Source organism: Natator depressus, chromosome 2, assembly GCF_965152275.1.
Source record: "Natator depressus isolate rNatDep1 chromosome 2, rNatDep2.hap1, whole genome shotgun sequence".
Classification (NCBI taxonomy): Eukaryota; Metazoa; Chordata; order Testudines; family Cheloniidae; genus Natator; species Natator depressus.
This window is the reverse complement of record NC_134235.1, coordinates 175,127,639-175,645,090: the sequence shown is the minus strand read 5'-3', so window position 1 is coordinate 175,645,090 and position 517,452 is coordinate 175,127,639. Positions and strand designations below refer to the sequence as shown.

Here is a 517,452-nt window from a genome sequence, read left to right as displayed (position 1 = left end):
TAGGCTGTAGGGTTCCCAGACCAGTGTTTTACTTGTGTCACGCTGCTGAAGTCTAATCATGAGGAAAGAAAAGAAGCCAAGCCAAGTTGCCAACATAATGGGAACAAAGGGGATGCAGGGAGCTGACTGATTCAAAGCAGACTTGGACATCTCTATTCTCATCAGTATTTTCAAAGTTTGTTTACATCCCCCACCAGTGTCTGAGGGTTAAAAAGCCAGGTACACTTCCTGCTTGGACCATCTAAGCAACTGAAGGCTTGCTGCCTGTTTTTCAAATAAGGTTTGAAACAAAAATTGAAGTAAAGTCCACCTCTGCCTGCAGCAGAAATGAATAGTGAAATGATAACTTAAAATGGCGTAATGGCAGAGATGGAATGAGCCCAAATGTCTTAACTACAGAGGCCGTAGGAGTGGGAGGAAGGATGGTCCTCTGGGTAAAACACTGGATTAGGTCTCGAGGTTCATTTCCCAGGTCTGCCACTGGAGTTGCTTGTTCTCTCTGTGCTTCAGTTCCCCATCTATAAAATGGGGCTAATCATATTCCATTTCTCCTACTTTTTGTCTGGTTTTTTTTCCTTTGGCTTATAAATTCTTAGGGCTTAGCCAGCCTCTGGCAGGGTGGTACAAGAAGGCTCCAATCTCAGGTGGCACCAGTGCTTAAAGTGGTCTAAAAAAAGTGGGTGGGGGTCACATCACCTTCCCATCTGCCTGACCCCCACCCAGCAATTAATTCTGCCCCCTAATCACCAAATCAGTCCTGTCCCCACAATCCTCGCATTAGTTCTACTCCCATATCTATTCTGCCCGCCTCCCCTCTCCTTGTCCTGTAGCTCCTGGAGTTCTTCACCCCCTCTCCCAGGCTGTAGCAGGCTGCAGTGGGGTCCTCCCTCTTCCTTCCCCAGCCAAGTGTTGCTGCGGTGGGGAGGGAAGGGAATGGAGCCACTCTGAGCTGCTGGGCTCTTTCTGCTCCTTCACCCCTCTTCCCTCCTGTGAGAAAGGTGTTGGATTGCTGAGGGGTGGGGGAGAGATCGCTGATGGATTCCTGCAGCAGGCCTGAATGGCTGCTCTACCCCAGGAGGCAGGCAAGTGGGGAAAGCAACCAGTGAGAGGGCCGTATGAAAACTATACACTCCTTAGCAACCCAGGTTGCCGCCTAGAAATTGTATTTCCTGGGCCTGCAACCCATTTTGACCGGGCGCACTTTAAGCTCTAGTTGGGGTCTCTAAGTGCTACCTTAGTATAAACAAACAGTCACAAATAGTGTTGTCTTTCTTCCCATAAGGAACCTAGTTAATATAAAAGCTAGACAAATATTTATCAAAGAGGGTTCAAGAACTGAACGTTTGTCTTCATTTTAAGGAACAAAAAGACGTTCAAATTCCGATGCTATGGCTGCAAAAAGGTTTATTCAAAAATGTAAAATGGATGCACCGCATGGTATATGTAATTTCATCCTTTAAACCGGAACTCAGCACTACTCAGTACATTGCCCTTAATGAACATTAAAAACAAAATAAATGTAATAATTAGTACTTGAATTTCTCAAGCCTGTCTCCACATATTCTTCTTCTTGAAGCTGGCAATCTTCATCGTGAATGGCCTCTATTTTCAACAGCAGACAAGCAAATATGTTAGTGTAAATTACCTTTTCAATATGCCAGTGCCTGTAATCTGCAGGGATTGTTTTCTATCTCAATAAAAACTCACTATAAAAAGACATTATGCTACAGTGTCTGCATCTCCCTTAGTCCCCTATTAAACCTTTTTAACACACATATTAATTGGTTCCCAATAATACTTTGAAGTCCTTTAAAACCATGGATACTGGCTCATAAGAAGCTGCTTCAAAAGCCAGAGCTCTCATACTCATGCTGGAAAATCTTCCTAGCACCTAGATCTTTTGAACTGGTTCCATTTTATATCTGCAGCAAAATACAAATCTAAATAACATCACTGCCACTTAGAAAATAATTACATACATTGGCCAGATACTCAGCTGCTGCTGGGGATGTAAGCCAGGAAAGAATATAGTTCTCATCTTTTATCAGTTATCTGCAGTGTTGTTATAGCTTTTTATCAGTTATGTTATTTGTTACACATATGTGGTGTTAGAAATACTGGTGCAGTGAGGCAGAGGTCTGTGTAACAAAGATCTGAGTGTTTTTTCTCTACAGTTTGTATATTTTCAAAGCTATTAAACCAGTTTTTAAAAAAAACCTCTTAAAATGCAGTCTGACTAGGCAAATACGGGATTTACATGGTCAATTTTAGAGGCCAGGCAAAAATTAACTCAGCTACTCACTCTTTCCTTTTGCCAAAGGTATTTTGAAGGTAAAAATGTTAATAGCAGATACTTAAGGCACTTTGACATTATCAATTTACTGGTCTTTATGATCTATATATTCACTTTAGTACAACAATGAGGGAACAGGTAAAATTGCAAACGTCTTGATAAGTAGCTCATGAAAGCTTATGCTCAAATAAATTGGTTAGTCTCTAAGGTGCCACAAGTACTGCTTTTCTTTTTGCGAATACAGACTAACACGGCTGCTACTCTGAAACCCTTGATAAGAATGTGAATGAGATTAATGAGGAAAAAAGCCTTGAAATTTCTTCCAAACTAAGGGCCTCAGACCCATTCCTGACTAAAGACCTCTCTACGCTGCCTCAACACAAATAAATAATAAATAAAACAACTACAATAGGCAAAATTCTGCCTCCTACAGGATGCTAGGGAGAAGGCCTACTGCCTAGAGACACTTCTGTTATCTAATCTTCATCTCCTGTTTTTCCCAGCACCCTGTTGCCAAATACTGCTTGATACTTGCATGGGTGCATTGGAGGATAGAGGAAAGTGCTCGCTGCACCTTCATCCCCCTCCCACACAGCTGCATTGAGTCAACTGTGTGTGGGTAAGAGATATACACATCAGAAGGAGGCTGGGGAAATTAAGCCTATGTGTGGGCATTAGTCTTGCCCTAAGCAGGAGGTGAATTTTGATGTCTTAACAGCTAGTTGGGACTTTACTTCTCTATTCTCCAGATCTGAAGGATGCCTGACTCCACACACATTTTCTATGTTGCAGCATCCCCTCTCTGCCCCTGCACACGTTGAGCAGTAACATACTCTGCCTCATTAATTTCACTGGGACTTCGCATGTAAGGATGGTAAAATGAGTGCCTGAGAACTGGCAATTCCCATCTGAATGTTAATTCAGAATCAGCAACAATAGTGATACCGGGTCATTTCGCAACAGCTGCAAGACCTGGACTTAAGTGGCAAGCACTGCCAGCCAGGTAAATCCCAACAGATATCTATCTGCATCCATAGGCCCTAAATACCTTTGAAAAACTGGCTGTTAGTCTCTCTCTGTCCCAGTTGCCCACCTGTGAAATGGAGTTAATAGTACTCTCTACCTCACAGGGATGTTGTGAGGTAAATACAGTAAAAGATTGTGAGGGGCTCAGATACTGCCGTAACGGGGGCCATTTAGGATATGCCTACACTGCAGTGTAATCCCTAACTAAATACCTGACCCTGTGCAGTTCTGAGCGTAATAGATGCTACAGTTACACTGAGCTTCTTCAACTCCTATTTCAATCACTAGGAGGTGAGGAGCCCATGCACCATCTTGAAAGAGACACTAAGGACCTCCTAGGACTAGGGATTTCGGGGATTCTCAAACTTCATTGCACCGTGACCCCCTTCTGACAACAAAAATTACTACATGACCCCAGACAGGGGCAGGGCAGGGCAGGGGTGGAGCCTGAGCCCTGCTTCCATAGGCTGACGCCCTTCGTCTTCAGCCCCAGACCCCAGCAAATCTAACACTAGCTCTGGTGACCCCCATTAAAATGGGGTTTCAGACCACTTTGGGGCCCTGACGCACAGTTTGAGAAACGCTGTGTTAGACATATGGCACAAAACCAGTTTAAAGTCCCTTGGATAATCTAACCTGCCGTTGACACAGAGAAAGCCGTGGATACTGATACTGAACACGTCCTGTCTCTGCAATACCAGCTCTTCTACTTTCTAGGCTGCAACTGCACTGGAAAATTTAGGACTTGTAATCCACCACCACTGCAGCTCCACCAGTGATAACAACAATGGCAACTGCAGCGTAGACAGGACTCAACCCTTTTTATCACCATGTTGTGTCACCCTGCTGCTGTAAGAGTGCTCTAATATTTGTATATATGCCAAAATCGACAAGGTGGCAGTTGCTGGCACTCAAGAACATGCAGCACAGTTCCTGGGTATTAGAGGACTCAAAGCTTGTCACCGTACACTACAAATGGTTTCCTTTGCAAAGCTCTTTACATCAGCTCCCAACACCTACCATAAGGAAAGTCAGATGACCGGGGGCAAAAGTACTGTGCCCTATCTACACTACAGACTCCACTGCAGCTAACACTGATGAGGATGCAGTGGTGCTGAATATTGGATCCTAATTTTCCTAGGGTGGATAAGGCTTTAAATACGCTTTTCAACATTCCCCAAGGAATAACAATTGAAAAAATATATATTGAGTCTACTCTAATCTGTTGTATTCGTCACCCATTACCATTATAACTTTCTTGTTTTGATAATATTTTGATTATATTTAATTTAAAAATATGTAAGTCTCTCTCACACGCATATATATTGACAATTTTATAGTTACTTTATATAGTTACTTTGGAAGGCCTCTCTTATTGGACATGTTATTTGCTCTTTTTAAGTGAGCGGATAGGTACCTCACGTTTTAGAAATCTGCCTACAAGATATAAATCCAGCAGAGAGAAACCTTTAGACCAGTGATCACCTTGCTCCCTTTTCATGTTTTTATTTTCATAGTGGCCTTTGACAGCTAAATTCTCACTGGTTCATTGAGTTGGATATTTTTCATTACCACTCTTACAATTTCTGGGACTGTCATAATCATCTCTGTGGTTGGCGCATTATCGCTGGCATGGATGAACATTTCCAAGGCCCCATGTGGATTTTCTACAGTGCCACATCCAAGTGAGTCATTTCCCCACTCTGGTTTCCTTATCAGTTGCTGCTTGTGGTTCAAGTTATACATCGCTCTCCGACTCTTTTTCAATCTCCTTGTCATTCAAAACTCCAGGGAAAGCATTCAAACCAATATTGTTCTACATTCATCTCTGAGAATGTGTTCTGACCTATTACTATGCTGTAGAAGAGGTGATTATCCTTTATTCTGTAACCTTTAATGAAATTATCTGTCTCAGCCTGCAAGAGCTGTTGACATCTATGCTTTTTGAAATGTAAATTGCTGACATTACTCAGTTCAGTTTCAGGTATAACAAAATATGTGAATCAAGACATTTAAGACTTTTAGAATAGAAGTGATGATATAAAATGTCTCCAAATTAACAGCATATGTACCGCATTTTTAGCCGATTGTTCTAAGTTTGTAGATACAACCATTATCGTTATTTCAGTAACAAAACACATTTATAGCACCATAGGGTTGCATGTACAGCTTTAAATACATAAGTCCTGATCCTGCATTTGGTTCTGTGCTGGCACAGAGTTTTGGGTGTGTGGCCATAAATAAGACATAATTCCTGCTTTACTAGTCTAAACACATGATGAGTTAATGAGAACAAGGGTGTGGGGGTTATTGATGAGGAGATGATGATGGGAGGAGGGATTAACAAGAACATTTATGTCATATTGTAAGTAAAACTTGAAACACTGGACCAGATTCTCCACAGCCTTGCACTTGATATAGTCAATTAATCCTATGCAAAGTGGGTGTAAAACACTACCAACTCAGAATGGTAGCATTTTACTTTCACGTCACACTGGTGTAAGTGATTCATATGTTCCAAGCCAATAGAGAATGAGATCCATGAAATCCATCCTTGCAGAATTACCACTGTACAGTCAGTTTAATCAGAAATGTAGCAACTATTTCAATTTTTACTGGTTCTGGTCAAAAACATTTACAGGTAGCATCGTGTGAAAAGTATTCGTAGTTGTGAGTGTAACACCTCAAGGGCTGATTACATTTTTTCCATCTGGGCTTCGCTCCATTGGTGAAAATAATATTAACAGTACTCCCTAGTCTTTGTCAGAACATGAGATATCTGTGGGTAAAAGACCCATTAAAAATGGTAACAATTACTCCACAGTTTGGTTTGTGGCACAAACATGTCAAAATGGGCATTCTTAGTGTAAACTAGGGATTACAACATTGTTTAAATGTATTGTTTGAGCTTTGTGACTGTGTTTTTTTGTGCTTATAAATGGGACATATGTTGTGCCTATATAAACTGTATTGGTGGTAGTATAAAAATATCAAAATTTGTTTTTTAAAGAGACATTTCCCAGTGACGCATGTATAAATATGCAGAGCCATTACAAGATGATTTTTAAACTATTAATTAAACAAGCAATTAGTCATTCAGCCATTTACAGAGTTTCCATACTGTACAGGAAGCCTAGCCATATTAATGTGCTCAAGACTCTTAGGATTTATGACAGTCCCCTGTCGTAGGCAGGCAGGATCGAACCTGGGATCTCTGGAGCTTAGTGCATGAGCCTCAACTGCATGAGCTAAAAGCCAACTGCCTGTTAGCTAAGGCTGTAGAGCCAACTCATTTTATCTCTGTCTTCAAGTGGTCTCAGTGCCACCAGGTGGGACAGAACACCACACCCAGAAGGTGTGTGGGTTACACATACTCAGTTTAAACAGTCTGAATTTTAGGAGACTCAGTACCAGTTATGCACATAGCAAAAAGGTGAATCTATCCCTTAGTTAAACACTAAATGCCACATATTCCTGTTGTGCTAATGTTGTACAGGTTGATAACCTTACACAGATAATCCCAGTGCAAATGATAGTTCAGCACACAAACCTTGGTCTTCCAGGTATTTTTGCAGAAATCTGATTCATGAATAATCTGCATTTATCGGTCTATTACATTGATTCCAAGGCCACAAGGGACCGCTGTGATCATCTTGTCTGACCTCCTGCATAACACAGGCCATAGAACTTCATTGATATAATTCCTTTTGAAATCGAGGCTGAGCATATGTCTTTAAAAAATCCATATTTGATTTTAAAACTGTATAGATGCCTAAGTCTCCTTTCACTTACAGCAGTTTTATGCTGATTTAACAGCTTTGAAATCAGTGGAGTTACTCCTAGTTTAATCCTGCCTGTGTATATAAAAGCAGAATATATGGGGACACAGTCCCAATTACTATAGATCTGAGCACCTCACAATAATTAAGGAATTTATCCTCACAGCACCCATATGCACAAGGGAATTACTTTATTCATATGTAGCTCTTTCCTCACTCCCTTTTGTTATTATGCTGGTTGCAAAACTTTTGGGCGTGCCTGTTTGTTCCGGAATCATGATAGATTTTTCTCTACGTAGGGTTTATTACTGTTAGAAAGAAAGAAAAATTCTTGCATTCCTGAAGAAAATATAACACCACTTGCTCAGGCACTTTACTGATTTACCTGATAGGATAAGTGACTAGAATTCACTAGACTAGAGTTTGGTAGAGTTAATTCCCCTTTTAAGAGGCCTAATCATGGAAATTACCAGTCTGATTCTTCTCTCACAAACCACGAGTAGTACCAATGAAATGAAACCAGTGAAATCAAGGTAGCCGTAAGATGGTGTAAGTGAGAAGAATCAGGCACTGTATTGTACTTTTGCACTCCACCAATCCCTTGAATGCAGAATGCTTCCTTCCACCTGGTCTCTGGTATTATTGCCCAGGTTGGAATCATTAAGTCAGCCATCAAGATACTGTACTTTGTGCTCTGTGGGATAGCTGACTGGTTGGCTGACTCCCCCTCTCATTACTGGCCTTCTGCAGTCCTTTTTCAGCTGATTTAACTAGCTGATTCAATGAAATATAAATAGTATTTCAGATAAATCAACACCTCTTTATAATTCTTTTCTAACGCTTTTTCTAATCTCACTTCTGGATACATAAAAAGAACCATAACACTCTCTGATGAGTTATTGAATCCTTTCAGAAACTTGATATATGCTCAGTTCAAGGTTTATTAAAGTACGAGGCGTATAGGCATATGCATTAGCAAAGTCTAGCCAAGTAAATTATTCCTGTCTGTTTCAGCGTTACAAATCAATTGATCTACCACACTAATGTGTTCCAAGATTTTTGAGAGCAGGCACTCCTTTTTTGCACAGAGGTGTCCAAATATATGCTGATTATTAAAAGGATTTTTTTTAAAATCAAGCTTAAGCAGCTGAACATCAAGATATCAGAAAGACTTATTATTCAGTTTTCTTATCCTAATTCTGTATTCTTTGTCTAGATACTAGTGGTTGGTACCATATAAATATCACAGACCAACAAATAGAGAGAGCAGATAATTTTATCTGTAGTTATACTGAGATGGGGAGAAATATTTTCACCCAGATCTTTGCTTAGCAAAGAAGTTAACTGTGTACTATCCCCAGATTCTCTCACTTCATTGCTTAACGCCACTCATTATGCAGGCTCTGAGTGCATATTTCATATTTAAAGCAATAGGCACAATTTAATAACAAACGTCAAATTAAATAGACTCCAACTTGATCATGAAATTCTTTGCCTTCATCACAGCCAGCTCCCACAAAGACAAAAATCTGAGTAAACAGATTGGCTTTACACTGTGTCTGGAAAGTCAACAACTTGAGGCTCAGTCCTGCAAACCATATTCACCTGAGTAGTTCCATTGACTAGGAAACTCAGTGAGACTTCTTATTACTTTAGAAAGGACATTTCAATGAGTGAAGTTTGCAGGATTGAGCATTGGGGGGTCTGTCAGGCCAAAAGGGAAAGCAAATAGATGTATAGATTCATAAATCATAAGGGACCATTGTGATAATCTAATCTGATCTCCTGTGTAACACAGGCCATACAACTTCCCTGTATTAATTCCTATTTGATCTAGAGCATATCTTTTAGATAAACATCCAATCTTGACATTAAACTTTCCAGTGATGGAGAATGCACCACATAGACACCCACCACAGTTTTGGGTCACTTTTCAGTAAATTCTCATGAAACAAATTTAAAAACAATGAAAGAAAGAAAATGGGTACATTCTCCTTGAGAGAACACAGTGTATGTCTCTTCTATAGCAAACTGCAATTGAACTGAACACAAAATGGCAGTGGCCTTCAACAAGGATCAGATTCCTAGAAATTTAAAGGAACACTATTCAGGAAACAAAATCATAACAATTACCCAGAGGTATACACCACAGCTTATTGCATACTTTATATATATATATATATATATATATTTTTTTTTCAAATACAACAAATATACCAAAATACCAGATATTGCATGCATTTCTAAAGTACCTGTTATTTTGTCATCTGGTGTAGCTGATGAATGATACTTCAGATTCCCACTAGGGGGGCTGATTCTGAACAGAGCAAGTGTAGAGCATTGCCTGAAATACAAGATAGAAGGTGACGTGCAGAATAAGGAGTGTACAGAACTCAATCCTGCTTTGAGAATTCTTCGGTGAGATCATCTGTGTTCCTGATTAGTGACAGACGTAAGGCCCAAAAGGAGAACACATAGTTAAATGTTTCATTATCATAAGCATCTACTCCTAGACAGTATGAGGATAGGTGCACTATGCAGAATAAATAAAATAGGTTGCCTAGATGTCCATATCTTCTCAGACACATCCATTTTCTGCCCAAGCCTCTTCCCTTTTTACCCTCTACACTTCTGAGCTGTAGCTTGTGGGACTGGACACTGCTCACTGTGAAGTACCAAGGCAACAACTTTGCCTTACATGCACCCATGAGTATCTTGCCCCGGTACCCATCAAATACAAAGTTTTGTAGAATCAAGACCAAAGGCAGCTATACTATGTCCTCGCCTCCCTCAATCAGAACAACCTGCTCACAGGGAGTGGCTATCTAGGAGCATGTGGCCCATAGGATTCCATAACTCACGCTGCACAAAGAGATGGGGCTTGTTTGCTCAGATGGTGGTTGAATTGGGTTTAACCATATCTCCAGTAGAAGAAAATTCCAGTTAAGGGGCTTCTGTTGAGAAAGTCTCTCTTCTTCCACGCAAGTTCTATAGATGCTACTTTCTTAAATAACTTTTACATTAAAATTTTAAAAAGTTGACAAAGTCATGACAAAGGTAGAAAAATTAGTCAAAGGTAAGTAAAACAGAACAAAGGAGATTTAAACATTAACATTCATTTTCAAAAGGGACTGAGTGATTTTGGGTGGTTCCATTTTTGGTTGTCCAACTTGAGATACTTTAAAGAGCTTGGTTTTTAGAAAGTGCTGTGCGCTATCCCTTTAAAGCATTTCAAGTGGGGTACCCAAAATTTGAAGTACTCAAAATCACTGGTCACTTTTGAATATTTCAGCCCCCACATTCCTCCATATACGTACTGAGAATTCTAAAGATTACACAAGGAAGTTAAGAAACAATTGAAAGTAAAATAAAGGAAGTTTACACAAGACAGGAGGATAAGTAGCGGGAAATATTTCCAAAACACATTACCAGTGTCACTTCCTTCTTTACATGAGTACAAAACACTTGCAGGCTCTAAATCTATTGACACATCATAATAGTCTAGAAAATAATGTCATGCCGTACAGTGATGTAAAATTAATTATTCATGTGTCTACATCTTTCATTTCTTTAATCCTAGATACAGCAGTTTCTTTTGATGGCCAGAGGAAGTGAACATAGTCAATGAAGATGAAAGAAAGCTGTAACTTCTATCCAAAATTCAGTGTCTATTTTTATCAAACTTTTGTTTGTTTGTTTTTTTCCCAGAGACACAGCACAATCCCACATAAGAATGGCCATACCACATCAGACCAGTGGTCCATCTAGCCCAGTATCCTGCCTTCAGACAGTCACCAATGCCAGATGCTTCAGAGGGAATGAATAGAATAGGCAATCATTGAGTGATCCATCCCCTGTTGGCCAATCCCAGCTTCTGGCAGTCAAAGGCTAGGGACACCCAGAGCATGGGGTTGCATCCCTGATCATCTTGGCTAACAGCCACTGAAGACTATCCTCCATTAATTTATCTAACTCTTTTTTTTAATCCTGTTCTAGTTTTGGCCTTCACGACATCCCCTGGCAACAAGTTCCACAGGTTGACTGTGTGTTGTTGAAGAAGTACTTCCTCTTGTTTGTGTTGAATCTGCTGCCTAGAGATTTCATTGGATGACTCCTGGTTCTTGTGTTATGTGAAGGAGAAAACAACACTTCCTTATTCATTTTTCTCCACAGCATTCAAGATTTTATAGACCTCTTCATATCCCCCCTTAGTCATCTCTTTTCCAAGCTGAAAAGTGACAGTCTTTTTAATCTCTCCCCATATGGAAGCTGTTCCATACCCTTAATAATTTTTGTTGTCCTTCTCTATACCTTTTCCAATTCTAATATATCTTTTTTGAGATAGGGCAACCAGAACTGCACGCAGTATTCAACGTGTGGGCATACCAGGGCTTTATATAGTGGCATTATGATATTTACGGTCTTATTATTTGTCTCTTTCCTAATGGTTCCTAACATTCTGTTAGCTTTTTTAGACTGTGCATTGTGTGGATGTTTTCAGAGAACTATCCACAAAGACTTCATAATCTCTTTCTTGAGTGGTAACGGCTAATTTAGATCCCATCATTTTGTTTGTATAGTTTAGAGTATGTTTTTTAATGTGCATTACTTTGCATTTATCAACATTGTATTTCATCTGCCATTTTGTTGCCCAGTCATCCAGTTTTACAGATCCCTTTGTAATACTTCATAGTCTGCTTTAGACTTAACTATTTCAATTAATTTTGTATCGTCTGCAAATTTTGTCACCTCACTGTTTATCCCTTTTTCCAGATCATTTATGAATATGTTGAACAGCACTGGTCCTAGTACAGATCCCTGGGGGACCCCACTATTTACCTCTCTTCATTGTCAAAATTGACCATTTATTCCTACCCTTTGTTTCCTGTCTTTTAACCAGTTACTGATCCATGAGAGGACCTTCCTTCTTATTCCATGACAGCTTACTTTGCTTAAGAGCCTTTGGTAATGGACCTTGTCAAAGGCTTTCTAAAACTCCAGGTATACTATATCCACTGGATCACCCTTGTCCACATGTTTGTTGACCCCCCTCAAAGAATTGTAATAGCTTGGTGAGACATGATTTCTCTTTACACCAGACATGTTGACTCTTCCCCAGCAAACAGTGTCCATCTGTCCTATCCTTATTAAATACAACACTTGCTCAAGGAATTCCAAGTAACTCAGCTCCCTTGGAACCAGGTTCATCTCATTATGCTTCCCTGCACCATGCTAAGAGGATTCACCCTAATTACTTCAGTATTGCGGCTTCTTCCCTTGGGATTTCCACTGAGGGAGAATCGCTTTAATTTGCACCAAGAAGGAAAGAGAGAAGATACTGTGTCCACCCACATGCTCTGGTCTCTGGCCAGCATTGTTCAGTTTTGGGGGCTACGCTGGTCCACTGCAGCCAGCCTGCTCGCCCCATCCTAGTGAAAATTCAATGAGGATTAATCAGTTAGGGCCAAGTTAGGGCCTACACTGCACAGTGGTGCAGTGGGCTAAGGAAGAAAAAGACTAACCCCAATATGTTCCTCCCAGAACTTTTGGGTTTGGACTGCTAGGGGTAAAAAGGTGCTATGCACCTGCTACTCCACCCTGAGCAGGCAGGAGAGTCAGTGGTGCCATGGTTCCATCCGCAATGTGCCATGCAGCTCAGCTGAGCCAATGTGTGTAAAGGTTAGTGATCTACTACGGGTAAAGGATGGTGGCAGCTTAGTGCCCTCTGGAGCAAAGGGGGAACAAGGACAGTATGATTCTTTCCCTGAACTGCTATGGAACAGGCCATGTACATGCCAGTCCTTATGTTGCACAAACTGGGAAACCACAACCTCGTCCTTAATGCTTATGAAAGCATGTTCAGGAGTTTGGGTAGAAGGTATTTGAGATATGCTAAGTATGATGATTATTCTCTGCTCTTGCCCAAAGAGTGCCATTTTTGGGTTAGTATATTTAGAGCACTCTCCTCCACACTAAGCTCTAGCATTCAGCTATCACCTTGCTTGTGCATACAGGAAGAAATTCACCCTTTCCAACATAGATCTTGAGCAAACAAGCTTGGTACAAGGAACTGAGAGTGATTTGGGAGGAGGATGGAATTCATCCTGCCAATTGGTGGGTACATTAACTAAGACATCCATTTGAAGTGCTTCCCTCTTGACCAGCCTCACTGATGGTTATAGCCCATCTCTGCAGCATGGAATAGGAGTTCCCGTGCCCTTAACGTCCATAAATACCTTTTGGACATTAGGGGCAGGGAATTGCCATCATGCTACCTCTTTGAAAACTTCTGTGGTGTTCCGTGTCAGATATGGAGGCGGTAAGCTTATTGCTCCCAAGTCAATGAATTATTTACCTTCTCTTTGTGAGATATTAAAACACTTTCCAAATACAGAATGTAAGGACTTACTTAGGATTCAGACAAATGAGCTAGTGGGTAAAATTTTACACTGTCACCAAATTGCTACCATACCAGGACCCTAGACCTTTTGTCACCAAAATGGTTCATGGCAGTTGCCACAGCTTGTAAAATAAATAAGTTCTACACTCTTTCCATTCTGGTCATTATTCGGAACTTGGCTCATATTAGTTCAGTGTGGTCATTCAGACCAGTCACACTTTTTCTGTATGGCACTGCCTGAGAGTCTTGAACCTCTTCTGTGGAGCTGACTGACTTTTCACGTTGCCGTTTTCAGACACCACACCAAGCTCCACCACCTCTGTCATAAGCTGTTTCTGAGATACCAACCCCCCTCAACAAAACCCACTTCTTGTGGTTGACCTCATGATTAACTTCTTGAGCACGTAAGACACTGAGGCTTCTCATCACTTTAAAGCTGCTTATTCTATTTATGGCACCTGGGACGTGCTGCAGAACCATACTGGCACATCACGAACCCTACCCTTTGGGGGTTTTAGCGAAGGGCACTAGACAGGCGGAATTACTGTCTGCTTTGGCTGAAACAAGCTGAAGACACCACACACACTCGTGTAGAGAAGACTCACGTGCAGAGTGACTTTTTTGTCACATTAATGGACAAAAATTTGGAGTAGGAGAGTTGATCCCCCCCAACCCATAAACAATAAGTATTTGGTACTGAAGTTTATCTATTAGATATTTTTAGGCCATCTGGCGTCATAGTTACCTAAGCACCATGAAGTGAAGTTAACAGAAAGAATTCTAGTGGGAAATATTTTTTAAATTCCTTATTAGAAGGAATAGAGCCAAACCCCTACTGCACTGGGAATTGCAGTTGCTCATGGTTGGACCCATGCAATTTCTTCTGGTGCTAATAATCAAATGTTAATTTCTATTGATTTTGCTTGCTATGTGATATCTAGATACACATGCTTCTTTTCCCACCCTGATTTCTTTCATTTTGTATCTTTATCCACTCCTACTCCCCCCCCCCCATTTTCTTTTGATAGTGTTGTTGCTCAGAGGTCTGGGCAGAGCTGGCAGTTTCTATGTGAGCTTGAGGCAGCTGACTTCCCAGTCTCACACTGTTCAGGACTTCCCCAGATCAAATGCAGCCCCGTATTAATTGTGAGCCTTTGAGGCATAGAATACAAGATGTGAAGATAGCAGCTGGTCCAGAAGGGAGTACTAGACCATCATAGTTCTTGTATGATACCTGGGAAAGTAGGGGCAGAACCCAGTTTGGATAGGGAAGACCCTAAGAATTCAGGTTAGTTTGAGGTTCAGGTTAGTTATTTTCTCTGAACCAGTTCATCCATCACTAGTTTGGATACAGATGAGCAAGCATATATACTGTTACCTTTCATTATATTTCTCATAGGATTTGAAATTGACTGTCTGTAGCCATTAAAGATTGCATCCTATGGCAGATTTTTCAGGATTATGGTCCTCGCCAAAATTCCAGTTCATACCTTCATTATTTATCTTCCCTACTGTTTAACCTACATGAGTTATTCTTCACTTTCACTTTTACAAACACCCAATCTTGCTGGAGCAGGATGGCTGCTGGGTTCCACGCCACAGCTGGTTGTAGTTCAGTGGTGTGATTCTCTATCCCTACAATCCGTAAAACATGCTATGAGCCTTCTGAATGAAAGGCATATGGTCCATGGGGTAGTTTAATAAACTGGGGGTAGACTAAACTTGCAAATGGAGCTATTTGTACTTTCATTGGTTAGCTGTAACTGAAGTACACACAGTTCAGTGTATTCACAATATCCACACTGATGTGGTTTCAGAAGCTTAGATCTGCAGCCCCCTGGCCACACGAATGGTATCCTGAACTGGTTCCGTTGCAATGCACTCTGCAAAGGTCCACTGATCAGGGCAGGAATTGGGCAGAAACAACAGGACTGTCAGGAGTGGAGCAGCTTGGCTGGCAAACCTCCTATACTTCTCCAATGAGGTTCTCCTCTCTGCCCCATCCCCAGACGTACACCCACATTTTGCACTGAACTTCTTTACCTTCTGTAGAATATTCATTGTGTCAGGCCGAGGGGAGTAGAGATATTATCATCGGTTTGTCGTCCTCCCGCCCGACAATTTCCGACTGGAATGTTTACATTTTCTCTGCCTTCAAAGGCAAAGTAAGCAGCACTCCCTCCATGGACATTCTAGCTCCAGTGGAGCAAACATTTCTCCCAGCATCTGAAATGGACCCACAAATGTGTCTCTTAGCTGAATAACTGAGAAAGCAAATTTCCATACTGGGTGCAAAGTCGCAAGGCAAATTCCATGCTCACAAACCTTGGAGGGACTACAGATGAGTGGATTCCTGTGTTCGGATCATTCTTTCCAGCCTTCCAGAGGCATGGGCTCCTCTGCTAAAAGTAGGTCATATAGGAGTCCCTTTCAGCTTACCTGCTAGATCTACCTTAGAGTGAGCTCAGCTTGTTTTCTAACGGCCTATGCCAAATTGGGCAGTGAATTGGAGCATGACTTTGTTGTCCCTGGCAGGGTAAACGCTTCTGAGAAGACCCATCCAAGTGTAAACAAGAGCAGGCAGGGGACTTGTACAGAAATAGCACCCCAGGTCCTGGGATAATCCCTGCAGGGAGAAGAGAGGTCAAGCGGCAGAATGGACCACAGCAGCTTCAATACTGGCAGGACGCATTGAATTTCTGAAATCTTTATTATAACCTCTCATTTTAAAATATTACCTTATTGTTTGGGTTCGTTTGGTTTGTTATATATGACTATGACGTAGACAAGAAAGGCAAAGTTAATACCAATTGGCTGGGCTATACACAGGATCCCCTATTTTCACAATCCTGTGGTTAGGGAACTAGTGACAGAAGCCTGGCTGCAGGATTTAAACTTTAATTATAAATAATAATAATGATGATATTTGTTATCCCTATTGGTTACAGATGTAAACTTCCTGATGCGTCCTGATGAAGTGTCATCTTTTCGAATCTGCAATATAGCCTGAAATGGTGGCTCAGTAGAGCCATAAGAAGTCCCCAATCAATTGGGCGTTTACTCTGAAACCTAATAATAACTTAATATCAACACTGTTAGCTATTTCAATGCTGATGCTTTCAACAGAATCAGATAATGTTATCCACTGCTGATCAAGGCAGTGGTAAACTTTGAGATTTATGACAACTAGTTGCCATCAAGAGTTGCCGAGACAGGGTAACTAGGAATTCAAGCACTCACTAAAATATTAAATCACTTCTATCTTTGCCCTCAGTGGAGAGAAGATGCTAGTGCTAGAGATCCCAGTGCTAAAAACAAGTTCATTTTTTCCTAAGGGAGAAAAGCCTCCGCTGCTCCATACCTCGTTTTCTCCCAACATCTTCTAGAAGGTAGTTATATATTATAAGTACATTGAACATTTGGGACAACATCAAATTAAACACATTCCAAAACTTCTACAGAATTTAATAGCAAACAACAAGGAAATATAACAACTAAGAACCGGAGTCACAGTGTGATCTGGTGGATAGGCACAGCACTCAGGAGACCTGGGTTTGAGTCCCGGTTCTGCGATCGACCAGCTGGTCAGACCTTGCACGAGTCATTTCACCTCTCTGTTTTCCTTCCCACTCTTTCTCTGGCTTTACAATTTGGATTGTGAACTCTTTGGGTCAGGGACTGTTTGGAACTCTTTGTACAATGCCTAGCACACTGGGGTCCAGATCTCAATTGCCACCTCCAGGCACTATTGTAATATAAATAATGATAACAGGAACACAGTACTTGTGGGGCCTAATTACACTAATGATTAACAAAAAACCATACATTTACTGTCATCATCAAAAACAGCTTAGTCTTCCCAACTACTGTCTGGGAGATATTGGAGTGTGAGGTGAAATAACTCCTATACACTGGCTCAACACCTCCCAGGAACTGGTTAGCATCACACAGGCTCATGCTCCAATGTGCATAAATCAGTTATAGATGCTTTAACTAGGAGAATTATTTAATAAGTGTGTCCCCTCCCCCAGAGGTATACAGCAAGAACACTAAGTTATAATTTGCACCAACTTTATAATGCCGTTAATTGCGTCTTTGTCTCAGGTGCAACAGATTGGTCACAACACATCCTGATTGCTTATAATGTGGGGAGTTATAACATCAGAACAGGCCTTCACACTCTCAGTATGCAGGTGATGTGCGAGGCAAGGTATCAAATTTCCTAATGTACTCATTCGCCATTCAGGATCACGTCAAGAAATCAATCGTTGCCCATCACTTGGGTCTTGCAGAACCGTTGGATAATTCTATCATACACAGCTTTTAGGTATGAATATATAATATCATACCTTTTAGGTATGAATATATATATATATCCTACAGCTTTTAGGTATGAATATATAATATCTATGTTACAATAGTAGAATCAAAATCTGTGGTATTTTACTACTACTCTCCCTTTAACGTAGGCAACTTATCCATTGAAAAAACTGGCTAACTTCTAGTTCTCATCCCAGAAACCATCAGAAATAAATTACAGCAAAGCTTAAAACCTCACCAGATCATTTCTAACTAGGTGGGATATGACTTACCACAAGCAAAAATGTGTTATCTTTATTTTTATCACAGAGCACCCTGGATTATAAAGCAGGGCAAAAGACAGGGTCGCTTGCCTGTAGGAGTTTTCAGTCTTGTGTTCCAGAGTTTGGTAAATTTGAAAGAGGTCTGAAAGAAATGGTGCATCAGTGACATTTAGTGGCACTTAGAAAATATCCATTGAATGGGTTAAGGTGTCACCAACAGGGAGAGGGTTAATATTCTATTAATCTAATGATGATTTCACAAGAATTCTGTTCTCCCTGTATTTTATTTATTTAGATTTAAATAAAAAGGTGATTACGTAAGCCTCTAAGCACCCTAAAATGTAATTAGTAATACAGTAAATCCCAGCACCATTCAAAAAGTACTTTCCAACAGGAATTCAGCCAGTCAGCTAACTACAGAAACTCCTTTACACTCCTTGATCATTGTGGGAAGCATACCCCCATCACTCTCCTATGGAACACTCCACTGTTCTTCCAGCTCCACTAGGTTAGACAAGGAAGGGTGATTCTACACAGCAGGCATTGAATGTCTCTGATCAGTTCATAGAAATCAGATTACAAATATGGCGAAAGTGGGCTGTGCCAGGAGCCTTTCGTTCATTCTGGCAAGCCCTTCCTTTAATGTCTCTCAGCAATGCAACCCACGGCGAGAGGCACTGGTGGCACTGGATCACGCAGCAAGCAGACAGATTGCTGAAGGCTTTTGCATTGCAAAGCCCTGGAGCACTGACGTGTGCAGGAGAATTAGTGCATTGGGCAGATGGGCAAAGTCACTCAAACAAGCTTCCCCTTCAGGGCAAAGATGGTGGCTCTTCAACCAACCCACTGCTCTAAATAACGTCAGGGTCTTTGTTCTTGAGAGATCAATTTTAAAAGGTCCAACATTGCTGTTTGTGTTAGCACCTGTTTCCTCAGAGAGTCCTTTCTGCAGTAAGACAGTGTCAAGGTTTCACACACACACACACACACACACACACACACACACACACACACACAAATGGGAGAGAAAATTATATCCCCCCCCTTCTTTAGAAGGTTATTGATCACTGTACAAGCCTCCGTAAAACTAAACTGAATAAAATAATAAAAAATACAACACAGGCAACAATTCTCTGCCGACAAGAGCTGGACTAAAATGCCAGATGTTTGGCTGTCAGCCTTAAGTACAATCTTGATCAGACAACCATCTCGAACAACTTCAGAGTGTTCCAGTGTCATTCTTCTTATTCATTTTTTAAACTCCAGCAACTTTAGGCACTCAGCTAGATACAAAATGAAGATATTTTATACCCCAGAGAGCTTAAAGTCTATGGGTATGTCTACCCTCCAGCTGGAGGTGTAATTTCCATCTTGGATAGACATACATACTGCAGGTCTGATTGAACTCACATGCTAAAAATAGCAATGAAGCCGTGGCTGCATGGACAGTGGGACAGGTACAGTAGGAAGCCCAGGGCAAGGAATAACTTGGGGGCTTGATCCAAAGCCCATTGAAGTCAATGGACAGACTGCAATGACTTCAGTGACCTTTGGATCCGGCCCTTGAAGGGGTTTGCTTTGTTTTCACAAAGGGCTCCCCAATTCCTTAGGCCCCTTTGGAAATCCCAGCTGTAATGTTTGGATTCGTTCAGTTCTCGTGGACACATGGAAAAATCATTTTAATGAGGGACTTAAATACAGGAAGGGGGTGGCTTGGTGAATCACAGTTGAGAGAGCATTCCTTGCAAAAGAGGTGGGCTGTGGAAAAAGGCATGGAGCCAAGGAATGGAGGAAACAAATGAGCCAGGGAGGTGGGCATGGTTGGCAGAGCACAGGGAGATGAGATCAGAGATGAGGGCTGGCATTGAGTTGAATAGGGACATAAGGTGAGGGCAAATGGCATGATTCTCCACTCTCTTGCACCTTGTGCAGTCATTTACATCTGTGTAAAGTGGGTGTAAAACAGTTCCATTTTGATCTGGTAGCGTTTCACATCCATTTTACACAAGATATAAGGCAGTGGAGAATCAAATTGAAGAAGTGTAAATTTGAGGCAGAGATTATATTATTACAGAAGTGACAAAGTGACTCTATAGCCAAAGTTCCATTAAGATTTGCATTTAAATCAGGGATCAAACTTCTTTTCTCTGTATGAAGATTATCATTTAGCTTCCTCAATTTATTGCACTTATTTCTCAGCACAGAATCAATTTTATGAATGGATATTTACTAGTAACTTGCCTCGTTTAATTGATAAACATTTAAAAATTACCCCTTTTTTGAATGAATCCAAAGCTTTCTTCTGATCCTTCTAGGAAAGATATCCCTGAAATCTGAGAATTAAAAAATTGACTCAAGGATGATTCCAAAATCAAAGATATTGGCTGTTTTCCTTGATGTGCAGTTTTTTTTGATATATGAACAATATAACCATTGCTACTGACATTGCAACGTTTCTTACTTAGTATATTTTCATCTTATTAATTTCTCCAAGAACATTTTGCAGGGACAATAGTAGCATGTAATTCACCCTGCACCAGTTATTTTTGATGGAGTTGTGCAGCGTACTTTTGTAGGGTAAGTCACCTATAACTAGGCTGTTAGAGAACGCATGCTGAGGTTTTGGTCTGAGTGCACTTCACTGACGTAGTCACCAGAGCTGTGCAGAGGACAGAAATCCCATTTTACAAAGGATTTTGAAAGTTGGCGTCAAAATTTTTCTACGAACAAAAATTCCAAAAATAATTCACTTCAAACTAATCAAAATGTTTCATTTTGGTTTTGACTTTTTAAAAGTTTTATCTTATAATACGAAAGTTAAAAAATTGAAACAAAAAGTTGTTTCAAACTGAAAAAGTAAAAACAGTTAGTTCCGAAAAATGTTAATATGGGACCCTGGACTTCAGAAAAGCAGAGTTTGACTCTGTCAGGGAACTGATAGGCAAGATCCCCTGGGAGAATAACATGATGGGGAAAGGAGTCCAGGAGAGCTGGCTGTATTTTAAAGAATCCTTATTGAGGGTTACAGGGACAAACCATCCCGATGTGTAGAAAGAATAGTAAATATGGCAGGTGACCAGCTTGGCTTAACAGTGAAATCCTTGCAGAACTTAAATACAAAAAAGAAGTTTACAAGAAGTGGAAGATTGGACAAATGACCAGGGATGAGTATAAAAATATTGCTCAGGCATGCAGGAGTGAAATCAGGAAGGCCAAATCACACCTGGAGTTGCAGCTAGCAAGAGATGTTAAGAGTAACAAGAAGGGTTTCTTCAGGTATGTTAGCAACAAGAAGAAAGTCAAGAATAGTGTGGGCCCCTTACTGAATGAGGGAGGCAACCTAGTGACAGAGGATGTGGAAAAAGCTAATGTACTCAATGCTTTTTTTGCCTCTGTCTTCACGAACAAGGTCAGCTCCCAGACTACTGCACTGGGCAGCACAGCATGGGGAGGTGGTGACCAGTCCTCTGTGGAGAAAGAAGTGGTTCGGGACTATTTAGAAAAGCTGGACGTGCACAAGTCCATGGGGCCGGATGCGTTGCATCCGAGAGTGCAAAAGGAGTTGGCGGATGTGATTGCAGAGCCATTGGCCATTATCTTTGAAAACTCATGGCGATCGGGGGAAGTCCCGGACGACTGGAAAAAGGCTAATGTAGTGCCCATCTTTAAAAAAGGGAAGAAGGAGGATCCTGGGAACTACAGGCCAGTCAGCCTCACCTCAGTCCCTGGAAAAATCATGGAGCAGGTCCTCAAGGAATCAATTCTGAAGCACTTAGAGGAGAGGAAAGCGATCAGGAACAGTCAGCATGGATTCACCAAGGGCAAGTCATGCCTGACTAATCTAATTGCCTTCTATGACGAGATAACTGGTTCTGTGGATGAAGGGAAAGCGGTGGACGTGTTGTTCCTTGACTTTAGCAAAGCTTTTGACACTGTCTCCCACAGTATTCTTGCCAGCAAGTTAAAGAAGTATGGGCTGGATGAATGGACTATAAGGTGGATAGAAAGCTGGCTAGATTGTCGGGCTCAACGGGTAGTGATCAATGGCTCCATGTCTAGTTGGCAGCCGGTATCAAGTGGAGTGCCCCAAGGGTCGGTCCTGGGGCCGGTTTTGTTCAATATCTTCATTAATGATCTGGAGGATGGTGTGGATTGCACCCTCAGCAAGTTTGCGGATGACACTAAACTGGGAGGAGTGGTAGATACGCTGGAGGGTAGGGATAGGATACAGAGGGACCTAGACAAATTGGAGGATTGGGCCAAAAGAAATCTGATGAGGTTCAACAAGGACAAGTGCAGAGTCCTGCACTTAGGATGGAAGAATCCAATGCACCGCTACAGACTAAGGACCGAATGGCTCGGCAGCAGTTCTGCAGAAAAGGACCTAGGGGTTACAGTGGATGAGAAGCTGGATATGAGTGAACAGTGTGCCCTTGTTGCCAAGAAGGCCAGTGGCATTTTGGGATGTATAAGTAGGGGCACTGCCAGCAGATCAAGGGACGTGATCGTTCCCCTCTATTCGACACTGGTGAGGCCTCATCTGGAGTACTGTGTCCAGTTTTGGGCCCCACACTACAAGAAGGATGTGAAAAAATTGGAAAGGGTCCAGTGGAGGGCAACAAAAATGATTAGGGGACTGGAACACATGACTTATGAGGAGAGGCTGAGGGAACTGGGGATGATTAGCCTACGGAAGAGAAGAATGAGGGGGGATTTGATAGCTGCTTTCAACTACCTGAAAGGGGGTTCCAAAGAGGATGGCTTTAGACTGTTCTCAGTGGTAGCAGATGACAGAACGAGGAGTAATGGTCTCAAGTTGCAGTGGGGGAGGTTTAGGTTGGATATTAGGAAAAACTTTTTCACTAGGAGGGTGGTGAAACACTGGAATGCGTTACCTAGGGAGGTGGTGGAATCTCCTTCCTTAGAAGTTTTTAAGGTCAGGCTTGACAAAGCCCTGGCTGGGATGATTTAATTGGGGATCGGTCCTGCTTTGAGCAGGGGTTGGACTAGATGACCTCCTGAGGTCCCTTCCAACCCTGATATTCTATGATTCTATGATTTCAACATTGTCGGAACTTTCTGAAACAAAATTGCGGTAAAATTGATACGATTTAACAACGCACTTCAATGTCGACAAGACTGCATTTTCCAAGTTTCTGAAATTTTTCTGACCAGCTCTAGTGTAAACCCCCAGTATGGATGTGCTTTACCCACGTACAGCAGGGCTTGCAGAAATGTGGTTTAGCCTGGTTTCAAACTGGGGTAAGTTACATTGATGCAGCACAAGGGATTGACAAGAGGGGATGGAAAGGAAGAACAATTATACCAGGTACACGAGCCCAGAGGCCCCCTAAATATCTGTAACTGGGGTGCAAATGGGGAGAATTGGGAGGGGCGGGCCCTATTACCAGGCCCCAAATTTATTTCATTGGTACTACCCAGCACAGCTGCAATGGGGGTGAGACTGGGGGGCTGGACAAGTGCAGTTACAATGCTATAGCTACAGTGGCTCACAAAGCTCTAACACACACATGCCCTTAGTTACATGTGCCTTGTTACATAATTCAGCTCTTCACTGGCTGAGCGATGAGCTTCCCTCTCACCTTCCCTCTCACTTTTCTCCCGGATCGTAGACAGCCTGCAAAAATGGAGGAGGCTCTCCTGTCCTTTTCTGAAAGACTGTGGAGAAGCGCTTTCTAAGGTGTACAGGACAGGCCTTCCTCTCTCAGCCCTATGGCAGACCTTGCCCACTGTTCTTGATCATTGTCTTCCCCGTCCTCCCTTTGCCTCCACCCCACTGCAGCCCTCTCTTATTTTCCACTAATACATTATCCAGCGTAGTCACATCAATCTGTGCATGTACAGTTTTTGAAAAGATAACAATTACATGTATAAAATGTTATTCATATTAAAATATATACAGAGAACTTAGGTGCTGACACCAGGTTGGACAGTGGATGGGGTGCAGAAGGTGCCTTCCTGGGCTAGGGATTGATTGAGGGTCTCAGGATCAGAGTTGTATGGGTAACAGGACTGGGGAAATTAAGGAGCCAGTGAAACAATCAGAGCTGCTCTGTTTAAATGTTACGCTCTCAGCAGAGAGCGCTTTAACTGATACTCATGTTTTATTAATCATTGCTTAAAGCTTTACAAATTGCCAGGCTGCTGCTGCTGCTTCTCATGAAAAGGGGACGAATCTGGAGCTTGAGGGAAGAAGCTGGAGCACTGGTGAAAACTTTCACTGCTGGGAATGCAACCTTTTAAATGGAGATATAAATATGTGACTAGCTTTGCAGCCTCTGTCTCCAACCCAGAGTGCTTAGCCCCCAAATTTAATAATTTACATACATGTATTTAAAAAAACCTAGGAAATTCCTACACATAATCTTTGTTAATTCAGAGTTAACGTTGTTCCAGTGCATTTTCTCATGGAACTATGAACGCTGAAAAGAAAATAATACTTCAAGGCATCTCTCGCACTTAACATAATGCAGGTCCCCAAGTCCATTGTCATGATGATACCCAATCTCACCAGCACACTAATACATGTACTTTCAGTTCAACGCCACCCTTGGTGCACACATTAAAAACATGAGAAATAACTCTACAATGTATAGCTTGTAACTAGATCATCTGTAATGTTCAAACTCAGCATCAAGAGCACATTTGGAGAGGAGAGTGGGAGGAGGAGACTGACTCCATGACATTTAGAGACAAACTGATATGACACCGACATCTCTTGGAAAAGCGCCATTTCTTATTTGAAAAACAGTTTAGATTGAGTGCCACACGGATGGCAAGATTTAAAATTAGACTTACAAGTCTTCATCAAGGGAGAATCTAATTGCAGTGTTCAATCAGTCCACAAAATCCTACAATGACAATTTAAGCAGACAAAGTAATTCAAAACAAATCTTGAGACGTCAGAGAAGATAAAGTTCTTCTTTGGCTGAATCACCTGGTGATGATGTACTCCACAAAGCTTATTTTCTCCTGTTCCATTATTTAGTGTTCTCATTGTAATACTCTCAAATCCCAATTTCCATGACATCTTCATGTTTATTTTTTTAACAGCAGAAATGTGTCCAGAAGAGTAACGACCCCAGTGATGTGCCATGTCTCACCTGAAATGTACTGCAAGCAGGCGGTAGATTGGACTTGAGAGGGACAGACACATAAAGCTCCTCACATTTAAAACATCTGGTCTGCCCTTTATTAGCATGCTTTAAAAGTGCATAACAATTGACTTCCAAAGAATACGAGACATGAAGAGAAACAACGTCTACAGTAAAAGCTGAAATGCTCTCCAGCACCTATAAAAACAAACTGTCCTTAGTAGAAAACTTTATACTCTGAGTGTACTTGTTTGAGAGTTATTTCCCTCATATTAGCTCAGGCTGTGATCCCAAAAACTAAGCCGCATTAGACCCATTCTGTTCTTGGATAGGAGACCTTTGTGGAGTCTTCACCTTCTTGGGAAAAATATAATATAAATAGCTACAAGTCTGAAAGAGTCAACAACTCATTTAACCTTGACCTCAGCAGGCCCCTGAGAGACTTGACCTGCCTGAACCATCACTTTGAAGCCACCTCATTGAAAACATGCAGAATTCTGCTGACACCCATTCTGTACAGAGTCCTACACCAACCAAGCAGTGCTTTTAGCAGTGTTTCATTGCTCTGCCTCAATTCAAATATCAAAGGTAACGGTCATTTCAAACTTAACATTATATTTATGCCCAGGTTAAGGTCTCTGCCAGAGCAGAGTAAAGGGGCCATAGTGTAAATGAAAATCAAGCCCTATTATGTTTAATCTCTTAAAGTAACAAAAAAGCATACAAGTCCCATTACAATTTATGTAGTAAAATGATGCAGGTATTCACTTTTAATGTCCCAAATTCAACAAGAAAAGCCTAGCAATAGATAAAGCTGCACTTGTAATAAGCCCTGATTCAGCAACGCACTTAAGCCCATGCTTAAGTCCCACTGAAGTCAAGTCCCTTTTGCTGAATAGGGATAGATGCAAGCATACGCTTAAGTGCTTTGCTAATCAGGTCAATAAATGACACCTGATGTGAGCCCTTTATTTAAATTTGCTTGTAATCCAAAAGAGACACCAAGTGACTATTGTCTTGATGTAGAAAACGTGGGAAAAGAGGATACCTGGCTAACATTAATGGTTGGAAACTCCCTTCTAAAAGTATCTCCCAATACATTTCAATATGCTAATGGCCATGCATAGGGGTGCACTAGTATACTAAACAAGGGAAATTGTTCTCCCTTCAGCTTATATTCATATATGGTGTTATAGGAAGAACAGTTCTTTTCTTTTGTTAAATGTTAAGCATTCCTCCCCTGCTTCTGGCCAGCTGAGTTATTCCTAGGTTGGTTAAATGATTGATCTTTAGAAACCTCCCATAACAGGAAGAAAAAAATCAGAGGAAAATCCTTTTCAGTCTGCTGAGTTTTATTAGAGGAACAACTTTCACGTCACACATTAGTTTCCATCCTTTTTTCATCAACTAGTAATGAGCAGCCGAAACAAAAGAGAAAGGCTGGGAGATGATAGTATAAAAAATCCTCTTCCACTACCCAGACCCTTGGGTATGAACATAGATTAGCAGTTCTCAACCTCACAGAACTAGAGAGAGAGTCATTTTGCCCTTGAATGGAGTCAGAGAGAGCTACGAACTGATTGCAGAGTGGAATCCTGACATCATATTATTTAATGTCTGCATCATTGCCACCCATCATCATCCCATGTTGATGCAACATCATGTCACTAACAGCAAACTGCAGCATCAGGATGTCACTGGGATGCATTTTGTGGGAAGGGGGAGTGGTGTTTCTCCTCTCTCCCTCTCTGTTTGGAGTACTGTGTAGGGGTCTCAGTGGCCCTAGTCTGTTTGGCCAGCTCTGTTTTGTTGCAGGTGGCATGATGACCGCTCTTGTGGATCAGCACTCTACTTGCTTTGCCTAAGAAAAAGCAGTGAGAAGAGATCGGAGGTCAACCAGTGGATTCCACAAAAGCTCCATGCAGGGCCCCGACTGCAGCATGAGGCTGTGGACACACAGATGAATCATCTGTAAATAGTACATTTTGTACTTGGACTATTTATGTGACAAAAATTACACTATTCAAACAAAATGCAGTCATGGACAAAAAAGCAACAAAGAGGACCCTTCCAAAGAGGGAAAGAGTCAAAACCTATGCAGTTGTACAGGAAATCTAAAGACAGACTCATCACCTGTCACCTGGTAAGAGGATACTTTCCCCACAAATCCTAATGTTTAATAAAACAGGCCACCAGATTAAAGAGGGAATTACTGCTAAAAAGAACAATCAAGGGCTCTAGAGGACTCTCTCTGTGACACACGCTGCTTTCTTTTGCTCCAGGTTATTTAGTATTTTTGTTTCTCTACTTATCCTTACACTCAGTTTGGAGGCCTCAGACATTCCAAGATACATGTTTTTATTAATTCAAGTTTTTCTGAATAAGATGATTTGCTTTCCAAAAGAAAAATCACTCTAAAAACAGAAACTAAAATTAGACTTACCTTTACCACCTTCTCTCTCACTTTTATGGCTTTTTCAAGCATTATCCATGACCAACTTTGAAATTATACAAGCGATTTTAATGGTATTTTGTCTGCTGAAGATTCTTGAGTGCTACCTATGAAAGCTTTCCCTGAACATACAATAGCATATGCAAAGACTTTCTTTTCATTCCCATATTTTTAAATGAACGTGAAGCAGTAGGTAATTTATTCATCTTTAAATGTTTATTTTTTAAAATATTAGCGAATTACATAATGGGGAAAGATATTGGCTTGATAGCTCTGGAGACTGAAAGGACATGTTTTCTCATTGACACTAAGGCCTTTTTATACTCCTTTGGTAGCGCCTTTAAAGTGGGAGTAAATCATATTAAATGTAATTTACGCCCATCTTAAGGCCCCCTTTTTTTCCTGTTGTTGATCTCTGTGCTTTTACTTTCCTTCTTTCATCCATCAGAGCAATGATTTCATTTGTTCTACACAAGCTTCTATTAGCTATTAACTTCTTACCAAAGCACAAAGATTGACAACAGAAAAAGAAGACTAAATAAAATAAAGAATAAAGGCAGATTAGAAAAGTCTTAATGGCCGAATGAGAAATGCAAAGAAATTGAACAATTGGATAAATAGAACAAAGTGAGATGTATCAAAAGACAATACTCTTCAATTACAGACGAAAGGTGACCAATATGACCTTTAAGGACAAAAATTGACAACTGACAATGCATAGTCCCTAAAGACAAGAACAAGAGATGGTGAAAATAGATCCAGGAACTATATGGTCATAATAGACCTAAAAAACCTCAACTAGATATTAATCAAGTAAGCTCACCAATAATGGATGAAGAAATCATGGCAGCAATAGAGAGACTGCTGAATGGAAAAGCACTGAGTTGTGATGGAATATCAGCTGAATTGTTAAAAGGCATAAGCAATGAAAACTTGAAAGCTTTGTTAAAGAGGACAGGAGAATTTCCAGAAGACTTTATAATCCATAGCAGTGTTCATTTTTGGGATTTAGATACACAGTTTCGTTGTGAAGACTACAAAACAATCAGCCTACTATCACATGCCTCTTAAGACATGGTGAGTTGTTTAAGATACAATACAAGGAAAGACTGATAAGGAATTAAGCAAACAACCTTAGTGCTTCAAATATGGAAATAAACACCAATATGAACCTGAAGCTCATACCAGAAAGATCAGCTGAAATGGTGGAAACAGTACACTTGTGTTTTATTGACTTCCAAAAAGCATTTGACAGAATCTACCACTATAAATTGCTCAACATAATGAGGCCTGTAGGGATTGCTGGGTATGAACTCCAAGTAATAAAACAATTATACTGGAATCAGAAGGCAATTATAACGGAGATGAAAATGAAAATCTATAGTGATCAAGAGAGGACTGAGACAAGATTGTATAGTGTCATCAACTTTATTCAACATTTATAGCGAGTGATTAAATTAATTGAAGAAACAGAAGAAGATATTAAGATGAATGGAAAGATGGGTGAATAACTTTGATGAAGTGGGGATTTTCCCTTGTTATGTTGTATGTGAGCCTATGTGAGTCTTACTGCTTTGCATAAATGCTGTGTGTGCCTCCGTTTCCGTGTGTATTGCACCAATGTCTAGGTGGTGGGAATAAGCATGTGTGACCTTTGCAGGGGTTGTTCCAGCTGCCTGCATAGATGCTATGGCTGCCCCTTCGTAACCTGAGACCCAGGAGGGGGATGTGACCATGTGACTCTTGGCCCAGGAAGCAAGACAAAGGTCGGAGGAGGAGCAATGGGAAGGGCAGGGGCCAGGCAGTTGGAAGTGAGTCAGTCTCGGCTGGCTTGGGGCTCAGAGGGAGGACCAGAGCCCTGGCTCTGGTTTCCCCTCCCCCAAAGATGGACTTGACTGAAAGTCACTGATTTCTGTGCTAACAAATTCTGTCCTATGCTGTGTTCCTGTCGACTAATAAACCTTCTGTTTTACTGACTGGCTGAGAGTCACATCTGACTGTGGAGTTAGGGGGCAGGGCCCTCAGGCCTCCCCAGGAGCCCCGCTTGGGCGGACTCGCTGTGGGAAGCGCATGGTGTGGAAGGGGATGCTGAATGCTCTGAGGTCAGACCCAGGAAGGTTGAAGCTGTGTAAGCTTCTTGCCTTGGAGACAGTACGCTCAGAGAGAGGAGGCATGCTCCCCCAGAGTCCTGACTGGTTTTGTAGGGGGTAGTTCCAGAGCATCACCCGGTGACTCCGTGACAATAACATTCACTACGTATTTGACAGTGCTGTTGGCTGAGATAGAAGAAGGTCTGATGACGTTAGTGGAGATGATATATGAATATAACAAAAACTCTATGCATCTGAAGAAGTGGATTTTCACCCATGAAAGCTTATGCCCAAATAAATCTATTAGTCTTTAAGGTGCCATCGGACTCCTCGTTTTTATAACAAATACTATGGTCTAAAGTTGAATGAGGGAAAGAAAAAAAATTTGGTGGAATGCAAGGATCCTGGGAATATATGCAAGATTCCAGTAAATGATACATCCGTACAGCTAGTGAGAAATTATTGCTAGTTATGAAGCATCATTACAGAAGATGGAATATTGGATACTGAGGTCAGCACCAGACTAGCCAGAGTGAAAGAGGCATTCTGAAAGAATAAACATCTGATGAGAAGGAATATAAACCTGAATACTAAATTCTGACTTTTACAAAACTTACATTTGGTTTGTGTTAAATTACAACTGTGAAACATGGACATTCAAACAATTGATAATAGAAACTACAATCCTTTGAATTATGGTGTTATGCAAGAATTCTGAAAATATCATGGACAGACTGTTTGCAGTGTTGTTGTAGCTGTGTTCATCCCAGGACACAGGAGAGACAAAGTGCGTGGGGTAATATTGTTGATTGGACCAACTTCTGCTGGTGAAAGTGGCAAGCTTTTGAGCTCCACAGAATTCTTCTTCAGGTCATGGATAGACTGTGCAACCAACAAAAAGGTACTGGAACTTAGCAAATGCTAGTCAGAAATCTTATCCAAATGAAGATTTTATTTGCGGGGCACATTTTAAAAGGTTCAGTAGGCAATGTATGTTTATGAGCTCTGTAAGGGAAAGTTGATGGCAGAACATGAGGAAGAAAACAAAGATCTTGGATAATGTGGTATTCTGGGTGAATGAAATGGACTATTCATCCACAAAGAGATTAACAGAGGATCATTCAGAATGGGCAACCATGGTTGGAAATCTCCAGTAATGGAGATGCCACATAAGAAGAAGGCCTTTTTACACTGTCTAAGTGGTACAAAGGGGCCTCAGGGTAAATGAGAATCTGGCTCAGGTGTCTCCTGCCTCCCCAATATGCCTCAAGTTTATACCGGAGGGATCATCTTAATGTGGGAGGGGGATATTCTGTCTCCTTGACCATTTGATCTTTAGGATATTTTATGGTGCGGCCTGAGATCACCAAACAGCAGTCAGACCTTTAGTCACCACTGACATGGGTGGTTTTTTTATCCTGTTACCTAGAAATGATATTTTTTTTAATTGTTAGATTTTGTAAAATGCAGACCATTCAAATTGTTGCGGAGCATACATACATACATACATATATAAAAAACAACGCCATGCTCCATTAGCCAACTGAAAAACATCCATTCAGCTATGTCGGCCGATCAAAAAAAGAGAAAGAGGTAACTGTCAGTCCAGGACAAAGGTGTACCCCTACTTCCATGCCCAATCTCCAAGTACCATTCCAAAATCCAGATCATATTACCAATCCTCCAAAGCAGTCACGTGCCTTGGGTTTCCACCATTTGTGAACACTGATTATCTATGACGCAGCCTTGGCAACACTTCCTTACATTAAGCATCTCTAGCTTTTACTCCATGAGTTTGAAATTTCCCTTCATCTTCTCTCAGATTGTGGCCCACAGTAATGTTTTGCTCTCATGTTTATCTGTAGATTCTCTTTTCTTTTCTAACATCATTCACCATCTAAACCAATCTTATCGCTATCCTGTTAGATCAAAGTACAGTAGGCACATTGCAATTACAACCATATGAAGGTATCTTATTTAGGACCATCATACCTGAATTCATGAAGTTTCCTCTTCCTCCTTCCATCTCTAGGATGTGATCCACCCCCACCCATTCTGTGAAGGTGTCAATGTGTTTGGCCTACTCAAAAATTGCAGATGTTGTTGGAGCTACCAGAGGCGCAGACCATCTGCATGGAGGTTCTGTTTCTCAATTTACCCATCTAGCTTCATGGCACCACAGGGTCTGATAAAATCCCTGTGCATGGGTTCACATATTAGAGGAGGAATCCATGCAAGTTAACATTGACTAAGCCGTGAATTTTGGAGGTGGTGGAATCTTTGCATTAGAGATTGATTCACCAGGACCCAGACCCAGCACCTCCAGATCCCTGGCGCCTGACCCAGTGGAATACCTACAGGTAGGCAGCCAAAGGATTTGGAGAAGGGAGGAGGGGAAAAACGTGAAACAAAGCCAGCACTCCCTCATACTGTGCATCTTCAGCCTTGGTTTCTGGTTCGCTCCACTCAGGGAAGAGGAGGGAAGCATGTGGGGCTCAGATATTTCAGCAAATGAGAACCTAAAAATAATGGCCTACAATTGACTGTAATTGTACCGGTTTGCTTTGCATTTAGATTTGTCAATGGCTGCCTTTCAGAAAGGCTCACCTATCCACTGCAATGCAGATTTTTAGACTTGCCAATTGCAATTTTGTCATCAAATAAATAAATAGTAATTATAATCAGACACTTATGTTGCTACCATAGAGCCTAAAGTTACGCTTTCCCTTTCCCCTTTGTAGCAGAGGCCTCAGACGTGCTAGAAATGACAAGAGTAAAAGAGAACTTCAAAATAAAAAAAAACAAAGTTCCAGTATCATCACAACTCAGATTTTATTCAACAGCAAAGTTGAAGGAAATATTGGATATTTTACCCTCCCCGGACAAATGTTTTCAATGGATATTAAAAATAAAAACATCATCTCTAAATAAACTCACAATGTAATTCTTTTTCATTAAATATATTTGTTTGGCCAAAGAACAAAACCAAAAAGTTAGAACCCGTTGTACAAAAACAAAAAAGAAATCCCTTGCAAACTTGTAACACTGTAGCAATGACGATGCTGATTTAGATGTCTCACCATTTTTATTAATCTGTGGAAACTATTATTTTACTTTGAACCAAAAAAGAAAAAACCTTGGATAGCATCAAGCCAATTTTAGAGGCAACTGAGGCTTAGAATAGCTACAGGGAGAGAACACAACTAGTGCCTTCATTCACAATTTGTGCTAGTAATTTGGGAGAAATATAGGGCTATTTAAGAGACGGCAAAAAAAGAAGTTAGAAGCATTGCAGTGTTATAGTGCACAGTACAGCAAAAACCTGCAAACTACTCACTCTAGGAAACTATAACTCTGGCAGAGCACAGATGATGGAGACACTGTTGCCAATGTAAAGGATAATGACAGTGATGATGGTGCAGAAGTTTAAACAGTTAATACTTTTCATCTTTTTTTGGAATCAGTTGTGAGCTGACTCTTGGGATGGGTTGGGAAAATCTCGCTCTCTCCACCTTCCACTTACAGTAGCTGCTTCTCCTCTCTACCTCCCCACTTCCAGATAAAGCACCTGCAGCACCAGGTTTGGTTTCGTAGGCATGCAGTTTGGAAGCATCGTATTTTATTTAGAATGCCTATTCCAGCATTAAAAATGTAAAAGTTCCTCTGATGGACGCTGCTTAGTGGTCTTCGCGTTAGCCACATCCAATGGACTGCAATTAGAAGTTAATTAAAGCAATGTAGTTTTTGACTAGCAATGGGGGAGCTGGGATCAGGGGAAAGGAAAAGATGCAGGGAATGGAAAGAAAAGTGAGTGCTTTAACCATAGTCCATAATCCAAGGTGTGCACATGTGGACTTCTCTCTCTCTTTGTTTAATCTTTCCAGTTATAATATTTCCAGTTTAAATGGGAGTTTCAATGGGCAGTTTCAGTTACAGTCATAAACAAAATCATAGTTGCTGGGCTCCTTTGGAATTGGTGGGGGAGCATCAGGAATCTGTATATTCTCCAAGTCGAGGAGACGCAGCTTTATCTCCATGCTGAGCAGTGTGTCCAAGTCATTTCGCATCAGGTCACTCATCATATCCTTCCCAAGGAGGGCATTCAGTCCATCGGTCCAGATACAGTACTGCCATGGAAGACAAGAACCTCCATTAAGTCCAGACCTGCTTTCCCATGCAAACAAATCAGCCAACCGCATCTTCTCCAGTGAATTTATGCTCCAGTGACTGAGAACACCTCTAAAATTAAACTAGACAGATGTGCTTAAGCACTTCTTTGGCTTAATTTTAAACATATTGATTAGCTAGTGATTTAACGTGAAACAGGTAAACGTTTCAAACAACTGGTCAGAATATGGCAACAAAAATTCTGGGAAACAAATGGAAAGAAATGAAAAATATTCCATTTAAAAAAAATTGGGGGGAATTGCTCCTGTGTGGGTGGTTTTTTGTTTGGAAAATTTCAAACACAGTGAAAATTTTCTTTGTGAAAATTTCAATTTGAAAAAAGGCCTTTACTTAAAAAATTCAAAAAAAATGTTGACTAAAAAAATGCAACCAGCTCTAATATTTGATAAACTAGAAAATTGTATACAGTAAACCAAGTAGTTTCTAAAAGACACTTCTCCTTCAATATCAAGAGTGCCACTTTGTAGCGTGATATTCTGTCTTCCCTTCGCACACTAATCAAACAAACAACCCATGTATTTTTAATCATAAACCATTACGAGCCTGATCCAAGTTTCATGTAGTCTAAGGGAAGCTTTTCATTGACTTCAATGGGAGTCAAATTGGACCCATGTTGATCTAGTATTTACCTACATGGAAAAATATATTTGCCATAAATGCTAATTATATTGTGGAAACTAAAATATGTATTATATGGAAAGAATCCTGCACTATCAGGGAGGTGGATTAGAAAACCTACCAGGATTTTTCAGATATCTAATTTTTGTGTTATCACAATCATATATTTGATTTTAAAATACATTTGATCTGATCAAATATATTTCACATCATATATCCAGTATAGAAATATGTAATATAGTATATAACTACATGCTGTATGTAGGTGAGGTTGCGTACAAATACATATTAAGTATGTGTTTATACAAACGCACATACACAAGAACAAGGATACACAAACACACACACACACACACACACACACACACACACACAACCTATACATAAGCACCTCTTTATGTTAATAAATATGTATGGATGTATTTTCCAAAGCAGGAAACTAAATTACTTGCAGTAGTATGAAGTTAATCAATGTTCTGTCCTTCATAAAAACTAAATGTCAAGTTATCCTGGCATAATTCTAAACAGCTTTGTTTGGCCTGTAAAGAACCTCTTCTCTTGCTGTCTCTCTCTCTCTCTCTCTCTCTTTTTTTTTTAATAGGAAATGCAATCTCACTCCAAAGCTGACAGCTTGAGATAAACATAAGTTGAATAACTGTTTTAAATAAGCAACAAACCCAGGGGAGGCTGGTGAACAAGAGTCAACTTCTAATCAGTCACTTCCATTTATTACTACAAACCATTTACGCAACTATGAACAAAAGTACTTGAATGGTATCATCTAAAAATAAAAAGATTTCAATCATGAACTCATGTGTCCTAGTTACAAGGGAAAAATTAAATCAACCATAACTGAATTTTTATCTTACAAATGTTTCTGCTGGATTTCATGCCAAAGGATGGACTTTAAAATTAGCCAACCCTGTGCTGTAAGTTATAGCCAAACTTACAGATAGCTACAGCTGATTGTGTGCTGCACAAGAAAAGAAAAAGAATACTGATAAGAATCAGAGAAAAAAAATCTCAGCGTATGTCTACACTAGGAAAAAGCATGTGTTTTTAAAATATGAGAGTTAACATACTTCAGAATCCTTGAGTAAAATCCTGCTCCACTGAAGTCAGTGGCAAAATTCTCATTGTGTTCAACAGAGCTAGGATTTCACCTTTAATATAGACAAGGCAAGTTGTAGTGTTAATGTGTTAGCTGCTTAGTGGGGAATTTATGGTTAGAGAGCTGCATGGATACAAACATGTGGATCCGCATCCTCCAGGATCAACCCGCGATCCGCTAGCCGTCTTTTACCTGTATCCACATCAGCAAGCCACCTCACAAGGGCTAGCGATGGAGTGCGGGGGCAAGGAGCGAGTGGGGGTGCAGGGTCTTGCAGGGAGGAGGCAGCGGAAGGGTGAGGACTTGGGGTAATGGGTACTACGGGATGGGACTCAAGGAGAATGGGCGATGCAGAGGATGGGGGCTGGAGGCCTGGGCCACCGCATTGTGTGCTGCTCCTGGGTGCTTGCGAGCTACGGCACACGGCAGTGCGTATTGCATCACAGTGGGGCGCTGGAGCCCCGCCTGCTCCAATCCCCATGGTCGGGGGTGGGACCTGCTGCCCAGAAGTCGGCAGGCTGGGATTGGGAGCGTGGCCAGTGCTGCTGGGCCGGGCCATGGTGGGAATGTTGGAGCTGCCCGAGCTGCTGGACAGGAAGTGGAGCGGCAAGCACGTGCTGGACAGCCCAGAGTCCGACTTGCTGCCCAGCCCCAGCTACTGGCCACCAGTCCTGAGCACGCTGCACCCCCCTGGGCTGTCTGAACCAGATGCCGCCAGCCAGGCGCTGCTGGGGAAAAGAGCCCTGTGTGGTTGTATCTGCATCCGATCCACTATCTGCAAAAATGGTCTGCAGGTATCTGCGCATTTGCAGGGCTCTATTTATGGTTCATGCTGACCAGCTAATAAGGTTTCAAACTCTAACTTGCCCTGTCTACAATAGGATTTTAAATCGTGCTAAGCTATCATGTTTTAAAATATACAGTTTTTCCCTAGAGTAGACAGGCCTCCAAGAAAGAAAAAAAAGCCGACCTGAAAATAAGATTAATGCCGAACACACAACTCCATGGTATTTTGCAAATACATAGTTTCCTTAAACATGTCTATAAGAAAGATTTATTGAAAATGGTTTTGCCAGGATTCACTTTATCAGGAGAAGTAAAGGAATAATTGCAAAAGAAACGGAGGGGCTTTTACATGTGGAAGCATGCTGGAAAGCTCTCCCTGTAACATCTGATCATCTGATGTAACCAGCGCTCCCTCAGTGCAAGCATCTCAGTGCGCTGGTGAGGGCAGAGCCATAGTCCTCCTTTGGTTCAAATAGTACTGATTTGGAGCCCCTTCCAGCTCCTGACAACGTTCTTCTGGCCACCTATTATGTGGGCGCAGTGGATGGAGAAAGGGACTCCTTGTCTCATCTCCACTTTGGCAAGTGAACCTAATCAGACATATATAATTTAGGAACTGCTAGAAATCCTACTGAGTTGGTAGAAAAATTACAGCATTGATTCAGTGGTATTTCTTTCAACATACAAAACAGACTAAGAGCCATTGAAGAATCAACTCAATTTAACACAGACTAATTTTAATGAAGTGGCAGTGAAACCTAATTATAACCAGTCTCACGACCTTCTCTGTCAAAAAGCAGGGAGGGAATAATCCACCTTTTTTTGGGGGGTGGGGTGGGGTATTCAGTGAAAACCGGCTCTCAGCATTCAAATGAAAAACAAATATGACAGTGTGATCGCAAAGTGTTCAGACCTCTGGGTAGCAATGAGCGTTGACAGCTGGCTAAGCTCGATTGCCAAATTTAAGAGATCATGAGTCAGGCCCCCCAAAACCGTGATGGTAGCTCACACATCATGAGTTAAAAAAATTGGGTTCATTTTATTTGCTTTCTGGTTTTTAAGCCTTTAAACACACTAAATATTGAGAGACAAATCTCAAAAGTTGGGAACACTGCTAAGTTAAGTTAACACTGCAAAATTAAGACCAATTATGACATATCTGCACCACCACCAGAAACTCGGGCTGGATTTTTGGTGGGGGAACTCTGTGAAGCTAAATGCTGCAGGAAGTATTGCCCAGCAGGGCCTGAGTGGCAGCCCCTTGCATCCAGCTGATTGGCCCATGCCTGTATATAAACTAGGAAGCCCTTACAGGGAGCTGTCTGAGCAATGACACTGACTGCCTGCTTCCTCCGCCTCCAGACCTTGCCTTGCTGTGAACCCCTGACACCGGTTCATGTCTGACTCGGCTACTTGCCTTCTGTCTGCAATTTGGAGCCTCACTCTTGCTTCCTAGCATCCCGACCTGGCTCAACCCCCCCACTCCGCTACTCGTCTCCTCACCACAACTTGGTAACTGATCCATGCACACTGGCTGCCCACTGCCCTGCCCTGACACTGGCCCTTGCCTTTCTGGTCACAAACGCAGACCTTTTCAGGCATGCCAATTTTGTTTTAAAGAAGCTGGACAAAGTTGAAGGTAAAAACAGAGGAGGATATTTGGGAAAAGATTACAAGGCCTGTGTTGGTTCATTAGAAGATGGCAGTAGTCATAGGCTGCATTTTCCGGTGGAGGTGACTGAAATATTTACTAATTTCCATGATAATTTGCCCCTAAGAGCCAACATGGACTATAATTAAATTGTTGCAGAATTTATGGCAGAAAGAACGCAACTTGTGTCTAGAGGTTCAAGAGGACTATGTCTTGTCTAAAACAGTAACTCTTAACAGTAGCTGAAGCTTTGGGAGCTCTAGAAACCTTATTGTCAACTTCTCTTAACTGAACATTTGCCATCAGATCACTTCCTGGAACGAAAAAGCTTCTAAGTGACATTGAAAAATTAATCCTCAGGAAAAGCCAAATGAGCACAACTCATTACTTCTATCAGAATTAACATCTGTTTGAAGGATTTTAGCCAGAATTGCAAATGTGAAAGCTGCATACCTAATGCACTTTAGTTGTCATTTCTTGTGCTAAGCATCCTTCTAAGTTTATATCTGGAAATCCCAAATTCTTTGAGACAATCATTTGTGATGCTTCCACCGTCAATTTGGAAATTGACCATTATCTTCCAAGGTGTATGCTTCTTTGGGGGTGGGCTGTTTTGTTTTGCTTTTTTATTTGCACCAATACCCACCAGCTCACAGAGCTATGTCCCATCCCACACTGTGGATACAGCAGAATGTATAGTGTTGTGTGCCGGGGCATGCTTAACAACATTAAACTGAGAACGGGGGGCTGTGCCATTCAGTACCATAAAAGGCCAATGTGTTTATATCCATAAACTCCACTGATGGTATGGGAGTGCGGTCAAGACTAGCTGATGATGCCTGTTGGTGTTTAACAGTCTTGATAGTACAGGCCAGGGACGTTATCCTGAGGTTAATTTGATTAATCTGTAATCTTGTATGAATTGATTATTGATCACGTAGGAGAAGACTGAAGTTTTATTTATATTCCCTTCGGAGAATTACCTACTTTCCAGTGATTAAGGTAGACTGAATTAAGAAGAGGAGCTCTTACCACACCAGGAAAGGAGGAGGGGGAGTTATGAGAGAGCACAGCTCTCCCAGAACAGAAGAGGGAGAGGTCTCTCTCTGTTTTATTATTATTTGTATTACTGTATCACCTAGGAGCTCCACTCCTGGACCAGGACTCTATTGTGCTAGGCACTGTACAGACACAGAACAAAAAGACTGTCTCTGAAAACGTATGATCTTTAGAGACGCAGGACAGCTGTGTTCCCCACCCCACCTCACCCTGGTTTCCCCTTACTTTAACCTCTACTTACCTCATGCTTATCAGGAGCAATGAAATTCAGTTGGCCATTTGAGTCATACAATATAGAGAAAGCAAGCTCAAGCACCTCCTGGAAGAACACAGTCACAAAGAAACCCATATTAGAAGTCCATAAGAAAGAGTCATACATTCACACCTTGCTCTCTTCCCTCCCAACAACTCTGAAGAAAACTGAAATCCTTTACCATACGCACCAGAATAAAATGATACTCACCTGAAATTCTACTTCACTTCCAACCAACACTGCCATGGTGCCAACATATCACAAGAGACACTGACAACAGAACCAACACTGGGGCCAATGGGATTTAGGCAAGGCTAAAAATCTGAAATGAGTAGCAGTGACAGTGTGGGGTTCCAACTTAGGTTAGAGTTTGGGTTCTGGTTTGAGCCATGCCATGGCTAGGGTCTGAGGTCAGAGACACCAAAACCTCGCATAGCCATAGCCCCATAAGACAGATATCTCACAAGGACAGTTCATTTTGTGGTATTTGTGCCATCATTGATGCTGGAAATCTTACAAAATTATACATTCTCAGGAGATTTCTGCCATTTTGGTTGCCATCGGAACCAGAATGGGCAAATGTGTCCCATGTGGGTTTGGATCCAACCACACAGAGGGAAATCTCCAAAGAGCACAGAAGGCTGCCATAGCTGACTCTTCACCCTCCTCTCAGGGCCCACCCCCACTAGTGTAGGGGGCATTTTAGGGATAAGAGGGGTGTGTGTTCAAACAGACCTGCACTCTGGTGATCCCCACTAACATAACACCCTTTAGAGAGTCATTACAAGTTGGTGTAACATAAAGCAGCTCTGTAGCTACACAGAGTTTCCCTGAATAATATAAGGAAGGAAGGCAGAAACGTGGTGAAAAAGCTACCTGTGTGTTTCTCCTCACCTACACTTCCACTGTTGCCCCCAAGAATCTGGGCCACAGTATAACCACCTTCAAACTTTTCCACCACTCCACCCCTTCCTACATCTCTACCCTCATTCCTTCTACTCTCGCTTCCCCACTCCTCATGTTCCAGTCCAAGCTTCTCTCCTCACTGCCTCATTCAATTCTTTCCCATTGCAGATTCAGTGCCTTATTCCATGCTGTCCTCTCTGCATTGTACAGGCTCCCAAATCAGGTGCTAACTCCCTACCTCTCCTCCTTTGAACCCCTCCTGAGAACTCAAGAGTCCCACAAAACCTAGTGGCAATAACTTCCACCTTCCATGCTCTGCTCTTCAAAAATGCCATTATCTGTGTGTCTACTCAGATTGTAAGATCTTTTGGTTGGGCGGCCGCTGTGTGTGTGTGTGTGTGTACAGGTCATACCTGTTGCAAGTCCATGTAAGCTCTAGAGCTATATTATAAACTCTGACACAACACTGGGTACATAATTGGTGTATAAGAAATACTGTAATAATAAGGATAAATTAATAAGTTTCTCAATGTGGTTCACATTCTTATTTTCCATTTCAAATGGTCTTAGAGAGCATAAAGTGCTACAAATAAAAAATGTTAGCTCCTCCCATGCAGTAGCTGCATCTATCTGAGATATTACTGTTTTTGTTGTTCAGTTATAAATATCTCAAATAAGATTTTTTTTGAGGGAGGGAGGGGGAGGTTGGAAAGAGATGATCAGTTTTCTCCCCTATGTATCTGAACTTGGAATTTTCAAAGGAGCCTAAGGGAGACAGGGAAGCATGCAACCCCTATTGAAAGTCAATGGGAATCAAGTTCCTTTGAAAATGCCAGCCTATGTAAATAAATAGTTAGCATTTATCACAGTGACCACACTGCTAAGGCACTGTGGTATTTCCATATGCTGAGACTAGCAAGCAGATGTGGTATATCAGTTATTGCAGCATGTCTCAATATCAACTCTGACTAGTTTTTACCGCATGCTAACGGTCATTAGCGAAGTGACTAGTGTAGCCTCTACTTGGTGGATTCAGAAATATTCCCTTCCATATCATGGGGCAGGCTCTTTTTACCCCTTTGCTTCCTGGTCAGTGGTCTCATAACACTAATTGTCTTTACTGGCTCTCTTGAAGAAGGAGAGAAGAGAGGCATACAACTGTTGTTCCTATACTTCTAGAAGCTACAGGAGCGCTGCTTCCTACATTCATGATATTGAGGATCAAAAATGAAACAACTGTAAATCTATGGTGGCTATAGCAGATATACCAGACTAGATTTGATCACAGGAACACAGAGCCAGAGTAGCTCCATTGACTTCAGTGGGGTTACTCCATATTTACAATGGTGTAACAAGACCAGAATCTGGATTACAAACTTTAAATTACACCCTATACATACTTTCTGGTTGATCTGAAACTTCAGATCACTTTGCTACTGGTTAATTGTTATGTTGCCACTGCCTAAGGCTGAGGAGCACAAGTGGTCACATGCAGCTGAAACCACCATGTGAGCATCCTTCCACCTCATCCTGAGTGGTCTCATGGTTCCTACAGCCCACATCACAGGTTGGGAACCACAGGCCTATTAAGTCATCTTAAGTCAATGCCAGGGCAGGATGGTTCCCACAGTACACTACCTAGAATGTCTGCTGGTGTTCTTGTTCAGTGATAACCAAGATGAAATTAAAGAGAACACACGTTTCTGAACAATGTAAGTTAGATTAATTTCTGCTCACTAAAAATTCACCACAGATGGAGAAAGTACATAAGTGTTATTTACTCCTTCGCATAACACAAGAACCAGGGGTCACCCAATGAAATTGATAGGCAGCAGGTTTACAACAATCAAAAGTAAGTATTTCATCACACAACGCTCAATTAACCTGTGAAACTCATTGCCAGGGGATGCTGTGGAGGCCAAAACTGCAATGGGGTTCAAAAAGAATTAGATAAGTTCATGGAGAATAGGTCCATCAATGGTTATTAGCCTGGATGGGCAGGGACGGTGTCTGTAGCCTCTGTTTGCCAGAAGCTGGGTATGGCCAACAGGGGATGGATCATTTGATGATTACCTGTCCTGTTCATTCCCTCTAGGGCACCTGACATTGGCCACTGTCGGAAGACAGGATACTGGGCTAGATGAACCTTTAGTCTGACCCAGTATGGCTGTTCTTAAGTTCTTAAACTTGCCAAGTCAGCAAATGGAAGGGATGGCTGGGGAATACCCATGGCTAGATGAACATGTGTCTCATACTTCCTTGTTAAATGCCTTCTAAATCAAATACAATTCATTGGCATAAAATATATTAATATTATATGAGAAGCACAAATGAGCCTAATAGTGAGCCTTAAAAATTGAACCCAATTTAAAATGTGAGCAAGACTAAACAACCATGGATTCAAGTCTGCTTCTATCAAGCCATTCCAGTTTCACATGGCATCAAAATTCCAGTTCAGCTTTGTTCCTGTTTATTTCTATATGATCCCACTGGAAGAATAAGGGCTGATGTTGGCCAATGGAGAAATGATGAAGCCACTGTTAAGAACATTCTGCCAATTCTATTCCTGTGTGTAACATTCTCATTCTCTCATTTAATTTTCTTTTCTGCCAATGAATACACATTAAGGTGCTTGTTATATATATGTCATAACTTGATGAAGGTGTTCTTTTAAATCCTCTCCAATTGTGAAACTTCAACCTACGCTCCACATTTTGTAAATACAAAGAAAACAGGGTCTGTGAGATTTTGATACATGATTCTCAGCTGTCAAACTAAATTAAATTAAAATTTATTTAAGCAGTGCTGCAATATTCTGCACAGACTATTAAAATGTTGCAGACATTGTTCATACAGTCTGTATTACACAAGAACTCATCTTCCAAATTCTGTTATTCCTAAAGCAGAAAATGAGGCCACGGAAAAATCAACATAATAAATGGAATAATGACAAAGATTATTACAGTCTGTACCAAAAACTGAATTCAACAGCTATGGATGTAATTATGTTACCTATCAATTCCCAATCTCCACATCTTTGGTTAGCAGCTTTATGCCAGTCCATTGCAATTTTACCCTAGGATATGGAGCATTACTGACGGCTGAGGGCATACAAATCTGTAGCCCTGCTATTTAGCATTAAACTCTACTTAAACACTGCTGCTTTATAAAGATGACAAATTTTCATCACCCACTGTATGGTTTCTGTCTTTGTTTTTGTGGACAAATGAATGCCAAGATAAGGAAGCACTAAAAATACTTCATATATATCATATAGTTGCCACAGCCAAATGCTGTTGATGTCTCAGATGCAGCAATAAGTAGGAGCTGTGTGAAATCTATTGTGGGTATGTGTGTGTTTGTGTACTGATTCAGAAAATTAACCAGGAAAATGTTTCCTTGCTTTTTTTGTTGTTGTGTGGTTTTGATTTTCATTTGCTAAGGCTTTTCATTTTCAATCAGGAATATTCTATAGTGAAAGAAGATGAGGGTACACTCTATATTTCAAAATGACTATTTTGCTCTATAAGCCAAATAGAGCTGATATTAGTTACCTGTGTGGGAAACATACGCAAACAGAGCTTCTGAGATGGTCTGTCCCTCCAGCCATCCTGCACTCATCAGTGTAGTATCTTAGAATCAGTTACTGAGGGAAAAGCTAGTTTCAGCTGTCTCTACCTGTCCTCATCTCCTTCTCATTGTAGGAAAAGACCAGAGGCAGGGATGGACGGAGAAAGGTACATTGCAATGGTTACATGGGGAAGCTTTCACTGCACCCATCCTCACTGTGCCTGGCTCCAGATCTGTCATTAGTCCTACGCTTTCATGAACATTAAACACACACATTTTGTTTTCAAAATTAAACACTACTGAGGTAGGAAATCCTATTTTTAATATTTTATGCTTCAGAATCTTTCTAAGCATCACAACTAGAGGTGGATCAAAAGCAGAACTTCAAAATATTCCTAATGTCAGGCATTGATAGATTCAGATTCAAATCCCTTGGCTAGAACCCTGTGGTTTCAAGTCAGATCCAAAGCATGAGGGTCTGATTCCCCCACTGACATTCATCTGCAGCACATGTTGATGGAAGTCTCATGAATACACCTGTTGGTAAGGGATTTCCACCTTTAAAGATGGCAGAATTTTCCCAAGATCATTGGATTTCCCAAGCTCTCATAATTGGGAACTAACTTCTCAGCAAAAAAGGAAAAAAAAAAGCTCAAGATTTTAGCACTATGAAACCTGAACACTAGTGCTAGTTTCAGCTTCTTGACCCCAAACTCTGAAAAATATCCTAAACCTAAGCTGGATCTGAACACTGCCTCCTCTTCTCAATCCCACTGTAACACTTCACGCATCATTGCCTCCTTAAAATTCAAATATCACATCGCATCCTTTCATCACCATCCATTTTACACCTGGGTTTTCTAGCACACCTCAATCTGAAATTACTATAAACTGGACATAAATTGTATCTTTGCTGTGTGACAGGGATGCAGTGACAGATTCATCAGAGAATACGGTAAGCACAATTTATTTGTTTAATGAGGATAATTTTTCAGCAGGTAACATTGCTAGGCCACTCATCAATAGGTATTGCTACTCTGTTAGACTCCATGGAACCCACCAGGAGCCAGCACCACCTGATCACTTGTGCGTATGTGTTGTGTTTATCCACAATTATCATAATGCACAGATGCCATGAAAGTTAAACATAGCGTTGAGCCCACTCAAGTATGCTTGTCTAATAATTTGACTCACATGGTCCTAGATCAAAACAGAAAAAGACAGAAAAATAGAGTGTGAGTGCGTGTGTGTGTGTTCACGTACAAATGGATTTGCAACAAGCCAGAATGCAGTTATTTCAGGAAAGGTCAAATTCACAGTCTTTGTACTCTGCAGAGTGAACATTTATAATAATTTGAAAGTCATACCTTATTTTGTTTAAGAGCACCTTTCTCCTTCATGTGAGGGCAGTCCTTCCCTGTCACAACTGCCTTTATATCTGCCACAGGTACTGCATTAAAAAAAAAAAGAAAATGAGCGTAACTAAAATGTGTAAAAGCTGTGCTGTCAAACAAGAGGCAAACTGATGTGTCAAAAATTCCAGCTACGATGCCATTACCAGAGTCTGCTGTGAAAAAGGAAACTAAGCAAAACAACTGAAACAGGCATCACTGAGCCTTAACATAAGGGATTCAAGTTTCACACGTCCAGATGGAAATGTGAACTAGGATTCTGCTTTCTCCCTCTTGTTGAGACTTTTGATGGAAAATGGATTTTGTGTAGATGTGTGTAGGCTTTATGTACACTCACACCTCTACACCAGAGGTTCTCAAACTGTGCTCCGTGGACCACCAGTGATCCGCGAGCTCCATACAGGTGGTCCGTGGATAGTACCCTCTAAGATGCACGCCTAGGTGGCCACACACAAAAGAATGAAGGGCCACCCACCTAATTAGTGGAGCCGCGCAGGTGTGGCTCCACTAATTAGGTGCCCGGACCCTGGAGAAGACACACATGTAAGGTGGGGTGGTGGCCTTGGGGGGAATAGGGGGTAAGTGGGAGGGGGCAGTGGAGTCAGAAGAGGGGGTGGGAGGAATTGGGGACGTGCAGGGCTGCGGTGGCCAGAGAAAAAGGCAACTTTCCCCAGTTCCAGGGCTGCGGCTGCCAGGGAGAGACAGCGCTCCTTCCCAGCCTCAGCTCTGTGGCTGGGGTGAGAACCTCCTCCTTCCCAGCCCCAGCTCGGGGGCTGCCGCGGCGGGGGGGAGAGGGCACATCCATTGCACTAGAAAGGTAAGACTACTGATCTTAAAATACGAGTTGTGTGCTTTCATTTGTAGAATAAAAAAATGTTAATGGTTATTAAGTTTTTTTTATATAGCGCTTTTATCCAAAGCATTTTACAATACTTAGCTAATGGTACAAACATTTGGAAAGCTCATTAAGTGGTGTGCCAAGACCCTCAGCAATTTTCAAGTGGTCCACACACAATAAAAAGGTTGAGAACCACTGCTCTAACCAACACATAGCAGGTATCTGTCTTATTAATTTAGATATAATTTTTTCATGTTGTTTTACACTTTATCCATGACTGGCTGCTCAATCACACTCTCGTGATTTTGATGGGGAAACTATATAAAGCTTAGAATGACCAACCATCACTGTTTTTTTTTTTAAATCATTTTTAAAGTAAGTTCATTTAAAAAAAGTTTTGAAAAGTTTCACTTGTCACAGTCTCTGCAGGAGTAAACTTGCTGAGGTCACTAGAACACAGAGATAAATGCAACTGTGCTTCAAGTGGAAGTCAATTTTCCGGCAGTAATTACATTATGGAAAATCTATATACTCTAAATATAATATAGTCAGTGAATGACAGAAAGCTTCTACAATCTATAAATAACCCATTATCTTGTGACTTTGGAAAAGGATCATATGGAGCAGGATAACAACACGAAAGTCTGTCATTGCTTGAGTCTTTAGAGTCTCTAATGGAAATGCTACAGTAGAGAATGCATTTTTCCCCCGATGGACTCAGCAGCCACACGTATTTTATGTATTATATGTGTGTCTTCTCTAGTCAAGACAACAAACGGTTGTATCACTCACAGTGTTATGGTTGAAAAGACAACACAAAATATTAAAATACAGTGCAATTTTTAATGGATTTTTTTTACATACAGTAAACCACAAGAAGCATAAATTATTCCTGGGCTTATCTATTCAACCTCTCCTCCTTCTGTCTACTTTAGGGTTTTATAGTGCCACCCATCACTGGAGTACCTAAGCAACTTCCTCATAGCAAAGATAGCAATACCCGTAGCAAAGTCCCTAGTGGACTCCATGGAGTCATTGGCACTTTTCTCTTTTTAGCGTCAACACTCTGCTTAGGGTAGGTTTTTTGAGGGGCTGGAAGGAATTTGGGAATAAAAGGGGGTGTGTGAGTTGTGAGTATCACTTATGGTGAAAAGACTTTCTCGAAACTGAAGGCTTTGTAACATTTCCTAAAGATGGTCAGACTGAATTCACCTGATCTCATCTGGAAGGTTGTTCCATAGCCGGATCCCCTGTACCAAGAATTATGGTTCCCAGATCTCATACGCTTTGCCCTGGGTTTTGTGATCTGTATTGTCCCAGAAGCATACAACTGTAATGGTGATTCATAGGTCAAAATTTGGTCTTTGATGTTGCTGGGGCTTGATCCATTAATCGCTTTGAAAATTAGCCAAGGCCTAAAACTGGCACTGAAAGCTGACAGGGAGCCAGTGGAAGATCTTGATCATGGGTCTGACATAGTCTAAGCCATAGAAGAGGTGGGCAGCTGCATTCTGTACCAGGTAGAGCCTGTGCATAATCTTCACATTTACGTTCAGATACAATGAGTCACAGTAATCCAGCCTGGATATGACCAGTGCATGGATTATTGTGGCCAGGTCCTCATCTGGGAGGAAGGGACCAAGTTTCCTAGCAAGCTGGATATGAAAGAAGGCGTTTTTGAGAACTGATGGTACCAGTTCATCTAAACAGGACTCCCCTCTATACAAATCACCTCGGTCTCATTTTCCTTTCCCTCATCCCCTTTCTGGTTCTCCCCCTTCTGCACTGGGGAATGGGAAGAGAGAAGGACCACTGTGTGTCCCGCTTTGCTCACTGGATGGCCAGGAGGAGCAAGGCGGCTTGTCCAAAGCTGGCAGTGGAGAGCACAGTAATCTTTATGTCTAGGAGGGGGTAGGTCAGTACATTCAGATGGTAGCAAATCTCTGTAGTCCCACATTATAGGGTGACTCGAAAACTAGGGAGACTGCACTTAGACACAGGCTTTGTAGGTTCCCAAAGCCAGTTCTATATGGCATGTCTAGAACAGTAGCACCTTATTATTGGGCTCTATTTACATGAGTTGGATGGTTCTCATGTTCCATTTAAATTAATTTCTAATGTAATGGCTGCTGTGATAAACTATGTGTCCCCCTGAGCCTGAAAAGTCTGTGGCACTCAAGGAATGGTGGCCCTCCCTCAAATTCTGTCACTATCTAATTCACTTGGTCATCTGACATACACATTTTATGGAGGTTGGGGCCCAGTCACTAAAGCCACAGTTCAAGAGTGGGGTTCACTGCCTCATCTTTCACTCCAAAGCTACTGTAATATTTTTGCCCTATTTCTCTAACTGCAGAGCAAACAAATAGCTTTTCCCAGCGCCAATGCTTTTGTGCAGCGATCAGAAACCCTGTCCTAGATTCTGACAAAGGACTCCAGTAAAAGCACGAAACACCCTTGAGGCAATTCTGTACAGCAATGAAAATAAGTGAATGTGACTGTAAAATGCCACTATGATGTGACTCCAGTTAGGTGTGTCATCTTCCCAGGCCAACACAAAGCAGCACCCAGACATTTTTATGGGATGGGGGCAGAACAAAGATTTTGATTTCATTATCCCAAAGGTTTGTGTTAATTGATTAATAAAAATAAATCAGTGTAAGAAGTTTAGGTTATTAAGTTACTTCTCTCTCAGTTTCCAGGCTGGAGAAATTTCCAAAATCTGCAGAATTATTCTTTTACTTCACTAAGGAAGCAGAATAAACTTGTATGAACTTTACTCACAGGTGACTGATACGATAATGCCAAGAATGACATTTATTACTAATGAAAGGAAATGATTTCTTACCCATTCTTTAAGTTTTAGTCTCATTTTCTTGGGGTGATGTGTCATGACTATTATCTTGGTCATCATCAAAGACCAAATCTAGGACCTCCTGAGCTACAGTTTGAGCCTCTATGTCTTAAGCTAAGGGGGACACTTTCAAAAGGGGATGAGTTTCAATAGGTCTTGGGCTCCTAAATCCCTTAGGTGCTCTTGAAAATCTCTCTTTACGTTCCCTAGATGGGATCCGTGAAAGAGTGACATGCTCTGTTGATTGGGCACAGAGGAGGACACATAACCCACATTGAAAAGAGAGAAGTTACACCATTTCTCAGAATAGTGTATCATTTAAGCGCATGCAACCATTATAATCAAGCTAGTTGTCTCAACTTTTGAAAAAGACCTTCATCTGCTCTCCATCATGGATTTATCTCCCAGATACTTGACCATTTACAGGAGCAGGAACAGCTGTCTTCACTTACAAAAGGTGTTTACTATTCCAAATTGATTTTATATGACATCTGCAGTCTGATGAGGCAGTGAGAATGAATTGTGTTACTATGTAGGAAACATAACATTTCGAAACTAAAAGTTCAAAAGAGGACTCATCTGAAACCAGAGTATGCATTCCTCATGCACGCTTTCCAAAACTTGAGAGTGATACATGAACACATCAAAAAACGTCCATGCTTACTATCTAAATATTTCTGTGGCCTGCCCCCATCATGGTCCTGGAATATTGCTTAATCATTAATGTGTATGTTCTTACAACCCCCATGAGGTAGAGGAGAATTATTATCCCTGTTTTACAGATGAGGAAGTGAAGCAATAAGAGATTAAACAATTTTCTCAGGGACACAGAAGAAGGCTGTAGCAGAGTCTGGAATTGAACCCAGATCTCACAAGTTCCCGGGCCACAAGAGCAGATCTATGCCACCCATGGATTCGCAAAGACAAGATCTGGCCGCTTATTTTGGGTTTCAAAATGAAGCTAAACAAGAGAACTGAGGTGAACAATCCAAATGGTGGCATAAATTGACTGGAACCGGTCACATCCTTCTGGGTAGAGTTGCAATTAGATAGCCTTGAAAAAATACACACTTTGCAAGCTCTACCATCACTGCAGGCGGACAAACTTTATAGACTGCCCAGAGGTCTGTACTTGAGAAGAACGCTTGTGACAAGATATACCTTAACCAGAGGGGCATGGCATACTGGGCCCATTAGTGGAGATATTTATATTGCATTGTCTTAAAGGCAAATAAGTAACTTAAAAATTAACTAATAGAAGAGCCAGCACATTTACATGACTTACATTTATCCTGCAAAGAATCATGAGGAACTTCTCCCTGTGGACTTTCTTCCAAGTCTCCGTAGTGCAAGACCTTGTGATTGGGCGATAATCGACAATACCAAAATTTGTCTGACAAAATAATACATTAAAAAAGGTTAACATCTGTTTTCATCTTCATCCACCAATAGCTTAGGAGAAAAGTTATTCATTTCATATGGTAAACTGCAGGGAAGTAGTATTGTGTAATGGTTAAAGAATGTGTGATGTGTTTTGAGGAGGGCAAGGACTTTGCCTGTTCATAATAATTCACATAATTAAGAAGAGTCTTTGAACTGGTCCTCTTGCAGCATTTCTTTTTCATTCAGCCACCATTTATGAAAACCAGTGTTAAACAAGAACCCTTCTGGGAAGAGACTTAGGCTAACATTTTCAAGAGAAACTAGTGACTTTGGGTGCCTAACCTGAGATGCCTTTAAGGGGACTGTTTGGAAGAAGTGCAGAGTGCTCAGTAATTGAGAACCATACCCATTTAAGATATCTCAAATGGAGCACCCAAAAATGACTATTTACATTTGAAAACTGTGGCCCTTGCCTTCTGATATGCGTTATAAAACACCATGTACACTTACTGTGTTACAGAACATAATAATAATTTCCCTATGGTTTCAATAACTACATCACCAAGAGCCTTATTCTATAGATCAGGGATCGGTAACCTTTCGCAGCGGCCCACCAGGGTAAGACCCTGGCGGGCTGGGCCGGTTTGTTTACCTACCACGTCCGCAGGTTCGGCCGATCGCAGCTCCCAATAGCCGTGGTTCACCGCTCCAGGCCAATGGGGGCTGTGGGAAGCGGTGCGGGCCGAGGGATGTACTGGTCGCTGCTTCCCGCAGCCCCCGTTGGCCTGGAGTGGTGAACCATGGCCAGTGGGAGCTGTGATCGGCTGAACCTGCAGACACGGCAGGTAAACAAACCGGCCCAGCCCGCCAGGGGCTTACCAATCCCTGCTCTAGATAACAAATAAGTCATTACTTTGTATGTCCACAAATGCATATTGTTCTCTCGGAGCCCAAGTATATTTACACTTCTTCCCATCTTCAGCTTCTTCAGTTATTATTCCTCTTAATATTTGCCAAGAACTGCTACCACTAATATTTCATGGCAGAGCCAGACTAAAATACTAGCTAACATACAAGGTCACTGCCTGCCAATTCCCTTTTTGAAAGAATAACTCCAGACTCCCAGCCAGGTACCAAGTGTACCACAGCACCTCTAATAAACATTCCACAGTATGCTGTCAAAAATGCAATTTTGTTACACCTGAACTACGACTCGCCTAAAACTTTGAGCAAGTTGGACAAAATGGTGGTTAAAATGCTAGTGCCTGCCTAGTGGCTTGTCTACATCACCACTCCCATCATTTCTATCACCAGTGGAGTGGCACCCATGGTGAGAAATTTTAGGGGAAAGGTTAGCATAGACACAGCCCCAGAGTACAAGACTAGCTTCATGAGCCCGACATTTTTAGGAATCCTGTAAGCCCCACTGTCCCTGCTTTAAAATAAATTAAACAATCACCTAATGGAGAGACATGATTGAACATCATAGATTTTTAAACTGTGCATGTGATCCCCTCTCTTAGCTATTTTTCACTGTGTATTAGCTTTTTTCACTCAGCAAATGTGCAAAAATATTTGGAAAATAATAAATGCAAATATTTTTCTATTTATGTAGCTACCTTCTCCTGAAAGAACTCAGAGCACCTTATGAACTATGGTGAGAGACTCTAATTTCAGTTACGCAAAATTAATCTGGAGCAACCCCAGAGTTAATTGATTTACCTGTGTGTGCCTGGGTTTAGAGTCTTGTGCTATGTACATAAAGTGCCACTGAAACACAGCTATCCCTGGGATGGAGGGCTGCAGGCAACCAGCACATAGTGTGTTGCACAGCACTGGGGAGAAGGGAAGTTGTAGTCGAGAAACCAGAAGTCTCTGTGCTTACAAAAATTTTATAGGGGCTTCATAAGAGAGCAGACAGGGCCCTCAGTTTATATGGTCTTATATGAAGGACCCATAATAAACTGCTTGGCATTCAATTTATGAGTCTTGGAAGAATGTATGGTTGAATTAATTCTCCCTGGATTTGAACCTCTGGTTCTAGGTAGTTTTACCAGAAATGTTTCAAACCTAATGCTTAAAAAAAACATATCCTGCCCCCATCCAGCACTGGAACAACTTGTCCTTTTCGTTCAAAAAAGAGGCATTCCTATTAAATATAGTATCAGGATATAATCTCTAGCTCTAAGAGCAACCTCATCTATTCATGAGACAGTTTTACAATTTTGGACAGTACACGAGAACATAGCTAGCAATTTCTTATGATTTAAAATATCCTTTCTTCCTATTGAAAGTCGGCATGACCTTACTATAGTCTCAATACCTTTGGGCAATGAGTAAGTGGATGGTGTCAATAAGGACAATTAATATGAAACATGGAGAGAATCATCAAAGACTATGCACTGGAGTTATTGAAGGAGCTAAAATGGACCAGATCATTAACATACTAATGATCAGAGTGTTTTAATAACCTTTTTCCAGCTCCAAATCTCTAAAAAACAAAAAGAAAATACAAACGCGAGTACTTACTCCTTTACATTATTTTTAGGAAGCAATGGTTTTAAACTAAGAAAGCCTAGCTAGGAAGGCCTGTAAAATGATTCCTAATGTCAAAAGGATAATTAAAGAACTAATAATCATAGACGGCCGCTCATCGTGTGTCCAGTGCAACTCTCCAGGAGTCCCATTCATAACTGCCGCCATGGTAAAACTTTGCTGGCAGGGGAAATGATTTAAATGAGACCTTCAAAAGGAACTGATGATATTCCGTCAGCTATATGGTTCCAATGACCATACTACCCAGGCTGAGAGAAGGGCAACCAGTATATTAACAATTGAAAACAGATCTCATTTTCCTTTTGTGTCTTGCCACACCCATCACAGCCACAGCTAGCTAGTTTTCAGCTTGATGCACCTTCTTTAGGGATCTCTGCTTTACAAGGCATCATGTTGGTTTATAGGAGGTGTGTGAAGTAGTGCAGGTGCATGTTGCTATTTTACTACATGGTAGGTTTGGTAAATGTTTTGATTCAGTTGCTTTTTAAACTAAAGGATAAACTAAAACAGGACCCACGCAAAATGGTGCTAAGTAATAAGAAAAAGAGAGGACACCATGTTATGGTTAGGACACAAGAAACGTTAAGCTGATAAAAATGCATTTTTTGTCTTCCAGCTCCAAATACCTATAAACAAACGAAAAGAAAATACAAGTGCAAGTTCTTACACCTTTTAATCATTTTTAGGAAGAAGCAGTTTTAAATCAAGAAAGTACAGCTAGGAAGGCCTGTAGAGCCTTTAAAAATGATTATCTTGGTATCGAGGTACTGAGCCGGGACTTAAAAGACTGGAAAGGGATTTCAAAATGGAACTTCAACTCTGCACTCTGTAGAATTGTGGGTCTGTGCATATATCTGGAGAAATTTTTTCTTCCTTGGTGAAATGGTCAGATCAAAATTGGGCAGCTTGCATTTTGCCCTCAACACTTAGTCTTAGGCTGAGCCTGATTTCCCTTGGTAGAGATGCTCCATAGTCTAGGGCCCTTTGCTGAGAGCTGGGCACAAAACCCTTAATTTTTCATCTAATGTTATACATGCACTGATAAAACTCTTCTTTAGAATGGGTGGTGTTGTGATAATTGGGTGTACAAATTTACCCTAATTGTTAGCCTAACTGGTAAAAAGTGGGTAATGGTTCAAGAATTATCACCATGACTTGTTACATAAAACTACTTAAGAAAAGATGTGAGAAGAAGACAGAAAGATTAAGCTAATTTAAACAAAAATAGTTTACTGATGCCACTGAAGGACTGTGCTAAAATTGTGACTGGTAAACCAGAGGAATAGAGGATCAGAAATCAGTGGACTAAAATTGGTGCTTTGGATATTAGGCCTAATTGGTGGGCGAAATAAACAGAGGATGGATTACTCCACTCATCACCTTTTCGGGGCCCTTAAAAAAAAAAAAGAGAGACTTTTGGGGAGAAAAATAAAACTTTGTACCATCACTGTGGGAAGGGTTGTTGCTGTGACACCAGACCTTGATATGCCAGTGGGGATGCTTGATGATCATTGCTGCATCAGTAAGGTCACCAGCCTGATACAGGTGAAATCTTGCTGTGTCTTCCCCTCCTTGCATGTTCCTTTTCATCCCCAACCCTCTTCCTCCTATTCTCTCTTTCTCTCAGCTTTTCATCTGATCCTGAGATTAACTGTATTGCACAGCACCAGCATGGTGAAATGAGATGGCCCATCCAGAAATGCTCAGCCTGAGAAGGACGAGTGAAGGATAGGAACCTGACCAGACCAATCGCATGACATCCCTGAACAGGGAAGTGAGCCAGAGTCAAGAACATCCGCTATCATAGCTAACCTGCCAGTCCAAAGCATCCATCCATGTCTGACCAGTCACCCTCTATCCTAAGAACTTCAACAAAAGCCGTATTTCCCCGATCTTTACTGTTCTATCTCTTCTCTTCCTTCTGCGTCTGTCCATGTTGTTAAAAGCAGGAAAGACTCAATATTTAACAGAAATAACGCTTTCCTCCCTTCCAAGGAGAACTGTTCGACTGAAAAGAGACTTTAACCAGTATTTACCGTCTCTGCAAAGGAACTTTGACAGGTTTTTGATTAAGTTTGTTTTTCATAATCAGTCAATTTCAATGCTTTTTGCCTTGTTTTGATTTTTTTCTGTTCTTTTCCCTTTTCATGTGTTCCAATCAATACATTTCTAACCTTTGGCAAGAACTGCCTAATGTGATTGCCATTGTATTAAGCAGGCTGAGGTCTGTATATCAAACCCAAACCTTATTTAAAACTGTTTAATATTGGACAGTTTCAGAGTCACGTTCACACCTTTAACTCTTTAGGCCCATAAATTCATCTAAATTAATACAACAGTAGTTTCTGGGAGGATAACTTGTTGCTATAAGAAACAATATTGAGTGACAAAGAAGGGCCATGATTTATTGGTACTCACAACTACCATGCTATTAAAACCACCTAGCCAGTTCTTAAGTCTGGTTTGCTCATTCTCGTTGAATTACTGATGTTATTAGGGATACCAGCTTGATTACTAAGATTACAGCTAGACAGATAACACAGTTCTCACAGTGCCTTCCATCTGAGGACTTCAGAGAGCTTTAAAAACACTAATGATCTGATCTTGGCAATCAAGTACAGTAAGTATTATTTTTCCCATGTTTACAGATGGGGAACCTGGAGGACAGAGGGCTTAAAATGGCTTTGCCCAAAGTAATTTACAAAATGTGAGGCTGAACTTGGAATAGAACACAGGTTACCTGATTCCCAGTCCTCTGCCCTAACCCTAATTATTGTTCCTCCCTAGACCTGTACACCGGAAAAGGTTAAATTCACTCATTTTCCATTGGCTCATTTTATCATCCCTTTACTTCACTATGCCAACTATCCTCTAGGCTTAAGTCACTCCTGTGTGTGTCAGTGGGTAGAATTTTCAGTCCCATCCCAAAATTCATCCCTTGGGGAAGGACAGGCAGCTATCCATCAGGCATCTTGCCTGGCTGGGCCAGGTTTAGTTTCACTGGGTTTATACTCAATCAGTATGTTACCGGGTGCTCTACCAGTATTTATAGCTGATGGAATCTTCTGTCTTGCTGGCCCCACTCACTTTGTGGTTTGTACTGAGTGCTTCAGATTCCCAACTACTGCTGTGACCCTCTTCAGGGCATATTTTCTGCTGTGACCCTCTTCAGGGCATATTTTCTGCAGGGGACTCAAAGCTTGCCACTAGAGGAAACTGGACCAGTTAACTGTACTTTTTCTATAAAATCTGAAAAAAACAGAACATTTAAACATCCCTCTTCCTAGTATATGGCAGCTGGTGTAATTAAGTAGAGTTGCTAGAGAGTCTTCTTTTAGAAACCAAGTTTAAATGCTCTGATTTTTAACCTTCTAAAGAATTTTTTGCTTAAAATATTTGATCTTCAAACTAGAGCTGCAGGAGCCTGTTAACTAAATGCCATCTTGAATGCAGTGTTTTTGTAGCCATGCTGGTCCCATGATATTGGAGAGACAAGGTGGGTGAGGTAATAGCTTTTATTGGACCAACCTGTGTTGATGAGAGAGACAAGCTTTCAAACACAGAGCTCTTCTTCAGGTCTGGGAAATGTACTCAGAGTGTCACAGCTAAATGCAAGGTGGACCAGACTGTTTACCATAAGTAGTTAACACATTTCAAGGGACCATTAAAGGTAAAGTGGCCAGTTAACACTTCTCCATTCATGGGTAGAGGGAGGTAAAAAAAAAGTTAAGGGGTCTATGTTCATAAAATCATAGAATATCAGGGCTGGAAGGGACCTCAGGAGGTCATCTAGTCCAACCCCGTGCTCAAAGCAGGACCAATCCCCAGTTTTTGCCCCAGATCCCTAAATGGCCCCCTCAAGGATTGAACTCACAACCCTGAGTTTAGCAGGCCAATGCTCAAACCACTGAGATATCCCTCCCCCTCAGGTGGGTATATATTGGATTTATGGTTTATTAAAACAATGTCTCTACTCAGTCCATGATTTTTAGTATCTCGCAAAGTTACAAATTTAAGCTCCCGGGCTTTCTCTGTTGAAGTTATTGCCAAACACATCCATTTCATTCTCACCCATAATAATTTTACATTCAACAAGAAACACTTTGTTCAAACCATGGGGGCAGCCCTGGGTACTAGGATGGCTCACCAATATGCTAACCTCTTCGCAGGCCACCCTGACAAAGAATTTCTGGACAAATGCCCAAGAAACCAACGCTATACCTGAGATACATTGATATTTTCAGCCTCTGGCTAGATAACCTAAATTCCCTCATTGATTTTCCACTACAACTTCAACAACCACCACCCACCCATTATTCTTTCTCTAAAACACTCCCACACTAACATCAACTTCCTGGACACCACAATCAGCTTCAACAATAAAGACTAGTAAATTTGTTAGTCTCTAAGGTGCGACAAGTACTCCTTTTCTTTTTACGGATACAGTCTAACACGGCTGCTACTCTGAAACCAGCTTCAACAATGGAACTCTACAGACAAGTATATACAAGAAACTCCTGGATCACCACACCTTCACAGATCCAGTAATTGCCCCGAACACATGAAGAAATCTGTTATCTACAGCTAGGCACTCAGATACCACAGAACATGCTCTGCGGAGAAAGTTTGGGATACACCTGAACACACGTAAAACTGCCTTTACCAAACAAGAACATTTCACCAGAGAAGTAGATCGCATCATGGAATGGGTCACTCAAATACCCTGAGAGAATCTGCTTCAATACAGAAATAACCCCCTTCCAACTGCACACCTCTTGTAACACCTACCATCCCACACCGGCACCCATATGGAGTATCATCAAACAAGCACAACCCATACTTAATGGGGGCCACATCCTGAAAGAAATCTTTCCTCAACCCCCACTTCTGGCCTTCAAACAACCCCGCAACCGCTCCATGCTCATCATCAGAAGTAAGCTCCCACAGACCAAAACACACCAACTTAAAGTGGCACCAGAACAACAGATACAACCTGCAGACACATCTCCACTTCGATGATGATCAACACCCCACACAACACACCTTTCAAGATCCATGGGTCCTACACATGCCTGTCACAATGTGGTGTACCTCATCCAGTGCACTAAATGCCCCAAGAAAACTGTGTGTGTGAAATGTGACAATCATTATGCTCTTGAATGAATGCACACAGAAAAATAAGAGACAAAAACATCATATCACAAAGCTCAATATCTGACCTTAGTCCTCATCCTCAAAGAAACCTGCACCACACCTTTAAAGACAAACCTGGAAACTTAAATTCATCACTTTGCTAGATACTAAAAATCATGTACTGAATAGAGACACTGGATTTATGGCTTATTACAAGTCTATAACCCACTTAACCCTTACCCCCCACCTTGCCATCTTCTTTTTCTTCTCCCCCTCCTCTGACTTGAGGGGTGTTAATGGGCCACATCACCTTGAATGGCCGTTAACTACTTATGCTAAACAATCTGTTCCACCCTTGTATTTAGCTGTAACACTCTGAGTATATTTCCCAGACCTGAGGAATTCTATGTAAACTTGAAAGCTTGTTTTTCTCACCAACAGAAGTCGGTCCAATAAAAGATATTACCTCATCCACCTTGTCTCGCTAAACGGCATCTTACCACTTTGTTAAATTTAGGATACCAGCTCTCAAATTGTGGTCCGGGGACCATTGGTGAGCACTTGCTGATGGTCTACCTAGTGTTGGCTCTTCACATGGTGCTGTTTCCAATTGCATTAAAGGCAGCTAAGATACATTAAACGGTTTCCTAATATTACTGTTCCATGTAAACTGTATGCTGGGGGTGCCACAACAGTCTTATATGATTAGGACCAGGAAAGGAAGTGGTCCACATGGTCACAAACAGGAGAAGAGATGGCCCATGTTCCAAGTTTTATACTGAAATACAATCCACACTGTAAACAATTAAAGAATCCTTGGGCAAAAAATTTGCACCAAGTACAGCCTGTGGTCTTGTAGTGCTATTAGAATACAGGTAACTAAATGACCTTGCACATTTCAATATTGCTATGGGTAGATTCATCTTTTTTCTTTTCAATGTTTTGAATTTATATTCAAGTACTTTTTCTCCCTCTGTAAATGGTCTTTATTTATGATTTTAATTAACCTGAATATTTAGACAGAGATCATTGTGGCCTACATAAGACTTCTATGTGAGCCTTAATTAATTGATCTGCAGAGCTACTTGAGGTATTAGGCTAACCAATTACACCTCAACAAACTCTCAGATTTCTATTTTTGCATTTTTATTTTTATAAAACAAAACAAGAGTAGGTGGAGGAGGCTGCCTGTAAAAAAGAAAATGCTGCAGAAACTAAAAGGAGAAAGGATGTGTTTTGAATTAACTATTTTCAATTAAACCTGATTCATCTCTACTCCTGGTTAGTGGAGGCATTCAGCACAAACTGCAAAGGACTTTTTTCCCCCTTTAAATTCCTATCGCAGGTCCCCTTCAAAAACATGCTGCCCCTGCGTTGTTAATTTCAAGGGTTATATAACCAGGCTTCCTCCTCCATGCAAAAATTACTACCCAAGAGTCTTTAGCTGCAGTACATAGTTTCCCACTTTATGAAGATTAAAGAGAAATTGTATGTTATTAAAGACAAAAGGGCATTTCTTCCAAAATAATGCACCCGGCAACATGAACCATGGGTGAGCTGGGTGACAATGTCAATATATCTATTTTGCCCAATAAAACTCACTTACAGGAAGGCTTTTCTACTACTTAGCTCCACCAGAAATAACTTGGAGAGTTTCTGAGTGCTCTGTGGGCTTTTGCTTGGCTCTCTTCCCCTTTCTTTCCAGGCTAAACTATGGCAGCAGACAGATCACTCCACGTTCTGAACTGGCTAACTGCCAGACGACAGTCACCATTTTAACAAAATGGTGATTCATGAGGCATTATGCTCCGACATTACACAATGGCCTAAGAGCGCACAGTCTGTTTTTCCATTTCATTCTTCTTTATTCAGAAAGGTTTCAGAGTAGCAGCCGTGTTAGTCTGTATTCGCAAAAAGAAAAGGAGTACTTGTGGCACCTTAGAGACTAACCAATTTATTTGAGCATAAGCTTTCGTGAGCTACATGCATCCGATGAAGTGAGCTGTAGCTCACGAAAGCTTATGCTCAAATAAACTTGTTAGTTTCTAAGGTGCCACAAGTACTCCTTTTCTTTATACCAGGAAAAAGTTCTCATATTCTGTGGAAGCTTTTGGGGGTAATATATAGGGAAGCGCTCTCTCTCTCTCTATTTTAATCAACAAGCTCTTCAGAAGTCCTGCTAGGGCAACAATCAAAGACTTCTTGATATAGTGAGAGAGCTCATGCTGTTATGATAACCCCATTTTCAAGTACAAAAGGCAGTGATATGACTGCAGATATTCCATATTCCATTTCAAGACCACCCCACTGAGGCAGTCATTGGCTTGGAGGATTTCCAGCTAAATCCAAATTTGAAAAAGATTTACCCCTCAGAGTGACAGAGTTTGCAAGCTCTCTACTCATTATTTCTTAAGTCAATTCTTTCAACCCACTGTGACTACCCATGTGTATCCTACCACCTGTTCAGACAACAGTCTTAATAGAAGTTTGCTCTGGGGTCTTTATCACAGAATAATGCCAGTTAATTATTTTTTAAATGGGCAATTAAATGGTTTTAGTTTCTGATGGGTGGCCGTGTTAAGATACCTCTTTGCACATTCTGCAGACTTGGAACATTTGCCCCAGGGGTTATATTAAAAAAAAAAAAAACATAAAAAGGATGGATCAAGATGCAGACATAATAAATCAGAGCAACTACATGACCTTACTGTTGTAACCATTGTCCTTTCTCCTTACTGCCCCCCATTGTTGCTGGGTTTTTGTTCTTTTTCCAGTTACTTATCTTGTTAAGACTAAACTTTCAGATTTGAGGAGACTGGCTCAAGATTGGCTCTTGTGTGCACACAAGAGAGGTGAGAAGAAGACTCATGGAGGCTTCCCCACTTCGCACCCATTATTATTAGCTATTTATATTGCAGTAGCACCTAAAAGCCCCATTCAAAGAACCAAGGCCTCATTGTACTAGGCACCGCAGACACACGTAACAAAAAAGACACTCCCTGTCTCAAATTGCTTACAGTCTAAGTAAGCCCATCACGGTCCTTACTTTTTACTGGGCACAAGGTCTCTGTGAGTTTAGCATCAACAGCATCACTAGCTTCCATGATACCACCGTGTGGGAGGAGGAGCATATGCAAGCGCCTTTGCAAAAAGTGGTGCAGCAGCTGTCCCTGAATCAGTAATAATGTATGCTACAGCTCCTGATGGGGCGCGGTGGAGGGCACCCCCTTCAAAGTGCAGAAGTATCCTAAGGGCACAGTTATAGCCCATAGGTAAGTCAGCTCTTTGGGGGAGTGTGGTGGGTTTCATTCACCCCTAGAGCACCCCATTGCCGTCTGGTCATGGTACTGCCATTCTCTTCGGCTACCAGTGTCCCCCTGCAGGCTGTCAGATGGCCTCTGTGGGCCTTATGTCTCTGGGCCCTTCAGGGGTACGACAAACTCAAAAATTAGAAACAGGTCTTTGCCCATCAGGGCCAATAATAAACAAACTAGTTTCTTACTCTTTCTGGGTTTAATTCCCTGCCAGGGATTGAATCAGCAGAGTTCCTTCTTATTCTCAGCCACTGACTATGGCCAATAATAGTCCCTGACCCAGCCTGGTTCCTCTGGCTGCAGCCTGTGGAGCATCCTGCCTTGCTCCTCTGGCTCCAGCTAGGAACTGACTTGTTGACAGCAGGCAGCTACCTTTTATTTAGGCCTGCTGAGCTTTGATTGGCTGTTGCTGGTCCCTAGCCCTTCTGACTGCCAGAGGCCAAATCTTGCTGGTTTCCAAAGGGTTGCTCTGTTCTTCACAGAGAACTGTTTTCTGAGGTGGGGTGCAGCAGAATAGTGGGGCCTCCAGTAGGGGGCCACAAAGGCCTGGTACACCCAGTCACCAGGAGGGATCATGTCTTTTATTTGCCAGCAAAGCAGCATGCACACTTATGGTGCTGCATAAATATGATACTAAAGCAATTAATTTGATTGTCCAATATAGTTCTTTGCAAGGCATGGTGCAAGGAACTTTTTGACCAGGGGCCAGATTTTAAACTTGTGTAAAATAGTATAATTCTGTTGAAGTGAATGGAGCTACACCAATATACACCAGCTAAGAATCTGGCTCATGTTTTTTTGAACTGACACTAGTTTAAAACAATCCATTACTTAAAGAACCAAAAATATTCCATCTTTCCTTTAGAGATTTTCCCAAAAACGTTTTACCCAACCTCTTTCCTCTCTCCCTCCCCAGAACTTTGGTGGTTCAAATAAAACGGATCCCAGATCCAAACAATCCCAGGATTGTGGTTTGGTTTAGTTAAAACCAAAGCCAGGTGATGATGGCCAAACCAAAGCAAGTCTCTTTGACCACTCAGCAACTGTGCAGAAGATGCTGCTGTTGCTGGTGAAAATGTACGTTACATGTCTCTGTGGATCTGTGTAAACATTTATAATGGTACACTGATGGTTTTTTTCCTTTCTGAAAATCCTGTGCAATTAGTTCATTACATATTATTAAACATTAAGATTATAATGATTTAAAGCTGAATGATTTGGCCATCTTTTCTTCATCTTCATCCTGGAAAATTTTCCAATTTGCAATTTTCCAAAAACATCCATCGGCTTTGGTTAAGGATGGTACACTGCTTATCTTCTAGGATGAGAATATTGCAGGGACTATATTTTATGCACAGAAAGCTGCCCTTTCACATCAATCTCTAGTTCTCAAATATTTATCTCTCTAGAATCTACTCTCTCTAGAATCTACTCCTAGCTTTTAGAGTTTTCTAATTCATGTTGCATTTACAGTAAAAATAAAAGTATAGAAATGTGAATCTCATCAGAATGTGGGTGGGAGTGTCTGGGTGTATTGAGGCAAACTTTGGAACCAACTTTGGGTAGCATGTTGAATCCACAGTTTCTCATCTGAACTTCTGCTCCTGGGGAAGAAGGGGGCTACCGTTAGGGGAAAACAATCATGTAGAGTGTGGTTTGGTAAAGTGAGCTGTACAATCCAAATCCGAGCAATGGTGCACGTAGCTGAGAAGATAATTTTTCTATGCCTATAATTTATTCATCCCAAGGGGCACAGGTTATGGATTTGAGTACTTTTTAAAATCTGCTAGCTTTTGAAATATTTAAGCATCACATTATGTTTAATGTAAATGATCATAAAAGAAGAAAATTAAGGACAGGAAGTGACTAGAGAGGGGTGGTGAGTTGTGCTCACCACAAGTAAAAGTGATGGGCCTTTGATGAGGTATATAAATAATTAGTAGCACAATTTAAAAGCAGTCTTTTAAAAAAGAACGTTCAGGTTCTGAATACCACAGTCGCTGTGTGTTATTAATTTACAACCTTATTTTCCAGAGGGAGGTAGAGCTTTTGACCTTGTCATCAGCAGGGTACCAGAAGATCAAGAGAGCGTGCAAGGTATTTAGCTCTTGGTACAAAACCATTGCTTCAGATTTTTGTCAAATGCTAGGCCTAAAACGACTGGACCTATTCCACAGGTCAGAGTTCATATGAGGAAAATTCAAAAATTCCCACTGAAGCACAGGACACTCAAGAACGAAATTAACTAAAAGATTCCTTGGATAATTCCTTGTAAGAAAAGTCTTAATAGTTGGATCTAAAAACAAATACTGCCAATAAGTTATGCTCCTAAGCTAAACTAGAATAGAGAAATAACAGTGAAATGCCAGACTATCCAGGTCTGAGCAGTACCTTGTCGCCGTCGACTATTGAGTTTCCTAAAGCAGGTGCCTTCGACAAGTCGGTTAAGACGTTGCTGCTTGATGAGCTCTAAGATTTCAGGCTGAATCTTCTCTTTTAGCTCCCTGGAACAAACAAAGCAAAACCAGGCACTTTTTAGATTTATTCACATACCATTTTTTCTCACTGAGATAGACAGCCTCATGAGAGACTGAGCTTGATTTTGGGGATAGTAGTCTTACTCCAGCACCCAGTCTGCTTCGAGGAGGGAAGTTTGTCTAATGGCTGGCGTGCAGGAATGGGAGGTCCTATTCACATCACGGTCAGTAAGTCAGTATGTGGCCTAAGGCAAGCAATTTCACCTACTTGTGCCTCAGTGAACCATCTATAAAATAATACTTAGTATCATACATCATAAAGGCATGTGATGCACCTCACAGGATTATTGTGATGCTTACTTGATAAATTGGCATAATCAGACGCAATGTTCTACGAAAGTGCACCTGTTATCATTATTATTTAGTACAAGAGAGAAAAGATAATGCAAGCTATACAGTCTGAAACACCAAGAGAAAATAGTGAGCAGTCCCAATTCCAGCTCAGACAAAATATAACTGATTATACTTGATTGTTTTTATTTCCATATCACTCTATGAATTTACTACCATATGGAGTTTGTTGAAAAGTTCCATAGATTTTGATACTAATGTGTATCTAGCGTTAAATGTTGATTTCAGACACTGTCTAAGGATGCACAAGTGACTGAATTCATTGGCTATCTCCTTACTTAGATTCATTAAGAATATATAAAGGAGAGGTTTAAACATCAACTTGACAGCAAATCTAGTAAGACTAAGATGTAACTGAATGTGTAGAGGGTTCATAAAATATGAAGGGTGTCAAGACCATAATTTTGGGTTGCTGTGTGAATAAAGTAATACCAGACATCATTCTGTATAGCAGTAATCACAGTCAAGACTCAGGAAAGGAGTGCAGTTTTAGAGGTGAACCAAAATTCCTCCCCTCTGGAAAACATCAGACTTTCCATCTATGTTGATTGCCATGTTTACTTATCACTTCATCTCACACGCCCTCTGCATGCAGAAACCCCACTGAAAGCATAGCAAGTTCTGTGCATAAAGATTGTGCCCTTAATCAGATAGGCCATAATCCTCCCAGGTACTAGTTAAATGCTTATGTATATCGGAACAGGAGTTCTTGATGCACAATCTGCTGTATATTTACAAGCTGTGAAAAATTGATCCATTCAAATATCAAGTGACTAGAACTATAGAAACAAACTACCTTTAGAAAGTGTTTTATTAGTACTCATGATTATTTTCAAATACCATAGTTTTCCCACTGAGAGCCATGGTATGAATATTCTGCATGGTATTTATATACTGTCAAAAGACTTTAGTGCTTGAATAGGTTTCTTGGTTTTCCATGCTCTTTAGGAAAGAGATGGAGAAAAGACCCCCAAATACAACAGCAATGAGACACAATCTGGATTGGTTTAGCAGTTCTTTAATACAGTGTACATCTCACTGAAATGGCCTCAAGTGTTCAAGCATAAGTATGAAGAACAATTTGATATTTACACAGTTCAATCCAGAAATTGGATAATTATCACTAAAGTACACAGAATAACAACACTATAGAAATTAGACATGAAAAACCTAAAAAGGTCATCTAGTACAGTGGTTCTCAAACTAGGGCCGCCGCTTGTTCAGGGAAAGCCTCTGACGGGCCGGGCCGGTTTGTTTACCTGCTGCGTCCTCAGGTTCGGCGGATCACGGCTCCCACTGGTCGCGGTTCGCCGCTCCAGGCCAATGGGGGCTGCAGGAAGCGGCATGGGCCAAGGGATGTGCTGGCCGCCCTTCCTGTGCTGGCGATTGGCCGAACCTGTGGACGGAGCAGGTAAACAAACCGGCCTGGCCCACCAGGGGCTCTCTCTGAACAAGCGGCAGCCCTAGTTTGAGAACCACTGATCTAGTACATCCTAATGCAACTGGTCAGGCTCTGTGTTTCTTCCTCAGCCCAAGGACTTGACACAAATTGGGGGTCCTCTAAATAATAATACCTGAGAAAAATTAAATAACTCTTATTTATCCACTGCCAAACAGGTTTACCAGGTGGCTCACTGAGTATAGAGAGCACATTGTCTCTGCTCTGAAGAGCTCACAGCCTACACAGACAGCGTGCAGGCAAGGCACAGGGGAAATGTGGACTTACAAATTAACAAGGTGACAGAAGTGATGCGAGGTAAATCCCACTCCCGTTTCCTCCCCTCCGAGATTGCAGTTTCCCTTTCGTTAACCCCCATGTTTCCTCCTCTCCCCCTGGAAAACATTGTTGCCCAACATAAACCAGAGACAGAGATCAGGAGTACTTGTGGCACCTTAGAGACTAACCAATTTATTTGAGCATAAGCTTTCGTGAATTTGAACGCTAACCAATCCAAAAATAAATAAAACCCCTCAAAAGTGGCTCAGTATCCAAAGGCTTTCTTGCCATAAGAGAGAGGGAGGAGGGGGCCTTCTCTCTCTCTTCTGATATGACCTGCAACACTGCAGTATCTGAGTGCCTGACAGATATAAATACCCTGTAATGCTGAGAAGTATTATTATCCTAGTTTTTACAGAGTGGGAAATTTGGCATGTGGAGATTACTGGGAAGATTTTCAAATGCACAAAGAAGAGACAGGTAACCAATTCTCACTGATTTTCAATGAGCCTTTGAAAATCTCCCTCTAGTGACTTAAGCCTAGGTCCTGTGCCTTTAGCACGAGACCATCCCCCTTCTGCCTGGTCAGCCTTCACCCTAGTGTCGTCAGCAGCTGCTGCCAGTGTAAAATTGCTCTCTACCATACTTTTTCCAGTGCTTTGTCCAACCCTGATTTAATTTTCTTAAGCAACTTGGCACCAAGTACTTCCTTTGCAAGACTATTCCAAAACCTAATTCATCTCACTGTCAGGAAGGCTTTCACTCTTACTGCTTTCAGATTATATAAAACGGGGCTGGGTACACTGAGTAATCCTGCTAATTACTACCCACGCACCTAAATAAAGGACCTTATCCTCTGAAGCATTTAAGTTTCCTCAACCACTGAAGTCAGTGGGAGTTGAGGAAGTTCAACAATTGTAGGGTTGGGCCCCAAACCAGAAGAGCCACTCCACTTACTGGCAGAAATATCTCACTCTGCCTAATTTAAAAATCAAATCTGGAGAGCAGTAAGATAGAGAAACACAATTTTAAATATATTTTTGGAACATTTTTATCTCATGATTTCAGAATAGCATAAGATCCAGTTTGTGCCTGGGGAAAGGGCAAGATAGCAAGGAAAATATGAGGAAGGGATAAAACAGCTGATTGCATTTTAGTTTCTACTAAATAATTTAATTTAATGATTTAATAATCACAAGGGTTAGTAAGTTGGAAGGGATCAAACACTTGAGACAGCCAAATAAGAAGGTGTCACTAACTTTATGATTCTCCCCATTGGTTTCAGCACACCATCAGCTACTTGCTTTTAAAACACACATCTAAGCAACTCATGGCTCACAAGATCTTTAGAAATTATTTTAATTTTTTAAAAAAACAACAGAGTGTTTTTTAGTACCAATTTCATCTGCCTCTAGCCCTGTACCTTTCCTACTCACAGCTCAGATTCCTTCCAATCACTTTCTCTAGAATTGGGTATTTTATAGTGTTATAATCATTTAAATTACAATAGAAAAGTAATCCCAAAGCACCTTTCATCTGTTATATTGTATTCTCTCCTATCATTAATGCTTCCTGAACAGTTATTATTGACACTTTCCAGCCTAGCAGAAAATTATTAAAGATAAAAGAAAGGTATAAAAACCCAAATCCCTCCAAATGTTCCCCTCTGTGTTGCTGACTTACAAACAATCCTTCCCTAAAAACTGCTTCATTAACAAACTCCCCCTAGGCCACTCCAGCCTCCTCTTAAACATCATAATTTTGCCTTTTATTCACCCAGCTCTACTGTTATTTAGTGTGCCAAAGAAATGACCTAGTGCTTTGCATAGCAACATGATCAGTAGAACTGCGTACACCCTTCCATCTTCTTTTCTTCTTCTGCTAGCCTTAATCCCATCTATATGGGGTCAGCACTTTTAGTCCTCCTTCTCCATTCCAGTCTGTCTTGAAGCAGTTCCTCAGAAACTCCGCAGCTAATCAAATACTTTTTTGACGACAGTCATCCATCTAATTCTGGATCTTCCTAACCCTTCTCATACCCTCTGCTTCTAAATTTAACACCCTGTTTCCTATATATTCTTCCGATCTTCTTTTCACATGCCCAAACCATCTAAGCCTGAATTTCTCTCAGCTTTTCTATAATTAATTCCACCATCACACTTCCCTTAATTCGGTCATTTCAAACATAATCCAGCCTGGTAACTCCAAGCATCCATTTTAACTTTTCCACTGTGTTCAAGATCTGCTCCTGCTTCCTCCTCAGTGCCTAGCATTCAGAGTCATACCAAAATGGATTTTGTAGATCTTATTTTTCAATTTGATAGGCACTCTCCTATCACAGATCATGTTGCTCACTTCTTTCCATTTAGTCCATGCCTTTCCTGTTCTGCTAAAAAGTTCCTTGTTGAGTTCATCATTATCCTTCACTGTTGAACGTAGGTTCTTGACTGTCCGTACCTTCTGGTAATGGTTGGGCTCCCAGACTTAGAATTCCATTGTTTTACTGCAAGGTATCAATGAATCTACTGACCACATAACCTGTTTTATTTCTGCTGATTTTCATTCTATTTCTTTCAAAAACACACCTCTATTTTTCTAACTCTTCTTACACTTCCTCTTTGCTCCCCCCCACCCCCAAGCACTACATCATCTGCAAAAAACATGCATTGGGGGGGCCACTCTCTGGATGTCTTTTGTAAGTGCATCAAGCACCAACATGAACAAAAAGGGGCTCAGGGCAGAGCCTTGATGTGCTCTGATTCTTACTAGTAACTATTCTATTTCTCCATTTGGCCTTCTAACTGTGGGTGCACCCCTCCGTAGCCATTCAAAACTGATCAAATTCAAACACACCCTGTTTTCCTATGGATTTGCTATTTTGCCAGAACTAGAAGTAGATTAAACTTGAGCTCTGATGTCCCAACCACACTGTGACCTTAGGGAAACAAATTCCTCCTTGCAAAACTGAGCTAATGCAATTAATAAATAAAATCATAATAATTAATAATTAATAAATAATGCAACCATTCCCACTTCAAACTCAAACAAAAGTTTATTTGGAGCACTGTAGTCCAAAAGTTTGAAGAGCTGTAACTTCTGTATTTTATATGTGGGAACACCAGCAAAAAGGCTCAGTCATGCTGGGTCAGTGAATAGTTATCATCCATTAGCCACATCCTAATACAGCTCTAAATAAGGCTACTGACTTTATATTCAGTGGGAACAATTTCTTTCTAAGTACCTGCAATTCTTTAGGTCTCTCTGGAGACCAAAACTACCTTCTCTGGCTCGTTCTCTCTTTTACACACAATGGATTCATGATTTTGTACTTGCGTCATTAGTGGCATCTACACAGTTTGTGAGAATTCAGTACATGGAGCCAAATCGCAGGGGAAACTAAAAGAGCACTTTCCCTTCACAATCAAGAATAAGTGATCAGAGATGCAATCAAAATGGAAATTCATAGAATTTAAATCACCATGAATACAGTCATGATTGTTTAAATAGCTTAGTTATTCATTTCTTAAGCTTAACATTTGTCTTGGATCTGAAATGAGTTTCTTTAACATTTCCACTGCTTTTATTTGGATCATGGAATGCATTCATTACATTTTGTGGATGCAGACTTTACATCGTGACAATGATTAGCAACCCTGATATTTGGAATCAGAAAGCTTGTGCTGCACTAGCAAATTTCACCATGGTAGGCAAGGCTCAAAATGAATATAAATAGTATAAATAGTTGACCTGAATCGCTGATAAATAGTTGACTCACTGGGAAAGTGAGGAAAACAAGAAGCTTTGGGGACAGGTGTAGCACCACTAAACTGCTTTGAATCTCTGTGGGTTACAAAAGATTGGCAAAGAACTGCTTTGAAGTGTAGGGATGCAAATCTAGTTTTGAACAGATATAAGACTACAAGTGATATCAATTCTAACTGGGTGCTAGGTCCTATCATTCTAATAATGTGAAGACATAAAAGAATCACTGTCCCTTTGATTCCAGTTAGTATTATTAAAGTTTGTAACTCTGCTTAGTTTATGCTTTCACCATTGTCCTGTCAGAGAAAGGCCCGTGGAGTTTGCACATACATGTAGTTTTGCAGATAAACCAAACCCAGATTCTCATACATGAATCCTCTTGAACTCCGGAGTGATGGAACTGAAATACCTAAATACAAATCCATCTTTACCGTTTTGTCCCTTTCAACTTCAAATGTGGCCGTTTCATGAAATTTTGGTTTAAGATGATGGAACTCTCACAGATTCTCAGCTGATTATCTCAAAAGGTTTCTGCTAGTCTGGATCAAAAGACATGAGATTTGAGCACCACTGAAGATGAACCTGCCCCAAGTCACTAGTTTGGTTTCAAGCCCTACCCCAGTGCAGATCACATGTCATGTCCACGGCTCATCTCTAGGATTTTCACATATAATGGAGATGAAGACATTTTGAGAAGCAGACGCAAGCTATAATAGAGATACCACAATTGATATGTAGCATTAGACCATATGAAATGGGTATTACACTGCATATATGTTAACAAGAAATCACCTAGAAATAAGTAACTGTACCTGACTAACATCAAAGATAACACAAGCAAAAGAAAAGATGACACTATCACTCAAACACTCTTTTATGGAGCAAATTTATACTGGTGCTATTGCTCTGGGCTATTTACCTGGCTCAGAGAAGTGATATTTTGAATCTTTATGGGGCATTGGACAGAAGACAAAAATTCATGTTAAAAAAAAATGTGCACGCATAACAACACAAAGCATGGAAATGTCAAAGCATTATTTTCTGCAAATAAGTCATGATAGGCCCTATAGGGATTAGCCAAATCTGTTTGAACTGAACTCAAAGAAACAGCTCAGATTTGCAGCAGAAGAAAACATATGCACTTCAATCAGATGCTACTCCATTGCTTTTGAGCAGTGCTCCCTGGGCAATTTTTCCCCTGAGTTCCCCCTGAACAGTTCACAAATTTCATTCATATTTCTTAGTCCTTCCATGCAATAAGTGACTTAGAGAGGGGAAAGTACTTACAGAATTGGACGAGACTGGAAATCTTCCTGGTTCATCCTCTCGGATTGACGGATTTTCAAAATTTCTGTGTAACTTAGATTCTGAAGTTTACTTTTGAATTGGTCCAGAGAGCTAGGCTTGGTAGTGAGTGCTCTCATTATTTGCTCTTTCACCACCTGCATTACCTGTGGATGAAAACAAGAAAGTATTATTTTTTTAAGTCTTTGGTTTTGATTTCAAATAATATTCCAGTATATGCTGCAATTAGGTGGTGTGGAAAACAGGAGAATTTTAATAATTATCAATTAGTGATCACAAAGCAAATTTTGCACCACAGAGTGCAAAGGAGCTAACCTCTAACTGGATGCCACATTTAACAACAAGGGCTCATCTACAGTACAATAAATAATCCTCTTGGGGGACTCACTTACAATACAGTTATCTTCTAATACTGTTAAAATGCGATTCCTGTTTTCTAGTGTGAATGGGACTGTCACCGTCTTACAGTACCATGCTATAGCCCTGCTTTGTCCAAGGTTTGGGGACACAGGAGTAACAGAGGCTTGTGTCTCTTCTACACTATGAGATAGAACTACATGTTAATCATGTAAGCGGAACCAACCAAACGGAATGCCCCGTTGTTATTGTAGATAATTGTATAGTCTGTAAGAGTCCAGAGACTGAAGTCACTCCCTCGTTTCTGCCAACGCAGCCCAGGCTGTGGGCCCCCTTCAGAAAGTCTACGTTGAGACAGAATGCAGCAGTGCAAACTGTTGGGGGTCTGGAGGTGGGTGGATAGCTCACAAAGCTGGGGAGCACCCATGAGAAGGGCTTTATAGCACTCCCAGTGGAGTTTAAAGCTGCCCTCCCCAGCAGAGGGCAGTAGCAAAGTCCGATAACTGCAGTATTTGCTCCACTCTGTACTTCATGTGGGGAGGGGAGCATCTGATATATACATATGCAGGTATAACTACTATGTGATTATGATGTGCTTTTCTTTTTCATTCCAGTTTCCTCCCCCTTTGCCTTTCTTGAGACTATTTGGTTCAACCACTCGAGTTTCAACCTCGGCCTAGAGGGTCACTGATCTTCACACTGTTTCAGGCAACCATTACTTATTCACAAGGTGTAGAGTACATAGCGAAGGAAATGAAGCTAGTAACAAAAGAATATAACATCAGGAGAGGGTGATCAATTTTCTAAGGTTGTTATAGGATTGCTTTTGAAGCAGTGCCATAAAAAAAATGCAGACGAAAGAATTAGAATGAAAGATGTCTGCACAACAGAGAGATATCTGCATATTAACTATTTTACCAGGAGAAAACTGTTGAGACACAGTTAACTTAGGGGATTTGTTTGGCACCAGTACCCATAAATATATATCATAGATTGATCTCTCTCTCTCTCGCTCGCTCTCTTTGCTTCTTTCCTCACTGCTGGTACAAATCACATACTTTGAAATGCTTATCTGATTCTGTCTTTAGGTGGAGTGGGGGAAAAAAACCCCCAGTTTATCAGACTTAAAAAGATTTTTCTCCCTCACAGCCAAGCCAGGCTGACAAGAAGGAGGAAATAGTAACATTCAGCCCAGATCAAAGCAGATCTGTGATAGGAATTAACAGCTGGGAAAAGAGGATAGAAAATATTCTTGCATCTTTTTTTTCTTTTCTTTTATTCCTTCGTCTTCACTAATATTTCTAAAAATGGAAGCTTAATCCCTTAGAAGACTACGCATTCTGAAAACTTTTCTTTTCCCAAATGTGTGTACGTAACTCTTTTAGTTTCACTGCATCAACCTTGAAACTGTCATCATCTGAGCTGTGTTTCTGACATTAATTTCCTGAGATGCAACATCCCTTTTAGCAATGAGCTATACGCTCATTCTAGTCTTGCTACCAGGTGCAGTAAGCAAATCGAAGCAATTAAAAAGAGATAAGAAAAGCTCTCTATTGCATGAACTACACACTCCTGAGCTTTTTGCAACAATCCATTTCCAAAAGATGATGCAGTTTTTTCCCCTCATAGTTCTGTCTCTTCAATCAGGCACAAGTTTACATTTCCGCATCTCCTTTCAAAGGGTCATTTTCTACTACCCTTACTCAGAGGAGCCCTTTACTTTGAGTATGTACTTGCAGAGTAAGATACTACTCTTCATAAGTTTGGTAGACTGGCCCAAACAAAGTAGAGGGTCCTATCAATCAATCCACACATTTTAATATCCCTATCATTGGGCTATATCTATAAGATTTTTAAGGATAACTCATCAGTAAAAAATATCTAGGATTCTTTATTCTATGTTTCAGCTGCTGTTCCTTTCACCACTTACTGTTTGCTTTCAGGTGGATGCTGTCTGCAGTCCACCAGATTAACTAGTTAAAAGTGGTCTTTCTACTTAGCTTATTGGCATGGGGTCAGTGATTGACTCGGTTGCCTATTTCAAAGAGGATTTCTGCATACTTTTAAATTGATCATTTAAGAGGAACAACTTTTCTTATTGGCTACTTTCACAATATAGCAAACAGATTACACAAGTCCAAGTACTAAATATGCCATCCCTGGCTACTGATTTTATATTACCCCAGAAATTAAATGTAAATGAGCACACTATCACGACGTTTGAACACGAAGGGACTGATCCAAAGTTGATAGGAATCCTCGAGGTGACTTCAATGGGCTTTGGATCAGGCCCTAAAGGAGTTTCTGGAGTCTAATGAAAGAAACGTCCACAAAAGAATAGTCAGAAATGGATGCTCCTAACATAAGGAACAGGTATGCTGCTTATTCATAAACCCATATTAGAGAGACCAGGTTCCATCTGGTTTCTGGTTCCATCTTTCTTTTTCTGTTTTCTTGGCAGCAATTATAGCACCAGTGAAGGAAAACATGCCACCCCAGTTCAGTTTTTCTAATGAGCATGAACTTGGCCCTGGGTATGCTCTCTGTCTAGATTGTTACAGGTTCTAGTTGAGCATCTTTAACATTAAGACCTCAGATAGAACATGGTTTTAAAATACTGTAGTTAGCCCAGCTCTTATAGGCCCAATGCTGGACTGTTCACTGCAATAAGTTTTACATCCAACCAACAGCCATGATTTCTGCACCTCGGACTATGCAGTAGCTAACTTTAAAGTACATTTTCAAATGTGATACTTAAAGTTAGGCACCTAAATAAGTGGCCTGATTCTCAAAGATGCAGAGCACTCCCAGCTTACATTGAAGTGGAGTGCTCAGCACCTCAGAAAAATCAAACCATTAATTTAGATGCTAATGTTGCAAACACATGCTTAACTTTAAGACGAGTGATCCCGTTGAACACTCCTGCTCCGGTATTTGCAGTAGCTGTTGTAATGCAAATAATGTGTGTGTTTTCCAGTGCTATAGTCTTGAAAGCTAATCAGAGGAGAATTGTTAAAGAACAACCCAGTCCTCTCTGTGACACCTTTCCCCCCAACAGCACAAGATGGCAGAGTCAACAGGCATGCCTTAAAACCTATTTATGCCTGCATCTGTAACTTTCACGCCATCCATCTGAAGAAGTGAGGTTTTTACCCATGAAAGCTCATGCTCAAATAAATCTGTTCGTCTTTAAGGTGCCACTGGACTCCTTGTTGTTTTTGTGGATACAGACTAACACAGCTACCCCCTGATACTTAAAACCTAGTGCACACCAGAGCTAAGCCATTGGGGTGATCATCTTCTTTTTAGTGTTAGTAGTGGAATGGTATTTAACAAGTCACCTAAGTGCCATAGCTGCTAGTTGAGTCATCTCTCTAGCATTGGGAACCACTGCCAAGAACTTCTTATCTGCTCAAAATCTCTCAAGCTGAGTTGCTAGCTCTTGATTACTGCTGCTTGGGAGATTAACTGCTCTAAGCTTATGATCAACACATTTAAAAATTTGACCTTACAGGTGTAATTAAAGGAACTCTTTTCCTCAGTATTTCTTAGGATATATCTACACTACTAGACCTATAGAGACACAACTGCAGCTACACTGCTGTAGCACTGTGGTACAGACACTTACTACAATGATAGAAGGGGTTTTTCCATTGCTGTAGTAAATCCACCCCCTTAAGGGGAGTAGTTAGGCTGATGGAAGAATTCTTCCATTGACCTAGCAACGTCTACACTGGGGCTTAAATTAGTTTACCTACGTCCCTTGTGTGTGAATTTTTCACACCTCTGGGCAACATAGCCAGGCCGACCTAAGTTTTAAGCATACACCAGGCCTCCATGTTGTTAAACATAAACATTATATATGGTCATTGCAAATGCATTATATATTTTTCCCCATAGGACATATGCAGGATTAGATTTTGAGAGGGAACATTTTCTCCATTTTGTATCCTTTTTAAAATTTTTTTTTTCTAGACTGATGCCCTGTTATGTGGTGAGGCAGAACTATGATTTGGGCAGTTTGCTAAAGGTGGGCAACTTAACTGAGAATATTCAAAGAGTTGGAGTGGTAAAAAATTAAATATATTTTTTATGTTGTGGAGCACAGTGACTTAAGCCCAATTTACTTGTCTGGAATGAGATGGCGGTACCTTTCATGTCTATCGAATCTTACCTATCTACTGGATTTCTAAGTGGGCCATTACTATGTTATCTAACTTCATATACAACTTTTTAGATAGCTCTCAACATATCCTTGTTTGACCTCATCTCTGTCAAGTCATATTTTGATTAATTCTATCTTCCCACCACTCCTATCTTTTTCTCTTTTGTTCTCTCTTTCACTTTCTTTTTATTCTCTTATCTCTTGACATCAGGATTTATTTCTATGCAAATAGCAGCTTGAATTTGATGCACAGAAATGACAAATGACAAAAATACGGCAAAGGATTTCTAGGAATGAAGTAATGTGGCTGGAGAGATAGGGAAGGAAGATGACTTCAGTAGTGGCTCATTGAATAGATTGGAGGGGGCAAGATAAGAAGAAAGAAGGTTGGAAAGAAGGGTACAGATATGAAGAAGAAGGATGGCCAGGGCAGGGACAGGGGTGTAGAAGGGTGGAATGTTGTTGTTACGGCAAAGCTGTTATAGCTGCTCAGGGCTTTGGTCCTTGGAGCTCCGGTGTTATCAGCACTTGCAGAGAGTGCAACGTGCTAATTCAGCAGACCTTGATGTTACTTATAAGGAAAGACCAGGGGCATGGTTTGGTGATAAAGGCACTTGGCCAGGTTTATTGCCCTCAAGGAACAGTCCTAATGACTTGCACAAGTACATTAACAACATGGCACGGAGCCAGCAGCAAGAGTCTTTGCTGTCCCCTCAGCCACACAAAGGGTTAAGGCAAGGTCTCCTGACATTTACAGATTAAGAGAAACAACTGGAATAAACAATTTACATACACCTTATGTGTTTTATGACATCTGTTTATTACTTCCCCTTGTACCTTTTTCCTGGCATTTCAGACAAAACATCCCTATTCATTATTTTGTCAAACCCTCTTATCTTGTGCTAGATTGGAGTATATTTGTATTGGCATTCTGGAATGTATTTACGCAACTATTTAGTGGCTAGTACTTTCTAGGAGTACTTATGTTTTAGCAACGCTAGCAGCAACTTTGCCAAGTTTATGTATTGGACAGTGAACTTGTAAGAATCTGCTTTAATACATGGCCTGACTTTCATTCACAGCCTCTGGTTCAGGCCTAAGGTTTTGCACCAGGCCGAGCGCTCCAGGCTCTCTCTTTACTACGAGGGGTTTTTAGCAGTATGGATTAGCAAGAAAAGGATGGTTTATATTAAAAGAGAAAGAAGCAAAAGCACCAATGAAAGATCAGATAGGGTGGGAGAAGGGTCAAAGATATGAGAGACAGTATTACAATGGAGTTTTAATAGTGACAGAGCAGGAAAGCAGAAGAGAAGGATCTGGAGAAGAGATCCTGGAAGAAGATTGAATGAAAGGAAACAGAAGGGACAAAAGGAGGAGTAAAGGAAGGGGTAAAGCGTGAGGGTCTGGAGACAGCCAATAGAAGGGAAATATCAACAGAGACTGGGATGAAGGAGGAGAGAGTGGAACTAATGTTGGAGGAGGGAGAAATGAAAAGAGGTGTTTAAGAATGTGTGAAATGCAGGATGAATGAGACTAGGAAAAGTACTTGAGAAGAAAGTCATAAGCAAGAATCTTGCAAGAACTAATCACAATCTGAATAATCCGAACAGCACTTCCTGAGTCCATCTTTGATTTAAATAGGAACTATTGAGGGATGAGAAGCATCTTTCTTTACATTTAATATGTACAGAAGGAGATGAATATTTGCACCAAAAATGAGACTTAAATCAGTCTCCTTTCTGTTCATCATGCCCCTGGAGCAAATGAGGCAAGAGATGACTCCTGAATGAGAAAGCTTTTCTGCCTAAGTAAAATGATGTGCAAAGTTAATAAGACGGTCTCTAAACTCACTTGTTAGTTAATTGAAATCATAGTTCAACCAAGATTACATTATTTCTCTCAGTATCTGACAAAGCCCCTTGGCAAAATAAAACATGCACAAATCATTTGTGGGTGGCATTTAATCCAGGGCTTTTACTAACAAAATGTGCTTAGCTCCTCAAACAAGTTTTCAAGGAGGGAGAGGAGATAGAAAAGAGAGAGAGCGTGAGAGAAGGGGGGGAGAAGGGAGAGAGAATGTCTACACATTTTAACATGATAATTAACATGCTAATTGACAACTGTAAATTCTAATGGAGACAGGAAACAAATATTTAGGTTAAACATGACTAGAAACAAATATTTATGTCCTAGAACAAATATTTGTGTGGTGCCTCCATCACAATTTACAACTGTCTTAGTAACATGTTAATTAATATATGTTCAAACAGGACTAAAAGTTCAGCTATAGATTTGTGTACCCACAGATTGCTAGTATTAGGGAGGGATAAGCAAACTTTTAAATCCACAATATCCTGTATTAACTTAATGCCAAAAACAGATACCAAACCAAGTTCAATTAAAATTACAGGACATGGTACTGCTCTAAATTACACTAATTTATATCCCAAGCAACTACTGAATACAACTGTTTAGAAAACAGAACTTCCATCCCATGGGAAAATCTGATATTTTGACTTTTGTTTTTGTCGTGAAATGGGATGCAAAGTTGAAATACTGAACATTCTTATGGAACGAAAAGATCCAATAAAAATTTGATTCAGGAATGTCAAAATGAAAAATTTCAAAAGTTTCAACTGAAATGAAAAGTTTCATTCCAAATGGTCAGCATTTTAGACATTTCCAGATGTCTAAATTATGATTAGAAAAAAAACATTTCATTTCAAATTTTCTCATTAGAAAAATCAGAAAACATAATGAAAATGGACATTTTCCACACTATTACAAAACTCCATATTTCATCAGGAAACATTTCTGGTAAAATAATTTTGACCAGCTCTGCTAATGAAATGTAGATACTCCGGGTTTAACATTGGCATAACTGAGAGCATTACCAAAATAGGAATTTCAAATTAAATGCTCACATTTCAGCTTTAATTTACATGAACAAGGGAAAATGACAATGATATGGCTCAAGGATGAGCTGGCAGCCCTCTTTTTAAATTTCCTGACCTCTGTTAATATGCATCGTGTCTTTAACATTTTTTAAAAAAATTTCTTATTTTAAAAAGAGGAAACCTTTACAGTACATAATAAAGGTTTCAGAGTAACAGCCATGTTAGTCTGTATTCGCAAAAAGAAAAGGAGTACTTGTGGCACCTTAGAGACTAACCAATTTATTTGAGCATAAGCTTTCGTGAGCTACAGTGAAGTGAGCTGTAGCTCACGAAAGCTTATGCTCAAATAAATTGGTTAGTCTCTAAGGTGCCACAAGTACTCCTTTTCTTTTAGTACATAATAAAGTGTCCCTTACATACTTTACTAGAGAGAAGAAACACAGCAGGTGAAATCATGAGCTGATGTAATTTGGAATAGCTCTGTTGAATTCAATAATGTGATGGCAATTTCCATTAGCTGAGGATCTGCCCAGGGTTTGCAAACTACGGAGTCAGGCATTTGCAAAGATGTACTATTTATCTGGATAAATTTATATTTTATTATGCATCTTTTTTTTAATGAGTAAGCGATAATAATTCTTAAGTAAACACCTATTTCAATATTCATATCACTGAAAAAAGCAATGAGCTAAAAAACTTGTCTACAGACAGGGGTGAAAGTGAGCCAGTAAGGGCGGCACCAGCCCATACCCAGCCCACATTAAAGTGCTGCTGCGTCCCTGCCCCTTTTGCCTCCCCTGTGGGCGGCCCTGTTGGTAGGGTCCGTACTGGCAGGGCCGCCGACAGGGGAGGCAAAAGGGACAGGGGCATTAAGAGCTGCCACAGCAGCGCTTTAAGGATGGTCCTTTGCCGCGGCAGCACTTTAATGTTGCTGGGCCCCCCCGTTGGCGGGGCGGGGTGAGGGGAGGGGACAACAATATTAAAGCGCTGCCACAGCAAAGGACACTGCAGCGCTTTAAGGTCCCTGCCCCTTTTGTCCTCCCCCCGCCACGGACAGGTGGTGGGGGCAAAGGGAGCAGTTGCCCTGGGGTCGGCAATTTAAAAGGGCCCAGGGCTCCGGACACCGCTGCCACTACTGCAGTAGTGGCATCCAGGGCCCCGGGCCCTTTAAATCAACACGGCAGCCTGGACCAGGTGGCCTGGAAGAGCTGGCTGGGGGATGCTGACGACCCCCGCCCCCAGCCCGGCCCCTTCTGCCTGAGACCCCACCCTTCTGGGGGGCCGGTGCTGCCCCGGCCCCATACCAGTAAGTGTCCTCAGTTACTTTCACCTCTGTCTACAGAGTATCAATTCCTTAGCACTCTTCCACTTAACAGTTGAGTGTTTTAAGTGATAGGTGCATCAATGATATCAAAAGGTCCACTCAGTGCTGGAAGAATAAAAAAATGGTCATAAGAATTAATTAAATCATTTGTAAAATACATGAAGCAGTGAATAGAGCAAACCCATTCTTACTAGTCAGATCTTAACTCTGTGTAGAAAAAGTTATTATTATGTATTGTATAAATCCTTCCGAGTTCACAAATTACTGACCTGGCAGATCGTAATAAGTGTCTTCAAGGCTGGTAGAGCCCAAACTCTGATTTCAGTTGTTGCACATGTGCAAATAAGCCTATATGCTAAAAATCTTTAGGAAATTATTTTAATTAAGAAAAAATTCTAACAAATAATGATAACAATTCTCTCTGGGGTAGGGACCGTCTTTTTTTTAATTTGTATCTGTACAGTGTCTAGCACAATGAGGTTCCTGTCCCACAACTGGAGTGTTCAAGCACTATTGTGTAACACAAATAATAAATGACAACAATGCACATTAATTAATTTGCCCCTTTGTATTAAAGAACTTAAACAGTGTGACAAATCTCTGTCCTTGCCTCCATGGGTCCCGTGTTTCCTGGCGGATTTTGCTAGCCTCAGAGGTTCACTGTGACCCTCCATGTAACCCTTCTCTCTCTAGAGACAAGGGTCACAGTCTACTGAGCCATTTTCATCATAAGCCAGCGAGGGAGGTGAGGAGAAGTTATCCTTCCTTGCAGAGTCTCTGTTGTCTCCCAGTCTCCGTGATTAATCAGGGGGCAAAGGTGGGGGGGAGTCCGGGCCCACCCTCTACTCCGGGCTCCAGCCCAGGGACCCTAATAGTATCAGCTCTGGTAGCTGACCTTTTAGAAACATAACATGTACAATTCCCTGGGCTACTTCCCCAGCAGCAGCCCTCACTTCCTCAAGCTCCACTTCACCCTTACCTCAGGGCCTCCTTCCTTGTGCCTAATATGGTGTGTACTACTCAGCCTCTCCAACAGCGCAACTTCCTCCCACAGCTCCTGACATGTACACCCACCTGACTGACTGGGAGGCTTTTAACTAGTTTCAGCCAGCCCCTGATTGGCTTCAGGTGTCCCAATCAACCTAGCCTTCTCCCTCCCTTCTGGAAAGTTCTTAATTGGCCCCAGGTGTCTTAATTGACCTGGAGCAGCTGCCATTTCACTTATCCTGGTACCAGGCATTTGTTTAGCCTGGAGCTAATATATCTATCTCCAACTGCTTTTCCATAGCCATCTGGCCTTGCCCCGTCACAACAGGAATACAGAAAGCAAAGCCCGTGAGGCTATTCTTACAAGGAGAAATATGGTAACAAAGTTGCCATATTCTGCTACAAAAACTGCATGAGCTTTCATTGTTTAAGCTGTGAGACCTGTGAATTTTTGATTGTTGGGAAGAGGTGGGGGACTTTTCTCAGATCAAAGAGAAGTCCCTTGAAGCCCACAGATGGCATAGGAGAATTAAGTACCCCCAGTAGTAAGTACCATTGATTTATCATACAGTTAATGCTGGTGTAATTGCCTGGCATCAATACTCAAGGGAATGCAAGTGCTCTAGTTTGACTGCCAAAATAATCTGTCATAACAGTTAGGGATGGAACAGATCTGTTAGATCACTAAGCCTACTGCCTTCAAGGACGGATACATTTACCCCAGAAGAGAGCATATCAGATAATAAATCTGACGTTACAAGCAATCTTGACCAAAAGGCCAAGAAGCAGCAATAATTTTTCATCTGGTCCCTGCCACCCCCTGGCAAGCCCCCTCACTGGCTTACACTCCACTTGAATGGAAGTATCTGAAACTAGTACTTCCCCTCAGCCCCCACTTCTACAATCCAAGGCCAGATCCTGAGGTCTTTTTTTTTTTTTTTTAAACTCTCACTCACACAAAACTCCCGCTGAAGTCAATGGGAATTTTACCAAAGAAGAACTGAGGAAAAACTTCAGGATTTGGACTCAAATGAATTCATTTTCCATAAATGATTTAACCCCCGCTTTCATCCCCAGCATTCCATTCTGGATTGACAACTTCTTCAAATGCAATTACATCCTGGAACCAGTTATCATAATGAGTTCTAAACAGCTGGACGGAGGAGTTTATAATCTCAGTGATGAAAGACCTTTAGCTATGGTAACAGGAATGGCATCACTGTAACAAAATCACTGTACTTATTCCATGTTGTAAATCTTGACACCTATTAAGTCTGCAGTCTCTTTCATTCCAATAACTTGTGGCTACTTGCTGTGTGTCTTGGGACAGGAAAAATCTTTTCAGAATTCATTACAAGCCATTTGTTTTCCTTTAAAAGGATAATGTCAACCTCTGTAGGCTCTAAAATGTAGCAAATTAAAAATAATCAATCAGTCTCATTTGGAAGTTCCCCTAATGCCTCAGATGTAATTAAGCAAAGTTATATACACCGGACTGCTGCTAGAACGTGGGATTTGGGATCCATGCACGATACCGCGTTAACGCGGGGACTGCATTATAGAGGGGACTGCGTTAAAATGAATTCCAATTAAAGTAATTAAATTTGAGATCTATGGCCGAGACTGCATTATATGCAAATTCGCGTGTTCTAGCGAGGGTACGGTGTATCAGGATTTTCTTTTATTAACTGTCTTGGGTTCACAACGATTCAAACAGCACATGTTGTGCTACAGTGAACATGTCCCATGTGCACATACATAGTTCAGTATTTCTGTATGGGGCGGTGTGCAAGTGGGGCCAAAGGAACTGAAATGCTATTCCTCTTCCTGCAGATTCTTAACTGTACTGTGAAACCCAAGTGCAATTGAGAACATGGGATGTAGTGAAGCCAATGGGCTCCACAGAGCAGTTCTACTGTCTGAGTGTTAAGGGGAAGGGGCAAGGGAATTTATATGGGATGGGATTGGGGCAAACAATGCTGCTTGGAGTGCACTGGAGCTGGAGCCTGCAGAAAGTGTGTGTGTTCTGTACATTTGACCACACAATATATCAGAATGCGAGATGACAGACGTTTTTACGAATATCAGGTTTTTTAATACCTCACCCTGCATCAAAACTACGGCTGTCAAGTGATTAAAAAAAAAGAATCATGATTAATTGCACTGTTAAACAATAACAGAATACCATTTATTTAAATATTTTGGATGTTTTCTACATTTTCAAATATATTGATTTCAAGTACAACACAAAATACAAAGTGTAAAGTGCTCACTTTATATTTTTTATTACAAATATTTGCACTGTAAAAAACAAAACAAATAGTATATTTCAATTCACCTAATACAAGTACTATAGTTCAGTCTCTATCATGCAAGTTGAACTTACAAATGTAGAATTATGTACAAAAAATAACTGCATTCAAAAATAAAACAATGTAAAACTTTAGAACCTACAAGTCCACTCAGTCCTACTTCAGCCAATCGCTCAGACAAACAAGTTTGGTTACAATTTGCAGGAGATAATGCTGCCCATGTCTTGTTTACAATGTCACCTGCAAGTGAGAACAGGCGTTCGCATGGCACCGTTGTAGCCGGCATCACAAGATATTTACGTGCCAGATGTGTTAAAGATTCATATGTCCCTTCATGCTTCAGCTTCCATACTTGAAGAAGACATGCGTCCATGCTGATGATGGGTTCTGCTCGATAACAATCCAAAGCAGTGCGGACTAACACATTTTCATTTTCATCATCTGAGTCAGATGCCACCAGCAGAAGGTTGATCCTCTTTTTTGGTGATTCAGGTTCTGTAGTTTCCGCATCGGAGTGTTGCTCTTCTAAGACTTCTGAAAGCACGCTCTGCACCTCGTCCCTCTCAGATTTTGGAAGGCACTTCAGATTCTTAAATCTTGGGTCGAGTGCTGTAGCTATCCTTAGAAATCTCAGATCGGTACCTTCTTTGCGTTTTGCCAAATCTACTGTGAAAGTGTTCTTAAAACGAACAACATGTGCTGGGTCATCATCCGAGACTGCTATAACAGGAAATATATGGCAGAATGTGGGTAAAACACAGAGCAGGGGACCTACAATTCTCGCCCACGGAGTTCAGTCACAAATTTAATTATCGCATGATTTTTTTAACAAGCATCATCAGCGTGGACGCATGTCCTCTGGAATGGTGGCTGAAGCATGAAGGGGCATGTGAACGTTTAGCATATCTGGCACGTAAATACCTTGCAACACCAGCTACAAAAGTGCCATGCGAACGCCTGTTCTCACTTCCAGGTGATATTGTAAATAAGAAGCAGGCAGCAGTATCTCCCGTAAATATAAACAAACTTGTTTGTCTTAGCGATTGGCTGAACAAGAAGTAGGACTGAGTGGTCTTGTAGGCTCTAAAGTTTTACATTGTTTTGGTTTTGAGTGCAGTTATGTAACAAAAAAAAAATCTACATTTGTAAGTTATACTTTTACGATAAAGAGACTGCACTTCAGTACTTGTATGAGATGAATTGAAAAATACTATTTCTTTTGTTTATCCTTTTTACGGTGCAAATATTTGTAATCAAAAATAATAATATAAAGTGAGCACGGTGCACTTTGTATTCTGTTTTGTAATAGAAACCAGTAAATATGAAAATGTAGAAAAACATCCAAAATATTTAATAAATTTCAATTATTATTCTGTTGTTTAACAGTGTGATTAATCGCAATTAATTTTTTTTAACCGCAGCTAATTTTTGTGAGTTAACTGCAGTTCATCAACAGCCCTAATCAAAACACAACCATCAAACCAAAAACTGAGGAGATCGTGGCAGACAACAAATTCCATCTGTTTTTGTATCTCTGCTCTTCATTGAAAAACGCAGAATTTTTTAACCATTTGTAGTTCTGATTCCGTCCAGAAAAGTGGAGTGGCACAGATTTGCATTTGAGTGTCCCTCCCCCAGCCCAATGCATACGTGTGTGACTGTGGACACGGATGGACACACACCAGTTCATATTTACTATGGTAGTCATTTTATGGTAAGTAAGTAACACACTGTACTTTTTATCACCTTCTGTTTCTTCCATTGCATATTGGGCTCTCTCTGCTTTCTCTTTTTGGAATTATGAAGTGTTCCCATGAGCATACTGGGTAATACCAAATATCACAACACAAACCATGCATGGAGACACATCACTTTATATTTCAAGGAAGAGATAGGCAGGGGAACCTTTATAAGTATGGTGTTATAGTACCGGGAAAAAATATAAAAGAGCATTGCAATACACTGTGTGGCAGCTGTGAACTGGGAAAAAAGCCAAAGAACACAGCAGAGAAGGGGAGGCAGAGCTGCATTGGTTGTTTCATAGAAGAGTGAGATACGAAGCCGGAAGAGAAGGGAAGCTGGGAAACACAGCTTTCTGAAGAGCACTGGGAACCAGATCTCACAACTTCACCTGCTCTGCTTTAAGGAAGAGTTGCCAGCAGCTGTTATGGGGAAGAGCAAAACCTCATGTCATTTCACCTGCCATCAGCATCCATGTCAAGGAGCCCAGTCTGTTGAAGACTGATTCTAGTTTGCCTATCAACTGTCTGCTCCCCAGGGAATCAAGTATTTTGGGAGAAAAGGGCTCAGTATGCATGTGCACTCTGACTGATGTGATGGGTTTCAGTACTTTATGAGAGACAATAAAAATAGGATTAATTATTTTAGAGACAGAGAGAACCCAAAACAAATTAATCCACAGCTTTTGGTTTATCAGTTCTGCAAGGAGGCTTAACATAATTTCCTTCTCCTGTGGCACATAATTAATCATTGCCAAACTAAACATGATCTCAGCACGGTTGGTGGTGCAGCTCACTGCCATAACCTAATAAACAAACAAGAATGATGGCTGTCGGAGACACAGCATGTAGAGAAGGGTAGATGGTGAATTCGGGATTACATTTTTACTTTGATGGAAGGTGAAAGGCTGCTGCTGTTTAAGGCAATACAGCTGACATCAATTTCTAGATCCTACATGAAAAATAAAAGACTTGAGTGTTTTTTGCACTTGTTAGACACAGGGATTTTTATTTAACCAGGGTGAAATTCATCTTGGTGTCCCACATGTAAATCCCGTAATAGGGCACTGCTGGTGGGCACAGCAGACCCACAAGGGGGTCTCTCAGCATCCTCTGTACTCCTCAGAGTAAGTATGATCTCAAGGTTAATGTACTAGACTGGGAATGAGGAGAGCTGAGTTCAATTCCTGCCTCTGCCACAGACTCCCTCTTCGATGCTGGGCAAGGCTCTTAAACTTAAGTCACCAACTCAGATGCCTTAGGTCCCCATCTGTATACTGGGAACAATCATCCTTCCTTTCTCCCACTCTTGTCTGTCATGCCTATTTAGGCTGTCACCTTTTCAAGGCCGGGACTGTATTTCATTACGTGTATGTACAATGACTAGCACAAGGGGCCTTGATCTTGATTGCAGCCTCTAAGATGTACAATAATACAAATAATACACTATAATAAATAGTCACTGAGGAGATCTCCATGCCAGCTTTGCATACGACAGTGAAGATCATGGGACTAGGGTGAGGGGCCATGGGATTCATGACAATATAATATAATGGTCCTAACTCTCCACCCAAATTGTTGAGAGAGAAGCTGTGTTGCTTCCTGGTCCTAGGACTGAGGGGGTATTTCTTCATTACAGCTACTATGTATTCATCAGCATAAAGCCCAATTATCTGGACTCCGTAGAGTGAACTGACTTTTTCCCTTAGTGAATTTGGTATGGTTGACTGGGGTAAACGTGGCTCAATTGTGGACATAATTTTAACAAAAAGGCAACACATTGTGAGCTTCTGAGTCAGAGGTCTGGTAATAACAAAATGGCTACTACTCACAGTTCTTCCCTGCCTTACTTTGTGACCTTGGGAAAGTCACTTGCAGCAACTCTCTGCTACACTTTACCCATCCGTAGAATGTGTATAATAATATTTACCATATCTAACTCACAGTAGTACTGTAAGACTCACTCAGTGTTCAAAAAGCACTTTGAGATCATCAGATGCAAAGGACTATGTAGATTTGAAATATGTAGATTTGCTTTTGTTTCAATTTCAGAAGCTGTCAGATTGGGCTCCAGGAAAAGAAAAGCCCTTCAGGAAATCAACAAACTGAGCTAATGAAAATCCACGGGCAACACAGTATCCTTCTTAAAGGTATAGAAATCCTGTTATGAAATTACAAAGGTCACAAAGATAGTTCGCAGTTTGAAACTTTCCACATAAAAGTCCCAACAGAAGGGACTTCGCTATTGCTGTTGATTGCATGTGGAAGGAACTCAGACATTAAAGAAATAGGAGGCAATGTAAAACCCAAAGATAGACGCCTGATCATTAAAATCTGTGTATTGACTGTTTAAATCAAATAGAGAAGTATAACTATACATATCTAGAAAAAGATACAGGCCCAGATTTTCAGAAGTGACCGTTGATTTGGGGTTCTTTCATTTTTGGGTTTCCAACTGGACACCTCTTAAACGAGTTTGGTTTTCTGAAAGTGCAAAGTTCCCACCCTCTTAAAATCTGGCCCCTTCTATGTGTCTCAAGTTAACTACTCCAAAACACAGGTACCCAAAATAACTAGTCACTTTTTAAAATGTAGGAAACAGTATAACTATATCCCTCCCAATAATATCATCTTCAAACACTGGTAGAGTGGGCAGCATGAGTTTGGAATTTAGATAGAGCTCCATTATTATTTCTTTAAAGTACAATATTTTAACACTTATGGTGGGATGTGCAAAATGTTATGATTAATTAGGAAAACTTTCCTGGCTCAGAAACACACACATTGCTTTCTTCTGAAAGGCGATTACTAAAAGGAAAGCAAGCCAGTGAATACTTAGACTTTAATAACACATTGTCCTATCAACTCCTATGAGTTAAACAGCCCAGCTGCCATATGGAAACTAGCCCTTGAAAGCATTAAATCTTAGTCACAGATAGCTATGCTGAAAAAGAGGAATGATGAAAAGAAAACTATTGCACTAATAAGGCCAACTCTTCATTATGGGCAGAATAGTTTCCAATGGTTGCAAACAAAAAGGGCAGATTTAAGATATTGCTCAAACAAAGATAAGAAAAGCTCCATCGCAACAGACTTCACTTACAGAGCAATGTGAGCATGACCTTCATGGACAGAATGAGGAACGGCACTGCTTGACTTGCCTGCAAGCAGCTTTGCTCTGGTGCTGTTTAAGTTACACACAGTCCACATTTTCTCTATATTACATGTATTAACATGAAGCATACATACAGCAAGGGCAGAATTCTCAAGTTTTCATTGACACCCACATCAAGGCCTCCTTGACAGTGCGGGCCCGATTGGTATAAGGGCCAAGCAGCCTTAGTGTAACTCAATGTCACTTTTCAGGGCCAAATAATTAGAGAAAACCATGGGGCAAATTCATCCCTGGCATAATTCCACTAAGTCAACTGAGTCACACTGGGGAATAACTTGATCTAATCTTCAGAATCTAAGGAAGACTTCTTCCCAACGTCCACCACTCAAAAAGAAAAAGAAAAAAAAACCTGAGGAGAGAAAAAGAGGAAGAACCCAACTCAGCAATGCACATGGCTAACTGTAAGCATGTGGGCAGTCCCACTGAAGTCAATGTTACAGTTAGGCATATGCGTAGGTACTGTGCTGAATCAGGATCCTAGTCACTCCACAGTTCAAGAATCTCCATATCCTGATCAAGATGAACGACAATGATCAGTCAATTGGGCTACACATCTGGTTGCACTGTAATAAGGACCCACAAACAATTTGTGCAGAAGGGATTCAAGCTGACTACTGGTATTCTCTCTGCTGTACATTCCTAGATCGTCCATCATTCTCACTGGCAGGTTAAGGAAGTGAAATGTTTCAGGAAAACAAAAACAAGAGAACTTCTTCAGAAGCAAATCTACTAGTTTTGGAAAATAAGCTGCTTCTACCTTAGAAATAGTTTGTGTTCATTAAACACACACACAGAGTACAATGTGTTATTAAAACGGAACCCTCTCTGTATGAGCCATTTCCATTTACAATCTCCTTTTCAAAGACAAGGAAAACTGAACATTTGGAAAATATTTTAAAATCTGGAATTCATAGGGTGGGATGCTAACAGAGAAGCCATGGATTCAATGTCAGGGCCTGGTCTCTCTCTTCGTCACCAATAGTTCTGGTTCTCAAGCTATAAACAAACAGTCCCAACACAGTTGTGAATATAAGGCCTGAATCTTATTTCACTAGTACCAGTGCAATTCAGGAGGAAACTTCACATAAGCCAACAGCGTAAAACTGGTGTAAGTGAAAAGGGAATCAGGCTGACAGGGAAAAACTCCCATTGATTCAGTGTGAGTTGGGTCTGATACAAAATATAGAACTTGAGCTCTAAAACAGGGAACCCAAAACTCCTTCCCTCTCACGTGTGGATCCTGTTTTCCAGCAGAACCCTCCTCTGTTCCCCAGAAAGTGGCACTGATGCCCAGCATTTCTGATGACACATGGCCACATTTATCTTGACTCCATTTACTGATATTTAGGGGAAAAAGTCACAAAGGAACTCTGTCACTTCTCTGAACCGGAATCAACAGACCCTGATTAGCAGTGAATTAACTGCCCACGTCTCCGGCGGAGCTACTTTTGCATTAGCGTAGATTATCAGCTCTTTGGGCCGAGACCATATTTCTGTTGTATGCGCGCACAGTGCATAGTACACTGGGGCCCTGATTTCTGACTGGCATCACGAGGTGCTACTGCAGTACAATAATAAACAACAACAACTAGCATAAACCAGTGAACCAGGTGTGATTTTTTTTTTAACTTAAACCAAAGTACTGGTTTAAAGTACTTAAAAAAACAACAAAAAAAAGCCCACACCAATCTGGTAACGTCTATTTAAACGCTCCTTTGTAAAAGTGATATAGCTTTTAGAAAGCTCACTTTTTTAAAAAGAAAGATTTCACACTTAAAAAATCCCACATAGATAAAGAACTATTATCAGCCTCCTCCTCAACACACTTTAGCAGAAGGTTTATTTATTCCTGGGGTTTTGGCAGATTTCAGCCCACCTATTATTTGTCATGTTCTTCCTTTTTGGTCAATTTGTCATTTTAATCTTTTTTTCCCTCCAGACCCACTTCTCCTCAAAAGAAAATAAAATAAAACAAAACATGAACAAAGAATAACTAGTAAAAAAAATGTCAAGAATATTCAATCATTTTAACATTGTGAATTATTTAGAGAGAAAAAGAGTAACAGCAGCAGAATATCAAGCCATCGTATTCTCACAGTTGGAGCAGTTCTGGGAAGGCTGAGAATTTTTTTTTTAAAATTCCCATTTCAGATTTATTTCTCTTGACTTTTATATATTTGTCAACAAAGAGTCAGAGTTTAAGGCCAGAAGGATCAGCCAGAAGGATCTACCAGATCATCCTGTCTGACCTCCTGTATATCACAGGTACCAGCACCACCCAGCACCCGCACACTAAACCAAACAACCAAAATTAGACCAAAGTATTATAGCTCACTGCAGACTAGACTACTCTGTGCATGGGCAGAGAATAGGGATTGAGACATGAAAATGATTGAGATATACACAGTTAATCCTGGCAAGTTACCCACACACTTGCTATAGAGCAAGGGGAAAAAAACCCCAAGGTCACTGCCAATCTGACCTGGAGAAAATTCCTTCCTATCTCCATATATAGTGATTACTTAGACCCTGAGATGTGAGCAAGAACCAGCCAGCCAATCACCTGAGACAGAAAATGCGTGGTGCCACCTCAGTGTCATTGTCATTCCTGATGCCTCAGAAGAGAGATAAAATGAGTTTGCTCTACAGCCTTAACTAACAGGCAGTTGGCTTTTAGATCATGCGGCAGAGGCTCATGCACTAAGCTCCAGAGGCCCCAGGTTTGATCCTGCCTGACGACGACCAGGGTCTGTCGGCGTTACAAATGCAGAGGGGTTTTTTGTTGGGTAACAGGCCTGAAGTGGTGCAATGTCTTGCTCCATCACACATCTCTACCTGCGAGAGGAACTCCTCCTCCTCCAGACTGCTATGTGACCAGCTTCCCTTTGCTGTTGGTTGTCACCCCCCACCCCCTTCACCCCAAGTTAAGAACATGCTAGTGAGGAGGTGGGACACATCATCAGTTAAGGATAGGGAGAGGAAAACAAAATGGCATAGAGCCCAGAGCTGCTCCGTCCATGGAAGTGGTGTCAGAAGCGGAAAGGAGGCAGTCAGGCAGAGAGACATGAGTTTGGCAGTGAGGCTGAGGGGAGTTACTCTGGTGTTCACTGAGGACTCATAGGCAGGTGGGAGGACCCTCCTGTGCTCAGGGGCGGGGAAGGGAGGCAGCATTCTCTGTTTTGGGGTGGGTGTGTGATGGGGGGGATATAGAGGGGTCAGTGCTGTAAATGGCTTCATTTCATCACCAGTGTACCTTGTGTCTGATTTAACAAGCCCTCTGGTGAGTGAGTGAAAGATATTACTTGAACAGACTAATGTCAGTCTATGAAAATTTTATCTAAAAAATTTACATCCCGGAGGAAATTATTATTAGGGCATGTTCAGAAAGCAGATCCCCTCCAACTTCAGTAGGCAGCTGAGTTAATGAAGTAACAGGGTTAGCTGCTATAACAGCTGTAACATTGCACGCACGAGGCAAATCAGTCCATAAATCACTTACATCAGAATGTGGCCAGCAAGCTGCAGCTCTGTCTGACACTCTTGATAGCTTCCTAAGCAGTGATGTGGTGCCAGCGTTGCTCTCCAAGGAAGCTCCGACAAGCATCTCATTGTCTGAGATGCAATCTGGAAACCAGTTCCTTCTGATCCAAGTTATAATGTCAATCTAGCCCCTAGTACCTCTCATTTCCACCCTAGTTCCAATCCCTCTCACCCATCACCTCACACACATTTACATTCTAACAAACTGCAGCAGGCACATGACTTGAACCTCCCCAGAGCTTACTAGATGTCCCCTTCTTCATATTCTAAACCCTCCTGGTAGCTCTTTCCCACTTCCCCCTCCACCTTCCTATAAGGAACGGCTCCAGGGATAAAGAGAATGTGACCTGGGGTGGGAGAGTCCCCTTTTAGGGATGCCTGCTCTCAGTTGCCTGCTCTCAGTTGGGACAGGACAGACAGGTGCATCCACAGGCACTCCTTCCTCCCAAGTGGTGAAACCACAACTGCAGAGATGCCTTCAAAGTCTGTGGCTGCTTTACCCACTCGGGCACCAGCATGGCTTGGGAGGGAGTGAAGCTTTCAATGACCCTTGCTGTTCCTTTCTGCCAGTGTGCTCTGATGCTAAACCCCCCTCCCCTCCTGCTCCCCTCTTATTTGATCCTCTTCTCCCTTCTCCTCCATGTGAAAAGTAGCAGGGGGAGCAAACTTAACTGAGAGATCAAGCGGAGCAAAGACAAAGACCTTTTCAACAAACTCACCCCCCAACCCCCTGTCAGGAAGAATTTTCCCTGAAGTAATTGTGCCATAACTGCCTGTCTTAGGATTTCTTGCACCTCCCACTGAGGCATCTGGTACTAGCAAAGATACTGGAAAAAACAGGCCACCTACGATTGCAATTCCTAGGGACTACCCTATTTCTGCTCACTCATGGCTGTAGCTGCTCTTGTCAAAAAAAGTACATTATGCAAATATTTAAGTGAACTGCAATCTTCTGCTGCCCCTGAGCTTTACAGTTATTTCTGTTCTTCTAAAGCTACAGGAATAGAACTGATCCATACTGTTTGCCCCTCCTTTACAAACTATTTGGTACAAGGCAACCTATCTGTCCAAATGAGCTTCAATTCAGAATTTGGGAAACTGCCAATTGCTAAGACATTACCTACCTTGAAGAGTTACGTGTGTAATAATGTTGCCATTTAACTCTTCCTCCTCCTGACCTGCACCCCCCTTTTAATGCACATTAATATTTTGAATTATAGAACTATAAACATGAGGGTTACAGATGTGTGGTTTTTTCCCCCTTAAACATGAGGATTGTGGGTGTCTTAACAGGACATTCAAATCCTGTATTTGGATACACTAATTGGCATTTATACACATCTTACATGGTGATTGCAGAGCTCAAATGTGTGATATTCAAAGTGGATGTTCTATTAAGGTTCCTGCGTTTGAAAATTGGCCTTCTTGTGTTTATCATGCAAACAATATTTCATTCAAGGTTCTTGCAACAAAAATCTCTTCCTAGCAAAGAAGTTTGCAAGCTGCACTGCAGCTTCTGTCTTTCATTTCCTTTGTGCTGCAGGAGTGAAATCAGTCTAGGTTCCACTGGACAGCAAACAGAACACTAGATAGGACAGACGGCTACCTGCTGAAAAAGCCCGCTGAGAAACCTGCATGCTGGAGGATGTCGCTCTAAGACAATCTAAATATAGTAACTGGAAGCCTCAAAGAGTGCAGATGTCAGGTTTCCATCTTGCCAAAGACACTTTGGTGATTAGGTTAGTTTAGTGATTATAATTCAGTGGAAGTGTGGGCATGTACACATGGGAGAAAAATCTATTGTGTGTGAGTAGATAGCTAGCTCCCTGAAGCTTTCTATATAGCTATAGAAACACATATCTATAGCTATCTAAACACAGCACCACAGAGAAGAAATCCATGTGATAAATGTATCACATTCACAATTTACCACTCACCTTTGACAGTATCACCTGCTCTTTGCCCTGTAATCCACTTCCCTTTGGGCTTATTCTAAAATACCAAATCCACAAACAGCTACCAACAGCCTCTATTTTCTTCTATAAAGTCAAGCTGACAGAGAAATGTTTCTGCTTTCTCGTCTCAAATACAGCAGACTCCTTCATCACTCCCATACATAACTTAAAAAAAAAAATTACAAAACATGCCCAAGTCCCAAGATGGGTAAAATTCAGTCCTGGGCTAGTCTCAGGTTGTCTAGATAAAAAGTATCACAGCTTTAAAGCTCCTTATCTCACAGTTCTGAAAGGCTGGAAACAGGAAGGTCATTGCCATTGGAAAAGTGAGATCCCCACCAGCTCCAGAACCCACACTGTACTCACTTCAAACTAGGCAGCATCATGAGATGCTGACATTTAAAATGGGAACATTTTTCATGTACAGAATGTTAGGTCATTCTTGGAGTTGTTTTACATTTATTTGTTTTAATTTCTCTTTCCCTCTGAGCCCTGGTCAATTGGACTCAAAGTAACTAAGGAATCCTAGCTTTTCAGTCCCAATAAACTCTAGTTCATTCCTGAAATAGTTTTTCTCTAACATACATGCTCTGTTATAGTCACTCACTTGGGAATAACCTGCGTAAGTCACTTGTGGCTTTGCCACTGGTAGTGGGACTCTTCCAAACTCACGCTGACAACACTTTTATTTCACACCATCTAGTATTCCCTATATAAAACACATAGGTAGAGGGAAAAAGAAAGAAAGAAAGAATAAGCTTATCTGTTCATTCATGGCTTTACCATTCCCAGGGGCACATCCTTAGTGTCATATAATGAAGACTAAAGTCAGTGGATAAAACCATTTTTATACTTTCGGGAGCACAGCAAGCATATTTCATAACTCTCTCAGTGTGCTTGAACATTTCTGAAAATTTAGTGCAGCAGAGAAGTTTTTGGCCTCATCTACAGTCAGGAATAGGCCCAATTAAGCCACTGGTGCCCAGTAATCGGTGTAATCTATGCTTAGGAGTCAGTTGGTGCTTCTGGCTGCTAAGTGTACACAAGGGGAAGCTGAAGTTTGCACCAACTGAGCTAACTGGGGTTTAACATTGATTACAAGTAGCAGTAAATCTCAGTTAGTTCAGCTGGTGCAAACCCCTGATGTGGCCTCGTCTACATTAAAGGGTATGTCTACACAGCAAAAAAAACAAAAACCAAAACAAAAAACAAAAAACAAATCCACACGGGTTGACTGACTTGGGCTCTCAAGACTCGCTGCCATGGTTTTTTTTTTTTTTTTTGCTGTGTAGATGTACCATGGGGGTCATTGCTAATGCAGCTGCAGCACTGGCTGAAGTGGGGTTATTACTGAATGCAGGCAAGGCGGTAGAATCTATAGGTAGTGTATTGCTTGCATATATCTGGCACTTTTCTTTCTATCACATCAGCTCCCATGTAGGAGATGCAATAATATCAGTGCAAGGATGACAGCAGTGAAAAATCCATCTCCTTTCATCAAGGTTAACTGCTTAACCCATTTCCTGGTAGATGATGGTACAGAACCTTGCACACAGTTCAGTTATGTAGAAAATAGCTTTCCCGATCACAAGTGAGCTATGCTAACCCCTTTTCACAGTGTTTTATAGGGGTAAGTAGCTTCCGTTTCATTAATGAAACTCTAAAACCAACTACTGAAGCCCCACGGTGATTTCACCATCCATCCCAATTATAGCATCAGTAGGGAAATCTCTCATTCTTAGCTGTCAGAAAATGGGCAGGTTCAACTCCAGACATGGAAGGAAAGCTGGGAAATGTATTCATTACCACACAACTTGGGAGAAAAGGGCACTGTTAAGAATATGCAGCCAGGCCATTCTGCCTGTTACTACAGAAAAATTACCTACTCATAACTTTGTCCCAACAAATGGATGCAAGGGCTGCCAGGCAGCAGCAACATTTGTTTAATCATAGTCTCTGGAAAATTAAACACTCTTGGTGCCTGTGATAGATCTCCCCCTCCTCTCTGTCCCTTGCTCTCTTCCCCAACCACTGTGCCAGAGCAGCTTTCCTCCTCTGCAGCACAGTGAAGAATGGAATACAAATGAATGTTTTTGACTCGATAAATCAATCTTGTTTTATTCACTCTCGCCTCCTCTGCTGCTTTCTCTTAGAGATTTCATCCCCCTACTGTCCCCATCGCACGCGCGCACACACACATACAAATATTGCTTTGGCTTGGCCAGAATGTTGTTTCCTTCCTCCATTAGTACAAAACAAAACAAATGAACCTCATCAATATGAAGCTTCCCACAGTTACCTTATGCACTCTGGGTACTACTACATCATCAGCCTTCATACTGGCGCCTCTCATGAATTCAGTTCCCACTTGGGTACAGTGGATGGTTATTAATTGTACAACATATTCCTTCCCACCCCCAAATAAGCAAAACAAAAACAACCTTCAGCAGAGACTAATCAGGAAACACCTAATTAGCGAGCTCTCCCTACTCGTAGGATGCATTCCAATGACAGAGACCTACGAAATATGACGACTGGCTAACAGGAGAAAGTCCGGGGAAAGGAGAAACCAACATACATTAGCAAAGTAACATGTATTCTTTTAATAAGGCTTCAATAATGCTGCATGGTTGCTTGAGGAAAGGGAGTAATTACGATAAACAGTTCATAAGGTCCTCACGTCAGAACCCTGGTTCAACTCCCAAACAAAGTTCACAAAACAAAGCCTTTGGTTAGGATGGTGTCCTACAGCTGGAGAAAAAAACCACCACCACCCACCACAGCCCACATGGTTTCTACTCCTCTCTCTCTGAGGCTTGGTCTACACTACCAACTTATGTCAGGATAACTACATTGCTCAGAGGTGTGAAAAATCCATGCCCCTGAGTGACGCAGTTACACTGATCTAACTCCTAGGGCAGAGAGGGCTTCTCCTGTTGACATAGCTACTGCTTCTCAAGGAGGAGGAGTACGTATGCAGACAGGAGAAGCTCTCCAGTCAGCAGTAGGTATCATCTTCACTAAGCACTACAGTGGTGCAGCTGCACTGATGCAACTGAGCTGCTCCAGCGCTGTATGTGCAGATAAGCCCTCACTCAGCTTCCTCCTCTTGTTTATATAGCTCATCTCTAGGGCAGAGCTGGGCCACTTTGTTTACATAACAGGCTGTCCCAGCTGAAGGCTCCGGCCTGTCCCTTAAAGGGGTGAAACACTTCTTTACACTGCCCCATTATTTTGGTAACTACTAGGAGCGTCATGAGAACAGGAAACATTTGGCATTAACCATGTTTCCACATATATCACAGGATGCTATACTATGGGTATGTCTACACTGCAGAAAAAAAGAGTCCGTTCTTCACTCAGGTTAGCTAACTTGCTTTAGCTAACTCAGATTAAAATAACAGTGAAGACAGACATGGCAACTCAGCTTTTAACTTGGCCTAGCAACTCAAATTCAGCTCCAGGCTCCCCTATGGGATTTAACTCGAGCTAGTAACCCGAATTGCCATGTCTTCACTGCTATTTTAACCTGAGTTAGATAACCTGAGTTAAGAACATACTACTTACATTTAACCATTGGCACTTATGGATCTTAACAATGACAGATATATATATTTTTTATTTCAAATGTTTTGTGGATGCATATTTATTCTGCTGGTATCATCTGAGATACTTGCAATAGGAAAACATTTCTATTCAAGTAGAAGTGAATTTGTAACTTATTCAGAAAAGTGATTTTGCAGAAATGGCATTGAGGCCCTAGGATTCCATATTTATTGTTCCTAGGGACTAGAATTACGAAGATATTTAGGCACCTAAAGATGCATACAGTATTTACAAAAGCACTTAAGCAAGTTAGGTACCTCACTCCCATTGATTCTCTTAATTGCAGTCCTGCAAACTCCACCTGGAATATGAAAGTCAAACTGAGCTGTTTCTGAGTTATGCACAGCCAGTAACTAATGTTCTGCAATCTGAATATTGTTGTCCACTCTGTTGATGATGTGCAAGCATGAATAGAGTCTGTCTCACGCTCCCATAATTATATGAGCTCTGTATTGCTAAGAGGAGTAAATAGAAAAAGGAGTACTAGAAAATAACATTAATAAATAAGAGGCTATGACACTAAATACAGAGATGTAGGCCCATTCAGTAACGTGGTGCTACTTTTAAATACTCACTTTTCAGAGTAGAACTGGATTAGCTCTAGCATTTTCTACTGTGAATATTATAATAAGAAGGCTACGTTTTCTGCTGGGGTAAATTAGCACATTGAATACAGTGGAGCTACACTAATTTACCCCAGCAGAGAATTTTGTCCAGTTTGCGTTATGTGGGTGAGTTAAATGTTGGAATGAGAATCTTATAGTTTGCATTGCTGTCAGAAGCCTCAGTTCCACTTTGTGCAACTACTGCGGGGAAATTCTATAAAATGGGCAGAAAATTATTCCACCTCTTTACACTCAATTTGAATGTTGCATGAAGCATAGCTTGTTGTAAGCAATGTTGTTTTCACTGAACCCTCTATATTTTGATGTTTGCTTCTCATTGAGATGAATGAGGTAGGGAAGGCTGACTTTATCCCTTTGCTGTTGTTACTGCTATTGGACAGTCTTCTGCGAGGCTGCGTTAAAAGAATAATGGTATGAGACTTAGAATCATAGAAGATTAGGGTTGGAAGAGACCTCAGGACGTCATCTAGTCCAACCCCCTGATCAAAGCAGGACCAACACCAACTAACTCATCCCAGCCAGGGCTTTGTCAAGCTGGACCTTAAGAACCTATAAGGATGGAGCTTCCACCACCTCCCTAGGTAACCCATCCCAGTGCTTCACCACCCCCCTAGTGAAATACTGTTTCCCAATATCCAACCTAGACCTCCCACACTGCAACTTGAGACCATTGCTCCTTGTTCTGTCATCTGCCGCCACTGAGAACAGCTGAGCTCCATCCTCTTTGGAACCCCGCTTCAGGTAGTTGAAGGCTGCTATTAAATCCCCCCTCATTCTTCTCTTCTGCAGACTAAACAAGCCCAGTTCCCTCAGCCTCTCCTCATAAGTCATGAGTCCCAGCTCCCTGATCATTTTTGTTGCCCTCCGCTGGACTCTCTCCAGTTTGTCTGCAGCCTTTCTGTAGTGGGGGGCCCAAAACTGGACGCAATACTCCAGATGTGGCCTCACCAGTGCCGAATAGAGAATAATCACTTCCATCTATCTGTTGGCAATGCTCCTACTAATGCAGCCCAATATGCCATTAGCCTTCCTGGCAACAAGGGCACACTGCTGACTCATATCCAGCTTCTCATCCACTGTAATCTCCAGGTCCTTTTCTGCAGAACTGCTGCTTAGCCAGTCGGTCCACAGCCTGTAGCAGTGCATGGGATTCTTCCGTCCTAAGTACAGGACTCTGCACTTGTCCTTGTTGAACCTCATCAGATTTCTTTTGGCCCAATCCTCCAATTTGTCTAGGTCACTCTGGACCCTATCCCTACCTTCCAGCCTATCTACCTCTCCCCTCACCTTAGTGTCATCTGCGAACTTGCTGAGGGTGCAATCCATCCCATCATCCAGATCATTAATACAGATGTTGAACAGAACTGGCCCAGGACCGACCACTGGGGCACTCCGCTTGATACTGGCTGCCAACTAGACATTGAGCCGTTGATCACTACCTGTTGAGCCCGACAATCTAGCCAGCTTTCTATCCACCTTATAGTCCATTCACCCAATCCATACTTTTTTAACATGCTGGCAAGAATACTGTGGGAGACCGTATCAAAAGCTTTGCTAAACTCAAGATATATCACATCCACTGCTTTCCCCTCATCCACAGAGCCAGTTATCTCATCATAGAAGGCAATCAGGTTGGTCAGGCATGATTTGCCCTTGGTGAATCCATGTTGACTGTTCCTGATCACCTTCCTCTTTGGTATAGGAAAGACATTCTTTGTATAATCTCAAGTCCATAGTCTGCCTAACTGCTTGAGGAAATAGAAGGGAGTACTGTGTCCACAGTTATTAGTTCTATCAACCAAATTAGCATGACTTTGCAATCTTCAGTTTTCTCAGTAATTTGGCATGTGATTCCTAGATTTTAAGGCCACAGAAGACCATTAGATCAGTTAGTCTGACCTTCTGTACAATTCTGCCTAGTTACCCCAGTACTGAGCCCAGTAACTTGTGTGTGACTAAAGCATTTCCTCCAGAAAGGCATCCAGTCTTGATCTGAAGACATCAAGAATTGAAGAATCCACCACTTCCCTAGAAACTTGCAGTAACAGCAAGCTTACCTGTGGGGCCTTCAACAGTGATGATAACAATACACTGATGTTAAAGTGCATCCACTAAAATTCTTTTGGACATAGGTCTGCATTAGAAACTTATGGAGTATGTTACATTATGCAGCAAAACACCCTAAAATGGGATATAATAAGAAAAGCAAACCTATAAAGCTGTAGGCCAATCATTTTGCAAGGTCAGACAAAATGAACAGATTATAAATGAGACAGATAAAGGGCAATTATAATGCATGTATTGTCTATGCATATCATGAACTATATTCTCTAGTTGGACAACCAGAATTCAGATAAAAGCAGCGTATTATATTGCACCATATTTACAATCCATTCATAATACTCTGCTGAGCAAACAGCAGGAAGAAGATGCCCTGAAACCATGAGAGAACATCAGTGTCAGTTTTAGGTTGTTGTCTCGTCTGTGAAGATTTTCCTAGCAGAAATGTACACCTTTTGCCAACCCAAACTGCAAATGCTAACTGTGGTCAAACATTGCAGTACCCCTGTTGGGCTACATCTGTTTGAAGAGCTCAGAGAAATTAGACTATGATATGCTAGGATGCTAGGTAACTGGAAGGATATCAGTGACCAGGCTTCTTGATCCTGACAGCTATTATGGCTGAAGAAATCTACGATGATGCTCACAGGCCCTCTGGGAAGCACGCAGCTGATTATCCACAAGGTCCCACACATTTCGTGATCGGAGCCTAATTCTATGGCTATGTAATTGCAAAAAGCCTGAGTTATATTATTATTATTATTTTCTGTACCACATATGCAGTAGTACTATTAGGCTAGAATAACCATAACAGGGATTGCTAAGAAGAGAAAGAAGACACCTAATGCCACACTACTGTAGACTATTGAAATTCATTGAGATTTTTAGCCTGACTGAATTGTATACACCTAGACGTGATGATAACTTTCCATAGTATAATTTTCAATACATATGACTATGTAGAAAAAAGTTCATACTTGGTACATGTACACACATACCACATGGAAGGCCAAATTCAGGTGCTCTTCAAATTTTAACCACCAATGGGCATGTATGAATGCTGTAAAAGTGGGAACCTATTCAGATGCAGATGCTGCCCTATGTAGAGACTTCCATCCCAAACAAATTCGTCTTACCAGGACTCTGAGCAATCTGCATAAAATGTAGGGCATCCAACATGGAGTGTTCATGCTAAAACATGTGCTTATGTCTGCCTCTGGCCTGCCCTGAACTTCCCCCTTCCACAGTCTTGGTTACAGAGGACTTTTAGAATGTTAACTCACTGTGGGTTTGGAGGAATCCAGATTGCTCCTCAAGAGTTGTGACCCACTCAGCTGCAACTTTTCCCATCACATCTGCACACACGCACAAGAGATGGCGTGAAATTGGCCAAAGATATATGGACAGTGTAACTGATATCAGATTCTTTGTAACTCATAGGGGGAAAAGTAGGTCTTTAGTCTGGCAGTGTAATGGTATGTCTGAGCTATGCTGTACATCTGGAAGAAGCATGAATGAACTGATCTCCCTCTCTCACAAACAACATAAAGAAGAAAAAATGAAAATATACTCAAGAATTCCTGCCATGACTTATGCTTTATCATAGGCTCTCCCAAAGCCCAGAAATAAACTCATTTCAGTTTCCAGAGCCATTTCTGAACGAATCCAAATCCACAAAAAAATTAATCTACAATCATTCATTACTTATATGTGCAGTAGCCCTTCGTGGCCCAATCAGGATCAGAACCTCATTGTTTAGGCACTGCACAAATACATAGGAAGACATGGTCTCTACCCTGAAGAGTTTCCCATGACTGCATGGTGCTGCGCTTGTGCCTTCACAGAATCAAAGAAATGTAGGGCTGGATGGGACCTTGAGAGGTCATCTAGTCCTGCCACTTGTGCTGAGGCAGGACCAAGTAAACCTAGACCATCCCTGACAGGTGTTTGTCCAACCTGTTCTTAAATCCTTCCATTGACGGGGATCCCACAACCTTGCTTGGAAGTCTATTCCAGTGCTTAACTATCTTTATATGGTTAGAAAGTTTTTCCAACACTAACCTCTCTCTCTTGCTGCAGATGAAGCCAATTATTTCTTGTTCTACCTTCAGAGGACCTGGAGAAAAATTGATCACTGTCCTCTTTATAACAGCCCTTAACATATTTGAAGACTGTTATTAGATCCCTCTTCACTCTTCCTTTCTCAAGACTAAACATGCCCAGCTTTTTTAAACCTTTACACACAGGTTTTCTAAACCATTTTTGTGGCTCTCCTCTGGTATCTCTCAGATTTGTCCACATCTTTCTTAAACAATGATCTACTTTGTGATCTGATTCTATAAGTCTCTAAATCTTCCAAGAGCCAGTGTAAACAGATGCAATAATAAGACTAGGCAAGCCAGCAGTAATAAAGTAAATACATTAATAAACATAATCTTGCTGAAAAAATAAAATATCAAAAATCACCTGCTGTACAGTGACACAGTATGGATATAAGAATGAAACAGAAAGATTTCATTCAGGAGACTAATGTCTTAAAATAACGTTCAATATAAGTAAGGGATAGTTCTATTCCTGGCTTTGCCACTGACCTGCTGTGTGACATTGGGCAAGTGCTTCATCTCTGTCTTCTTGCATCCTGGTCTATTTACATTGCAAACACTTTGGGACACAGTCTCTTATGTGTTCTTACAGTAATCAGCATAATGGGGCCCCAATATCAGCTGGGACCTCTAGATAACACCATCACATAAATCATAATGGGAAGGCATCAGGGAGTCCCTCTCATGCTCATATAATCAATCTAGATGGCAGAAAAAGGACTGTACAGTTGGAAAGCAAATGCCTGGAAATTTCTACAGTTGTCTTCCATGGTCACATGTAAGATGGGTTTTTGGCTATTCTATTCAACACTCCTAGCATCAGTGCCTTAAAATAAGACTCTATTTAGATAAGAGTCATATTGTTAAATCCCTGTGCAGTGTGCTTGGAAAATGTAGAGGTCTGCATTATAATCAGTACAACGTCTGGCAAAGTAAGTTTGGAAAAGGAGTTGTTGACCACATCTATTTTACATGAGATGCTGATACATAGAGCAAATGTCATTGTAGATGCCATTAATATACCTAATGCTGGAGAGCAACCTTCTCTTGTTAAAAGCCCTGAAGCTACTTTTTGTTCTCTCCCCACACTCCCCCGCCCACCCCCCACACATATAGCCTTGACAGTCTCTATACTGAGAAGATCTTCTGGGTCTAGTCTGTGCAATGACTTGAGCTAATCATAAGTGTTGCTCGAGAAGTAGGGATTGTATGATAACCATGAACAAGTATTTGAAGTCTGTAGATAATAAGGGCCAAATTTTGTGCTCAGATACATCCAGCTAACCATGATTTGAGTGGGAGTTTAAGTGGAGCTCCTCACATACTTAAATGTTTTGCTGTACCAGGGCCTAACAGCACACATCCTAGTGCAGAATTAGACTTAAGTTACAGGATGGTTCAAGGGGGCAATAACTACGAGTAATGGAATGAAAGTGAAGAAAGGAATATTTACGGCTGAATACCAAGAAAAGAATTTTAGACTGCGCAATCATGTCCTAAGGCACATGGAAAAGGTCACATGGCCTGGGTCATTTAAAGATGGACTTGGCAAATTGCTGTCAATTGCACTATAAAGAACAATCCTAGTCTCACAGAGGGTTGGACAACAAGACCTTTCTGATTTACAATTCATGTAATTCTACCCCATAGGAGATGTAAAAAATATGAAACTTAGTAAAAAAATGTAATGCATTATATTCCTCTTTGGATGCACACCCAGGGAACCAATTTTGTAGCACAGCCAATAGCAACATCTATTGTTTAATTGGGACAGATTTAGCATAAATTCCACTTAATGGGCACGCAGTCAGCCAATGCAATTAATTGTATAAAAATGGCACAAAAATCTACAGTCTGGATTTTTATAACAGAATCTCCCAAATACAGAGTACAGGAAAAATAAAGGTAAAATAAAGATAATACGATTTCTTGAATTTTGATTTTTATTCAGCAAAGGGCTATAGTTTTGTCATCACCTGAGGTCTTTTTAAACCTTATTTTTAAGGGCCTCTCCACTTTACTGGGGCAGTTGCTTAACCAGGATGATAAACTGTCCACTGGTGCAGTCCAATTTAGAAGACATTACTTCATCCTGCAAGAAGCATTCCTGACCTATTTTCTGAGCCTTGCCATATTATAATCTCTGTACGGAGTGGGAGGGGTGGAGTGGCTGCCTCACTGTGACATCTTGAGAGATACATTTAGATTCCAATACAGTAGCTTCCAGTAACACTAGCTGAACTATGTAAAATGATCGCATTAATCATACCTTCTACAGTCTCTTGCTCCTCAGCAGGAAGAATTCTTCCAACAAAAGGAAAAAACCACCCTCAATTCATTTAGCCTGGAGACATGGACAACTGCTGCTATTTTGTGTAGTTGCAAAAATGACAGCAGGCTCTGGCTGCAACCTGTTAAGTGCAGCTGGATCTAGAGCCTACATAAGAATGTTGTTATTATAAGCCTTTCTAAGACACCCGCCCTGGTAACAGCTAGGTGCCATTGCATAAATAACATGGAAGTACTTCAAAACAAACTTTCCTCCCCTCATAGGGACAGCCATATAAGCAGACCACGTGCCATGAATTCCATGTAGTACACTATCCTGTCTCCAATGTCCAATACTTACAGGAAGGACACAAAATAAAGAGCACAGGTGTTGCACCAGCTTGGAGCGTCCTTGAGTCTTTAAGGAGTGGGGCCAAGGGGCCGAATCCTACGGGGCACGGCGTGCACCCCATTAGAGGGTGGATACAGTTATACTCATATAAAAGTGCTTATACTGGTATGACTTATTCCCATAAATTAAATCCTATCCCATAAGAGAAGGGTAAGAAGCTATACTACTGTGGCAGAAAATCATACATTAACTGAAATAGTTAAATCAGGAGTTTTGACCAAGTAAGGAACACAGGATTTGTTCCTTTCTTTTCAAGCATAATAATCAGTTGCTGCATTTATATCTACAGAGTATATAAAAACAAACCAAAATTTTCAAACCTGGGTACTGAAAATCCTATGCTCCCAAATCCACTTAGGCACCTAAACAAAAGTGGCTTAATTTTCCAAGGTACTGATCAGCCAATAGCTAACTGACTACAAGTCAGGTCCCTTGGCTTCAAACAAAGCACTTTTATTTAAGTGCCTACATTTGTATGTAGAAGCCTAAACTTCAGACTCCCAGGTTTCAAAATTTGATCCCTGCTGCATAGCTTTAAGTATACATAAGTATATATAAAATCCTGGAAATACCAAATCGTCTTAGCTGTCAGTTCTTCCCTCATCTATCTTCTGATATCCTATTCTCTCTCTCTCTCTTTACCTGTTAACGGTTTTCCTTCTGTCTGGTTTCCATTATTATTTAAGTATCTCATTTTCATACATACTTTCCAAAGCAAATTACTTTCAATTTTTAATGACATAGTTAATTATACATTAATGTAAATATGTATTTCTGATACTTGGTGCTTGTGTGGTTAACAAAATAAATTATGATAGACATTTCATTGTTAACATGTCTCAACACATATTAAAATGTAATTAAATACCATGGCTACAAAATCAGTTTTTCATCCACATTAAAAACATCCTACATGATTGCCTTTAAAATTACAAGTGAGCCATAAAAACAATTTTATAATGAATATGTAAGAAAGAAAGAGGAGGAGAGGCAGTGTATTTCTTACATATTCATTGTAAGTAGAAATGACCCACCCTGATAGAAACGTAGAATGACCCACCAATAAGTAGAAATGACCCGCCCTGATAGCATGAAGGGTTGCCAACCCACCAGAATTGTCCTGGAGTTTCCAGGAATTTAAGATTAATCTTTAATTTAATATTATGATGTGATGATACCTCCAGGAATATGTCCAACCAAAAGTGGCCACCCTAGCCTCAACATGCTTACTCACTCCCAACTTATCAAATGCACTTCCTTACAGATCACTATAATTAAAACCATTCAGAAGAGAATGAGCTGTGAGACATACTAAAAAGGTAAACACTCTCAATTTTTTGTTTCCATTATACAAGCTAACACATGGGACTGCCGTTGTCCTGAATGTGAGTAATTTAAATGAGTGAATTAGAAATGGGAAGAGTACTTGGGATGAGTATGTGAAAGAAAACAATTAAATCCACCTGCTGGTATTTCTTGTTCTGTTTTTTCCCTTTATAGAATTTCAACAGCAAAGCACTGTGTTTTATTTCCTTTCAAAAACTTGTCAAGTTAAATTTATGCTGTCACCACCATCCAGCTCTCCCCCAGTCTCCATAAATAACCAACTCTTGGCTGCCTTGTCATTCTTGCATGTTAGGCTCAAACTAGAATGTTAAAAAAAACACTGACTTCATGGCTGACAATTACACACTTATTTTTCAAATGGCAGAAATGTGAAGAAAAGTCACCAGCCATACTGTCCACCCAATTTGAGCTCTGTAGCCATAGAATTCTACTAACCTGGGATCTAACAACATGTATGTCCCAGATTGGAACCTTCCACCCTCTTTTCTAAGAAGAACAGGTAGATGGGAACACGTCACCCTGCTCTGGCTCCCCATTCAGTACTGGATCCATTCAAAGTCCTGGTCCACAACTTCAAAGCCTTCAACAAGTGAGGCCCAACTACATTAAAGGACAATCTCTTCTTCTGCACCATTTAAAGAATACTATGATTAGAAGACGTAACGCAGCTGATGATAGGCAGAAGAACACTTGCAGGAGTCAAAGCTATTTTTGATAAAGGGCAACCAGTCATGGAACTCTCTCCCACAGAAAATTGGGATTTATCCCATTTATGTGTGTTGCCTCCTTTAGAGCACACTGCAAGACACATCTGATTGAACAAACAAACCTTTCCACAATAAAGGCAGCACTATTCTGAGCAGTGAGCTCTCTTCCTAAGTATCTGCCCTGAAGAAAAACCACTTACAGAAATCAACCCCAGTGAGTGTGGAGAGAATATATTTTTTTCAGGATGACATTAAAGTTCTGGCATTTGGCATCTAGATATCAATGTGACACTCTGTACCTCAAAGTAGCACCCTGAAACCCCCATATTCATCACTGTGATATGATATGTTTTGTACAATGCACGCCTTGTGAGGTATCATTTGAGAAGTCTTGATCAGTTGAACATTAATATCCTGTTGAATTGTATGTACTATCATTGTATGTGTAGTTAGGAAGTATTGGAATATGTATTACGGAAATATGTTGTGAGGCAGGGAGATGCCCACAGCCAACCTTTTAGTGGCAGCAAAGGACCAGCCAGACATGTCCTGATGTCCCATTAAAAGGGAATCCACTCTCCCAATGGCCGTCCCAGAGACTTCACAGAGAAAGCATGTTGGCAATAGAGACTGCCTGACCAATGGGAGCTGCCTGACTTCCATGTCATAGCAAGGATCTTTCTAGCAACTAGGAGAAAGTATAAAAGAGGGGAAATGACATCATCACTTGGCCTCTCTCCCCCGCACCCACATCTCAGCACCTGGAGGAATGTCTGGAAGAAAAAGACTGAACTGGGTAAGAGTGGTCCCTGGTTGTAAAGAGAGTCCAGCCTGTGTACTGAGGAACTGTAACCTGCTTGTATAATCTGTCAGGGTGAAAAAAGCTGTTTGATTCAACTCTTGCTTAGACTAAAAGTTTAGGATTTAGAAAGCATATTTACTTTTTATTTTCTTGAGGTAACCATCTCTGACCTTTATGCCTACCACTTATATTCACTTAAAAAGCTATCTTTTTATAGTTTACCTAGAACAGTGTGTTTCGGTTGAAGTGCTTGGGAAATCTCAGCTCAGGTTAACAAGGGCTGTTGCACATCTACTGTCCTTTTGTTGGAGAGGTGAACTAGGTAATGTGTTTACACTGGCCAGGCTTCTGACCAGTGCAAGATGGTACAGTTCTGTGGTGCAAGACTGGGGAGCTGGGGGGAATTGGCTGGAGCCTCTCTATTGATGTTTCATGAATGACTGGGAAATCATTCATGTAACTCAGCTGGGTGTGTCCCTGCCTGTGGATGGCTATGTAAACGCAGTGGCTGTCAGAGGCTTGTAGCTTGACATCAGCATTACAGTGTCAGAGGCAGCCCAGGTTGGTACATCTGAAGGGCTCAGCAGTCCCACAGCCTAAGGGACCCCATCACAATCAGGATAAATGGTGCACTAGAAATACATGGAGAGAGGGAGGGTAAAAAGAGACAATTGACAAGTTGGTTACCTGTCTGCATCACAGGATATAGGGCAAATCTTTAGCATTTATATAGTACTTTTTATCACCAATGAGCTTAGTAAATTTACATTTAGAGCTGGTCGAAAAAATTTGAATTTCAAAATTTGTCAATGAGAAAAGCGGCAACATTGTCATGAAAAGTTTAGGGAAAATTTCTTATTTTTTGACCAGCTCTAGTTATGTTACAGTTCCAACGAGCCATATGGGCTGGACCCTTTGGGGCTGTGTCTGCTTCCCAAGTGAGGACAGAGAGGATAGTCCCTGGTCATTACAAGAAGTGATGGCACAGTCACTCTTTTTAACCTTAAATGCTATTAAAAATTCAGATGAAAAGCCAGATTCTTTTTTTGCCAGTTCATTCATTTGTTGAGAAAATTACCTTTTTTTGCTAGAGATTTTCTGGAGCTGTGAACATTTTCTCTGCTATAGATACATACACCACTGTGCAGCAGGTTACGACCTGTATGTGTTTTTGGAAATATTAAACTTCAGACCTTGTCATCAACAAGCAGTTTGAAAATAGCTTGCTGGGGGCCAAAAACAGGGACATCATCATTTAGTCCTCCCAAATATTGGCTCCATCAAATTTACATTCATTTAAAAAAGTTTTATATTATCATTTGAAATTTAAATAAATAACGGCAATTAAAGTGCAAATGTCACACTGGCTCAAATAATAAATACATTCAATTAAATGAAAAAGATTTTTCTGCATCTGTTGTTGAAGGTGTCCAGACATACCCCTTAACAACCATAAGTAAGCAACTTGCAGAAATTAGTAAAAGAAAAACCAATCTCATAAATCTGTTTCCATAGAGAATTTTAAAGGGGAAAAATGTGTAACTCTGAACAATATTAGAAAGGCTAACCATGGCATAAAGACCTAAGGGGTTCCATTCTCCTATTGAGCCATAAAAACCATTAGCTTTAATGGAATTACATAAGTAAACTTCTCCACACTCATCAATATAACACACTCATCAGAGGACAAAGTACACGACTAAGAAATGCAGCTCCTCAGGTTTGCTTGCACTTCTTGAATGTGAATAACTTTTCCAGAACATTAATGTACAAAAGGCTCAAACATAAAGGCTTTCGGTTTGCATTCACTTTGTCCAATTTCTGGGCAAAGTTAACTACTGAAGTTGATTTTTCAATTCAGCAATATGGTTCAGATACGTGGAAAACACCTTTGGTCATTTCAAAAGGGGAAACAGTCTCCAGGATAGATCTTCTCATGGGTTATAATCATGCCAGGTGCATACATAATGTAGACATTCAAAGCATACAAAGGCTTGTAAACAGCAGAGTCTAGAGGCTATTTATTATTATGTAAATACTTTTCAAATAACTTGATGAACAGATAATCAACTTGCCTAAATCTCAGCCCTTTTCATCTGGGTCTTACAAATTCAAGGTGATTTAATGAAGATACTTAAGTCAAAATTTCTCTTACATACAAGAAGTTTCAGAAACCTCAGAAAAATGGCCATCCTGTCTCCATGACATTTATAATCCAGTTTTAGGGCAAGGGAGTAGGCTACACATCAGACATGTAGGTCAAAGGCTCATCACAAAACATCTTAGCTAAGGAACCACAATGATGTTCCATTTGCACAGTTTAATCTTAACATGACTTCCCCCTTTAAAAAAAAAAAAAGAAATAAAGGGCAAAAATCAACCCTGGATTTGAACCAGAGCAACTTGATTTCTTATGCAGTGCTTGGGAGGCAGTGTGCTTTTAGAAATGGTTCAAAAGGTTGGGGGTGGATCTGTGAATAAAACATTGGGTGACGGGGTGGGGGGAGGAGCAAAATGATTTTTACTCACTTTGGGGTAAAGAAAAGGTATGTATTCTATTTTTTAATTATACATAGGAATGTAAGCTTTGTGAAACAATCTTGTGAGACAATGCTAAGAAAGCCAGTAAGCAAAGCTTTGTCCATTATCATGCAATCACCACCAAACTCATAGGCTCATAGACTTTAAGGCCAGAAGGGACCATATCATGATCATCTAGGCTGACCTCCTGCACAGAACCTAAATCACCTACTCCTGTAATAGACCCATAATTTCTGGATGAGTTACTGAAGTCCTCAAATCATGATTTAAAGACTCCAAGTTACAGAGAATCCACAATTGACACTAATTTAAAGTTGCAAGTGACCCATGCTCCATGCTGCAGAGGAAGATGAAAAACCCGCAGCATCTCTGCCAATCTGACCCGGGGCAAAATTCCTTCTCGATCCCAAATATGGTGATTAGTTAAACCCTGAGCATGTGGGCAAGAGGCATCAGCCAGACACCTGGGAAAGGATTCTCTGTAGTAACTCAGAGCCCTCCCCATCTAGTGTCCCATCACCAACCACTGGAGTTGCAGTGCAGTTGCAAATCAGGTACATACCATTATAGGCAGTTTCATCATACCATCCTATCGCAACATCGATATTCACCCAGAATTCATTTAGGCAATGGGTTTTCCTCAGAAGTTGGCTTACTGCCATAGGAATGGGGAAGTTCTATGGCTTGTGTTATATAGGAGGTCAGACTAGAAGATCACAATGGTCCCTTTTGGCCTTGGAATCTATAAAAAGTACAGTCCCCCAAGAGACAAATTTCAGAGTAGCAGCCGTGTTACTCTGTATCCGCAAAAAGAAAAGGAGTACTTGTGGCACCTTAGAGACTAACCAATTTATCTGAGCATAAGCTTTCGTGAGCTACAGCTCACTTCATCGTATGCATCCAATGAAGTGAGCTGTAGCTCACGAAAGCTTATGCTCAAATAAATTGGTTAGTCTCTAAGGTGCCACAAGTACTCCTTTTCTTTTTTCCAAGAGACAAAGTTTCTTCATCCCTTATTTACAGTGATTTTACTTATCAGAGTTACTCCGAATTCAGACTGATGTGAAAAGAGAATTAAAAAAAAAATAGAAAGGAATTCATTTAATATTTGAACAGTGCAATAATTGCATGTTAATTCTCATTACCTTTTTATAAATTTAGAAGAATGTCAAACTCACCATTTTTACAAAATACAAATTTGAGCCATTGTTTGGTAATGAAAGTAGCTTATTATCCTAATGGAAACAGGGCATTGCTGGTTCCAAATATGCATGTACTACCAACTGTTCTGTGTATTCTTCATATTATTTCCTTGGGAAGTTGAGTGTATAATGTTTGTCCTAACATTAGAAATGTTTGTTCTAAACTAGCTGTGTGTTACAGTAAGTTAATGTCTTCCTAGGTTAATCACTATTCAGCCTGTGTACTTATTAAATATGTTGCCATGGGCACTGTAACTGCAGAATTGGGAGATGAGCTCTCACTTCTCTGGAGCTGGAAAATGATTTTTTTATGTTTCAGAAACAAGGTGGGTGAAGTAATATCTTTTATTTGGCATACACTTGTCCAATGCAAATGAGGTTAGAAGGATAAAGAAACATAGTGTCTTCTATCTCTTCTAGAATTTCATTGCAGAAACACAATCATATGTGTACAGTTTACTTTATTGCTATATGTGAATTAATTGCAGAGTTTGGGATAAAATACAACATGGTTTTACAAAAGGTTTGAAGAGATAACTGATTTTTTTAGACAAAGGAAATGCAGCAGATCTAATCTACCGGAATTTCAGTAAGGCATTTAATACTGTTCCACATGGGAAATTATTAGTTAAATTGGAGAAGATGGGGATTAATATCAGAACTGAAAGGTAGATAAAGACCTGGTTAAAGGGAAGATTACAGTGGGTCATGCTGAAAGATGAACTGTCAAGCTGGAGGGAGGTTACTAGTGGAGTTTCTCAGGGATTGGTCTTGGGAAATATTTTATTTAACATTTTTATTAATGACTGGAATGCGTTACCGAGGGAGGCGGTGGAATCCCCTTCCTTTGAAGTTTTTAAGGTCAGGCTTGACAAAGCCATGGCTGGGATGATTTAGTTGAGGATTGGTCCTGCTCTGGGCAGGGGGTTGGACTAGATGACCTCCAGAGGTCCCTTCCAAGTCTGATATTCTATGACCTTGGCACAAAAAGTGGGAGTGTGCTAATAAAATTTGCAGATGACACAAAGTTGGGAGGAATTGCCAATATGGAGGAGGACCAGAATATCATACAAGAAGATCTGGATGACCTTGAAAACTGGAGTAATAGAAATGGGATGAAAATTAAAAGTGCACTTAGGGACTAGCAACAGGAATCTCTGCTATAAGATGGGGACTTATAAGTTGGATGGAAGTGATGGAAGTCACGGGAGGAGAAAGACTTGGGAGTATTGGTTGATCCCAGGATGACTATGAGCTGCCAGTGTGATGTGCCCATGAAAAAGGGTAATGCAGTCCTAGGATGCATCAGGTGAAGTATTTCCAGTATAGACTGGGAAGTGTTAGTACCATTATACAAGGCACTGGTGAGACCTCATCTTGAATACTGTGTGCAATTCTGGTCCCCTATGTTTAAGAAAGATGGATTCAAACTAGAACAGGTGCAGAGAAGGGCTACTAGGATGATCAGAGGAGTGGAAAACATACTTTATGAGTAGAGACTCAAAGAGCTTGGCTTGTTTAACCTAACCAAAAGAAGGCTGAGGGGAGATACTATTTCTCTCTATAAATACATCAGAGGGATAAATACCAGGCAGGGAGAGGAGTTATTTAAGTTAAGTGCCAATGTGGACACAAGAACAAAGTGGTATAAACTGCCCATCAATAAGTTTAGGCTGGAAATTAGACAACAGTTTCTAACCATCAGATGACTGAAATTCTGGAACAGCCCTCCAAGGGGAACAGTGAGGACAAAAAAACCTGACCGGCTTCAAGAATGAGATTGATAAGTTTATGGAGGGGATCATGAAAAGCATCCAGTCCTTGGGAAAGCTGGGGCCCCAGCCCCATCAATGGTCTTAAAGATTAGGACAAGGACCATAAACTGGATTTAGCGATAGACAGGAAGTTACAGTTCAGTGAGTCGAGCAACAGGGTGATGTGTTCTCACCATCCTGTGTTAGCTGGAAGATGGCTGCTGCATCCTGTACCATCTGGAGATTATTTGTGTCATTCACTTTTATCCCCAGCCACAATATTTTGCAGTAGTCAGGTTTGGAAGTAACACACATACAGATCACAGTGGTCAGGACTACACCAAACACTTTGGATGGCAGAAGTCACTTCTACCTACTGATTACATTTGGGTGTCCAGATCCTCAAATAATCCAGGAGGACTGCTTTGATGACGGTAGAATAGATGGTCTCAACTCAGAACAATGCCAGAGTTTGGCTAGTTCTTCACAACAATTACCTCTTCCCACAATCACTGCCTCTGATTTATCTGGATTAAGTTTCAACAAACTATGCTTCATCTGTGTGCTTAAATTCACTCAGGCACTGAGAAAGCTGGGTAATGGTTTTTTGGCATGAAGATGAAGGAGGAAAGGTGACTAATCTGTATCCTGTTGGCACTGAAGTCTATGATGATTCATGATCTCACATTGGGGTTTAACATACATGTTGAAATGGATAGGAGACAGTTCTCTTAAGATTCCACAGGCAAGTATTCACGAGACAGAAGAACAATTTCCCATCTTAACCTCTGATTTTTTCCTGCACAGTGTTGCCAAGGCACCTCAGTACTAGCCTCTATCAGCTCTACTGTTGCAATCCCAAATTTCTCCTGAGAGTCCTAATCATGTTGTGTCCAACTGCAATGGTTTTGTATTGCGGACGAATATCTAGTAAGGATCACAAACTCATTTTCTCTTATTTCCTAAACAGAAGATGATGTCCAACCCTACATTTTATCCATGCATACATTCATTAAGGCAGATCCTTAACAGATCCAACAATGGAGCTATTACTATTTACAGAAGCCTGAAGATTTAACCCATTGTTGTGAGGAGTTTGAGCTTGCTTTCTTTGAAAACGTGTCCCTCCCACCTCCAATTTAGATTCAAAAACAAAAACAGAGTAACCAATACAGTAAAAATACCAAGCAAGGGTAGAAATCTTGCTCAATCTTATGTCACTATGTAAAATCATCTTCCGCCTTGTTTTAAAATTAAATACTGTGAATGCTACTTGAAACTAGATTGGGACGAAAATATTAGTTCGCTGGAACTTCAGTCAACAAGCCCCTAATTAGAAAGAAACCATTATTAATGGCATCACATTGTTTTATATTTTCACAAGATGCATTTTTCTTTTGTCTCTGAGGAGACACAGGCTGGTATTTTATCCCTCTGAAGAAGCTTGTTACAGAAGAAGTGAGATTTAGAGAGGGAGAGAGAGGAGAGTTTGACTTCTGGGATGGCTCGTGATTATCTAGGTTACATTAAAATAACATTTATACAGTGTGAGAGAAATATTTGAAGAAACCAATTGAGATGTTTTCAGGAACAATATGATACATCTAGTCTAAAAATAAATATTTATTTTTATCTTCGGTTCATCATACTTGAGTCATTTCAAAGTTTATGGCCATCACAGCATCTAACTAGCCACAGAAGCTGTCAGATGTGCTGTCTGAGCTGAGGAAACTTTGGAAGACATGATGTTTTAACAAGCATGAGCAAACCAACAGGAAGTGGGCTAGAAAGAAGGGATTGCCTGGGTATAAAGACAGATGAATGTTATTTTATTGTTGGGCAGTCTGACATACCATGATGAGAAAGAGCAGCTTTGAATGAAATAAAATAACTTTTTCTTAAAAGATAAATGTAAGAATTCCTGTTACCTATTTACTGTACAGAAAACTGAAAATCAGTAGAACATAGGAAAAGTCTGCCAGGAAATGAATAGCAATGGTCCTTTAGTCCAGTAGCTTGTTATCATAGATTGCATAGAAATTTCTTCTTGATATCTCTTAATGAAATTGTGTCTTGGCACAGGAGGATTAACTAGTTTAACCGCAGATGCTATCCTTACTCATAGAAATGTCAACTACTTTTAAATATCTTACTAATCTCTTTGCATACTAAGCTATTTCCATAGTCCAGTCTTTTCAGTCTCTCCTCATATAGAAAGCTCTCTCCAATTCCCCAGATGACTAATTCTTTCTGATTTTACCATTTCTATTTTTACTAGGACTATTTGAGATAGAGGGATGAAAAGCGAACTCAGAATTTAAAGTAAGGATGTACCATTGATTTATCTTTTTCTATGTTAAAACTATTTTTCTCTGTGTGTGAAAGACCCATTAAAACAACAGGAGAAACTAATATAAGTCTCCATCCAGCAAAGCATTTAAACATGTGCTTAATTTAAAATACAGTAAGTAGTTTGACTGAAGACAACAGAACTACTCACATGTTTAAACTTTAGCTAGTGCTTATGTGTTTTACTGTACTGAAGCTTAATTGACTGCAGGAGAAATTGTGAAACAGTATACACAAATTGCTGAAATGCACAAAGTAAACAAACTTGAAAAATGATTTTAAACAAATCTTTCAATGAGAGTAATATTGGGTGTCAGTTACTAAAACACATTCAGGGAGATGAGATTTTTAACTTTATGGTCCCTTTAAAAAAATGTTTCCAATTGTTATGTTTGCAAAGAAAAGCTTACATTGATAGTCTGGTGGTAGAATGTCTGACCTTGAAGTCAAAGCTGAACAAGAAATTCAGACTGTCCTGCAAAATCCTAATGATCTTTTATCAGACCAACTTCTGATAAAGCTTTCAAGCCACACAGAGCTCGTGTCTCTCACCTACAGAAATTGTTCCAATAGAAGATATTATCTTACCCACCTTGTCTCTCTAATATCCTGGGATTGACATGGCTACAACTACACTGCATTAAACCTAATGCTGACAGTTTAAATGTTAGGCCTATTTTACTGCTGTTCTTTTCTAGGTCATATCCAGCTACTGTGGGACTGTGGACAGAGTTTGCATGTGTGGGCAAGGACTATGGTGGAAAACTAAATTTCCCTACCCCCAAAATCCAGCCTCTCCCTATTATTTTACAAAAGCCTTTGGATTTCCTCATGCTTTTTTTCTTGCCCCCTTCATGTCTCAGTGGCCTGGACTCTTGTGTACCACAGGGATAGGCTCCTTCAAATTACCCAATATAGATTAGGTAGAGTAGATAGGCTCTTCCAGGCTCCTGGCCTAAAGAAAACAGAGTTGCACGTGCTCATTTATTATTAGTCTTTTTGACTTTTTTTTCCCCTTCCAATTTCATCTTTCATGTTCCTAATCTCCATCGCTACTTGCCAAAGAAAAATGGTGAACAGGCACATAGCTCTCAGCAGGAGCTGCAGCAACGTTCAGAACAAGAAGAACAGCAAAGCTGACAGCTGTGCTTTTCTACACTGAGCACACTGGGTAAATCAATACCCCCAGCAGCCCTGCTGCCATCTGTGGAGTTTCTGGAGCAGACGGGTTATTTATAGAAACTTGTTTGCGCAAAGCCAATATTTACCTGTCGGAACTGTCAAATTTTGCAATCCATCTTTGCCATTTACCTTGCTGCTTTATATGTCAATAGTGGACTTTTTTCTAAAAAAAATACTGTTGCATTTTTAAAATATGTCCCCTCCCCATAAGGGCTGGTTATATTAATTGTACAGTACGAGTGCATCTGGCTTCCATGGGGCCTTTGGGATCCTCCAACATTGCTGTGAAGTTAAAGAGCTGTAAAAGTTGAAGAGTCTAATTCAGTCTTCTTGTTTCTGCAGCAGCAGTTCCATGGCATTCCCCTGCCAAGGCCAGGCTGAGATTTTATGTGAAAACCAGGAGAGGTTGCTCTGCTGAAAATCTGGCTGGTACTGTTACTGCCATGGATACAGCCATTATCTTCTGCATAAGGAGAGGGGAAACTTTCTTGGGAAACTATTTCACATTTGCCCTTAAGCAAAATCTACAGCTGTTAAGTTGCAGGAGTGAAATGAATTGGTGATCTCAGTCCAGTTCCTAGCAGATAGGGTCTACATCACAAAACCACACAACTGTCCCCTGAGCAAGCAGCTCCAGCAACAAGACCTAGGACTAGGTGGACATGGAGAAGGAACTAATATCTCATCCCTGTAAGTAGCCCATTAAGGTCAGGATTGAGGCAAACTGATGGGGCAGCGAAGCTTGCTTGGATGTTGCCTGTACTGTCTGCTCTGTGGATATCCAAAGGACTTCATTTCCCAGAGCCTTTTGTGCTCTCTGAATTCCCTTAATTTTTTTTTCCTTTTTTTTGTAAATCAGAGACGAAGATTATAAATGGCAAACAATATGCAACAGTTTACTTTTGATTACGTTATGTTTCCACTTATATACAGCATAAATGCTGTCGTCAGTGCTGTAGTAACTAAGGTTTTAAAACCAGTTCCAGTTCCCTACAAAAGAAAAAGGACACTAAACTATCTAAACTACTACATGCCACAAGGGGCCACAACAGTGGTTCCCTAAACCCACCCAGCAATATTGTTAATCTATCCAATGATACTCTTAGCCCAGCAGAAGAATCTGTCCTATCTCGGGGCCTCTCCTTCTGCCCCTCCACCCTCACGAACATGATACAGTTCTGTGGTGACTTAGAATCCTATTTTCGACGTCTCCGACTCAAGGTATATTTCCAACACACCTCTGAACAACATACTAACCCACAGAGACCTTCCTACCAAGACTACAAAAAGGAGGATTCTGGTTGGACTTCTCCTGAAGGTCGAAAAAACAGACTGGACTTCTACATAGAGTGCTTCCGCCGACGTGCACGGGCTGAAATTGTGGAAAAGCAGCATCGCTTGCCCCATAACCTCAGCCGTACAGAACATAATGCCATCCACAGCCTCAGAAACAACTCTGCCATCATAATCAAAAAGGCTGACAAAGGAGGTGCTGTCGTCATCATGAATAGGTCGGAATATGAACAAGAGGCTGCTAGGCAACTTTCCAACACCACTTTCTACAAGCCATTACCTTCTGATCCCACTGAGGGTTACCAAAAGAAACTACACCATTTGCTCAAGAAACTCCCTGAAAAAGCACAAGAACAAATCTGCACAGACACACCCCTGGAACCCCGACCTGGGGTATTCTATCTGCTACCCAAGATCCATAAACCTGGAAATCCTGGACGCCCCATCATCTCAGGCATTGGCACTCTGATAGCAGGATTGTCTGGCTATGTAGTCTCCCTCCTCAGGCCCTACGCTACCAGCACTCCCAGCTATCTTTGAGACACTACTGACTTCCTGAGGAAACTACAATCCACCGATGATCTTCCAGAAAACATCATCCTGGCCACTATGAATGTAGAAGCCCTCTACACCAACATTCCACACAAAGATAGACTACAAGCCATCAGGAACAGTACCCATGATAATGTCATGGCAAACCTGGTGGCTGAACTTTGTGACTTTATCCTCACCCATAACTATTTCACACTTGGGGACAATGTATACCTTCAAATCAGCAGCACTGCTATGGGTACCTGCATGGCCCCACAGTATGCCAACATTTTTATGGCTGACTTAGAACAACGCTTCCTTAGCTCTCGTCCCCTAATGCCCCTACTCTACTTGCGCTATATTGATGACATCTTCATCATCTGGACCCATGGAAAAGAAGCCCTTGAGGAATTCCACCATGATTTCAACAATTTCCATCCCACCATCAACCTCAGCCTGGACCAGTCCACACAAGAGAACCACTTCGTGGACACTATGGTGCTAATAAGCTACGGTCACACAAACACCACCCTATACCGGAAACCTACTGACCACTATTCCTACCTACATGCTTCCAGCTTTCATCCACACCACACAATCCATTGTCTACAGCCAAGCTCTACGATACAACCACATTTGCTTCAACCCCTCAGACAGAGACAAACACCTACAAGATCTCTATCAGCATTCTTACAACTACAATAGCCACCTGCTGAAGTGAAGAAACAGATTGACAGAGCTAGAAGAGTACCCAGAAGTCACCTCCTACAGGACAGGCCCAACAAAGAAAATAACAGAACACCACTAGCTATCACCTTCAGCCCCCAACTAAAACCTCTCCAACACATCATCAAGGATCTACAACCTATCCTGAAGGACGACCCATCACTCTCACAGATCTTGGGAGACAGGCCAGTCCTTGCTTACAGACAGCCCCCCAACCTGAAGCAAATACTCACCAGCAACCACACACCCATAACAGAACCACTAACCCAGGAACCTATCCTTGCAACAAAGCCCGTTGCCAACTGTGTCCATGTATCTATTCAGGGGACACCATCATAGGGCCTAATCACATCAGCCACACTATCAGAGGCTCGTTCACCTGCACATCTACCAATGTGATATATGCCAACATGTGCCAGCAATGCCCCTCTGCCATGTACATTGGTCAAACCGGACAGTCTCTACGTAAACGAATAAATGGACACAAATCAGACGTCAAAAATCAGACGTCAAGAATTATAACATTCAAAAACCAGTTGGAGAACACTTCAATCTCTTTGGTCACTCGATTACAGACCTAAAAGTTGCAATTCTTCAACAAAAAAACTTCAAAAACAGACTCCAACGAGAGACTGCTGAATTAATTTGCAAACTGGATACAATTAACTTAGGCTTGAATAGAGACTGGGAGTGGATGGGTCATTACACAAAGTAAACTATTTCCCCATGTTTATTCCCCCCCTCCACCCCCCACTATTCCTCAGACATTCTTGTCAAGTACTGGAAATGGCCCACCTTGATTATTACTACAAAAGGTTCCTTCCCTCCCCCGCTCTCCTGCTGGTAATAGCTCACCTTAAGTGATCACTCTTGTTACAGTGTGTATGGTAACATCCATTGTTTCATGTTCTCTGTGTCTATAAATCTCCCCACTGTATTTTCCACTGAATGCATCCGATGAAGTGAGCTGTAGCTCATGAAAGCTTATGCTCAAATAAATTTGTTAGTCTCTAAGGTGCCACAAGTCCCCCTTTTCTTTTTGAGAAAGGATTTCACTTTCAAATTCAAAGGAGCTATCAAATGCCCGAAGGTAAGCATTCTGCAGGATCACCTGTTCACAGTCTTTACATATTACAGTGAGCTCACAGACTGTGGCTGGATTAAGACGGGGAGGGTTTAAGATCAATGAAGCATTAAGGAGCAAAAGCAGCATTTTTCCATAAACAGTTTAAAGAATAAAAGATGAAGTGACTGTCAAGTCAGTGACCTCTGGAGCAAATACTAATGTAAGTAGGACATTATAAATATTGCAGTGTAAGATTTATGTAAATGACAGGAGGTAACCAGTAAACAGGGACAATAGAAAACCACAATAAGGTCTTTCAGGAGAGTTCTTTGTTTTTTTTTTAATATTAATCATAATAAATTATTTTACTTAGACCAATGCTTAGTGGGGAGGGAAAGAAGGCGAGGTGGAACAAGGATACTTCTCTCCCACACTACATAATTTTCTCCTCAGAAGGGACCCACTCCTGTGGAATGGTTTTGGATTGCTATTGAATATTGTTTAAAAAGCACGTCAAAGCCACAACAGAGTATTTTCTGCTCTTACAAAAGGTCTCTATAAATTGCCCCAGGATAGATGTTAGAGAGCTCACAAGAAAGCCACTTTTCAAATAAATGGAACTGTGTACATGACTTTTATCTGTGTGTGAAGTGGGCATGTGGCATGTCAGTACATGCCTCTCGTAACAAAGCACAGATGTCGAATTATGAACGATGGTGTTTCTAGCACAAAAATTATAGAGCACACGAACCCCCTTTTCCTCCCTGCCATCTCTCTAGTCTCCTGTTCTAGGCATCTGTGGATGAATCAATTCTTACTATCTGCAGATCTGCTGCAGAGCACGTTATGTGGACCAACGAGTGTTTATGAAAGAAGATGCCCTCAATTCACACATCACCCACATAGCTTCCCCGTTTCTACCTTCCTAGGTTTCTTAACTCACTCAATCTCTTTAGAGAGTACAATCAAACTTTCTTTTAATAACAGAACAATTTCTTTCTAATCAGAAGGATCTCTGTAAGCAGAACTGGGACTTTCACACCACTTAACAGAATTTTGCTGCATTTGAATTCACTATTAGTGGATTCCACTCTCATGCCAGGTGGATAGAATTGGTCCCTTTCTGTGCTAGGAGGGCACAGCCGATGTTTGCCCCTGCTGCCTCAGAAAACAAAACCAAGCACCATTCCGAGCAGACTTTGCTGGTGAAGCAGGATCACAGACATTAAGACAGCTAATGATGTCAGAGATGGTGGCAGGAAGTACAATCCCCGAAACGAAGAGATAAAGTCAGACGTGAAAGTAAGCCAGTATGCCCCAGTATGGATACTGGTAAGAGCCGGTGCGCTGTACCAGGACCGGCTTTCCCAGACGGCAATTTAAAGCCCTGGGGTAGTGGCGGCGGGGCTCCGGCAGGGATTTAAAGGGCCCCGGAACTCCAGCCGCCGTTGCCACTACTGCCCCGGGCCTTTAAATCCCACCAGAGCCCTGCTGCCGAAGCCCTGGGGTAGCGGCGGCAGGGCTCCAGAGGGGATTTAAAGGGCCAGGGCAGTGTGGCTGCCAGAGCCCCAAGCCCTTTAAATCTCCGCCTGAGCCCTGCTGCCGAAGCCCTGGGGTAGCAGCGGCGGGGCTCTGGAGGGGATTTAAAGGGCCCCGGAGCTCCAGCCCCCGCTACCGCCCCGGGACCCTTTAAATTCCCGCCTGAGCCCTGCTCCCCGAGCCCTGGGGTAGAGGCGGCAGGGCTCTGGCGGGGATTTAAAGGGCCCCGGAGCTCCAGCTGCTGCTACCGTCCTGGCCTTTAAATCCCCACTGGAGCCCTGCTGCTGAAGCCCTGGGGTAGCGGCGGCGGGGCTCCGGAGGGGATTTAAAGGGCTGGGGCAGTAGCGGCTGCCAGAGCCCCAAGCCCTTTAAATCCCCGCCTGAGACCTGCTGCCCTAGCCCTGGGGTACCAGTGGTGGGGCTCTGGCGGGGATTTAAAGGGCCCTAGAGCTCCAGCCCCCGCTACCGCCCTGGGCCTTTAAATCCCCACCAGAGCCCTGCTGCTGAAGCCCTGGGGTTTAAGGCCACACCTCTTCCGGTTGAGGCCAGGCCCCCCTGCTCAGGACTCCAGCGTATGGGTCAGTCTTCTAACTTACTTTCACCCCTGGATAAAGTCATAGTGATGGTAATGAGGAGCTACAGTACGCACTGACGGTGAGTAAAAGACAGTCCTGGACTAGAGCCCGAGTTATCTGGCGTGAATCTAGACCTTAAGGATTTGAACATTTTTGTTACTGGACTCCTCTCAAAATTGTTCAGTAGCAAATGACCCACTTTACTGGGACAACAGATGCTAACGTGGGCCTGGCACATTTTAACCTTTCCTAGCATTTTCAGTTTGCATACTGTGAATTATCTTTTTCTGCTAACATGGGGGCTTAGAACAATCTGAATGCTGCTGAGTAATATTTGGGCCAGAGTGGTAACAATTTGAAACCACGTCCTACAGTACTGGGGTGACAGAGACACCACAGAGGTATGGCTTGTGCTCTAATATCTGGACTAATTCAAAACCAGAGGCCAAGTTCCAAAGTTCATACTCAAGGACCATATCAAGCCATACATTTGAAAACCAAATTCCCATCAAAATCCTGCTTAAAAACAGATGGCACAATATGGCCAACGTTCATTGTTTCAATAAGGGTCGAATTAAAATCTGAGCAAGGACCTTATTCCAGATGTGGCCCGAGCGGCTCTCTCTCAAGATGCCAAAAGCAATTGGGAGGAAGGATGGTCCTGTGGTTAATTCACTGCATTGAGGCTTAGAGGGTGTGGGTCCAAAATTCTGGCTCTGCCACATTCTTCTTGGATTAACTTGTGGCAAGTCACTGAATCCTTCTTTGCCTCAGGTCCCCATTTTTACAGATGGGAATAATACTTCCTTTCTTCCACCCTTTATCGATTGGACTTATTTAGATGGTGAGCTCTTTGCGGCAGGAATTATGTGTTTGCACAGTGCCTGGCAAAATGAGCCTCTGATCTCAGCTGCAGCCTCTACTATTACTTGCTTGGTACTATAATATGAGTAATAATGAGAAGTCCACTTAACAAAACACTTCCCAGATCATTTTTTTTCTTTTCTAGAATGAAGCTGGTTTAGACCTGCAGATTGGCAAGAGAGGGTTCAACACCCCAAATATGCTACTCATCTGTTTACCTCTAAATCAGAAACAGAATGTTGAATGATGGCAGACTTGGCCAAGTGTTGAATGATTACAGGCTTGGCCAAGTGTTCCAATACAAAAGAAAAGACAATTATTTAAACAAATCAAGATTCTCCTGAATCCATGGAAAACATATTAGACATTAATAAAGCCTTTGACAGCATATTTCATAGTCTACCGCTTTTTAAAGACATGGATACTATAGGTTGGCCGAATAATCAAACGGTTACACCAACAAACAGATGAAGGAGGTGCAGGAAAAGGAAAGAGAAAGAAGAGGAAAGGGTAAAATGAGGAGGAAGAAATCCAAGGGAGATATAATAAGGGTGTGCATTGTTTTATGGAAAGTTTGATGAAGGAGGTTATTTTAGTAGAGGTTTTCAGAGAACTAGGGTTACTGTGGGCCAGATTCTGACATCCTTACTCATGTTGAATAAATAGTACCTTATTCCACAAACAGCCACCGAGACGTCAATGGCATTAGTTGTGGACAAAGGTGCTACTACTAAGTGTAAGTAAATGTATCAGAACCTAGGCCCTTTTGTTCTGAATGCTTTGAAATCTAAAATGCAGAAAATTGCATGTGGCATTTCAACATTTTCTACAAGGGAGACTTCTAAATCACATGGTTTAATGCCCCCTCAGCTCCACCCCTACATCAGACAACATTCTTCTCCCTGGCGAAGCCTAAACGTTGGCAAAAAACGTAACTTCAAAGGGAGTAAACAATGAGCAATGAAAAACCCCCAAAGAAGCCAAAACAATCCAGCCGATCATAGGGGTAGGAAACTGAGATTCTCATCCCTGGGCAAGATCCACCAGAGCAATGTGCTGTCCACTGGCAGAGGCAAAGGGGGTAATAAGGGGCTCAGTGCTCATTTGCAGCCATTTCTGACATACCTGTGCACCAGTGTGGAAAAGCTAAGAAGTGCAGAGCACCTGAAACTCCACTATTCTGAGAGAAGCAGATTGTGGGTCCACACTATGGAAGCATTTTTATTAGACACATATGTCGAAAGACAAAAGGAATTGTGGAAGCTCAGCACGTCTCGGGATCAGGCTCTCAGGGCTAAATTTTTATCTGGGGTAACTTCATTCTCTTCAGGGGAGTTGGAGTTGCACCAGGGATGAATTTGGCCCTGAGAAACAGCCACAAAAGGGTCAAGGGAGCATATGAGAACAGTAGAATGGCTCATAACTAAGAATAACCAAAGACCTATGTAAGCTTAGATTAGCTTGAATGTCTCCCTTCAGTAGCTGTCTTTAATAGAATCAGTGGGTGCCTGCAGTAACAGCCTCTCTCTGCTTTTCCTTCTCCTATACAGCAGCAGTCTGGTTCATCAAAGCAGGAGCTAATCTTTTATTTTACAATCTTAAATGAGTTTAATGTTATATAAGTCAATGTTTTAAGACCTTAAAATATAGCCCAAAAGATCTGGTTAAGCAACTAAGTACTTGGAGATTTGTTCACCCTTTTTCTCTTTTTAAACAAATTCTATAAATGTATCTTTTAGCTGGAGAATAATTACATTTTTATGAAGCTGCTTTATGTTTTCTAGCTAATTGTTTCAGTTGTAGGTTGGCAAGCAATGTGCATGTTCCAGAAAGATAAAGCTGTCAGGTTCTAAATGTAACGGCGTACTTCAGGCTTACCAATGAACAGCATCCATTACTACATCAGCTACTACCATTAGGTAGGAAAAAAAGGCTGGAAGTGCAGAAACCTCAAAGGTCTACAATTTTTCATGCTGACAGATCTCTTCTTCCCTGTTATATTTCCATCCTCTTCTTTCTTAAGCACCGTTACTTCGCCAAAAACAAAAAACAAAACTAAAAGAAGAGGCAGTGCCTACTGGAAGTCAGTGGAAAACCTTCAAGAGCAAATGCTTATGATTACTTCCAAGCTGCAGTGCTACACATTTGCTTTACCACCAGCCTAGGTACTAGTCATTTCAAAAGCCCAACACTCTACGAGGTGCCAGGTTAAACTACTCTCCATTTAAAGACCATGAAGAACAGTGTTGGCTCTTGATGAGACATACACCACTGACCACAGGGGGTTTGGATTATTGTGCTTGTAAATCGGTGGTTAAGTGTTCTGAATTACTACAAGATTACAAGCAGAGCAGATATAATTTCATGCAAGGGCTGAAGTGCTGTTGTCAGACAGTCAAACACACTTTGCTCACCATGTCTATCTACCCTGAAAAATGTACATCAAGTAGCAGAAATGTGTTCTGTTCCTTCTTCTTTTCTTTTTAAATGTACAACATAAACTTTGTATAAGAAAAAATCTTTAGAACTCTGTACTATTTTTAGCAGGGAAATAAAATGAGTTGAATGGCTGGTAAAAGGTCCTGTGTGGAAACTGTATGTTTTATCATTTTATTTATATTTTTGGCTGTATTTTATGCTCATTTTAACTGAGTTCTTTTCAAAAGATGCTTTTAAAAAAAGATACCGTAGATTAGAAAAATGACCGCCTTGTTTAAGTTTGCAAAGGCAAGGTTTGATAAAAAAATAACCTGTAAAGATAGAGATCTATACATTTTGGAGAAGTCTGCATTTCCAATGATAACCATGCATTTGTAGGGCGAAAAAAAATGTACAGTATTAACAGATTATTTATAGCATTTAGATTGCATTTAATAAATGCCCTTTTTTCCTTATCTAGACTTACAAATCCAAATACCTTGATTGCCCTCTTCCCCCTTGTGAAGCATGATAGACCATTTTCACAGACTTCTACAATGGAGTTGGACATTTTAAAACTACAGTAAAAGCAGCTTCTGTCCCATGTGCTGCTCTTCCTTTCAAAGGTACCTTACCTACTTTGCTTAAAGGCTTGGTTCCGCAACCCTTTTTCATATTGGCTAGCACAGGGGTAGGCAACCTATGGCATGTGTGCCAAAGGCGGCACACGAGCTGATTTTCAGTGGCACCCACACTGCCCGGGTCCTGGCCACCGGTCCGGGGGGCTCTGCATTTTAATGTAATTTTAAATGAAGCTTCTTAAACATTTTTAAAACCTTATTTACTTTACATACAACAATAGTTTAGTTATATATTATAGACTTATAGAAAGAGACCTTCTAAAAATGTTAAAATGTATTACTGGCACGCGGAATCTTAAATTAGAGTAAATAAATGAAGACTCGGCACACCACTTCTGAAAGGTTGCCGACCCCTGGGCTAGCACTTCCCCATGGGGGGAATCCCCTTGAGATCAATAAGACTGTTCGTGTGAGTAAATACTACTTAGCACAAGTAGAGATCATAGAATCTGGCACTAAGTAAGCAGTTCCTAGATAAAAATGAAAGCTGATTTATCCAATATTAACTTTATTTTGACACATCTGTGTCTCTTTTGTGGTATTCTCTAATCCATTAAACACTGCACAGTGAAACCACTGACTAAAAATGTCTACACAAGGGCTATTAACGTTGTTAATGTGATGGCTGTCATCTCGGCCTACACACCAGAGTTCAGTTAGAATCGGTGATCTCCAGAGCTAAAAGCATGAACTGCTATTGCTGGAGCTCAAAAGCCAGTGCTCCATAACTGGGCTCGTAACAGCCTCATGATCTGCTATACAAGTGGGAACAGATGGGGCACCTGGAGCACACACTTATCAGGGGGTTACACGACCACTGGTTCAGTCAGAGTGGTGTTAAAAATGGTGGAAAGATTTTTTAAAAAAATGTCCCTAGGCCTTTGAGGCTTTGCTTTAGTGATCATTATTTGTACCAGTTGATTCAAAGAACAGAAACCTCACACTACTCTACTAGTATAGGCTGGAGGTCAGAGGAGTTCAGGTGCAGGCTTTCAGCAAGAGCTCTGCTCATTCATTATATACCAGAATTATTGCTTTTTTTAACCACTGACTCACAGTGAGCGCCTCAGAGTTTTCCTTTTGCTTTAACAGAAAGTGCAGTTTGACATTCGGCACCCAGCTGTCTGTTTTCCTCCACAGGACAAAATGCCTTCGCTAAAGATTGTGGGTGAAATCCAGTCTCCACTGACGTCAATGGGAGCTTTGCTATTGACTTCAATGGGGCCAGCATTTCTTTCTGGGATTTTTGTTTTGTTTAGGCAACTCCAGAATCCATAATCTGACTCTGATGTGTGTAAGCACAGAAGTCTGCTGCAAAGATTGTGCTGCAAAGCACAAATTTGTGATCTGGGCCTAGCTCCCAGAAAACCTACAGCACTCACCCTTCACTGATCCGCTGCAGCACCAGCCACACAGAAATGTTCCACTTGGATCTTTACTATCAGGAGACACAGTATACACCCTGATCCCCTACACACTCTCCCCTTACCAGAGTACCTGTGCCTTGGACACAAGTAATTTGCGCTGAAGTTATACAGGCACTTGTGGTGGCTAGAATACAAGTGCATGATCAAAAAGGGTCAGAATTCAGCTCCAGGTGTCTGCATATGCAAGAGAAGGTCATGATGAAATGTACGCAGTTCTACAATCACAAGAATCATACAGCTCAACCCTACAACAAAGAACAACCACCTATGGGATCTTTAGTTCAATAATCCTTTTAAATCACAGCTCAGACTAACTTCTGGGACACGTAGCAGCAAATCCTTAGTGTTTAAATTTAAAAGTATATAATTAACTGTGGCGCTTTCTTATATTTTTCAGGATGCAAATCATCATACATTTCTCCTACTGAGAAAAATGAGTCTTATCTACTAGCCAATACTCTATATTGCCAAACAGTATTTAAAAAAGTGAATATTTCCTCCTGGGGTCAGGCCTCACAGCAAATGCTCTGTAATCCTAAAAGCTGCCATACAACCAGCAATTTGTTTGTCTTACAAAATCAGTGAGAAAGTGCTGGTGCTCAGGTTTGTACCACTACACTGCCTGATATTTGCTCCAGTGAAGAAATTTCTATTTAAAAGTCTTTGGCTTATTGCATAAATATATTAAAAAATCATAGTCATTAAATTCACAGGGCCTGATCCTTATTCAGGCAAAACTGTTACTAGCATCAATGAGAATTTTGTTTGAGCAATACTACAGATCAGGCCCACGCCTCTCAAATAATGGTAATCTTGCAAGCAAATTTGGGGTGATTTATAGGTTTGTGCAACATGTGAGAATCAATTATTTCATCAACCTTAAGTTCCACCTATGACCAGGCTATTCAATCAGAAACCAGCACAAGTCCACTGGTTGCAGCTGTAGAGGGGACCTACATTAAGAACACACTTATTTCACACCATGTTGTTGCCCTTTGGGTTTTTAGGTTAAATCAAACCTGGAACTCAAAAGGAAGACTCAGAGAGTGACAGCCAATAAGAATCAAAACAGAAGAAAACATTTGCACAACTACTATGAATGGAATCCAGAGAGTTTTGCAAAGTTGTACTAAATAGCTATCTAAAAATGGTTTATTATGGCATTTAAAGACAGAAAAATCCTGGGCCAAGCTTCTACATATGACAGAGCCTCTCACTGTACCAAAAATCACTGTACCTGTGCATGCAAATTGGAACTTCTGGCTCAAACTGTGTTTGTGCATGTTACCTTATCTGTGTGAAAGAACAGCCATTTGCGTAGAAGGGTGGGAGTTTATGGGCATAACATACACCGTGTAGGGCTGCCAAGTTTGTTTGGTCATATTCCTGGAAATTTCATCACATGACATAATCTTTAATTTAAAATTAATCTTTAATTCCTTGTGACTCCAGGACTGTTGGCTGTTGGCTACCTTAGTTGGGTGCATCACTGGCAGTTTGACCAGACAATGAAGTAGCAAAAACTAAGGGGAAAATGTTGGTCTCTTCTCTGTGGATGTGGAGAACCTTCTTTGTAGCCAATCCACTTCACTGATAATAGGGGAAAGGAGCCTCTCAGGTAAAGGGGTAGAGCCAGAGGTGAGGTCAGTAAATCTCTTTCTTCCCTGCCAGAGGGCAAGGTGAGTGCCACAGAGGCTACTCTACTCATTAAATTGGAGGACTGGCCAAGGAGTAGCTTTGCTCCTGCCCTGTGGCCAGTGGGAGAAGATTCTTTCACCCACTGTGTTCCCCAACATCCAGCTGAGTTAACTCAAGCTAGTTGCTGGGGAGAGAATTTTGCCCTAGGTGACTAAAATTGCAGTACATTCCCCTCTGAAAATATTTGGGACAGTATCTATAGCGCACATTGCTTCCTCCTTCATACTATCTCACTGCCTGCTAAAGGATACTGAAACCAAAACCAAAGAGCTAGATTGTGGTGTGGGTGTAAGGGGGGCATATTACACACATTTATAGAAGAACACAAGAATGGCCATACTGGGTCAGAGAAAGGTCCTTCTAGCCCAGTATTCTGTCTTCCAACAGTGGCCGATGCCAAGTGCTTCAGAGGGAATGAACAGAACAGATAATCATCAAGTGATCCATCCTCTGTCGCCCATTCCCAGGTTCTGGCAAACAGAATCTAGGGACCCCATCCTGGCAAATAGTCATTGATGGACCTATCCACCATGAACTTATCTACTTCTTTTTTGAACCCTGTTATAATCTTGGCCTTGACAACATCCTCTGGCAAAGAGTTCCATAGGTTGACTGTGCAGTGTGTGAAGAAACACTTCCTTTTGTGCATTTTAAACCTACTGCCTATTAATTTCATTTGGTGACCCCCTAGTTCTTCTGCTATGAAGAGGAGTAAATAACACTTCCTTATTTACTTTCTACACACCACTCATGATTTTATAGACCTCTATCATATCCCGCCCCCCCCTTAGTTATGCCTTTTCCAGGATGAAAAGTCCCAGTCTTATTAATCTCTCCTCATACAGAAGCCGTTCCATAACCCTAATTATTTTTGTTTCCCTTTTCTGTACCTTTTCAAATTCCATGATATCTTTTTTATGATGGGGCAACCACTTCTGCACACAGTATTCAAGATGTGGACGTACCATGGATTTATATAGAGGCAATATGATATTTTCCATCTTATTATCTATCCCTTTCTTAATGATTCCCAACATTGTTAGCTTTTTTGACTGCCACTGCACATTGAGTGGATGTTTTCAGAGAACAATCCACGACTCCAAGATCTCTTTCTTAAATGGTAACAGCTAATTTAGACCCCATCATTTTATATGTATAGTTGGGATTATGTTTTCTAATGTGCATTACTTTGCATTTATCCGCATTGAATTTAATCTGCCATTTTGTTGCACCAGTCACCCAGTTTATACTCCCTTGAGTATAAACTTAACTTCCTACACATTGGGATAAGCAAGCTCTGCAGTGTTGCTTTGTCCCCCTCTCACACAGGTGGGCAAGAAAGGTTGGGAGCGGATGGAGCCTCGACTCCATCCTCAAATGCGTGCAGTGGTTTAGTTACATCGGTGCTTTAGGAAGCATGCGCTGTGACAGGTATAGACCCATCACAGGTCACTACCTCCCCAGAGCAGCAGGGAAACTGTGGGAGGTGGGGGTGGGGGGAAGACTGTGACTCTCTTTACTGTAGGTTAGATCACAAATCAATGATCCAGCACAAAGATAGCATCAGAGTGTTATCACAGTAAAATTTCGAAGAATATCTAAAACCTTTCATTGTTTTTTTTTTTTTCAATTCTGCAAAATTACCTTGGTGAGGCTAAGAAAGAAACACTGTCACATCAGCTGTATCTTACCCTGAAGCTACTCCATTAATTCTTAGCATCCGTGGATGTATTCTTTTTATAAGTGTGAATCCATTCAAATCTTTTCACCATCTCCCCCACTTTTAGCCATTCATTACCGTGGGTGCCAGGATAAAATGGCAATGCTACAGACATGGTTTCTAATTTTCTTTTTATCAGTCGTAATGGTGTCTGGGTAGAAACCTTTTCTGAAGTGCAAATTGGAAGTGGATCCATAGGTCAGGCTGCAAGGTTATTTATATTCAAAAACCTCCCTTGAAAAACCTTTTGTGCAGCATCAAACGTGCTTTAGGAGGTGGATCTTGAAACATATACCTGTAAAAGCTTTTCTCAGCATGATGTTTCACATTATGAGGCAACTAAAGTACAAAAAGAAATGAAGACGACTAGACTGTGGTTCCTAGCTATATAATGAGCACTTTCTTCACTACAACAATAGCACTCACAAATGCAGTCCACCAATTCAGATTCAAAGTACATTGTTTGACACATTAATTTGACACTGAACTAATATTAATCTTCTTTTTATCACAGTACAAGATTGAATTAGCACAATACAGTAGAGCCTTGACTTTCCAAATCCAAGCTAACCAAAGTTCTTGATTATCTGAAAGTCACATATGTTGTATCCACCGTAGGGTTAACTTTGGCATGTTTTTATAGGCATTACACTTTATGCACTGAATTCATAAAATGGATGAGCCTGCCAGAGTTCATACTGTAAAGTCTGCAGGAAAAGGGCTTTCTCTGCAAGCTCTGAAGCCTCTCCCACTGAGCTTATAAACTCTGCAGATTACTGGCACCCAGGACTACTGCTTATCCACCACTTTGCTTTTCTAAATGAACGTCATAGCCCTCATTATTTGGGGGAGATAATTGAATCTTTATTATAAGTGAATGTGTATACTGCACTCGGAAGTGTTGTAAAAAGGGAAATAATGCTATCAGTCTATCTCAGGTACTTATATGACCCCCATTACTAGAAAAGGTTCTTCAGCCTAGGTCTCCTGTATTTTAGGCTACTGTCCTCACTGATAAATCACACTTCCTCTCATACAAGGGGACGATTGCTGCTGCTTTGCCAGCTATGGCAGTATTTGCCAACTACAGGCATAGCCCCTCAGGGAAAGGAGGGAGGGCACTAGATGGTGGAAGGTAGGGCAGAAAAGAGGATCGATATTGGTGAGGAAAGCTGTAGGTCCCCAGAATCACCCCCCTTCCCTACAGACACTGCAAACATGCTGCCACATCAGCAAGGAAAGCAGATGGAAGCTCCCAGACAGTTACCCAATGTCCTGATATCACTTCCAGGAGAGGGGGAACTAATATAAAGATGGCTACTCTGCTTGATGCTGTTACTACTGTTGTCCCCTCCCCACCAAAGAGCAGCATTTCCAGTTGGCGGGGGGTACCTATTACACTAAGATTGTTCTATACACTGACATCTTCTCTTTGCTGCCATCCATTGTAGCCTCTGGGAACCTCAGGACGGGATAGGGAAGCTCTAACATTTAAGGCTCCGCTGTATGCTAGTGATGCCTGCTGCCTCACAGTCCCCTCAAGAATGCCAGTGCTGGTTGTGAGGACGGAAAGAGGAGAATGTTATATGTTGGAAGATGCATTTTGTGGATGGCAGGGGCTTTATTTTATTATTTCGTATATTATTAATTTATTGATTCTTATTATTATTTAGAAGGGGCTGTGGTTTGGTTTTTGGTGTTTCTGGATCATTGCAGGAGGTGAGGGGAAAAGAGCATTTTTCTTTTTGTACCAAGAATCTGACTCCATACATTGTCTCTCTCTCTCTCATGTGAATGGGGTTTGGGATGGGCCTTTGGGTGATTTTTTTTAAATGTTGGTGTTTGATGTGTCAGCAGCTGGGATTAACTGGCCAAATCTCTTTGTGAATTAGTGGGATGCCAAAGGGAGTGGGACTGACTCAGTGGAGATATTCTTTGCCTTCCCATCGTAAGTACATTTTTTAAAGGATCAGATGCATGGTATGCTTATTGAGGAAGGTGACCCAGGGAAGTCACTGCACTCTTCTAAGATGACCATGGATCAGTTAGGCCACCACACAGCACTGAAGGCATTTTTATGTTGATCGAAAAGAAGGTACCAAGTTGACTGTCCACTAGATATGGGCATAATCAAACAGACCTGGTAATGGTTATTGAGGTCATTCTGGATGAGTCTTACAAGGAGGAGATAGATGAATTGTTTTTGCAGCCTCCCTACCTCCCCAAACCCTCAAACTTCTGTTCTCATGGTGGTATAAATGAGAAGTAGTTCAACTGAAATTGATGAATTTACACCACTGTAAAACCTGTGTCAGATGTGAATCAGGCCCTAGCTGTAAGAGAGAAAGTGGGTGACCCGACTAGAACTCGAACATGTATGTTTATACTACACAGTTCCAAATCATTCTGATTTGTATTGTCAGGCTTGCTTTTAAACCGTCAGGATTTAAGATCTTTGTAATTGAGAACAGTCAAAAGTGATCTTTTCAGAAAAAAAAATTAAGTGGATACAATAAAATTAAAACACTGGGATGGTTAAGCGTGCTTCTAAAGTTCTATGCTAAGCTGCACTCTAATTGCAAATGACATATGTGAGGTAAGGAACACGTGACTAGACCATTCCTGAACAACTGCCAAAAATCTTTTTGCATGTCACCTAGAGCTTTAAGACAATGCAGGAACAATGGCAGCTCTGTAAAATCTGCCAGAGTTGACAGTTCCTATTGTTCAGAAAACTTTTGTGAAGCATAGACGTTTTCTAGATTAATGCTGCAAAATGCTGAACAAAATGGGCGTCAAGCTAATCAGTGGGCTTTGGTTATTCAATCTTTTGTTTTCTTGCTGTTCCATTTTCATTCTGTGCTGACTATTTCTCTGTGAGTGCGTGTGTACACTTGCACCTGTGTGCAAACACTATACAAGGTGTACTTGCGTGTTTGGAAAGAAAGAAAGAAGAGGAATCTCTCTGTTATTGGGCCAGTATTTGAATTTGGACACGTCTTCTAAGGTCCTCTCTCTCTCTCTCTCTCTTTTTTTAAACTGTAAATTAACTTTTCCTTAAAAACTTAATTTTTACCACAACAGTAAACAAAAAATAGAACCTGCTTTGATTTGAGGTTATCATCCATGGCAGTTTTATTCAAAGTAATCTGTGATTTTATCTTTCCCACTACTACCTGGCAAATGGAATTTGGCTTTACAAACAAGGCGTGTCAACTTATTTGATTAATAGGGTGAAAATAAACATGAGGTAGGCAAAAGGATGACACTGGTGGTTTTAGCATCAATGCAGTGAACAGTTCACCTGGGTTGGCAATGGCTACAGTGTTTCCACTGAAGTGAAATGAGGGTTGTGTTCCAGGGAAAAATGAAATACTCCAATTAAATATCTTTAACTGTGTAAAAATATACAGAAACTGTGTAAAACCTGCAGCCATCTGCTCTACTGTTTCTCTGTTAAAGGAAGCATCCCTTCTAGCCTTCTGCTGTATTTGCCCAGTAAAGATTAATGTTATGTAAATGTGGCTCTCCAAGTGTACTATGAACCACAGAGAAATAGTTAACACAGTAAATGCACATATCTGAAAGCAAGTCGTGTCAAGTCAACAGCTAGGAGCAATTTACTGTACAATGTCTACTCCATTTGGTTTTGTATGTATTTTACTGTGTTCTTCTTGCTGCAGGAAAGGGGAAACAATTAAAGGTCTTTGCAATAAGGTCTTACAGCTTATCTCCCAAGAAAAATGTAAGCAAAAAATGTGGGCCAGACTCACAGCTGGTGGAAACTGGTGTAGCTCCACTGAAAACATTTTTTAAAAGACACGGGAGCCCACTGAACAGTGTTTTCCAAGTCTACCCAGGAAATTAAAGCTACCCCAAGATGGCATCCTTCAGCACTATATGTCCTGATTGCTGCCAACATGCCACAATCCTCAGTGAAGTCCACCTGCTCTTCTGTTGCTGGAATCCTTATTGTCTGTGACTCTGACATTGTTTGCTTAGAGTCTAATATGCAGAATGCCTCTACTGACTGTAAACAAGTGTTCTGTATACCATAAGGCCAAAAATCTACTTCAAAATGTGTCTTTAATTGCAGCACTGATTTTTCTAACTCAGCCACCACAGTGGGTTGAAGTCATAAGATAGACTGTTATGATCCACTACCCAAAGCTTAGCAATTAAAGGCTCTCTCTCCCCACCCCCTTCCTTTTATCTGCTAATGTATCGGGATAGACAAGTAAACAAATTCCTTCAAACAAGGTTATAGGAGATATAGGAATTCTGTCAGTCAAATAGTATTTGGTTAATGATAGTGACTGAACTTGACACATTTATATTCTGTTTGAACTACATTTGTGAAGCATTAGCAAGAATTCAGATAACGTCTTAGCACTATAATAACCTTACAATATATTTCTCTCTAACCCAAATATTATCAGTCTTAAGACACAGCAGAAAGTAGAAAGCTTTGTTTTATGGAATTTAAGTGTGTATTTCAGTGCCTGTGAAAGGTGGTCAGAAGGACAGCTCTGGAAATTACAGCACAGAGAGGTAAACTCCAGGCACTACACCCAGCTGTCCTTCCAATCAGACATGCCAAACCTGTGAAAAAAAACGCAGAAATTGGGCTTGTTTTTGGCTTAATTGGCTTGAGAGTTGCTTGTTGGCTAGTTTTTGGCTTGTAGCTTGTTGCTTCTTTTTTTTGACCGACTCCCAGCAAGCAGGGGCAAGGGGGGAGGGGGAGCAAGCAGGGGTAAGGGGCAAGAAGGAGAGAGAGTCAGGGGTGCACAGCTGGCCCACCACATCCCAGACTGCATGCCGGGGGGATCTAGTCACGTAGAGTGTTGGGGTTCTTAGGGATTGGCTTGTTTTGGCCTTGTTTTTAAATGGGACTAGCTTGATTTTTGGCTTATTGTTAAAGTTGGGGTGCTTATTTACCGCGTGAAAGTTGGCAACTGTGCTTCCAATGTGTCTCAGCCCTGACACAGAGGGACCACCTCTAAGATTGTGAGTGGGCACCTCTCTCTGCTTAGGCTGTCATCCGTGGTGATGTTTTTAGTGATGAATAAGCTGCCTGGTAGCATAGCAGATACACTGTTATCTCCTTTCCAGGATTTAGTTTTCATCACTTCATGCCATTTAGCACTGAGGGGAAATTTCCCAGTAATAGACAATGGTTGCAAACATATCATCTCTCTTCTTTGCAAAGATCAGGAGAGTGACTTTGTAGTGAAACTGTCACAGAATATCTGGGGGACACTATTTTAATAAAAGATGCCACAAGGATCACTGGTAAATGTAGAAAGCAGTGACCAATACTGTAGTGATCACAAACAGCAAGAATTCAAACTTAACCTATGGTCTTCTGGAATTAGCAATGAATTGTGTTAAATGTTCACAAATAATTAGAAGAGCCAACTCCACCTTTCATTAAGAGACATTTTGACTGTAGTAATATAATGGAATCCTACATTCTATATTTAAAAAAAATCATTTTTAATCAGAGAGTTCTTGAAAATCACACACACAAATTCCTTTTCCAGCCACAACATCCTAACCTGGCTCTATTTCAGGAGCGGACAAACTGTGGCTCTTTTACCATTAAAATGCGGCTCGTTGAGCCCCCCATTCCCCCCCCCCATTCTCCACCTACCAGACTGTGGGGGGCAGGGGAAGCTCAGGACCTCTGCCTTGCAGTGGGATGGTGCAGTAGGGGCTTCTGCCCAGTGGGGAGGTGTGTCTCAGGGCTTCTGCCCAGCGAGGAGGGGGTCTTGGGGCTTCAGCCCTGCGTGGCGCACCTGCCAGGGCTCGGGCTTCAGCAGGAGCAGGGCTGACGCTTCAACCCCCGGCTCCCAGCAGGTGTGCCCTGGCTCTCAAACTTCTGAAGATTGTCGTATGTGTGTCTCAGAAGGCCAGTAATTTTGGTCACTCCTGCTCTATTCCTTGCACGGAAGGAATGAGTCTTGTACAGTACCTCTGCCTGCCACAATATGTGAGGAAATATCTAGAGAGAAAAACTGTTCAGTTTAGCAGTGTCTGAAAAGGAGACTCTTGGGATGAAATTTTCAGGCAGCAGTGTAGCACGTTAGATCTTAGTTCTTAGCATTGGGAAAGGAAATTGTGTGCTTAACTCCTCACGTGCACACACCATACTGAAAATGGACCCCTAGAAGCAACCTCATTCTGCATTTACATTAGGGTTGGTTATGATAACTCCCAAAGAGCATGGCCAGATGTACCCACAAAGGAAAACTCTCCTATGTGACCCAGATAAATGAACTGCGCACTGTGAGAGTCATCCAAGAGCTCTGAGCAGCAAAGCTCTCAGTCCAATGAGAAGTACCTGATCAAATAGAAACAAGGATGGGTCAAATTCATGGCTGGTGTAACTCCACTGACTTCAACGGACTGATGAATTTGCCCCACTGACTCTAACTGTACAGCATCTACTTAACAGGAGCTAAACTGACGAGTCACAAGAGACAGGAGAATCAAGTTCCAATGTATGCCCCCTCCTGAGGAAAGGGGGGAACTCTCTGTGCTTGCCCTGCACTCACCTGCTTAGTGAAGAAACAAAGGGCTCCTTCCTGTCTCAGAACTTAAAAATAGAAGAGAGCTTGCTGCTGAAATTAATTTTTAAAAATAACTGAAATAAAGGGCAGTGAAGGCATGATTCACTATGTTGAGAACCGTGATGGATGATCAACAACTAATGATTGTTTTTGGCTGGATGTCTGAACTAGTGCCTTACAAATTATTATAATAATGTGCCTGCCGACAATACAACGTTGGTGACCACACAGGTGCAGCTCCTACTTTTGCGCCTGCAGTTTTCTGTAGTTTGGTATAAGAGATTCACTTTCTTTATTAAAATAGAGAAACAGTCTGAATTACCTAGCAAAATATAAAACCCTTCCATATACTAATCCTAATTAGGCTAACCGATAACCCAAGGCAGTACAAACAGCTAATAGATAACTACTGAACGTCTGATGTCTAGAGACATTAATAAAACCATATCTATCTAGATGTGAAACGAACACACAAAAAGCCCCTCTTTGTGCTATTTACAGTTGTTGCTAATCTGCCTTCCTCTTTCTTGGCGGATAAACTATTTATTGATCTGTTCTCAGACTGAAATAGCAGGATAAGTATACACAGAGATTTACTTACAGAGATCCTGTAGTTCCATCGTTCCCGATGACAAATTTGCCTCCTATACTACAGCAAGGAAATGACTTAATGCTTTCTATGGAAGGAACAACGTGCTTCAATAGCAGATGGTCTCCGATGAAGCTCTTTAATGAGATCCGTTTTCAGTTTAGCTATGTGACAGGAGACCCCCTCCTTTGCACACCTTTGCCTGGTGTATACCTCAAGTCCAAAAGAATAAGCATGTAGCTTTGCTTATGTTTAGAGTGCTGGAAACGAATTGTGCTCCAATTGGCAAGAACATAGGAAACAGCAGCCAATCACAGCGAACCTCCATTTCAGGGAAACTCCTGCCCATTTATTTAGCATCTTCAGGCACTATATTTTCTAGGAAGAGCGCCTCACTTCTAGTATCATAGAGAGAAAAATAATAGCTCCCTGTCTCTGTATCTCCCACTCCGTCAGCCCTCCTGCTATTTTTTAGGGCCTGGCAATTGTCTAGGGAGAGTTCAGACTCATATCCAGCTTCCACCTTGCTGGGAGAAGAGGAGGGGAGAGCGCCTGAGCTTAACAATTACTGATTCCATCACCATGGAAACAGACTGGATGCAGCGAGCTAGATTTGTGTAGAACATCTGCTGCCAGACTCATAATCAACTGCAATCTCATCTTTTTTCCACTCTCACTATTTATTTGATTGAGAGTTTGCTTTCTCCTTACATGTATGCTGGGAAAACACATACACATAGTTGCTTTCTCTTTACATACACACAATGTTAACGCATACATGCATATACAGACACAGACATATATTTGCTTCGCTTCTACTAACATACCATGAGAACATGCACATCCATATACGGATGTGCACACATACATATATGTATGTGATGTGTACTGGCATGCCATCATGTACATATACACTGAGGGATAGACACATCTCTAGCCAGACAGTATTGCTTAAATATGTATACACAGATTGCTGATCTTAATGGTATTTTGGGTTTGATTATTCATTCTATCAATCACAGGACAAAAATAGATGTACAGGCTATGAAAATGTTAGATTTAGCTTCCCAGCTCTTCTGTGGGCCCCAGGAAATACATTACTGTGAAACTCACATGCAAACCCAAACCAAGAGGATCTACAACCTGATCCTGGGCAATTTATTTCTACTGCACAACTTTCTGAAATAACATTATTTTATTAGTGGTTTATAGGCACCTGTATGCCTCTTTTAATGATCGGCTCCCCAAATGGTCTTTAACATCCCCTACCTTAGCCCCCAAGTCTTGACTCCAGGTTCAGACTCACCTACCAACTACAACTAAATAGGGTTCATGTTCAACTGTCAACAGGAAAAACCTTCATCTGCCACGTGGATTGCAATTCAGAAATGTGGGTCACTCCTATGCAGCCCTGACAGCAGAAGGAGTAAGCATTGCCTGATTTGGGGAAGTAAAGTGGGGGATGCAATGGGGAATAAAAAGAGGAATAATGGTCCAGTGGTCACTAGCCTGAGACTCAGGAGGCTTGGATTCAATGTTCTAACCACTAACTTCTGCGTGACCTTAGGCAAGACACTTAGCCTTTACGTGCTGAATTACTGAGTCTGTAAAATGGGAATAGCAGCCCTGCTATACCTTACAGGGGTGTTGCAAGGATTAAATATTGTAAAGTGCCTAGACACTATGGTAATGGGGACCATATAAATACCTCAGCTACACACAAAGGGATACACCTCTCTGCCAAAATATCTACGTGAATGTGTTTGAACTTACTAAATAGAGAACAAGAAGGAAGTGGCCTGTTATTTGGAAAAAAAAATACTCAAGTATTCTACAGAACCACTCTATTAAGTATTATAAATGGCCATGTTTAAGAATCATCCGTGCTCACGTCACTAGGCTGCAATGCTGGCACATAAGCATTCATTTTAGAGAAAACAAATGCTTTTTTAATCATGCACAACAAACTGGATTTCCTATGGATTAGGAGCAACTTTTCACATTTCATTACCTTTTCCCAGCTTTTGTTTTACTAGATATTTAAAATAATGCTGTCAGCCACTTTCTTGAGAGTGAATATCTTTATAAATCATTATCCAGCACTCCTGTCATTTATGGTCGCTCTTTTAGTTTTGAAACATTAAATTGCAGAAGGCAGCCAATTTGCATTTTGGGGGAGGGAAGGGCTAATTTATAGCCAGATTTGCTAACCAACAGGGTGTGCTGAAAAAGCCATCTTTATTTCTCCAGGCATTTGGAAAGAGGTTAGTTTGAGGGCAAGGGAAATAATGTGAAAGGTTTATCTTATTTATATGCAAGCAAATGTACACAAGCATTGCAATTGTTTATTTTGTTATTTGTTGTTGTGCTTTATGGACTATGTGGATTTAAAGCTTTGTTACCACTAAGAGCTTAGGATAGCTACACAGAATAGAAACAAACAAACAAACAAACATAAAATAAAATGCAATTGGACACAGAAGGATCATCTGTCACAGTCCCAGTGAGCCTCTGCACAGTATTTTGCTTTTAAGGCAATATTAAATTGGAGAATTTTCTAATCAGATGAATAGTTCTTTTTACCAGTACTGTGGTATGATATACAGAGTACAAGACCATTCATTCATGCTCAGTTTGCTTAACAAACCACCATCACAGGCAAATATAATGATCAATATTGTTCTGAAGTATAGGGTGAACCCTCCTTTAGCCTCAGTTTCCATACTCCTTGGTCGTCTCCCCAATCCAACTGATTTCAGGGTAATGAGAAGAAAGAGCATCACTGATTAAGGCACTAGACTGGAACTCAGGAGATCCATGTTCAAGCCCTTCTGCACTACAGATTTCCTCTGTGAGCTTGTGTAAGTCACTTTGACTGCCTGGCATCTCAGCTTCCTTCTCTGTAAAATGAGGATAATAGCACTTCCCTTCCTTACAAGCATGTTTTGAGGATAAATACATAAGATTATGATGTGCTCAGATACTATAGTAAAGGGAAGCCATATAAGCACTGGTGACAGATGAACTATGAGGGCTCCAGGGATGCCAGACCCCTGGACCTATGCAGAACAGGCCCATACAAAAATCAAGGTGAATTCATCAAGTCAAGCAGACACAGCAAACGGAAGCTGGGAAAGATGTTTTGTAGGTAGGAAGGAGTGCAATTCGAGAACAGCTACTCTTGGCATTCTCCCCACAAGATTGTGGATTTCCAAGTGAAAATTCACATGGAAGTCACTGCATGTTGACTCAGCAGTAATTATCATTAGTATTGTCTTACCACGTTACAAGAGCAGGTCAGTACAATCAAGGGCATTACATCTCCAATTGGTGCTAGAAGATGTTTGGAGCCTATATGGCCTCACAAAGAAGATAGACACTACTGAGATGGTGTCTGCACAGACTTCCAACAGAGTCACAGCAGCTATTGGTTCTCTGTGGTGACAAAAGCTCCTTCTTTTCAATGGGATGATTAGTTGATAACTCTGCAAATACTGGGTGAATGTTTTGCCCACCCGATAGTCTATTTGCAAGGGTGAAGTATTCATTCTAGAGGCAAACCCATATCTTTCTTTTGAGTCTCTACTCCCTCAGGCAAGCATTAATAACTAGGGCCACAGAAAATATTTAAAAACATATCAAAAACCTTCAAGTCTGATGATTTTTCATTCAGTTTGATTTAATGACTTTTTCTCCAAATTCATAAAAAAAATGAATTTTTCTCTCTTGAAAATGGGCCAATTTCTTTTTACTAAAATTTTTTCCACACTTTTGATACTGTTTTTTACATAGAAATATGTGAGCTATCCCACAAAAAGCCAATATCGGAAATTTTACACACACAACATAGATTAGATATAGGGCGACCAGATGTCCCGTTTTTAAAGGGACAGTCCCGTTTTTTGGGACTCTTTCTTATATAGGCGCCTATTACCCCCCCATCCCCTGTCCTGTTTTTTCACAGTTGCTATCTGGTCACCCTAATTAGATGGATAGATAGATCTGATGGATGGATAGATAGATAGGATAGTATTTTAGGTTATATATCACATACATTGCCTCCAGACAGATGTACAGTGTGATCTGTAGTAGGACTGAGAAAAAAATAAGATGCACATTGTGTGTGTGTGTGTGTGTGTGTACACACCCCTTGGTAAATAAAATTAGCCAGGTCTACAACCATAGCGCCCAGTGAAGTCAGAGGGAAATGCAGAGGCACAGAGCATTTAATACTCAAGCCTATTGTAAGGAGATATGATTTGCTGTTTGGAGCACACAGCACTTTCCCTATTGAGATAGAATCACCCTTATGCGGTATCCTCTTGCTCAAATGTACGTCTCCTGGAGATTAATGTATTTATAATTTGAGGAGTATGTAAGACTGCTCCTGCATCACTGGGCCTACACACCCCTTCCTCCAGTTTGCTCAGTTGTTGCATGTTATATATCTCTATCTTGCTTAAAGTGCAGCCTGTGGGTCAAATGTAGCCTACAGAATTCTACAATGCAGCCCTGACCCCCATACTGAGATGTGAGCCAAAGAGACTAATTTTTCAGCATGTGGTACTTCATCTTTATCAGACCTGCCTTCCTTTGAGATGCAGGGGCTTCTAGCCTCCATGTGGTGCACATCCATATTAAACAAGAATTCCGCTAGTTTTATACAAATAAAGCTTGACCTTTGGGCTCCTGAGACGTTGGGCAATATCTGGAGAAATACACACCTGGTCTGTCTAGTAACGCTAGGATTGCAATGCTCTTTCATCTTCTCTGACAACTGAGGTCCTTCAACTCAGCAGAACATAGCACAGAAATCAATTATGCAGTGGCTGGGGGAACTGGCAAGATCATCTGTTAAGTCTTTTCCACCTCTAATGTCTATGGTTTATATGAAAGCTGGGATGTCGGCAGCAGGTGGGCTGGAGAGTCATGACTTTGGGGTTCCAGTTCCAATTCCAATGCTAACTCATTGAGACACTGAGGGCAAGTCACTTCACCTCAACACCTCTGTAAAATGGACTACTACTACTTGACTCACTAAAAAAGGGCTTGTGTGGATTTATTAATGTCTGCAAAGTTCAGATATCTATTAATAAAAATAAAAAATGAAAAATCATAAACTACAGATATTAATATGCATAACAACAATTAAAAGAATAGCGGAAGTTTTCAATTATGCTTGGCCAATGCAATAAGCAGCAAATATACCCTTCAACTTTTATAATTTGTTGACGTCACAGTCCTCTACAAACATGTGGTTTCACTACTTAGGATCTCTTTTGCAAGATGATTCCTATGTAACAGGAGTAGGAAATGAACAGACTTGAAGAAATAAATACACCAGCTATCAAGCTGAACCAAAATATGTACATGGGAAAACAAAAATGAGAACATCGGGTTTAAAGAACAGAGCAACCAAAATCCACAAAATGGTGAATATTCCTCTTCACAGCGGTTACATTTTAAGGTCAGTGAATTTTGATATAAAGTATTGGGCACAGTCTGGTGATAATGACACTTGACCTTAGGACTTGAAATATCAAATGTTTATCTTAAAAAGCAACTCTAGAATGTGATTTAGGTTTGTAAAGGCCATACACAAGGGCAGTTTTTTATCCATCACCAAAAAACAAAACAAAACCCACAAACCAGCCCTGCAGCTCTCTGCAACCTTTAAATCTAGTCATCTCAAATATATACCATATATAATGGTGATTCCAGAACTACAGATCAATTATACATCAAGCCATTGCATAACAAATAGCTGAAGAATTCAGACCATCAGCTCCAGCATTTCTACAGGTAATATTCTAAGCATAAAATTACAATGCCAATTTGTAACACCAATTTGGGGTGTTACAAAATCTGAAACTTCGCCTCTCTGGGTGTTACAAGCCAAACTTCTACACTTGGGTTTTTGGATTCAACCAACTATATAATTTTGTCCAGTGCCAAAATACTTAACCACCTTGTTGAGAAGGACTTCCATATATGTTAATCAAGTTAAATTTTTCCTTTTTTTACTCTCTCTGCTTTGAACACATTTGGCCAGCACAGAAGTAATCTTATACTGCTGTACCCTGATGCCAACAATGGTCTACGGGGCATCTGGCTTTAGCTGCTCCCCTAACACTTACTTTGCTAATGACAAAGACTGAATTTACCTCTGATGCAGAGAGTCCAACTCCAAGAGCACCTTTTAAGGTTCTCTGTTAGCATGAGGAGTAGTGAGCAGCATACAAGGGTGCTATTGATGCATTGATGGTGTTGCAACCAAGGGGAATAAAATAGATCTTTGCTTCCTGCTACTCACCCTCTCCCTCACACATGTATAAAACTGAATACTTGGCAGGAAGTGTGTATAAGGGTAAATGCTAGCAGAAATATCAACTGCTCAGTATTTTGTTATGCTCATCTTCTATTGGAACATGTTGATGTGATCTCTACTTGGTCACATAAAATAATAAAAGGATGATTTATTTGGGTCATTTGCTGTTTATATTTTTAAGAGTAGGTACGAAAACAAAAGGAGAAAATAATTTAATAAAAGGCTCCCAGAAGTGTCTGTGCTAAACTAATGACTCTGGAGCTGCCATGCTTCATTGTGTAAATAATCATGTATGTGTTTTTAATATGTTAATTACGTAAATAGGTACTTTGGAACGATCTAAAGAGGAGATTATTCACCTCAGAGACTGCAGCAGTTTGTGTGTCAGTGCATCTGCCATGCAGGCACATTAAATCTGTTCACCCAAAAGTCTCACTTTTTTGTTGAAAGGGGAAAAAAGTTACTAGTGTGAGAATTTTTATTACCCTGAAAACGCAGTCTTAAGTATTAATCTGATAGAACATTAAGAACAGTGCGCCAGAGAACATCACTGAACACCTTATAACTTCTACAGGCCTTGTATGTATTTATATGAGCAGCTTTGGAAAAAATAGCCTTTTGATTTACTTTTTGTTAAAATTTGAACATTTTCTATCCTCTGCATTTAAAAGCAACAATCACATGTACAGCAGACGTTGGAGAAATTATATTAGTATGATTATGAACATTTCATTAATAAATTTATATCCTTCCATAGTGCCTTTCATCAGAGGATTTACCATCAATGAAGCCTCATCAGACCCTTACAAGGTAGGTAAATATCAGAACATACATGTAGAAGAGGGGTAAACTGAGGCACAGAAAGGTGATGGGGCTTTTCCAAGACTAAACTTACTGGCAGAGCTGGGAATAGAACCCAGAAGTCCTGATGACTAGTATCTTGTTCAACCATTAAATAACACTGGCTGTCTAGAACAGCTCAAACTACCCTACAAATCTATCTGCCTTCCCCCAACCTTGGGAACAAAATGTATGCAAACATAGGCTGAATAGAAAATAATGCAATTCACTGTTTATTACTTGCTTGCTTCCTTAAATTGACAATATTGAGCGAAAAGTTTTGCACTGACAATATGAATAAAAAATGGTCAGACAGGGCAATACCTAATTACCTAATAAGCAAATATGCTCTATTTTTCAGACTACCCCCAGCATAGCAACATTCATGTATATGTATGTGTAAATGTGCATGCTTGCACACACACACATATATGCACACGTGTTGTGTACACACATGAATGCAACACATTGCACATACATACACATGAGTGTTGCTCTCTGCACTCACACAGTAGCTTCTTTTTTACATTGCTTGTTGTATCCAGTGTTTTAAATGGAAGTTCCAACCAAGCTAGATGGACTGGGGGAACATCAGGAGGAAAAGCTTCAGACTCTCCACTTTGGAAACCAAGAGAAATGGAGGGGCACTGTCCTGATTAACAAATCAACAACAAAGACACCTGTGAAGGGAAAAACTTAACAACCTAATTTGATTTCACAGAATTTAAATGTATATTATAAAAATAATGAATGACTCTCTCTGAAGACCCAGAGGAGATTCTGAAGCTCTGACAGTGGCAACCTACATAATACCCGCCTTCCCGACATACCCTTAGCAAAAAAAAATGAAAAATGCCCTATTCCCTTTGTTTTAGGGAAAGAGTAAGCAACTTCCCACCTTCCATTTTGCCTTGCAAATACAACTGTTGACTGAGCAGACTAACTATACTCCATTTTTATTCAGGACTAAAGTTTTTATGGGTATAGTATTCCACCTGCTTCAAAACATTTCAAGTGACTACCGAAACTGTTCCCTCTCTTAAGACTAATAGGAAGGACCAGCTGTTGGAAAGCACTCATTGAACCTCCTCTCCAACAAACATGTCTCACCATTCAGCCCACGCACCAAGCCCAACTGTGTGTGTGTGTTCTGGCTCATTTTGTCAAGGCTATCCCATCTGCTCTGAACTTCCTTCCAGTTAATGAGTCTTCCTCTAATTGATCTTCCGAATGCATTTTACTTCTCTCTTAATCATCCACATACTAAACATGCCATCAACACTGCAGCATCACCGTGCCTGCCATCACAGAGGCAAACCCCACCCTGCAATTCACTCCTCTTAAATCAGGCTTTCCCTCAAAGCATAAAGAATGTGGCTCTTTAGAAGATGCACACTGTATTCGCAGCCCCAGGCATTACCTGTCAGCTGTGTCATGTGACTATTTGCAGATATGAGCTTCCTCAGAGAGAATTTTTATTTTAATTCAGATGATAATGGTTCTGTTGGCAAAGCAGCAAGGAGCCCATTACAACCACCCTGCCTTCAGTTGCTGTTCCTGACTGCAAACGCAGGCATCAAAAATTAAAAGAGCACTTGCAGGGATCTAATTTAATATCATCTGTTTTCTAGGAAGATTGTGCTTACCGCTCTGTGGGTGTTTTGTTGTTACAACTTTTTTCATCCTTTCCTATGTACATAGTAGCGTATGCATGCCAGAACAGCTCTTTGAGAGGCACTGTAAAATCAAGTTTTGTTAACCAATAAATTTCACCTAAGCACTATATCAAAGATCTCTCAACTCAGAAGGAAAAATACCAAAACTGTTGGGCCTCCTAAGGTTGATTTCAATTGACTTTTTTAAAAGAACAGTACTCTCTAGATTTTCCATAACAGTGCTAGATATTCAAGACCCAATAAAGAGACCAAATACCCCAATTTTACCTGGAAAGTCTTGGTTCTCCAAATGATGTCACAGTGTCCCAGGAATTTTCATTGGGACATCTTCATCGATCAGCCTATCTGGGAATTGTATAACTACAAAATGTACGTTCAAGACACATTTGCTGCACCACTATCAAATGTACTGTATACCCTTTTCACTCTCATCAGGTGGAAAGTGTTTATTGCACGATTGTTCAAAGCAAAAGCTTGTCATAAATGAGCCAGGCAATGACACTGCAACATAGGTCTGATGACTCAATGACCTGAGCCTAGTCAGTCAAAACCCTCTTTCTGGACTTCAGAGAGATAACAGAGGAGAGAGAAGGTGGACACCTGACAGTTACTCTGGCCCTCTGTGATCATCTGTACAGTCACCAGAACCATAGACAGGAGGAAAGTCAGAGCGAGAGAGAGAGAGAGAACACTCAGCTCTTTTTAAAAAAACTATTCTTTGCTCTAAGTAGAGTCTCTCCAACTCAGATGCAGCAAATCAACGAAAGCAACTAGAATGCAGAGAATCTGAATATTTTGTTACCCTAAAAAACAACATAATGGAACTGTGCTGGCGTATGATTGCGAAAATGCAGCTATCTGAATACCAAAGCATTTTACCAGAGTCGGCAGGCATGATGATCTTAGTGAAACAGACACAAAAAGGTCAAGGCCACACAGAATCAGTGGCAAAGTGGGAGCAGACCCAGGTTTTCTTCCTCCAGGTTCAGTTCCCTGTAGCTTAGAACCCAAGCGTATTTACAGCACTTGGTCAATATCTTTTTATCTGTTATATTTCCACTTTATGCTGTGTAGGGCTGCTTTAAATCCATCAGTGCCTTCATTTCTAAACGTTTCAGAATTGGGAGAAAAATGATTTTGAAGAGATTTCAGTCTTCCTTAACTGCTCAGGGGGATATTTTCAAAGCCATATGCAGGGAGTATGCCACGTGACTCCCATTCATGTTAAAATTAGAGCCACCAAAATAAACCCCATATGCTGCTTTGAAAATGTACCTTGGTGTGTCCACAGAAAATTTCTGCAGCTTAATGGAACCTGCACATTTTCTTCTGCCTGTTTTTCTTTCTCCAGCCCATGAATATATTTTTAGCAGCTCTTAATTTTCTCCCCGGTAATACTTTGCACCGTTTTGAAAAATTACGTGCTGCTGCTCTGACTCCTGAGCAGCCCCGTTATTCTAAATTCTAAAATTGTCAGTTTAATAGGTACAGTATTTGCTTTTAAAATGTATAGCTTCCAAAACCACCCCTCTCTGAAATAGTAACAACTGGTTGATCCTGCCACCCTCACTGATCCGAACTAGCCCCAAGGGTCTGCTCCTGCAGCCCTTACTCGCTTGAGTAGTCCCACCTACTCAGGCCAGGTGTGTTCACAGTCTGCAGGCATCAGGCTTCACAATGCATTAACAGAGTGAGGTTCAGCTAGATCGAGTCCCTGTCTCCATTTGCATTTGCAATACCTTATTTGCACCCACAGTCGGGTCACCAAGAGATGGAAGTGCTCAGATTTCAAGGCCCCAATCCTGCAACCAAAATGTGTGCCCACGTCGAGTCTCATTGATAACAATGGGGCTGTTTATGGCATTTGCAGGATCAAGTTGCAGGATTGGGGTAGTTGTGAGTGTAACTGACCCCAGCATGTCTTGGTGGTAACAGCAAGAATTGCATACACTGCACTTACACACATGTGTAAATACTCATAAATATTAGATTTGTCATGTACAACTATAATCTTCACAGTCATTTAAAAATAGAGAAAAACATTTTAACTTAATTTTTCATTTGACAGCTCAAGTTCTCTAATCTTTCCTGCTTGTGGCTGCTATGCATGAAGGATAATGTAGTGAAAGATTATATGACTGCCATCTCTTAGCTTTCTCCTCATCCTCCTCTTTGCTCTCCAAATCCCAACATATTATCACTTTGCCAGTTTATAACAAAAATCCGTCTGACTCTGCATCTATCAACTTCATTATTTACCTATCATTTAAAAGCAAAGGGGAAAAACCAGTATGTATGCCAGACTTTCTGTCTTCTGAACCTCAGATGGAGATGATTCTTGAAGACGAGAAAGAACTATAAGAAGGAAGAGCAGATGCCCCAAATTATCTCTCCTTGTCTCGATCCATAGCATCGACAACACCTGAAGAACAAGGAAGCAGAACTGAACTGGGGGAAGGATCCTGACTCAAAGAAATTCAGCCAGTAAGACTGGTGAAACGTGGTGAGACACACTTTGCTTTGAATTCACTTTAGCTTGTTAAGTAGGAATTTGTTGTGTTTTTACTTTTATTTTCCTGTAATCAATTTTGACTTTTATGCCTCATTACTTGTAGTCACTTAAAATCTCTCTTTTGTAGGTAATAAATTTGTTTTATTGTTTTATCTAAACCAATGTGTTTGGATTGAAGTGTTTGGGAAATTCCATTTGGGATAACAGGATTTGAGCATATCATTTTCTATTAATAAAATGACAGACTTTATATGAGCCTTGTATTGTCCAGGAGAGAGCTGGGAAGTACAAGATGTACATTTCTGGGGGGAAGTCTGAGACTGGGAATTTGCTGGTGTTGCTCTGCAATGTAATTCATGGAGTACTATAGCACTCATACAATATAATTGGGAGGAACTTACTTGCTGCAGGCTGTGTGAGCAGACCAGGCGTGGTAGCTCTCACAGCAAAGTAGCGTAAGAGGCACCCTCTGTTGGAGAACTGAGGGCACACAGCTATCCATTGGTCCAGATTATACCCTGGGTAACGTCACACCAACTTTTACCATACATGTGCTATATAAGTCTCCTGTTTTAAGTGTAAGTGAAAACTGATCTCAGATATCACCATACAGTAACGTGGATATGCTGATATTCTAATGGTGACTACTGTATCAGGTAGAATCTTCTCTAGAGCCTGACCAGGAATTTTTGGACAGAACTTTTGTTGTTGTTGGAAAATGCTGATTTGTGAAAACAAACTTTTTGTGAACATTTATCAGTTTTGTCAAAACCTTCATTAGGAAGGTTTCTCAGGTCCTTGATAGAATTTCTCATCAAAGCCAGACGAAGACCCCAGAAGAAGAGGCCAGTAGTAAGGGCACACACTGGATCAGGCAGAGCAAGCCCTTGAACCCGGGTCTTCCATGTGAGTGCCCTAACCACTGAGCTATTCTGGAGTGGGGGTCTTGCTCTCTTCCCTCCCCCATCACATGAGGAATGAAAAATTCTGAAACCTTGACACTTTTCACAACCTATAATTCTTGTTATCTGGCCAGCTCTACTCTTCTTATCTTCTTTAACGTTTGACAAATTACATGGTATTGGGTCATTCTATTTTTTTCTGCCTCATACTTGGTTTTAAATAAACAGTGATTATTTATGTATATTTCATATTGGACAATGAAACATGTGGCTTGTAAATGTGTCGATCTCCAAAAGAGGAAGCCACTTCTAAGCATAGCCAGCATGCAAATTGTATAATTAACTCAGCAAAAATTAAATTAAACTACTGCCAGTCCCCCAATTTGAATTTGATTATTGTATGTCCTCAGGATGGTGGTGTAGCAGAAAACTAATGAGAAAGTCCTGGCTATCGTAAAATCAACAACAGATATGGAAGTGTTACTATAGTACTAAAAATCAAGAAGCGTAGAGAAGGAAATTAGAATCACCAAATTCTTTCACATGGTAATAACTAAAGCAAATTGAGCAGCTACAAAACATTCTGTTCTTTATAGATTAAAGGCAACAAGGCAAAGAAAAGCATACGAGTGCAACAAAATTTTGTACAGAGATTTTCATTTTTAAAAACACAGTAAACTACTCCCAACAGGTTCTCTCTAGCTGGTACCCATTCACACTGCGCGCATGTTGCGTGCGTCTGAGGTTTATCCACTCGCTCAGTAGCAAAATTCTTGCCCTCAAACAAACATAGTTGGCTAGTACAGTGCACGTGGAATTGGGTGGGAAAAAAACGTGATTTCTTCATTATTAAAAGGTATTGTTTTTATTCGTACATGTAAAGGACACTTTACTTGGTCAAGTGCCCCGGTTCATAGTTAGGAAGAAGAAATTGTAATGTTTGCTTGATCTTGTGCATGTCTTTTAACTTAAATAATGCCCTTCAGTTTCCTTTCAGTAATGAAAATACATAGCTGCCAGCAGTCCCAGTTGTTCAGAACCCAGGGACTGTGGCCACTGCTACAGCCTGAGGGATAGTTTTGCCTCCTATCACAAGAGGCCATTGAGCAGAGTAGCAAATAGACAGAATGAGAGTACCTATTGGGTGGTGGTGGAAAGAATCAGTTTGGCAGGGATAGCTGGAATATGGGACTTGGCCCTCCTCAGCAGAGAAATTGAGGAAAAAGCCACAGGTTGTGAGAAAAGTCCTACCATTCCTCCCTCCCCCTGCCCCCACCACCTGAATGAGCAGTAGCTGCAAAAGGACCTCTCTTAGCCCCTCAAGATGACAGCCACAGACAGGGATAAGTCTGTTGGGGGCAAGGGGTCATGGGGAGAGAAAGGATAAAGGGAGTCTCCAATGGAACAGAAAAGCATCTGAATTTCTGAGTGTTTGTTCTGAATCCCATTTTGGAGTTCTTCAATCACTAGTTTATGTGTATTTTTTATAAAATTACAAAATGGAGTTCAATAGGGAGGAGGAGTTACGAGTCTGAGCATTCAGATGAAAAGTAACCTTAAATCCACCAGAATGGGTGCACAGCTCTTTGGCAGCTTCCATACACTGGCTTAGCTGGAGAAGAATCCTTGGAAAAGAATTTTACAATGTCGGCAACTATGAAATTGCCCTCTTTATTGCATACTTCTGTGTTTGCAAAAATTATGATGTTCCAGAATCCCATTTGGTGTTTTTCAGACACTCTTCTAACTTATGAAGTAGGCTGTCCTAAAATAAGTTTTAGATGGTAACTAATATGCTCACACCATACAGGGGTAAACTGGCTTTCCAGTTTCCCTAGAACATTTGGTCAAGCACAACAGGACAAACACTTATTCTTATAAAACGTGCCAGGGGATTTTGAATATCCATACAGAACAGGCATAGTCCTGGTTTATAAGGCCCTACCACAAGGACCCATGTTAACAGCAGGGCAAAGGAAGGAGTGCTGAGTTAGTCCTGTAGGGACCTGAAGATTAAAGCACTCTAGGGACAGCTACAAGTGGAGTTGAGGGTGTGATTCCCAGCTCGCGTCAGACATACTTGCACTAGCTCTCATGGAGCTCTTGCGGAACTAGTGCACTAAAAATAGCAGGGTAACCATGGTAACACTGACAGGCAGTGGTGAGCGGTAGCACTGGTTAGCCACCCAGAGTACAAACTCAACCGGACCCCGCAGGTATGTACTCAGGGTGGCTAGCCCATGCTACTGTGGCTAGACTACTATTGTTAGAGCACTAGCTCAATGAGAGGTAGTGTGAGTATGTCTATGCGTGCTGGCAATCACAGCCCTAAGTCCCAGTGTAGATGTAGCTTAAGATACACCTTCAGAGTGAATCATGTCACAATGCAGTTCAAACCATGTATGGAAGCTATTTCCCTAGACACTTGTGACCCAGGGACCTCTTGATGCCAACTGGCAACAGGCATAAGGGATATATAAGGGTTACAGGAATCCCCTGGGTCTGGTACCTACATTTTAGTTCACCCAAGGGGATCAAGTGAGATCTCTAATAAGTCTGTGTCACATTGGTCATCAATCTCACTGCAAAACACATGTACAGAGGTCATGGTAGTAGGAGTTATGTCTGTACTCTGAAAATTATGTTCTTCAGGTCTGTGTCTAGGGCCTGGTCACCAACAAATGTGAAAAACAGGTTTTCTTTCAGGCAAGAAATGTTTATCTGTCTGTGCACATGTAAATTAAGCACTATATCGTTCACAATGGGCCTCCACTCATAAATCTGAAGCAAATGCTAACCAAGGATTGTGAAATCTTCAAAGAGAGGGATTTAACAGGACAAGGTAAACAGCAGGAGTCATCCTGTTTAGGGTTATACAATGAACTTTGGAAACTATAACGGATACATATGAACTACTAGGCAGTCCTTAAAGCTGTGAGGACAAGGTGTTAGCGGGCTTGATCTTATGAGAAGGGGGATCTCAACCAAACTGATTGAAAATGATAGGGAAAGAACTTGGGGTAAGCTTTCTTGTAAGAGATAGAGGAATACCTCGTTAATTAAGTTTAGTTTCTAGCAAGTGAGTTATGATTTTGTTTTATCTGTAACCATTTGTTTCCAATATTCATAGTCACTATCACTTGAATCTCTGTTCTTTGACGATAAACATATATTTATAGTGAAAACAAAAATAAGTGCTGTGTATACAGCAGAACTGTGCTCTAAAATTGCAATGTACTGTTCCTTGGGAATACCAGGCCTGGTAATTCTGTGTTTAGGTGGATAAGGGGCTGAACACTATAGGGAACACTCAGAGGATGCAGGGGTTGGTGTGCCCCTATTGCTAACCTATACAGAGAGATAGAGAGGCCTTTCGAGGCCAGGAAGACAGTGCTTGTGTTGCCAGAGGCTGGTGGTTTCAGGGAGCTGATCCATAGCAAGCACAAGACAAGTACAAGATTTCCTCATGCTATGGGCAGATGGTGGTGAAGTGCCTCACAATACTGTGTACCCTGGGAAGTGTCACAACACTTCAGTTCCTTCCAGTAGTAGCCTACCAGCCTAAAATCCCTGATGCAAGTAGAGACCATGAGCACTTCAGTTTTCATGGTCATGTTGTTACTGTCCTTAAATGAGGCAGAAAGTTCTTTAATCAGAGATTCTGGTTTCTATTCCAGTGATATTAACAATGGGATTGATATTCATTTCTGTACTGCCTCCAGTCTCCAAGGCAATTTGCCCATGTGACCTCAAATTATTTGTCCAATGCTGCAGTCACGACTTGCACAATGTTACATTTATCAGGTATTTCCCACTGACAGGTCTATTTCAGCTTCGTGCCAGGACATGGTTGCAACTCTGAAGACCTCAAGGAATTTTGACTGAAAAGAAATCCCATTGATAATCTCTCTCTTTATTGTTGGCATTTTTAAGAAGGCTTTTAAGTTTTGTGGGAAAGGAGAGATAGAAGGGGACACATGACACCCCACAGCCCTCAATATATGGTTTTTCTCTTCAGTGATAAAGCTTCAGAGCTGAACTCTTTTACAATTGCACATCAGCTTTGCCACCCCTAACAATGCCTAGCCCTAAAATGTTCATTAGCTCACGTTTTCAACAGTACAAAAATTGAGCTTCCTGCAGTAAGTACACACTGATTGCTCCCCAATCAGAAGAAGTTGTTTTGGGGGGGAGGGAGGGAATTGGGGCGGAGCAGAGGATGATTCTGGCAAAACATTCAAGCTGGTTTTAACTTACTGTGATTACCATTTTAAGAAAGTCACCATTCACTAGCTGTTATCACTGACATATCTGAGCAACAGCATACCCAGGCTTCCCCTTGTTCTTTCATCAGTGGTGAGCAGGGAACTTCCCCTAGTGAATAGGGGGCTTACCCATCAGCTTCTGCTGAATTTAAGGTTTAATTAAAAAAAAAAGTCTAGTATTCTAGTTGTGAAAAAAGCTTTCTGAATGTGAACTAATGCAGTACTGGCTTTCTGAGACCGCAGGTAATTAGACTGAATCAGTGAGGAGATGTGAACAACACCCATTTTGCTCACTGGGTTAACTCATCTCTCACTCACCATGTCTCTATCCTCCAGCAGGCTACACTCATTTGTCTTTATCACTTTGAAGGCTCACCAACTCTGCTTACCCTGGTGCAGCGAGTAGTCTAGATCATCTGACTGGTGACCTGATGCACATTTTGTCAAACACAGCGCTGTTATCTCCTGTTCTAATAACAGTGGGAAACAGCAGTGTCTCTAATTGGTAAAGGTTGGCTTTTTAATGGCAACCGCTGTATTTGATCAAGACAACATACGACATGTAAATTTCAGACGACAAACAAGGACACTTGTGTAAGGACAAAAAGAAAATCTTGCTTTGTTTAAAAGAAAAAGCCATCTGAATGATTTTCACTCCCTCTCTTCAACCACAGTGCTATTTAGATTACAATTACTTAAAGTGAGCCAATAAAAATTTGAGTTCCTCTGCTACTCTAAGACAGGCTATAAAAATCTCATTGTCAGCTACATCATTCATCATGATAACCTCATTTCAACTGAAACAAAATCTCAGACGTCATTGCCCCCCCCCCCTTTTTTTATTCGCCTATAATAAGGTCTACAGTCTAGGGAGCTTTCAGGCTGAACCATGCATTGTGATTTACAAAATGAAAATCTGGAATTATACGCTCACTGACATTTACATCAGTAGCAATTCATGCAGCAAAAAGCCATATGCCATGCACCTCTGATTTAACCAAATTATGGAAACATACATTAGAAAGAAGAAATACAAATTCAAAGATGAGGGGGGTTCTCAGGGTTTGATTTTTATCAGCACTTTAAACAGAGAATCACAGGGGCAATATCACAACATATTTTGTTTGGGTGACAGGTTATATCATTTCACTGACTGACTGGGACAGCCTGCATGAAAGTAACAGAACTTCTTCCAGTGCCAAACATTTGTACAGAGAGTACAAAAAAGCACAGTTAGTAGTTCACAGTAGTACAAATCACCCTATTGAAAGCTAAGGGTGGTTTATTGGCCCTATTTGCACCCACAGTGATGAAAATGAAGAGTGCTTTGAAAACATGAAGAGCCAACAGGTTTTTAAATGGCCACCTACAGGGTGTTAAAGCAGACCTGTATGAGATCTACAGTAATAAATGGTCTTAATTAGGAAATGAAAGAGCGGAATCCATTCAGTCAGGGGAGTCCAGGCTTTTAGAAAAGGAGACCCATCAGAAGTTTGTAAATATTCAACAGGTTTCAGAGTAACAGCCGTGTTAGTCTGTATTCGCAAAAAGAAAAGGAGTACTTGTGGCACCTTAGAAACTAACCAATTTATTTGAGCATGAGCTTTCGTGAGCTACAGCTCACTTCATCGGATGCTGTAGCTCACGAAAGCTTATGCTCAAATAAATTGGTTAGTCTCTAAGGTGCCACAAGTACTCCTTTTCTTTTTGCAAATATTCAACAGAACTCTTATGTTTAGTCTGAGCTGTGTTGCATGATAGAGAGAAGGGGGAAGCTAAGGCTAGATCACTGTAATTCTTATTAGAAAATGAATAATAAACCACCACTGTAAAATAAAATAAGAAACTAAGCAGCAGGATGAAATAAACCTAAGACACTGCATATCAAGAGCAAAGATTTTATTTTATTTACCTAGATGCTTTGATTGTAATGAATGTTTTGTCGACCCACACCCTTTTGTTCCCTCCCTAGAGGGCATTCATCCACCTCAGAGGGCAGAGGTGATACATCGGGAGCCGGGGGGGCGGAGGGATGCCGGGTCAAGTTCCACCACAGCCGCTGCTGGGGTGGGAAGAAGGGGCATGGCCAGAGCTGGAGCAGAAGGGGCAGGACCAGAGCCTCTTCTGGCCATGCTGGGACACTGCCCACTGCAGCGCAGCAGCTGCCTGGGAGAGTGCCTGGCTGCCCCCTGCACAGGCTCGACTTCTGGGGCCAGCAGCCGAGCGACCTGGAGCCCTCCCTCCTCCCTGGCATGCTTGCAATGAGCCCCTGTCCCCGGAAGCTGAGCCTGGGCAGGAAGCGGACAGCCACTGCCGCCCCTCCCCACCAGACTCTCTCCAAGGTAGCTGGCTATGCTGCATGGAGCAGAGAACAGGAGTGGGTCTGTCCACTCCCTGCCCAGGCCTGGCTGCCAGGGAGGGCAGCCAAACGTGCTGAGGGAGAGCCGGCACAGCCGGAGGACAGAGCACACCCCCCCCCAGTCCCACACAGATAACGTAGGGTGGGGAGGGGGCAGGAACAGATTGGAGGCCCCAGGCTGGGCAGGAGGAGGAGACATGTGGGGACGTCACATGTCCTCCCCTTTAGCTGGTGCCTCCCCCCACAGCATGGGGAGGCACCAGTCGTCTATGCCTGAGGGCCTGTCTACACTTCAGCGCTACACTGGTGCAGCTGTGCTCCTGTAGTGTTTAGTGAAGACGCTATCTACTCCGACAGGAGAGCATAGGTAATCCACTTCCACACCCTGAGCGACGAAGGTATACCAACGTAAGTTTGTAGTGTAGACCAGAGCTCAGTCTTCTCCTCATGCAAATCACCTTTTCAGTGGAATACAATTTTTGATTTTTAAAAAACAACAACAATATGTAATAACACAAGTATTACCTTGTTCTCTCTCTGCACTTCCTATTTGCCATGTAATTGAAAGGTGAACTGGAAAGCAAAATAAAGGTGAAAAACTGGCCTCATTGAAGTCAATAGCAAAACTGCCATTGATTTCAATGGGGCAGGATTTCACCCTTAAAATGTTTTCCCCGTAACAATTCCTTCCTGATAAAGACCTACGTGATTATTTCAGTGTATCCTCTCCCACCCTGCTACAATCACATTAGAAATATAAAGCCCTCTCTTACCACTGGAGGACCTTGGCAAGGCCTTTGGATTACATAAAATAAGGGGCCACACAAATCTGTAGCCTGAGCTTTATTCTTAGCTCCTTACCCTGATAAAATGATTCACGTGGCTGTACCTTACAACTGCATGGAGCTCCCATGAATTCAATGGAACTCCATGCAGAGGTCACATAACGTTCTGCCTCCATGGATAATTTTACAGGATTACTGCATTGATCAGCATCCCACTTATTGCACAGCTCCAGTTATAGCCTGATGTGACACCACTATTTTAGGAAGGTCTTCCAAAGATTACAGAGCCACCTGGCAAAGACAAGGAAGTGACAACATGATATTTTCAGTGTAAAAGCTAGACTTAAAAAAAAAAAAAAAGTTATGAGCTTGCCTTTGCATATTATAGAGGGCAGAAAAGAGCCAGCAATTTTTTTTCTTATTGCTTCAAAGGAGGGCTGTCAAGCGATTAAAAAAATTAATCGCAATTAATCGCACTGTTAAACAATAATACAATACCATTTATTTAAATATTTTGGATGTTTTCTACATTTTCAAATATATTAACTTCAATTACAACACAGAGTACAAAGTGTACAATGCTCACTTTATATTTACTTTTTTATTACAAGTATTTGCACTGTAAGAAAACCAAAAGAAATAGTATTTTCAATTAACCTAATATGTACTGTAGTGCGATCTCTATCATGAAAGTTGAACTTACAAATATAGAATTATGTACAAAAAAAAACTGCATTCAAAAATAAAACATTGTAAAATTTTAGAGCCTGCAAGTCCACTCAGTCCTACTTCTTGTTCAGCCAATCGCTCAGACAAATAGTTTGTTCGCATTAGCAGGAGATAATCCTGCCCACTTCTTCTTTACAATATCACCTGAAAGTGATAACAGGTGTTCTCATGGCACTGTTGTAGCCGGCGTCGCAAGATATTTACGTGTCAGATGCACTAAAGATTCATATGTCCCTTCATGCTTCAACCACCATTCCAGGGGACATGCTGATGACAGGTTCTGCTCACTAACAATCCAAAGCAGTACGGACCGATGCATGTTCATTTTCATTATCTGAGTCAGATGCCACCAGCAGAAGGTTGATTTTCTTTTTTGGTTGTTCGGGTCCTGTAATTTTCGCATCAGAGTGTTGCTCTTTTAAGACTTCTGAAAGCACGCTCCACACCTCATCCCTCTCAGATTTTGGAAGGCACTTCAGAGTCTTAAACCTTATGTCAAGTGCTGTAGCTATCTTTAGAAATCTCCCATTTGTACCTTCTTTGCGTTTTGTCAAATCTGCAGAAAAAGTGTTCTTAAAATGAACAACAGCATGTGCTGGGTCATCATCTGGAGACTGCTAGCATGTGAAATATATGGCAGAATGCAGGTAAAACAGAGCAGGGGACATACATTTCTCCTCCAAGGAGTTCAGTCACAAATTTAATTAATGCATTATTTTTTTAAAGAGCATCATCAGCATGGAAGCATGTCCTTGGAATGGTGGCCGAAGCATGAAGGGGCATATCAATGTTTAGCATTATCTAGCATGTAAATACCTTGCAATGCCAGCTACAAAAGTGACATGCAAATGCCTGTTCTCGGTTTCTGGTGACTTCGTAAATAAGAAGAGGGCAGCATTATCTCCTGTAAATGCAAACAAACTTGTTTGTCTTAGTGATTGGTTGAAGAAGAAGTAGGACTGAGTGGATTTGTAGGCTGTGAAGTTTTACATTGTTTTGTTTTTGAGTGCAGTTATGTAACAAAAAAAAAAATCTACATTTGTAAATTGCACTTTCACAACAAAGATTTCACTACAGTACTTGTATGACGTGAATTGAAATATACTATTTCTTTTGTTTATCATTTTTACAGTGCAAATATTTGTAATAAAAAATAATATACACTTTGATTTCAATTACAACACAGAATACAATATATATGAAAATGTAGAAAAACATCCAAAATATTTAATAAATTTCAATTCATACTCTATTTTAACAGTGTGATTAAAACTGCAATTAATTGCGATTAATTTTTTTAATCGCAATTAATTTTTTGAGTTAATCGTGTGAGTTAACTGTGATTAATCAACAGCCCTACTTCAAAGTTCAATTTAAATGCTTACAATCTCATAAAACCCAACTAAATTAACTGTTTTTTTAAAAACAGGAATGCATTCTTTACAATATTAGTTGAGGCTGGGGTTTTCAAAAGGCCTAAAGGAGTTAGGTTGAAGAGGATGAAAAATGTTATCTATGGGACAAGTGCCTTTGATCTGAACAACCCCAAATTTTCAGGTAAGAATGTTGAAATTTTAATCTGATTTTTGCATTCTGACCCATCTGTAGATACAAGACTGCATCTTCTCTACTTAACCTCCTGGTGCCTCTTGCAGTAATTGTCTTGGTTTGGCAATATAATGGGATACTGATGTAGATCAGAAAGATATAGATAAACACAGATGAAGTTATATACCAAAGCCATTTTAAAATTAATAGCTGATGAAGAATACATTTGCTAAATGGATAAATTTCCAGTGCACTAAAAGGGCAGATTTAATAGAATATTGACCAGATGCAAGAAGAAATTTCTTAAATGAATAGATTTACCACATAACATACCAAAGTGCATAGTTTAAAACAGCAAAGCCCTTTTAAACAAATGGGTGCTAATGGAATAGACCTGATAACCTCACTGCACCCAACAGGTTTCTACTATTCTTGAATAGTAGTTTTCAATTAAAAAACTCATGCTTTCTATATATGCCATGCAGTAGACTTGTAAAATGAGTTATAATTGCCAAGTGTTTCGCTAACTTCATGCACTGCACAATTAATAACAATATATTCATAGCAATTATCTGTTTCCAGTAAAAATGAATAGAGTGCTAATAGCCTCAGGTGGGTTAATTTAATTTGCACTAATCTGCTGGAGACTGAGATATACAACATTTATTCTACAGGAGAATTATTCATTTTGCAGTATCTCCGACCAATATAAACAAAGAATTACCAAATGAAATTCTAATAAGGCTAACAGAAGGGTATAATCATTCAGCTATCCCAACATTTTCCCTAGTTAGATGCAAACACTTCATTTCTAAAGTCAACCCAGAAGAAATTATATTCACTGCTTCACAAATGTTGAAGTGCCCATAAGAAAACAATTAACACTTTTGTGAACATCTGTGAAGAGCTACTTAGCACACCGCTACTAAAAAGAAAAGCATGGTCTGCACACTGGATTTTACTTTTCACTTTTATTTTTCCATTACCTATTTTTCCCCTTTCAGGTGGCACTGCAGGTTCTTTAATGTTCCCTTTCTCCTTTACCTGTCTCCCCAACCCTCATCACGGTACCTCTTTCTGGCTGTCCATTAAGCGACTGGTTTCCCTCAGCAAAGGATATAAGCAGTTACTGTGATTCAGGACCTTTGAGGGTCCTGGTAAATAGATGAAAAACTTTTGCAACCAGTTGGGGCTGCTCCATAAATCTAGCGGCAGTGTGATGCAGTGGATTGGGCAACGGGTGAGCAAGGAGATGGTCTAGAGACCTAGGTCTATACCTCATTCTGCTATTGGCTTCCTGTGTGATCTTGGGCAACTCAGACCTAAAGAAGAGCTCCAATAAAAGATATTACCTCACCCATCTTGTCTCTCTTGGGCAAGTCACTAATATCCTTTTGCCTGTGTTCCCTATATATAAAATGGGGATAATACTTAGCTAACTCTGAACAAAACATGCTAAGTATTATTTCTACCAGTAGAGGGAATCACTTGAGAGTGATACAGGAAACTTTCTCCTCTTTTTTCAGTGTTTTGTGTTGCCCCGTGGGAACAGAGTGAATGTGAATTTGAACTTAATGTTAAGTGGCATTTAGAAGGCGTGGTCAGTTCTTGTTGTTATACTCATGAAACTGGAATTCACCAAAAAGTCCAAAATAAAGCCCAGATTTCAGACAAAGTCTGTGAGTTCCACACAGTTTGTCATCATTCCAACCACACACTGTACCACCTTCTTGCCAGAGGATGCCTCAAGGCAGGTGACTGAGTGCTTGGTGCAGTGGCTCCAGGCTGACGACTTCACTCTCCCTGGACAGCCCCCATAGTCCCTACTTTCAAACGGTATTTGAAAATACTCTTTTCCCAAGTGTTCTCTATTCATCACAAGTAATGCTGGACCAAAAAAAATTTGCCTCCCTCAGTAAATTGCTTACATAATTATTCAGTTTTAAATCCTGCTCTTGAACAATTAGTCATATTCTAAACCTGCCCTTGAGTAATTATACATTCTAACTATGCCTACAACATGAAGTCACTAGAGAATCTGAGAAAGAACAGCATAGTCCTTTCAAATCCTCACCAAGCAGAGAAACAATATTTTTCATTTTTTATATTATGCTCATTGTCTTTTCTGTTATCTTGTCATAGAACAAGGAAAAACATTCAGAGTGTTGGAGTGTATCACCAATAAATGTCTTTTGTGGTCATCAAATGCCTCAGCGCTTGCTTTGGTATTTAATTACAGGATTCACAAAAGATATGTATTGCTTTTATCTGCTGCCAGTGTGAATGTTACCTATTAAATTTACTATTGACCAACACAGAGCACTGTTTGTTATATGTATGCCTGCAATATGTCTCATATAATTTATGTATGTTCTTAATATAATCTCATAAATTATCAATTTATGCCCCATTCCTGCACTGGGATCTAGTACCATGGACTGCCGTTGCCAGTGAGACATTCCAATAAAGTCACCGGGACTCCTCATGGATACACAGGTCTAGGGCCTTATTGTAGTTCGCCTACAAGCAATAGCTAGGAAGATGTATCTGTCTTGTACAGTAATTTGAAATTACAGTTTTAATTGAACTTTGCAAAGTTTATAGCATATAGCATTAATTGGCAATGAAAATATATCTTCAGTATCTGAGAAGGATGACCTCAAATGACTACATGGTAAAATGTATGAATTATATTTCTGCAATGAGGGAAAACCTTGACAATAAGACATCTTAACTCTCTAGTTTTTTTTTAAAAAGCTATAGGTTTAGTAAGTTATTAGATTTCCTCCTGCAGCAGTTGCTTCAATCAAAGCAGGAGCTGTAAGGACTTTAAAAGCTTTGGATTTTGGTGGTCCATGGCTTTATCTTGGGAAGGTCATTCTGACAGCCTTCTTGAAATGATACAGTCTACACCTTCATTACCACTAGAAAATCTTAAATGTGAATACACTACAATAGATTTACTCCTTAGAGCTGTACTATGAATTTTCTTGACTACCTGGGTGCTGTGGTTTCTGCAAGACAGAGACTTTTGTATATTTATTGATTGAGAACCATTTGAGGTCAACAGTAAGTCCAGGAAGACTCAGGATTTACAATTCCAATTGAACAAGAAGCTGCCAAGAAGCCTTAAGTAGAGCAGTCTGATGGATGAATGTTCATGCGAGACAACCAGACAGGTCCCTTTGAAATGCTGAACAGTCTGAGTTTGAGTCACTGCAAATGGTTACAGTAGTTTAATACTTTGAGAAAGTGTTTATATTTAAGAATAAAAATAGTTGATTTATAGCTTCACCAGATTTTCAGGGTGAAAACCAGGATTCTTGTCCTGAGGGAGAAAAGTTCACATTCTATGGTTTTATTGGGGATGACAGAGATTTGAACAGGAGATTTTGACATGCTAGTCACAGTTGAGTCAGGAGCCACCGACTTACATTTAGGCTCGCCGCTCTCAGAAGTCCCTAGAATCTCATACTCAACATGGATGTGACTCTGTGTGTGGCGGAGGACTGGCCTCAAGGGGCTGCTCACAGGGAGACTTCATGGAGGCTGCAATGGTGACATTATCATATGACAGGCATGGTGGTGATCCATGAGGTGCATATGCACTCACCTATTCTGCTGTCAAATTCACCCGCTCACATGGCCCAACTGCTCCTTCAGATGACCAGCGAATGCAGGGGGTTTACAAAAACCAGGATGGTGTGACCCTGTTTGCTACTCACTGCTGGGGTGCCTCCTCGTGGCTTATCTGGGGATTACCTCTCAACTGGTTTGACACCCCCTTCTTTGGTTGCTTGCCCCGGAGAGAGAGAGTCTCTCTCGCTCTCTCTCTCTCTCTGGACTCCAGTTACTAGTTTTTGCAGCGAAGACACAGTCTCTAATGAGATGGGCAACAAAGGGCCAATCAACACAAGCTGTTGTGGTGTGGTAGGTTTATGTGACCACCAAACATCTTTTACATAGGACACCAAACAGCCATCTCTCATTTAGTCCCTATTAAGCTAAATGTAAACCTGCACCCTGTTGATGAAAGGTTCTGTATTCCATTACCAATCCCCTGGACTAATTCAGTGCCCCCTAGTTCACCCACATTAATCTCAGACCCGTCAGTAAAACTGAGACACAACCTTTCCCTGTACCAATATACAAAATGTATAATTACATACAGCTAGGAAAGATTATTATATTTACAAAGGCACAAACCATGCCGTACTTTTACAAACAACAGCTGATGACATAGCATGCTAAAGGCTCTTTGATCACCTGTACACTCCAAAACCAGACATGTTTCAAATAAAGTGGAGTTGTTTCCATTTGCATGTCTAACTACATCTTAATTTTTCTACAATACCCACCAGATATGAATAATGTAAGCCCTAAAGTATGTCATAAAGGCACAATATAAGTTTAGCTGCCTGACTGAATTATTCTATACAGACTTCTACCTTTATATTAAGACTCTGAAAAAAGGTTACAGTTATATCGGCAACATCCCTCTTCTTTAAGATATGAGGAACATGAGAGTTTCTTTCTAATGCATGCAAGTGTAATAGCCAGGGCTGACAAGAAGTTTAATGAGGGAGCGTTTAAAAGAAAAAGCATGAGATCTTACATATGTCTTTGAAAACACACAACAGAATTCTTCAAACAGTATGCTGCTGTTAAAAAAGCTTTAAAATTAATGAACAGTGGTGGAATCTCCCCAGCATTGAGTGCAGTAGCTGGATTCACCACTGAAATAAAGTCTTTAGCTATGGTTTACTGAGACCTTAAGAATAGACTAAGGAACCAACGGGAAAGTAGTGGGGAGTTTCCAACTATTCGACTTTTAGCAATACTAACCTTTCTATGGTGTGAGAGGTGGAGAATAAGTCTCCAAATGTGCACACAAGCTAGGTTGTAAAACCTCTTAATACCTATAGAATGTCCAATTTACTTTGATTAATCAAAATTTAAATTAATAGAGCTATCCCTTCTTCATTAGGATTAAAGATCACAGAGTAGCTCTCAAGCAGAAACGTTAGGTTCCAAGAGCCTCACTCCAGTATACTGAGTTTCCAACTGAGCTTCGGGGAAAAAGAATTCCACATCTCAAGTGATTAACAAACAGTATGAAAGTGGTACTTTCTGACATTACCAGGACGATAAAAGTTATTCTAACTAAAAACTGATCTTAAGACTTATGAAGATAGAAAGTGAGGAGAAGCAATTTGTCATGTATGACAACAAACTGCATCCTTTGTGCTGTCTCCAGAGAGGCACTCATCTGTAAACGAAAGGGCTAAAAGATCCTATCCTTTTAAAAGTTTAAATAGTACATTAGAACAGAAAGGCAACTGCGCTTGGTCTTCCAAAGAACCCTAGAGCAATGTATAATACTGAAAAATAAATCTATTAAGTTTCATCCTCCACTGAATCTTTTTGGGGACCGTCTGTCGTCAGAAATGGGACTGCCCTATTACACTAATCCACTAGGATAACTAGTTGCATATTCTCAGTTCGGTGTGAAGGCAATTATATACCAAATCCTTATTGGGCTGGGATGATAATATAGCTTCAGTGATCAACATCCATTCATGCACTTGTTAAATACAGTCACTTATTTTGATGACCTCTTTAAAAGTGTTGGCATCTTTATACATGTGAATTAAATTTTCAAACTATCCAGCGAATTGTCTTGTCAATGCATTTTTGGGTAGTAAATAACTGTACCTCTTGGCCAGTAAACTACACACAAGACTAGTATGCTTTTTTATGGGCATCCCTTCCTCCTTTTGCCAGAGCATATGTCCTCATTGGCAGCTACCTGTATCTAAAAGATGGCCAGTCCACACTGTGTCCTGAAGATCCACCACTACTTCATCTAGGGAATACTGTTTTTCCTCACTTGAGCAGCCAACCCTCTTTCAACTACATTTCAGTTTGGCATTAGGCATGAAGCATCCAAGTCTAATGCCAATAAGGCTCTGTGTATTGAACACTGGAGCTGTTAGAGGCTCCAGTATTCATTCTCCATCAACTTCTCTATTCCCAGCTGTGGGCAAGAGTATCAAGAGCCCGTCCAAAGGGCCAGCAAGGATGAGGGTACTTGCTGGCAAGTCTGGCTGGAATATAGAATTCCAGAGATCAGTGTGCAAATCTCTTCTAATAAGTCTTAACACTGCAAGCTTTGTTACTTCAAACTCCAGCGGCTGACATGCATAACACTTAAAGTTGCAGCAGGATCATGTCCACTCTTGAATATTTTACCACTTCAGCACTCAGGTCATCCAAATGAAATTAAAGGATGCACAAAATTATCACTGTTGTACTCTCCCTGCATTATTTACAACCTTGAAGGCTGCAGCACTTCAGAATGGTATTAACAATATAAAAAGGCAAAGTTTCCCCTCAAGCCAGGTTTATTGCATTTATCTTCAGAGTCTGCAGTGTAACACAACTTTAAAAGGTCAGAAAGCCTCCACAGACCCTCCCATCCACTGCTCTTTGGTTTCTCAATGTTGACATGCAAGGAATTTACATAGGAGAAACCCAGTAGAGAAGTAAGTGGGAGAGGAATGTATAAATCCCTTGGGCCTCAGTTAAGAGCACACATCCATGTCTTAGAACTACTGTCAACTAATTTCCCCTCTCTTGCCTTGTTGAAGTCTTCAGAGGTTGCCCTCATTTCCTTCCACGTCTTATTCAACAGCTGGATGCAGATGCAGAAAAACTCCTCAAATGATCTGTCATGCGTGAAGAACATGGGGTGGAAATCATTGCAGGTCTCACTGGCTAAAGACGTAAGAGAAGGGGAAAATAAAATATTAACAGGCAGGACCCAAACTGGAAAAAAACACCCGCATCTGGAAAATACGGTAATTCCTAGGAACTGTATTTCTAACCAGGATAGGAGGTGTAAACACACCACTTTGGAAAGCCAGCCCTGGTCTGCAATGTAAAAGTGAATGAGACACAGTATAGAACCTCTTTGCAGGAAAGGGCAACTAGATGCTTGCCTGGATGGTCTCTCAGAGGTGACGGCAAGTTGTTTGTGCAGAGCTTTACCGTCCAGGCTAGGATGAAGAAAGGCATAGACAAAACTCCAAGCCTAGTCATCAAAAGAAGAACCTACCCCTCTGTTAGCAGTATGTACACCAAAGCTATGCTGACTGAGAAGCGGACACTGAACCCAAGCAGTAAGAGGATACAAAACCATCGTCTGATCAAAGAACAAGCTCTGCTAGCAGTAGCTGATGAGTTCCTGTTTTCTGTGGCGGTATGCCACAGAGGTATCAGAGAAAGTGATTTTCTATGTGAAAGTGTAGAGATGTTTAAATATATGCACCTAAAATAAATGTTAACAAACAGCTAAACAGAGTCCTGTTCCACATATCGACAAAGTTTTTTCTAAAGGCAAGACTGAATACAAACACTCTCTGTACAATTCTCTTCAACCCTAAAGTCAAGCATACGTTTAAAAACAAAAGAAAAAAAGAGAGAAGAGAAGGCCTGTGAGACACAAAAAGGAAGAAGATATTCTGCACAAAGAGGTTGTCCTCTCCTGTAGGACTTACTGAGTTATGGCCAGATTTTCAGAATCTGAGGGCAATGGCAGCTGCTGGGAGTTGAGCACTTTTGAAAATCTGGCCACTGGTGACCAATTGCCCCAAAGGACATTTTACCACCTATGCTGCTGGAATTGATGCAGTTTCCGTCACCATGCTGCTTGCCAGCATCACAAAGACTATCGGGTAGTCTGAGCCCATCCTTGATACATCCATCCTTCATCTCAATTAACCTTAGCTCTCCTCCACATCAGCTAATTAACCTTAGCTTTCCTCCACATCAACAGCCTCCTAATCTTCCTCATTAGCAACTCACAGACTTTTACAGCAGCAACCTCACCTACTGTCAGGAACAAAGGAGTAGTCACAAGCAGCTTATGTGACATATTACTAGAACACGTACCCTTTGGGCAAACTGCTTCCCAACCTGCGCTCTCACACATGCCTCACTATCCTTAGTAACCTCTTCCTCCATATTAAATTTGCCAGATTAGACATGAAAACTCTTTGGGGGTATCCAGACAGAACTATCTGACTGAGAGATCCTCAGTGATGAGGAACACATGCCTCTTCTCCTGAGCCTGGCTCCTCGCCTGCTACAGCCCCATGGGAGCGATGCCTCTTTTTGAAACCTGCCTGTTTGGTATGTATAATTACCTTTGCCATGGCAGTTGCTGCTGCTATAGGAGCACACTGTGCATGGAATTACTTAGTGCCTCAAAGAAAAAGGGTCTCTGATCTTTCCTGAGGTGCAACATTCCAATTATGGAGGCAAAACTCTGAAGCTTAATCGCACACATGAGGTTTAATTGTAATGTCAGATCAAAATATAATCAATTTCTTGGCTATAGAGCTAGGGACGGAGTTAATTTAGGAGTTCAGGTCTCATTCCAATCAAATGAAATCCATTCATTTCCAAGGCTGTGTAGTCAAGGGCAAATTGGTCAAGGCAGCAGCTCAGTTTATGAGTAAGGCCTCCATCCCTTAAAAAAATAAAATGCCAGCGGCCTGGTTTTCAGAGCACCTTCAGCTTCCCTTCATTTCAATTGGAGTCATGAGTGCCCAGCATTTCCAATTATCAGGCCTTCAGCCTGTAATAAACGGCAGTGGCACAAAAGAACAGGTTTTTCAGAGCGTGCTTGTCCTTAAATCATAAAATATTATAACGATGAGGAGAAATAAAATAATGTCAGGCAGAAGAATGCAGTCAGTGCCGTGGCTGTGTAAATCAGACCATGAAACAAGGCAGTAACCATGAGGTATGCTGGCCTCTCTAATCCTTCTCAGAGCCCAGGCTAATCACAGTTCCTTCTTGTTTAAAAATAAATACATCAATAAATCAAAATTAATGTGAAATTTATGGATCCTCAGAAACTTGATCATCAATTCCCAGGCATGCTCTTCATAATAAGTACTAAGCTATATTCTTATTTTGATTGTTTAAAAAAAAATAAAAATAAAAATTGGGGGAGGCCAATGCTTTTCTAACTAGTCAACAGACTGCAACTTTCCTGCATCTGTTCAACTCAGAGAAAGAGTAAAAATAATTCCTCTCAATCCAAATGGGGCAACTCAACTCGATCAGAAGACCAGAGCCAATATGTCTTAAACCATGCTAATCCCAACTAACCAGACTCAAAATTCAGAACTGCATCATAAAGAGGTACCTCAAAATTTCCATAGACATCCAGATGGTAGAAAAAATTCCATGCTGAACTTCAGTAACACGTTTGTTTGTCTGGAAAATGACTCTTCCATGAAACTGAATAATTTTACATCCTTGAATCAAATATTATTATTATTAATATTATTGTAGTGTCTAAAAGCTCCAACCAAAATCACAGCCCATTTTACTAAATGCTGTATAAGTGCACAGTAAAAGAGAATCCATGCTCCAAAGAGCTTTAAACCTAAATGGACAAGACAGACAACGGATGAGAGAAAGGCAACATTATTATCCCCACTGCACAGATTGAGAACTGAGGAACAGAGAGATTATGTGAGCTGGTCAAAGTCACAGAACAGGGTGTTTGCAGCAGAAGCAGAAACTCTACCCATATCTTGAATCCCCGGCTGAAGGTTTTCACCACAAGGCCATCTTTTTCTCTGAGGAGTGGCCAAATTTAGAGAGTGGTCAATATTACTATGTAATATTTTGCACAGCTCTAAGTGGCAAGTTAAAACTGAGGTTCACTGTCAGACCAATTTGGGGAACATTGTATGGAGCCTACTTGTAATATTCCTGACGTTAGGCACAGCACTGTCAAACACATTTCCATTAGCAGGAACTAGCCAAATTTATTATTAAATAAAAACACACAAACATAAGGCTACAGCTCAGGGACTTAAATCATCATGGTTACTTATCCTTGTTGAACGTTAATATTATGCCTTATAATAATGTTTCTCTGAGACCTCCTTTGAAAGACAAATCAGAAGAAAAATCTGGTCTGTATAAATCAGGCTGAGAATTTGCTAAATTCTCCTTTCCTAGCAAAATTCTTATACCTACTTCTCTGAACTGGAGCTCTGTGTGCCACCTAATGGGATTCAAGTAATCCTTCAAACTTTTAGTTCCTCTCTGAGCATGACTTCAGGAAAGGAAGTGAAGCTAATTTACTGATCAGAAATGGCACCTGACACAAGATAGCTAATTTCTGGAAGGCAATATTTTAATGCATGCTTTTTTCAGAGATTTACCCAAGTACATGTTGGCTATTCTAAGAGACTTTTAGGCTCCCCAGATTACTCATATTTTAAATAGATTTGTTATGTTACCTTTTGTTTCCCCTCTCTGAGAAGAAAATAACAGGAAAAATGAAAAAAAAATACTTGTCCCTCGCCTCCCTTCCCCTCCCTTTTTCTGGAACCCCTTTTCTCATCAGAGAAAGAAACAAAATCAGGGCAGGGTTCTTCCTCATGGCACTAAGAATAGGTTGATCTCTGCATGTTCACATCAGCCTGCTCTTGGAACGACAGTGTGTACAGTATGTTCTGATTAGTGACTGACATGGAGACCAATACAGATTTAAATTTCAAAGTGGGTATAGATTACAAGAAGTTCTCCATCTAAGACAGTTCCTGCAAAGGATGAGTGAGCCAGTCCAGCTGGCTGGAGTGTCAGCTTTTCACAACTCACAAGCGTGAATCTAAGGCTGCTAGTTGAGCAGAAGGTGATATGCTATTGCACTGATATATATAAGTTATACGGTTACCAATTCAACATACAGGTTTTGGGGAAAAAAAATCTGATCGAACCTCTTCCCCTCTCTTCAAAAAATTCCCAGTATTCCTCCCCCTTGAAAAAACAAACCACCAGAAGTTTTTAATTATTATTGTTTTTAGCAATACTGGAAAAGTAATAGAAAGAAAAACAAAGAAAGAAGCAGGCACTGACAGAGCAGCAGAGCCTAATGCTAGGGCACTGGATTCACACTCAGAAGACTTAGGTTCTATTCCTGGTGCTGCTGCTGGCCTGTTGATGGACTGTGGGCAAGTCACTCACCCTCCACACCCCCATGCCTCAGCTTCCCCATTGTAAAATGGGGATAATGATAGTTACCGCCTCTGTAAAGTACTTTTGAGATCTACAAATGAAAAAATCTATATAAAACCTAGATATTAATATTACTACTACTATTACTACATGAAAAATGAGCTTTAAAAATGAGAAACATATAGGCCATTACTTTCAAAATCAGCTCATGATTTTGGGAGCCCAATCTGGGACATCTTTAAGGGGCCTGTTTTCCAGAAGGCAGTTGTCAGCACTTTCAAAAGGGGCCAGATTATCTGAAAGATCTTAGCCACCACACTTTGAGACATCTCAAGTAGGAAAGCCCAAAACTGCTACTTACTTATGAAAATCTTGACCATATTGTACGTACTATAGTCTAAATAAGTAAGAGAGTCCATCTTCTAGCGGAGCTATAAAAATCAACAAGACCAAAGACAATGAATAACCATGAAGCATACAGTATTCCTTTAGTGTAATAAGTAGTAGAGTAGAGTGAAAGTTGCAGGGTGGGGGGGAAGGTCCATGAATATTTGTTAAAAATTAAAAACTATTTCACTTCAGTTGTGCTCCTACACCTTCTGTGCTTGATTTCTGTGAAAATTTCTGTGGTAGATTTACCTCACTACAAACATTTGCCATAAACTAATCTTAAATTTACACATTCAGCACACAGCATGGGAATAGATATCTCAAAACCCCTTACAAAGTCCTTGTACAGAGACAATTAAGCAAGTTAGAGAAGGAGTTGACTTCACTCGTAACGGCTAGGACCACATTCACACCCCATTGCTATTGTAAATGTAGGGAGGGTGAAAATTAAATATAAATTCTGCATAAAAGCAATAAATTGTGCATGTCTAATTTTACTAGGAATTTGTGACAGTCTGTACCCCATGTTCACCTCTTTTACAGGACTATGATACATTTTGTACAAAGTATGCCTTGTGAGGTATCATTTGAAAATTCGTAATTTTCTAATTATTATTGTCCTGGTAAAATATGTGTGGCAATATTACATGTAAAGTTATAAGATTCCTCTGTATGGTATTACTAAGACATGTTCCAAGTCTGGGGGAGCAGCCATAAACCAGCTCCCCAGAAACAAAAGGCTAGCCGACGCCTCAGTCAGGTGTCAACAAAATTGAATGGACAATCACCTGGTTTACAGGCCATTCTTTGGCAGGAAAGAGTATGTGGGGAAAATCAAAATCTTGACAAAGAAACAGCTGAGGGATCCCAGCCACACAGGTTTTCCATCTCCTGAGCCTCAGCTGGAGAGGATTCTTGAAGAAGAGAAGGAATAAGGAAGGGGAGCAGATGCCCCAAATTATCTCTCCCTTTCTCTCTACTCAGGGCATCGACAACACTTAAAGAACAAAGGAAGCAGCACTGGACTGGAGGAGGGATCCTAACTGAAAGAGATTCAGCCAGTAAGCCTGCTGAAACATGTGATGAGAGACACTTAGCTTTGAATTCACTCTAGCTTGTTAACTTGGCATTAGTTGTGTTTTACTTTTATTTTCTTGTAACCAATTCTGATTTTTGTGCCTCATCACTTAATCTACATTTTGTAGTTAACAAACTTGTTTTATAGTTTTTATCTAGACAGTTTGTTTGGATTGAAGTGTTTGGGAAGCTCCATTTGGGACAACAGGATTTGTGCATATCATTTTGTATTAATACAATGACAGACTTTATATGAGCTTGTAAAGGAGAGAGCGGGGCAGTACAAAATGCACATTTCTGGGGGAAAGTCTGGGACTGGGAATTTGTTGGTGTTGTTCGACAATGTAATTCACGAGTGGTTGGTTACAGCATTCATACAATATAACTGGGAGGCTGTGTGAGAGCAGACCAGGAGTGGTAGCTCTCATAGCAAAGTAGCGTAAAAGGCACACCAGGCTGAAGAACTGAGGGAACACAGCTGTTCATCAGTCCAGATTGTACCCTCGGTAATGTCACAGTACTTTAGACAAAATATGTGAGAGCCAAAAAGGAAAAGGTTGAAAAATGTCATACTCCAATTTAACTGCAACCTCTCCCTGCACAGCTAGCCCCCTGAAAGATTCAAAGCCAGAGAACTTCTTCAAGCTCTTCTCTTGATGTTAAGGATTATAAAGTCACTGTATAAGGAATGGAAAATAAAACAACGTGATTAATCACATGTAAAAACTCAACTTGGATGGCAATATGCACAATCAGTCCACAAAATAAAATCTGAAGATTTTATTGAGTAAATCTGGGTAATGAATAAATTTGATAAAACTGCTATATGATTGCAGATATTCCAAGAGCAGAGGGAGAGAGGCTAAATTAATCAAATAAACGATTCACTCAACCACATAAATAGGATCACTTGACATTAATGTTATCTCACTTAAATGGGGAGAGAGAGATATCTTTTATAACAAATCATTCTCTGCTCATTCCAAAGAACTCATCAGGTTTATCAGAAAAATACATTGAACTTTCCTCCAAGATATTGAAATGATTGAAGAGCTAGATAATTTGTTTAAGGAAAGTCTCAACAAATCAATTAATACTTAACTCTTATAATGTGTTTTTCATCCATAGATCTCAAAATGTTTATAGAGGAGATAAGTATCATTATCCCCATGTTACAAATTTGTACAGTGGTTAGAAAATGACTAGGACCTAGAGAATCTAGTCCAACTGTACCTACCACGATACTGCCTCATCTTGGGCATGACATTTAACCTCTTTCAGGGCTTGTCTTCATGGTGAGGTAATGTGCTTTAGAGGGGTGTAACTTCTAAAGGGTACTAATGTGCTGCACATTAATTGGTCTGTGTAAACTACTTTAATGTAGTGTTGTTTAAAATGGCACTATGTTAACGTGCACTAGGGAACCTTTACTGTGCATTAGCATGGTCTACACGGATCAATTAATGTGCAACACGTTAGTGTGCTTTAGAAATCATACTCCATATAGCACATTACCCCAAATGTAGCCAACTCCTTACTGCCTTCTCCTAGTTTCCCAATTAATAAAATGGAGATAATATTTTAACTGCACAAGGGTGTTGTGAGGCTTAATTGATGTTTGTCAAGTGCTGCAAGATCCACGGGTGAGAGTTGTAGTGTGGGCAACATATACAACATATTTCAGAGTAACACCCGTGTTAGTCTGTATTTGCAAAAAGAAAAGGAGTACTTGTGGCACCTTAGAGACTAACCAATTTATTTGAGCATAGAAGATCTTCTATACTTTCCACAGTATGCATCCGATGAAGTGAGCTGTAGCTCACGAAAGCTTATGCTCAAATAAATTGGTTAGTCTCTAAGGTGCCACAAGTACTCCTTTTCTATATACAACATACACTCCTCATGGTTTTCTAAATAATATTTTCCAATAATAAAAGACAACATGAAGAGCAACTAAGTCTCATTAGTTCTCTCAAGAGAAGGGGGAGTATTGTAGCTTTTGCTTCTCCTTGAAGATGAGATATATCAAAAATAACTACTGCCATGACCATTTTTACTCACAATATTGAAAATTCTCTCACTAGACACAGAATGTAAGAAGAAGTGTGCCTAATACTGCAGAAATATTGCCATTTGTCACAATAACTACAATGCTGCTCCCCACAGTCTACAAGCAGTAATTCTGAAGTAAATCTTTTGGTACATTTCTACCAGAGGATAGGAAAACAATGTAATTTAAGGCAAGGAAAGGTCATTGTGACAGGGCTACAAGAGCAATGCAATCATAAAGTCGTAACATTGCTGCCAATTGGGTAATTTTCTTTCCATTGGAACAATACTGCTTAGAAGACTCAAGGACTATTAGAACAGAAGCTACTGAACCTTTTCTTTGAAACGTACAGCATAATATAACAACACTTCAGCCGCAAAACACGGAGCAGAAAATATTATAGACAAATCAGCTCCTTTAGTTAAGTCCAAGTCAAGAAATAATTTGCTGAGGTTTTTTCCTGTGTGGTACAAAGCAAAAAGGATAAGATTGCTCAAGGAACTAGCTTCCAGTGCTGCAAACCTGGGGACAAGTTCACAGCTGATGTAAGAAGATACCATTCCATTGGTGAAAGCGGAGATGCACTGTTTCAAATCAGCAATGAATCTGGCCCATTGTCACACTTTGCTTCTAAGAATTTGAAACAATCAGGGTTCAGACACCATCAAGGGAGAACAGACCACCACCCCAAACAAGCAGTTAAACCAACTTATTGCTATTATGTCATTGTACTATAAAAATATATTGAGTATGGTCCTTTATGAAAGCTTGTAATATTCTGAATTTGACGGTCATTATGAGAGATGTATATAGCCCGTGGTTATGAATTTATATATTCCAGCATGTAGAAAACTGCTCTCAGCAGGGCAGTGAGCAGTCAAGCAGGTGGCAGCGGTAAGGGGCACCTCCCAAGCCAGGTGTTTACACAAAACCAGGTTCAAGTAACTATCCATTGTCCAGCCCAGGAAAAGACAATGATGGACCATTACAGACAACTGGGAAGACATTGAGACACCTGAAATGGAAAAGAACATCTGGGCTGTCAAGAGAGAATTTCCTCATTCTGAATAACCATGAGTCACCATGGACTAAGGGTAAACAACAGAGGCTGGCCCAAAAGCAGGCTTGTAACTGATGATTTTTTTATTCAGAACTCAGGGCCCAGTGTTGGGGCAAAAGGCTGTCCATGAATGCTGGATCCCTCCCATAGCTACGAGGTATGATGGGAAACTATTTTAAGGCAGTAGGTAACTAACCATAATTATTTTCTGTGTAACTTGTATACATTTGCTTTCCCTGACAGTTTCATCTATGAATCTGTGTTTTTTCTATTAAATAAGTTTTTCGTTTATTTTCACCCCAAGAAGGTCTTTGTATGCAAGCCATGTAAAACATGTAAGCTGGTATCTGGGGGGCTGGTTTCATGCCTTCGGAGATTAATGATCCAGAGGAGAATGGCCTGGGTGTCTGATAATTAACAAACTTGGGGAGGACATGTCTAGGGAGACTCAGGACTGAAAGGCAGTTGGTGTCACCCTGCAAAGAGTAACTGGGCTGGCGAGAGACAGGGTGAGTCCTTGAACTTGTGGACAGGCTAAGTGGTGTCAGGGATCTGAACAAAAGCTCCACCACACATTGCCCACAGGGTAACAGGGCAGGCAGTGACAGAACCCTTTATTAGTCTGGGTGAACCCCAAAAAAACCACAAAAAAGTATGAAAGTCAATTGATTCTAGTCTCCATTTCTCATCAAAAAAGCACTGCACTCCTGGCTATCACTATAAGTCCCTGCCCAAAAGAGGCTTAGAACCAGAATAGCTAGGACATTAGTACACAGATCTGCGTGCAGAAGCTTGTGCCAGCTTGCACTATGGTTGGCTTAAGACAGTGCTAGGGGTCACTCATTTCTATTAGCACCAAAGTTACCTACACACCTATTTTGGAAATGGTTAAACAGAAGACGCTCCATGGGATAAACTGAGCCTTCTTTCCAACAGTACACATAATATTTGCACCACAATCTGTACCAAAATTACTCAGAAAAACCTGGGGTACAATGGATGTCCAACTACTAGTTTGCGTTGGCTAAAAGATGTTTAACTGTACTAGAATGGGTCTAAAATAACTATCATGCCGCAAAATGGTAAACTCACACTCCTCCCCAAACATTTCATACAGACATTTACTTGAACCAATGGTATTTCTGATTAGAGGAGTTACAGAGAAAATGAAGGACAGTATATGTCCCCTCTAGCATATAGCCCTTCTGCAGGTGTAAACATCACCTTCATTTTGTCTGGGTTAGGATTCAATTTCATCCAGGCAATGGAAAACAAAGATGCTGTGCACCTTCATTTTGTCATACGCGAGACACTGAGCTGTGTGTTGTCTGTATCATGACACCATATCCAAATCATCTCACTAGCTCTCCCAAGCAGTTTAACATGCACCTTGAGGATGGGTGGTGGCAAACTAGAACCCTGCCCCCGAAGGATTTAAGGCAGGTGAGTGATTGTTCAAAATCTCCCTCTCTGATAGCTCAGAAAGAAACCATCACAAGAGTAAGCCCATCTACCCCACCAAAATGAAGGTGACAGGACCAGCAAAGGTCAAAATCCAGTCAACATAACCTTGTGATCAACAGTATCAAGACTGCTGATAGACTTAAAACAATTAGCACTAACATCTGTCATATCTGTTTTACTAGGAGATCAAAGGATGAAATCCCTGCAGACTCCCTGCTTTCCCAGGTCCAAAACAGAACTGAAAGAAATCAAGGTAACCAGATGAGTCCATAAGATTAAGCTTGCTTGGTAAGAAGAACTCACTTTACAGAGATCAGTAAATGTTTAGAACTAGCTGAATCAATCACATTTGCAATGGAATTGAAAACAAAGTTCTAGTTCAAAATTGCAGGCAGCAAAGAGAAATCCTAAGAGCAAAGAAATTAAGATCACTGAGAATACTAAAACCTCACATTTGATCAGAAAAATCAAACTGACGACACACAGAACCAATGTCATGTTGATAAGGGCTTCCCCTTACCTTCAGAAGAAACATTTATAGTTTTGTTCGTGATGAAATAAGAGGTGCTGGAAATGAATAATGCTGTATGTGCCTCTGTATTGTGTCACGGCACATCATAGAGATCAACCAGGAAAGTACTCAGTACCCCTCTCAACCCCCACAGCACTCCTGGAATGAAAAACACTTATAAATAACAAATGCAGTTTTAAAATCCAATGTGGGAAACCAAGTTTTGTTTTCAGGGATGAGGGAGTACTTCATTCAGATTAGTCACACTCTTCTATGAAATGGAGAGACTTTTAAGAGTCTGGAAATAAGAATGACAACTAAGAAGTTGCTTTGTCCTGTCAAGTTGAAAGTCTGTCGTGAAGAACGTTAAAACCTACAAATAACTTCTGTCCTAACATAATTTACAGTACCCCTGAATAAAAACATGGAATGACCACAACCAATTAGTGGAAGAAACACCTGAGGAATTCGATTTGCTTTTTCCCTTTGCAAAAAGTTACTTGCTTGGAGCAAAGTGTTTGTGTGACACTTAGTCCCCTGTGCCAGTTCCTCAGCTGGTGTAAATTGGTGCAGCTTAACTGAAGTCAATAATTATGCAGATTTACACCTGCTGAGAATATGGCCCCATGTCTTTATACTGCAATTCTTGTTTGCAATTACCCTGGCTGTGAAGAGCTCTGTGTAAGCTCGAAAGCTTGTCTCTCCAACCAGCAGAAGTTGGTCCAATAGAAGATATTACCTCACTCACCTTGTGTCCCTAATATCCTAGGACTAGCATGGCTACAATGCTGAATACAATGATGAAAAAATTATTGTCAGACATACTCTCTGCCATGGGCCGCAGGTATAACAGGCTGGGGAGGCTGTTTCCAGATGCCTGGGCTATGGTAGCCCTGTCTGCACTCCGCCTCTTACCATCCCTGCTCCGCCCCTTTCCCAAGTCCCCACCATCCACCTCTGCGTGGTGAGTTCCTTCTCTCCTCTACTCCACCCCCCTCCTTCGCGAGACCCCCATGCCCATGTCCCTCCTCTCCTCATCCCCTGCCCCGAGACCCCTCCCCCCACCTGCCACTCAGTGTATCCCTCCTCACATCCCAACTCCTGCAGGGGATGGGGGTGGAGGAGAGGAGGGACACAGTGAGTGGCAGGAGGGGAGGCTGAGCAGGGGCGGGGCCTGGGGCAGAGTGGAAGTGGAGTGTGGGCGGGGCTATGTGTGGAAGAGACAGGACAGGGAGCTAGCCTCCTCCAGGGGAAACTTTGCCTGCCAACCATGCTCTCTGCAGAAATGCGGATATTGGGAGGTGGGGGCAGGGTCTGACTATTAATGTACAAGGTAACTTGACAAGTTTTGTACACTTAAGCAGAAGGAGATTAAAAGTTAGGATGGCCAACATTTCAGGAAAGAGATTGGCTGGTTGAGTTCTGGGGGTGACTTTGTCACTAGACTACTTTGCAATGGATTTTAGAGGGAGACTGAAGGACTGATCACAACAATGCCCAAATTAGGGTTAAAGTATAAATACGGATTAAGGTGGGGATGGGTTGTATTTATTTTGATAGCACCTGTGTGCCTGCAAATCAGGAACATTCCTTGTTTTCGAGACATGTCCCACTGTCAGTTTTACAAATTATAGTTTTCTTTCTACAGTTTGTGTGAACCTCATTTTTGTGTCTTTTGTTCTTTCCATAACATACATAATATGAAGGAATTGCCATGGGGTCCACCTAGCTATGTTTAACAAGCACATATAACATGCAAGGCCTAGCTAATACAGAAACATTGCTACTCTTGGCAGGATTCTAGTGGCTAATAGAGGGCTTAAAAATTATTTAAGGGGATACTATTCAGTTCCCACAAACTGCACCCATGGACTGGCCACCTGAAATTGCTGCTTGCCAGAATAGGGGGCAGAATTGACAAAGGGCTGACTGAGCATGCATACACCAAGGAAATCACCTTATCAGGTTTATCACATGTTGATACCCTACCCCCTTGCTAGCAACCTCTCCTCTTTCCACATCCTTTAAGGGAAAAAGCCCTCTACCAGATGTAGAGACAAATCCACTGAATGACTGTGAAAGTGAGGGAAGCAAGTGGGTGTTACGAGCTTTCATAAAGAGTTGCACAAAGGAAGCCATTTTCAGTAAACCATCACCACCTTTGCTAGTCCTACGAAATCCATCAACACTGCTATCTACTAGCGCATTTTCTATTTACTATTTACACATAAACAGACACAGAGCACTCTTGTAAGACTGGGGGTGGGTGGACTGCATGAACAAGAACAGTAAGCAGTGGGTAACCTTTTTCTTTCTCACCTTCCTTGTAAACCTTCTTGATGGACACCAAAGCTGTCCCCTACGTGCCCCCAACACCACCTCATCCCAGGATAGGAGTGCTGATTTTTCACTTTGAAAATCTGATCACTCTAGATAGCACCAACCTGCTGCTTCTCCTTTTGAAGGCACTCCTATTTAAAAGCTTATCTAGTTATGTGTAATTACCGATTTTCTTTCTGATTACATTATTTAGATTCCACCACAGGTCACAGACCATGACTCTCCAAAGTTCTTCTGTAAGATACTTCACCATGAAGATATTCTGATTACCATTTCAAATCATGTTTTGACCCCAGAGACAGGGACAGTAATGAATTCTGCCATAAATAGGCTGGCTAAGACGCCATCTGTGGGTGAACCCTAAAGGAACCTGTAGATACCAGCACCAACAAGAATTGTTCTCACAAATGCTGCATAGAATTAGATGGGAATTCTGCAGAGATGTTTAAGTGTAGTTAACCAATACCTTCCACCCTCTATCTAAAGTCCCAGCTAAAATGAACACACTAAAAAAAAAGTAAAAACAGAAAAGGTCATTGCATAAAATAACCAGTGAAAACAACAAACTGATAACAAAAAAGTCATTTTACAAGCGAGCAACTGCAGGAGAATCACAAGCAGGAAAAACAAATGAGCAGATGGAGAAGGTATGAAACAAGCCATCAAGCCAGGAAGGAGAAGAACACAAGGTACATCCTTTCCCTAAAATTATTCAGTCACCTCTCTAAAACAGTTACAGTGAATTAGATACAAAGTCTCCTACTACATGGAACCCACAGACATAAATCCTCCATATTGCTACAGTACTGGTGTTGGCATGTCCCTCGATTAAGCCATGTGATAGGCCAGCAGCGGTAAGGCCCCCAGTCTGGGGATGATAACAACGTGTCTGCTTAGAGTCGGCCAGAGAAGCTCCACAAGTGTATGGGAACAGCTGGGGAGGACACATAGCCAGAACATCTTGGAGATGATTCAGTATAAACCTAAAGTAGGTCCCACCAGAAAGGCTCCTAGGGTAGTTTAAAGCTGCCCAAGCACAGATGCCCTCATTGGATTGAATCATCCTCCAGATAGTGTCAAAATATCAACAGGATAGTAGAATGTGAAGTAGAGAAAAGAAAATTAATATTACTAGAATGCTAACATAACTATAATGTTTAGTTTGGGGAAATCTCCAACCAGTCTCATCCTAAAGCATATGTGGATTCCCAATGTCTAATGTCAAATATGGTTCTGAGCTGTGCTTAAACAACAGTGCTTGCTCAACAAGCAGAAAATCTGCTTCCACTCACTACACCATATCTCTTTGAAAATGTGTATAGTGCCATTGCCAGATAATAGACACTCAAGAGTAAATTTAGCAGCATCTTCATTTTTCTTTTCCTCCTTCTCACCCTTCACCACAAGAAGTGTTACCTTGAAAATGCCTTTTTTCTAAATGGGTTTCCCCCCCTGTATACTCTTGTTAAGGAAAACCTCTTGTGACTGATTAGATGTTGGAATGACATGGGCAGATAATTTGTAAGATTCCCCATTCGGCTGTCAACGCACTAAAAAGTCTACCCTGGAGTATGTTCCAGGGCCACTGTGAGGCTAACTTATGAGATGATGACCTCTGTGAACTAGTGATTAAGGTGGAAGGTCAAACCTTACATTTGCTTGTGAACCCTGTCAGAATTAGAACCCATGTCTCCCGGACATGAAAAGCCCTAATCCAGAGTCCACAACTGCCTCTCAGTTATAATTTGCTCAGTATACTTTAGAAAATTATAAAAGCCTAAACTGAATTTTGCCACAAATGGTCTTAATTTGTAGATCGCATTTTTAGTTACAAGCCAGGCTGGCAGAACAAAATACACACTGCTAAAGCAGATATGTGAACATATATCTGATTTAAAATGTCTACTCACAAAGCAGGAGAATGGTGATGGGGTAGAGATCAAACCTCCTGCATAATATTTAAACTAAATTCTCGACATACAGTTAGCATGTTTGGACTATCATCATCCTTGAGATTATCATCATCATCATCATATTAACCACTTATGTAGCACTTTACATCTTCAAAGGGCTTTGCAAACAACATTAAAAGAGCATTTACTCTTCGGATGTCAAACCTAATCTCCTGAAAGGGTTGTAGAAAATCAAGCTAATTAGGCAACAGGTTTAACTGCCACAGAATCTTTTTAACTGCAGATTTCCACAAGGCATATTTAATTCACAAACCCCTTTGCCAGTGTCTTTAACTTCATTCATTAGAGCAAACTCAGCCTCTTGATACCTTGCTGCCTGTGGATGGTGTGGGATCGGTAAAGCTACTGTAGTCAAAGTTGATACTATAGAAATGTTTAATTAGGCTGCAATATTCCTCTGCTTCATTGTATTCTCCTTCTTTATAGGTTACAACATTAAAGCAACTTTTCAATCATTTTACTGCAACAATTTAAACAAAAATTATATTTTAATCTGAGAAATATATATCTATTGCTTCAGAAGCATTTTAGAGAGAGCGCAAGCATTTCTAAATGAGTCCTTTTTCATATACTGGTGAATATTAGCGTATGTAATTCATTACAATTGCAGAAGCATTTTGGTTGTATGGAAGCTGAGTGAATCATCTAGTTCCATTGCTCACAGTCTCTGGAGCACAGGTCTCTCTCCTAGTGGTGAGAAGAATTAAACATCTGGGAGAACAATCCAGTGAATGTTTGGGAAGTTGGAGAGGAGAGTGAAAAGAGACTTCCAGAGAATGAAAGAACTGGAGAACCACAGATCTGGTTCATGTCTTTGCAACGCAGCAGGATCAATTTCATTATTCTAAAGTCATTCCTAACATACAGGTGACTAGTCTATCCTACAATAACTACAGTTATGGCAATTCTGCAATATCCCATCAGCTTGTTCCATTGCTTAACTAGTCTCAAAGTGTTCTTCTGACATCTGACTTATACTTTCTCTGTTGCACCTTAAGCCCATTATTCGTTTTGTCTTTGTTGACTAGAACTAACTGTTCCCAGTCATTGTTATATCATTCTTTTATGGGTCTGTAGACAGTTATGTCTGTACAGGACCAGTACTATTCAACATATTCAAAAATGATCTGGAAAAAGGGGTAAACAGTGAGGTGGCAAAATTTGCAGATGATACAAAACTACTCAAGCTAGTTAAGTCCAAAACAGACTGCGAAGAGCTACAAAGGGATCTCACAAAACTGGGTGACTGGGCAACAAAATGGCAGATGAAATTCAGTGTTGATAAATGCAAAGTAATGCACATTGGAAAACATAATCCCAACTAAAAGAACAGGAGTACCTGTGGCACTTTAGAGACTAACAAATTTATTAGAGCATAACCTTTCGTGGGCTACAGCCCACTTCATCAGATGAAGTGGGCTGTAGCCCACGAAAACTTAGCCCACGAAAGCTTATGCTCTAATAAATTTGTTAGTCTCTAAGGTGCCACAAGTACTCCTGTTCTTTTTGCGGATACAGACTAACATGGCTGCTACTCTGAAACCTGTCATAATCCCAACTATACATATAAAGTGATGGGGTCTAAATTAGCTGTTACCATTCAAGAAAGAGATCTTGAAGTAAATGTGGATAGTTCTCTGAAAACATGCACTCAATGTGCAGAAGCAGTAAAAAAAAAAAAAAACGAACAGAATGTTGGGAATCATTCAGAAAGGGATAGATAATAAGACAGAAAATATAGTGCCACTATATAAATCCATGGTATGCCCACACCTTGAATACTGCATTACTGCATGCAGACATGGTCCCCCATCTCAAAAAAGATATATTAGAATTGGAAAAGGTTCAGAAAAGGGCAACAAAAATGATCAGGGGTATAGAATAGCTTCTGTATGAGGAAAGATTAATAAAATTGGGACTTTCCAGCTTAGAAAAGAGATGACTAAGGGGGGATATGATAGAGGTCTATAAAATCATGACTGGTGTAGAGAAAGTAAATTATTTACTCCTTCTCATAACACAAGAACTAGGGGTCACCAAATGAAATTAATAGGCAGCAGGTTTAAAACAAACAGAAGGAAGTATTTCTTCACACAACGCACAGTCAACCTATGCAACTCTTTGCCAGAGAATATTGTGAAGACTAAGACTAGAATAGGGTTCAAAAAAGAACTAGATACATTGACGAAGGCTAGGTCCATCAATGGGTATTAGCCAGGATGGGCAGGGATGGTGTTCCTAGCTTCTGTTTGCCAGAAGCTGGGAATGGGGGAGAGGAGATGGATCACTTCATGATTGCCTGTTCTATTCATTCCCTGTGGGGCACCTGACATTGGCCAATGTTGGAAGACAGGATACTGGGCTAGATGGACCTTTGGTCTGACCTAGTATGGCCGTTCTTATGTTATGTTCTTTGCTCCACCTGGTTATGCCAAGTTTTCTTAATTTTTCCTTGTGGGTCTTATTTTCCAAACTTTTTATCACTCACTCCAGCAAAACAACTGCATTTATGAGCATCACAAAATAATGGCAAATAGAGGAGAAAAAAATAAGGTGTCCTCAAAACCTAAATGAAATACAAGTCAGGAGCCTTCAGCTGAAAATTCTTTTAATCAGATTTTAGCTTTATTTGAAATGAGAGTTAAGCTGCTTAGAAATTCTCTCCCCTTGCTGAGCAGACATTTGGCAATCTCAAACATGGAAAATCAAACTCATCTCAGACCAGAGTTTTCATTGCCCCTGGATTTCAATTCAAATTAGTTCTCAAAATTTAGCACAGGATATCTTGTCTATGTAAAAAGTGTTATCCCAGACATGCCTTGAAAGAAATGTTGTAAGGAAGTTATTGTATATCAGCCCTGGGTTATTTGTGGTTGTTTTTTTTTTAAATCTAAAGTACTAGTTTAGCACATTTAATCACATCCTGGAAAAAGGAGAAAATCACTATTCCGTCTGCAAGGAGTTCTTCAAATCTCTCTTGACTGAAACTAATCAGCTGTATGAGTAGCCTGGATATGCAATTTGCAACTACCAAAACCTTAAAAAAAAAAAAATAAAAAAAGAAAAAAAAAGATTTAGAAGAATGAAAAACCTGCCTCCGAGGCTGCTGTGACAACTTAAAACGACAATATTTCAAAACAAAATAAAATAGAAGGTGTTAAATGCCTCATTGAGAAGAGCTGCAATATCCTTCATCACTAGATGGAGAAGTTAGAAAAGATGGTTTCAAAATGGCCAATGTGTCATGTCTGGGAGAAGAAAGCCCTGGTTAGATCAACCCCATAACAAAAAAAATAAGGTTCAATTCCCCTCCAGACAGGGATGCTGGAACAATCTGTACGGCAGGAGTGCTGGGAGCCATCGAACCAAACTGTAACCCCTGTATATGATGGAAACAGGGGAGGCTCTACCAATTTTGCTGCCCCAAGCAGCCACCGCCAAATTGCCACCGCCGCAACAGTGCCAGAGCTGCTGCCGAATTGCCGCCGCGCCTGGAAGAGCTGTGGAGCTGCCGACGAATTGCTGCCGTGGGACACGGACTGCTGCCCAAAGCACCTGCTTGGAAGGCTGGTGCCTGGAGCCAGCCCTGGATGGAAATCACTTCAAGCCAGAGGGAGCAGCAGCACTTCCAGCACCCCTAGTTCCAGCAATGATACCTCTAGAGTTGAAAAAAACATAGCGGAGACTCCTCTACTAGCAGACTAAAGCCACGATTTTGCCAGAGAAGTCAAGTTCCTATTAACACAGCATTAAGGCATCTTCAGTGGATTTAATCAAAAAGTTAACCCAATATACTACTATTTTTTTTCTCTCATGCCTGGAAGATACGAGAGAAGGTTTTTTTAAACTAAACCTGGCTCTAGCCCAGGTTCCTAAGGGTACCGCTACACTGCGCACTCCTTACAGCGACATGTAGAGTACACACACGGCACACACCCCTTCCATGGGTACAAATAGCAGTGGAGGTGGTGAGGCACTGCTTAGGCGAGTAAAGCATGGCTGAACCCTTAGGGTATATAGTCTACATGGCTCTCTACACACCCAAGCATTGCTTCCCCCGACTACACTGCTATTTTTAGTAGTGGAGTATCCCACTGCCTCCCCCTGCCAGAGCCTTTCACTGACACGTGTAGCTACACATAGCCTTGGCGGCCCACAAGTTCAAACTAACAAAAGCTTCTGACAGAAAGCTTTTATCTGTAGCCCAAGTGAGAGTACAGCTCAAACTCACTCCTGTCCTTTGTCCCAACACATATTCAAAATAAGTAGTGCTGTTATTTGAGCTGATGCCGGATTTCCATGATCTCTCAGAAATATTAGCCCAGCTATCCAATCTGGAACATAAAACGGTCTAGCTGAACATGTGTCTTTGTAACACATTGGCCTAGTGCATAAGTTCCTAACACCATCTAATGGCTGGCCTCAGTGACTATGCGGCACCCCATCTCATGGTGTCCATAGTATAAGTGGCCACAATTCATTTACATTTGGAGAAAGACTTTAGGTCAAAATGTTTGAATTTCCATATGGATTCATAAGTATGTCCCCAAATATGCATCACACAGCAGTCTGTTATTGATTTCAATAGGAGCTGCAAGTGCTCAGCTACTTTGAGAATCAGGTCACTTTTATTTAGGCGCTTGAATGGGGATTTAAGTGGTTTATTTTAGGCACCCGCATATGAAAATGTTACACCTTATTTTCACCCTTATATAACTTCTCCCACATCTGCACACAGGTCTCATATTGGAGCAATTAATCCTCCCACAGGAGCATGAATGCGTCTCCCTTTCACAGAGCCCAGCTACCATGGCTCCTGCTTTGCCATCAAGAGTCACTGTGGAGTTAAATGGTGCTCAAACTACTCCCTTTGCATCACCACACCTCCATAACCTTCTCAACTCCTGATGCCTTGAGCAGCAGGAGACAGAGTGTGGGTTTCAGAACCGAGTTGCCACCTAGCGCCTCATCTCGTTTACCTCAGTGCCACTGAGATGACCTCCTTTCTGCTGCTTCTTATCTATCAGAGAAATTTACAACACATATATCATCAAAAGGGAGAGGGACAGGCTAGCAATTGCAAGAGGCCTTTTTTCAGCAGTAGAACAATGGTGTATTCTCTCATTAAGGAAGAAAGATTTCAAGCTCCATAATAAGATAAACATGCAGGACAATATTAAGCTTTCGCTAGCTAGCCGTTGGTAATTGCTGTTGTGGACATGCTCCACTCATTTATTTCAGACTAATTTTATTGGTAATGCTGGTGGGCAGGCGGATGTAGGTAACGTTATCTTTCAGATAAGAGGAGCTCCTCATTCAGTGCACCCCAGCAACCCTTGTTAATTATAACCTGACATTTCTGCTACTTAAAACAACAACAAGCACTGCTCAGGATGCTGCATCACTGGTCAGAAAGATCAAGTAGGGGCAGGGGGTTATTAAACATATGTATATAGTGAACACAATCAGAGGCACTGACTTTCTAATGTGTCAGGGGGTGCTCGACCCCCTGGTTCTGCCCCAAGCTCCGCCCCCACTCCACCACTTCCCACCCCCATCTCTTCTGCCCCCTCCCCCAAGCGTCCCTCTCCCGCCCCCCTCCCCCAGTGCCTCCTGCATGTTCTGCATGCAGAACAGCTGATTCGCAGCAGGCAGGAGATGCTGGGAGGGAAAGGGAGGTGATGATTGGCGGGGCTGCCGGTGGGCGGGAGGCACTGAGGGGAACGGGGAGGAGCTGATGAGGGGGGCTGCTGGTGGGTGCTCCAGCCCCAGAACACTCATGGAGTCGGTGTCTATGATCATAATATACTCTTCCCAGCAAATGAGAACTATGCTCATGCAAGGTGCATAATATTAATTAATTAAATGAATGTAAATATTAATCAGTATTACAACAAACCCCCTATCACTCTCCAATGCAACTAATGTAGGGACTGACAGAACGGAGCATTTCTTGTTCATCACATGAGAATGAGGGCCTGTAGTTGATGCACAGAACTGGGGCTCAGGACAGCTGGATTCTATGTCTGGCTCACTCTCAGATTTTCTGGATGATCTTGTGCTCGTCACAGGCTCTGAGCACATCCATTTCCCCAACAGTCCAGTAGGGGTTTTCCCTCCCTATTTCGCTGGAGTCTTGCAAGGCATAGCTCACGATTTGTAGAGCGCTTTGAGGTCCTTGGCTAGAAATATGCAGTACTTCCATGGAGATTATTTGTAATGACAAATTCATTTACTGGCGTGTTAAAACAATTGTGCCTTGATTTTCAGAGGTGCTGAGCATCCTCAGCTCCCATCAACTTCAAGTGGTGTTGGAGAGCTCAGCAAATCTGAAAAGCAGGCTCCAAATGAGCAGTTGGCCCCAGCAAGAAAATGAGAAAAATCAACGACATCCTTAAGCCTTGCCCCTCACTGGTAAAAATAGTTGACTAAAAAAGATCACTTCTATATGTAAATGGACTGCTCACTAAGACCATTCTCAAAGAACTGTAGTACATGGTGGCCAGTCTTTTAATGTTGGTCACTTAGACATACCTGAGTCTATTAAATACTTAATTCTCAAGGTGTTATATTTATGGTAATAAACCTCAAGACTAGACTAAAAGGAGGGAAAGGGAACACTTGCCATAGTAATGGAAGCCTCCATAGCTAGATATGTATATGCCAGCTTCAAAATATTGTGCCATTCCAGGACATGCAGTACAATTGTCCTTTTTTGCGCCCTTAAACAGTGCTGCTGCTGAGGGCCATTGCAAGTTTTAAACTGTCCTGTCTCCGTTCATGACTTTTACAAGAGCTGTGTTACACAAATAAACCTAATCTCTGTTTTTTGCCTGTCAAGCAACACTAACTATAGTGGCTTCAAGAGGATAAGGAAGAACAAAAACAGCTTCATTTACAGGGTTAATAGTCTGAGTTGGGTCTGGAATTAACTAATGTGGAAAGCAGCAGTATAAAACCACAAATAGCCAGCTCACTTTGAGACAACACAAAAGAAAGTCTGCTTGACATAAACATTTCCAGAACAAATAGCTATAAGGAGGACACACTAATTCTTAACTTGCTCCTGAATTGAGAGCAACAGCCCAATGTACCCAGACATTTATATGATGAAATCTCTCCATTTTATATTATATACCATACACAATGCACACACTACAGGAGTATATGGGCTATGATAGGCATATCACTATAACAAAGACTGTCATTGAAGAAAACCTATGTTCTTTTCAAATATCCTATTAACCACTTGATTGTATATGTTCTGATCCCAGTTTTGCATGAGTCACTGCAGAAACATTCTATTAGTGTGCATTCTGCTGAGGGTTCTATGTGTGATGACGACGACTCAGGTATTTTTGACTCAGACTTCCCTATTATAACAAAAAAAAAAAAAGTGTTTTCTTTCTCTCGCTCACCCCCTTTTACTGATAACTTTCTAGAGCAACATCCACAGGCTGGCATCATTGCTCAGGGTATGGCAATGTCGAATGGAAAATTTGTTGACCAGTGATTTCCTTTTTGGGCATGCCCTCTCCCCATTCTCAGACATCTGGACCAAGCCTCTCCCAGAAAATACTTGACAATACTTGCCAGAACCAGCCCTACGGATACCGTTAAGGGAAAAAATTCTGACAACGGTGCATGTGGGTGTGCACACACCTAGAATGGAATCGACATGAGCAAGCACTCAAAGAAGAATGTCTCTTACTGTGAATGTAAGATACCTTTGTACTCTATGGGTGTATATATTGTAGCTATTGTTCACATTATTTCCTTCAGTTAGGTGCACCCATGTAGTTACACAAGCTGTTATCCCATGCTCTTCTCTATGGATGTGTATAATTAAATTGGCTATAACTGTCTTTAGTAATAAAAACCTAATATATAAACATCACCAAAACCTAACACTCAATCTGTGGAAAATGTTTCTGTCTAGGTGCTTTACCAGAATTATACAGTCACAATTAAATGTCCTAGAAATTATTACCGGCATGCACTGGGCGATAGTTTCAAAATTTGCATGTAAAAATGGAGGCTATTTATTTTTTTATTTAAATTTGCCCCTTTGTAATTACACACTGTTTAGCCTGGAAAAGAGATGAGCAAAAGACGATGACGTTATCTAAAGGAGAATGCTAGAATTTATAACATCATTGGCTTTATATACAACATGTGATCATGAATAAGGAGAAGCATTCCATTTTTAGGATTCTGTGATAAGGGATGATTGCAGAGTTAGCTCACCTCCCATCTCTTCCCTCCCAGTACTCCTGCCTTCCTCCTCCTTTCTCCTGTCCCTCAACATGAGTGGCATACCTTGCTCTTCTAGCATGTAAGAAGCCCAAACTCTTCACCCACGGTCCTATGCCCAAATCAGAGAACACAGTCACTCTAGGTCACTGCATGAGTCCTTGACCCTGTCCTGCTCATCCTTTTGCACACTGTCTCGCCAATGTTGATTCCTGACCAGCCAGAGAGAACTGCAAGGACCAGCAATAAGGCTCATAAAAGGAAGATAAATTCCCAGCTGGGAGGAGTTAGGGCCAGTGGACACATGTTTAAGTTAGATCCTGACCTGGTATTACTTCCGGGGGCCAGAAACCCAGCATTCTCTTGGCACAGATCCCCCATCCAACCCTTGGGAACTGGCCAGTGTTTAAAATAAGTAACATGTTAGGATAGGAAAAAGAAGGATCCAGGTTAGAGATAAAAAATATAGAGAGTGTGCTTCATATTAATGTGGCATGGAGAACTTTTGGTGAAATCCTGGCCCCACTTAACACAATGGCAAAACTCCATAGAGTTCAATGGCACCAGGATTTCATCTTCTGTGTTTAATGATGGTAGCTAAGGCTAAATTCTACTTTACACATGCTGTATGAAGCATCTGGAATACATTAATAGTAAGCTCAAAACCAGCCAATTATATGTAAAAGGTGAGAAGTGCCTCATTTTTTCCCAGGTAGTTTTCAATCCTTCATTTACATCTAGATGCTGTATGTGATGTTTAATGCATCCATCCTCTTTCGAAAATAAAGCAATCTGTTGGTTATTTACTGGATACAAGCCATTTCTATGAGTCAGACCCATGTGCTTGAGAAACCAAAAAATTATTACACTGCTCTTCTAGCAGACACAATAAACCACTAGTCAAGGCAAAAGATAGAAGAGGATCTGATACAGATTTAGCAGAAGGAAGCAGCATATGGCATTAGTGGGCACCTGTGGATACAGACCTGAAAAATCAAGACATTTTAATGAAGAAACTAGGTAAGACAAAGGGAAGGTAAGAGATTTTCACTGACCCCACTTGTCACTGCTACCATGATACAGTGAATCCTGCAAAACATTTCTAGAGGACGCTTTTCCTAATTAATTCAAAGAGCTAATACTAAGAGGCAGGGAGATGACTCAGATAAAAACTCTGAATTAGAAAAGACAAGTAGTCCTTTGGCAACTGTGTGTGAAGGGTTGCATTAATATGCTGCTTTATGTACTGGAATTTTCCTATCTGCATATTTCCTTCTGATTCAGTGTGCTGTTAAGCCTAGAGGAGATGCTGAATTCTTGCAAACATGACATGGTCTGATATTTTAAAAGCTACTGTATTTAGTGCAGTACTTCTATAAGTCCTTTTTAAGTTTAACTCTCATGAAAGTGAGGAGCTAATCATATCAATAGGAGCCAAACTACACAGGCCCAGACTGTGACACCTTTTATTCACATTGGAGTAATACCTTATTCCTTATACAGTCTCACTGAAATCAATGTAAATAAAGACATTGCAGTCTGGCTCACAGAGGGCAGATGAAAACTTTTAGATAGAACATCTTTCAAATACACCATAAACCAAAACACTACAGGGCAGGAGAGATTTTTCAGCTAAGATCTGAAACAAATTTAAAGAATAATTTCTAAGCATGCTCCACGGGGATCCTCCTACAAGAACTGGTCAAAAAATATGAGTTGTTTTTGTTGCCTATTTTTTAAACATTTCTGGTTTTTCAAAGTTTCCCTGTGAAATGTTTGAGGTTTATTGGCAAAAAACTGAAAAGAAAATATTTTTGTTTTTTCCATTTTTACCAGCGAACGGAGTGGGGAGGGGGAGAAAAGGAGAGGATGGATCCCCCCTCAAAAAACCCAAATTTTCTTTGGGAAACCTAAATATTTCAAATGAACAAAAATGTTCTGTAAACATTTTTGTCTTAAAAATAATGACATTTCCATCAGAAAATAATTAATGGTAAAATTTTGACCAGCTCTACTTCGGAGTCCTTTATGACACTATTATACTAATTTCTATATAGCCTATTGTTATGAAACCACTAAGTATTTTTCCCGCACACCCAACAAGCACAAAGCTGTTAATTTCACAACTGTATGAAGAAGATTTAAAAATGATTCTTTACCACACAGAGCAAAACCCTCCAATAACTACCTTACAATCTGAGACTGAGCATGTGAGGATTCTTTTTTAAACAAGGATCCCATGAATTTATGATCTCTCTGCAATATTCGAAACATGCTAAGTTTTCATTTTTTTAAAAACGATCTTTTAATGTTGCAAAGTTACAGACATCACAATGTAAACAACTGTGCTAAGAAAACTGCCTCCAGCCAAACGGCAACAGCAGGAGGGGAGAGGGGAGAAGAGGGAGGGCCGCGGAGGGGAGTGATTTAAAAGTAATTTGTTTGTGGTAGTATTTCCCCCCACAATATAATCCTTACACTAAGTATTACAGCTCCAGCTACCAGGAATCAAGACGACAAATAACTGACAATTAAGACCAGTATAAAGGCATCTGTCTATCTGTCCACTTCCAGTAAAGTCATGAAAATTCCAGAATAAGCAGATACTAGTAATGTAGAAATACTTATAGAAGGAAGGGAATGTAATCTAGGAAAACAGTGTGGTTTAGTTATAAGATATGACATTGGATGGGGAATCAGGAAAACTGGATTCTATTCCCAGCTCTTCCACTGACCTGATCTCAGGTCAGTCTGTTGTATCTCAGGCAAGTCTCTGTTTCCCTTCACACCCTTTGTTGTTGTTCTTTATTTAGACTGTAAGCTTGTTGGGGCAGGGACTGTCTCTTGTGTTTGTACAATGCATTGCAAAATAAGTGGGACCTGATCTTAGTTAGAACCTCTAGGTACTACTATAATATAAATAATATTTTTCATCAACTTTCATAAGGTTACCTGCTATTTTGAGGGCAGTACCATGTGTCTGTGTGAGAGACAGATTTCTTTTTTGTCAGGATGCCCTTTATAACTCATGCTCCTGGGCATAATTTGTCCTATCAGGCGAGTGTCTAGTCTTGGGATTGGGTTTAGGTGAGCCTCTTCTGTCAAAGATCTTTATCATCTGTCTTCCAGATCCAGCTGTCAGTCTACGTTAGAATTTTTCTGTGCTTCATTTTTGTATTCTTTTCCCGTTTATCTCAAGGGAGTGCCAGTGTCATCCAGAGAAACTTCTGCATCCCTCACGTTTATGTCACAGTGACCATTCCCCGTATCCAAGGAGGGACAACTTCAACCTCTGGGATCAGTCAATACCACTTCCAAAATGAAAGCTGCTACAGATCAACACAGGGATTTTTCCTCCCCAGGTGCCAAGCTTACTGAAATAGTAAGTGCTCTCAGCACAGGCACAAAGACTCAAACCAAACCTTGAATCATTATGTTTCCCCTCCAATATAGAAGCGGGCATTTGAAACACTTCAATTTTTTAAAGTTGCTTTCCTTTCAAAGTGTTTGAAATTTTTCATTTTTAAAGATTTTTTTGCAAATTTGGGGGATTCCCCCCCCAATCTATCCCAAACATAATCAAAATTGTGTGTTTATTGAAAACTTAGGACTTCAGTAAATGAAAACCACTGATACTTTTTCCAGCGTTTTCGATAAAATCTAAAAAGCACAAATTTGTGAGAAACAAATTTCAGCAATGTTAAAATATTTCGCACACAAAGTTGTTTGAAAAAAAATCCCATTTTCCATCAGAAAAACTGATTGTTCTTTATGATAAGGAGTGTTCAGTGGCTTCCATGTTATTTTTAAAATCACTTATGTAACACTGATTGCTTGGAAACAATATACATACTTGCTGATTTAGTCAATAGTAAGTCTTGTTTACAGGTGGTTTTTAAAGGACAAGTCTTAAATGGGGGAAGGAGGTAGACTGCAAAAGCATTTTAAACTACCACTTTTGCAATTATTATAAACTGTAACTCCACAGATTTCACTTATGTTTTGACAGGCCTGTGCCAGAGAATCTCTCTCAGAAGTGGAAGTTTGTGTGATGGGAGGAAATGCCTGAAAGGTACCAGAAGCACTTAGCAAAGCAGGAGAGGAAGGAAGAGGTCTCTGACTGCTGTACAACTGACCTTGGCTCTACCTGTGGTGTCCTGAGAGAAAGAGAAAAATACAAAAGCTAACGGAGGTAATTTGTCAATATGCAGCCATCAGCTTGAGCTGTAGGAAGACCATATTCATCATGAGTACACATAGCCAATAGGGCTCTGAAAGGTATGCCTTCTGCATTAAAATGTGTTTACTTGGTTGATTTTAGTATCTACCAGTTCCCTAAAGTGCACGGGGGCCAGGTTCATCCCCTGGGCCAACCTTCACAGGATATGGCTTTCACCCCGGGAAGGGCAGATGTCAGTACAACTGTCATCCTCCCTCGGGTATTCTGCCTGAGGGGGCAGCTTTAAAATCCAAACAGGGCACCACTGGAAGGTGCCTGGAAAAGATGATTTTTTCAAGCTGACCAACCCTCAACCCCTGCTGAGTCGGCTCTTCCTACTTTTGGATCTGCAGGAGCTGTTACCAAGCCTCTTGATAGATCAGGATTACAGGTGGCTTGCATCACTCTGTCCCTAACTTGGTAAGCTTTCTGCGGGTGTAAGTGAATTTGGATCTCCACATTTTTCAGATCCAATGGAATACAAAACGTTCTCTTTTCTTACTGATTACTACCAAATGCAAGGGTGAAACCGACCATCTTATATTCAACTAGACAGAAACTACAACCAAAATGGAATTATTTCATAACCATGGACATTTTCTGAAGGTTAAATCTTCAGCTGTGTAGTCCTTTGCACCAGATTATTTTAAAAACTGTAATAATAATAATTATACCTTTGTAGATATGATGCTCTAATTGGCGATAGCTCAAAATAGGTCTAAACCAATTGGGACAAGGCAAATCAATAATGCTACAGTGAGTAACTGTCATTCTGTTGCACCAACATCCATCAGATAAAACACTTAATTGTACATCAGTCAATTGATAAAAGGGAAATACAGTCATTTTTAGTACAGAACCACTGAATCAATACCTCCTGTTTTAAACACAAACATCTCTGCCTGGCTCTGACATTAATTACCCATAAATGTCTCAGCATTGATGTATTAGCAAGAGACCATTATCCTGTGACAGGATTTTTGTATCATTGGCATTCGCTTTTAACCCTTATACTGCTGACCATACCTCTCCCCAAAGTTAGGTCTGATCTACACTCCAAAGTTAGGTGGATGTAAGTAGCCTTGTGCTTTGACCTACTTGTGCATGTGTTTACACTTCAGTTTGTCTCATACTGATGTAATGCCCTGCTACAGTGATGCACCACCTCCCTGAGTGGCGCTGAGCCATCGTCGACGTACGGAGGTCAATTCAGCGTGAATGTAGACACTGCATTACTTATGTCAACCCTAAGAGCCCTCCAATAGCTGTTCCACAGTGCCTCAAACACATGAATCCAGAGTTGATCCTAGGCATGTGCCCAACATGTCATTAAAAAATGCCCTGCATGTTTTATCTGCAGCTGCTGCTGTTGCGCCCTTAAGGGGTTCCCCCTCCTAACCCATAGAATGCCTAAGCCAGGTAAGGAGGAGAAAGAAGAGAGCTTGGATGACATGTTCAGTGAGATCTTGCAAGCAAGTGGTGCACTAGACCACAAGCAAAGGGTCTGGAGGGCGAAAATTGCAGAGAACCTGGAGGAGGAAAGAGCAGACAGGAAAAAGACCCAGGAGTCCCAGCAGCAAAAGGAAAGGGAGTTTCACCAGGACATAATTGGGCTTCTCTGGCAGCAAACAGATGCTGCAGACTTTTGTGGACCTACAGGTTCAACAATCATGGGCTCACCTCCCTCTGCAATCTATGGAAAACTCCGATACAGCACCTCCCTATGCCCCCCTAAACATTCAACATGGCATCAGGTGCCACACCTTTATCCCTACCACTCCACACTGGGGAGGGGAGGAATATTAATGACAACCACATCTTCATATACACTGACTTTTGAGAGCCACAGTTGCTGTAAGTGTAGGTAAAATGGACATGTATGTTCTTTCCTCTTGTATTCCATTAATTTATTCAGTTTTTAATGTATTTGCTTTTAACTTGCAGAGATTTTCTTCTGCACTAATTTTGCTACTGAATAAAATTCTATTATGTGGAAAAAAATTAATCTTTATTAGTTCACAATATATGCTGCAGAATGCTTAGCAGTTCTGAACGCACCCACTTACTTGTTATTGTACAGCGCTAATTTGGTTCTTTTCACGGCTCTGCAAGTACCAGAGGATCATGTGTCCTGTGTTTGCAACACTTATGATCATAGTTCAGAGCTGTGCAGGTTCCATCTTTCTGTCTGAGGAGGGCCGTGTGGGATTTTTTAAAAAGGCACAACAATTATGGGATATAGATGAAATTATGGGATGGAGACAGTTGCATGCTGGGATACCTATCCACTGTACACTGCACTGTGCAACGACACAAGCGCTCCTGGTGCTTAAGTGCTGTGCCGACGCAAGGACCTAAGTATGCATCGTGCAAACAATATGCTAACTACCATAGTTTTATGCAGATGTAATTTGTGTTGACCAGTGTTTGTAGTGCAGATATGGCCTTCACTGCTTTCCTCATGGAGCTGTATCGCCCTTCAGTTTTACTGCTGAGAACTGTTTTTTATCAGAAATGGAGAATCATGAAGCTGAGGACATTATTTACATTAAAGGATGGAATTCCTTGGGTATTTTAAGTTTTCAGCATGAATGATTATTTTGTCTTCCTCATTTTGGGTGTGTCCCATACTCTGTGTTCCTTGCAAGGAGGAGAGGTATGCTGGTGATCGTGCATCACCCCTGCTTTACTATACTGAGTATGTATTTGAAAAATCCAGACTGAGCAGCCAGTGGGTTTTCCTTCTAGATATCTGGAATGCTTGGCAGTGGCCCTGCAATTAATTAGCAATGACCCAACAAGAATATAAAGACTGCTGAAACTATCATTATCCCAAAAGTAAATATTTTTGCAGATTAGACATTTAAACCGTTAATAAATGCTAAGAGACATTATTTGATTGACAAGGCATTATATGAAAGTGTACTTTTTTGTTTGTTTGTTTGATTTAGTTATTGCAATGGATAAGTAGCAAAAATTGCCAACTCCCTTGGTTTTATTATGAACGTTGCAATATTTGATGTTTTAGTTAAATCCCCAGCTGATAGATTCATGCAATTATGTGAGGATTTCAGCATTTAAAAAAAAAAAAACCAACAAACAACTCGTAGTTCTCATGAATGCAGAGAAAGGCTTGAAAAAACAGAACCCTAAAGCAGCAGGCAAATTAAAAAGAACCCCACACATTTATTAGTTTAAAAATCTCATGATTTCTAAGCCAATCTCATGATTTTTGCGTGCTTAAAACCGGCAATACTGCACCTATCCTGAGTGTTGGATGCTTTTGACATAATTAAAAGAACAGTGACAAAAAACCCAGCAGCCTCTCTAAAAACAAAGAAAATGCACCATAAATAACAATCAAACCCAAATATTCTCTGAACGCCCTCACAAACAACTGACCCTTATCTCATTGCCCCTCTCCCCAAAAAACTTCACCACATTCAGGTTCTGGGTTCAATCTTTGAGGAGTACTACATAGAATGAGTCTAATTCCGACTTGACAAATGCATGGATCACAGCAGCAAGGTCTGAATCTAAGAGAAACTGTTTTCGGAGTAGCAGAGCAGTAGTTTCTTTAAGAGAAACTGTCTTACTCTCAGGGTCAGATGATGATGAATAAAAGCTGTTCTGGTCACTGCTGCTACGGATTGTCTAACAACAGGTGGGGAATCCAACACCACCCCCAGATTGCAAACAAATGGTAGGCACACATCCTCAATCAAGGGGGCAGGTATAATTCCTTGCCCCATCTTTCCGTTGCTTCCTCCACCCTGAAGGCATAATCTCAAATTTACCCAGATTGTTTTTTGGAGAGCAAGGCCTCCTCCCTGCCCCAAACACATGAATCCAGAGTTGATCCTAGGCATGTGCCCAACATGTCATTAAAAAATGCCCTGCATTTTTTGGGTCTGCACTCTGTCTGCTCTTAACCCCTCCCAGCACCCACTTGTCTTCTGCAATTCCCAACTTGAAAAATTGACTAAGAAGGGCTCAGCTACCTCTGTGCTGAACCTTCGAACAACCCACACCCTTTTCCCCCTTCAATTCTTGAATGCACAGAAGCCTTCTGATCCCTCCTAAGTGACAAACTCCCTGGGGCAGCCTTCCCTAGCAGCTTCAAGGAACCTTTTGCATCCTATTGGCAAGTGGTTACATCCCTGACTTGCCCAGATCCTCTAGATCAGTGGTTCTCAACCAGGGCTATACATACCCCTGGGAATTCCCCTGAGGTCTTCCAGGGGTTACATCAGCTCATCTAGATATTTGCTTAGTTTTACAACAGGCTACATAAAAAGCACTAGCGAAGTCAGTACAAACTAAAATTTCATACAACTTGTTTATTCTGTTCTATATAGAATGCATTGAAATGTAAGTACAATATTTATATTTCAATCGATTTATTTTATAATTATATGGTAAAAATGAGAAAGTAAGCAATTTTTCAGTAATGGTTTGATGACACACTTATTTTTTGACTGACTTTGTAAGCAAGTAGATTTTAAGTGAGGTGAAACTTGGGGTACACAGATAAATCAGACTCCTGAAAGGGGTACAGTAGTCTGGAAAGGTTGAGAATTACTGCTCTAGATGAGGGTGTGTTTTGGAAGTCTGCCATAGGACACATCTCTTAAGACACACAAGATTCTGCAAAACGTATGTCAAGTTCTGAGCTGACCTGAGCCAAAGCCCATAGAAGTCACTGGAAGTTTTCCATTGACCTCAATGGGCTTTGGATCAGGTCCTTAATCTGTATGGATTGTATGTATTTCAGGGCAGGGACTGTTGCTTATTATGCTTTTGTAAAGCATCTAGCACAACAGATATCCTGGTTTAGCACAACGGAGATCCTGGTTTTGGCTAGACCTTGAGGTACCACTGGAAAAATAATAATCTATATAGTTCATTTTTGTTATTTCAAATGCCATCTAAAAAAATGTAGATCACAGACTAAGTCAAAAACCATTAACTTTACAATATAAAAGTTGGTTTAAGCCTTAAACCATGAATTATGAATTAAACCCATCTAAAGAATAGGTAAAAAAAATTCTGTATATTTTAAGACTGACCCAATTTAGTAACTCCAGACCACTCTTTTAATAGGTCAACAAGAGACTCCCTGCATGTCTCTTGTTCCTTCAAATATAATAAGATGCATCCAGCAAATGCAAGAGCAAGCAGTTTTTAATCCCAAAAGAGATAATTGGAGAACATGATGTGTAAACCCAAACAGGAAAAATATATTTAGCACTATTAAACATTGCTGACTTCTCCTGTTTAATTCACAGGTTTCCGACATAGTCAAACCGTAACACAGAGAGATAGCCCTTAAATCTCGGAGACTAGCAACAAGCAAACGTTTTTGCATGGTTGTGTCTGCTCAAGCTTGTAAAATACAAGTCAGCAACGGATGCCTGCAGTTTCTATGGCATTTTCTTTCATTTCATACTGCAAGGGACAATATAACTGTTACTGTATCCAAATCAGTGTTCCAAATATCACTGAATGGATATAAAAGCCGCTTGTCTATGTATGAAGAGGGGTTATCTTTAAAAAAAGAAAGGAAAAAAAAAAGCCTTGGTTTATAATCATTCAGTTCTCCAAAATTTCAGATGAACCCTTTTCTGCACTCTGGGATATAGGATGAATCCATCTTTTCCCTGAAACTCAATGGGCCTCTAGACACATGTTTGCCCTTTGTACTCCTCCAACCCCTCCCCACCAGCCCAGAAGGGAAAAATATGAATTAATTAAAAGGCATAGAAGTCTCATTGAATTCTGAATAAATTATTAATGTACAACCCAGACCTTCCATATTTACATTCCCCTCCCACTGCAAAATGTAAACAATTCAGTTGTTTATTTGCTTTTCATTTCAACTCATATGCAGCCAATTCAAACCGCAAGCTAATTTGAGAGAAGTTATAAAAGGGACTGAACTGACTCATTGTAACAAGCCTGAAAATATATGAATTGCTTTATAAACACTTTTAAAACATTTGGCATTGAGTGATGAATGAAATGTTTGCCAAAAATGTTCATGCACTTTTAATGTTAGAAGTACAGAGCAATGAATTACAATTTTAATGCAGCCAAGAGAGAGGTTCAATGCACTAATATGTTTCTCTAGTGTACTGTTCTGTCCATGCCTACGCTCCACTTTTAAATCCTGTTCTGTTACACTATTTAGAGATGGCATCCAAGTCTCTGCACCACTAGTCTGATGTGACTCTCGTGGGATTTGCATGAACTAGGGCTGAACAGAGCAAAGTGCACAAAAAAGTAATGTTTCATTATTCTGTTGCATGCAAACAATGGGTAGCAATAAGTCACCAACACACACATCCATTTCCAAGCACGTAAGTACAGATCAGTTTCCCGGTAAAGGTATCAGGTTTTGACAACCATAGGTCATTTATATATGAATAAATTAGATAGGACCAGATTCTGATACCCATATACTGAATAGTACCTTATTCTGGGTTCAGTCATGGCTTTGCGATGAGCTCTGTGTTAGAGGCAACATGTTGCTGCACTGTCCTGAAAGCAGCCCAAGCTGCACCCTCCTTAAAGTAGTCCCAAACTCTTTCCTGGTCTCCTAGCTGCTCTGGGGAGTGAGTATGGTGTACTGGGTGGATGCCTGGAACAGTGTACTCTCCCTAAGATGGCCGCATAGCTGCACGGCTGATGCATAGTGGGGGATAGAGTCAAGGCTCCACCTACTCACTGTCCTCTTGCACTCGGAAGGGGCATATCAGCTCTGTGGAGCCTGCATCATGATGTGGGTAACCGGTAGATGGATGTAAGAGGGTGTTGAGCCCCATTATGCCTCTGTGCCACTGTATAGTCTAGATTAGAACATAATTTGGCGCTCTGTGAAAGCCCTGCCTGACTTCAAGGGACTGTTGTGGGTAAGGTGCTACTCAGTGGAATAAGGAAGATAAGGTGTGGCCCATAGTGTTGTGGCTTTTTGAGTTTCGTTTGTTAACGAACAAGAATTGTGCTGATGGCAGGTGGCAGTCTGAAAGGTCCACCCCAGAGACCTTCTACATGTTTCCCAAGATACCCAAGCAAGGGAACCCAGACAGACCCATCTGTAACAGCGTCAGCCAGAAAACAGACAACAACAACATAACAGCCAGGGAAAAACACTTTTCATAAAATGATAACTTCATATCTGACCTCTCAGTCCTCATCCTCAAAGGAAGACTGCACAACACCTTCAAAAGACGAGCCTGAGAGCTTAAATTCATAATTTTGCTGGACATTAAAAATCATGATCTTAATAAAGACACTGGATTTATTGTTTATTACAACAAACTGTAACCGACGAACCCCCTTTTTTGTCCTATGACTGCAGAGGAGTTAATGGACCACTTCACCTTGGATGATCTCTTGCAACATATCTTAACTACTTCTACTGAACAATCTGTTCCACCTCGTATTTCACGGTGACACTCTGAGCAGCTATCTCAGACCTGTGCAAAATGCATGTTAACAAAACAGCTGATTTTTAAAATGTACTGTCTTTCATAGGGCACATTGTAGCACATAATAAACAATCATGCCGTGATATTCAGTTTACAGTAATATATTAAAAGTATTCCATCAATGGATCCTACACAGAGCACATCCTATATTTGCTGTTCAACAAGTTCTATCCAATAAAAAGTCGTTATCACTGAAGTAGTGATATATTGCTCTTAACACGACTTCTAATACATAGCCATGAGAGCAAAACTCAAGAGGTTCGTGATTTCATCAGAACTCAAGAGTTACATTAGTCACCGCTTTCCTTTATGTTTTATACAGTGTATTTGAAGTTCCATTAGGGTTTTAACAAGTTTTTTTCCCCCCTCTTTTAATTATGGATACAGGAACGATTTTGCATATCTGAGATTGTTAGAGATGTGTAATGGCACAAGAAAGAAAGAAAGAAAAAAAGATCAGACCCAGTGGACCAAATGCTGATCTCTGAACCACTGACTGTAATGGGAAGTGTGCAATCATATATCTCCCAGTAACCCTGAAAATTTAAGCAGTATAGTTTTACTTAAAAACACTGAAGAAGCAGCTTGTTAGTGGAACTTATGGAACCACTTTTCTGGTTAGAGACTGAAAAACATGTTTGCAAACCTTGCAGCTTTCCAGAATAGAAACTCATATATAGTTAAAAACATAGACCCTGACCCTACAAACAGATATGTACTTAACTCTTCTCGTGTGAGTAGATCCACTGAAATCAATGGGACAACTCATATGATTAAATGGAGGAGGCTTTGCAGGATCATGGTCACAGTGATATCAAGTTTTAGTAATAAATGTAGGAGTATTGACTGAGGAAGGTTTTTAAAGTTAGTATAGAACAGTAAACAAAAAGGATACGGTTATTTCAGGAAACATTCATGAGAATAACTTGGAGTTTAAAAAGGCAATCTATATGAGACAGGGTTAACTTTCCACTCATTATGACTGTTATTAAATGGTCTTCTCTGAATACCTTGCAAAATTCCTTTTCTCTGACTGGTGCACCAATAATAGTTATTAAATGCTGTATTTGTTTTGTCTCTGCCATGGCTGCAGACTCAATTGCATTATTTAGAGCAGTATCATTTGAGTGAGAAATCCATTATTCACTTTTTTTCCCTCAAGGGATATTTCAGAAGTCAGAGAAGGTATTCAAAACCTGTTTATAAAACATAGGTGGGTGAATCATTTTCATAACTCCATAATTTTACTCCCATCTCCATATCTTTCCTCACCAGTGAACTTCACAACCCTAGGGGAGGAAGAATCCACAAATATGATTTCCCTTTACTGCATTTAGCAATCCATACCCACGCAAAACATATTCACATCCACAGTGTATATAAATTAGTCCTCTGGTGGAGTTCAACTAGTGCTAGGGGCCCTTGTACTGTTTTCCTCACAGTGGTGGGCATTTCCAAAAGTGTTACAGTGCCAGGTGTTATGGTACACTTCTCCACAGTCCGTTTTAAAGAGGTTGCAAGGAAGAGAAACATGCAATGTTGTAATTCCCATTGCTCTAGGACAAAATTACTCCTGGACATATTACCTCAGTCAATGGAGACAAAAGGAAAACATCCAAGCAACATGTTTATTGATTTGAGCACAGTCAATACCCAGCTTTTTTGGCTCTCCAGTCAAAAATAATTCAAGCAGGAAAACATCGGTTTCTTTGGGCTAGTCTACACCACAGACCACAGGGGTGCAAATTGAAGAGCACGTCAGAGTGTTGCGATCTAACTGCCCCATGTGGATGCTGCTGGTGTGAACTAAAAGGTACCTAGACAGGTTTCAGAGTAGCAGCCGTGTTAGTCTGTATCCGTAAAAAGAAAAGGAGTACTTGTGGCACCTTAGAGACTAACAAATTTATTAGAGCATAAGCTTTTGTGAGCTACAGTTCACTTCATCGAATGCATGAAGTGAGCTGTAGCTCACGAAAGCTTATGCTCAGATAAATTTGCTAGTCTCTAAGGTGCCACAAGTACTCCTTTTCTTTTTAAAAGGTACGTAGTTCGGGTTAACATAGTAGTCTTACAAAATAGGTACCTTTTAGTTTGCACCAGCAGCATTCACACAGGGCATTCCACACACAACACTTTGGTGTGCTCTACAGTTCATCTCCCTGTACTCTGCATTGTGGCACAGCGTAGACAGAACCTTACACAAGCTAGGGAACCAAACCAGCTCTCCTTGGTTTCATGGATTTACTTGGATGAGAGAATTTATTTTTCCTGGGTTCCAGCTTCTCTAATTAATAGATCTCCATTTTTGAATATTTAGTAGGCCGACGTTTTTAGATACAGATTCACTGTCAGTTTATGAGCTTGCCTGTAAAATCATCATTTAATCATTACATAAGTTGTTCATTCACCTCAATTTTCCATTTCCTTTAATGTTCTTAAAGTCGGTGTTGGTGGGACCTCCAAAATCCAAAAGCATAATCTCAGGCGAGATCCCTAATATACAGTTCTTTATGAACCTTGTGCAAAGCTCCTTCATTCTCATTGTATTTGCTTAGAGCCCTTTGGGGAACCAAGGAATTCTGTTTTCTGAGTGTTGCTTCTAGCTCAAGTTATTGAATATTTTTTTCTGTCAATATTACTTTTCAAGTCTATATTACCTTCCTCTACAGTCAATGGGCTAAGTTATGCCTCTCAGGAATAGCCCAGCACTGTGGGCAGGGTTAGTTGGGTTACATGACATTAAAAAGACATGTTTTAGTACAAACTTTCAAAACAAAATTCATCTTCAGGTGAACCACTTGGAAGATTTCAGACCAAAAGTTAAAAGTTTTAGAAAGGTCTAAGTGGCAGAGGGGTCAGAAAAGAAACACACAACCTTAACTATAATAGTCATTACATCTGTAAGCACATAAGATAACAAAGGCCATACTGGGTTAGACCAATAGTCCATCTTGCCCAGTATCCTGTCTTCTGACAGTGGCTGGTGCCAGATGCTTCAGAGGGAATGAACAGAACAGGGCAATTATTGAGTGATCCATCCCATTGTACAGTTCCAGCTTCTGGCAGAGCTCTGGAGAGCTTTAGGGGCACCCAGAGCATGGGGTTGCTTCCCTGCCCCTCCTGGCTAATAGCCATTGATGGCCCTATCCTCCATGAACTTATCTAATGAACCCAATTATACTTTTGACCTTCAAAACATCCTCCGGCAACAAGTGCCACAGGTTGACTGTGCGTTGTATGAAGAAGTACTTTCTTTTGTTTTAAACCTGCTGCCTATTCATATCATCAGGTGACCCCTGGTGCTTGTTTTATGTGAAGGGGTAAACAACACGTCCTCATTCGCTTTCTCCACACCAGTCACCACTTTATAGACCTCTGTCATATCCCCCTTTCCCAGCTGAACCCTCCCAATCCTTTTAAATCTGTCATCATATGGAAGTTTTTTCATACCTCTAATCATGTGATATGATTGCTATGGTAGTGGTGAGTGAGTGAGTAAAAACCTTTTTGCTATGAGCACCATTTCAACGAAAAACTGGAGCAGAAGCAGGCCCCCAACAGCTGAGGTTCAATTTAGAGATTCTTTCACAGCACTTGCCTCGAAAACACCTGGCCTCTGCCATCAACTGCCAGTTCCAAAAATGCTATAAATTCACCAATCAAAAGCCACACACTGCAACATTTTAAAAAGTTTCATTAGTTGGCTAGAATTCACCAGATCAAGCTGGCAAATTACATTGTCCAATAAATCAGCTAGAACACGAAAGCATCTGACATTAGGAAAACAGCCTTTTCGCGTGAAATGATTCTTCTCTTTCACCATCCCAGTGGCTATGCTTACATTATTTACTGGTCCTGCTGTGCCTCTCCCACACCTGCTGATCTTGGCATCCTATTCCAACTAGCACAGGTTAATCAGATTTCTACTCCCACCATCAAAAACCTGTATAATATCTACTCAATTCCACTTTCATTCTACACAAAAGCTATGTCAGCTTGCAGAAATCAATGTCCCAAGCCAACAGATCAACTAAGATTTCCAAACAGAACCACTTTGCAAGTGAGAGGTTGGGGAAGAGAGAAAAAATAAAACTGAACAGATAAGCAGCCTCCTTGTGTTGTTCTATGTATCGTCAATAGGTATTACATCATATGATTAGCACCCTTTGTCCCTCCCCAGTCCCTCCTCCCAAAATATATTCACAGCACTGCTGTTTGTATGTATAGGGTTATTTTATACCAGGGGCTGCTTGTTGAAGTGACAAGATTACTCTCTCACTAGCCAAGATTAAATGAGATATTGACAGGCCCATGCATCTTCCCTGAAAGTGATGTCTCAGCAGTAAGATTCCAATTTAGTACAATGATGGTTTTTCACCTCCAAAAGAACTGGCTCCGTCATCTTTAATAGCTGCAGTGTTAAATTCTTCCTATATGAAAAAATTGCACTTAAAGCAAATGTATTACAAGGAGAGTGAGAAGTTTAAAAAAAAATTGCTAAACCTATTGACCTAAATTTTCAAAAGTGACTAGTGATTTGGTGGGGGAGGAGGGCTTCAAATTATGGGTGCTCATCTTGAGACACCTCAAAGGGGCCTGATTTTCAGAGGGTGAGTGTTTGACACTTTCTGAAAATCAGACCCCTTTTTAAGGTATGTCAAAGTACCCAGAATTGAGGCACTCAGAATGATATCATCGCGGCAGGTTACCACTACAAGCATTATACACGTGTGGGAAACCCACTTGCCCCACAGTGAGAGCCATTATTGTCTGCAGATTCTAAATTTTTATTTAGAAAAAAGTTTCTAGCATTATGGTTGCATGGGTCACCTTCCCATTGTGAATTGAATCTAGGATCTTGTGGATAGCAGTGAAAGTGACAAGATTCTGGACTGTTTCCTTTTCCACCAGCATCAGCAGAGGCAGGGAGTATTCAGGGGGAGAGAAGAACTCAAAAACCAAAGCTGGGAGGAGTAAAATAGAAAAGACCCCTCACTACAACCTCCCTCACATCAGCCAGAAGGCTTTGGTGTGGGAGGAAGAGGAGAATGTTGGGGCAATCTCTTCCCCCATCTCCCTTTCAGGGTGTGTGGGTAAGAGTTTCAAATAAAGATACTTACTAGCCAGTGGCTCTGAAAAAAATGAAGCCCCTAAGCAAAGACCAGCACCGTCCCTTCCCCAGCATCAGGGAGTTGAAGCTTAGCATCTCACGTAGACATTGTTCCTGGATGGTGGGGACTCTTAGCTTAGTTTAGTCCTTTGGCTATTAGGTTCTTGGTAGTTTTTTCAAGCCCTATAAAGGAAGGGAAGTGAGGAAGACGATGTAGGCAAGATATTTGGTGTTTTTTTCTGAAAGCTCCAACTCCTGGAACTATGTGATTATGTGTGACTCAGCTTAATAAAAAGGCAGTTTCTAGCCCTCATGGTTACAGAGAAGAACTAAAAAATGTTAGTCCTAAAGGCACAAGCACCTAAAGGCAGATAAAAAGAAATCAAAACTGATAATTTTTAAATCTCATCATTTTATACCAATCTCTTGGGTTTTTTGATCTGACTCATGATTTTTGAATACTTGGGGTTGACAGCGTTGGGACAGTTAGAAAAGAGAAAGTACTGAGAGAGATTTTGAGAAGGGATTGGGGAGGAATCGGAGAGAGAGAAAAAAGAGAGAGGAGGTAGAGAACATAATGCAAGGAGAGAAGAGAAAAAGGTGAGGAGGAAAAAAACAGAAGGATAAAGAAGAAACCGACACTGAAAACCATGCAGTAAAAGATAAAACATGATGTGTTACAGGAGAGAAAAGTGCAGTGACGCCAAGAAAGGAAATAAGATTAAACACAAGCAAGAGATATGACGTTTCTATTTAATATATTTTTAGAAGTCAAGTCATAAAGTGTAACAATTAACTACAGCACAAACAACCGTTTTATAGACGAGAAGAGCTTTGTGTAAGCTCAAAAGCTCGTCTCTCTCACCAACAGAAGTTGGACCAATAAAAGATATTACCCACCTTGTCTCACATGAAACTTTGGCATTTTTGAGTACTGAACCATGTAACCTTAATATTCTCTTAATAAAGAGCTTCCCCCAATCCTCTTAAGCAATATATATTATAAACTCAATTTTACATACACAGAGCGCTCCTAGGGTATCCTAAGATGTATCTTTTGGTGTCATTTTGCAAGGCATTTAAAAGTAAGTATGCTAACCATGTATTCAAAGGAAAAGAAAGGACTGAGACACACATCGAGGGGAAGGGGGGCACCCACAGAGGCGGCAAGATCGGATAATGATCAGCAACCAACAACTAAAGTAGAAGGACAGGACTGGCTTTACATGTTCCTAAAAGGCTTTAATTTACTTTTTTCAGTTGTGTGTGTAAATTCCGGTGCCACACTAACAGAGATGAAGATGGGAGCCCTCTGTGTTTATCCACTGGGAACAGTATTTACTGCATAGGACAAAGCAGTGCAAGATTCCCAATCCTGCCCTACCAGTATGGCTTGTGGGGTGAAAGGGCAGTTTCAGTCTTTGGCTTCTCTGCTGAGACTGTAAAAGAAAGAACTGATTATAGAAATTTGTTTATGTGATATGAACCTTTCTTCACTGGGAGCTGGATTCGGAGCAAACTATTATGCTCTAATGTAGGGGTTCTCAACCTTTTTCTCTCTCTCTTTTTCCTCATATAAAATCCAGGGCTGGCGGTAGGGGGTAGCAAGCAGGGCAATTGCCCGAGGCCCCATGCCATAGGTGGCCCCACAAAGCTAAGTTGCTCAGGCTTCAGCTTTAGCCCCACGTGGAAGGGCTCAGAGCCCCGGTCTTCGGCCCCACAGGGTGGGGCTTCGGCTTTCTGCTCTGGGCCCCAGCAAACCTAACATTGGCCCTGCTCACAGCCCCCCAACTCCTGGTTGAGAGCCGCTGCACATCTGACAGAGATGGGTGATCTAACTTCTGTTTTTCTAGCAGGAGGTCCCAAAAGATGGGATATGATTTATACACACGGACTAACCCAATAATACCAATGAAGATTAACTGCCCATGTCCTCAATCTGACTTTACGAGGACAAGGTTCTGTATCTGACCAGGCAAAGACGCTGTAATTAAAAGATACCATATCTGTGAGAGTGGTAGGTAGGTTATTCATCAACTTTAATTTATTGTCACTGAATAGATTCTCCCCTATCTGAAGGCGCAACACTTTTTGTTCATGCACCAGCAAAACATTAAATACACGTTCTTTAGACCACATAATCCAGAGTGCAAACAGTAATCAATCTGCTCAAAGTGAATGGAGCTCACGAGACCTCGGATGGGACCGTAATGAAATTCAATAGAACATTAGGAGCACAGGTGGTAAAGGGAAAAATGCTGCAGACTTACTACTGGGAATTCTCATACCACAGCCAGAGTCAGTGCTGTGAAATGCCAGTCATAAAACAAAGGCTCTATTACTTTTTTTATTTAACTTATTCTGCGAACAGACAGATATGAATGAGCGGGAGAGAGAAAAACATTTACTTCCCCAAATTGTTTTTGGAGAACCTTCTTCTGCAATAAAATGGACGACACCAACCCAGGTTCTTTAACACTGCCTGCTTCTATGGACATCCTAAAAGACTCGAAGTATTTCATTGTAGACGTCAGTGAGAATCCCCTAATATTGAAGATCATATTCAGTAGGGTATCACTTTAAATAAAAGTTTAAGGTTTCCTATGTTCTCTGTTTGGAGCAGAGAACATAGCAAAGAATACACTCTTCATTCCCTCTCAGGCTCAAAGTGCTACCATGTAAGCAAGACGCATTTGAGGGAGAGCCGCTTACTTTAGAAAAGTTATGCAAAGGCGGTGACATCACCTTAACTGTTATTTTCTCTTCCCTGCTGATTACTCTATTTTTGGACTCCTTTTTTCTTACTTAAATCGTAATGGGAGTCAAGACTGGACAGAGTTGGAAATCTATATTTAAAAAAAAATTTTTTTTTGCCATGCATGCCCTTCGGAGCAAGTACTCTGGAGTAGTCAGGAAATATTATCTTGAAAGTAGTGTGAGCAACTGCATCCACTCTATTGAGTTGATTTACAGAATCATGGTCTTTGAAATAAGCACTTGGTAAGAGGTATATAAATAAATCTGGGGTCCCACAGATTGTATACGGGTGTAACTATGTTGATTAGGATTTTAATTTTTACCGAAATTGTTATAGCAGTACAACTTTACTGTGGATGCAGTTCTACCAGCATAAAGGTGCCTTATACCAACATAGCTTATTCCTGTTCTTTTGTGGAAATAAGCTACACAGCTACAAACACTTTTATACTCGTATAACATTATCCACATTAGGGCAGTCGTGCCTCTTTGACTATATCAGAATGTGGCTTCCCCAGGGCTATACTGGTATAAATATAAATAGTACAATTTGTTTGTAGACAAGCCCATAGAGTTTTAGATTCTTTAATCTTTTTCTCCCTTAATAAAACTCAAACCCCCCTTCACCCCAGAAAAAAAAATGTATTCAGCAACTTTATTGTCTTTGTATTCATGAGCTGTTCATATTTGCCTTGAGCTTTTTATTCAAATTTACTTGACAAGTTTGTTTTCCTGTTGTTCGAGCACAAACAGTTTGCAGCAAGCATGCACAACGTGATGGCGAGTTGCGATAGGTCAGGAAAGTCATATGACATTGTTTTTCTTGCCTGACTGGATGAGTATGTAAATTTTACTATCAGAAAGAGGATCTTGACAAAGCCTCTGGGACTTTACAGCTCCCAGACAGAGATAAGTCAGATGAGGATAAATTGTAATAATTTATTAACTGAGCAACAAAGCTATTGCCTGAGGCCCAGACAAATGAGATTAGTGGAAGGTTTACTTTTTATTTTCTCCCACAAAAGCAAGGGTGGTTGTGTGTGTGGGTGTACGTACACACTTCAGCCCTGGTTGCTAAATGTAAAGTCAGACCCTTGTCTAGCCTGGTTAATTGCTTCTATGCCTAGACACTGATGAGGTATTTAGGGAACACTATCCCACTGCTATGTCAGGCAGTGTCCCATCCACTATAAAAATAGATCACTTGCGATGTGCCTGCCCAAGCACCTAAATTTTGTTTTTTCATTAGTACTGGTGCAAGTAACATTCAATCACTCAAAAGTTCACATAATGGGAAAATAGGAGGGACATGAGCACATCTGAAGGCAATTTATTTTTTTAAACTAGAGAGAATAATTAAGGGGAAAACATTTTTTGCAGTACTTGCTCAGATTTAGTCAACAGAAACGGTTGCAGTTTTACCAAAGCATCTAAAAAACCCATCATTTAGAACTGACAAGTAGAAGCCGTTCAAATTTTGTTTTAATCTTCAAAGTGACTGGTAGCTGAAAATACTCCTAATCTCTTCAAGCTGTCACCACCCACCTCTGGAATCTGGGGGTGGGAAGGAGGTGGAAAGAGAACACTGATGATGGAGCTGCTTAGTTATTTATTCATTGTTAGCAATAAAAATAAAACTTCCAGTATGTTTGAGATGATCTGTAAGTTCCTGTCTATTTGAGGACCAGTTGATTTCTGTTAGCTGTTGAACAATGCAAAGCAATGCTGTAAATATAGTACTCTTGGAAGACCAAGGAATATACATTCTATGAGTCTTGTGCTTCTAAATCTCTTTAGGTGTGTTTGAAAATCTCTCCCCACCTTTCTGTCAGTAAGACAGTACACTGCTGGGTTCTATACTTTTATTGCAAGTTCATAATATTTGGTGTTTTTCTTAAAGCCACCACTCCTGGAATCAAGTGAATACATGAGCCTCTCACTTTCCACTTAAAAAAATAAGTAAATTTCTGGCACTCAGAATTGCAGGGGACGTCTGGAAAATGTGACTCAGGTGTATTCTAAAGATTCAAAAACCAGACGACAAAACCCCCCATTTAAAAAAATAATCTCATGATTTGTGGATGTTTGACTCATAATTTTTGAATGCTTGCGGTGTGGCAGTATTGTCTACCTCTAATCTGGTCTCCAACCTATTGGTTTCCAATCTAAAAGTCAGTCAGAGAAGACTGAAAGTTCTGCTCTTTAGAAAAGTACAATATGTACATTTTAAAAACCTTTCCTAGCCGCAATTACAGTACAAATTACTGTCAGACTGAAGTAATATGAAACCTTCAATTAAAAATATGCTAAGGTAAAACATTAAAAAAGTCCATTCTTAATTGAATTAACTCATTCCCTCCCACCCCTATAAAATTAAAACATTCCATTGGCAATGTTGGAAGCGCCAAAATAAAACCAAGCCCTTAATATTTAACTCTGTGAAATTTTAAACACAGTCAAGGTTCAGCTCCCTAGTTGTCACAGCAGCTTGCTATAATTACCCCTAAAGGCCATTTGATTTGATAATATATTCACCACTACATAACATTTACATAATGTTTTTCAATTACCTCTTACTATGCAAATATTAGGCTAAAGATGGGAAATGCAACTCCAGTGCTCCTAAAAACTATCAGATGCTATTTAAACATAGAAAAAATTACTTTAACACAACATTATGACGGCACAGTTAAAAGAGAGAGTTTGGAAATGCAAAATGTTGAAAGCATCTACAGCAGCCACACTAAAAGTCATGTATTTTTGGATGGGTATTTAAAAATTAAATATTCTATTTTCAAAAAGAAGACAAACATATATTTTAAAAATGCTAAAGAAAATAGGTAGCCAAACTCTTCAAGAGTTAAAATTCCTGAATGTAACAGGGAAAACTTGCTGCAGATACTCATCTCTGAATAGCACTTCTCTGAAGTATTCCTCCCAGACCATCCTCCGAGATTTTTGAATAATGCTAATAAGAGCCCAGCAAATGAAATATCAACATGTGCCCATGAGGTATCAATTCACCTGGCCTCTCCAGACCACGTGCTTCCCTTATCACTGGCTCATATATAAAAATTAAATGGCGTTTCCGGCCCTGCAAGTAGATGGGCCCTCACTGCAATAATTCACGCACAACCAGTCACTGCCTACCCTCTTTGCTACTTATGAATGAAGCTGAATTCTATCAGCATTTTCAGCTGGCAACTGCGGTAGATGTATTCACAGAATCAGCTTATACCGTGTATCTTAGTGAATAATGGTGATTGAGGGAGATGAAACCAAAAGACATAGGGGTAAATTGTGTTTCAAATTTAATCTCTCTCTTTAAGTGTATATTAATTATTCCTCACAAACAAGAACAGTCACTTTGCTCGGCCAGCTGAGTGCACACAGACATGCTTTCTTTCACACTAGCGATAGTCATCTCTTTGAGCACCCAAGCATGACCGGCTTCTCTATTTTATAAACAAAAAATAAGTAGCCAACTCGCTTTTTAAGCCATTACTAGGATTGGTTGAAAAATGTTCATCAAAATTTTGATTTGATGGAAAATTGGGTTTTTGAACGTACAAAAATTCTGGCAGAAAGTGTCTACTTTTCTCAGAAATTTTCATCTTTTTATTGGAAAACCAAAAACCTGAAAATCAAAACATTTTAAACAAAACCAGTTTTCAGCTGAAAATGTTTGGTTTTCAGGTGAAAAACCATCAACATTTGCAGTGGAAAGATACGCATTTTACAACCAGCTCTCGTCTTTAGTACTGCCCCAAATCACGGGGCTTTTTCCTTTAAAAAAAAACTTTGCCATCTAGCCTGTGAAAAATCCCTTCATTACCCCGACTCTCCTAATAGCAACTCTCCCATGCTATGATCCAACCTCTTGGCTAGATTTTTTTTTTTTGAAGGCAGAATTTCCTCTCTAGGGAAGGCTAGTAGCATACCTCCTATTTCCTTAAAGTTCTAATTCAGCCTGAACTGAAAAGTTATGCCTACTCTAGAAATCCTGCCATGTTGGATTTATGCTATCAAACACGACTCCTTCTTCCCCACCCTAAACTACAGCTGAACAAAGGGTAGCCACTAGTGTGGATGAGGACAAAGTGTATTCCACAGCTGATATAGAAAGCTTGCTGAAGGCTCAACAGATGAAAGTTGGAGCATATTTTTTGCATTAAAAGATGAACATATGCACCTTATATGGTTACAAGTCAATTAATCTTTTTTATAAATGAGACAATTGAGTAAGTACCAGGTGATTAATCAAGCAACAAGCGGGTTCAGCTTGTCAGCTGAGGTTGGTTAAAGAGAGAGAGGAGGAGAAGGGCAAAGGATCTCAAAAATGCAAGATCTCTCCCGTCTCCTGCTCTGTGCCTTGGTGGCAGGTAAGGGCTTGAGGGAAAGCCTCAAGCTGTGGGGAACAAACACTTGAAAACACACTTCTAGCAACTTTCCAAATAACAGTTTTATTTTCTTCTCATATCCCACAGCTCACACGGGAGCCGGAATTCCATCTCACAGCCCGTCTTCAGATAGAAAGTGTGTGTGTGTATGTGTGTTTGCATGTGCACATCAACTGATCTACTCAACTTCTTACTGTGAGAGGCTGCTGCAGTAGGTAGAGGATAATTATATCCCTCAAATAACTTATCGGCATAGCGAGTCATACATCTAATATTTATCTAGGGTGCAGGTGTGTTTTGTTCTCAGGCCCAACAGCTTGCAAGAAAGAATTATGGCTCCTCTGAGTTTGACAGCCTGTCCCCAGTGTGTGTGTGCACCAATTAATGTATTTGAAGCAGCTTAATCTTAGTCTGTGAAAAACAAAGACTGATGGGGAATGCGAAGAAAAGAAAAACAGGTTTATAATAAACTGGAAAACTATACAAGTTTTAGAGTAACAGCCGTGTTAATCTGTATTTGCAAAAAGAAAAGGAGTATTTGTGGCACCTTAGAGACAAACCAATTTATTTGAGCATAAGCTTTCGTGAGCCACAGCTGCATCCGATGAAGTGAGCTGTAGCTCACGAAAGCTTATGCTCAAACAAATTGGTTTGTCTCTAAGGTGCCACAAATACTCCTTTTCTTTATACAAGTTTTGTAATCTGACTCCCATCCTCAAAAACATGGAGTGAAATCCTGAATCCACTGAAGTCAATGGCAAAACTCCCATTAACTTCAACGAGAACATGATTTCACCTAAAATCTCAGGTTTGACACATAATGTCATATTTATATTTTCTAATTGCACATGTGACTACTTAAAGAAAACAGACTTTTTGTTATGTAGCAGTAAAATTAATTTCTTCTTTTTTCAGTAGCAATACTGGAGTTACATGTTAAAAAGATCACATTAAAAGTATTTGTTGAATTTGAGTGCATAGTATCATGGGAGATGTTTATGATCCTACTTCAGTGCAAGGGGATAAAAGTGTCCAACAGTAGGATAGATTTCTTGCCACATATACAGTGAGTGTCCTTAAAAATGCACATTTTAAGCATTTAAACAGTTACTGCAACATTTGTGATCATTCCCACCTATGCACAGAGAACACCGTATATCAGTGGTGGGCAACCTGCTTCCCGCAGCTCCCATTGGCCGGGGACAGCGAACTGCGGCCACTGGGAGCTGCGGGGGGCCATGCCTGTTGATGGTCAACGTCAGAAAAATGTCTTGTGGCCTGCACTCAGATTGCCCTGATGGGCCGCAGGTTGCCTACCACTGCCATATATACTGCAAACAATAAAAGCTATAAAGGGCCACTTTTTATGGATGTCCAATGTGCTCTCTCCTTTGAAACTGTTTACTATGAACCAAAGTAAATTAAAAAGCCACATGGCCCTGCTTTTATTTTACTGATCCAGCAACATTGAAACTTAAGATGAACATGAACATCTTTAAGATCTGTAAAAGCCTGAGGGTCTGTAGCTTTCTCTTGTCATGGATAAAGCTGATCTATTGATCCTTGAGAAGGGCAAGTGAAGTTTAATTGTTAGAAGCTAATTTTTCTTAAGCTTTTCATTAGCAAGAATGTCTGAACAGAAATTAAAGTGATAGATGATACTTCAAAATGTACTGCAACATGAATGTCCCAGAGTTTAAGTATCTATCCTAATTGTTGTACCAGTCTCAGAGTATAGCTCCAGATTTTCAGATTCCTCATCTATATTAGTTTTACTTGCAAAAACAAAAAGATTTATTGGCAAAGAATTATAACAATATTTGTACAGTTAAGTTGGATACTTCAGAACTAAATGATGCCACAAAAGAAAAGATAATTCAAGGAAAACAAATTAAGATTTTGTTAAAAACCTTCAGAGGCTTATACTTTGGTCACATTGACACTTGTGTTGCATTAGCTTTCTGGGAACTATGAGGGATCACTTTTTCCCAGTAAAAGTGGTCACATAAAGCAAATTTCAGAAGATGCATACATTATTATTATTTAATTATTTAACAGTAACACCTGGACACTAACGGATATCTAGGTCCCATTCTTCTAGGCACTTTACAAAGGCAGAATAAAAGACAGCCTCTGCCAATCACCCACCCCAAAAGCCTAAATAGACAAGACAGGCAGTGAGTGGAAGAAAGAACAGATTATGATCTCCCTTGTACAGATGGGGGACACAGAGATTAAGAGTTAAATCCAATGCCCATTGAAATCAATGAGTCTTTCCACCAGTGTCAATGGGTGTTAGACCAGGCTGCAAGTGACTTGCACAAGGTCACACAGGGAGTCTGTGGCAGGAATTGAATATATTAGTATTGGCTCAAAGTGTGTGTGTGTGTGTATACATACATACATACATATACATATACACACACAAGCACACAAAAATATTGATGCAAAAGCATTCTCAGTCATCTGCTCAAGTAACAAACAATACCATGTGACTCCTTTGATCAATCACAAATAGGCACAATAGTGTGAATTTTAAATATTCATAACAGACCCAAGGGACCACCTACATGCTTCACAAGATACACAAACACGGGAACCCATCATATCTGGCCCATGGCATTCTTACTGAAGGAACAGCAGGACTCATAGAAACCATCCTCAGACTACTCATCACACAAAGGGCCAGTTTCTTCCAGGACGCCATCAACATCCTTCAAAAACTGTGCAACATTAACAACCTCCCTCAGCAGACTCTCCTTACCACCATGAATGTCATCTCCTGGTACACCAACATTCCTCACAATGATGTCATTGCTGCCTGCCTCAAATATCTTCAAGACAATGGACAACACTCAGATATCCACCCAAACACATTGGCAAATTCATCCATTTCATCCTCACTCATAACAATTTTACATTAAACAAACACACACTTTGTCCAAACCATGGGAACAGCCATAGGTACTAGGATGGCTCCCCACTATGCCAATCTCTTCATGGGCCACCTTGAAGAATTTTTGGACAAATGTACCAATGATATATCTGAGATACATGGATGATGTTTTCCATTCTCTGGACAGATGACCTAAGCTCCCTCATAGATTTCCACCACAACTTCACCAACCACCATCCATCCATCATACTCTCTCTAGAACACTCCCACACCAACGTTAACTTCCTCGACACCCTGGCCAGCTTAAACAAAAGAACCCTACAGACAACTATATACAAGGAACTCCTGGATCATCATGCTAACCTTCACACATCTAGTACACACCCCAAACACCCCAAGAAACCTTATCTATAGCCAGGCACTCAGATACCGTAGAAGATGCTCCAAGGAGAAAGTCCGGGATACACTCTTAAAACCACCTTCACGAAATAAGGACATTCCACCAGAGAAGTAGATCACACCATGGAACAGGCCACCCAAATACCCCAAGAGAACCTGCTTCAATATAGGGGAAAAATCCACTAGTTGTCACCCACCACTCCACATTGGAACCCATATGAGATATCATTAAACAATTATGACCCATTCTCGATGGGGACCACATGGTGAAATGAATAGTTTCTGAACCACCTCTTCTTGCCTTCAAATAACCTCCCAGCCTCATCATCAGACCCAAGGTCCCCACAGTCCAGGAGACACCAACTCAAAGAGGCACCAGACTTTGCCATAACGACAGATGTCAAACCTGCAGATACATCTCCGCTGCTACAATGATCAATAATATACCCCATAATATACCTTTCAAGATCCATGGGTCCTTCACATGCTTGTCACAAAAGGTGGTATACCTCATCCAGTGCACTAACTACCCCAACAAGAATTATGTGGGTGAAATGAGACAATTACCATCCTCTCGAGTGAACTTGCACAGAAAAATGATAAAAGACAAAAACAGCATGTCATCCATGATCACTCCATGTCTGATCTCTCATTCCCCATCCTCAAAGGAAACCTGCACAATATCTTCAAAAAACAAGCCTGAGAACTTAAATGCGTAACTATGCTAGATAGCAAAAATCATGGATTTAACAAAGACACTGGATTTATGGTTCATTACAACAATCTGTAACCCACTAAACCTTCTCTGTCCTATGACTGTAGAGATGTTAACTGCCCACTTCACCTTAAATGATCTCTTGCAACATGTATTAATTTCTTATCTGTTCCACCTTGTATCTCGCTGTGACACTCTGAGTCCCTTTTCCAGAGTTCTGTGTAAGCTCAAAAGGTTGTCTCTTTCAATAGAAGCTGGTTCAGTAAAAGATATTACTTCACCCATCCTGTGTCTTTAAAAAAAATATCCAATTGTTGAATAAATTCATACCATCATATTGAAGACTCTTATTAATGCAATCTGGTCAGCCAAACCACCCCTGAGAGGGAATCCCTCTATTAATGCACAGAATAGTTACTGCATAGGCATTAGAAGTGCAAGCTTTCCTGTAGCATCCTGCAAATGTGTCTGAAACTTGCCTTGTGAAGACTGCATCTAACGGTAAGTGGTAAATATATATTTAATGTCCAGTGAGTCCTTGAGACTAATAATAAGGATGCCAGTTAGTCCCAGTTGTGCTGCTGGTTTTTTTGGTAGGGAAATCAACCTACAGGGGACAGGATATTATTTTCAGGACTTGTGAATTCTGCAGAATTTGCTGTGGAATCCATCCCTCAGCCTCAGAACTGTGCCCCAGAATCCACGTATTGTTAATTATTCAACTGCTGATCATTTTAGCAGAAACATCCGTTGATGCATTTAGCCCAAAATCCCAAACTGTCTCCCATACCTCCACAGCTGCCAAAAGCCCCAACTGTCTTTTACCCAGCTGTAAAAGGAAAATTCTTACTCATTGTCAATATAAAAGTCTCTGGCATATCAAACACAGCATTACAATAAATTTAATGGAATCATTAAAACAACACAGGGCTACTGTGCTGAGTGTGTTGTTCAATATGACATTTAATTCATTAACAAGCTATATTTATTTTAAATTAAGCTGGTGCAGCCCTTCCAATCTGCCACGAAAAAGTGTTGTCAAATCCAAGAATCTTACTGAAAATTTTAGGCTCAACTTGCTGCAGAATACATGGGGCCCTGACTATTTTTATTAATGCTGTACTCAGAAATTAATCACGTAAGTGAGGAAAGAAGGTCCAGAATGAATTTCAAGACAATTTTGCTTTGAAGTCCAATTTGCATAGCATTAATCTTTCAGGCAGCAGTGAGCAATGGGCAAAACTTAAAATGTTCAAAGATTGGTTCCGTTAAACACCAAAAAGTTTGGCTGCGTGTCTCAGCTATCTGAATCACTTTAATCCACAGAACCGTAGTAGTCACTTCACAAGCCTAGATGCTACTTTAAGATTTTTGTTGCTTCCTTGTTCTCGGCAGATCAGAAATATCGTGAGAAGATCTTTTCTTGCTGTACTTGCATTATCTCTTTTTTCTATCCGCACAGGAACCAAGAAGTGCAGAGGTGCACAAGCGATAAAATAAAAAAAGTTAATTGACCTGATGCTCAGAACAGGTTCAGTCTGCAAGATGGGTGACATTTGGGGATCTTATTCCAGTCAAACCTGTATCCATGGCAATAATCAGACTTCTTTCAGCTGAATCTTTCCATTTGTTGGACTATCTGTGTTGACATTTATTGCATCCGATGAAGTGAGCTGTAGCTCACGAAAGCTTATGCTCAAATAAATTGGTTAGTCTCTAAGGTGCCACAAGTACTCCTTTTCTTTTTGCGAATACAGACTAACACGGCTGTTACTCTGAAACCATTTATTTCATTATTTCTCCTGATCTATTGTTTTTAATAAAAGATAAGAGGGGTCTGAACTACTGCTCCAGGCACTTGTGATAATATTTAAAAATACAATTGTTACTATTTACCATGCCATCAGTTTTGCCAATGGATTGGTAGAAAATAAACACTGAAAAACTCTTCCATCCCAATATTCCTCACGTCTCTTTCTCCAAAATCGAAGCAGAATAGATTCATAGATGTTTAAGGCCAGAAGGGGCCATCATTTAGTCTTATCTCTTGTATCATACAGGCCTTTAAATTTCAGGCTGTTATCCCAGCATTGACCCCAATAAATTGTGCTTGACTAACCATATCTCCCAGAAATGCATCTAATCTTGATTTGAAGATAACCAGAGATGGCAAATCCACCACTTCTTTTTGTAATTTGTTCCAGTGGTTAGTCACCTGCATGGTTAAAAATGTGTGCCTTTCTTCTAATTTGAATTTGTCTGGCTTTAACTTCTAGGAATTGGTTCTGCTGTGCCTTTCACCGCAAGATTAAAGACCCCTTTAGCACCTGGTATTTACTCCCCAGGAAGGTACTTGTACCCTGTAAACAAGTCACCTCTTGATCTTCATCTTTAATAAGACTGAATTCCTTAAGGTCCTCACTGTAAGCCAAATTTTTCCAACCCTCAAATCATTTATGTGGCTCTTCTCTGCACCCTCTCCAATTTTTCCACATCCTTTTAAAAAATGTGGACACCAGAACTATGTGAAGTATTCCAGTATACGCCTCACCAGTGTCATTATAGAGAGGTAAAATCACCTCCCTATTCGTCCTCACCCTATTTATACAGCCATACATTGAAATACTGCATCGCAGGAGGGCTTTGCAGTGTACCCTAAAGGTTAGAACAAGGAGAGGAGCAAGTTCTAAAGTCAAGGGCCTCTCACAGATAAAGCCTCATGGCAGCTTGAACAGCTCTACTGAACGCATGGGACGAGAGGGCTGTTTGCTTAAAGAAAAAAGAAAAAAAATTTTTGCCAAGATTCAGCTCAGATTTTACTGAATCAACTCTCAGCTTACCTTAAAAGGTATAAACATATTTATTGTCCCTATAATCAACAGCTAGTAATAAATGTCCAAAAGTCCCTTAAGAATCACGATGACCTAGAATGCTTTGTCCCTTCTCCTGACCATTGTAATGGCAGGAAACATTTTGTTTGAATAACTGAATTACTGTTGAATTGTTATTACTGGAAGGTGTTGGATATCATGGTAATGGGGGCAATAGGATAGACCGATAGATGGATGGATCAGCAGACACTGCAGAGTGCCAGTTAAAGTGAGGGGACATAGATCCCCACCCTCCCCGCATCACCTGATCATCCTTTTCCCCTCTCAGGTGTCCACCCTAGAAGTCTGACCCTACCCACATTCACCAGCCCATGAGCTTCTACACCTACCCCCTCCAAATTTCAGTGAGTGGAACTTGGCACACAGGGTTGCAACCCACTCAGGTTTGATCTGGCCCAAAAGTGATCAAGCCATGGCACAAGTACCTCCCTGGGTGAACAGAATGAATGCAAGAAGTAGAGCTGAAGGGTTTAACTAATTTACCAGGTTAGAGTGACATAACTAACAAATCCAAGATGACATGGGCACCTGCTCTATTTTCCCTCACCTTCCCTTATCTATAAGAAAATCGCCATCTGACTGTCATACTTTTTATTGGCTCACATACAAGTTTCATAGACTTGTGAAAATGTAACTGAGGGAAGGAACATGAGAACAACTCCATTTTTTTCATGTTTCTCTGCAATATTTCTGGGGCTTTATGTTGTTCATGTCTGGAAGAAAAAAGTTACAAGCAAGAAAAAAGTTTAAAATTTAGCTATAAAATCATTAAAATTACAGCATTTGCGGTATCTGGTGAGACCAAATGGCCCATCAAGTCTCATATGCTGATTCCTGCAGTGCCCAATACTTTCTATATCAGAGAAAGACTTAAAAGAAAAATATAAAACCGTAATACATGTTGTTGATTGTGCATAAAGAAAAAATTGCTTCCTGACCCCTGAAGCAATGAGCTTACTCCCTGAAGCATGAGATTTGATTACATTCATCTCAGTAGGCATAACCATGTAGACTACTCTACACCTCCTAAACCCCCTACACATTTTATTTGATAAAATTACACTGCATCTATAAGAATTTCTAAAATCTTTCAGTTCTGCAGCATGGAAATCTGTTAGATTGGATAACAACTACAGAGAGAAAGCCAAAAGTCTGTGTACTAACAGTATCAATTCCACATCAAAGGGGTGTTAACATTGTGACAGTCTGTACCCCAATGTTCACCCCTTTTATAAGACTATGATATGATAAATTTTGTACACAGTATGCCTTGTGAGGGATCATTTGAAAATTCAACTTGCTGATAATTATTTCCCAGGTAAAATGTGTATGGCAACACTGCAAGTAAAGCTGTAGGATTCCTCTGTATGGTATTACTAGACATATTCTGAGTCTGGGGGGTGCAGCCACACACCAGTTCCCCAGGAACAAAAGGCTAGCCAATGCCTCAGCCAGGTGTAAGCAAAATCAAATAGAGCATCACCTGGTTAAGTGGCCATTCTTTGGCAGGAAAGAGGATGTGGGTGAAAAATCTACATCTTGACAAAAACAGTCAGGAGTTCCCGTCCGCACAGACTTTCTGTCTCCTAAACTTCAATTTGAGATGGTTCTCAACGAAGAGAAAGAGCTGTAAAGAGGAGAGAGGAGACACCCTCAGGATTCCTCCTCTCTCTCTCTACCCACGGCATCCACAACACCTGAAGAAGAAAGACAACAGCTGTGGACTGGGGAAGGGATCCTGACTGAAAGATTCAGCCAGTAAGACTGCTAAAAAACATGTAGTGAGAGAGACCTTTGCTTTGAATTCACTCCAGCTTGTTAAATTAGGCGTTAGTCGCAATTTACTTTTATTTTCTTGTAACCAATTCCGACTTTTATGTCTCATTACTTGTAATCACTTAAAATCTACCTTTTGTTGTTAACAAACATGTTTTATGGTTTTTATCTAGACAGTTTGTCTGGACTGAAGTGTTTGGGAAGCTCCATCTGGGATAACAGGATTTGTGCATATCATTTTATATTAATAAAATGACAGACTTTATGAGAGCTTGTATCATCCAGGAGAGAGCTGGGCAGTACAAGATGCACATTTCTGGGGGAAAGTCTGGGACTGGGAATTTCCTGGTGTTGCTCCTGCAGTGTAATTCATAGGTGGCTGGCTGTAGCACTGTTGCAGTATAACTGGGAGTATGTTGGGAGCTGTATGTGAGCTGACAGCAAAGCAGTGTAAAAAGCACTCCAGGTTGGAGAACTCAGAGCACAGAGCTGTTCATCAGTCCAGAATGTACACTGAGTAATGTCACAATAATATATTGACACTTTAAAAAGTGTCAAGAAAAAACAACCCTGTAAAATAATCAAGATTAACACTAATGCACGACTAAATGCAATTCACTGCAATTAAAACAAAAACACACAAAAATCATACAAATGAAAAAGTTGTATATTTAACACTAACTCTAGGATCATATACAGCATGAGTGATATAAACCCAGGTGGTTTGTAGTAAAATTTAAGTACAGGTCTGTTCAACAGACCCTAACTGCCACCCATCAAAACAATCAAATGGAAACATTGAGTTCAACATCTCTCTCTTATTGCAACATACTCAAAAACTACTCTAAGCCTGGCATGACTTACTACAGAATTACTCAGACATAGAATGTAGGCTTATAAATGGCATTAGAATGTAAATCTGGGACCAATAATGAGAAAAGTCGTACAAAAGCTGCCTTCATAATATAGACCACTGCAATCTTTAGTTTTCATTTGTACAAAGAGTCATCTACAAGTCTGGTGTCTTCTTGTCAGTTTCAACATGGCAGTTTCAGTTGAAACTTGGTATTAAACACAGTGCAATGTGGAAAACCAGCAACAACCACTGAAAACTGTGAAACAATTTTGTATAAAAAATAAATACTAGTAATAATTAATGATGCAAGAGAAGGGGCCGTGGTCTGAGCACAGGATAGCAAACAAAGAATTGCTCAGTTTTCATCCCAACTCTGACATCAATTTCCTCCATGGCAATAAGCAAGACATTTAACCTGACTGCCCCAATAAAGTTGGGGATACTACCAACTACCTGCTAAAACTGGGTTTGGTGATGAAAAAGTTATTGAATGTTAGTAAAGCAGATCAAAGCAGACACATGTTGTACAAAATGCTTAACATAATATTCTTGTTACAGAATTTTGCAAACCCCTTACCTCTAACAAATTTCACTACATCCAGATCTGTTTTTCTATATGAAGTGCCCAACAGTGTCCCTCATGAAGCTTCATTACTGAAAGTTAAGCTTTCTTCAGGACTCCCACTTATCTCAACCTTAGTTTTAAACATTTTTGTAGGATCCCCCAAAGCCTTCATAAAACAGGGTTTTAACTATATGCAGTTTATCTCTCAGAGGTTGGGTCCTTCAATAGAAGAAGCAAGTAACTAAAATCACAGGATCTCTATCACAAGAATCCATGCAAGATTAGTGAGATGCCAATGACACTTGTGCTTGCATTATCACGGTAATTTGTAAGCATGCTTCCCCCAGGTCAAATTGGCAGAGTCCCTGGGGCGGGCGGGGAGGGGGGGGTTCGTTTTCCTCTGCAGCATGGGGCCTGGGTCACTAGAATAAGTGGTGGATTCTCTGTAATTTAAAGTCTTTAAATCATGATTTCAGGACTTCAGTAACTCATCCAGAAGTTAGGGGGTCTATTACAGGAATGGGCAGGTGAAGTTCTGTGGCCTGCAATGTGCAGAATGTGACTACATTGTCATGATGGTCCCTTCTGGCCTTAAAGTCTATGATGTGCCCTGCAACACTTCCGGGCCTTCCATGTTATACTGTGTATTGTGGTAGTACCCAAAAGGCTTACTCAGGATTGGAACCCATTGCGCAAGGTGCTGAATAAACACAAAGCAGGACAGGGCTTGCAGGGTTACTGGCCTATGCTATGGCATGGGGAATCAGAATGCAGCAAAAGACATTTCAGGTTCAATTCACATTTGGTCACACGTTACTTGTATCTAAGATGGAAGGAAAGGGGGTGAGAGAGGGTGCCGCAAGACCCCACGGCCTGTGGGGAGGAAGTGGGAATTGCAGTGTTCTGTCTGTCCTTCCTGCCTTCTCAGTGAAGTCTATTGGGATGATGCATGCACCACAACAATGTCGGCATGCGCCACCCCAATAGACTTCACTGAGACTTCAATGTACTACTATGGATGTGTCACTAGTGACTCATGGAATGTGAGCAGGATTATCACAGCAGATTTAGGGGTGCTACTGTATGATGGCACCCCACAATGCACAGAACCTTGGGGGAGGGGGGAAGAACCAGTCTTGGTTAGATAAGATCTTCAATTGATTTGCCCACCTCATCTCTCTCTTTCCAGGGTAACTTGGTAGAACACACATCGTACCATGAGACAGAGCTATCCCAAGGTGCGAAACTCCCATACTGAGGAAATCAAAGTTACTGCAGGCCTTATCAGGTGCAACTCCAACTGCAAAACCTATCTCTTAACCTAAACTTTCCCACAACAGCTGTAATATAAGACTAACAACTAACATGAAATATCCTCCCCTATCACAGCCTCAATCCCTATTCAGAACCCATTGAGGCCAATGGGTGAGAGGGACAGAGATACCAATCTCATTCTCTTAATGTTTCAGCTGCCCTGTTTTGGAGGACCTGATTTAGCAAGGCACTTAGCATACGCAGAACTTAAAGCATGTTCTTATGCTTCATTGATTTGGATTTAAGCATATGCTTAAAAGCTTTGCTGAATTGGAATCTAATTCTCCAAATTGTCAGTCACTTTGAGAATGAGACCAAATGAAAATTCAGATCCATGAATTTGGAGAACTGCAAAAGCCAGACACAATGTATGCACTTAGCCTTCTCCTCAAAACTTTGCTTGGAAGAGTGGGGTGCTTTAAAAAAGTCCATGGGATATGCAGGGTTTATCTTTTTATTATCTTATGGTATTTAATACAGCGGAGCAAACAGAAAATAACCAGAGTCAAAAGCTGCTAGACTGTCCATTATTTATGAAGAACGATTTATCAACTTTGCACTTTAAAGAAAGTTTCTACCATTTAATATTTCAGGAGCAGAAAGTAATTCTTTCTGGCTTTTAAATTATACACTTTAGAAACTGTAAAAAAATCCTGCGTTCCAGTACAATAATGGGTAGCTATGAATTTCTAAAGAACAAACAGTTGCAGCCTGAATGGACATTTTGAAACACAAAACATTAACTGTGAGATAACCCTTGCCCTAGACGGTAACTGCTGATTTTAAGACTACAGATCAGCAACACAGCCTTTATTTTCAATTGAAAAGGAAATTTTCTGTACATGGTCACCTAAATGTCAGTTCTAGTTTGTACTTCTCAACATAATAAAGTAAAAGTGGTACTTGGCTGCTAACCACAGAGGATCTGACATATACAACTGCATATGTTGTTTTAGAGGAGGGTTTTGTTTTGTTTATTTTTTTTAATTTCAGTAAATGCTATAAGACACTATATTTCATTATGGCTTCGTAAATGACCGTATAATTGTAATTCCATGGAAACAACTATATTAAAAACACTAAGATTGCACAGTTAGATACTCACGAGTCATGAACTGTCACAACATGTTCATCCTTACCCAGGTGCATGCATTACGAGGCAGTATTTAACTACACAATGGGCCAGATCCACAGTTGGTGTGAATGAGTGTAGCTTCATTGAAGCAATACACACCAACTGAAGAACTGGCCCAATGCTTTTTAATACTGAACCTTTGCTACATACTGTACACACTTACAGAAGAACCCCGTGCAAAATACACTCTGCATGTGCAGAATATAGTTTTCAACAAGTTGTAACTTGATCAAAGCAAAACCAAATTTCACTACCCCGTCAGCAAGAGCTATTTCTAGGTAAACACACACTTAAGCTGTACCACTCCTCAAAAAAGGGGATAGGATTTCCTGTTTAATTCTTATTACTGGGAGGTACTAGATATGCTCATGTGACCAACAGGATAGACAGATAGATAAGTAGGCACTGCAGAGCGCCATTTAAAGTGAGGGGCCATAGATTTCCCCCTCCCACATCACCTGGCCATCCTTTTCCCCCTCCCCTTTCCCCTTGCCCAATAGCCTGACCCCAACCCCCAACCCTAGGTAAACATTAACTTTCTGTCTCTAATGGTTCAGCTCCTCCACAAAGGTGATAGGATTTTTTTTAAGATGCCAAAAATATATTTTCCCCTCCTTTATCTCCATGTTCAAATAGGACTGACAATAAACTTAAAACAAAACAAAACAAACAAACAAAAAAAAACACAAGAGCTTAATTCAACCTCACCCCCCAAAGACCAGACATTGAAAAACGTTGACCCCAAAAGGTGAAAGCCTCTGGAAGTTACAAGTTCCTGAAATGAACAGTACCATACAAGATGATGGCCATTCTCATTAGAAACCAACTCCCTGATGCCCACCCTGTCTCTCTTAACCTTTGCTTCTCTTCACCAAACATTCTATCCCTGATACCTCTTATTGCCCACTTTTCCCAGGTTTGGATCTCTGTAGCGGGATGGTTACCCGCTCCTGCCCAGTGGGGCTTAAAAGCCAGCCCTGGGAGAGAGCCAGGGCTGAGGGCAAGAAAAGCTAGGCTGATTGGGGAAATGCCCGCAGCTGGGCCATGCCCCAATCAGGCCGCAGCTGGGCCTATAAAGGGGCTGCTAGGCTGAAGCTTAGCCAGTCTCTGTCTGCGTTCAGAGAGGGAAGGGGCCTGGCTGCAGGGACCTGAGGGAGTACCTAGAGTGGAGCAGGGCTGAGGGGGAAAAGCCAGGGGAGCTCCGGCCTGGATACCCCCAGGCTGCGAGGCCTAGATTAGGGTCTGTTAGGTACTGAGGTTGCAAGGGGGCAGCCCGCGGACAGAGAGAAACAGCAGGTCCAAACCCCTTCGCCTGTGATGAGTGGCTGATACACTGCAGTCTGCCCAGGGAGCGGGGCTAAGTGAGGACTGGCAGTACCCAAGACTGAGGTGAAGTGGTGATAGTGGGTGGGGGGTTCCCCTGGGTGGGGAGACTGGGGCAGCACCCCAGACAAAAGAGCACCGGGTCCGGGAGGGACACGGGGGCCAGTGACAGGCAGATCACCAGACGGCAGATGGCGCTCCGGAGGCTGACTAGCTAATTTCCAAGGACAACCAGCAGGAGGTGCCGTGGGGTGAGTCCGGCTCTATTACAATCTCTTAGTGCTCTCTTTTCCTGCCTTCCCTGAATCCTTCCTCCAAAACTCTCTACCAAATATGTATTAGGGTTTTTTAAAAACCCCACAGAATTAACACACAATTCTTTATTCATTTTTATTAAATACTTTTAAGTGAATGGAAACAAACCAACCAACCTCACAATCTTTCTGTTGTAATGCACCTCTTCAAACAGGGTGCTAAAAAGATTGACATGGAATGGTGGCATCACCATTTGAAGGAGCTATACTAATACTAATGATTACTGATGTTATTGTGCACTGGCAAACCACGGAGTGGGGAGAAACCAGGCTATAAATCATGGAAAATCAGCAAAACGTATTATTTCCACCCAAAAAAATTTACCAGCAGAGACTTCATACAAGTCAACTGTTGCACATATGAAACTCTTCAGTCTTATATCTTAGCCAGTGGCAGTACGATTATTCAGGGGGAGACACCCATGACAGCATATCCAACTACAATTCTCATGTCTCTTCACTCCTATTTCAGTAGTTCTGTAACAGTCTGTAGTCTGAACTATTCATTTACTGATCCGTTTATACTGTTCAGTGGGGTTTTTTTATGCTGGAATTAAAAACTGATATTATATTATCATCTTGGATGCATCACAGCCTGAGCAGCTATTTTGAAGGCTTTAAGTGATGGGCCAACACAAGGCTATTCTCTGCACAGGGAAGAATTTCGCCTTTGGTGTACTGTTCTCTTGGCATGCTGCACTTAAAAGCATTAGATGAAGTATCAGCCAAGTCATACTTTTTAAATTGAACTTCTGATTTATGTTGCCGAGCCTGTGGGAATAACCGCCAAAGTAACACTTTCAGCCATTAGCTCTCGCTTTTCTGACTTCCTCAGTTTTGTTGCACATGGCTGTAGTGGGCTTGGGGGCAAGAGGAAAGGAAAGACTTCATTAGCATAGAGAATGTAGAAAAAATGCGTGCGGTAGAAATTAAATGGCAAAGTTGTGCTGCCAACATGGGCTGTGTGGAAATTAAACTTGTGGCAATGTCTGTTGGCAAAGACAGGAACGATAATAATACTGATCTGTAACCAAAATGATACATAATACACTGAGTCATACATTGCTACACTATGCTAATTAAGAAATGAAAATGTAAACCTATACACAGAGAGAAACTATATAGGTATAGTACTCGCAACTAATTGTAAACTTCTTGAAATTATATCATTAATTTTGTATTGTAATTTTGTTGTTCTACAGTTCACTATTATAGTAAATGATATATGTAATAGCTGACATTTATGCAGAGCTTTAAATACTGTAATGTATTTACAAACTATGGGTTTACTTGCAGGGCTGGATTTACACCTTACGAGCCCTGAGGCACAGCATCTTCAGCGCGCACGTGCACATCCCCCCCCCCACACACACACAGCTGACCTTCGTGTTTTCCATAAAAAAAATGAAACTTAACCCACTTTTAATTTTTAGTTGCCCCTAGAATGCCGGCACCCCTAGGCACATGCCTACTGTGCCTAATTGGAAATGTGGCTCTGCTTACTTGTGCAAATGTACATGTGTAGCCTCATTAAATCAATGGGACTGCTCATATGAGAAAGCATTCAGCAACCTAAATAAGGGCTGCAGTATTCAATCTTTTATGTGGGGAACCTGATCACCCCCCCCAAAATGTACTTGTCTCTGGATAAAAGCTGACAACAGTCCAGCAGGACATAGCAATCCTGCACAATTTACAACAGCATGTCAAGAATATAATATTTTATTCAACTGAAAAGAAAATGTAAATAGGAAGAATGTAATTACCCAAGTTAGAATTGCCCTAGAACACTGGAGTTACCATCATAATCATGCAAAAGTCAGAGGATCTTTCAGTGACCACAAGTAGCCGGGACCTTATTATCATCTCTCAACCAAACGACAGTACCCTCCAGTGGAAGTACTGGAACAGTGTTCTGGAAGTATCTTGCTGGGGCACCAGTTCAGTCTGGACTTTGAGGGAAGTATGCCACCTACTGAATCGTAACACCAACAGATAGCTAGTATAATAACCCTAATGTACTAACAACAGCCTTGTTAAGTGTCTGAAAGGATTTACAGTCAGGATGCCCATTTCCCATATTGCACCCACACTTGGTAATGCACACTTTGCCAGAAAACACGGGAATTAATACAGCAAGTTGCAACTGGTACAATACCCATGTACAAGCATATACAAAACAGGATCACGCTGTTTTGTACAAAAATAGCAAACGCTTCTATTGAATCGAACTTATGTAGCATTCAATCCACTCAGACTACTGGGGACCCATGCATCACCACCAGAATAATAGTTTTGTGACAACAATGAAAAGAATCACTCAGATCTTCATCTTAAACTGAAACGTTTGATTAAATAAACATGTTAGACTTACGTAGTTCTCCGACTTTCAGAATTTCACACAGCATTTTTGTCAGCTCGATGCTACTGCGGCCAAAGGGACATTCATGTTTGTCTTCTCGGCTGCTGTTTTCCAAGACAATCTGAAGTGGAAATCAAAATGGAAGTTGATTTATTTGAACAACATGTGTGTTGAAGAAATGTCCTCTATGCTCAGCATATACAGTGAACATCTGATTGCCTTAGTAATTTAAATCACAAAGTAACCTTGTTCTCATAAACTCAGGATTTTCATCCTAGATATTAGAAAAATAAATATCAAGATTATTTTTGAGGAATCTGTGGAAAGAAAGGAAGATATGTTCTGATCCATTTTACTGCTGCTGAGCTAAACACAGCCAATGGTCCCCCATGTTCACATATGCCCATTTCTGAAGCACTGTCATTCCAATAGAACATTGCTGCTCTGGTTCCAACTCTGCATGCAGAAATCGGAATGGAAACCAGCGGCAAAGGAGCTGATCATTTTTACATTTAATTTTGTGTGTGCCATGAAAGAAAATTAGATTTTTTTAAAAAATAAATAGAACTATTAAAAAGAATAAGTACAAGAATAATCTTAATAATAAGAATAATAACTTTGGTTCTGGGTCCATAAAGGCCTATACTAATAAAGTCTGTTTAAGCCCTATGAAAATAATAATAGGGTATGAAGTTGTGCTTATTGTATCTCTAATGCAGGTTTGTGCATGAAAAAGATTTTAGTAAATTATTCAGGAACAGTTCACTATAAAGGCTACCAATGTAGCACAGCCAGGCTCTACAAGTCTTTTGGCCATCTGCTACATGACAGTGCAAAAACAGTGGAACACAGATTTAAAAAGAAAAAAAAAATTCTGCGCTTTATGAAGTGATGTAACTCTTATTTTGGACAGAGCCATCCCAACCATTACAGATGGTCTAAAAATATCATTATAGAGAGGGGAGAATATTATTTATGAGAATACTACAGATTTTGCATAAACTGGGAGCAACTCATTTCTCATTTTGAACGCAAGAAAAGCAGGACAAATAGGGCCTGAAAACAAAAAATAATTCAAAATAGGTTTCTACTAAAAACTGGGCTTGTGATAATAAACTCTCATACCAGCTTTTAAAAAAGAAACAACGCAAGTGTCCTAAACAGCTACTGCCTGGCCAGAGGAAAAATATATTCCAAAGCAGATGTTTCCTAAGTACCATAGTACCTCAGATGCGCTCTCAATTTACTTGAGAAAGAAGGTGTTCAGACACTACTCTCTACTTAGTGTGATTTCTTTCTCTCAGCTTGCTTCCCAACCGTGCCCTTGCCTGGAAAAACTTTTTTTAACATGGCATAGAACAGGGGTGGCCAACCTGAGCCTGAGAAGGAGCCAAAATTTACCAATGTACATTGCCAAAGAGCTACAGTAATACGTCAGCAACCCCCCAGCAATCTCTCCCCCCACCACTCCCAGCAGTTAAGGTTGCCAGACACATAACAGTCACAAAAGCAAGAAATGAAAAGTTAAACCACCTCACAGAACACAACATCTATCTATAGACACATACCTTACCACTATCACAAAAAACATACACCATAGACCACAACCTTAATTCATCCCTCACATGTCACCATCAGATGTAATGTACAGGGTATAATGCCAAGCTTCCAAAAACGCTTTCTCCACACTACCTCCTTGAACACCATACAGTGTTGAGAAGGAACAGGAGATGCAGTTGGACTGCCCTGCCCTTTATCACCTCAGACGAAACCATGAGGTGAAGCAAGGGTGCATGCACAGATCAACAGACACTACTACTTTCAAATTCTCTGGCTCTGGATGCATGGCGTATGTGCGTAAACCCACAGTGGAATACAGTAGGGACCATCACCCAAAGAAGAACAAAAGGCTACCTATATACACAGGAGGAAAAAAGTTATGCTCCATTTTAAGGACATTTCAGACTGCAACCTTAATTGCAAAGAGCCTCTGCAATAAGATGTGCCTAATCAGCAAATCAATCAATGTATATTAACCAGGAAAAGACATTCCACAAAGAATTAAATACAAAAGCAATCCCTTCACCTCAGAAACCTTCCCACAGGAAGAGAGGGGAAAATGGGTTCTGAACTGTCCTCCAAAGATCAACAGACTCAGGCTTTGTCAGATAAGTGGAGGGAAACACATTCAGCTCTCAAGGGGTGAAATCTTGGCCTCATTGAAGTTAATGGTAAAAGTCCCATTGACCTGAATGGAACCAGGATTTCACCTTGCTATCTTAGTCATTTCTGAAGCACCCATCACCTTGCCCTTACTGGAAAGTCTTATAGAATGTAACAAATGGTTTATATGATGATGAGTTAAAAACAAAATAAAAACACCCAAATGCTGCAGAATTTAATAGAGAATAACAGCCCCTGCCATAGAAATCTATATGATCGCTGTGACAAAGTTCCTCCACTGCCTTGGTGTGTCCTGCGCTTATTGGCGGATTTGCTCGCCTCAGAGATTCACGGCAGCCCTCAGTTGGCCACTTTTGCTAGTGGCTCAAGCCTGCCGGTCACTCAGGTAACATCATCACTGGCCAGGTCAACTCCTCCTGTATCCAATAGGAAGATGGGGGGAACCCGGGCCTGCCCTCTACTCCGGGTTCCAGCCCAGGGCCCTGTGGATCACAGCTGTCTACAGTGTTTCATGTAACATCTGTGTGACAGCTACAACTCCCTGGGCTACTTCCCCATGGCCTCCTCCCAACACCTTCTCTATCCTCACCACAGGACCTTCCTCCTGATGCCAGACAGCATTTGTACTCCTCAGTCCTCCAGCAGCACACCCTCTCACTCTCAGCTCTTTGCACACCTCTCACTGACTGAAGTGAGGTCCTTTTTAAACCAGATGTCCTGATTAGCCTGCCTGTCTTAATTGATTCTAGCAGCTTCTTAATTGACTCCAGATGTCCTAATTAGCCTGTCTGCCTTAATTGGTTCCAGCAAGTCCCTGATTGTTTTGGAACTGCCCCTGTTACCTTACCCAGGGAAAAGGGATCTGTTTAATCTGGGACTAATATATCTGCCTTCTATCACTCTCCTGTAGCCATCTGGCCCGACCCTGTCAAATCGCTTAAAACCAATCAACCCACACCCTACAGAAAAGATTTCATTCTATAGGTTCTTACAATAATTCCTGTAGAATCCTAATTGTTTTATCCTTATTAAATCCTATAGGATTCTTCCACAAAGGTGGTATTTAATAGATGGGTTAAAGAATCACCAGTGAGTATGTCCTGCCACCTGCCTCCAGATATTTAGTCTCTTAGCGGATGTGCCCCAACTGATCTCGAACAGCATCAGTGGTACGGGAGGAGAAAGGCAGTCAGTCTCTTGGCCTCTGAGTAGTTCAATGCTCTGCTAGAGGAGTTCTTTTTTCTGCTAGAAGTTTAGGATTAAACCATGCCTAATTATTCAGTGCAATACCTGGATAACAGCTGTACCAAATCAAAGAAACACCTCTGCAATTTTTGTTTTACATTCCTGCAGCCACCCTTCAGGAACAAGTGAACATCTCTCCACTATGCATTCTGGATTAGGTCATTCTGTTTTAGAGTCCTTCTCATAGCAAAAAAAAGTGATCTGCTCCCAGACCCAAGTGCTGGAGATAGAATAGAATGATACAAGCAAAATGCAATGCTTCATCTCACATTATTGAAATCACTTGTTTTATTTTTCTCTCTCATAATAAAAAATAAAATCTGCATACTGGAGCGAGGGGCTGTTTTGACACAGATTTGGAGACAGCTAAGGAAAGTGGGTAATAAAATCAATGCGGAGAGAAAATGAAAGCGGAGGGAAAAAAGGCACCAGTCTTAGCAATATCACTGCTCCTGGCAAATGCATTTTGTTGAATTTCACATTAACCCAACGTGTTAACATTTCATGAGTGCATAAATATTTAATGGTAAAACTGTATCTTCATATAATGTTAAAGCAGAATTACTGCAATCAATAAGAATGGCTGAGAAATAGTTGAGGCACTGTGTATTACTAAACACCAAATTAAATGGCAATTTGAGTAATCAATATGTAAAGCAGCTTCAGAATGCTCCTTTCTCCTTCCATTCAAGCATCCATCTTTTCACATTTTCTGTGTAGAACAAAGAAGACATGACACATAGTAAAAAATTTTCAAGCAAGGAAGATGGAAAAGGCATAGCTGCCGTTAAATATGTGGATGTAAATTCTACAGTTACAGATACTGATCTTTAATAAGCCACAATTACTGTAAAAAAACAGCTCTTATAAACAGCCCAGAAGAAATAATTCCTAATCTTGGCAATAGATTTAAAACATTCATTAGTTTATCTGTAATACACTTTTCATAACTTAGGAATACCATATCCTGATGCAAAATAAAACATTAATAAAATACTGCTGACAAAGGCAGTATCTTTGTTTTATCTTTGTTTCCCTGAGCTCTCTGGTTGTGAAGGGGACAGAAATAGTCAGCGGGCAAACAGGTTTCTTTAGCAAGTTGCTCAAAAACACTAGCAGGGAAAGAAACATATCTATGAAGCAATATACGGATCTAGACCAAAAATACTCATGCACCTTTGTATTAGGTTTTATAACTTAGCTTGATGCATGATTCTATCCGTTTATTTATTCCTCTAAGAAAAATTAACAGCCAAGGTATCACCAAACCCACATAATCCTTATTCAAATGGAAATCCACAGTTAAGATGCAACTCCTCTTGGCCTCATCTCAGCCTTGAACTACCTGGCCGCTCTCTCCTTTCCTGGTACGGTACTACCTCCCTCAGTGTTTTCTGATGTTTATTATTTGCACGTAGTAGCATCTAGAGGCCCCAGTCAGGGATTTGGTCCTCCACGATTCTAAGTGCTGTATACACATTTAAAGAAAAGACAATCCTTACTCCAAATTGTGGGAGTGCTGCATGCTGCTCATTCAGTTCTCTCCTTCATTTCCTTCTATTGCCAGCCCTCTCAATGATCCAACAAAGAAACTGACAGGTGTGCAACTGTGATTCCTTCCCCCATATATGCATTATGTGTATACCATACAGTGTTATCAGAATGGTACAATTTGGGGAAATTGTACCATTCTGATAACACTGTATGGTATACACATAATGGCTTAATCTTTTCTTGGATATGACCATTTGAGTCAAGTTCTGAAAATTTTTCACTGGACCTCGGTAGTTTTCTGAAAAGTCTTTTAACTGCTCCAACTGACAGAATTTGTTTACAGCCTCATAATTATCACAAAGCTATTGTGTACAACATTATCTGGTTTAACTAAACACAAGTTATGAAATTTAGAGCACAGGCTGGAACTCCAAACCTAACCCACCACTGTTTTAAGTATTTAAACCATAACTGGGAAATAAGCTCAGTTCTTGTTCAGAGACCACTACCCCTACACTGAGGCACTGTGAGGAAAGTTAAGACAACTGCTATGTGCCGTGCTCACAGTTTAAAAAGGATCCAGGATGGAGAAAAAGGTAAAAAGATATAAAGGGAAAGAGACCAAGGAAAAGGAAGAAAAACTACAGGGGAGAGCAAGCAGAAGAAACAATACGAGAGAAGAGGCTAGGGAGAGCTCAGAGGAAAGAAAAGAGAATGAAGAAACAACAAATAAAGGGGGAAGTATAGCTAGAATACAATAAATAAAATAATAAAAAAATAAAGGGGGAAGTATAGCTAGAATACAATAAATAAAATAATAAAAAAATAAAGGGGGAAGTATAGCTAGAATACAATAAATAAAATAATAAAAAAATAAAGGGGGAAGTATAGCTAGAATACAATAAATAAAATAATAAAAAAATAAATAAATCAAATAATAAATAAAGGGGGAAGTATAGCTAGAATACAGAATGCGTGTACAATACAGAAGAGAGTAAAGCTAAAAAGGAAGACAAAATAAATCCTAAGAGGAACAAGTTGAAGATGTTACTGAAAAATAAGAAAATAAGAATGGGTTAAAGAAATGTGAAAGGGCAAGAGGAGACAATTTTTAAGAAAGTAAATGTTATTTACCCCGTCCCCCCCCCCTTTTTTTTTTTTTTTTTACCATTCCCACAAGTAATATTCTATAGCTAATTAAGGGGCAGGAATTGGAGAATATTGTTGCTGCAAATGTTGTCTGACTGTTTTATAATGTATTTTTCCAAGTTATTTAATTTGTTCCACAGCAAATACTGCTTTCGCCCCCTAAATTTCAATCTTTATTGTGGAGTGGAGGGGAAAGTTTCCAAATACTTACTAAACAAAATCAAGGTGGGTCAGAGAGAGAAACGAAGGCCTTTGTTTACATTTGGAAATGGTACCATTTCAGTCATTGATTGTCAGTAATCGATATAGCTGACCTGGTGCTGACCATGGTTTGACCTTGTCTACACTTACAACTAAACCTTAGACAGCAAAGGGTCAACTAAACTGATTGTTTAAATGATGCTTCTTTCTACAGCATCAAAGCTGGAAATGATAGACATTTATCCAGCAGTTGTCCTGGAGGGAGACAGGCACCTTCTCCAGTAAACAAGAATGCTAGACATCCAACAGCCACGAACCCAACTAGGCATCGAGAAAGATATAGAGGAGGAAATTTCTTTCTTGGTACACGTGATTTTTTTTATACCGACTACTCTATATACTTTACAGTATGTTGATTATAATCAATAGGAACCATCACCCAAAACTCTTACAATAAACTGGTAACTGCAGGAAAAAAGTCCAAAACTACAGGGGATAGCATAGCAAAATCTCAAGTCTTGTGCCAGAATCAGAGATACAATGTAAAGTTTCCAGCAACAAACAGGAAACAAAAGTTTTACTTAACTGTTGCTGGAAACTTTACATCATTCCTTGGTGATCCTTCATTGACTATCATGCCATTGGAGCATGATACGGTCCCTCAATATTGGGCAGACACACATTTTTCATATCTGATCATAACATAACGTTGACCTAGACGAGGCAAGCAGCTTATATGTTTTCAATTGACTTTTTATTAATAACTGAGAACAAAGTTATAAAGATGGGTATTGCCTTCATGATTTCCACCATCAAAATATAGAAGGAAGAAACTGGCAGCCAAATATTTTCCTTCAATGTTAAGAAATAAATTTAGCCAGTCCCCTAGTTCACACATTAAGGATGACATTGGCTCAAAGAATATTGCTCCAAAGCAAATTGTTGGTGGTATTTCTTAGATTCCTGCACTGAGCTATAGGTTTGCTAATACCACAGAGATTCATTATGACTGGGAATGAGATACAGAGTGAAGGACTAAAAGATTCATTACAGCTACAGTAATACAATAAATCCCAACATAGATGCTTTGACAGGCCTCATGGCACTATTAACTATGAATATTTCTCTACACTTGTTGTACAATAATATAGCCAAGCCCTACTTTTCTTGCAGTTTGTGACAGGCAAACATGAAAAGGAGATGTTGGCTAAGATAATAACCCTCACCAGATCCCATAGAAGCAATCTGGAAGTATTTGAATGCTAAAAGAAACATGACGTTTATCTTTTCTTCTGCTTTGCATTTTCTTACCATTGGTTATGTACAATGAACTTCTCTATCATTCCTGCCATGTCCAGATGCCTTAATTGCCTTGTCTGGAAGTAGCTTTTCCTGCTTGTGCTGGATAAGAGGCCCTATTATGGGAAGATAGGATTTCTGTCTTTCCCTTTCTCCACTCTGCCTTTGCTCCCAAAGCTTTTATTGTCATTTTCCTTTACATACATCCCACTGTCCTTCTAACCATCTTCCTCTTGTGTTGTCTCGGTAACCTCTCCTCCTACCTCTGTTATCTATTTGTTTTCCTTCCACCTTCCCATGTTGCTCCTTTTGCCTCCCCGTTCCTCAGCCCCCCATCTTTCTTCTCCAGCCTTCTGTGGAACAACTACAGCTTTGCAGGACAAAACAAAAAAATTACTACTCCCAGGCAAAGGGATTTGGATCACTGCCTATCATCCAGGGAAGGAGGAGCTTGGAGTGGTAGGCCAGAGGAGTTTGGACATCTTATTCAAATGGCAGGATCAGAGAGAGGCTGATCAGCCCTAAGGGAAATAATCTCTCTGATATAAGGAACTCAGCTGAAAAACCTTGCCTTTACTAAAAGGAAGCTAAGGTTTAACTACTGGATCAAGTTAAGGGCCATGGGTGATAAGTCTGTGATGGATCACCACATAGGGAAGTTGGGTGCAGAATATCCAACTGAGGGGTGTCCTGTAGTCTGCTGCTCACAGGAAGAGCTGTCAAACCACCAATATGGTTAGCCAGCCATGAAACAATGTGAAGCAGTCCTGTGGAAAAAATAAAATACGTGATCATGTAACTGAAGACTGGACCATAATGCATGTGCACCAGGAGTCAAAATTAAAGTTGAACATATCTGAATACCTTAAATCTGGTATTTCCTTCCTTTTGAGTGTTTGACCTTGCAACCTTAGTAACTTAGTGGGGGTTTTCTCCATAATTGTGTTTTGTTTGGAATGTTTAGTTTGGCGCCTGAAAATTAGGAAGTTCTTCATATTGTTTTGTACTGAGCAATGGATACGCAGTATAATAAAATCAAATACTGCAATATTAGATGCTAATCTGGGATGTACCTGCAATTGTTCCTCATGGACAGTGCTGCACAGTGAATAATTCCAGACCGAAAGAACCTTTCTGCTTGTCGGACTGTAGTGCCAACAGCATGGCATGCAGTCCAATTTCAGAGCCTTTGATGCTGCCTTGACATTATTCCTGCCAAATGTACATGAACAGTAAATTCCTTTTGTAGTGAAGCACAATGGATAACGCGACTGACTACGGATCAGGAGATTGCAGGTTCGACTCCTGCCTGGCTTGTAGCACGTGCCCCTGCTGCCCATCTGGTGTGGTGGCCCTGCTTTTGCGCCTCCCTTTGACCTCTTCCAACCAAACCAAATCACTCTAAGGAAAGTTTCACAATAAACAGGAGGTCCATCCACCACTTCACCTTGGGAAATAGGAACAGAGCCTCTCTTTACTTCCTGCAGGTGCTGAGGGTACTACTGGTGGTTGGAGGAGGGCCTTTGCAACGCCATGCAGTGTCTCCTCTTCCCCCCTGGAGCCACTGAAACAATAGTTGGAGCCAGAGATTCCTCCTTCCCCCAGTATTGAAGATAGGGTTGCCAGGTGTCTGTTTTTTGACCAGAATTCCCAGTTGAAAAGGGATCTGGTGGCTCTGGTCAGCACCACTGACGGGGCAGTTAAAAGTCCAGTTGGTGGCACAGGCAGGCTCCCTACCTGGTTCCGCGCGGCTCCTTGGAAGCTGCTGGCATGTTCAGCTCCTAGGTGTACAGGAACCCCGGGGGCTCCGCATGCCGCCCTCACACTGAGCACTGGCTCTGCAGTTCCCATTGGCCAGGAACCGGAATGGGAGCTGTGAGGATGACACCTGCAGACTTGGCACCATGCAGAGCCCCCTGGCTGCCCCTCTGCCTAGAAGCCGGACGTGCGGGCAGCTTCCCAGGGGCTGCCTGAGGTAAGTGCCACCCAGAGCCTGCACTCGCTCCTGCACCCCAACTCCCTGCCCCAGCCCAGAGCCCCCTCCCAGCACCCAAACGCCCTCCCAAAGTCTGCACCCCGCAACCCTTCCCGCACCCCAAACCCCTGCCTCAGCCCTGAGCTCAAGCCTGCAACCTCCTCCCGAAACCCAACCCCCTGCCTCACCCCTGAACTCCATCCTGCATGCCTTCATCCCTGGCCCCACTCTAGAGCCCATACCCCCAGCTGAAAGCCTCACCCCTCCACACCCAAACCCCCTGCATCCTGAACCCCTCTGCCCCAGAGCCTGCACTCCATCCAGAGCCTTCACCCCCTCCTGCACCTCAATCCCTTGCCCCAGACCTGAGCCCCGTCCTGCACTCCAAATCCCTTGGTCCCAGGCTGGAACTCCCTCCTGCACCCCAAACTCCTCATCCTCAACCCTACCACAAAACCTGCACCCCCCCAGCCCAGAGCCCATATCCCCCACACACCCCAACCCCTTACCCCAGCCCCCTCCCACACTCCAAGCTTCTGCACCCCAACACTGTGATATGGACATTAGAAATGTCTAAATCAGTGCTTCTCAAACTGTGGGTAAGGACCCCAAAGTGGGTCATGACACCATTTTAATGGGGTTGCCAGGGCCAGCATTAGACTCACTGGGCCCCAGGGCTGAAGCCAAAGCCTGAGCCCTGCTGCCCAGGCCGAAGCCCAAAGGCTTCAGTCAAGGGCAGCAGGGCTCAGGCTCTGCCGGGCCCCCGCCCCCATCTGCCTGGGGCAACAGGGCTCCAACTCTGGCTCCACACACCCTCTCCCTCCACCCAGGGTCATGTCATAATTTTTGTTGTCAGAAGGGGGTCATGGTGCAATGAAGTTTGAGAACTGCTGGCCTAAATCAGTGTTTCACACCTGTGGGGTGGGCTGCTACATAGCACCAGAGGATAAGATGGTGCACAGGGCAGAGGAGAGGGTCAGAGTGAATGATAAAAGCTACACGACCCCATATCCTACACATACACACCACAAACCTCTGCAGAAACAGTAGTAGGTGGCTCCAAAAAAGCCACCTATCTTCTTTCCATGCTCCCATTATGGCACCCGAAGGACCTGATCCAAAGACTCCCATCAAATTCAGCGAGCTGTGGACCAGGACTTAATTTAGCTGGCAGCTCCCATGTATTGGGCCACAAGTTTAATCAGCAGCCCAAGCTGTTCTCAGCTCCCACAGAACTCAACTCAATCTTGCAGACACAAATGGCTGTTCCCAACCCTCAGAAATATGCAGCCTTCTGGTAAGTGAGGGAACAAGGAGGGGTAACAGAGCTATTGAGGGGGAGGAGTGTAAGATGTGAAAAGAGTAAGATACGTGAAAGAACAGAAAAAGAGAGTAAGAAATAAAAAGGAACAGAAAATAAAATAAAGACAAGGCGTAGGGGAGAGGGAGAACAGGCAAAAGAAAATGGAGAAATAAAATAATGAGAGAAGGCAACAATAAAATAAAAATGGTTGGGAACCAATGACCTGGATAATAGGCTGTATATATTAGAAAAACAAATGCAACAAAGCTCACTTTTCTTATTGGCTTTAACAAAATGGAAAAAAATTATATCCTTTTCCAATCATTTTTGGGGGGGAAATAGGATTACAGGAATCAGATTAAATTTTACTTCAAAAATGCTCAAACTATATGGTGGACAACTTGTTCTGATCAGGATAGAATGAGTAGGCACAAGGAGACTTTTGTGAATTGGTGGAAGGATGTGTAGGAAGCCTCCTATACAACAAATGTATGGGTTATAAAATACACAGTCTGACTGTGACTCAACCCATTGAAGTTATGAATGATCTTCACAGAATGCCAGCAATGTTCATCTGCATCTTGTGGCTCAGAAACGACACCTCCTCCTCCTCCAAAATTTCTGAAGGCTCAAAGATGAAAAAAGAAAGGTAGTAGCTGAAGAAACTGCCTGCCAGTAAAGTGTATACCTGTATACATATGTAAGTGTATAGCAGTATATTACGCCTTTGGATTACCGGACATAATCCTATTGACTAACAGTCACAGGGACTAAAAATGGTTTGCGCTATTGCTTTCCCACCTGGTCAGTAGTTTTTAAACTACTGGCTAGCAATTCTCAGAGACATGGTCAGATGGGCCCTGTGAACTAACATACAGAACAGCAGTTCTCAACCAGGGGTCCGAGGCCCTCTGGGGGGCTGCGAGCAAGTTTCAGGGGATCCACCAAGCAGGGCTGGCATTAGACTCACTGGGGCTCAGGGCAGAAAGCCAAAGCCACATGGCCCCAGTCCCATCACCTGGGCCTCAAGCTCAAGTCAGAGCACCTTAGCTTCATAGCGCCCCATGTGGTGTGGGGCCTAGAGTTACCAGGCATCCAGTTTTCGACCGGAACGCCTGGTCACCAATGTGCCTAGAGGTTGGAGGGACCTGGCGGATGCTTCCTCTGAGCCGTGGTAAATGCCGCCAGGACCCTGCACCCCATCCCCACCCCAAACCCGTGGCCCAGCCCAAAGCCCACTCCTACACTGCAACCCCCTCATCCCTGGCTCCACCTCCAGCCAGAGCCCTCACCCCCCACCACCACACCCCTTCCCCAGCCCAGAACCCTCTCCTGCATCTCAAACCCCTCATCCCCAGCCCCACCCCAGAGTCTGCACCCCCAGCCCAGAGTCCATACCCCCTTCCACACCCCAACCCTCTGCCCCAGGCCGGTGAAAGTGAGTGAGGGTGTGGAAGAGTGAGCAACAGAGGGAGGGGGAATGGAGCGGGGGCGGAGCTTGGAAAAGGGGTGGAAGCCTCAAAGAAGGGGAAGAGCAGGGGCAGTGCAGGGATGTTCTGTTTTGTGTGATTAGAAAGTTAGCAACCCTAGTGGGGCCCCAGGCAATTGCCCTGCTTGCTACCCCCTAATACTGAACCTGGCTTTTATATGCAGAAAAACAGTTTTGTGGCACAGGTGGGCCATGGAATTTTTATAGCACGTTATGGGGGGCTCAGGAAAAGAAAGGCCGAGAACCCCTCATATAGAAAACTTATTGAGGTTAATTCTAATGCAGAGGGATAGCTGAAAAAAAATACCTGGAGAATTTGGAGTATTTGAACTATTCCACACATGAGGCATGTTCCCTTGCTCTTCTGTTGTTTTTTACTCTTGGTAGAGCAGTAAAGAGGTCACAACTAAAGTAAGTAATAATAATCACCAAATAGTCTCAGGGGAGGAAAGTGCACCCAGCAGCATTTTGATTATACACATGTGGTCAAACTCTCAGCTGCTGTGAATTGGCTCAAGTCCAGTGACTTCAATGGCGGCTTGGGCATTTACAACAGCTGACAATCTCATCCTTCATCTATAAATGGATCCACGTGACAAATTTGAAAAAGTTGCCAATACGATATTTACAATATTTATTTTACTTTCAGACATAAGCCATCATAAGAGTCTGAGAACACGACATATATTATTGAAAACAAGACAGAACATCATCACAGACTATCTAAAAGATAGTAAATGAAATCCACTGTGATCTCAGTCTACTGCGAGTCTCTCCAGCCAGAGCTGCTAGTCAAATCAATACCACCTTGTGGTCAATGGCATCAAAGGATGGCAAGAGACCTAAATGAATCAGTGTGGACAGCTTTCCTTTGTCCATCCCAAATTGGAGATCATCAGCCAATTTGACCAGTGCAGTATTTATATGACACATAGGCTAAAAATCTGATTGATAAGAATCTGGGAAATTCAGTGATGCCAGAGTTACCTGGTATTTTGCCTTTACTCAAGAACACATTCATGATTTCAAACAATAATGGACTCAATACCTCCTCATTTGATTTTACTAAACAGGAGAAACATGGTTCCAACTCACAAATAGCACCACTAAGGTCCCACCACTAGCAAAACTAGTTGAAACTCAAGGTCAATGGAGATATATTTGTCTCCACCAGACACAATCTGACCCCAGGAAAACAGCAAGACCCATCAGAATCTGACTGAACACAGCCAAGAAAAAATACAAAGAATTCATTGAGTTGTACATCACCCAGAACAGAAGAACTAGATGAGAATCACAGAGATGAGAACCCTTCTTTGCCTGCATAACAGCCACAACATGTTGCATTTGACTTGGCTTGGGAGAACAATGACCAGCAGCAACACTCTATGCTCCCTCCCACGTTTGCATCTGTTGCAGGTCATCAGTATACCAAGGTGATCTGTGAAGATGATCTATGGGAATGAGTCATTTAGAACCCAACATATCAGTGATGAACAACAACAACCTTCATATTCTACTAGCTCACAAATACAGGAGACTAGAATCTCCTATAAACATCTAGAACCATTCTGGTTCCATTAATCTCCAGGGATAGACTAGTGAAATGGACACTCCATTCGTTACATCAATATAAGTATCCAAGCATGCACATACACAAAAACAAAGTAAGTCAGATACAAAGCTATATAGTTCACTCCTAATTGTATCTTGTTAAAAAAAAACTCATGGATTTCAAATAAAAAAGCCTTGTGCTATAGATCCTGTTGGGCCAAATTATTATGAATTTCTGTGACTGATGTGAATGAATGTGGTAAACATGAGTTTGGTATGACTTGGTACATCTGAACTTGCTAGAGGATTCTGGGAGCTGAATTGTCTTAGCATTAGATGAGTGATGTGAAAAATTACTGGAATTGCTGAAACTGCATTTGAAAGGTTAATAATGGCTCAAGCTGCGTGTATGTTTCAACATTGAACTTTGGAATATCAGCCAAGGGGGACCAGCTCACAAAGTAAAGAAGACATAAAATCATGCAATCAGTGGGCTTGGTGCGAGCTGACATGGGTCAAAATGACCCTTTCTGGATGACATCATGCTAAGAGCCTAAGTGAATGATTGATGAGAGGGTAAGTGTTGATTGAGCTTTGGTTTGGGTCTGTTCTGCAGCCCCTCCTTCCAAAATATTAATTAGAATATACCAGTAATAAACGCCCACACAGCATATTTTTGGAACATGAGACTCCTTTGAGAACAAAAGGGTATATATGCTAAGCACAGTAAATTAGCTAAGTTAGTGTTCCCCAATTAACATCTGAAGAGGTTTGAGACTGTGGGACAGAAGTCATCGGGGTAACCGAGATCCCACCTCGAGGGACATTTGTGGGACTTTAGAACCAGAGGTCGTCAGGGTAACCAATACCTGCTTCGAGGGACCCTTGACAGATCAAGTACCTGAAAGGGGACAGAAGAGAAGAGAAAAAGTCTCCATCTAGAATTGGTAGATATACCTGCTTTGTTTGCCAGTCAGGATACTGTGTAAGGCCAACAGAGTTACTGAGGGTTTATGCTTGTAGGCGCTGAGGCTTACTGGGGGGAAGATGTTTGCTATGTAATCTTAACTGCTTGTGTGATTCTTTGTCAAATAAATTACTGTGCATTAAGCATACTGTACCCGAGTCTCTCACTGGTACTGGTAATATCTGCCCAGCTGTGGGCCATTAAAAATCTGTTTCAACAGATCCTAGACAAAGCAATGAGGAAGTACAAGAGATTATAACCACACAAAAAAAGGCTTTTCCGGGGGCCACTTTTTACAGTGAGGAAAGTTTCAGCTCCATAGTACTGCAAGTTAGTTACAGGAAAATGTCATTCTAATGGAAAATCCCTGTACTGCATAGTATATGTTTAAATGGTAACTTAATTTTATTGTAAAAAAATTATTAGAAATTGCTGCTGAGGTGTTTTGGGTTGGGTGGGGAGGAACTTGTCTGCTCTATAAGAACAGAAAAAAAAGATTATCTGTCACAAAGCTTTATTCCAATCACTTGCTTCACTGTTAACTTTAATTACACACTATGAACTGTCCTTTAATTATGCAACTTGGGAAACTGCCAATTTTTCCTTTTGAATGTTAAAAGTTCTTTAATTTCTTTCAAAGATTCAGTATTACTTCCATCAGTGAATACCATATATTACATGACTGCACCTTTTAAAAGCGGAGCCTCTAAGAACTGCAATGGATTTTGTAAGTGGAACATGAAAAACTGCTGTGTACTTTACTGAAGTCACTGATATCACCAAAGCCATTAGTTAACCAAAAGAAAAAAAAAAGGAGAAATGCTAATTCCGTAACAAACTTTTTTTTTTTTTTTAAACCTACAGAAGGTAGCAAGGAAACCATATAATTAGAGACAACTGTGCTTTCTTTATACTAAACAACATTTTTCTCAAGAGGCCCTCCAATCACATTAAATGGTAAACAGGCAGTGAAATTCAATGACAATTAACGTAAATGTCCAAATGAAAAACCCACAACTAGTTGAAAAACTGACTGGGGTAGAGGAGGAACAGAGTTGTATAAACAAAAGAACACATTCTATTATAGAGAGAAGTGTCTTGCTGAACTGTAGCCAGCAAAAAAAGAGAAGAAGGAGGAAAGGAATCAAAAGGCAGGAGGGGAAGGTTGTTCAGCTTTATTTGTTTTTAATTATTTCTATTTCAGAATTTCCACAACACTGTTTTCTTTCTTCTTTTAAGATACAGAGTTAACTATCCCCCCCAATCTCCTTCTAACAGCCTTGTCACCAGGTCTTTTGCCACGTAATCCCCTAAACTTTGAAGGCCATTTTTTATTAAGCTCACTAGGCCTCCACCCTTTTATCTCCTTCAAGTATCTCCACCAAAACCTTCCACAATACCTACAAATCTTAATTGTTCCCTCTTAGGCCATGTCTACACTACAAAATTAAGTCGATCTAATTTACATCAGCATACCGCTGACACAGTAATTACATCACTTGTGCGTGTCTACACTTTGCTCCTTGTGTCAGAGGTGCACATCCTCACCAGGAGCACTTCCTATTGATTGTACTGTCAGTGTGGGGCATGGTGGGATAGTTCCTAAAAAGCCAGAAACAGTCGACATAAGCAACGCAGTGTCTACATGGACACTTTGTCAACCAAACTACACTGACTTTGACTCTACACCGCTCGTGGAGGTGGAGTTATTAAGTAGACGTAGCAGAGCAGTTACGTTGGCGGGAGTGAAATTGAAGTGTAGACACTTACATAGTTAGGTCAACATAAGCTGCCTTAAGGGTATGAAGAAAGACAGAAGGACAGTCATGGGAAAAAGAAATCCAGACTCACCCTCAAGATGTGTGCATCAATAGCTTCAGCAGTCACATGTTCTTATCAGAGCAGCCCTGCCTCCCTTACCCATGGTGTCTTTGTCCATAGCTCTCATGCAGTTTGTCACAACGAAGGGTATATCTGCACTGCAGCTAGACACCCACAGCTGGCTCCTGCCACCTGATGGGGCTCAGGCTGCAGGGGTGTTTAATTGTGGTGTAGCTATTCCGGCTCGGGTTGCAGCCCAAGCTCTGGGACCCTCCCACCTCGCAGGGTCCTAGAGCCTGGGCTCCAGCACAAGCCCAGACATCTACACTGCAATTAAACAGCCCTGCAGCCCAAGCCTGCCGCATTTTAATTTTTTAATTGCATAGAGTTCTGTTTCTTTCAAAACTGACTTTCTAATATGTAATAATGTTTCAGTTTTTTTTTTTTTGTACTGAGTTTAATATTCATTGCACTCCATGTTACTGCTGCATTCTTTAATGGCCACATTAGATCTAGGCTGAGAGAGAGAGGTCTTTAAAGGGCAGCTCTTATTGTCTCCTATTATAGTGACATTCTGCTTATGGGTCATCATTGGACTAGATGTCAGCATGCCCTTTGCAAACCTCTCAAGGCTTTGGTATTATTCTGTTTTATGCAAAGCTGTAGGTTAATGAATACACTTTAAAATTCACTTTTAAATGGAGCTTTCCACGTAACATATTTCATATTCCTCTTAGAATTTTTTTTAAACTAACAATGATATATATGCCTATTGTTTTTCTTCTTGTATTTAGTCTTCTTTAAATAGGTCTTTTCTTCTCTGCAATTATGCCATTTAGCTGTGCCAACTATCTCAGGAATACTTAATGACTTTCTGGACTTCCGCTGTATTGATTTTCTCATCCTCCACTCACTTATAGTAGGTAGGCTTATAGAGGGGAAAATATTCAGTTTCAGGAATATAAAGAGCAGAATGTCCACATGCTGAGATTATTGTCTGTTCAACGCCTCTATACATAAGGAAACAACATATAACTCATTGCTATCAAACTGTCTTTAGAATAACTAATTAAGAGTAGGAGTGGGCAGGAACTGGGGGGGCGGGAGCGGAGCGTGCAGAGTGAATCATACTTCGGCTCTCCCTGTGTCCAGATGAAATACATCATTTCCAATAGCTTCCTAGCAGGAGTGCCTTAATCCCTAGGACACTGTTGATAAGGTCAGTTGACAAGGCGTATTAGACAGACACTAGAGGAATCTTTACCTGGGGAGCTAAGGTCAGTTTTTGGCAGGGTTAATTGACTGGAGCAGGACAGAGAATTCTGCTTCTTGAGGGAAAAAAAGAAAGAAAATCTGCATATTTTTTACAGAATCTTTCAGATTTTACTTCATACATAACACAAGGCATAAACTTATTTTCCCCCTTCCTTTGCAGGTCACTCTACAAAACAAAGGCCATTAATACTAGTTGAATCAGACATACAATAGTGGCGCATTCACGTAAAGCTTTCACAGAAAGCGGTGGTGTTCTGTGCCCTGTGGCTTTCTGTTCAGTTGTTAATTACTCTTTGTGATGTCAGGATCCCATCTGTTTTCCTGGAATTATGATTTAAAAATATGAAATAATCTGTGAGAGCTGTGAAACTAAAATGTGTGAAGTGGGAAAGAACCCTTACCCGGATATATGCATCCTGGTGGTGTTTGGCAAAGTACAGCATGTTGTCAAGGGCTAGCATTCCTGGAGGAGTTTGTGTAAAATCCATTGCTGGGTTTACATGATTCTGTGAAAAAGATAAAGAGTTTACACTATAAATATCTACACAAAAGCCATCAACGTCATTATTATTATTCATTCGCATTACCATACTGCCTAGAAGCCCCAGTCATGGACCAGCACCCCATTGTACTGAGCACTGCATAAATACAGACCAAGGAGATGGTCCATGGCCTAAAGAGCTCACAGTCTAAAGACAGTTATTATCACTGGCATGTTAATCACGTAGCTCTATAATTATACAAGGTTGACTTTTCAAACGCAGAAATGACTTAGGAGCACAAATCCCACAGAAAGTCAATGGGACTTGTGCTCCTAAGTCATTCAGGTGGTTCTGAAAATCCTGCCCATAGCATTATTTCTTACATTTAATAAACATATGTGGATAAATACATATGTGTATAAACTGACATATACCTGTATGTTCAACAGTACAGTACCTATGGCAGGGGTTCTCAACCTTTTCCCTTCTGAGGCCCATCCAACATGCTATAAAAACTCCACAGCCCCCCTGCATCACAATAACGGGTTTTCTGCATATAAAGGCCCAGGGCCGGCGTTAGGGGTAGCAAGCAGGCCAATTGCCTGGGGGGCCTCATGCCACAGGAGATCCCGCAGAGCTACATTGCTCAGGCTTTAGCTTCAGTCTCAGGAGGTGGGGCTCAGGCTCCAACCCCAAGCGGCAGGCTTTCTGCCCTGGGCCCCAGAGAGTCTAATGCTAGCCCTGCTTGGCAGCCCCCCCGAAACCTGCTCGTGGCCACCCAAGGGGCCTCAGACCCCTGGTTGAGAACCACTGACCTATGGGACCATATCAAAGATGTAATGAAGATGAGTGAAAGTTACTTAGTTCAGTAGGTAATGCTTAAAATAGACTGAGTTGGCTCTCATGACCTGCACATAAAGGGTCATGAGGAGAGCTGTGCAAATTTTAGCAGCTTCACGTTGCAGGGGTTCTTGTAAGCATTCTCTCAGGTTTCTGAATTTCTGCACATCTGAATTTCAAATCTGTGCTTAGAGGTTGAATGAATCCAAAAACTCGCAGCAAAACACAGTCGAAACCAGGTCAAACTTGGCAACTTCCAGACCAAGCTGCAAAAACCTTTAATTTCACATGCTTTGGAAGCAAAACCACATATCTGTGCAGGTTTGCTAGTGAATCTTTTGATTAAGGAGATATGAAATGTATGTTTTAAATAAGTTCCATGGAATTCAAGGCTTATGTAAATGTGAACTTTTGCAGAGTTCTAGACAACAGTACTTCACAGCTCTTAAAAGTAACTTTTAGAAGCTTCTCACAACGGAGAAGACCCAAGGGTATAAAACCATCTGAAATTCTTATTTTTCATTACAGAGTCTCATCAGGACCTCTTTTTCAGCGTCTTTGGGCTTGTCTGCGCTTAAAACAATGCATCTGTGCTGCTGTAGCACTTAAGTGAAGATGTTACCTTCACTGGTGCGGTTCTCCTGTTGGCGTAGGTTCTCCAAATCCCTGAGGCCTGGTCTACACTGGGGTGGGGGATCGATCTAAGATATGCAACTTCAGCTACGAGAATAACGTAGCTGAAGTCGACGTATCTTAGATCGACTTAGAATCACTTACTTCGCGTCCTCGCAGCGCAGGATCAACAGCCACCGCTCCCCGTCGACTCCGCTTCCGCCTCTCGCCGTGGAGGAGTTCCGGAGTCGACAGCAGAGTGATCAGGGATCGATTTATCGCATCTACCCGAGACGCGATAAATTGATCCCTGATAGATCGATCACTACCCTCCGATCCGATCAGTGGCCTGAGTCTACACCAGGGGTTAAGTTGGTTTAACTGCATCACTTAGGGTTGTAGATTTTTCACATCCTGCGTAACATAGTTATGCCAACCTAATTTCCTGGTGCAGACCAGGCCTTCATCTCCAACATTCTAACATACAGAAATGTCCCCAGACACTCAGAAACAGCATTTCCATTTTACACGACACAACTGAAAGAGGTTTTAAAAGTGCATTTATGATCACAAAAGTGACTAACAATGACACAGAATTCCTAGTCCATCAATCAACTCCCTGTGTTTATTCAGTCTCATCCACTCACTTCACTGTCTTTACTTCTGTTGGCCAGAACATCCAATAAAGCTATAAGAGATTGAGATGGGATTCTACTCCTTTTCTCACATCAACAGAATTGTTAACTCATTTTCATCTGGAAAACCCCTTACTTGTAGATGTATGTGACAAGTTGGCTGTGATCTGTCAATAATTCATATTTGATTTGTGAGTAGAAACGCTATCAAGAGGAAACTACACAAAAATAGTTATCCTGTTGCTTTAAGAGACAGACTGAACTTGAGTCAGGCTCACACCTCTAGCCAGGGACAACTGACACACAAACCTAGATTCAAACATTTCGTTATTTTATGTTGAGTAAGGGGCAGTTGATCAAGGGGACATTTGAAATGCTAGATTTTAAAGAGGTATCTGGGAAATTCCTCTGGAACTAGATGTGAAGGAGGAAAGGTTACAAGATATAGGGGACAATAGCCTTTGTATGGAGAACTCAGGCTATTACAAGAGGTGTCTGAAATTTTTCAAAATTCTAATTTTTTCAACAAATTTTTCTTTGAATTTTAGAATTTGATTAAAAATTGGGACAAAATTCTCAGGACAATTAAGTCCTGCTTTTCACCAGCTCTAACTATTACACTTTCCCCCAAGTGATACATCTGAACAAATATATTGTTGAAGTGCTGGTATAAATAATCTCAACTAGCATTCCTGCTATGGTAGCGAATTCTGTCTCACCCTTAACGTCAAAAATAGTCACATACTATGAAGGACCGTGGAAGCTGCGGACAGGGGAGAGAAAACCAGGTGACATGACTTAGGGTGGTTGAAAGGGCCAGATGGGGGAAACACAGGGATGTGTAACACTCATTGCCCAGATAGTGATATTGGCTAAATCTAAAGGGAACATATCTAGATGAGCTCTGCAGAATTCCAGAATAGCGGAATGTCTAGATTACAATAAAACACCCGCAGCTGGCTCATATCAGCTGACTTGGGCTGAGACTGTGTGGCTTTAAAACTGCAGTATAGATGTCCAGCCTGAGCCCAGATATCTACACTGCAGATTTATAGTCCCACAGCCTGAGCTCAAGTCAGCGGACACAGGCCAGCCGTGGGTGTTTTACTGCAGTGTAGACATACCCGAGATGTGTTCTGTAGACTGATTCCTATGTTTAAATCTGATCTGTCTCTGTTTTTTTTAAATACATTTTGTTTTGATTCAGACCTCTTGAATCTAGGGCTCATTTACACACTCTTTTTTTAACCAATTAGTTAAAGTAGCACAACTCCCCTCCAATGGGCACAGTAATACCAGTATAAAGGAGCTTATCGCACAATAGCTTATTTTGGTACATTTATGGAACTAAGCTATATTGACATAAGCTCCTTTATGCAGGTATAACTGAAGAGGGATTGTGCCACTTTAACTATATCAGTGTGTAAATCAACAGAGTTAAAACTGGTACAAGAACTGCATATAGACCTGCCCTGCTGTTTGGCAATTTCACACAGACTGCAGTGGGAAGGCAAAACAGCCTTCCACCTGTGAGAAGAGGTAATGAAAACAGAGCGTCTGGAGCCTACCCTGCCTGGGACGTGCATTAGGGAGTCCTCTCCTGGAAGGTATGTCCCTTGCAAGGCTGGGTTGGGCAGACACACAGGAAACACCTATGTACCCTGCACAATAACTAAGTTTAAGGGACAAAAATATAACAGTGTACATCTCAGCGGCACCTTCTCCACACTTACAACACTCTACAAGTGGAGCAGAATGATGTGCATGCCATAGGGAACACAATTTGACCTTCAGATCCCTGGCTGAGTTTGCAAAACTGATAGTTGGGGGAAGGGGACATCTTTGCACTGATAAACTAAGCACATTTAATAGGAAAGGGAACTGCACAATGCCATTCTGACAATCACTTTTTGGAGTATAACTGCATTTTAGGTTAAGTGCTACATACAATTCTCTTCTCTTTGTCTTCAGCTCTAGGGTAGACAAAATGTACGTGGATAAAATACCCTTTCTTGGTAAGCATACGGTATCAACACTAGATCCAGTCCAATTTCTTTAGCTCTTAGCATTTCTTTTGTTGGTATCTACAATGTTAAAACCAACTAATAAGATAGTCAAATAAACATAAGTTAAATACAAATAGCTTATATAGATCAAATTTCTAGCCTGGTTCTGTGATCTTAAGTGACACAGAGATCACAGCAAAGAAATTATAAGCAAGAGAAATCTCACCACGGCTCATTTCTCCAGACAGTGTCTCTTGGCACTGCTTGTTCAGTCAGAAAGCCAGACCTCCATCACTCATCATTTCTCTTTTGTTTGAGTCAAGCCCATCTGCCTACCTAAACTGTGGATCCTAATTTTTAAGTTCTCTCCTGCTATGACACTAGGATCCTCAGCTGCTGTAAATCACAGATCAGTGGTGATCAACTGACAACAGCTGATGGAATGTACGGCGTGTATGAAACAATACATTTTATTTTCAATTCTTCAGCAAATCAGGAAACAAAATAACTGACATTTTATTAAAACAATGATCTCCTTCTCTGAACAAGTGTTTATGGTTGAAAATATAAACCCCTCATAAAGAGGGTTTAAGATAAAGATACCAAACTAAACTATCTAAAATATTGTTGTGAATAATTTAAAAAGTATGCAAGCCCTCAATCTAGGACATAATTTATTAAAAACATGAGACACGATGCCCAAGGGAAAATGAACTGCATCTGTTTAGAAAAGTCTGGTGAATTTCACTCATTGTAGAGAATCAAGAATGGGAAATGCATAGGGAACTGATTTGCTTTGTAGCTTAAAGAAGTTTAGTTCATTTTAACTTTTTCGTAACAGACTGAAAAACAGTTACATATCTTTCAGTATCTTACCAGTGTGTGCCAACTACAGTTACTGTACTATATATGCTTAAAAAATCAGAATCATTGAGAATTTGCTACACAGCGACAGATTCGGGCACAATGCTATCTGGATATGCTATCTTTTGGAGGGGATGTAAATCCAAAATAGAAATGTGGGGCTGGAAAAGACCTTGGGGGGGGGTCATCTAGTCTAGCTGCCAGCGCTGAGGCAGGACCAAGTATTCCTAGACCATCCCTGACAGGTGTTTGTCTAACTGGTTCTTAAAAAACTTTTGTGACAGGGATTCTATAAACTTTCTCGGAAGTCTATTCCAGAACTTAACTGCCCTTATTAGAAAGTTTTTCCTAATATCTAAACTAAATCTCCCTTTCTGCATATTAAGACGATTACTTCTATTCCTACCTTCAGTGGACGTGGAGAACAACTGATCCCCATTCTCTTGATAACAGCCCTTAACATATTTGAAGACTTATCAGGTACCCCCTCCATCTTCTTTTCTTAAGATTAAAGATGCCCAGGTTTTTTAACCTTTCCTCATAGGTCTAGTTTTTCTAAACATTTTATAATTTTTGTTTCATTCCTCTGGATTGTCTCACAATTTGTCCACATCTTTCCTCAAGTGTGGCACCCAGAATTGGAGAAAATACTCCAGCTGAGGCCTCACCAGTGCTAAGTAAAGCAGGACAATTACCTCCCCTATCTTACATGCAACACTCCTGTTAATATACCATAGAATGATATTAGCCTTTTTTTGCAACTGCATCGCTTTGTTGACTAATATTCAATTTGTGAGCCACTATAACCCCTCAATCCTTTCCAGCAGTACTACCACCTAGCCAATTATTCTCCATTTTGTACTTGTGCATTTGATTTTTTCTGTCTAACTTAAGTACTTTGCAGTTATCTTTACTGAATTTCATCTTGTTGATTTCAGACCTATTCTCCAGCTTCTCAAGGCTGTTTTGAATCAGCCATGGTGTGGACACATGGCTCTTTTTCCTGTATAGAAGTCATGGGCAAAGGTCAAGAGTTAACATTTTGGTGGCCTCTCACACCGTAAGATAGCAATGGCATTCCTTTCACTAAAACCACTCAAGGATATACCATAGCAAACAATCCTGCACTGGGTGGGGGCAATGTAGCCTAGATGAACTAATGGGAAATTTCCACATTAATTCCTATTATTCTAAAAAGACAGAGAAGATGATGGGAGAGATGAAGCCTGCTCATGTATATGAAATGCCTAATTTCTACTTTTTCCTGTGGTGGTCACCAAACTCTTAGGATTCAAGGAGGAGGGGCTTGGGGTACTGGCCTTGGATTCAGGAGATGTGGGGTCTGTTTCCTCCTCTATCTCAGGCTCCCTGAATGACCTCAGGGAAGTCGCTTGGGGGAAGATCTTCTTCTGGCTTCTTGTGGCCATTAAAAACCCCACAGCATGTTTCACAAGATTAGAGTTATTCTGGATAAACTCCAATTTGAGTAATTACATTCAACCAACCAATTTCCAACAGACAGTACACCATTATTACACTGTACCATAGACTAGAATTACAGTTGGATAAAACATTATTTGTTTTCCATCCTAAACTGTTGTATTGTGCTACTTGTTGCTTTTTAAAAGCAGCCACCTTCCACTCAAGGGGTGGATATATTTCAGTGTCAGGAGTATCCTCATAAATGGCATAATAGTGTCTATGGTACAGTGTAATAATGGTGTACTGTCTATTGGAAATTGTTGACTTTTGAATGGCAACCACTACTTCCTTATTTTACTCCTAACCACGTTATCTTACATTTCTTCACACTGTAGTGTATAAGCAATGTTAAATTTGAATCCAGGGCGGGGGGTGGTGGAGCTTTGCAAATTGGCTGTGAGAGATGCTGGACCCCATTACCACTATTCTCCACATGAAGACCATACTTGAGTTTTCCGCAGCTCAAAGAAGAGAAGTTATTTGGTGGGAACACAGGGACAGATGGAGGACCTTGAGTCTCCCCCTTAAAGACCAGCAATAGGGTTGTGCCCAGGAAAGAAGCTGGAACCTCTTGGGAAAGTCATTATATAGTCAGTCTCACAAAGTTTGTATAGCTTTTATATAAGAGTCCAACTGGTGAGTGCTTACCTGAATGAAACCACTAAACTTTTAAAGTTGAATGTTATTAGTTATGACTGGAAGTGGCTGAAAGTTTTCCACGGAGAAAAGAACAGTATTTTCTCAAAAATGTTGGTGAAAAATACCCATTTTCTGGCTAGCACTTGGTGTTATTTTTGTGAGACAGAACTGGTCATCTCCCCCAACCCTGAACAGCTTCCACTATATGTTCCCTTTTTCTGTTGTATCCAAACCAATTCTCAAGGCATAGAAAGAAAAACAGGATAATCAATTAGCTCTGAATTGCTGGTGCACCTAAATTAAAATCTTCCTTAGGTCAAATGTGAAAATTAGATTGGCATATACATGGCCGGTAGTTGATCTTTGCTCAGGAAGAATTCTGAACAGAGATGGCATGAATGTTGCAAATTAGGTATATGGTACATTGACATAATTGAGTAGGGAACATTTCACAGTGACTGACTCATTCTAAAAACATCAGTGAATACCAAACCCCATTCCTGAGCCTTTTCCTAATTACTTCCCACCTCTTCAGAACAAAGCATTTCCACATCTTCACTTTAACAGAGTAATTATTTTAACCAACAAATGTGTGTACACAGAAAGTACTAAACAGAAAATACATTTGTGAGGAGGTATTAGATTAAATTTCTTAAGGAGGAGCAACCGAGACTTTTAATTTAACTGTACCGTATCTTAAAAGGTTAGGCACAAGTTTCACAATACAATTTAATGAGATGGGACACTGGTATCAGGGTTTTTAACCGCCGACATTCTAGAAAAAAGAAACTGAGAAATAATAAAGAGAATGTTCTCCTTGATATCTCTCAAAATGTGTATTTTGATATTACCAAGCTTTCTCTGATTTTTGCATTCTCCCACAGTGACATTGTAGACAAAGGGAACATTTACCTGGAGGACTGTTGAATAAAAATACAGCATATCTTGAGTCAGATGTCTCTAAACTCAAAATTCAAGAGGATCATTTACCAATTAAAATTGTATATATTTATAATAGTTAAAATACTTTTAGCATGAGTCATTATGTGATACACACACAATCTAATGAACTCCCCTATGTTTCTATTAGCTAAAATTTTAACATAGACTTGCAAAATTGTTTGCCCACTTGCACCGGGTTTTCAGGGGGGATGGAGGGCTGGCAGTGGTTTGCTAGCATGTAAAACATTGTTAGTTTTTTCAGTATCATCATGCAGGCAAAGGGTGTACCTGGGCTGGTAAATTTTTATGATGGATTTGTAAGGCTTATTAATAACATGCGTATGCTATTGTCTAAAAATAAAACTTACTTGAATAGATCTAATGCATGTAACTGTCTTTCTTGACAGATTTTGGACTCATCAACTCAACAGACCTGTCAATCTGCAAAGAAATTATGACCTCCCCTCAGCATCTCCCTCTCAAAACAAAACAACCCCCCCTCCACACCCAAAACAGAACAAAAGTATTGTTTGAAATCTGACCCCGATAGACCTCCAAAATCATTGGGTCAGATTCTCAGCTGATACAAATCAGCATAGCTCCACTGACATCAGTGGAGAATCTGTCCTTTTATGTTATTTTTTAAGAAAAGAGACCTAAGTTTATGATCAACATTTCAAAAATGTGAAGGTTAAGCTTATGTGACCTACATAGAGGCATCAGATTAAGCATACCAGTGCAATGCAACGTGCAGTATTGCATGGGTTTCTGAGTTTAGCTAATTACATTTTCTCAGCATGTTTTAAAACTCCCATGTGGCTCCAGTTCAGCTGTACATACAATTTATACAATAGTTTTACTGTTCCACTGAGTTAGCTCTCTGGATGTGACACTCTGTACCTAAAAGTAGCACCCTGGAACCACCATATTCAACACTGTCAAAGGATTATGACATAGTATGATTACAAAATATGCCTTGTGAGATATCATTTTTAAGTATTGATTTGCTGAACAAAAATATCCTGTTGGATTGTATGTACTATCATTGTATGTGAAGTTATGAGGTATTGAGATATACATAGATATAGATACGTTACTGAAATATGTTGTGAGATGGGAACACCCACAACCAGCCTTTCAGTTACAATAAAGGAGTTGTTAAAGGCTCATCAACGCTCAATGTACTTTCCCAGAGACCTCCTGGAGAAGGGACTTATGCAATGGAAACTGCTTGACCAATGGGGATGAACTGACACCCCCATGTCACAGCCAGGATCTTTCTAAAAGCTGAAAAAAGGTATAAAAAGAGAGACAGTGACATCATCACTTGGCCTCTTCCACATCCCCTCCCCTCCCACCACCCCACCTCAACACCTGGAGGAATGTCTGGAAGAAAAGGACTTTGAACTGAGGGAATTTGGTCCCAGGCTGGAAAAGGGTCCAGTCTGTGTACTGAAGAACTGTAAGCTGCCTGTACCATCTGCTGGGGTAAGAAAAGCTGTTAGATTCAGCTCTTGCTTAGTCTAAAAGTTTAGGATTATGAATGCATGTTTACTTTTTAATTTTCTTAAGATAACAAATTTCTGACCAGTATGCAGACCACTTATAATCACCTTATATCTATCTTTCTGTAGTTAATAAACTTATTTTAATATTTTATCCTTACCAGTGAGTTTGTCTAAAGTGCTTGGGAAGTCTGCTCAGGTTACAAAGGCTGGTGCATATCCACTTTCCTTTGATGAAGTGGCAAACTAGGTAATAAACTTACACTGGCCAGGCTTCTGACCAGTGCAAGACGGTACAGTTCTTGGATGCAAGACTGGGAGCTAGGTGGTATTGGCTGGAGCGTCCCTACCGATGGTTCATGAGTGGCTGGGAGATGATTTATGCAACTCAGTTGAGTGTCCCCCTACCTATGGATGGCTGTCTGCATGCAGTGCCTGTCAGAGGCTTGTAGCTTGACATCAGCATCACAGTGTGATAGGCAGCACAGGCTGGTGGATAAAGAGGGCTCAGCAGACCCACAACCCAGATTGCACCCCAGGGACCTCATTACACTGGGTCTTGATTTCTAAGCCTACTGGCTATAACAGAACTTTTTAAAAGAAAAGGAACAGAAAATGGACTTTGTGCCATTGCACTGCCATGTCGTCTCATGATATATGATATAACTCCTAATCACCCCTTTGGCTTTCTTTTAGAAAGCAGCTGACTGACTTTTAAAATCTGACAGGCACTAAGCACTCCATCTGAACAGGTGGCTTTTTGATATTTAAAACAGAACAGGTTTCAAAACAAGTGAGATTAACATTTAAGACGTGGATACAGCTCATGTAGTTTCGAGGGTTCATCTCCATTACAATTACTTGTCCTCTCTTTGGCTTCAAGAAGCATCACTAAACATCTCAGACTCCACCAAACTCAGCAGAGTAGCTAAGACCTGGCCTACACACAGTTTTTGTGTATGTGTAACTACTTTGGTTAGGCATGTGGTGACACTAACACAACCCCCTCATGTGGATGCATTTATTCCAGTATAAAGGCACTTTATACCAGAATAGTTTATTCCCCTTCCTATATGGGAATAGCTATACTGAATATACAAAAACCCCTTTTGACCAATATAGCTGTGTCCACACTAGGAGGTTGTATTGCTTCAACTATACTGATATAAAGTAGTACAACTTTTGTGTGCAGACAAGGCTTAACATATCAATCCCTCTACTGTTTGAACTGAATAATTAGCAGAGGAGGATGGGGAAGAGGGCATAAATTAGTTGGACCCAGGGGATTATCTTCCATGTGTGTCTTAAACTACATTCTATTTGCTTTAATCTGGCACATCCCTGAGAAAAATTTGTTCCTCAGAGATATGTTTACAAGCCAATGACAAAGAGAGTTGTGCCTGTTTACAGGAGGGATTGGGCGTGTGGGGGATGAACTCCGACAGAGGGAAATGGATTCCCTATTCTTCCCATCAGTACAAAAACACTCAGGGTTTCCTCTAAGCTTTGATTGTGATCCCACAAACTTGAAGCCAGTAGGGTATAAGGAAAACAACAATAATATACAGGGTGTCGCACAGCTATCCAGAAAGATTGCAACTGAGCGGAATTCTATGCAACTTGAGCCCTGCCTGCCTTAGAGACTGCCTCTCTCCCGGTGCATGTCTGAGGTAAGTTGTTCAAGTATACACCTTATACAAGTATAACACAAGCCCTCTACAAAAGAGATATGTCTGCATATGTGGTTCAGTAAAGTTGTAGTTATGCATTGTGATGCATTACAATGTAGTTCCTAACACCACCCACCTAGTTTAAATGGCTGTTTGGCAGGAGTCCTCAGCTCTGGAATTTACTTTGTCCCCTAGCACTATTTGTGTATAATGCAAGGCCTACCTGTTTTTGCAAGCTTTTCCAAGAGAAGAGAATGGGGTCAAGTAGAGGTTTGGAATGGATGGGCTGGGCAAGAGTTTTTCGTGGACATCAAAAGCAATTTGTAAAATGTTGCGTTTCATTATTCTGAATTTTGAATGTGCCGTAAGAGATTATTGATTAGTGCACTTTAAAAATATAAACAAAACAATCCAAATGATAAATCATTCCTCATGCTCCCATCCAAGAAAATTTATGCTACAGAACTTCAACTCATAAGCATAAAACTCAAATGACCACCAAAATCACATCAGCTACTATGCATAATCTGAGCTGAACCAAGGACGGAAAACTAAAACATATACAAATATTTTGAATAATAAAATGTATTTGGCGTCCCTATCTTAAAGGAACATTGAAAGATTCTTTGCTCTGGTCCCAATCTGGCATTCTGTTTCACTTACTACAGCTGATGCTATCAAAAATGTGCAATAGTAAATAGTTGCACTCACTGCAGGTGAGAGTATCCACCATCCGTAGTAGCAGAGGAAACAGAAAGGAAAGAAATGAGGCAAAATTATTTTGTTTTAAACTATATTTGCAATATTTAAGTGATCATAATGAACAAGAACTAAACCTGGGCACAACCAAAAAAAGGAAGGTTACTTAACTTATGGTAACGAGCTCTTGGAGATGCATGGTCCCTAATGGTATTTACTGTGAAACGAGCACACATTCCATGCGCCTGACACCAGAAACTCTTCAATAGCAGCATACATCGGTCTGTGCCGGCTCCCTTCACTTCCTTGTGCTTTGAATCAAGTGTCTAAAAGGTGGGATGGAGGGGAGGGTCTCTCCATTTCCTGCTCTTCCACAAATCAAGAGAGGATCTGAGCAAAAGGGAAGGGGGTGGATGGTGAATACCCATAGGGACCACACATCTCCAAGAACTCGGGTTACGATAAAGTAAGTAACCCTCCTTTCTTCTTCGAGTGCTGGTCCCTATAGGGACTCATTGTGGCGGATTCCCAATTAATGCTCATTGAGGAGAAGGGTGCAAGGAAGTGCTCTGAACTACGTATTGTAGGATGGCTGAACCAAAGGATGCATCCTTGGCAGAAGCTTGAATGAGGGACAATGTCTAGTTAATGTCTGAATGGAACCCCATCCCATAGCTGGAATTCCTTGCAGGGAAGCTACCTAAGCAACCTGAGCTCTAGCTGACAGACTGTGGAGAAGGTGGTCCCATAAATTCATAACAGCATATACAGGTGGAAAGCCAAGTAAACAGTCTTTGGGAAGAGATTGCTTCCCCTTTCATTGTTTCAGTGATGGTGACGAATAATTTTGGAGACGTCCAAAAAGGCTTTGTCTTGTACAGATAAAAGGCTAGACTCCTGCATACTCTAGGGCACGGGTGGGCAAACTACGGCCCGCAGGCTGGATCCGGCCCGCGGGATTGCCCCCCATGATGCCACAGGCCCCGCACTGCTCTCAGAATCGGCCAGCACCACGTCCCTGCGGCCTGACCAGGGGCGGGGAGGGTGGACACAGAGGGATCCGTGCATTGCCCTTGCCTCCAGGCACCGCCCCCTGCAACTCCCATTGGCCAGGAACAGGGAACCACGGCCAATGGGAGCTTCGGTGGAGGTACCTGGAGGCGTGGCAAGGGCAGCGCACAGAGCCCTCTGCCCCCACCCCCCACCCCCAGGGGCCGCACAGGGTTGTGGTGCTGGCTGCTTCCCGGAGCAGCGTGGGGCCACCCCAGAGCCTGCCCTGGCCCCAATGCGCGCTGCTTGCCACCCCGGAGCCACTTTAGGTAAGCGGTGCCAGGCCGGAGCCCAAACCCCTCCTGCACCCCATTCCCCAACCCCCTGCCCTGAGCCCCCTGTTGCACCCCACACCCCTCCTGCACCCCAACCCCCTGCCTTGAGCTCACCCCTCCTGCACTCCAAGCCCCTTCCCTGAGCCCCCTCATACACCCCGCACCCCTCCTCTGCCCCAATCCTTTGCTCTGAGCCTGTTCCTGCACACCACAACCCCCAGTCCCTCCTGCACCCCAACCCCCTGCCCCGGCCCTGCATACAATTTCTCCACCCATATGTGGCCCTCGGCCCAAAAAGTTTGCCCACCCCTGCTCTAGGGAGTGGAGCCTCCCGTCCTCTCTATTATTGTGAGGCTTTGGTTAGGAGATGGGCAGATGAATGGTCTGATTCAGGTGAAATCCAGAAGGGACCTCAGTGTTCATCTTTGTAATTAAAATGCAATGATTAGAATACCTTTTATGATAACACTGGTGTTTTCCTTTAAAGAGGAGGAAGAAAATCATTAAGTGAATGTATGAGAAACTACTGCAACAAAATGAACATATAATAATAATAATTAGAATTTGCCTGTGGGTATGATTCTATCACAAACTCACAAGGGAAATATACAGGATATTGCTGCACTTCATCATTCAGACGATTCTGGATACAATGTTGAATGGATTAACCCTCTCTCTCTCCCCCTCCATTTGTATTGTGGTAGCACCAAGGAGCCCAAGTGATGGACTAGGGCCCTACTGTACTAGGCACTGTAGAAACAGAACATAAAAAAAAGACAGTAGCCATTAATGTAGAGAGTTATTCTTTTCATAGAACTGAATGGATTGTGATGAGACCGGGTAGAAAGGTGGGGGTGCTTGATGCAGATGTTCTAAGCTACTAGAGAACAATGAGATTTGAAAAACACATCCAAAAACCAGTTAATTAAAAAACCGGCAGAAATCTTATTCCCAGCTCCCTTCAGAGACGTCTTCAAAATAAATGATAGATTTTTCTTTGGCTTTTCTTTCTCAGCAAGCTGACACTGCAGCTGTGTGCAAAAGGAATGGGTCACATTGTATTTTGTTCAAATGAAAGTTCAGAGATGTGTCAGCATCGTGCGTGCAAATACTCCATTTCAAAATGAATCGGCCATGTGAATTTACCAGGTGCCTAGGAGACACACACAGTAGCTGTCAAAACTCAGCACCAGGCGAGAAGTTAAAATATTATCCATGGCTAGACTTATAGACCCAAGATCCCAAGGCTAACAAAGTGTACTGGCACCACAGAACTGTGATTTACACAGTGCCATTTGTTTTATTATCTGTGACCAGGTCAAGCTTCCACTAACGAAGACAGACAGACCGAAAACTACATTCTACAACAAAGTAACTGTAAACAACTCTGATATCCTATCTGTGGTCTTAAGCCACTATATGAAGTTAATAGTTCTACAATCAAATCCTTGTCTCCTACCTAAGTACAAGCAGCCACGCTTAGCACAGTAAGGGGTTGCATGGGGGTTGGAGGAAAGAATACAGTCCCTACTCACAAAGTCTTGGAGCAGCCACTACTATAGTCCTGAGGTGGCAATAACCTATGCCCATCCCGCAGTGCACATACATAGTCAGGGGGTAAAGGCTGGTGGATCCATTTATTACTGGATTCAATTAGCCTTACCTCCAGTTCTCTCCTGGCCCACTATACAAGAATGCAGAAAGCCCCCCACGCAGAGCTTGGCTCTGCAATAAACCTTTTACATGGAGTCACAGACTAGCTGGCCCTTTAAGGCAAGATAGGCTCAGCCTAGCCCATGGCCTAGCAGATACCCATCAGTCCTGCCCCTTGATTTAGACTTGTAGAGGCAATAATTGATCCCAGCTCATTGTAATGGAGTTAGCGTGAGTGACCTCACCTTCAGGGGACAACTTAAACAGAGTGGAGCTCAGCTGAGGGGAGACGACCTGGGAGAAAGGAGTTAGGGAGCTGCCCCTCATTCTGGGAGGGGTCTGGGGTAGACACACTGAGAAAGGCCACAGGGACAGAACTGACCCTTGTGGTAGGCAATGGAAAGGAGACAAGACCCAGGGAGAGACTGCAGAGGAGGCAGGACTCTCCTTGGAGAGAAACCCACAGGAGGCGGAGTTAGGGTCTACAACAGGTGGAAGAGACCCACAGGGAGCAGAGCAAGCTCTTCTGGAGGGTGGCTTGAGACAGGGTTTGTAATTGGAAGGAGAAGACTTCAGTAGCGTCAGGGAGGCAGAAGAATTATTCAGATGTGTTTCAATTTTCATCTGGACCTTCTGCTTAACCCAAAAAGAGACTGAACTTTCCGTGACTTGGCTGACGGGCTGAGCCCCAGGAGACCCAGTGAGAGGCAGACGGCCTGCAGGAAGTACTGGAGCCATGGACACCAGCAACATTACACACGGATGCAAGAGGGCACTCCACAGGTGAGTGTGCCCTCTGTATGTGGACTTCCCACTTTGGGAAATGGGAACCACACCATTTCTCCTATACATGCAGCCCTCTCCAGACACGAAGAAGGCAAGATTTGTTCTTAAATTTAGGATGCTAACAGATAGTGGGTGAAACACCTTTCAGAGGAGTAGATTTCATCATCTGACCTGGAAGATATTTAACTAAGCGCATTTTAAAACTACAGCATTCAGAAACTGGCCCTGATGTCATTCTTCTCTTTGGGAAAGGCTGTTTCAGCACTTAATGCACCTCTCACTCTTCCCATTCTATTAACTATTGTATAAGCCATAAAGTGTGGAAAGTTTGTGGAACAGATTCGGGTGGGGGGCACTATTTCCTCCTGATTGGAACTCCTCAAAAGTAAACATTGTCCAAACGATACATGGCTGAGTTCTTCACATTCCTCTAATTTTCAGGTGTGTGCATTAAACTACAAGTGCACGCGCACACACAGGGAATTACATAGGCCTAGAGAAGATTTGGATCTTTGCAATATTTCAATATAAGTTAAATTTACATTCATTACAGGAATCAAATATTTAGTAACTATTAAGCTGCATTAGAGTTTAGTGTGGAAACGGTTATGAAAAGTAAGTCTTGCAAGACAAACAAGGTTGACACTCCAATGAAAACAAAAGAGATGAAATTAGGTGCAACTGGCTTTTTGGGACCAGTTTCATCCTCTTAGCTGTTCCTTCTGCCATTTCTGGAGGAGGCAGTATATCATATCTGGAAAGATTTCCCAAGATACAGGCCTAATTCTAGACGGTAGCATGTTATTATTAGGTGCTTACGGAGGTCCTCTGCTGCAGCACAACAACTAACATGTCTATTATTGATGCATTGGAAAACTAAGTAGCCTTCGGTCTCTCATTTGTACTACACTAAACTATGCTATGACCAAGGTAATAAAACCCTGTCTTCCCTAGGGAGATTGTAACTGCAATGTAGATAAGAACTGTGTGGTAAACAAACAAAAAAGAGATGCATTTGAAATGGCATAAAAAGGTACGTGGCTCATATGTAGCAAAAGAAATAGCATAATAGCTCTAATTTTATATGTATTTATTTATTTTTGTTACCAAATATTTGTTTACATCAAAGGGGATTTTAAAGTTTTTAATGTTTTTCTCATAATCCATGATGGGAAAAGAAATGAAAGATTCAACAAAAATAATGGTATTTTTAACCCCGATCAAGAGATGGTTTTTCCCCTTCCATTAAAAAAACACACAATAATTTTGACTTAATTTTACACACTTTTTCCCCCTAATATTCATAAACAGCCCTAAAATGATCAAATAAAGGATTTAAAAGAATTCAAAGAGCTAAAAAATTGGCTTAATCAGATCCAGTTCATTCTCATAATGACACAACCACAAATACTTCATTCTGATTATTTTAAACTTCATCTTTCAAATAACAATAAGAAGGTCACAGAAGATTGGCAGCACATCCAAGTTTCATACTGTCAATTCTCTTTTGTGTTTCTTCTCAACCGAAGGGACATTAAACTGACCCTAAAATGAAATAGTCCATCCCTCTATAGAAGGCTCATCTAGCAAGGATTCATCAACATTTGATGAAAGACTGGTTGATTCATATTAACAATTTACATTACAAATTGTTAGTTGTTCATTTCCATCTGACAAACAAATCTGGTAAATTGCACACAGCTGTGTTTCAGAGTAGCAGCCATGTTAGTCTGTATTTGCAAAAAGAAAAGGAGGACTTGTGGCACCTTAGAGACGAACCAATTTATTTGAGCATAAGCTTTCGTGAGCTACAGCTCACTTCATCGGATGCAGCTGTATGGTAAACAAGAACAATGGTTTTAACATATGAATTTGCTGACCATGATTACTGGTCACAGTGATAATATTATCAGAGCCATAATGCTCTTGTTAAATAATTATTGGCTCAAAAACACCACTACAAAGCTCTATTGTTGGAGAGTCATTCAGAAGACAGGCATCATCTACCAGAAGACTGTGTCAGATTTCATGTTTGTGAATTTTTTTCTAAGAGACTTTCTTCCAACTTCCAAACAGCACCAGTTCCCATGTGTTCCTTTACCGCTGGTTAGGTCTGTGTTCACAGGAAGGCACATTGTTTGTATGGATTTACTAGTCCACTAATGATTTTATCACAAGTCTCATAATATTTGGTGTTTTATATGTCTACATTATGTTGTTAAATCAGACAGACAAAAAGCATTGGCCTGCTAAACCCAGGGTTGTGAGTTCAATCCTTGAGGGGGCCATTTAGGGATCTGGGGCAAAAATTGGGGATTGGCCCTGCTTTGAGCAGGGGGTTGGACTAGATGACCTCCCGAGATCCCTTCCAACCCTGATATTCTATGATTCTATGAAATCAAAACAATTAAAAAATAAAACAGAAACCCAACATCAATGCAAAGCTAAATCCAAAAACCACAACACAATTCTTTTAAAAGGCATCACAATAAGCCGATTCTGGAGACCATTTACTAATAGCCATGATTGCAGCTCCCACTGATCCAAAAGCTCCCCCTTATTTAAATATGATCACTATAAAAACATGGTGAACATTTAGGATCCTAAATTTCAGGATCTAACAAAATCACATATACTAAATTGCATCTACCATCTTGGATTCACTGTTGAGATACCTTTAAAAAAAAAAAGTGTACAGGTTTTGCTTTCATGGGAAAACACACATTTAAGTATCCTCTGTGCTCGGCTGATTCTTCAAGTTCAAAGGCCCCAATTCTGTACAAGGATCCCCCTGACTAACCAAAATAATATTACAGTTCCCTTAATGCTACGCAGCAGCTAGAGAAAAGTCAATTTGCTGTAGAAGGAACTTGCACCTACATGAGAGAGATGCAAAAGTGTTTCACATTCAGTGTTTCAAAAGAAAAAAATTCATTGATAGGACTAAAATAAATTGTACCAGGCTACTTTACTGTCTAACAAGCCGTACTTAGCAAACAGGAGAATTTTGCTATCGTTCACCTTTATTTTTAAAAACATATCATTTTGATGAGACAACTGGCAACATGATCCCTGTTAATGTTCAACTGAGAAGTGGCAATTTACAGCAAACAACAGTGGTTCTTATTCCTACTATGCTTGAAATGATTCTGTATAGCAAATGGTAAGTGAATTGTTCAACGATGTCCATGCAGAACACGAATCTATTATGGAGTTACTGCCCTCTAGTGCTAGCTACCAAAGAATAAGTTTAATACTTGCTTTTAAAATGGGATTCTGCAAATTTGCTAGTAATGTGTGCAATACAAATACAGCGATATCCATTATTTATATTAGAAGCTATATTGAAGCTGAAATTCTAAGGCACGAATGGAAAACAATCCCAAAATATTCTCTACACTATTACTTCCTGTAATGGAATAATATCAGCAGTAAAATCAGTAGCATTCAACTTCCCATAACACCGTGATGAAGGGAATGTGACACACAACGGGATGGCATTGCACACCATATTTCCCATCTGGAAAAACATAGCTCAGTGATGCTGAAATACTCATCTTTGTTTTGTACATTATAAAATGGACACACATTTTTAATTAGGAAACAAAAAGCCCTTTAAGGTCTAGTTGCAATATGGATCTAGAATGTGAGATTACAGAATCCAGTACTGAGGTTATCAAATCAGGTATAGATCATGCACCTTCATGCATCTGGTCAGGGCACAGTTCAGTTGCCCTGAAATGAATCTTAATGAGTTATATCATCCTTGGTATCATCTTATCTATATTTTCTTTTCTTCCCCACCTCCCCTCCATTCCAACTTTCATTTTCTCACTTGTTTTTGATTTTGTCACCATTGATTCTGGTTGCCCAATTGGAGATGCAATAAAAAGCCCAAATAGTCTGAAGACAGGTGGCTTAACAATTTCAGAAAATTAGACCCCTTTAAAGTGACTCAGATTGGACACCCAAAAAACGTGGCACCCAAAAACACTGGCTACTTTTGAAAACCTTGGCCATTGAGTAAACTACCTCCAAAAATACGTTACTACAGTAAATGGGGTAAAACAATGGACAGCACCCTACTCAATACCTTCTCTACACCCAAGAGAGAGAGCACCAGTTTGTATTGAATAAACGTGTGCCCTTTGCCAACCTTATTCAGCAGTCGGATAGTCTGATGTAATCATAGTGTAACACATGCATGATTTGGCTGCAACTTGCGAGGGCTTTACAAATGCACTCCAAGTCCCTTCTTCCTGCTGCAGAAGTTTATTTCTGTTGCCACTGGGTCTGAGTACAGAGTAGAGAGTGACTCAGAGACAGGGATAGGAGAAGGGAAACAGTCACCAGCTTGACCAAAGGCAGCATCACCACCAATTCTCCTTAATATTCTCCAAATAAGCTGGGCTCTGGGGGAAGTTACCTGCTGGAGGGGTCTTTTAGAATGTGTGGGAAAGGAATGCTAAGTGGGAAGCACTTAATTTGTGAAAACAAAAAGCTCTTTACCCTCCCACAACACCAAATGAACAGCACAAAATTAGCATGTTTCATCACTTCATGCAGAGATGTGAACTAGCTGCTGAAAGCAAAAGAAAACCAGGAGAAAATGTATAAAATTATGGGTGGAACTGGGAGCGCTGCCAAAAGTAAAGGTCACCCAGCACCTTCCATCCTAAGACACTGTTCAGGGGTCTTCCATAGCCTAAATTTTGAGGACTGTTTCAGCTAAAACTGTTCAGCCATTTCAGAGAGGAAGATTACAGAAAAATGTTATTTTGCTCATATTTAAAGAATTTTTACAACTGTTTTATTAAGAAGCTCCATTGCCCACATACTTGGGAGTAGGGACTTGGCAAGGGGTCATCAGAGGTCAGGGATGTGCCTTTGGGTGTTCCCATGAAAACTTAATCAAATTTGGCCAAGTTGTAAGTGTTTGGATAATTTTTCAGTTTATACTTACTCTGTAGAGCGGTGGTGGGCAACCATGGCCTGCATGCAGCCCATCAGGGTAATCTGATTGCGGGCCGCGAGACATTTTGCTGACATTCACTGTCCACAGGCATGGCTCCCCGCAGCTCCCAGTGGTTCTCTGTTCCCGGCCAATGGGAGCTGCAGGAAGCAGCGGGCTGCAGGGACTGTAGAGACTTGTTAGAGTTTGGCAGCTAAATTCTCCAAAGCTTCTCTCTGCACTGAGCATACTCCAGCTTCTCCCAGCTCCTAGTGCGGACCATCCCCACAGACAGATAGGAGCAGAGGGGGACTAAGAACAGAGGGATAGGAAGGTTGGATAGCAGGAGATGGACAGGAGCCAGGGTGAGGGGGGAAAGAACACAGAGGGACAGGTAAAAAAATACTGTGATCATGTAATTAAAATATACATCATAATGCATATGCACAAGGGAGGTGAATTAAGGTTGCACTGGCAGGCAGCCTTAATCCTGGCATTTCCTAATGTTTGAATACTTGACTTTGCAAACAAAATGTTTTTAATGCAGGGTTTGTTTATTAAAATGTAACCTATGTTAATGGTAGAGGCTGTGCCTTTTGAAAGGCCGTAAGACATTATCTCATAGTATTCGATGTCTCACAGTATTAGATGTCAGAACTACTTAGGGCTCTACACTTCAATCTTTACTCATGTTGAGTAGCACTTGCTCACATGAGTCTTGTCATTTAAATCAATCAGTGGGATTAATCATATGTTACTTGGTGTGCCTACGAATTGCAGAATTGAGCCCCTAGTTTTTATTCACCATCTAAACAGTGCACAAGAAAGCAAAACACAATACTGTGCACCCAAAACTCTGTGTATTCATTTATAAAGGATATCATATACTGAAAACAATGGTCACCTTAAAAATACTGTCAGTTTCCTTAAATAAAGCAACTTTAATCTCAGTCTTTGCTGAATTTCCTAAATTTACTACAAGGAATACCTAGAATAGTGCAAAATCTTGAGGTACAGTTAATTAGTTATCTAACAAAATGGATACAAGTTTAAGACATACCACTGTACATATGCAAATTTAAAACTTGCCATATAGCGTTTAGAGGAGGAACCTCTAGTGGTCAGAAAGGTAGAAACCAAACTATGAGCACTTTTTTAGTCCTATCTTAGTCCCATTGCGCTGAATAAGATAAGAGCAACACTGGCTGTTAAAGGGAACTTCAGTGACAGGAGAGAAGAAGGTGGTCTGTTTTTTCTGGCCAGACATCATATTATTTGCAAAATAAATCCTACGTAAAATAAGGAACACTTATATCTGCAAGCCATTTGCTATAAAGAGGCATGAGATGAAAGTCCTTTAAAACAAAGTCACTTTGGGCAGTCTCTGTGACTTCCTCTATATTGTACAATGCCCAGCACATTATTAGTGATTAATAAATAATTTTGAAGATATGCTGATCTTAGAGAAGACAAAGCCTACTTTTCTTGCAACTTTGTGCTGTAAACATGGTATGTGTTTGTCTTCTGTTTCAAAAGACGTTAAGTTTTGCTGAGTAATCTGCCTCAGGCAACCAAACCGTTCAACTTTTTTCTTTATGTAACCCCCTTGGGGTTTAGAGACCATGACCCCTTTAAATCTTTTTCCTGTGTGGGAAGCACTGATTGCTCCAGAAGGAGGAACTGCTGTTAGGGGGAAGGGAGCAGAGAGAGAGGGGAGAGGCCCGGGTGCATGTGTCTATAGCACCAGACAGAAGGGCTGGAACAAGCAGGCCGTCAGAAAGTGAAGCAGCCGAGAACCTGCCTGAAGCCTAGGAGGGACAGAGCAGCTGATCGGGGACACCCCAGGACTGGAGTCAGGAGGAGCACTGTGCCAGGGAGGAATCGCCTGAGAAGGACAAACCGGAGCTGGACCTAGTATTACTGCTGCCCAGAGCTGCATGGGGCCATGAGCACTGGGGCTTGTGACTTTGCACTGGGATAAGGAAAGAGGCTGTTAGCTAGTTACGTGGGGAGGTTGTCGCTGTGGGTGGCTTTGCAGAGAGTGGCAGAAGAAGGCCCCAGAGGGGTTTGTTGGCGAAAGTTCACTGGCGCCGAAGACGACCAGGAGCACCCAAGACTCAGCACTGGACTGGAACTTTGCCCAGGACTCCTGGACTGTGTATGCAGACATATTGCTCAGTGTCTGCCCTTTCAGACTGTGCTACCACTGAGCCTGTGAGGTCTTGTGTTGAATGCAACCCTGCTTTACTGCTCCCCCTATATTTCCCCCCTGTTGTTTTTCTCCTTTCATCCCTCTGTAAATAAATATTTCCCTTTCCTATATTCATTGTACTCTTCTGGTGTGTGTGTGTTCATTCTGTGGGATTTGGAACAGGTACCCCAGGGGTGGAAGGGACTTTCCCTGCTGCATTAATGCATGTGCCTTCTCTTGGCTAGAGCTGTCTGCAGAGCAGACTCCATTTTGGCCACAAGGGGGCTAAAGTTACATTTATATAAGGTGGGCAAATCAGTACAGTTTATGTTGATTTCCTTACTTTAGTCTTTTTATTGTTTTATTAGCAGTCCAGTGTGTTGATATATATAGATAAAGCACCCATTTTCCATGGAAGCTCCCCGATAGTATGCTGTTTGATGGGATAGGCAGAAGGGATCCGTGCATTTGGGATACTGAAACTACCTCAGCCGGTCTGGTAAACAGCTTGTATTTCTGCCTAACCGCACATATTTTGTAACTGTGCCCAGAAAGCAAAAAGCCATTTATAAATACAGGTAATGACAAAATTAGGGAAACTGAATGAGGGGTTGACACATGTTCACCTTGTGACACAGCATCCTGGACTAGAATTCACCCATTACATATCTAGATAGGTCAGGGAAGGGGGGGGGGGGTGTCTTCTAAAACTAATTCAGTTAAAACATATTGAGCTAAATGGCTGTATTGTAAATACTCAGCTTTTGAGCCAATTAAAGTATGATACAACGGTTAGCACAGAGAACTGGGAGTCATGAGGCCTGGGATTGAGTCCCAGATCTGTCACTTGATCTCTCTGCACTTCATTTACCCCACCAATAAGATGGGGTTAATTTAATCTATTTCACCAGCGTCTTGTGAAGTGCTCTGACATTCCCAGGTGGCACGATGGAAGTGGAAAGTATTAATGATATGTAAAAGGGCAACACAATGATTTTTTTAAATAAAAAGAGTAGCAGTAAGTACACACCAGACCCATCATGTAGTAACAAGTGGCTGACTGTGTGCAGAGACATGGGAGGGAGAGGAGGAACTGTCCCCCAACCCAGTCCAAAAACAACAACAAAAAAGCACAGCGCCACCTAGAAAAGAATGAGACAGGATAAACACAACAAAAGGTAATTAAAGAAAGCTTTCAATCCTTCAGTGTGTTAAACCCTACCAGTAAGTGTTTCTTTCCCCCTATTTCTTTTCATCCGGAATAAGAAAGCAGGTAGGGAAATGCTGTGTGTTAAAGCTATCCAAGTAAGAAAAATGAAGGGAGCAGCCGAGGTCAGGCAGTAGGAGATCGGCATGACAAATGGGGAGCAGCCATGTTCTGTGACAGTGATAAATGCTGTTTCTCCAAGCAGAAAAGCCTATGCAAAAAAGAGCAGGCCTGTAACTATACACCCAGGCAGCACTGAGACTGACCGGGCATTACTCTTTGCAACTCATGTTTGTCTGAAACATTAAAAAAGAACAAGTAGTATTTTTTGGTCACCCATTTCTGCTATGAGCAGCTGTTTTTTCCTGGTCTGTTTCCAATGAAGTCCAGAGCTGAGCCTTTGGCTGCTGCTTATGCAACCCAGGACCAGCAAGTTGTGGATGTGGTAAAAGAAAATCCTTCCAGCTGCTTTGTGATGAACTTTTTAAATTCCTGGCTGCAAGAGATTTGAAAGGCTGAACTGATGACACTGCATCCCTGTCTAGCTCTAGCCACGCAACATGAAGGCTCTATAATTAAAGTCACAATGGGATATTTGACCTCGCTCACTAGTAGGAAAAGTGGGAAAGTAAATCAGAACTGCTGTGGTTATTAGCTCCAGAATAGGCTTGGTTAGATGCTGACTTTTTCTTTCTACTTCTCAGTTTGCTTTTGATAATAGTAATACTGTAGCCAGGGCAATTCTGGGGATTAACACACTTCTCTCCAGAGTGGCTGAAACCGCTTGGTCTTTGGCATTAGGCCTCACAAAGCACCCAACTCATGATTTAATCTTCCAGAAATGCACTGTTTTCCCCGCTTGATTGCATAACATGCGCAAACAGCTCCTTACACAGACCAGTGTAAACAGAAACCTCACTGATTGCCAGTGATAACATAAAACAAAGTTTTTTGGCAGTTTATCCTATGCCACTGACAAACTCCCAGTCAGCAGGCTCCAGACCAGACCCTAATCTCAGTTACCCCAGTGTAAATCCAGAGTAAAATGCATTGATTTACCAAGGTCAAAATCAGACAACCTACATCTATAATGTACGTGTACGGGGAAATACAGCAGCAATAAGCCTTTCATGGAACATAAGAGCAAAATTCACTCATAAGGTTTTGGGGGGTGGGGGCGAGGGTTGCGGGGAATACTGCTAGTTAAGATATATTAAAACTCTGTGGAAAACTCATTCCCTGTCAAACTGTAGTTAACAGAAAAAAAATATAGAAAGTGTGACGATGGCAAGTTTTACAGATTACTGACTGTTCAGCATTTTCATGTAAGTCCTTGGAAATGCAAGTCTCTTCCGCTCTCAGAGTTAGCTCAAATGGCTTGTTTTCACCTACACTCATAATTAAACTAGGTCAGTTACCAAGTGCTCCTGACAACAGCTGTCAGTGATGACTTTATTTCCTATTGTAGAGAAGGCCTTAGCTTAGACCCTGAAAAGACTGGGTTGAAGAAAGAATTGGAATGAGCTACTTAAAGCACAAGTGATAGGTAAAGAGGAAGATAAATTATTCAAAGGCGGAAATCGATTATAAAGCAGCCCTGAAAGATAAAGCAAAAGGAGGACTCTTGAATCCCAACAGGGAAGGTGGAAAGGCCTTTTAATTCCATAAAGTGATGTGGCTTCAAATTGCACCCCACAGAAAAGACTGGATCCCAACTTGAACCACTCCTGAGAAAGCCTGACAGAGTTGTCACCCAATTTGGAAACAGCCTCCCAGAGAATAGAAGGGAGAGTAAGGGACGAAGGCTTCTGTTCAGCAAAACACGCAAGCACGTGCTTATGTATTTTAGGGAATTGGGGCCTACGGGCATAAACAGGTCTTAAAGAAAAAACATGGGCTTTTTAACAAGGACTCCCTCAAATTCTGCAGGTCTCACGTCTCCCAAGACCCAAAATAAGATCAAAAAAGTATGGCCTTCTATGTTTTATAGATTATATCTTTACTTTTCCCTATGTATCTATTTACAAAGCCCAGTTCTCAAGTTTGAATATTTCAAATCACATTGGAACGAAGCAGAGTACAGAAAAGTTCAGCTCAAACACACAATTCAGTGTCAAAAATGTAGCTGAAGTATTTTTAAATTGAAAAACACCAACAAGAACATGTAATATCTACCTGGTTTAGATACTCTTTGCCCAGGTTTAGAACAAATGAACCTCTCTCTTACAAATATGTAAGAGTTTGGCTAGGTTTTTTCCCTGCAATAGTAGAAGTATTCAAACAACAGCTATAATTAAGACTGGAAATAAACAAACAAACAAATCAGCAGTGGCAAGTATATATTAATCATCAAACAGTGTGTTCCTTATTTTCCTGCCACTGAATTCTTATGGACTTCACTGAGAGTAAGACTGAGTCTAATGTGATGTCATCCACCCATTTCTCTCCCATTGCCTAACCCAAGAAAGGGATTTAAATAAGGCATCTTTTCTATTATAATATGAGATTTGTAAGTATTCCCAGGGGATAAATAATGTAGCACTCCCCAGCATGGCAGGATGTTATTGACAGAAGGAAATGTCACAGAACCATAAACAAGACAGCCAGAAAAGACCGCTGAAACCATCTGTAGCCAGACAGACAGCCCCCTCCCCCTCAGACCAGCATTGCTGGGAACACGAGGGAACCAAAACAACAGGGCACTTAACATAAATTCCAGCACAGCCTTTGAAGCTGTGAGAAGCACAGGTGTGCTGCTACAATGTGCCTCTGGGAACATATACAACGATTAGGCTCACAGCAGACAGAGAAGCTGTGACAGACATGGCTCTTAGCCCCTACTAAATAGCGTGATGCACACACCCCAACATCCTAGGTGGGAAAATATTTACCCTAATAAAAGGAATGTCCAGTAGTCAAAACTTATTGTTTCTCTCCCTTGCAAGTGTAAACTACTCTTGCGAGAGCTGGCGTCGCCCAGACAGACCAGCCCCAATTTGGCATAAGAAAGGAGAAAGAGAATAAAGGAGTACAGAGGTATAAGTATGGGACCTACAGCACCATGATTTTTGAGTGCTTTTCACTATCTATCTGCTGGTCAGATAAGTGACAGCCTCCCAAGGCTTCTGCAGCTAAGAGGGTCCCTAAGCCTTGTCCCTTATTTGTCTTTCCGCGGAATTGAGTGACCGATCCTGGCTTGGCACCACTGGAATCAAGAGATGCAAGGAGGGTAAGAAGCACCCACACCTGATCTCCTATCTTTAGTGTACACATATTTTGAAATAGAGCTCTATACTTTGTTTTCTTTCTTTGGGATTGTGGCTTCAGTTTTGTAACTTGTTTGTGTGTGTAACATCTCTACATTTAAATAAGTAGGCACTAGCAATTTTGTAACCACATGATTAGAATCTAGTTTAATAAATTTTGGTAACCATTTGTGCATAAGCCTGACTTGTTTCTCTGGTTTACTGTAAAGCAGCCAACACAATTAAAGAACCTCAGCCGTTTTGGCTATAAAGCCTGACCATTAGGTGAGAGTACTAAGAGCCTAGCGTTGAGTTGTGCCGCCTCCACGGGGCAAACTCTTGGGGCGCCTGTCAGTCAATCCTGACTGCCCGCTGCGAAGGAGCTCTGAGCTCTAGCAGTTAAAGTCACGGGTGTGGAGAGGCTCTTAGTGCTGCCATTGGGGCACCTGTCAGTCAGCGTTGACTGCCCACTGCGAAGGAGCTCTGAGCTCTAGCAGTTAAAGTCATGGGTGTTTAGGACCTTGGGGCATCCGTCAGCCTAGCCCAGGCTGCCCGCCGCGAAGGGACAGTGTGTCCTAGCGGTTAAAGACATGGATGGTATAAAACGGGCATAGCTGGCACCTCACCAAACATCCTTGGCCATCGGCTAACACCATCTAGTCTCACGTCCATAAATTTGATTTTACACCAACTCCAGATTTCACTCCCCAAACCACAAATCCCCGAACTCCTGTTCTCAGCTTCCCCAGTACTATAGCCCATAAAAGACTGTGATACCTCAAATGCCAACCCTCACGTTTCGCAAGAAAATGAATGGTCATCTTCCACTACCCAGCAATAACTACTACTAAACTCCCACCAAGTTCTCTCTCCTTGCCCCTGCTGTTTTCTTACTCCCGTTGACCAGAAAGGCACAGCATTTTGTTTAATAAACAGCATCACCCTTACTGGGTATTTGGAGTAGCTAATGGCAGCTATCTGATTGACATTATTAACTTGAGACAGCTGTAGGATCAGGAATTCAGCTTAATGTTAAATACTCCCACAAGGCATGGCATCTGCCCCCAAAGTCTTGCTCAAAATTTTTCCTCTCTTGAGCCCTTCCCCAACTTACTGCTTAATTGACTGCAGTTAATCTGCTCCATACAAATTGTCCAGTTTTCTGCACTGTCCTTTAACTAAATGTTTTCCTTGAGTTTTTTTTATTTCTTCACATTAAATGAATTAGCAAAGGCTAACAACTATGATGTAGGGATCCTGAATTGTTCAACTAGAGCGACATTACATTTTTAATCAGAAGATATCAAAGAAGAATTTTATTGTATAACAAATAATGTGCAACACTGAATTTGTGACCATATTTATTTCCATTAATTTTAGGTTGCAGCAAATAAATAGTATTATCTTAGGAGCTGTTTAAACTGATAAAGCATACATAAAAAGAAGAGGAGTACTTGTGGCACCTTAGAGACTAACCAATTTATTTGAGCATAAGCTTTCGTGAGCTACAGCTCACTTCATAGGATGCATAACTGTAGCTCACGAAAGCTTACGCTCAAATAAGTTGGTTAGTCTCTAAGGTGCCACAAGTACTCCTTTTCTTTTTGCGAATACAGACTAACACGGCTGTTACTCTGAAACAAAGCATACATAGCTATTTCTCAGTCCGAAATGGCAGCCTACAGGTAACAACACTGTAGAAGTAAGAGAAATGAATATAGATAACTCTAGTTGAAGAATTCAAGTTCAATAAAACAGTTGTTTAATCCTCATTCATTTATGTTATATAAAGAAACAGAAAACAGTTAGCAAAGTGATGGCGTTTTACAGGTGGGGCTAGTAGCGCTGCCCATTATTAACGTTGTCTAACATTTCCTATTATAAGATCTTGTTTTCAGTGCTTTTAACTTGGCCAAACTTTAATCATTTGCACTGAAACTTTCCATTCTGGGGGTCTGCCTCAGGTTGGATGTTTCTGGAAAATTTCAGCCAAAGCAGTTACCTATTTCTGAGAGCAAGGCTGGGGGGAAATAAGTTGCTTCTCCCCATGTTAAAAAATTCTGGCAACCTTTTCTTTACTAGTTCTAGCACTCCCATGCTTTGGAGCAGGGATTGGTGGGGTGGGCAGGCTGGGCCTGGGATCCAAGGGAGAAGAAGGGTACACAGAGAATGGAATTAGGAACACTAGGTATGTCTACACTGCAATAAAACACTTGCGGCTAGCCCATATCAGCTGACTCAGGCTCACGGGGCTCAAGCTGTGGGGCTATAAAGCTGCAGTGTAGTTGTTCAGGCTCAGGCTGGAGCCTGGGCTCTGGGCCCCTGCTAGGTTGGAGAGTGCCAGAGTCTGGGCTCCAGCCTGAGAAGCTACACCTCAATTTTATAGCCCTGCATCCTGAGCCCTGAGAGCCTGAGTCAGCTGACACAGGCCAGAGGGTGGGTGTTTTATTACAGTGTAGACATACCCAGTGAGATCAGATGAAGGGGAATAAGGGGGAAATTGGTTTGACAAGGAGATTGGGACTAGAAGCCAGTGAGGAAATTAGTAATTGCGTCTTCAGAGCAGGATTTGAATAGTGTGCAGTAAATAAAAGATTGGGCCACACATTGAACAATGAAGATAAAATATGACTCATTAAGTCAGCACCATCCACATAGGTTTTTTGTGCATAATATTTTATATATTGGTATATGTGTGCACACATTATATATAATCAATGGCATATATAAAGACAATGGGAGCTGCTGCATGATGAACACTTCTGAAAATCTGACCCTAAAACAGAAGCTGGTAGTATGCTTAAGAATCGTGGCCAATTTAAATGCCTTGGAAACTAGCCAGATCCACCTCTTTAAGCAAACAAATGTATTACAATCTCTCGTGGACGGACCTGAGATTGGGCATGCTTTAAAAAGACACAGAGAGAGTATGAATGAGTTTGAAAGAAACCAGCTTTTTTAGCAGTATTTATTGCCCAGTCTGGATTACAGGGATTAAATGGACTCAGATGCATGAGGGTGGAAATGCGGGTGTTGGGTGTCAATATATAATAACTTCTTCAAGCTTGAGGAATCATGTCAATGGCTTGTGAAATTAGGACCTGTTTTATCATTACCCATATATGTGACTTGAGCTTTTATAAATATCTGACATTTAACAGTATTGTTTCCATCTTTTTATTTTGTATTATTATTTTGTAACTGTGGAAAAATAATTATTGCTATCAAATATTTTGCTGCCAGAAGTAAATCTTGTTTGCAGTTTTACTGCCAAAAACAGATAAGGAAGGACAGAAATAGAATTCAGACCATTGCTGAGTACTTAATGCAGTAGGCTAACAGAACAAATCTCTAGGATGTACTGCATCTTGTATCTTCTGATTGGATCACATTCTTTTGTTTTACTGTTCACTGTTCTGTTAAACTTAATCAAGCTTATATTGTTTTATTATTATACCTACCTTTACTAATAACAAGCCTCCCTTCAGACCAACATGAACATCTGGAATGTGGGTTTCTAACTATACGGTTTTGCAAATGTTATGGTAAACCTCTGAAGCCATGTCTATGCTGTACCTTCTATTTGCACTGCCTTCACAATAATGTGGTAAAGCTTTTTGACATGGCAGAGACACGAAACGACAGAATGTCTGTACTCTAAATACAGAAAGAGAACAAACTGTACAGGAGACAGTCAGTGATGAGACAAGCTTTTGCTCTCCCCATCTAAAAGACAGTTTGGTCAGTTTTTGAAACAAAAGAAGCCAGACCTTCCTTGGTATACAGATGAATGCTCCCAGGACCTACACCAGGGGGCAGGGGCAAAGAATCCTGAGGTAGAATCTCTGCCAACAATCTGCTCCCTTTCTGCCAGACAGGCAGTGTACAGGGAGCGGAAACCTCCCACAACTCCCCTGTAGGCACAGAGCTGATGGATTTTCCTACTGCATCTCCCTCCCCTAGTGCTTCAGAAAACAAAGAGGGTGGCTTGGCGGTGGGGTGGGATAAAGTGGAGAGTGAAAGAGGCCCGACCACTATGCACTCCAGCAATCCCTAGCTGGCCTATGCTCCCATGAGGATCATACACAACTACAATTTCCCCATGCAGCAAGTTCAGCTGCGGCCTTTGATAACGGTACGTAGCAGCAAAGGGCAGCATAGAAATTGCTCAGCTTGCGGCACCAGGCAGTCTGGGGGCCCTGAATTTCCTCTGAATCAGGCTTTTTGAGTGCTCTGATTTGCACCAAAACCAGTACAGATGTTTCCACTGATGCCTAGAATATTTCCTAAAATTTTGGAATTGATCAGATATGGTGTTCAAAAGCTAGACAGACAAACGTCATCAAGTTGAGTATTAGACCTGACTTCGCTCAGCCAATTACCAACCTTGAGTGTTCAGAATTAATGGCAGGTTTCAGAGTAACAGCCGTGTTAGTCTGTATTCGCAAAAAGAAAAGGAGTACTTGTGGCACCTTAGAGACTAACCAATTTATTTGAGCATAAGCTTTCATGAGCTACAGCTCACTTCATCGGATGTATACTGTGGAAAGTGTAGAAGATCTTTTTATACACACAAAGCATGAAAAAATACCTCCCCCCCACCCCACTCTCCTGCTGGTAATAGCTTATCTATTGTGGTAATAGCACAAGTACAGAATTAATGAGTTAGGCCCCCAAAATCATGGGATTTTCTTTAAAATCCTGAGATTAAAAAAACCCCAACACTTGAAGTTCTTTTTATTTGCATTCTGGCTTTTGAATATTTAGGGTTCATGTTTTCCCACAACCATGAGGCCTCGACACAATTTAAAAAAAAAAATAAATAAAGCTGAGATTATGGTGAATTCACTTGACTTCAGATTCTATGACTAAGAAAAATGCTAAATATCACTAAACGTAACCTTTCTCACACTGTAGATGCATATTCAATTTGTGGTCCACTATCACCCCAATCCCTTCCAGCAGTTTTACTGCCTCGCCAGCTATACCCAGTTTTTTATTTGTGCGTTTGATTTTTCCTTCCTAAAGTGTAGTATTTTCCTTTGTCTTTATACAAAGAGAGGAGTAATAACCCAACTACCTGCAGTGACTAGCAAATTAAAATACTAACTACATTACATGGCAGTCCTCTGTTTCTGGAATGAGGAAAGGCCTTATACATACATATACATTTATACAGCAGTTTAATCAAATTTTAATCTGGACCTAAGCCTGGTCCCATTGAGGTCAACAGCAAAACTCCTGTTGATTTGAATGGGTCAGATACTCTATACCCTTTTGCTGCATAAAAGAAAATGTCCAAAACGCTTTAAGAATCAAAACACAGGAGCCTATATCTAAATAAAACATTCTGCCCCATTTACCGTGTTCATCATTTGACATAACTAGCAACTGAATATATGGATACTAAAGCCATAGACCCCTTTGATAGTGTCTATTTATTTAAAATACCATTAAGAGTAAGGTCATCATAATATAGATTTTGAAATTAACAGTCAACAGTACGTTTTGTCTTGCTATAATTTTTACATTCACTAATTCACACTGGATTCACATCTGCTGAAGCAATAATATGGCTCATACGTTAAGAGAATTTGCAGGGAACAAACAGTAATTAAAGCGTATTGTGTTGACTAGCTTTCCATTTAAACTAAAGGGAAGGAAGTAGCAGGAATGTCAGGCTATGCTGGAGGTCCCTGATTTCAGACTGTACCATAACAGAGATATGATCAGGATTCAACAGGTTAGAATAACACCTGGGTTTCAGCAAAAATACTCACAATAAATCCAAGTTTTTTATAGTCTCGGGTATACATAGATTTGCGTTTCTCAATACTGCCACTGTTGTTGGGTTCAGACTCCGCATCAAAAGCAATTCTTCGGAGTTCAAATATAATATCCCTCTGAGCCTGAGGGTGTTCAAAAAGAGAAAGGTCAGTTTTAAAAAAAGCAGAGAAATGTCTCCTGTTTCGAGTCACAGCAAGGAACTACAAAAGAATGTCTCAAAAAGCTGCATGCTCTCCAACCCCCAGTCTTTCTTTATCAGAATATAATTTTAAGCAATTAGACAGACGTACATATGGAGTGACTTTGTGTCTCCCTATTTCCCCAAGTCCTCACAGTTGAGGGATTTCATTCCTCAGAAGACTCACATGAAGTACTAGTGTCCTGACAGACACTTAATGACTCAATCTTGCAAGGTGTTGAGCACTCCAGCCCGCACCTCACTTTAACCATGTGTGTATGACACCACTGAAGTCAATGGGATAACTCACTTGCTTCAAGTTTAAGTTTGTACTCAGTATTTTGCTGGATCCAGGTCAGAGCGTACTCAGCACCTTGAAGGACTGAGCCCTAAGCATCCCTCTCAGTAACAGCAGATATTTGTTACTAAGTGGATGACGGTGTTGCAGTAAAAAGAAAAGGAGGACTTGTGGCACCTTAGAGACTAACAAATTGCAGTAGTTTCAAAATGTATCAACGCTGCACATCTGCAGCTCATCACGAATATCTTGTGCCAGTAATAACTGTTTTGCCATTTACAGTTACAGTGCTACTTTGGTTGATGAGGTGATGTGTACCAGGTAACTGTGTGTATCCTTTTCCCTGCTGAGTGAAGAGTTGCAGAAACTATCCTGCTGCTATATTTTGGAAGAAAAGAGAGTGCACGATTGCTCTGATGTAACCATGTATAATGCTGTCTCTTATCTGTGGAACACCCTACCTATCCCAATTTCCCAAACCACCATGCTATCTTCATTCAAGTCCCTCTTAAGAATCCACTTCTTTTATATAGCCTGCATGAAGCTCCTTTAAAATTAAAGAAACAAGACCTGAAAATCTTTCCCATGGCATCCTGACTTCAAGTCTCTTTTTTTAAACTGAAAGCAGTTTGGGGCAGGGACCATCTATTTTTGTTTACTGCACAGCACCAAACACATTGTTGGAGCTAAGTAATATTAAAAACAATTATTGTTTAGCCACAACAACCCAAAATAAAAAATGAACTAGAGCTACAGGGTTATTTAACCATATTCCGTCTACATCAGATACTTTTAATTTGAACTTTTGCTCTAGTTCTACATGAATAAAGCCAACCAGGATGACTACACATTTCAGGTGGTTCTGATAAACTTTATAAGAAAAAAAATAGACTGACACTGATCTGGATGCTGTACAGATTTAGCTCAGGATGATGCCAAATTCAACTGATGAACCTCAAGCTCAAGAGATAGTCGAGGTCTGAAATGTGGTAAACTTGACAGTTTGTTGTCTCATTTTTGCATAACAGAAACCAGTTTGTTTTTCAAACAAAAGATCTGGCCTTAATTTCAGACTCCCTGGAAAATGGGTTTTTATAAAAACACATGGGATATCCGTGACTGCTAGGAAGTGCCACTTTCATTAATCTGCCTTTCCTGGCTCTAAAGGCTAAGCTTGACACTACATCTGTCCCCTTACTGTTTGGACTGGGTTGTGAGAGATGCTTACCTGGTCCTGTGGATCCATTTTGGTCATCATTCTGTCCTCCAGAAGGTTAAAGGTGAGCACTTGCAGAACATAAAGCTGGTGCGCCATTTCATTATTGATGGCCCTCTGTGCCCTGATAACATGCTGTGAAAGGAAGATATTCAAGTGAATGTCACCTACTCTTTTCCTACCACTGATTCCCATGAGGTGGGCTCAGGTGTTTCCATTTCTGTACGTGTTTGACGAGCAGTGGTGTATGCATACTGTTGAAGGGGAAAAGGCAAGCCCGATACTAGTAAGGTGGCTAGGGACACAGGTGTTCCATGGGCTGTGATATTAAATCCTATCCCTTAGTAAGGTTCCAGAAAGCAGTGCACAGAGTCCTCTCCTCCTACCCTCTAGCTAGAGCATGTGCATACAGAGAACAGAAAGTAGCAGCCAGGTCATCCTTTTGAAAAGCACCCTCTTCAGAAGGGCACATGCAAAGAGTGCATTTAAACAAAGAGTGAAGAGAACAACATTTCTAAGCATAAGAGTATTCATGCTGCTGATACAGCTGTCATAGTAAGCCAATTGCTGCAAGGGAATCAATTACAAATGAACCACACTCCTACCTCTACCAGATGATCTCATTCTATATGAGGAAAATGGTTTAAAATTAATGAAAATTAGAATGAAATGCCCATAAGCAATAGCGAAGTCACCAAAGTTACAATGCAGGTGCCAAAATGATGGATAATTTTAAAGTCACTGAGGTACACAAAAATGCCAGGGGAAGCTAACTAGATTGATACAATCTTCACCCCAAGGGTTTCTGTAAAGGGTGTAACCAGAGGTCACTAGCCCAGTAGTGTGTAAGGAGAGAAATGGGCATGACCACCAAGACAGTGCTACTCAGTGGCAGCTCTAAATAGGATGTTTGCTGTCCTCTGCTATATGGCATTGGAACATTTATGCCAGAGAACGAGCACCTGGGAGTGCTACTCATGTAAATTTTATAGCAGAGGTCAAAATCTAGCCTACTACTACAGCCACTTAGGAAGGAAAATATAGCCTTCGAAACTGAAACAGTCTGCTTTTTTCACACTGATCATCTAAAGAAAAAGAGGGGGGAGAGGAGGACGGGGTCTCCAGACTGCCTCTTCTGCCAAATCTGCCTAATGCCCATATCTATGTCATGTCAGATGACATAGATGACTAGTACAGTTTAGAAGAGCCCTGATCTGGCTCTAACTATGGTCAGTGACAAAATTCCCCTGGTCCTCAATGGGAGAAGGAGAAGGCTATTTATTATGTTTATTAAGTACGCTTTGAAACGTGTCTTGTGCATCTTCTGGGCAATTATTTATTACCAGCAAATAATCTCACTCTGGCAAACTGTGTCCCATTTAAGATCTCAAGATATGTGCAAACACAAGAGTTTTCATATTGTAAAATCATCTGCACACATGATGGACAAACAAGCACAGGGGCTGATTTTGAGTCATGCAGCACTGTGTACATTGTTTGCTTGACAGACAGTTCAAACCCTAAAGTCTGGGATGCATTACTAATCAAGGCCAATGCAGATTTTTCAAATCCCGCCTAGTCGGCAAGCGAACGCTCACTTTCTCCAAAGGAAAGGCGCCCCAAATACTGCATGTATTCATTATTATATCTTGGTAGAGAAATGACAATTTATGCATTGGGAAAACAACCTCCTTTCCCTTTCGGACGGTCAATTCTGAGCTCATTCAGCAGCAGAACTACCTTATCTAGCAAGCCAAAAAACATATGGAAATACAAAAACAACTAAAAGAGCATAAACATGAATAATATACAACATACACCCACCAAAATGGCAACATGTTTTGTTTCCCTGTGCTAGTAAATAAAATCCTTGGGAACTTTATACTAATACTTACTGTTAAGATGATCGCCCGAAGCTGTTTTTGTGACAAAATGTTTGCCATTTCCTGTTTTGGTAAAACACAAAGATTTAGCTAAAAGCATGTATTTCAGTGCAGCAGTGAGAAGAATTCTACAGTCATTCCTGGGTGTGTTTTAGTACTGAATATCAGCAGTATTTCTCATCAAGAAATGAAATGAGAGGCCTCACAGTGACTGCCTCAGCTGATCTTATTTTTGTTTAAATTCAGACCACACTAACAATGACAAAGAGGGACAAAGAAAATGAAGGGACTGGAGGCCATACAGTTTATACCAGGGAGCAGAACATTTGGGCTATCCAAAAATAGCCATGAAAGGATGGAACAGTGATTGAGACCCAATATATAGAATATGAGGAAAGTATTTAACATATAAGTATTCTAGCAGAGAAAGACAGGAGGAAGTCGCATATGTTTCTACCTGCCAACTGGGACTTTGAAAATAAGTTGTAGTGAATCAAGATGTGAATGTGTGTATTAGACTTTAAAACAGTTGAAAACTAACGCTTTACCTTAAAGTCAACAATTAGCCTGAGTTACTGTATCATCACTGCAAATCAAACTTCTCCCCACTAAAAACTGTTCAGAGTTGGTGGGGATCTTAGACGGGGTCCTCCATTAAAATCTATACTCTCATCCTTCTACTTTATGTTTTAATTTAACTTCTATTTTTCTCTTTAACCATTCAGTAACCACCAAACGCACGCCTTTGATTCAACATCCATCTTAAGCACCCAATCTCAGCTATCTAGCTTCGTGGCATACTGTCAGACCTTGTATGTGTTGCAATGGTCTCAGTATTTATAAAGTTGCCATTGCAGAAGTATCTAGACAACAGAACTGTAAAACTTTTATTTTCCCTTTATTCTTGTTTGCTGCAGATTATATACATTTGCATCCGTTTGATCTTTGTACACACACACACACACACACACACTAAAATTTCATTCAAAAATATACTATTAAATTACCTGGGTAAAATCTTGTGCATAGCTACCTATGCACTGGTATTAGCATTTGGACATTTTGGGCCACTGCTGTAAATTGTGTCTTTTGCTATCATTAGCTCATCCGACACTGTCTTACACAATATAGCACAACGTCACATCAGTTCTAATGTTTTATAGTTCAAAGAAACTATCTTAATCATAATCCATTGTGATTCTGTGCCGTTATAACGGAGTCAAAATACTGCTCATATTCAGAAAAACTAAAAAAAAGTTTTTGCAAATGGGTTTGCAAGAATAAATATTAATAAAAACTAACCAAGTTGTATATTTATATTAAAAATCTATGCAAGAACACAGAAAACAGGAAAACTATGACTGAAATAAAACATGAGCAGAAATGGATAACTGCAGAAAGGATACATAAGCAAGGCAGAAGCAGCATAAACAAAGGCTGGCTCTGGCAATATTAGAAGAGAATCTACTTGCTCTAACACAGAAAGAAAGTGTTGACTTACAGTCAAAGGACAATCAAGGATGTTAACAGTGTTCGCTACATCAAGCTAATGGTATTGGGTCAGAGTGCAGAGGTGAGAAGGGAAAAAAAAGTGATTGAAGACCAGAGAATCTTTGTTAGAGCTTTATTTTTATTTTCAAGCCTCAGGGGATAGAGCAGCTGTAGATTGTTAATAGAGTAAGGGTAGGAATTATAACAATGCTATTATCCCCTTGGAAAATTCAGAACAGTACAGCAGGGGGAGTGCTACAGACACAATATGCTTCACATTGTGGGGAATGAACAGGAAAGAAAAGCAGTTTGCTTAAAAATAAATATCTATTATAATTAAGAAGACTAAACAATTACTCTTTCCATGAGGAATACATGGAAGAATCCCTTCTCCATCCAAAGGAAAAATCATGGAATGGTTTAAAAAAAGTGGGATAGCAGCATGTCCACTTTGCCTTTGGAATCTTTTAGTTTCCTGATGTGACACAACTGACGTATTACTCTTATTGGGACCTCCTTTAGGGTCATTGCCTGTCCCTCCTACAATGGGTTATGATTGTTACTGAAGACAATCACTCTCTGAACCCAGCGGAGCTGCACAGATCTACACCAACAAAGTAGCCTACATTTTAGAAATAAATTCTTGAGGTCTTTCATTAATACAAGCTCAGACACAGCTCTCCATTTAGTAATCTTCAGCTTCACTTCTTAATAAAATGCAACTAACAAACAATAAAACTATATCTTTCAAAAGAGTTTTTTTTAATGTGTCATTTTGTGCCTCAAGCACTTTTGGTTTTCTTCTGCTTTGCAACAAAGTTGTTTGTTTTTTTTAAATAACCATGGTCCAGCATTATCCTTGATAGGAATAAGGTAGCAAGGAGTTTTCCTTTCAAAAACGTTGTTTCTTTACATTTCAGAGCCAGACAAAAGAGAAAAAAAGGATAGTCACAAGTCACTACTAGAAAGTTAGCTATATTTTTTATTACAGTGTAGTCAACTAAACAGAGTTGGATCCTCATACTGCAGTTTATGGGAGTTTGCCAAAGCCTCGGGCATTGTGCAGGATTTTTATATAAAACTGTATGGTCCCTTTGAGGAGTTTGCAGTGCAAATTCAAGCAATCATAAGTTTTCCACACTTTCCAGTTCACAGCACTACACCTGTTGTGTTACTGATATAAAGCAATATAGCATCACACGTGAACACAGGTGTAAATTTCAAGCCACAATCTTCACAATTGTTAGTGAAATTCCTTGTAGTATTATGCCCAGTGTGGTCTGGTTCTGACAATATGATTTTTCAGTTCACTACTTCACATACAGCAACTATCAGCAATGGCAACTGGACCTGAAAATCCAAGTCCAAGCAGCAAAACAATTAAATGAACTATGATTGCATCACCACGTTATTTTGCCTCAGAGACGGAGAATGCAATCAAGGTTAGCCTTTAAACCTATGTTAAAGTTCATAGAAACTTTCCCTTTCTTGGATATATGGACTAATATTTAACCATAACACATAAAGAGTCAAGATTCTGACCACTTAAACCCTTTAAAGATCCCAGGAAATTTTCTCCAAGTGGGGGTGTTAACCCCAGACTCCTGGCCAAATGCCTAGTCAGGTATTATATTCTACCTACCAGAATCTCCCTCTGCAGTTTCATTAGGTTGCAGTGGTGTTCTTCTCTCTCCATTATGTAATATTAAAGAGCGCAAGGATCCACTACAAAGGGTGGCAGCAATTATGGTGGGTGAAATGATTCGTAGGTATCCCTTACCACCCTCAAAGGAGCGTTGTAATTAGCATCTGCAAAGCACTTTGAGATACTCGGTGCCCTTCAGCTATGGGAGAGCTGATTTCAGAAGCACACAGCAACTTTTCTTTTGACTTAACAGAAACATTAAATTAAGTTAAAAAATGAAGGAAACAAAAAACTTTCCATGAAAGTTACATTGAAAAATCCACTTCTTATAAAAAAAATAAATATTTTTTGACTCTTTCTGGTATTTTGGCACTTAAATAATCGGCCTGAGTTTCAACAGTGTTGAACAAGCAGCACCTTCCCATCAGATACCAGTGATGTGTCTCCACTAGAGTTCCCGCCATTGCTACCACTGTGGGGAAATTCTAAGCAAAGTATCTCGCAGGCTAATATCTTAATAAACACAGTGCAACTGCTCCCACATACCAGACTTTATACTCCAGCCTCGTTTAACATGGAGCAGCCATCTTAAAATATTTCCATTGGAGGCTTGTGAATTTTAGCACTGAGTTAGCTAAGTGGAACATTATTACAGTTAGGCAACTCACACATAGACATTTTGTTTTCGAGCTATGACATAAAAAAGGAATCTTCCTTTTAAACAACAATCTGAAAAAAACAGTTTACAAAAAAAGAAAAAAAAAAGGAGTATGATGTTACAGAGTGCACTGGCAAAAATTTCAGTGCACTAAATAACCATAGCAGTAAATGCAGACAGCAAAGAGTGCAGTTTCCTAACACAATCAATACAGTTTATCTGAAGCTATATTAGATCAGAAAAACTCAACAGTCCTGATTCACCTCTCACTTACACCAGTGCAAGGCAGAAGTGACTCCACTAAACTGTATGGAGGGTACACCAGCGTACAATAAGCAGGACCCATATCAGCTCTAGTCAATGGTAACAAAAGGGTGAAGGGAGACCATAGCAGAGATGTAGATAAGCTGCCAAAGGTAATCAGACTCTCCTATAGGTCTGCAGACAAGCAACAAAAACCAACAACTCACCTGCCTCTTGTCATCAGGTGCTTTAAGGAAAAGTGCATTTATTACTGCAATGGTGTACGTTTGGATTTCTTGATCAGTCCTGTGTGGAACATGATTGTAATAATTATGGCAGATGGTATATGGAGACAAGTTTTAGAAATTATTTTTTCTTATTGTGTTATCTGAGAACAGAAAACTAAGCTGAAGACACAAAATATTCTGTAAATATGCCTGCTAATCAAGGATTAAAGTATTTTTATTTAATACACATTTTAATTGCATAGAAAGCTCCTGAAATACGATGCAAGAAAAACTGCAGTTTATCTAACACCCAGTATTACTGTAGACAGCGTTTACCTAGCCATCTGACCATTATTTATCCAAAACACATTCAGTTTAAGATATCTTTCCTTCCCAACCTCACCCTCAGCAAGGGATGCTGTTCTACCCTACTAGCTTTTCAGACAATGGTACACAAATGGATCCATCTGCACCCTAACATTACTCACCATCTCACCATTAATGGTGTCTCAGCTCCATTTCCCCCCTTCCATTCAGCCCGAAAGAAGCTACTACACAACCAGTTTAGCCAGAACTGGTGATAGACAATGGACAGTACCACAACGTTCATTACAAATTGTTCAGCCATTGTCAACTGAGGCTGCATTTAATCTCTCTCAGAGACTATATGTAATAGCTGTTCTCTTTACAACTCTGATTTTAAACACAGTGCTGGTTCAAAAGTCATTATCTAGGATACTCACCCCTGAAGATGTGGGATTAACTGGCCAATTGTGATCTCCTGGGCTACCTTCTGGTACAGCTCATGGCTATTGAGCACCATAGACTCCAGGATTGCTAATGACCGTTGCAAGATAGAGATGTCGGCAGCAAATTTGTTCACATAACTTGCTATCTACAAATTTAAACATTTGAATAATTCATATCTTGCTTACATGCACAGGGAAAGGGAAGGGGGAAAAGGCAGGATTCAAAAGCAGAAGGGCAATTTATGTAGATGCTAGTTGTTAGATGTGCATAAATGAATACTAGGAAAGTATTAACCAGTTGTGTTTATTAAAATCAAAATACATTGAAGCAAATAATGAGACAGATTCTCAGCTGGTGGGAACTGGTATAGATTTGTTTAAATCAATGGAGCTATACCAATTTACCCCAGCTAAGTATCTGGCCAATGTTCAAACGTTATACATTGTATGAAATCACCAGTGAAAAATTGTAAGCTTTTTTTTTTTTTTTGCCAGAGGATGTTTTGGAAAGAGCGGGGGAGGAATATTTTATCCTCCGTAATGTAATAATCCAGCTTGGGCATTTTTCTCAAACTGTCACTGTTAAAAACAACCTGGTAATATCTTTTATTGGACCACTTTCTGTTGGTGAGAGAGACAAGCTTTCGAGCTTACACAGAGCTCTCCTTCGGCTCAGTGGTAAAACAACAGTTGGGCAGAAGTGACTAAAGCAGCAGCAACCTTCCCAGTGAAAGCTGCCTTCCTCTAGCATAATCTACATGTGTTTTCCCTCTACCACCACATGACTTCCAGTGCGAAAGAAAATCAACCTCACTCAAAACCTATCTCCATCTTACAATTTTTAATTGAGCCGGCACAGCTGGCTCTAAATGTGGTTTGCTTCTACACGCATGACGGTAAAAACTCCTCGTAACTACGGACAGCTAATAAGCGTTTCATCCCTACTGCAGGGGTAGGTCAACACACAGTTGTCTTCTTGTAACCAGCTCAGCACACTGTTTTGCAGAGCAGCTATCACACCCCTCCCCATACCTATGTAACCAGTTTGGCTGTGCAGCAGAAGGTGTTAGACTGCATCGTCCTGCATGCTGCTGATGCCACTCTGTGTATATGTCCTCTAGGAACTCTGCCTTCTGCTGAGGACCTATGGGAGAACAGCCCAGATTTTCCCAGAATGCATGGACATAAGCATGATTAAGCAGAATGATACGTGAAGATGCACAAAAGTTGTTTCGATGGCCAAAAAGCTGCTCCATGGGGACAAACTGAACCTTACAACTAGTAACTGGTTTCAGTGACTGTGTCTCTAACCAGTTACAAAATCATGGTTAAAAGCTATAGTGCTGACACAGCTTTAAGTTCTGCGCTTGTGAAATTCTGAGTGGAAGCAAAAGGGGGAAAAGCAGCTATTTTTGTAGATGTTTATTGTGTGTATTGTAGGCATCGAAACAAAGAGAAGAAACAAAATCTATTATGATACTGCTGCTCCTTCCGCTACAGTCTCCCACCTCCACCCTCTACCCCGTTCCGCGCTCTGCATGAGTTTTTGCTCCTACAGATGATACCGTGGGCGTTCCTCAATTGGTAGTCAGTGGGGAGACCACTGGTCCAAACGTCTGTTGTGAAGTTAAATATCCACACAGTTCTCTTATTGAAAGGCAGGAAGCAGAATGCCCATATTTTTACCTGCTCTGCCTTTAAGCAAAAGGAACAAGGGCTGTGCATGATGGATTTTAAGTCAGGCAGCCAAGACACAAAGATCAACATTGCAGGGAAGTGAACACAGAAGTAAGTTGTGGAAAGTATAATCGAGCAACAGAAGAGCTAGCCTTTGTCTATACTGAGATTTCAGCCATCAGTGCAGCTGCATCAGTGCAAACCCCTAGTGTAGATATGATTTACACTGGTATATTACGATTTTCACAGGTCCAGCTTACCATGCACGGTTTCAAACTGGATAAAATGTGCCAATGGAAATCATGCTTCACTGGTGTAAATCACATCTATATTAGGGCTTTTCACTGGTGCAGCTGCACTGGTGGCTGAAATCCCATTGTAGACAATGCCTTAACCAAATCTACTCATCTGCTCCCCAGCCGGAACCTTTTTTCATTGTTGCAAATGTGCAGCCAGAGTATAACAAAATGGCTTGCACACAGAGACTGCATCTACATTACACACCACTGGCAGTGAAAAGTACACTGTGCTGTGCAGCGGCAGGTGTCAGCGAAAGGCTCTAGCAGTAGAGAAAGGCTTCAGTAGCTCCCAACTCCCAGAGCCTTTCACTGCAGTGAGGAAAAGCTCTGTCAGGGGAGAGACAGCTGGGAAAGGTTGCTGGAGTTTTTCCCTGGGGCAGAGGAAGGGTTCTAGTAGCAGGACACTAAAAAGAGCAGTGTACATGGGAAGGCACTGCTTGGGGGAACAGAGAACTGTGTGGGCATGTACTCGAGTGCATACTCACACCCTTCATGCGTATCTTTACTCAACTTGCTTAAGCCATGCTTCACCATCTACACGGCTGTTTATACCCATGCTTGGCGCACTAAGCGCGTAGGTGTACTACATGCCGCCCAAAGAAGGGTGCAGTGTAAGATGCACCCTTACAGACCAGTAATATACTGCCGTCATCAAAAATTTTGCTGAAATGAAACATTTTGTACAAAGCAGTGAATGTTCATGGAAACTCCAGACACACGCACGCACGCACGCACACACACACAAAATTCAACTGGTTTTACATTTTCCATAAAAGGTTTCGCAGCTCTGCCTAGCTCATGGGTGAATTAAGGGAAACTGAGGCATGGAGATTGAAGTCCCAGTTAATCAAAGCATTTAAAAACATGCATAACTTTAAGCATTTGAGTAGCCCCACCGGGGTGTTGAAGTGCCTTGCTGAATCAGGTCCTAAATGTCTTGCTTAAGGGGACACAGGAAATCTGTGCTTTCGTCCCATCACCAAATAGAGGGGGGAAAAACTGATTGCAACTTTGCAACAGAACTGTGACCGAAGGCAAAAAGCATCAGGTCCTTTAAACAGCAATCTGTTCATTAGTTACTGCCTGGAACATTTTGATGTCAGTATAGGTGGCGAAGGAGCTGATATGGTGTGGTTCACATGCCAGTCCTCCTGCAGAATAAGTTTTTCAAGTGATTACCTTATTTTCAAATAAAGGACTATTATTATTTCATTTGACTAGCGAACAACAAACGGTATGTCGTAAAAAAAGACGGCTATTTTTCCTGGTGCCATCCCCTTCCCATGCAGCAAATTTTAGAAAAGGAGAGTAAACAATTCAACAGAATCAAGGGCATCCACATTACAAAGAGTTATGAAACAGGCATGATACTTGTAGCTTAAAAGTTGCTTAAAATGTCTTGAGTAGGCTGAGATTTTTTCCAAGATGCCAAGAGGATTTTGACACACAAATACCATTGGTCATCATGAGAACTGTAGATCCAAATCCTTTAGGTGGCTTTGAAAACCTCAGCCTAAAAGAACTACAGTGTCAGTAGTATGAGAGAAGATAGCAGGCAGGAGGGAAACGACTGTTGCTGACACCCAGTACTGGAAGAAAGCCATATGCAAAGTATAAAAGATGGGTGAAAAATTATATTACATAGGCTATTTTTTATCTTGGTATAAAAATTTACACATCAGAAATATAAGAGAAAGACATTTTCCCCTCCCACTGAAATTCATTTCTTTGAAAACATTTTTCAGAAGATTTGAATTCTTGTTTTAATACCAGTTTGAATGACATCTATTTCAATGCAACCATATGCATTCGGATGTTGGAACTTGCGCTGCATTTAGCATCATGCCACTTGTTGTTCATTAGACACGACTAAGACAATGCAGAGGTTCCTCTAAGTTCTCTTGAGGCTTCTGCCTTTGCAGTTAGATGTTTTTTCACTTTAATTTTCCCCTTCCAGCTTTGCCTCCATCTAGCAGAGAAAAGCTTTTCACAGGGGCAGGGCTGACATGCCCCCTAGCTTAGCAGTAGCTCTTCAGCCCCCATATCCGCACTGTCAGTGGTCACACAAGCCCACCAGCAACTTCAAAGGGTCTGGCTGGGGGTAGTGGAGCAACGGATGCCCATGACAGAGAAGGAAGGCCCTAGCCCTGATCCCTGGCATGCACTGAAGGTCATGGGGCTCCACGTGAGTGCAGAGGTCCACATACACATAATACATTGCACGGTTGGGGCATAACTATGCACCTTTCCTGCATCTCTGCCTTTCTCCTTCTTTTTATTTTCTCCCTTCTGCCATTCTTCCTTATTCTTTCTATTGATTCCTTCTCTGTTCACTCTTTTCTTCCTTCTCCTTCCCAGGATGGCTGAGTTAGGTGCCTCACTAGGAAGGAACTCATTTTTAATAGGTTGCCCAAGGGCATTTACTGATTAGGAATGTTGGGCCCAGAACTCACGGCAGACATACCAATATCAGGCAATGCACTTGCTAGCTTTTCCTGTAATTACTTTGCATCCTGCAGGGCAAAGGAAGAGGTTGGATAAGATATTAATTTTATTTGGTTGACAAGGAAGCATTTGTGGGCTTTGTACTCATTTGTTAGTGAGCTCTTCTGAACACACAGCCATGCTGTACTTGATCATGTCTTATAGAAGTCTGTTACAAAACAGTTGCATTCTATTCTCCATAGTAGAAAAATGTAAAATAAAACTACCAAACCTGTAAGATATTTTTAAAAACAGAAAAAGGTATGTAGTAAGACATATTCAATAACTGTTTTGATCAGTTTGGAAATCTGTCTGTAAATATCTACATCCCAGACATTTAAATAGTGTCACTTCTGAGCAGGGGTGGAGTGTCCTATCAGGTGATGAGTGACAGAAATTCTGTTTTGGGTTAACCATGTAAGCCAACTGACTTTAATGAAGTTACATGAGTGCAAAAGAGCAGATGTTGGAGCCCATATTTTTAAAAATCAAATGTCTTGACTGCTCACAAATAACAGCTTTGATTATGAAAATTGATTTTTTAAAATCTAGTTCTCTTTTCACTGTTCTGCTTATTTCCCATTTTTGATTCTTTCAGCTTGGACAGTGGAACTAAATTGGTCAGTTTCACTTCAGCAATAGTCATTTTCTAACCAAATTTAGATTGCAGACACTGCAGGAAAATGTCTTTAAGAAAGAAAGAAAAGTTTCCATGAGATATTTTAATATTATTGCTACAGTTATTATTTTGTGAAAATATTACTATTCATTTTTAGACTTATAAGATTATTTTGCATCAAGTTTGTCCCAGTAGTGTCTTTTTCATGAGACAATGTCATCTTAATAAAAACAGCTCTACTCTCTGGTTTTTTTAAGGTGTTACTATTTTAAGTAACACATACAATTACTATAAATGAAAAAGATTAGAGGGGAAAAACACTCTTTTTTCAGTTTGTTTAATTTGTGCATTTAGCAGTACTTTTGTATAATCAGTGTCACTGTTTCTATTATATCAGCAGGTTTTCCAGTTTGTGTGGGGAGAGAAAAACCATTTAAAACAAGAAAATTTGATTATAAAACAAGAGAAATTAGCAGTGTGACACAAGAGCAGGTGTAGGTCCCAAAACTACTTTTAACTCACTTTAGAGAGATAAGGTGGATGAGGTAATATCTTTTATTGTATAAATGCTGTTGGAGAAAAAGCCAAGCTTTCCAGTTACAAAGCGTTCTTCAGAGTCCCTTCATTTCAGTGTACAATACAACCAAACAAAAAAGGAAACATTCTGTCATTGCTCTTGGTTCAAGCCAAGGTCAGGCCCTGGCTTAAGTTTAAACTTTAGCTTTAGCTTACACTAAGTTGATATAAGGTACAATTAAGCCAGAGTGAGTGTCCACATAAGGGACCAATTTAACTAAAGTCAGTTTCTAAACCAATAGAATTTTGTCATGTGTGTAAGGCTTAAGAAAGGCACCACAGACTTGATCCTGTTCCACTGAAGTCAACAACAGTGAGATTTCAGTAGAAGTAGATTCAGGCTTCACAACAACAAAAAATTTAGTCTGAAACAGCCCTCATTTCCCCCCCCCCCCCGCCACTTTCAGATACATATTTTGCTGAGTTAATTACTACCTACCTGAATAAGAACATTTCTCTCCAAATGCTTAAAACCTAGACACACAAACTGACATTAAGAACATATACTGCAGGGTAGAAATTTACCTTTTTAATGAATGCCACAGAGAATGTATCCCATGATACAATCCCATGATCCATCAGTTCAACAAATGCAGTCAGTGTAAAGGACAACATATCTCCAAAGCTGGAAGAGACAGGAGTCATAACAACAGTTACCAGTAATACAGCAGGGCAATGATAAAGGGAACAGTGGCAGGAAGCTCTTAGAAGGGCAAGACAACAAAGCCAGAGACCTGTTAAGAGGCAGAAGCAGAGCAAAAGAGGCCGTGCAACAAAGATACTCCAAAACACGTTAGCATTGGCATCAAAGACTATCTCCTGGAAGAGACCAACTCGCATTTGTGAGAAAACTTCATGCAAAGCCCAAGAAAATCACCCAGTGCAGGTTAAACCTCTCTTTTAGTTCACATTTTTAGAGCTGAGGGAGGAAATCAAGCTGAGTCCTCCTTTAGCAAATGAAGTGGACACTCCCATTTGAATGTCATCTTGCTTTTATACCAATGTGTCAGGTGTGTTCACAGAAAGTTAGTGAATTGTTAATTCCTTCTCTTCACAGGAGATAAATAGAGGAAGTATTTAGAGAGAGACTACCTGTGTTGTGCAACAACTTTTCCAATAATTAATGTTTAAAATCTATTTACAGAAGGAAGTCACTATTTAAGTTGCTTATAGGCAAAATTCTACCACCCTTACTCCTGCTGAGTAGCACCTCAAGAGTTGTCCACTGAAAAGTTGCACCAATTTAACTGAAGATGCAATTTAAAACAGATTTAATGAAACCAGAGCAAAAGGCTGTGTGGACATTTGTAAACTGCATTAATATCAATCTAATTTATATCAATTCAGTGTAAGTCAATTAGGAACAGGGTTAAACTTAACCCAAATACCAGACTCAGACTAAAATAAGAGTATCTACACAGAATTTTGTCCCATTTAACTTTCAATTTAAATAATTTAAGTTAAGCCCGTTAACTTGTGTGCAGTCAAGGCCTTGGTGCATCAGCAGCCCTATTGGTTTCAGAGGGGCCATTCAGAGAGTAAGGGACTACTCAGCATGAGTGGTAGTGACAGAACTAGGTCCTACATGAGGTGACATGATCCTTCAAGGTACTGAGCACTCTGCCACTGATCCAGCAACATACTGAAGCATGTGATTAACTTAAAGCACAAGAGCACTCCCATTGACTTCAGTGTGACTTCTCAAGCCCTAAAAGTTAAGCACATACCTAAGTACTTTGCTGGATCAGGCCAACATGGTCAGCACCATTCAGAAATGAGCCCAATGTCCTGGTGGCAGTTAAGGAAACTTTGATTCATAATCCTTACTGGTATATTTGTTTTGTTTTACAAATCCTGCACCAACAAAGACAAATTGGTTAACATCTGCTCAAAAGGGAGGATTAACCCGATACAGAGGAATGAGACAAAGTCTATAGGAAGGATCACTGTTGCAACTAGCACTCATTGTTTACTGGAAAAATTGGGGACTTCCTTGTTAATCTAGCATTATGTGGTATTTTAACTTATCCAAAAATATAAAACTTCTATCTTTATTACAGCCTTTGGTTGAAATATTTGAAGGATACTAGTTTTTAGGTCCATCTTGCATCTCTTAGATGCACTTGCTTTGGACAACTTTTTGTCCTGTTAAATATTAAGTGCTTTTTCAGAGCTGGGGGACTTCACCTACACAATTAGAGGAAGAGCATAGCTCCATTGGTCTAAACATAAGTGGCTCCATCCTATTGCAGTGACATTGTAAAATTAAAAAAATATCTTACAACTTTTTAGTTTTGTGAACAAGCAATATTGTAAATACTATTTAAAGGTGGAAACCAATGCAGAGTTCAGGTAATCATCTGTGAAGGGAAGGATTTTGGAATCCCTTACATTCCCAAGGCCTGGTCTACACTCAAAATTTAGGTTGACATAGCTGAGTCGGTCAGCAGTGCCCAATGTAATTATGCTGACTTGACACCCAGTGTAGACACATTCTTCCATCAACCTAGCTACTGCTGCTCGGGGTAGGTGGTGTTCTTACACTGATGGAAAACCCCTTCCATCAGTATAGGCTGTGTTTAGACTAGAAGGTTATGCTGGCATCGCTACAGCAATCTACTATAAGTGATTAGTAAATCTAGGCTACATTAAATGTAAAGGCCTTTGTCATAAGAAAATATAAAAGAAGATTGTATCCTTCTGTTGCTTCTTTTTGTTGTATAAATAAATTCTGGTAGATTTTTGACACAGAAAAAAACATATAGGCAATTTTCTGATTCCTTTTTATTGCAGAAATCCACATCTTACCTACCCTGGGAGACTCTATAGCAGTTGGAGAGCTAGTGAAATTTAAACATCACAAAAAAGTGGAAGATGAACAATTGAGAAGGGATTTTTAGGTCACTCTGTTTAAAGTCTTTGGGGTTTTGTTTGGTTTGTTTTGGTTTGTTTGCTTGCTTTTGGTAACACTTAATGCCAATGCCTAAATGGTACTTGGGAGAAAGATACCATTGTTAAAGATTCAGTACACCTGCCTCTCCAATTAAGGTGTGAGCTCTTGTAACACACATCTCCAAGAGCTCCAAGAAGTCCTCCACTAAATCACAGATCAGATTTGACATCTCTGAGTTAAAAAAAGCAAGCAAAATTCATATTAAGCATAATAGCTTCATTTAGCTTAAAACTAAACCAATTTAATGACACCCTAATTCTGAATGAGTGTCTGCACAGGGGTTTAATATGATTTAACTAATCCACTTTAAATTCACACCTTTAGTTAATTTGGGTTAGCTTTCCTGAGTCCAAGCTCAGGTGGCTACCCCAAGCCACCGTCTGTACTGCAACATCTACATTGCTATTTTTAGCATGCTAGCTCAAGCTGAGCTAGTGCAAGTCTGTCTACCTGAGCTGGGAAGCATGCCTCCCAGCTGTAGTTCTCACATACCCTAAGAGGGAAACCCTCTAAGCTTGAGTAGCCAAGTTGTGTGTACAGGAGAGACCTGCTGGGGTTAAAGGAAAGAATTCAGCCTTACAGTTGCAATATCCCCAGTGGTAGGTGGAATCTACCAGCCCCTACCTCCAAAAAACCTGTCTGCTGGATTGCAAGGACCCACAGAAGAGAGAGAAACCACTGCTGTGTGGCACAAATGGAGGGAGCATCATTCCAACATAGGCTCTAAGAATCCTGCATGATCACAAAACCATACTAGTTCTGCCGAATCCAGTGCCAGCTGCACCTGCGTGAGCGGTGGAAGGAACAAGATTTGGCCTCCAAAATGAAAAATAAACTGTGCTTCATGTAATGAGTCTGCATTCCTCTGATACTTTGTAAGTTAAAGCTAACACTTGTTAACTACAAAATTCTCATCTTGACCCACCAGGTGTCACTATAGCACTTCAAATAATTAGCGGAGAGAGCAAAATGAGCTATGATGTTGGGGCTAAGCAAGTAGAAATTAAAAATAAAATCCATGTCCACATAAACATACATCAGTAGGAGCATAATATTATTGAAATATCGAACAGCCACGGGTAAGCTTAACAGAGGAACATCAGAAATAGCACAGCCAAGCAATTAAAGCCATCCCAAGAATAATTAATTGGCAAGTTAAGATTTGAGCAGTGTATTAAGGCCTGGATCAAGATTCACTTTATTTTTTTTTAGTTTACAAAAAATGGTTAACCTTTGTAGGTGGAATTAACAAACTCCCAAGCAAAATATAAACTTCGTTTTGTTACTTTATACTAATACTTTCACATAGACATACACACTCATACCATTAAGAGAGGCAGATAGTATAATGGTTGCAAGAAACTTCATGGAAATCCAGGTTTGTCCATATCAGTAATCCAAGAAAATAAATAGCATATGCCATCTAATTCAAAATCTCATCCCACCAGTGTTTCATTGATATTGAATCAGTAGGAAGAAGGATCTTTTTCTATACACATTTGTACCAAGATCCTTCATTTTACATCTCATGAGGCACAACCAACCCATAAACACCAGACCCTTTCAGCCTTTGCAAAATGATTTAACAATCTGGTGTTAATTCCTGATGAAGATGCTGTTAGCATATGCCACCACAATAAGGATGACACACATTTTGTTTAACGATCAAAGACAAAGGTAAATGTAATCTCCTATCCTGCTAACACTGAGATTTTAATGAAGACTGAGATCAACAAAATTAAACCACTCTGCTGATGCAATACTGGCTGGTATCCATTCTGAACTTTGATCTTCGCCACCTAAGTCCCAGCATGTGATGCATCTATAGGTCCCTTACTGAAAAAGTCAGTCACTCATCTCTTCAAAACAATATTATCTGAGAGTTTTTTTTGTGTGCATATCAGACCAAAATCTGTGAATCATTTCACTTTCCTGAAAATTTACTGCATTCTCATGCTTATGAAACTGACGAAACAATTGGAGGTATTTGGTTTTCCCTGCAAGAAAATGAAAGGAATGTTTCCCTCGTTTTTCTCCACACACTCATGTTACTATTATGTCTACATTAGAGAAACAACTCTGGGCAAAAACATTAGTTACAATGTATCACTCTTCACACATGTATACATGATGTGCCTGAGATTATTAAAGCTGTCTAAGGAATTTGGATTTCCAATTAAAATAAATTAAAATTAATGGGAATTGGAAATCTAACCCCCTTCACCCCAACCCCCACCCCCAGGCAGCTCTATATTCACATACATACACACTGGAACAACATATTCCCACCAGGCATGATAATGTTGTGATGGAAAGCTACTGAGATCTTTTGATGACTCTTTAAACTAAGGACTTGCCTACACTTCATACACTACAGCATCACAGCTGCAGCCACCTACGTCAACAGGAGGGATTCTGCCAATGGTGTAAGTAATCCACCTCCCTGGGAGGTGGTAGCTAAATTGACAGAAGAATTGTTCGGTCACCATAGCGCTGTCTACATTGGGGGTTAGGTTGGCTTAACTACATCACTCGGGTGTGACTTTTTTCACAGCCCCGAGCGATGTAGATGAGTCAACCTAACTGTTTAGCATAGACCAGGCCTTGTGACTCAAAGTGTTTTTGCTGTCATGTGGACACAAAGATAGGATTATAATTCCGGGGTGGGGATGTATCAAGAGTCATATGATATGTGGTAAGAGTAAAAGATACATGGACAGGATTGGACAATAACTGTTAATTGTCACTAGTGGCTAGGATACCAGCTCACCAAATTTAGTGGCTGGGGGAAATTCACTTCAATTCTAGAAGGGGTGGATAGAAGCACAAAGGCACCTGGGAAGGAGGGAAGCTGCAGGGACAACAACTGCTGTAACTCAAGAGGAGGCCAGGGGAGGGAAGCAAATCCATGACTCAGAAGCCAAGGGAAGAAAGGTGCTAATTTCAAGCCCTGTATAAAGTACTTGTGCTTACAGGGGAGTACTGAGCAGCTCAGGAAGTGTCAGTCTTATCTGCACAAATCATGAGCCTGATTCTGTGCTGCCTTGCACCTTGTGTAAATCATTCTCAAAGTGAACATAAACTGCTACCAAACGAGACTGATAGCCCTTCACACTGCCACATTGCGCAGGTGAGAACTACTAAACAAGGTGTGAGGCAGTTGCCACGCGTTTTCTAGGTAATGTAACAGGCGTTGCCAAACTGTGGCTCATGAGCTGCATGCAGATCTTTTACAGTTAAAATGCAGCTCCTGGAGCCACCCATACACACCCCATTCTCTGCCTACAAGACTGAGGCTCGGAGCTTCTGACCTGCAGTGGAGTGGTGGGACTAGGGGCTTAATGGCTTTAGCCCCATGGATGGGCATTGGGGCAGAAGCCCCGCACTCTGGCAGGCCCCTTCCGTGGGGCAGGTTGTGCATGTCACGGGAATCAAACTTCTGAAGATTATTGTATACGGCTTGGAGGTTCAGTAAGTTTGGCCACTCATGTAATATAACAGTATATCTAATTGCGTAATAGCAATGCTGCAGTTATCACAAATCATATTTTTGTGCCCACCAAGTACCAGTGTAATAGTACTTTGGGTCCAACTTCTCAAGCTTTCAGTACAAAGGATTAGCCATTACTCTACCAACGTTAACCCACCTGCATCTTCGAAAAAAGTATTACTTGTTAACTCAGCTAGGCTTGTGTCTTACCTCTCCATTATAGCCTGAGGGCTTGTCTATACTTGGAAGTTAATGTAGATTAAGGAAGAGTGAATGTAAAGCACAATAGCTATTCCTGAATAACTCAATGTGTAGACACACTCATTCTGGAATAAGACATTGTCTAGACTACCAATGCGTTGCTGCGATAGCTATACCAGTGGAGCCTCCTAATGTAGAGCTTGGCTACACTTGCAAGTCAGAGTGCATTAAATCAGCCCTGGGCACCCTAACTCCTGAGGTGTCCACACTGGCAAGGCACGTAGAGAGCCTAGACTCTGCAGCTGGAGCGCTTCTGGTAATCCACCTCCACAAGAAGCATAGAGCTTGCTGCGCCCTGGCTGAAATGTGTCAGTGTGGACAACGTGTTGCATTACTGTGCTGTGACTGGCCTCCAGAAATGTCCCATAATCCCTTGAAGTCAAGTGCCCACTCTGGTCATTGTTTTGAACTCGGCTGCAGGCATGCGGATATTCCCTTTCAAAGCTCCGTTTCTGACAGATGGCAGGCTTATCTGCTCCGGGACACAAAGCAAACCATTACTGTGGAATGCTCCTGCTGCAAAGGCAGGCGTGTGTGTGGGGGTGTGTGTGTGTGGGTGTGTATGTGTGCGCGCGTATGCGCAAGGGGCAGGGGCTGATGTCAGGGTTTCCCCTTTCCGCCTGCCATTGTCAGAACTTTCAAGACAGCATGCTGACACGCTCTCTGCCCCCCAAAACACACGATTTCTCCCCCCACCTACACACAACACACTCCCTGTCACACTCCACCCCCCTCCCCCATATTCGAAAAGCACGCTGCAGCCACTTGCACACTGGGATAGCTACCACAATGCACTGCTCTCTGTGGCATTGCAAGAGCTACTAATGTGGCCATGCCACTGCGCTTGCAGCTGACAGTGTGAACACATGGCAGCACTTTCCCTTCTGCTGTCTCCGCGGGCTGGTTTAACTCCCGGCGCTCTACATCTGCAAGTGTAGCCATAGCCGTAGACACAGCTTACACCAAGCAAAGGAGTTGTACTACCAGCATAGCTAAACCACTTGTACAAGTGATATTCAGTTATGTCGACAGAAGCCCTCCTCTGTCGGCACAGCTGGATCTCTGCTGGAGGTTTTGTCAGCGTAGCTATCGCTTAGGTGACAACCCTGACCAACATAGCAACACAGGACAACAAAACTTTTTCATGTAGATCTAGCCTAAAGGTATGTCTACACTACCTTCTGGATCGGCAGGCAGCAACTGATCCAGCTGGGGGGTTGATTTATCGTGTCTAGTCTAGACGCGATAAATCAATCCCCGAGCGCTCTCCCGTTGACTCCTGTACTCCACCACTGCGAGAGGCGCAGGCAGCAGTCGACTCACCGCAGTGAAGGCACCACAGTAAGTCGATCTACGTATGGCAACTTCAGCTACGTTATCCACGTAGCTGAAGTTGAGTAACATAGATCGATCCCCCCCCCCCCCCCCAGAGTAGACCAGGGCTAAGAGTTCCTTGTTCTGGTTTAGCATAATCTGCTTTGTGGATGCGATTCAGGAGCTATTCAGGAACAGGAATAACTTCATGGGTAGACAAGCCCTCACCCCATTGCTCTAGGGCCAGCAATTTGAGTGCAATCCAATATTTTACTCAAAAGTGTTGGTAAACAGGTTTTGAAAATAAAATAAAGGCAGTCAATAGGACAAAAGGGACATAGATTCTCCTTCAGAGCATAAAATTGTTATACAAACCTCACAGGGCAACAGATCAAGGTTTAATAGTGTCACCTTTCCTACAATGGCGTGTACAAGTGACTGTCGGCAACAAAATGAGGTAGCAGCACTTTCTGAAATAGCAACTCAACTTGTTCAGCAAAAATGACTCACCCTTTTTTAATATTAGTTTTTGCTTCTCTGAAGTAACTACTCACAGAAACAGGAAGGGGAGGCTGCGTGTGACACAAGGAGACTCATTCTTTTCAAAACTTTGGGCTCTAGGATTTTTAACTCATGATCCATTGGATCTTTCCATATCAGTCTGCTACCTAAATGAAAACTGCAGCAAGGAATACTTTAGACAACTACACAAATATTTACTCATTAAGATTATATATATATTGTACATTAAAAATGAAATAGGAAAACAAGTCCCAGAAATATCTATCCCTCTTATAGTGAATGGTTCTGGTGCTTAAGAGCTGACATACAGAGACAAATCCTGTTCTTCATTGGAATTAGAAAAATGTTCCCTAGGATAACTGTATCAATGTATTTTACACCGATGCAAGCTCATGTAGATACACTGTGCTGATATAAGGTGGGGCTTACGCTGGTGTGACTTAAATATGTAAATTATCTGAGTAAGCCACACTGGCATAGGCCCCTCTTTGCTCTGGTGCAGCATATCTACATTAGAGATTTGCACTGATGTCAAACTCAATGCAGTTACACCTGTATGAATTTCTCCAGTGTAGCCAAGACTTTCCTTCCATACATTAATGGGACTACTAGATGAGTAAAGCTCATCTACATTACAGATATAACGAGTCAGCAGACCAGGCTGCAATATAGTTAAAAGTCCAGGGCAGTGCTTTAGCCCTGCTAGAGGGACATGTTTAGAAGCTGGGACAATCACATAAGCTAATGCAGAGAAGCCCAGTGGTGAACAAAATTTAGACCTTTGCCAATACTTCATCAAAATAGACGACCTGCTGGGAAATAGAATGAGGCACAGGGAGTGGAACTACTCCTTTATGAATGCAGCAGCAGCATTTACTCTCATACAAGTGAGAGCCACAAAACATCCCCCTGCATGAGACACATCATGCCTCAGTATGGTTGTGGCTCATGGAATTTTAAGGCCTTCTCACATTTCATCTGCTTCATTCTAGAATCTAGTTTTCATGTTAAGAATCAAGGCATTTTGTACTAGAATGAGACATAAGATCTTTACATTGTTACATGGTTTATTTTCTTTAAAATGTTTTAATTAGCAATGATTTACCCATGGATGTATTAGAAGTTTCTTTACAGCAGCTTTGACACCATGATTTACCATCATTCCAATGGTAAGCTGCATTTCCTGTGTGATAAACTACACCAAACTGTCAAGGTGGCACATCCATGACTAAGTGATTGATTAGACTTTTGTTTGGTTGTTTAACTATATTTAACATTTTAATTTTGTAGCCCAATATAATGATTACAATACATTTTATGGCCACGATTCAGCAAAGCATGTAAGCACGTGCTTAACTTTAAACTAGAGCTGTCAAGTGATTTAAAAAAAGATTGCTACTAATCGTGCAATTTAAAAAAATTAATCACGATTAATCAAGCTGTTAAACCATTTATTTAAATATTTTTCGATGTTTTCTACATTTTCAAATATATTGATTTCAACTACAATACAGAATACAAAGTCTAAAGTGCTCACTTAATATTTATTTTTGATTACAAATATTTGCAATGTAAAAAACAAAAGAAATAGTATTTTTCAATTCACCTAATACAAGTACTGTAGTGCAATCTCTTTATCATAAAAGTTGAAAATACAAATGTTGAATTATGTACAAAAAATAACTGCATTCAAAAATAAAATAATGTAAAACTTTAGAGCCTACAAGTCCATTCAGTCCTACTTCTTGTTCAGCCAATCACTCAGGACAAACAAGTTTGGTTACAATTTGCAGGAGATAATGCTGCCTGCTTTTGTTTACAATGTCACCTGAAAGTGAGAAAAGGCGTTTGCATGGCATTGTTGTAGCTGGCGTCGCAAGATGTTTACATGCCAGATGCACTAAAGAATCATATGTCCCTTCATGCTTCCACCACCATTCCAGAGGACGTGTATCCATGAGGATGACGGGTTCTACTTGATAACGATTCAAAGCAGCGCAGACCAATGCATGTTCATTTTCAACATCTGAGTCAGATGCCACCAGCAGAAGGTTGATTTTCTTTTTTGGTGGTTTGGGTTCTGTAGTTTCCTTATCGGAGTGTTGCTCTTTTAAGACTTCTGAAAGCATGCTCCACACCTCGTCTCTCTCAGATTTTGGAAGGCACTTCAGATTCTTAAACCTTGGGTGGAGTGCTGTAGCTATTTTTTAGAAATCTCACATTGGTACCTTCTTTGTGTTTTGTCAAATCTGCAGTGAAACTGTTCTTAAAAAAAAACGTGCTGGGTCATCATCCGAGACTGCTATAACATGAAATATATGGCAGAATGTGGGTAAAACAGAGCAGGGGACATACAATTCTCCCCCAAGGAGTTGAGTCACAAATTTAATTAACACATTATTTTTTCAATGAGCATCATCAGCATGGAAGCATGTCCTCTGGAATGGTGGCTGAAGCATGAAGGGGCATACGAATGTTTAGCATATCCGGCACGTAAATACCTTGCAACACTGGCTACAAAAGTGCCATGTGAATGCCTGTTCTTACTTTCTGGTGACATTGTAAATAAAAAGCAGGGAGCATTATCTCCCGTAAATTTAAACAAACTTGTTTCTCTCAGCAATTGGCTGAACAAGAAGTAGGACTGAGTGGACTTGTAGGCGCTAAAGGTTTACATTGTTTTGTTTTTGAGTGCAGTTATGTAACAAAAAAAAATCTACATTTGTAAGTTACACTTTCATGATAAAGAGATTGCACTACAGTACTTGTATGAGGTGAACTGAAAAATACTATTTCTTTTGTTTTTTACAGTGCAAATATTTGTAATGAAATAATAATATAAAGTGAGCACTGTACACTTTGTATTCTGTGTTGTAATAAAAATCAATATATTTGAAAATGCAGAAAAAACATCCAAAATATTTGATAGTTTTCAATTGGCATTCTATTGTTTAACAGTGCGATTAATCACGATTAATTTTTTTAATCATGATTTTTTTGAGTTAATTGCGTGAGTTAACTGCGATTAATTGACAGCCCTACTTTAAACACAAACAGTCCCATTTGAAGTATTGGGACAACACATGTGATTGAGATAAGCATTTAACCAGGGCCTATATTATGTTGCAGTTTTCCTTTAAGCTGTTATCAAAATCCCACTGGTTTTATCATGACTTGAGACGACCAGAAATTCAAATTGGTATGATTATCAATCTTAATTTCCACCGACATGAAAAAGCAAAAGCACTCACTGACTATTAATAATCACACAAGCCACAGACTTAAAAAGAACAAAAAGGAAGTTGCTTGCTCAAATTAAACCAGTCTTGCTGTAGGAAACTGTGAGAGCCCCCTCACCACAGATTTAGTAGTTATAGAAAAGAAGCATCCATTGCACAAGCAAAGCAAAAACACACCATAAGAATCTTTGACAGGTAACATCAAAGAGCAGAAAATAGAGGTTGAAGAGCTGTTGAATCAATAAATGCAGATGTATTTAAATATAAAATTAGCAGGAAGGCCTGGAATCAATCATGCAAAAAGAAGAGGAAGTGTGCAAGATGATGATCCGATCAGGTTCTTACCAGGGCTTCATTATCTTCTGCAATTTCTGATAGCGTCTGTAAAATTTAAAAACTTCCACGTGAGGAGATACATTTTAATACAAAAAAAGTACAAGTTTAATAACATTCAGGGATTGACACATAGTATAAAGGGCAATAAATTACTGGCACTTATTCAGAAAGGAAATAGTTCAATATTTGGTGACGGAAAGGGCTTTAGTTAATTCAGAATATCTTTTAACTATCTGGCCTGAATACTTGTTGAAAGAAAGAAAGGCAGAAAGACAGAAAGAAAGACAGAAAAGTTTCCAATGAAAAAATACGTTTTTCATAGATTCATAGATATTAAGGTCAGAAGGGACCATTATGATCATCTAGTCTGACCCTCTGCACAATACAAGCCACAGAATCCCACCCACCTACTCCTGCGATAAACGTCTCGCCTATGTCTGAGCTACTGAAGTCCTCAAACCATGGTTTAAAGGCTTCAAGGAGCAGAGAATCCTCCAGCAAGTGATCCGTGCCCCATGCTACAGAGGAAGGTGAAAAACCTCCAGGGCCTCTTCCAATCTGCCCTGGAGGAAAATTCCTTCCCGACCCCAAATATGGCAATCAGCTGAACCCTGAGCATATGGGCAAGATTCACCCGCCAGATACCCAGGAAAGAATTCTCTGTAGTAACTCAGATCCCACCCCATCTAACATCCCATCACAGGCCATTGGGCCTATTTACCATGAATATTTAAAGATCAATTAATTGCCAAAATCATATTATCCCATCATACCATCTCCTCCATAAACTTATCGAGTTTAATCTTAAAGCCAGATAGGTCTTTTACCCCCACTGCTTCCCTTGGATAAGTTGAGCATAGATCCTTTTGATCCTATTTATCTTTTCATTAGGAGTGCCAGGGCAGCCTAAATTACTGTTTCTTTGATTCAAAAAGAGTTCATGATAATAAAAGTGTACACTTAAACATCCTCTAAGGTTGCTATAACATGAAGTTAGTTCTCAGAAAACTCATTTCTTTCACTCCCTGTCTACTTTAAAAAAAAAACTCAATCAGAGGAGAAAACATGGCTAAAAATTTTGGTGTAGATGGGTGACATCCTGAACAGCCCAGGACAAAATCCTGGCCCTGCTGAAATAATTAACAAAACTACCAGTGACTTCAATGGAGCAAAGATTTCATCCCAGGCTTTTAAACACGGCTACAAGGACATGGTGAGGTCATGTCTATACAACAGCTTTAAGTCACATGAGAATCAGTTTCCCTGAGTTATAGCTGTAGTATGCAGGCAGAGACTAAAAGTGGGTCTGTGCTTCAAATGTAGGTTCAAATTTCACACACCTAAATTTATGGGTATCCAGATCCTGGGTGCTGGACTAACCCATTTGAGGAAAGGGGGCCACAGCTGCGAAACATGTACATATGGGTTCAGATTCCAAAAGTCTGGAATCAGGGGGTTTCTAACCTTCATGATAACACCGTCCCTGTAACAACTTCCAAAACACTTGGTGCCTATTTGTGGAGGGTGCTTTATGTATCACAGCCAAGAAGGTTTTGTTTAGACATTTCCTATTTTTTCGGAGACATGCAATGCTGTGCAGCGTTAGTGAACCAGAAATTATGGCATCATATTACTATATTTAGGAAACTGAAAGCTGAATATTAAGTGGAGGGAAAAGGGAAAAGATAATAAGGAACATTTCAAAGTCACGGTCCACTAATCATGATTTGCAAATCATCATCCCAGTAATAACCAGCTCCAGAAGTGCTGATTATGCCACTAAGCAAGCTAAGGTAAAGAAGCTATGAATGGTGAGACTGGCATTCCAAAAAAAAAAAAAAAAAATTAAAAAGAAAAAATCCTCACTGAATCCAAAGAGCAAATTCGCCTTCTTCACACCAGCTATATTCCCAAATCCTGTATGCCAGTTGTTACAGAAAACTCTTGATTTTTGCAGTTCTGACTACCCTGTCTTTTTAATCCTTTCTATCCTTTCTTTGGGGGCAACTTTGAGTTGATATAAGAATGTTCTCCAGCATTTGTATAGGGATATACCATATCACAAGGTCTGAATTAGTCCAAGGTACTTGGTCACCCAGTTCTGTTGTCCTTAGAGTGCATTCACAACTTATTCTAGTCATCCTTTAGGATAAGGAAGGCAATTTTCTATGATGAAATGGAGTAGTTATTCACATGGTGCCAAACTTACACTCTGTAGACTATTGATTAAAAAGAAAAATACAGTGAAGTCAAATTTATGTTTCAAGGGGTGTTAGTTGGGTCAGGATTGGGACCACGGTCATCTGCTACTTTGCCACTTCTTCTGATGAATGCTAACATCCTAACTGCTTCAACCAAACACTATCCAGTTCCGTGTCTGCCGCAATATTTGGAACTTCAGTAAGGGGAGCTTTGATGATATACGCAGCAATAATGCAGGAGTACCTCTCCTTCTTCTACATCCTAATTTGGAAGTGAATGCTTCCTCTACATAAACAGTATGCTATATGTTCTATACATAGTGCATCAGTGTGTTGATTGTCATATTCAATTTTTATATTACCGTATATACTCATTCATTAGCATGTTTGTTTATAAGCCGACCCCCCAAGATGGATAGGTAAAAATAGTAAAAACTGTATGACCCTTTCATAAGCCGACCCTATATTTCAGGGGTTGGCAAACTTTGGCTCTCGGCCAGTCAGAGTAAGCCGCTGAGGGGTCAGGACGTTTTGTTTACCTGGAGCGTTCACAGGCACAGAGCCCCTCAGCTCCCTGTGGCCACAGTTTGCCATTCCCAGCCAATGGGCACTGCGGGAAGTGGCGCTGCACTTTCCACAGCTCCCATTGGCTGGGAATGGCGAACTGCGGCCACACGGAACTGAGGAGCTCCATGCCTGCAGATGCTCCAGGTAAACAAAATGACAATGTATTAGATATTCAATTCAATGATTTCATAGAGTTTAAAATCATCAGATTTTGGTGTAGACCCGTTTACAAGCTGACCCCTACTCTTTGATGCGTCACTTTTTTACCAAAAATATTAGGCTTATGAACGAGTATATACGGTATATCTCAAGTCCAACATATAAAACATGATATTTACATAACATTCATGTACAACTTTTCTTCTATGCGGTTTCCCCATTTCAGTCACTCAGGTAAGGGGCCTTGGGGGAAGAGTGAAAATTGAGTGCCTTCTTGAGATAGCACACGCTCTGCCCAAAGCAGGGCACTGCGGAGAAATACTTTGAGACACTCTTATTAAAGAGTTACATCCTAGAGCAGTGTTTCCCACACAGTTGGTCCTGCTCCACTGGTTGGCCACGGGAAGGGTCTAGGTAGGTCATGTGTCCCAGCAGCACTCCCCTCCACCTGCACTCTTACTTCCCCTGGGCAGTCACATAGGGAGTGGGATCCAGGCAGCAGCAGTGCAAAGGAAGTGCCTCCAGATCCCACTCTCATTTCCCTTGGGCAGCAGCAACCTGGAGGAAGCAGCTGGAGCCAGCAAACGGAGGTCAACAGGGATTATGGCCTGGCGGCAGGGAGAGAGTGGCTGGCTGGGGCTGCAGGAGGGGGCAGGGCTGGGAAAGCAAGAACCAGGGGGCTGGGGAGGTGGAAGCGAGGGGTGGAGAAGGGAGAGAGGGAATCCGGGGCAACAATCAGTCCCCAAAAAAGACAAAATGCAGTTGGTGTGTCACCTTAGTAAAAGGTTTGGGAATTGCTGTTCTAGAGGAAGCATGGTCTTGTGGCTAAGGCACTGCATTTAGACTCCGATACCAACTTTACAGACTTCCTCTGTGACTTGGGGCAAGGGACATAAACGTCCTTGAGTATCACTTCTCCATTTATAAGATCTCTCTAGGTACTCATATGACTCATCAGTAACTGAGCACCTTCCAACTGTTTAAAAACAACAAGTGTCTCTCTTGATTTTCTTCCTTCTGGTCCTTCTTGAAATATAGGGGTTTTGTTTGTGTGTTTGGGGGGATGGATGTTAAGACAAATGTGTTTTGCATTTAATTCTGAAAGTGGTGAGGGGTCATTCTCATCTGTTGAGCGAGTGAGTGCCATCATTGAGAAGCTGTTCCTATTAAAGTTCTCTCCCCAACACGATTCCACCTACTGCTTGCCAATTTCATCATTCTAATGGAATGCATCTCTGGTGGCAACTCATGGTTGCGGAGAGTGGGTTGGCCTAACGTGGAGGAGTCAGAAAGAAGATTCTGGATTATTGTATCAAAGGTGTCATCTATGTGGATGTTGGAAGTCTACCATAATAATTAGTTTTGTGAATTTCATCACCATGTCAGACAGCATCTCTATCAATTTCTCTGGGAAGGCTTTCATTTTTCAGTGTTTGTAGAGAATTCTGAATTTGGACTTCCTAACAATCTGCGGGTACAATGAGGAAGAATGCTTCCATTGACCTAGCTACCATTGCCGGGGCAAGCGGCATTCCTGTGGTGTTGGAAAACCCTTCTGTTGGTGTAGGAAGCATCTACACTATGGCACTACTATGACATACCTACGGCATCACAGTGTAGGATTCCTGTTTGAGAGAAATCTTCCTGCTTTTCAGCCAGGAAGGGAAAAGAATGTCTACTGCACTCAGAAGTTTGTCCTCCCTAGATATGGCCCTGTGGTGTATAGAGGATCCTGGAGAATTGAGGTGAGCCAACACTGTCAGTCAGCCAGGTTTCTGTAATGCAGACCAGGTCAAATGAGTCATCACTGATACGGTCACACATGGCAAAGATCTTATTGATCAGGAAGGGGATGTGGTCCTGATATTTGCCTTTTCTGGGAATGTGCTGTTTGCTGCTTGCACTGGAATGGATGGGAATAATACTGTCTTCATACCTCACCGGAGAGTTGTGAGGGTAAATTAATTAATTTGTGAAGGACTCATAGTATACTGATGAGCAGATAAATCTATCTATCATATCAGTTTCCATAAAGGAAAAAAAACTCAACGTGAATGCTAACATAATGTAAAAGAGCGAACAATGAAAGGTTACTGGTTTAGACATTCTGCTACCACAATATGTTCAGTGTTTGGCCTCGAAGGAACTTTGTGATAAATTTCTGGCTGAATCCCAAAAAAACAGCAGCTCCATTTGGAATTCCCCAACCCACACAAATTTAATTCTTGCTGAAAGTGCATTGTAATATATGCCAAGAGCAGCTTCCAGCTGAGACAAACTTAGCACAGCTCCTACTGGGTCAACTGCCTTTTGGCTCATGTGGTAAGATTGCTGCCTATGAATCAAAAAAGAGTCCTAGTCTGGGTGCTTTTCTACACTTGAAACACTGCAGCTCTGCCGCTGTAGAACTTCAGTGTAGACACTACCTACACCAATGGGAGAGGTTCTCCTGTTGGCTCTGTCTACACAGGGGTTAGGTGAGTTTAACTATGTCGCTCAGGGGTGTGAATTCACACCCCCTGAACAGCACAGCTGGGTTGACCTAACTCTTTAGTGTAGATCAGGCCTCAGCCAAGGTAATCTACAAGACACATGCATACTTCATCTACGCTAAGGTGCTTTTGTGAAAATTTCACACCATGGGTAATGCCACTGCAGCTCTGTTGGTGTTAGCAATATCAAGAGGGCTAAAACAGACACGTCACCCATGGCTGACAGGGTTTGTACACACTACCACTTACGTCAGTACAATTTATGTTGCTCAGGGATGTGAATAAGCCACACCTCTGTGCGACGTAAGTTACACCAACCTAAGCACCAGTGTGCACATTGCCATGTTGGCAGGAGAGCTTCTCCTGCCAACATTGCTACCACTTCTCGCAGAGGTGGTTTTATTGTGCCAACGGGGGACCTCTCCCGTCGGCACAGAGCATCTTCACCAGACATGCTACAGCAGCACAGCTGCTTCTAGTATACACTAGCCCTCAGTGTTTTTAAACACCATGTGTCTAAACATACTCACCTCAGAGTAGGTTTAAACAACACTGTGTTAATCACACCAGGCAGGGGACACAAGTCTAGGAGCTTCATCTACAGTACGGCTCCAACTTTGTGGAAAGACAATGTTAGGGAAAATGGAAATTTTTCACAAATGTTCCCTCATGTAGGCAATACAGCTACTGGACAGATGAAGGATCTGCTAAACCAAATTTAGTCTCTAGCTGGATTTTCAGGCATAACATTAGGATATCTGCATTTTGGACATCACACACCATTTAAAATCAAGGGGATAATTAACTGCATTTCAGAAATGTTTCTCGCTCGGCTAACTCTTACCATTTTTTTAAACATATGGTAGGATGTTTTTAGTGGCCACAACATCCCAGCTCCCGGAAAAAGCTTCAACCACATACAAAACAAATGATACTCAAGAAACCTATGCAACATGAAATACTGTTGCCTAGCAGCCCCAGAACCAATGACAAATATTTAAGTAAGTAGGGGGGTTTGTTTGTACCAATTCCTGTTTAATATCGTACTCACAATTTGCTTACACTCTGATCAGGGGTCAAACTAAGTAATAATTTGATGTTTGCAAAAAAAAAATAAAAATTTACTACTATAGCAGCAGCACTTCCACTCATAAAAGCCAAACGTCTTCATGCATCATAGAAAGACAGACAGACGCCAACCAGCCATGCCTCTGGAAAACTGCAAATCCTGTGATTTTAAACTGGTCTCAGCGTTTTCCTCAAATTGTAAGTTTTCATGCTAAGAAACAGCCTATTTTTCTATTTTCATTGTGAGGAGTGGTCAGAAATTTAAAGCCACTGCACTGTTTCCTTTTTCACCCCGTTTTACAGAAATCTCTCTCTTGCCAAAAAAAAAAAAAAGCAAAAGTACAAAGCGTCTACCTTCCCCCTCCAGTTCACCTCAGCGAGGTGTGAATATCAACACTTAGCTAGGGCTATTTAAATGCTAATGTTTTTAAGTATGGGCAAGGTAAGAAAAACAACACTGAAGTCTATCTTGGGATCCACATGGCTACAACTACACTGCACACAATTACACTGAAGTCAAGGCATTGAATCGAAAAACACAATTTTCAGTGCTCTTCCTACCGCCCCATTTTTAAGGACGTGCTCTTTGCTAACTCATTCTTTAAAGTGGGCTTTTCCTGTTGCATACAATGCCTAGGTTGGAAAGACACCAGGAAATAAAAAGGAAAAATTCCAAGCATGAAGCCACCTGGGAAGAAAAAAAAACAATCCAGACAAACACACTTTCCTGATTTGTAGCAAGTGTAAATGGAAAATGGGCACCTGGCTCTTTTTAATTTTCTTTTCTTCCACTACTACATCCCTATCATCGGGGGCGCGGGGTAAGGGAGATGCTGTGGTTTCCTTTGTGAGCATAATGGACCAGCAGTGTAGAAAGCACTTTTTTTCCCCAGTGTTGTCAAACAACATAATCAAATCATGATTCCGTCTGGCAGTTTAGATGGGATTGAACCATGTGTTACCAAATCATGCTCTCACTTGGACTTTGGAGGGCTTTAAGGATTAAAACAATATTTGGTCCCATTTATATTGCAAGACGTGTTTGGAGATTCCTATGTTGTAAGTGTGTCACCTGAGAGATTCTATAAAGAATGTAAGACTTTTACTTGCTGCTTTGGCTCAGGTGTCTTTTGTGGCACATTGTGGATGTTCATTCACCAACGAGGGTAAGAACATGAAAAAATCCATACTGATCATTTTTATAGTTTTCCACTGGCCTTGTACAGAATACCATGTGAAAAGTGAGCTAAGAGATATAATTTAGCACGGTCTTCCCCTAAATTAGGTCTTGAACAATATGATCTGTTTAATTTGTGCTTAATGCATGCATGCTTGTGACATAGCTGCCAATGCTGTAGCTGCATGAAGAATATGTCTGACTTGCTCATTGGAAGATTTCTCTCTCTTTAAAAAAAAACAAAAAAACACAACAACAACATGAATAACAATTTAGAAATCAATTCAGATTAATCTGCTCTGGCTGCATTTGTGATTTGCAACAGCAAAAAGGCATAATTCCTCTAATACAGAAATTAAAGCAACTTTCCTCCTCTTCCTTCCCACAAACCAATTACGTCCCTATTCATGCAGGCCAGGTCTACATGACAAAGTATTGCTGGCATAGCTATGTCAGTCAGGGGTGTGATCTTTGACCAGCATAGCTGTGCTGGCAAGAGCCCCTAGTGCAGATGCAATGATATCATGATAAAAGTTTTTGCTGATAGAGCTTATTTCACTTGGGGGGGGGGGCAGGGGGTGTTGCTGGCTGGAATAAGCTATAGTGGCAAAAGCACAAGCAAGCCACATCCACACTAGGAGCTCTTTGCCAGTATAATATGCCAGTATAGCTACATTAGCAAAGCGCTGCTAGAGTAGACCTGGTCCTAGATGCAACAATAAATTAAACTTAGTTGCTGTCACCCTTATCCTACCACACAGCTATGTTGTGAGCATGTCCCCCGGCATAGTCATTTTTATTATGTACAATTCAGAAACACTCCCTGTTCTCAATAGCAATGGAAAATGCTTTAGAACTATGCTGTTAACACAGTTGTTTCTAGCACAAAGGCAGGACTGCCAACAGCGAGCATTCAAAAATCATACATCTGGCCCCCAAAATCATGAGATTTATTTTAAAATCTCAGTATTTAAAGGCCATATTAAAAGCAGTGTTCTTTTTATTTGCCTTCTGACTTTTCAGCCTTTAGGCTTCATGTTTTCAAAGTTTTTCTCTGCATCTATAAGAGCTAAAAACTTTTTTTAAAAATAAGAAAGCTGATTTCAGGAGCTGGGGCTTTAAGAAAAAAAACACTAAATATCATGAGACTTATTATAGAGCAGGAGAACTGGCAACACCAATGTTATTTGCTAAAATACTGATTCTGGGCTAGGTTATGGGCTATAGTAGCCTGGGGGAAGGGGGGTTTGTGGTGAGGAGACCACACCCCAGGAGGCACAGCAAGGAGACTGTGCCTGGCTAAGGCACAATCTCTTTCAGACAATTCTGCTTCTGTTTCCCGAGTATAGGGGTACACATTTTGCACCAGCCATTAGGGCAGCTCAGAGCCGGGCGGGGGCAGGAAATTGTTGCATGTCTTGCTTCCTCCCTTCCCTCTTTTCAGTGTCCTTTTCCCTGAGTGCGAACAGTAACAAGTAGTCTCTTGACTATGTCAATATGTCAATTCCTGTGCATCAGGATCAGGAAAACTACCTGCACATACCTCTGTGGCCAAGCACAACCTGGGTTTCTTGTGCAAGATAATATAGTAATAAACCTATTAAGAAATGCTATGTACTAGATGGAAACAGCTCATTTTAAAAAACCCCAATAACTTTCTCTAGCATATGAAGAGTCTGAAGTCACTTCTTGTGCATGCATGTGTGCAGTCCTTTTTGTGTATAAAGACCCGAAGTCCCAGAGATGACTCGACACCAGGATGCCTAGTGTTGGTAATCAGCATTTACTTGTTTTGGGGGCTCTGAAGTACCCACTTTTATAGTCCATCTGCATCTCAAAGCAAATACAAGAACGCTTTCCAATTTCTTGATTTTGGTTAGTAAAAATAAACATACAGCATACTCAGAAAGCCTGAAAGAGAAGCAAGCTGAGCATTCTTACTGGAGCATAAGCACTGTGCCAGCTGCATCAATCAACCTGAGTGAGATGGACACAAGCAGTTTCTGGACTTGCTACCACTCCACAGCTACTAAGAAAAATATTGGTATTGACCAGATACACTTGCAGCTTCATTAGGGCCCTGTCCACACTATGATCAGACCACTGCTAGCTACAATATTTTAATCTCAGGGCACACAGCTCCTACGGCCCTTTTATTCCAAATGGTGCAGTGGTCAGGTAGGGGATCTTGGCAGAAATACGTTAACTATACAGTATGAAATTAAAAAAAAAACAAAAACAAAAAACTCTCCTGAATGTTTACTATCCAGTCTCCATTCACTAGAGAGTATGTAGCAAAATGGTCATTTTAATTTTCTTGAACCAATGCACTGTATACATGCAGTGTAAATAACAAGTTGGGATGTAAGTGGGAGACACTGATAACTCCTGTCAATGATTTTTATTTTAATTACACCAGATTAGTAGCAAGACATATACAGCTACCTGGAAAATCCAGGGATATCCTAGTCCAGCATTTTCCAAACTGTGTTCCGTGGAACACTGGTGTTCCGCATGATGTGAATAGGTGTTCTGTGAAAGAATCGTAATTAAAAAAAAAGGGTCTTGCCCTTGATTTTTCTACTACTTTATACGCGCTTTCCAGTTAGAAATTGTTAGTTCAAGTTATTTTAAAATTTGTATTTTTGCTTTGTTTTATAAAATAAAATATATTTGAGTATAAACAACACATTTTTTATTGAAAACCAAACAACTACAAAATAATATTATAAGTGTTCCGTAAATATATACCAGGTGTTCCGTGGCCAGAAAAGTTTGGGAAACGCTGTCCTAGTCAGTAAAACGGGGAATCATAACTATCACTGAAGGAATGGAATGAGGGACAAACAAGCCAGCTGTAAATATGGTGCTGGATTCCTCACTGGCAAACTTCAGAGCTTCACTGTGCCTGTCCGCTGAAGGTTAACAAGGGCTTTTTCTTCACCACAGATGGGCTTGTCTATACTGGCAATTTACAGCGCTGCAACTTTCTCGCTTAGGGGTGTGAAAAAACACCCCCCTGAGCACAGCAAGTTTCAGCGCTGTAAAGTGCCAGTGTAAACAGTGCACCAGCGGTAGGAGCCGCTACATCCCTTGTGGAGGTGGGGTTTTTTAGAGCACTGGGAGAGCTCTCTCCTAGTGCTCTGCCGTGACCACACAAGCCACGTTAAAGTGCTGCAGCGCTTTAACGTTGCCAGTGTAGACTAGCCCAAAGTTAGCTAGAGGTATAACTTGAGCCTCATCCACACACAAAACACTAACTCTAATATGGTGGTGCTTTAAGCTAGAGCGGGCTGATCCACCAGGGGATGTAGTCTAAAGCTCAAGTTAGCATAAAACTCATCAGCTGCTAGCACAACCATGCTATAGTGTGGACGCAAACGAGCTTTACTTGAGCAACCCCAGTCCTCCAATGCCTTCCCATACTTCCCCCAAACAAGGTCTCCCACAATTCACTGGGAACGTATTCCGAGAAGTCTTAGTGCCACACGCAAGTGAGTGCTGCACTAGCATGGACATGGCACCTCAAGTGTGATTTTGAAGTGAGGCTGCTCTCACTCAAGCTAGGCTAACTCAAGAACATGTAACTCAAGTTAACTCTGCAGTGAAGACCGATCATCAGACTCACAATGAAGATCAAGACAGTCAAGATTAAAGCAGAACAGCAGAGCGTAAGAGAGCCCAGGAGAAAGAGTGCATGTGTGTGTTAGGTTCAGAATTTGCCCTTTCCATTTTCACCAAAACTCTAAATTAAGTTTTCTATCGTTCTGGCTATTAGGCATGAGCTTACCGAGGATTTACTGAATAAAAGGACACAGTATAAAACTTGAATAAGATGCACTGTGCAGTGCAGATGTCCTTGCTCCACAATTACTCTCACCTAACCAACCTTTAAAAACAAAATCAGACTGCAATCACTCCAGTCACCACTGCAAATTGCAGAGGCTCTGATGAGCTAAACAAGGAGGAAGAATATAGTGAGCAGTTATAAGTCATCAACATGTGAATCCATTGGAAAGTCTTTGGTCCTGATTCTCTGCTCTGGCACATCAGTTTTAGGGTTTGCCTACACTGGATATTTTTGCACCCAGTGTACCTGCACTGATATAGCTACCCTGTTGCAAACCTCTAGTGTAGACATGATGCACCAGCAAAAGAGCAGCTTGTACTAGCGCAGCTTATCCCTGTTTGAAAGCCCTGTCAGTGGAAGCCACTTTTTATATCGGTGTAGTAGATCTGCACAAATGCCCAGCCTACATACAGAGACAAGGTGGATGAGGTAATCTCTTTAATTGGGCCAACTTCTGCTGGTGAGAGAGACAAGCTTTCAAGATTACACAGACACAACTCAATTTAAACCTGGCTTATATTGATTTACCTTAATTTGGTCTTTAACCAACAAATGCTGAAGCAATATTGTTGGATCATATTAAAGAAGTTCTGTATTAAAATCACAAATGAGTTTGATTCCCCATAGTTTAAAATTCCAGGGTATTACTAATTAAGAGGTCTCTTGGGTTTTGGTACTGTTTCTCTCCCTCTATGTGTGAAACTTGCAAGCTGCTAATTGTGTTAGTACATTCTAAGACAGAATCTGTTCTCAAAGCAATTCACAAAGACTCAAAGCAATACTCTAACAACAGAAACAGCACCCAGAGACTCCCCGCCCTTTTGTTGTATTAACAATTGTGATTAAAATAGAGATAGAGGATGTATGTGGACGGATGCTTGGTGTGGATAACAACTGAATGATCAGGGAGGTGCCAGCCTAAGAATCCAGTGTCCATCGGCTGAAGAAGGCGTCAAGTGGAAATAACCAGAGGACCCCGGAGGGCAGACTGGAATCCACCCAACAGCCTCAAGAATGGGAGAACCAAAGAACAAGATAACATCTAGCAGCACGGAGCCGTCAGGAATGTGCTATCTGCTGATTGATTCAGCAACAGCATGATGAAGCAATTCCCATAGACTGGCATAGGAAGAAATTCCTATAAAAATAGACTCTAAAAAAGTGAGAACTTTGGGGTCTGATTCTGCAAACCAACTTCCAGGAGCATCAGATGAGCATCTGACAAGGCCCTGCTCCCTCCTCATGTCCAGGCCACCTGGCCAGTGGCTTGGCATGAGCAACTCTAAGGCTGGTAACTATGATGACAACCTTGCAGAACCTCTGTGTGTGTGTGTGTGTGAATGTGTGAATAAATATGAGATTGAATGGAATGTTATAGCTATAACTAACTGCTTACTATAATAACAACCTTGCAGAACCTGTGTGTGTGTGTGTGTGTGTTTGTATGAATGAATGAGTGAATAAAGATGAGATTGAATGGAATGTTACAGCTGTAACTAACTGCTTACTATGATTCTTTCTGTATTCACAATAAATGTGGTATTTTGCCTTTTTCCCTTTAATAAGATCCTGCTGGTTTTTAATTTATTGGTACAACAATATTAGCCAATTTAACAAAAAAATATTGAAAAGTTATTTTAATTAAGCCAGTACAACTTGTGTGTCTAGATCAGCCTTGGGTTTGTTCTACTGCATGGACATCAGTGCCTAAATCTCTAATATAGACAAGTCCTTATGCCAGTGTCAAAGTGTTGTGAGGGAGTGCAGAATCAAACCCTTTGTATCACTAGCTGGATTGCAAGCAGTAATCTAAAATATCCACATAGGTGCCCTTCATGGTATCTGACAGAGTGACAGCAAATCACTATCTGTAAACAGCACCTTTCATCCAAGGATCTCAAAAGCCGTTGCAAACAGAAACTATTAAAGTACTACTTAACAGTGTGATGCACCAACTGGGGGGGGGGGGGGGGGTCCTACTTTGCACAAACTTCCAATAACTGCCTCAATCCTATGCCCCATTGAAGTGAACAACAGAACTCTCGGTTACTTTAATGGAACAGGGTAAGGCCACTTCACATTGGTAAAAATGGCTGACATTTTCAAAAAAAGTGAAAGGGAGTCAGGTACCTAAATCCTATTGACTTGTAAAAATCTTTGAAAATCCCAACAAAAATGAAACTAAAATTAAAAACATAACATTAAAGAAAACAAAAGGAAGTGGATTTTTTTACATTGTATCAAAAAGTATAAATTTAAAAAACCAGTTATTAGTTGTCACTATTTAACAGGAACCTTGGGATCAAAAGTTTAACAAATGAAGCTTGTTATTTCGGGGCAATGAAGACCATGTTGATTCCTGGGCTTTGTGGCACAGAAGTGACTTGTGACTTCCTAAGATTTCCTTTTCCCTCTGGGAAAACAACACTTTTTTTTACAAGGTTTCATGTGATTGCACAGATATTGTTTTAGTAGCAGAGGACTGTTCAAATACTGCTTTTCGTTTTCTTATGTTCATTTAGTTTGAGAAAGTGAGAAGTGTTTACTAATATTTCAAGCTAAAATAGTGTGTACGAGAGAGAGAGACACACACAAAAGTGGTGAAAACAAATGTTACAGTTCAAGTAAAATACTTACTCTGTGCCACTTTCAACCATCTGCGTTAGGAGAGAGATACCATCTAGATTTATAAATTCCTGGGCAAACGTAACATCCCGTGAGTAACTGGCTAAGTCTTTCAGTGCTTCTAACTTGGCGTCCATACTAGAAGATTGGATCCTCTCATGAAGCTGCTGTGCATTTTGAGCCTCACCAGAGACAAAAGAGAAAAAAAACAACACATTAAAAAAACCTCCTCAAACCCTTAGTTATAAATGAAATGTGCAAATGATGTACTGGGGCCCCAAATTTCTCTGAACGGAACGGATTATTATTTGTATCGCGGTAGCACCCAAGAGCCCAATCCTGGACCGGTATCCCTTTATACTGGGCACTGTAAAAAAAAAAAAAAAACCACAAACACAGAATAAAAAAAGACAGTCCATGGCCCAAAAAGCTTATGTACCCTTAATATGAAGCGTGACCCAAACAATAAAACTACCCCCAAAAGCCAAGTACATAAATGTAGTTTCTTTATAATTAGGACAATGACAGTTTTTTTCAAATCTACATTTATTCCATTCAACGCACTATTCCATCACCCTTAAACAAAAATATACTATCTTACTCCAGATCCTATGCAGAGCGCACATGGTACTGATTTCTGTTTCCTCCGCTCCTTTCCCTACCCTTTTTTCTTTTTCTCAGTTTTATATCCATAGTATTTGTATTTCCAAAGAACATGGGAATGATTTCCTCCTAAACTATATGATGTTATCACACATACATCATCTTATTCACTCAACTGAATCACATATTAAAAATATCCTACCCATCAATGTTTAGCTCTCTGATGAGAAATAATGTGAAATCTGACAGGAACAGAAAAAGTAAAGAGCTAAAGGGATTTTTTTAAATTAAATTGTCCAGAAGCCATGTAAATCTGTTTTGCATAGTTAAGCAAATACTTTAAAATACATTAATTTCACATTTTCAGTCAATGCTTCCAGAATAACAATTACCAGGATACAATGTCCAAAATCTTCAGCTAACAGCTAACCAATCTTTCTGTTATTGATAGAGCCTTTCCTGCTGTACTCAGATGCTTGTAAAATTCAGTTCCTACAACACACTTATGTGCACTGAATTAAGTGAGAATCTGAAGCAGCAGACCATTAGGAAACTGAATTAATGGTAAGGCCTGGCACAGTCACTCTCTGATATTATATTTGCACTAGGGAAAGCTGAATTTGTTCTGGATGACAATTTCTTTGCTATATAATAATTATTCTACACCTGCAAGGACAATGGCTTTTCAGTAGGTGCTGTGAATATCCAGAATTGAATGTATAAGTGAATATTTTTGAACAGGAGAGATCGGAAATAATGAAAACCAATATGTACTTTATATATAACCCTCTATTCATCAATTTCAGAATGCTTGATAAACATTAATAAATTAAGCCTCCCAACATCCCCTTCCCCCCCCCCCACCCTCCCAGGAGGTAAGAAAGGATCATTTTCCTCCATTTTACAGATGAGTAAATTAAGGCACACAGAGGTTAAGTGATTTGCTAAAAGCCATGCATGAAGCCTATGACAGAGACAAGTACAGACCCCAGCTCTCCCAACTTCCACATTAGTCACAACACTGTTTTTCACACACACACACACACACACACACACTCGTAAGGCCTCTACAAAAAAAAATAAGTTTTGCCAATAGGAGCACAATTTTCTTTCTAAAGGGAGGACACATTATCCTACAGCATCTATTGAAAAGCCATTATTACTTCAAACAAAAGTTCAACAGTCATCTCCTACCTCCCCAAACAATCTTTCATTTAGATTTTCCTTCTCTCCCCAAGCCAGGTCTACACCTAAAACTTACGTCAACTTAGGGAAGGTCTACACTTAGGGAAGGTTGACTCCAGCTACACACACGTGAATAATGTAGCCGGAGTCAACATAGCTTAGATTGACTTATTATGATATCTACACCACGCTGTGTCGAGCTATGCCACAGTAACTCCCATAATGTAGATAAGCCCTCAGTCTCCATGACTGTTACATCTGGGAAGGATGGCTAGCTGCCAGCATGGAGATTTTGCAAAATATTATTTCTCAGAACAAATTTAACTTCTATGAGTTATTACCCACTCTAGACTGGACATTTTGGAGGGTCTTCAAAAGTACTACATCAGCTCAGCTGAACTCACTTTGAAAATGGTTTCAAAGACATCATTAAACATGTTACTGAAACAAACCACACTCAAAATCTATTTAGAAGACCTTCACTACTGCTGCGCAAAGAAAAAGTCACAAACTAGAATGTTAGGGTCCCATCTACATAGATATAACCAACAAATTTGACAATGATCATTAAAGACAGTTACAAAACAGGATGTTGCGTGAATGGGGCTCGATGTTGTCGTAACTATGCTTTAGTAAGAGTGGAGATCTAGGCTAATAGTCCATCTACACTGCAAAACTACTATGTTGGGGGATCACATGGTAACTTGATAATGTCCTGACCATGTTTTTTTATGGCAGTTTGATCTTGCCTGTGTGGATAGGACCTAAAACAGTTACAGAAATTTGCTGCAGCCTTGTAAAGGCCAAGTTTTGCCACTGACTACAGTGGGGTAAAGATTTCACCCATGGCTGTAACAGTTCTATAACATGGTTGCAATATAGTTTGGTCCATTTTACACAGGCTAGCCAAACCATGATGTAACCTAGCTATGATATAATAGTAGTTAAACTCACTTTTGGCTGTGTAGATGGGAACTTAGTCATATCCTCAACTACATTTGCCTACACCAATGTTAATGCTACACGAACAGTAGTGCAACAGCAAAAGATTTCCTGAACAATGAATGTGGACAAGGCTTAACAGGCCGAAGGTCAAAGTTTCTAGGCAGTGGCGCCTATGGTATGTAAAGCAACCCCCTGCAAGTCTGTGCATCCAGAAACCTGCATTCTTTCCGCCATCAGAAGAGAGAAGAACTGGTACTGGCAGATCAGATCTTGTTTAGAGAGTAAAGAAATATTTTTCTTAACAAAAATATTGGTAATTGTCTCATGTGGCACCTGGCCAAATATGTAATGTTGGTTATTGGCATTACGTGCCACATGGATGAAAATATTGTTGCAATGAACAACACGAAGCCCTCAAAAATCTCCAATTCTTGTTGTCATAGTGCTCATATGTGCTCTTACAGCATGTACAGTCTTGCTGAACAATGTATTAAAATGACACCCAGATGATGCATGCTGAGTGGTTACCAGGGTGCTCTTTTAATGATTTATAATTCATCAGTGGATGGACAGTAGAGAGCATCGCTCATTAAAGAACAGTAGAGCTGGCTGCCACATGTCTGTTCTTATCAAAATATGATCCAGGTAGGAATAAAAAATAAACCCCTTTTGAGAAATATGATGAGGGGAATTAGCCAGAACACTGCTGTTCCAATAAAGTAAGGGTTATATTAAAAGCTCTCCAGCTTAGAAGAGGAAGAGGCAGAGGAGGAGAACAGGAAGCTTGTGAAATGCACTCTGTCAAAGCTGGAGTATTTCAAAAGGCCTCCAAGAAACCTAAAATATCTGTCTAGTCTTGTTGAAAGGACAGCCAGGATAGGCTGCACTGTCTGAACGGCAGTCCTTAAAAGTAGAGACAGCTTGACAGGACTGTCAGCTTTACAATAAAAAAGAAATGATCTAAGTCCAAGGTAGGAATTTGCATAGAAAACTCCTCAACCCTTTGAAGGTTAGGAACTCCTACGAAGGGTTCCACTGACTGCTATAGACAAACTCATCACTGTACACTGCCTAAGTACTCCTTCTGGCATAGGAGAATACTTCAGCCCTTGTATCTTTAAACTTTGAAAACAATTAACACACAAACTTAGGGAAGAGGAAGAGCGTCAGCCTGGGAAGGAGGTTGCAGAAATTCTGAATCCAGACATTCTCAAACATTGATGCACTCTGGGTGAAATCCTGACCCTACTGGCTTCAACAGCAAAACTCTCAATGATTAAGTTCTTCAGGGCAGGGACTCTCTTTGTTCTGTACAGTGCCTAGCACAATGGGATCCTGGTCCATGACTGGGACTCCTAAGCATTAAAGTAATACAAATAATAATGGCAAAACACCAATTGACTTCAAGAGGGACAGGATTTTACTCTTTGTCCTTTACGACATAATTTAAGAAACATATCATGAAATACAAGATAGTGTACATATTTCAGCTTGCTATGCAGAAAAATTAATCACATCATTCCCACTGGTGTAAGCAAAATCAGAATGTCTAATCCCCCTAGAATAATAATGTGTACAGACCATTAAGGGTTAATCTAGAGTATTTAAACCAATCAAAGCAAGGAAATTCTGTGTTTAGGTTGCAACTTCATCCACAACACAGCCCCATCATACTCCAGAAAACAGTGGATGATTGGACATGCTATATAATCTGCATTATATGCAAACTAAATCCAACAAACCACTTAAGACCAATTGGCATTTTACTCCAACTAAGCAACGAAATTCAATTGAAGGCTGCATGGGCAACTAGTTACAATTTTTATAATAATACTTAGCAATTATAACTTAAGCCCTGCACAAACAATCCACAAAAGAGCTCTGTGAAGTATAAAGAAAAGGAGTACTTGTGGCACCTTAGAGACTAACCAATTTATTTGAGCATGAGCTTTCGTGAGCTACAGCTCACTTCATCGGATGCATACTGTGGAAACTGCAGAAGACATTATATACACAGAGACCGTGAAACAATACCTCCTCCCACCCCACTCTCCTGCTGGTAATAGCTTATCTAAAGTGATCATCAAGTTGGGCCATTTCCAGCACAAATCCAGGTTTTCTCACTCTCCGCCCCCCCACACACAAACTCACTCTCCTGCTGGTAATAGCCCATCCAAAGTGACCACTCTCTTCACAATGTGTATGATAATCAAGGTGGGCCATTTCCTGCACAAATCCAGGTTCTCTCACCCCCTCAGCCCCCTCCAAAAACCACACACACAAACTCACTCTCCTGCTGGTAATAGCTCATCCAAACTGACCACTCTCCCCACAATGTGCATGACAATCAAGGTGGGCCATTTCCAGCATAAATCCAAGTTTAACCAGAACGTCTGGGGGGGAGGGGAGGAGGGATGACCCAACACTCTCACAAATCTTGGGAGACAGGCCAGTCCTTGCCTACAGACAGCCCCCCAACCTGAAGCAAATACTCACCAACAACCACATACCACACAACAGAACCACTAACCCAGGAACCTATCCTTGCAACAAAGCCCGTTGCCAACTGTGCTCACATATCTATTCAGGGGACACCCATCACAGGGCCTAATAACATCAGCCACACTATCAGAGGCTCGTTCACCTGCACATCCACCAATGTGATATATGCCATCATGTGCCAGCAATGTCCCTCTGCCATGTACATTGGTCAAACTGGACAGTCTCTACGTAAAAGAATAAATGGACACAAATCAGATGTCAAGAATTATAACATTCATAAACCAGTCAGAGAACACTTCAATCTCTCTGGTCACGCAATCACAGACATGAAGGTCGCTATCTTACAACAAAAAAACTTCAAATCCAGACTCCAGCGAGAAACTGCTGAATTGGAATTCATTTGCAAATTGGATACTATTAATTTAGGCTTAAATAGAGACCGGGAGTGGCTAAGTCATTATGCAAGGTAGCCTATTTCCCCTTGTTTTTTCCTACCCCCCGGCCCCCAGACGTTCTGGTTAAACTTGGATTTATGCTGGAAATGGCCCACCTTGATTATCATGCACATTGTAGGGAGAGTGGTCACTTTGGATAAGCTATTACCAGCAGGAGAGTGAGTTTGTGTGTGTGGTTTTTTGGGGGAAGGGGGGGGGTGAGAAAACCCGTATTTGTGCTGGAAATGGCCCACCTTGATTTTCATGCACCTTGTAAGGAGAGTAGTCACTTTGGATAGGCTATTACCAGCAGGAGAGTGAGTTTGTGTGTGTGGTTTTTGGAGGGGGGTGAGGGGGTGAGAGAACCTGGATTTGTGCAGGAAATGGCCCACCCTGATTATCATACACATTGTGAAAAGAGTGGTCACTTTGGATGGGCTATTACCAGCAGGAGAGTGAGTCTGGGGGCTGGGGGGGGGGGGGCGGAGAGTGAGAAAACCTGGATTTGTGCTGGAAATGGCCCAACTTGATGATCACTTTAGATAAGCTATTACCAGCAGGAGAGTGGGGTGGGAGGAGGTATTGTTTCACGGTCTCTGTGTATATAATGTCTTCTGCAGTTTCTACAGTATGCATCCGATGAAGTGAGCTGTAGCTCACGAAAGCTCATGCTCAAATAAATTGGTTAGTCCCTAAGGTGCCACAAGTACTCCTTTTCTTTTTGCAAATACAGACTAACACGGCTGTTACTCTGAAATCTGTGAAGTATGTTAGGATCAGTGATAGTCATTTAAAGATAACAAACCCGTGACAAGAGAAGATACTAGTCCAGGGCTGCAAAGTGAATCAGTGGTAAAAGTATTATAGATGTAGCGCATAGGCATGGAAAAAAATATTTTAAAAGAAGTTTGTGAGCATTCAGTAGCTACCTATTAAAAATTTAGAAAAGCACACAATCCAAGGGTTTGGTTTTGGGTTTTTTTGGTTGTACTTACTATTTATAACATCACCTTGGAAACTCGAAAAATTAAACTTTTACTCTTACCCTAAAAATAGCTTCTCCCTTCATCGCATGCAGAAAGACACATCAAAGTAGCTCATTATTTACTATTACAGGGTTATACAGGACTGCTGATTAGGTTGTTTGGTTTTTTTTTTTTTAATATTTAATTCATAATTAAAAGATACCAATGATTACAAACTTGCGCCCTAATGAGTAGCCCCAGTAAAGTTAAGTTTAGTGGTTGCAAGATCAGGGCCTCAGGGTCTGATCCCCAGCCCTTTAATCTTTGAAAACATTGGGCCTATATGCATAAGCAAGGACAAGAGATGGTCAAAAACCGATTACCCATCTCCTTTTTGTGTGTATGATAATCATGGTCCAGACACCCCAAGGGGAAAACAGGGGGTCTGAACCCTAAAGAATGTGCATCTGGGTCAACTGGTTGTATACCATGTTATTGTGTATAAACATATATCAAGTAAGGTCTTTTATGAAAACTTGTGATGTTCTGACCTTGATGGTCACCAGGAGATGGGTATACGGTTTATGCTTATAAACATATGCATGTACATATGTGTAGAAAACTGTAATTGTAATCATGGTGCAACTATAGCTCCACCTCACACCAGCCTGGGGAAGCAATCAGGCAGGGAGGGGCACCTGCCAGGCTAACTGTTTACATGAAAATAACTCCAAGCACCTAGCATTGTACAACTAAGGGAAAGGCAATGATGGACCATTAACGTTAATGGAAAGACATAGAAACTGAAAAGAAAAAACCAGTCTTGGAAAACTAAGGAAAGAGGCAGTTTCCCCCTCTCTGTGTAACCATAGTCCCAGAGAAAGAAAAAAAAATTGCAAATCCTGTTAAAAGAGAAGGGGTTTATTATGTGAGAAGGTTACCCAGAAACAGAGGGCCAGCATCTAAGTGGGGTACTGTCCATGAAACACTGGATACCACTACGACAGAGGGCACACTGGAAAACTATTAAGAGGCAATGGGTAACTTGTATTAGAGAAGGGAATTTAGCTTATATAGAAGTGTGAAGACTGAGATTGCATCTTTATGGTTACAGTCTGTGTAACTTGTAAGTGTTTGCTTTTTCTTAAAAAGAAAAGGAGTACTTGTGGCACCTTAGAGACTAACCAATTTATTTGAGCATAAGCTTTCATGAGCTACAGCTCACTCCATCGGATGCATAAAGTGGAAAGTTCAGTTACATCCGATGAAGCGAGCTGTAGCTCACGAAAGCTTATGCTCAAATAAATTGGTTAGTCTCTAAGGTGCCACAAGTACTCCTTTTCTTTTTGCGAATACAGACTAACACGGCTGCTACTCTGAAACCTGCTTTTTCTTACTATTTCATCTTTGAATCTGTGATCTTTCTATTACATAAACTTTTTGTTTATTTTTACTCCAAACAGGTCTCTGTTGTGCAGTCTTGGTGGAGTGTGAAGCCCCAAGTGGACTGATAACTGGGGGCAAGTTTTACTCCTTTAGGGTGATGAACCAGAAGGGAAAAGTCAGAGTGACTGGTAGTTAAGAATTTAAGGGAAAGATCTGGGAAGACTCAGGACCAGAAGGGCTATTGAGGTCATCTTGAAAGGAGTAACTAAGTGGGTGGAAGCCATGGGGAGACCTTTATGTCTGTAGGCTGGCTACCCATGTGAGAGCTCTGAGCCATAGTTGCATAGCATTAAGGCACCCGAAGTTACAGGGCAGGTGATCATCTGGGTGATCCCCAAAACATGACAACATGATTTTCAAGGACATTCATGAAAAAATGGTGTTTGCATTTGCTGAAATGTTCACAGAAAAGGATAACTGAGCTGTAGCTCACGAAAGCTTATGCTCAAATAAATTTGTTAGTCTCTAAGGTGCCACAAGTACTCCTTTTCTTTTTTTGATAATTATTGTAAGTACTTGTGGGCACATGTATTTGCACAATGATACTTGTGAAAACGTGTATTTGCATGAGTATTCATGCTGGAAATCTTAATGCAGGCATCCTGAAAGCTATTTGCAGGTTCAGGAGTCATCCAGTCAGAGAGCCACAAAAAAAAACCTCATGTGACAAAGGTGGCTAATACTAGCATATTATTAAAAGCTAATACACGAATCAATAGTTATGGTACAGTTCACAAACAACCCATATGTTTGTATAAGCCATTAGTTGAATCATTTTGAACAAGATAATACACAGACGTCCAATGCTGTTTGTGAATAATTAACTAACTGATACAGGGACAAGTCACTTAATTTGTCTGTTGCTAATATTTTACCTATCTCTAGTAAAGAACAGTCACTAGAATAAGGGTTTACAGTATCTGGTGTATAAAATATACGCATGAATGTTCACAAACAGTAGCAGATGCCATTCTGGTTACTGCATTGGAGGACAGACAACTGTCCTTTACGAATATTTTCACACTGTACAATAATAACAACTCCCTTATCCATCTACACACCCATCACTAGAACAGAAAAATCCCAGAATGGGCAATCCCAGACAAACTGATGTTTCACTCTCATAAATGCATATAAAAAGATAAATGCTGGATAAGATACATAAGATAATTCCACAGAAACATAACTGGGCACAGGGGGAAAAATGTGTCATGGAAAATGGCAAAAATACTATGTAGTGCATACCGAGATATTGAGGAAGATAATATGAGAGTAAAGATAAATAGGAAAGCTAGAAAGATGAGAGCCAAGATAATCTGAGAGAAATTCAATCTATACTCAAGTAACCTAGGAGACAGAGTGTGCGAGTGTTTTAAAGAGGCAGCAAGGGGAAGCATTGTTTAGGGAAAAAACAGTCCTCAGAGAATCACATGAAACATGAACTTTGCAAACAGATCTGAAGAAACAAAGAGACAGGTCAAATTCCCAACAGGTCTGACAATTCACATTCAAAGTTCCAACTCAGTGAAATTTCAAATAGGCAAGTCATAAATCTCTAAAGGAGACGGTTTATAATGGATTTAGCAATGTGCCAGTAATTACTGCATTGCAAAAGTGATGCTATAATGATTTAGCGAAAAGAAGCCAAAGTCTAAAAAAGAACAAGTAATCTCAATTGGTGATAATTAAAAGAAAAATCACTGTACTTATACTTAGGGTTTCAGATTTAATTGGGCGGGGAAGGGGGGCGGGTGGAAGAACCCTCACTGTCTCACTTTCAAGTCTTTCTGGCTGTAGGGGATAAAAACCAGAAACTCACACCTGGAAGTGAAAGCATTGTGTAAGGGTGGGCATTTGCCCATGGAAATGGAGATTACTTACCTGTAACTGGAGGTTCTTCAAGATGTGTGGTCCGTATCAGTATTCCACACATGGATACGCATGAGCACCACGTGACTGAGTCCAGAATTTCTTTCAAGCAACATCCATTGGTATGTACAACATGTCGTAGCTCTCCTCATGCTCCCAACTGAGGGCATAAAGGCTGGTGCTGGCCAACATCTCTCCAGTTTCCCATTCTTACTGCAGCATACCCAATCCACAGCAGAGGGGACAGAGGGAGGGTAGTGGAATATAGATAGGGACCACACATCTCAAAGAACTTCCACTTACAGTTAAGTAACCTCCATTTCTTCTTTAAGTGATGGTTGTGATGTGTATTCCGGATGTGAGAAATTAACAAGGAGTAGTCAAACTGGGGGTGGGTGCAGGGAAACAGAAGTGATAGCTGAATGTAGCACTGTTGTCCCCGCAGCCGTATCCACAGTTGAGATTGTACCATGGTATAATGTTTTATGAAAGTATGCAAAGAGCCACCTTTTCTTTACAGAAGGTGGGCCAACCATAAGTACTCCCAGTTCACTGACTCTTGTTGCCGATGTTATAGCTATCAGAAAGGCCACCTCCATGCACAGACAGGTCATAAAGCATGTAGTCAGCGACTCAAAGGGAGTCTTAGTGAAAGATGACAGAACAAAACTGAGATCCCACTGAGATACAAACGTCACCACTGGTGGAAAGGTTCTGAGAATCCCCTTCAAAAATATAGTTGTGACAGGGTGTGTCAAAATCATACAGTTATCCACTGGAGGATGGAAAGTGCTAATTGCTGCTAAATGAACCTGCAGGGAACTGAACGCAAGATCCAAAGACTTACGGGTAAGTAGATACTCTAAGATATCAGGGATTCCAATGGAGTTCAGTGACAAATTGTGCTGATGAGCCCAAGTGGAGAAATGCTTCCATTTAGCTGAGTAACAGCTTCTTGGCCAGTTCACTTGCCCCAAGGTCAAACATATCTGATGAGTGTTCTCTAAAAAAGGGGCTTCTTAAATGTTTTCATGGAATGACCACATCCTAATTCAGTCTTGTGGACTTGCATCTCACCCTTCCCATCCTCTATTAAATGACTGACTTCCCTTTCCATTTACAATAGCACACCATCCTGGTGACAGCTAATTATTCTGTTATGTTAAAGCAAGTTTCTGAAAGCATTAGTGTATTCTTAGCTGTATGTAGCATAAGGGTTTTGTCCATTCTGCAGAATTACACAATTTATATTTGCTTTTCAGTGTCTCCTCCACATGTTCTGTTGTTCTTGGCTGGAAACAAGGAGGAAGGACAGACATGTGGCAATCCAGCTTCCCAGGGCAAACAACGGGGGCTCAGTGTAGGTCCCAAGCCCACAGATTGAAAACTCCTGCTCTATCTACCTTAGGTACTTATATAGTGCCCATTATTGTAGTACTTAGAGAACAAAGATTTTCTTCTAGCATACGTACATGGAAAGCACCATTAATCTGTAAACTTTAAAGAGTACAAAAATGCCATTCACTAGCAACACCCAACCCTTTGAAAAGGTCCCCCAAACCACAGCCACAGTTTTAAAAAAATGTAAACATTTGAGAATAAAACACTGGAATTAGGTAAAAAATAAATAAATCAATGCTGGAAATTAGAAGGTACCGTGGCTCCAACATGGAGTAGATGGCACGGGTACTTTTTGAGGAATTGTGCTGAGGGTTTGTGTGGTACTCTTTGCTGACACATCAACACAGATTTTGCTTGGTTTTATAGGATTACAATTTTAGGCAACAGGGATGTCAGGTCCCCCTTTTCAGAGGGATAGATATGGATTGGTGCCTGATTCCCTGAAAACCACAGAGACTGGGAGGTATTGAGTAAGTCCCCACCTCACCTCTTCCTGAGGCATCCCAGGAAAGGGGGTTAGATTCACAGGAAGCCTGAGCCATCCTATGAGGCCAGGTAGCTTCCTAGGTATTAGGTTGTCCTGGGTTGCAGGCCATGATACAGCTTGGAAGTAAGCCAGGTTCTGAGAGGGCCTTGCTCTTAAACTGCTGTTAAGCTTTGGGAATGTGGTACTCTGGAGTTGAGCATGAAAAAAAGAAGGCATGTGACAGAGAGTACCACCTATTGCCTTCTCTCTTTTTACTGCTGCTGGACAGGTCACCTTATGAGAGGTTATGCTCTCATGGAATGAATAAAGTTCCATTCGCTTGCCCAAAAATTCCAGATGTCCATCTGTGTCCTTACTGTGACCTTCCATTCCCTATTTCTACTCCAACATATCTTCAACTTTGCTATTTGCATGCCCAGTGTCTGGTGACTGCAAACATCAAGTTTGATGGGGTGGGTGTGAACAGAGAGGTCAGTATGACTTGGTGAATTATCAGTAAGATACAGAGCTTTTCATTTCTTTACTACAGGTTAGAATCCAGACTAGATTTCCCATAGCTGAAAGCTGCTAAGCGGTTCAATGGTCTATGTGAAATGAATTAATGGTCTCAGTCCAGGTCCTAATAGACAGGTCTTCACATCACAAAGCTTCCTTTGTAACTGGTACCCCTTTTGGCAGCCTCATCTGAAGCCAAGGATTGAATGGGCAGGACCTTTTTCATCCCTAGATTTGATCCCACCAGAATAGAGTTGAGATTGTTTAAAGGAGTTGCTTTGCCTGGGGACTGAAATTTTCAGAACACTGCATTGAATCTGCCGTGGCTACCATGACCAGACAAACTCAGGTAAACTGTTTTAGCAAGATAGCGCATTGGTGAGGCAAGATGGAGAGAGCTGTATTGCTGATACCCATGCTGCGGATAAACAGAGGCTTTCAATATGTGGCAGTATAGCTGAGAGCCCAGAAATGGGTCATGATAGGAATCTGGTGAGTCCCACCCACCAGCAAAAGGGAGGGGCATAAAATGCAAAATCTCACTGTCACTAGGAACCTGAGGAGGAGATAAGGAAGAGCAGTTCACTCAGTCATCCTCTCTCTCCCCCTTCTGTCATCCCAACCCTACCACGTGCCTTTAACCCAAACATAGTAGACCTCTCCCCATCCTGTCCTCCATCCTCCCTCCCAATTCTGAACTCTGGAGCAGACACAGTTTCTCTGATGGAGGCGTTGGTGCCATCTTCACAGACTGGAAGCTGTGCCACCTTGGAGATGAGTGCTGTGCAAATGGGGTGGGAAGAGAGGTTAGACAGAAGTACCCAGCAGCACCAACCCTAAACCACAAGCCCCACACCCAGCAATACCGGCCCTCTTCCAGATGAGTGAAAACCCTCCAAATCTCACAATCCATTGCAGTTGGACTGTGGGATACAGTAGATCATTGGGGCAACATTTTACACCATTTTGAGCATCACAGACCCCAAAAACATAGAGAACCACTAATTCTCAGTCCCTTCCATGAGCTTCTGAATTCAGTACAAGAAAAAAATTCATAGTAATCACCTCAACCAAATCATCATTATGGGAGACTGAAAAAGTTTAAGGAGAGCGAACAGAATGGTAACTTACTGGAGATGTTGTTAATCGAAGGATCGCTCCGTTTTTAATTTCATTGCGATTCTGAAAGAGAAAATCCAAAAGGTTTTATTCCCTCTAATTACAATCAGCTCACACAAAAGGTGCAACACACACAGGATAGAATACAACATTAAACCAGCAACAATGCTTTGTCTGTGTAAGTGTGTGAATGCCTCCCCACTGCATATGTACGCTAAGATACACAATTTCCCCCTTGTTATGCAGGCTACCCATTGTTAAAGCAAGAAATAGAAATATATATATTCTTCATATGAATTTTTAAACAGATTTAAACCATTTTAAGAATGACTTCATGTATTGCAGAATTTAGCTACCATTGACAATTTCTAAATATTTCTTTGAAATATACCATAATAGACATAAATAACTGGCAGTAATGTCTGGCTCTAAACTTGTGCTGCATAGCTGAGGAGTTTGTAAGATTGCTGAAACCTATCATTAAACATCTGCAGCATTTAAATGTTATCCCACAGGCTCTTCATTTTCTAGAACAAGAACATGCTGACAAACCACTGGAACCAGCCACTGAGCTCTGCCACCACTGTTTTGCACCCACCCTCCAACAAAGATGCTGAAGGGTTAATAAGTCAAACTACGTCACTGATGTCTGCAAACTCATTTATACCACAAGTCATTTCTCACATAGTTGGCAGAAAGAGAAGGGATAAGATATTTTCTTTTGGCTAAGCTCATATAAAATGTTAAATTAAACTAAGATGCCTGCAGGAAGCTAAGAATCTCGTAACAGTTTTTGAAAGAGTATGGGATAAGCCAATCTTCTGTCCAATAAGCCTCTTTAAAAAAAAAGAGATTCTAAGAGAGATTCTATAGCCCAAGACAGCCTGTGAAGTACTACCAAACATATAATAGCACATTTGCCTATGCTGCACCTGACCAAAAGCTAAATTGATGTCAAACTCCCACTGAGCTTCAGTGGCCTTTTGATGAGTCCCAAAGTCTCAGTACTACCAGTATTTACCCTGGTATTTTGTAACAAGCTTGGGGATGCCTCTAGTGCAAACCCAAATTCTGATTACACATTTATGTTTTTCTAAAAGATATGCTCTAGTTCAAACCGGAAATTTTTTTTGGTAAATTCTATGGCCTAAATGATCACAACGGTCACTTCTGACTTCAGAATCTGTTAATCTCTTACTTTGAGACACTGTTTTAACTTTTTAAAATGTTATATTAGTTTAAAAAAAAATCCAGCAACGTGTGATTAACCAATCTGAGGTAAGAGGTAAAACAGTGATCCTGAGTTCCTATAACTGCAAAATGCAACAGTTTGATTGAAAATAATTATATTATCGTTTTATCTATTTCTTTTATGAGAATACAGAGCACCAAAATGTAGAAGAGAGCAAAAACATTTCAAGTGACTGCAGTGTAGAGTGTTCCATAGGTTGATGTTTGGGGAGGGGGGACTTTTTTTTTTTTTTTTAAAAGCGATTTTCCCCAACTCTCCCTACCCCTATGCAGCGCAACAACAAAATAATATAAATAAGATGTATCCTGCTTGAAACCAAGGTGATTAAACGGGTCACTAAATAAGGTCCAGTACATGGTCTCTCTCCTGGTATTCAGAGCAATTCATGAGATTGGCTCTAGCTACTTCAGAGAGATCACGTCTCCATCCACAACATAAATGCAAAACTAATTTCTTCAATTTTGCTTTCCCCACAATAATATTTTCTTTCTCTCTGTCATCACCCCACCCCACCCCCGCCCACAAGTAAATAAAGATCTCTATTTCTTCGGCAGTCTTGGAATGGGGGCGGGGGAAGGGGGAGAGACTATTCATGTTATTTGTAATTCCAGGCTAGGTACTTGAAAGCTACTCAGATATTATGGCATTGGGGGCTATATGGGGGGGAGGGATAGCTCAGTGGTTTGAGCATTGGCCTGCTAAACCCAGGGCTGTGAGTTCAATCCTTGAAGGGGCCATTTAGGGATCTGGGGCAAAAATTGGAGATTGGTCCTGCTTTGACCAGGGGGTTGGACTAGATGACCTCCTGAGGTCCCTTCCAACCCTGATATTCTATGATTCTAAATAGACAGAGTAGGTAAATATTTGCCTAAATAAATGCCAGCCCACATTATATAGAGTTGTACAGAAAAAATGAACCACAGTGCGTAAGTAGTGCTGGGAGAGATTTTGTTTTGACCTTCCTGCCGTGTTCATTTCTCTGGCTGGGTCTATACCAAGATTTTCAGACCCCAAATTCTCAATGGGCAGTGGAAGTTGTAACGTAGACAAGGCTCAGACATTTTTTTTTTTTTATCACCAAGCCATCATACCTCGCTCAGAGTAGAGTACAGTAACACTTTCCTACACTACAGCTTCCATCAGTGCTATCACTGTGAGCTGCTCTCATTGAGAATTAGCAGTCTATAAAATCCTACTGTAGACAAAGGTTTAAGGAAAAAAATATATTCCCTTTTATCTGAATGCATCCAAAGCATCAGTTTTCTAACACAGTAGGCTAGCGACACTTAAAAAGGGGTTAGCTTCTCCCCAATCAAAAATCCAATTTTGTTTATCCATTCTAAATAATGACTTAAGAGCCTGCAAGGAAACAATCTGTAAGCACACAATTAGACCAAGAGGATTTTTTACATTAACTGCATGGTGCAGTATTCAGTATGCCAGTTAAATTTCAACAACAACGTTTATACACATCTAATCTGCGTAGTGGTAGAGAGACTGTATCTGGAGTTCTTACTCAGGATACCTGAATGTCATTTAAACACAACATCTTGGATTCTGGCATTCATGTTCAGAACACAAGGGTCAGTGTTATTTAGGGTAGGATATGCCATTATTATCTAGGATGTAAAAAGTGCATTTGTTTTCCAAGGTATTTGGAGAAACCTCCTACCAATCTCTGTTTCACACAGACACAGCAGATTCATAAACAACATAATCAAGATGACAGGTTTCAGAGTGGTAGCTGTATTAGTCTGTATCAGCAAAAACAACGAGGAGTCCTTGTGGCACCTTAGAGACTAACAAATTTATTTGGGCATAAGCTTTCGTGGGCTAGAACCCACTTCATCAGATGCATGGAGTGGAAAATACAGGAGCAGGTATAAATACATGAAAAGATGTGAATTGGCTTACCAAGTGTGAGGTTAGTCTAACGAGACAATTCAATTGACAGCAGGATACCAAAGGAGGAAAAATAACTTTTGAAGTGGTAATGAGAGTGGCCCATTTCAGACACTTGACAAGGTGAGAGTAACAGTAGGGGGAAATTAGTATTGGGGAAATTAGGTTTAGGTTTTATAATGACCCAGCTACTCCCAGTCTTTATTCAGGCCTAATCTGATGGTATCCAGTTTGCAAATTAATTCCAGTTCTGCAGTTTCATGTTGGAGTCTGTTTTTGAAATTTTTTTGTTGAATGCCACTAGCCGTCACCTACAGCCCCCAAATAAAACCTCTCCAGCGCATCATCAAGGATCTACAACCGATCCTTAAGGACGATCCCTCACTCTCACAGACCTTGGGGAACAGGCCAGTCCTCGCTTACAGACAGCCACCCAACCTGAAGCAAATACTCAACAGCAACTACACACCATACAACAAAAACACCAACCCAGGAACCAAACCCTGGTGCCAACTCTGTTCACATATCTATTCAAGGGACACCATCATAGGACCTAACCACACCAGTCACACCATCATGGACTCATTCACCTGCACATCTACCAATGTGATATATGCCATCATGTGCCAGCAATGCTCCTCTGCCATGTACTTTGGCCAAACCGAACAGTCTCTAAGCAAAAGAATAAACGGACACAAATCTGACATCAGGAATCATAACATTCAAAAACCAGTAGGAGAACACTTCAGTCTCCCTGATCAGTCAATAACAGACCTAACAGTGGCAATTCTAGAAGTGGTTTATCTTTCTTCTTCCTACTCTGCCCAAATCACAGGCATCATGGGCACATCAGACTTCTAATGAAGTAATAGCATTTAAAAAGTGGGCCCAGGGTCATTAAAAGAGTCCCCTAACCAAGGATAGGGATGAAGATATATTCATTTCAATTCCAAGATGCCATCAAAACAGCCAAGTCAGCCAAGTAAGGAGAAGTTTGCGGGAAGAGCACTTAAGAAAACCTACCAAGCAAGTCAAAAGTTAAATGCGTCATGTAGTGGGTCCTCTCACTTTTATAATGATTATATCCACTGAAATGCATCGTGACTTGGCTTGCTGCAATTGGTTGGAAGGGAATGTGCTGGCGGTGGTGATTCATTTTTAAAAAACAAAACCAAAAAACATATTTTGGGAAGGTCTGGGAGCTTTGGTTCTTGGGCTCAATATTTCATTAATTTTTAGATTTGTACAAATTAGACATGGGTCTGTCTAAGAGGGCTCTTTCTTAAACAATATTTAAGCAACCCAAAAATACTTTAATCACACATTTACATCCAAAATAATTATTGCTTCTTCATTTTTGCAGTTTTTTAAAAATTTACTAAACTTCTTCTCTCCTTAAATGCCACAAAAGAGTTTTCATTTTTAGGATTTATGAGATATATTTTAGTTCCATCTCTGTAACATTTTCTTTGTCCAAGCTGAGAGCACTGCAAGTAGTAAACAAATGTATACATTCAAAAATGTTCAATTTAATTTTTTTAAATTCATTTTTAATAACCTATGATATTGTTTGGCAGGAGTCACCAGGTGGTGAAGCTATACATAGTTTCAAAGGTTCTTTTTCTTGGCATCTGACCACTGTTCAGTCTTTGAAACAACGCTTGCATGGTTCTGTTAATTTTGTAATTAAGTTTCTTTTGGGGTGTGGGGAAGGGAGAGCTGTTGCAAGCAATAGGAGAATTTGCTCTCTGTATTAATCTAACCAGAGAGAAATTTTTGTTGCCCCCTAGAAACCAGGCATTAACAGTTTGGCTGAGATTCCAGTGTTACTAATTCATGATTTTGTCATGAGTCTCACAATAATTATTGTTTTCGTTAAAACCACAGCTCCTGGAATCAAGTGGATATGTGATGATTTCACCCTTCATTCTTAAAGAAAAAGTAAGTCTTCAGCACTCGTGGCTGTGGAGAAAGCTTCAAAATGTGGCCCCAGGGCACCCTAAAGGTTCATAACACAGAAGGCAAATAAAAAGAACACCAAATCTATTGTTTTTACATAATCTCATGATTTTTGGTGAGCCTGACTCGGGATTTTTGAACGTTTGGGGTTGGCAATACTGGATTCCTAAAAGAGGGGATTGTCTGTGTCCTGTTTAACCACCTCTGTTCAAAGGCTGGTGTATATACACAGAGTAAGAAAATATCAAAACTTTCCATCACTGATTTATCCTCCAATAGGAAGTCCCTGACATTTGATATTGCTCGCTCAGCAGAGGGGTGACAATATTAATAGTAATAGAAGTACATTTTTAAACATGTATTTTTAAAGATACCAAAAGCAGTTATTTCTGACAAATCTCTAATAAGAGGGCGGGTGTGCTATGTACAGCAAAATTGTTATATTTAGAATTTCTTTAGTAGCTATAGAAGTAATAGTCTATTCTATTATTGGGAAAGAATTTTTATCATTTAAAAACATTGTCTCCTCTACAGTCTTGTTAATTCAGAGATTTGATTCAGGTAAGCTCCATAGAGTTCAGGTCATATACGATACAATGTTCCATTTGCGAGAACGCTCAACAGGATTTGCCAATAACTTAGTTCCACATCAGCCTAGACAAGACTCTCCTAAAACGCTACAGGACTAGGGTGTCTAGGGGGAAAATCATTCTAGCAGACTGAATTTACAGACATTTAAATTTAGAGTATTACATTTAATGCTTTGGCCAATGTTATTGAAATCCCTACGGATCACTTGAACTGAGCCAGTCTCTAAATGACTCTGGCCAGACTACACCTGCATTCAGTATTGGCCCAGAAAGTAACAGAAAAATGTACACAAATTCAGACAGGCAAAAACGATCAAGCAGCTGCAGAGAATGACTTATGAGGAAGAATTAAAAAAATTAAAGAAGTTGACTCTGTTCCTCAAGTAGAACCCTGGAACCCCCGTATTCACCATTGTGATATGATTATGATATGTTCGGTACAAAGTATGCCTTCTGAGGTATCATTTGAGAAGTCATGATCTGTTGAACATTACTATCTTGTCGAATTGTGTGTGCTACCATTGTATCTGAAGTTATGAAGTTTTGCTATGTGCGTGTCACTGAAATATGTTGTGGGGTTGAGAGAACCCACAACTAGCCTTCAGACATGCCAAACCCACGAAAAAAAAAAATGCAGAAATTGGGCTTGTTTTGGCTTAATTGGCTTGTGAGTTGCTTGTTGGCTAGTTTTTGGCTTGTTTGGCTTGTAGCTTCACTTTTTGATTGGCTCCCGGCAAGCAGGGGTAAGGTGGGGTGTCAAGGTTCCTTCCCCACTCTGAACTCTAGGGTACAGATGTGGGGACCTGCATGAAAACCCCCTAAGCTTATTTTTACCAGCTTAGGTTAAAACTTCCCCAAGGTACAAACTATTTTACCTTTTGTCCTTGGACTTTATTGCTACCACCACCAAGCATCTAACAAATATATAACAGGGAAAGAGCCCGCTTGGAAACGTCTTTTCCCCCAAAATCCTCCCCAAACCCTACACTCCCTTTCCTGGGGAAGGCTTGATAAAAATCCTCACCAATTTGCATAGATGAACACAGACCCAAACCCTTGGATCTTAAGAACAACGAAAAAGCAATCAGGTTCTCAAAAGAAGAATTTTAATTGAAGAAAAAAACTGAAAGAATCACCTCTGTAAAATCAGGATGGCAAATACCTTTCAGGGTAATCAGATTCAAAACATAGAGAATCCCTCTAGGCAAAACCTTAAGTTACAAAAAGACACAAAAACAGGAATATACATTCCATTCAGCACAGCTTATTTTATCAGCCATTTAAACACAACAGAATCTAACGCATATCTAGCTAGATTACTTACTAAGTTCTAAGACTCCATTCCTTTTCTGTTCCTGGCAAAAGCATCACACAGACAGAGAGAGCCTTTGTTTCTCCCCCACTCCAGCTTTGAAAGTATCTTGTCTCCTCATTGGTCATTTTGGTCAGGTGCCAGCAAGGTTATCCTAGCTTCTTAACCCTTTACAGGTGAAAGGGTTTTTCCTCCGGCCAGGAGGGATTTTAAAAGTGTTTACCCTTCCCTTTATATTTATGACAGGGGGGGAAAAGAGTCAGAGGTTCACAGAGGGCCCACTACAGTCCCAGACTGCATGCCAGGGGGATCTAGTCGCACTGAGTGTTGGATTCTTAGGGATTGGCTTGTTTTGAAATGGGATTAGCTTGATTTTTGTCTTATTGGGAAAGTCGGGGTGCTTATTTACCACGTGAAAGTTGGCAACTGTGCTAGCCTTTCAGCGGTAACAAATGAGCAACTAACACTGGACAGAGAGGAGTTGATGGCCCATCAAGAAGAATCCACTCTCCCAGACTCTTCAGAGAAGCACTTACACCAGGGGTGGCCAACCTGAGCCTGAGAAGGAGCCAGAATTTACCAATGTACATTGCCAAAGAGCCACAGTAATACATCAGCAGCCCCACCGCGCCCCCGCTCCCAGCACCTCCCACTCACCGGCAGCCTTCCCCACACCTCCCAGTCAGCTGTTTCGTGGCATGTGAGTTAAACCAGCCTTCAGAGACCGCAGCAGGGAAGACACTGCTGTGTGTTTACACTGTCAGCTACAAGTGCAGTGGTGTGGCCACAGCAGTAGCTCTTGCAATGCCACAGAGAGCAGTGCATTGTGGTAACTATCCCAGTGTACAAGTGGCTGCAGCGTGCTTTTCAAATGGGGGCGGGTGGAGTGTGACAGGGAGTGTGTTGTGTGTATGGGGGGGAGACAGTGTGTTTTGGGGGGCAGAGAGTGTGTCAGCATGCTGTCTTGTACGTTCAGACAGCAGCAGACCCCCCCGCTCCCCACCGCCCCTCTCTCTCTCTCACACACACACACACACACACACACACACACACACAAGCAGCATTCCATAGCAATGGTTTGCTTTGTCCCGGAGCAGATAAGTATGCCCTCTGTCAGAAACGGAGCTTTGAAAGGGAATATCTGCATACCTGCAGCCAAGTTCAAAACAATGACAAGAGTGGCCACTTGACTTCAGGGGATTATGGGACGTTTCCGGAGGCCAATCACAGCACAGTAATGCAACACGTCGTCCACACTGACACCTGGGCATTTCAGCCGGGGCGCAGCAAGCTTTATGCTTCTCATGGAGGTGGATTACCAGAAGCGCTCCAGCTGCAGAGTCCAGGCACTCTAAGTGCCTTGCCAGTGTGGACACCTCAGGAGTTAGGGCACCCAGGGCTTATTTAACACGCTCTGACTTGCAAGTGTAGCCAAGCCCTAAGAAGTGATCTCTCAGACTGCAGAATAGTCTGGCAAAGGAAGTAGTGGAAACCCCACTGCTTGAGTCATAGACCGGATAAAGCACTAGACAGTTTACGCCAGGGAGTATATTACACGGAATAATGCTGAAATGGCAGGGGAAAGAACTAGATAACCTACCAAGTTACTTCCATCTCTAAGTTCCATGCTGTCTCCCACTTTCATATTATCTACAGATGCTAAGGAAGTGCCAGGCTAAGCACTAAATCAGAAACCCCTGCTATTCAGCATGTTTGCTTACAACCCAGAAGAAAGAGATTAATACTGAAATGAAAGACTAAAAACTACAAAAGGTTCATTTCTTGTTCTACCTTTTACATAACCTCCCACACACAGCGTTTACAATGGTATGGTGGAATTTCACCAGAATATACAATTACAGGTCCTATTCAGAGAAAAATAGGTCAGGAGCAAAGGCACCTTTCAGACAGACCGAATACTAGTTACTTAACTATACTCTGGTTCACAAACAACAAGAAGATTCCATCTGTAAATGGAGCAAGGGGCTGGGTGGGGGAGGATGAAAAGCCAGGTGAGGACTGCACCATTTGCAAAACAATACAGAAGTAAAATGTTCTCAAAATAAATGGTGAGAAGCAATGCCTGCTCCATTTTCAAATGAAAATGAACTGTAGGAGGCATGAAAAGAAAAAAAAAAGTGGGACGTCTTCACAAGTGTCAGACATAAAAGTTTAAAAGCAATGAAAATATGACTGAATAAGAATTGACTGTACTCAACATGAATGAATGAAAGTTCCCTGCATTTAAAGACAATATGAAAGTTACATCAGCTTCATCAATAAGTGCTGAGCTGTAGTCACTGGCCAAAAGGGCATGCAGCACATTAATGACTGCAGATTAACCACCTTTCCCTCCACTTTTATGATTGTCTACACACACAAGTTTGCACCAATTGAGTTACACTGGTGCAAACTTGTGTGTAGACAATCATAAAACAAGTCATTTGAAGAATGACTTGTTTAGTAGCAGGTATAAACTAAACCAAATCAACCTAAGCTAAACCAGAATAAAATCATCAAACTCAGAATGTATTTTCACAGCCTTATTGCCCAAGTTTAACTAAAGGTATATCTTCAGTGCATCGTTAGCCCAGGGAATAGGTAACCAGGTCTGAATACCCAAGATAACCTAGTCCAGATGTGAGCAGCCACAATGCAAAGCCCTACTCAACTCACTGTGTTCTCATTGATGCTGTACTCAGCTGTGTATGTTGCTAGGACTTTGGGAGCATATCCCGTGGTTTTTTGTGCTGCATTAAGCTGGACCACTCTATGGGTATGTTGGCCCTGCAACTGGGAGCATGCCACCAGGCCCGGGCAGACAAATGCACTAGCTCTGCTCACCCTACCATGCTAAAAATAAAGAACAAAACTACCATGCTGGGTCAGACCAATGGTCCATCTAGTCCAGTGGCCAGGTACCAGAACTTCAGGGAAGCATACAGAACAGGGCAGTTGGAGTGATCCATCCTCATCTTCCCTTCCTGGCTTCTGGCAGTCAGAGGTTTAGGGTCACCTGAGCACAGGGTTATGTTCTTGACCATCTTGGCTAGTAGCCATTGATGGACCTATCCTCCAGAAACTTATCCAGGTTTGTTTTTTTTTAAACCCAGTTATAATTTTGGCCTTCAGAAAATTCCACGGCAATAAGTTCCACAGGTTAACTGTGAGTTGTGCAAAAACAGAAGTCCTACCTCTTGTTTGTATTTAACCTGTTTAAATTTCATCAGGTGACCCATGGCAGGGGGGAGGGATAGCTCAGTGGTTTGAGCATTGGCCTGCTAAACCCAGGGTTGGGAGTTCAATCCTTGAGGGGGCAATTTAGGGATCTGGGGCAAAGATTGGGGATTGGTCCTGCTTTGACCAGGGGGTTGGACTAGATGATCTCCTGAGGTCCCTTCCAACCCTGATATTCTATGATTATTGTGGGAAAGGGTAAACAACACATCTCTGTTCACTTTCTCCACACCAGTCATGATTTTATTAACCTCTATCATATCCCCCCCTTAGTCATCTCCTTTCTATATTGAACAGCCCTCATCTTTTTAATCTCTCCTCATACTGATGCTCTTCCATACCCTGGATCATCTTTGTCGCCCTTTTCTGAATCTTTTCCAGTTCCACTAATATCCTTTTGGAGATGGGATGACCAGAACTGGACACTGTATTCAAAATGGGGTGTACCGTGAATTTATACAATGGTATTACAAAATTTTGTGTCTTAGAATAGATTAGGAAAGGGATAGAAACTATCATTCTGTTTGCCTTTTTGACTACTAAAGCGCATTGTGCTGAAGTTTTCAGAGAACTATCCACGCTGACCCCCAACATCTTTATTGTGTGGTAACAGCTAATTTAGAATCCATCATTACGTATCAGTAAGTGGGATTTTTTTTTCCAACGTGCTTTACTTTGTCCTTATCAATGTTGAATTTCATCTCCCATTTTGTTGCGCAGTCACCCTGTTTTGTGACATTCCCCTGTAAATCTTCGCAGTCAGCTTTGGACTGAATTATCTTGATTAATTTTTTATCATCTGCAAACTTTGCCACTTCACTGTTCACTCCCTTTTGCAGATCATTAATTAATAACACATTGAACAGCACAAGTCCCAATACAGTAGCCTGGTGAATACTGTGGTACAGCAGGTGGAATGGGCTAGCTACCTGAGTATAAGCCTGCCTGACCTCTTAGGTCCATACACAGTGGGCTAGCCCTTGCCACTGCCCATGTTGCAATGTCCACACTATTATTTTTAGCATGCTAGTTCGAGCAGGGCTAGCACATATGTCCACCCAGGCTAGGAGGTATGCTCACAGCTGCAGTGTAGATGTACTCTAAGATTCATTCCCAGCGAATTGTGGGAAAACTTGTTTGTCCTGAGCACAGAGGGGGAACTGTGGGAAGGCACTGGAGGACTATAAGAATATGAGTGATTCAGCCTGCATCCTTTCTGCAAAGCGGGCAGGTTACCAGCCCAAACAAAAGAGGACCCCAGCCCTAACCCACACCCCCAGCCATCCAACAAGCCTGGGTTAAAGCACCACCAAACTCAGCTGAGAGGTCTGTGTGTGGATCGGAGGAGGGTTAGGAGCAATATCTGGCTAAGAGCCCAGGCTAACTGCAGAGAAGACATACCCTAAATCAATTTCAAAGCTCCTCTTTAAATGAAACTGGTTCAACATTGTGTGTGTAGACAAGCCTTGGTCTCCTAAGGTGCTCCACTCGGTTCTGATGCTTTGTTGTGGAACATCACAACTGCTAAACACCAAGTGAACATGGGTCTGGCCCACAAGGACGCAAGCAGAATCAGGCCCTATACCTCAATACCATCATATGCAGGAATTATATAATACAAATGACCCAACGGTATTGACTTGATTGTCACAGCTCTTGCTCTGACATGTAGAGTAGTAAAGCAGAATATAGCATCCCCCTATAGTATATCCACCCCCTGCCTTACTCTCCTGCTCAAGATTGTAACTCTGGCCATGGGGGAAGGAAAGGAAGACAAAGCGGCTACTTGACTGACATTCCCTATTTCAAGTAAGTGCGTGGTGCGGGGGCAGAAAGTGAAAAGAGCTTTCATCCTCCCTGGCCCTTCACCACTTGCCAGCCAGAGTATCTGACCGGGCACACTGCAAGGAGTAAGCTACACCAGGATAAAGGAGCAGGAGAAATTTGTGACTGATCCTCAATGATCTTCAACAACAGATCCACTGTTTTAACCCTCTCTATTCCTTACGCAGGGCAGATGGTAAAGTTCCAACCTAGCCTTGTATCACTATGTAAATTGCACTTCTAAGAACCAGGATGGATAAACATCTATTTTTTTTTAATTTAAATCACATGCTTTTAAATTTCAATTAAATTTAACTTTGATTTTCTTTCAAAATAAACCTATTTAAAATTAAATTTGAAATTGAGAGCTATGTTAAGACCTAAACTACATATAATCTATTAAAATCAAGTGACTTAAATACCAAAAATAATGTTAATCAGTACACATTTGCTGCCAAGTTTTAAAGAAAGTCAAACATTTGAAGTCAATGGCTAAGCACCTGGAAGATCAGTTGTTGAAGTGCTAAACAAGTTTTTGACAACAATAGCCTCCTCTGCAGGTGCAGAAAGAATATTTTTTATTTCAGTTTATGCAACTAGTTCAGTTCAATGACTAGTTCATTCAAAGTTAAAAACGAACTGGGAGTTGGAAAAGCAGGAAAGCTTGTTTTCCTCCTCCAACATATGAATAAAAACTAGTTGAGAAAGATCTATAGGTTCTAAAATCTTGAAGGTCATGGGGACCAGAAATAGGGTTGCCAACTTTTTGATTTTAGAAAATCAAACACCCTTGCCCTGCCCCTGCCTTAGGCCCCACCCCATTAACTCCATTCCCCTCTCCCTCCATCGCTCACTCTCCCCCACCCTTGCTGACTTTCACTGGGGTGTGGCAGGGGGTTGGGGCGTGGGAGGGGGTGAGAGCTCCGGTAGGGGGTGTGGGCTCTGAGCTGGGGATGAGGAGTTTGGGGTGCAGGAGGGGGCTCCGAGATGGGGCCGAGGGGTTCAGAGTGTAGGAGGGAGCTCTGGGCTGGGGCAGAGTATTGGAGGGGGTGAGGGCTCCGACTGGCAGTGTGGGCTCCAGGGTGGGGCCAGCAATGAGGGGTTCAGGGTGTGGGAGGGGGCTCCAGGCTGGGACAGGTGATTGGGGTGCAGGGGAGGTGAGCTGGGGGTATGGGGCCAGAGAGGAGGGGTTTGGAGTGGAGGAGGGGGCTCAGGGCTGGGGCGGGGGGTTGGAGCATGGAGGGGGTTCAGGGTGCGGGCTCCAGGAGGGAGTTTGGGTGCGGGAGGGGGCTCAGAGCTGGGTAGGGGGTTGGAGCATCAGGGCCAGCTCTACCGTTTTTGCCGCCCCAAGCAGTGAAAAAAACCTGTCGCCGCCGAATTGCCGCTGTGGACGGCAGGAGAGAGAAAGAGAGAAGCTGCCGCCGAATTGCCACCACCACGGAAACTCTGCCACCCCTTTCTAACTGCTGCCCCAAGCACCTGCTTGGAACGCTGGTGCCTGGAGCCGGCCCTGCGGAGCATGGAGGGGAGGCAGGCTCTGGGAGGGAGTTTGGGTGCGGGAGAGGTCTCTGGGCTGGGGAAGGGGTTTGGGGTGTGGGCTCTGAGTGGCGCTTATGTCAGGCGGCTCCTGGAAATGGCCAGTATGTCCCTCCGGCCCCTAGGCGGAGGCACGGCCAGGCAACTCCGTGCACTGCCCTCGCCTGCTGGTGCTGCCTCCACAGCTCTCATTGGCTGTGGTTCCCAGCCAATGGGAGCTGTGGAGCCAGCACTCGAGGTGTGGGGGGGAGCACACAGAGCCTTCGTGGCTGCCCCCGGGCCTCGGGGCCACAGGGACATGCTGTCCGCTTCCGGTAGCCTGCCTTAGCCCCCCCGCACCACTGACTGGACTTTTTTAACAGCACAGTCAGCAGTGCTGACCGGAGACTCCAGGGTCCCTTTTCGATCGGGCTTTCTGGTCAAAAACTGGATGCCTGGCAACCCTCACCAGAAACCAGGAGTTCAATTCACTAATTACAGAGAATACTTCCTTTGTTTAATAAATTAGTTTAAAATTAAAAACAAAAGCATGTGATAAACTTTTTCTCTTATGTATCCAGCACATTTAAGGTAATTGTATTTAACTGATAAAAAATTAAAATTCTGGTTTTATAGTTTTAAGTGATTGATTTTGAATTACCGTCCAAATGAGAGATTGTCAGAAAATGATGAATGATGCATTTGTTGTATACTATATGATTAATTTTTACTTGTAATTTTTGTCAATCAAAAATGTAAAAATTAGTAATCTGAATAAAAGCTATATGATTGCTTAAATAAATGTGTATGGCTATAGTGTGCCCTCCTGGTTAGCAAAAAGAAGCACCATATTTAGCGTAAAGGCTACATTTAATTGCAAATCATCCGTTTTAATGGCTACCAAACAATGACAATCAACCTTTCTTTAGGAACATAATTAAAAAATTAGAAATACAAAACTTGATTAATATCTATGATTTAAATCAAAATTTCCTTCATTCTCACTTAAATCATGATTAAAACTGATCATTTTAATTACTTTGATTTCAATCAATCCACCCTAATAAGAATTACAGCCACCACCACCCCTCCCCCCTTGCTCTCCCACAGTTTATAGGGGCCTTTTTTTTGTTGTTCGTACAACGCCTAGTACTATAGGATCATGATGCATGAGTAGGGCTCTTAGTCAGTACTATAATACAAATGAATAATAAGTCTGAACTATTTTAAGTACCTCCCAGTTACTATCCTGGGATAAAAGAATTGCAAATAACTGAATAAAACCAATGAAGAGGTCCCTTAAAATACTGGTTAGGTTTGTGGTTAAATTCTGGCACTATGTATAGGTAACTTACTTTCTTCTTACTGTCTTTGATAACTTCCTACATTTTCATAAAAACTGCTATAACATGTTGGTTTGTTTTTTATATAAACATTTTCATTTTATTTAATTTTTTCCCAAAAAATAACAGAAAAGAAAGCAACAAACAAACAAAAAGGAATGAGCAGGGAGGGAAAGAAAAGGAAGCTGTTATGCTTTTTTGTGGCACAGATATTATAGGCCACACCAAACCCTGGGACCCAAACACTTCTGGATATAGGGCAGTCTGGATCCAAAGCCTCTCTTTCTTCATTTGACCCATCTCTAGTAGAAACCCTGGCTGACCTGCTAAAACTTTGCCCTTACACTGATTGAGAAGGTTATTGTTAATCTTTTACACCGATTTCTCCAGGGACTATTTCATTTTGTTATGAAGTTAGAAAAGCCATGCGAACAGAGAGCTGGTTGGTATGTGTGTGGTTTTAAGGTGACGTGAGGAAATAAAGAACAGTTTCAAAGCTAGGAGTTCCCCGTGGGACAACCAAGACACAGATGTGCTGTTCACCACATGAAAATGAAAAATACAATTGAGAGCCATGAGTTAACAGTTCCATGTTCATAACTTTTTCACATCAAAATTTCCTACCAACCAAAATTATTTTCATTTGGTTTCATTCATTTCTTAAAAATAAAACTTTAGACATCATAAGGTTTGTAACCGGCATCTAACTGAAAGGCCATAAATTAACAAGTGACCAGCTCATCAAAGATATGACCTGCACATAGACTTTTGAATATCTATACAGGGACAGCTAATCTTTGCCAACAGTGCAAAACATTAAACTTGTGCTTTAGGGACGGCCCCTCATAAGAGGTCTGTGGGTCACCCAGCATGGCGGAGTTAAACTGCTCACTGCTGTTATCCATCTATTCATTAGTGTACTAGCTTCACTGAAGAACACAAGGTTATCATGAGCTCTGGCGTTTCCCCTGCGTTCACTTTGGAAGCAGCATCTTATTAAGCAAAAGATGGGGAGACCATGTAGAAGTGGCCTGTATAATCATCTCTTTATAGCATGCATCCAGCCGGCAGTGGTAAACAGTGAACAACATTAATAAAAGTCACAGACGTGTGAGTAATACTGGTGGCATTTAATGCTCTTCTCACTTATTTACATGACTCAGAGTCAGACACACATTTTTTCAGCATGGAATAAACAAACTCATCAAAATCTTTCTTGTAGCACAACCCAAAACGTTCTAAATGACAGTCTCTTCCCACCCAAACCATGAATTAAAAGCAACGAAAAGCTAGCAAACTTTCTTCTGAACCAAACAGAAAAATCCCAGAGCAAATCTTCTCCAAAACAGAAACATGAAACCCACCAAGGATAGAGGTTAGAGCTGAGTGGCCTGTGGAAATGTACCCCGATTCTTTTCTTCAAACAGCCTGTGTATTTCTCAAACTTTGCTTCTTAGAAACCTTCTCTGCACATACAGTACTTATGTGTAAACAGTCAAACTCAGTCATGCCTCATTCTCTGCAAAAACATGTGTCACAATTAAATGTGATGGGCAAAGCATTCCCATTATATAATTCAGGAGGGGAGGAAAAATATCTGCCATTTCCTAAATTAGTTCATTCAATAGTTTCCCCCCTGGAATCCTTTGAAGCGTCTATCCATTTGAATTTTAAAAAGAAAAAGAAACAAGAGGAAGGAGGGAGGCCCTGAAATGAACTAAGGCATGCACAGAAGGTTATCTGGTATGACTTAAACAGTTAAATGAAAAACCGTATATATGGTCTTATATATATATTTTAAATTATGAGCAGTCCCTTGAGAATTGCTAAATTTAGTCTTTCTAAACACTTTACTGTGTCATCAAAGTTCCCTTCCATTTTTTTCAGTTTTTTGCAGGGAGGGAAAGGGGGGGTATTAAACAAGAAAAATAAGCTTAAGTCCCAACTGGAAATACACGAAACAGCTCTATGACAACAGTAAAAAAGTGTCTTCCCAACTTAACAGAAGTCCATGCAACCTGGGATAAAACCAAATCGCTTTGTACACTGCACAATGCCTTGTACACTTGATCTCACAAACACTGCTCACTAGCATGGATAGCCTCATAAGTAAATGCACATGCTACTAAACTCTGCCCCCACAATTACTGACTATGAGGAAAATCCTTTGTGCTTATGTTAACACCTTCAGTTTGGCCATCATCATTGCCAGGACACAGACACAGAGAATGGTGTTTCAAATTAAAACAAACACTAACACCAAAAAAGTCAGTCAGCATGTACACAGTGGAAAATCAAATTTCAAAAATATCCACATAAATCTCTTGCAGTATGTCTATATCCCAGTCAGACATCTTTTTGTTTATAAACATGGCATAAAACTAGAACTGGTCAGAAAATAGGTTCTATCTACTCACCCAGAAAATTTTGACTTTTCAGAAAAAAACCCAAAACCTCAATATTTCAGCCAAAACCAAAAATATTTTGATTTGGAAATGCCACTGTGCTGCCTCATGCAAGTGGTCATTCAGGTGCCTCGTGCTCCCATTCTCCTCTATCGGCCAGGTTCCCTGGTTAGACTACTTCTTCCATGATGCACCGTAGTCTTCCTAGGGAATAGGAAGTGCATCATGGGAGATGTAGTCCAGCCAGTAAGCCCAGCCCATAGAAAAGAGAGGGGACACAAGCCACCATGTCACATATCTGAATCAAAATATTCCAGAAACTTTTCTGGTTCTCAAGTATTCCATTTTTCAATGAAAAATTGAAATTTTCTGTGGAAAGCAGATGCTTTCATTTGGTCAAAACCACAATTTTTTACAAAAACAATTTTGACAGAAAATTTTAACTGCCATACATAAGACCCAGCCAAACCATTTTCACTAAATAAAAATTCATTTTTTATAATGATCAATTTAACACTTTGACACTGATTAAGATGGTATCAAGAGATATTTATCACTTGGGAATTTAGTTATATTATTTTCCTGTGTGCAGCCCAGTTAGGGCCCATTCCAAAGCCCAGTGAAATTAAATGGAGTCTTCCCACTGATTTCATTGAATTTTGGATCAGGCCCTTACTGCACAGGTCAAGAGTACTGCCTTTGTAGCAACATACCAACTGCATTCTTTTGGCCAAATTCATCTCTGTTGTCATTTCAGTGAGCTCAGCAGAATTACACTAGACAGGAATGCAAACCTTTGAATTGTTTAAATGAATATATCCCACTTAATTAGTAAGTTTCCCATTTTTATTATAGTTACAATTAATTACGATTGAAGCTCATGCAATTACATATTTTTGTGAACTGCCCATTGCCATGGCATCTGGGCCCCAAAACGACTTAAACCAACATCACACATACAAAGCTGGAGTAGAAGTTCAGCATGTAACAGGGAGGTGGCAAGTATTACACAGTCCTTGCAGCTAATTTCTACTAGATCAATCAGCCACTTAGAAAAAAGGGAAGTGGTGTACTGAAGCTTTCTTTAGCCTTCAACAAATACTGTACATCTTACATGTTTTAATTTCCTCTATGCTGCTTCCCAGTGAATATGTACATGCACAAACAGCAGCAGCAGAGGGACTGAATGTCTGAAGACTAAATGAGCTTCATAAACATTAAGACTGGGCACCATCAGAACTCTTATTTTACATTTTAAAACTATTTACCACTGTAATTCTGAAAACAAGGAAACAAATTTTAATGAAAAAAAGTCATCAATAAGTGCTAGTTTCTCCCTGACTTATGTTGATAGTTAGCTTACGCAGTCAGCTAACATTTATATTTTGCACCCTTGCTCTCCCTTTGAAACTTGGAATCTTCCATGTAGTCATGCAGTATACTTTCAGGTTCAAGATATGACAGCACCTCTAGCCCCAGCCAATTCACCCTGCCCGTCTCTTCTCTTTCTCTCTCCCCGCGTCCCCCCAAAAAACCCCCCACAGTGAAAAGCGTTTAAATAATTGAAAGGTTTGCACACAAACCAATATAAGACAACAAAATTTAGAGATAAGACTAACTGTATCCTCAATTGAACTGGCTCAACAAAACACAAATATGTAAGATCAGTGTGTGAGGCTGTGTACCACATGTATTATAATACTTAGTTTATGATAATTTCCACCTGAACTGTGAATTCCTTGCCAAAAAAAAGAAAAAAGGTGAGTTATATTGTGCAGCAAATTTTTTTTGTCTCCACTGATTTTATATGGTCATGGGTTGGGCTACACCTCATTGAAACTGCTCTCGAAAACAAAGTCCTTCATTTAGGACAGTTATAAGAAGCCATTAAGCTCCTTTATGGAATCAGATAGCAGAAACAAAAGGGACCTCCAACCAAAACACTGGCATATGTCATCACCCAAAACAAAGGCACTGGTGAGGCTGCTCAGGAATTTCAACTATGCGGGCAGAGGGGCTTCAGTGAGTATTGTTTTAGCAGAAGGGTGTGCTCTGTGCTGAGAAAAGCAGGAAAAAGACCAAAGGAGAAGGCAGACAGCAAGGAAGCACCAGACATGGAAGCACTTGAAAAAAACTAAAATCCTGAAAGAGCGTAGCAACTGTGGGCAGTCAAAAAGAAACTGTCTTCTGTTTGAATTCTCCTGTGTCCTAGCAGATAGGATTTTGTACATAAACAAGGAGGATTATATCAAAGATAGAACTGGCTATCATCAATTTCACCTCCTAAAGGAACCACCACGCAGGACCCTGAATTTTAGCTAATCACTCAAGTCAAAAAGAGGTCACAATGTGTAATCATCTACATATTGTGCTCAAGTCTAACCAGGGTTAGATGGCACAATGGTAAAAATGCCACTGATGCTACCATTGATTCAACTGCACCACTGATGGTAAATAACAGGGCTGTACTTTGCCTCTAAATTTGATGCGCTATAATCTTTATTTTTCACTGATTTTAGTGGCAGTGAAGTAGCTCTAAATTTGAACAGAATTTGCTGCATTTAATCATTCTCAGAAATATTATTTAATTAAGAAGAAATCAGTTCAGTACATTGACCATCCTTGCCTAATGGGAAGCTTCACTAAAAAAGCACTCAGATATTTCAATTACACTCTTGTATGTAGAATTATGTTATGACAGTGTTTCCAGCAAGAGTTTAGATGATGCAAGCCTGATCCATTACAACCTGGTTGATTCACGTACTCTAAAATTAAAAGTTAAAATTAAAATTTTCCTTTAAATTAGCTTGAAAACCAGCTTGTTAGTGCAATAATATTTGAAATAGAATATGCAAAAAAAAAAATCATGTCAAGTGGTTTACCTACCTTTTCTGTGATATAGAAATTGGAACTATCAGCATGCTGCAGTGCATAACATTCATGGTTCACAAGAGACCACCTTAAAAATATGAAAATATATGAATAAGAAAGTGAAAAAGAAAAAAAGAAGCCTCGTTATTGGTGTTTAACATTATCAACAATCAAGTGTCCATCTGTCTCACATACTGTCCTATCTATGACAGGTTTCAGAGTAACAGCCATGTTAGTCTGTATTCGCAAAAAGAAAAGGAGTACTTGTGGCACCTTAGAGACTAACCAATTTATTTGAGCATAAGCTTTCGTGAGCTACAGCTCACTTCATCGGATGCATACTGTGGAAACTGCAGAAGACATTATATACACAGAGACCATGAAACAATACCTCCTCCCACCCCACTCTCCTCCTGGTAATAGCTTATCTAAAGTAATTGCTCACCTCTCCTTACAATGTGTATGATAATCAAGTTGGGCCATTTCCAGCACAAATCCAGGTTCTCTCACCCCCCCCCCCCCCCGCTTTTCCAAAAACCACACACACAAACTCACTCTCTTGCTGGTAATAGCTTATCCAAAGTGACCACTCTCCCTACAATGTGCATGATAATCAAGGTGGGCCATTTCCAGCACAAATCCAGGTTTTCTCACTCCCCCACCAGTCGGAGAACACTTCAGTCTCTCTGGTCACGCAATTACGACATGAAGGTCGCTATCTTACAACAAAAAAAACTTCAAAACCAGACTCCAGCGAGAAACTGCTGAATTGGAATTCATTTGCAAATTGGATACTATTAATTTAGGCTTAAATAGAGACTGGGAGTGGCTAAGTCATTATGCAAGGTAGCCTATTTCCCCTTGTTTTTTCCTACCCCCCCCCCCGCCCCCAGACGTTCTGGTTAAACTTGGATTTATGCTGGAAATGGCCCACCTTGATTATCATACACATTGTAAGGAGAGTGGCCAGTTTGGATGAGCTATTACCAGCAGGAGAGTGAGTTTGTGGGGCGGGGGGGGGAGGGGGTGTGAGAAAACCTGGATTTGTGCTGGAAATGGCCCACCTTGATTGTAGGGAGAGTGGTCACTTTGGATGAGCTATTACCAGCAGGAGAGTGAGTTTGTGTGTGTATGGGGGTGGGGGTGGGGGGTGAGAAAACCTGGATTTCTGCTGGAAATGGCCCAACTTGATCATCATACACATTGTAAGGAGAGTGATCACTTTAGATAAGCTATTACCAGGAGGAGAGTGGGGTGGAAGGAGGTATTGTTTCATGGTCTCTGTGTATATAATGTCTTCTGCAGTTTCCACAGTATGCATCCGATGAAGTGAGCTGTAGCTCACGAAAGCTTATGCTCAAATAAATTGGTTAGCCTCTAAGGTGCCACAAGTACTCCTTTTCTTTTTGCAAATACAGACTAACACGGCTGTTACTCTGAAACCTGTGGAAAGTATAGAAGATCTTATTATATACACACAAAAAGCATGAAAAAATACCTCCCCCCACCCCACTCTCCTACTGGTAATAGCTTATCTAAAGTGATCACTCTTCTTACAATGTGTATGATAATCAAGTTGGGCCATTTCCAGCACAAATCCAGGTTCTCTCACCCCCCCCCCCCCCAACTCACTCTCCTGCTGGTAATAGCTTATCTAAAGTGACCACTCTCCTTACAATGTGTTTGATAATCAAGGTGAGAAAACCTGGATTTGTGCTGGAAATGGCCCACCTTGATTTTCATACACATTGTAAGGAGAGTGGTCACTTTAGATAAGCTATTACCAGCAGGAGAGTGAGTTTGTATGGTGGGGGGGGGCTGAGAAAACCTGGATTTGTGCTGGAAATGGCCCAACTTGATTATCATACACATTGTAAGGAGAGGTGAGCGATTACTTTAGATAAGCTATTACCAGCAGGAGAGTGGGGTGGGAGGAGGTATTTTTTCATGCTTTTTGTGTGTATATAATAAGATCTTCTATACTTTCCACAGTATGCATCCGATGAAGTGAGCTGTAGCTCACGAAAGCTTATGCTCAAATAAATTGGTTAGTCTCTAAGGTGCCACAAGTACTCCTTTTCTTTTTGTCCTATCTATAGATTTCAACACGTCCACTCAACAATGAGAAAAAACAATCATACATCCAAGGAGAAGAGAGAAGAGTACAAAAAACTCCACAACTCATTTAATGGAATATTGTTCCCTTTCTCCTCTCCTCCTCCCACCCCTGACAATTTGAAATGGAGAGCCCTCAGCTTGACCACTGAGTGATAGAAACAATGCAATAATATATTCCCTTCAAATGCCAAGGTTTAAAACACAAAAATCAATAATTTGATCACCTTCCATTACATTAACATTCAATATAAAGCATTTTATTAAAACAAAATTTCTTCATTACAGATAAATCCTAAATGGTAGTTACATCATATTCAAAAAACAAAACAAATAAACAAACATTCCAGAACAGCCCCATCCTGTCAACACTACTAAGTGGAGTTTTCACTATAACGAGTAGGATGCACTGAACTCATTACAACAGATGTGTGCCTATAACATCAGACCATTATGCTGGAAAACTCTCTAGGCAGGGAGCTTGTCTTGGTGACTCCTACAGCACTAGGCACACAGATGGTCCTTAACAAATTTAAAAAAACAGTAATACAAAAATCTACATGCCTTTAACTATATTTTAGCTGTAGTTTAATGAACTGTGAACTAGTTTCTGTCCTTCTGTATCACTAGTTAAAAATTTATTAAAAGAGCATTTTTTTGCAAACATTAAACATGCTGTTTAAATATTACAATATGACAGAGTTTCTTCTGATTGTTAAGCAATTATCATACCAGGTTATGTTTCACATTTCGCTTCCATGCTGCTTGTTCCATGGATTTGGTGTCCATCAGGCTTAGAAATACAATTCACAGTTTATGTTTCTTGACTTGTGAACTGAGATATGTGCTCGGTAAAGTGGTTGCACTCTACAATTAAAATTCATCTCTAAAACCCACACATAAGGGATGTGTAGGGTTTGTGATAGCTTTCTGCACAGAAATGAGTTTTACCCCTTAATAAAAACAGAGGGCCAAGTTAAAGCACTTTTTAATCTTCCCAGTACACAGTTTTCAAATTGAATTCAGCCAGCCAGTAGATTTTGCAAATTCTAAATACCAAGATAAAACCTTTTTGAAAATCAACTTCAGAATTTAGGAAGGTCATCACTAGGGATATTTTATTTATCTTGCAGAAAATCTGCGTGTCTGTTATTTATTTTATGCAGTGTTGTAGCTGTGTCGATCCCAGGATATTAGAGACACAAAGTGGGTGATGTTTTATTGGACCAACTTCTATTGGTGAGAGAGACAAGTTTCTGAGTTTACACAGAGCTCTTCTTCAGGTCTGGAAACCAAGGTTCCCAAAGCTTGGTCTCTCACCAGCAGAAGTTGGTTCACTAAAAGACATTACCTCACCCACCATGTCTCTCTGTTATTTATTTTAAGAATCAAAAGGAAGTATAGTATCAGAACTTACCCATCGCAAACTTCTTTTATTATTGCAGACAATGGTTTTTTCTGATTAAAAAAGAAGAAAAATTCACTGTTAGAACATCGCATCACAGCAATTAAATAAACATTTTAATTATTTCACTGGTTCAGTTCAATAATGCAAATTAGTAGTACTCAGTTTTGCTTCCTTTTTAATATTTAGCTTGATAACATTAAGAATTTTTTGGGTGTTCTGGGCAGCAAATTCACAAAAACATTATTGCTACACACATAAGCATGATGATCTTTTTGTCATGACTGTTTAGCATTAGCTGTCAAGATTCATTTTTGCCACCTTTACTCCTACATCACCAACCAGGCTTGCGGGGGCCTGGGGAAAATGAAGAGGTCTTCTATGGACACTGCATCTCATGGCCCAGCAAAAGCAGAAAGTTCAGATTTCAGCATGAGCATTTTTCAGGAATGACACATGAAGCAAGCAGTAAACAGTTTGATATTTTTAAGCTGCGTTTGTTGCTTCCAGAGATCAGCCATGTGTGATGACAAAACTACATTTTGATTAGGAAATTCAGAGAACAGAACATAATGTATTCTGCAATGCTCCCTCCTAAATACACATTGCTTTCCTCCAATAAACATCCACTGAAAAGCAGTAAGATTCCAGTTGTGTGAACTCTGCTTTGTCGTAAATATGCAACACAACCATTTTGTGTGTTGCCACATAGTTGATTACAGTGGGTATTGTTCCTTCAAATCCCAAAATAGAAGGAACATTGTGTAGTATGGAGATGTTGCAATCCCCTGAACGCTGTTATAAACATAGCACATGTGTGTTCCTAGAGGAAACAGCATTATCTGAAAGAAAGTAAGTCTTTGTCACTTGGAGAAAGGGGACACAACTCACTTCTAGAACACTACCATTCCTCAGCTCCTCATTACTGGTTGGTGCACAGAGTACAGCATCAGCTGCTGCTTCTGATAAAAAGACTGGGTAAAATTTTCAAAAGCACCCAAGAGACTTAGCAGTGTAAGTCCCACTTACTTTCAGTGACTTAAGGTATGTCTGCAATACCAATTATTTTCCGACACAACTTACACCAGCATAAAGCCACTGCAGTTAATATATTGCTTGTGCGCATGCATACTCCACTCCCTGCGCCAGCACTGCACACACTCACCAGGAGCGCTTGCGTTGATGGACAGTGCAGTGCAACTCACTGGGAAGAAATGAGTTGTGCAGGGGTGACTGAGACTGCAGGGCCCAGTTACCAACATGCCACTTTCTCCATCCCATAATGCCATCTTTATCCCAGAATTTTCATACTTAATTTGAAAATCCCTCAAACCCACGTGGAACTTGTCACTTTCCATCATCTTTAATAGAATCATGGAGCCTGCACTATTGTTCTGAATATTGCGAGCACAGGACGCACAGTTCTCCAGTACTTGCAGAGCCACTAGAAGAGCCGCGAGGAATGTGACCATTTCCTGAAGGGCAGATTGCTGGAGGACAATTCAAGGTGGTTGGCGACGTTCACAGAGCAGCTGCAAATGGTGGACTGCTGCTTCTAGGCCCGAGAAACGAGCACTGACTGGTGGAATTGCATCATAATGCCGGTTTGGGATGACGAGCATGGTTGCAGAACATTTGGATGTGCAAGGCAACATTCCTGAATCTGAGTGAGAATGAGAGCTGTACTGATAGCAGAGAAGCGAGTGGTGATTGCACCGTGGAAACTTCCAAAATGATTTCCCACTGACTTCCGGCTTTGGAATTGGAAAATCCATGGTGGAGGCCGTTGTCATGCAAGTATACAGGACCATTAACCGTCTCCTGCTACAAAGGATTGTGACTCTCAGAAACATGCAGGACATAGTGGATGGATCTGCAGCTATGGGACTCCTGAACTGCAGTGGAGGAATAGATGTCATGCATATCCCTATTTTGGCACCAGGCCACCTAGCCACAGAGTACATCAACAGAAAGGGCTATTTTTCTATGGTTATGCAAACGTTGGTGGATAACTGGGTATGCTTCACTATCAACAACATTGGCTGGTCAGGGAAGGTGCATGATCCCCTCACATTTAAGAATACAGGACTGTTCAGAAAGCTGCAAGCAGGGACTTTCTGTCCAAACCAGTGGGTTACCATTGGCAATGTTAAAATGCCAATAGTGATCATAGGGGACCCAGCTTACCCCTTACTCCCCTAGTTCACGAAGCTGTGCACCAGCCACCTCGATAGCACCAACGAAAGATTCATCTACTGGCTCAGAAGGTGCAGAATGACAGTTGAATGTGCTGTTGGTAGACTGAAGGGATGTTGGCATTGTTTACTCACAAGATTGGATCTCAGTTAGGAAAATATCCCAGTGGTTATAGCTGCCTTTTGCGTCCTGCATAGTATCTGTGAAGCGAAAGGGGAACCTTTGCCGCTGGGGTGGAGGGCAGAGGTGGAGCAGCTCTCTGCTGAGTTTTAGCAGCCACACAAGGGCTATCAGAAAAGCTCAATATGGAGCAGTACAGCTCAGAAAGGCTTTGAAAGAGCACTTTAACAGCGAGCCACAATAATGTGGAGTATTGTGCTCCACCTGCAGCATGGGGGGCTCTTAGGAATTGTGTGGAGCTTGGTGTACATCTATGAATAGAACACTGAGAACGCATCTATTAATTCTGTGGTGCTTGCTGTCCATTTAGGATTATTATACTGTGTTTGTCATGGAGCCACTGAATTGTGTCCCATTGTACAGTAACAAGTCAGCGATGCTTTCACTACTGCCAGTCATTCAGCAGCATATGTTGTGAACTAATAAAGATGAATTATTTTCCAAGCAACAGTTTTATTGAGTAACAAAAACATTTAAAAAAATTCTGTACAAGCGTAACACCAACAGACCCTGATCGTCGGTGGGCTGGATCAAACCTGGGACCTCTGGAGCTTAGTGCATGAGCCTCTACCGCATGAACTAAAAGCCAACTGGCTATTAGCTAAGGTTGTAGAGCAGACTTATTTTATTTGTCTGTCTAAGTGGTCTCAGTGCCACTAGATGGGACAGAACACCACACCCAGAAGTTGTGTGGGTTACACAAGTTAAAAGCAAATACATTAAAATCTTAATAAATTTATAGAACAGAGCTTAAAGAAGGGGAAGGAACATTCATGTCCATTTTTAACTACACATACATTGACTGTGGGGAGCCACATATGATGTATGTGAAGATGTGGCTGTCTTTAATGTTCGCCAGTGTGCAGTGGTAGAGGTAGGAATGTAGCCGCGGATGCTATGTACAAAGTTGCAGGTTGGGGCTGGGGGTGTAAGGAGGTGCTATACTGTAGTTCTCCATGAACTGCAAAGGGAGGCAAGCCTGTGACTGTTGAGCCTCTAGGTTCACAAGAGTCTGCAGCATCCGTATTTGCTGCTGACGAAGCCCCCATTATGTCTTGGTGCATCTTCCTCTCCTCTTCCTGCTGGGACTCCTGGGCCTTTCTCCATACATTCTTCAATATTCACTCTCCAGGCCCTCTGTTCATGGTCTGATGCAGCACTGGCTGGCAGGATCTCGTTGAGCATGTCATCTCAAGCCCTCTTTTTTCTCCTCCTTATCCAGCTCAGGCTTTCTGCGGGTGTGGAGGGGGAACCTCTCAAGGCCACAATGGCAACAGCTACAGATAAAGCACACAGAGCTAACACTGTCAGTATAATCCCAATGGAAAGGGAAAGTTAAGATTCAGAACCCCTTTCCCTTGCTCCCCTAAAGTTTTCAACAAAACATGCTTATTGACACTTCTGCTTCGGACTGCTTCTGCATAGCACCACTCACAGCACCAGCCATGGTGAGTATGGCCTGCCAGGGTTGGGGGAAATGAGGAGGGAGTTGGTCAATTGCATGAGTATAGGGCAATGGCACTGAATACCGGCACCATCTTCCACAAGCAATGGTGATTTTAGTTGGTATCTCACTCCTGAGGGTAAGAAAGGTGCAGAAAGCACAACTGCTGCTGGTGTCCCAAAGCAACCGGGACCCATGTGCCGTTAGCCTATTTATTGCAATGTTGCTAGCTGAAGTTATCGCTGATTGGCATGGGAAAGTGTCCTGCCGCGGAGGAAGAAATAAGGCTGCTGTCCCGAGAATCCTTCGGGAGATGATTGCAGAGCACCTCCATAAAAGTTGCATCAATATCTCTCAGGAAGACTTAAGGGACATCCCTGTGTATGTAAACAATCTGCTCCACATGGCCCTCCTACCTAACTCTTCAGGGAATGAAAAGCAAGTAACTCTACCTCTCTTTGTTGTACCGCTACCTCTTCTAGTAGAAGTAAATGAATGAAAAGTCGCTAGATGTGTCCTGTTAAGTTTGGCATGCAATCAAACATCACTGCAACGGGAAATACATTTACACACTTACCCAAGGTTCCTTCCCCCTACATCAGGCTCATCCATGCCTGAATGCTGTGACTGACTGGACTGTGGTGGAATCTCAAACAGGTCCTGGCTTGCGGCATAGCTGGACACCCTGGTCACACGTCCTCTATCCTACTCCTCTTCCTCTTCTTTCTCCTCACTGTTTATGCCGGGGGCTGTGACTTGGGCTCCTCAGAGGTATCCAGAGTGATAGATGTGGCGGCATGGTGATAGGTTCTCCACCAAGTATGGCATGCAGCTATTTGTACAAGAGGCAGGTCTGTGGCTCGACACTGGATCAACTGTTCACCTTCCTGGCCTTCATTTTCATGTGGCATGCTGCTGGTCCTTCTCCTGCATCCCCTGTTGTACCCCTTCTCCTGCATCCCCTGTGCAATCTGCTCGCAGATGTCCACATTTCTATGGCTGGTCCATTGCTGTGCTTGTACAGCCTCTTCTCCTCACAGGCCCAGGAGATCTAATATCTCCTGTCTATTCCAGGCTGGAGCACGTCTGAAGTTGACATGGTCAGCTGGGCAGTTGCACACAACAATGGAGACTAGCTAGGTGTGCTCACCAAGCTAGATAATCAGGAAAAGTCATTTCAAAAATTCGTATGGTTTTAAATGGTGGGGCAGGAAGGGAAGCTTCCAGGCTCCATGACCCCTGGGCAGTGGAGTTCACAGGTGCGACCAGAGAGGTCACTGTTGGGCACTGGGGGACAGTTTCTCTAGGACTGTTAGGGTTGACATCAGTACCGCAGTGTCCACATCCACACTATGTTGACCTCAATACATTGACCATGGCTCAACACCACTTGAGGAGCTGGTGTTAGTACCTCAGCGTAATGCAGAGTTGATATCAGTGGGAGACAAATTTAAAGTGTAGACACATGCACAACTAAGTTGACACAAGGTGGTTTACGTCGAACTAACTTTGTAGTTGCAAAAAGAAAAGGAGGACTTGTGGCATCTTAGAGACTAACAAATTAAGTTGAGCATAAGCTTTCGTGAGCTACAGCTCACTTCATCGGATGCATCCATATGTGTCCTGTTAAGTTTGGCATGCAATCAAACATCACTGCAACGGGAAATAAATTTACACACTTCATGCATCCGATGAAGTGAGCTGTAGCTCACGAAAGCTTATGCTCAAATAAATTTGTTAGTCTCTAAGGTGCCACAAGTACTCCTTTTCTTTTTGCGAATACAGACTAACATGGCTGCTACTCTGAAACCTAATTTTGTAGTGCAGACCAGGCCTTAGACTCCTATGTTATACCAATAAAATAAAAACCAGCAGGATCTTATTAAAGAGGAAAAGGCAAAATACCACATTTATTGTGAATACAGAGAGAATCATAGTAAGCAGTTAGTTATAGCTATAACATTCCATTCAATCTCATATTTATTCATACATTCATTCATATACACACACACACACACACATATCATACATTCATTCATTCATTCATTCATACACACACAGGTTCTGCAAGGTTGTTATCATAGTTACCAGCCTTAGAGTTGCCCATGCCAAGCCACTGGCCAAGTGGCCTGGACATGAGGAGAGAGCAGGGCCTCGTCAGATGCACATCTGATGCTCCTGGAAGTTGGTTTGCAGAATCAGACCCCAAAGTTCTCACTTTCCAGAGTCCATTTTTATAGGAATTTCTTCCTATGTCAGTCTGTGGGAATTGCTTCATCATGCTGTTGCTGAATCAATCAGCAGATGTCACATTCCTGACGGCTCCGTGCTGCCAGATGTTATCTTGTTCTTTGGTTCTCCCATTCTTGAGGCTGTTGGGTGGATTCCAGTCTGCCCTCCGGGGGTCCTCTGGTTATCTCCACTTGACGCCTTCTTCAGCCGATGGACACTGGATTCTTAGGCTGGCACCTCCCTGATCATTCAGTTATTATCCACACCAAGCATCCATCCACATACATCCTCTATCTCTATTTTAATCACAATTGTTAATACAACAAAAGGGCGGGGAGTTTCTGGGTGCTGTTTCTGTTGCTACAGAGTATTGCTTTGAGTCTCTCTCTCTGTGAATTGCTTTGAGAACAGACTAACGCAATTAGCAGCTTGCAAGTTTCACACATAGAGGGAGAGAAACAGTACCAAAAACCAAGAGACCTCTTAATTAGTAATACCCTGGAATTTAAACTATGGGGAATCAAACTCATTTGTGATTTTAATACAGAACTTCTTTAATATGATCCAACACCTATAAGTCTAAAAGCTTGTCTACACCCAAAAATTGTATCAGTATAGTTGAAGCAGTACAGCCCCATAGTGTGGTTATATATTGGTATAATGTCAACCTTAACATTTAGGTCGACATAGCTCGGTCAATCAGGGGTGTGAAAAATCCACACCCTTGAGCACTGCAGCTATGCTGACGGAGCTAGGTCAATGGAAAAATGCTTCCATCTGCCTCGCTACTGTCACTCAGAAAGGTGGTGTTCCCACACCAACAGAAAAACCCTTTTTGTTGGCATAGACTGTGTCTACAACACAGGGTTATGCCTTCGTAGCTATGCTGGAATAGTCTCTGTAGTCATGCCCATAGTTTTGCCTGTCTGGGAAGGGAAATAAGCTACACCAGCCTAAGGTTCCTTTATATCACTACAGCTGCGTTCACACTAGGAGTTGCAGTCAGATAGCTATTTCAGTTTTGTTTTTTTTTTAAAGACCTATAAATGAAATAGTTATACCAGTACACATAACATCTGTGGACCAGGCCAAAATCACTTTTGAAAATGGGGCTTTTGCCTTTGAAAAAGTTTTACCGTACCAGGTTTCACCTGCCCTTCCCACCATCTCAAACAGTCAACTAAGGGCACAGGGCTTTACATATGCGATACATACGCTCATTAATTTATCTAGTTCTTTTTTGAACCCTGTTATAGTCTTGACCTTCACAACATCCTCTGGCAAAGAGTTCCACAGGTTGACTGTGCATTGTGTGAAGAAATACTTCCTTTTGTTTGTTTTAAACCTGCTGCCTATTAATTTCATTTGGTGATCCCTAATTCTTGTATTATGAGAAGGAGTAAATAGCACTTCCTTATTTACTTTCTCCACACCAGTCATGATTTTATAGACCTCAATCATATCCCCCCTTAGTCTTCTCTTTTCCAAGCTGAAAAGTCCCTGTTTTATTAATCTATAATTTCTATAATATAATCTAGAATATCTATTAATTTTTCTATATTGTGCCATGGTCACTTGGTTGCATGAAATAGTTGGATACTTGAAACTCAAAACTTAAGAAAATAAAGGGGCAACAAGAACTTTAAGTAACGGTTAAAAAGGAAGGCACGAAAATCTAAAATTAAAAAAAGAAAGTGACACAAACCGCCTTTCAGGCTTCTGCCATGAGGGGGAAGGAGCATTACTATAGCACTGAAATCACTCAATGGAACTTAGTTAACCAAAATGAATCAATAAATGGGACCCTTCAGGGACACATATTTAATCTTATGCTTTAGCCACTATCTAGCATATGCAGTAATTTGATACTAGTAAAAGGGGCTTTACAAATTAACATCTTTACAATAAAAACTATTGAGACCCTAATTATCCTTACATCCTTCCCCTGAGGTGCCTTCCGTTTGAATAACTCTGTGGAGAAAATTCCTTTCCCCGTTTCATACTATACACAGTGACCAGTGCAAATGTTCACAGCTGTAAGCAATAGGTTGTTTAAAAACATGTGATGGCTGCCACAACTCCCTCTGTGAAATCGCTTCAGTAGAGTTACATAATTCATGGCTGCAGAGAAGACTTTGGCAGACAACACATCAAAAGTGTCATGCAAATACTACAACGCACACTGCACAGAAGACATTCCTCTACCAACAAAAGAGTTATTTTCTTTGAAATGACAGATGGGTTAGTGATTAACTTCACTGTTCTCTCCCAAGAATCCCTTAATGTCAAGATTCCTCTGGCACCTTGCTATTAAGTACTGCATGAAGAATCTCTATGCTTAGACCAACATTTACAGGACAGTATTATTTAATGTACGTAGAGTACTTTGGGATAGACAACAAGTAGAAGCTATCATTTATTTATTTATTAACCATGAAAGAGGAGATAAAAGACTCTTCTCTTCTCTCCAGAATCAATCTATTCCCCAGGCTTTTCTAGTGTAACAGTTTGCTAGTCTAGCTGCAAATATTTGCCCTGGTGTCAAGAAGGGGATCATTGGGTTTTTTCCCCCCGATTATTTTTATCCCAACCCAACTCCAGTATCAGTTTTACTGCATTCAAATATAACTTTTATTGGACTTACAGTTCTGAAAACCAAACACATTGCGGGAATGGGGGTGGGTTTAACCACTGCTTACAAGGACATTGCCCAAAATCTTACTTTTCTGTAGCATGAGCAACATTTTGTATCACTGTTTGGTTCATTTTAGCTTTTGGCCTCTCTGACTTCGTCTTCACTGGTGTCTTTAGACATGTTTTAGCTCACACATCTAACAAACCTAATATAAACAAGGCAAGTTGTAGTTTTAACATGTTTTAACTTGTCAAGGTCAACTTTCATTCCCCCTCCCCAAGGGTCTATAACAACCAGCTCACATATGAAAACTGCAACTGTTTTGTATATGCTATAATTTTAACACCTTGGTTGATATGTTAGGAAAAAGATGTCTTTTAAACATCCACACAGCCTACATTGCTGGTTCAAATCCAATACATGGCAGTGATTGGAAGTTAGTCTCTAATGGCTGTTTGGTGATCTATGTATTATTAGACCAGGATTTAGTCACTGAAGAAACACCAGACAAAACCACCACCATAACTGCCATTTTTTGCACACTCTCAGCATGGAAGCTAAGGCTTTGTCTTCAATGCACAGTTGCCCCAGGTGATTGCTACCTGTGTCTGAGCACCCGAGTTTGCCAAACCAAGGTATGGGCATTCCTACAGAAAAACCCCACACTGTGCCCTCACTGTTTCTGCACTTGCTCATGCATGGGGCGGGTGGAGGGGGAGGGGGAGATATCCCATAGTCCTTTGTAATTGAGAAGCTCTAAGATTCTCTCTCAGTCAATTTGGTCAATTGCAGGAGAACCTGTCTGTCCTTCAGGAGGAAGTGTGACAAGGCATGTAAGGACTATCAGCTCTTGAATGATTTAGCCTGCACCTCATTACAAAGAGGGCAGGTTCCAGCCACAGTTAAAGCAAACTCCAGGCTCTAACCCACACTCCCTGCAGGGCTTAAAGCAACTCCAAAACCTGGCTCAGAGGTTTTTCTGTTTGGACAGTAGGGGGGTTAAAGGTTCAAACCCAGATAAGAGCCTGGGTTAATTGTGCAGTGAAGACATACCCTTTGATTGGATAGATAAAGCATCCACAAATGGGTTTCCCCTCAGGCCAACGTTGAAGTACATCTCTCTTCTACAGTTCAGCGTGAGCTCGTTTGTATCACTTTTCCCCTGTTGTCTTTGTTCTTGGGATAGATTAGGGACTTCGGTTTCCCTGGCTGACACCATTCAGCACAGAAAGCAAAGGAAAGCCTAAACACCACTCTCCTGTTAAGTAATATTGAAGCCTATCCCAGGGAAACAGCAGATGCCACACATCTGGTGAAGAGAAGACATCATGAAAACATAGTTCACTGTTGATCTGAACATTTGTCAGAAAATAAAATCTCAAGATGGTGAATACAGCATTCTGTTAATTATGAACACTGCTACTGCTAACAAATCTTTTGGTGCTTAAGATATTTTTGATTACTATAATGCAGGAAAGGTTTATTCTCCCTCATTCCCATTAATACAAGCTTCACACATCTCTGTCACATAACTGGGACTACAGATATAGAGCTATAATACTTTAGTGACAGGGACTCAGGGGACCTGGGTCTTCAATCCTCTGCTTTGCTACAAACTTCCTATGAGACACTGAGCAAGTCTGTACTTCAGCGCCCCATACATAAAATGGGGGCAAGAAGTACATCGCTACCTCACAGGGGTCTCACATTAGGGGAGGCACTCAGATACTACGGTAATGGAGGCAATATGCATACCACAGATAGATATTTGAAGGAACAGAGTACATTTCCTCTTGCCCAGGGGTTCTCAAACTGTGGGTCGGGAACCCTGAGGGGTTCACGAGGTTATTTCATGGCGGGTCGTGAGCTGTCAGCCTCCACCCCAAACTCCACTTTGCCTCCAGCATTTATAATCGTGCTAAATATAGAATCATAGACTATCAGGGTTGGAAGGGACCTCAGCAGGTCATCTAGTCCAACCCCCTGCTCAAAGCAGGGCCAATCCCCAACTAAATATTTAAAAGTGTTTTTAATTTATGGGGGGGGGAGGGGTGTTGCACTCAGAGACTTGCTATGTGAAAGGGATCACCAGTACAAAAGTTTGAGAACCACTGCTCTTGCCTTTCATTCTGAGCTGTAATTCAGCCAGCTTCCGATACCCCGCTGAAAAATGCACACTCTACTTCTTTATTTCTGCTTCATTAGACATGAGCATCACCCCCAGATCATCTGCATCACGGTGATGAAGAAACCAAATCTCATCCCTCTCTCCGGAAGCCAAACATATTATCAAAACAAAACATTCAAACACAGAAGGATGAACTCCTTGTTCCAAATCTTGATCTCCTACCAGGCCAGAAAATGCCCTCACTGGCTACTCCAGCACCCTGCTGCCATGAACTCCCAAGTACATAAGGGATCACAGGGAAAAGAACATTTATAAAATCCAAGTAAGGCATAGCTGAGTGAGTTATAGCACTAATCTCCCTATTACATAAGTATCACTACAGAATTATACTGTAGTGACAAATGCTGCTTTAATAATTTCAAAGTGGTGAGGAAAAATTCAGCTCTTCACATCTCCACTCTACAGGGCAACATGTCTCTGAAAATTGTATGAAACAAAGATGCCATATGCGACTGAGGACTGTGCGGCTGAAATTATGGTAACTTACAATGGGAAAAGGTCTATGTATGACAGTGTAAGGGATTACATACACTAATTTTGAAAAACAACTGTTATTCTCTTTAGTAATATGATTCCAAAAGTCCATGAGAGGGGGAGGGTGGTTGTAATTGAATTATAAAGTGCAGGTGAATGTTCCAGCTGACCAGAATGTGAATGAGACACCTTGTAGTTAATTCAGCCACACACATATCCCCAGGAATCTCATCACTCCGCAAAAAACACTTCTCTTAAATATAGTAGATGCTTAACTTTTAAAGGCAGCTCCTGCTGCTTCTAAAACAGAACCGTTCCAGTGTATCTGTGTCCAGCAGCTTTTAGTTATGTCCATCCCTTATCTTAAAGTGCAGTGTCATCACCTGATGTGTTGCAAATGCAAGGGTCATGCTGCAAGTTTTCAGTGGAAATTGTGGTGCCAACAAACTCACGGCCATCAATTTGCCTTCATTCTTCTGAAAAATTAATCACTGCCACTGTAAGATTGCTTGCGTAGCAGCATTATGCCGACAGGAGAAAGCTCTCCTGTCAACATAATAAAACCAGCTCAACGAACGGCAGTAGCTACGTCGGCATGAGATGGCACTGTGCACACAAGTGCTTATGCTGGCAAAACTTATGTCGCGCGCACGCACGTGTGTGTGTGTGTGTGTGTGTTTTTTCACACCCAAGCAACAAAAATTTTGCCAACAGAAGTGCTAGGGTACACATGGCCTTAGAAAGCACCACTGGGTATTGTCTATGCTGCTGATTGTGAAGAAAGGGTATTAGGAGGGAAGCAATGCTCTAACAGGGACAGAAAGGGACACTTTTACGAGTGAGGGCCCCCTCCCAGGCCCATTATTGTAATAGCACAACAAGGTTTGCATACATATGGTTCTTTCTAGGATATAAGGCTGAAGGACAAGAGCCTTCAGCACTGCACCAAGTACACTGTTAAGTACTATTTAATAGCAGGAGTATCCTATTATTGCACATCCTGCTAAGTTAATGATTACAGTGTTTGATTATAGCTCATTAATTTTAAATGCCATGCTGTCTTACTGCAGCCCACATCTATTACTGTTGCCCCCTACTCCATTAACTTCTGCCTTCCCCCACCCCACCCCCATTTAACATAGTAAACAAAGGGCATTATTTTTATTTGTCAGTGAAGAGGTTCCAGCCATGCACCACTGGAAGTTAGTTCACAGCCAATCAGAATGTGGTTGGAAAATCTGCAGCCAGACCCTAATAAAATTTAATACTTGTCTGTAACGTTACTCTTATCCAGAATGGCTCTCTGCCACCACAACTCTTCTCGCTCTGACCACTACAGCCCCACTAGAAGAAAGGAAATAATATTTTTCATCACTTATTGTAATTGAACATTGATTGATTCCTGATGTTAACTATACTGTACATTAATGCACTGAATTATATCTGGACCATCCTTTCCAAAAAGTTTTGTTGTACCATGGCTATGTTCCAGAAAAAAAGAAAAGAAAAAAGAAAAAGGCTTTCCATTATTCTTACTTACGAAAATAATTGTTGCATTAAGTGAAAGATATATAATTTCCTTATGAGTGCCACTAACAATCCCTTCTCATATTTAAACTACAAGATTTTACAAGTGTTTATTTTCCGTATATATGCTGTTTATTGCATTTCATTAAGGTTGGACAATGAAACTACACTGGCCAGTTTCCATTTTATCATCAGTTTCATTTTCTGTTGTGTAAAATAAAAAAAAACTTCACTGATTTGAAAAAAATAATCACTAAAATCATTAAAACACTTATCTTCTGTGTTTAATATCTAAGGGCCAGACTTGGGATGGTGTAAATTGAAATAGTGCCAATGGCTTCAGTGAGTTGGTTTTAATGGAGCTGTGCCAATTTATACCGACTAAGGATTTGACCCTAAATTGGTGGCCTAAAATTACTTAAGAGTCCCCTTAGAAAAATATCTCAGTTGTCACTTTGATTGTGAAGATGTACAATACAGCAACTCCAGACGTCTCAGAAAGAAAGAAAATCTATTGAAGTTATATTCTACCACATTTATCAGTAATGCTAGCCAAAAAATAAAGAAGTAGCACACTCCCAAAACTCAGGAAACCACTGTGAAAAATTTAGTTCATTGACTAGGAAGTCAAGGTTTAGAGAAGGCATTAATATAAAGCAATACATATGGTTCCTGTAATGTGCTTCATTACATTGTGTCAGTAAGAAAACCGCACTTGACAGCGTTCCTGTCACTTTTGCCAATTTTTGAAATATGTGAAACTAAATATTTTTACTCAGGTTTCCTACTCATGTGATTACAGATATAAAATATTTTACATCTGGATTAACTTCAAGTAGAAGAAAAGGATTCTCCAAATTTATACCAGTGTAACCAAGAGCTGAATTTGTCTCACTATTTAAAAGAAAATAATCTAATTATCAATCTGCTTAGTAATAATGCAAACACACACTGGTAGCCTGTCAATGACAGTTTTGGAGAGTTTTGTAATGCCAGTGGTTTACCAAGTTAGGAAGGAAGATTTCACTTATCTTCTACAGTGAAGTATTTATAAAAAAAAAAAAAAAAAAAAAAAAACCTTCACACATGACAATGAGAGAGAGGAAACATTATCTGCTAAGCAAAAGTATTTAAACAATTTTCTGTCCTTTTTTCCATATTTTGGGCCATATTCTGATGTGTTCAGTGGCGTTGCAGATCCGCTTTGATGAATCTAGCCAGTGATACACATTCCCTCTTATTTGAGTGTAATACAAATTATATTATCAAAATGCTATTTCACACATTGTACCCATTACCTGTGCACATTCCCGGTACTGCCCACAATTGCTTAGTTTAAGACTCACTCATACCAAAAATGTGAGAAATCAGATATTTCCTGTTCCTATGTTTTAGAGAAGAGTGAAGCAAGTTAAAACCCAGTAAAACCCAACAGGGCTTGAAAACTTAAGAGTCCAAATTCGCAAACCCTAACTGGCCAGAAACTCCCACTGACTTCAGTGGGAGTTTTGTATGTAGAGGACTTGCAGGATCAGCCCTACATTTGATTGTGCATTGTGGGATGCTTTCATGGAAGGGCCATCTAACTCTTCCAAGGAAAGTGTAAATTTAACAGACACCAAAAGTGGTCAAGTGCACAAATCTGAAAAAAACTACAGAGAATTTTTTCTCTAATCTTTGTCAGTCATTGATTGATTGACTGATATCAATCACACTCAAAATTTGCTAGGTGTTTTCTAAACACAGAAGGCAGCACAGTCCCTGCAACAAATAGTTTAAGATCAAGTCAGCTGCATTCCTGGCAACAAGACGATCTTGTACTTTTAAAATATTACCTTGTCTTGCAAGAAAGAAGTGTGTTTGGTGGGATTTTTCTTCTTGTTTTGTTTATAGAACCCTCAAGGTTATTCACTGGAACTCACCCTGTCAGGCAGGTGGAGTTTTTAGAGCTTTCGGAGGCAGTGTGGTCAAGTGGATCAGAAAATGGATGGTAATTCAGGAGAACTAATTTCTATTCCTGTCTTGGTCACTGTGTTACCTTAGGCAAGTCATTTCACTTCTCTGTGCTTCTTTCCTTTCCCACCCTTTGTCTGTCTTGTCTATTTACATTGCAAGCACTTTGGGGCAGGAAGCATTCTACACAGCACTGAGCGCACTGCAGCCCTGATCTCACTTTGGGCCTCTAAACATTACTAGAATACAATAATCATTACAGAAAAGGCACCATGGCTGGAGGTAAAGATTTTAGGATGCAATTTTCAGTTGATGGTGTCACTTTAAACTTTATTTGGAATCAGGACTTTTTTTGTTTGATTATTTCAAGGGTGGTAAGTTTGTCAAATTTTGGCCTGGCAGTTCCTGTTGGCATACTTGCACCATCCTGACACACCCCTACCTTTCACTCTCTCTCTCACACACACACACACACACCCCTACCTATGTTTCTCTGGAAACCACATTACAAACGATATGCACAATGCCTAATGAAAGAAAGAAGGAGGTCTCTTCATTTCAGAGGGCATGGCAAGGGCTTTTGGTTTACTCTTCTTCTAGCTCTTCTTTTTAAAAAAAAACTCATGTTTTCCATGAAATAAAGATTAAAAAGCTTATGGTCTGATTTACAGACATGACAAAGTGCTGAGCATCAGCAACTCCCACTGACTTAATGAGAACTGTGGATGCACAGAACCTCTAAAAATCAGGCTACTATTGGTTTGACCAATTCCCTGGTACCTTTTTTGTTGCAAATGCCAACAGACACTTGCCCGCTAGCCCTATACTACAATGGGACTAAAAATAGTGTGAAACAGATCACAGGGAGGGCAGAAGTTAGGACCCCTGTTCAGCAGAATATTTTCAGCATGTACTTACATTTCCTTCATTTCAGAACAACAAAGGAGATACTGAAGTGTTTGGACGCATCAGGAGTAGACAGCAAATGTGAAAAATCGGGATTGTCCCTATAAAATCAGGACATCTGGTCACCCTAATCAGGACCTAGGTGCATTGAGGAAAACTTTCAAGGGTTTTCTTTTGTATGAAATAATTATTATTTCAGTAAATAGTATTTGTTCTTCACCTTGTGATATTCTATACAGATAACAACCTGTATGATTCATCTATTATGGCCTACATCTAATATATGATGAAAAAAGCCACTTTTAATATTACTAATATATATGCCAATATATGACCTCAGGTAAGTCCAATCCATAAACAATGCCACTTGAGTAACATTTACATAAAAGTTACTTAAGTTTTGTTCCACACAGATTTCCACAAAAGGTTTTCCCACCGTTAAGTTTAATAAGTCTCTCTCTAAATAAATCACCCCCAAATGTATGAAGTATTTTCCTGCCAGTATGATATGTATTTGAGATATTTATTCAGAAAGCCCCCTGGTTGAACAAGACACTGCCTATGTGGCATCTGCGTAGAACCACAAAATTCTTCTGTTTGCACAGTATATTACCATTCAGGTATCCAGACCTCAAAGCTCACTGCAGCTATTTATGATGGAAATATTTTGCATTTTCCTCATGTTTTCCATCTGTAGATCTCAAAGCATTTTGCATCAGGATTTAAGCATCATTATTATAATTTTACAGATAGAAAAACTGAGGCACAGAGAAGTGAAATGGGTCACACAATGAGAAAGAATGCCTCTTTCAAACACCTGGTAAAAAAACAACAGCCAAACGTATTAAAACACCAAACCGAGCAATATAGTGAGAAGGTTACACACATTCTATACGCACTATTTACATGAATCCATGCTGTTAAACATACAGATGCATCTAAATAAACGTATATGTGTACACACTTTTTAAACATATAGATATATATTAGTACATAGAAATAGGCACTTACTTGATCAATTTCCATCAACTTGGGAAAGGCACCTGGCCATTCTATAGCCACCTTCACTATATCAGAAGGAGGCGGCATTGTAGATGCCGCTGTTCTTCAAAGCCAGTAAAACTGGACACTAAATATTGCAGAGAGTCTCTTTCATTCACACCTGCAGGGAAGGAAAGAAAAATACAGCACAGTTCAGCCAGAATTCTAACGCTGCTTTCATTTCCTATGTATTGCCTGACTCGGCAGGTGAATGAAAAATATGTCTGTGTGAGAGAGAGTGTGAATATACATATACCAAAAGCATAAACATAGAACAATGCCACCGCACACTGTACAGCTAGCCAGCCTATTAGAAAGATGGCTGAAGCACTGGAGTGTACTGTGAATAATAGTCATGCATTGGACAGTTTTAAATAGAGAAACTATTTTTAAATGTTATTAAATACGGTTAGTGAAAAGCTACAAACTACAAAAGGCTGAACATTACATTTCACTTCTGGAGACTCAAGGAGCCTGATTAAATTTCTGTTAGAGCTTGCACTCAGCTCTCCAGAAAGAGAGATTGCCCAGGAAGTTATGGCCAGGAAACACTGTTTCTCTTAACTATAGCAATGATCTTCTACGTGTTCACAAATAGATCACTGCACTATAGCAACCAGGATGTCAGGAGGAAGGCAGAATGCACAGCGTTTTACACACACACACAAATATGTGCACAGAAACTCCTTTCTACAATACAGACTCAGAGCTTGAATTTGCTAGCATGTATGAATATATATATAGCATACATTGATAGTACATGTAATCACACAGTTATATATGGTGTTGCCGCTGTGCAAAAGAATTAATATTAATAGGGCTTCACAGCTAATGGCATGAGACGTGAGTTTTGAGGGGAGGAGAACTCAGCTATCAGTTGATATAGACTCTAAGCTTTATTTATGTTTTAATTTGTTCCTTAGATGTATGTAGTAGCAAAGATCATCTTCAAGAAAGTGAACTGATACAGAATTCGCAAAATGAAAAGGAGTACTTGTGGCACTTTAGAGACTAACCAATTTATTTGAGTTTGCTGAAGACAAGCTTCAATGCCTCTACCACAACTTAGTGGTCGCAGATCAGGGACCAGCAGTAACCAAGTAATCTTTCTTCCATAACCTGCATCCTTCACCCCGTCCCATTGTATGTGACATTCACACTTGTCTGTCAAGTATATCATTCAGATTGTAATCTCCAAGTCTTTTATATGTACTCAGTGAAGAGCCTTACACTCTTGTTGCTGCTCTAAGATACATTATAAACAATACACTTGCCAAAAAGGACCCAAAAATGGAGTGCGGTCCTCTGGAAGGACAGCACTGTCCCACCCTCCTTTACAACAGAAAGGAGAGATGCATACATGTATAGACACCCACACCCACACACCGTGCAGTAGCCATGAGGGTTGAGAAGAAAATATATTTCTTCTTCCAGCAGCAAGAAGACGATGGAAGTTGGGAGAATTTTAGACACCTCATAGTAACAAGCAAGTGCAAAAATAGAGTCCCTGAACACCCCAGTAAGAACTCCTGCACCCCATACCGATCCGCTGTGAATGGGTGGACAAGCTTCTCACCAGAGCACTGCTCCACACCTCTTTGGGGGTGCTGTACACCTGCCCCGCCCCCACTCTTTTTCACTTGTCTTTCTTGAGAAGGTTTAGTCCTCCGGCTAGTGTCTGGTAAGTTTTTCAAACCCTGGACATTCCATTATTACATACCCTAAAAGGTACTAATGGAACATTTCATGAGGGTTAACATTTCGTTGTTGCCAATGACAACAACATCAATATCAACAGTGTAACTATCACTGCATTGGCAGGGACAAGCACCATGGCAAAAACAGAACCTAAAGCAAGGCAAAAAAGACAATGGGTGGGGTGGGGGTGGGGAATCATGAGGCTTCTTGGGGAAAAAAATGGAGAAGTTTGGTGGTATTTCTATCTAGGAACATACCGAAACCCGCTGGGGAGTTTAGAGGGACCAGGATTAAGCACAAGCAATCCTGCCATGCAACAGTGGTGACAAGAGACAGAAAGATCCACTTTCTTCTAACACCACACAAGGAATTAGAAGAGTACAGACAACAGTTATATACTGAACCCTTTTCTTCTGCTCCCTACTTCAGTGTCAAGCTTCTGCCTAAGACTTTCCCCAGCCTCCCTCTTCTCCCTGACTTCCTGTTACAGATTTAAAGAAACAAACATACAAGGAGAAGGCAGCGTTGGCATACAAAGCACACTCCCCACACCATACTTACACATGCACACACTTTGTAACAGGATGAGATGTGGGAGCAACTCATGGTACAATCTCCTCCTCTCTGCCTATAGGATTTAAAGGGAAGGCAACGCACAGTCTGATAATCCCCTTGGGGGTCAGCTAATTGTAAGGCCAGCCATGAAAGTTGGGGGGTTTTTGATTCATGGTTACTTCTAAGCAAAACATCATCATCCAGCTGTAAATCTACAGATAACATCCACTTACGTACAAATAGGGAAATTAACCCCTGATTTTACTTTACTGAATCCTGGTCCATCTTAAACAATCCTGCCGAGGTGTGAAAGTAAAACTCATAGTTCACTTTAGCAACAGTTTTCCCTGAAGCAGTTCTTTCTTAAACCAAATTTGGCTTAGGAAAAAAACAAGGCCCTGTGTCCTATTTATGGTATAAAAGAAAAGTGATTTTTAGAAAACACCTTATCTTGACTGATTTCTAATAAAAGTTGGTATAAAACAATCCCCTGCATAACCCAAATGTTGGACTCAAATCAGTTCATAAAGACAAAGGGGAAGATCTTCAGCTGGTGTAAACTAATGTTTGAAAAACAAAAGACAAATTAGCTCATTAAAGTGCAAATTCTAAAAGTTAAAGCTATACCGTACACTGTATATTCCTTGAAGAAAAAGTGTGGTGCATTTCAAGCAATGTATGTTGTCTTTTGGATAGTCTGCTATGTTATAGCAATGAACTCTGAAGCTGGAAATCGGAATATCCCTCATGTAATGTAGTGCTGAAAAATGCATTAGATCAGACACATAAGCCCAGTTTACCTACCTGGCTCTGAGAAATTAACTCAATATGTGAGCCAGTACAGCATAAACTCCATGACTGTGCCAGTTGACTTATGAATTGTCCTTATTTATTTATTTTTTTTAAACCACACATAAGCAGATTGCACATGAAACACAGGATTTTGGATTTGTAAGAGACGAGTGCCATGGGAGAATGTAAAATAAATAATATTTTGCACTTCTATCGTGCCTTCTATGCAAAAAATCCCAATACACTTTAAATATTTATAATTATCACACCGTCTGCCTGAAGTAGGAAGTATTATCTTTATGTTGCAAATGGGGAAAGAGAGACTCCAAGAGGTTATGTGACTTAATACCTACACAAAAGTCCACACACACACACACATAAAAACAAACAACCCCCCCCCCCCACATTTCCTGTCTTTCACATGAGAAAACTAGCGTAAAATATTAGTGCAGGCTCATTTCATCAGCAAGAAAATTAAAGGAGTTAAGGATTCAAAACCAACTTGCATCTGAGAGTTTAATAAAGTGTCTGACGCTTTCTCAGGATATCCAGAACTGTGAGGCACCATGTTCCCCCCTCCTCCGCACTCCAGTGTGCGTGAGTGTGAGAGAGAGACAGAGAGAGAGATTGATTGATTTGCTGGTGCTAAACTGGGTGTCAGCTCCCTTATACCCCCAATCTGTTAGACACTCAATCTCCTCTGAGCTCTGGTAGCCCTTACTTTGCCTTGCAGGTTAACAGTTGGTGTACCCCAGAATCCGAGCTCCTCTGATGCGTCACCATGGAGCGTTCAGCCCCAGTCACTGGACACTCCCAATAACTCGACCTTATGGCGAAGATCAAGTGTGTGTGTAGTAACTCCCAGGTTTGCTGTTCTCAAGGGAACAGCATACACACAGTTTCACTGGCACAACTCAGGATCAGGTCCTTTATCACACCACAGAGATATAGTTATAGTGAAAGAATCAAATTTATTTTCAAAGATTTAAGATACCGAGAAAGGATAATGGAAACAGAAATGATCATGTATAAAAAACAAGTATAGCATGCTTCTTGGAGTCTACACTTAACAGGCTAAAATCCATGTCTAAAGCAGTTTCTCACTCAGGACAGGCTGGGATTCCATTTTCATGAATATAATCACACTGTGCTGTTCCTGTCCCCCAGTTATAGTCCAAATATACATCTACAATGCACTCCCAAACAAGACTCTTTTCCCCCTGCTTGTTCTCCTCTTCCTGTTAAATCTGCATTTAGCTACACTGGTGCTTGTGAATGAGACAATGTTCAACTTACATTTCAACAGATGAATGCATAAATCTCTCTGGTCTGGGAGGAAACCCGTTTCTCAGCTCTGCTGGGGAGTAACACCTTGTGTGAGAAAGTTCCTCCTCTACCTTGGTGGGTCCTGCGCTTATTGGTGGATTTTGCTCGCCTCAGAGATTCACAGTAGCCCTCAGTTTGGCCACTTTCGTGGCTCAAATCTGCCATTCACTCAGATAACCTCATCACTGGCCAGCATGGGGAAAAAAGAGTAAGAACAATCCCCACAGTTTCTGCTGATCCACCATGTGGGTCGGGGACCAGCTCAGAGACCTTCACCTCTGGTGGAAGCTCCTGTGTTGGGTCAGGAGCTGGGAGGTTTGGGGGGAACCCGGGCCCGCCCTCTACCTCCAGCCCAAGGCCCTGTGGACTGCAGCTGTCTAGAGTGCCTTCTGGAACAGCTGTGCAACAGCTACAATTCCCTGGGCTACTTCCCCTTGGCCTCCTCCCAACACCTTCTTTGTCCTCACCACAGGACCTTCCTCCTGATGTCTGTTAACACTTGTACTCCTCAGTCCTCCAGCAGCACATCCTCTCGCTCCCAGCTCCTTACATGCACACCTCACTAACTGGAATAGGAGTCTTTAAACCAGGTGTCCTGATTAGCCTTAATTAATTCTAGTAGCTTCCCAATTGACTACAGGTGTCCTAAGTAGCCTGCCTGCCTTAATTAGTTCGAGAAAGTTCCTGAGTGTTCTGGAATAGTCCCTGTTCTCTTACCCAGGGAAAAGGGACTTGCTTAACCTGGAACTAATGTATCTACCTTCGACCACTCTCTTGTAGCCATCTGGCCTGACCCTGTCACACTAGATACAAATTATAAGAACACATTTTAAGCACACAGACTTAAAACTTTTAAAATATCATCAGTACATACATCCGTGACGAGCGTGATCCCAGCCTCCCACTGAAGATTCCACATGACACACTTTACAGATACTATGACAACAATGTGTCAGGTGTAGCAAGTTTGTCAGGCCTGACAGAAGTTGCTGACACAGAGTAGGGAACCCTTCATCAGCTGGGACCAACTGGCCTCCTCTGTGTCACAAAGACTACATCTGCACGAGAAGCGCGACAGCGGCAGTTGCTCCAGGGTAGCGCTTCTGGTGAAGATGCTCTAAGCTGACAGGAGAGAGCTCTCCCTTCAGCATAATTACTCCACCTCCCATGAGAGGCTGTATGTCAGCGGGAGAAGCTTTTGCACCAACATAGCGCTGTCTACACCAGTGCTTAAGTTAGTATCATTTACTTCTCTCCGGGGTGTGGATTATTCATTCCCCTGAGCAACATAAATTAAACCGAAGTAAATTCTAGTGTAGACAAGGTCAAACTGCCTTCTATATTTTTGATGTATAAAATATTCAAGAATCACATGGAGCTGGGCCAGGTGACCACTTTGGAATCAATCCCGGAAAAAGTTTTTCCTCGGCCTTGCTCAGAGAATGCCCTGATGCAACCAGCTGAAGAAATGTGAATAAGAAAACATGACTCTTCACATCTCTCTCCAATAACGGGTAAGATAGCACAGAGTGGACTCACACCAAAAACTGTATACAAATCTGCCATTTATAAAAAGGAAGCATGACCTGCTCTTGGGATCTTACATAACCACATCTTGTCAAATCTAATCAGTTTCGGCAGCTGAGCTCAAGAGGCCCAGGCAAACAAAAACTAAGTGGCAAGTTTCGCTGAAAGGTCCCCCCAGAGACCAAGTCTGATTAACAATTTTAGAAAGATAATCCAACACTAGATGAATACCCCCAAGAGAGTTATTTCTGGATTTAAACTGCAAGTCTGAACAGCCAACTGTGAGGAGTTGTAATATTCTCTGCTGCCTCTGACAGAAGGCAAAATAGTGCACTGAAGCCAGAGCATTGGATGTAAACTTTAGATACATAGAGAGGCTTTCCTGCTGCTCCCTTTGCTTTGGTTATACTCTCAGTGCTATTCACCTCTGAACCTGACAACACACAGTCCCAAGAGACCCAAGTCCATAACACTCACAGATGCTTTGACAGAGTGCAAGACAAAACCAGTTGAGGATCAGGGTTGTAGCAGCTGAGGGGGCAGGACATTTACCTCTGTGGGAATGCCCGTTCAGGAGCTTTTTAACCCTTCTCTGCCTTCACCGTGACCACTGGCATTCTAACCACCCATACCCACAGCACTCTGACTTTCCAACACTACTACATAGATCCATTCCGTGGAGGATATATGGATGTGATGGGGTGTTCACACCACTCTAGCCTGGAAAGGTTTAATGAGGCACAGAAGGGGCAAAATAACCTGATAGGTCACACCTAAGGGAGGATTAGGCTTTATAAGCAATCCCTGATCGAGGACAGAGCCCCGCTGAGCAAGAGGGGCTGGTATGTGGTCAAGCAGTGAGGGCAGAGGAGGAAACCAGCAGTCACCCTCTGGGCTTGGAAAAGTAAAGAGAGGAAACCCAGGGAGAAAGAAGTCCTGGGATCCTGGCCCTGAGGAAAGGGTTTACCCAGAAAAGTGGAGAAGAAAGCCTATAGGAGGCAAAGTAAAAAGTATACCCAGGGAAACAACAGCAAGGTTAGAGATTGTCAGACCCTGGCTGCTGATCGTAGGGTCCCTGGGTTGCAATCTGGAGTAGCGGACAAGCCTGAATTCCAGTACCACCTACTGGGAAGTGGCACAAAATTGTTGGAAAGGTCAACCAACTAGCAGATCTGGAGGGATGCTGATACCCTGGAAGGATGGACTATATACTGACCTAGCCAGAAGGCTGTGTCACAAAGAAAGAGTACCCAGAGCCCTGGAGAGTAAGAGAGGCTATGGAGTGAGTGAGCAACGGGAGGCGGCGCTATGCCAGACAAGAGCTGATCCCCAGCCATGAGAGAGCCATTACAATCATCAATATGTTTTACAGGCATGCCTTTAAAAGACATTCAGTCCTAAACTAGAGACAAAGAAAGGTTTCAAAGTGTGAATTAAAGATGACCTGTGATTTAAAGATGACGAGATAACAGATGGGCATATACTTTTGGGGGTGGGGGACGCTGTTTTTGTTTAGATGTTATGTATAAAGAAGGCCTGACAGATTGGGGACTTGAAAGAAAAAAATGTTAACACCCCACCCCCACTTTTTTTTTTTTTTTTTTTTAACATTGAAATTCATGTCCTTTCTACCCAGTGTTTCCAGCACTACTATGCATAAACTACCAAATCTCAAATAGGGGTAAAAAGGCTATATTACCTCTGTATCCGGCACCAGTGCAACCATTACTGGAGTAATGTGTCTAGTTCTAGTGTTCACAATTCAACAAGGATGTCAGTAAACTGGATAAGGGTCAGAGAGATGCCACGAGAATGATTAAAGAATTAGAAAATATGTTTCACAGTGATCAACTCAAAAAGCTTGATCTGTTTATTTTAAAGAGAAGGTTAAGGGGTGACTTGATCATGGTGTAGGCCTGATTCTCACTTACACTAAGAGCTTCTTTACACTATTCAGGGAGACAAAAGAAGCTTTAGTATAACAAAGAATCAAGCCAACTGCACAGAGTAAGTAGGTTGGGGCATACATTGGATACTATATCAGAGAGGTAGGGTGGAGCAAGTCCATAGGGAGCTTTGCAAATCAGGAAGGCAATTTTGAATGGGATTCAAACATGAGTCAGAAGTCAGTGGAAACAATAAAAGGGTGGGAGTATTTATATACAGTCCCACTTTCTGACACAAATGCGTCTAGCTGTAGCACATGGGACTCCCTGAAGTTTCGAGCAACTAGGGATTTAGGAAGAGTATATAAAAAGGAGAAGCTATTACAGTCGAGATGCTAACTGTTTAAACTGAATTAGTTCACTCTGGCAGAGGCTGTTAAGGATGAATTTTGGCTGCATTCCAGAAATGATAAGACACTTGAGATGGAAAAGAAAAAGATAAAGGTCAGCTACGATTCCAAAATTTCTTGCCAGAAGCAAAGTTAAGGAGTGATGTCAGAGATGTAGTACAAAGAGGATTCTTTACCCTGGTGGAGTCTGTGAAGCATTCAATAGAAGTTATAATGGAGGCAGGAGCTGCCCATCAGAACAGAGAGATAGATGGGAAACAGAGATCACAGAGTGTGGGGGTCGAAGAAGGTATCAGAGTTAGGAGACAGCATGACAGGGACATAATGTCTAAGGTTGGAAAAAAGCAATCACCTGCCTGCAGGGAAAAGGTTATATGGAGGAGAGAGAGAAGTACACAACCAGAGGCACTCTGTAATGAATGATAGGAGGGGCAGATCCACATTGCTCACCAGAAATAAAAGAAAAGAGAAATTGGTTAAAGTTAGAATCCTTACTAGGAGACACCACCCTCTTGCTTCAGGCACTCAAGGAGGAGAGAGATTGATCATACGTATTAAAAGTCACTCTGGAATCAAGGGCCAAGAGGAAAAAAAAGGTTTCTGTGACCTACCGTATGATAATGTCAACAGCTATCTCGCAGTATTGCAAAATAGCTGACTCCTGACATCAGGAAGGTTATGTTTGTGGAGGTGTACTTGCCTGTCCTGTAGGTTAATATCCTTTTCCCTCTTATGGCTATTGAAATCAGTTCACCAAAACAGCAGCCAACACTCACAAAACCATAGGATCATAGAAATGTAGGGCTCGAAGGGATCTCAAGAGGTCATCTAGCCCAGTCCCCTATGCTGAGGCAGGACCAAGTATACCTAGATGTGTGTTCCTGACTCCTCTGAGATGAGCTTGGTCATTTTGGGTATGTCTTCAGGGCAGTTGAGAGTGCAACTCCCAGGCCGGCTAGACAGACTTATGCTAGCGGGGCTTGAGCTACAGTGTTAAAAATAGCTGTGTGGACATTGTGGCTTGGAGCCTGAGCTCTCAAGCCTCGAGCTCCAGCCCAAGCCGCAATGTCCACACAGCTATTTTTAGCATGCTAGCTCAAACCCTGCTAGCTTAAACCTGCCTAGCCAGACCAGGAGGCACACCCCCAGCTGCGTGGAATGTACGCCTTTGCAGCTAGTAGAGCAAACAACATAATTTCTGATCCTAATCACTAAGGCTAAGATTTTGTCATAGTTATTTTCAGTAAAAGTCACAGACAGGTCACGGGCAATAAACAAAAATTCACGGAAGCCGTGAGAAGCTATTTTGCTGTGACTTTTGCTGCTGCAGCTCCATGGTTTCCCCACCACCATGGCTGGGAGCTGTGGGGTTCCCCCTCTATCCAAAGCAGCTAGAAGCTGCAGGGTGACCATATTTCCCAAAGAGAAAACGGGACACCCCAGCCGCTCGCCCAAGGTGTCCCCTTCTCTTCCCCCCCACCCATGTGCAAGGCTGTCACCCGTTGCTGGAACCCTGAGGAAGGCCCCCTCAGGAGCCTGTCACCTGTCGCTGGAACCTTGCTGGGGGCCCCCTATCGCTGCTGTCACCTGTTGCTGGAACTCTGCCAGGGGCCAGCTGGCTGCCAGCTCCTGAGTCCCGCAGCCCCTGGGGCTGAAGCAGAGAATGTCACGGAGGTCTCTACAAGTCATGGATTCCATGACCTCTGTGACATATACGTAGCCTTCCTAATCACTTAGTAAAAAGCTTAGCTGCTATACTAATGCAGGCCAATGTCAATAACCATGCAATAATGCTGCTGTGTTCAGATAGGACAACCTACTCCTAGCACTTGGTGACTTTGGAGGTCCTGAGTGAAAGAGCTTCAACAAAACAAAAAGAGGAACTATCAGTGGGAAGCATAGCAACCACAGCACAGAAAACAACCTGACACAGTCAATACTAAGTAAAAAGTTAACATAGGTTAAGGCTACATCTTTTTGTAGCAGCAGATCCAAGCATTTTAGTGTGGGACTCTCCCTTGACCACATCCCAAATGAGAGAACCTCCTTATCCTGAGGCAATGACTCTAAACAAAGTCAGGTCCCAAAGTCTTAAATTGTAGAATACTATTCCTTTCCAAACCCACAAACCTCTAGGGGTGAGAAGCTGTACAGCAAAGCGAACAGCCCTCTCCAAACAGTAATGTGGCTGCTGGAGGCAGCTCAAGAACAACATAGCCTATACCCTTCCCGAGTGACATCAAGGAGTATCCACTCAAGAATGCTGCCGCCTTTAACAACAGCTCAGACTGTGAGACTTCAGAGGTTAGAATCAAACCCTTCTCTTCTATGATAAAATTCTGTATGATCACACAAGCCAAGATTGTAGGTCAATAGTTCACTGCGTGGTCTCCTCATTTTTCTTTTAAACTAACCTCAATATTACAAATCTTGATTGGCTATAGGGGAAAACTGATAGAGTCACTTCACCACTTTGTGCCTCACACACAATGGAGATAATGATCCTGACCTCCTTTGTGAAGCATTTTAAGATCTATGGATGAAAAGCGTGATATAATAGCTAGGTATTATTATGATAACTTCTGTTTCCTCAATGACTATTTTTTAATGAAAGAACAGAAGTTGTTAGCCTGCCAAACAGAAATTGTTTGCTATCTAGTATCTGCCTTTTTAAGAGTTATAATTACAAACGTCCCCCATGCCCCAACAACCACTATACCTAATAGAGAGCAACTGATGAGGGCATAGCTATGCTTCCCTGTCTCCAAAACTGGCTGAGGTTTCTGCTGTAGTGTCTCAGGAAATATGATTAGTTTTGCCAAGAGTGCACAAAACACTCAAAGTTTCCAAACTGGCTGATCAAGGAACCCCTCCTCCACCACTCAAAAGTACAGTCAGAACATTGAGGACTAGACTGTGCCAGCACATTATTCTGCAGAGTTGCTTGTGGCAATTTCCAGCTCAGAAGCCAGAACATTAATCATTGATTGCTAGTACAATTCAACGTGGATCAAAAGAATAAATTAACACAAACCAGCTCTCCTTATGATACCTTTGCATATAATAAAAAAATAAACAAACAATGTGTCAGTGATTTAGTCTATTATTCTCTTGATTTCAAGTAGAGTTAGGACCACATATTTTACCTGTTTAGAACTTAAAACACACTGTACAGGACACGAAGCCCTCTACAAGAGCGGATAAGAGTGACAGTGCCCTTGATTTACAATGGTAGGTATGTGTTTTGAAATTATTATAAAATAGTAAAAATCTAGCCCCATGATCATTGAATGTTAACAATATTTTAACATACATGACTGCCTAGAATTTCACCCTTTGCACTACGCGGTCTACCAAACCGAAACCCTTCTGCTCCAACAGCACAGGACTCGGCCATTTTATCTACAGGAGAATCTCCATAAGTTGTAGTAGGGTTTATGATACATTGCGCTTTGGGGATTCCAAAGCCTCAGATGAGGGAAATGGTGCACATGCACCCACGCCCTCTCATCAGCTTATTATAATATATTTAATTAATTCAGTGCTTTACTTATAATTAGATCCAGCAGTAAAGACAAGAGTATTTGGACAAAATCTTTGGATATTTTTAATGCTCTGATGATTGCTGGGGTTAGTATTTTGAGAAAGGTAACATCATTTTGTGAAGTCACTTGGGAGTGAAACCACTGTTTATAATTCTTGGTTTCTGAGTTTAGCTTTCCCCATTTAAGTCTTGCTATTGCATGTAAAGAAAATCACTGTTTGCTCAACACCACTCTCAGAAGGTCCACACAGTGAGCAATTGAGTTTCAAAATGAAATTTTCAGCTGAAGTGGGAATTTCTGAGTTTCATAGGGGATAGTAGCAGCTTGTTGAAAAATGGTGTAATTGTGTGAAAATGGATGAAAAGTGCAATAGGACGAATTGTGAACCAGTTTCCCTCTGATTTCAGTACTGGTTTAACATCAGAAGATCTCTACTGGTCAAACAATAAATATATTGTTTAGCTATTAAAGAACTTATTTGGAGCAGGATAGAAAACTCTTTGCAACCTCCAGTAGTGACAGGTTTCAGAGTAGCAGCCACGTTAGTCTGTATTCGCAAAAAGAAAAGGAGTACTTAGTGGGCTCCCTTTAAGGTAAATGAAATCACCTTGCAGCAAAATGGTAGCACACAAGCTTCAGTCTCCTTTAATTTTATTTTTTTTTTAAATGCGCAAAACACTTAAATACTATTCAGTTTGCAAATGGGATGCACGAGAGTTTTCACAAAGCTGCAGTGGACATCTCTACTAGAACAATACTCCACTTTCTTTTTCAGCATCACATTGACCTTAAAGGCAAATCACATGCCATGCTCATAGAACCATGGAAATGAGATATCAACAGTATTTTTGGGTGCCAAATACCCACAACTCCCATTCAAGTCACTAGACTTAGCACCTCTGAAAATTAGGGCCTTAGTGCATCTTCCTGCTAGTGTAAAATTATTCCTCACCGTATATTCTCCAGTGCTTTGTCTAGTCTAGTTTTAAATGATTGCTTGGAAGACTACTCCAGTCCAATAGTGCTCACTTAAGACATTTTTCATGATAGTCACCCTACAGGCCAGATTTTCCATTGCTCTTTCCTGCACTGGGCATAGGAAACAGGTGGTGGTAAAGTAAGGGGGATAAAAAGGTAGTTTGAAGCCACCTTTGCATCTCCCAAATTCTGGACTGGGCAGTGGACCTCTAGGCTGCTCTAAGTCAGTCCACAGCTGGTAAAGAGCAACCAGAGTGCAACATACAGCAGGCAGACCTCCTTCCATGCTGGTCCTGCCCATTACTGGGTGGGGGAGGAGGCGCTGTGAGGAAGCCCACCAGAGGGTTATTACATGAACTCTATGCCAGCCACAAAATCCGCCCTATGACCGGCGATTTCTGCCCAGGCAGCTCCCACTGCGTTTGTGGGCCCTGTGCAACACCAGAACTGGGGCAATGTAGGACAGAATCTGGTCCTACATTTTAAAAACAAATTTTTAAAGTGTGCAATACTGTATTTGTAAAACATATGAACATCTTGAAGCACATAAATAGCGCACTGCCTGTACAATTTCACTTACTCTGAACAAATACAATCATGCAAATGCATTTAATGCCAAGTGTAGGATAAACTGAGGAACAGTGACAAGTTACATGTTGGTAAGTGATAGATCAATCTCACTTTCCTCACTGTAACAAAGTCATCGGTGTATTCCTTCTATCGGACCTTATGTGGTTTCTTATTTTCACGTGTCTCATATAGTTATTCATCACCTTACCAGCAGATTGCTAAGAAGAGACAACAACGTTTGCTCACAAAGTGATAAGGCGAAAACCAACTGAAAACAGACCCTTTGCCCATAAGCCTCCAAGCTTCCTTTCCTCTACAACACTGATACCGAGAACAAATACGAAGCATCCTCAGTAATTATACATGGCTGGACTCTATCTAAATGGATAGGACGTTGGGCCAGTGCCTAGAACTTTAGCCTGGGATCTGGGAAGTCTTGCATTCTATTTCCTAACCTGCCACAGGCTTCTTGCATGACCCGGGACAAGTCACATAGCCTCTCTGTGCCTCAATCCCCATCTGTAAAATGGGAATAGCAGCACCGGCCAACCTCACAGGTGTGTTGTGAGGGTAAACATTAAAAATTGTGTGGTGCTCAGATACAACAACAATCATGGGGGCCAAATAAGAACCTAAATTAGATTATTCACGAGATGGCAGCCCACATATTCAGTGGTGCACCTTGCTGGGAACACACGACATTAGCACTATGGGATGCCACACTGGCTGCCTACTGGTTTCTGGATAGAGCTTAATGTATTAATTTTGCTCTATAAAGCCCTAAGGGTATGTCTACACAGCACAAGCCCGAGTCAGTTGACCCAGGCTCTGAATCTCACATTGTGGGGGGAGAGGGGGTCTTCCTGTGTAGATGTACCCTAAATGGCCTGCCCAGCTGAGAAAGTGCCTGTCTCCCTACATCTCACTATCATGAGTGAGATCAACAAATGCTCAAGTTTGATACATAACATTAAAAGAAAGCCAGGGTAGCAACTAGAGTTTTCTTCATGAGGAGCACTCTAGCTAATCAAAATAGTCTGCATTTTTTGACCTGAAGACTATGCCACACTAGTCATGTATTAGGGAGGCTTCTGAGGCGTGATCAGGAAGCAGGATTTTGGGTGGAGTGAGGAGCAGCTATAACAGTATTTTGTTGCTGAATTTATGGATATTTTAATATTTCCAATTGTATTATTACCACGTTGAGTGATGTTCCTCTGGGTTGGAAGTTTAATTGGCATCAGGACAGCTGGGGAATATGTCTAGGTGATTTTTTAAACTTGAAATCATAACAAATAAAGGGACTAATCTCCCAGGCAAAGTGGAGGAAGCCCCATCAGTGGAGTTGTTTAAGACTGAAAGAGCACTGAGAATGCACTACAGGGAACAAGTCTAGACTCTTTGATTTCAATGGTTCTTGAAATAAGCTGTTTCTCCCCCACCTCCAGAGTATCTGAAGCACAGGAAGATGAATCTGAGCCAATTAAAATGCAAATATTCTGTCATGGCCCAGGCAAGCAACTGTCACTTGCCTATTAGCCATATTCTTTGATCTACTTTAATTTAGGCTTTAATCATTTGGTATGGCTGGCCTTACAATTTAGGTCTTGGTTACTGAACATTGTCATAGGCTGAATGTCTCCCAAAACCTGGCTCTTCAACTCGGCGGTCATTATTGGCAACTATCTCATCTTCAGCACAGCATATTTAACAGCAGACCATTATTTTGTGACGGTACCTCTTTCCCACACCAAGTGATCTCTTAATTCTAGACTGAAATTAGTGAATGCTACTGCCTATCCCCAACCTCTTGCTTTCAGTTTTTTTTAAACACACTGTAGTGGAAACACAGACATTGGAACAGACAGGAAAGGTTGTCTGCTGCTTTGAAAATAGAAATATGACAGCAAAGACCAAGATGGAACAGCAAAAAAAAAAATGACAGCAACATTTTCTTATATAAGGTTATGGAGAAAACTGATCCATGCTTCTTGCAAGAGGACGCATCTGTTCATAACAAACTGAAGTGAATTGTACTCAATAAAATCACAATCATTCCTGCTAGATTACTCCTTTCGTTAAAAGACGCCGATAATTTCCTTGGTTCAATAGCTAACCTATTTTAAATTGTTTAAAAAGAAACACACACCTCTAGCCAAGCCAGCCACTGTTCATACCACAGGCTTAGTCAATGGTTTTAAATCTTTGTACTATCTATTAAAATGAAAACCCACCATGCCGGAGATTGGAGGTTACTTCCAGCTCTCAGCAGAAAACCATAAACCCTTGATGAGCACGTTGTCTCTTTGAATGACTGTGTGATGATGCATGCAGCATGGCTATTAACTTAAATGGCGCGGGTTGGGGAGGGAGAGAAAAATCACAAGGCTCTGCTATCAGGTTGGGTAACTCTACATTTTCATTTTAAGCTTGCAAAAATGAAATATAAAAGCCAGTAATGATACTAATAAAAGCTGCTTTCAAATTTTTTAAATTAAATCTTATATAAAGCTTGATTTGACCCAGATTGATTGATTTATTTATTTTAAGTATTTAACCTGCAATGTGTATATTTAAAGAAAAATGGTGCGGTGGGGGGAAATTCGTCACTTGTGCTTAAGATGCTATTTTTTTCTGCTAGTATACCTTTAAAATGACTATGGCTTTGAGAAGGGATTAGTCCTTAATGTGTTTTCATTGCTTTTTGTATTTTACATAAAGGTTTTATATGACCAAATCCTTAGAAAGATCAGCAACTGTAGAGAGTTTCATTGAATTTTATTACTTTTCTTCCATCCCTCCTGCTTTCAAACAATGGGCAGGGAGTTGAGGAGGGAACAGTCGGATTTTTTTTTTTACTGGAGTTCCTTTTAGCTAACAATCCAGAAAAAATAAATCCTAATAAAATATTGACCCTAAATCCGAGTAATACGATTCTGTCCTCTGATTTTTATTCACCTCTCCTCCACCATTTTTCTCTCCTACTGTTTTGTGCTCCTTGTCAACACCCAGTCTCCCAGCAATCTTTCTCCATCTCCATAATTTTTCCATTGTCCCACTTTACAAAATAACTCTCCCTCTTCCTTTTCTCCTAAAACCCCTATCCTTGCCCACCCAAGTCAGAGCCTGGCCCCGTGTGAGAAGCAGGATGTGATTGAAGAAATCAGCAGTTCACTATGTGATTCTCATATCCTAACAAACTAGTGAAACTGGCATCAGCAACTGAAAATTCATAAGCAGTTGGGATATTGCAGAAGTTGAACATGTTATCTCTTAGATGGATTCCAAAAAGGTGAAGAGTTCAAAAGGCAAGCTGATTTCTTAATCCAGCAGCTTCTTTCAGCAATTGTGATAAAAGGAAGTCAAAAGGTCTTAATTGTTTTATTTTTAATTTTTGTTTGCAACTTCCTTTCCTTGCAGGATCACACCAGGGTGTTTCCTGGTGTTCTCCTCTGAGCAGGCAATTTTATGTTATTGCTGCTTCCGACAAAGAACAATCAAGCAGCATTCACGATTCCCTCCCTTCCCCTCCCTCTGCCCCCCCCCCCCACACACACAGTGGGACTGTCCCACAGGCAAACTTCTATGCCCTTACTCTGGGTTCTTAGAAAAAACACTACATTTACCTCCCCAGACTGCATACAGAGAACGGCCCCCTCCTGCCAAACCCCTTTCCTATACCCAGACCTGCTGCAGGTGAGCAGAATAATATGCAGTCTGCCAGAGCAAAACTTCACTTTTTTAAATGGGTACAAATTGAGATTTACATTACACACACCACAGTATTATCGTGCACGAGCTTTTCAATGAAAATATAACCCCAAATGGAAATGCTTAAGTACCAGCAATAAAGGGACTGATTCATACACCCCAGAGAAAAAGTGGTGAACAATGCATGCTCAGTAAGATTTAGGCTTTATCCCTTATTAAAATAAAACCACATGCCTGATCTCTAACCCTCTTTGCTTTATTAATGTTTTCGTTTTTCAAGATTACAAAAGTAATGTGGAACAGAAGGCTTTAGAGGACAATTTATCATCCAAGTCCTATGTTCCAGATATTAAAATATCCATCACCCTCTCTGTCCACAGAATATAACTATATTTTTGGAGGATCAACAGGAATTATATTTTGAAGGTTGAAAGCAAAATTATGCTGCGGTAGAAAATAAAATACAACCTCCAAAACGTGAAGCACAATCACTGCTACTATACAGATTGATTGACACCTGACGTGTCAATCTACCAAAATTCCAATTGTCTGAAAGATGTAACAAACAGGAACATTTTCTCTTAAAAGGTCAGAGATTAGCAATTCTTAAGGGTCTATACACACAGGACTAAAGCCGAAGAACAACCATGAACTTTAAAGTGTGATCTCTTACGTTATAAATTGTTTCCCTACGCCAGAGCCTTTTACACAATTCAGTTTGGATTAAGGTCACAACTAGAATGGAGTCTTATCTTCTCAGTTGAATTCCATCCCTGCAAACATTTGTTCTACATAACAAAATTTGTCACAATTTCCATTCTCTGCTCAGGAAACTCCTAGCACTTGAACAATAGGAGGAAGGGTGGCGGCGAGGAGACGGGGGGGGGGGGGGGCGGAATATTTCAGGTCCAAATTGAAATGCATTAACAAGAGCTCGGAAAGGATGTGTTAGGGGAGTTGTTTGCACACCTTCTCCCTTCACTGTGCATAGGCTTGGAAGTATTGGATTTTTAATCCGTAAACATCACCAGGCACCCGCAAACCAACAAAAAAATACTTCCCTCAACAATCAAAATTTACAGATAGGCACCGTTAACATGTGATGTTGACAACTTGTGTTAATGGTTATAAAGCTCTAACTTTTTGAATTTCAACATTTACTGTCCTTAAAAAAAAACCAAACAAGCAAACAACTGTCGGCCCCTCCATAATTTCCCACAACTGTGAAAATTTAAATCAATAAAAATGGAAAAGAAGCTTAGAAATAAACCTTGATATTATCTATCAAAAATGTTTTTTAAAAATTTGAATTCTGCCAATCCTAGCTATGCATTAGAGTCCTGGATCTAGCCCATGCTATCTATTGCTTATAGCCCTTTCACGATTCTTAAAATTCACATACAGCAACTGCCAATGGACCTTGCTTGGCTGGGACTGTTCCAGATTTTATGAAACCTGTGTGAGAACTGCTGTCTCAGACAAGGTCACAGGACCATGGCAATTGGCAGGCAGCTATACCCAAGGCCTGGACTAGTTCACCGTACATATGCTTGCTTAGTGCACTGCTTACTTCCTACTTGTCCACATGGCAATGATCAATCTGCCAGTCAACATGAACAAGGGAGGACTGAGGGCTGCAACAAGGGAGAGTTAGTTGTTTAAATGAAGAGAAAGGGGAGTACTCAAAGGAGTTTGGACCAGAGATGAGGGAGGGTTTCGGACCCCCCACACCCACCCGCCATCTCCTCCAGACCTCCCCCAATACCCAGAGCAGGCTGTTCCTCTGAACACTTGTGCCAGTAAAACTCAATCATTTGAACAGACAGGGAAACAAAAAAGGGTGGGAGCATTACCAAAGTAAATTCATTTACAAATCTGACTGAACACAGGTAGAAAAATGTTTTGTAATATTTGCCTAGTTCTGCTGGGGTGCTTAAGGTGGGCAATAGCACAGCTCTTGAGGGTAAAAAGGAGAGGGATTGAGATTTTCTTTTTAATTTACATTCACTGTGACACACCTTCCTAGTGTCTGATTTACATTTAGAAAGCTCTCTGCAAGGAACAGATTTAGAGAGTTAAAGTAAAATCTTATGTGCTTAAAATAGTAAAGTAACATATTAGGACACCAGCAATCTTCGTGCACCAATTAAATGACTTCTGGAGTCCACAGACCTTTCCAACATCCTAATTTGCCATAGGAAAAGTAGCCCATCACCAAATTGCCCCTGTGGACTAAACTTCATCAAGAACTTTCAAATAAATTTCATTTGAAGTTTCTCTGATGAGTTATTCATCAGATAACTTGGCAAAATAAAGATGGGGGGAAGGCTAAGAGAATTTTCAAAAATATAATTAACACCCCCCTCCCCCCCAGTCACATATCTCAAAGTAGCTTTTCTGAAACAGCTTAAATTTGGGCAAAAATATCACTTTTAGTAACCAAATGTGCATCTTTTGAAGTGCCAAGGAGCTTGTTTTGTGCCAGTGAATCAGTATTTGCGGGGCGGGGCGGGGGGTGAGAGGATGGAAGCAACAAAGTCAGGCTTATAATGGAAAATTTCAACCTTGTCCAACTTTCTTTGCATTAAATACAAAAATGACATAAAAAGTTACTGTTAACTCTGGAGGGGCAGCTGCATTATAAAAGGACAACACTACCTGTCCAACGAATTAAGATTGCCGCACTGTTGTAGCTCTCTTGGTCCCAAGATATTAGAGCAGGGGTGGCCAACCTGAGCCTGAGAAGGAGCCAGAATTTACCAGTGTACATTGCCAAAGAGCCACAGTAATATGTCAGCAGCTCCCACACCCCGCTCCCAGCACCTGCCGCCCAGTGGCAGACCTGCCGATCAGCGCCTCCCCCTCCCTCCCCACACCTCCCAATCAGCTGTTTCATGGTGTGCAGGAGGCTCAGGTGTGGGGGAGAGGGGGAGGAGCGAGGGCACTTCTTTCTCTGTGGAGAAAGTAGTGGTTTGGGACGATTTAGAAAAGCTGGACGAGCACAAGTCCATGGGACCAGATGCACTGCATCCAAGGGTGCTAAAGAAGTTGGCAGATGTGATTGCAGAACCATTGACCATTATCTTTGAAAACTCCTGGCGATCATGGAAGGTCCCGGAACACTGGAAAAAGGCTAATGTAGTGCCCAACTTTAAAAAAAAGAGAAGGAAGAGGATCCTGGGAACTACAGGCCAGTCAGCCTCACCTCAGTCCCTGGAAAAATCATCGAACAGGTCCTCAAGGAATCAATTCTGAAGCACTTAGAGGAGAGGAAAGTGATCAGGAACAGTCAGCATGGATTCACCAAGGGCAAGTCATGCCTGACAAACCTATTCTTGCCAGCAAGTTAAAGAAGTATGGGCTGGATGAATGGACTATAAGGTAGAAAGAAAGCTGGCTAGATTGTCGGGCTCAACGGGTAGTGATCAATGGCTCCATGTCTAGCTGGCAGCCGGTATCAAGCGGAGTGCCCCAGGGGTCTGTCCTGGAGCTGGTTTTGTTCAATATCTTCATTAATGCTCTGGAGGATGGCGAGGATTGCACTCTCAGCAAGTTTGCAGGTGACACTAAACTGGGAGGAGAGGTAGATATGCTGGAGGGTAGGGATAGGATACAGAGGGACCTAGACAAATGAGAGGATTGGGCCAAAAGAAATCTGATGAGGTTCAACAAGAACAAGTGCAGAGTCCTGCACTTAGGACGGAAGAATCCCATGCACCGCTACAGACTGGGGACCGAATGTCTAGGCAGCAGTTCTGCAGAAAAGGACCTAGGGGTTACAGTGGATGAGAAGCTGGATATGAGTCAACAGTGTGTCCTTGTTGCCAAAAAGGTTAACAGCATTTTGGGCTGTATAAGTAGGAGTATTGCCAGCAGATCGAGGGACATGATCATTCCCCTCTGCTCAACATTGGTGAGGCCTCATCTGGAGTACTGTGTCCAATTTGGGGCCCCACACTACAAGGAGGATGTGGAAAAAGTAGAAAGTCAGTGGAGGGCAACAAAAATGATTAGGGGGCTGGAGCACATGACTTATGAGGACAGGCTGAGGGAACTGGGATTATTTAGTCTGCAGAAGAGAAGAATGAGGGGGGATTTGATAGCTGCTTTCAACTACCTGAAAGGGGGTTCCAAAGAGGATGGATCTAGACTGTTCTCAGTGGTACCAAATGACAGAACAAGGAGTAATGGTCTCAAGTTGCAGTGGGGGAAGTTTAGGCTGGATGTTAGGAAAATCTTTTTCACTAGGAGGGTGGTGGAACGGGTTACCTCGGGAGGTGGTGGAATCTCCTTTGAGGTTTTCAAGGTCAGGCTTGACAAAGCCCTGGCTGGGATGATTTAGTTGGGGATTGGTCTTGCTTTGAGCCGGGGGTTGGACTAGATGACCTCCTGAGATCCCTTCCAACCCTGATATTCTATGATTCTATGGCAGGCTCAAGGTAGGGTGCAGGAACGGGTGGAGTGGGGGTAGGGCCTGTGGCAGAGCCAGGGGGTTGAGCAGTGAGCGCCCCCTGGCACAGTGGAAAGTTAGCGCCTATAGCTCCAGCCCCGGAGTCGGTGCCTATACGAGGAGCCACATATTCTTCTGAAGAGCCGCATGTGGATGGTGGGATAGAAATTGTTGTTGTGTCGAGGAAAAGAAACCCTTGAGGAATTCCACCATGATTTCAACAATTTCCATCCCACCATCAACCTCAGCCTGGACCAGTCCACACAAGAGATGCACTTCCCGGACACTACAGTACTAATAAGCGATGGTCACATAAACACCACCCTATACCAGAAACCTACTGACCACTATACTTACTTACATGCCTCCAGCTTTCATCCAGAACACACCACATGATCCTTTGTCTACAGCCAAGCTCTACGATACAACCGCTTTTGCTCCAACCCCTCAGACAGAGACAAACTCCTACAAGATCTCTATCAAGCGTTCTTACAACTACAATACCCACCTGCTGAAGTGAAGAAACAGATTGATAGAGCCAGAAGAGTACCCAGAAGTCACCTACTACAGGACAGGCCCAACGAAGAAAATAACAGAACGCCACTAGCCATCACCTTCAGCCCCCAACTAAAACCTCTCCAACGCATCATCAAGGATCTACAACCTATCCTGAAGGATGATCCCTCACTCTCACAGATCTTGGGAGACAGGCCAGTCCTTGCTTACAGACAGCCCCCCAACCTGAAGCAAATACTCACCAGCAACCACACACCACACAACAAAAACACTAACCCAGGAACCTATCCTTGCAACAAAGCCCGTTGCCAACTGTGTCCACATATCTATTCAGGGGACACCGTCATAGGGCCTAATCACATCAGCCACACTATCAGAGGCTCGTTCACCTGCACATCTACAAATGTGATATATGCCACCATGTGCCAGCAGTGCCCCTCTGCCATGTACATTGGCCAAACTGAACAGTCTCTACGTAAAAGAATAAATGGATACAAATCAGACGTCAAGAATTATAACATTCAAAAACCAGTCAGAGAACACTTCAATCTCCCTGGTCACTCAATAACAGACCTAAAAATCGCAATACTACAACAAAAAAACTTCAAAAACAGACTCCAATGAGAAACTGCAGAATTGGAATTAATTTGCAAACTGGACACCATTAAATTAGGCTTGAATAAAGCCTGGGAGTGGATGTGCCATTACACAAAGTCAAACTATTTCCCCATGCTTATTTTTCCCCCTACTGTTACTCACACCTTCGTGTCAACTGTTGGAAATGGGCCATTCTGATTATCACTACAAAAGGTTTTTTTCTCCTGCTGATAATAGCTCACCTTAATTGATCACTCTTGTCATAGTGCGTATGGCAACACCCATTTTTTCATGTTCTCTGTCTATCTACCTACCATATTTTCCACTGCATGCATCCAATGAAGTGGGTTTTAGCCCACGAAAGCCTATGCTCAAATAAATTTGTTCATCTCTAAGGTGCCACATGTACTCCCCTTACACTTTCAACAGTTGCTCTAAAAATAGCATTTTTGGTTTCCAAAGATAATGGGCCTGATCCTCCACTGTTGTCAATTGGCATGGCTCCATTAACTTAAACAGGGTCACACCTACCCATTTACACCAGCTCAGGATCTGGCCCATAATCTCTCAACAGTGGCCTTACAACTTGTTCAGTTTTAAAGCAAAAAGATTATTTTGCTAACAGTTCACGAGGAGGTAGAAAATCAAGCTTATATTCTTTCCAGATATGTATTATTATCACCATCATCTTGACCCAAATGAGGTATATCTGCCTCCCACTGAGTAGGAAAGATAGGAAGTATGGCAAGAAACCACCCTGGCTTAACCAAGAGATCTTAAATGATCTAAAAATTAAAAAAGAGAGTCCTACAAAAAGTGGAAACTCGATCAAATTACAAAGGATAAAAAATAAACAAAATAACAAAAGTATGTAGGGACAAAATTAGAAAGGCCAAAGCACAAAACAAGATCAAACTATCTAGAGACATAAAGGGTAACAAGAAAACATTCTAGAAATACATTAGAAGCAAGAGGAAGACCAAGGACAGGATAAGCTCATTACTCAATAGGGGGAGGAGGGAACAATAACAGAAAACCTGGAAATAGCAGAGGTACTTAATGACTTCTTTCTTTCAGTTTTCACCAAGAAGGTTGGTGGCGATTGGATGTCAAACATAGTGAATGCCCATGAAAATGAGGTAGGATCAGAGGCTAAAATAGGGAAAGAACAAGTTAAAAATTACTTAGACAAGTTAGATGTCTTCAAGTCACCAGGGCCTGATGAAATGCATCCTAGAATACTCAAGGAGCTGACTGAGGAGATATCTGAGCCATTAGTGATTATCTTTGAAAAGTCATGGAAGACGGGAGAGATTCCAGAAGACTGGAAAAGGGCAAATATAGTGCCAATCTATAAAAAGGGAAATAAGGACAACCCAGGGAATTACAGACCTGTCAGCTTAACTTCTATACCCGGAAAGATAATGGAGCAAATAACGAAGCAATCAATTTGCAAACATCTAGAAGATAATAAGGGATAAGTAACAGTCAGCATGGATTTGTCAAGAACAAATCATGTCAAACAACCCGATAGCTTTCTTTGACAGGGTAAAAAGCCTTATGGATAGGAGGAAAGCGGTAGATGTGGTATATCTTGACTTTAGTAAAGCTTCTGATACTGTCTCGCATGACCTTCTCATAAACAAACTAGGGAAATGCAAACTAGGTGGAGCTAATATAAGGTGGATGCATAACTAGCTGGAAAACCATTCCCAGAGAGTAGTTATCAATGGTTCACAGTCATGCTGGAAGGGCATAATAAGCTGGGTCCCACAGAGATTAGTTCTGGGTCCAATTCTGTTCAACATTTTCATTAATGATTTAGATAATGGCATAGAGAGAACACTTATAAAGTTTGTGGATGATACCAAGTTGGGAGGGGTTGCGAGTGCTTTGGAGGATAGGATTATAATTCAAAATGATTTGGACAAACTGAAGAAATGGTCTGAAGTAAATTGGATCAAATTCAATAAGGACAAATGCAAAGTACTCCACTTCATAAGGAACAATCAGTTGCACACACACAAAATGAAAAATGACTGCCTAGGAAGGAGTACTGCAGAAAGGGATCTGGGGTCATAGTGGACCACAAGCTAAATATGAGTCAACAATGTAACGCTGTTGCAAAAAAAGCGAACATCATTCTAGGATGCATTAGCAGGATTGTTGTAAGCAAGACACTAGAAGTAATTCTACTCTACTCCACACTGATCAGGCCTCAACGGGATTACTGTGTCCAGTTCTGGGTGCCACGTTTCAGGAAGGATGTGGACAGACTGGAGAAAGTCCAGAGAAGAGCAACAAAAATGATGAAAGGTCTATAAAACATGACCTGTGAGGGAAGATTGAAAGACATGATTGGGGACATGATAACAGTTTTCAAGTACATAAAAGGTTGTTACAAGGAGGAGGTAGAAAAAATGTTCTGCTTAACTGCTGACGCTAGGACAAGAAGCAACGGGCTTAAATTGCAACAAGGGAGGTTTAGATTTGACATTAGGAAAAACTTCTTAACTGTCAGGGTGGTTAAGCACAGGAATAAATTGCCTAAAGAGGTTTTGAAGAGCAGGTTAGACAAACACCTGTCAGGCATGGTCTAGATCAGTACTTCTCAAGCTATCTGATGTGGGGGACCAGCAATTTTTTTTTCCCCAATGTGCACGCAGACCAGCAGCCAATAGCTCATGGACCGGTACTGGTCCGCAGACCACCACTTTGAGTAGCACTGGTCTAGATAATACTTAGTCCTGCCATGAGTGCAGGGGACTGGACTGGACTAGATGACCTCTCGAGGTCCCTTCCAGTCCTCTGATTCTAGAATATCACAGGTGTAACTGAGGCCATGTCTACACTAGTAGTACTTTACTGGTAAAGGCATGCCGGTATAGTATACCAGAAAAGCACTCTTAGTTCAGATGCTCCTATGCCAGCAAAACTATACCAGCGCTTTGTAAAGAGCTTCAGTGTAGACATGATTTAAGGTGCAACCAAAGCGTACAACTCAAGGTAAAAATTCAGCATCTGTATCTTAGCCATGTACTCTGTTACTGATATGGGAGCAAGAACAGAATCCATCTCACTCTCCCGTAACAGTAGCCACATTGGTTCCACGGCACACATGGAAAAAGCGACTTAAGTTGTGTCACTAAAGTAAGCATATGAGACTTGACATACACACAGGCTGCAGGCCTGACAACCACCATGAACAATGCTCCCAAGTTCCAATGAGGTTGAAAAGGAAACTTCAAGGGTATAAACTTAAATGCATGGCAATATTTCATCATATAAAAATATATCCAACCATTAAAAAAGTAACAATATTCAAAAGTATTTTCCCCCAATAAACATTTACAGCAGACTACATTTTTAGGAACTTTGGGTTTTATATTTTAGATCTGTTTTTGTACATCAGGCTTTCCACATCTTAATCCTGGAAGAGCAATTATAGTGCACTACCAAGCAATACTTTTAGAGCAGTAAATTAAAGAGGCCTAACTCATGGCCACAGCTGTGCCCTGTTATCTGTACTGTGTCACTTTAATTCAGAACACAAACGCCATAATTCTTTAAATTGTTACATGCCTGTAAACCACAACAGCAATTAATTTGCCTCTGCCAGGCTGTACCATTTTAAAAATCCCCACAACACTGCAAAGTAAAACAAAACCAGCTGCACCCAACCTTTTATTTTACTTTAGAAAAAACAAAAACAAAAACAAAAACACAAAGAGAAGGACATTTTAAAATCTTCACAGAAAACTCAAAAAAAAAGCAGCAAAGCTGATCACAGGAGTGATTACAAAAATCAAGTTTGAAAATGGATTCTAAGCCCATGAAGCTCTGTTTAGAGAAGTAATCCCATCAATTCAGTGGGACTACCTATGTGCAAAGGTTTTGCAGGATAAGGCCTTAAATTAGTGCAAAGCAAACAAAAACTAATTTATTGATTTTAACACACATTTAAACTCCTTTGTGCCAGAAAAATAGTTTTGTGTTTCTTCCCTTCCCCGCATTCCGATTTTTCAAGCCATTAGTCAATAGTTTGGAACATACCTACTGAACTTACCTACAAACCCTTTAAAAAAAAAAAGTTGGAATAAGGAATAAATTCCTGAAACTGGCAATTGTCAGACAGGTAAACAATATTTTTTCATTTTTATTTTTATTTTTGAGTCCAGAATAGAGCTTGGCAAATAACTGATATGTCAGTTTGGGAGCAGCTCGGGAAAAAAAAACTTTCAGTTTGGGCTGAACCTAAACTGAAAATTTGAGGTTTATTTAGTGAACTGAAAAATGTCACTTAATTCACAATACCCCACTACTGACTGGACGAGAGGGAGTGAGATAGACTCTATAGCCTGATGACAGGTTTCAGAGTAGCAGCCGTGTTAGTCTGTATTGGCAAAAAAACAAAAGGAGGACTTGTGGCACCTTAGAGACTAACAAATTTATTTGAGCATAAGCTTTTGTGAGCTACAGCTCACTTCATCGGTTTATAGCCTGATGGTTAGGGCACTCACCTGGGGTGGGGGTGAGGGATGTTCCAGTCCCTGCTCCAATGAATAAGTAAGTGTTTATAACAAAGTAGAAGTGCTTCAGACAGGAGACGCACAGAGATCCACCCCAGAACAGCCTATAGCCTTGTTGATAGGGCACTTATCTAGTACAGGAGAGACCTAGATTAAAGTCCCTGCTTTAGAGGGGAGATTCAAATGTGGATCTCTCACATTCCAAGTGAGTGCCCTAACCACTGGAATATTGGGTCTAACGGGGGTACCCCCGCCACCTGCTCACATGGTTCCTAAATCTCCTTGTCAAGCTATCCTGAAAATTGAAATGTTTCATTTTTATAGCGTTGAAATCGTTTGTTTCAACATTGCCGAATATTTTTCTATTTTTGTTTCAACCAAAACAATTAGCTGAAATAGACGCAAATTCACCAATGGTTTTGGTCAACCCGAATCTGTATTTTTTGGTGAAAAAAAAAAATGTTTAACCTAAAAACTTTCACCCAGCACTAGTCAAGAGTCCATTTGGGTTTTCATGAAAGTAAGGGACTGTAGTATTTGCAGTGAACAAAGACAGCAATGATGTAGTCAGGAGTTATGCAAGATTCCATTACCTACAATTTATTTCTTAGCTGCAGCACCTGTTGTTTCCTACATAAGAGTTGCATTCCAAAGATAGGTATAGATAGAGACATCCTAACTGTTTATAATAAATGGATATTAAGATGGCTTTGATCTCACAAACATGTGAATATGATTGTATATATGAACATTTTTTATACATTTGAGTAATCTAAAACTCAATAGATATATTCCCCACATGTAAAGTTACTCACACATATGTTTGGGAAATCAGGATCTATATCACAGATCCATACCACATTGGTTTTAGGACTTTGGATTTTAATGATAGTATGAGCCAAAAGTGTAATGAAATTTTTAAAATGTATGTATGTTAAAATTATGTTACAAGTTTGCCCTGCGCTACAACCAAAGCATGGTAAATGAAATTTACAGCTGCCATTCAAGTAATCAACGAGTCCAGTTGTTTTTAAATATTGCAGCATCACATGGGCTCAATCAAACACCTACTGAAGACAATGGAAAGACTTCAGTAGGCATTGAATCAAGCCTCACCATGGTAAAATATTCAGAGACGGATTTTATATTGGATTTATTTGTTTCCTTTGTTTAAAGGTTTAAAGATTTTATCATTTTCAAACTAGTTGCCTTTGGGCTGAAGTTTGAGGATCTCAGTGAAAAAGTGAAACTTTTTGGACATTTTAGTAAAATTCAGGTTGGCCACTGTTGAGATATCTAAGGCCATGTCTACACTACCACTTATGTCACTCAGGGGTATGAAAAAAAAGTTCGCCAGCATAAATGGTAGTATGCACAGCTCTCCCATCAGCATAGAGCGACTACATGAGAGATCTTACAGTGGTGCAGCTGCATCAGTATGGCTGTCCTGCTCGCTGTCAGCTCTCTAGTGTAGACATCGCCTAAGTGTAAGTAACTAAGTTTTTGGATATCTTTCAGGCAACTTGTGCTTAATATACTCAAAACAGCTTTATTTTAACACTACAGACTTATCAAGCACTTAAAGATCCTGCAAATCCTTACTCATAGGTGTATAATTGAACTAAGCTCATTGGGGGAGGACTGTCTTTATTTTTGTCTGTGTTTCTACCTCACCTAGCACAAGGGGTCCTGGTCCATGACTGGAGCTCCTAGGCACTACAATAATATAAATAATAATAGTAGTCCTTATTTATAAAAGTAGTTCGATTGAGGCCAATAGGTCTACATGTGAGAGTATGGGTTGCAGGACCAGGCCCTTAATTCTCAAAGAGAACTAAGTTGTGTATGTTATAAATCGAAATCCATGAATAAAAATAAAAACCGTTTCTGGGGTGAATATCAATCCTTAATGTGCAAGTCAGAAAATTCAAAGCTATGATTCCCACAGCAACCATAATGGTCCCATGTGGGTATGTAGTATTTTACATTCTTTCCTAGAGACCCAATGAATGAATTCTAAAGGGCTTATAAAGAATGCAAAATACTACATACACACATGGGGCCATTATGGTTGCTGTGGGAATCACAGCTTTGAATATTCTGACTTTTCCACATTAAGGGTAGAAGTTCACGCCAAAGAGTATTTTATTTTTATTCATGCATTTAGATTTATATAAATAAGATTTTTAAATAAATTGGCTATTTTATGTTCTAGACACCTTAACCATAATGTTACATTAGCAAAAAAAAATTACGTTATATTAACCACATGGGAAAACATACTGACTATTGTACTATTTGTTTTCATTTATCCAAATATAGTTACTTCTCAAGTCATATTTAAACAGATTTAAACTACTACAGATGATTTTTTTAATTTGCATCACAAGGCAAAATCCAGAAATAATTCATTAGAGAGAGAGAGAGAATTTAAAGATTATTAAAGTTTTAAAGATAATCACATTGAAGAAATATTGTTCCATAAATCTGTTCTTTTACATTGATAAAGGCCCCGATTCAGTTGGATACTTAACCAAGTGTATAATTTTATGACCAGGAACAGCCCCACTGAGGTCAATCAAGAGTTTTCATGGAATGGGGCCGCTTGCCTCCCATTGAAGACAATGGGATGTAAGCACATGCTTAAGTCCTTTCCTGAATAGAGGACCTGAATGTTTTGAAGTTAAAACATTTCCCCTCCTTTTGAAGTATTTTCTTTTCTTGTTAAGAATAAAAGACTCTTACACTCACAAGGAAAAGACAGCTCCTTTTACAACTTCGCCCACCAAGCAAACCATTCTGCCGCAGAAATAGCACCTCTAGCTGTAACACAAACAAAAACTTCACATCACTTCATAGTGAACACCATTTTGGACTTTTTAAATAAATAGTTTCTGATGCAAAAGAAAAAAAAACACAATAAAACTATCTCCAGCTTTATTTGTACTTTTATTCTTTACATTTTGCCAGCCCTTCAGCTTTATTCTCTTTCCTTGGGAGTATTTAGAGATTGCATTAGTTCAACTTAAGTTTCACATGCAGCATATTTGTAAAACCACTTAGATTTTCCCTTAACAATAAGCCTAACATGCTGGCATATAGTTTTCTGAAAAACTTTACTCTTCTAAAGAAAAAGTTCTGTTTAGATGGATGATAAAACAACAACATACGCATGGGTAAGAGGGGGACGCAAGAAGCAGAATAAGTGAGGAGGGTCCTTGTAATCTGGAGCCTAAAACAGGGAGGGGCTTGAATGCAACATCTTGCTTTTGAGCAGCTGCTCTCATGGGAAAATGCTGATTGTGGCCAACCAGCTGACTGCTATTGGCAGGGGACGCAGGGAGGAGATGACACAGTACTGATTACCCTCTCATCTCCAAGTCATGTCACAATGTGACCTAGGTAAAGAAAGGAGGCAGCAAGACTGACTCACATAGCACACATCAGTGGCTGATGAGGGCTTGGGGCAAAACCCTAGATTTGGTGGATATAGACCAGTCAGAATCTTGCTTCAACTTCAATTGACAAACTAAGCCAAATCACAGTCGGAAAGATAAAGAGTGAGCACTTCAGTTATTCAGCAATCTGCAAAACAGTTTGGGTTTATCCTTGCAAATTTTCCAGAGTCCCATTTCAGATTAAGACTTTGTGCCTCTGTAATGGTTGGTATTCAGGAGAGTGCTTTCTATACCATCTCTATCCTGCTAGTTATATTGAGACATATTATAAAAAAAATTAGAAAGTCAGATAGCTAGTAACAACCCTTTAGCATTTTAAACTATGAGTCAGAACTGCCTTCTGAATTGGCAGGCAGTCTTTTTCCATTAAAGAGGACTGCCCAATGCTCTCATTATTTAACAAAAAATACAGAGCAATTATTTTGTGTTTTGCTAAATATTTGGTATGGTGCCTTTCTCAAAAAAAAAAAAAAACCAACACATAAAACAACAACTCTAATATCACAAAATTGTTGAGGCACGCTTAAATAGGTCACCAAGCTAACCTTCATTGTTAAATTCTTTCTGTATGAAGTGAATGCTATGCAATTAGCTTACTGAGGTAGCTGTTCCAGAATCTTGTTTTATTCATAAACCTGATGCCTCCTCCTTCCCAAATATGATAGCTGAGAAATTAAATTGCTTTGTGTTTTTACCAGTAATCAGTGTTCAGTTCTGTTTCAACTATTTCATGTCCTGTTGTCCCACAGTCACTTTTGAAAAGCTAGTTTCAGTCTCAGAGGGCCCTTTTTATCTGTTATATTAGGCTAATTGGTAATCCTTCTTTCCATGGAAAAAAATTCTAAAAGGAGGTCACTTTCCTGAAAGTTATTATGACTCAAAATGCTTTGTCTTAACTATAAGAAGTGAATATGCTCTTTAAAATAAACCACTAGATCATGATTCAGGCCAATAATGTGGATATGAAATTAGTCATTTTTGAGAGATCAATCCTGCAAACACTGAGTCCTTACTCACATGAACGGTTCCACTGATTTCACTGGGACTATCAGACAGGGCTACTCAGATGAGTAGCAGTTTGAAGGATTGGGCTCCAGGATAATGTCACGAGGCAGGTATATCCCATCATCACTTCAGGGAGTGTGTGTGTGGAAGGGGGGAAGTTATAGCCCTGCAGTCGAGTTCAGATAACTGCCCTTTTCCCCAGGGCAGTATGAGTTAATGGTCAGAGTTAATAGGACTTCTCTTAGTTCCAGGGCATTATGGCCCAACGGCTAGAATCAATAGGACCACCCCTGAATGCAGAACAGTATGGCCCGGTGGCCAGAGTCAGTGGGACTGCCCTTGGCTTCAGGGCAGCCCTTATATGCAGGGTGATGTGGCCCTTTCAGTGGCACATGTATCTGCCACTGGATCAATGGGCATCCATCCAAAACATGCTGACTTGGTTCCCGGCTTCACAACTGGATTTATGTCTGGTTCCCCTAAGCTACTTCCTACCCTACCTTCCTCCTCTGTAGTCCGCAGGCCCTTTGGGTCTTCAGGGTCGTCAGCAGGCAAAGCTCCTGATGACAACTTCTCCTCATGGGCTTCCACAGCCAGCCGGGTATTTGCCTGGGTCTCGGTGTGGCTGGCTTCCATGGTCTGGGGCTCCGATAGCTCCTGGCCAAGAGCCTGCAACAAACGTCCTCTCTACTGCGATCAGAGCAGACTAAGCTTGGCTGCTCCCTTTTATACTGAGATTCCAGTTGGGAATGCCCAGCAGGGGTGAGGGGGCATGGCTTCCTCAGCCCCCAGTATGGGGTTAACCCCTTCCTGTCCAGCGCGGGGCAGGTATACCCTGTCTCAGATAATTTCAACATTTTTCCTGCTTGATTCTGCAGTGACAAAATGTATTCTTCCCAGCCACAGATGCTCAAAACTTTCCCTTCTCTGTGGTAAGATTCACAGATATAAGACTTTTCCTGAGAGGCACATAACTTTCTACTGAAAAAAAACCCCAATATTGGCAGTACCTTGCACAGTATTGCCATCCACAAACATTCAAAAAATCTTGAGTCAGGATTTTTAAGCCAAACTGTGTTCTTTTTATTTGTCTCGTGGTTTCTGAGCCTCTAAGGAACCCTCAGGTCACATTTTCAAGAATTTATCTGCAAACATGAGGCCTAGAAGCTTCCTTTTTGAAAAATGAAAGCTGAGATTCTGATCAAGTCACTTGCTCCAGGAGCTGGGCCTTTAAGAAAAATACCAAATATGGTGATGTTTGCAATAAAGTCATAAGAGCTGGCAACTCTGCTTCCATTCAGAAACCTCAAAGTCCTTTCTAAAAATGTGCAACAACCTCCTGAGCTATGTAGGTAAATACTGTATTATTCCCTTTTACAGACAGGTAAGCCAATTCAGAGAGCAGTTCCATGACTTGACCAAGGATATGTGTTCACTGCAGAGTGAATTCAGTCTCTTATCAGGATGTTGCCCCAAACCACCTCTTGTCTTCATACAAAAACCTCTAACCTGAGTTTGGTGCTGCTTTAAACCCAGGCTAGATGGCTTGGTTAGGGGTATAGGCTAAATCGTGTTTCTCAACCTTTTTGATACCAAGGACCGGCTTGCTGCCTTCCTAAACTGTCTCAGGGAAATCTCAGGGACCGGCACCAGTCCACGGACCAGTCATTGAGAAACACATGGGTGCCGCTTTAACTCGCGTGGGTAACCCACCTACGCTTTGCAGAAAGGCTGAAAGCTAAATCACTTGAATGCTGACAGTTCTCTACTAGCCTTCCCCAATACCTTTGTGTGCCTAGAGACAAACAAGCTCTTCCACAATTCACTGGAAAAAAGAATCACAATGCAGCTTTACTCACTGCAGCACAAAAATATCAGGGAAATGGCCCCAGAAGTCCTAATGACACATATGGGTGATTGCAGTACCAGTGAGGATACATTTTCCACTGAATGCATCCGATGAAGTAAGCTGTAGCTCATGAAAGCTTATGCTCAAATAAATTTGTTAGTCTCTAAGGTGCCACAAGTCCTCCTTTTCTTTTAGTGAGGATACAGTAACTTGGGTATGGGTTTGAAGTGTACCTGCTCACACTCAGGCTAAACTGGGTGCTTACTTAGACCTGAATGCGAATCACTCAAATTAACTATGCACTGAGGACATATCCTAAAAATCACACAGCAAGTTGTTGGCAGAGCCTGGAATACAAACCATGGATGAACTCCTTGCCACACTGAAGTTAATGAGACTTTTGATTTTGGCTTCCATGGGATGAGAATTTCATATCCCCTGAGCCCCAGACTTTTGCTAGGGCCATAAGACCCTGCTACTTACAGTGGGAGTGTGGGAGTGAAAAGGGTAAAACACACATACACCAATGAAAGTGTTTGCATTCCTGATTTTCTGTTTAAGATATAACAGATTCTGAAAATGACTAAGAATTTTATTCATAAAATCAGCCCCCACTAAAACATCTCAGAGAGCATTCAGTATGGAAGGTTCTTCTAAACAGATTAACTATGGGTTGTGGTGAAATCATACATTGTATCCAATAATCCTAGTATTTACATTTTGCTAGATTCTCACCTCATTGTTCACATTACAGCATGACCAAAGGAATATTGGCCAGCTTGTTATCCTTAAATTATATATTAAAAAAATAGGGAAAAGGAAAGATAATTTAAACAACTTCAGGGCAAAATTCTCCTCTCAAAGATGCCTGACAGATCTCAACTTCAATTGACATCAATTGGAGATCTGCTCAGAGCATATTTTAACATGGTTTTCTGAAATGGTGCTAAGTACACTTGGCTGTATTTGTAGTTAAGCTATGTTCAGCACCAATTCACCTACACCTCCTGCAGATGTTCATTATCAGCAATAGGTAATTTTCCTAGCATAGACCAACTCAGAGAGAGAGAGCAGAAAACCAAAGTTAAGCAAGCTCCTAGTGATTCAAAATTTAAGAGCTGGTATCTCAAAAATGTAGCCCTTGGACATATATAAAATAGAAAATGTTTGTCACAGAAAAGATGCTGCGAGCAAGTATTTTCATTTTTAACATATAACATGGCAATATGATAGGTTAAATGCATATATTTCTGCAAAGTACACATATACGGTGTATGTCTGTTTGTATCTACACACATTTATAGACACACACACTCTCCCTCTACCTTCATGGAAATAAATATTTTGTTAAGCAAGATCACGATCTCATTCACCCTGTACACACTGGCAGATTTGTCTGTGAACACCAATGCCACTCTTCCAATCATATGGTTTACAAAAAGTAAACAAAAAACACTTCAGTCTGTATAGCTGCTAATCCCAGATTTTTTTTGACTCAAAATTAAAAATTTAATTAAAAAAAAGTTCTTTTTAAAGTTTATTTTCTATGCATTAACAATAATTACGTGCACTGGGTATTTAAGAAAACAGTTGTTTTAAGGGCTTAGCATATCACCACAGAATTTACTATCTTTTATGTATTCAGTCCCAGCCTTGAGGGAATTTTACTTATCTTTTTCATTCCCCTGTAAACCCAAAAGGAAAAGGAAACCACATGTATACCCCAATTTCTTTTTTAATGTATGAAAACAATTCTCTAACTTAAAATGTTTTACTTAGCATTAAAATAATATATTTGTTCAGTTTAAGACATGAAACAGAATAGCACAATGTCCAGAACTGATAATTAGAAACTGTTTGAAGTCACATGTAACTCACATAAAATCAAACTGGTCAGAAAGGCAAGGCATTTAAAATGCATGCTTGACATACTTTGTGCAACTTGGTATGTTTCAGCTGGATGTGGGTGAGAGGTACGGGATTGGTTTATTATGGATTTATTTATAAAGGCATAATTCCACCATTCATATCCTTATATGGCAAATCTGCCCACTACTGTACTATCACCTACAAGGAAATGATGTACAGAAATCACCATTCTCCATATTCAAAAGGAACACTTACAGACATTGTCCGTCTACTCATCTAGCAATGTTAATGGCTCTGAATGCCTCACACACTGGAAATTAAAGGCATAATTTCTTTTGGAACGTTTTCAAATCATTCATACATAACATTTACTATTCCCAAGTAGCACAACTGTTTTACTGAATTTATATCAGGCACTACACTCAGTTTATACCAAAGGGTCAGAGTCCCTGCAACTCTTACCATATTAAAAGGTTAGGTTCACTGTTCCCTCTAAACTGTGCACATGTGCGTGCGCACACAGATCCTAAACCCCGCACACACACGGCGAAACACCATGCGCACAAAAATTTGCACAGAAGCACAACAATTTGCACAGAAGAAATTTTTTGCGCACACAGCCTGTCAAAAATTAGAGGGAACATTGGTTGGGTTAGTCAACACAAGCTCCCTAAGGCCTTGTCTTCACAGTTAAATCTGTTCTTATTGCAGGGTGGTTTTACCATGAAATCAACCATGGGAAAGTGGTATAATGACGTCCTTGCCTAGCTACCTTGTGGTAAAATCTACAGGTCCCTTGTCTTCACTAGAAGACCTATCACATGTTAGTTATCTCACCATAAAAAATACCTTTATAGTATTTAAGACAAAGTCTAAGAAGATTTTCGACCTCTAATTTTGGTTACAAATAAATAATAATAATTTATACCCAGCTGTTACATAGTGCTTTTCATAAGTAGATCTCAAAGCACCTTACAAAGAAAATATCCATCATTTCCCAAGGCATAGAGCAGTGAAGCAACTTGCCCAAGGTCACCCAGCAGGCCAGCAGTGGAGCCAGGAATAGAACACAGGTCTCGTAAGTACCAGTCCTTTCGACCACAGAGCATCTTCACTTTGTGCTAGTAACAAAAATTGAGATTTTTACATTCAATTTCACAATTTGATTTCTTTGAGCCTCAGTTTCCCCATTTTCATCCCTGAAAACCAGTGGAAGGATTCCGTGTAAGGCTTTACTCTTATTTATCTGCCATTGCCTACACTGATAGTTCCCTGCGTAAAAGCCAGTTTTAGTTTGTCTTTTGGTCTGTTTTCAAATTAAATTAGCCAATCACAGAATCATAGTGGAGAAGCTGAATTCTCCAAATCTTCCTGTGGCATCCCCCCAACTCAAGCAGATGCTCAGGTGCTGTCTTTCTTGGGGGTTTGGAGAGGTAGTAACAAGACAACATACATAGGGTAGAACCATGCTAATTCAGCTCTTTCTTAACTTCAAACCCCATAACATGCACACTGGGTGTACATAGGCCTACTATAGAAGAGCCTACTCTTAGGGTATGCCTCCCAGCCCAGCGTGACACACTTGGCTAACAGGGCTTGTGCTAGCCCTCTAAAAATAGCTGTATAGACAGCACTTTGAAGTTGCAATGTGAGCCCTGCTAGCCCAAGTCTGTTGGCCCAGCCTGGAAGGCTTGCTGCTGTAGACTGTGTAGCCATGCCTCTAAAGGCCCTGTGTCATAAATATAAAGGGAAGGGTAACCACCTTTCTGTATACAGTACTATAAAATCCCTCCTGGCCAGAGGCACAAAATCCTTTTACCTGTAAAGGGTTAAAAAGCTCAGGTAACCTGGCTGGCAACTGACCAAAAGGACCAATAAGGGGACAAGATACTTTCAAATCTGGGGGGTGGGGGGGGGGAAAAGAAAGGTTTTGGTCTGTCTTGCCGGACACAGATCCAGGAAGCAAGCAATCGAACTCCACTAGAATTAGTAAGTACTAGCAAGGGAATGTGTTAGCTTATTTTTGTTTTGGCTTGTGATTTTCTCTGTGCTGAGAGGAAGGTGTATTCCTGGTTTTCTTTTTGTAACTTTAAAGTTTGGCCCAGAGGGAAATCCTCTGTGGTTTTGAATCTGATTGCCCTGTAAGATTATCTTCCATTCTAATTTTACAGAGGTGCTTCTTTTACCTTTTTTCTTTCTAATAAAGTTCTGTTTCTTTTAGAATCTGATTGGGATTTTTTTTAGTGTGCTAAAAAATACCCAAGGTTGGTCTGTGCTCAGCTTGTTTATTCTCAAGCCTCCCCAGGAAAGGGGGTGTGGGGGCTTGGAGGGATATTAGGGGGAAGTAGGAACTCCAAGTGGTCCTTTCCCTGAGTTTGTCTAAATCACTTGGTGGTGGCAGCGTTACCTAATCCAAGGCACAAGGGAGAATTTGTGCCTTGGGGAGCTTTTAACCTAAGCTGGTAGAAATAAGCTTAGGGGGGTTTTCATGCGGGTCCCCATATCTGTACTCTAGAGTTCAGAGTGGGGAGGGAACCCTGACACCCTGTATTTACTGCAGGAAAAAAAAGGTGTGTTCTTAACTTGAGTTAAATAACTTGAGTTAAAATCTTAGTGAAATCAGAGAAACAAGGTTGAGGAGGTAATATCTTTTACTGGACAACAGAAGTTTCTCCAATATTCTGGGACCAACATGGCTTCAATAACACTGCATACTATAGCCAAATCAAGACATTTGAGTTAGACATCAAAGTAAACCCTAGACTTCCCCTAGTGCCTTGTCTCCACTAGGATTTTAACGCCAGTTAAGAACATACCTTTTTCCCATTATAGCGAAGCCAAGACAACCAGCAATGTCCTTCCTCTTCCCAGCAAAGATTTAATCACAGAGAGATCTAAGTGAGGTCTCTTATTAAAATTTTATTAATGTAGTATATTGTAAAAGAATGTTGACTAAGTTTTTAGAATCATCACCATAATTAAAACAAAAATCTGCTTGTCAAATAACCAAACAAAATTCATTTTGTAATGCACCATCACTGCTCTTTTGTTAACTTGCGCATTCACAATACATCTCCCAAACATTAGTATACTGACTCTAAACACCAAATGGTAATCACAGATACCTCATATATTCTTCATTCTTAGATATTTACCATTGCAAATATTGAAAAATACATGCAGCTCTACACTGGCTTTTTAGTTGCAGCCACATCAAAGTATGCTCTGCTGCCTCTGAATCAAAGTTGAAACATCCATCATTAACTATATGCGAGTAAAACTTTCTTGCACACTTGTATTGCCCCCCATTTACCACACAGTACTAAGTGCCTCACAATATTTATCATCACAATATCCCTGTGCGCGAGGGGCACCTCCGCGGTACCTGGCATTGGCCACTGTCAGAAGACAGGATACTGGGCTAGATGGACCCTTGGCCTGATCCATTATGGCCATTCTTATGTTAAGTACTAGGAAGTATTTGCTATTAAATCACTAATAAAACGAAGTACAGTAGGTCATCATAAAACACCAGAAGGCTTCCCAAGTGTATGAAAAGCTGGGAACGTAGGAAACAATATGCATGATCAGTATTTGAATGGAAAATCTATATAAAATTTCCTCAGCTTCAGAGAAAGCATACAGATATGAATCAGATCTTCCACTGTCTTCCCAACAGTCCCACCTTGATCGTTCTGGGCATAATTCTGGTTCAGAGAGAAGCTGGAAAGGTAGAATTTCCAAAATATATGCAAGTATATTTTGTAAAGAGCAGACACCCGCTGACTATTGAACATAAGGAGAAGCAGACCCGAGGCTGAAAATGAAGTTGTAAATCAGATAAATATATGTAAATTATCAGAAGATATGCTTGGCATTCATAGGTGTCAATTTAAAAGGACAGATCCTGACCTCAGTTACTCCACACTTAAACTGGAACAACTTTCCTGAAGTTAGTTGAGTAGCTCAATGTACACTGGTGTAACAGATCAGAATCTGATGCATACATTCGAAATGTGTATGCAGCGTTTATATCACTCCACTGCAAACTATAAGGTATGGGCACTAGACACTCCCAGAATTGCTCCATATGCAAAAACATCAAAATATTGCTAGGCACTTCCTCCCTTCACCCCCCCAAATCAGGTATGGGACTGACCGTGGAACCTTAAAATACTGCATGTAACATTAAAAGCTTCAATACAGCCAACATCAAAACCGTATTTGCTGCCATCATATTATGAAATGAGCCTAGAACACATGCAAGCCTATAAACCAAACCAGCACGATAGGGACATTGGAGTTTGTTGGGGAAGCAAAATTTCACAAGTTGTCCCAATGTGCAGATGACCAGCACAAGGCCTATGCACCTCTCGAGCCTTTCTACTGGCTCTTTGCACAGAGATGGATTTCCCCCACTTAGGGCTCAAACATACAGGTGCTTAACTTTAAGTCTGTGACTAGCCACACTGAATTCTGTGGGGCTCCTTGTGTGCATAAAGTACATGTGCAAATGTCCACAAGACAGAGGCAGGATTGTAACGTATGCCTAGGCTTTGTACAGTTGGAAAATGGAGGTGAGGGTGTAGATATCAATTTTATTCTGCTATTCACTGAAATTTAGTTTTGATGCAGCGATTCTCCCACCAGCTCTAATATTTGCTCAGTTTTAAGTATTTTACTATAATATTTTTAATCAAACTTTCCATGTTCCTTCTTTTCCTCCTTCCACATCTATCCTTTCCCAGCTTCCATAGAATATCAGGGTTCAAAGGGACCTCAGGAGGTCATCTAGTCCAACCGCCTACTCAAAGCAGGACCAACACCAACTAAATCATCCCAGCCAGGGCTTTGTCAAGCCAGGCCTTAAAAACCTCTAAGGATGGAGATTCTACCACCTCCTTAGGTAATCCATTCCAGTGCTTCACCACCCTCCTAGTGAAATAGTTTTTCTCCTAATATCCAACCTAGACCTCCCCCACTGCAACTTGAGACCATTGCTTCTTGTTCTGTCATCTGCCACCACTGAGAACAGCCTAGCTCCATCCTCTTTGGAACCCCGCTTCAGGTAGTTGAAATCCCCCCTCACTCTTCTCTTCTGAAGACTAAATAAGCCCAGTTCTCTCAGCCTCTCCTCATAAGGCATGTGCCCCAGCCCCCAACCATTTTTGTTGCCCTCTGCTGGACTCTTTCCAATTTTTCCACATCCTTTCGGGGGGGGAGGGAGGGCCTCAAAACTGGATGCAGTACTCCAGATGTGGCCTCACCAGTGGCAAATAGAGGGGAATAATCACTTCCCTCAATCTGCTGGCAATGCTCCTATTAATGCAGCCCAATACACCGTTAGCCTTCTTGGCAACAAGGGCACACTGTTGACTCGTATCCAGCTTATTGTTCGTTGTAATCCCCAGGTCCTTTTCTGCAGAACTGCTGCTAAGCCAGTCGGTCCCCAGCCTGTAGCAGTGCACGCGATTCTTCCGTCCTAAGTGCAGGACTCTGCACTTGTTCTTGTTGAACCTAATCAGGTTTCTTTTGGCCCAATCCTCCAATTTGTCTAGGTCACTCTGGACCCTATCCCTACCCTCCAGCATATCTACCTCTCCCCACAGCTTAGTGTCATCTGCAAACTTGCTGAGGCTGCAATCCAGCCCATCATCCAGATCATTAATGAAGATGTTGAACAAAACCAGTCCCAGGACAGACCCCTGGGGCACTCCGCTTGATGCCGGCTGCCAACTGGACATCGAGCCGTTGATCACTACCCGTTGAGCCTGACGATCTAACCAGCTTTCTATCAATCTTATAGTTCCTTCATCCAATCCATGTTTTTTTAACTTGCTGGCAAGAATACTGTGGGAGACCACATCAAAAGCGTTGCTAAAGTCAAGATATATCATGTCCACCGCTTTCTCCATATCCACAGAGCCAGTTTCTTCCCTTTTCTATTTCCTTTGCTACCTCACCATCATTCCTTCCACCTCGAGTATCTCATTCCCTCTTCCTTTCCATCTCAAGCCAATTTCCATGCTTATTCCATCCACCGACTAACAGAATACAGGTCACAATGGAGCTGCGTCTCTTCTTTTCTGCTCACAGATCATCATCTGTCCCTGTCAGTCTCCATGATCAGGAAAAATCAGTTCTGTCATTCCTCTTTACCATTCACATGGGCTGAATAGTTCCTGTCCCTGTGAGGCAGAGAGGTAGGGAAGCAGAGTAAGGAACTTCATTCACCACAAAGGCCAGAGTGAAATGAGAGATTTCTCCGCTCCCCTCCATGCAAGAGAGGTAGGAATGAACAAGGGAGCGTCTTTCACCAGGCCCCTAATCCCAGTCACCTGCTGCCTGATACTACTACTCTTTTGGAGTAGAATCAGCATCAGCACATTTTACTGTGGTAGGCTGCCAATCCAGTGCTTATTTATGTTCCCCCGTGCTCCCCGCCCCCCCCCCCCCACACACACACAATAGGCTCCAAACTAGCATTCTCAGACCTCTGTACCTGAGATTAAACAGCTCCAATAAGAGGAGCTAGAGATAACCAGTCAGTCAAAGCAGAAGCCCTAGCACTATCAGTGTGTGTAGACAGATCAGCAAGGAAGAATGCAGAAAGAGTGCCCCCAAATTGCCCTTGTAGCAACAGGCCTGTAGTGAATTTATCCACATAGGACAGATGGTGGCCTTTAATAGCTGAAAGGCATATCGCCACCCCTACAATGATGGATCAATAATGTTATATATTACAGCTCAGTAGAATGACCAGCGTAAACAAACTGCTATGTCAAAATATCACAGGATTGTAGGAAAACTCGTGAATGTCCTTGGTTTATAATCCAGAGACTAGTATTTAGGCACCAGACTTGTAGCAAGACAAAACTGTGTAAACTTTACTTTTCTATGTGGGTGATAGATGTAGATGATGATGATACAGTATAAGAAATACTAGTGTACATGAATGGTATAAAATCAACCAATTTTTGTCTCTTATATTGCTATGTTATTTAAGTGCCAACACAATGTGCATGGCACTCTACAAGACACAAAGAAAGATATCGCCAGCTCTGAGTAACTGGCGCGCATGTGCATCCTGGAACAAATGACTCTTAAGAACTTTAACAGGGGGCCATTAAGGTAGCATGGTAGATCAGTACTGGTTGAACATTCCAGGCTTAGGAGTAGCACACACACACACACACACACACAAAAAAAAAAAGACACAAAGCCAGGAGCCAGAGAAGACAAATTGGACTTCTAGGTTGGTATTACTGGCAGAGCAGGAAGGTATGTAAATAAGCAATGTGATCAGAGAGGCAGACTGGACCACACCTCTAAAAAGCTTCTAAGGTAAGGGCAGGGAGCTGAAACTTAAAACTAGGAATAAGAAGATGGAGGCTGACATCAGGGGAGAAAAATAATCTTAAAAGCCATATTGTATATGTCAGGGTTCCTTCCCCACTCTGAACTCTCAGGTACAGATGTGAGGACCCACATGAAAGACCCCCTAATCTTATTTCTACCACCTAAGGTTAAAACTTCCCCAAGGCACAAAGTCTTTGCCCTTGGATTAGGTAAACACGGCCACCACCAAGTGATTTAACAAACAAACAAACAGAGAAAGGACCACTTGGAGTTCCTATTTCCCCAAAATATCCCCCCACGCCTTACACCCCCTTTCCTGGGGAGGCTTGAGAACAAACAAGATGAGCACAGACCAGCCTTGGATTTTTAAGACCCAAAAAACCCAATCAGATTCTTAAAAAACAGAACTTTATTAGAAGAACAAAAAAAGATAAGAGAACAACTCTGTAAGATCAGAATGGAAGATAATCTTACAGCCAGTCAGATTCAAAACATAGAGAATCCCTCTAGGCAGAACCTTAAGTTACAAAAAGACACAAAAAACAGGAATACACATTTCCTCCAGCACAGCAAATTTCACAAGCCAAAACAAAAAAAACCTAACGCATTTTCTAGCTAGATTACTTTACAGGAGTTGGACGGCTTGCATCCTTGATCTGTTCCCGGCAAAGGTATCACACAGACAGAAAAAAGCCTTTCCCCCCCATCCAGATTTGAAAGTATCTCATCCCCTCATTGGTCATTTTCGGTCAGGTTACCTGAGCTTCTTAACTCTTTACAGGTGAAAGGACTTTGCCTCAGGCCAGGAGGGATTTTATAGCACTGTATACAGAAAGGTGGTTACCCTTCCCTTTATATTTATGACAGTGTAGAAGTTCAAGGGCAGGCCATGTAGGTATGCACGAGGCCAAAGTAATGATGGAAAGTAACAAATGGGCAAACTTTTAGTTAAGATTGAGAAAAGGAGTTGAAATTTTATGTAGTTTAAAAAAAAAAAAAAGGCAAGATTGGTTTCTAAAATTATTCAACTGCCCTCCCCAGCAAGAGTTTAACATGTTGCAGTTCTTTATGCAGTTTATACATATCTCAGCCATGTGCCACATTGGCAATATTAAAACAATGCTGTTACAGATGGACTTAAAAAAAAAAAAAGTGACCATTGTTTTCCAGCATCCTCACCATATCTTAGACCTTGAATTAAATGTTTAAATAAATAACAAAAACGGTTGCTTGGTCTGTGAAGACACTAGTTTTTCCTCTTAGTTGGTGGTACTCCAAATAAGAAAAGATATTAAAACATACTACTGGCAACAAACCAGTTTTCCACAACACAGTTTATCCTGCCAGCTTTTTGTGAGTATTCTCAGAAGCAGTGCATTTTCTTCTTGCTACATATGACAGAGGAGTTTATCAATCAAGAATGTTAGACCTATGTAAGAACATGATCTATACTCAATATTGTCACTGCAGAGAAGTAATGGAGAGGTGCCAGACAATTAAAGAGGTCATCATTCTCATGAGACGTTAAATTAAAAGTCCTTTCTGTCTATGTAAAAGTAAAGGCTCATGGCAATTTAGAAAACAGAAGTTAACCCCAGTATCATGGCCAGCACTTCTCTTTGCAATATAAGAGGTTCAAGTGTCCAAGGTTGTGAGTGTGCTATTATTGAGACCATAATAGCTACTAAGCAGTCATCTCACTATCCTCATTAAATTGCCAAGCCCTTTTGTGGCTCTTTAATATGAAAGTGTTATTCAAATCTGTTCTAGACATGAAATAATCCTATTTACCAGTAAGCATAAAACTCCAGTATGGTATATGAAAGCAATATGACAGAATTTCCCCAGCAATATTTTAGAGAAGGAAAAAGTATGGTCATCAGATGGTTTTAATCCAAGCCACCCAAGTGGGACAATTTAAAAATTTTTAAAGTTGAATATTGATTTTTTTTTTTTTAAGAGAGAGAGAAATGCCTGGAAATGAAAATAAAAATGAAGTGGTCAATTTGCAATGCTATCGCCACAAATTGTGGAAGTTAATTTTCCTGGCACGTCTGGAGTCTGCAGCACAGAAAGTTGAAAACACACACTACAGAAGCACAGTTTGTTCCACAGACAGAGGGATCTGACAGCTGGTCCTGTTCAAAACAGTAATGCACCAGAGGTTTCTTAAATTAGGCAACAGAAGCAACCCTAGTCAATATACAGTAAAAGCCCACTCTCTATGCAAGAGGGTTTTCAGTTTGTGACCTCGCACTCCCTCAACATTAGTAACTATTGCTAGTTCCACAAGCAAGAGCACACAAATTCCCATGATTTACAAAACCAATGGAGAGAGGTCAAATCCAGATTAAGTCAACTGGAGGAGTAATACCCTACACAAAGATTAGTTAATAAATGTATTGTTCTTTCTCCCTTCTCTCCCATCAAGCAGTGGATACAATACACTCACTGGGCTGGCTCTGGAGAGCGATAGGGATGCTAAGAGAAAAATAAAAAGAAGATGGCATTGTCTGGTGAACAGGAAAACGGACTAGGACTCAGGAGACCTGGGTTCTCATCCTCACTCAGCCACTGGCCTGCTGTGACACCATGGCCAAGTCACTTCACCACTCTGCTTCCCCTCCAGCCCCTTTGTATGTCTTGTGTATTTAGAGAGAGTGTGTAAACTCTTTGGGGCACTGTCTTTCACTAGGTGTTTGTGCAGCCCCTAGCACAACAGGGCCTCAATCTTGCTTGGAGCCTCTAGGTTCGACCATAATATAAACAAAAACGTTCATCTAAATAGTGAGAAATGTTAACAAGGTTTAATTAGTTAATAATCTTTAAATACACTAACCTGGAAGAGTAGAAGATCACAATCTCTACTTTATGAGTGTTTTGTATCAACATCTACATAGAAAATGTTCAATATACTAATAGTTTAGAAATGTTTTTTAAAAGCATAGTAGTTAAATAGGGATTGTCACCCTACCCATACAACAGGCTTAAATAAATATATATATATACACACACACCAAGATCATGTTTTTCACAGTTTCCCTTGCCAATTTTACTAATTATCCAATATTTAGGTTTAAACATATGTTGTCTCCCTTGCAGTGAATCCTTTCCTCCTACGTGGTGCTGCAGTGAAGTCACTGTGCTGACTCTAGGCCCTATCCTGCACGCTCTGAAGTCAGTGGGTGTTTTGCCATTGAATTCAAGGGTACTGGGATCAGACACTGACAACTCAGTGACTGCTGCAGTAGTGAGATATATTTGTATTTAAATGAGAGCTGTCAAAAAAAACAGAAAGGGAGATTAAAGTTTTCAACAAAGTAAACTGCATTTGGTATGAATGTTCTTTTGCCACGTCTGCCTTCTTTAAACATGCTCTAATAATTCAGTATTCTGAAAGAATCAGAGTGACACATATTAAAGCATTGGAACAGCTTCCACTAACCCAAAATCCAGGTCTCACAAGACCTTAGGGACACTAAGGACACAAAGGACACAGCCACCATAGCAGACAGAGTAAACTGCGATATCGCGGATTCCCAATGAGTTTTGTTCTCCCTGTCACCCCAACAAAGCGATTACAGATAAAACGCCTCTCTCTCCATGTCTATCTGAGCTTCTAATCTCAGGATTCTGCTAAATTTCACTTCTCTGTGTATGAGCAGTGCATGATAGAACGGCATACTGGGTAACAGCAAAGTTAAAATCAAAAGGAGAGACAAAGGGATATTAAAAAGAAAATTCAGGAGAATAAAAAACAATCATTCAAATCTTTCCATGCAGAGGTGCTGCATACTGCTGGCAGTGGAAAGTCTACTTCAGTCAGCCCATGCCATGCTGACTACCTTCTAGTAAGAGCTCCAGGACAGACCACAAATATTGCTGTGTTTCATTAGCTGGGAGTAGCAAAGGACAGGGTTTAAATGGGAAAGACAGCAGCCTAAAATAACTGCATTAAATGAATGCTAACCCACAAACCAGAAAAGGGGTATAATATTCAGACAGCCACAGAAGTAGTAACTCAGAATTATTGTCTATAAAAGATAAATAATCCTGCTATACAAGACGGCGGTTTAATATAAGTGTACAGCATCACTTGAAAGAGGAAGAGAGATCACCTCAAATACTTTTCCCTTGGAGAGAAACAAATTCATGGGCTATTTACAGATATCAGTAGATAGGAATCACATCACTTAACAGTCAGTATACCTACAGGACTAACATTACAAATTAATTTGAAAAAAAATCATATATATACAAACTCTCTCTCTAACTGATTTAAATACTGGATTACAATCCTTGAAATCAAATTAAACAAGTGTGTGTGAATTTAACACTGAGGACAATGAAGACCAAAACTTCAAGAAGTTTTAGCAGTAACAGGTGTGTACAGCCTATAAGTCCATGTTTGGAAGGGAACAAACCCCACTGGGCAATCTACTGTAGCTTTGGTTTGTTACTTTTGTTTTATTAGTGATGCCTCAAGTGACCACGCAGAATTTAGTTAGTGGATTTGCTATCTAAACAAGTCACTGCTAAACTTTGGTGACAGTCCCACAAACACTTACAGCAACCATACCTCGGTTGCCGTGAAGCAGCATCAATAAAAGGTATTCATGGAGACAGCCAGAATGAAAATACATATGCCAGACTGAAGAGAGAATTAATGTGAAAGCTTGGAAAGAGGAGGGAACCCCACAAAAGGAGAAGTCTGAACTACAGTACATGTTCTTTTCCTAAATGCTGAAGCAGCACAGACAGGTACTACAGTTATTCATAGGTGAGGAAAATTCTAAAAACAAACCACCACCACCACCCAACTGAGGCTGGGGAAAGTGAAAAGTCTATCCTACCCCTCCCACCCACTCATTTCCCCTCTCTCCCAGTGAAAGTAGCAGAGACCTCTCCTCTCACTCTCTCCAGCAGCCAGAAGGCTCCAGAAAGAGAAACTCCCCATTGTACTGGGCAGAAAGCTCTAGTTTAGATTGTAAATATTTCAGAGAAGAGATTGTTGTCTTCCTGTGTGTGCGAAGAGTGCCTAGCACATTGTGGGCAGTACTAGAATAAAAAATAAAATAATAATGATGTGGGAGAAAGCTCAAAAATCTCCTTTTCTTATCCAGCAGCTGAAGGGAATAACACTCCAAATTTATCAGACGCCTGCTAGCCAGGGGCTGATATGAAAGATGGAACCTCAAAGTACAGCCCAGGGGCAGCACCTCAGAATAAATCCCATCAAACTAACCCCCATTCTCAAAAGCCCGGGATAGCGAAGACAGAGGGAGAGCTGGATGTCTCATTAGTATGTTGCCGTAAGAGGTAGGTGGTTCCCCCAATAAAGTCAGCTTTCATATCTCCCTCTGGCTAGTAGCATCTGGTAAATGTTTCAAGCCCTCAGCACATGGACGTCTATGGTGTCAAGTTCTTACAGACAGGAATAAATTATTGCCATCTGAGATCTTTAATATCTGATTTTCTTTAACAATAGCTCTCAGGGAAGTCTCACTTAAATCATGGCCCAATTTATTTATTTTTTTTCGGGAGGAGGGAGGGTAAGAGGAGCTTTAAAAAGAGAGAGAGAGAGAGAGAGAGAGCGCGCGCACGCACGCACGCGCGCCAGTTAGCTTTGTTTTATTTATTTTTTTAAATACCAATGAAAAACACTAATTAAAACTGCTTTATTAAATGAATATGACAGATTCCAGCTTTACTTCTAAAATCTCTTTGGTGAAGCTTCCCCCCAATAAAGGGTTATTTGAATCTTTCTAATGTTTCTACAAGCCTCATTTTAGAACCCCCACCAGACACACAGCAAGGTCCTTCCATGACTTTGTTAAATCTCCCACATTAAAAGCGTCAGTGATATTATTCCAGATTACCCCAGGACTTTCTTCTTTTATCATGTACCTACATTATATTCAGTTATGCCAGACTGAACACAAGTGGGTACAGATTAAGTATTTAAATTCACCATTTCAGTATGAGTACCAAAGGAATACCTACGGATCAGTAAAATATGTTTAACAGTTTTGGTTCCAGCGCTTTTAACAAGCAAAGGCCAAAAACATTTTTTATAAAGCTGAGCAGGAGAAAATTATGGGCCCAATTTCTCATTTACACCATGGCCCCTTTATACCATTCTGGCAGTGCAGAGGTATGTGGAAGGATATGGCACCCGTTTTTAGCACAAACTCCTCCCCAGCTGCCAGACCTCCCACTTCATTTTTCTTTGGAGAATACTGGAAATCTCCCTCTCTCATACACTTGCAGGAGCGTGAGCGTGTGTGTGTCAGTCAAAAAACATGGGGAAGATTCAAATTCGAAGTGTTTATCGCTCTCCTTTCCTCTCCCCAATTGCATGTTGCTAACTGATGCTCTTTTTAAAGTTCTGGCAGACTAGCACTTTAAACATCAAGGAACAGGAAAATATATACCTGTGGTTCTCTTTTTTACTTGGTATCAACTATATTTCACAGTTTTGTTGCCAAAATGTTTCCATTCAGTGAGAGTAAAACAGCATTTTTGGTCAATATTTATATACCAGATTCTTCAGATAAATATCTAAATAACTAAATCTAAATAACTTTACAGCTGTGGCTGTTCTCATGGTAGTGTGTTTTCATCATAGTTAATTTCACTCTGTCTTTGTAATCTTTCTTTTCATGATTACAGATGTGTTATATTAAAAGAGAACAATAAATCAAACTGACCAGCTGGCAGACATTGTAGTGGTGAATGTGCAACACTTGGCTCTTGGAATAGCACTGGCGTAGTTCTATGTAAGAGGATTCCAGGAGTTTGTGTGTTTTATATTACACTGTTTCAGTTCCTACCATCTGATCTAATGAGCAACACTGAAATGGACTCAGGCCAGAAGGAACTTTCCTGTTAACTAGCAAAACTGAAAAAGAAGACAGAGAACCAGCACTGAAAGTTTCCTCTAGATCAGTGCTTCTCAAGCTATCTGATGTGGGGGACCAGCAATTAATTTTTCCAATGTGTGCGCAGACCGGCAGCGGAGGGCTTGCAGACCGGCACTGGTCCGCGAACCACCATTTTGAGTAGCATTGCTCTAGATGACACAGTTCTTATGACTATTTTCTTATACGTCTCTAACTTCCCTTGCTTTCTATCTCACTGCTCTGACTCCCTTTTTCTCCATATACATTCACACTGTAAAGAGGTGGCTTCCTCCTGGGTGGCCCCTCAGGGCAGCCCCGCAAGTGAGCCCTCGCCTCAGTTTCCCTCTGGGCTAACCCAAAGGACTCCACTTCAGGCTCTTACTTAAAAACTGGCCCCCAGGAGGGGTATTGTATTAGAACAACATACTCCAAACAGTCCATTACAAAAATCCCAAAACAGTCTATATCCACCCAGGGCACGTAGCTCTTGTTCTTACCATACCCCAGTGTCTTCCATCACAGCTAGGTTCCTTGTCCATCCTCTTCTGTCCCTCTGCCAGGATAGCCATCCCAGCCCTTTCTTGTGAAGGGCAACCTCACACTTCCCAGTGGGAACCCCTACAAGTCTCTCTGCTGGGACCATCCCTGCCAGGGGAGCATCCTTCTCTGCCTCTGGCCCTCTCGCTGCTTTTGGGGATTCAGCTCTCCAGCAAGGAGACTTCAGTGGATAAGCACCTCCACTGCTACCACTTCCTTCGGCCCTCTGTGGTCCTTGGCTCTAGCTGAGAGCCAGCTGCCATCTACCTTTGCTGCTGCTCCTCCTGCCTTCAGACCTCCCACAGCAGCCCTTTCTCTCTAGCTTGGGGACACCATCCAGCATACCCCTCAGCATTTGTGAGTAGTCAGACTTTGGTTACATGCCTCAAAACACACCTGAGACACACAATTATTGCCATATAATGCATGCCCCTTTGGGAGTTTACTACTACTATGGCATAGTAGTTCAGTAAATTGTTTAAATAAATAGGTGGTAATCCAACACAACCTTGTAGTAACCCACATGTTATTAGATACCTACAATGTCCGGTGAGAAGATAAGTTACCTTTTTTATTTTCTCAAATGCTTGGATTAAAATCCTCAGTCCTGAAGTCTTCAGAACCTCATGCTAAAGAACCTGGTCTACAGATGTAATGAGTACCTACAACTCAACTCCCACAGTTGTTGAAGATGCTCAGTTTCAAGCTCAAATTGAACGGTCACCCCTTGCATTACAACTATAAAAAGAAAAACAAGAACAGACCCACTGATTTTAGCCAAATTACAATTGAGACATGTTCAGTCTCCCACATACCAAAAAGAGTATTTACGATCAGTAACTGTAAAATGGCACCTTCACACTCAGCAGATCTAATCCCTGTATATATTCAAGGCATATAGTTTTCTCCACTATTTATTCTTGCTGCAAAGAGGAAACAGTTTGTACTGCAATGAACACAGGTTGGGGGGGGGGGGGTTGGGAGGCGGGGGAGAGGTGTTGGCTTGCACAACATCAACAGAATTACTAACAAAAACTCTATTCCTGCCAAGACTCAAGTGTATGCTTAACTTGAATCCAATGGGCAAAATCCTCACCCCTCACTTCAGCCACAATGGACAAAAGGTCCAGAGTGACGTAAAAGGGGCTCTAAAAGCTCAGAAGCTGACTGTGGAAGATTCCCCTAATCCAGGCACCATAAAGGACAGGCATAATGCTGTCTTTTGAGGACCCTCTCAGTCCAAACCCTGGATTAGGAGGCAGCAAGGGAATATCAGGGATGGAGTTACAGTGACAGTACCCTTCATTGTGGAGATTCTGGGAAGTGCTGTAGCTGGCAGGTCAGCCTACCTTAAAACTTACCCATGCTCCTGGCATTAAGTTACACCAGAGGCCTCTCCACCTTCCAAAACAGCCTAAGATCGGGAGGGTGCAAAGGTGTCTCAAAGCACCCTTAGCGCCCCCAGCTACAAGTTCTGTGCTGCACCCAATGGGACAACCCATATATGTAAAGAATCTTTACCTTGAGGAGTATAACTGTTTACGTCATCTATCATACAGCTCAATTAGGTAAGGTATTAGATAGGCTATTTGAGCCAGAAGGGCTCTATCTTGACTTTCAGGTACTGGACTGAGATTGCACAACTGGCTGTTAGGGAAAACATCTTTTTACTTGTCCACGGAACAAATACAATGTGAAAGTCCTTAAGTAAAAACATAAAACCCCATGATTTCATTCTTCCAGGCTCGCTCTGCAGAGTGGACCTATACTAAACGTACTAATTCTACTCTCTCCCCTTTCACTCTTCTTTCTGTTTTCCCTCCTCCCTCAACCCCCTTCACCTCTGTTGTGGTTTTAAAAAGCATTTACAGTTTTCCAAATCCTCCATTATCCTGCCAATTTGTCCTTGGCTGCATACTCCGCATCCACCATAAACCAATCAGCCCTTTCAAAAGCAGCATTTCAATGATCCCCTTTGTTGTCTGAGGAGGTAGGAAGGCCAGGACGACAGTTTTATGAAGGGGATAGACAAAAAACTTGGCATCAGCCCTTTTGAAATGAAGACAAATCCCCCTACAAAAAGGCAGGTAACAGACTGAGTGGCAATCAGCCAGCAATGAGCACCTGCTCCTCCTACATACCTATAAGTGCACTGCAGAGAAGAAGGGGGGAATTATGATGTTGTGGAACCTACAGATCTCAAATAATCCTCCAGCAACTCTACCCTATTCCTGCAGAAACAAATGCTTGGGGGCACATGCTTGTGATCTCTTGTGGTAATTCATCCCAACGTAATCTTGCTCTCCTTTTGACAGCAGTACAACAAATGCCATTGTCAGCTGCAAAAAGATAATGAGTATTTTTGTGAAGTAAAAATGACTGCATAATAGAATAAGTCTTTCTGCAAACATTTCAGCAACCAAGCTCATTGCGCACAATGATAATTATAAGGAAACTGCCTTTCCGAAAATGAACACACAGTTATGCTAAAAGCAAAGAATCAAAGACACTCAACACCCCTTAATGAACAAAATTATTCCATTTTAGTGGCATGTTAACGATGTTCAAGCAGATAGCTTGTTTCCTTATGGTATCTGTATTGTTCTGCACATAGTAAAAGTTCTGTCCCATGTAGGTCTCCTCCACTTTCATTGATTGCTTGTATTCTTCCATAAGACTACGGTACCTCTTTTCTCTGCAGTTATTAAAGAACCCAGGACACTTTTCACAAGATTTGGGGTTTACTCTCATGTCTTGCATCATAATTTTCCCAGTCAACACTCTTAAGCACAATACAATCACCTAGCCTTACTTCTCTGCCTAAACAGGAGGCTGTATTCCACTTAGTGACCACTACAGGTGTGACACCAATTAAAAAAACATTTACTGCGCAATGTATCTGAAAATCCGGTTACTTCCTACTGATGTAACTCCATTGGACTGAATAGAGAATTTGGTCCTAAGAGTAAGAAAAGACTATGATGTCCCAGATCCCACTGTATTGTAACTCAGGATTAACATTTGTTTTGTTTAATAGTGATCACACTGTGATGCTGGCAGACCACGTGCCAGCTCCTGCCAAAGCCCCTAGGCCTTCCTGAACACTGAAAAATGCATAGCTGGAAGCCAGTCTGGCTCACCAGTTAGCATTGTTAAAAAAGATGTTAAGTTGATAAGAATGCATTTAGTGTTTAGACTTGATGAAATGTTTGTAGGTTGCTGCATGTATTGATCTCACTTATAACATCTGTAGCACATGGTATAAAGTTATATTGGGTTTGCGTTGTAAACCACTGTAATTATGTAACCCACCAAATAGGAAAGAAGCATTAATTACCATAAAGTGCTCATTCTGCACACAAGACAGCCCACTGAAACCAAATGAGCCATTGTGAAACATCAAAGGACAGAGACTTTGTTGACTTCCCACACACTGGAAGAGGAGACGGGCGCAGATACTTGTTCCATTAGTTTGAACTCTGGCGGAAGGGAATAAAAATGTCTGATGAGAAGAAACTGTATCGCTATGCTACTTAGAATTTGAAGGAGGCAGTATTTCTAAGCATATGCAAGGGATCCCCAAGCTGCTTGGTTTGGGGTAGCCCTAAAGGACATATAGGGCATACAAATATAGCAACTACTATCACTTTTTGAAAACTAAGACTAACTCATTTGTGTGTTTGTATGCTTACTTGCTTTAACCTTGTAAATAATGCATTCTTTTTCTTTGTTAGTAAATCTTTCGTTAGTATAATAGAATTGGCTACAAATGTTGTCTTTATTGAGAGATCTAACATACAGCTGACCTGGGGTAAGTGACTGGGATTAACCTTAATATTATTAAAAGAAAAGGAGTACTTGTGCACCTTAGAGACTATCCAATTTATTTGAGCATAAGCTTTCATGAGCTACAGCTCACTTCATTTTGCGAATACACACTTACACGGCTGCTACTCTGAAACCTGAATATTGTTGTGATTTTTCATGTAAGGGACCATCTGTCACAAAGGCCGACTTGCCTAGACCACAGTATCCATGGGGACTATCTGTGACTCCATGTTAAGGCTGCTGTAGTGTTTGAGGAGTTAGCATTTGATATTTGGTTGATGAAATCTAAGAATAGAACACACAACCAGTTTGGTGTTGGTGTCCTGTTTCTTACCAATCTGTCCTGAAGTTGGCGGTCATGATCATGAGCCACTCTTGACAGTATAACACACAGTATTTAGTGTGTGAAATATTTTGGAATCCTTTGGGGCAAAAAGCACCATATAAAAATATTATAGACTTCCATTGTAGAAATCAATATAAACACACATCCAATATATGTCATGAAACAAAATGAACTATAAACACAACAGGAAAAAGATCAGAGATGAACACTGTCTCATTTTTAAAAAATGAGGCCACCTTTTTAAGCTCAGGGTACAGCTGTTTGCCCTCAAATATTAAGTTTTATAGACTACCAAAAGCATGGAGAACCTGAAGCACTAATGTTCATGGATTATATCATGTTGCTGTTTCATATTCAACTAAATACAACCTTTGGTTGTAAAATGAAATGCTATAGTCTAAGATACAGCAGAGTTAGATACAAAGTTATTAGTTGGTATAATGGATTGTCAACTTATTGTTTTAGAACTTTTCCTGTCAGTGTGACAGACCTGTTTTGATGCCTGCCCTTGGAAGTTAATGGAATCTGAGTGTTTCCAACGGGTGCTGGGGCTAAATATAATTCCTCTGATAGGCCATTCCATCAACGGGTCAGTGAAAACTTTATAATGATCTTTCGCTTTCAGCTATTGATGAAAGGTCTCTGAGCTGTCCTCCTCTTACCTGCTTTCACCACTGTACATCACTGTAGCTTGTACGATCTGTAATAACTGAAGGAGAAGGGAAGATTGCTAGACGCTGGTGTCAGATATCACGTGCTGAACATAATACATTGTGTCAAAATAATTTTTGAAATCTTACGCTGTAGTTCTGCTGGAGGCCTCCACCATGATTTTCCCCAACTCACAATCAAGGGATTTGTTTATTCTGAGTACTCAACCACCAGGTTGATCTAAGCCATCTTCATTCAGGAGTAGATGAGAGTCCATTCCATTGTGAGGAAATTTCATATTATTTTGTATATAAAGTCAAGCAGCTTCAGACTCAGCCATCTGCTTTTGTGGATATAGGTCAGAATCTGCTTGAGATTAGGCCAGTTTTGCTCATGAAGTGCTGTAGGTATTAGGGGAACTTCAAGCTACAACATGTACTTTGGACCCACGTCCCTTCTCCCTTCCGGCAGAGAAGATCTGGATCCACTGTTGGTGCATTAGGGAGGGCAGATTGCCTTAGGGAGCTCCTCTTAAGAAAGCTGCTGTACAATTGCTTGCAAAAATATCACTCAATGTTTGCAATCTGGCCAACTAACTGCTAATATTTAATCTTCCATTTCTGGTTTAAGATTATTTAGGAGAATGTGGTCAGTCTAAGTTTCTGGCTGCCTTAGGTCATTTTGAAGATCTTCTCCAGACAACAGATCAAGATCAAGTGTCCATGCTGATACGGTTAAGTCTATCAGCTGCTTTCACTCCCATGGTTCATGAGGTGTTGACTCACTGGTGATCCTGAACTCAACAGACAGACCTTCAGTGGCTTTGTTCTTATCTTTCTGATAGGTCCCAGGCTACACGCTGGGACCTACCAGAGAACTCTTTAGTTCCAAGATCTCTCTCATGTGGGGTTGAGGAGCATTCTCTAAATGTTGTCTCCACTCTTGTCCAGCGTGTATTTGGAGTTGCTGAGATGCTCAGTTAGGAGACATGGGCTACAGCGTTTTCAATGTGCTAATGAGACAGCTCTATTTCTCTCTCATCAGATTTGGTCAGTGCCATTTAATGCCTTTACCCAGTGCTGGATAGATATTCATACATAAATCAGGATTAGTGGTTCCCTCCAAATAAGACTAGTGGAAGCAATCAGAACTGTAGCAGATAGGGGGAAGCAACTGGAAGATGCAGCAAGGATTATATGTACCCCTTTAATTGAGGATTTGTGCCTACCATTCGTTAGCAGAATTCCTCTCCCTTTTCCCCAGCCCACTAATGCTGAAGCATTACACAGTAGCACTGGGGAGGATGACTCTTTTCCCCGCTCCATCTCTATCCATCCCAGAGACTGCAACGGTCTTTCAGATGTTGACCTTTCTACTAATAATCCATGTCTTTGTCACAAAGATTACACTACTGCAGTGGAGGTTACACTTTAAATTAACCAGAACTTAAACCTGGAGCACATGAAGCCAGTACTCTGCGGTCTGCACTGGCTATTATCCAGTTCCCAGGGAAAGTTAAAGGTGCTGGTTTTGATCTATGAAGCACTAGATAGCTTGAGACCTGCCTGTCTCATAAAGAGACTCTCTCTTTATGCTATCCTGCCACGGCTGGAGCCCCTTTGATATAAAAGAGAGGCAGCTACTGAAAAAGCATTCTCCCTAAGAGGCCCTCGACTTTGGATTTCACCCTCTTTCACAGACCATAGCTGGCAATAGCCCAAGTATGGCGACCTTCAGGGCATCGCTGTAAAGCCCATCTCTTAAGCTAAGCTTTTGAGGATGGAGGTACATGATAAGGTCAATGTCAATGAGTTGTCAATGAAGGATGATGGGTACTGTCAGGCTTGACATTCATCTCTGGTACGTTAGTTAGTTCCTTATTTTCTGGGTTTGAGGTGAGGCAGAGCTGCTGGTTTTATCCTTTATGCCACTGTATTTTTAATTACTAAGGTGCCTAGAGGCCAAAAACAAACAAAAACTTTTCCTGTATATTAATGGTGCACTGAAATAAACTAACAAGCTAGCAAACCATGCTATCTCTAAAGTGACGGAGATATACTACAAACTGAAACAAATTGAAAAATCACAATGGGTCTCAGAAAATATTTGTTTCATTAACATTTTCCCCTTAATTTGAGAGCATGAAAACTGAGGATGCATAATACAGATAAATCTTTTATCATGAAGCTCTATTTTTTCCCCTTCTTGAAATTTCTTTACCTCATCATAAAAATATATTTTAATTGAAAATTTTACCTTGTCAGAATTTGTAATTCAAATGATGCAGAAAGAGAAATGTGGGATGCTGCTGTTTTGATCCCTATGGCATATGGTCCAGGAAATCAACTTAAAATTTTGTAGGATTCTACCATAAAATGACCCAGGATCATTTTATTTATATATTTATTTTTAAATAATAGAACTTGAAGTTCCAACTATAGCACACTTGGATTTAAAATTATCCAGAGCTGTGTTTTTTCCCCTCTCCCTCTGAATATAGGGTTGCTTTTTTTTAATACTTCCCCCCTTTCCATACATGTGTTTTCTGGCTCATTCTAGACTGCAGGATGGATGGAGTCATTGAAACCTCTACCTTCCAGGATGCCTTACCACCATATAACCAATTGAGCTATTCTTGATGCTACAAAATAGCTCCCCAACAAGCTAAACTCCTAACGAAGCTGAAGAAAAAGTTGGTTTTAGCAGGCTGGACACTAATAACATAAGAAGTCACAAATCAGAAATGTTTATGAGAGGAACCATGCACAATACATCTGAAGACACAAAAAGAAAAAAAGACTGACATTGATCAGCAGGCTGGAAACAGAATGTCTGTACCAGCTAAGATAAGAGGCAACACCCAGGAAACCATTTACAATGGACATGATAACAATGGAGAAAATAAGTCTGGAACTTAAGATGAGGTAAAGAGTAAGTTGCGCACAGACAGTGTATACTATACAGGGATTGGTTCCTACAAAGTGGCCAATCCAATCCTAAAACATGTGATGCAATGTATAGTAAATGTAATGTAACTTTGTAAATGTATATTAAAAAAAGATGTTTGCTTTGTAACTCTGGATATGTTGTACATCCTATACCTTTGAGTCTGATCAACTCAGCGTAGTTTTGCTGTATGTCAGATAAAAGAACATGACTGATGAGACTGGAGTCAAACTGAGTTCTTGGAGAACAGAGTGGAAGAATTTTCAGGGGAACACCAACATAGCATGCTGTGACTCAGATTCCATTTATCTGGAGCAGGTAACATATAGTTTATTATAGGTGTAGCTTCACTGTCTAGGATTACAACCCAGCCATTTAGCAAAGGCATTGGAAAGGTTTAAATATGAGGAAGTTAGTACCACGCTGGAGAAGTGGGTTATATCAAAGGGCGGACCATATAAAGTCCCCAGAGAAGTATTAGGGGGAGACTGAGGAAAAAAGGAGCTCCAGAGAGTGGTATTAGATGAAAAAAAAATTGCTTGGCAGAGCACAGCAGAGGTTCATTAAATGCAATCAATGGCAGAACACAGCAAAGGTCTATTGAGTGCCACTAAAATTTTCTCTGGCCACTGCTGGAAGACAGGATACTGAGCTAACTGAACCATTAGTTTGATCCACTATGGCCATTCTTATGTTCCAAAAAAAATAGGGCCCATTGGCAGGCATTAAAAAATAGCATCCAGGGTGAGTTTTGGGAGGCTTTTTTTTAAATCCGAAGGGAGGAAAAAGCCCCAACCAAGGCAGCACTTTCACAAGGATGATTTCTGCTGGCTAAAATTTTACAAAGAAAATTTCCACCTTAAGGAATGAATACAAAGAGCAAATCAAGGCTGTAGAGGAGAAAACAAACTGAACGGAAAAGATTCCTGAATGGAGAACACAATGTCTGTTACCTATTTGCATAAATCCAAAGTAAAAAGTAGCCTTCCTTCAAGGAAGGCTGTATTTAGCGAGTACTTCGCAGGCAAAGTGCACGAAGTTAAGAAATAAGTGCAAAATACATAAAAGATAAGCTTAGAGCTGCTGAGAAAAAAGTTGGCTGAGAAACGTGTTACTCTGGGAAATAAGATAGAAAAGTTATAGCCCCAGAATTTAATGGGGTCTTAGGAAGGCTCTTATTAAAACAATAAAAAACTGAAGGGTGTGATTTAAGAAAAAAGTATGTGCAGATAGAAGTAGCTTTTGCCCAAATTAACACTGAAGAGCTCAGAGGGGACTGAATAAATAGTCAAGGATAGTGAAAATAATAAACTGTTTTAAAAAGACATTGAAATGTTAAAAAAATGCTTGGTTTAATACCCAGTTACAAGTAGTATAACTCAGTGGAGTCATACCTGGTAACATCATTAGTAATCAACAAATTATGCAAAGGGGAAGTTAGGTGGTTACAACTACCACCACCATGTCAGGCATAATCAATTTTTTGGTCAAGGTTTAAATTTCTTGGTCAAGGTATAGTCAAGGTCCAGACTTCAGAGAAAATAATAAAAATAATTATTACAATAACTAAAATAAAAAACATTTCAGGGTCAATTCAAAAGTGTCCAGGAGTCCAGATTTGGCCCGCAGTCTGCCTGTTGACTACCCCTGCACTATGTCATTCATCTCCACATACATAACCTAGAAGCCCTTCAAGTCATTCTGAAGGAGATGGGCCTTCCTAACAAATGCGTCTATATATAATGAATTGTGCTGGCTGCTTCAGATAAAACAATCTGATGTAAATTGTTTAACTAAAAGCAATTTACCTAAAATCAGATAGCTGAGACACAGAAGGAAAAGACAGAACTGAAAACAGCAATAAAACTAACCGTTGCTAAAATGCAGCAGTGATCAAAGCCCAGGCCAAAAAAGTTCTCAGCTATAAAAAAAAAATTGTTCAAAGCTTAGATATAAACATAAAAATTGCAGTTTAAGTTGTAAGCAACTTAAATGAGTCATCTCTTCATAACTTGCAACTTACACCAAAAAAAAAAAAAAAAAAAAAAACACCTTTGAAAGTGTAAAACCATCTTTAAACAAAAACAAAAAAAGTTCAAAACTTCAGCTAGCAAATGGTAAACCATGCAAGTTTAAAATATTTATTTAGTCTCTCATAATAAACTGCTTATAACAGAGAAAGGGACAACAAAATTTCAAAAAACGCTTATTTAAAAAAATGTAAAATATATATTTAAAATAAATTAGCTTTTAAAAAATTCCACACGAAATCCATCCAAATCGTTTATTCAAGCTTGCAAAACTGACAGACACTCTTTATTCGGCAGCCTTAATTTTGTTACTTAACCCTTCAAGTGTCTCGATGCTTTCACGAAGTTTAACCTTTTTTTAAATTAAACGATAAATATTAAACATAAAATAAGTAAAAACAAAGACAAAACCAAATAATAAAAAACCTAAATCCCTTTGTCAATAATAAAGCAACAATAAAAATTATATATCTTTTTTAAAATAAATAAAAATTAAAACTAACGTATAATACTACTTAATTTAAATCCTTTAAAAGCTCAAAAAAGGCCATAAGAGCTGTGTGCTTTAAAAGCAAAAACCAACTTAGCATATGCACACATACAAATCAGTAAATATAAAAAAAATAAAGCCCAACTACTAAACTCCTATTCAAAAGTGCCATCCAAATTCTATTTTCTTTTAATCATAGGACTGGAAGGGACCTTGAGAGGTCATCTAGTTCAGTCCCCCACACTCATTGCAGGACTAAGTATTATCAGACCATTCCTAACAGGTGTTTGTCTAATCTGCTCTTAAAAATCTCCAATGATGGGGATTCCACAACCTCCCTAGGGAATTTATTCCAGTGCTTACCCACCCTGACAGTTAGGAATGTTTTCCTAATGTCCAACCTAAACCGCCCTTGCTGCAATTTAAGCCCATTGCTTCTTGTCCTGTCCTCAGAGGTTAAGAAAAACAATTTTTCTCCCTCCTCCTTGTAACAACCTTTTAGGTACTTGAAAACTCAATCTTCTCTTTTCCAGACTAAACAAACCCAGTGTTTTCAATCTTCCCTCATAGGTCATGTTTTCCAGACCTTTTATCATTTTTGTTGCTCTTCTCTGGACTGTCTCCAATTTGTCCACATCCTTCCTGAAATGTGGCACCCAGAACTGGACACAATACTCCAATTGAGGCCTAATCAGCGCAGAGTAGAGCGGAAGAATTACCAGTACTTCTCGTGTCTTGCTTACAACACTCCTGCTAATAGAGCCCAGAATGATGTTCGCTTTTTTTGCAACAGCGTTACACTGTTGACTCATATTTAGCTTGTGGTCCACTATGACCCCCAGATCCCTTTTCTGCGGTATTCCTTCCTCAGCAGTCATTTCCCATTTTGTATGTGTGCAACTGATTGTTCCCTCCTAAGTGGAGTACTTTGCATTTGTCCTTATTGAATTTTATCCTTTTTATTCCAGACCATTTCTCCAGTTTGTCCAGATCAATTTGAATTATAATCCTATCCTCCAAAGCACTTGCAACTCCTCCAAGCTTGATATCATCCTCAAACTTCATAAATGTACTCTCTATGCTATTATCTAAATCATTGATGAAGATATTGAACAGAACCGGACCCAGAACTGATTAATCATCATTAATAAAGCTACTTTAAATAGTGCAGTAACCACTCAAAAACATAATAAAACATCCAACCATTAAAATTGTATACAAGTGTTCTATTTAACTATAATGTAAAATAAATATTACCAAAAAATAAAAATAAAAGTTGTATCATAAAATTGTATAAATAAAAATTAAAATAAACTTTAAAAAAAAGCACAAAAAGACTGGAATATAATGAAAATAAAAATATCGCAAATATAAAAAAGAAAAACAAGAGCCGTAGAATATAGGCCTGGCTTGACATGAATAATTGGATGTGGCTGAGACCTCATTTCTTGGGAGACAGGATTAGGGAGGAGGTAAATGGGTGCACAGTCTGGAAACAGACTGTCTGTAACTAGCTAAGATAAGTAACACCCAAAGAACCATTTACAATGGACGATATAACAATGGATAAGATAAGCCTGAAATGTAAGATGAAGAAAAGAACAAGTCGTGCACTGACATTGCATACTGTACGTAGATTGCTTCAAAGTGAACGAGTCAGTCCCAAACGTGTGATGCAATGTATAGTAAATGCAATGTAATGTGTAAACGTATATGAAGGAAGAGGTTTGCTGTGTAACTTTGGATGTATGGCACATCCTGTACCATCCCCTACACTTGAGTCTGATCAACTCAGTGCAGCTTTGCTGCATGCCAAATAAAGGAGCCTGAGTTATGAGACTGGAGTCAAACTGAGTTCTTGGGGAATCTAGTGGAAGAGGTCTCAGGGGAACACCAACAACACTATAATAGAGGCTCAAACTAAATGCATACCGCAAATTAAAAAACAAAAACAAAAAAAGCCACCCTGACTAAACAGACTAAAAGAGTTGGTCATCCTTTAAATATTGAAAGTCAAACCTACAGAGGAAAATAGAAAGGAGCACAAACTCTGGCAAGTCCAGTGTAAAAATATAATTAGTCAGGTCAAAACGGAATTTGAAGAGTAATTAACAGAAGACACAAAAACTAACAGCAAAAATGTTTTAAACTACATCAGAAGCAGGAAGCCTGACAAACAATCAATCAGTGGGCCCACTGGATGATTGAGATGCTAAAGGAGCACTCAAGGAAGACAAGCCATTATGGAGAAGCTAAATTAATAATTCTCATTATCTTCACTGCAAAGGATGTGAGGGAGATTCCCACACCTGAATCTTCCTTTTTAGGTAACAAATCTGAGGACCTGTCCCAAACTGAGGTGTCAGTAAAGGAGGTTTGGGGATAAATTAAAAAGTAATAAGTCACCAAGACCAGATGGTATTCACCCAATAGTTCTGAAGGGACTCAACCATGAAATTACTAACTTGGGTATGTAACCTATCACTTAAATCAGGCTTTGTACCAAATGACTGAAGGATAGCTAATGTAATGCCAATTTAAAAAAAAGTCTCCAGGGGCGATCCTTGCAATTAATGGCTGGTAAGCCTAACTTCAGTACCAGGTAAACTGGTTGAAACTCTAGTAAAAAAAAAAAACCCCAGAATTATCAGACACATAGATGAACATGATGTGTTGGGGAAGAATCAACATGGCTTTTTTAAAAGGAAATCATGCTTCACCAATCTATTAGAACCCTCAGGCATGTGGACAAGGGTGATCCAGTGGATATATAGTGTACTTGGATTTTTAGAAAGCCTTTGATGAAGTCCCTCACCGCAGGTCTTAAGCAAACCAAGCAGTCATGGGATAAGACAGAAGGTCCTCCCATGGATTAATAACTGGTTAAAAGAAAGGAAACAAAGGGTAGGAATAAATGGTCAATTTTCACACTGGAGAGAGGCAAATGGCAGGGTCCCCCAAGGATCTGTACTGGAACAAGTATTGTTCAACTTGTTCATAAATGATCTGTAAAAGAGGTGAACAGTGAGATGGCAAACTTTGCAGATGATACAAAATTACTCAAAATAGTTAAATCCAAAGTTGACTGCAAAGAGTTACAAAGGGATCTGACAAAACTAGGTGACTGAGTAACAAAATACCAGATGAAATTTAATGTTGATAAGTGCAAAAATAAGGCATATTGGAAAACATAATCCCCACTATACATAAAAAATGATGGGGTCTAAATTAGCTGTTACGACTTAAATATCATGGAGTCATTGTGGCCAGTTCTCTGAAAATATCTGTTCAATGTGCAGCAGCAGTCAAAAAAGCAAACAGAATATTAGGAACCATTAGGAAAGGGATAGATAATAAGACAGATAATATAATGCTACAATATAAATCCATGGTACACCAACATGTGGAATACTGCATGCAGTTCTGGTCACCCCATCTCAAAAAAGATATATTAGAATTGGAAAAAGTACAGAGAGGCACAACAGAAATGACTACAGGTATGGAAAAACTTCCATACAAGGAGAGATTAAAAAGACTGGAACTTTTCATCTTAGAAAAGAGACAACTAAGGGGGGATATTATAGTTGTTTATAAAATCATAAATGGTGTGGAGAAAGCAAATATCGAAGTGTTATTGAGTCCTTCACAGCATACAAGAAGAGGGGTCACCCAATTAAATTAATAGGCAGCAGGTTTAAAACAAACGAAAGGAAGTACTTCTTCACACAAAGTACAATCAACCTGTGTGACTTGTTGCCCAGGGAAATTGTAAAGGCAAAAAGTATAACTGGGTTCAAAACATAATTAGATAAGTTCATGGAGGACAGGTCTATCAATGGCTATTAGCCAAGATGGTCAGACACACAACCCCATGTTCTGGGTATCCCTAAACCTCCGACTGTCAGAAGCTGGGAATGGACAACAGGGAAGGATCACTCAATAATTGTCCTGCTCCGTTCATTCCCTCTGAAGCATCTGGTACCTGCCACTTTCAGAAGACAGGATTAGGGTGACCAGAGAACAAGTGTGAAAAATCGGGACAGGGAGTGGGGAGTAATAGGAGCCAAGAAAAAGACCCAAAAATCGGGACTGTCCCTATGAAATCGGGACATCTGGTCACCCTAGACAGGATACTGGGTTAAACTGACCACTGATCTGATCCAGTACAGCCATTCTTATGTTCTTATACTGTTTATACTATTCTGCACCACAGCTATGTGAAAATGATACATTTTGTTCTTTCAAAGTTTCACATGTTAATTTTCATTATTTTGTGACTCAAATTTTAGTTTCTAGTGAAATTCCCACAAAAATGATGATTTTCACATAAAAAACAAGTAAAATTCTAAATTTCCTGTACTTCTTAAAAGAAATTTGACCTCTTTGCTCTAAACTAGAACAATCTTTCAGTGAAAAGGGGCCCAATTTCACTCAGAAATCTTTTTACTTGGCTCTTTACACACATACACACAAAAGAGAAGAACCACAGGATTTTGCAGGTTTTGCCACAAGCATAGGTCATTTTTGCGAATTTGAAGGAAAGTGGGGAAAGATTTTGAGGGTTTTGTAATTTTTCCACAAACTTCTGCTATGCTGTAACTACTGCTGTTAGTAATGGCCACTCTGCCCTTTGCTGACTAATAAGAAGCAGTCTGTTTCAATCTTCATACTTTCCAGGGAGGGGAGATTTACAGCAACAAGAGAGAGGTGTACATTCAAGAGGGGATTACCAAAGAAGATTCACATAAATGGCACAGATCAAACCTAGACCCCACATCTAGATCCTGAATTTTGTAAGCCTAGGAAGTAAGGAGGGACCTGTGTCTGGCTATTCCTAGGGGGGAAGGTTAATATGAGGAATGCACTTGTATCACAGGGGCTAGAGTTAGACAATAGTTGTGTGACCTGGCACTTGACGAAGGGAAAAGCAAAATCAGAAAACTGAGGGGGGAGGTGGGAGAGTCCAGCATTTTGAATGCCTACTAGCCAAATGACATATTGAATTTCATTTCCAGAATGAAGAGACTAATACTTATATTTCAGGGTAAAGAGAGGTTTTAAAGAAACCTTGGTTTGGCTGAGTGCTTGGACATTTTGGATAAACTGCTTTTGTAGTTATGAGCCAATACTTATCAGGTTTCAATTTCCAGCTGAAGCTACGACTGTTGCTATGAAAACTAATGTGTGACTATATTCCAAAAAATAAAGTGACGGAAAAGATGCCATTGGAATGTAACAAATATATGCAACAGTGCTAGGAGTAAAAATGGCAATATATTAGCCTGTATCATAACCATGTCTCTTTCTTTCTGTAAGTAAAGACACATACAGGGCAACCCACCACCTTAATACAGCACTGCCTAACCATAAGACAGATGATTTTAGTATTTATGAATTCCTTATTTCTATGGCATTTAAGAGCAATATATTTATGTATACCTCAACATATGGAATATTATTTTAAAGAATTATCGTCAATATGGGCATTATAACAACACTCGTAGGACTAACTTGGGTTATTTTTATGATCCTAACAGGAATCCAGAACCCCACAAACCCTGCACATTTTTGCTCTGTGAATTGTAAATGAAGAATAATTGGAGCGGGAATAATATTTTTCACGTTAGATACAAAATAAATACCAAAATATCTAGACTGGAATCTTCATCATCAAAGCAGTGTCCAACAATAGATAAAGGGACACTGCCAACTTGAAATCTAATCAGTTTCTTAAAACAAATTCAGTCATCGTTTCTGGAAAACACATCTCTTCTCTCCCCCACCCCTTTATACATATGTACACACACACAATATCTCCCTACCAATTTTCGTGGAGGTTTTTACAGTGACGTTTGCTTATTTCAAAATGTTTGTGTGAAAGCTCAAGGCAACATCAGGGAAACTGACTTATGGCCCCAAACCAGCAAACATTTTACATATGCATTTAACTTTCAGCATGTGAATAAGATGAATGGAACTACTCACATGGTTAACATTAAGCATGTATGTAAGTGATGCCAGAATCAGGGTCTAACTGATTATACCTGGGAAGAGTGAAACAGACCAAGCACTGTCAAATGTACAATTAAAAAAAACACCTCAACACTTTCAGTTATGGTAATCTTGGGCATTACTTGCAAAACTAACTAAAAAAATTAAGGCTGGCATGAGATTTTCATGTGGACAGTGTTGCTTTATTGGCCTGTTGGCATCTTTTGCATTGTTTTGCTTTTATCTAACTTTAAAATGTTAGATTTATTTCATAAAAAGGACATTTTGTAAATTTCACAGATTTAAAAATAGCTCTAGAGAGAATTTTTTTTGTCAATATTTGCAACTTCAACAATATATGCAAAAGACTCTAGGAAATGAGATCATCTGCCCAAAACAGGCACCCATTGATATGTGGGGTTTTAAAAAAAAAGGGGGGGGGGCTAGAAACCATCATGCTTGAGGAATCTAAAGTTTCCTCTTAGAAACACTGACCGCGTCTCCCTTTTAATTAAAACAAGCATGAGAAGAAAAAATATGGTTTAACATGTCTGTATTAAAGTGACAGTTAAAAATGGGATGATGCATCATTTCACAGACTGTTCTGTACTCCTAATGTCTGTGTAATAATAATTTGAGCTGTAGATCCTGAAAGTACATAGGCAACTTATTTGTGAGCAGTCTGCAGCGAATGCAAGAACCATATGAGAGAATCTCTGGCAAATACTTAATAAAATTACCTAATTGGGGAACTACTCAAAATGAAAATATCTTCTAGAAAAATGCAAGTGGATTAATTCCAATAAAATTTAAATGATGGCAAAAATGCTATTTTGAAAGATATATCAAGGATATCCAAGATGGAGCAGATTGTCAATCTGGTAGAAACAGCTGCATATGAACAGGTAAACTATATAAAATAAATTAGAAGAATCTGACAGGATTTGGAAACCATTTTTGAACCACCCTTGCTGAAAATCCATGGGCCAGGATCATAGATTGTTTTATTGTGTGTGTGTGGAGGGGGAAACACAAACAAAATACTGGATAAATGAACATCTTCATTGTAGAAGGTAATACAAAAGTCTGTATCCAGTGATGCAGGCATGGCGGGGGAGAAAATGATATAGGGAGATACGGGCTTGCTTTTGCTTTCATTTTTTCACATCTCCTCCTTCAAAACACTCCTTTTCCTGTGATACCTACAATAAACTTGACAGCAGCTAGGCCACTGGTGTGCTGATACCACTGCCTATCATACTGACCTGTACTGTCTCATTGCTTTGTTGTATTCCCCCATCTGTCTGTATCCATCTGTCATCTCTGGTCTTATACTTACTTTATGTCTACACTTAAAAAGCTACAGCAACACAGCTGCAGCGTTGTAATTGCACCACTGTAGCGTTTCAGTGTAGACACTTAGACAGCAACGGGAGGAGTTCTCCCATCAAGGCAGTTAATCCACCTTCCAAAGAGGCAATAGTTAGGTTGACGGAAGATCCATTGATCTTGCACTGTCTACATGGGAATTTAGGTCATCTTAACTATGTCACTCAGGGGTATGGATTTTTCACACCCCTGAGCAATGTAGCTGGGTCGATCTAATTTTCTAGTGTAGACCACCCCTTAGATTTGGAACAGGGGCTCGCTCTCTCTTTGGTTTGTGTTTGTACAGCACTTAGCACAACGGGGTCCTCCTGATCCATGACTGGGGCTCCCAAGCACTATGGTAACATAAATAAATAATAAAGGGGTGGGTAGGGAAATGAGGAGGAAAAAGCAATGTTTACCAAAATTTAGTAAATTGAATACCCCCTTAATTACAATTCAGATTTAATATGTGATTTTTAAAAAAAAAAAGTTTTCCAGGAATTTATAGTCAGCCTATTTTAATGCACACAAGCATGAAACTTGATACAATGTCTGTATCCTAATGCCTTTTTCCTATTCGCACTGCAGGGTTGGAAAAGAGTGGTAAGAAATGATTGTGCGTTTGGAGTGCGAGATAAGGTAATGATTTCACACACACTTTTTGTGTCACACCAAATACAAAAATAATTTGGCAAGATCAGAAGCTTTTTAACCACTGTGTACCAGACGCTGTACAAAAGGTACACACACACACACACACTTTTCCCCTGGATTAGAAAGGAGTCCCCAGTGTCCTTGTTAGAGCAATATCGATCTCCCCATATGCTCTTTCCTGCTTTACCTTCTCCCATCTCATACCACACTAAGGGAGAGGAGGTGGGCTTCAAAGCCCACACTCCAGCTCGAGCTGCAACTTCAAGATACTGTCTACATAGCTATTTTAGAGCACTAGTGGGAACCCCACAAGTCTGAGTCTGTTGACCCAGGCTGGGAGGCTTACTGCCATGGGCTGTGTAGATGTACCCTTAGGCTGCATCTATACTGACAAGGAGTGTACACTAGTATGTGTAACACACACCAAGTATTCTCCATTGCCAACTAGACAACTCCAAAGGAAACTCACACCACCACAGTTTATCTTGTTCACTAGAACTGGACTGAAACTAACTCACTGTACATAGGCCAAATGACCATTCTAAGGTAATGGCTAAGAGCAGAGGTTCCCAAACTTCTTCACAGTATGGGCTATATCTTAGCAAAAAGGGACACCTCCACTCTCATTCACAATTAATTGCACAGACCTCTTTTCTTTCCACTGGCCATCAATAACATCCCTATTGCCATTACAGCAGTTGTTTACGTGGAAAATTGATACCAGAAAATATTTAATAAATTTTTAGCTGACTTTTAATGCTGTTTGGCAGACAGAAGCAAGGAGAAGGAGCAAACGGCATGTAACCACCCACTTCTCCTTGGCCCATCAGCAAGTGTTCCACAAACTAATGGTGATACACAGACCACAGTTTCAGAAATCAATGCCTTAGTACTAGACCTGAATGAGCGAGAGAGGTAAAACACATTACCAATTCCTTGTAGCATTCGGTTTCCGATTCTGTTCTAACAGCAACTGGATAACAACAAGGAAATTTAATATTAGGGCTGCCAACCTATCCATAAATCACCCATTTGTGTCTTGCAAAACTTGTGATAAAAAGATCACGTACAGCAAAGACCCATGCAATAGCTTGACACAGGCATGGAGACTTGAACTACTCTCTCCCCCCACAAGTGGTCCCTTCAGAACAGTGCTGATGTACATTGGCAAGGCAATGTGGAGAAGCTTGCATTGCCACTGCCTTTTCTGTGGATGAATGGCAGACTTCAGTCTCCAGGATTCTTAAAATCCGTTTTACGGGAGTATTTTTTAAAATAATTTGATAAGGACATATAGCACACATGAACCTAAGCCAGACAAAAAGATTCATTGACTATAATTCAGAGATTTATAAGGCCCAAAGAGACAATTGTGATTATCAGGTCCAACCTCCTGTATAATACAAGCCATAGAGCTTCCCTGAATTAATTTCTGTCTGAACTAGAGCATCTCTTTCAAAAACATCCAATCTTGATTTTAAAACGGCCAGTGATGGTGAATCTACCATCACCATAGTTCCAATGTTTAATTACCCTCACTGGTTAAAAAAATGTGCCCTATTTCTAGTCTGACTTTGTCTAACTTCAGGATCTTACTGTACCTTGGTCTCCTAGAGTGAAATGCCCTCTATTATCAAATTTGATTATTGTCAAATATCTGTTCCCCATATAGGTACTTATAGACCGTGATCAAGCCACCCCTTAACCTTCTCTTTGTCAAACTAAACAGATTGAGTCTATAAAACATTTTTTCCAATCCTTTAATCATATTTGTGGCTCTTCTCTAAACCCTATCCTATTTATCAACAGCAAAATGCATTACTTACTTCTGGAGACCTGAATTCAAGTGATAAAAGGGTCACAACTTGGGAAGGAAATTGTGTTTGATGGCCTCATGATTATCTCAAATAGATCCTTATCAAAGTCACAGAACCACAAAAGACTTTAGTGCTATGATTGACAATCTACTCAACAGAGGTGAGACCCAATTCTGGAGTAACAGGAGGTACATACTGCATGTCAGTGCGGAGGTGGACTGGAAGAGCTATGTGGGAAAGCTTGCACTAGTCAGTTATACCCAAGGATATCAAGTCTCTCACTTTAACATGCACTAAATACATCTACTAAATTTAACGAAAGAAACAATATTTAAATGTCCAGGCATTGTCTGTGTCAGCATGGAAAACATGAGATCACACCCAAACACCTCTCAAAAGACTGAACTTCATGGCAAAGAAAATATGTGAACTCAAACCTTATAATCAAAGAGATTTCTATTAGGAGAGTAAACAAAGAGCGGAAGGAAGGGTGGAGCATCAGCACTGTAGATCTGCAATTTGCCACAGAAGGGCATTGCTATAAGGAAGTGTCAGACATGCAGCAGTATTTCAGTAACAGTTAAACCTCCGGTAATACTTACTTTTTCGGTTATACACCGGTAGAGAGCATGTGACAAGTTAACAATAAGGAAAAAAAAAATCAAATCACCTCTGTCAGTACAATGAACACAATGCAATCCACTTAAATGCTGAGAGATGGAACGGAGTAGATCATTGCTGAAGTATTGTTTTGCATTAATCTACTGCATTTCTAAAAATATTCTACATATCTAATCTATAAAATATATTGTTAAACCGTAGGTACTTTCATTGATAAAAATACAATTGTTCTAGCATTAATCAGTGAAATAGTCCACCTAGTCAGCCATCAAATCCATTCAGCTTTAATCCTATCATATTTTTCCTAGCATAATTCAACAACTTCTGGAAAATTCAAGATCAAAAGGGTAGAAATCCTCAATTTCTTTTCTGCTGCTCACAAAGGAAATTCAGACAGCCACACTCTTACCTAAACTGCAACCTACGGAGAAGACACAAATTGTATGATGCTGCACTGTGATTCTCAATAGGATTACAAAAAATTATTAACCCATTTAAATGCACAGCCTCACTGCCTGGAGAAACTGATAATTAGGTATCTCTCTAGTTTACTACATCAGATGAAATGATCAAAGGGTTACACTAACTGCAGTATCTGCCAACAGTACCTGTTTAATACAGTTAATGCGGCAACATGATGCTAACCTTTATTACCCAACTAACCCAAGTGAATTTTAAAAGTTGCTGCAAGATGATTTAATCACTCCCTAAAATGTGTGTTGTCACACATGCTTCCTTAATGCTATACCACAGGGAGGTTTACCAGTAAATTACCACTAGTTCTCTTTCTCCTCCCTACCTAATTACTACTATTACACAGTCAGATTACAGCTGTTAGGTATACCACAAGAATTAAACAGATTTTCCACCATGGAACTGGGTGGCTTGGAAAACACAACACTTCTGATCTTCTGAACTCAAGACAGAGTGAAATGAGTCTTATGAAAAAAGCAGGTATTTTTCTGCATTGAGAAATATTCAACATGGGTTGAGCGATCTAGTAGGTATGTAACTGCAAAGAAGTCAATTTGCATGAACACTGAATGATCTCTAACATCTAGAAAGAGCATGGTTTGGTACCCATTGATGAGATAGATAATCCAATTGCCTACCCCACATCCCAGTTGTGAATAATAAAGGATTTAGTTCTAGTTCTTTCTCAACTTTTCCCTTGATAAGGATCTTAATAAGGGACACTCCGACAACCTAGACTCAAAATCTAAAGAAAAATGAGATATTTATGAACATATTTCGAGTATATGTATTTACATCAAAATGCTATATCATGAAGCGCAGATTATAGACAATATTGTCTGCACTAAAGTTAACACATTATACACTTCTGGCACTATTATCATCTTTGGCTCTCTCTTCAGGGTGTTTGTCCCACATTTCACCCTTGGCAGGTTAAAAGACAGGCTTATAAAAGTAATAATAAAATATGGTTCTTCTGAAATGTACTCTTGCATAATGACAGGTTTCAGAGTAGCAGCCGTGTTAGTCTGTATTCACAAAAAGAAAAGGAGTACTTGTGGCACCTTAGAGACTAACCAATTTATTTGAGCATAAGCTCACGAAAGCTTATGCTCAAATAAATTGGTTAGTCTCTAAGGTGCCACAAGTACTCCTTTTCTTTTTGTGAAATGTACTCAGTTATTTTTCAGGAACTTTGTTATAAAAATAAACTGTGTATGGACTTGAAGCCAAAAAACTGAACACTCCACTTCTTGGATTTCATACCCACTTGGTTTAAGGGGTTGTATGCCATGGCTATGCATAATTCCCAGCCACATTCCAGTACAATAATTTTATATGAAATGCATCCTCAGTCAGACCATATTTATTGCTATGCGGACAGATCTTAGAAAAGGCAACCCCTACTGAGAGCTCTTGAATACTGAGTAAAAGTTCTTGGCAAAGGGAAGAGGCATGAACTCAGAAGAAGGTGACTAATTAACAACAATGAACTAAGGGCTGGACTACATGCAGAGTTGCACTGCTTAAACTTAAGGTTTCTTTTTAAACTTATTTGGCACCAGCAACTCTTGGTTCGGTTTAAACCAAGTTTATTTTATTTTATCTTGTACAGATTAGGAATGGATATAAACTAAACCAAAATAAGCCATTCTTAAACAGAAGAAGAAGAAAAAAAGAGCATCCATGCTTGTATCAGCTTTACTAAACCAGTACAAGTTTGTGTGCAGGGACCCCTTAATCTTCAAGCTTCAAATATATGATGGGGTGGGGGGAAAAAGCAGAGCAAGAAAAGAATCTTAGTTCAACCATCCTCTTCCACCAACATATTAAAGAGCACATTAAACCTTCAGAATGATCCCCTCTATGCATTAGAGCTACATGCACAAGTGACTGCTCTGCAGACAGCCTTGTGTTTGCCTGAGTGCATTTGCAGAGTACACGCAATTGCTAACACAGATGTTCCCAACCCACTTTATGAGGTCAACTGTCTGTAAGACCAAGTTGCCACGGCCCAGCACTTTGCAACAACAGGACCAGCAGAGAGGGATCTGCGGGTGGCTGGAGACACATCAATCAACAACCCCCCCCCCCGCAAAAAAAATGACAAAAACAGCACACACGCACCAAAACCTCCTGTTTCGGGAGAGTGACTGGGTCGGAGGAGGACAGGGCAGGGATGAGAGGCGGGGGGCAGAAGGGGGGGACGCGCGGGGGCAGGTAGTGTCACGGGAGCGGGGGGGGGGGGCGTGAGTGGAAGGGCAGATTGGGAAAAGGGGGCCGGGCTAGCGGCTGAGGGCACGGAGCGAAGCGCTGCTCCCAGCGCCCGGGGCCGTGGAGGCAAAGGAGCGCGCCGCAAAGGGCAGGGAGGCTGCGCCCCCGCCCCGCCTGCCCCCCAGGCGGCCCCGGCGGCGACACGGGGCAGGCGGGCGCGCTGACAAGCACGAGGGAGGGCGGCTGCGTTTCCTCTTCCTCAGCGCGATGTCAGCCGCTTCCCCCTTCCCCAGCACAGCCGGGGCCACGCTCCCCCTCACCCCCCCAGGCGGGCACGTCTCCCACCAGCCCTCCCCCTCAGCCAGGTGCGGGCTCTCCTCCTGCAGCCGCCTGCCACCCCCCACACAGCCAGCATCCTACCCCCCCCTCCTCCTCCTCCCACGGCGGCCCCCCCCCGGCCCCTCCAGCGTCCACAGCAACGTGCTCCCCTCTCCCCCATTGCACTGCCAGGGACACCCCCTACCGCAGCCCGCACCCCTCTCCCCGAGAGCCTTCTCAGCCCACCGTGCATCCCCCCGCAGACCTGCCCAAACGGAAACGAAAGTACCTTAAAAACCCAGGCACCACCTTCACCCCCAGCAGCCAAGTGCAGAGTGGAGCCGGGGTGAAGTTTGCTGCCCTGCGGCAGCGAGCGCCTGGCAGCTCCGCCGTTTCCTTTCCCCGGCCCGCGCCTCTCCCACCATTGAAGTTGGGCTTTTTACCGCTGCTGTTTTGGTGTTTCTGACTCTATCCCATCATCAGACTGAAACACACATTCTGCTGCTGCAGCTCTCACTTCCTCTTCCTTCCTCCTGCTGGCCACACACCCAATTTGCATCTGCAAGAAGCCCCAAGATAATCTGCAAAGTATCGCTGAAGGAATGGTGAGTATTTACCAGCACCTGCGAAATAGGAGACAAGCAATTGTTTTACTTTATTCATTTAATCCTTTGGGTTTTACAGTCTACATTTTCCCACGCTATGATTATATGTCTCTTCCTACTATCTCCATTTTGTGTATTTAAAAAAATCACTAAAAACATACAGAATAAAAAAGAGAAACTCAGTACTTTTCCTCTAACATAATTTTTAAGAAGCTTTTCATTGTCTCTGTCTGTGATGAATGATTTTGCAACAGATCCATGCTCTGCAGGCAGCAGTGCAGAAGTAAGGGTAGCAATACTGCAACCCTCCCTACAATAACCTTTAAAAGAAAAGGAGTACTTGTGGCACCTTAGAGACTAACAAATTTATCTGAGCATAAGCTTTCCTGAGCTACAGCTCACTTCATCAGAGGTATGCATCCAGTGAAGTGAGCTGTAGCTCACAAAAGTTTATGCTCAAATAAATTTGTTAGTCTCTAAGGTGCCACAAGTACTCCTTTCCGTTTTGCAGATACAGACTAACACAGCTGCTACTCTGAAACCTACAATAACCTTGCGACCCCCCCCCTCACGATTCCTTTTTGGGTCAGGACCCCTACAATTACAATACTGTAACACTTCAGATTTAAATAGATGAAATTTACAAAATTTCAAAATCCTACGACAGTGAAATTGACCAAAATGGACTGTGAATTTGGTAGGGCCCTAATTGTCACTCAGAACCAGAGCCATTTCTAGGGTATGGCAAATCGGGACAACTGCCCCGGGGCCCTGCGCTTTGGGGAGCCCAGCACTTCATGAGAAGGCAGACAGGGAGGTGAGGGGAGGCGAGGAGGAGCCCCCCTACGAACCTCCCCCTCCCCCCAGTGCCTCCTACCTGTCGATGAGCACCACCACCTATTGCCAATCAGCTGTTTCACAGTGTCTGGAAGCCCTGGGGGGAGGGGGAAGTAGCAAGGGCACAGCATGCTCAGGGGTAGAGCGGAACTGGGAGGGGGAAGAGGTGGGGCAGGGCCTTGGGGGAAGGGGTGGAGTAGGGCCGGGGCCTGGGCTGCAGATAGAAACTCAATGCCTATGTCCCAGGCCCCGCACCCCCCTAGGGATGGCCCTGCTCAGAACTTCATAGTAACAGTGAGCATAAAAGTTGATCCATGACCACCTAGAAACCTATCATGTCTCTATGTGGAACACAATTTCCACTCAAAAAAGGATAAGCAGGATTCAGATCATCCTGCTACTTAGCATTTTAGGCCCTCTACATCAGGTAGAGAAGATGGCAGCCTGTCCTTTGGAGTAGGAAGTTTTACGCTCAGTTACTATGAAGTTCTTGGTGATAATTAGGGCCCTACCAAATTCACAGTTCATTTTGGTCAATTTCACAGTCATAGGATTTTTAAATTTGTAAATTTCATGATTTCAGCTGAAGTGTCACAGTGTTGTAATTGTAGGGGTCCTGACTCTAAAAGGAATTGTGAGGGGGGTCGCAAGGTTATTGTAGGGAGGGTTGCTGTACTGCTACCCTTACTTCTGCACTGCTGTCTGCAAAGCTGGGCCCTCGGTCAGCCACCGCCACTTTCCGGCCACCTAGTTCTGAAGACAGCAGCACAGAAGTAAGGGTGGCATGGTGCGGTATTGCCACGCTTACTTCTGCACTGTTGCTGGTGGGGCACTGCCTTCAGAGCTGAGTGCCTGGCCAAAAGCCACCATTCTCCAGCTGCCCGGCTCTCAAGGCAGCAGAGAAGTAAGGGTGGCAATACCATGACCACCTAAAATAACCTTGCAACATCCCCCCGCAACACCCTTTTGGGTCAGAATACCCAATTTGAGAAACGCTGGTCTCACTGTGAAATCAGTACAGTATATGGTAAAACCACACAAAAGACTTGATTTCACGTGGGGAGACCAGATTTCACAGTCCGTTATGAATTTTTCATGGCCATGAATTTGGTAGGGCCCTAGTGATAATGGTGTGCTCGAGCGGATTAAATAATTCAGTGTGAATTAGTTCATGGGACTGAGTAAAAATTACTAACCACCTTAAAATGCTAAATTGCAGGTCTAGGGCCATAAACTGTATTGTGAATGACAGTGATATCACTGGCCAGATCATGCCTCCAAGATCAGCACATGGAAGTTCCTCTCCACATGTGAACCCCACCCTTTCTATGTGGAAGGGAATGACTCATCTGCTTCCACAGCATTGTCCATCCTTTCCCCAGGTCAAGACCCCATAGAAAGAAAGTGTTTTGCAAGGTTGGGATCTGTGGGGTTTGAGATGATCATGTTGAGCAAGCTGAGAGCAGGGAATGGAGAGCACAGCATTAGGAGGGGCAGGAAAGCCTGTGGCTATATTGTCTTTCCCCCTGCCTGCATTGTGGGAATACCCCACAGCCAAAGAGAGTCCCAGTAAAGCCATAAAAACAACAAGGAGTCCGGTGGCACCTTAAAGATTTATTTGGGCATAAGCTTTCATTGGTAAAAAACCCACTTCTTCAGATGCATGAAAGCTAAAAACCTAAATAAATCTGTTAGTCTTTAAGGTGCCACTGGACTCCTTGTTGTTTTTGTGGCTACAGGCTAACATGGCCACTCCCTGATACTTGACACCAGTAAAGCCATGATACTTCAGTATCCTCACAGGCTTCTTTCCTCTTGGCCTCTCCCATGGTTTGTTACTGTGGTTGGGGGGTGTTGGTGTTCTGGCCTGATGTTTGTAACCTGAGGGTGATGATAGCTGTTTAGTACAAATTTTAGATTAACTTTAGTTTTAAGGTTTTATTATTTTTTGATTAAATTAGGATAATGTTTTAAAACTATAAAGATACAAACCAGATGTGAAAAATGCAAATATAAAGCCCCAGACATATATGTTCGATTCATATTTAAGTCATGTAATGACATAACCAGAAAGAAAAGAGATGGTGGAAGGGATGTAGAGAAGAGAAAAGGGAATTATAAAACCACCCCAAGAGCCTCTTACTGCTGCTCTCAAGTTTATCCAAGAAGAGAGAACAGTCAACGCTAGCTGAACAGGAATTCACTGTTGCAGTTGAAAGATGTTTTGTTATACCGGCATTTGTGGGAGGGAGGGTGTTTAATTGTGTTTATTTTATTTTTTGTAGGAAGGAGGGCTTTCTAGTTTTAAATAAATATACAGGGTGGTGTAAATTTACAAAATATTTTGTAAACAAACATGTTTGTTTACCTATTTTACAAGTATCAATTCAGGCCCAGATCCTGCAAATATATATATATATATATATATACACACTTAATTTCACTACTCACTTTTAGACTATTAAAAAAATTATTTTTTAATAAAATGCTATGTACTCATCACCATTTATACTGTTATTTGTATAATATAGTTTTCCTAAAGGTCAGCAAGTATACCTCAACTCTGACTTGGAAGGAATGCTTCTGAGGGGCAGGAGTGCTTCCCTTCCAATGCTTATTTAATCGCTGGTCTCTTTGCTGTGTCCGCCACCAAAAGTTCATATCAGCACTAGTGGTGATAGTGGCTTTTGTGCTCTAAAGTGACTCCCGTTGACTTCAGTGGGCTTTGAATCAGCTTCTAAGAATGGGACTTTATATGTTTGCTAAATATTTCTGAAGAACCAGAAGAGGGAGAAAGGGAGCACAGGATTTTGAGTACTGTGCATTTTATTTTATGTGGGTATTTCTGCTACAATCCTAAAAATAAAGGCAAAGATTTTCAAGTGACTTATGATATTTGGTGCCCAGCTTCAAACACCGTAGAGGGACAGAGGGCAGGTTCTAAGCAGTTTCTGAAAACCATCTCAAGATGGTCTCCCGAATACTGAGGAATCCAAAAATCTATAGTTACTTTTGAAAATCAGTGCCCTAGCTCAGGGGTGGGCAAACTTTTTGGCCTGAGGGCCACATCTGGGTATGGAAATTGTATGGCGGGCCATGAATGATTACAAAACTGGGGGTTGGGGTGTGGAAGGTGGTAAGGGTTCTGGGGATGAGGGGTTGGGGGTGCAGGAGGGTGCTCTGGGCTGGGACTGAGGGGCTCAGAGGGCAGGAGGGGGATCAGGGGTGCAGACTCCAGGCGGTGATTACCTCAAGCAGCTCCCAGAAGCAACAGCATGTCCCCCTTCTGGCTCCTGTGCAGCCAGGCAGCTCTGCATGCTGCCCTGTCCGCAGGCACCTCCCCTGCAGCTCCCATTGGCCGTGGTTCCCAGCCAATGGGAGCTGCGGTGGTGGCGGTTGGGGTGGGGGAAGTGTGCAGAGCCCCATGCTTAGGAGCCAGAGAGGGGACATGCTGCTGCTTTCCGGAGCCGCGTGGAGCAGGGCAAGCCCTGGACCCCGCTCCTCAGCGGAAGCTCAAGGGCCAGATTAAAACGTTTGATGGGCCGGATGTGGCCCCCAGACAGTAGTTTTCCCACTCCTGCCCTAGTCCTTGAATGTCTGTATCAATTTTAAAGATCTCATGACAATTTGTATAAAGGTAGGGGTGGTCACATACAGTTTTACTTGTAATCACTGTGATCCTACATCCAGCTTGCTGCCTTTCAGTTCCAGAGATGGATGAATTTCAGTGGTTCTGTATGTTTTTAGATATTGTCCTGTAAATTCTTACTCCCATGAATAGTCCTTATTCACATGAGAAATTTCATTGTCTGCATAAAGTAAGGATTTGCGGATCACAACCACAATTTTTAATGCACGTTGGGGTGCAAGCTGCTATGTAAAATGGTATCATATTATTACTCTTTTTTTAAAAATCACAAATAAATGATTATCTTTTAGTGCTTTGACCATGCTTGTTGGTTTGTCTAAGAAAAATATTTTGCACACAGCTTAACAGATTTTAAGATGGTCAAGAAATTTAGGCCCTAAAATTTTGTCTGTGATGGCAATAATTCCAAAAAAGCTGCTTATGGAACTTGAACCTCTATTCCTACGTCGTTGTTTGCTTACAAATCTCCATACATGCTGAAACGTCCCTAAATGAATGTTGTTGGTTCAGTTATACAAATGCATGTTAAATTAAGGACTTTTTAAATCAATCAATATACTCTGAAGCCTATTCTGAGTAAATCAATTTCAAAATTATATGTACTTCCATTTTAACTCTGCCACAGTGTTGACAGAGATATGCTTATGCATAATAAGTATTAGGGAACAAGTTATGGGATGTGCAGAGCAGCCACTTTTTAAACACATAATAGATTTTTTTAAACTAAACAAAGAAAAGCCCAGTCTCCATTTACCTCAGTTATTTTTATAGTGTTGTTCCCATACTATCTAGGCATAGAATACAGTAAAATTCCAAAAGCAAAAGATAATTGCTTAAAAACAACATCATTGCTAGGTGACAACTGTATTCATACCCATCACATTATTTACCAAATCCAAGCACATAAAAGCAAGGAAACAAATAGTTAAATCATAACTTTTACAGTGCCCGCATCATAAACATACATTACTCCTATCAAGTAGAAAGACAACTCTATGAACTGCTTTTACTCTTACGTATTCATTAAGTGACAATGCAGCTATCGGGAAGTTAAGTAGGTCCCACCCAGTCTTCTCTTGTACCTGCTTCCATGTCTTCCAGGCAAGTGAAAGACTCAAGGAGCTCAGTCTATTTTGCTTACCAAAGAGGAGGTCAAAAAGTGACTTGATCACATCTATAAATACTTACATGGAAAACTGAAATTTAATAGCAGCGGGCTCTTCAATCTAGCAGACAAAGATTTAACAAGATCCAACGGCTGGAGGTTGAAGCAGACTACAAATAAGGAGAGGTTAAGTGAGGTCAGTTAACCACTGTAACAACTTACTAAAGATTCTGGTGGATTCTCCAGCACTGGAACCCCCCGCCCCCTGCCTCCGCCCCCATCAAAGCTGGATGTTTTTCTAAAACACAGGCTCTAACTCAGCAAAAGCTATTGGATTTGAAGAAGTAATTCAGGAAAGTCCCGTGGCCTGTGATATGCAGGAAGTCAGAGTAGATGATGGTTTTGGTCTTAAAAATCTATGAATCACACCAATTTAGACCCCTTAGACTCTCTAATGCCAATTTAAAGACACATTACTGACCCAGCCTTCACTATCTTCACCTTTCGATTTGGCCAAACAACATGGGTCTGCACAGGTATAACTGAGTTTAGCATTTATCCCAGTAGCAGCATCTATACCACAGATGGAAAATGAGGGATAGTTCATAGATAATGTGTTGGGGTTGGTTTGTTTTCCTTTCCATTCCAAGGGCTCAATCCAGTGCCCACTGAAGTCAAAGAGAGTCATCTATTGACTCCACTGTCATTGATTTAGAGCCCAAGTGAGTAGTTGGGCTGGAGGGAGGCAGGTGATTACTGATTATTTTAGATTACAGATGGTTATCAGGCTGGCAACTTTCCATTGCACCTACTGATGAGAGCAACAATGATTATTCCTATACGATATATCTAACACGGCAGTTGTCCAACAGATACAAAACAATGTAGGGATTTTATCATCTCTAATGTCTGTTAACAATTCTTCACTGCATATACAGAACAGCTGGCAAGTAGCTTAGCTTATCTTCTTCATGCTATGTTGCCGTCAGTCATTACTGTTTATCACCTAATATTTTGAAATGTGTACTATGGAGGACAAAAGAAATGTAATCCTTCAACAGCCATGAATGTGGGGGCTTGGAAAAGAGCAGCAAGAGAAGAGGACTGAGGAGAGACAAAAACTCTTCAAATCACCCTCTCAAAGTGAATGAAGTTATTTGCTTGATTTGCTTTGTTAGGTCTCCATCAAGCCACAGCATTTCATCCATTTGCCATGTAGTAAAACTTCAAGATAAAGCTCACCTCTTGTTCTTAACCACATTTGAGCATCGGTGCATTTTTACTTCATTTTTTCTTTTGTCATATCTGCTGAAGGATAATTGGAAGCTTATAGTGTGTTGTTTTGAGGGAATGCCGTCTAGTAAATAGGATATAGGTTCTGAGAGTCAGGAGACCCGAGTTCTAATCCTGCCTTTGTCACTAACTTCTTGTGCTATCTTGTGCCAGTCACTTCACTTTCCTGTGCCTCTGGTCCTTCCGCCTTTTGTTAGTTATGGCCATTTAGATTGAAAGCTGTCTGAAACAAGGATTGTCTATCAGTATGTGTTTGTACAGGATCCCTAGCTGCTACTGTAACACAAACTAATAATAATCCTACCTTGTGAAGAAACAGATTTTATTTTGACAGATATTTCTACTCGTTAGCCCAGTTTGTAATTAGTTTTTACTTTCTGGTTAGTTATTTTGATAAGACTGATGTGCATTTCCTACTTCTTTCCCAGATCGAAAACCTTCTTAAAAGCGCTCCAATTTTTCAGTCACTCGTGTTGCATGTAGTTTAGTATTTGACAAATGCTTGACATTTTTATCAAATCTGTATACCGTATGATGGATGTAGTTGAGATCTGAAGCACTATGTAATCAAATATTACTGGGGATCGTCACAATATTTAACACTGCTTCTGTCTTTAGTAGTAGTATTTCTTATTTATATTGTAGTAGAGCTTAGAGTCCCCAGCTCAGTATGGGCCTGCTTGTGGTAGGCCCTGGACAAATATATGGTAAATTACAAACATTGCCTCAAAGGGCTTCCAGTCTAACAGATTTGTGAAACAAACAAAGAGGCATGGAGAAAGAGGATGGAGTAACGGCAATAATAGGGAGGTTTTTGCATAACTATATGCAGCTAATCTGTAACAGTAATCACCTACCAAGGCCCAGTTTTGCCACCCTCACTTAAAGTGAGTAGTACTTTTCTCCACTAGTAGTCCCATAGAAGTCTTACAGCTCTTTTGACAGATTCATGATTTCCTTGCTGCTGAAGCATACATTTCTTTCTGCCACCCATTTTGCTCTTTTCATAATTTTAGTTGATAAGCAGTAATTGCTGGTGGCAACATACCATGAGGAGGATAAGCTACCTGCCAGAAGTTGTTATCTTGCTGCTCTAATAATTAGTTGATTGAAGTTAATGGTTAGTGGAATTAATTCACATGAGTAAGTGCTACTCAACATGAGTAACAGCGGCAGAATCATTATGTACTGTTTTGCAAATGCATTTCTGCATTTTTACTTATCCATTCTCCCTTTTGCAGTTATTATTCTATTATTATAAAATGCCCCTTTGCCTGTAAAATATTTTGCCCTGCTGCCACATTTTATTTTATACATTTCTTAAAGGAGATAACATTCATGACTGAAAACTACTGTCCATGCCAGAGAAATTTTCAAGGCTACAGAGTTAGTTATCATGTAAGGAGTATCCAGAATGTCTTAACCCTGACACACACATTAAGCTACAACACTGACACAGAACAAAAAAACTGGTTAGGCAGCAAAGAGTCTAATGCTTTATTTAAATGTTACACTTCAAGATAAATGACCCTGCAGTGTTGCTATTAGAAGGACTTTAAACAATAAATGCTATGTGTTGACATCTTTTGCTGAACTGTTTGTCACTAGAGGGTAAAGTTCAAGGTTGAGACATGTATAATTTAGATTACATCTTCCTATGTTTTGACATGAATGAGGTGACTCATTGTTTCCTTATTATCCTGTTTGGCACCTGATGTGTTCCTCTTACCCCACTACCATCCCTTCAGCTACCTTTTGCCCATGCCCTCCATTTCTTTCCATCTGCCATGTGCCATGTCTAAAATGAATCTGAAAGTTGCCTCACAAACCTCAAAGTACCTTTGTGCTTCTAAATGATTGTCCTCAAAAAGCTACCCCATTTTTTTTTTATTGATAACATGCTGTCGCCATCTGAATCCCAATTTTCCCACATACTCTGTTAAATACATCACACCTTCTATTTGCAGTTGTCATAAATTCCAGGCCTGCCCTCTCTGAAGAGGGTCATAGTTTAGTTGTGCACAAGCCTTGGCAAAGAGAACGCCAATGGTCTGGACAGGTTCTGACATAGGAGCCCAGATACACAATGATACTTAGGTGCCTAAGTTTCCGTTTTAGGTTCCACTGTGATCCACAAAACTCCTGTTCAGCTGCTGTCTAACCCTGTGGGTGCCTAAACTCAGTCAGTACCTACGTTTCGACTGCAAAAGTTCCCTAGGCATCTAAGTTTCTATCTCTGGGCATGCACATTGCTGCCTCGCTTTAGAAATCCACACACCCATCTCCAGCCGAAGCCCCAGCACAATCCACGAACTGGGGGAAGAGGGGTGTTTGTCCGCCTATTTTCTCTGCAGGGCCAGATTTGGTTGGCATGCTCAGAGCATGCCTAATGGATCAAACCCCATTCAAAAATCCAGGAGGAGGAATAGGCCACTGAACTTCCCCAAAATAATTCTTTGGGCAGATCTTTTAGAAAACATCCAATCTTGGTTTTAGAATGGTCAGTGATAGAAAATCGACCACAACCCTTGGTAAATTGTTCCAATGGTTAATTACACTCATTGTTAAAAATGTACACCTTATTTCCAGTCTGAATTTGTCTAGCTTCAACTTCCAGCCACTGGATTGTGCTATACCTTTCTCTTCTAGATTGACGAACCCACTGTTAAATATTTGTCCCCCATATAGGTAAATCAAGTCACCCCTTAACGTTCTCTTTGTTAAGCTAAATAGATTGACATTCTTGAGTCTATCGCTATATGGCATGATTCCGAATCCTTTAATCATTCTGTGGCTCTTCTCTGAACCCTCTCTGATTTATCAACGTCCTGCTTGAATTGTTAGCACCAGAACTAGACACAGTATTCCAACAGTGGTCACATCAGTGCCAAATACGGAGATGAAATAACTTCTCTGCTCCTCCTTGAAATCCCCGTTTATGCCTCCCAAGATCACATTAGCCTTTTTAGCCACAGCCTCACATTGGGAGCTCATGTTCAGCTGATTATCCACCACGACCCCCAAATCTTTTTCCGAGTCACGGCTTCCCAGAATGGAGTCCCTCATCCTGTAAGTATGGCCTACATTTTGTATTCCTAGATGTATACTTAAGTCTCATGCTGTGAATTCTGTTTTCTGATTGGTTCGCTTAAACAGAAGCAGTGTCTGAAGAAATGCTTGGGATATTGGATCTGTCAGGAAAAAGGGTAGGAAGCACTGTAAGCAGAGAGATAGCAAGAGATACCAACTGGAAGCTGCTGTTTCCCACATTCTTCTCTGCCTGGAGCTGATGCTTACTGGCTTCCCCTTTTCTCCCTGATGATGGTGGGGCTAATGGCCACCTTCCTGATCAGTAGCTCCTTGATGCTGTGCCAGCAACATATTTGTTACTGTGCCACTGTAAAGAAGGTTATATAGAGCAGTTGATCCCCTCACCTTAATATCTGGCCATACTTCAGACCCTATGCTTCATACTTTGGGCTGGGGAAAAATATTCCCCCCCCCCCCATCAAGGGACATTGCTACTACTTGAGCATCCTTCCTCTCCCTGTCACTTCACAGCTGCTCCTACTGGGAGGTCGGTCAGTTGTTTGTTTGAAAATCACTGACGTTCACAAAGAAAACGCAATTCACTTGTGGTTTTTAAATGAACTTCAGCCCTCTTACAAGCTTCTCTACCCAGGCTCTCTTATTCTTCACAAGGTAGCTTTTACCATCCATGTCATCTTCCACCCACTATCTTGTTAGCTCTGACTTCATGTTGTACATACATATTGGCCCTGAATCACCACTGCTCTATTCCTTTTTTTTTTTTTTTTTTTTTTTTTGCTAGTGTAACTTCAATAGATTAAAGCTGTGTAAAACTACACTAACCCAAGGATGAATCAGGCCCATTGTGTACAGCTCTTAGGTTTCCCTGCCTAGTTTCCAAATGGCCTACTGATCCTTTTCTTCATTCATGTTCATTAGCTTTTAGTTTCATACCTATTTTCTCTGCTATAAAGTAGCTTTGTGCTTCTGACTACAAGAAAAATGAGGAGAGAACTGTGCAATAAGAGTATCACATCCTTCTAAATAATAGAAACCGGAACCTCCTGGGGGAGTCCCAAAAATGGATGTAACATAGGAAATACACACTGGGCCTCATTTTCTCTTTCATTAGGCTAACTACATTCACTTCAGTGGAGTCAATCCTAATTAACACCAGCATACATGAGGGCGAAATCAGTCCCCTTGTAATTATGCTAGATTCTCCAGGGAGTGCCTCTAAATATAGTTTTCCCCTCAAACTTTTCCTGCCCAGGTTTATCTGGACTGTTTACCTTGGTGCTTTATCAGCCATCACCCTTGCTCTCATCTGATAAGCATATTTGTATGAACCCTCAAGCTTTTTGGTGGGACAAAAAGGTAATTATTGTTTCCTAAAGGCAGCAGCTCTGTGGCGCACAGTCTCCTCTTGGAATCTTTGGTCCCTTATCTCATAGTCAGCTGCTTTGACAAGAACCAGGTGATTTAATTTCCCATCATTGTTGCTTCTATCCTCCTAAACCCCCAATTCCCGTGAGTTGTTTTCATCCCATTACATCAGCTTCAGATTCTGATACTTACACTTACCAGATTCTGATACTTACACTCACCAGTAAACAGCGAGAAGAAAGCATCACAACATAAAATCCAACTGAGTCCTTTCTACAACTGCTCATAAAAAATATGTATCTTTGTGCTCATCCTACGCATGGGTAGGAGCATCACGCTCTGTTGCCATTTGGATTTTTCAGGAGGTATTCTTTCATAAATGGGATTTCAGCATAAAAAGCATCTGCTCTTGCTGTTGCTAGAAATATTGTTGTAGCCAATTGGGGTTATTTTAAATAGTTATTGTATTTTAAAGAGGCAAAGAGTCACAGACTACCACTGATTAAGCAATGCTATCCTGACAGTATATCCCACTAACAAAGCATAAAGATAAGTAGACCTTGAGATGTTTTTACTAACTTTGAAAACACAAAAGCTAATGAGAAGGCACGGTAGTCTTAGGTATGTGAACCCCTCTATAGTGATATGATGTCCAAGAATGGTTACTGTTTTTGCATAGCTATAATTTAAGTAAAATAATTGGTTGTGGCATATATAAGAGAAATCCTCTTAACTACATAATGAGGGTCAAAAGACAAGCTTGTTGGAACTTAACTTTCAGATACAGCTCAAAACCAAAGCTGCTAGAATTTTTAAACCTCTGCATAGCCCTACTCTGCAGAAGCCAGAGCCCTGGCCAAGATCTGCTCTTGACTGGCCAGTGGGAGATGTCTGTCTTTATTGGAAGTGGTGAGAATTAGACACTTGGCATGTGTTTTCTACTGATTAATTGTTTATTGCTAATAAATACAACTACATGTTTAAAGATATTCATTATGTGAAGGCTCTTCCACTGGGAAAAGGCCCCACTAACCCATAGAGGGTCATTGGCACCCCGGGCCCAGTGGGGGTAGGGAGTGGGAGCCCTAAATTGTGCAGGTAACAGGGTCAGATCCTAGCCCATACTAAGTCTCCATTGTGCTGTTCCAGGAATGCAAAGAAGATTTAAAACTGCCCTAAGTGTGATGAATCCTTGGCTGGCATACAGCCAGCTCTGTGCCACCCCATCTTGGCTTCCTACATGTAGGCAGCGTGCTCATGGCTGGAGCACACTGCCCTCCAGCACTCCCCAGCCAGCATAACAGTCCCAAGAGGATGATGTAGAACTAGCCCCAGGATTGATGATCTTCAGATGGCTTCTTAGTAGCTGAGCAAGGGAACTACAATCAACGCTTATTGGCTACAGTGAAGGATTCAGCCTATTACACTCCACCACTAATCCATTATTCTCATGTTTCAACAATTTGCTAGAACTGCTGTTGGAATGGAAACTCCTCAGTGCCACAGCTTGACATCTTGCCCATGATGCTTCTCTATAAGAATCCTCTGATCCAATAAAAAAAAGGAAGCTTGCCCTGGAACATCTTTGAAATCACACACACTCAAAATTCTTAACAGGAAATAAAAAATCAGTTTCGTTCCAGGAAGCATTAGTAGCTCTTGGGCATCCACTCCACCTGTGATTCAGAATTAGAGTCCAGACACATGTAGGGGAGAAAGCGGAAATAAATCCACAGAAATCAAATGGCAGAGGCTTTATATTTCAACCCCATTTTTCCCCAGGATCTCTTTTGTGCTTAATCTCACCAGAGAGATTTGTGTCTTTGTTCCCCAGCACCAACAGAAATTAAGAAGTTCAACAATGAATTAAATGCATTCAGAACGGTCCTTTTGGTCACTACAGTACATTTCAAATTAGGCTTGAAAAATAGTAGCTTGAAAAACATTTTTATGGTGTAGGCTTTTCTGCTATAATGTTTAAAACAAAAAAATAACTAGGAGCCTGTGCTGCATATTAAGACACTAGCATTTCAAGGAAGGTAGGAGGAAAATGTTTATAATGGTTCCTATTAAGTGGTTTGATGCAATGCATACTGCAGATTGCTTGTGAACCTGAATGCCAGCTGTGTTGTAATTAACATAGAGTGCCTGGCACAGAGAATGTGGTTGCTTGTTCTTGGAAATTGTTGCTTTTGTCCCCCAGAGATGGAATAGGCTAACAGTTACTGGAGGACTTTTGTTCTTTTGTAAAGTACCATTATTAGGCTGCTTTGTTACAGGTTTTCTAACCATTTCAAAGCGACCTTAATAAAGAAAGAGAGCCTTCAGTCTCTCTCAACATCTTTATATTTGGGAGAAAGAGATTTATTTGCACCCCTCTAAACTATTTACAAATTGAAACTCTTGGGATTTTTTAAACCAACTGTGAGATTGGAAAAAGGAATAGCCATTACTTAATAAAAATGTGATGGTGAAGTGGTTTCTCATTAATTTCTGAGGATGAAGATCGTCCACCGTTCTATACAAAAGAGTACATTTAAAAACTGATCAGGAAAGGATTACAATAGTATTTGCAGTAATGGCCTGCATCTCAAAAATAGGAGGCCAGATTCTCAGGTGATATAAATCAGCACAAGTCCATTTAAGTCTATATCGATTTACACCAGCATCTGGCCCTTGATAACTCTTGGAGCCATCCTTAAAAATACTTGATAGTCTATATCAATCATACATGCATACAAGGAACGGGAAACAAAACAAATGTATTTCCACATGATCAGAGAATCTGTTTCGTTATTCCAAATCAAGACTACTGACTGAACAGCCTCCTGTTCCTTTCTCAGGGTGAAAGAATTTCAGAGATCTCCTGTCACCTAATGCACAATATGCAGCCAAAAAAAAAAATCTCATTTTTGCCAGTTTTTTAAATGGCACACAGTGCTTTTTCCAGAAGCTGCTATCTTAATGATACCCGCACTGCTGCATCTGTTCTACACCTGCCAATTTTCTCTCTCAAATTCATTCTCAGGAGCATTTTTGTATATTTTTACAGAGTGATAGCCATTCAGAACAAATTCATTTTGAGGCTTTACATTTAAATCGGTATCCTCCTGCAAGGTGGAAAGAAAAATGTAGAGCACTGAAAATTCCTTAAGGAAATAGAGTGTTAGCGAACAGGGTCTTAGACGTCTGGAAAGAGGAGGGAAGAAGAGAACATGAAAAGAGGAGAACTAGGAGCTGGAACAGATGATGTTATATAGTATAAGAAGGCCACTGAGGACAAAAGGAGTGAGTGGGCTGAATTTATGCTGCCAGGGAAGTCACAATTGGTTAGCACAATGTGATTTACAGCAAACTGTGAAAGGATTCACACTCTTTCCTGCAGACTTTTTAAAGATACCTCTCGTAGAATTAAAATAAATCTTAAAAACAGAAAACACAGTAAAGGTGAGCCTTTCCCTAACCTGTTGCTTCATTCTGTATAAAATTCAAATGATATCTTAATTGAATCCAGCTCCTAATCATGAGGATTGTTACAGATGGGTGCAGTTGAAAACAATGAGTAATTAATTTGCCGAAGCTCAAGGATGGAGGGTGAAGGGGAAAACATTATTCATTCAATTAGGATGACTGGATTCACAGTCCCTGGAAACATAACTGCATATTAAATAGTGGAAAGGATTCCCCTAAGCTCCCTTTAGATAAATACACATCACACATGAGAGTCTCCAGTCAGATCTTATGCAAGCCATGGAATGCTAAGATTTGCTTGGAAAGAGAAGCTTTTCTTTTTTTTCCCCACCTCAAATAGCCTGGATTTCTACTTCTAGAGCCTTCACAGATGAAGCGCTCTTCAAAGTCATAATTGTATGAAGTTTCAGAAAACACACACGTACGCTTGAAGCCAATTTCTTTCTCCCCAAGGAACATGCTATGAAGCCTGTAAAACGCCCAAGCTGAAATCGTGGCTCTGTTGAAGGCAGTGGGAGTTTTGCCATTACTTCACTGGGACTAGAATGTCCCCCTACTGTCTATTTTGCTAGTTGATATTCTAACAAGAGCGGGGCCCAGAAGATTGGTAATGGGATTTGGAGGCCTACATTTTAAAAAATCTGTGAGCTATTTTAGGTGCCTGACATGAGATACTTTAAAGGTACATAGCCTGTTATAAAATCCCTGTTTTTGTGCTATGTGGATTGAGCCTAAATGACAACGGAATCAGGCTCTTAAAGTGCAACAAACAGGAACAAAACTAAACACAATGGGCTGAATTCTACTCTTATTTACACTAACGTATATCCGGAGTCACTCCACTGAGTAAAATGGAGTTTTTCTGGATTTGAGCTGTTTTAAGGGATGGCAGAGTTCATCTCAGTATTCTTATATTGTTGATCCAAGCTCTACCATTACTGAGTTGAGGGCGCTGGGATTTTTTTAAAAACCGCTTGGACGAGGGCACAGGATATGACAGAGCACTAGGTTGCATAACCTGATGTCAGTGCTTCTTTTATATTTTGTTCCAGCACAACACATCGTTCCTGGTCAACTCTTGTTTTCCTGATGTCTTTCACTGAACAACTAGCATAATAATAATCCTGTTAGAACAACAGGTTTATGGCCATCAAGCAGGAGGCTTGTCCTGAATGGAAGTTATGAGGAATTTACTCTATGTGGGCATCAAGCCAAAGGCCTTAATTTACTCAGAGAAAAAAACCAAACAGACCCAAGGACAGGCCAAACTCCTAGCTCAAGTGCACACACTTAACCTCAGGGATGTTCACTGAGGGATTATTTCAGATACGAGGAAGGTAGAATCCTCTCTATAAGCTGCTCTTCTGTCATTACTGAAGTCTCACAGCTTGAAATACTCTCATTGTCACTGGATGCCCACACAGGGGTGAATGGTGATGGGTACAGAGCAGTAGTTTTCAGCCTGTGGTCTGTGGACCCTTGGGGGTCCATAGGGTATGTTTAAGATTTCCAAAGGGGTGCGTACCTCTGTTTGAAATTTTTTTAGGGGCCTGCAAATGAAGAGGTTGAAAACCACTGGTCCAGAGAACATGGATCCCCAGCTCCTGTCTTGTCTCTACATCCCTATCTGGCCACTAGTAAGCAGGAAGCCTACTCAGAACAGCTCCCACAGTAGGTAGTCAGGAGAGGAACATCACTTGTGTAGGCTCCTCAGATCCTGCCCCTGCATAGCAAAACAGTTGCATTGATGCCCCTCTCTGGCTGCAGAGCACCCAGCAGGATTTGTCCTGGAGTGAAATGCTATTTTATTGTGGAAGTGAAAGTCAAATTATTTCTCATGTATCACAGTCAGGAGATTGTAATTCTGGTTCTAGCAAACCTCTGTTTTCCAGCAAAGTTGTTCTGGGACTGGAAAAAGGACTTCGTTAAAGGGAGTGTTGCAGATGTGTCTCTTGTTCTCAGACTAAGCGTAATGTGAAACTGGTGTATGTGTAGACAATGCCCAATCCTGCAAGGTTGTATTTCCTTCCTATTCTCATTTTAGCTTGATGAGGAAAACACATTCAGATGCACATAGTGTACCAACACCATAAAGTAAAGGTTTTTCCCATTACTTACCTGAAATTATTCTGGAAAGTGGACCAGAAAGAAAATCACTTCTAAAAAGTCCATTTCTAGATCTCACTTGAGTAATCAATGTCATATTCTCCATTGGTTCCCTGTTTGACCCTGAGGAGATCAGAATGATTTCTGCTCTAGAAAATATAATAAAATAGCAGGTTTCATTTCAAGCACAGGTGGTAGGAGCGCACCATTGTACACAGTTTGGGGTGCAAGACACTGGTGTACATATATGCTTAGAAGGTTATATACTTAATACTGCCGTATTTTCTGCAGTATTTCTAGTATTACTTTAGTATCTGAGAACCAGGCACTGCTTGCTGAGAGTTGAACAGTAACACAGCTTGTGTTCCTAAGATTTACTGGTGGGAACAAAAAGACCTTAGAAATAAAATGACTCCACTCCCTGTCTTCTTATTAAATGCAGCCCAAGTTACTACTGCAGATGCTTGTCCAAATCCATATACTGTATACCACTAATGATTACCATGGTGGTTTGGGAGGATCTGGGACACTCTGGCGCTGGAGAAACTTAACTATATGGAAAAGCACAAAAACAAGACTGATCATGTTTAATATTGGTCATGTTTTGCACAGAAAGATTCAGAAGCAAGACAGCAGTCAAATTTAACCTTCTTCTTGTCTTGTTAGACAACTCAGTGCTAAGTACATGTCATCTTGCGCTCATATTACCAAAATAGCATACTGTAGCTAAGGGGTGGGTAAAATACAGCCCGCGGGCCAGATCCAGCCCATCTAACATTTCTGTCCGGTCCACCATGACTCCGGCAGTGCAGCGGGGCGCTCAGGCAGGCTGCCTACATGCTGTGGCCCCAAGCCGCTCCCGGAAGAGGGCGGCTGCTGCTGGTATGTCTCTGTGCGCCCCTGGTGGGGGGGGGGCGGGGAGAAGTGGCTCTGCCTACTGCCCCCGTCCCGAACACCATCCTCACAGCTCCCACTGGTCGGAAACTGTCCAATGGGAGCTGCGGGGGCGGTGCTTGCAGGCGCAAGCAGCACATGGAGACCTGGTGCCCTTCTCTGCCCAAGGGGCACGCAGAGACATGCCAGCAGCAGCCAGCTGCTTCCGGGAGCGGTGTGGTAAGCACCTCCTGGCCAGATCCTGCACCTCATTCCCCCTCCTACACTCCAACCTGCTGCCCCAGGTCAGAACCCCTTCCTGCACCCAAACTTCCTCCCAGACCCTGAACCCCCTTCTGCACCCCAATCCCCTGCCCCAGCCCAGAGCCTCCTCCTGCACCAAACTCCCTCCCAGAGCCCACACCCCTCACCTGCACCCCAACACTCTGCACCAGCTTGGAGCTCCCTCTTGCACCCAAACTCCTTCCCGAACCCCACACCCCCTCCATTAATAGAGTAGAAATGTGCGGCCCGTGACAATTTACCAAAATTTGTGGAGTCCCCCCTCCCCATGAAAATTATTGCCCACCCCTTCAGTAGCTAGACCTCAGAAAAGATGTTTTGTTTTAAACATTATGCAAAGAGACATAGAATTGCCATACTACATTAGATCATTGCTCCATCTGATATCCTCTCCCTTGGCACCAGCCAACACCTGGTGCTTCAGAGGAGGGTGAAAACCTGCATAATGCGCTGCAACAGCATGACACCTACCTCTCACGAGCACCCCCTTCTGGCCAGCTGTGTCTGCAATCTTTAAACCAGTCCCAGCCCTGGTATGGGGCTGCACCCTGCAGGGCTTCTTCCCTGGGGACAATGGTTTCACCCTCTTAGTCTGTTCTGGCCACCCTAGCTCTCCAGCTGGGCCTCCTGACAGTCCCCTTTTGGGGGTTTACCGCTGTCCAATTGTAGCCCCCACAATGGCCTATCGGGTGGGACCCAGACCTGGTCACTACTCAGGGTCCGAGCCCAGGGACCCTAAGAATAACAGCCACATGCCACCATGTCCCTTGAGCAAAACTGCCTTCAGTTCCCTGGGCCACTTCCCCAGGACCCCAGCCTTCACCGATGTCTTACCCTTAGCTCAGGGCCCTTCTAATTTCAGGCCCAGCCAGGAGCTCTTCCTTGCTCTCCCAGGCCCTACTAGCACTGAGCTGTCTGTCATGCTGCAGTTCCCTTTCACCAGCCAAAAACACCATCTGCACTCCTCTAGCTCCAGCACAGAACTGCCTGATTCTGGCGCTGTAGCTCTTTTTTATAGAGCACTCCTGGGCCCTGATTGGCTGCTCCCTGCAGGCTCGCTGATTGACTGCCTCCCCTTCAGCCACTCGAGCCTGCTTGGAGCACCTCTCCACTGCTCCCTTTCTGGGACAAGGGTGGCAGGACCCTGAGGCCTAAGAAGGAGGCCTCTGGGCCTCATCCATTTTGTCACATGTCCCTATCACATTGAGCAGTGCTTTATTCCAAGGGGAAATCTCCTTCCTGACCCCTTTAGTGATCACCTTACTCCCTGAAGCATGAGTTTTGCCTACCTTTATCCTAACAATCATAGCTACAACATTACTATTGATTATAAAGCACCAGATCCTTCAGCCCTTAGGCGCATGAGTAGTCCCATTGACTTCAGTGGGACTGCTTGTGTGAGTAAGGTTTGCAAGGTTGTTCTTTCCCCAAACAAAGGTTCTAAAGGTTGTTCTTTCCCTGATCGCTTTAATTAATTGTATTGTTGGGACAATTAACTATTTTGTATTAATTAGCCATAACACTGAATACATTGGTTATGTTACTGGGACCTTAGATACTTCTGTGTTCATGCTTTACACACTACTGCAATAATATTTGTACAAAGTATGCCCTGTGAGGTATCATATGAAAGCTAATGGTTATTGATACCATTGTAAAATTCATGTGATAATATTATATGTGAAGTTATGAATTCCCCCTGTATGTTGTTACTAGAACAGGTTTAAGACCAGAAGCCTAACCTCAGTAAAATGATAAACAGGTCTGTTCTAGACAAAGGAATGTGGGTTTACTTCAATTTATACATTAGCTGTTATCAAAGTTATTGAGCTAAACAAGTGTGGGTTATCTTGTTCTTGAACTCAAAAGACAAAGAATTAACATGGCTCCTACACCCCAGAAAGACAAAAACATCCCTTTGGGGATATCAGGAACACAGAGAGACTCCATTTTTATTCTTCACCTCAAGGAGACAACGAAACCAAACGATTTGATCTCCATGATAGGTCTTGGCCAGGCAGGCCAGTAAAAAGCTGAAAGGGAGTTTGGGGCTGAGAGAAACCATCTTCAGCAAAGACTGTATCTTGTTAGGTTACATTTTAGACTTTAGATGTATATTTTCACTTTTGTTTGTAAGCATCTCTGCCTTTATCTCTTTTACTTGATATCATTTAATCCGTGCTCTTCTGTTAATATACTTGTTTTACTTTTACTGTAAACCAGTTCAGTGCTGTGTTTGAATGGAAAGATGTATTTACACATTTAATTTAATAAGATGTGATATACTGACTCTTTAACAGAGCAGTGAACTTAATAGTGTCTGTGAATGCACAGTGGTAAGGGCTATGCACAGAAACATCTCAGAGGAGTTCAGGGGCTGGAGTTCAGTGATTGTTCCCTGCTAGGTGAGCTTTGGGCTGGGAGAGCTGTGTGGAGTTTGCTGGCGAGGAAGACAGACTGGTGTGGCAGGGATCTGACACAGTCTAATTGCAAGGAAAACTCACTGTTTCTGAGGCAGAGAGGTAACACAGTGGCTCACAGCTCTGGGTGTCCCCAGCAGCATCTTACAGTTACTCATCATTCTTTTTGTAGCATGAGGAGGCCTCCATTAAAAAACAGTGGGTGTATGTGTGTGTATATATAATGTAACACAACATCGATAGATAGATTTGCATAAAAAAACAAAAAGGATGCCAGTATAACCCTCTCGGTGCCCCTACAGTACCAAAACAGTTCTGCACGCCAACAACAATATACACACACGTGCACATGTACACTCACCCATATGTATATATTTATGGCCATATCCTGCTCTGCTAACTTATGTGATCAGGCTTACTGACATCAGTTGGATTTCTCCCAGCAGTTAGAAAGGAACAAATCCCAATCACATTGTCAAGATGTCTGAAGTAGCTCCCAACTGAGAGTGCCAATCTCAGGTCAGACTGTCAGAAAACAGGGAAGACACCTCAGACCGGTGGCATATTCTATAATTAGATTTAACCAAGCCAGTAACAATTGCACGCACCTGGATTACTATATTAGTTTTACCATGGAGTCACAAACAGTCCTCCTTAGGCTCTCCACGCATCTTGCCACCGAGACAAACTGGACTAAGTTGAAAGATTATTAAAACCAAAAATCACCTCACACTAGTTTACTCCCAGCCCCAAAGGGCCATTCACTTACCCCAGGTCAATGGATACTCTGGATCTCACACCAAAGACAACACTGTAGCCAATTTCTCTAGTAAACTAACTAGAGATTTATTAGCTAAGAAAAAGAAATGAGAGTTATTAAGAGGTTAAAGCAGGTAAAATACATTACAGGTGAATCAGAGTTTGTAAGTCCAAATGATTAGCAGAGGTGTAGTAATCTGCTAGTTTTCCATAAGTCTCTCAGGGTCACCCACAATGGCTTTGTGTCCAATTGCTCAGGATTCTCTCTGTCAGAATCCATCAATCCAGAGATACCAGATCGCTCCCAGAAGAGTACCGAGAAGTTACCTACTACAGGACAGGCCCAACAAAGAAAATAACAGAACGCCACTAGCCATCACCTTCAGCCCCCAACTAAAACCTCTCCAACGCATCATCAAGGATCTACAACCTATCCTGAAGGACAACCCATCACTCTCACAGATCTTGGGAGACAGGCCAGTCCTTGCTTACAGACAGCCCCCCAACTGAAGCAAATACCAGCAACCACACACCACCCAACAAAAACACTAACCCAGGAACCTATCCTTGCAACAAAGCCCGTTGCCAACTGTGTCCACATATCTATTCAGGGGACACCATCATAGGGCCTAAACACATCAGCCACACTATCAGAGGCTCGTTCAGCTGCACATCTACCAATGTGATATATGCCATCATGTGCCAGCAATGCCCCTCTGCCATGTACATTGGCCAAACTGGACAGTCTCTACGTAAAAGAATAAATGGACACAAATCAGAGGTCAAGAATTATAACATTCAAAAACCATTCGGAGAACACTTCAATCTCTCTGGTCACTCGATTACAGACCTAAGAGTGGCAATTCTTCAACAAAAAAACTTCAAAAACAGACTCCAACGAGAGACTGCTGAATTGGAATTAATTTGCAAACTGGATACAATTAACTTAGGCTTGAATAAAGACTGGGAGTGGATGTGTCATTACACAAAGTAAAACTATTTCCCCATGTTTATTCCCCTCTCCTCTCCCCCCCCCTCGTTCCTCAGACATTCTTGTCAACTGCCGGAAATGGGCCATCCTGGTTATCACTACAAAAGGTTTTTTTTCTCTCCTGCTGGTAATAGCTCACCTTACCTGATCACTCTAGTTACAGTGTGTATGGTAACACCCATTGATTCATGTTCTCTGTGTATATAAAATCTCCCCACTGTATTTTCCACTGCATTCATCCGATGAAGTGAACTGTAGCTCATGAAAGCTTATGCTCAAATAAATTTGTTAGTCTCTAAAGTGCCACAAGTCCACCTTTTCTTTTTGCAGATACAGACTAACACGGCTGCTACTCTGATTCCTATAGCTGTTTTCCCCGGAAGGAAATCTGACAAGTGTTCCCGTCACAGCATAAGCCCTCCCTTTGTTGACTAGATGCAGACAAACTGTGTGGATTTTCCACTGCTGAACACAATGACCAATGCTTTGAAGTTAACATGGTCCCTCATTTACAGTTCCAAGGCTCCCATTGCATTTGATGGGGAATTATACATATTTCATTTAGTTACAGCCATCCAGACAATCGTTCATTAGTTTTCATGGATAACGTGATAGCCAGAAACAATCCTTCATTAATTTTCATGCAGTTTACACATCAAACACCTCATTTTAGCGCTAATCCATACTTTTTATCTAAGGCTAACTAAGTACAAAGATAGCAGTCACAGGAAACAGGCAGAACAATACCATTACATACATTACTTTGAACTATTCTAACATACAAGTGAATTGGTACACTTAGTACTTCTTTGAGAGTCACACCCAAGTGGACAGTTTTTTGCTAGGAACGTTGTCTGCAAAGATTGATATAAATTAGTTATAATTATTTTGTTTCTAATTGATCAGACACCATCGTGTCTATTAAAGTTAGAGTTCTGTATAAAACAGGAGGGTTTTTTTGGAAGTTAAGAAACATCATGCCTAACTTGAAAGTAATTGTACCATGAGAGAGCGGGCCAATTAAAGTTAGCTTTGATGTCTATATAAATTAGAAAAGTTTCTTTACCTATGTAACCCTTCTGCCAGGCCAAGTTGATAGCAGCAAGGGCCGGGTTCAGTACACAGGGGTTCCCTCTCATCAAAGCAAATGCAAAACTGGCTCGAGCCCCCACCCAGTGACCTGGGAAAATGTTACACACCCCCTGGGCGCCTCAAAGAGGCAATACTTCCCCTCTCGCAAGCACAGAGTCTCGGTGTAGCAGAGAATCTTTAATAACATGAGGTAAACGACATCAGCATTAAATTGGGGAAACACCACAACTAGTGTTCATTAACCAAACCATGAGCAAAGACCCACCCCAGCAAATTGGGCCACATCCTTTCCCTTGGGTTCTTGAGTCCCAGAACCCAAATGTCTCTTGAGTCCAGCAATCCACAAATCACCCAAAGTTCAAAAAGTCCAGCCCCAGAGTTCAAAAGTTCATCTGCAGAGTGTTGCTCCCCAGTCTGGCTAAAATGTGCCTGTGTGTGGGGGGAAAGAGGTAAGGGGCACCTTACGTGTCCTGAAGCTGACTGCCCCACAGGGCTCTGCTCTGCTCCGCTGTCTCACGAACGGCTCCGCTCCACCACGACCGGCTCCGCTCTGCACAGCTCGCCGTCTCACGAACACTCCTCTGTCTCACGAACGGCTCCGCTCTGCACAGCTCGCCTCGCCGTCTCACGAACACTCCGCCAGCCTATCCACAAACAGCACCACTGCACTCTAGTTCTTCCGGGTCCCCACTACTTGACACCGTGCTCAGTGATTCCAGCTCTCAGTGATTTCAGCTCATAGTACTGGGAGCCTTAGTGATGGTGCACCATAAGGCCAAAGCAAATTCAGCACAGTACCTGTAGCAAGACTCTTAATAGACTCAAAATTAGCACTGACGTTCCACAGTGGAGAGAGACAGAGGTGCAATTGGTGTTTGAGGCCCTCACAAAGAGGCCCACACCACCAGATACAAATACCTGTCTCAAGCCTCTCTCCATTCATAGAGTTTTGGAACCCATGTCCCTTGCCTAGCGAGTGCTACTTAGTTGATGGTGAGTCCCTCCATCATAACAAAAGGCCAAGTACAGTTCCCAGCACAGTTCCCATAATCAGGGTAATAACAATTTATTCTTCCCGCCCCAATAACAGAGACACTGGGGATCCCACAACCGCCAAAGTGACCATTTGGGCAGTTATGGCCTCATTCTAGGCGGGGTGGGTGTGCCTATGCAAATGAGATCAGCCCCTGAAGTTCTTTTCCACAACTTGCCACACCTCACCACCAGATGTCAGGGTGGAGCTCATCCTGACTCTGCTTACACCTAATAGCTGGCCAACCGTGTGTGTTCCATGGCTCACCATATCTTTAAAACTCTGTGGTTCCTGATTTGGGTTAAGATCTGAATTATTTGCAATGGGTATTATTGGTGAGGGAAAAGATCTTATCTCCAGTATTAACTCAAACCCATGCAGTAGCCTTTGCTAAAGGAGGCATATCAGTATCTGGAGGGTGTGATTTTTTCTATTAATCCATTGTATTCTAGCAATGTTTACACTGCCACAATTTTCTTGTTCAATAAAGACCCAGTGTTTGGCTGGGTTAGAGCGCTCCGAGACCCCTACTGCTTGGAGCAGGCTGGCTTGATAGTACCATAGAATATTTGTACCAGCTAGTGCACCCTGTTCAATGGGTCTGTACAAAGTATCTGCACTCGATCTTTTCTCATTCCATCTAAATTCTAACCACATTCTCTGTATTCCTGCTAGTGTGTTATCTGGGATGATCACGGAAAGATTTTGAAACAAGAAAGTTATCCTTGGCAAAATGTTGATTTTGACTGTGGCTATTCTTCCCAACCAAGAAATTGCATACTGCCCCCAGCACTCCAGATCTATTTCATTTGCCCAAGACGTGGTTTGACATTTAAATTGTAGAGCTTTTCTAGACTGTTTGAGATTTGAACTCAGTCTTATAGAGTTTGTTGCCCATTTGTATTCAGGCACATTTTTCACTGATTTTCTATTATATGTGCCGTTTATTCATTACAACATGTCATTCAGGCTGCTACAGTTAAGGTTCTGTCAGTGTTGCTTTTCAGGCATTTGTAATTTCATTATTTTAAAACTCTGCCTCTAGGCTGAAATTTGGTTTATAAAATTTTAAAAAGGGGAAGAAAGCTAAAAGGAAAAGAAATATAAAAAAGAGTCATTTTGGATCCCACCTCTGCAACAGTAATCACGAGGGCAGCACATCAGCAATGTCCCATTGAAAGCCATATTGGCAGAGGGCTCCAACTCACTGCAGGACTGAGCTCTGTCTACTTAGAACATATGACCATTAGTTATAGAATAGAAAGCACCATTGCTTTGGTTTTTCAAAGTATTCATGATGGTTTTCTTCCACTTCCACAGAAAGAAGAAAAATAGTCCCGTGTGCAATTCTGTTCTGATAGAAGTTACACACACTGGAGATGGGCACAGGGAGTTCAAGAATCAAAAGACAGACTAAAGAAAGAAAAAAAAAACCACAATATAGCTTTGTTTAAAAAAAAATTATTGTTTTTGGCCAATCTCATGATTGTTGGGGTCTGTCTCATGATTTTTGATCTTGTTACAGGGTTATCCTAAATTGTTAGTCGAGCTATAGAGGGATCTTTTACAATAAACTATAGAACAGGATCAGGGGCAGAGTGTACACAGGCATTTATGGACGGCATTTCCTTCTATTTATCAGAGAACTTGCTGTTCCTATTCCAAAGCAGATGAAACATGAATAAATATTCAATACTAGAACCATTTTCGATGCATAACCAAAATGTTAATCTGTATCCAGAGCATATTAATAAATAAAATGTCAAAACAAAATCTGTGCAGACTGTTATGTTCTTTAAAACTGCAGATTTTTCCAAGAGAGACACGGAGGGAGAGAGAATACAGATGGGAATAATGCACATTGCAGCTTGATGAGAAAACAAATAGCAGTTCACACAGAGGTACAACACAAGCGCAATTAAGCCATTTGAAGAGTGGCTGTAAGCAAAAAATAATAGTTTATGAAGCTTTTTTATTCATCTAGAGAGAAAAAACCCAACAACCAATGTTTAAGACACCAGATTTCCCGGACACTTAGGGTTCTTTTTATAAAATCCCTTTTATTGCCCTGAGTAATCTAGACATAATAGGCCAAATGGTGCTTGATGTACTCCTGAAAATGGTCCCAATACGTGAACAGAGTCAGCAAGATTTGGCCAAGTATGTCTTACACTGAAGCCAATGCATTAATATTTCAAAACTTGTTACTGTACATGAGTGGTAACTACTTTTTAACAACATTTTATGAGATTCACCTTCTCATTCAATATTTGTTGGTTCCTCAGAGAAATCATTGCAAATGCATTAGTTACTGCATCCCATTGATTTCTGTGAGAATGCTACAGAATCCTATTCATTACAGTGGGGAATAATAAAATAATAATACTGTAATGAGTCATTTGCGTTTCTGTCACAACTTTCACCCAAAGATCTCAATGTGCTTTACAGGCATTTAGAGCCAGATTCTGCTACACTTATGTACAACGAGTAGCACATTATTTGTTGACTAGCCTCACTGAAATCCATGGGACTTCTCACTGAGTAAGATATTACACAATGTGAATGATGGCATATCTACACTTAAACCACTACAGCACTGCCACTGTAACGCTTCAGTGTAGACTCCACCTACATCAGCGTAGGTAATCCACCTCCTTGAAAGGCGGTAGCTAGAATTCTTCTGTCACCCTAGGGTTGTCTACCCCAGGAGTTAGGTTGGCATAGCTACAACTCTCAGGGGTGTGGATTTTTCACACCCCTAAGAGATGTAGCTATTCTGATGTAAATTTCCAGTGTAGACCAGCCCTAAAAGTAGCAGAATCTGGCCCTTCACTATTAAGCCTCCCGACCCCCCTGTGAGGTAGGTTGTATTATCCCCATTTCACAGATGGTAAAACTGAATCATAAGCCAGGTCTATACTAATATGTTAAATTAATCCATATATGTTGCTCAGAGATGTGAAAAATTCACACACACACACACACCCCCGAGTGATGTAGTTAAACTGACCTGTCCCTGGTTTAGACAGCACTGGGTCGATGGAACAATTCTGTTGATCAAGCTCTTGTCTCTCAGGGAAGTGGATTAACTTCAGCAATAAGAGAATCTTTCCTGTCGCTGTAAATGAGTGGCTCCACCAGGGGTCGGCAACCTTTCAGAAGTGGAGTACCGAGTCTTCATTTATTCACTCTAATTTAAGGTTTCGCGTGCCAGTAATACATTTTAATGTTTTTAGAAGGTCTCTCTCTATGTCTATATTATGTAACTAAACTACTGTTGTATGTAAAGTAAACAAGGTTTTTAAAATGTTTAAGAAGCTTCATTTAAAATTAAATTAAAATGCAGATCTTATCAGTTCAGTGCAGTGGTTCTTAACCTGGGGTGCACGCACCCCCTGAGGGTGTGAGATGCCCTTTCTGGGGGTGCGAGACATGCGAGATTTTTTTAGAAGGTAAATCATCGAAAACACAAATTAAGAACAGGCACATAAGTACAACTACTTTGTTTCATTAACATTGTACATTTTTTAACCATTACTGTAATATACAAACAAAGTTTTTAAGTTTTCAAGTTTTTAAGCTAATTGTAGTGTAATTTTTGATAAGGAGTGAGAGAAGATATTTTGAGAACTCCAGACCATCAGCAGGCTGAGTGGGGCCAGGTGTAGTGTATTAAATTGCTCCCCATAGTAATATGCTACTTATGGTATACTACTTAGGGCTGCCAGTCCTGATGCTCTGAGCGGCATGGTAAGGGGATGGGGAACAGGGGTGGTTGGATAGGTGTCAGAGTCCTGGGGAGCCTGTCAGGGGTTGGGGGTTGTGGATAGGGGTTGGGGCAGTTGGGGACAGGGAGCAGGGGGGCTTGGATGGGATGGTGGGATCCGGGGGGGCAGATGGGGTGGGGGGTCCTGGTAGGGGGCGGTCAGAAGACAAGGAGCAGGTGGGGGGGTTGGATGGGTGAAGGGTTCTGAGGGGGGCAGTCAGGGGGCAGGGGGTCCTGGGCGGGGGTGATCAGGGGACAAGGAGCGGGGGAGGGTTGGATGGGGTCAGCGGTTATGAGGGAGGCAGGGAGTGGACTGGCTGTTTGGGGAGGCACAGCCTTCCCTACCCTGGTGTAGTGTATTAAATTTCTCCCCGTAGGAATGCGCTACTTATGGTGTACTACTTACAGCTGCCAGTCCTGGTGCTCCATAAGTAGCACATTCCTATGGGAAAAAATTTAATACACTACACCAGCAGACAGAACCCCAGATTGGCGGCAGGCTGAGCAGCTCAGCCCACCGCCATTCTGGGGTTCCATCCACTGGCTCCTGCCAGCCGGCGTCCCGGCCGCCGGCCCCGCTCAGCCTGCTTCCGGCCCGGGGTTCTGTTCACCCAGGCTGGCAGTGGGCTGAGCGGGGCAGCAGCCGGGACCCTGGCTAGCAGCAGCGTGCCAGTAAAAATCGGCACGCATGCCACAGGTTGCCAACCCCTGGGCTACACTGAAGCCCTGCAGCTGTTCCACTGTAGTTAAGTGTAGACATAGCCAGAGTGCAATTAAATGACTTGCCCAAGGTTGTGCAATGAAAGGCAGAGCTGAGATTAGAACCTGTGTCTCCTGGCTCCCATTGCTTGATCCAGAAGACCATACTTCCGTCCTAGCAGCAAACACCTTTAGAAACAGTAACAGAAGCATCAATATTCACATCAAAACACCTTTAAAAATAATTATAAGGTTCTGGCCCAAACTGACGAAAGCAAGGATATTCTCTAAAGCCCCAACTCAGGAAGGCACTGAAGTGCATGCATAAATCCAACCTATTCAACTGAGTGCTTAAGTGCTTTGCTGAATAGGGATGCTTTCCTGAGTCAAGGCCTTAGTCCAGAAATACCCTGTCACAACAAGGATGTCCCTTTCATACCAAGTAACTCTCCTGAGGTATTTGTGCTATGTTTTTTCACTGTGATTTGACTGGTTTAGTGCACCTTTGGCTAAGACTTAAATGTTATTAAATACAAAGTTGTTGTTAATGATGTTTAAACAGTTTATGCCAAATTGGAATAGAGCGGGAGAGGAACTAAGCTCCAAACTTTTGAAAAAGTCCAATTTGCAAGTCTGTTTTCTACTATATGATTTTGTGTGCAGAAATATTGCCACTGAATTCAACAGCTTATTAAGGAATAAACCTGTGGAATGAAAGATACTTTGTAAACCAGTTCTCTCATTTAGCATTCTATTGCTCTCTACTGGCCACTCCTTGTATTGCACCAGCCAGTTTTCTCGGCTCCCCGAGTTCCATGACTGTTTACTTACCAGAAGAAGAGCTCTGTGTAAACTCAAAAGCTTTTCGCTCTCACCAACAGAAATTGGTCTAATAAAAGATGTTACCTCACCCACCTTGTCTCTTTACTTGCATAATATTTAACCTGGTCCAAATGCAAATGGTCAGAGGGGAAAAGAAGGTGGTCAGTGGAGGTTGGGACTCACTATTGCTGCTGCTGGGAGGTATAAGGTACACCAGCCTCAGGAGGGCAGACCAAGGTAACACTATACTCTGGTTCTCTCCCAGAGAAGGTTTAGTTTGTAGCTGGGGCACCCCAGGAGACCCAACAGCAGAGGCTGCTATGGGGATACATTGACTCAATGCATCCCCCATTTGACCCAACTATTTCAACTAGTGCAGCCCAGCTAGGGGTCAGTGATGGCTCCTAAGCCATCACCCAGTCTGGGGAATGCTCCGTTTATAGTAGGTCTTGACTGAGCTTCACATTAATGTTGAGGTTTATAAGATGTGCCTGTTAGACAATCTCTCAGGCATGCATATGCAGCTTAAAAACACCAAAATACAGATCTCATAGACAGACTCTCCTGAAATCAATCTGAATACATTCCCCACAATCACAGTAAAGGCAAAAATCTGAATAAATAGAAGAAACTTACATCATCCCCTGAAGGCTCTGTCAAAGAATGGGGAAATGAAGTGAATTCCAAAGCTGAGGGTGTACTACTGAGAACGCCCTGCCACCCGCTCCCAGGAAGTTAAACCTAGGGCTTGTTAGAAAACGTCCCCAACTACTGATCTCAACTACTGTTCCCCTCTGCAGAGTCCCAGAAAAGTGGGGTGCTGCGACGGACGTTGGGCCAGCCCTTTACAGGAGAAGAGATCAGAGCAGACTCCCATCTGTGTGTGGATCAGGGGGAAAGATAATGCCCAGAGTTACTGTAATTATGTATACAGGCATGAATGATACTACCGTACTGAGCATGATGGCAATGGCAATTCTTGTCTAATGGCTCCAGCAGAAAAGCACACAAGGATGCTTACCCAACAGACCATCAGGCACAGTGGTTATTTTTAAGGCCTATGAAACTAAAGCAGAAAGCTGTAAGAGACAAACATTCAGTGTGTGATTTGATGCAACCTGATGTCATGAATAGCTTAAAACCATCAGAACTGGGCTCTGTTTACCTATTACATATTTTTGCCACCTCTTGAAAGGGTTGGAGGATCACACCTGCAGAGGGTCCCAATGACATCCATTGTGTTACCCTCTCTAAATGCCCACTTTTTTTCAGAGACCTGCAACTGCTGTGTGTTTCTTTGGGGCAGGAGAACAGGTGAGCTTCCTCTAGGGAAGTGCCAGTGTTGCTCCAAGCTCCTTGTGTGGGTACACATCCATGAGGGCATGTGCACACTTATACTCAACAGTCCTATAATGGGGTGTGCTGCAGGAGGTGCTGACTCAGCACCCTGTCTCTGACATCCCCACCAGTACACATTAATTGGGACCTGACCAAAAGACAGGCACTTGGCAGAGGGTGTCAATTACTCAGCAGAGGGGCTAATTGGATGGAATTAACCCTCAGCTGCTGGGACTAAATATGTAGGCAGGAAGGAAGTGCTAGGAAGGACAGCGGGGAGCCTAAAGGAAGGCAGGATGCTAATACTGAACCTTTCCCCAGAAGCAAGTGGGAGACACTGGCCACTGATTGTAAATAGTATGTAAATAACACTGCAGGCTCTGGCAGGCTGAAGGGATACAATAAAGCACGGCGGTGGCTCAGAACACCGAGAGTTATGGTTGTCAGTTACTAAGGCTGGAAAAGACTCTCAGGAGACCACTCTGTGATGTGAAATGTCAAGAACGCCATCTCACTCGTTGGAACATGTAAGACAGTCCCAGCCAGGTTCTAGACATGTGAACTGAAGGGTAAGCGGAGGGCAGTGATACATAAACCCAAAAGACCTCACTGTTTTGTTTAGATAAAACCATGAGGCCTTGTGAAGGGGTCATTGGTCCAGTATGCGGGAGGAGGTAAAATCCTGGCTTCTTTTTCTCTCTACCCTTTAGATAAGCTGACAAAAGGTGGATAATAGGACTTGCCTTTTTTGGGAGTGGGGAGAAGGGGGAGATAGAGAAAGCATTACAATTACCAACCTCTCAAACAGAGCATAGCTTAAGAAGGCCCAGTTCTGGCTAAGCAAATCAGCTGAGATCCATTGGACAACATGAAGCACCGTGTCTTGGGCATGCGTTTCGTTGGCCCGTTAAAGTGCGAGCTGCCTGAGCCAGTCACTTCCCCAATATCTTGAGGGAAGAGCCAGGAGGAATGAGAGGTGAGAAGACTGCAGACTGTAGGAACAGGCAACTGCAGCTAGAGAACAGCTGTCTGGCCCTTTCAGACCAACTAGAAGGTGAAGGTGCCAACCATTAGTGGGAAGGGAAGCAGATGTGAGCGAGGCGACTGAGCTTGGGAATCATCTAAGCCAAAACCAGCCAACTCCCTCATTCCAGACAACTTCCCTCCGCGAGTGAAGCTAAAGCATCCTGTGACTGAGTCTGTTAGGGAATAAATGCCTGATAAAGAGGCTGCTTATTCTGGTTCATTTCCTATAACTGATTCTGTGACCTTTGTGTGTGTGATTTGAGTGACAGGCTAGCAGTGCGCGTCTAGCCCAGAAACATATAGCCTGCATGCTTTCCTAACGACGGATGGTTAAAATCAGTGGAGACTGGAGTTGCTAGGCTGGGTTCTTCATGCACTGTGCTAAAAATAGCCCTCGGTCACTTTGGGCCCAATCCTGAACCAGCAAGTGGATCCTGAATAAAAAAGCTTTGCTTGCTTGACACTGTGCTGCAGCACACTAGGGGTGAAGGGAGAAATCTCCAGCTCCAATACATATTAAAGAACCAAGGTACCAATGTATTAGGGTGACCAGATGTCCCAATTTTATAGGGACAGTCCTGATATTTGGGGTTTAGTGTTATATAGTCACCTATTACCTCCCCACCCCCTGTCCCAATTTTTCATACTTGCTGTCTGGTCACCCTACAATGGTCACCTATATATACACCAATATATAGCCTGTGGCTAGCTATAGCTGTCTATAGAGGGAGGAAGTAGGTGATGTGGCCTGTTCCCATTCCCCCACAGATTAATTCATAGCAGGTATGGACACCTTTGCTACACCCCAGTTGTACACAGGTTGCCAATTTGTGCTTTTTCTGCAGTCCCATGCGGAGAGGCATGGTATGATGGAAATGGCATTTGGGGCGAGCAGTAGTGTGTGGAGTCCATGGACTGGCCCCCAGCACAATGAAAATGCTCTGAGCCAAGTCTGCCCTTGCGTATGCCCATTCAATCCAGTGCAGATTATGCCCTGTTTCTTTGATCATGAGCCTTGTGCAACAACATAACGAGCCTCATGATGTGCCCATTTGGGTGGGAATGGTCCTGGATTCATGTTTCAGCCCTTTTAAAGTGCACAAAGAATGGAGGATTGTCATCATTTGACCAGCTTGTCTATTCACACATTGAACAGGGCAACAAATCATGTGCCTCTTTTCCATTTTGACATGTAACAAAGGCAGGCCAATGGAACAAATGTAGATGATTTAATTCTTGCAACCCAGCTGCATTCCTTTCTTTAATAAGCTGACATTTCCTGAGAAATAATGAATATAGTTTGCATGATGTCCTGCACAGCCCTTAAAGAATGTGAGTAATAATTTCTACTTGGCACATGGCAAGGACTTTCCATGTGAATTATAAAGCAGCTCTTTCCAATGCACACAGATTTCACACACATAAGGGCCATAGGAACAGGTCCTAGGACACAACTGCAACGGAACCTTATTTCTACAGATTCTGAATTTTATGCAGGGTTTTGATGTTATCCCAAGACCCTAATAAAAATCAGTATCCTTGGTCTGTTCATGAAACTCTCACGGGTGTCAGTGGACATTCTGCACATGAAATGATGCAGCATTCAAATCTTGGAGAACAGCTGCTACTCCAGGGCTTGACTGTATTTAAAAGGTTTCTACCCATCATGCTGGACTAGAGACTAATAGCTGACTAATCCCAAAGGATCGCAGATCCCTAGCTACCCACTAATTATGATGTGTTTATCTTTTTCATCAAAAGGATCAATCCAATACACAGTGACATTATCATAAACTGGCTTGAAATGATTTTTTTCAGAGCTTGCTTTGGACACAGAGGATCCACAAACTTTTTAATAGATTATTTTTAGTGGGAGAATCACAGGGAGAGCATCAAGGCTACAACAAGGTGTTTTATAGCGTGACATAAATTAAACTTTTCTCCTAGTATCTCTCTCTATATATAGTTAACACCTTTAGCTCCATTCTAGCAGGTTGTGTTCTAGCCTGCTACAGCACAAAGCAGCTGGAAAGTGGCCTTAAAGGGGAACCAAGGTTTCCCCTTGTTGCATGCAAATCCTTGCACGGTGCAGAGCCTTGATAAAGTGGGTGTGAATAGGTCACTCCAGGGCAGGAGGCTGGATAATGGTGATGTAACTTAGAGCAATCCTGCTCCTAAAGATAGTATTGGTCCATCACTAGATGAAAATGGTAGAATTACCAATAATAATGCAGAAAAGGCAGAAGTATTCAATACACATTTGTGTTTTCTATTTAGGGAAAAAAACAGATGTGTACTCATATCATATGATAACACTCTTTCCATTCCACTAGTACGTCAGAAGGGTGTTAAACAGCAATTACTAAAGTTAGACATTTTAAAATCAGCAGGTCTGGATAACGTGCATACAAGAGTTTTAAAAGAGTTGAATCACGAGCTTGCTTTGGACCGTTAATGTTGATTTTCAGTAAGACTTGGAATGCTAGGGAAGTTCCAGAAGAGTAGAAGAAAGCTAATGTAATGCCAATATTTACAAAGGTAAATGGGATGACTTGGGTAATTATAGGCCTGTCAATCTGACATTAATCCTGGGCAAGATACTGGAGCTACTTATACAGGATTTGATTAAGAAATAAAGGAAGGTAATATAATTAATGCAAATCAACATGGGCTTATGGAAAATAGAACCTGTAAAACTAACCTATCTTTTTTTGATGAGATTACAAATTTTAGTTGATAAAGGTAATAGTGTTGATGTAATATACTTAGACTTCCTAAGAGATTTGACTTGGTACTGCATGGCACTTTAATTAATCTAGAAAGATATAAAATTAACATGGTACACATTAAATGGATTAAAAGATGGTTAACTGATAGGTCTCAAAATATAATTGTACTCAGGAAATCATCATCTAAGAGGTGTGTTTCTAAGTGGGGTCCCCCATGGATTGGTTCTTGGCCCTACCATATTTAACATATTTATCAAAAGACCTGGAAGAAAACATAAAATCAGTGATAAAATTTGCAGATGACACAAAAATTGGGGGTATGTGGTAAATAATGAAGAGGACATGTCATTGATACAGTGCTATCTGGATTGTTTTGGAAACAGGGAACAATAAAATAATATGCATTTCAATATGGCTAAACGTAAATGTATATACCTAGGAACAAAGAATGTAAGCCAAACTTACAGGATGTGGGTCCATCCTGAGAAGTCATGACTCTGAAAAAGATTTGGAGGTCATGGTGGATAATCAGCTAAACACAAGCTCTCAGTGCAACAGTGTGGCCAAATAGGACTTATGCAATCGTGGGATGTAGAAACAGGGGAATCTTGAGTAGGAATAGAGAGCTTATTTTACCTCTGTATTTGGCACTAGTGCGATCACTGCTGGAATACTGTGTCCAGTTCTGGTGTCCATAATTCAAAAAGGATGTTGATTAATTGGAGAGAGTTCAGAGAAGAGCCATGAGAATGATTAAGTAATTTAAAATGTCATATAGTGACAGACACAAAGAGCTCAGTCTATTTAGCTTAGCAAAGAGAAGATTAAGGGGTGACTTGATTACAGTCAATAAGTACCTACATGGGGAATGAATATCTAAAAATGGGCTCTTCAATCTAGCAGAGAAAGGTGTAATATGATTCAATATCTGGCAGTTGAAGCTGGAAAAAATTCAGACTGGAAATAAGGCATACATTTTCAACCATGAGCATAATTAACCGTTGGAACAATTTATCATCAAGGGTCATGGTGGATGCTCCATCACTGACAACTTTTATATTAAGATTGGATGTTTTTTTAAAAGATCTAGGAATTATTTTGCGGGGCGTTCTATGGCCTGTGTTATACAGGAAGTCAGAGTGGATGATCACAATAGTTCCTTCTGGCCTTGGAACTGATGAATATGAATCTAAGTTATTACCCTTGGCCAGTCCTGTACTGGGAAAATGGAAAGGTGGCATAGAGCCTGGGGGTACCTTTTCCATTTCAGTATGCTTGGCTCAGTTGAGGACTGAGCCTAGTGAGTGCCAAGCGGATTTAAAACACTATCAGACCAGAATTCTCCACATACGTTATACCTCTGGTAGTGTTTACCCTGGTGTAAATGCTACCACAAGGTGAAAAGCACAGGAGAATCAGGCTCTTGGTGTCAAACAGGGTCATTGCTGGAGGCACTGTGGAAGCGCATCAGAATTTTTATGCTAAAACACCAAGTATTTTTTTGGTGCTCCCTTCAACTTCCTCAGCAGCTCATTAGGAGTTGCTCCAGCAGGTAATCTTCTGATTTACCCAGCAAAAATCTCTAAGCCGGCTATCCTTATTGTTCAACTTCCCTCAGTTCTCAGCAGTGGTGCTCTTTCTGTTGGGAACACAGGAACTGATATAAGTGGTTCAGACCAATGGTGCATCTGTAGTCCAGTATGCTGCCTCTAACAGTGGTTTTTACCAGATACTTCAGAAGAAGGCACAAGATGAATTCTTTAGCTTCCCTTGTCATTACTCTACAGTCTAGACATATTACTGTAGTGAAAACATTTCCTTTTCCTCTGGTGAAAATACATTTTTTGCAACATCCTGTAAAAAGCAAAAAGAAATAGATCTTTTGTTGCAGTGGGTGCAGATGATCCACTGAATATCAGGAAATGTTCCCTAACCCTAAGGGCTTGATTGTGCAATAGTATCTCAAGGGAAGTGGTGGATGCTCCATTAGTTAAGTCATTCAAAACTAGACTGGATAAAGAACTAGAAATGATACCTTATGGAGCATTGACAGAGGATGGACTAGGTCTCCCCCACTCTCTAACTGCTGTGAGTGTGTTCTATACATGAAACTCAGACTGTAAGCAGCCCCACTACAGGTGCGCTGAAGCAAGACATTTATTCAACCAATATGACGGCCACAGCCAGCTGCTGGTAACACTTCCATTGCAAGTGGTTCTGTGGCCCTCGCCATAGCCAGGTCATTGAGCAAAATTTTCCCACAGATGCAAATCCTGAAGGGAATCTGGCTGAGGCAATGCATTCTCCTGTTGATGTATGGCAAGAGGGGGTGCTAAGTGCATGATGTACAATAGAATTAAACTGACCCACATAAATATCACCATTAGGCTTATGCTGGGGTGAACTTGGTGTCTGCAAACTTTATTTCATTACCAGATACAAATGTTTTATAGCCGCCATTTCAACAACTAATTAGAATTCATATGAACTGATGTCATGTGGTTACAAATATATATATATTTGTATTTATACTTCAAAGCACTTTAAAAAGTCTCTGGATTTTCAGGCTGTTTTGCCAGTTAAGGGAGTACTCATGGTAGGTTGTTAGTTTTTGTTTATAGCTCTTTTCAGAAGCTGCACTCTGTCACGTTTTAAAATCATTCAGAATGTCTAAATCTATAACTTCTTCCAAGTCTGTTTTCCTTCGCTTCTGTTTTCTGCAGCTTCGCACCATTACCCCTACAACCAGTTTTAGTTCTCAGAGTTTTTCCACTTAAATCAGGAATGTGGTGGACATCAGTTGCTGCCTTTTCTGCCCCCAGCTGCCTGATCCAGTTTATTCGCTGACGTTTTTGGCAGCAATGGTTGTTGGAAAATGAGATAATTTGTGGAGGAAGGAATTGGCTTTGCCATTCACAATCCTGATAGAATTTCAAAGCATTTTCTGCTCTGTAAGTGATTTCAGGTGATTACTGCATTGTGTAAGATAACCCTGAAAAAAAAATCAAATGTTCCTGCCAGATGTTATTCTAGAGTGTTGAGCCACTCAATCAACTGTCCTTGGAACCAGACGAGAGCCACAAAAATGAAGTGAATGCTGAGAATGAAAGAGCCATGGGCTTGAAAACCTGCCCAAGCTTGGCGCTCAGAGGCAAACGTTAAGTAAGTTCTGTCAAGTGCAGTACAGAAGCTATGTGTTTTTATGGGGAAGAGATGGCAGCTCCCAAACAATTTTACACTGTACACGTTAAAAATCAATTTGCTGCTTGAGACAACTGTGGGAAAACAAGACTTTTTAGCCTTGTGGATTTAGTTCTGCCGTCGATGCCTGAATATAAAAACGGATTGCAAGAGTACCCAAGTGAAAACGAGGTCTTAGACATTAGAACTATATTTGTATGTGTGTATATTTTATATACATACTGTCATGTATATATGCAAAAGGTGTGTGTGCAATAGATATTTATTTTTAAATATATTTACATTCTAAAATATGCACACACAGAGCCATACATAGTACTTGAATACTATGTCTTTTTGTTCTGTATTTGGACAGCACCTAGCACAATAAGGTCCCCGGTCCATGACACAAAAGGGGTCATGACACAAGTGCCTAACAAATATTAACAGGGCCCCACAGTACCCATGTGAAGTAGGTAAATGTTATACATACAGATTGACCAGCTCTACAGATAAGTATAAATAACATTGGTTATAAAATCAGCCTCTTCTTTGATTAGTAAATTCTTCATGACCCCAATTTCCTTCGAATGTGTTGCTATCTGTAAGTATTCATGATACAGTTCACACAAATAATTTTCAGACTGTGGGTTCCTCACAACTGTTTCTGTTGTGGGATTGGCTACCTAAGCCACCTAGTATTCTTTCCGTTCCCTGATCAGATGAATGTAACATTTTAAAACAGACTTTTAAGACTTATGAATGTCAAATAGCAAATAATGCGCTTCCAGCATCAACTTTTGGATAAAATCATTTTGTTTTAAAGTTTAGGAAGCTTCCAAGATTTGTGATAATTTCCCCAAATATTTAACTAGTGATTTTGGTTCCTTCACTATTTGGCTACCCAGCTTGAGATGCCTTCTGGGGAACCTTATTCCAGCAAGTGCTGTGCTCCTGCCCTCTGAAAATCAGGTTCTTGTAAAGGTCTGCCTAGCTAGGCACCCAAACGTTGAGGCACTTCAAAATCATTAGACCCCTTTGAAAATCTTGGCCTTTAGGGTCATCTGAATACTTGTGGATAATGAACAATATGACTCCCATGAATCGTAACGTTTGTATATACAATTTGATCAGCTCTGGACATCTCAACAGATCAGCAAACTGTGACATGGAGAGTTGTGAGTTGCCTGAAGTTGCAGGGCAAAAGTGTGACCCCTCTGAAGTCAATGGAAGTTTTGCTATTGACTGTAATGACGCTAGAATTTCAGCTGTGGAGTGAATTAGTGGCAGGGTTTGGTAAAGAACCCAAGGTTCATACTCTTCCTTATGCCTCCCTCTAACCAATGTCTCCTTATAACAGAGGTCATAGCCTAATTTCCCTTTTTCTTTTGCAAATAGGAGGCTGTGACCCAGGCTGCCCGGGGCAGCCCTCACTGGAAATGCCAAGGTCAGGGCAGGCTGCAAAAAGAAGAGCAGATACTCACAAGACTGGTGGGTAACACTGAAGTTAAACTCTCCAACCAGTCACTGATTATTAAGAAGCCAAAAAAAAAAAAAAAATCACACAGCCCCCTTCTTGTATTCAAGTTCTCTGGCTCCCAGTCAGCACACAGTCCAGTACAGTGAGAAGTTATTTTAAGACTTTGCTCACCTATACAAAATGTTCTCTGGCCACATTACCGGGTCAATATGAGTTTGGATCTTACCCAAAATACCATGCTACTAGCCAATCCTTTAGTGTCCTAAAGGTTTATTATAAAGAAAAAAAAAAGAACAAGAAGAGAGCTGTTAAATGGTAAAGCACTTAGATACATACAAAAAGACTTCAAAGTCCATATATCAGGTTCTTAGCAGTATTGGTGAGTTTGCTGGCTTGAAAGAAGAAGGAGTCCGGTGGCAACTTAAAGACTAACAGATTTATTTGGGCATAAGCTTTCGTGGGTAAAAAACCCCACTTCTTTAGATGCATGGAGTCTTTTCCACTGATACTTTACATGGTATATCTGGTAAGAGCCATTGCACTTTTATAATATTGGTTTCAACAATATCATAAACTGTCTCCCATATTCCATACAGCGTCACAGTGGTTTGTGTTTCTACTCAGGTATGAGTTTAAAATACAGCTGGTGGATTTCTTTTTTAAACTTGACCTTCCCTTGTGTCACTTTTGCGAGGGTCAAAACTGTTTTTTCAAAATTGTTCACAAATTTCATTGAGATTTTTATCCAAAATGCTATTGAAATGATTAGCAATGTTTACCAAAAAACTTCAGTAATAAACCTTATGAAAAATTTCATTGGAATGGTTTGGACAAAAAATTATTTTGAAAAATTTCAGTTAGCTTTAGTTTACAACACATGTCAAAATACCACCCTATCATTTAGAAGAGGAATGGGGTTTGTTTTTAATTTTCCATATGTGTTAAACCCCTCATGATCGATTTTCCCCAATGTTCACTCCATCTACATCTTCAAGCAATTTACTCCTGCTCAGCACATGCATATCAGGATGAAATTGTAGAATACAATTGTTATTTGCTAAGTAAAAAGAGAATGTTATAGCATGTTGTATACCACTTTATCATTAGACTGAAGAATAATCAAGCATCTATAAACCACAAGTGCTACTTTTAAAACAAATTTCAATGCAAAAATGTCAGTGACAGGACACAGCTGGCTTTAATGTAATGACTACAGCATATAAAGAATAGAAACAATTTCAGAATGCACAAAAATAGCTGGAAATGTAAGACTCTTAAGTCAACTTAATGCTCAATATTCTTCTTGTGAGAGGGATGAATAGAAAAAAATCTATAAGATCCTTTATTTCCAGCCAGTAATTGGTAACCACGCTTTAACCTGTGGATGGACAGTCCTCTTGGCTGTGCCTTGAGCGTGCCTTTTAAGGCAGATCTAACCAAGACCTGGTTCACATATGCTATACTTTGAGCTTATTTCCTGTAGACTCTCATTGCTGTTGCTGCTGCTACAGAGACAAATTCCGATATTAAACATATTTGACAGAGGCTTTGAAGTTGAAAAAAAAAAAAAAGCTCTATACAGATGTTCTACATGAAACAAGAGTCAAATTCTTAAAACTTCATAAAACTTCCAGGAATCGTTATTTCTGATTACTAAAGTACGTTACGCACAAATGTAAAGTGTGTAAATGGAATACATCAGGCACCGCAAACCATACGACACCCAGGTCAGTACCCAGGAGAGATACTTTTGCAGTACTTTTTTGTTTTATGTTCTTTGATTTTCACTGAATAATTCAAAGAAGTAAAAAAAAAATCTTGCAAATGTTATATTTATAACGCTAAATTTATCTCTGCACGTTCCTCACTGTTTTCAAGCCTATTTCCCCCCCCCCCACAAGAGAGCGAGTGCAAGTTAGCCTTTCAGGTACTGATTCTTCTAAGCATCAGAATCCTGACAAAGATGCAAAGATGGTTGCACAAGTGTGTTCTTAGGACATGCTTTGAGCCTATAACGTCAGTCCTGAGCATGGGGACAATGGGCAGCTGCTCCACTGCAGGAGCCAACTCAGGAAGGAATTATGACACAGTGTTGCAATTTCTCTGTTGCCCCACATGGGAAATGTCTTTTCAGGGTGCAATATACTTACCTCTAGTGCTGGCTGCTGTGTGGGGAGGGAATGGAGCCATGGCACTGCAGGCACTGCTCTTTCCTCTCAGGATCAAGGTAGGTCCTACACAGACACACAGGAGATAGGGAGGAGGCCATATTTCACCTTCTCTCTCTGCATGGCTGCATAGGACAAGGGCATAATCTTACCCTTCCTTTGTACATGCAGTAGAGTGCAAACTGGATATTTACATGTGCAAGTGATCAATGAGAACAGTGATGGGCAAACGTTTTAGCCCAAGGGCCACATAGGGGTTGCAAAACTGTTTGGAGGGCCAGGTAGGGAAGGCTGTGCCTTCCCAAACAGCCTGTGCCCCCACCCCCTATCCACCCCCTCCCACTTCCCGCCCCCTGACTGCCCCCCTCATAACCCTCCACCCATCCAACCCCCCCCCCGCTCCTTGTCCCCTGACCCCCCCCTCCCAGGACCCCCACCCCAAACCGCCCCCGCCCACGGACCACTATTGCCAAGTGAGCTTGCAAAAATTCCATTTAGTGACTGTGAGAACACAAGTAATTGCCTGTAATGCTTCTATATCTGCCACTTTTAGTTTTTGTAACCTGTTGACATCTGTCCAGTGCAATTTCTTATTTTTTCCCATATACTGATGTGTTAATTATTGACTGGCAAATATACTTAATTGTAGTTTAATAGCTGCAAAGGCTGTTAAATTCACTTATGTATATTAGTTTGCTGCCACAATTTCCGAGGACAAAATTTGCAAAAATGCCTAATTGCCACTGACTTTCACTTTGTCACAAAGGAGCTTTTGAAAACATTACCCACTGAAATTAAGGAGCAGCAAGCTAATTGACTTTCAGTGAGTTTGTGGCTCCTAATTCACTTAGGTGCTTTTGAAAACTGAACTGGCATCAGTAGTTATGCATAATTAGTGCCTAGCATGGCTTCCAGCATACAGCTTATCAATGAGTGCAAGTATAATTCATACAGTGCAAGAGTACTTCAGAGAGAAGCTGAGTATTTCTGACTTCCATTCTTCTAAGGAGATGGCTCTCCTCTCCCAAAGGGGCTAGCCCGCCCCCTAACAGAATATATTCATTTAGGGTGGATGTCTAAAGGAGATTACAGGCATTGGATGCACAAACCTCATTGACCTAGACCCCTTTGAATATACCTGTTTTAATGAACAATAAATATTTTAAATAGTAATTATTATACATTTAGGGCTAGATCCACAAAAGGACTTAGGTCCTGTATCCTAATTGCCACTGTAGGCACCTAAATCCCAGAATTAGGCCCCACTGGGATTCACAAAACCCTCACTCTGTAGGCTCCTAAACTCACTTGGCATCTATGTTTTTGCAGTAAAAGTCCCTTAGGCGCTTATGTTTCTGCCTCTGAATGTGTGCACTGCAGCTCCATGCCAGGTATCCAGGCTTCTAAGCCCCAGAATGATGCACAAACTGAAGAAGATGGGAGTTCTTCCACCTAACTCGCCTATGGGACCTGATCCTGTTGGCAAGGAATTGGGCCACCATATATGAGCTTGCATAAAGAGGAGGAAAAGTAGCTCCTTCATAACTTTTAGCCCAGTGGCTTAGGTGGTGAGACCCCTAGTTCAAGTCCCCCTCTACCTGAGGAGGAGAAGTGATTTGAAGAAGGATCTATCACCTCTCAAGTGAGTGCTCTAACTGCTGGGATATTCTCATGTGCAGCTCCTTGAGCTTCTCCTGTTGAAACTTTCCACCGTGAATAAATACTTTTAAAAAGTCGTTGAGGTAGGGGGACTGGATGCAAGGTCTTCCAACGCCCCGGTGAGTGCTCTAACCACTAGGCTATAGAGTCATGCTCAGGTTCATTTTCTCTCATGATTGATTCACAGAGGAACAGCTTCACCAGGAGAGAATGAGGGAGCCCCCACATCAGGGAAGACTTGAACCAGGGGTCTCCCACGTCCCCAGTGAGTGCTCCAGCCATGGGGCTAAAGGCTCCGAGGGAGGTTCTCCTCCCCTGCCCCGCACACCCTGGCTTCTTGCAAAAATGGCATAGGTGTCTAACCCCAAGAGATGGTTTGCAGCTGACAATCCCGACCAGAGGGAGGTGCTTTCCAGTAGCCTGGATTTAAATCCTGCCCCTCTCATGCTGATAGGTGGCTAGGACACATCCCTTGCCTTGGTATCTCCCATTGGCTAGCTTACGTGGCTACTCACCTAGGAAGCTGGCTTTTTTTAATCTGATTCTGAGGTGCTTATCTTTCCCCACTCATTATATAGGGAGTCTAGGCATCAAACTCAGGTTTTGTGAACACCAGTGATTTTCTAGGCACCTAAAAGTTAGGCATGGTGATGCTCAGCATCACCACACCTAAAATTTCTTTGTGAATCCGGACCTTAGTATTTATATTCCATCAGTGCCCAAAGGTCGCAACTAAGACTGGTGCTAGGTACAAACACATGGGAAGGTATGATTCTTGTACCAAAACACTTTATAATATTAAAAAAAACAGACAAGTAGCCATTTTTGGTTCAGATATTTGTCCCTAAGGGCAGAAGACCCTCCAATGAGATTCAGACCCCTAAATCCTACAAGTGATAATGGGAACATAGACAACACAAAGCTGAATTGCCCTCATGTTCACATTTCTTTCACCTATGTGGTGTGGCTGCTCCAAATTCAACCTAAGATCTGCAGAAAGGTAATATATTTTGCCCTGAGTAGAAACAGTGTTTGGAGTGACCCCAGAAGGGGTTTAGGGCTTGAAGAAGCTCAAAAATCAACGAAAACTGTAGAGCTAACAATTACAGGAGGGCAAGCGGGTGGAGAAATTTCTGGAGCACACAGGAGGGGAGGGAGTACTGTAGTAGGCTAATCTTGAAGAAAAGGGTCTTTTTGGACTATGGGACCTGTATGGGGGGGGAACGGTCCCACTATTGTGGGGAACTTTCCTGGTTTATACACTGCCCCAGTGAAGTGGGCTAGTGAAAGGATCCGAGTCCTCGCTCCCACTTCCTTTACCCAAAGGCCTGCCTGACCTTGAGGGCTCCCCTTCCACTCTCCTGTGTGGCAGAGTCCTCGTAACCTCAACAAGGCTGGGCCCAGGATTCCTGGGGGGGCTCAACCCCCAACCTTGTTGGGGTCACTTAGGACAGGGCCTAGGGTGTACCCACTCCGGGGTGTTCTCTCTGCACTGGATGCTTCCCTGACCCACTGATCAATACATTCAGTTCAAAGCAAATACAGTTTATAAAAATAAGGAAAAAATGGGAAAGGTTAAAGGAACACACACCACCCCGCTCTGTGGCACAAGGGGCATCACAACCAGCGTCTCTGGAAGGTCAGGGCAGTTCACAGTCTGTTCCTCACAAGTCCCAGGCCTCTTCTCAGGCCCTGGCTGTGCTGCAGGGATGCTGCGGGTTGGACACTCGCTCTGGTGGTGGCCACAAGCCCTCAGGCTCTAGGTGGCAGGATCCTTCTTCCCAGAGTCACCCCCGCCCCATCAGGGTTACCCGGGGGTGAAAGTAAAATTGAAAACTTACTGGTAAGGGGGCCAGCTTCAGCCCCCACGGAAGGGTGGGGGGTCAGCATCCCAGCCAACCCTTCCACTCTGCCTGGGCTGCGCCGCCGGGGGCTCCACCAGTGATTTCAAGGGCCCGGGGCTCTTTTAAATCGCCAGCCCCAGGGCTGCTGCTCCTTTTGCCCCCTCCCCCATTGGCAGCTGGGGGCAAAAGGGGCAGCACTTTAAGCAGGGTCCTTTGCCATGGCAGAACTTTAACGTCGCTGCCCCTTTTGCGGTCCCCTGTCAGTGGCCCTGCCGCTAGGGACCCAGCAGCGCTTTAATGTAAGGCAGTAGGGGCCAGTACCGACGGCCACTTTTTACCTGTACGCCGTACTGGCCCGTACCGCCTTACTTTCACCCGTGGGGTTACGATCCCTCTCCAAGTCTGGCCTGCCAGGCCTCTTGGCTGGGGGCATCTCCCTGCACTGGGCCCGCTGCCTAGGGTCTCCCTCGATCTCCCCAGCTGCTCGTCACACCCGGCTCCAGCTCTACCACTCTGCCTCAGCACGGCTGCTACTCTGCCTCCAGCTCCCTGGGCTGCTTCTCTGGCTCTGGTTGCTGCAGCTCTGCTCCCAGCACAGGGTCTACTCTCCAAGCTGCTTCTGTGACTCTGCTCCTAGCACAGACTTGCTTCCTGGGCTGCTTTTCTGGCCCCTCTGGCTGGCACGGCTCTGCTCCCCAGCCCAGCTTGGGCCCCTGCTTTCTCCTTAACTCAGCCCCACTCTGTCCCAGGCAATCGATTCCAGCTCACAAAGAGGACAGGATCCCCCTGCCCTCCTGACTCCCTGATTAGCCTGCCCACCCTGTCAATCAGGCTGACCTGGAGCACTGGTCTCTCCCCATTGCCCCTGGGGACTGTCAGTCTCAGGGTCCTGATTTCCCATTGACCCTTCCCCTTACTTTTAGTACCGGGAGCTAGCCAATCAAAACACCCCCACGGAGTTTTAGTAAGGGACAACAGTCCCCTTACACCTGGATGAATGAAGTTGTGATTAATGCATCACTGGTGATCTTTTCTTACCCCACAAAGGACTGGATATCAAGGCACTGCTTAGCACTGATTAAGAAGCAACACTGATTGGTTGTCAAAGGAAATGTCTGCCCCTCCCCCCACCTTGTCTGGAGGCTACTGGGGGCCTGGCAAATGGAAAGAGAGGGCAGGTGAGCTCAGAGTATTTGAGCCATGCTGTTTTTCTTAGCTTAACAAGGTGTGATTTTCCTGCTCCAGCAAATCCCTAAGGAGATGTCTATTTCTCGCACTGAAAAGCACACAAGGCGGGTAATTCTATCTGACCCCTTTTAAAATGTTGCCTCATTTTCCTCCGTGAAACTGGAATAATGCTGTCCTTTTTGCCTTTGTTTTCATAACTTCCTTGTTGATGCACCAGCATCTGCAATGGTGCCAACACAGCTGTGGGAATGCACATAATCTCTCTCTCTGCTGATTGGTTCACTCTCCAGAAGCAGAACACAGAACAATGTAGACCCTATATTAACAATGCCTCTGTGGGTGTGTATGTATATATATGGAGATGGTGGGGGGGGGGAAACAGTTTGTTGCATTGCATAGCAATGACTATGTGGTGAACTGAAAACTGTTAATTTTTGGATGTAACTTCCTTGTCAATCTTTTTATTATTTTCAAATTGCCACAATAAAATTCCCGAAGGGTGGGGGAGGAATCAGTCAGCTTACAACTACGCTTGGCTGTATCATTTATGCAGAAAAGTGTATCTTTATGGATTTCTCCCCATCTGTTCTGCTATATAGAACCAAATTGGAGTTAAATGGGCTTTTAGAAAAAGTCATTATTGCCTAAATTGAACATGATTCTCAGGGAAAACAAAGCCAGAAGTGACACATTAATTTCTCATTTTCGCTCCGTCCCATTTTTGCTTGACTGGATACATGTCAGACTCTGTGCTTAAATGGTGTCACTGACAATGAAAGCATAAGACGACTCTACATTTTCAAAGTGGTGCTGAGGGTGTCAGCTGTATTACTAATTAAAATGAATGGCGGTGCATGGCTGAAACGCTCCTTGATTCTTGGAGGTTATTTTGGGCCTGATTTTCTCTGACGTACGGTATGTCTACATTATAAATGCTACAGCAGCACAGCTATAGCACCATAGTGTAGACACTTGCTACAGTGATGGAAGAGGTTTTTCCACCACTGGTAGAGTTTAGGAAGGGGTTTGAGTAGATTATGGAGCAAAGACATGAGGTATCTGAAGGGAAAAGCTTAGACTTGCAGATGGAAGCAGGACTGGGGAATTCTGAGGGGAGACTGGGTGAGGAAAGTGGTCAGTGGAAGCATGTGACTAAAAGAACCAGGCAGAGGAAAAGACGGGCTAGTGAAGGAGAAATAGAGCTTAAGAATAGGTATGCAGAGTTGGAAAATGAAGAAGGGGCTCAGCAGGTAGTCACTGAAGGTGGAAGGGCAAGGAAGAAGAGAAGAGCGGCTAGTCCTATAGGAAAAGGGGAAGAGTTAATGGAGATTACACCAAATATGAGCCCCAGGAGGATACAGGATGGGTTAAAGAGGATTACAAGGGAGAATAGGAATGGAAAGAACTTGCAGCCAGAGGGAACAGGGGATAGACTGGAGAATAGCACCGTCACTAGGAAAAGACAGGTCTATGTGACTGGGGACTCGTTACTGAGAAGAATAGATAGGCCTGTAACCAGAGCTGATCCGGAGAATAGGAGGGTGTGCTGTCTTCCAGGTGCTAAAATACGGGATGTAGATCTGAGGTTGAAAAGGATTCTAAAGGGAGCGGGAAAGAATCCCCTAATTATCCTTCATGTGGGAACAAATGATACGGCTAGATTCTCGCTGGAAAGTATTAAGGGAGACTATACCAGGCTGGGGAAGACACTTAAGGAAATTGAGGCTCAGGTGATCTTTAGTGGGATTCTGCCTGTTCCTAGAGAAGGGCAACAAAGGTGTGACAAGATTATGACTATCAGATGGCTTAGGCAGTGGTGCTATAAGGAGGGCTTTGGGATGTATGGCCACTGGGAGGCATTCATGGATAGAGGACAGTTCTCTCGGGATGGACTTCATCTGAGTAGGGAAGGAAATAGACTTCTAGGATGGAGGCTGGCACAACTGATTAGGAGAGCTTTAAACTATGAATTAGGGGGAGATGGTTGGGAGATGTCCAGGTAATCTCCATGCCAGAATTTAGCATTGAGAGGAAAGAAAATGAAGTAAGAGTGGATACAGCCGTGGGTAGGAGGAAGGGCAGTGTAGATACAAGTCTAATAGGTTATACTGGTAGTAAAATGACCATGCCTAATAGGGTACAGAATGTGAGTGAGGCCAAACAGCAAAAATTAAGATGTTTGTACACTAATGCGAGGAGCCTAGGTAACAAAATGGAGGAACTAGAGCTACTGGTGCAGGAAGTGAAACCAGATATTATAGGGATAACAGAAACATGGTGGAATAGTAGTCATGACTGGGCTACAGGTATTGAAGGGTATGTTATGTTTACGAAAGACCGAAATAAAAGTAAAGGTGGTGGAGTAGCACTGTATATCAATGATGAGATAGAATGTAAAGAAATAAGAAGCGATGAAATGGATATGACTGAGTCCATCTGGGCAAAAATTAAATTGGGGAAGAAAACTATTAGAGCCTCCCCTGGGATAGTGCTTGGGGTGTGCTATAGGCCGCCGGGATCTAATTTGGATATTGATAGAGCCCTTTTTAAAGTTTTTAATAAAGTAAATACTAATGGAAACTGTGTGATCATGGGAGACTTTAACTTCCCAGATATAGACTGGAGGACGAGTGCTAGTAATAATAATAGGGCTCAGATTTTCCTAGATGCGATAGCTGATGGATTCCTTCAGCAAGTAGTTGCTGAACCGACTAGAGGGGATGCCATTTTAGATTTGGTTTTGGTGAGTAGTGAGGACCTCATAGAAGAAATGGTTGTAGGGGATAATCTTGGCTCAAGTGATCATGAGCTAATTCAGTTCAAACTGAATGGAAGGATTAATAAAAATAAATCTGCAGCTAGGGTTTTTGATTTCAAAAGGACTGACTTTCAAAAATTAAGGAAATTAGTTAGGGAAGTGGATTGGACTGGACTGAAGAATTTATGGATCTAAAGGTAGAGGAGGCCTGGGATTATTTTAAATCAAAGCTGCAGAAGCTATCGGAAGCCTGCATCCCAAGTAAGGGGAAAAAATCATAGGCCGGAGTTGTAGACCAAGCTGGATGAGCAAGCATCTCAGAGAGATGATTTAAGAAAATGCAGAAAGCATATAGGGAGTGGAAGAAGGAAGGGATCAGCAAGGAAAGCTACCTTATTGAGGTCAGAACATGTAGGGATAAAGTGAGACAGGCTAAAAGTCAAGTAGAGTTAGACCTTGCAAAGGGAATTAAAACCAATAGTAAAAGGTTCTATAGTCATATAACTAAGAAGAAAACAAAGAAAGAAGAAGTGGGACCGATAAACACTGAGGATGAAGTGGAGGATAATCTAGGCATGGCCCAATAGCTAAACAAATACTTTGCCTCAGTCTTTAATAAGACTAAAGAGGATCTTAGGGATAATGGTAGCATGACAAATGGGAATGAGGATATGGAGGTAGACATCACCATATTTGAGGTAGAAGCGAAACCTCAAACAGCTTAATGGGACTAAATCGGGGGGCCCACATAATCTTCATCCAAGAATATTAAAGGAATTGGCACAAGAAATTGCAAGCCCATTAGCAAGAATTTTTAATGAATCTGTAAACTCAGGGGTTGTACCATATGATTGGAGAATTGCTAACATAGTTCCTATTTTTAAGAAAGGGAAAAAAAGTGATCCGGGTAATTATAGGCCTGTTAGTTTGACATCTGTAGTATGCAAGGTCTTGGAAAAAATTTTGAAGGAGAAGGTAGTTAAGGACATTGAAGTCAATGGTAAATGGGACAAAATACAACATGGTTTTACAAAAGGTAGATAGTGCCAAACAAACCTGATCTCCTTCTTTGAGAAAGTAACAGATTTTTTAGACAAAGGAAACGCAGTGGATCTAATTTACCTGGATTTTAGTAAGGCATTTGATACCGTGCCACATGGGGAATTAGTTAAATTGGATAAGATGGGGATCAATAGGAAAATTGAAAGGTGGATAAGGAATTGGTTAAAGGGGAGACTACAACGGGTCCTACTGAAAGGTGAACTGTCAGGCTGGAGGGAGGTTACCAGTGGAGTTCCTCAAGGATCGGTTTTGGGACCAATCTTATTTAATCTTTTTATTACTGACCTTGGCACAAAAAGTGGGAGTGTGCTAATAAAGTTTGCGGATGATACAAAGCTGGGAGGTATTGCCAATTTAGAGAAGGACAGGGATACCCTACAGGAGGATTTGGATGACCTTGTAAACTGGAGTAATAGTAATAGGATGAAATTTAATAGTGAGAAGTGTAAGGTCAAGCATTTAGGGATTAATAAACAAGAATTTTAGTTATAAGCTAGGGACGCATCAATTAGAAGTAACGGAGGAGGAAAAGGACCTTGGAGTATTGGTTGATCATAGGATGACTATGAGCTGCCAATGTGATATGGCTGTGAAAAAAGCTAATGTGGTCTTGGGATGCATCAGGAGAAGTATTTCCAGTAGGGATAAGGAGGTTTTAGTACCGTTATACAAGGCACTGGTGAGACCTCTCCTGGAATACTGTGTGCAGTTCTGGTCTCCCATGTTTAAGAAGGATGAATTCAAACTGGAACAGGTACAGAGAAGGGCTACTAGGATGATCCGAGGAATGGAAAACTTGTCTTATGAAAGGAGACTCAAGGAGCTTGGCTTTTTTAGCCTAACTAAAAGAAGGTTGAGGGGAGATATGATTGCTCTCTATAAATATATCAGAGGGATAAATACCAGAGAGGGAGAGGAATTATTTAAGCTCAGTACCAGTGTGGACACAAGAACAAATGGATATAAACTGGCCACTAGGAAATTTAGACTAGAAATTAGATGAAGGTTTTTAACCATCAGAGGAGTTAAGTTTTGGAATAGCCTTCCGTGGGAAGCAGTGGGGGCAAAAGACATATCTGGCTTTAAGATTAAACTCGATAAGTTTATGGAGGAGATGGTATGATGGGATAACATGGTTTTGGTAATTAAATATTCATAAATAGGCCCAATGGCCTGTGATGGGCTATTAGATGGGGTGAGATCCGAGTTACCCAGGAAAGAATTTTCTGTAGTATCTGGCTGATGAATCTTGCCCACATGCTCAGGGTTTAGCTGATCCCCATATTTGGGGTCGGGAAGGAATTTTTCTCCAGGGCAGATTGGAAGAGGCCCTGGAGGTTTTTCGCCTTCCTCTGTAGCATGGGGCACGGGTCACTTGCTGGAGGAGTCTCTGCTCCTTGAAGTCTTTAAACTACGATTTGAGGACTTCAATAGCACAGGTGTGAGTTTTTTTTGTAGGAGTGGTGGGTGAAATTCTGTGGCCTGTGTTGTGCAGGAGGTCAGACTAGATGATCATAATGGTCCCTTCTGACCTAAATATATATGAATCTAAGTAAATCCACCACCTCCAGAGGCAGTAGCTAGGTTGACAGAAGAATTCTTCCATTGACCTAGCTGTGCTACATTGGAGCTTAGCTTGGCTTAACAACATCTCTCAGGGGCGTGTGAACTTTCCCCTGAGCGACTTAGCTAGGTCAACCTAAGAAATGTGTAGACCAGGCTTTACACTGGTGTAAACTGGGAGTAATTGATTCAACTGAGTTGAGATAGACCTATATAAGTGAGGCCTGTAAGTCACCTTGCATCAATTTGTGCATGTCTACGCTCAAATTTGTCTCCCACCGAGGTAAGTGTAATAATGCAATAACACCATCTCCCCCAACAGTGCTGAGCCATGGTTGACGTACTATGGTCAACGCAGTGCAAGTGTAGACACTGCATGGCCTATGTCAACCCTAAGAGTCCTCTGATGGCTATCCCACAATGCCTGACAGTGACTGCTCTGGTTACAACTGTGAAGTCCACTGCTCCAAAGACACCCATCCCCTTTAAAACATCTGTATTTTTGAAATGCTTTTCCCGATTACCCAGCTTGGTGCCTAGCAGCTCTCCCTTGTTGTACACAACTGCCCAACCGCCTATGCTGGCTACATACTCTAGACATGCTCTTGCCTAGCAGTGGATCTCCTGTGCCTCTGGAGAGAAGAGACTGTGTAAGCATAGATATGGACCAGCTGTAGAAATGTGGGCATCTGAAAAGATTGCATAGGGGATGATTTACAACAGAGATCAGCGACAGTGCTGCATGAAAACAAAGGAACTGCTGTAGCCACACCACAAGGCCAGGGAGGCCTACAGCCATTCTGCTGCCGAGCTGCAGTCCTGCTGCTTTTACAACAAGCTGCATGCCATATTTGGTGGAGACCCCACCAGCACCCTGCAAATCACCATGGATACCTCAGTGGATCCTGAGACAGAGATCCCTGCTGTGAACTGGGAGGAGAAGGAACACAGTGGGGGTGGGGGGAAGGCTCCAGCTATGCTGTGAGCCAGGAGTCTTTGAGATTTGGCTGCATAGCCAGCCCCACCAGCCAAGCATGGACGAGTGTGTGCACACATTCTTCCTTAAAAAGGAAAATGTGAAGATGGTGCCCAATCCAACCCCAAGTTAGCAGGTGACAGGTATCTGTTTTCACTATTTTACTCCTATGAGAAGAGGTAGGGGTGCAACAGGGGTAGATTTATCTATCATTCCCCAGTAGGGATAGTTGGGGGGCTGGAGGGTGTACATACGGATGTCCCTTGTATCCTCCTGAGCAACCTCTATGAAACTTTCATGGAGGAACTCTGCAATCCTCTCCCAAAGGTTTCTGGGGATGGCTGCCTTATTTCTTCCTTCATGGTAGACCACTTGCCCATATCATTTCCCAGTGACTTTAGCAGGCACCATTGCAGTACACAGGCTAGTGGCACACAAGCCCAGGTGGCTTTGGGATGCCAGAAGCAGCTGTGCTCTGTGCCTTTGTGAGCCTCAGGACTGAGATATCTGCTAAAAACCAATGCCTCTGTGGAAACTAGTGCCAATATTCAGTGCCGTTGACTTGCCATTGCCAAGGAAATTGGAGCTGAAATTTTATTCTTTTACACAACTGAAGAATTCCCCCCTTCTGCCAGGCCATACTTATGCTACCCAGAGGTGTGCCAAAGCTGAAGTGCCAATAAGCATGTCTGATTTAAAAAACTTATGGGAATAAGAGGGGGAGTTCTGAAATTTATCTTTCACTTTCCATTGGGCCTGTAAGTACAACGAAACAAATGTCTATCTGTAGCTGCTGCCATTGCAGCATTGAAAGGTGCTTCCCGCCACACCAACAGAATGCCTGACACTGAGGAGGAGGAGAAAGAAGTGGACTGGGGGGATATGCTCAGTGAGATCCTGCAAGCCAGTGTGGCATCTGACCTCGAATAGAGGGCCTGGTGGGTTAATATAGCAGACAGCCCAGAGAAGGAAAGAGCAGATAGCAGAAAGGCCCAGGAGTCCCAGCAGGAAAAAAAAGGGGGGGGGGGAAGGGAAGATATGTACATATACTAGGACATAATGGCACTTCTCCAGCAGCAAACACAAATGCTAAAGGCTCTTGTTGACTAACAATCATGTGCTCCCCACCCTTTGGAATCCATGGAGAATTCTGTTTCAGCAGCTCCCTACATCCCCCACCATTTCACATGGCATTTTAGGCAGCATTCCTAGCCCTCCCACTCCATGCCAGGGACAATAAGGAAAACCACAGCTTCACGTACCCTGACCTGTGAAAACAGCTGCTGGTGTACGTTTGGCAGAAATTGACTGAAATGGACTCAAATGTTAGCTAACATTGACATTTTAATGTTCTGTTAATTTGTATTTGCACTGAATTGTTTTTCAATTGCACATTATTCTTTGCACTGTTGCTACACAATAAATTTTTATTTTTTGGAAACAATTTCATCTTTATTACTTTATAAAACATATACACTGGAATGCCTAGCACTATCAAAAGCACACATTAATTGTAACTGAACAGGACCACAGAACTCATAGGTTCAGTGCAAAATACATTGCAATAATCATGTGTAGAGCAAGCACCACATAATTCATAAGTTTATGAATCTCATGCTGTCTGTTAATAAATGTACACCAAGCACTAGCCAATTCCTAACAACCCCCAAAATTTCAAAGCCACGTAGAGTACAGTCCACCACACCACATTACTATGGCTGACGTTTACGTGCTTTTTCAAGGTCTCCCTCAGCAACATTGAGTTCTTCTAATGGTCCTTGTGCCTGGCTGTTCAAAGTCAGACAGCTGCTCCACTTCCACCCTGGGCAGCAACTTTCCCCCTTTGCCTCACAGATGTTTTGTAGGACACAACAGGCAGCTATAAACATTGGGATATTTTTCTCACTGAGATCTAATATAGTGAGTAAACAACTCCAGCATCCCTTCATTCTATCAAAAGTACATTCAACCTGCTGAGCTGGTAGGGGCTGTGGAGGTGGTCAGTGTATGGCTTTATGCGCCAGGGGAACAAGGGGTAGGTTAGGTCAGGTCACCCAGAATCACTATTGGCATGTCCATATTGCCATTAGTAATCCACCAGTCAGGAAAGAATGTCCCAGCTTACAGCTTTCTGAATAGTCCTGTGTTCTTAAAGCTGTGAGCACCATGTACCTTCCCTGGCCAGCCCACACTGATGTCAGTGAAGCATCCCTGGTGATCCACCAACACTTGCATAACCATAGAAAAGTAGTTTTTCTGTTGATGTACTCTGTGGCTTGGTGGGCTGGTGCCAAAATAGGGATATGCATGTTATCTATCGCCCCACTGCAGTTCAGGAGTCCCACAGCTGCAAATCTATCCATGATGCCCTGCACATTGCCAAGAGTGGCAGTTATGCCTGACAATTCCTCCCACTGTGGATTTTCCAACTCCAAAATGACTTCCCACTGACCGGTAGCAATCCAGCATTGACAAATCAAGAAGGAGGAAGTCAACCTAGTGTTTTAATGCCAAAACATAGGAAAGAGGATAGACAAGTCACAATGGAGAATGTCATGCCAAGAGAACTAGGGTGCAAGACAAGTACCAAAATGTAGCAGCTCCTCAATCTTGTGCCATGAGACAGGACAGGCTATTCTCACCTGTTCTCTCCCATTTGGTCTCATGGCATCAGATCTTTGCCTATAACCAAGAAAAAGAACTCAATATTGCCATTCTATATTTGGCTCATAGCTCCTTTGAAAAAAATGTTGTGTTTCATGTATGGTTCTTTTGTAGTTATTGTTGGTTACTTTGAGCAGCCAGCTGCATATTCCGTGTTAAAGTTGGTTGTCAGCATTTATCTCTTTGCTATGATTTGACTGACTAGAATTTAATTAACCTTGAAAGACACCATATTAAGCTGAGCATCAGACTTCTTTGCTATTCAACAATCTCCTAACCCAAAGTCACATAAATAAACAAAATTACAAAATGATGCAAAGCAGCTTAGCTATTGCATAAGGTCAAATGCAGCAGAAAGAACAATTCTAAGTAATAACAGCATAACAGCAAATGAAAACATTCCAATCTGCCTGCTCCAGGCCTCTCCTTCATCTCCCATCACTAGCAAACTGAGTGCACAAACTGTTTGATCAGGTTCAAACACCTGACATATGCAGTATTAAGTGTCAGGTTGCAGTGCTCATGTGTCTGCAGTTGGTTAATTTACAATACCTATGGCCTAATTCCACAGTCTATTAAATGTCTCACCTTGGCTTTCAAAAAAAAAAAAGTCACAGAATATAAGAGGCAGATTTGATGGTACCCACATTGCTGATGAGACATGACAGTACAAGCAGGTACCTCCTCCTTGCTTTGAGCCTTCCAAAAGCCACCTTCCTGCACCTACATTCATATTTTTATATTATATTGATTGATATACTCCTTCCATAAAAAGGAGTGAGTGTATGTGTAACCCAGTGGTCAATGTGTGTTATGTGTCCCCTCTGTGCTGACCTGCAGCAGGTGAGAAACCTGTTACACTCCCAAGCTCTTTCACTCAAGCTGCAACTGCTCATGTTGTTAGCTCTGGTGGTCCCCAGTCCCATTTGCAGGGTGACAGCCAAGATGGTGGCCATCACATATTCATGACCTTTTTTCTAGACACTCCCTTGACCCATTTAAAAAATATAATTAGCAGCACAGACTACTTCATTAGCCCCCCTTTCCCAATAATTAACATTTATACTTACTGTAGTTGAGCCAGCTCCCTATAGATGTAGAGAAAGTTGTTCTTATTTGGAAATCCTGCAGCTATGGCTTGTTGTCCTCGGTCTCAGGAACCATCCTGTCATACTAGTCTGTGGTTAGAGTCCAGACCCAAAAGCAGGGTCAGGGTTCCCTCCCAACTCTGGGGTACAGACGTGGGGACCTGCATGAAAGACCCCCTAAATTTATTTCTACCAGCTTAGGTTAAAAACTCCCCAGGCACAAATTCTCCCTTGTACCTTGGGTTTAAGTAACACTGCCACCACCAAGTGATTTAACAAAGAACCAGGGAAAGGACCACTTGGAGTTCCTCTTCCCCCAGCAATCTCCCCAAGCCTTTACACCCCCTTTCCCGAGGAGGCTTGAGAATAATATCCTAACCAATTGGTTACAAAATGATCAAAGACCCAAACCCCTGGGTCTTGGAACAATGGGGAAAAAATCAGTCAGGTTCTTAAAAGAAGGATTTTATTAAAAAAAAGAAAGAAAAGTAAAAATCACCTCTGTAAAAATCAGGATGGAAAATACTTTACAGGGTATTCAGATTCAAAACAGAGGATTCCCCTCTGGACAAAACCTTCAAGTTACAGAAAACAGGAATAAATCTCCCTCTTAGCACAAGGTAAATTCACACGAAAAACAAAAGATGAACTAATCTGCCTTGCCTGGTTTACCTATACTGGTTGCAATATTGGAGACTTGGATTGGGATGGGTTGGAGAAGATGGATTTCTGTCTGCCCCTCTCAGTCCCAAGAGAGAACCCCTACACAAAACAAAGAGCACAAACAAAACCTTCCCCCCTCCCAAGATTTGAAAGTATCTTCTTTCCCCATTGGTCCTGTTGGTCAGGTGCCAACCAGGCTATTTGAGCTTCTGAACCCCTTGCAGGTAAGAAGGAATTCTAGACTACCCTTAGCAGTATGTTTATGACAGTAGTACTTGTAAAATTAGTCTTCCACTAGCTCAGAGCCAAATAGGCTGTGGGGTTTGAATGGGGCCTCTCACTAAGCTGCAGTGCAAGTTCCATGAACTGCTGGTCTTGGTCTCTGGATCTCCACATGTACTGCCAGATCACCTTCCAGTGTTCCTCCTGAGCCACATGGAGTGTTTGGTGATTACTTTTCAGGATCTCCCAGAAAAAAGGTCACTGAGCAAAGACTGAACTCTGAGCATTCAACCTGGACTCCCTGCTGTGCAACCTAGGGAGTTTGATGCTCCCTCCCACAATTCCTTTGAGTTCCCAAAAGCCCTTTCCAAATCTCCCACCAGCCACTCCTTCAGGGAACTGTACCAAGGACAGGTACCCAGAGGGTTGTATGCCTGCAATGTCTGACTAGAGCACTGTGCATGGATGTGGGAGAGAACTGCACCTGAAATGGGATGGCTAGTGTGGACACTGAACCAATGTTGAACTAGTGCAGCCCCACTGCTTCAGTTCACAACAGAATAATTCTCCAGAATAGACACATCCATAGACAGTCACATTTGAACGAGTGGGTAGCACCTAATTAAGAAAAGGGAAGTTCTGAGCCCTTTATGGAGGTTTTGATAGTACTAAGGGTATGTCTACACTACCTGCCGGATTGGCAGGCAGCGATCAATCCAGTGGAGAATTGATCTATCGTGTCTAGTCTAGATGTGATAAATCGATCCCTGAATGCTGTCCTGGCAACTCCTGTACTCCACTGCAGCAAGAGGCGCAGTCGACAGGGGAGTGGCAGTCAACTCAGAAGTTGCTTAACTTAGATCGACACCCCTCCCCCCACTCAGTGTAGACCAGGGCTGAGTGTATCTGTTCAGTAAAGACTATCTTTAACTGTGGTTTAGCAATGCTTTTTTCTTGAAGATAATATACTTTCACTGTGCCAATAAAGATGAGACATTTTAATATAAGTCTAGGTAAATTCACTGCCCCAGTAGAGAAGCTGCATGATGTAGTGCACAGAGTGTAAGACTAGCAGGTAGAACGCCTGAGTTCTAGTCCCAGGTTTCTCACTCACCAGCTGTACAACCTTTGCCAGGTCATTCATGACAAAGTTTTCAAACTTTAGCTGCCTGAAATGAGGCACCTAAATAAAAGTCGCCTGATTTTCAAAGATGGTGATTACCTGCAGCTCCCAATGGTTTCAGTGCTTAGAACTTTGTTTTGTTTTTTTTTTTACAAAAAACAAGGCCTCCTTTATTTAGGTCCCTAAATATGCTTTAGATGCCTAATTTAGGCACTTCGGGTAACACCTTGGCGCCACTGAAATCAGTGGAAACCTTTAATTTTCAAAATTTTGGTCTAAACGTCTGCATTTTAGTTCCACCCTCACCCCAATCCATAAAATAGGGGTTAATGATACAAACTTTTGTAAAAGGTTTTGAGCTCTATGGATGAAAAGGAATATACAAATGCCAGCCATTCTTACTATTAGCATCAGGTGAAGGACTATATGGTACAGACAGTAGGTTTGCATTTACTGGATCCCTTGTTTTAGCTGGAGACGTGAATGTTACCAACACAAAAATTCCTAGTTGCATTTCAGCATCTAAATTTCACAACACATCTGTTGTGTCACTGGTAAGGAAACTGTATGGCTCTGGTCACTTTTAGCAGTAAGTCACTCATCTCTGTGTTATTACACTGGGTATAACAGGAGGAACTGAATTAAATAGGATTATCCATGATGTGTAGGGGCACCGTTTCAGATTTGTGTGTGTGTGGGGGGGCAATTTTAATTGTGATTCCAGGAGCTACTTAGGCACCTGAAAACTTTAGGGTTTTTTTTTTTTTTAAGATAAATAACTTAGATACAGTCTGTCAGTTAATTTCTAATTCCTACATAAAGAAATAAAAATATACAAACACTAATTAAAGCCATATTTTAAGTTTATATGTACATTTAGAACAGTCAGGAGATAGAGAGATATTCCTAATCCCAAACCTTGAGGTATCAGTTTTGGAGTCTTAACACAAGTTTGATATTTTGTATAGAATCATAGAAGATTAGAGTTGGAAGAGACCTCAGGAGGTCATCTAGTCCAACCCCCTGCTCAAAGCAGGACCAACCCCAACTAAATCATCCGAGCCAGGGCTTTGTACACTATATTTAGAAGAGAGAAAAAAAAAATCTGCTTACTTTCTCTAACCACAGCACACCCTGTGTTACTACCATTATCTCTTCTTTAGTCAATTGTTTTTCACTCCACTAAAAAAAACACGTGTACTTAATTTTAACATATGTGATTAAGTTAGTTTCTCTTTTATTAAGAACAGAAATTTTTCTAATTATTTTGGTGTTTATGTTTACCGATCACAATCATGTATGTGACACCATTTGACCCCATCATTACTATTAGTATCAGACTTGGAACGACATTTATTCTCATACAAATTAAGTTATTTTACAGATACAACTAAAAATACAATTTGAAAATAAGCGACCTTTATCTGCACAGTGACTAAAGTTATGTGACAGGTTTCAGAATAGCAGCCGTGTTAGTCTGTATTTGCAAAAAGAAAAGGAGGACTTGTGGCACCTTAGAGACTAACAAATTTATTGGAGCATAAATTTACATTGTAGCAGGATATTATTTGATTGTACCACTTTAAATAATGACAAAGCACGATATGGTAATAAAGATAATTACGCCAGCTAGGCCAGGTAATGCATTTTAGAACTCACTACTCAAAGAATTAAATTTAACCATACGAGTGAAATAAAATTATGAAATGCACAGACCAGTCAAAAAACTAGAACAGCACAGTAATCCCTAACGAACTTTGAAAGAATACAATTACAGAGAATATATGTGCCTTTTGAAAGGAAGTGCCAAGTAGTAACAAGAATACTACAAGTGTGTGGATGAAAGAGAGGGAGTTGGAGGAGTGAGTATGGGAGATGGTGTCAGTGCGCTGTATCTCTTTAAGCCGAGCATGCAGGAGCCTGAACACTTGTTCAGTACAGCAGCAGCCACTCTTGAGCCAGAGGCAGCAGCAAAGACTGGCTCCCTGTCCCGCCACCCCAGTACCTGAGTGGGGGGAGGGAGATACTGTGACATCAGCCCTTGCCTGATGCTGCACAGAAGATGAGGAGGCAGGCTCCCAATCTGGAGGAGCTTGGCCAGTGGCGGTTCCATGTCAGTGCAGGGGGAGGGGCGGCCATTGCAATTACAGATGGCAGTGGAACCAGGCAGTGGGGGGAGGAGGAGGAGCAGCAGCATCTTCCCTCCTGCTTCAAACTTCATCCAAATGTGACTCAAAACTCGGGGGGGGGCAGATGTCACCCCACACACACACTGCCCTCCCTAAATGGCAGCCCTAGGTATTTTTTGTAGATCAGTATGCACATTTTCGTTTTCCCCCCAATTCCATTTACTATTGAAGTGATACCTGAGGGTTTGAGGGAGGGTAGTGGGAGAAGAGGGTTCTCAGTAGATTGGATTCTAATATATGACACCTGGAATGCTGGAACATAATAGCTGCATTAGCATTAGATATATAAGGATTATTCATTTCTTCCAGCAGGAACCTCTAGAGGGAACACTTTGTTAAGCCATATTGTGAATGACTTATTCTGTCAATTTATTTCTGAAGTTTAGCGTATGGAAAAGATTTTATTGGAGAACTGAAAAGAGGAACAGTAAGAGTTTTAAAGCAAAGGTGTACACACAAGGTGGGTAAGATAATAACTTTTTTTGTACCAATGTCTGTTGGCGAGAGAGAAGCTTTTGAGCTTACACGGAGCTCTTCTTCAGGTCTGGAATTGGCTTTGGTAGATATCTAGCCTGGCAATATTTGGACTCATAATTTTCCACTTGTACAGCTCCAAGGGAGGATGCTATTGTGCAGGCATTTTTAACTCCAGGTCATCTAACCATAATAGGTTTTTAGTAGGTTTAGCTGACATAGTGGTAAAAAATAACTGTGTCCTGTCCACTCTACAGCCTCCGCTGTTGTACCAGGCTACACTGGTAGAGAGATTATAAGCCTGATCTTTCTTACTGTAGACAAGGCCAAAGCGAGCAGTGATGGAGTAATTTAAATCTAAAATTTTATTTTGACTGCATGTGTATAGCAACTACTTCAATAACAGCACCATATTAGCTCCTTAAAAAAACATAACTGAGCCCATTGGGCATATGTAATATTTTCTATCACTGTACAGGATACTAACTGATGCCTTTTGCTATACATGTACTGTGGCTGAGGGAACTATAATGCTGAATTTCTTGTATGAGCACGTCAGTTTTCAAGGTCACAGGTTTGAACAGAGGGGTTTTTTTGCATTTAGTATCAAAGGGCCAAATCTTACAGCCCTTCTTTAGGCAATCTCTTATGTTTACCCTGTGGAGTCATCTTGTGGGACAAAGAAACGTGAGCAGATTAAATTCCAGTAATTTCACATCTATTGGGATAGCCTCTTTACATTTTCCAGTAATTTACTAATTAGACTCACTGTATTTTTCTGAATACATTGGTTACAAATACAGTATAGGAAATGGAATAATAACTTGAATAGACCCAAGCTGAGAAGCTATCAAAACAGATGTGGGGAGGGGTGTCAAGGGATAGAATGAAATTGACTACTACTTGTTTGGTTTGAAAAAAAAAAAAAGATTTTTTTGGGCCCAAGTCATCCCTATTGTTTAGGGCCATGGAGAAGATTCAAGCTGGGCAGAACAACCCTGAGGACAGAGAAGGAGGAGTGCCACCTCTATGCCATTGACTTCATCTTCTGGGGACTCAGCAGAAGACCCTCCAAGTGAATCAGGTCGTGCTGATTTTAGGGGTGGGGACAGGAATGAAGCCAATGGCCAGCTGTTTTCTGCATTATTGTCCAGGATTGTTCCTGTAGACACTGCAGTGGGAGACGGTAATGCTATAATCAATATTGTCACCTATGGAGTTCCCTCAGCTGCTACTGCTCAGCCATCGATAGCTCGACTGATGAAAGCATGGGGGCAAATGCTCAGTTGCTGCACACACTATCTTAGCTCCATGAAGCTGTGACAAAGTACACCTGCTGAGGATTTGCCCCATGGCAACTGCTGTAACAGGAGCCATCAGACAGGAAGCCAAAGCAGCAGCATGAAGAGACAGCTCCTACATGAGGCTGCCTGTTGCCTCCATGAATCTGGGGGTTCTTCATCTCAGAGTCCCAGGAACCATAGGGTTGGGAGGTCATATCCCCAACCTACCCTACCTCCTATGGGTTCCCTCTTATCCAAGGGGACAATTTCAGGAAACTCCTTCAGATCAGCCACATGGGGTTTTCAGGGTTCTTGCCAACCTCCCACAGGTTTCTCTGCAGGAGGGGGAAGAGCTAGCCTTGGAGCAGGAAGTTGAATAAAGCAAGCAATTCTTTAGAACAAAACATTACATGTGCTGTATAACACCTAGAAACAATCTAGTCTCATGGCAATAGTAAGCCACTCTGTAAGGAGCAAATAATTCACTAAAGAAACCATCTTTCATTGCTGCTTTGCCTTCCTGCTTTGGGAGATCTCTAATTTCCATCAGTTGTTAATTGGCAAATTCTCACTAAAGGCTTGCCGTTGCTGGTTTCCAAACCCTGCATGATCCTTCGACAAAGGACAAAATACTATGGAAACGAAGTCTGTGCTTATGTGGGCAGCTGAATAACCTAACAAGCTGTGACACCTGGACAAAGATCGGGAACTAGAATTTTAGAGCTACTTTTGTTTTCTCCCTTTTTAACTGGAAATTCAATAATTCCATGAATTTGGAATTATTTTTATAGCTGCAAACCAGAGAACAAGCCTTGACACATGCACTATTAAGAGCACAGCTTCAGTGAAATTAAATCATGTAATCAAATCAGGGTTAAAGCATTTGTGTTTATTTGAGATGGCTTTTAAATCTTTGAATGCAAGCCTAACCGGAAATGCTAACTTTTATAATAGGTCCCTGAAAAAATTTAATTATGTAAGAGGAGGAGTTCCACAGCTATATTGTGTTAACCTACCTAATTACATCATCTTTAGTGAGCTACATATAGAAACCCTTCAAATATTCCAGAAACTTTCAGCTGATTAATTATGGGAGATTACATATGCTGACTCATAGGTTAACATATTTCCAGAACCAGATATACAAGCATGTGGAAAACAGGCATCCTGTACAATTCCTGTTATCCAGGAACTCGATTAGAATCCCTGTGTCATACAAAAACAGCTTCTGATTGTAAATAAGCAGTCAGATATGCCATTTTAATGGAGTAAGTGGAATAGCAAATGCTTTTGGACAAGCTCCTCTCCTGGTGTAAATTGTCATAGCTTCACTGACTTCTCGATTCTCTCTCATGTACAATAAGTAAAGAAAAAAAGCATAAAATTGTATTGGGAAAGGATGATCTTCCTATCTCCACTCTCCGCATAGCCCTGCCCCCTGGTGGGCAGACTGATTTCTTACATTTAGAAATGCCCTGCACAGAAAATAGAATCACAACTACAAATGCCACAGGCTCAAACCAAGATCCTGGAAATGAACAGTTGTCAACTTTTGGGGGGTTGAAACTGGGCTCTGGAGCCATGTATAAATGTAGGGCAGAGCAGGTAATGGGTTAAGTGTGCTTTCTTCAAAAGAATTTTTACTGAATTTAGACAAGTTCAATATATTTAACTATGGTCCGTGCTCATTAACTTACAGTATATAACTAAGCATATATAGTTTATACTCTATTTAGAAAACATGAAATGCTAACAGTTTCTTTATTCCAGGAACTTCTTCCAAGGTAACTCCAATCACCATAATATGTTCCCCCCCCCCCCCACTATCTTTTTTCCTTAGGCAGCCTAACATCAAGATGCAATCATCTAAGTTTCCCTGTTTTTCTTCACAATTTTTATATTATGACTACTTCTGTTTACAATTTGTCACATTTAAAAAAGTGTGCCTGATCCAACATCCTAAAGCTGAACACACCTGGAGTTTGAAAAAGTTTGTACCTAGATCCAAATACTGCAGCTGGCCCTTATCTCAATTACTGGAAGAACTGTACCTGAAGAACTTCAAACTCAGAAATATCACAAGTGAACCTTACAGTCAAGGCCCATCTCTAGTTATACTAAAAACAGAAAAGCGGAACAGCAGGATGTAGAGTGTCAGGGTATGTCTACACTACGGAATAAGGTCGAATTTATAGAAGTCAGTTTTTTAGAAATCGGTTTTATATATTCGAGTGTGTGTGTCCCCACAGAAGTGCATTAAGTGCATTAACTCGGCGGAGTGCTTCCACAGTACCGAGGCTAGAGTCGACTTCCGGAGCGTTGCACTGTGGGTAGCTATCCCACAGTTCCCGCAGTCTCCGCTGCCCATTGGAATTCTGGGTTGAGATCCCAATGCCTGATGGGGCTGAAACATTGTCGCGGGTGGTTCTGGGTACATATCGTCAGTCCCCCCCTTCCCTCCCTCCCTCCGTGAAAGCAAGGGCAGACAATTGTTTCGCGCCTTTTTTCCTGAGTTACCTGTGCGGACGCCATACCACCGCAAGCATGGAGCCCGCTCAGGTAACCGTCACCGTATGTCTCCTGGGTGCTGGCAGACGCGGCACGGCATTGCTACACAGTAGCAGCAACCCATTGCCTTGTGGCAACAGACGGTACAATACGACTGGTAGCCATCCTCGTCATGTCCGAGGTACTCCTGGTCGCCTGTGTGAGGTCGATCAGGAGCGCCTGGGCAGACATGGGCGCAGGGACTAAATTTTTAGTGACTTGACCAGGTCATTCTCTTTAGTCCGGCAGTCAGTCCTATTGAACCGTCTTATGGTGAGCAGGCAGGCAATATGTCCTTCTTCACCGTCTGCTGCCAGCCAAAGATGTAAAAGATAGATGGAGTGGATCAAAACAAGAAATAGACCAGATTTGTTTTGTACTCATTTGCCTCCTCCCCTGTCTAGGGGACTCATTCCTCTAGGTCACACTGCAGTCACTCACAGAGAAGGTGCAGCGAGGTAAATCTAGCCATGTATCAATCAGAGGCCAGGCTAACCTCCTTGTTCCAATAAGAACAATAACTTAGGTGCACCATTTCTTATTGGAACCCTCCGTGAAGTCAACCCTGTAAGCCGTGTCCTCAGTTGCCCCTCCCTGCGTCAGAGCAACGGCAAACAATCGTGCATCTGAGTTGAGAGTGCTGTCCAGAGCAGTCACAATGGAGCACTCTGATTGGGCTAAAACATTGTCGCGGGTGGTTCTGGGTACATATTGTCCGGCCCCCGTTCCCTCCCTCCCTCCGTGAAGGCAAGGGCAGACAATCGTTTCGCGCCTTTTTTCCTGAGTTACCTGTGCGGACGCCATGCCACCGCAAGCATGGAGCCCGCTCAGGTAACCATCACCGTATGTCTCCTGGGTGCTGGCAGACGCGGTACGGCATTGCTACACAGTAGCAGCAACCCATTGCCTTCTGGCAGCAGACGGTACAGTACGACTGGTAGCCGTCCTCGTCATGTCCGAGGTGTTCCTGGTCGCCTGTGTGAGGTCGATCAGGAGCACCTGGGCAGACATGGGCGCAGGGACTAAATTTTTAGTGACTTGACCAGGTCATTTTTTTTAGTCCGGCAGTCAGTCCTATTGAACCGTCTTATGGTGAGCAGGCAGGCAATATGGATTGCTAGCAGTCCTATTGCACCGTCTTCTGCCGAGCAGCCATGAGATGTGGATGGCATGCAGTCCTTCTGCACCGTCTGCTGCCAGCCAAAGATGTAAAAGATAGATGGAGTGGATCAAAACAAGAAATAGACCAGATTTGTTTTGTACTCATTTGCCTTCTCCCCTGTCTAGGGGACTCATTCCTCTAGGTCACACTGCAGTCACACACAGAGAAGGTGCAGCGAGGTAGATCTAGCCATGTATCAATCAGAGGCCAGGCTAACCTCCTTGTTCCAATAAGAACAATAACTTAGGTGCACCATTTCTTATTGGAACCCTCCGTGAAGTCAACCCTGTAAGCCGTGTCGTCAGTCGCCCCTCCCTGCGTCAGAGCAACGGCA

General features: G+C 41.3%; 1 protein-coding gene and 1 long non-coding RNA gene across 7 annotated transcripts; one reads left to right on the top strand and one right to left on the bottom strand.

The window, feature by feature from the left end:
• Positions 1-32,552: 32,552 nt before the first annotated feature.
• ELMO1 (engulfment and cell motility 1) lies at positions 32,553-450,975 on the bottom strand. 6 transcript variants are annotated; one of them, XM_074945335.1, is made up of 22 exons: positions 450,782-450,975; positions 376,643-376,793; positions 359,909-359,949; positions 356,392-356,464; positions 336,179-336,229; positions 322,728-322,897; positions 308,586-308,621; positions 296,987-297,086; positions 290,801-290,952; positions 290,058-290,136; positions 285,806-285,856; positions 283,923-284,045; positions 282,212-282,340; positions 249,099-249,203; positions 230,754-230,862; positions 166,696-166,832; positions 71,025-71,188; positions 63,762-63,874; positions 50,270-50,377; positions 45,248-45,330; positions 39,393-39,470; positions 32,553-33,865 (listed from the first exon to the last, which is right to left on the bottom strand). In XM_074945335.1, the coding sequence occupies exons 2-22, from the start codon at positions 376,718-376,720 to the stop codon at positions 33,665-33,667; spliced, it is 2,181 nt and encodes a 726-aa protein (XP_074801436.1). In that variant the 5' UTR covers positions 376,721-376,793; positions 450,782-450,975; the 3' UTR covers positions 32,553-33,664. The 6 variants fall into 6 exon arrangements, with proteins under 6 accessions (XP_074801436.1, XP_074801438.1, XP_074801437.1 ...); XM_074945337.1 differs by lacking the exon at positions 308,586-308,621 and having other exon boundaries at positions 450,782-450,974; XM_074945336.1 differs by lacking the exons at positions 376,643-376,793; positions 450,782-450,975 and adding an exon at positions 360,218-360,325.
• Positions 191,121-196,259, top strand: LOC141981621 (uncharacterized). Its single transcript, XR_012637859.1, has 4 exons — positions 191,121-191,239; positions 193,419-193,601; positions 194,229-194,411; positions 195,799-196,259. It is a non-coding gene; the product is annotated as an uncharacterized LOC141981621 (long non-coding RNA).
• Positions 450,976-517,452: the final 66,477 nt, after the last annotated feature.

Excerpts from the sequence above, each read along its gene's own strand:
- ELMO1 (XM_074945335.1), bottom strand. The coding sequence starts at position 376,720 with ATGCCGCCTCCTTCTGATATAGTGAAGGTGGCTATAGAATGGCCAGGT. Across the intron at positions 290,137-290,800 it reads TTAATCCCACATCTTCAGGG|GACTGATCAAGAAATCCAAA; the intron begins GTGAGTATCCTA and ends TGTTCCACACAG. Across the intron at positions 230,863-249,098 it reads ACCAGGATGCATATATCCGG|ATTGTCTTGGAAAACAGCAG; the intron begins GTAAGGGTTCTT and ends TTTCCACTTCAG.